This window comes from Podarcis muralis, chromosome 7 (genome assembly GCF_964188315.1).
Source record: "Podarcis muralis chromosome 7, rPodMur119.hap1.1, whole genome shotgun sequence".
Lineage (NCBI taxonomy): Eukaryota > Metazoa > Chordata > Lepidosauria > Squamata > Lacertidae > Podarcis > Podarcis muralis.
The window spans coordinates 16,590,059-17,040,626 of record NC_135661.1 but is presented as its reverse complement, the minus strand read 5'-3'; the positions used below and the strand labels follow the sequence as shown (position 1 = coordinate 17,040,626).

The following is a 450,568-nucleotide window of genomic DNA, read 5'->3' as shown; positions in this document are numbered from 1 at the left end:
CGCCATAACAATTACTTATTTATTTATTTTATTGCAACTCCCGGCGTTGCGTTTGGCTGGTTAACCGGGCAGGGGGTTGAATCTTTTGTAACTTGACGCCCGCGTGGGAATCTGCCCGGCCTGGAAGAGTTAAAGGAAGTTCAGAGGAAGTCTTTGGGACGCCCAAGGCCCGAAGGGCAAGGCAGGCTGGCTGGCTGGCTAGCTGCAAGAGAGACCGGTCGGCTCTTGCGCCCCAGCTGGAGAAAGAGAGCCAAGTGGGAGGGCTTGCCCAGGTGCACTTCGATCTCAGGCTCCTCCTCGGAGGGTGGAGCCCCCCTTCTCAGGCGACACCTGTGCTTTTCTTTTCTTTTCTTTCTTGTCCCAGGCCGAGGACGATGGCGCCCCGTTGACGCTGGAGACTGAGCCCCAATGGAGACGTAAAGAAGGTGAGTGCGTTTGGAGAAAAGCGCGCAGTGGCGCGCGCGGGTTTGTTTTGGGTGTGTGTGTGAGCGCGTGGGAAAGTTAGCTCGCTGGTCAAAGGAGGACAAGGCATAGTTTGCCCACTTGCTTCCTTACCCGGAGGGAGGCTCCTCGCATCTCTCCCCCCATCCCCACCCCGCGCGCGCCTTGATTGTGGGGAACTGTGATTTGGAGTTGCGTGGCTCCGTTTCAAATCGTGGGCGTTCCAGGCAGTCACCTCCGCGGGTCGTACATATCCCGGTTAGAAAAGGGCGTCCCAGCAGTTAATAAAGCAAAGCTGCTTCGCTTGCTGCATTCTGCACTAAGGGAACAAATCAGTGAATTGTAGAGTTGGGACGCACCAGATGGCCATCGAGTCCGACCCCTTGCAAATTCTGGAGGGCGAAATCTAGGCTAGCAGGGGTCCGATCCTTTTCCAGGCCTGGATCTTCTAATTTCAGCGGGTCTACTCTGAACAGGGATCCCGCAGGATACAGGCCCCTGTTGTTGATAAGAGGACTTCCTTTTGCGGAAGGCGGCCCGAGGATCGCATGCGTGGCGCACGGCGTACAAAGGGTTAAAAGGAGATTGGCTGGAAAATTGCAACAGGCACCTTTTGCTCTGACGTAAGCGGTGCATCGTCAAAGTGGAACTTACTCCTGAGTCTTGAGTCCACACTGGATAGTGGCGCGCGCGCGGCGTGGAGGGGGCGGGCTTCTTGTGCGTGATGACCCAGCTGAGTGCAATCGGATTTACTCGAGTAAGCATAATAGAGGATTGTAATATTTTATTTTATTTAGTAATTGATGAGTGTAGCTTTCCTGCGTGTAATCCATGTGTATGGGTGTATGGGTGGGGGGCGCAACTGTTCCCCCCCCCCCCCAAATCCCAGATATCCCAAATAGAAACAAATAGTAAAATTGTAGAATCTGTGAAATGAAGCAAAATAGGTAGACGCTACTCTGTGTGTCACTTTAGGTGTTCTGTTTCTCGCCCCGCCCCGCCCCCACAAAGGATTGCAGGTGTCCATGGTGCAATCCTGTACAGGCCCAGTGAATATGGTGGCACTTACTCCCAAGTAAAAATGACTAGCACCATGCTGCCTCTCTGTCACCTAGGCATACTGTTGTTGTTGTTTAGTCGTGTGTCCGACTCTTTGTGACCCCATGGACCAGAGCACGCCAGGCACTCCTGTCTTCCACTGCCTCCCGCAATTTGGTCAAATTTATGCTGGTAGCTTTGAGAACACTGTCCAACCATCTTGTCCTCTGTCGTCCCCTTCTCCTTGTGCCCTCCATCTTTCCCAACATCAGGGTCTTTTCCAGGGAGTCTTCTCTTCTCATGTGGTGGCCAAAGTATTGGAGTCTCAGCTTCAGGATCTGTCCTTCCAGTGAGCACTCAGGGCTGATTTCCTCAAGGATAGGTTTGATCTTCTTGCAGTCCATGGGACTATCAAGAGTCTCCTCCAGCACCAGGCATATTTGGGAGTAAATTACCGTATTTTTCGCTCTATAAGACGCACCAGACCATAAAACGCACCTAGTTTTTGGAGGAGGAAAATAAGGAAAAAAAATATTCTGAATCCCAGAAGCCAGAACAGCAAGAGGGATCACTGCGCAGCGAAAGCAGCGATCCCTCTTGCTGTTCCAGGCTTCTGGGATAGCTGCGCAGCCTGCATTCGCTCCATAAGACGCACACACATTTCCCCTTACTTTTTAGGAGAGAAAAAGTGAGTCTTATAGAGCAAAAAATACGGTAAGTCAGACTGATTTAAGAGTGAACCAGGGTCAGCCTGCAGAGAATAGTTTGGGGAAACCAAGGTCTCAAACAAAGGAATCTGATTGAAATCCATGGACACTGCGGGGGGGGGGGCACTGTGATGATGATGATGATGATGATGATGATGATGATATTCATTATTTATACCCTGCCCATTGGGCTGGGTCTCCCCAGCCACCCTGGGCGCTTCCAACAAAGTATTAAAATACAGTGGATCAAGCTTTTCAATATTTAAAGTGCTTTGGCTGGGAACAGGTTGGCTAATGAAAAGCTTACAAGCTGTTTAGGCTTGCTGGCATTTTCTTGGGTTCATGGAAAGGCTTGAAAGTGAAACTAGTCATCTCTGGTTGTGTTCAAGGTTGGTCCTACTTGGAGCAGACTCCCTGAAATCAATGGACCTAAGTTAGCTATGTCCATTAATTGCAATGGATCTACAGTGAGTAGGGCTAACATTGGATAGGAGCTATAACCCTAAAGTTTACCTCCTTCCTGAAAACTCTTGATTGTTTCCAGGAGACCTATTTAATGAGCATCCATCCTGATTCCTTTGCACAAAATTTGTGGGGAGGTTAGATAGCAATGGCTATTTGTTGTGTACTCATTCTGTTTCTTTTGCAAGGAGGTTAAATGACATTGAGTCAAGCCCAGTGCTATTTCGCACTTTCTGGTGCATTTCCACCTCGCTTCTCTTACCGCGAAAAGTCCAAATTTTGCAGGGAAGCAGGTTTGTTGAGAGAGCCAAATTAACTTGAATGGTGCAACCCTAATTTGCTGGCACATGATGGAATCACACCCGGAATTGGTGAATCTGAAAGTGTCCTGGGAGAGAACGATAGGCCTTATCCTTTGTCACTCAGACCATTAATCCAGCTAGGTCAGTATTGTCTGCACTAACTGGCAGCAACTCTCCAGGGTTTCAGAAAGGGAACATTTTCAGTCCTGCCTGGAGATGGTGGGAATTGAACCTGTGTCTTTCTGCATCCAAAGCAGATGAACTACCCATAGTACCGGGCTTTAATTTTCATCTGAAAGTGATTATGGACTCACACCTGACTGCTAGTCCTGTATGGCATTGCAGGGAGTTGGGTTAGATGGCCTTTTGGATCCCTTCCATCTCTACATTTTTATGATTCTCTGATTCCCTTTTTATTTATTACATCCTGCCTCAGGAGTTGATGCTTGCTGGTTTTCCAACCTGGCTCCTGTGCTTTTGACTGCGGTCCAGTACTTGGAAATCCAACAAGACAAATTGTTATAATCAGCACAGTGTGGCACTTAGAATGTTGAAAACCCTTTGTATACATGACTTAAGTAATTTTTTAATGACAGCCCTGCAGGAGGAGTCAACAGTATTATCCTCAGAAATATTAATACAGTGGTACCTCAGGTTACATACGCTTCAGGTTACACACTCTGCTAACCCAGAAATAGTACCTCAGGTTAAGAACTTTGCTTCAGGATGAGAACAGAACTCGTGCTACGGCAGCAGTGGGAGGCCCCATTAGTGGTGTGTCAGGTTAAGAACAGTTTCAGGTTAAGAACAGACCTCCAGAGCGAATTAAGTACTTAACCTGAGGTACTACTGTAATAATACCAACAGAACTGCCAGCAGGTTCATAGCAAATGAGAAATTTGAACCGGGAACATTCCCGCTTGTGTGTTCAGCCAGCACGTGGCACTAGCTCTCATTGAGGAAGCTAATTGTGCCAGCATCGCTCTGTGTGTTCCAACCACCACGGTTGAAATTATGTGCAACTAGGGTCAGATGGGACGTGGGTGGCGCTGTGGGTTAAACCACTGAGCCTAGGGCTTGCCTATCAGAAGGTCGGCGGTTTGAATCCCCGTGGCGGGGTGAGCTCCCGTTGCTCAGTCCCTGCTCCTGCCAACCTAACAGTTCAAAAGCACGTCAAAGTGCAAGTAGATAAATAGGTACTGCTCCGACGAGAAGGTAAACGGTGTTTCCATGCGCTGCTCTGGTTCGCCAGAAGCAGCTTAGTCATGCTGGCCGCACGACCCGGAAGCTGTACGCCGGCTCCCTTGGCAAATAAAGCGAGATGAGCGCTGCAACCCCAGAGTCGTCCGCGACTGGACCTAACGGTCAGTGGTCCCTTTTTTACCTTTAGGGTCAGATAGGAAATGTAGAGGACAGAGGTCTCCTGCACCTTTAATAGTTGGGCAGAAGATGGAGTTTCTGCAGGTGTACCTTGTTACCTAGAGCTGATTTGTTCTTCTACAACTATTAGATGCAGGGGCCCAGCCCACCCTGTTCCTCTTTTTTTTTTTTTTTGCAATTGCCCACCTTATCCATATCCCGATCTTGGCCTTGACATCATAGAATCATGGAGTTGGAAGAGACCCTGAGGATCATCTAGTCCAGGGTTTCCCGAATTTGCGTCTCGCTGCTTTTTGTTTTCTTAACTTGTGTGTTCTCTTCCGCTGCCTGTTTCGGCCGTGCCCCAACCTGCCAACCGAGAAATGAAAGGGTGTTCCTGCTCCTTCAGGGTTGGAAGGAATGCTGGTGGAGTAAATAATGCAATCTACCTTGCACCCTAGATAACATGTCTCAACAGGTGCGGGTTGTAAATAAAGAAATTTCCAGGCACTGCAGCAAATAGCTGCAGTTCATAGCTGCTGCATCATCATCATCATCATCATCATCATTCCTCCTAGGAGTTAAAGGTAGCATACTTTGTTTTATCTGTAGAGCCCTTAAGAATTCAACCGCTGCTTAACCTGGTGCCCGCTTTCCCAAACTCACCTGCCTGCGGGCATGGAAAGGCAGGGCAGCCTGATTAAAATCTGTGCTATGATATGTGTGAAAATCCAATTGTGGCTATTCTCGGAGAACAATTTTCAATGGCGCATTTCAGGAACAGCGATGAGTGAGATTGGTGAATTAGACGCAAAAGCAGCTCCTACATTTCTTGCATCCATTATTTCCTCCTTTGGATGCCCTCATTCATATTAAATAATAGGGGGTCTGTGGTTTCTGGGTGTAGTAATTAGAGCCTCAAACCTGGGAGACCAGGGTTCAAATTGCCCACTCAGCTGTTAAGAAGAGCCTGGCTTCTTGATCAAGCCAGTGGCTAATCAAGCCCAGCATCTTGACCCCACATAGGCTGCCCAGAGGCTGCCCAGTGAAGGTTACAAGCAGAACTGAAGCACAGCTACTCTCTTCACTTGATGCCTAGCAGCTGCCATTCAGAGACATTCTGCCTCCAGCAGCGGAGGCAGGACACAGCCATTGTGCCTAGTAGTCATGAATTTCCCTGGTTATATTGTGCCAGTCAACATCTCTCAGCCTAACCTACCTTACAGGGTTGTTGTGAGGATAAAGTGGGGGCAGGGAGAACCATGCACTGCATCTTGATCTCCTTAAAGGTAAAGGTAAAGGGACCCCTGACCATTAGGTCCAGTCGTGGCCGACTCTGGGGTTGCGGTGCTCATCTCGCTTTATTGGCTGAGGGAGCCGGCGTACAGCTTCCAGGTCATGTGGCCAGCATGACTAAGCCGCTTCTGGCGAACCAGAGCAGCGCACGGAAACACCGTTTACCTTCCCGCCGGAGTGGTACCTATTTATCTACTTGCACTTTGACTTGCTTTTGAACTGCTAGGTTGGCAGGAGCTGGGACCGAGCAACGGGAGCTCACCCCGTCGTGGGGATTCGAACCGCCGACCTTCTGATCGGCAAGTGCTAGGCTCTGTGGTTTAACCCACAGCGCCACCCGCATCCCCTTGGAGGGATATAAATAGTGTTGTTGTAGCATGCCTGTACATTTCTAGAATCCTTCCAAAGGAAGAAGAAACAAGGGGGGAAACTTACTGCATCCTAGCCAGCATGAAAACAACGCTGTCCTAGGATCCCTATATATCTTTAAACTAGGAGTTGCATGCAAGGTATCTGGAAGAGGAGCTCCCCGCCCTTTTACAGAGAAAGTTGAATTAAGAATACCTTTTTGTGCCCCAACCCGCTATAGAAAACTGGAAGAGAATACTAGTTGGAAATCAGTTTGAAAACTAATCCAACAGGTTGGACAGCCTTTTTTCTCCCCTAGTCTTTGCAAGCTGAAAGAGTTCTGCGGCCTCTATGTTTAACTTTTTTTAAAACAGCCTTGTTATGAAATTGACCGCTTCGATGGGAATGAATAAGCAACAAGGTGCCTGTGAAATCATCCTCAGCAAAGGTTTAATACTATGCTATGCTAATATTTATGTGGCACTATACACAGGTGATTTTATGACCTATTAACCAGCCAAATGATGGTGCCGTTAAAAAAATAATAATCCCATAAAGGTACATGTTTCCACCTACTGAAGGAATGTCACTCAGCGGCAGCTTTTGGGGAGATGTTGTTCCTATAAATTAATTTAAGAAGAAAGCAAGAATTTATGCGGGTTCCTCTCTTGGTGATGTGGGGTGTGCCAAATGGAAGATGGCTTGGAAAGAATTGAGTATATTTATTCAAAGAATCATACAACTGCAGACTTGGAACTGACCCCAAGGGTCATCTAGTTCAGTCTCCTGCAATGCAGAAATCTCAACTAGATCGTATGTGAGAGATGGCCTTCTTATGGTTGTCACAAGAAAAGGAAACATTTAGACAGATTAAATAAGGTTTTCTAGCATAGTTAAGTCTGGGGCGTAATTATTCTTGAAAAATTAACTCACACATGGTGTTAGATTATAGAACAAACAAACAAAAATACAGTGGTACCTCGGGTTAAGTACATAATTCGTTCCGGAGGTCCGTTCTTTACCTGAAACTTTTCTTAACCTGAAGCACCACTTTAGCTAATGGGGCCTCCTGCTGCCACCACACCACTGGAGCACGATTTCTGTTCTCATCCTGAAGCAAAGTTCTTAACCTGAAGCACTATTTCTGGGTTAGTGGAGTCTGTAACCTGAAGTGTATGTAGCCTGAAGTATATGTAACCCGAGGTACCACTGTATTCATTTTCTACTGCAGGGCAAAAAATTGCCGCCTGTGGAATAATGTTACTATTTGGAATGGTTAGTAACTTTACCTCCAACTGAGAATATCATAAGACAATATCCTGGTACAGTCAAACCTCAGTTTTCCGTTGCTGAACATTTCGGCTCCTGATTGTTGAAAACCTAGAAGTAAGAGATCTGGTTTCTGAACGTTTTTTGGAAGCCAAACATCTGATGTGGCAGACAAGTGGCTTCCGATTGGCTCTTCTGGTTGCAAGAGCCAATCAGAAGCCACGCCTCGGAAAGTGAACATTTCGGAAGTCGAACATCCTTCTGGAACGGATAACGTTCGACATCTGAGGTACCACTGTATTTTAAAACATTTTTTCATTTAAGTGTTACTACCTACTCCAAAATGAGTAAGAAATATATTTTCCTCAGGGATTCTGAATGAAACCACCCAAATGGTCTCCACATGTTTATTATGTCATGGCTTTGGCAGATTCAGATCCCTAGAGACTCCCATATTTTGTTTGCTTCCTGTGCTGAAAAACTGCATCCCTGATGCTCTTTCTTCCTTTCTCCAGGCCCCACAAATCTGCGGACGCCGGCGCCATGTCTCAGCGCCATTCGACCGGCTCCTTGGGAGACAAGGCCGTTCTGCTGGAGCACCAGGTCAGCTCGGATTTGCGCCTCAGCGCCAACAATGTGTCCCCACACAGCAAGCGCAGCTCCCTGGGCCCGCTGGACAGCTCTGCGTTCTTGGCCGAGCGCTCCCCGTCGCCCACTGGGCCCCGCCGGATCGTCCTCAGCACCCAAAGCCCAGTCGCCCTCAAGGTGGGCACCCAGCAGCTCATCCCCAAGGGCCTGGCGGAGGGCCCCAAGCCCAAGGTCCCCTCTCGGCACCAGAGCTTCTCGGCGGCCATCTTGAGCAAGGAAGCTGCCCGATTGGATCCCAAGCGCATGTCAGCACCCAGCATTTCATTCGACGACCTGGAGGAAGCAGAGCTGGATGGAGGGACACTCAAGCGCAACCTCCGCAGCATGTCGTACCGGGCCGCCATGAAGGGCCTGGGGAACGGCGAGCCTGCAGAGCCCTCCAAGTTCATTGGGGGCGGCCTGAAGCCACTTTGTGAAGAAACCAATGGCCAAGGAGCCCGGAGCCCTGGAAGGCAAAAGGTAGGTCCTTTGTACTGCCACTGTACCCTCTAGAATAGCCTAGAATTATAGGCTATTCTAGAGGGCGCAGTGGTATATAATCCACTGTCGTTGTTATTTATTGCATGTCTATTCCACATTTTTCTCCATGGATGGATCTCAGGGTGGCCCGCTCTTATATGCATAATAATTTTTTATTAGTTTTCAGTTACAATGATCCAATGAAAGCCTCATTGTCACAATACCAAATTGTAATACAACCAATAATGCCAATTGTTCATATGCCAAACTATGTTAGAATTGATGGCTTGATAATTTACTTTAACTCTGCATTCCAAGAACTTTTAAATCCCAATTACACACCAGTCAGAATAACAAACCCTTATACCGCAGCTGCAATTTTAACGACTTCCATTCGCATTAACGCATCAAATAATTTAAAGTCTTACAGGTAAAGCATTCAAACTCTCTCTTTGTTGTTCTTTGTGTGTGGCTGCTATTCTGTCCATGATGTTTCTTCCCGTCTTTGCACTGTATTATGTCCACCTTTTGTTGGTTGTTGCTGTTCTCCACCATACCTTAGGCGGAGCTAGTATGCGATTGCTGTTTCATAAGTTCTCCATTGCACCGTTCCACTGTGGCCTGCTCTTTTAATCTCCACCACAACCCTGTGAGGTGGGTTAGGCCAAGAGGCAGTGACTGGCCCAAGGTCACCCAGTGAGCTTCATGGCTGAGGGGGCAGGAATTGAACCCTGGTCTCTCCTCGTCTGGTACTCTAATCACTCCACCCTGCTGGCTCTCATTTAGCAGGGAAGCTGGCGATGTATCTTCAGTTGTTGTTGGACTCATAATTTCCATCAGTCCCTAGCCAGCATGGCCTACGGTCAGGGTGGCAGAAGTTGTAGCCTGCTGTTGCTTCCTTCTTGGGCATGGCTACCCCTGTTTTAATGGGGTTATGAGCACTTCAGCGGCTGATTTGTCCCAGTCTGAAACTGGAGTAGAGTTGGGTGGATTCCTTCCATTCACCCAGAAGATGCTTGAGACTTCAGGAGTGTTTCAGGTAGACATGCCGAAAGCCCCAAAGTGCCTTCCACCCTACCTCAGGAAAGGGGCAAGCTGAGCTGCTTTAGACCTGACAGTGCCACCTTCCCCAACCTGGTGCCCTCCAGATGTTGAGGGACTCCAAACCATGGCTTGCATGTGCAATTGGTCACTCAGACCACAGTTTGGATTCTGAAGCCCGAGAAGTACCCATGATTCGCTGAGATCCCTGCATTGCAGGCTGTTGGAAGATAAGACCCTTAGGGAAGGGAGGTCCCTTCCAACTCTAGGATCCCACGCAATGAAATTGTATTGTGAGCTGCTGAAGCAATGGTGTGTTTGTTTCTAAACTGTTAAAGCTTGCATCCTCGCCCCAAATGCTTTTATTGCGGATTGGACAAATGCATGCAGAGCTCCAGTCTGGCCGCAGCTGGCCTGAATTACTGCCCTGATTAGCTGAGGCCTGGCCAGTGGAAGGTCAGAGCTCAAACTTGAATTTTAAAACAAAACAAGTTAACTCTGTCCGTTCCAGAAGTGAGCAAAGCAGCCTGCTTTCTGAATGCAGGATATGGTCTGCCTTCGATAGATCCTAGGGAACTGGGGAGTTAATCACGCTCTCTATTTGAAGATGACTTTGGGGTTTCTATCAACTTTTCCAGGGAGGTTTGGAGTGAATTGGAAAGGGGAGGGTGAAACACAGGGGCGGACCTTTTCATCACAAGAGTCCACGCAACTGGGCTTTTTTCTCCTGGAAACTTGGAAGGAGAGGGGAACCTTGCCGTGGACATATGGCTGAGTTCATGCGCTCCACTTAGATTTTTGAAGGACCCACAAGCTGCAGATGTGGCTTGAATCAGAAAATGGACACACGGGTGGCCAATTTGTGATTTTTTCCTCAATGGAAAGTGCTGGCTTCAGTGCAATTCACAGCGTTGGTTATGACCCTGTGTGCACCTACCTCCTTATATGAACCTGCCCAGGTTTTGAAATTTTCCAGGGAGGCATGAGACAAGGACTTCTTGGTGGCTGCTCCCAGATAGTGAAGCTCCCTTCTACAGGGGGCTAGTCCAGTCTCCTCTCTGCTTTCCTTTCAGGATAAAGCAAATACTTTCTTTGGTCAGACAGGTCTTTGGCCAGTAACTGACTGTTGTGGCAGTGTCTTCTGAAGGGAGGATTGTACGTTTTTGTTTTTGTTTTGGATATGTGTGTTGTGCTTTTAAATGGTTTTCAGTGCTGGCTGTTGTTTAAATAGGGTCACTTATTTAACTGTTAATTACTATTTAAATCTATTGTGCATCTGTAGCTGAATCTGTTTTGATGTATGCTACGAAACACTTTGGGTACTGCACTTGGGAAAAGGGTATATAAATACTTGAAGCAAACAAACAAACAAACAAACAAACACATGTAGGAGGAGTTGTTAAGAGCCAGGAGTCCCAACGACCTCTGGAGGGCATCATGTTAGCAACCCTTCCTCTATGTTTGGTAACTGGGACCCCCAGTATAGGATACTCTCCAACCATCCCTGTTTGCCCAGGATCTTCTCGGAATTGCAGAAGTCATCCTGACTTCTGAAATGATCCTGGAATGTCCTGGGGGGTGAGCTGGCACTGGCGCTTGTAGTTGTGTTGTGCTCACATGCAAGTCAGCAACACCAGAAGGTGCAAATACACTGCCTGGCCCTTTCTGCTCCCTTGAGATTTACCTCTTGCACCCAGCCAGGAATGTCCATGATGTGGAAGAGGTGGTGGCAATCCATCTGAGGGTGCAAAGTAGGGCTTGGAAGGTGAGTACTGAGGATACTCCCGAAGATCAGAGAGAGAGGGGCTTGGAGGACCACTTTCACCCCCTGGGCCTGATGTTCACCACCTCTGGCCTAGGTAGGTAGGTGCTGCAGCAGCTGCAGTTCTGTCTCTCACCACAAGAGGCAGCAGCAAGTAGACCAAGTTTTGAGTCCCGACAGCTCTTGACCTGAGGGTTGCTCATTGGCTACGTGCTGCAACAAGACCCAAGGTGGGTGGGAGTCTAGTATGGGGAACTGCTGCAGTGATAATGTTAGGGCTGTTGTTGGGCAAAGGTCCCTGGAAAACTAAACAAAAGCTTAAGTCACTTTGGAACTTGGATTCCCCCACCCCCATCCCACACGTTGAGAAAGTGAAACTGAAATACGGCAAAGAAGATCACACGCCAAAGTTGCAAGGTGTGTGTGTGAGAGAGAGAGAGAGACACACACAATGACCAAGAGGTTATGGCCCTGTGGGAAAGGCCTTGGTTGTGTCGCTTCCTCTTAAGGCGTAAGAAGCTAGGCAAGGGATCCTTTCTTGCATACTATGCAACATTTCTCTGATGAAAATAGGGACATCCTATTCCATTGTTGTTGTTGTTGTTGTTCTATTTATGCCCCAATCATCTGACTGGGTTGGCCCTGCCACTCTGGGCGGTTTCAAACATATAGAAAAGCACAATAAAACATTAAACATTTAAAAACCTTCCGGATACGGGGCTGCCTTCAAATGGCTTGGGGTTTGGATAACTCCATACCCTCCAGCATTTCTCCTATGAAAATAGGGACATCCTACCATACCCACCAATATTTTTCTGATACAAATAGGCATGTCCTAAGAGAAAAGTGGGACATTCTGCGATCAGATCAGAAACACCTGATGGCTTCTGTAAATCCAGGACTGTCACTGGAAAATAGGGACACTTAGGGAGTCTGCTCTTGGCATTTTGCTGTGTAGAAAACAAACGGGATTTTGTGCCCAGGTGTTCAGCACACCTGTATGCAATGGCACAAATTGGTTTTCTGTTTGCTTTTGGGGAGGAGAGAGGGAAGGAAAGCTGCCCATCCACCTAATCACCCCCCCCCCTTTTTGAATAACAAGAATTTTACAGTAGGCACGCAACTTACATGGATGTTACATTCAGGGGGCAGGGTGTCTACACACAAAGGCAAGATCTTATAAAACAGGAAGACCCCCGTGGAACTGCCACTCCTCCCCAAAACATGACCATCCCTACTTGCCCAGAGTGAGCATCGCTTACTGGCCTCTGGGAGGGTTGTGGAGACCACTCGGGTGAGGTGTACTGTATTTCTATTTCAATTATAGGAACTATCTCTGTACTTGCATATACATTGCATCTACAACTGTACAATTTCATGCACGTACATATTAGCATGTGCAAATGAGCGTCATGGCTTAGGGCCCTCGTATTTATAGGACCCCCTCTCCTGGCATGCCCCGCAGAGGACCTTAAGATCCATGAATAATCACAGTTTAGAGGTCCCGGGCCCTAAGGAAGTCAGATTATCCTCCACCAGGGCCAGGGCCTTCTCAGTCATGGCTCTGACCTGTCCCATGAGACCAGGGCCTTGCAGGATTTAACTTCCTTCCTTCCGCAGGGCCTGTAAGACAGAGCTATTCAGCCTGGCTTTCTATTTGAACTTAGCCTGATCTTTTATTCTCCTTCCTTCCCTCCCCTTCCCCTTTTTATGAAGATTACCAGCTCCGGGATCCCACAGCTAATTCTCCCTTGTCTCCTTGCTGGCCCAAATAGGACTAATTTAGCCAGCTAGCCCTGGTGATCATCTAATGTTTATTGGATGGATTCCCCCCTAAATTGATTTTTGAATTCTGAATTTATTGTTATTCACATTTTATACTGTATTTTATGCTGGTTTTTGTTGCATCAATTCAGTGTTTTAAATTTGTTGTTAGCCGCCCTGAGCCCGGTTTTCTGAACCGGGAAAGGAGGAGTATAAATAAAAATGCATTATTTATTATTATTATCTTTCCCCGCCCCTTTTGGGGGCGGGGTTGATACATGAATGGCAGATCGCCTGCTTTGCATGCAGAAGATCCCTAGTTGAATCCCTGGCATCCCTAAGTAGGATTTGGAGAGAGTCTCGGCTGAAATCTTGGGGAGCTGTTGCCGGTCAGTGTACACCAGTCTCTCCCAAAGTTGCATCTCCAGCTGGTTTTGGACTACAACTCCCATCATCCCCAGCTAGCAGAACCAGTGGTTAGGAATGATGGGAATTGTAGTCCAAAACCAGCTGGAGACCCAACTTTGTGAAACACTGGTGTTCACAAACCAGACCTAGATGGGACCAAAGACCCAACTCGGTATAAAGTGGCTTCCTGCACATTTAGGGAAGGGGCTGTATTGCAGTGGTAGAGCATGTTTCTTGCATGCAGAATATCCCCAATTCAGTCCCCAGCATCTCTATGAAGGGCTGGGAAAGGCTCCCTTTCTGAAATGCTGGAGAGCTGCTGTCAGGCAGGACTGGCAGAACTGGGCCAGTGGTCTGACTCTGCATACAGCAGCTTCCTATGTTCCACCTCTGCTGTATTAGGCTGCAAGCCTAGGCTTGTTGTTGTTTAGTCGTTTAGTCGTGTCCGACTCTTCGTGACCCCATGGACCAGAGCACGCCAGGCACTTCTGTCTTCCTCTGCCTCCCGCAGTTTAGTCAAACTCCTGCTGGTAGCTTTGAGAACACTGTCCAACCATCTCGTCCTCTGTCGTCCCCTTCTACTTGTGCCCTCAATCTTTCCCAACATCAGGGAGTTCTCTTCTCATGAGGTGGCCAAAGTATTGGAGTCTCAGCTTCAGGATCTGTCCTTCCAGTGAGCACTCAGGGCTGATTTCCTTAAGAATGGAGAGGTTTGATCTTCTTGCAAGCCTAGGCTAGAAACTCCTTAATGCTGAACCCAAACCTTTGTGATGTTTGTTTGTCACAGACCCCTTTCCTCTCTGGACTCTGAACCTTCTTCTTGCATTGTAAAACGCCGCCCGGTATTTATCCAGAGAAACGCCTCGTTTTCTGGGTGGTTGTTTTTGTTTTCAAACTGGGGCTGCAAATTTGACCGCGTACATAACTGCCGTTGCAACATAACTCTCTGGCTGGCAATTGTTTCCCTCGGCTCAAATCCGGATTATCCTCTTAGGACGTTGTTTGTACATAGGTCTGAGCCAGCTGTGGGGCAGAGAAACACGTGGGGGGAATTCAGTAGCAACTGAATCTACGAAGGAGCTCGGCTCTCAGTTGCTTGCTCAAACTTCTGGGAGTCCTGAACAAGCAAGAGTTGTTCAAACAAACGGAGCAAGATCACAGAACTGTAGAATTGGGAGGGATACCAAGGGTCATCTAGTCCAACCCCGTGCAATGCAGGAATCTCAACGAGATCATACGTGGCTGGTGGCCTTGCAACCTCTGCTCAAAAACGTTGAATGATGATTGGCAAGGTTCAGTCATTGCTAATGTCTAGTATTTCATAGTGCTTCGGGGCAGGAAACTTTTTTCCAGATTGAGGGCCGCATTCCCTCCCGGGCAGCTTCTGGGGGCCATAGGGAGACGGTGGGTGGGGTGAGAGTAGACTTTACCTTTGTACTGTGGAGCACTCTCCCCAGAGAGGCTCATCTGGCACCATCATTGCATCTCTTTAGGCCCTAGGCAAAAACATTCCTCTTTACACTGGAATCTTTTGAAAAAAGCTTGGTATATTAATTGAGTAAACCAATAATAATAATAATAATAATAATAATAATAATAATAATAATAATAATACAGTAGGTTTGTTTCATCTCTCTCTCAGGAGGGAGGAAGAGGATGGGAACAAAACTAGAATTAGTTGGCTTTGCATGTCTGTTATTGGCTCTAGCGCCACCTGCTGTTAGTCTCCCTGCCTTCCAGCCTACCAGTACAAATGGGCACCAGGCACCACTGTCTGCAGTATGATTTTTTAAAAAATGGAGTGTCTGTATAGCTGCTTATGATCGCCTCCCACCCTCATTTTCTCTCTCTGTTTGACAGAGAACCTTTGGTCGGAAGCGCATGAATCGGCATGGAGGTTCCTTCAAAGATGGTGAGTAGATGGACCAGGATATTCCAGGGCACCCCTAGTCAGACTTTGGATTGATCCTGGGAGTCTTCCCTTTGCATCCATTCCACAACAGGACCTCTTAAAATAAGACTTGGTTCCTATGCGAGCAGTTTCACACAGGCGGTCAACCCCAAGGTGCCCAAATTTTTGGCAACAGGAAGTGTGAACCTAGCTACTCTTGCATCAGTTCAGCTAGGGATCCTCAGGGCTGTGTCTTGTGCTGGCCCCCTACTCAGAGTAAACCCATTGAAATGAATGGACTGCTGAAATGAATTGCTAACTTGGGTCCATTAAATTCAACAGGTCTACCCTGAGTAAAACTTAGTTGTCTGCAACCCCCTCGCTCGGGTAGGTGTTTTCTTCTGCTAAGGACTCACCATGCCTAGGAACATGTGAGTTCTTGATGGGAATTACAAGTGGAAGCTGCAACAAAATGTTGCAGTGTGGAGTGATTTTGTTAAGGGTGCCAGGCAGTTGAACCCTCTTCCAGGATACTCCATTCCATCCCCCACACCACCCCTTTCAGTCAGGCAGCATTCTGGGGTCCATTCTCAAGTGTCGTTTGGGCTATTTGTGCTCTCTCTCTCTCTCTCTCTCTCTTTCTCTTTCTCTTTCTCTTTCTCTTTCTCTTTCTTTCTCTCTCTCTCACACCTTTAGCTTGTTAACATGGGCAGCTGCATTTTCCTGAGTCAGACCCCTGTTCCATCCAGCTCAGGATTAGTTACATTGACTGGCAGCAGCTCTTTGGGGTTTTAGGCAAGGGGACATCCCCAGACCTACCCAGAGATGCTGGGGATGGAACCTGGGACCTTCTGCCTGCATAGCTGAGACTTGTATTCCCCTTGAAAGTTTTCTTCCCCCTAAAATCTATTGTTTAATATACTTGAGCAAACCTTGTTTTCTCCAAATCCTTCTGATGCTTGCTTCATAAAAGATATCAGTGCAGAAGAATGAGTTCACTATTACTGCATAGCAGGGGCAGCCAGTGTACTGTGAAACCCACAGATGTTTTAGGACTCCCAGCTCCCATTAGCCCCAAATGGTCAGAGATGGTGGGAGATGTTGTTGAGGAACGTCTAGAGGGCCCCACATCATCCACTCCTGGTATATAAGATTCATATTGGTAATGCGCTTCCATAGCGTTAGCACATAGGTTGGGAAAATGTGTGTCTTTGGGGAGCAAAGAGTTACTTTTGGGCAGCCTGAGGTTTCTCAGCATCGCTGATCCGCGCCACTTCTCTATCCCAGATCCCCGCCTGTATCAAGAGATTCGCGAGAAAGGTCTCAACTCCATCAGCCACGAGTCAGATGACGACCTCCTGGAGGTGGAAACCATCCCCGAGGAACCACCTGCCACAGATTCCTCCACCATTGTGGTGAAGAACTACCGGCCTGCTCACATGACCTGGAGCCAGCTGCCAGAGGTAGGAATGGGAGATCGCTAGAGGGTGAGGGATCCCGTCTTTTAGAACAGCAGCTGGGAACCTCCTTGAATCAGGCCCAGTAGGCCTTCCCAGTTGCTCCATTTTGGCCAGAACATGCCCACCTGCCCTGCACATGTTGCCACGTATGATGAGGACAGCTGTGGAGCAGGTAAAGGCACAGCAAGGATGAAATGCTCTAGCTGATCATTGACGATTTTGTACATGGACACATGATATACCAGTGACACCAGGTGATTGAAAGGCCTCTGGCCCCACCCATCTGTGGTCTGTGGTATATAAGAGGGGTCATTCTGTTTTTGAAGGACAGTTTCTTCCATTTTGGGTACCTACGGAGCTAGATTATAGAAATACTTTTCGCGCCATTGGTCGGTGAAGCTCTGGACTTGTTTGCATTTATTAGCCTTCAACTTTCCTAGCTTCCGCAGAGCTGTTTTGCAACATTGTTGTTGTTTAGTCATGTCTGACTCTTCATGACCCCATGGTCCAGAGCATGCCAGGCACTCCTGTCTTCCACTGCCTCCCATAGCTTGGTCAAACTCATGTTTGTAGCTTCAAGAACACTGTCCAACCATCTCGTCATCTGTCGTCCCCTTCTCCTTGTGCCCTCAATCTTTCCCAACACCAGGGTCTTTTCCAGGGAGTCTTCTCTTCTCATGAAGTGGCCAAAGTATTGGAGCCTCAGCTTCAGGATCTGTCCTTCCAGTGAGCAGTCAGGGTTGATTTCCTTAAGAATGGATAGATTTGATCTTCTTGCAGTCCACGGGACTCTCAAGAGTCTCCTCCAGCACCATAATTCAAAAGCATCAATTCTTCGGCGATCAGCCTTCTTTATGGTTCAGCTCTCACTTCCATACATCACTACTGGGAAAACTATAGCTTTATCTATTCTATACGGACCTTTGCAACATAGCCCACTGAATATAAATGTGGTGGCAATGATGTAGGGGGACCAGGTGGGTTCATAAATGAGTTGCTGTTCCCTCAAATGAGTTCTTTCTGACAGTGGGTCTCTGGGATCCTTCCCTAATACTGAAAATATAGCAGTGTGGATGCCAGGCAAGACTTGTTGGGGAGAGAGTACTACAACTGGGAAAGACCCTCTTGCTGGTTTGCCCCCTTCCTTGTCTGATGGCCTCGGCACATGGGCAGTTTGAGGTGGAAACTATATGTGCTCAAGCCGCAGACTGCTGTACTGGTACACACTAACACTGAATTCTCAGAAGTGGAGCAGGAGGAGTCATAACTTAGTGGTATGCAGAAGGTCCCAGGTTCAGTCCCCAGCATCTCCAGGTCAGGTTGGGTGAGATCCCTGTCTGAAATCCTGGAGAGCCACTGAGGTGTTCTAACTCTGGATTAGGGAGCGTCCTGTGTTCCAGGAATGTACTTCAGGTGGATTTCTTCTGCTTCAGTCAATATTTGCACACCTGTCTCCCGCACCCTTTTCGACATGTGTGTTTTGGCTACTGTGGGACTCTCAATAGAAGTTCCCCTGCAGCAGACAGAATTGCCTTGGAGAAATGGATGGCGCAACATTCAGTTGGGATGATGTGACCCAAAGGAGTGGCTTTGCCCCTGAGGCTCACCTGCCTTTTCTTATCTGACCTGGTATTGTCCTCCTCCCCTTTTTTTGAAAAAAACAACTAAACATTTCCTCCTGAGATGGTTCCAAAGTTCATCTGCTTCACCTGGCAGGATTAATGGAGTTTGCTGAAACGCAGCTCTGATGTTTTCCCCCTTTTCCTTTCAATCTTTGTCTGGTGGCGTTGCAGGTGAGAGTGGAAACTCCCTGAGCAAGGAGTTCCCTAGTAACTCTACAAGCGCCACGTAATGTTTGTTCTGCATTTGCAAGGAATCGACCCATTAGTGTGGCACCAGGACTCCCTGCCCATTATTATTAGGCTGTCTTGTTTTCTGCACCTACCAAACCCTTTCTAGCCTCCCCAGGCATGCATTTCTCTAACATGTACTTTGATTACATATGTTTTAACTTTTCTGATTTTTTGTATTTTGATTACCGTATTTTTCGCACCATAGGATGCACTTTTTCCCTCCTAAAAAGCAAGGGAAAATGTGTGTGCGTCCTATGGAGCGAATGCAGGGGGGAGGCAGGCGGGAAAAGCCCCCAAGAGCCGCACACAAGCTCCGTGCGCTCTTGCGGGCTTTTCCACAGGAGGGAGAAGGGACTGACTGGCCGCATCAGTCCCTTCTCCCACCTCCCAGGAAAGCCAGGAGAAGCCGTGCAGCCCTTTTAAAGTGCGCGCGGCTTCTGCCGGTTTTGTGGGAGGTGGGGGAATTCCCCCACCTCCCAGAAAAGCCAGGAAAGCCCTGCGCAGCATCTCCCGGCAAGGAGAGGCTGCACGGGGCTAAAGGGGAAGGCAAAACAGCGAGCGGGATCCATCCCGCTCGCTGCCTTGCCTTCTTCCATAGCTGTGTGCAACCCCTCCGCAAGGAGAGGCTGCGCGTGGCTAAAGGGGAAGGCAAAACAGCGAGCGGGATCCATCCCGCTCGCTGCCTTGCCTTCTTCCATGGGCTCCTTGGACCTGTGGGCTCCTTGGTCATGTGGTTCCACAGAAGGGATGTCTGAAAACTATCAATGAGTCTGCAAGCCACTCAAAATTTGTCTTCTGCAGGTGCAGGAAGCCGGAATCCTTGAGCAGATATCCCCGGAAGAGCGCAAACGGCAGGAGGTAAGGGAAGCCAGGAGGCTCAAACAAGGTTCCTGCTTGGCGCTAGAAGAGTACCATATTTTCCCGTGTATAAGGCGCCCCCATGTATAAGACACCCCCTATTTTTGGGGACTCCAAATTAATAAAATGGGGGGAGATTGCCCAGAGTTGTTGAGCTTTTTTAAGGGGAAATTGTCAAAATTCACTCACCTTCCTGACCTACGCTACTTGCACGCAACGCAAAATCCCTGGCCGCAGCAAGAACAAATAACATGCCAAATAGCCACTGACTATCTCCAGCTCATGGCAGCAAACAATCACATGTCCCCACAATGCACTATCTGTGTATAACATGACCCCCCAATTTTTAAGGAAGAAAAGCTTGTCTTATACGTGGAAAAGTACAGTATGTTGCGCAAAGTGCTGTGGAAATTGGAGAAGTGGCATGATTTTGAATTCCTTGTGAATTCTCCGAAACAATGAGTTCCTTTCAAGCTTCTGTGTCTCTCTTTATTCCCAGCTTAAGATTGCTTCGCTTAATAGTCTTATAGAGGACTTCTCTTCTTTTCTCTTTCTCTTCTGTTAGTCACTTTTCTCAAGGAGGGACCATAAGCAGCTGACATTAAAACCAATAAGAACACGCTATGGAGATTTAAAAATACAGACAAAACAGATCAGGACTTGCAGATCCCACCCCACTAATGTCATGTAAAGAGAAGAGTCTTTTCCCAGCACCTGAAAATTGACCAGAGATGGCTCCAGGCGTGCCTCCCTGGGGGGTGAGGATTCCACAAGTGGAGGGGGCCACCACTGAAAAGTCGCAATCTTGTGTTGCCACCCTCTGAACCTCCCGTGGAGGAGGGGCGCTTGAGAAGAAGAGCCTCAGATTATGATCACTGGGTCTGGCTCAATTCAGGTGGCTGGAAGCAGTCCTTGAGGTCCTGAGCCACATCAGGCTTTATAGGTCAAAACTATGATTTTTGAATGGAGCCAAGAAACAAATGCAGTCATGCCAAAATCAGTGTTATGTGTTCTGACCATGAGGCCTAGTCAACAATCTGGCTGCTGAAGTGTGTATTACCTGCGGTTTCCAAATCATCTTCAAAGGCAGCCTGACATAGAATGCATTGCCAGAATGTAAACAATAAATGCCAGATCACTAAAGTGGGTTGCTGGATTTTTTTGGGGGGGGAGGGGATCTGCCTCATTATTCTGGAGAGCCCCAGATTTTTGCCCACAGTTCTATCCAGATGGCACCATTAATGGTGCCGATGTTGGTGGCTGCAGACCAACATTTCACTTGCCAGCATCTGAAAACGCACCCCCGCCACATAGCTGGATGAACAGCTCAGTTGGAAGAGCATAAGACTCTTAACCTCAATGTTGTGGGTCTGACTTACACATTGGGCAAAAGATTCCTGCATTGCAAGGGGTTGGACTAGATGACCCTGGGGGTCCCTTCCACCTCTACAGTTCCATGATCAGCTATGATCAACGGTCAGCTTAAAAGGGCTGTCCACTCATGTTCACCTTTCTGTCTCTCCATCCTTTTTTCCCCTGCAGGCGATCTTTGAGATCATTACCTCTGAGTATTCCTACATGCGAAGCCTGGAGATCCTGGTGAACCACTTCATGAAGTCGGAGGCACTGAAGGACACCATGAATCAGACGGATCACCACCACCTCTTCTCCAACATTGGGGATATCCTGGCTGCCAGCAAAAGGTAAATCTCAAGCCTCAGGCAGCTGCCTGTGTGGTGTAGCAGTTATAACAGGCTCCCCATCCCTGTGTTAAGAGTATTGGACTTGGTGACAACCAAATTCATATCCCTGCTCAGCTAGAAAGCAACACTGGGTGACTTTGAGCTTTTTCGACCTACCTGGCAAAGTGGTTGTGAGGATTCCTCCCTAGATCCTTGGACTGTTCACCTTTGGATCTGCTTAACTGTTCTGGGCACCACAGTTTAAGGAGGATATTGACAAGCTGAAACATGTGCAGAGGAGGCTAACCATGAAACTCAGTTTCTCAACCTCCCTCTTATTTATTGTACCTCTAGCTTTTTTGAGGGCTTGGAGAAAAGGCATCAGGAGAACGTCCTGATTCCAGACATCAGCGACATCGTAGAAACTCACGCGACTAATAATTTTAATCCATACGTCATCTATTGTTCGAATGAAGTCTACCAACAGAGGACCCTTCAGAAGCTGTTGTAAGTGACTGCAGTCATCCTCCGCCCCCAAACCTAAAAGATTATTTATAAGCTTTGGTGTATTAAAGTCCAACCCATGGGGCTTGGTGTAGAGACTTAGAATCTTGCCCCTGCTATGAACCCAAGTGGCCTTAGCCTTCAGTCTCCCCCATCTGTGATATGGGAATAATAACACTGGCAGCTCTATAATTGTATGATTCTAAATAAGTGCTACTGAATACCAACTTAATCCTACTCAGAGTAGACTCACTGAAATTACCGGTAATTACCCTAAGTTAGTCATGTCCATTGACTTCAATAGGTCTGCTCTGAGCAGGACTAATTTGGATTCAACCCTTAATCCAAGGTAGGTAGCAGCTGAATTCATTGAAACTCCCAGTTTGATACTCTACTCTTTCTTGCACCAGGAGGCGGCTTTGTGTGTGTGTGTGTGTGTGTGTGTGTGTGTGTATTCAGGTTATCCATTTAAAGTGTAAAAAGCATGCATTGCATTGGTCACAAGAAGCTAAAGTGGTGTTTTCTGTTCTGTTGCAGAACCACGAATCCTGCCTTTAAAGAGACCCTGAAACACATTGAGCAGAAACCAGAGTGTGGCAGCCTTCCCTTGATCTCTTTCCTTATCAACCCCATGCAGAGAGTTACTCGCCTTCCTCTTCTGATGGATGTAAGAGCAAGCGGAGGGGCACATGGAAATATATATGCCCATCAGTTGTTGTTTACCTGCCTGTTGTCCGCAGGGCGGGGGGGGGGGGGGTTGCAGCATTAAAACACAATATTAATGTCTACCATTCATCAGGCTGAAAGCTGGGGTTCTTTCCTCTGACCTTTGAACCTCATTAACAGGCCATGCTGCTAGACCCTGGTGAGGAAGCTGTTCATGCTTCTCATTCATTCATTCATACCTGACCATTGGCTCCAGATTTACTGGGCCCATCACTGATCTACATGTTCTTTAAGATTGCTACATGTTCCCAAAGAAAAGACTGAATGATAATACCTAAAATCCTGCAATTCTAATAGTACTGTTCTGTGTGTTCTGATCAGACCTATTCTACTTGGTTTAGGCATTTTCCAAAACTATACACAAACTGAAACACAGTCATCCTTCAAAATTTGCAGTTCTCTATCCAAGCGATATGTCCTGAAATTCATATGTGTGCATCAGGATACATTTATTCATGAAAACAACATATAACAAAATACTTCCTGTTAGGCAAAAAATGCATTGCAAAAAAAGTGTATATTAGAGGAAGGAAGGAGGAATAATTCATGAGAATTATTTTTAAAATTGCATGTTGATGTAGAACTGTGGCAAACTGGCCTCAAGATTGGAAAAAACACACCAAGAAACTAAAATTGGCAGATATGCCCCTCCCTTAGCTGAGCGGACTGTCAAGAACAGGTTGCAGGTTTTGGCAGCCAATAGTTTTGGAAGGGGGAAATGAAGTGGTGTGGATGTTCTGTTCCATTTCAGACTGTCTGCCAGAAAACCCAGATGCATAGTAGAGCTTACGAAGCAGCGACTCAGGCTTTGAAGGCCATCAGTAAGGTAAGAGACTTTCTCCAGCTCTCTTTGTGTGGTCACATTTTTTGAAGAATGAAACGGGCTTTTCTGCAGTTAGGAAAGTGATGGGAGGCAAATTGGTTGAGAATTGTGATTTGCTTGTAAGGTGTTTACATGTCTTCCCATTAACAAACACCTTACAAGCAAATCAGGGTGAATGTTTATTGCCATATAACCCTCCTGAAAATGGGAACAAATGCTCCATAGAGCAAATTGGAATAGATGCTCAATAAGGATTGGACATAGTCTAACCTCCACATAAGCTTCCTGCAAGCATATGAGGATGAATGCTCCATAAACTGGTTGTTTGGGGGAGCCCCAGAATTGGTCGCTAATGAAGGAAAAAACAAGGAGATGCTTTCTTGGCCGCTAGGGCTCTCATGTGTGGACTGGAACCAATCAGAACAAATCAATAAATTATGATAGAAAATTTCATATTGTCAAGGCCACAATAGTTTTCAAGAGGCGTCTGAAATTAGGGAGGGGCTGTTCCTGGATGTGAGGGCGATCTGGCTGCGACATCTGTCACCCCGTTGATCGCCAGGGTTGATTCGGCTGATCTGGCTGGCTAGGCGGGTGTCCCCTTCCTCCCTCACCGCTCCATGTGCGTCCCTCCCGAAGCTGCGCGCTCGGTGGAAGAGGACGGCCATCCCAGATAGAAGGAGTGTACCGTTCTTCGGTCAAGGGTATACGATAGCTGTGCTGCCCTGCTAGAACCTCCAAACAAGCTCAAGGTCCATTTGTAGGAGAACGTAGGGTAGTCAAACCTCTAACAGGAGATTGCAGCAAGACACACTTTAGTAACCCATTCCTCTAATTCAGTGGTGTCCAAACTTTTTTCAAAGAGGGCCAGATTTGATGAAGTGAAGGGCCGTGAGGGCGCCGACCAGAGTTGTTGACCTTTTTTTAGGATTGAAGGATTTAAGTTGTTGAGCTTTTTTGAGGGGTGTTTTTAGGATTTTACCCCAGAAAATAAACCGACTGATGGGCTGGATTAGGCCCCCAAAACAGTCTTTGGACATGCCTGCTCTAATTCCAGCGTTTGGAGTTTGAATGCTGTTGCAGATGTCGCTAAAACTGAATTACACATGTGCAAAAAGTGGAAGGATCAGCAGCAGACTCTGGGGAATCCCAACTTTTGCAGATGTACCCAACCCGTACCTGTCCCCCCCCCAAAAAAAGGGAGGAGGGAAGCAGCCCAGTGAGGACTAAGCATGTTGCATGTTCAGTGAGCATGGAATGCTGACTGATGGACTGGAGGGGGGAGACCCAGAAAACCAGATGGGATGGGAAATAAAATGCAGCCGAAGTCATGGAATGGAGTGTCACGAGGAGGGTTAGGACTGGCAGGCTAGAGAGGTGCACAGAAGCACCCCTGTGTTGCACTATTATTATTTTTCCTGCAGCTCCCACTTGTGCGGGAGATGACGATAGAGACAATATTGCATTTACAAAAGTATGTTTCTGCCTCTCCTTTATGCCCCAGCTCGTGAAGAGGTGCAACGAGGGTGCCCACACCATGGAGAGAACCGAGCAGATGTACACGTTGCAGAAGCAGCTGGAGTTTGGAAAGATCAAGGTGTGAGATTTGGAAGGTGTAAATCTTTTTCCCCAGCGCAGCTCTGCCCCTTAGGCTTGATGGCAAGTTGTGGTGTACTGGTTGGACTTAGGGGCCTGCGAATCCTCACTCAGCCTTCCTTGGTGACCTTGGGCCAACTGCTGTCCTTCTCCCTAACCTACCTCACAGGGCTGTTGTGTCTAACTCCCTTTTAAAAACATCCAAGTTGTTGGCCCTTGCTAGAACTTCACCTTTACACCCAGAGAGCCCACCTTGTTGCTAGGCCTTGTGTTCACCTGGGCCTTTTGGAGACAAAAGAAAGGGAGTATTTCGAGGAGGGGCTGTTTCTCAAGTTGGGAGCGGTCTGGGGGACAGTGCCATTTTGGATTTGCCCCTGGATAACTCTGAATGTGTCTGGTTCCATGATGTACTTGTTATAATCCTTTGGTAGATTTTGCTGTGTTGACCAATGTCTCCCTGGGTCTTTCCCCAGAACTTCCCGCTGATTTCTGCTTCCCGGTGGCTGCTGAAAAGGGGGGAACTCTCCATGCCTCTGGCGGAAGAAGGTGGAATTTTCCGGAAGGGCTCTGGACGTGGGAACTGCTATCTCTTTGTGTTCAACGATGTCCTGATCATCACCAAGAAAAAGAGGTTTGTGAGAGGCATTTTTAGTGGAATAAACTTCACCTCACGTAGGGGGAATTTTATTTTGTGCATGATTTTTTTTTTTTTTTACCTCATGAAGTCACTCGCAATGCGCTTCAACAAGGCTCTGCTTCATTCATTTGGCAAATGCCATCTCAGTCCCTGATGATGCCTCTTTTAAAATTAATATTTATAGCAAATTTAACACAGAAGTAAAAACAGAGGGGAAAATGGGAAATTAAAAAATCCCTCATCATCTCACGCTGAATATACAATAGCCAGTGACACATCCATCTTAATTTAAAATATGCAAATCTATATTAGCCATCCAAATGCCCAGATAGCTGTCCACATGAAACTGATATTTATAAGAAATATGTTTAAATGTAGCAAGGGTATTGTAAGTCCTCAAACCATTGCATTAACAGGCGCTGGGTGCTTATCCTTCCAGGATTGAAGTGATCGTGCCAGGTGTGCTTTCCTGGGGAGAACATCCCACAAACCTGGGAGCCACCACTAAAAAGGCCTGTTCTTATGTTTCTACCCTCCACACCTACGGGGCACATGAAAAAGGGCTGAACAGGGATTTGAACCCAAGTTTCCCTGGTCAACCTGGTTTAATTCACTCTCAGTCTCACTCTCGATATCCTTCTGTGATACAAAAGAAGATTAGGTAGATCCCTTTTAAGAGGGGTTGAGTCTGCGTAGATTTCCTGCCTGATGTGTGAGGGTTTCTGGTTAATGCCTAGAGGCTTCAGCAGTGGGGGGAAACCCTGACGGAAAGAGGCTTTGCAGACTATCTTGAGGGCTGCTCAGAACTGCAAATGGAAAAAACCCATCAATCGTGTCACAAAGGACTGCTGGATGGAGGGAAATGGCTGCTTCTTCAGAGGCGTGTGTTCTGGTGTCAGTGGGATGCATCTTACTCTCTTCTCTCTCTCCCCCCACCCCCCGACATTGGGTTTTGGTGCTCTTTAGACACTAAGGTGGAGATCCTGTGGCCCTTTCATTATGGGAAGCCTGCAAGCACGATGTGTGTGTGTGTGTGTGTGTGGTCATGTGATGCCCATGACAAGTTACCTCAGATTTGCAAATGTGCCCATGGACCCAAAGATTACCAATCTCCTATTATTGCCCCTTCAGTGGGTTAACATTTGATGTTTTGAAGTTTCGGGATGTTTTCGGTCACTTGGGGTCGGGTGGCGAAGATGTTTCTGGCCAGGAACTGGTGTGCAGAAACACTTGAGAACCGTCTTTTGCGATAAGGAGGGAGCTGAGGAATTCCTTGTGGAATGTGAAGTCATCAGAAGCTGCGCGTTGGTTTTTTGTTTCGTTTTTTTCTCTTTGCTAGATTGCGGGACTGTGGCCCTGTCCCTACATTCCTTCTCTGAGATTTGCCGTCCCGGCCAAGACTCTATTTCACTAGTTTTTTCCTTCCCTCATATTTTTTTTTATGTCATTTGGGGGGAAATCTCCCCCCACCCTGCTTGGAATGCCTCTTGCCTGCTCGCCGTGGAATGGTGAGCGGCTGATTTATGTGGGAAGTGCCTGCCGAGGGGGACGTGGTTTGTGGCCTGCCCATTCCCAAATGATTCTTTAATGGGAATCTTGGCGCAGAGAGGAGACAGGCTTCTGTCTGTCATGGGAAAACTCTTCCTCTCTCACACATCAGGCTTCAGTCACTCTCTCTGGAATTGGCTGCGGAATGCCAGAGCGACTGATTTTTCATTTCATTTTATAAATCATTCTATAGCAGGGCTGTGAGGCCTGCAGTCTTCCAGATGTTGCTGGACTCCAACTCCCATCACCCCTGACCATTGATTGTGCTGGCTGGGCCTGATGGGAGTTGGAGTCCATCCACGCTTGGAGGTCCCACAGGTTCTCCAGTCCTGTTCTACAGCAAGCAAAGAGCCTTGAACGAAGAATTTCCCCAAGGAAGGACTATCTTGCTCTTCAATGTGAATCCTGCAAGACCAGCTCCCTTCCTTGCTGGCCTCTTTCTGCCTGCTTGGGGGGAAGGAGCACTGACTGACTGACTCCAGCTACAAAAGTTGAGGCTGGCGAAGAGGCCAATACCATCTTGGTTGAGAGTCCTTCACAACCTGCTTCTTGGGATGCTTACAGACTCTTGATGTGGGGTATTGATTAGGGGCGTTCTTTGGGGTCAAGATTTAATTTTGGAGTTGTTAATTTTGATGTTCTTTATGATTATTATTTTTGTATCTTTATTTGTAGATCTTATTATGACTTGTGTGGGGATTGTTTAATTTGTGGCGCACATTTTGATACGTTTTTATTTATTGCTCGCAACTGCTTTTGTTATATTGTTGTAATCATGTAAATCTTTCCAAGTTGTAAGTCGCCTTGAGAATAGAATAATGTTATGGTATAATAATACCCCACCCATCTGGCTTGGTTGCCCCAGCCACTCTGGGCAGCTCCCAACAGAATATTAAAAATACGATAAAACGTCAAACATTAAAAACTTCCCGATGCAGGGCTGCCTTCAGATGTTTTCTAAAAGTTGTGAAGTTCTTTATCTCCTTGACATCTGATGGGAGGGCATTCCACAGGGAGGGTGTAACTGCCAAGGCAGAATACTAACAAATGATGATGAGAAGGGAACTTTGGCGGGAACTGTGGGATATTTTAGGATGCTTTGTCCCAAGCTGTCGAAAACAACACAGCCAGTAGATTAATTAATTTACAGCCTTCCCTGGCCTCATGCCTTGCAGAATATGCTGGACTCCAAATCCCATCAGCCCCACCCAGCATGCCCAGTTGTTGGGGGGTTATGGGAGTTGTAGTCCAGGAACACCTGGAGGTTCTTCTGCCACCATTATAGAAGGAAGTTAATGGTCACAGTTGCCTTGGGGGGGACTTGCATTGTTCGCAAACCATTTTGTAGCAAGTAAAACATTAGTGCAATTCTGCTGTACACAATTCTTCCTGGCTCTTGTCTTGTGCCCGGTCCCTTTCACCGGCTCTCTTTTATTTCTTGCAGCGAGGAGAGCTACATGGTTCTCAACTACGCCATGCTTGACCAGCTTTCGGTGGACAAAATTGAAAACCCAGATGCTCCCTCTTCTCCCCCCGGCAAGCCGGGTTCGAGTGGTGCATTCCGCTTTGGCCACTTGTTCCGTGTGACCATGAACAAGGACAGCGAAGGCAAGCGGGAGGCGATAGTGCTGGCCGCGGAATCCCTGTGAGTATTGGTTTGATTGGTGCAGAGGGTTGGCGTCACCGGATACCTTCCAGGGCAGTTGTGCCCAGTGGGTAGAGGGCACGTGATCAAGCAGAGGTGAAGGGGAGGGTGGACACTGGAGAGAATTCTGTGCTTGCTGTTGGGGGGGGGGTGGCTGTTTGTACCTGACTTTCCCTAACCTTCAGTCCTCTGTGCCTTCATGGGATGAAGCCTTGTGTCCATCCAGCTGACTATCATTTACACGGACTGGCAGTTGTTCTCCAGGGTTTCAGACGGGGGACATTCTCAGCCCCTACCTGCAGACGTCGAGGATTGAACCTCAGACCTTCTGCATGCAAAGCAGATGCTCCACCACCAATCCAACCAGTCTTTGCAGGAACTGTGTAACTAAGAGCTAGTGCAGGGGTGGAGAAGTTATTGGATGTTATTGGACTACAACTCCCATCGTTCCCTGCCAGCATGACCAATGGCCAGGCAGTATGGGCATTGTCCAACAACATCTGGGGGACACAGGTTCCTCATTCTTGATCCTGAGTTTGCTTTCTTCCTCTTCGCTTCCATCCCTCATTGCTGTATCTTTGTCTAAACCTGAAGGTAGCAGGGTTTATATTTGCAAGGCACCTTGGGAACCTATTCCCAGTGGGAATAATTGCATTAAATATATAGGGTTGTAGCCAACCTTAGTCCTACTAATGATGTTTTACTGTGCTGGATGTTTTAATCTGTTGGAAGCCGCCCAGAGTGGCTCAGGCAAACCAGTCAGATGGGCAACAAGCAAACAAATATTCAGAATAGACCCACTGAAATTAATGACCATACCTAACTTGGATCCGTTGCTTTTAGTGGGTCTGCTTTGAGTAGGACTAACACAGGATACAGCCCATAATGCTTATGTTGTTACATGCCACTCCAGTCTCTGAGGAGTGAGAGACACCAGGGGTCCTAAGGGCTTTTTCCAGGGTTCAGTTTCCTTGGAATGAAGGTCACCGGAGATGGTGATGCATTTAGAAGATACTATTTTATTTGCATATCTATACAAACTGGGGATACGGGTGGTGCTGTAGGTTAAACCACAGAGCCTAGGACTTGCTGATCAGAAGATCGGCGGTTCGAATCCCCACGATGGGGTGAGCTCCCATTGCTCGGTCGCTGCTCCTGCCAACCTAGCAGTTCGAAAGCACGTCAAAGTGCAAGTAGATAAATAGGTACCGCTCTGGCGGGAAGGTAAACGGCATTTCCGTGCACTAGTCTGGTTCGCCAGAAGCGGCTTAGTCATGCTGGCCACATGACCCGGAAGCTGTACACCGGCTCCCTGGGGCAATAAAGCGAGATGAGCGCCGCAACCCCAGAGTCGGTCACGACTGGACCTAATGGTCAGGGATCCCTTTACCTTTACCTTTACAACCTGAGCATAGGATGGAAGAGCTCACAGCATTAACTCCCAACAGATCTTGCTTCTCTATTAGGTTTCCTTTGGGAAGTCCCAAAGTCCAGCATGGAGCAAGTAAGTCTCTGTGTCTCCAGCTTCCAGACTGCTTCATGCTCCTTCGCCACAACTCTGGCCTATAGGTCTCCAATGTGGCAGCCCACCCGTTTTCCTCTATGGTGAAATAGCAACTTCTTTTGTCATGCTAAATTACGGTACTTAACAGCCAAAGCCATTAACTTGATAAAGGAACTGTTTTGGCAAGCTTGCTCTTCTGCATTCTACCCCCAACAGATACAGGATCTCAAGAATTGGAAGGGACTTGGAGGTATCATCCAAACTGACCCCACACTCCCCAAATGCATAACAATATATTTGCTTTGTAAATGCTTTGAATTCTGTGCTTTTGGCAGGAGCGACCGTGCCCGATGGATCAGGGCATTGATGCACAGGGAAGACAAGGAGAAGGACACTGCCAACAAAGGAGGTACAACTTATTATTATTATTATTTGAAAATCTTGCACTTCTCTTAAAAAGAACTTGCTGTATCTATGCAGAGCTGAATTGAGTCTTGAATCATGGCTCTAAAACAGGGCTGGAGCTCCTTCCTTCCATCCCTTTGTTATTGGACTCTATAGTTGTCATTGTTCCCCTCCAGGGCTGGATTAAGTGGTTGCATCCAGTGCTGTGCTGTGCTTATAGAATCATAGAAGGGACCCTGGGGGTCATCTAGTCCAACCCCCTGCAATGCAGGAATCTCAACCAAAGAGTCCCCAACAGATGACCATCCAACCTCTGTTTAAAAACCTCCAGTGAAGGAGAGCCCCCCACCTTCTGAGGGTGTCCGTTCTATTTAATGGTACGCTGGTTCCACTGGCAAAATCCTTTGCAACTGCGGAATGTTGTTGCCCAAGAGAACATTTAAGCAGGTTTCTAGAGTGCACAACAAGCTCCTGCGCCTTCCTTTGGATTCCTCTGTTGTGCAGTATTAAAACTTGCCTTATCTGCCACTGCAAAAGCCCTTGTTCTAGTGGATGGAGATCACTGGGTATAGCCCATCCTGAGGCCCTAAGCCCAGGGGTAGCCAACATGCTGCCCTCTGGATGTTTTTACTGGACTACAACTCCCATCATCCCTGACCATTGAGCGTGCTGGCAGGGGCTGATGGGAGGTGTAGTCTCATGATGTCTGTAGGGCAGCACCTTGGCCGTGCCTGTCGCAAGCCATTAGCACCATCATCGTAATTATTATTAACGTTGTTGTTAGCAGTGTTAGCATTCATCGGTTGCTTTTTCCACAAGAGGTGACCCAAAGCAGCTTACAAAATGGTGCAAATGTTAGGCACGATGTATAAAAACCAGAACCAAATGAAAACCTAAAACCACCTGTCTGTTTTATATATAAAAGGCAGGTCAGACACAGAGCCCCCCACCCCACTGGAAGATAAAAAAAATGGAGCCACAAGTAATACCTATTGTCCTCAAGATGAAGGGCCCAAATACAGTGGTGCCTCGCAAGACGAAATTAATTCGTTCCGCAAGTTTTTTCTTCTTGCGAGTTTTTCGTCTTGCGAAGCACGGTTTCCCATAGGAATGCATTGAAAATCAATTAATGCGTTCCTATGGAAACCGCCTTCAGACCAGGTCCGTCCCCCGACCTCTTCTGAAGGTCTGTCCCCCGACCTCTTCTGAAGGCTGGGGGGGGGACAAGGGCTTTTCTTCCCACCCCCAGCATTTTAAAAAACCCTGGGACAGCGGAGGACTTCTCCGCTGTCCGGGGCGATTTTAAAATGCTGGCGGGCGGCATTTTAAAATCGCCCGAGACAGCGGAGGACTTCTCCGCTGTCCGGAGCGATTTAAAAGCCCCTGGGAAGGCAGGCAGGGGGGACAAAGACTTTTGCCCCCCGCCAGCCTTCAGAAGAGGTCCTGGACCTCTTCTGAAGGTGGGCGGGGGGCGAAAGTCTTTGCTCCCCCCCCCCCCGCCTGCCTTCAAAAGCCGTCCGGGACAGTGGAGAAATGCGCTGCCTTTCTCCGCTCTCCCGGGAAGGCAGGCAGGGGGGAGCAAAGACTTTCGCCCCCCGCCCACCTTCAGAAGAGGTCCAGGACCTCTTCTGAAGGCGGGCGGGGGGCGAAAGTCTTTGCTCCCCCCGCCTGCCTTCAAAAGCCGTCCGCGATAGCGGGAAGCGCTTCCCTGCTATCCCGGACTGCTTTTAAAATGCTGGCGGTGGGGAGCAAAGCCTTTCGGCCCCCGCCGGCCTTCCTGGACCTCTTCTGAAGGCCGGAGGGGGGGAAAGGCTTTGCTCCCCACCGCCAGCATTTAAAAGAGGTCCCCGGAGATTTCCCTATGGGCTTTCTTCTTGCGAAGCAAGCCCATAGGGAAATTCGTCTTGCGAAGCAACTCGCAAACGGAAAACCCTTTCGTCTTGCGGGTTTTCCGTCTTGCGAGGCATTCGTCTTGCGGGGTACCACTGTAAAGGGTTTTTGCCTGGCAACTAAACACAGATGATGTTTCAAGTTACAGTTTTAAAACCAGCACTGTCTGGATGTTCCCATCTGCTTCCTCAAAGAGCAGGCGAATGTGCTGGGCTAGTTTTCCTGAAGATGCTTCTCACTGCAAAGGATCAAAAGAATCTGGGAGTATTCCAACCCCTTACCTGAAAGAGGGGAGTCATTCAGGCAGGTCCGGTTCTCTGCAAGGGAGGGTGTTGGTCTTGGCTCTGCCCCTTTAAGAGATGCCTTGCCCTCTGTTCTCCCTGATCTGAGGGGGAGGGGAGGGGGGAGGACAGTGCTAAACAAGGAATGTGGCTTTTTCCACCCCTGAGTGCAGAGAGCAAAAATCCAAAAAGGAACTGAGATTAGTGCTCCCTCTGGTGGTTCATGCGGAGTTTGGCTGTCTAGCGAAGAGCTCAATTCCAGAGAATATAGCAAGTTGAATTTCTGTTGTTGCAAATGTTCAGTGCTTGCAGGAAATGGGGCACTTTCATGTCTTCATTCTGCCACCCCCAGGACGCTGCCTTATGCTGAGTCTGTCCTTTGGTCCATCTAGCTCAGAGCTCAGTTGGTGGAGCATGAGACTTTTAATCTTGGGGTCATGGGTTCGAGCCCCACTTGGGCAGAAGGTTCCTGAGTTGCAGGGGTGGACTAGATGACCCTCAGGGTGCCTTCCAACTCCACAGTTCTATGATTCTATTATGTGCAGTGTGGCTCCTCAGGGTTACAAGCCTGCCTGGACTTGCTTAGGGATTGAACCTGGGACCTTCTGCTTGCAAAGCATCTGCTCTGTCACTGAGATGCAGTGGCAGCAGGCTAGGCAGGAATCCAACAGGTTATACAGACCGACATTGCCCCCCCCCCCCATTTTAATATGTTGGTTTGCTTCCCAAGGAAAATCCAAAGTGCTTGATGAGCAAACCAGGAAACAGTTCAGTTAATGGAAAGTATCGGAATGGAAAGTCAATACAGTGGTATCTCGGGTTACATACACTTCAGGTTACATACGCTTCAGGTTACAGACTCCGCTAACCCAGAAATAGTACCTCGGATTAAGAACTTTTCTTCAGGACAGTGGCGTAGCGTGAGGGGTGCAGGGAGGGCCGGCCGCACCGGGCGCAACATCGGGGGGGGGCACGCTCGCACTCGCAGCTCTCTGCCCCTACCTGGCTCACTCACTCTCTCTCACTGCAGTGCTGTGCCTTGCCCCGGGTGCTTGACAACCCACGCTACGCCACTGCTTCAGGATGAGAACAGAAATTGTGCTCCCGCAGCGCGACAGCAGCAGGAGGCCCCATTAGCTAAAGTGGTGCTTCAGGTTAAGAACAGTTTCAGGTTAAGAACGGACCTCCAGAACGAATTAAGTTCTTAACCCGAGGTACCACTGTATAATGAAACCATGGCATAGCCTCAAAACAGAAAACAAAAACCATGGCATCAAAATAGAAAGCAAGTTGCTTTTAAATTCCTGTCAATGCAATCTATGGATCTAAACTCAAAAACCGTGTTCTCCCTCCACTATTTAAGGCAGTATCTTCTGAATACCAGTCACTGTGACTCGCAGGCAGGGAGAGTTGCTGTTTCACTCAGGTCCTGGTTGTAGGCTTCCCATAATAAGCATCTGTTTGGCCACTGTGAGAACAGGATGCCGGACTAAATGAGCCATTAGGCCTGATCCAGCAGCTGGAGTCTCCTTATGTAATTGATTCACTAATGTCTCAAAGTCTCCCTGCTTGACCAGCTTCCCCAAATCTCTACAGGGCAGGCTAGCCACTTCCCCAGAAGTCAGCCAGAAGCTGAATGTTAACGCAGTGTGGGAATAACTATCGTTCTCAAAAGTCTTTTGCCTGCCAAACTGAAAATTGTGTGGTTGGAAAGGAAGAGAGGGGGACTTTGACAGAGGCATTCCCTATATCTTTGCCCAATATTTCCCACGTTTCTTTGGTCCATTGCATTTCAACCGGATGAAAAAGGACCCCCACAACTCGAGAGCTGGGTGACCTGCCTTGCAGGCATCAATCCCCAGGTTCAATCCCCACACATTTGATGCTCCTCTAATAACAAGCGCAGGTGGCCCACGCCAACAAAAATGGAGCCACTGAGAGATGCAAGGGGAGGTATTGGCAGAGCTTGGAATAATCTGAAGGTTTACCAGAGGGCAAACACACACTCTTAAAAGAAAGGTCCAATGAGGATTGAGCATTGTGAACAGCCACTGAATGTTGCCCGTTGAGCAGAGAAAGGAAAACAGGAAGTTGATGTGGGTTTTGCCCTACTTCAGCTCCTTAGACTAGGAGTGGGGAATCTCAGGTCTATGGGCCAAGGCTCTCAAGTCCCACCTGTCCTGCACTTGACGTCAGGTAAGTGCAGGCCTCTGAAGGAACAATCAGCTTAAAATGAGCTCTCTTGATTGTTCCTTTGCTGGAGAATGGCACATTCCCAACCACCCAATGACTGATTTTCATTTCACTTTTAATTTGTATACCGTATTTCTATTTTACAATACCCAAGGCGGTTTACAAGCTGAAGAAACAAAGAATGTGCACCTTATAACAATCTAATCCAATACAAAAATATGATAAGAGAACACAACTTTAAAATAAGCAACTTATATCAAATAAAGTAATTTTCAACAATCCATTAGAATGGTATAGAATCATATTAAATATCAGCATATTAACAGTTATAATAAATAATTTCTAAACTATAATCAATAAAACAACGGCAAGTCACAATGCATAAAATAATAATAATACTTTAATAATATTGGCAGTGGGAGCATGCCTTACTCCAGGAAAAGGTAGCAGTTTCCACTGAATGAAGACTGCTCCTCCCTCCCGGGGTCGCTCCTTGAACCTCCACTTCTCAGAGGTTCAAAGAGCAGCACAAGGTTGTTTGCACTGTGCTTTGAAGTCCTGACTATCGGGGCTTCAAAGCAAAGCATCACCTGATGTCATCACGTTGTTGGGTGAGTGACAGGTGGGCAGTCCCACCCATCTTCCACTAAATGACACTGTGACATCAGGTGATGGTGTGCTTTGGCCTGGCAGACGTGGGGAAATAATCTGCTAGCCAGATATAGGCACCTGTGCCTTGTAGTATCTTTGGGAAGGGCATGACTGGCAAGAGCCTAGAACGAGAGAACGAGAGAAGTTCTACTAGGACATGAGTGCATGCTGCAGCATTTATTTTTCTTTGCAGCTCCCACTTATATTCTTATCATTAAAAGGTTTTTCTAAAAGAATAGGAGGAAGAAAGGAATGCTTGCATTTCTCTTTTTCTTCTTCTTCTCTCTCTCTTTGCCCCTTTTGTCTCCATGCTGCCACTCACTCTGTGTCCCTCTGTTTCTCCAAGATCTCAAGCAGGTGGAGATTGTACGGGCTTACTTGGCCAAGCAGACAGATGAGATTTCCCTCCAGCAAGGCGATGTTGTCCTAGTCCTGACCAGGGAGGAAGGTAAGTGTGCTTTGGAAAGAGTTTGGTTTCCAGAGGTAGATTTATGGGCCCAGTTTGAGAGGACCTGGAGTAGGATCTGCCAGGGCTTTATGCCCAGTTTGTAGGTGTGATTGTGGGGTGTGTATGTGAGGAACCTCCCCAGACCCTACTCCACACTCTTCTCAAGTGTTTTTGCTCAGCTGAAACATGTCCTTCAACTGTGATGTTTGCCTGGATGGGTGTAGAGATCTCTGGCTTTTTAATAGCTGGAATCTAAACCCCATTTGTTCCCTCTGGCCCTGCCAGCTGCTGGCCCCTGGAAGATTACTAATGAGGGAATGTGGCCCTCAGGACTTGAAGAGAGAAATTGTCACCACCTGTGCAGTGAATATTATAAACAGAAAAAAAGTTCTTCTCTCTTAACAAAATGCCACTTCAGAAACACTGAGTTTAGGAAACCATGAATGATAGCCTCCATATCCTATATACAGCACACTAGATTTTTGAAAATTGCAAGTGTGTACAGTTACGCTGATGTATGGCTTCTTAATGATTTTTTAAAATAATCATGTTTGTACTACAAGAGTTATAAATATATTGCATTGGGAAGTCTTAGAACTACTCCAGTTAATGATGTTTTTTATACCAAGGCCTAGGATTGCAAATGTTTGGCTGCCGAAATGTTGAAACGCACCTGTCCAGGTCATCTAATAAGCACTCTTAATTGCAGTTTGACCTTTTAGTAGAATATAGGGATGATTAAAAAAAAAAAAGTTTTGTAGCCTATATGGAAAATTAAAAGCTTGTGTTTATGTTTGCAGAAGCTGCAACTGAATGCTTTAGCTTAACTTTGCTCTTTTTGAAGTGGAGGCAATAATGAATGCGACCCCAGGCTAGAAGCAGTGGATCAAATGCCCCTTCTCTCTCCTCCTTCCAGGCTGGTACTTAGGTGAGCGTCTGCGTGACGGCGAGAAGGGCTGGTTCCCGCAAACCTGTGCCCAGGAGATCACCAACCGCAGCGCCGTGGAGCGCAATGTTCAGCGCATGGAACGGTTGCGCATAGAGACAGATGTGTGAATGCTGGAGCATGTCGAACATTAGTCCGCTGGAGCACTTGGGACACAAAGCCAGCAGTAGGGCCTGGGAAGACAGACCTGGGTTGCTGACTGCCTCTCAATGTCCCTCCTGGGTCGGAAGTGAGCTCTTGCCTTACCTTGTAAGGTAGCCGCCGTCCAAAGAGATGAATGACCTTCCAGCCGTGCCGCACAATGGACGCACCTTTGTTGGGGGACCACCTGGGTTGAGGCCTCTCCCCGCTTCCCTCCCCCTCCACAAAAGGACACAGTTGTTCACCTGGTTGTCTGAAGATGGTGTTTCGCTGGCGTTCTTCGCCCCTGCCCTAAAGGTCCTCCTTGGGTGTTATCTTCTGTGGTCTGTTGTTGGTTGTTCAGATGATGTACAGATAACGTTCTGTCCAGATTCATGTCAGCATCTCATCGTGGTGTATTTGTGTGTGTGTATTGTGGAAGCTGCAATGCTCAGGGAAAATGGGGTTATGTGACCGACCAATTATAGAAGCTGGCTTTTAATTTTGCAATTTCCTGCCCCCACCCCCAAACCCGCAGCAACAAGGACACATTCCTGTGCATTCAGTTCGATGTTTGCAGAGCCTTACACCTCCCTCCACCCTCCTTTGCCAATTTGCACAGATGTGGCGAATCCAATATATGTTCATGAGCCATTAAGCCATTGCACTTCAGTAGTGCTGTGCGATTCTTATAGTTGGAAGCACAATGCCTTTGAAAACTTTTGAATGGACTCCTCTTAGTCTGAATACATTGCGCTGGCACCATTTTATTCTTTTTAGCATGGTGGTTTCCAGCGTGACCTTTACGGTGCAACCCTAAACATGTCTTGCACAAAAGTAAGCTTCGCTGAGTCCAGTGGGGCTTACTTTTAGGTAAGTGTGCATGATGGGCTTGCAGCCTTATATATCTTGGCTGCCTTTTGACGTATGTCTAGCTTATGGGCTACAATGAATTAGGGTTTAATGTCTAATGCTGACTCTTGGGTGTACTGGTTTTAAAATAATTTTTGTTCGGGGCATTTTAATAAGTGCACCTGCCTTTTATACAGTATGTGTAACTCTGTTTTTAGACTTCATCGTTAACACCCCCTCCAAGTAGCTTGTTTTCCTGTGTCTGACCACTGTAATTATCTTGCACATTCTGGATCTGCATGAGTCTAGCAAGTGGACCAGAGTGGTTTTGATTGGGACAAATTGCATTGCTATAGTAACCCTGTTTCCTGCAGTTCCTGTGAGCTTGGAGGGTAGTTTTAGAAAATGAGTGGTGCGTCTTGCTGTATATCTATTTAAGCTGATTAAACTCTTGTATGATTTGGAACGAGGTGCGGAGGGTTTGTCATTTCTACACAGGAAGACCATTGGTCCATCTAGCTCAGTATTGTCTACCCTGACTGGCAGCAGCTCTCTGCAGTTTCAGGAAGGTATCTCTCTCCCAGCCCTGCCCAGAGATGTTGGGGACTGAACCTGGGACCTTCTGCAAGCCAAGAGGTGCTCTCACCACTGAGCCTTCCTACTTCACCCCAGGATCTGAAGCTTTTGCTTTAAGGGGTAGGGTACCCAAGGAGTTTTCAGACCTGGGGTGCATTGAGATGTGGTGTGGATTGTATTGGCGATAACAATGACATTTCTGTTTCTGTTCCTAATATTCTTTTTCTACTGCAGGAAATTACAGCGCAAAAAAACTCTTGCCATTTTCCAGGTCGACAGAGTTGCAAACAGATATTTTGTGGGAGCAGTTAACACAGAAGTGAGTTCTAAACTTCCACTAGATTTCCAAAAGTGGCCTTTATGCCACGTGAAAGAACACACAAGATGTGAAAAGGCTCAGGTAAGGAAATGGAACAAAATGCTGTCTGAGTGCTGCCTTGGTTAGATTTCACATACAGCAAATTTGAAACTAAAGTGGCATTTCTTACGTCGTTTGTCCTGCAGTTTTTGTTTCAAGGAGGCTTTCCCTAAAGTGTGGCTCAGTCACTTTGTGGGAAAATACTACCATAATCATAAGAGTTGGAAGGGATTCCAAGGGTCATCGAGTCCAACCCAGGGCAATTGAGTGCAGTCATCATAGCTAAATAACCCCTGACAGGTGGCCATCCAACCTCTGTTGAAAAACCTCTAGCAAAGAAGAGATCCTCAGCTTGAGACAGCCCATTCCGCTGTATGGTACAGTTGTAGAAATGGGCTTAGCCGACTTGAGTTTGTAATCTTTAACATTTTATCTTTCTCTCATCTTATTTGTAATTAGCTGTTGGGACGTACGGTTGGGAAGCGGTTCATAAATCTGCAAATAATCTGTTGTAAGAAGCTGTGTGTGTGTGTGTGTGTGTGTGTGCACTATGGGGAAATGCCCTAAAGCTCCTAAATTTAGGCACCAGGACAGAACTTTATTTTTGCTAGCTTCTAAAATGTGTTTTTAAAAACCTTGCTGACTGTTTTTTTTAAAAAATGATCTAACATAGTTGTTTCTTTTTTAAAATATTATTACTTGAAATATCTGTATAGCACTGTCAAGCATTCAGAGCAGTTTGTATGCAGGCCCCGAATGCAGTCTTCGCAAGCACCCTGTAAGGTAAGTCAGTATTACCATGACCCCCCCCCCCATATTGCAGATTATTGCAGGGCGGGGAGCAGACTGGAGCTGAGAGAACGGCTTCCTTAATGCTACCCAGCAAACTTGCGGCACATGCAGTATTTGCCACAGGGACATCCTGCTGTGCAGGTTCAGTTTCTTAGGCTGCATTCCTGTTCCCTGCAGCTGGGAAGTAAGGTCCACTGAATTCTGCAGGGCTGCCTTCTGAGTATACCTGAACACTGTATACCCGGACACTGAGGTCTAGCGCTGAGGGTCTTCTGGCGGTTCCCTCACTGTGAGAAGTGAGGTTACAGGGAACCAGGCAGAGGGCCTTCTCGGTAGTGGCGCCCCCCCCCCCCCCCCGTGGAACGCCCTCCCATCAGATGTCAAAGAAATAAACAACTATCACATTTAGAAGACATCTGAAGGCAGTCCTGTTTAGGGAAGTTTTTTATGACTGATGTTTTAAGACTGCAGGATCAGGCCAATGGCCCATCCAGTCCAGATTCTTGTTCTCACAGTGGCCGACCCAGATCCCTGTGGGAAGTTTGCAAGTGCAACCTCCCCTTCTGTAGTTTCCAGCAACAGCTAGTATGCAGAAGCATTCACTGCCCCTGACCGCAGCTTAGTAGCCATCAGTCGCCTTGCCTTTGGCGAATTTGTCTCATCCTCTTTTAGAGCCATTCAGGTTGGTGGTATTCAGTATTCTAGAACTGGGGAGGACAGAGAGGCCATCTGTGTATGCAACGTAATTATTGTTATTTTGGGTGGGGGGGGGGAGGACCCCAAATTATTTTTGTGTGTGTGTGTGTTGGACATAATACCGTGTGCCAAAAATCTGCCACCTTCACGGAGGGTAGCGTAAAGTGTATACAGTATATAAATATAAATATATATTTTAATAGAAGCAAGTGACAACATTATAATTTTGTCAGACGTATGGCAAGACGTTCTGCAGTACTGCAGCTGGAAAAAAACAAAGATCTGTAAACCGATGGCAGGAGTAAGTCAGAGGTCATGGATTGTTTCCAGTCTTAGTCCAACACAAAGTAAATGGAACAGGCATGACTGACTTAAGTCCATTAACTTCTACGGCTCTGCTTGGGGGTAAATCACAACTTTGAGGGGACAGCAAAGAGGGTAGATAGCAGGTAGGTGGTGCTTTTGAAAACAGGCTAGGGCATTATGGACAAAGGAGCACTAATCTTGCAAATAAAAACTTCCATTAAACCGAAAAGGCAAAACTCTTGTCTACTAAATTTTAGCTGGGGGAAGTTTCTGATGTGTTGTCCCCAAGCACAAGTATGAAAGCTAAAACCTTCACATATAAAACATTGTACAGCTCCACAGTTTCTGATTACTTTCTAAAGCCGGGTTCAAGTTCTTATGCATGACACATGATAAAAATCTCAGTGGTGATGGTGAGTTCTTTCGCTCTATCTCTTTGCTACAATAGCTCAGCTTTTAACTGACTCTCTTTTTTTATTTCCCAAGACTTAGCCCTTGTAAAGAGGAGCTTGGGCAGTGAGCGTTTTCCATGTCTTCTGGCTCAGTGGAGTTCCTTATCGGAAGCGCTGGGAACTACTGTTTTCCAGATTGGCAATGGATGTTCAAGGTAAGATGATGATGCCTTTGCTGCAAACCTACCTCGCCTTTTGCAAGATAAAGATTGAGGGAAATGGTGAAGATGTGTGTTTGGGGGTGAAATTCCTGAATTGTTTGGTTTTTGCTCTCCTGTGATTAACCGATTTCTGTGCCATCGCTACTTTAAAAAGGAAGACTTCCCTAGGTGTTCTGACCCCTCCAGGTGCCATGCAGGATGATAAAATCCCGCCCTTTTCATCCTGTCTTGGTTCCCAAATTGCTTAGAGTCTTCACAAAAGTACTTCATTGCAAATACGATGTAGGCTGTCGGAGATGCAGCAGAAAGTTCGTGGGCCACCAAGCACATTTCAGATCTGGCAGAGTTCCAAGTTTCTGTTTAAAAACATCAAGTGGCTTTCCCTCATGGCTGTATAGGGAAAGGCCAGGCAAAAAGCTTATAAAAGACTCTAAAACAAGGAGGAAAAAGCACGCTTAACAAAAAACCCCAACAACCATAGGGCTCATGCATGAATTAATCTAACAACTTTTTAGCTCTTGCTCGGAACAAGTTCCTTGGTCTTTTCCCTCTTCCATGATGGGAAAACAAGGATCATAGCAGAAGAGATGTTCCTATAGCATTTCACAAGCCCCTGCTTCTTGCAATCTCTCTCTGATGATATATTGGTGGGGGATGATGGGCGTTGTAGTCCAAAACGGCAGGAGAGCACCAGGTTGGCTAAAGGTGGAGCAATGGGCATCAATTCGTCTTATGCAAAGCCAGGCAGTTAAAACAACCGTCCCCAAGTCTGATGTATTTAGGCTTTAGGTTGCAGGCTTAATGGCTCCTTTGTATATATGCAAAAGGCAGCCTAAAGTAAGCAACCCCACAAACTTTTTATGTGAAATAATCTCAGGCTGGCTGGTGCATCTGAGGTGCCAGGCTACGATTCTTCTACAAATCCCTTAGGCCGGATAATGGAAAGGCAGCAAAACAGTCTGCACCTTTGTAGTGCCATGTTTTTGCACCTGGGGCCTTCTGGGAGTTAAAAGGGGCTATCCTCTCTCCCCCCCCCCCAGCAGCTTGCCACTCTCAAGCTCTTGGCTAGTTAATATGGGGACTGTCGAGATCATTCTATCTCAAGCGCCAGGGATGTTGTGTTCCAAACAAACACGCTTCCACCCTCTGTCTCCCACACTTTCCAGGGCTACACAGACCCATAGGGCCTTTCGTGTAGCAAGTAAGAAGATGCAACTTTTGATACACCTGCCCATAAATAATACCTTTACATAAATACAGAATCCTGCTATTAATAATTCCAGGCAAACAAGAATAACTCATAATTACAAGCTTTTGCTCTTTTTAAGTCCAGAAGCTCAGAGACAAAATGGCTATGCTTAAAAATGGTTTCCAGATTTTGTGAGTGGAGGAGATGGAGGATTGGAGTGGGGGGAGGTTTTCCACACTGCCTTGTTGGTTCGAAGCGGATATGTGCTTGTTTTGAGCTGTTTTCACTCAGTCTGTGCAGGACGACCGCTCCTCTGGGCAAAATCTGGGATTTGTTGCGCTCTTGAGGGGTCGGATCTGCAAACTGGCGGGTCACGAATCAGGTGAGCTAGTTCCATACTTGGCAGCCAACCCTTACAGTTTCTGCCCAAGTCTGCGCTGGAAGTGATGAGTCCAGAAACTAGTGCTTCACAGATGGGGCAACCACCCTGGAGGAAGCCCGGTAAAAAGTCCGAGACTGTGCAGCTGTAAGAGGAAAATTATAATGTGTTAGAGGCATGGCCTCAGCAACAGGGCTATATAGTTCAGTGGTGGAGCCCCTGCCATGGAAGCAGAGGATCCCAGGTTCAATCCCTGACATTCCCAGGTACTAGGGCTGGGCGGTGTTTGGTTTTCAGCATCGTGATATATCAGCAGCTAAATACTGCAGTTAGGGACACGGGTGGCGCTGTGGGTTAAAGCCTCAGCGCCTAGGACTTGCTGATCGAAAGGTCGGCGGTTCGAATCCCCGCGGCGGGGTGCGCTCCCGCTGCTCGGTCCCAGCGCCTGCCAACCTAGCAGTTCGAAAGCACCCCCGGGTGCAAGTAGATAAATAGGGACCGCTTACTAGCGGGAAGGTAAACGGCGTTCCGTGCGCTGCGCTGGCTCGCCAGATGCAGCTTGTCACACTGGCCACATGACCCGGAAGTGTCTCCGGACAGCGCTGGCCCCCGGCCTATAGAGTGAGATGGGCGCACAACCCTAGAGTCTGTCAAGACTGGCCCGTACGGGCAGGGGTACCTTTACCTTTTTACCTTTAAATACTGCAGTATAGTAACACATCACGGTATCTGAAATGTATCTGGCTGCTTCTTCCTTGCCACCTTAGGGCAGGAAGAAGCAGCCAGATACAGCGCCCAGCCCTTAGGCTGAAGAAGCCCCTTTATCGTATTGCTCCGGCTCACACAAGCCAGACGATAGGGTTGCGGGCAGGAAGGTGCAACCAGTCTTCCTTCCTCCCAGTTGGGCACTTTGAAGGAAAGAGACTGGTCGCTCCCTTTGCTTGCTTGTGGGAGGCCAGGGCTGATGCAGCTTGTTCCCAGCACCCAGCGTGTGGAGGGAACAAGCTTCTGTACTGAGGCGAGCTGGAGGGGGGCGTCCGTCAAAGACACCTGCCTGCTTTCACCCAAGCAGGTGCGCTACATCTTTACTCCCAGGGGAGGAAAGACACAGCCTGCCCAATAGTGACCAAGCCCATGGAACCTGCTGGGCTCCATTCACAGGGTTCCCTCCGCCGTCACACAGGTGGGCAGCCTCTTTCTCCTGAGAGAAGGCGGCAGGGAGTAAGCCGTGTGAACGCTCTGTTTGCACGGTGGCCTCAGGCACTGTACAGGTGGGTGGCATCTTTATACTGCTCTGCTGAGGGGTGTGCAGCTGCCCCTGCCCCTCAGCGAGCAGATGAATGAAGCCCCCACCTGGTCTGTGGAGGCTTGATCAGCCAAGAAGCAGGCTTCCTTAAACTGCCCGCCTGTTCAGCTGATCAAGCCTCCACCTCCTGGACAGTGGGCTTTTTGTTAAACTGCTCCCCAGAGGCACAGACAGCCGTGCCCACCCCCTCAGTGGAGCAATTTAAAGAAGCTGCCTGCTGGCACAATGAGGACCAGACAGCTTCACCCGGCAGTCTTTCCCTCATGTCCTGGGTGATGTATCACTACATCACCCAGGCCTTTCTTGGGGTCTTCAGATCCTGTTGGACTGCAACTCCCATTATCCCTCAGCACTGGCCCTTCTAGCCAGGGATGGTGGGTGTTGTAGTCTAACATCATCTGGGAACCCAAGGTTGATGTAGACCAGTGATGGCCAAACATGGCCCTCCAGCTGTTTTGGGGCTACAGCTCCCATGATCTCTAGCTAACAGGACAGGGATGATAGGAATTGTAGTCCCAAAACAGCTGGAGGGCTGAGTTTGGCCATCACTGAATTGTAGACCCTATGGAGCTAGGTGGGCCCCTTGCTCCCCACATCAGCCAGCTATATATCTATATATAAAACAACTCACATTGTTCCGGTTGTCGTCTCGTGTGGGTTAGCAGCTGTGGTAGGCCACCTGAAAGTGAAGATGTGTTAGTTTTGTTCTGTCCCTTCATCTATCTGTCAAATTTATTTCATCACAATTCTATCTCACCTTTTTTTTTCTTTTTTTCTTTTTGCAAGGAGTTCAGGGTGGCGTGCATCCCTGTGGCCTAGTGGGGATTTAAGCCCAGGTCCTAGTCCGACACTCATAAGTGTGGACATGACCTAGAGGTCCAAAATCCTACTGGGATGAAGCCTAAGTACTCCCAGTTGGCTCCTTCCTTCCATGACCGTGGTAAGAGAGCACAAAGTATTACATTTGAACCAGAGATCCTGATTTCCACCCACCCAAATAAAACCAGGAATAGCTAAGCCTATAGACACTAGACCAGGGGTTGTCAACCTGGTTCCTACCGCCCACTAGTGGGCGTTTCAGGATTCTAGGTGGGCGGTAGGGGGTTCTACGGCACAAGCTGAATCCTCCTTCCATCAAGCACTGGTGGGTGGTAGGTATAAAAAAGGTTGACTACCGCTGCACTGGACAGTGCTTTTCTTCTAGAAAAAAAGGGTGCTGGTACTGTGTATCCTTGAGTACCCCCGGAAAAAAAGCACTGGGTTAAGATGGACTAATCACAGGTTATTTGGGAGAAACCAACAATGCTCTCCCTTGGTTCACTGCCTTGATTCATCACTTGTCTTGGCTGAAAAGCATCCCTGATGGAAAGTGGCTCTCGGTGGGGGTGTTCTACTCTTCTCTTCTCAGCAGTGTCACCCCTATGTGTGGGACACAAACATCCCCATCTCCCTGCCTCAGTTTCCCTCCCATAGCTTCCCATGAAAAGAACAATGGGAGGGAGGGACTTTGGTGATATGGCACCCTGAACGATGACAACATTTGGTGTGCCCTCCAAATTTTTTTTTCTTATTTTCACACAGATCTATCTCCCTGGGGAAAAAAGTCCTCCTTTCTCTCACACACACAAAACCCACCAATTTTTCTTTCTATCTCTGGTACCAAGAAGAAGAAGAAGAAGAAGAAGAAGAAGAGGAGTAGTAGTAGTAGTAGTTTGGATTTGATATCCCGCTTTATCACTACCCGAAGGAGTCTCAAAGCGGCTAACATTCTCCTTTCCCTTCCTCCCCCACAACAAACACTCTGTGAGGTGAGTGAGGCTGAGAGACTTCAGAGAAGTGTGACTAGCCCAAGGTCACCCAGCAGCTGCATGTGGAGGAGCAGAGACAAGAACCCGGTTTACCAGATTACGAGTCCATCACTCTTAACCACTACACCACACTGCCCTTTTCCAGTATGTGAGCAAGAGGGAAATTGAGGGAGGGCAAGCCTCTTAGCATTTCATGGCAGCACTTCCCTCTCCCATTTGGGGTCTGAGGTGGATTCCTACAGGGGCTGGCTTTCAAAACTCAGCTCAGTATGTGTGTTTTGCACTCCCTAGGTGCTCAGACAACCATTACAGTGTAATGACAGACCAATACAATTATTATATATAGAGAGAGATACCTACACAAAATTTTCTCAGTCTCTCTGTATGTATACACAAGATGGATTTGTATAAAGTACAAGTGCTGCAGCCTTTTTTGGACTTGACTACTTTATTCTGCAGGTGCTGGTGAAGAAATGATCTCCTTGAATATGACCACCTAACATGGATATTTACGTGTGTGTGAGAGAGATTTTATATATATCGCTCTCCTATATATTTTGGAAAGTTGTTTGTTCACTATGATTTTGGACACCTCTTAAGTTATTGTAACCAAATATTGCATGACGGTTCCTGAGATCAAGAAACACATTTTCACCTATGTTTGGATATAATTAATGTCATTTTGTACAGTGGTGCCTTGCAAGACGAAATTAATTCGTTCTGCAAGTTTTTTCTTCTTGCGAGTTTTTCATCTTGCGAAGCACGGTTTCCCATAGGAATGCATTGAAAATCAATCAATGCGTTCCTATGGAAACCGCCTTCAGACCAGGTCCGGGGACAGTCTGTCCCCCGACCTCTTCTGAAGGCTGGGGGGGGGGGACAAGGGCTTTTCTTCCCACCGCCAGCCTTCAGAAGGCTGTTCTGAAGGCTGGCGGTGGGAAGAAAAGCCCTTCTCCCCACCTCCGGCCCCGCAAGCTCCGGGGACAGGAGGGCTTCGCTGCCGCCCGCCAGCATTTTAAGATCGCCCCGGGACAGCGGAGAAGTCTCCGCTGTCCAGGACCTCTTCTGAAGGCCGGCGGTGGGCGAAAGTCTTTGCTCCCGACGGCCAGCATTTTAAAAGCGGTCCGGGATAGCGGGAAAGCGCAGTGCAATTCCCTGCTATCCCGGACCGCTTTTAAAATGCTGGCGGTGGGGAGCAAAGCCTTTCGGCCCCCGCCAGCCTTCCTGGACCTTTTCTGAAGGCCGGAGGGGGGCGAAAGGCTTTGCTCCCCACCGCCAGCATTTAAAAGAGGTCCCCGGAGATTTCCCTATGGGCTTTCTTCTTGCGAAGCAAGCCCATAGGGAAATTCGTCTTGCGGAACGACTCAAAAACGGAAAACTCTTTCGTCTTGCGAGTTTTCCGTTTTGCGAGGCGTTCGTCTTGCGAGGCACCACTGTATTTGCCAGACTTAAATCTTTCAAAGCCTCAATGATACTTTTAGTATCTTACAAAAAACACCAGCCATTTTCCCCTAGCATGTGCTTATATATATATATAATCTCACACACATCACACTGAAAGTAAAAAACAAACAAACCCACATTGTCAGCTGTAAAGATTTTCCCTCAATTTCCTCACCTGGTTGAGGAACAGTATTATGGAAGCAGGTCATTTCCCTACTAGCAGCTGAACAGTGAATGATGGAGGCCAAAGCAGGCTGCTGCACATAGATAAACTCAAAGAAATCCAGGATTTCTTACCTTCTCGACACATCGCCCCTATGTAACCGTTGAGGCAAACGCAGCGGCCATTCTGGGCATTGCAGTAAGCGTTGGACATGGAGCACTCGCACGTCAGAGCACAATCGGGGCCGAATTTCTTCAGTGGGCAATCTGGGTTAGCAAGAGGAACAAGTCAAATCACAGATGGTGCAACGCTAGGAAGGCATCTCACCCTGGGGGAGCAAAGATTCTGCCACACACATTTAAAACATAAAAATGTCCTGCCCTGTATGGCAGAGGTGAGGAACCCAGGACCCCCTTGGGTTTGACCCACTTGCCAAATCTGGCTCCCACCCCCTTAGCATAAGATTGACAGGTTTCCATCAGCTGATACACAGACTAAACCTGGGAGCATCTAGTGGTAAAGAGGAAGAGCTAAAGCTGTGCAGTCCCAAAGAAACGGAAGAAATTTTAGGGGGTGGGGCAGGCACTGCCTCTCTGAGAACCTCACGAATGACGAATAAGAAATTTGTTTAAAGCAACCGAAAGGGGAAGGGCCATAGCTCAGTGGTAGAGCTGATCTGCTTTGCATGCAGAAAAGGTCCCATGTTCAATCCCTGGTGGCTCCAGGTAGATGCAGGGAAAGCTCCTGCCTGGAATTCTGGAGTGCCACTGCCAATCAGTGCAGACATTACTGAGCTAGAAAGACCCGATGCTCTGAGTCAGGTGGCTTCCTAAGTTCCCCACCTTCACACTCTTCCTACTTCAAAAAAGTGAGCACTGCTGCAACAGCCAAAGCAGCCCGTTACTCCTGCAAGCTGCTGAATAATATAACGTTGGGGCTGCAGGGAAAATTTCCAGGTACATTTCCAGGTACAAAAAGCTCCTAGAGGCCAGCAGGTATCGGATCGCCTAGTGCACCTGTGTACCTGCAGGCAGCGAAGTGTTCAGGTGTGAAGGACTAACAGACAGCTCAGAGTTTCCGACTTGCTGCAACTGAAATGGGCCTATTCGCATTGCTGGCCCAGCCATATGGAAGCCAGCCCACTCCTGCCCTCGACAAGGTGTGACTTGTTTCTTTGTAAAGGTGATACACGCACTCACCCACGTCACACTTGGCACCCGTTTTTCCAGGAGGACAGAGGCAGCGGCCGCTAGTCGCCTCGCATGGAGCATTCCCCTCACAGTCACACTGATGTTGACACTTGTCTCCGTACGTCCCCACGTCGCACACTGTGGCCACAAAAGAGATATCCATTGTTACAAAGGCTAGGCAAATCGGTCTGTTTCATTTTTCCCCCAGTTTCTTTTTTTTAAAAAAAATGCTTTTTATTGAATTTTCAAAAACAAAATTAAATAAACTCTTACATTCAACATTTTAGTATTTTTTCCGCAGTTTCTAATATTTTCAGTATTAAGCTCAGTTCTCCATATTTCTGCAGCAGTTTGCAATTATTTATTTTTAAAGAAATTCCTGCTTTACAGTCTGCTCTCCCGCCCCGAAGATGTTTTAAATAGAACCAACCTAATAGGTTCTTGGGGAAATGGGTTTCCTTCATAATGTTTCTGAATAGTAATTTTAATTATACTGTTCAACCTTGCGCTGCTTTCAATTTGTTCTAATGTTATGGTGTTATGGGTATATGTATTTATTTACTTTACTGGCTCGGATGTAATCTCACAAAAATTAATTCACATTTCAGCGTACATTTCCCCAAACATACACATCTTTGCAAGCGGCTTCCCCTAATACAATGTCATTTTCACTAATGCACGCATTTCTTTACACACTTTCTCCTAATACAGAGTTTTGTGCACCTTGCTTAGTTGAAGAAGAGCACTACAAAATTCAGAGGCATACAAACTTCGAAGGACAGCCCAAGTTTCAATTTGAATACTGCTTCAGGCAGTGTGCTAAAGTGCAGACCAAACCAAATCTCTGTCACATCACTGTTACAGCCATAAGGCAAGAGAAATATATCCTTTCAACCAGAGCATTCCTTCAAGTCAAGGAAATCAAAATTAAAACGAGAGTACCACCCCACTGACAGTTAAAGAAACAGATGGAATGGCTCAGACCTGGGTGGAATGGCCCACTATCCTCCTAAATAGTATATATATAGCAGGGGTTGAGAACCTTTTTGGCCAAGTGGGCGAGATATTTCTCTCTCCCACAGCCCACCTTTGGCAGGTGGGTTTTCCCCCAACGTCCTGTCAAAGTTGCCCCATGCAGGTGGGCAGAAATGCTGCCCAAACAGGTCTGCCATTCCCCCTCAACATCAGCTGACACAAGAGGAACTCAATCCTGCTCTCTGCAGCTACTTTTCCTTTCCGGAAAGTTCCATACCTTTCTGACACTGGTTGCCGTAGAAACCTGGGGGGCACACACATTCCCCTGTCGTCGGGTCACAGGTGGCTCCGTTCTGACAGTCACACAGCTCCTGGCAACCAACTCCATGAAAACCAGCTGGGCAGGCTAAGGGAAATGGAAAGCCATTGGGAAGCTAATTGAAAACATCCACATGAAAAGAGGACCAAGAGATATTGGGGGACCGGGGATTCCATTTGGCTTGTTGCAGCTGGCAACCCACTTAGCCAAAGAGCACTAAACAGCCCTTGGATTTAGATTCATTGTATTGCCCTTCACCAACGTCCAGGTCCATCAATTTCACATGTTCAGATTGCCGTTATCAAAATAAACAAGGGTGGGAAAAATACCACCATTTTTCCACCACAGTTTTGGGCAGTGAAAGTGTGGTCCTACACAGGGTGATTTTTAAGGGAGTGGGTGAAATTTAAGGGTGGGATTCCTCCTCCTCAAAACCCCTATGTGATGATGCAACATTGCTCTGATGGACTTCAGAGGGCATTGATATCCACAAATATTTCCCAGGGCAGCATCACCAACCCCTTTCTCCCCAGTGCTTCTAAGTTCAAGCTGAAATTTCTCCTGTAGTGTAGTTTGAGACCACGACTAGCTTTTCTGACTTGGCTGAAACTTCAGGTGGAGAGGCCACTGGGGATTGGGACCATCTGCAGATGCTCTGCCGCAGAGCTACAGCCACACCCTATTTCTGGAGACAAGAGCAGCTCTGATGCAATGCATCAGGCCTTAGGCTTGGCTTAGACCTACCTGGTCAGATCAGACTATTGCAGACCAAACCTGCAATAAATTTCCGGAGCAACAGGAGTGACCACACTTACTGTGTTGGCAAAGGTCTCCATAGTGCCCTTTCCCGCAGCGGCAGGCTCCCGACACGGGGTCGCAGGTCATGTTATTTTGGCAGGTGCAGCTCAGCTGACAGTTGGCTCCGTATCTCCCTGGCGGACATCCTGCGGGGGAAGACCACGTCTCAGTTTATCACACTGCTCATAAAGAGGTGGTCTCGCTCAAGCTCAAGCAGGCCAAAATCAGGGAGATTTATTATCCAACTGGTTCCCAGAGATCCTGCCTTGTTTCAAACATAAACATTTTTTTCCTCGGGGGAAATTACGCAAGATCTCAATTAAGAAAACAGTGTGCCAATTGGAGAACATCTGTGGCTGACATCATACATATCTAATGGTAGGAGAAAAACAGTCATGTGCTTTCTTACACCCCCCCCCCTTTTTACTCTCATAAAAAAGGAAGCTGGCTGATGCAGACTTTGAAGCCATCTAGCCCAGTACTGTCTACACTGACTGGCAGCAGCTTTCCAAGATGCCTGGCAATGTGGAGGAGAGACTCCTAGACCTTCTGCATGCAAGGCAGACTGGAATGGATTCTCTCTAGAATACCCTTTCGGAATTGTTACAAAGCATTCTTTTAAAAGAGCAGCTCTGCTGGATCAGACCCGCCACCACCCATCTTAGTATAGCATCTTGTTCTCACAGTGTCCAACCCGAACCCCAGAAGCAAGTCCTGAGTGCAACATCTCTTTCCCCATTTGTGATCTCAAGCAACTGGCATTCAGGGACATACTACCTCCAACAGTGAAGGTGGAACGTAGTCATTGTGGCTACTTAGCCCCCAAGAGCCATATCCTCAGTGAATTTGCCCAACTCTCGTTTAAAGCCCATTCAAGGCAGGTGGCCATAACCTGGTACTGTTTCCTTTTGAACGTAAGAAGAACACCTGCTAGCTCAGATCAAAGGCCCATCTAGTCCAGCATCTTGTTCTCACAGTGGCCAAGTAAATACCCTAAAGTAGTGCTTTATACCCAGCCAGATGGGTGGGGTATAAATAATAAAATTATTATTATTATTATTATTATTATTATTCAAACTTGGGTCCCCAGCTGTTGTTGGACTACGGGCTCCATCATCCCTGACCGCTGGTCCTGTTAGCTAGGGATGATGGGAGTCGTAGTCCAACAACAACTGGGGACCCAGTTTGAGATACGCTGTTCCTAGTGGGAAACCTGAACGCAGGACCTGAGTGCAACAGCCTTCTCCCCACTCCCAGTACAGTGGTACCTCGGGGTAAGTACTTAATTCGTTCCGGAGGTCCATTCTTAACCTGAAACTGTGCTTAACCTAAAGCACCACTTTAGCTAATGGGGCCTCCAGCTGCTGCCGTGCCACTGGAGCACAATTTCTGTTCTCATCCTGAAGCAAAGTTCTTAACCTGAAGCACTATTTCTGGGTTAGCGGAGTGTATAACCTGAAGCGTATGTAACCTGAAGCATATGTAACCCGAGGTACCACTGTATTGAGAAGCTTGCAGTCTCAGACATTGGAAGTGGAGCATAGCCATCGTGACTAGTAGCCAATGGTAGCCCTGTCCTCCATTAATTTGTCTAATGTACTTTTAAAGTCACCTAGGGAGATTACGATAAATAAAAACAGTTTGGTCTACTGGATTGGACCAAAGGCACATTTAATGCAGCCAACCAGATGCCTAAAGCAGGACCTAAACCAAACTAAATTGCCAGGAGACATGACCAGTGAGTTTTTAACTTCCCCGCATCAAAATTCATTCTCTCAAACATCTGAAACCACCACCTCCACGTTCATGACCTGCAAATGTGGCTGGAAAACGAAGGTGGGTTTTGTTTTGTTTTAGCACAGCGGTTCTAGTGAAATTCCAGCAGCCTGGACCGCGGCCAAGTTGCGGGGGAAGGCAGACGGATCAACTGCACCTTTGTAGCAAGAGGGAATAGGAGCCGCACATGCAGAATTACCCAATTCGCAGAACTTCCCCGTCCACCCGAGCCCACACAGGCAGGAGCCGTCGGTCGCGAGGCAGATCCCCCCGTTCTGGCAGGCACACGTATGCTTGCAGCCGGCTCCGTGGCGGTTCCCTGGACAGCCTGGTGGCAAAGAAGAGAGCGAGACATGGTGGTTGGGGATAGCCAGGGTCAGACACCTATTTCTGTTGACGGAGCAATGTGATGACAGGACACAAAGAGAGCCCTGTTGGGACTGGGCCAAAGGACAAAGTTCAGCATCCTGCTTTCCACAGTGGCCAATCAGATGGCTCCAGGAAGTCCATAGGCAGAACATGGAGGGCGATAGCCCTCCCCAAATGGTTGGATCAGGCTAAGAGTCCATTCTAGTCCACAGTCCTTTTGCAGTGGCTAAAATCAGATGCCACTGAGTGTGCAACAGTACTCTCCCCAACTTCAATGTGCAATTTTATTATTACTACTACTACTACTGCCACCACCTATCCTGTACCCCAAGGTCATAGGGTGGGTCACAGCTATTAAAACACAAAATTAAAAACCAGTTTAAAGCAACTTAAAATTACAGAAGAAAGATGGGGTCCTAAAAATATGCACCTCAAGTGTCAAAAAACAGGGTAAAGAAGTATCCCTATTTCCACTGAAGTGTCCCTGTTTTACAGGAACAGTCATGGATTTACAGAAGCCGTCCCACTTTCTGATTTGATCCCGGAATGTCCCTCTTTTCCTTAGGACGTCCCTATTGTCATCGGAGAAATGTTGGAGAGTACAGTATGTTATGAATGAGCCCAAAACACCTCTGTTGGATGGGAGATTCACAGTTTAGAGACTGCCACAGAGAAGGTGTTATGCTCATCAGGCTCTATTGGACAAAATGACACTTTACATTAATGGCAGGCAGTGGGGGTAAGTTCAGGCCTAGGACCAAATGTGGTCCTCCAGTCATCTATCGCTCTCACAACTCTCTTCAAGCCACACTGCACCCGTCACTGGCCCTGCACTGCACCCCTAGAGTTTTTGCCTGGCTGGAATGCATCCCTGAACTCCGATGGCGCTTCTTCCTTGTCTGGGGGGAGGACAGCGAGGTGCGTGTGAATATGTGTAGAAACTGCCAGTTCAGCCTACACTCAAGTAGGGCCCTAGTAGAGACACATGCCTGACTGGCATGTTCTCTCCCTCCTGGTCGATCGTTCGGGAGCTTCAACAGCTTTCTTCAGCCCGAACATCACAGCAACCGATGCCAACCGACACCGGCACACTTAGAGATCCGCAGACTTTGTGCATCATGCACATGAAAGACCTCAGTAACTCCGCGTTTTGGCTAATCTACTTTATTTACATATAAAGACATACGGAGCACTGCAACATGGCTCCCTCCCTCTCTAGCATCAGACAGCAAAGAGAAAGAACAAAGGACAATAGTCCCACTTCACGGAACACAGTAACACAAACATCTTGTCTCCGTCACTTCCCACTCTGTGGAGTCAAAACATACACCATCATGTGATAGACAAAAATCCCATGACTGCAATCATAGATCAGGAATTCTAACAGAAACTAGCGTACAAAAGGTAAAATTCTCCTCCATCGTCCCCACACACTTCTGGCCCCACCCACCATAGGCATGCAGCCTCCAGGACGTTGCCTAGAAGGGAGCGTGGCCCTGGGATGAAAACTGTCCACCCCGCCACCTGCTCTAAATGCTTACCGTGCTCACAGTTGGGGCCAGTTTTTCCTGGTGGGCAAAGGCAGAGGCCTGTCACATGATGGCAGGTGGCAGTGTTGCCACAGGAACACACTAGAGCACAGTCCACACCGTAGCGACCAGCTGGGCACGCTATGGAGGCGGGGGGGGGGGGGGGAGAGAGAAAGAGCAACAAAGAAAGGTCCTCATTTACAGCAGAGTCTTCTTAGTGTTTACTCCCAAAAGCACATCTCCGTAATCAAGGCTGCAACCCTATGCTGAGGAACAGCAACCCCATTTCACAGATCGGAATGTGGGGAGGGGAAGTTATTTTCCACCAGTGATGTTTTCTGAAACAGAGAAGGTTCTGGAAAGGAGAAGCTGACCCCTGAGGCCTTCATAGAAAAGAAAAGAAAAAATGACACAGGTTGGGTTCATTCCAACAACCCTTAGTACGTGACCAGCTTTCAGTCTGCACTTAAAAACTGGGTTGTCTCCAATAAAAAGTGCATTCTCGTGACAGGTTTATTGTATTTTCTTGATGGTTCCCTAACTGTTAATTTCTGTACAGTCATACTGTACAGTCATGTGCTGCTCTGAGCCCGGCTTCGGCTGGGGAGGGCGGGATATAAATAAAATTTTATTATTATTATTATACCTCATGTTACGTTTGCTTCATGTTACGTTTTTTCAGGTTGCGACCCGGAAGTACCGGAAAGGGTTACTTCCGGGTTTCGCCGCTGGCACATGAGCAGACACACAAAATGATGTCATGCGCAGAAGCAGTGAATCGCAACCCACGTGCCACTGTGCGTTGCATTCCTTTCATGTTGCAAACGGGCCTCTGGAATGGATCCCATTCGCAACCAGAGATACCACTGTATTATATTTGAGCTTGCACATGATGCAAAAACCACTTCGAGAAATACGGCAGAACAGAGCACACATTTAGTACAATGGTAAAGGTAAAGGTACCCCTGCCCGTACGGGCCAGTCGTGTCCGACTCTAGGGTTGTGCGCTCATCTCACTCTAAAGGCCGGGAGCCAGCGCTGTCCGCAGACACTTCCGGGTCACGTGGCTAGCGTGACAAGCTGCATCTGGTGAGCCAGCGCAGCACACGGAACACCGTTTACCTTCCCACTGGTAAGCGGTCCCTATTTATCTACTTGCACCCAGGGGTGCTTTCGAACTGCTAGGTTGGCAGGCGCTGGGACCGAACGACGGGAGCGCACCCCGCCGCGGGGATTCGAACCGCTGACCTTTTGATCGGCAAGTCCTAGGTGCTGAGGCTTTAACCAACAGCGCCACTCGCGTCCCCCTAGTACAGTGGTATCTTGGGTTAAAAACTTAATTCGTTCTGGAGGTCCGTTCTTAACCTGAAACTGTAAATTTCATGATGAAATTTCAAATATTTGATCTTTCGGCTCTGCTTTTCGCCACTCAATATACAAGAAGCCGCTGCATTACGCACAACCCATTCCAATCCACTCACCAGTACCGCAGTCGGCACCAATATAACCAGCTGGGCATTGGCATGTTCCCGTGGTGGTCACACATTGCCCCCCATTCTTGCACTTGCACTGCCTCTCACAATTTGGACCGTAACGCCCAGAGGGGCATCCTGGGTAAACAAACAAACAAACCATTAAAAGTTGAAAAGATTCAAAATAAGCCTTTAGCTTTGCACTGCCGAAGCAGTACATTTTGCTCATGTCAAACCAAATTCCATTGCCACAGAAGGGGGACTGACTTGCTTTTGCCATTGTGCAGCGATTCTATCGACAGCATCTGGAGATTCTAGCCAGGAGGACTTGCAGCTGTGTTGCAAAGCGATTTTCCCCAGGTTCAATTCCTGCATCCTCCAGGAAGTGGGTGGGAACCCTGCTTGAAACCCACAGATAATACTGAGCTAGGTGCAGGGGTGGAAATTTGGTCATCTTTCGTAGTATGGTGCCCTGTGCAGGGCCAAAATTTGGCACCCCAAAAATGGATCCTCTCAATTTGGTGCCCCCTCACACCACCCTAAATCCGGCACTGCTGGAGGGACCAATGATCTGACTTGGTATAAGGCAGCTTCCTATGTTCCTATGCTCTTGTGGAAACAGCTACCCAGAGATCAGCTGTGCACTCATCACCCTAAATCTTTTGAGTTGAACTGTCCTCCTGCTGCCCTCTGCATCCTCTATACCAGCGGTTCTCAACCTGTGGGTCCCCAGATGTTGTTGGACTACAACTCCCATCATCCCTGAGCTCTGGCCTTGCTAGCTAAGGGTGATGGGAGTTGTAGTTCAACAATATCTGGGGACCCACAGGTTGAGAAAGGCTGCTCTATACATTGTGTGTGTGTGTGTGTGTGTGTGTGTGTGTGTGTGTGTGTGTGTAAACATGTACTGGAGAGCAAGTGTGGTGTAGGGTGTAGGGTGTCAGACTAGGACCTGGGAGTCCCAAGTTCAAATCCCTCGGTCAGCCATAAAGCTCGCTGGGTGACTTTGAGCTAGTCAGTCTCTCTCAGCCTAGCCTGCCTCATAGGGGTGTTATGAAGATTAAATGGGGAAAGAAAGAACCATGTATATACCACCTTGGGCTCCTTGGGGCAGAGGCGAGATACAAACGCAATACATCCTACCTCGCAGAATGTGGAGACGTCCAAAATCCGAAAGGCAGTAACATTCTAATCTATATGAAGTCACCCGGATGGTGCGAATTCCATCAGCTCACTTAAAACCGCAGACCAAACAACGTTATCTCCCATTCCCTGCTATGCAAGCAAATCCTGTTGCAAATAATTCAGAGCAAACTCACTTTGTCGGCAATTGCTGCCGTGGTAACCGGGTGCGCAGATGCAGTCTCCCGTCACTGGGTGGCAGTCATGGTTCACTCCGGGACACTGGCAAATCCGAGCACAATTCATTCCAAAGGTCCCAGGGAGACAGGCTGAAGGGCAGGGGGCATGGAGGAAGAAATGGTAACAATGAGCTGGGATGGCGAAGGCTGGGTCCAGATCTCTTTCGGAGCCCAACAAATTGGTGGTGCAGAGATTCCATAGCAAGGTTTTCCATGAGGCGGCTGACTCCCTGTTTTCTGTTCTTCCGTAACAGAATTGAAAGCTGAGCAGATGCTGTATCTTATTTTTTGACATGCGAAGGCACCGAATTGCAACTTTCGCAGAAAGGATTTGTGAACATTTGCTCTGCCCTCCACACATGTGTCCCCACCACCACCACTCTTCTGAAGGTTCCCTATGAGGAAATGTGACCCTCAGACTGAAAATAGTTTCTCCACCCTGGCTTAGGCCCAGATCAGTCTGCCCTCAACCCAGGCGAGCTCTGCAAACTCCTTTCACCTGCTCCTCTGCCTGAGCCTTTCGGGGCATTTGAAGGCCTCATCTCTGTGATGTGACCAGCTCCACTTTTCTGCAGAACATGTTGATATCAAAGGCTGAGGAGCAGGCCAGGTCAGGGTCCTCCACACCCTGTCCGATCAGTTGGCATCTTCTCTTAGAAAGAGAGAATGCTTGTCGTCCTGTGAAAAGTCAGCCGGCAGTTTCTCCTAATCAAACAGCTCAAACTGGCGCAGGAGCAGCCAGGCAGGGTTTCTTTTCCCGGTCAGTTGGCAGGAACCCTTCGAAGCATGGAAGGAGAGCCTCGAAACACACAAGTGCACGAATCGTGGCGGCGAGCCACAGCGCTCTGCGCCAAGCCTTGGCTTCCACTCGAGGCTTTATTAATCTAATCCTCTTTGGACAGAGGATGCTGATCCCATTTCCCACTTGGCTCTCCCTCCGCTGTGTTTGGATTACAAGAGCATGAGGCACCTGCCAGGATGCGATCTGGGATTTGGCTGAGCACCCGTTTATTTACTCCATTTATATATATCAGGCGTATCCAACCAGTAGATCGTGATCTGCTGGTAGAGACCCGGCTGATCCTGGTAGATCGTGGGACCCTTATCAATTGTAGGATTAAATGAAGTTTACCGAAAGTTAACAAATAAAAGCTGAAGAACTCTGGGCAATCCACCCACCCCATGCACACTCCTCCCTCCAATGAAAATGGGTAGATCACTGCCAGGTTTTTTTTATACTGGGAGTAGATCACAGTCTCTTGGGAGTTGGACGTGCCTGAAATATATTATCCAAAGCTGGATGGACACCTCCACTCTGGCCAAGCTACAAGCCCCACTGGGGAACTTAGGGGACATACATTGCTCGCATCCATGGCCCGTAACTCCTGGGGGGCAGCTGCACTCGCCCGTGATGTGGTTGCAAGGCGTTCCTGGAGGGCAGTCACAGCTGGCAGCGCAGTCTTTTCCAAATGACCCAGGCAGGCAGGCTGTGATGGGGACAGATAAGAACGTTAAGACAAAGCCCTGTCGGGTCAGGCCAAAGGGCCCATCAAGTCCAGTTCTTACAGTGGCCACCCAGATGCTCACTATGGGAAAGCCCACAAGCTGGACATGTGAGCAACAGCGACTCTCCTCCTTTGTGGTACCCAGAGCCATACCACCTCCAGCCAACAATGGCAACAGGACACCGTCATCGTGGCAAGCAGCCATGGATAGCCTCACCCTCCCTGAAATCATCTAACCCTCCAAAGAGAATACAAAGAATAAAATTATAACAGTCCACTGGCTGGATTAGACGAAAGACCGCTCTGGACCAGCACCTTGTTTTCAGAGCGGCCAACCAAGATGCCTCTGGGAAGCTCAAAAGCAGGACCTGAGAGCAACAGCAGCCTCTCTACTTGTGACGCTAGCAACTGGTGTTCGGAAGCATGGCAGCGACGGTGGAGCAGAGCCGTTGTGCTAGCAGCTCCATGAACTTCTCCAGCCTTCTTTTAAAGCCATCGAAGTTGGTGGCCATCGCCTGGTATTCCACAGAAGCAGGAGAAGCGCCAGGCTGCCAGATCAAGCCACAGGCCCATCTAGTCTGGTATCCTTCCCTCACGGGTGGCCAACCAGACACCCCCCTGTGGGAAGCCCCCAAGCAGGGCCTTGAGTGCAACAGCTGCTCTCCCCATTTGTGGTTCCCAGCAGCTGGGGGGGGACCCAAAGCAGTAGGCTCCATGCCAGGGGTGGTGGAAACTGAGCCCGCCTTTTTCATGCTATCCAAGAAGGAAACTGAGCAGAGCAGCAGAGGGTTGAAAGAGAGGGGTTATTGTTGGAGCCTCGGAGGGGGGGGGGCTTCAGTTTTCTGTGGAATCAGCTTGTTTTCCAGAACATGCCTGTTTTCCCAACTGGGTGGTCTCCTAAATGAAAAGATGTTAGCAAGCCAACGTCTTTCCATGGAAAGCCCATACCCCCTTAAACTTGGCGGTTCTCCCACATCATATTATTCCCCCAATGTAACATTTTATGATGGTGCCATTCAATCCTCGCATCCTAACCAGGATTCAGAAATACCATAGCACCAGCTTAGTCAGTTGTACTGGAAGGAGGAAGAAACGGGGAGTAGATTGATGGCAGGTAGGTGGGGAAACAGAGGGGACAGCCATGTGTCAATTACCTGATTATCAGGTTAATGGCTTGAAATTGAACCCATGCAGGCACAGTGCTGGATGCTAGAGCTTGCAAAATGCTGTGGCTGAGGTTGTGTGCAGGATTGTTGTAGGTGCTGGCCATCAGTGGTGCCTGCAAGCCCTCCCCCCTTTCAGCCCAGCCACATTCTCATTTGCCCCAAAACTTAATGTCCTATATGATGTCAGGCGATCAGGAGTGGCTTGGCCCCAAACAGCATCGTAGGCCGGAAGGGGAGGGCTGGAGGGCTGCATTTGGTCTGTGGGCTGGAGGTTCCTTGCCACAACAGGGGCTCAAGAGGCCATATGCACTGTGCCCCCAGAGCAATTTGCCAAAGGAGGCATCCACTAGCCTACTCTTGTGGAGTAGCCTACTGGAGAACCAGTGTGGTGTAGTGGTTAAGAGCGGTGGACTTGTAATCTGGTGAACCAGGTTCGCGTCTCCACTCCTCCACATGCAGCTGCTGGGTGACCTTGGGCTAGTCACACTTCTCTGAAGTCTCTCAGCCTCACCTCACAGCGTGTTTGTTGGGGAGGAAGGGAAAGGAGATTGTTAGCCGCTTTGAGACTCCTTAGGGTAGTGATAAAGCGGGATATCAAATCCAAACTCTTCTTCTACTACTCTCTGCAGCACACCAGTGCCCCCACAGGCTGGAGGTGTTATTGCACCTACCCTGCAATACCACCTCCAGCCAGTGGGAGCAGTGAAGGGCTGCAGATACAAGGGGAAACAAGAGTTCCGGCTGGCCCTATAATATCACTGACTCCAGCCCGTCTCTCAAGTTTGAGCAAATGGCCACTCACCAGGCAGCAACGGAGCACAACCTCCTCGTTTACCTGCTCGGCCGCCTGCATACGGGCTCACCTACCTGGCCACCAGAATAGCTGGCAGCTTCCCTCACCTTTATCACAGTGATGTCCTCTCCACCCTGGCGGGCAATCACAGGCCCCTGTGATGTGGTGGCAGGAGACCCCATGCTCGCAGTCACACCGCTGCTTGCACTGTTCCCCGTAGGTGCCCTCGGGGCAAGCTGCAAAAGAGAAGAAACGGCTGGGGTGCTTCATTCATGAATGCATTCTGATCTAGATAGAATCTGATCAAAACAAACAGACTCAGGTTAACCGGGTGCAGCAATCAGCCCCCCCACTTTGTTAAACCATCCCTCCCCCCCCTTCCAAATTCGTAACGTAGAATCATAGAATTGTAGCGTTTCGAAGGGACCCCAAGAGTGAAGGGCAGAGCCAGGATGGAATCTGGCATTTACAAAATGTAGCGGATGAGTCCAGAGGTGTGATGGACAGCTTATCGGAGCTGTTCCAAAGGTTATCAGCTTCTCAAACTTAGGTACTGACTGGGTGCATACCACAGTGTGGCTTTACAGGTCAGATCAGGAGCGGGAACCCTGGGCACTCCAACACTGGCTGCTCAGCTACCATCAGCCCCAGCCAGCATAGTCAATGGTCCAAGGTGAAGGGAGAGCTATGGGTTCCCATCTCTCACAATAGGGGTAGCCAATGTGGTGAGCTCCAGATGCTGCTGGACTCCCACTTCCATCTTCCTTGACCATTGGGCATGCTGGTTAGGGCTGATGGGAGCCACCGGTCAACACTATCCTCAGGGCACCACTTGGGCTACCCTTGGCTTACAGCATCCTTGAAGAGCAACGTTGGCTGGCAAGGAAGCCGAAACAGGAGCCACACTTGCTACGCTGCAACTTTTCGTCGCGGCAGCTGCTGCAACTCCTAACTTCAAAATTCAGTTTCCAATTTCTCCCTGCCTGCGCCCCTCAAGAGCTGTGTGTGTTTGTGTGTGTGTATGTTTTTCAAAAAGAACCCTCTTCTTTAAAGTTCTGCGTTAAACTTCCGATGACAGATAAAACAGCAAATTCCAACTACTGGAGCCGATCTTGCTAAATACCCTGGATCATGGTGAGATCGTCCTGGCATCCGAGCGCTGCTGGCTCAAGCCAGAAATAACACTTCCAATCTTATTTGGCACTGTTTGGGGAGAGCTTTTCACACCCGGATAAGAAGGGGGAGGGGAGTGTTTTGATTTCTGATTTCTGCAGCTTCTTCACTTTCTGCCCAAGTCAGCGCCCCCCTCTGGCTGCCAAGATTCCCAGCGGAATTCTTTTGCGGAGAACATTCTGCTCCAAAGCTCCCAAACAGGGGAAAGAGAAGTATCTCATGTCAGCCGCATGGGCTTGCTGGCCATAAGTAAGTGATAGTTTCCAGTTCAGCGGGTTGGACTAGATGGCCCTTGGGGACCCTTCCAACTCAACAATTCTAAGGTTTTATAACCCCCTTTCCCGCTTGAGCTCCCAAAAAGGAAGCATGTCCCCCCTCTCCCCGGAACAAATGACAAATTGAACAGAATGATGGGCCCATAACAGAGGGTTGGCAAAACTTTTTTTCAATAACTACCGGACTTTCAGAAGACATCTGAAGGCAGCCCTGTTTAGGGAAGCTTTTAATGTTTGATGCATTACTGTATTTTAATATTTTGTTGAAAGCCGCCCAGAGTGGCTGGGGAAGCCCAGCCAGATGGGCGGGGTATAAATAATAAATTATTATTATTATTATTATTATTATTATTATTATTATTATTATTATTATTATTTCAGGCCATAGGCCATGTTCCTTTCTGGGCAACCTATGAGGGACCACATGCCAGCCATGGGCGGGACCAATGGCAAAAGTGGGTGGAGCAACGGATGTAAATTTTACTTTTGTAAAGCAGGCAGGTTTCTACACACATTCACAGCCCCATCTCTTTCTCCCCATCCAGACAAGCAAAGAGGCATTGCAGTGGTACCTCGGGTTACAGACTCTTCTGGTTACAGATGCTTCAGGTTACAGACTCCGCTAACCCAGAAATAGTACCTCGGGTTAAGAACTTTGCTTCAGGATGAGAACAGAAATCACACGGTGGCAGCGGGAGGCCCCATTAGCTAAAGTGGTGCTTCAGGTTAAGAACAGTTTCAGGTTAAAAACGGACCTCCGGAACCCAAGGTACCACTGTATAAGAGTTCAAGGACCCATTCCAGCCAGGCAAAAACACTCAGAGAACATGCAAAGCTGGGCCACTGAGGAATGTGGCCTGGGGAGAGTCTCAAGGGCCAGGCAGAGAGATCCAGAAGGCCACAGTTGGACCTCAGACCTGAATTGCCCCACCCCTTGGTGTCATGCTTTGGAAATTATATGAACGAAAGGAAGACAAGAGGGGGTGAGGGAATCAAAATATATTCTGGTATTCACCATTTTGCCAGGCGAAAGGACAGTTTCCTTGCCCTGGGCACAGAGTGGCTTGGAAGCCGTCCTAACGTCTCCATCACGGAACTGAAACGCAGCAAAAATCAACACTGGGGCACTGGCTCAGGAGCTTGGCTGCGCTCCCGGTGCTTGCCAGTTCCCGAGCAGGGCAGCCGGTAACCCGAGGCGGGCGGCTCGCCTTACAACACACGTGAGGTTGCCCCGAAGGCACGCCAACTCCACTCAAACCTCCTGAGCTGGCTCTCGCCTCAGACAGAAGGCGAAAATGGCCACGGTCCAAGGCAAACACAGAAAGGGTAAAATGCAAGGTAGGCCGGCTAGGGAACGGCGCCGAGCCGGCCGTTTGGAATGGCACCTTCCACAGCCTCGTTCCCGGTTGCTTTCGCAGCGGCCGGGGGAGGCGGGTGCGTAATTGAAACCAGATTCGGGCAATGCCAGTTGCAATTTGCACCGGGAAATTCCAAATGGATGTGAAGAGGAACCCCAGTCTGCGTTCAGAAAAAGCCTTTCAAGCATTTTACATGAATATATATATATTTTTTTAAAAAAATCACAGTCTACATTTGAAATTTGCTTGTTTTGATCAGTGTAGTAAATTGTTTTATCTTGTTATTGTTGTTGTTGTTTAGTTGTTTAGTCGGGTCTGACTCTTCGTGACCCCATGGACCAGAGCACACCAGGCACTCCTGTCTTCCACTGCCTCCCGCAGTTTGGTCAAACTCATGCTGGTAGCTTTGAGAACACTGTCCAACCATCTCGTCCTCTGTCGTCCCCTTCTCCTTGTGTCTTCCATCTTTCCCAACATCAGGGTCTTTCCCAGGGAGTCTTCTCTTGTCATGAGGTGGCCGAAGTATTGGAGCCTCAACTTCAGGATCTGTCCTTCCAGTGAGCACTCAGGGCTGATTTCCTTAAGAATGGATAGGTTTGATCTTCTTGCAGTCCATGGGACTCCCAAGAGTCTCCTCCAGCACCATAATTCAAAAGCATCAATTCTTCGGCGATCAGCCTTCTTTATGGTCCAGCTCTCACTTCCATACATCACTACTGGGAAAACCATAGCTTTAACTATACGGACCTTTCTTGGCAAGGTGATGTCTCTCCTTTTTAAGATGCTGTCTAGGTTTGTCATTGCTTTTCTCCCAAGAAGCAGGCGTCTTTTAATTTCGTGACTGCTGTCACGAATTGTTTTATACCTGCTTTTAAAATTGCTTGTTTGCTGTTAAACCACTTCGCCGAAAATAGTTATGGAGGCAGCCCTGTATGCATGAATGTGGGCAGAGGAGGGCAAGCAGGATGACACAAGGGTCTGAGAACCAAGCCTTGTGAGGAAACGGAAGAGGGGAGAAGGGGATGTTTCCTTTAGCCAGGAGAAGAGACAGAGAGCATAGGACAGCCAAGTTAGAGCAAGCTTGTTTTCTGCTGCTGCTCCAGTATCGGGAGGACCTGAACCAACCAATTCAAATTAGAAGAAACAAGATTCCAAGCATTAGGAAGAACTTTCCGACGCTAAGATCTGTTCAATAGTGGAATGGGCTCCTCAGAAGGTGCTGGCCTCTACTTCCTTGTTAAGCAGAGGTTGGATGGCCATCTGCCATGGATACTTCAGCTGTGATTGGGTTGGGCTAAATGACCATCAGATGTTCTGCAATTCCATGAAACAATTTAATCGGCATATCCACCACAGCACACCAGTTTAAAAAAAAGAAGATGGTTATTTTGCCATCATTCTGCAGAGGCTGAATTAATGAAAAGCAATAATCAAATGATGTTAAAAGGCCTCAAATCAATAAAAGTGTTGTTTCAGTCCACTTATTTATCGAAGGTTGCTTTACTGCTCATTTCAAAGGGTGCAGTGTGGATTTTAAACTCGGTTTATTACATATTGCTAGGTTTGTTGTGTCACTGCTTTGCACCATGCCTCGTGAAGGAAATGCCTATTGTAAGGATGTTCATAAGTTTTAATATTAACCCCCCCCCCCCACAAAATATTCTTACTTACGGATTTGGCACTTCTCTCCTGTCCAGCCACTGCGGCAAAGGCAGCGCCCAGCCTGCCGGTCACACAAGCCCTCGTTCAGGCAATCGCAGCTCTTCTGGCAATTGACCCCATATTTTCCTTGGGTGCACTCTAAGGGAAAGAGACCTTTTCAGATGAGCCTTCCACAGACTACCCGTCAAAACACAGACGTGCAGGGTGGGAACGTGAGTTGAATGCCTCCCACCTCCAATGCAAAACACATGAGAAATATCCATGTCAGGAGAAAAGTAGCAGATCAAGGTTATGTAGCTCAGCCTCCCTTAGAGATCTATTTTTCTACATGCAAGGAGGCTTACTGTAGCTACATTCTCTGGTCAGACTAGGGATGGCTGAAGAGTTTGCATCACATCGCTTCTGATTCTGTTCACCCATAAATCCATCCTGTGAGGGAATGCAGCTGCCATGCTGGAAAAGGTTCCCCATCCCCGGCTTAAATTATTGCGCCAGAGAGTTCCACAGATGGGGTGCCGATGGATGGGAGCATCAGGTTATAGGGTGGGGTGTGGCTAACGACAGGTGGCACCATCATTAAAGCATCTGTTCTGGTTGCCCATCTACTACCAAGCCAGATTCAAGGTTCTTGCGTTAATCTGCAAAGCTCTGAAGAACTTAGGTCCAGGATACCTTATCCCCAAGGGACACAGGTGGCGCTGTGGGTTAAACCACAGAGCCTAGGACTTGCCAATCAGAAGGTCAGCAGTTCGAATCCCTGAGATGGGGTGAGCTCTCGTTGCTCGGTCCTTGCTCCTGCCAACCTAGCAGTTCGAAAGCACGTCAAAATGCAAGTAGATAAATAGGTACCGCTCCGGCGGGAAGGTAAACGGCATTTCCGTGTGCTGCTCTGATTCGCTAGAAGCAGCTTAGACATACTGGCCACATGATCCGGAAGCTGGACACCGGCTTCCTTGGCCAATAAAGCGAGATGAGTGCCGCAACCCCAGAGTCAGTCACGACTGGACCTAATGGTCAGGGGTCCCTTTACCTTTACCTTATCCCCAATCACTGGGATCTCCTTCAGGAGCTTTCCCCTAAACTCTACCCTTAGAATCTAAATAATTAATTTCCCTCCTGTTCTCCTGTTCACAGCAGCTAGACTTTGCCCAACAAGGGAAGGAAACCTGTAGTATACCAATAGAGGCTTGGGTTAATAAGATCTGGAGCAGCCTTTCTCAACCTTGGGTCCCCAGATGTTTTTGGCCTACATGATCCCTAGCTCACAGGACCAGTGGTCAGGGATGATGGGAGTTGTAGGCCAAGGTTGAGAAAGGCTGATTCTGGAGCATTGCACAGACCATCAACAACTAATCAAGGCCATCTCCAAAAAAGGTATCTTTCACATGATCTGGCCTCCCTTTTTCTCTCTTATTGAAGAAGAACAGGAGGTTTTAATGCCATCACCATCCCAGAGGTTTCTGTGGAGGGGATATATTGATTGAAAATGTCTAGCCAACCAGATCGATAGTTGGGTTTCCAAACAATAATAAAAAAGGAGCGTTCCTCAAATTTGGGAGGCTCGTTTGACAACAGCAAGAAGAAATTGAGCCTATAGTATAATGAGCAAGGCCTTGTGGCATACTCTGCCAGCAAAAGTTCAGAAGGCACCTTCTGTTTCAAATTATAGATGCCCAATTGTTATTTTTCTTTTTCCTTCAGGCTGGTTCCAATTTTAACCTCTTCATATGGGAGGAGCAAGAGGATGGCGGGTGAAGAGCTCCTTCGAGCTGCTCCTCTGATAAGTTTTTAACTTATTCTATTTTTATTTTATTACTTTTTTGGCCCGTTGATTTGTATTGCTTTTCCAAAAAAAAGTTACAGATCAACTTCAAATTAATTCTAATTTAATACAAATCTAAAAGTTGACTTACCACGCCACTTCCATTATGTTTTTCTTCCCTCCCTTACCCAATGCAACATACATTTCATAATGCTGTTTCAATACTTGAAATATTTTAGCATTTTATCACTTTATCACTTCTTCACTTCCCCTTGGCTGTACGTATTTCAATCGCTGCATAGAATTTTATTCAACTACAACATATTCCCAAAATGTCAAGCAGGGTTACTCTTAACTTTGCCAGCCCACAAAAAAATAAAAATCAAAAAAAAAAAAATCATTGGTTATATATCAATATTCCACAAATGCAACTTATCCCTCCTGCTGTTTTATGTATGAAAAAGTCTGACGGGTAAATAAGAAATCCCCTTCAGCCACAACATTCCATTCCTGCTCCTTTATTTTATTACTTTTAACATTTTAGCACATTCCTCATATCTAAGCAACATAGTAAGCATTCCCATAGTGCTTTTTTATTGTGTGGTTTTACGCATAATTGTTTTAAGTAGCTTTGTTACAGTCGTACCTTGGTTTATGAACAGCTTGGTTCTCAAACGTTTTGGCTCCCGAACGCCGCAAACCCGGAAGTGACTGTTCTGGTTTGCGAACTATTTTTGGAAGCTAAACATCCAACAGGACTTCCGCGGCTTCTGATTGGCAGCAGGAGCTTCCTGCAGCCAATCAGAAGCCGTGCTTTGGTTTCTGGATGTTTTGGAAGTCAAATGGACCTCCAGAACTGATTCCGTTGGACTTCAAAGGTAAGACTGTATTTATGAATAACGAGAGAGAAATTTATTATTATTATTATTATCATTGCAAAAAAGAAACAGATTACCCTGTTCGCAGGCCAGTCCTGTCCAGCCTTCGGGACACACGCAGCTCCCGGTGACTGGATCACACGTCCCGCCATTTTGACAAAGACACTGCTGCTGGCAGCTTGCTCCAAAGGAGCCATCGGGACACACTGAGGGCAGGGGAGGAAAAAAGGGAACAGCAACCAGATCAGAATGCAGCTGAAATAAATTTCCAGTGGGAACAAAAAGGGACACAGAATCTCAATTGTTTAAGCCACAGGCTTGGTGCCCATAGGCAACGAATTCGCACACCAGTAGCTCCTATGAAGCCCACAAAAGGTAAAGGTCCCTTCGGAAATCCGCAATGCACAAGAAGCTGCTTGCTTTCCATGTTCAGTTCCTGCTTGCACTCGTTCAGCCTCTCCAACATTGAACACCCCCCCCCCCCAAGCATGGACGCGTTTCATTGGATGCCAGGATTGGACCCGCACAGCCACTCACCCTTTCATTCTGAACAGGGGAGAGGTGCGAATAACGTTTTTCTGTGAGCATGGCAGGTCTCCCCCCCCCCCCATGGATTGCGAGGTGGGAAATGCCCACATCATTTTCAGGTCCTGCCTCTTCGCCCCAGCACATACAGAATTATATTTGTATGCTGCCTTCCACAGTTCAGACCTTGCTCTAGGCGTCTCGCAACATGAAAGCAATACAGTGATGCCCCGCAAGACGAATGCCTCGCAAGACGGAAAACCCGCTAGACGAAAGGGTTTTCCGTTTTTGAGTTGCTTCGCAAGACGATTTTCCCTATGGGCTTGCTTCGCAAGATGAAACGTCTTGCTAGTCTTGCGATTTTTTTTTCGCTCCCCCCCCCCTTTTTCTAAGCCGCTAAGCCACTAATAGCCTTTAATAGCTGCTAAACCGCTAATAGCGCTAATCCGCTTAGCCGCTAATAGGGTTGCTTCGCAAGACGAAAAAACCGCTAGATGAAGAGAATCGCGGAACGGATTCTTTTCGTCTTGTGAGGCACCACTGTACATAACTACAGCATAACAAACGTGTTATTTATTTATTTATTGCTTTTGACTACATTTTGAAAAACACAACCAAACTGAACAGTTTATGCATTGACAAGGTCTAAAAATAATGATACCCCCCAAAAAAGCAACAGTAACACATGGGGACACACAACGAAACCCTTCAGATAACAGCCCAGCTGAAGAGTCTCTGTTCAGCAGCTTCAGCTTTTGTAGCTGGAGTCAGTCCTGGTGGGAAAAAGGCCTGCAAGGCATGGAGCAGGTCTTCCTTCCAGGACTCACAGCCAAAATGGTCTGCAAGTGATGCTAATGTCACAGAATACTTCAGTTGGGTTTAATCTTTCCAAAAGTGCCTTTCCCTTTTGTGGATCAATACTTATAGTTTGAATGCCCCCCCCCCTTTTTTAGTATTATCTTCTGTAAACTTCAGGATCTCTCTCTCTCACACACATTCCCAATCTACTTTGTTACAAACTGTAGTGCCAAGAATTCCTAAACTGCGCAGTCTTCGTTAGGTAGTTTAGGAACGTGTCTGTCTGTGTGTGTGTGTGTGTGTGTTCCCTAAATCTCCACCACAGATGGAATTTTTGCTGGTCACTGCTTAGAACCAACCCACTAGCAGGAGAGACGTGAAATAGAGAAAAACGTCCTGCATGCGAAGAAGAGCAGAAAAGTAAAGAAAAGGAGAAGTCAAGCTCTGCAGCCAACCAGAAACCAGAAGACAGCTAATTAAATAAATGGGATTTAGAATGTTAAGAAAAGTGAATAAGATGGACTATAATTGGAAATTGTTTTAGTTTAATAATGATATTGGAAAGCTGTTACTTTTAACTACAAGGAAACTCTGAAGGGAGGGACTTGAGGAAGTCAGCTAAGATGCTTAAAAGGTTGGATTTGTGAAGAATTAAGTTTGTTGTTATTGTTTAGCTGTTTATTGTTCTTTTTCCCCCATTTTTGTGCACCACTATGCTTTGTGGTTTTTGTTATCATTGTGGAAAATCTAATAAAAATTAATTTAAAAAAGAAAAGAAAAGAAACCGGAAGACAGCAGCACTCACCTGACTTGTGATTCGAGAACACTGCCTCCAACAGAGGAAGCCGAACACAGCTATCATGGCTAGTAGCCATAGAAAACCTCCTTACTTATTATTAGCAAGCAATACCTTGCTGGCAGGTCTCTCCCATCCATCCAGGTGCGCAGAGGCACCGACCAGTCATGTGGTCACAGGTGGCCCCATTGGAGCAGCTGCATTCCTGGCTGCAGTTCTCCCCATAGCGGTGAGCCTGGCAAGCTGTAGCGGAAGGGAAACAGACAATGAGGGCCGCCACTTTCACGCATGTCCACGGCCAGCTGGGGAGGCTGCGAGGCTGGCACCCAGCACAGGGCACCTACTTTGATTGCAGGTGGGACCGATCCAGCCAGCGGGGCAGGTGCAGCGTCCGGTCACGTGATCACAGCGGGCTCCATTCAGGCACCGGCAGGCCTTGTGACACTCCGTCCCGTAAAAGCCATCAGGGCAAGCTGGGGAAAGAAAAACCCGCACGATAAGTCTGGGCACCAATTCGTATGAGATGGTGGTAGAGCAAAGCCACCTTTCTTTTTCTTTCTTTTTTAATTCAGTTAATCGAGATTTTCAAGACAGCCTACAAAAGAGAACCATAAAACAAATATAAAACAGATGAAAAAGCTCAGAGACAAAAGCAGCTATTGCAGCAACAGTAAAGATACAAAAAAGCCCTAAACGGCCTCGGTCCAGTATACCTGAAGGAGCGTCTCCACCTCCATCGTTCTGCCCAGACACTGAGGTCCAGCGCCGAGGGCCTTCTGGTGGTTCCCTCACTGCGAGAAGCCAAGTTACAGGGAACCAGGCAGAGGGCCTTCTCGGTAGTGGCACCCACCCTGAGGAACGCCCTCCCACTAGATGTCAAGGAAATAACTAACAAACTTTTAGAAGACATCTGATGGCAGCCCTGTTTAAAGGTAAAGGGACCCTTGACCATTAGGTCCAGTTTTCGACGACTCTGGGGTTGCGGCACTCATCTTGCTTTATTGGCCGAGGGAACCGGCTTACAGCTTCCGGGTCATGTGGCCAGCATGACAAAGCCGCTTCTGGCGAACAAGAGCAGTGCACGGAAACGCCATTTACCTACCCACCGGAGCGGTACCTATTTATCTACTTGCACAACTGCTAGGTTGGCAGGAGCAGGGACCGAACAACGAGAGCTCACCCCGTCGCAGGGATTTGAACCACCGATGTTCTGATCGGCAAGTCCTAGGCTCTGTGGTTTAACCCACAGCGCCACCCACGTCCCTTAGCCCTGTTTAGGGAAGCTTTTAATGTTTAATAGGTTATTGTATTTTAGTGTTCTGCTGGAAGCCGTCCAGAGTGGCTGGGGAAACCCAGACAGATGGGCGGGGTATAAATAAATTGTTGTTGTTATAAAAGCAGTTGAAATCCTGGGCAATCATCTTCTTTTTTGAAAATGTCTAAAATAGGGCTCTCTGGGCAACTCAGTCATGTGGTGACTTATAAACAACAACAACAGTAGCAGTAATAAAGAAAGCCTACAGAGTGGCAGGGATATTTAGAGGAGGACCTCAGGTGCCAGGCTTAACAAACAGGTAGGTTCCTTTCTTTAAAAAGAAAAGGGAAAAAGCTAACATTTTCAATGAATGTATCCCCTCCTAGACCAGGTGACCATGAAGAGTCTGCTGTCATTTGGCAAATGGAGAAGCAGAGAGATGAGTGAGCTGGAGTTTATATGGACATCCCCTCCAGGGACAATACCTTCCTGCTGAAAACATTTCTGGGAGAACTATTGGCCCAGCCCTCATTTGAAGAGCAACTGGCAGCCTAGCAAGGTGAGCAGATCGAAAGGTCCCTCTGTGAATAGGGATGGGGAGGATATTATTAGTAGTAGCAGTATGAGTAACAAAAGTCCTGGGTTTGGGTTACTTACGGCGTTCACAGAAGGTCCCTCTCCAGCCCGGGGTGCAGGTGCAGGCCCCGCTGACGTGGTCGCAGCCAGCCCCATTGTCACACTGGCATCTGTGGCGGCAGCTTGGACCAAACCAGCCTTCAGGGCACTCTTGGGAAAAACAGAACACATCAAAACAATGGGGAGGGGAGAGGGGGAGAGAAGGGTTTTTAAGAGGATGCAGAGCTGGTGTGTAAAACCAGATGCTGCTAAAAGGACCACCTTCTTTCAGGAAAGCACTGCCTCCCACCCAGATGTTCAGGAGGGGAAAGGACTTTGGTGGGGCCACAATCTTGGATGTTTAATTCCCCTGTTTTGGGAGATGAGGACTCCAAAGCAGAAGGGCGTGGAGGGCTAGCCCCAGAACCACTTTCACTGGCCAAGTCTCTGGCGGCAGTGCTGCTACCCTTGGATGCACTGGCCACAGGGAGACTGATGGAATGGGCTGGCACCCTTTAACTTAAAAATGGCACCTTTCAGCAGAGTAGGGTTAGTTGGGTGTGGCTTCTATATAAGGCTCAGTCTTGGTTTGATAGCTGCTGAGGCAACAAAATCAGAGGTTTGCTCTCCCGAAGCACAGTCCGAATGCCTACTTGAACCAGCCCTTGCCTTGCCTGAAATCCATGCTCTCCTCACAACAAGCTGCTCCCGTCATGTTCATTCTTAAAAGTTTTGTTTTTCACTCAGAAATGTCAACATTTCCCTTCTTTTTAAGGGAAATTCACTTATTCCGAATAGGATTCCTCGCAAGAAAAGGGAAAAGTTGACAGCTGTGCTCAGAACTAGCTTATTTGTTTTACTTATTCCCCAGCTTCTTTTGGTTTTATATTGCTTTCAGTGGAAGACTCAGGTGGTCTTTCTGCTGCCTGTAATGTTGGTGTTTTCCCCATTCATGTGGCATGAAATGTTCAGGCTTCTTACTGCTTCAAAGCATCAGATCTGCCTGGTTTCAGACAGGTAATGTTCGCTGCTTTAGATGCAGTTAAAGGAGGCACACATCCTATAAACTACCCATTGCTTTCCATTACAGAACTACCAGCTCTTCTCCTGCTTATTACTTCCATGTTTTCTGCCCCAATTGGCATGAACTTCTCAGACTTTCTACTACTCCTTCAAATGGACAGACTGGCCAAATCTATAACAGAGCAAAGGGTCTCTATCTTATAGGCCTTTAAAAAAAATCAGAAATACAACCTAATTTCTCTCCTTCCCCTCTCTGTGATCTTCCTGTGACCAGTACAGACTGTTCCAGGTTATATTAATATTTTTCCCCAATATCAAAAATATGAGAAACAGAAAAGAATTGTGTTTTTTAATGGAACATTCATTTGAATGAGTGGAAAAACCCACATTTTGAATTTTCCATTCAGTTTGGAAATAAAGATTGTTAGTAATGGCAATAAATGATTTTAATTTTTTTTAAATCCAATTTAGAACCACCTAGTGTTCAAGTCATCTGGCTGGGATTCTCTGATACAGGTGGGTTTCAGGAGCTCAGCACATTTCTTTAAGAAACTGGACATTTTCCATAGTGGTGCCCTCATCCCAGAATTACCTCACAAGATTCAATCACCTCCCAGTCAGTTGGTCTCTCTCTCTCTCTCTCTCTCTCTCTCTCTCTCTCTCTCTCTCTGTGTGTGTGTGTGTGTGTGTGTGTGTGTGTGTGTGTCTCACACTCACACATAATCACTTTGCTGGCTGGACATTAACAACACTTTGGCACATGCACAAAGAGTGAGCAGGAGGCTCAAAAACACTGGAAGGCGGCACTCACTCTGATCGCAACGGGTCCCGGTGTAGCCGGCTTCACAGAGACACTGTCCTGTCATAGCATTGCAGCTCCCATCACTGTTGCTGCAGTTGCAAGTGTTGGTGCAATCGGGACCCCAGCGGCCAGCATTGCAGGCTGAAGAGGAGGAAGAGGAAGCCTCATTATTATCATGACTTTGACACCGGGTTGCATTTAAGTCCTACTCAGAGTACACCTATACCTCTTCGGCAATTGTGGCCCGTCCATCCGGGCAGGCAGCTACACCTCCCCGTCTCAGGGTGGCAGTATCCTTCGTTCCCACAGTTGCAGCGCATCTGGCAATCTTGCCCAAACCATCCAGGTGGACATACTACAAAAGGAGGGGGGGGGGATCCAATAAACAGTTATTGCTTGTAGCCAGAGTCCATTGCAAACACAGTCAAATGCCTATTTTCACAGATTTTTTTTAATGCATTTTCCAATATCCAATTTATACATCCTGTTTTTCCATCACGTGGTATTTACAGACTCCCCAACCCAGCATTCCAAGACATTCTAGATATACCTTGTTTTGCTACGTATCAGATACTTTATCCACCCATTCCCCCCCTTCTTTCACCTCTTTGTTATAATTCACCGTTGCTCATAAAGTTACCCCGACTTGAAAATTGATTTTTGTATCATATCATTTTAAATCCTCCCCAAAGCTTTCCCGCTTGGACCTTATCCGTTTGTCATCCCGATTCCTTAATTTTGGCTGTCAAATTGGCTAATTCTGCAAATTCTATAAGCTTAGGCAGTCATTGTTCTTTTGTTGGGATTACTCGATCTTTCCAATTTTTTTATAGCACAGACAAGATTGCATTTTCTTTCTAGGACGGGCATTATGGTTGGGCAGTGCAATAAAACATTTTAAACTAAATCCTCCATACAACCATTTCCACAAACACACAACTGAAGGTAACTGATGCTCCAGATCGGTACATCAGATCACCTCTGGGGATGGGTGGGAGGAGGAGGAGCAATGCAAAAGCAGTAGGGCCCATAAGAATTTGGGGGGGGGGGTGCCACTGAGACTGGCAGAGTCGAGGGAGCCCAGCAGGCACTGTGCTCTCGCGCAACACCCATTCATTTCACTGGCGCTTACTTGGAAGAATCCACACTGGATGTTGCTTCCGCTGACCACACGTGTCAAATTAAACTATATATTATTATTATTATTATTATTATTATTATTATTATTATTATTTATTCAACTTATACACTGCCCCATACCCGGAGGTCTAAGGGCAGTTCACAACAAGACCACAACATATAAAATAAAACCAAAAGCAATAACCCAATAACACCCCCCCCAAAAAAGGTCACATTCTAAAAGGGTGTTGGATGTCAATAAGATCCATCGAAGGCCTGGTTAAAAAAGAATGTTTTTACCTGGCGCCTAAAGGTGTACAGTGGTACCTCGGGTTACATACGCTTCAGGCTACATACGCTTCAGGTTACAGACTCCGCTAACCCAGAAATAGTGCTTCAGATTAAGAACTTTACTTCAGGATGAGAACAGAAATCGGGCTCCGGTGGCACGGCAGCAGCAGGAGGCGCCAGGAGCTAAAGTGGTGCTTCAGGTTAAGAACAGTTTCAGGTTAAGTACGGACCTCTGGAACGAATTACCGTAAGTAGTTAACCCGAGGTACCACTGTATAATGAAGGCGCCAGGCAAAGTTCCCTGGGGAGAGCATTCCACAGACGGGGGGCCAGTGCGGAGAAGGCCCCGTTCTCGTGTTGCCACCCTCCAGACCTCTCAAGGAGGCACACAAAGGAGGGCCTCAGAAGATGATCTCAAGGACTGGGTAAGTTCATATGGGAAGAGGCAGTCCTTGCGGTACTGCAGTCCTGAGCTGCTATGAACTTCCACTTCTATCTTCACTGCAGGTATTTAAACATAGGTTGGATGGTCATTTGTCATTAATGTTTTAATTGAGATTATGGCATTGCAGGGGGTTGGACTGGATAACCCTTGGGGGTCCCTTCCAGCTCTACAGTTCTATGTCTATACTTATTAGCGGCATCTCTTGGGGTTCCAGGCCAAAAGTCTCTCCCGGCCCTACCTGGAGCTTCCAGGGATTGACTTTGGGACCTTCTGCATGCGGAGCAGGTGCTCTACCCCTGAGCTGCAGTCCTTGGGTGTCCTTGCCACCACTTCTATCCCTGCTAAAGACAAGAGCTGCTTACCGTCTTGACAATGGCTGCCTGTATATCCAGGAAGGCACAAGCAAGCGCCAGTGGCAGGATCACAGCGGGCACCGTTCTTGCACTCTGGGCAGAGCTCCTGGCAGCCTCTACCCCAGTGGCCTTCAGGGCAATCTGTATCGAGAGAGAGAGAGAGAGAGAGAGAGAGAGAGAGAGAGAGAGAGAGAGAATGCTGAAGACCTGGATTGGCAGTGGACTCTAGGTTGTCCTCTAGGCAGCACTAAGCTCACCTGCACCCACAGCGGCTTCCCCACGAGGCAGTCCTGAGCACCTGTGGCACATGCGGGACACCAGAGCCATTTGGGTGGGTCTTTCCTAACCAAGCAGCAGGCAGGAGGAAGTAGCCACACAATCACACATTGTCAGGGTTTCACCGAAGGAAGAATCGAGTGGCTGGAGTGATGTGGTTGTTGCAAGCACATGGTTGAGTGATGGTGCGTGTGAGGGTGTGCAAGGGCATTTGTGAGCTCCTTGGAGGAAAGCGTGGGATGCAAATGCATTGAATGATAGAGTTAATTGTGCCCATTAACTTCAATAGGTCTACAGTACTCTGAATAGGAGCAGCCCTGAATGCCAACTATAATGTTGAATGTGTCCATCCACCAACAGCATAACAAGGGCAGGGAAAAACCAAAGGGTTGTGTCCAGCTTAGGCCTACTCAGAGTAGACCCACCAAAGTTAATGGGCATGATTAACTTATTCTTTTCTTGTGTTTACATCCCATCTTTTTCTCCAAGGAGCTCGCTGCAGCGTACGTGGTTCTCCTCCTCCTCATTTAATCCCCACAACAACCTTGTGAGGTAGGTTGGGCTGAGAGGCAAGATGAGCTTCATGGCCCTAGTCTCTCCCAGGTCCTAGTTTGACACACTAAACATTACGCCACGCTGGCTCCATAAAACTCAGTTGCATTAACCTCTGCCCATAACTAAGCTGAATTAGTTAAATTAAAATGCCATAGGGCACTGCATGAAATCAACCGGCACGACCTTTCCCTACATCTTCAAGCTGCGAGAAATTCTAGCTCTTCCTTCCTGCGACGCAGGGAACGTTCAAGTGTTCAGAGGTGGAGACATGGGACTTCCCTTACTCACCATGGCTGCAATCCACACCAGTCTTCCCGGCCACACAGTGGCACTGTCCAGTGAAGCGGCTACATTGTGAACCACCGCAGGAACAGGTTTGTAAACAGTTCATGCCAAACTTGCCTTCTGGGCATTCTGAAAAGCAAAGGACATGAAGCGATTAAGACAACGCAGGTGTCCCTAGGGATGGGATTTTTTTTCTGAAACTCTCGATGCCAAGATTATCTGCCCGGATTTGTTTTCCATCCAGTTCTCATCTTTGCCTTCGTTGTCCACAACGTTTAATCCGATTGGTTAGAGTGGCCATGTGGCATTTGCCGGTTATGTTGTGGACACCCAGAAGCAAAAGGACATGGGGTCACCATGGTCAATCTGACTAAACACAAATGTGGTTGTTTGAGGACAGTGGCAGCCAAAAAAAAGAAGCAAAATGCCCCCCTTCCAGCAAAAGGGACTTTTTAGTGGTGGCTCCTCATACATGGAACTGCTTCTTTGCAGAGGCACATCCGGCCCATATCTTAATAATTTTAGGTGGCTATTTAAGATACCGTATTTTTTGCTCTATAAGACTCGCTTTTTCCCTCCTAGAAAGTAAGGGGAAATGTGTGTGCATCTTATGGAGCGAATGCAGGCTGCGCAGCTATCCTAGAAGCCAGAACAGCAAGAGGGATTGCTGCTTTCACTGTGCTGCGATCCCTCTTGCTGTTCTGGCTTCTGAGATTCAGAATATTTTTTTCCTTGTTTTCCTCCTCCAAAAACTAGGTGCATCTTAGTTTATTTATTTATTTCCCTAGGTACATCTACGACTTTATTGTAATAAAAACTCAACACCAACATGCAAAAATTATGAGACTCATAGAATTGTTGAGCTGGAAGGGACCCCAACCCTCTCCAATGCAGGAATACATTGCGAGTGGCCATCTAAACTCTGCTTAAAAGCCTCCAAGGAAACTGAAAACTGGATTAAGACACATGTCAATAGTGCACATGTAACAATCATAAAAAGTAACCTAAAACAAATAGCACATGTCAGCATAAATGAATAAATTGGGTTGTATCCAGTACTATTCCTCCTCGGAGCAGACCCAGTGAAATTAATCACAGAATTATAGACAGATCCAATTGCCCGGCAACACAGGAATCACAGACTAACTTAGGCCCATTAATATCAATTAATGGTTAATTGTTAATTGATATTAATTAACCAGGCCAGATTCAATTAAGTTGTTGTGCTAGCACAACGGGACTCCTCTCCTTCCCAAATCTGCCTTGGAGGGTCATCCACTGCAGAAGAGCGGGAGAGGAAGACGGGAGTGGACACTGTTCTGTCAGGCAAGCAGAAAGGTTTATGCAGACAGAACTATTGCCTTATGCCGAATCCCGTCCAGCGGATCCCCCCTTGAGTAGGCCTTGGTTGGATGCAGCACAAAACAATTTAAATAACCAATGAATAAATAAAATGATCTAAACTACAGGAGGAGCCTGGTGGATGTGCAAAGGCGAGGCGCTTATTTACATTGGGGCAGGTCTTGCACAGATGCAAGTCCTGAGCTGCAAACACACAATCAAAAAAGTTCATTGGGGGCAGGAATTGGTGGACACACACACACACACACACACAGAGAGAGAGAGAGAGAGAGAGAGAGAGAGAGAGAGAGAGAGAGAGAGAGAGAGAGAGAGAGATTTAAGGATCTAAAGCAACAACCGCATCAATTTTTTGCATTCTTTCCTCTAAGCTAATAGGTGACAGATGTTCCTCTTCCCTTTTAATAGCTTCCAGATTTTGTATTGAAGTCCAGAGCTCAATATTGCCATTAAAAAAATTTACGTTATTTCCTGTCCCTCCTTCCTCGGGGGCCTGAAATTTCCACCAAGGTGCTTGTGTTGCTCTCAAGCCACCCGGGTCCATCATTATATACCACTGCCTACCCCCCTACCCCAATCAGCCCAAATTGCTGCAACATAGCACTTGTGATCCAGGCAGATCTTAGCTAAGACATATTCTCTGCAAAACAAAAACTCAAAGCTTTGATCAGGCATAGGCTAAGATCCAAAAGGAGAAGGAAATGAAACGAATGCTCAGATACCGGTGTTGCCCAATTAAAAGAACACACACTACTTATTTATTTATTCCATAAAATGCAAATACTTTAAATAAATCAGCTTGATGAATCATAGATTTGTACAGTTGCAAGGGATCCTCAAGGGTCATCCTGTCTAATCCCCTGAAATGCAGGAATCACAGTGCTCTCTTTTTATTTAAACTCTAGAAAGGTAGATGAGCCCTCTCAGAGTCTATAACTAGAGACACACCCTGAAGAAAAAGAAGTCTAGTAAAGGAGTAGGGAGGTTTTTCATGCCAGTGGACAGAGGAATTAATGCAAATTTTGTCCGTGTACAACAGGCTGATTTCCAAGCACACTCACACAGCCCATACTACCCTCTTTCCAGGGAAGTAAAAGACATTTTAAAAAGGTAAAAGGTAAAGGATCCCTAGATGGTTAATCCAGTCAAAGGCGACTATGGGGTTCATCTCGCTTTCAGGCTGAGGGAGCCAGCGTTTGTCCACAGACAGCTTTCTGGGTCATGTGGCCAGCATGACTAAAACCGCTTCTGGCGCAACAGGACACCATGACGGAAACCGGAGCACACGGAAACGCTGTTTACCTTCCCACCATAGTGGTACTTATTTATCTACTTGCAGTGGTGTGCTTTTGAACTGCTAGGTTGGTAGGAGCTGGGACAGGGCAACGGGAGCTCACCCCGCCATGGGGATTTGAACCACCAACCTTCCGATCGGCAAGCCCAAGAGGTTCAGTGGTTTAGACCACAGCGCCACCCGCTCCTAAAAGGCATTATTGGATGGTCATTAAACATTCCAGCCAGGCAGAAACACACTCAAGGCAGGGCTGTAGAGGGGTGTGACCTAAGAAGAAGGGGTGTGGCCTGGGGAGAGTGCCAAAGGCCAATGAGAAAGTTATGGAGGGCAGCATCTGGGCTTCAGGTTCCCCACCTGTGCAACAAAGTTGTCGCTTGCCTACAGGCAATGATGGCACCTGGGAAACGCAAGAGGAGAGGTCTCTCATGCTCGAATCCCGCTTGCTGGTCCACCACAGGCCACTGTGAGAACTGGGTGCTGGATGAGATGGGCCATTGGCCTGATCCAGCAGGCTCTTCCTATGTACACCCCAAAGCAGATCTTACCCTGGCTGCAGTTTTCCCCGTGGTAGCCTGCTGCGCACTGCTTCTGACACTCTCCGCTGACATGGTCACAGGGCGAACCAGAGGGGCAATCGCACTTGCTTCTGCACCTGGCGCCGTAATAGCCTGGATCACATTCTGAGAAGGGCGATAGCAACAGCAAGCATTTAATCCCAGGCTGGACAGGGAGGAGACAGGGGGCAGCTGACAGGTGGGCAACAACAGCCTTGGCATGCAAAAAGTTCCTGGAGTTTAATCCACGAGATGCCCCATTAAAATAGTCCTCCCCAACCTTGGATCCTGTTGAGGCTGGGGCTGATGGGAGCTGGAGTACAACGTCGGGGGACCCCACAGGTTAGGGGGGCTGCACTGAAAGAAAAATACAGATCCAACACCGGTCAGAATAGACAGTCAGTATCCTTCATCCCTGGGCCCCTAGATGTGGATGGACTACAATGCCCATCATCCATGACCATTGGCTAAGCTGCCCTGGATAATGGGTGTTGTAGTACAGTGGAAGGGTCATAGCAGAGTGGTGTAGAGCCTGCAAATGGTCTCCACAAGTTGAACTGGGACAGATGCCTTGTCTGAAACCCAGGAGAGCGGCTGCCGGTCAGCGTGGACAACACTGAGCTAGGTGCACCAATATTCTGACTTTGCAGAAGGCAGCTTCCTAAGTGTCCCCTACAAGAACCTGAGTGCCAGACACCCACTGCACAAAAGCAACTCACTTTTCTGGCATCTGTCACCGGAGTAGCCAGGTTTGCACACGCAAGTACCGTCCTTTTTGTCGCACTCCAGGCTGTTTGCTTGTGTGCACCGGCATTCTTCGGAGCAGCCTGTGCCGTAGGCCCACTTTGGACAAGCTAACATAGAATGGGAGTGGGGGGCAGAGGGGAGAGAATCAAGAAAACAAAAAGTAAATGGACTTGGGGAGGGGAAATACACTTTTTGGGGGGACCCCAAGAGCCCTCTCAACGTCCCCAGGTGAACAAGTTGCCCAGCTGATTACCTAAATGACAATATCGCCCATAAAGGCCTGGGTCGCACAGGCAGGCCCCGTAGATTCGGTGGCAGCGCCCTCTGTTGGCACAGTTGCATTTCTTCCTGCAATGCTTCCCGAAAAATCCTTTGGGGCAGCCTGGAACCAAACAAACAAATGAAGATGGTCAAAGCAGAATGATAGGCTGATGTAGGCTACCCTCTTTCTCAAACTCGGGTCCCCAGCTGTGGTTGAACATCCCTGGCCAGTGCTCAGGGATGATGGGATATGTAGTTCAAGAACATCTGGGGACCCAAGGCTAAGAAAGGCTGGGCTAAATCCTTGATGCTTTAGCGTCCCAGTCACTAAAGACAGCTCAAAGCAAGTCCTTTCCATTTGCTGCTGATGTCAGAGGACCCTCTGGGACATCAGACCGATTTTTAATTTTGTTTACACCTTCTTGCTTAGTCTTATCTTATTACCCTCAATGCCAAAAATGGCTGCACATCTTTCTTGCGTGGAGCGAGGGAAATTAATGCAGTATCAGGTGCCTCTTGGACTCATTCCTGCTCTTCTTGAGTTGCCTTTCCTAGTAAATTGCTTCCATATGTTCCTAACTATTGCTGTGAGGTCATGTTAATGGATTTCATTTTTGTTTCTTAGCTTTGGACAAAACATCCGTCTCCCCCCCCCTTAAATAACCTCCAGGTTGGGGGAAAATACAGTATGTGGCATTGTGTGACAAAAGTGGGGGATCGGGATCAAAGAGACCTGGGTGACAATTGCTACTCAGTCATGAAAATGCCTTTGGTGGCCTTAGGAACACTGTAGTCCCTATGGCTCTCAATCTCTGTTCTCTCCATTGAAAGCAGCATTCTTATTTTATCTCACAATAATTCATAGGTGTCATTCCCATACATTCCACAAGGAAGTGTCTTTGTACATCCTTGAGCATCCATGCACACCTATCTAGGAGCCCTGATGAATGGTCACAGCTGCTTAAGGACGTGTGTTTGTTGACGCTATGTGTTTGCTGCAGAAAATTCAAGGTACTCATAGAGTGAAAATGAGGGACCATCAGAGACAAAGGGCCTGGAAATGCGAGTTACAATGTGAAACTGTTTGTTGCTGTTGTTTAGTCGTTTAGTCGTGTCCGACTCTTCGTGACCCCATAGACCAGAACACGCCATGCACTCCTGTCTTCCACTGCCTCCCGCAGTTTGGTCAAACTCATGCTGGTAGCTTCGAGAACACTGTCCAACCATCTCGTCCTCGGTCATCCCCTTCTCCTTGTGCCCTCAGTCTTTCCCAACATCAGGGTCTTTTCCAGGGAGTCTTCTCTTCTCATGAGGTGGCCAAAGTATTGGAGCCTCAGCTTCAGGATCTGTCCTTCCAGTGAGCACTCAGGGCTGATCTCCTTAAGAATGGATAGGTTTGACCATAGCTTTTACTATACGGACCTTTGTTGGCAAGGTGATGTCTCTGCTTTTTAAGATGCTGTCTAGGTTTGTCATTGCTTTTCTCCCAAGAAGCAGGCGTCTTTTAATTTTGTGGCTGCTGTCACCATCTGCAGTGCTCATGTAGTTGATGGTAATCGCTATATCGTCCTGATAATGGATGCCCCAAAATATTATAGTGCATTCTCACTTCTTAACAGGATGGACAGAACATTTGATCAACCTCCTGACAACCCTTAACCAATCATGGCTGCAGTGGGAAACGTAAGATCATGAGGGAGAGAGGATGGGAAAAGTTGGTTTTGACAATTTAGGGAAGTCGCTAAGGGGCTTAGGAGTTTGTCTAGTACAATAAACCTGGTAAATTCATCAGGTAGAGGAAAAGGTCCTAGAAAAAAGCTAGAGTTGTTTTACTGGCATTGTAAGGCATATAGCTATTCTACAGAGCAACAGAAGTAGTTTTGTGCAATAGACTATTTCTCACTAAGTGTATGATTAAATAAAGTCCAGTTTTGTTTCCAATCAGCTTAAATTGATATCCAGAACTGGGAATAAGTTGCCTTAGGAACCCTAACATTAAGAGTCCTTGTTGTCTATCAATAGTCACTTATAAAGAACCCTGAATTCTTATCTGATTTATACAGGATGGGCCCAAGTCTATATCTCCCTAGTTTCAGCCACGTTGCCTCACCTCCCATATTCACTTAGGGAGTTTGTCGCACCCTGTTTTGAATTTTTATTTATCAAAAAAACATGGCTATAGCATTCTGCTGTTTACAAGATTTATAGATTGCTTTTTAGTTTTAGAAATTTCCAAAGCAACTATGAGCACATCAAAGCATCTGCCACATTCAGGGAATGGGAATTAAATTTGATTTGGATTTTTAATGTTAGAAGTTCGGGTGCAACTCAGTTTGCTGAAACGGGTTTAGACCAATAGAGTAGCAGACCTCCAGATTCCTAGGCTATTTCTGTACCTTTAACTCTATGCTGACTTCTCTCTGTATCCTTCATGTTTAGACTGATAAGTCTTGGGTTGCATCCTGTTTACAACTTCCTCCTCCTCCTTACACACTTTTTCTGGACCTCAAGGCAAGAGGTAATCTTGGATCTATCGTTTGAGAACAAAGGTGCAAGCATGGCTGATTTGTTTCTCTAACTAGGTAGTTAGCTAGGGCTATAGAACTCTGTCTTACAAAGAATGCACTTTCTTTAATAGACATTAGCATTCTCAGCCTGAATACTTTGTAGTCCCAGCGAGGAAGGACTCTATATGCTAACTCCTAGTCCAGATTTTCTGAAACGAGATGCACAGTGTAACTGAACTAGCCTTCAAAAATTCAGACTTTCCTGAATTTTGCAATTCAGTTCCCCAAACAAAACATGGATGCAAAATGTGCCTATTAGGGGAAGTGTGCTTGAAGCTGCATACGTGAATGAAAATAAATATGCATTACATTAGGGAATGACAAAAATGCAGCTGGAGGCCTGCCAAAGTCCTTCCTTTTCAACAAGCCTTTTGAAACAAAGGCCTTTATCCCAGTCTGTACCCGGACCTGATTTGAAATTGTTCTCTCCTTGTGAAAACTGTTTTTAATTGTTAGTTCTAATTGTTCTTATAAATGAAGTTGTGTAATATTTTCATTACTGGCATGAAATCATTTTCAGATGTTTTACGGGAGGCGATACATAAGTGGAACCAGAGGGGGTGCATTGCATTGAATTGCATTAAAATGTTCATGAGGACTTTAAAAATGTATATCAGAAACTCATGCAGAAATGTGGAGAGATCAACTTAAGACCAGGGGAAAAAATGAGAAACAGAGAGAAATAGCAATTGGCAGATATATCCATCCCACTTCGTACGGTTCCAAGCCTTTCCTGCTAGAGGAGGCTGAGGCCAGATTCACATCATGCATTGAAAGAACTTTGATAACTCTTTAAACAGTCAGGGCTTCCCCAAAAAATTCACGGGGATGTAGTTTGTTAAGGGTGCTGAAAGTTGTTAGGAGACCCCCTATTTCCCTCCCAGAGCTACGGTTCCCAGAGCGATTTAACCATCAATCCCTTTTCACAGGAAACTCTGGGAATTGTAGCTCTGTGAGGACCTGTAACAACTCACAGAAACCTTCACAAATCATACCAGCAGATAGATTTCCAAAACCAGATCTTTTAAAAACTCTCAGCACCTTTATCCAATTACAGCCCCCATAATTTGGTGTGTGTGTGTGTGCGTTTGTGTGTGTGTGACTGTTTAAAGGGGTATCCCAGCACTTGGGAGGGTTATTGTTTTTGTTTTTATTGTGTATTTTGTGGTTCTATATCTTGATTTCATTTTGTGAACTGCTCTGAGACCTCTGGGTATAGGGAGGTATATAAATTCAATAAATGATAATAACACAGTAGTACCTCGGAAGTCGAACAGAATCTGTTCTGGAAGTCCGTTTGACTTCCAAAATGTTCAGAAACCAAGGTGCGGCTTCTGATTGGCTGCAGGAAGCTCCTGCAGCCAATCAGAACCTGCGGAAGCCGTGTTGAACATTCGGGTTCCAAATACAGTGGTGCCTCTAGATACGAGCAGGATCCGTTCCGTTTGCATCTAGAAGCAAATGTTAACTAGCGACGGCACATCTGCACACGCACGCATCACTTTTCGCCGCTTCTGCGCATGCACGTGACGTCATTTTGAGCGTCTGCACATGCGCAAGTGGTGAAACCCGGAAGTAACGCACTCCGTTACTTCCGGGTGGCCGCAGAGCGCAACTCGAACGTGCTCAAACCAAAGCGCATTCAACCCGAGGTATAACCATAACGTTTGCAAACCCGAACACTCACTTTCCAACTCATAGCAGGAGAGCAGAAAAGAGGTCTGAGCCTTACCATCTTCACACAGTTCCCCACTGACTCCAGGTGGGCAGCGGCAGGCTCCTGTCACCGGGTTGCAGGTGCCTCCATTTTGGCAGAGGCAGGTGGAGCTGCAGTTCCTTCCAAAGGTACCTTCTGGGCAGGCTGTGAGAGGGAGACAGGCAGAGAGGGCCCATGAGATGCTAGAAACAGATGGGGCAGGCCAGTGGAAACAGTGGAGGACCTCAAAACCTTTAAATCTCTATGCGGCCTAGGACCCACGTACCTACGGGACCGCCTCTCCTGGTATGCCCCACGGAGGACCTTAAGGTCCACAAATGACAACATTTTGGAGGTCCCAAGTCACAAGGTGGTTAAGTTGGTCTCAACTAGGACCAGGGCCTTTTCATTACTGGCCCCAACTTGGTGGAACGCTCTGTCACAAGAGACTAGGGCCCTGTAGGACTTGACATCTTTCCGCAGGGCCTGCAAGATGGAGCTGTTCCGCCTGGCCTTTGGTTTGGACTCAGTCTGACCCTTTTGTTTCCCTCCCCTTATGGTTTTGACTTTTAAAATGAGGCTGCATTTTAACCTGTATTTTATTTTATTTTTTATTTTTATTTTTTCCCCTTATTATGTTTTATTGGTTAGGGCTAGCACTGAAATTTTATTGGTGTTAGCAGCCGTGAGCCCGGCTCTGGCCAAGGAGGGTGGGGTATAAATAAATATTATTATTATTGTTGTTATTATTATTATTATTATTATTATTATTGAGAATTAGATAGATTCATGAAAGATAAGTCTGTTGCTGGCTACCAGCCACAATGGCTATGTTTCAGGGATATGCTTCAATCAAATGCTGGATCCCACACTGAATCAGATTGATTTGGGTCCAACCCAGGATTTAGACAAAACCGGTTGAGGCAACCCTGGATCCCTCTGTTGAGATCGAGTCCAACCAGAATGATCCAGGGCTGTTAAAAGGAGGGGCAAAGGAGAGGCACCTCCCTTCCTGACCACATAGACCCATGGACTTGTAGAGTTGCAAGGGACATCAAGGGCCATCTGGCCCAACCCCCTGCAAAGCAGGGATTCATCCTGGGTCACAATGGAGCTGCTCCAAAGCACCAGCCTGGGTCTTAAAATCAGATCAGGGGGAGGCATATAAAAGCCCTATGCTTTCCCTCCACCGTCAGAGGTATGTATGCCTCTCAGTTGCTGGGAATCACAAGTGGCAAGAGTGACTGGGCAGGGAAGGTGCAGGCATGACTCAATTCTGCCTACAGACTCAATTGCCCCTTGAGGGAGGTGGCGGTAGTGGGGAGTGGTGGTCTCTGTTTTTCCAGAGTGGCCAGACACTGTGCTGGGAGACAGAATCCCCAAAGGCTCTCACTGGTGTCATATAAAGAGTTCATTAGCCTTTCAAAAGCCAGCCGTGCTTCTAATTCACTGCCGATAGGTTTATAGCTGCTGTCTGAGTGCAAACACTCAGATCCAAGGCACACAAAAATGCCTGGACTGCAGACTGGGATCTCAAGGGGCAGATAGCAGCAACGGCCTCCGCGCAACTTTTGCCGGGTAACTCTAGTCCAAGGTAAACATGATAAAATGCAGGCCTTTGGTGCTATTCTAAGCCAGCTGGCTCACCACTGCCCTGACGCTCTTCACGTTTAATGGCCTCTAGGAAGGAAACACTTTGACAGGTCATAAAAGGCGGCCCCATTGTTTGCCGGGGCATCGTCTTCCCGACTCACTTTGGTTGCAGAGGATCCCGCTCCAGCCAGCAGGACAGTTGCAGCCTGTCCGGTCCTCATTGCACGCCCCTCCGTTTTGGCAATCGTCACACGTCAGGCTGCAGTCATGGCCGAAGGTGTCGTCCAAGCAGACTGCAAGAAAGGTAAACTGTTACGGAGCTCAACCTTGAACCAAGAGGCAACAGTAGCACAATACTTTTATGAGGGCTAACTGGGGGAGGCTCCTAGCTCGGTGCTTAGTGTCCCAGGTCCCAGGTTCAATCCCTGGGACCTCCAGGTAGGACTGGGGGGAAAGTCCTGTCTGCAACCCTGGAGAACCACTGCCAGTCCGTGTAAACAACACGGACCAATGCTCTTGTCCGGAATAATGATGTAAACGGATCGTTTGATTCATTTAAACAGCTGCATTGTAAGATTCAGCAATGCACAGAAGCTGGTGTGGATAGCTAAGTTCCAAACCACAGTTTAGCAAATCAGGTCATTTTGTGCTGGAAATCACAAAGACTGAATTCACTTCTCCCAGTACTGGAGTGCAATATGTTCAGGATAAATAAAATATATCTGAATGTCTAACTTTGCATGATTTTTTTTATGGTTCTCCTGCAGGATAATCACAAGAAAGGGAAGCGTTCAGTAACGAACTTGGGAGTTTGCAAGCTGTAGACCCTATAGAATGAAATCTGAGTAGGTAAACTTGCAGGGCATACACATTTGTCACACAACAGAAACCAAAAGTACGTATGTTCTGTGGAATAGTGATTGTTGCTGGTGTGTGTTTTGATGGAGGAAGAGAAAACCAGGGAAATGAATTATGGAATGGACTACCTGGGAAAAGGGCATGCCTAGCTGCCCAGCCGCAACCCTGAACAGGAGCGCTCATTTTAGGAAGGAGGACACAGTGCAATGTTTTGCTGCGGGTCCCATGTGTGCTTACTGAATTTCTCAGACAGCGTGTGCTCTCCTCTTGCTTCCGCCTCCTCCTCCTCATCAAGGTAGTCTTCATCAAATAGCTGGGTGAGCTCATCTCGCAGGACCGCCACATGGGGGAGCGGGCGGAAGATGGGACGCCGGCTATCCAGGGCCTCCACGGGTTCATCGAGCACTGCAGAGAAAAAGCAAACCATGCCAAGGACATTTAAGGAATGCCAAGGACCCAGAAAAAATGATCTGATCAATCACCAAAAGAAATAAACTCATTATGGGGGCTGAGCAGTGTACAATGGTCTATATTGTTTTATGTTGCAAAGAATCTAAATGCCCTTTTCCAAAATGACACACACCTTCCGCATGTGGACCCTTCTTCACGCATTACATTTTTTGAGAAGGGTCACTAATCATAGAGCATGCGCTTTAGATCAGGGCGGAGGACCACTTTATTTGGCCCTCTGGATAATGCCTGGATGGAGGACAGAGTTTGGGGGAGTGCAAGTACGCATAGGAACTATCCTGCCGTCTGAAGGTAAAATTGGCATTCAGCGCTCCACACGCTTTTGCCTCTGGCCCTGGCTCACTTTGGGAATATGGCCCCCAGAAAGTTGCCTAGAAGGGAGTGTTGCCCTTAGGTTGAAAAGGGCTCCTGTGCAGTGGCAGAATGTTCTCAGTTCAGCTCCTATCATCTCCTCCAAGGAGGAGGATAAAATTGGGAACTAAATGAGAAGGGGGCAGAACTGGGTTTCTTAGAGGAAGGTAGGATAGAAATAAAATGTAATAAATAAACAAATATAAGTAGGTATAATGAAGAGCCACTGTGTTGTGTTGGCTTTTAATTTCTTTGTTGATTTGCTCCAAGGAACTTTTTTGTTTTGTTTTGTTTTGTTTTGGAGGTTGCTGATGTTTCCTGTACCATGTGCACAAAGCCTTTCAGATTGGGTGGGCTCTCAATCTAAAGAAGTAAAATGCCTCCAGTGTTGAGAAGGAGAAGAAGGAGAAGGAGAAGGAGAAGGAGAAGGAGAAGGAGAAGGAGAAGGAGAAGGAGAAGGAGAAGGAGAAGAAGAAGAAGAAGAAGAAGAAGAAGAAGAAGAAGAAGAAGAAGAAGAATGAAACGGGTGGAAAGATGAAGAAGTCACTTACAGAGACAGCTCCTTCGGTCTTCATCGAGCTTGTAGCCAATCTGACAGCTGCAATGGAAAGACCCCACCAGGTTCTGGCAGAGGTGTTCACATCCGCCGTTATTTGAAGAGCACTCGTCCACATCTTAAAATTTAAAAGAGGCATTTATTTATTTTTAGCTTTAATTTTGAGCTACAAATCTTCAGAATGTAAGAATCTAACAACATGGCTGGATTAGGCCAATGGCCCATCTAGTCCGGCATCCTGTTCTCACAATGACCAACCCAATGGGAAGCCCAAAAGCTGAATGGACCCGAGCACAAGAGCCCTCTCTCCTCCTGTGGTTCCCAGTAACTGGGATTCAGAAGCATAACTGGAGGCAAAGCACAGCCTTCATGGCTAGTAGCTATCAATAGCCTCCATGAATTTGTCTAGCCCTCATTTAAAGCCATCCATTCTGTTGGCCGTCACTGCCTCCTGTGCGAGCAAGCTCCGTAGTTTTAACTGTGCACAGTATGGATTATTTTCTTTTATCCAGCCTGAAACTTTCAACACTCGGCTTCATCGGATGCCCACGAGTTCTTGTGCGATGAGAGATGTGGAGGAAAACTTTTCTTTATCCACTTTCTCCATGCGTACATTCTATAAGACTTCTGACCTGTCGCCTTGCTCACTCTCCCTTTGCTCTAAGCTGCAAAGTCCCAAGCGCCGCCACCTTTCGCTCCACCCCCTTGATCATTTGTGTTTCCCCTTCTCTGAACTGCAGGTCAATAAGATGAACCAGACTTAAGTAAGACTGGGAAGCTGATGGATGCCTCCATCCCCAGATGCACGCTCACACACACACACACAAAGCATGTGGACCTTTGAGAAGGAGCTGAAAACGAATGGAAGGGCGCAACGCCAAACTATTTTTTGAGTCCCGCTGAGCACATAGCACCTCCCTACCATCGCAGCTGCAGCCGTCAGCGTTCAGCCTGTATCCAGCGAAGCAAACGCACTCGTAACCCCCTGGGTAGTTGTAGCAGTCCTGGTGGCAGCAATGAGAACGAGCACCGCACTCGTCTGTATCTGGTCAAAAGAGAAACAGTTGTCAGTCCGCATCAACCCTGCGAAGGGCCCTGTGAATGAGAAGCAGGTTTACCGGGCCCTCCCCCTAAGACAGAAACGGGGGAGGCATTGGGCTCTGCTGGCATTTCAACGGGAATCTTCCCAGTTCCTACCTCTCAAACTGAAAGCCAGCTGTCCTGCAGTTCTCTGACCGACATGTACAAAAATGCATATATTGTGTGGGAAGGGGGAATCTGGTTCAGTAGTGTCTACACTGACTGGCAGTAGCTCTCCAGGGTTTTAGATGGGGGCAATCCCAGCCCCATCTGGAGAGGCTGGGGATTGGAGACCTTCTGCATGCAAGGCAGATTTTCTCTTGGGGAGCTACAGCACTTCCCAAAATTAGGGAGGGGAAAGTGGGGGGGGGGGAGAGAGAAAGAGGTGCAAGTGAGAATCTCTACTTGGGCCTCCTCTCCCGGCTACCATTGCCCTGATTGCATGTTTAATTGGGGTTTTAAACCCTAATTAAGTTTAGGGCTGTGCATGGCCCACCCCCATTCAGTTCAGGGCCTGGACTGCGCCAGGGCTGGGTTATCCCAAGTCAGATCTGGCCCAATCCAACATGCTGAATCAGGCCTCAAACCAGATTGGCCCAGTATAGCTGAAGGAGCGTCTCCACTCCCATCGTTCAGCCCAGACATTGAGGTCTAGCTCTGAGGGCCTTCTGGTGGTTCCCTCCCTGCGAAAAGTGAGGTTACAGGGAACCAGGCAGAGGGCCTTCTCGGTAGTGGCACCCGCCCTGTGGAATGCCCTCCCACCAGATGTCAAGGAAGTAAACAACTATCTGACTTTTAGAAGACATCTGAAGGCAGCCCTGCTTAGGGAAGTTTTGAACGTTTGATGTTTTACCATGTTTTTAATATTCTGTTGCTAGCTGCCCAGACTGGCTGGGGAAACCCATTATTATAAATAATAAATTATTATTATACAAGTCTGAGGTTGCCCATAGATACTGTCTACCAATTACACGGGCTTGAAATGAAAGTGCAAACAGTATTCCAGGCCCTACTAAATCTTCCTTGCCCGTCACACACCCTCAGCACTAAGAAATTTAATAGAATCATCCAGAGTAATTGCCCCTGGACATGGGAAAGCTGAGAAAATCCCCGTGGGGGGCAGGGGAACAGCTACTACAACCTCAATGCAGAAAGGATGCAGGCGAAATTGCACTTAATGATCCTCTGAAGATCCCCCTGGATGCTCCGGGCACTGACCCAGACAGACCTACGCTCCGCGCGCGCAGCTCAGATGCATCCGGTGCATAAACATTTAGACACAGGCAGAGCCAGTTCCCTATCCAGGAAATGCCTGGCTGGTAAGATCTGCAGAGAGTTTCTGATTAGGTTAATTGCCAGACTGGGACTCAGCACGGCGTGATATAAAATGAAATGCAGACATTTGAGATCATGGCATTCACACACACACAAACACCTACGCACACGCCTTTGTCCAGCAGGCAACCTACAACTTGACGGAACGCTGAGTTTTTGGCAGCTTGCTTGGAGATGGAGACCTTGTTATTGTCAGTAATTCTTCTAGTGTTGTTGATGGAGGGGAAGGCAAAGGAAGCCAGGTCTCCCAGGGCCTGTGGTATTAGCACCTGCCGAGCACGCAGAAGGTCTCAGGTTCAGTCCCTGACGTTTCAAGCAGGGCTAGAAAAGTCTCCTCTCTGAAAACATGGAGTCTGTGCTGACAATGCCTAGCTAGATGGCCTGGCTCAGTCTAAGAGAGCTTCAGATGTCCATTGGCAGTGAAGGAGTAGAAGCTCAACTGCTGGCACCTCCCGTTAAAAGAATCTCAGGAAGTTGGGTTTGGAAAAATCCCTGCCTAAAATCTTGGAGAAGTGATGGCGGGTAGAATTGGGCCAGATGGACCAGTGGCCTGGTTCATTATGGTAAAGTGCAATATATATGCTTCTCGCTTGTCTGGATGGATAGAGAAGGCTGAACATGCATGTGTAGAAACTGGCTTCATGAAGGTAACATTTAGATGCATTGCCTCACCTATATTCACCTCTGGCCATACCTGTCCCTGGCATGTGACCTTCAGAAGGTTGCAAAGAAGGAAATGTGGGTGGACCCTGGGCTGGAAAATGTTCCCTATCCCTACCTCGCAAGCTTCCAGGTATGCCAAGAAGGTGTTCCCCAGGGTCCTGGTCAGGTGGGGTAGTTCAGGGAGAGACATCCCTGATGGGCCAAAGATCCACCCTGGGTTCCATTGGGCAGGTGACACGTGCTTTCTCCACATGTGTGTCTTGCTCGCTCAAGGCCATACCCCTAAAATGGAGGGTATCATGCAGGGGTCCACAGTTTACTTGGCTGCCCTTAGCAGCCAGACCAAAATAACCCATATGGTTGCCTCCATACCCTGGTTGGTTTGTGTGCTCTGGATACCTAGACCAACCAATGGCCAAAGAGCCCTTTCAAAACAGGAGTTCAGGGATCAGAGGCTTGTTTTTAGCAGAAACTTGGGGGAACTGAGTTCCCTTACTACATTGTTATTGTTGTTATTACTGTTATTATTGTTATTATTATGGTCAGGTGGCGGGGGGGGGGGGGGAGGCTGGAACGGATATACACCCAATGCCCAAGCCAAAACACCACCTATATCTGTAATCAATAAAGTTGTGGCCATTTCTAATCCAGAAAATTGTCTGCTTCATCACATCTTACATTTAGTCACTGCCTGGTGTGTGTTTGTGTGTCATTGCAACTGAGCCCGCAATAAACAAACAAATTTGTGGTGAGTTCCCCCACTGTTTTTTCTAGGAAAAAAGAATTGGCAGGGACCACCACACAACTTCTAGGATGATTCCCCCAACATCCTCTGCAACTCAAGGGTTGGGAGGAAGCCTGGGGTTCAGCAGTCTTCTGAGAAAGGCAGCAGAACATTCAGCCCGGTGATCTCAGTGGGTGAAAAATGTGGAAGCCTGGAAGTAGGTAACCAGTCATCTGTCAACAGCAATGGGGAGCCCCTTAGATGCTTCTCAAGGCAAACCTCTATACAGCATAGCCAGTGGTCAAGGATGATGAGTACTGTAGTCTGACAAGATCTGGAGAGTCATAGGTTCCTCATCCATGCTTTAAGTAACAGCACTGCTTACTGCATATGAGAGATGGAGGGATGTCTCTATTTCGAAGAGGCTTTCCCAGCTGAGAGTGAGGGGTGCCTCTTAGGTCAGAGATGGGGAAGCCTGTGGCCCTGCAGATGGTGCTGGATGCCAACTCCCATCGGCTCCAGCCAGCATGGCCACTGGTCAGGGATGATGGGAGCTGTAGGTCAGCAGAGACTGGAAGGCACCTTGCCTCTTATATGCTCATCATAGTTTTCATCTTCACTTAACAAAATACCAGCTCAGGTTATTGGATTACCAATGCAAGTCTTCTTGTCTTCGTCCAGCTGGTATCCTGAGTTGCAGCTGCAGACGGGACCACTGCTGGTGTGGTGGCAAAGGTGAGAACAGCCTCCATTGCTGGTCTCGCAGCTGTTCACAATTTCCATTTCTATACCTAGAAAAGCAAGAAGAAGAGGAGGAGGAGAAAGAAGAGATACACTATTGACTGGTTTCCTACAGAGTCATCTATTGACCCTTGGCCAAGAGGAAGCAGACATTTGCATGAAATCAACGTTTCAGTAAAACAGTTTGCACACATTCAAAATTTAAGAGGGTGTTTGTTTGTTTTTTAAAAAAGAAGATGATCTGAAATGCGAATTCTGAAATTCACATGCCTACACTGCCCCTTGATATTTCACTCTTATTGCTATTCTGATTTATTTTATGAATCGCTTCCTATGAAGCATTTTGATTCTTGCAGCAATTCCACAACACAATAAAAACACATATGAAACAACTGGGTATCTAAATACAGGTTTAAACAAGGGTTATTTACCTGGACTAAAATCCAGAGGTGGAAGTCAAAACATGTAGCAAGAGAACATATATCTCTTGTTTTTATTAATCACGGTACTGTATATGTTATTTCAGGGATTAACAGAACCCCAAAAGGGATTTGGGGCTTTTTCCCCCAACCGGAACTCACTGGAATTCAGTTCCTGCACCTCTCAGGTGGGCACCATTGCCATTATAAGAGAACGAGGGAGGCGTTCGTGGCAAGTTCTGGCACCTCTTTTTCTAGAAAAATAGCACTGGATCTGGAACAAGCTTATGTGAAGTGATGTTTGATGTGGGCTATGTGGCCCCACCAAAAGACTCCGTAACTCGCCCAAGGAAAGCCTTATCTCAGCTCTTGCATTTTCATCAGAGGGAAGAACATGGGGTTGCACTCGATGACCCTTGGGGTCCCTTCCAACTCTATGGTTCTGTGATTCTATGGAGATGGATACTTACGGTAACACTGCTTGCCGTCAGCCCCCAACTCATAGCCTGGATTGCAAGTGCATTTAAAGGAGCCGCGGGTGTTCAGACAACCATGCACACACATGGCTATCCCTGCTACGCATTCATCGATATCTGGACGGAAGAAAGCAGAAGCAAGCTATTTTATGAAGATAAGCTATTTAGATCCCGTACATAATTGCCAGCTTGCAGGGGATGGGACTAGACCAGCCTTTCTCAACCTGTGGGTCCCCAGATGTTGTTGAACTACAACTCCCATCAACCCTAGCTAGCAAGGCCAGAGCTCAGGGATGATGGGAGTTGTAGTCCAACAACAACTGGGGACCCACAGGTTGAGAACCACTGGACTAGATGAACCTTTGGGCCCCTTCCATCTCCACAGTCCTGTGGTTCCATGAAATTGGAGCAGAACTGCAGAGAATGTGAGCAGAACAGCTGATGGTGAAGACTGCCATTGAGCAAGAGAGCTTGAATGTTGAGAAACTCAGGGCAGTCAAAAGAAACTGCTTCTTCACACAGTACATAGTTAAACTATGGAACTGGCTATGGACACCAACTTGTTGCTGTTGTTTAGTCGTTTAGTCGTGTCCGACTCTTCATGACCCCATGGGCCAGAGCAGGCCAGGCACTCCTGTCTTCCACTGCCTCCTGCACCAACTGCCTCCCGCACTCCTGCACCAACTTGGATGGCTTTAAAAGAGGATTAGATAAATTCATGGAGGATAAAGACTATCCGTGGCTACTAGCTGTATTGGATATGCTTTCCCTTCACTGTCAGATGAAGCAATGCTTCTGAATATTCAGAGTGGTCCCATTGAAAATTAATGGACCTGAGTTAGTTCATTTGTTCTAATTGCTATTCTCTATCCAGATCTAAAATCCTGTTGTTCCCAGTGCTGGTGGAAAGTTTGTCCATTGCTACCCTCTCCCCCCCCCCCTTCATGGATCACTGCCTTGTTGTGGTGAAGGGGCTTGAATAACACAGAGAAGCTATGAGCTATGCCATGCACGGCCACCTAAGACGGACAGGTCATAGCCGAGAGTTTAGACTAAATGTGATCCACCTGGAAAAGGAACCGGCAAACCACTCTAGTATTTTGCCAAGAAAACTCCATGGACATAAAAAAGAAGCTTTGGGAAGAAAGTGAGAGTTTCCAAGGCATGCTCTGGTTCATTGGGTCACGGAGAATCCAACGTGACTAAAACGACTAAACAACAACAACCCTCTCTCTGGCTGCAAAGATCTTACAATGCAGAGCATGCCTTACCATCTTGTTTTGGTTGCCACACTCTTAAGTTTTCTAGTGGGCAATGTGGTGTCCTCCAATAGTCATTGGACTCCCAACACCTGAAGGGCCCAGCTAGCCTGGCTAATAGAATCATAGAATCATAGAATCATAGAGTTGGAAGAGACCACAAGGGCCATCGAGTCCAACCCCCTGCCGGAGCAGGAAACACCATCAGAGTACTCCTGACATACTCCTTGACTACATAATAGTCAAGGTTGAGGGGAGCTGTAGTCCATCCAACAATTTATGAAGGGCCCCACATGGACTCCCCAGCTCTAAATGTTGTTGGACATCAGCTCCCATCAGCCCCAGCCAGCCTGGCAAATGGTCAGGGATTATGGGTGTCGTACAAATTATGGAAATAATTAAATTAAAGGTTGAAATGTGTCAGAGAAAGGCTGAGCAAGGAAAGGCTGGGATGTGAAGGTTGTGTTTGCAAGAGAAGCACAGAACGACATGAACACACGAGCTGTTGTAACTGTTAAGGATGAAGGAAGGAAAGTTAAGATGTTACGCCTCCTGATTGAACCAGTAGAAGATGGCAGAAGTACTGCCATATATGGACATAACTGCCCCTTTTCTTCTCTTTCTTTATAAATGTATAAATGCTTGTGGTTTGTTTTTTTCATATTTGGGGTGCCATCCCTCAACTACTTGCTAGCTGAGGTTGTGTTGCACTGGCTTTGCAACACCTAAATAAACGTCCTGTTCGACTGACAACTGGAGCCTGGATTTTATTGGCTTTCCAGGTTGAACCCACAGGGTGTTGGTTATTGAACCCCAGTATTTCCCCAACAATGGGAGTTGTAGTGCAGTTGTACGAGGTTAGTATGGCCCATGCGCAAGGATGATGCACAAAGCTGTTATCCAGGAACACCAGGAGAACACCACATTGCTCCCCCCAATATGTTGCTGAACACCAACTCCCATCATCCCTGACCATTGGGTCAACAGTCAGGGATGATGGGAGTTGTAGTCTACAATTATCAGGGCACCCCATTGGCTACCCCTGTCCCAGAAGTCTCTCTCCCATGCATGGAGCATATTGGACAAGCATAGAATTGGTGGCTGAGGGTTTTTTGGTTGCTGTCCCTCCCACCCCCATGAACACTAGAAAGGTCTGTATTAATTGCAAAAAGTAAATGGGATTTTTGTTTTTGCAAGCACTTATCTTCTAGGGCAGCTGAAGGCTCATTTATCATCCTCCCAGACCAGACGGAGCAACTAATTATAGCATCTATGGAGATTAGCAAGGCATTTGCATGGGGGGAGGAGAGAAAAAGGACAGCTCTGCAAAACTTGTGCAAGAGCCTCATGAGACGCCCCTTACCTTCGCAAGCTTTGTTGTCAGCCGCCAGCCTGTATCCAGGGTGGCACTCGCAATGCGCCACCCCACGCCGGCTCTGACACCGGTGCATGCAGCCTCCATTCCTGTCGGCACATGGGTTTCTCACTGGGAAGAGAAGGGAGGCAGCGAGTCAGTTGGAAATGGTCCAAAAGGAAGCAGTCCAAGGCAGAGCCTTGGCCTCACGTACAGAAGATCACAGGAGCATCTCCAGGTAGGACAGGGAAGAGATTCCCCCTGGACAGCCACTGCCAGTCAGTGCAGTCAGTACTGAGCTGGATGGAGTCTATTCTCAATAAATAGGTCATCTGCAGAAAACCACAGGCTGTTGCCCAAAATAGTTCTGCTTATGAGAGAGGAACAGTGGGGTGCAACTGCTTTGGATGGAGGCTTCCTCGCATCTTGTGCAGAAGAGAAGTTACGCCGTGCGGGTTCTTGGAACGGCCAAATACCCTTTCCAAAGAACACTGGCAATGGCTTATCCTGCATGCAGTTGTTCAGGAAAGGAAGCCAGGGGCCAAGTCCTTTCAAGTACATTTTGATGAGGGATCAGCCAGCACTCAGATGCCAGAAGAGCTGCAGCTTCAACTTTCCACCAGGGAGCTCCTGTTCTAGGTTAATCTGCACAGCAGCATCCTCCCCTTTCTGTCTCTTATCTGAGTCCTTCCAGCTGAGATTATCCAGCTGGTTCTCTCTCCATCATTGGCTTTCTCCCCTCCTCTGCTGGAACCAGAGATGACTAAAGGGGCGGGGCGGGGGGGAGTGCTTCCTCAGAGATAATTCTGTCTCTTCCCTGGTATGGGAGACTCTTGGGCTTGATTCTATTTCATTTCGCTCCGCTTCCCTCCCTTCTCCTCTTCCTCCAAAGCCAAATCAATCCCTCAAAAGGTGTCTGAAAGAACATCATTACACATTCCCTTCTAAACACAAACTGGCCATGTAATCAGGGCAGTGCCGGATTTACATATAAGCTAAACAAGCTATAGCTTAGGGCCCCGCTCTCTTGGAGGCCCCCCAAAAAATTAAAGGGGAAAAAAGCTTAATAATTATTTCACTATTAATATACTACTTCTTAATTGTATTTCACTATTAATATAATTCTTCTTAATTGTATTTCAGTTCAACAATTACTTTGATAAAATACATATTTTGTTACATGCAAATGGCTTTAGATACCTATTAGGTCCATAAATTACTATATAACATATATTCAACACAAAAAACAGTGGCAATTTGTTGTTGACAAAGGACAGCTGGACATATAAATGGCCCCCATTACCTTCAGTAGCTTAGGGCCTCATCAAACGTAAATCCGGCCCTGAATCAGGGAGCCTCAGTCCAGGCCAGCCTTTCTCAACCCGTGAGACCCCAGATGTCGTTGAACTACAACTCCCATCACCCCTAGCTAGCAGGGCCAGAGCTCAGGGATGATGGGAGTTGTAGTCCAACAACATCTGGGGACCCACAGGTTGAGAACCGCTGGTCCAGGTGATCATTATGAATGAGCAACCATTTCCCGACCAGCTGATCTCACTTGGAACACCTGTGCAAGCCCAGGGAGTGACACACCTAACGGAACTCACAACTGTCTCCTGTTTTCATCAGGACCACCCCCAGGTTTCAGGCAGTCCCTGCCCTACCTGGTGATGCTGGAGCTTGGACCCGGGGCTGACTGCATGCAAAGCGGGTGCTGTATCATGGAGCGACTGAACCCAACCCTACCAGGAGATGCTGGTTATTGAACCTGGGACCTTCTGCATGCAAATCAGAAGCTCTTACCACTGAGCTACTGCCAGGGATGGGTGAATCTGCTGCCAGTTTGGGTTGCTCTCGATTTCTCTTCTCCCCCCACCCCCAGGCTGTAATTGTGTTATATTAATCGCCAAATGTGAAAACGCACACCAACTTAATTCCAAACAATTCATCCATTTTTCAAAAACTGAATTGATATATAGATACTGGTGACTGCATTTCCACTGTACAAATTTGACCCTGACAATAATATTTTTTTAGGGTGGTGGTGGAATTCCTTATATTTATTAAATATACACAATTCCATGCAAGTAGTCTGCAGAGGTGTACCTGTCTCTGATCCTAGAGACAATTATATAGCCCTCGGGAGCATTTGGGAAGAGGGCAGTAGCCCAGTGGCTACAGCACCTGCTTTGCAAGCAGAAGGTCCTAGGTTCCATCAATGGCATCTCCAGGTACGGCTGGGGATGTCCCCTGCTGGACACCTTGAACAGTCCCTGCATGCAAGTAGAGACAATGTTGTGCTAGATGGGCTAGTGGTCTGATCTGTATAAGGCATGCTCCTTTGTTCTTATTAAACCAGGTCTTCATTTATAATCATGAGGACTAGGAACTTACTAGGGGAAGGTCCATAGCTCAGTGGCAGAGCAGAAGGTCAGAGGTTCAAACCTTGGCATCTCCTCATAGGGCTGTGAATGCCTCCTGTCCAAAATGCTGTGTGAACAATATGGAACTAGATGGACCACGGGTCCAGGACTCAGTATAAGAAAGGCCTGCCATGTTCCTCTGTTTGATCCGAGCCCTCAAAGGGCAGGGGAGACTCACCAATGCAATGCTTCCCATCCTCCTTCAGCTGGTAATTTGGCCGGCATTGGCACTGATGCTGTGAGAGGGTGAGCTGCACACAGTCATGTTCACATCCACCGTTGTTGATAGAACAGGTGTTTATGGCTGGGAAATGAAAGAACAGCAGCATGATTAGGTCAAAGTGCAACAGATGAGCAACAGATTGGCCTGATCCAGAAGGCCTTTCTTACATTCTTAGTTACGAGATTGCAGTCATGAATCAACTTCACATAGAAATCTTGAACCAATTCCACAGTAAAATGATAATGACCAACAACACAAAACAAATAAAAACAATTCTACATATACAGAGAATTAAAGACAATTCCATCTTTCAGTTTCAATACAGATACTGACTGCTTGTTGGAAAATGGCTTGCTGGAAAAGGAAGGTGTTCAATAGGTGTTGAAAAGACAACAAAGATAGCGCCCACCTAATATCTAATGCCGATTTAAGGACTCCAACCCCCATCAGTCCCAGCCAGCATAGTCAATCATCAGGGAAGATGGGAGTTGTAGTCCATGAACATCTGGAGGGCCAAAGGCTCATTCATGGTGCTTCAATGGGAGGGAGTTGCTGACACACTAAAAGCCAATTCTGGAACAAACCTTCTGATAAGACAGTATCTGGAGGAAGCCCTCGTCTGAACAGTTCAGTGATCAATTGAGTATATAATGGGGGAGGGCATGATTTTATTTTAGGCATCCTGGTTCCAAGCATCCTGGGCTTTGAGCACCAGAGCCGACACATTGTTGGTTAATTGGCAGCCAATCAAATTCTTTCGGCAGCAGTGCAAAGCTTCATTTTGCACTAGCTACGTGATGTGTGAACAGATGCTTTCTTCAGTCATGTTCTTGTCTACAGCTTGTAGCTAGTGAAGAGGAAGCTTAACCCAGAGCCTTGGTTTCAGTGATGATACTCCAAGTCAAACCTTGGCTGAACTCAGTGCGGCACTGAAAAAGGACTGGGATGGAGCAAAGCAGTTGCAAGATCCTCTCTGGAAGTCCACACATTCACAAAGTCCCAGGAAGGCAGAGTTGGGGCGGTCCCTTTTCAGACCAAAGGGCCGCATTATCTCCTGGGCAGCCTTCTGAGGGCCACATGGCAGTAGTGGGTGGATCCAAAGGCAAAAGTGTGCACAGCAACACCTTTGTACAGACGACTATTTTCTGAACACAACCCTCTCCATCCAGGCAAGCAAGAAGCATGATCTGCTTTGCAGGACACGCTGCAGTCAGGCACAAACATCTGAGGAGCAAAGCAAAGCTGGTGAGGGGAGTGGGGAGAAATTAACAGGCCACACAGAATTGCCTGAAGGGCTTCATTTGACCCCTGGTCCTAAGGTTCCCCAGCCAAGGCAAGCCACAGTTTTGGACTTGCCATTTGTGAACCAGACCAGTGTGTCACTGAGCAATGAGCAGAACACTCCATGTATGGGACTCGTCTGCAGAAAAATGCGCTGATGATATAAAACAGGCCATTATTTTTGGATCTGCTATCTTGTTTCATTTTTAAAAGAATGAAAGGAGGGATGTCCTCCTTGGATCGAAATTTCAGCCACACGGTTTCAGTGACATAATCCAAGGCTGCAAACTGGGGGTGGTTCAATGGACGAAATCCAATCGACAATTTTGTCTGCACGTGGCAAACCCTCTGCCCCACGCTGCCACCTGCCCGGCAGGTGCTGAGGTTGAAGAACAAGTTTTGATGAGGGTTTGTTTAAGGAAGGAAACAGCCATCATGGGGTGTTGACGGCAGGAGGGGCAGCTCCAAGTGCCCCCAGCGGTTCAGACCAATCCAGAAAGAGAGCAAACAATCAATGGCAATTGAAGCTGCATTCAAATAACTTCCAGCGAGACAAGAAGGATGTGGGAAGCTCGTTTTCTGGCTGCACGCCATGCAGTAAACAAAGAGAGAAAGAAACATTTTATGCAACCAGTCATGCTTCAAAACACCCCTAAGGCACACGCAAAAATCTGCCTTGCTTTTCTGGACTTTCAAAGACTTGTTTCATGTATGGAACTTGAGAAGCTACTTTGTACGGAGTTCAGGACTTTAGTCCATTTACATGCAGGAGTCAAATACAAGTCCCTAGGCCTCTCCTCCTGATCTCAGGCACTCTCCCAAGCCACGCCCCCTACTCAGGCCACACCCCTACCTGACCCTGCTTTGCATCCTCCTTGAATGTTTTTGCGAGGCTGGATCACACCTCTTGCTTCTCTGGAGGGAGGACAGAGTGCGGTGTGTAGAAACTAGCCAACTGTACAATGATAACATTTGCATTTGTTGCTCCGCCCACTTCTGCCTCTGGCCCCGCCCATGTCCAGCATATGTTCCCCAGAAAGGAATGTAGCTTGTGGGTGGAAATATTCCCCCAACTCCAATTTACACTGATTGGGAGGGGGAGGGTCTCCCCACTGTCTTTCCTAGCTCTTCCTTCCTGGGTGCCAGGGCTGGAATCAGGTCAGCATGAAGAAGCAGTCAGTTGTCAGTTTATTCTTTATTCAAGGAAAGAGCATACAACTCAGCCACACTTCCGAGTAGGTCTTGCCCCTGTGGAACTGTTTCCAGGACTGAAGGTCCCTGCCTTCCACCCTTTCTAAGGCTCCTTCTCTCTCAGATGTTTCCCAAGCAGTCTCAAACTGCATCTGCCCGCCTCTGACCTCTGTTCTGCTCTCCTCATTATTCTGGGTGTTCTTGCAGACCAGGGTGGAGGGGAGCTTGTCACAGCAGGAGAGGGAGACTCCCAGGATCCTTCAGCAGTATCTTAACCCCCTCCTCTGCTGCAGCCTCGGAGTCTGAACTGCTCCCTGTCACAGGTTCCTCCTGATCATTAAACCCTGTTGTCCCTTCCGTATCCATCACCTCTGCCCAATCTTCCCTCTCTAATGTCTCCTCAGTGTCCCACCACGAATCCCCTGGCTCCAAGCCTTCCTCCTCTCTGAGATTACCCGTGGAGGTTCCCTGGCCAGAGGGCCCCCCTCCTCTTCACCCAACAGCTTCCACTGCATTGGGTGGGTGTCTCACATGGCCTCCTCAGTGGGCCAGGCCCAGTGGTACAGCCCAGGAAAGGCTTTGCCACTTGACTTTAGTGAATGTGTACATTGCCCTTCAAATTCTCTGGAGACATTTATATTTCATGGCCCACAGCCTGCTTCTTCACGCAAGAGACTGGCTGACAATATTATCTTAGAAAGGAAACCGTTTAGTGGGTTTCCATAAACAACTTCTGGCAAGTGACAATTATTTGGAAGGCAGTTATCTCGAACCCTCTGGGAGACATCTCCCGCCTCCCTCCCCGCAAATAAAAGAGAGGTGCTTTTGGAGAAGGTAACGCCATGTCTCTTGAGTCGGAGGTGGGGAACTTTTTACAACCCAAGGGCCACATTCCCTTCCAGGCAACATTTCAGGGGCCACATGCCAGTAGCGGGCAGGGCCAGAGGCAGAAGTGAATGGAGCAACAAATGTGGATTTTGCATTTTAACAGCAGGCTAGTTTTATTCAAAGGTCTGTATAGTTAAAGCTATGGTTTTCGCAGTAGTGATGTATGGAAGTGAGAGCTGGACCATAAAGAAGGCTGATCGCCGAAGAATTGATGCTTTTGAATTATGATGCTGGAGGAGACTCTTGAGAGTCCCATGGACTGCAAGAAGATCAAACCTCTCCGACATAAGGGAAGGGAATAAGGGCAAAATCCTGCTTTTGCTACGGCATTCCACCATAGTTAATTGGTAGAGCCTCTGTTTTGTGTAGAGGTCCTTGGTTCAACCACTGGCATCTCTGTGAAGGACTGGGAGAGACCCCTGGAGAGCTGCTGCCAGCCAGGGTAGACACTACTAATCCATATGGAGTCCATGGTCTGACTTGGTATATACAAGGCAGCTTCCCACGTTCCTATGTCGTAAGAGCCATACCTCCATGGCAGAACATCTACTTTGCATGGGGAAGGTCCAGGTTCTCTCCTCAGCATCTCTAGGTAGGGCTACGAGAGCCTCCTGCCTGAAACCCTGGAGAGCTGCTGCCAGCCAGTGTAGGCAGTTCTGGTCCAGATGGGCCTATGGTGTGATTTAGCAAAAAGCAATTAATGTTCCTGTGGGACAGGAGGTTGGGTGATGGCATGATCTATCCGTATGGATACTATCCTTTCAGAGCTGTTTGGGGAGGACTGTGTTGCTTTGAGCTATATGCTCAATGGGCCATCCCATTATCCCAGCATTCTTTTTGAACAAGAAACATCCAGTTTTGTAAGCTTAGCTTTCATATGTGTGCTTGCTTGCTTGTGTGTTGGTATAACAGCCTGTTTAATTCTGAAATACAAAAACAAGTCATCTTTAATAGCAAGAACTGGTTTAAGTTTTATACGGTTTCATACTGGGAGAGATTATTTTAGATTTAAGATGATCTCTTATTAAACCTTTCTAGTCTTGTTTTTCTCCCAGGCGGGCAAAAGTGAAGCCTGCTTTTACCATCATATATATATATATATATATATATATATATATATATATATATATATATTAAAAAAGGAAGGAAAGAGAGAACCTCAACAGCATTCTTTATGAAAGCTTTGAATGTTTTTATTAGCTTTGTTTAAATATATGCGATTTGATTTGATTTTTTTTAATAGCTACCACCAGGCTCTGTAACATCCAGCTCCTCGTTGCCTCAGTCCAAGATGATTGTTCATGTGTGTGTTTGTGTTTTTGTTGCAAAAGAACCGTAAACCACTTTTCCAGCTCCTGTTCCAACAGCCCTTATGCATTGCTCAAGAAACATTTTGACCCGACTCAGTGGCTTGGGGTCCCCAGATGGGTTGCCTGGTTAATCAGGGGCTTGTGTGTCTATGCCTGAATGCAAAAGACCAATTCAAATTGTTCTCTGTATCAGGAAAGGTCACACATTACTATTTCGGGCCGTGTTTTGTTTTTTTGCTGGGGGAATCGTTTACAGTAAAATTAGGACATATTTGTGGCTTTCCCCTCTTGCACGCTAAGCCAGGTTTTCTTCTGCAGCTCCTGGAGGCTATTTGGGGATCAGAGATGATCCTGGAAGAGCAGCGCGCTGGAAAGCAGACACCTTTTGAGATGTTATATTGGGGATGAGGAACCTCAGCCCCTGGCGGAGAGGGGAGGTGGGTAAATGCAACCCTCCACTCCATTAGGAGGGAGTCTAGCCCTCCTTAGATTTTTTTTGCCTGTCTGGAACGTGTTCTTGAACTCAGAGTACATCCTTTTCCCTAGATGGAGAGACTGCCTAGATGGAGAGTGGTGGGTTTTTTTTGTGGGGTCTGTATAAAACTTATTGTTGTTTAGTCATTTAGTCGTGTCCGACTCTTCGTGACCCCATGGACCAGAGCACACCAGGCACTCCTGTCTTCCACTGCCTCCTGGTCAAACTCATGCTAGTAGCTTCGAGAACACTGTCCAACCATCTCGTCCTCTGTCGTCCCCTTCTCCTTGTGCCCTCCCTCTTTCCCAACATCAGGGTCTTTTCCAGGGAGTCTTCTCTTCTCATGAGGTGGCCAGAGTATTGGGGTCTCAGCTTCAGGATCTGATCACTAAGGGCTGATTTCCTTAAGAATGGATAGGTTTGGTCTTCTTGCAGTCCATGGGACTCTCAAGAGTCTCCTCCAGCACCATAATTCAAAAGCATCAATTCTTCGGCGACCAGCCTTCTTTATGGTCCAGCTCTCACTTCCATACATCACTACTGGGAAAACCATAGCTTTAACTATACAGACCTTTGTCAGCAAGGTTCTATCTATCTATCCAGCAGCTAACAGTCCAGTTTGGTCAACCCAGGAGCAACTTGTGAATGGTTTGATGCCACTATACTCTCCTCCTCCTCTTCATTCACATTTCAGGCTCCACTCTGCTCAACCCAGAAGGAACACTTACAGATTCGATGTTGGCAGACAAAGAGCTCACAGGCACAGAAGAACTGAAGTGGGGGGAGAACACAGCCATAGTGCTTAGTACCCAGTGTCAGAAACTCAATCCATAAGCTAGGCACCAAATGGCTCCTTAAACCAGTTGCCATTTTGGGGCTAGACGGTCCTATTTTTTTCCAGCATGACTTTTTGGTTCCTGAAATTTGTTCTGACTGCGCAGTGAAAACATAATAGAGAGAATTCGACAGGATGTGTTGATAGGGTGTGAAAGCAGCCAAGATCCAAAGATCCCCAGGCATGCGCCTCTAGATGGTGGAGATGTCAGGTGCCAGGTTGCACATGGCCAAATCCAGGTGCAAAATCCACCTGGCGATTTTCGAATGCTGTTAGTAACCACCAGAAATCTTCTCCTCCGTGAATTGGTCTTTTAAAGCCATCCATCCGAGGAGAGTATCGTGAATAAGAACATTAAAAGAGCCAGGCTGATGGATCATGGCAACGGCCCATCTAGTCCAGCCCCCTGTTCTCACAGTGGTCAAGGAGATGCCTATCAGGTTTAAAGTGCTGATTTTAACCTTTAAAGCCCTATACGGCCGAGGACCCTCGTACCTACGGGACCGCCTCTCCTGGTATGTCCCACGGAGCACCTTACGGTCTTTCAAACAAAAACATCTTGGAGATCCCGGGCCACAGGGAGGTTAGGCTGGCCTCAACCAGATCCAGGGCTTTTTCGGCTATGGCCCCGATCTGGTGGAATGCTCTGTCACAAGAGACTAGGGCCCTGCGGGACCTGACACCTTTCCTCAGGGCCTGCAAGACAGAGCTGTTCCACCAGGCCTTTGGCCAAGGCACAGTCTGACCCCTTCCTTTGGTAATCTTCACAGAACTCTAGCCCAATGGTTGCCATTACTTTGTTTTTGAACTGATTTTAAAATGAATTGATTTTAGAATGTTGTGTTACTTTTATTGTTGTTAGCCGCTCTGAGCCCGGCTTCAGCTGGGGAGGGCAGGATATAAATACATTTTTTAAAAAAAAAATTATTTTTATTTTTATTTTTTATTGGAAACCTGCAAGCAGGATCCGAGCACAAGAGCATTCTCCTCTCCTGTGGTTTCCAGCAACTGGCACCCAGAGGCATACTGCCTCTGACAGTGGAGAAAGAAGACAACCATCACTGGCAGCCTCACCTCCGTGAATTTGTCCAGCCTTCTAAAGCTCTCCAGGCTGGTTGCCATCATGGCATCTTGTGGGAGTGAGTTCCACAGTTTAACTAGGCCCTGTGTGAAGAAGTACATCCTTTTGTCTGTCTTGAATCTCCCAACAATCAGATTTGTTGGATTTCCACAAGTTCAATATTATGATAGAAGAAGGAAAAAACATCTCCCTATCAGCTTTCATCCCCAACATGTATAGTTGTATACACCTTCATAAATTATAGCAAGGCCAAGTAGAAAACTTCTCTGTATGTAAACAGGATTTGTCATAGCTCATTTGGGTCAAGGGGATTTCCTGTTCCCTCTACGTCATTTCCCCTACAGTTCCAAGTAATCTTGAAAATCACTCTTTGGAAAATTGGGGCAGATTTTTGAGCTACAATTGCCCGGTCTTTGGGCAAACAAGACCACCTTCTTCAGCTCAAAGGGCATTCCGTGTCTCTGCAGAATTTCATTTTTAAATCCTAAATTGGAGTAGGACTTCTCTAGGGCACAGTGCCCAGTTCTCAATACCTCAGAGCGTTACAACCTGAGCAAATCCATATTTTGACCAAAAAAAATTATTCATTTTGGCAACTTTGCTAAATTATATTCTGCCCCACTCAGGAAACTGGTTGAGGGTTTTATAGAACTGTTTCCAGTAGCGCTCTGCCAAAAATTACCTTCACATATTTTCCCCCTGACGCGTTTTCCATCGGTTAATGAGAAAAGAAATTACATTCAAAAAAATATCAAGGGAGGAGGAAATTTCAGTGAGATTTTCATGTATGGGATGTGGGTTTTTTTGTTCTGCTTACTTACTTACAAGGTGGTCAGGGGGAGGGGGAATCCTGAATGTCCCTTCATTCTACAAAGATCATTTTCTCTGGCATTCTGCAGGCTTGCACATTAATCCCACTTCCCGAAATCCACATGAGGTGGGCTACCCTTTAAGGGGGGGAGGGGGAGAGGCTGCCTACTTTCTGCCTGATAGTTGCCCCAACCCTTTTTCTTAATGCGGAGCATTGGAATGCCAAAAGGGAAGGGAAAGCAAAAAAGCAAAAGTAAACAAACTGATCTCAGGAACTTTGCATCCAGGCTTCCCAGCTTCCCCTAAGAACATAAGAAGAGCGGTCCAATGGCCCATCTAGCATACCCTCCAACATTTCTCTGATGAAAATAGAGACATCCTCTCCAACATTTCTCCAATGGCACTAGAGACATCCTACTCCGTTCACGCCAACATTTCTCCAATGAAAATAGGGAAAAAAGTGGGACATTCTGGGGTCAAATCCAAAACCAGGACAGCTTCTGTAAATGTGGGACTGTTCCTGGAAAATAGGGACACTTGGAGGATGTGATCTAGTAAAGCATAAAGCACTCAGCAGAAGGACCTGATCCAGCAACCCGCTCTCTGACCTGTGACAAGTAAACACCCTCCCTGCCCCTGCTCCAGTCTGCCATCTCACTATGGTAAGGTAAGCTCAACCCCACACTAGCGAAAACCGAAAAGAAATGCTAAAGCACTCTGTGAAAGCAAGAGTGGTTTGCAGGGGGTGGCATTTATATATAGTGAAGAATGGGCTTTGCGAGGACAGGTGGAGGCCCCCCAACCCTGGCCGACACCCGAGTGGAATAATGACTCAAGACAACGTGTTATGGGATTAAAATTTTGCCCACAATTTAATTAAAACTTCAGATGTAGGGAGACCTTGGCTTAGGCGTTGGCCGTTTATCCCTCCCAGTCCCCAGCCGGGGATCTGGGGAACATCAGGGTTATCCAGAATGTGTGGGGATTGGGCTGGCTCTGGAGAACTTCTGTTCAAGCGGAGAGCCCACCCCCCATTTCGCCGCCATCGCAGGGGAGAGCAGTGACAACCAATTGGCATATGGCCAATGCCTCCCCTCAAAACAACCCCTTTAATGGAGAACCCTGGGATCGCCGCCACAGGGGGGGGTCACTGCTTCAAGCCCCCCCCCCCCATTTATGGAAGATAGACTAGAGCAGTGTTTCCCAACCTTGGGCCTCCAGCTGTTTTTGGACTACAACTCCCATCATCCCTAGCTAGCAAGACCAGTGGTCAGGGATGATGGGAATTGTAGTTCAAAAACAGCTGGAGGCCCAAGGTTGGGAAACACTGGACTAGAGGATTCCTCTTGATGTTTTGCTACAGGGAAGGCAAAACCTGCCAATGCAAGAAAATTCCTTTCCGGCCCTTCAACAGCGACCATAACATAGCAATGCCCATGTACCTGTGAAGAAGAGGTTAACCTGCGAAAGAAGGCTTAACTGAGGGTGGGCAGGTGGGCGAAGCTCTGAAGCCGACTGAGAACTCCCAGGTAAGTTCCGTCCACTATTGTGTGGGCAGGTCAATCCCTCCCCTGACCTGGCCAACTCTGTCCTGGCAACGCCTCCCCAGTTGGGATTGGGTAACTAGCAAAGGTAGACGGCCATCTCCAGGTGGTCAAACTGGCAGGGGGTGGGACGAATCCAGGCTGTACTGCCAGGAGCCGCATGGGATTGTGGGGGCTGCATGTGACCACACAAAAGGCGCTCCCCATATGATGTGGGGAGCGGTCATTAACACAGCACTTGTTCTAAATGCTAGAGAGAGCAGCATTTGGCCGTCATGCCACTTACTTTCAATGAGTAGGCCTAATGTTGAGTATAACACATTGCTTAGGTCAGGCATGGGGAACTTAAGAGTCAGAGAATTGTAGGGCTGGAAGGCACCCAGAGGATCAACTAGTTCTGCAATGTAGGAATAGACAACTGTCCCACAGGGGGATCGAACCTGCGACCTTGGGGTTATCAGCACTATGCTCTAGCCAACTGAGCTATCCAGTTGTGACTCTTCTCTTCTCTTCTCATTTCATTATATTTCTATGCCGCTTTTCCCTCACACAAATCGGCACACAAACAATAAACAATGATAACATAATAAAACCTCGCGATTTCAACATAAATCATGAAGAACAATTGACAAATAACCAGCGAAACAAATCGCCAGTAAAACAACCACCTTCTATAAAACGCTATCGACAAGATTAAAACATAAGCTCAACAGCGCAACCACAACAAAAAGTCCTATTCTAAGACTCACAAAACACTACAGCATTCGTAATCCACAAAAGAATATTAACAGCATTAGCAAACTAACAACCAAAAACAATAAGCAACTATTTTACTTTTAAAAGACAACTGAAGGGGGCCCTGTTTAGGGAAGTTTTTAATGTTTGATGCTGTATTGTTTTTAATATTTGGTTGGAAGCCGCCCAGAGTGGCTGGGGAAACCCAGCCAGATGGGTGGGGTATAAATAATAATAATAATAATAATAATAATAATAATAATAATAATAATATTTATTATAAACTAAGCACTGCTGAATGCACACACTCTCTCTTCCAACCCCCATGACTCATAATCTTCCACTCAACTCATCCGAAGACACATACACATAATGCCCATGACAGCAACTCCATTCTGAAGGCTTCAGAAACTTCTATGGCTGGAGGTTGGAGCAAAGCAGGTGGGAGGAAAACAACAACAACAAACCAGGTGAGGGAAGCTCATCAGGTCTCAAACCCTCAGTGAGTTAGGGGCTTCCACGGTGTTATGTACTGAGTTGAATAGGATCCAAAATGCAGCAGTCTGATTGGTCCTAGAACAATAGGATTCAGAATGCAGCAGTCTGATTGATCTGCAGCAGCCACCTAATCCAACTCCAGGTGGAAGTGAATCCGCAACCTGATTGGCCTACAGCAGAATCCCGGAATTAGCCAATCACATGGGGCCCATTGTGTAAATAATGTATATAAAGCAGACATTTCAGGGGAACTGGCATTCCTCACTACTATGAGCTGAATAAAGAGCATGAAATCCACACTCGACTCCAAATATATTTCACACTGCATGAGAAGACAGTCTCCAGCAGACTGAGCAGATGAGACCAATGATGGGTCCAATGGCCAAGAAGGCAGTTTCTGCACGTGCTGTAGCAATGAGGGGCAGGTGGGGCTCATGAACCTGGAAAGCCAGCTTGTCTAGGAGAAGGAAAAGCTCCACTGCCCTGTGGGATATCTTCGGGAGAAGGAAAAGTTAAGGATCAAACCCTACACAAATCTGGAGTGGGGTCGATGGTTGAATAGCGCCTTGTACGTCTCTTTCTGGCAACTCCTGCAGCCAAGCTGGTGCCAAAGGTATTGCTCTGCTTTCCTTTGGACCACCATCAAGAGGGAGGTCTTGTCGTCTGGGCAGCCAGGACCTCCACACATATTGCCCAGGTATGCACCCTGGGGAGGTCACTTCAGTGCTGCTAACACAGTGGCTTGATTTCACCTTCAGAGGCACACTCCATTGTCCCTCAAGACCGATGGAGGCCAACAACCAAAAACACTCTCTCCACACACAAACCCTGTACATAATTCAAAACCCTGCACCACCCAAATGCGACTGCTGGACTCTGAGGAATGCGTGCAAATTAATTACCTGCGGGCTGGGCTTGATTTCCTCCCCTCCCCTAAATAATTTTGCTTTCAGCTCCCACCATTCAATCCATCAAATACATTGGAATATATATAATGCAGCAGCAACAGAGGCGAATGCAATTCTGGAATTCATAGAATTAATGTCATAGGCAATTGTCAGTTACATTGAACTAACCTGGGGCACAGTTTCACTCAAAGTAGACTTCTTTAAATTAATGGCCCCGAGCTAGTCACATCCATTAATTTCAATGATCTGAGTAGGACTAACATTGGGTGCAAACTTTGACTGTAAAAAATAATTCATTAAAATGAAAGGAATACAAGTATGACTGACAATCAAAATGATTAAAAAGGTAAGCTGGATTAAAATATATATATATAACTGACAGGAAGTTGTTCTCTGCACTCATGAGGATTAGAAGCTTGTAAAATGATGTCAAATTCTTCACTGAATACATGCCTTGTGTTTTGATTTTTAATCAGCCTGAGGACAGTGGGAGTGTTAGGGTATCTTCTCCCAACTAACTCGTCCACTCAATTCTCTTTGACCATCCCAAAATACAGGTTGCATGTAAGAAGAGGAATACCCTTCCCCGCCCCCCACAAGCTAATAACCCCGTTTGAACCTTATAGCTTTTCCAACTGTACATGTCGACTGCAAAATGCTCTGTTTGCATTTGCCATACGGCGTACATTCCAGCTCGGGACAAGTAATAAGAAGCAGAAGTCATTCTCTGGCAAGGCACGCAGCAGGCCATATGCACATGTGAAACAAGACGGGGGGTTGGCAGCCCCGTCGATACAGGATGGGGAATTATACATGGCACATGTCAAGGAGGAAGAATCAAACCAATAACACAGAATTGCATTTTAATACATACCACCCACCCCAGTTGCTAGAAGCCAGGGCTAAAGTTACACTGATGGGGGGGGGGGAGGTGCGGGGAGGAAAACCGGGAGCCCAGCTTGATTTCAACTTAGTCAAGAAACAGTTTCTGACTACGCAAGTCTCTTTTTCAAGGTGGACCTTGTCAGCACAAAAAAAAAAGCTCACCGCCCCCACCCCCGCCCATCAAACATAAAATAAAGGCAAAAGAATTGATTCCAGTCCTGCTAAGTTTCCTCTAGAGACAAATGCACAGAATGTTTGTGAGTCCAGGCACTCTTTCAAAGCAGCAACTTGGATTGTAAAAAAATAAATAAACCCAGAGCTGTGAACCACACAGATTCCAAAAAACCCAAACTATGGGACCCATCCAGACAAGCTCCTCATCAGAGCAGACCCACTGAAATTAACGGAACTAAGTCAAACTGCATTTAAAGGCAGTTTGTTCTGTTTTCATGACTTTCCCCTCTCTGTCGAGTTCCACGTTATATCCGAGTTTTCAGATGACGTTAAAAAGCACTCCTGGAACTATAGTGGGAATCGGTGGAAGTTCAGCACTCAGTTTCGTGTTACTTGAATCCAGAAATAATCTGTTTGCAAATAATACAGGAATGGGTGCTAAGCTTTTTATTTTATTTCATTAAAAAATCATATACTGCTTGATTGTATTAAAAAAAGCAATCCTCAAAGCGGTTTATAGAAGGAATCAAACAATAACATTTGGGGGGGGGGGGGAAACAGTTAAAACAAACGTTTAAAACATTACAAAAGAAAAACAATAAGCCAGCAATAAGCCAAAAAACCACACCAGCATTCTAGATATCTGGGAAGGTTTATCTAAACATGAATGTTTGGGGGAGGTACCAAAAAGAGTACAGTGGTACCTTGGGTTACAGACGCTTCGGGTTACATATGCTTCAGGTTACAGACTCCGCTAACCCAGAAGTAGTACCTTGGGTTAAGAACTTTGCTTCAGGATGAGAACAGAAATTGTGCTCCGGCGGCGTGGCAGCAGCGGGAGGCCCCATTAGCTAAAGTGGTGCTTCAGGTTAAGAACAGTTGCAGGTTAAGAACGGACCTCCGGAACGAATTAAGTACTTAACCTGAGGTACCACTGTACAGTGAAGCGCCTGCCTGGTAGCAATAGGTAGGGAGTTCCAAAGTTTAGGTGCTGCTATAATAACAGATCAATTTATTGCAAATGAAGAATAGGCATTACTTGTCACCTGTAACGGTGCCAGTTCTGCAGATTTAAGCAGTCATATGGGCAAATGTGGGCAAGACACCATTTGCCCCTGAGTCATGAAGGCTGGTGTAGTTGGGGAGGAGTATAATACTCAGGCCTCTGTCGGGAACCCAGTGGCAAAGAGGCTTTGGATTGGGGAGATACAAATCTGCCTCTGCCCCTACTGAAACTCTGCTGGTGGTCGACTGATGCCGATGGAGGTTTCCACAGCTGTAACTGTAACCTCCGATCCTGCCAGCAAGAGCTCCTCTCTAATGGCGGAAAAATGTCTCCACCCAGCCCTAAAACCCCTGCAGGCAGCAGATCTGGGGGTTAGGATTTAGCTGGATGTCTGTTGCGTACAAGGCCTGAAATAAGAAAGACAAAACCTCTCTGTCCCTTTCTCCTCCTCCAGTTACACACTGGTTTTGTTCAGTTTCCTCCAGTGAAGTGTTGTCAGGATTTGATTTGATTTTCTCTGTGGAGTTCATTAGGTGGCTTTGCTAAGAGGATGAGCCCAAGATGACCTCCGGGTTCTTTTTTTTGTACCCATCAGCAGCCAGGAACACTCGCCCCTTCAGAATAAATGCACAGTGACCGTGCAGGTTCTGGGTGGGTGGGTGGGTGGAAAATCTAACCAGCTTCTCTCAAGTTCTGTGGTCATGCCTTTGTGCCCATTGGGACAACAGCAAACCTCAATTCCTAAAGCACAATTGTGGAGACACTGTTCTTTAGTCAGCTTTTGCTGATGAGCCTGAAAGCTTTTGTGGTTGTTTTTTTTATGGCAGCCCAGACACATTTGGATTGGTGGCCCGTTGCCAACTTTAAACTGGAATCTTTTGTACAGGCTTTTTTCTATTATTAAAAATAAAACAAAAGCGCGCCCCCCCCTTTCTCTCAAAAATATTCCTGGCACTGCATTTGTTTACTTATTTCATTAGTTCTGCCAACTGCTTCCTAAAAATGAATTTGCACAACTGACGGTGGGCAGTGGCATAGCGTGGGTTGTCAGCACCCGGGGCAAGGCAAGTAATTTGCGCCCCCTAACCCGTGGATTTGCGCCCCCTAACCCTAACCCCCAGATGTTGCGCCCGGTGCGGCCGGTCCCCCCTGCACCCCACACGCTACGCCACTGACGGTGGGGAAACTGCTGCGTACCCAACCTAGGAACTCTAAATTTTCCACTTCCAAAGAATGGGTGGCCTGGGAAATTGGAGGGTGGGAGAAAATAAGAACCCCATACCTTTGAGTTGTGATCATCACACTGAATTGGAAGTACAGTGGTACCTCAGGTTAAGTACTTCATTCGTTCCGGAGGTCTGTACTTAACCTGAAACTGTTCTTAACCTGAAGCACCACTTTAGCTAATGGGGCCTCCTGCTGCCGCTGCGCCACCGGAGCACGATTTCTGTTCTCATCCTGAAGCAAAGTTCTTAACCTGAGGTAATATTTCTGGGATAGCGGAGTCTGAAGCATATGTAATCTGAAGCGTATGTAACCCGAGGTACCACTGTACTTCTGAATCAATGATGGCCAATTGATCGAGCAACTAATAGTTACTTCTGGTAACTGAGATCCATAAGGGGTGGAATTCCCAGGCTGCATCTTCCAACAGTAGCAACAACGACTGCATCACAACACACTTGGGGCTGCAATCATCGCATTGGACTGGAAGTACAAGCGACTGCCCACTTATGTGGGGTTTATGTTCCGGCCCCTCAGACACCTAAATGAAATCGCATTAAGTGGGAATTACCCTTTAAACACCTTCTAAATGCCCTCTCTGCTGCCTTCTCTTCAATCCATACCAAAACATACTGTACCCAAAAATATCCACAACCAGAATTGAAGCCCTGGGGCCATATTTGTGTGCATTTGCCCCAATATACTCCTTTTTGCAAGCTAATACAGTGGTGCCTCGCAAGACGAAAAGAATCCGTTCCGCGATTCTCTTCGTCTAGCGGTTTTTTCGTCTTGTGAAGCAACCCCATTGGCGGCTAAGCGGATTAGCGCTATTAGCGATTTAGGGCTTTTAGCGGCTTAGCGGGCTTAGCGGCTAAGCTGTTAAGAGGCTATTAACGGCTTAGCGGCTTTGAAAAAGGGGGGGAAAGTGAAGAAAAAATGGCGAGACTCGCAAGACATTTTTGTCTTGCGAAGCAAGCCCATTGGGAAATTCGTCTTGCGAAGCGCCTCCGCGGTGGAAAACCCTTTCGTCTTGCGGGTTTTTCGTCTTGCGAGGCATTCGTCTTGCGGGGCACCACTGTACAATGTATATTGGTAGGTCACTTACACATCTGCAGGAACACTTTCCCCTAATACATGCATTATTTTGGTACGTGTTGCTTGATCGAAGAACCACATCGCAAAATTCGGAGACGCGCAAAATTTCAAAAGAGAGTCTTCCTTTGGTTCACATATTGGTTCGAAGAGGGAGAATAAGGTAGTTCCATGTTAAAAATGTGAACCCAATTGGTCGTTTCTCCCCCACTGCTGCCCTTCCTCTAGGCAGGCTCCAGACTCAGAAGACCTGTCAAGAATGTTGCTTTTTAAAAAAATATATATATAATAATTAAAGCCACGTGATTTCAAAGATCAAGTCAGAGCAAATTCACCGTTTCCCTCAGAGTAAATATTTACACAGGCAGAGAGCTGGCTGAATGAGCCCCTTTCATGCCTGTGCAGAAGCACAAGAGAAAGGAGGCAGAGGTTCCTAGGCCCTGGGTGATTCGTATGGTGAGGCCTCCCTTCCCCAAAATCGAGCATTGCTGCTCCAGTTAAGTCAAAGCTCCTAGCTTCTAGAGCTCAGTGACAGAGCATCTCCCTTGCATGCAGCAGGTCACAGATTCAATCCAGTTAGAGCTGGAAGAACTTCCTGCCTGGAACTCTGGAAAAGCTTTGCCATTCGGTGTAGACAAGATTTGGCTAGATGGGACTGAGTCAGTTTAAGGCAGCACCCTTGTGTCCCTATTTAAGCAGCTCTTAACTCTGAACCATGAGGACTTTAAGGGAAGTCCTTACTTTAAGGGAAGATTCTGCAAATCCAGGGCTGACCCTGGAAAACAGGCACACTTGAAGACTCTGATCTAGTCTAAACCCCTGCAATGCAGGAATCTCAAGCCCATCGTACAGGACAGATGGCCATCCAACCTCTGCTTCCAAACCTCCAAAGGATGGAGAGTCCACCACCTCTCCCAGGAGTCCATTCCACTGCCAAACAGGCCACTGTGAGAAACATGAAGGTGGACTACATGGGCCCCTTGGCTCAATCCAACAGGACTCCTGTTGCCTTTTAGCTGTCTCGGGGGCCGTATATGTGTACACACATGCGCCAGAAGTAGTTTTCAATGTGGCCTAAGGGACTGCTAATACTTTGGAAAAATATGAAAGCTAGCCACAGTGTCTTTGGATCAGAGAGAGCAAGCTCTTTCCCCATCTGAACTTAATTCATCTCCTCTTAAAACGCGTCTGCTTCAAGCGGGTGTATAAGGTCCCCATAGAACTATAGTACGCACATTGCATCTGGTCCTGCCCCTAAAAGGTGTGAATGGACACAAGTCACTTTCCAGACACGGAAAAGTTACAGAAACATATTTTTTGGTTTACTGCCAAGTTGCTACAAGGTTTAGGAGCCCCTCTGCTCTCTATTTTTCTAGAAACCCCACACTGCACATACCGGCTCGCCACAATGTTTTCATTCGAATGGGACGCTGTGGGGTTTTGCACCGTTCCGTCCGTCTCAAAGAGAGAAGGCAAGCATAATCCCGGAGGAAGGAACTGGCACAGCTGGAACTATCGCAGGCTCCACTAGAGCAAAGACTCTCATGTCTAGTGGCAGGGAGAGAGGGGAGGCCAACAGCATCCTCTGCGATGGAAAGACCAGTCCAAGATGTTTTGCTGCCTGAATGACGAAACCCAAAGATGGTACCCACCTCCATGTGTTCACGGTCCACTGAGAATTTCTCCCTCACGGAGGTCCTTGCTATGACTCAACAGAGCAGGAAGATCCTGCAATCTTTGTAAACTGGGAGTCTTTGGATTTGTTTGAGGCTTCCTCCAGTATGACTCTGAACACTGGTGCTGAGAATTATGGGCAGAGAGAGTCCTCTTGTGCTCTGGTCCTCCTTGTGTGCTTCCTATAGGCATTTGGTTGGCTACTGTGAGAACAGGATGCTGGACTAGATGGGCCACTGGCCTGATCCAGAAGTACCTCGGGTTAAGAACTTAATTCGTTCTGGAGGTCTGTTCTGTCCAGGCACTCTTTCAAAGCAGCAACTTGGATTGTAAAAAAATAAACAAACCCAGAGCTGTGAACCACACAGATTCAAAAAAACCCAAACTATGGGACCCATCCAGACAAGCTCCTCATCAGAGAAGACCCACTGAAATTAACGGAACTAAGTCAAACTGCATTTAAAGGCAGTTTGTTCTGTTTTCATGACTTTCCCCTCTCTGTCGAGTTCCACATTATATCCGAGTTTTCAGATGACGTTAAAAGGCACTCCTGGAACTATAGTGGGAAACAGTGGAAGTTCAGCACTCAGTTTCGTGTTACTTGAATCCAGAAATAATCTGTTTGCAAATAATACAGGAATGGGTGCTAAGCTTTTTATTTTATTTCATTAAAAAATCATATACTGCTTGATTGTATTAAAAAAAAGCAATCCTCAAAGCGGTTTATAGAAGGAATCAAACAATAACATTTTGGGGGGAAACAGTTAAAACAAACGTTTAAAACATTACAAAAGAAAAACAATAAGCCAGCAATAAGCCAAAAAACCACACTGGTGCTGAGAAGTATGGGCAGAGAGAGTCCTCTTGTGCTCTGGTCCTCCTTGTGTGCTTCCTATAGGCATTTGGTTGGCTACTGTGAGAACAGGATGCTGGACTAGATGGGCCACTGGCCTGATCCAGAAGTACCTCGGGTTAAGAACTTAATTCGTTCTGGAGGTCTGTTCTTAACCTGAAACAGTTCTTAACCTGAAGCACCACTTTAGCCAATGGGGCCTCCTGCTGCCGCCGCGCCACTGCTGTGCGATTTCTGTTCTCATCCTGAAGCAAAGTTCTTAACCCGAGGTACTATTTCTGGGTTAGCGGAGTCTGTAACCTGAAGCGTCTGTAACCTGAAGCGTCTGTAACCCGAGGTACCACTATACCTATGTTCTTATACCCCATATGGTGAACCACAGAACAGCAGGCTGATGGGGGTTTTTATCTAGGCCAAGAAACCTTTCTGCTACAAAAGCCACATTTTCTATCCTGTGTCACTGGTACCATCCAAATTAGGACTCATCCACTTTCCCCTTGCCAGTGAATGGTTTGAGATCACATCATACATTTAAAGCACTATGATGCCATTTTAAGCAGCCATGGTGCGTCCCCTCAAGAATTGTGGGAGCTGTAGTTTTTGTTAAGGGTGCCAAGAGTTGTTAACAAAGCTCTACTCCTCTCCCAGAGCTACAATTCTCCGAGCAGCTTAACACCCAGCCCCTTTTCACAAGGAATTCAGGGAACTCGGGGCCTGATGTGCATATCTGAAAACTGAAGAAACTGTTGTAGGCACCACAGAGACCACAACCTAGAATCATAGAGTTGCAATAGACCACAAGGGCCATCGAGTCCAACCCCCTGCCAAGCAACAGAATGCTTCAAAGCATAATTGATGCACAACAGAATGCATCAAAGCATAATTTCAGCAGAAATTTCATTGGTGACCTGTGCTTTAACTGATAAGCATCCCTCAGCCATTTTCTGGCTACCCTCTGCTCCACAAATATCTTCAAAACCTGGAGAATCGAATGGCCTTTGTAGTAGAAGGAATCTCTTGGAATCGGAAACGAAAGCAGAGTACAGCTCATCGCTGTGGCTTGAAACCGTCTCACCGGGGCGGAAAGCATCGCTCCATTTGCTTCAAAACAAACCATTAAGAACAAAGTGAGGGTGCAGTGAAATGAATCATCCCAGAGGGGGTCACTTTGTCTGAAAAAGCCTTGAGATTCCCCATGCTTTGCCGGCCTCCCACGCGAAGTGAGCTCAAGCTGAGCCCTCAGACCACGGCTTTCCTTTCTCAAATTTCAGAGGGATGAAAGCTGATCTCGGTCAGGAGGAATCAGCCCAAAGCCAGGTGCTTGGACAAAGTCAGGGTCAACTGGGACATCCCAATACATCGAACTTGCACGTTACAACCATGGAGAAGAAAAAGCAGTGTAGCTTCTTGTTTTTTACAAATCCATTGCTGCTTCCCTCCTCTGTCTAGTGGTGAGGTAAGGAAACAGGGAGAGGTTTTCCTGTCAAGAAGATAGACACCCCTGTGGACACCATGCATGGGTGTGCAAACTCTGTGGTAAATTTACAGCTCCAGGTGTTTTGTGTGTTTGTTTTTGTGTTTTTGTGTTTGTGGACTCTCCTTCCTTGGAGGCTTCAAAGCAGAGGTTGGAGGGCAATCAGGGGGTTGGACCAATGACCCTCAGGGTCCCTTCCAACTCTATAATTCTATGATTCTCTCTCACACACAGAGAGAGGGGGGAGGGGGGGAGATTGAATAGACTGTTTCAGAGCTTTTCTAGTCCAAAGGTCTGATAAGCTGATTGGTACTGTTTGACAGAGACTTTTAGTTCCAGAATTATGCAGTTTTCTCATGCAAAGCACCACTCACTGCTCTCTAATAGCAAACCCAAGTGGTAAGTGCCAATGGATACTTAAACCCAAACAGGGCCACCAAAAAACTGGGGAGGGGGAGGCAGCAAGACAAGATCTGCAGAACTATAAAATGCATATACAGTGGAACCTCTGGTTACGAACTTAATTCGTTCCGGAGGTCCGTTCTTAACCTGAAACTGTTCTTAACTTGAGATACCACTTTAGCTAATGGGTCCTCCCACTGCTGCCATGCCATCGCCACACAATTTCTTCTCTCATCCTGAGGTAAAGTTCTTAACCCGAGGTACTACTTCCGGGTTAGTGGAGTCTGTAACCCGAGGTGTTTGTAACCCGAGGTACCACTGTATATTGTTTCGAAACCGAAGGGAGCCACCATGCAACACTCAAATAATAATAATCTGATTAACTGCTGGACACCCCACCTGATTGACTCTGGGAGGAAAACGTTTCGGTAATTGGACTAGTTTGTAACACGGAGGAATTATTACCTGACCATATGAGGGGAACATGGTCAATTATTCAACAACAATGAATACCGGTCTGTATTCCAGTTATGGGATAAATAAGCAAATATCGGCAATTTCTGCTCCCGTTTCTGTCAGAATTAATGAGCATCACTTCTAGCCACAAAAAAGCCCGAGGTTTCACGCTCTCTCCATCCCAGAAAGGGAGAGGCAATATCACAGTTCAATGAAACATAGGCAGAAGCACTTGTGAAAGGTGCAGAGTGGGGCTGCTAAGGGCCATAGCCTGAGGGACAGTCCTGGGGGCCAGATAGAGAAGCCTTGAGGGCCACATTTGGCTTGTGGTCCAGAGATTGGTTAAAAAAAGGGTAAAAGACCCATGGATGGTGAAGTCCAGTTAAAAGTGACTGTGGGGTTGCCATATGGGACTATGGGGTTATTCTGTTGAAAGCCGCCCAGAGCGGCTGGGGAAAGAGCCAGATGGGTGGGGTAGAAATAATAAAATAATTATTATTATTATTATTATTATTATTATTATTATTATTATTATATCTCGCTTTCAGGCCAAGGGAGCCAGCGTTTGTCCATAGACAGCTTTCTGGGTCATGTGGCCATTTAACTTCCCACCGCAGCGGTACCTATTTTTCTACTTGCACTGGTATGCTTTTGAACTGCTAGGTTGGCAGGAGTTGGGACAGAGCAACGGGAGCTCACCCCATCACGGGGATTCGAACCGCTGACCTTCTAATCGGCAAGCCCAAGAGGCTCAATGGTTTAGGCCACAGCACACACACCCCCCACTGTGCCCCACTGTCGTATTCAAAGCAAAACTTTACAGTCTTCAACAACAACAGAGCAAGAAATGATCATTTGGAGACTTCCTTGAAGTTTTTCCCTTGGCACACCTCACAGACTTTCCATCCAAGAATATGTTTCTCTCCACAAGACCTCTAACTGGTGTTTACTCAAGACAAGCAGGCCAGGACATGGAGCAATCAGACACACCTATTTCCCCACTAATTCTTAATTTGATGTAAGCAGGAGAGAACACAATTAAATCACCGACTCTAAACCATGGTTTGCCTCGGTGTTCATCTCTTTTGCTGTTAATTTCAATTAATTTCAATTTATTTTTATGGATATTGTGAATATTTTTTCTTGTGAACTGCTAAGAGGCTTTCCTACAATCAAATGATATATAACTTTTGTTTTAAAAAAGGAAGAAGGAAACACAATTTGGATTCTAAGCTATGGTTAGCACAAACCATGTTGTCTCCTTCTTATCGGCAGTCCTTGGTCCTAGTGCAAGCCATAAGCAGAATATTTGCTCTGCCTCTAACAAATGACTATCATATCTATATTTTCTAACAACAGCCTGCAAAGAATAAGGGTCTCAATGGCTATATTCTCCCTCCACTGTCAGAGGCAGCGTACTTCTGAACACCAGTTTCTGTGGGGAGAGGGACTTCTCAGGTTAGAGAGAAGACAAGAGATGATATGAAGGTGAGAGATGACCGGTAGAAATTTATAGAATTATGCATGGCATGGAGGAAGTGGTTAGATGTAAGTTTTTCTCCCAATCCGATGAAGTTTCAGAACGGATAACCGTGCATAATTAAAGTAAAAAAGTAAAAGGTAAAAGGTAAAGGACCCCTGGACGGTTAGGTCCAGTCAAAGGAGACTGTGGGGTATGGCGCTCATCTTGCTTTCAGGCCGAGGGAGTCGAAGTTTGTCCACAGACAGCTTTCCAGACCATGTGGTCAGCATGACTAAACCACTTCTGGCACAACAGAACACCGTGATGGAAGCCAGAGCACATGGAAACGCTATTTGCCTTCCCGCCATGACAGTGCCTATATATCTACTTGCACTGGCGTGCTTTTGAACTGCTAGGTTGGCAGGAGCTGGGACAGAGCAACAGGAGCTCACCCCGTCGTGGGGATTCGAACCGCCAACCTTCCGATCAGCAAGCCCAAGAGGCTCAGTGGTTTAGACCCAGCACCACCCACTTCCCATTTAAAAGTATGGAACTTGCTCCCACAGGAGGCAGAGATGGCCAGCAACCTAGATGGCTTTAAAAGAGGATTGGACAATTCCATGGAGGAGAGGGCTATCCCAAACTACCAGCTATGCCTCCATGGGCAGAGCCAGTTATACTTCTGAATACCAGTTTCTGGAAACCACAGGAGGGGAGAGGGCTCTCGTGCTCAGATCCCACTTGCAGGCTTCCCACAGGCACCTGGGTGGCAACTGTGAGGACAGGAGGCTATTGGTCCGATCCAACAGGGTATTCACATGGTCTTATGAGAGCGCTGTTGTGTTCAGATCCTGCCCATGTGCTTCCCGCTGGGGTGATTGTAAGGACAGGAAGGTGGAGCATGGCCTCCCATTGGCCTGATCCAGCAGATTCTGCTTATGATCTTACAGGAGACTGAGCTGTGAAACTGCAGTCACATGTCCAGTTACAGTGGTACCTCAGTTTAAGAACAGCCCTGTTTATGAACTATTCGGTTCAGGAAAGCCACTTCCGCCCTGCAGAGGAGGTGGGGTTGCGGGCTTCACGGCCCCAGCCCCCGTGCGATTGGGGGAATCCCCGGGCGCATCACCCCCTGGCCAGCCAATCGGCTAGCTCTGGGGGCGTGGCCTGCCCTATTTAACGCAGGCGCAGCCGGGGATCTCCCTCTTTTGCTGCCTACCAGCTGTTCCTGTTTTTTGCTCCGCAAAACTGGAAGTAGTGTCCTGGTTTGCAAACTTTACCTTGGTCTAAGAAGCCAAATGGTGGAAGAGCACCGGCGGCGAGAGGCCTCAATAGGGAAAGCATGCCTTCGTTTAAGAATGGTTTCGGTTTAATAACAGACTTCTGGAATGGATTAAGTTCGTAAACTGAGGTACCACTGTATTTGGAAGCAAGGCCATTAAACATGGTGGGACTTACTCATGAGTAAAAACCCCTAGGCTGGCTGCACCATTCTTAACAACTAAGAAAGCCTGGTGAATCAAAGGCAGTCAATGTGATTACGTAGCATTGTTCTGCAGAGATGATTCAACACAAGAGAGCCAGATCCCTTTGGCTGACATTGTCTTCCCAGCGTGTGCTGGGCTGGACACTGGAAGTAATCAGAGGGGCTGAGATGCCGCTGAAATCCACGTCTTACCAAGACAGGTCCTGCTGTCTGTGTGCAGACGAAAGCCTGGCTTGCATTCGCAGTAATAGGACCCCAGAGTGTTCACACATCTGTGCTGGCAGCCCCCATTGTGAACTTGGCACTCGTCAACATCTGGAAAGGAAGCAAAAATGGAAACAGTCAGAGCAGCGGGCACGGTGCAAGCTAAACTCAGCATTTGTGCCAGCCAGAAGCAGGACTCCAGAGGAGCAGCCAGCCAGGCCAATGGACCAGGCTTAGGAAGATGTTGTCGCTATTCTGGGGTGGGATTCAATCACGTATCGACAATTCAGGTTGCACAGTTAAAGTTTACTTGGTGGTCTTGCACAATGAGCCCAGTTCCTGCAAAACTGCAGTCAGGAAAGCGATGGGGAAATGCATTGGAGTCTTGTGACACTTGCTTGACACAACACTGTCTAACCTCCCCATAAACAAATTGGAACAAATGCTTAATAAACAAGGTGTCTGGAAGCACCCCATGCAGCCATGTGCTCCATCATGAAGCTACAGATGCGCCTAATGAATATAGGAAGGTGCTCCATACTGGCTACACTGACCGGCAGTGGCTCTACAGGGTCTCTCTCAGTCCTACTTGGATATGCTGGAGATTGGACTCGAGACTTTCTGGGTGCAAAGCAGATGTTCTACTGATGTCCTTTCCCTTAAAACATAGGAAGGTGTATTATATAGAGTCAGACCATTAGTTCATGTGGCTCAGTACTGTCTACACTGACTGGCAGCAGCTCTGCAGGGTTTCTCTCAGCCCTGCCTGGAGATGTTGGGGCCTTCTGCATACAAAGCAGATGCTCTACCACTGAGCTGCAAATGTCTGGGGAAAATCACTCTCTTGTTGCACCAAGTAACCCGGGAGGAACTCACCAGACAATGAGGAGTATCTTGTACACTTCAGAAGAACCTGGAAGGATTGGATCATTCTGCATTCTTCTACTGACCCAATTTGTACCTCATCAGCTTATGTGTGGATTGTAACCAAGGTCCCCAGCCCTGAAGCAGCTTTTCAGCTAGCTTCCACAGGAAGGACAAAAGCCCTGTACAGGCGCTCACTGTCACACATTCAGACAATGCATGAAGGGAGGACCAGGGCCTATGCTTGATAGTCTCGCCTCAGTGTCCCCTCCCTGCTAGCACCAACCCCAGCCTTCAGACCTTTCCTAAGGACCAGGTGGTTCTTGGAAAGTTGTCCCAAAGGAAATGGAGGTCTTCAGCTCAGAAAAAAGTTCTTACGGTATAAAACAGAAGAAGGAGGGGAGAGAGTTAGAAGACTGCTGGACTGGCTAAGTGAGAGATGGATAGGCTGGAAATTATTCTCTGGCTCGGATTTTAATCTAAGCCAGGAAAGAATTCAGGGCCCCTAAATGCTCACATTTCTTTTATAACCCCTCAAAACTCCTATCCAAACCCTGGACAAGCAAGTTTTGCTAGCGACTCTACCCAGGGTTAACTATTCAGTTTCTTCTAACCAGCAGTCTAAACACTGTAATGCAATATGCATGCAAAATTGCAGATCCAAAAGTTCCCTCCACATGTGCACAAACACGCACACACACACAAATTTTGGGGTTGATTTTGTTTCAGCTCTGTGGTGTGGAAAGGGGAGACCATGTGTCTTGAGCACATTCAAGCCCATGATGCTTATCTTCTGTTCTGGTTTTGGAGGATGGCTTTCCCCCTTTTTTCCTTTTGCAGTGGGGCGGGGAGAAGAGGCTTCCTCACAAAGGTCCTCCTTCCATTTGGCCTTCTGCCCAGAAAGAAACGCACCAAGGCAAACACAGAAGATGCAGACAAAAGGCCTTTCCTGCCAGCAGAGAAATGGTGATGGACAATGTCTTTATATTTGTTTTATTGCCCCTGTAGGGGTCAGTGGAGCCACCATTGAGAGAAGCTATCTCACCTCCCCCAAATGGTTCCTGCGGTTAATGAGAAGGGGCGCTTCTAGGACGCGGTCCAAATCCGGTTGCCCTCAATTGACAAGGACCCGGCCTTGCGGTCCAAAACGCTCTCAACTGGGCACAGGGAAACTTCAAAAGCACGGCCAAGAAAGGTTGGCACTCGCTCTTTTCCCAGCGTCCTGCTGGGAAATGATCAGATCCTCCTGCTTCAACTTCTGCACTGAAAAGCTTCGGAATCATCTGTCATGTTTCAAGGGAAACCGGGGGAATGCATGAAGACATTTCACAAGCTTTCGTTTGGTTGAGTGTTCAAAGGCAGAAAGAGAAGGAACGCAAAGATAAATTGTGTTGCAAACAGATTGCTGGCGGAAGGGCAGGAACCAAGAGTCAGAATCAAGGTGTGCTTGTCCTCAGTTCAACTTTGCGTTCTTCGTTTCAACAGGGCTATGGAGGCCATTTGTTATCAAAATGTTCCCCACTTTTCTTTATTAAAAACAAAACAAATTCAACGCAGCTTATGGGCAATGCTGAAGACAAAGCAATCCTAGCATGGTCTTACAAAATGGCATAGTACATCTCTTCATCCTTGTGTATCTATGTATCAGGTGTGAGGAACTTCCAATGTGATCTTGCATAGCTCACTGTCCAAACCTCATAACTCTCCCCAGGCCAAACCTCCTCTCCCCAGACCCTGCTTTGCATCCTCCTTGGGAGTTTTTGCCTGGCTGGAATGTGTCCTTGAACCCCAATAGTGTGCCTTGCTTGTCTGGATGGAGGCGAGCGAGGAGGACGCAAGGGTGTTTACATGAACTAGCCTAATGTAGAGACATCACCTTGCCAACAAAGGTCCGTATAGTTAAAGCTATGGAAGCAAGGTAACAGTCCCTTAGGATTATAATGGATTTTCAGCCAGAGGGATATTGCTTGCTCCCAGACTTTTAATTCCACTCTGGGCAGTCCTGCCTCTTGCCTTAAGACTGCATTAGGTGTACACTTTGGGGTAGCAAATAATGATCTTAAGAATTTTGATTGTACTGTTTCAAGGGTCTTAAGGTTGGCAGAAGGGCTAATTTGAGAGCCATACAGGAGTTGGTCCATGGGGGCACGAAGAGTCGGACACAACTAAATGACTAAACAACAACAGCCTAATGTAGAAAGATAAAATTTGCACTCAATGCTTTGTCCACTTTTCCCCAACACTAGTATATGGCCCCGAGATGGTTATATGTGAGGGAAGGCGGTCCTCAGGCTGAAAAATGGTTTCCCCACCCCAGCCTGGAATTCCTTGATATTTCTAGGTAGCAATGGGAGAGGCCTCCATCCAAAACCCTGGAGAGCTGCTGCCAGTCAGTGTGGACAATACTGAGCTAGCTGAACCAGCCAGCTGGCTCAGTACAAGGTAGCTTCCAATGCTTCTGCTCTTGGCTACTTTCAAGAGCAGACTACCCTCCCTCTCTATCTTCTTGTCAGATCAGAGGACACAGGGAAGAGGGAGAGAATAGACCTCCTACCTCTCCCCACCGGTTTATTCTCCTGTAAAGGGCAGCCTTCAGGTCTCTCCTTGGCCTCTTTCCTCCCTTCAGGTTGCCCAGGCTGCTAAACCATCTAAAGGCAGTAAAAGGCTTGCAGCCTCTTATCAGCCTCAACCTTACCCACCTGCAGCCCATACTGGCTCAATGCTGTTGGGGTCAATTATCAGCAAGCAGGTGGTCTAGCAGCTACAAATAGAGGAAGCTGTCTTTACAGAACCAGACCATTAAGTCCATGTGGCTCAAGAGTGTATTTGTCAACACTGGGTCCTCATCCTCCCCAGCCTGCATAGCCAGGGGTCAGGGGATGATGGGACTAGTTGTCCAAATGGCATCAGGGGACCCAAGTTTGAAGAACACTAGTCTACAATGAGTGGCCATGTTTCTCCAAGGTCTCATGAAGGGATTTCACTGAGCTGAAAGTGGAGTTGTCGGGGATCGAACCAGGAACTTCCTGCATGCAAAGCTGATGCTTTACCAACTAACTGCAGCCCTTCCCACTATGTCTCATTGACCAGTTGACCAGAGGGAACATCACCCCTTTTTCAGATCCCAAAGGAGAGGCTCCCAGCAGAGTAAAGATGCTTTTGGGACCCCCGGGGTGAGTGCAGAGCAGCCTGCTGGTCTCACCCTCCCACCTCTTAATTTTCATAACCGAATCTTCATTAGCATAATTGGCCAGTCTTGCATACGTTGGGATTTTTTCTCGGCAGCGTATTCTGACAACGGTGAGTGCGAGAGCGACGTTTAAAATGTGCAGCGCATGGATAGCACACAGGGATAATTAGTGAGGGCAGATGAGGCAGAAGTAAAACGGTTACAATAGAATAGAATGCCATTGCCCTTGTGGCTGAAAGGCATTTGGCATGAAACGAGTTTCTAAGATTAGCCCATCGAAAGGGCTCGGATGATTACTGGGCCAACAAGAGGGTTTATTAGTATTACTATTAGTATTGATCCGCCCCTCCAACAAAACAGATAACGGCTACCGGTTTGGATTAAGGTAGGAATGGGCACCCGCTTACGTACTGAAGGGGAGCGCAACCCATCAGCCATGACCCTGCTAGGAAGGCAGGCAAAGGAGCACCACACTCAAAGTCCCTCCACACGAGAGAGGTTTGTAATCAACACATGGCTGGTGAGGGGCATCGGTGATGGGTGTGGCAGCAGGATGTGGCTGATGGGTACCACTGTCCCTCAATATATGCAGGACCTCTATGCCAAGCAGGGTTGCATGGTCAGTGGGTGTGGCTGGGCTAGCTCACACTGCTTCCGTGCTCTTTTAATGCCTGGACTCCCCTCCTGTCGCATGATAAGCACATGCTCCAGTTCGTGTATACGTCTGATCCCCTGTGGCTAACAACTCTTTGATGCGAATGTCTTAGATCCAGGGTTGGGGGCACGATGCACATGTGGTCCTCCAGACGTTTCCATCTGGCCCTCTGGACTCTCCCAGGACCACCCCCCGCTGACTTTGCTCTGCACCCAAGTGTTTTTGCCTGGCAGGAACATATCCTTAAACTCAGGTGATGCACCTTGGTTCCCTGAACAGAGAACATAGAGGGGCATGTGTGCCAGACGGTCTGTGTAGATACTAACCTGCTGTACAAATATATAATTTGACAGTTTCCAGATAGGGCTGGAATGCCCCCCCATCTGAAACCACGGAAAGCTGCTGCCATTCGTCATGTACAATGTTAAGTTAGATGGATACTATCTCAGTATCAGGCAGCTTCTAATGTTTCCGTGTCTTAAGGGAAGGGCCATAGCTCAGTGGTGGAGCAGCTGTTTGGCATGTAGAAGGTCCCAGTTTTGACCCTCAGCATCTCCAGGTAGGACTAGGAATGGCCTGAAACCCTGGAGAGCTGCTGCCAGTCAGTGTAGACAATGCCCAGATAGATGGACTAATAGTCTGGCTCGGTATGAGGCAGATGGCCCTGATCCTGTTTCTTCTCTTGTGTTACTAACTTGACAAATGACTGGATAGTTCATAATCTGGTATATACATAGACTAATACCAAGTTGTCCTTTAAACCTACTATTGTCTACTCTGACTGGCAGCAGCTCTCTCTGTGTTCACTGACTGAGAAGGGTCTTTCTCATACCTGCTACCTAACCCTTTCAACTAGGGTCCAAACAGAAGTAGGTGTTCCACAAATGAGCTGTGCTCCCTCCCCATACAGGAAACGGAATACACAACCACATGTCAACCTTTATAAGTGTTATGTATTCAGTAGTCTGTGTTTGCCTGAGCTTGAGTCTGGACTAACGATTCTGAGCTCCTGTGTCCTGATTTGATACATGATGTCCAATCACAGAACATTTCAGGATTTGGGCCTCTGCCATTGGCCCTTGAACTCTGAGTCATGATTCGCAGCTAGGAAGTTTAGACAGCCAATCACGTTGGGAGTGGGAGTGGCCCAGGCTTTCAGGGATGTATATAAGCAGTTGCTTTGCCCCTGTTTCCCAGTTATGTAGTTTAATAAAGTTACTTGCTGTTATCGCTGTGTCTTGCCTCATGGGAACCCACCAACACTTCAATAAGCATCTGCTATCACCTATGGACACAGCTGCACCCTACCTGAAGCTGATGGTTCCGTTCCCCAGTGCAGTAAAGGTTCAGGATTAGGTGCAGAAAAGAGGTGAGGACAAGGGAAGAGGCAGAAATTCAATTCAATTCGCATTTAAAGGCAAACCTATCTGCTTTGCACTTCCCGAAATACGCCATGAACCAAAACACAACCAATTTGTACTTCTCTAAATCTTGCAGGCACGTAATCATATGTACAAAAATGCATATACTGGGGTGAAGTGTGTAAAAAAAGAAAAAGAAATGTGTATATTTGTGAAAATAGCATTCCAAAATGCATTGTGTCAGAGGGGGGAATCACTTTACAAACATGCACAAATTCAGCAAAATGCTATACCAAAAATGTATATATTAGGAGAAATCTGCACTAAAATGCTGCTGGGTTTTCACAGGGACATTTGTTTTAACAAGGAGTTTTCAAAAGGATGGGGAATTGTAGACAGATGAGCTGCAGGCTGGAAAAATGAGAGACTGAAAAAATGAGACCGAAACCACAATTGACAGACTGGCCCATCCCTGGCGAGGACGGGCGTCCTCAGCTCACCTGCTCTGATTACAAACTTGAAGCAACAGAAACCTTTGCTTGAAGTTATGAATGAAGGAAATGGGAAGGAGCTGGGGCAGGAATGACGTGCCAGTTGATAATCAAAGTGATTCCCCCGCCCCTCAAAGGCATGGGCACAAAAACACCCTTAAACCAGATTAATCATGTTGATCAACTTCTTTGACTAGGCTCTGTGCAAATTCTTTGGCTCCAGCAGAACCCAAGGAAACGTGGCAAAAGTGCCAGGCAGAGGCAGACATCAGCACAGACTGCCATGGCCCAGGGGCACCACTGCAGCCAAGGGGTGTGCAAACCTCTCTGGCACTGGAGCTGTGAGCCGCTCCTCAAATGAGAACTGATATAGCTCGCAGGACTTACGCAGAGCTGCAAAACCTAAACCTTGCTGGGAGATTTCTGCAATTAAAGTGGATTCAAGGACAATGTTGCCTGAGAGCCACAAATCTATGAAAAGAGAAGAAACAGGCTTGGAGAATGATGGGGAGATGCATTCTGTTTTTTATTTATTTGTTGCAGCCTGGAGCTCACGGTGGTTTACATGCTTCTCTTCCTCCTTATTTAATCCCCACAGCAAGCCTGTGAGGTAGGTCAGGCTCAGTGTGAGTGACTGGCCACCAAGGTCACCTAGTGAGCTTCGTGGTCAAGAAGAGGGGACAACTTCTTCAGAGGATATGGAGGGGAGCATGATGTCGCATATGTGATTTCACAGGGAGCCAGGGGGTGGAGCCAAACACCCTCTGAAAATTGAGGGAGCCCAGTCCCTTTAAAAAATACATGAGGGGAACTGCCTTGGCCCATAGAAATTGGTGCCTATGGGGTCAAGGAGGGATTTGAACCCTAGTCTCTCCCAGGTCCTAGTCCGACACTTCAAATGCATTAAAAACTGTGGGAAGAACCAATGCAAGCACATCCATATGGCTATAGAATGAATGCTCATTGTTATATAATGTTCCTGCTCCTATATTGCGGAATTCCCTCCCAAGGGAGGCCAGACTGGCTCCCTCCTCATTCTCTTTCTGCCTGCCTTCCTTGTTACCTTCCTGTTCAGACAGGCCTTTGGAAACAGAGGTGCAGGCTATGATGATCATTGAACAGCTGTCAGGACAAACACCATTTTAATTGCTGGTTTTAGATGCATTGCACTGTGTTTTCATCGATGCTTTTAACTTGTTGCTTTTAGCCTTCTGTATTTTATAATTGATTTTATTTTTTAATGTCACAAGCTGCCTTGTATTCCAGCTTGGGAGAAACGTGAGACGGAAGTACGTTACTTAAATAAACAGTAAGTAAATAAATTACAACAAATGCTCAATAGAGACCAGAAATGATCTAAATGCTGCATAATCCTTGTGCAAGCAAATCAGGAGGAATGCTCAGTAAATAGGTCAACTGGAGGAGCCCTAAGTCACCTTTGAAACATAGAAGTGCACTCACATGCATGCATGCACTATAAAGGCCGAAACCTTTTAGCTTGTTCTTGCAGGAAATGTGCTCCACGCTATTAACAGGGTGGCGGAGACGGGGGAACTTTACTTTTACATTGCAAATCATCTGGTTCTTTTCTTTCCATGTGAACAGGGGCCATTTATGCCTCAGAAGATGATTTGTTGTTGCCTTTTATTCCGCTCTACCACTCTGCAGAGGAAGCTTGCTGGTTGGCACACTTGGCACAGTGCCCCCCTCCGCAATAGCTGCCAGTGCTCCTTTAGCACTTTTCAGAACAGAAAACAAAAATGGGATGTTCCAGAGCTGCAGCCATGGACAATTTTGCCTGGCTTTCTCAGTTACAGCTGCTCAGAAGCTGCCACTACACAGTCAGGCACGAAAGCACACTCCAATGGGGCTGCATGATGACATCCTTACATTGTTATTATATAGAGAGAAATATTGCAGATCAATGAAGACATGGGACGGATGAGACTATACATGCGGAAGTGACACAGATATAGTGTAGGCAACCATATAGATGGACCAATAGTCTGACAGATTCAAATGCTTCTATATCTTAAGGGCTGTAGGTCCTTGATAGAGCATCTGCCTTACACACAGAAAGTTCGAGGTTCAATCCCCAAATTCTGCAGTTTTAAAAAAGGAACATGCAGCAGGTGGCAGGAAATATCTCTGTCTGAGACTCTGGAGAGCCTCTGCCTGTCAGCACAGATAATAGTTGGCTTTCTGAACCAATGGGTTGGCTGAATGAGCTTGTTCACACATTACACCAAACACAGGCACAAGCTGTCTCCACACACACCTAAGTCTTTGTGTGGAAGAGCACATGTGGTTGAGCTGTACTACTAAACTATAACGTAGACAGTACCCTCATTAGATGCTGTGTGTGAATGCCCACATGAGTGTACTGCTTAACTAATTAATTTACAAAGCCCTGAACAACTTAGGTCCTAGGACCAACTTAGGACCTTAGGGATCACCTGAACCCTCATATTTCAACTCAGTCACGGAGATTATCTGCCATCGCGTTGCTGGTCATTTACAGAGTTGGTGAGGCTTATTTGACAACAAAAGGGAACCCAGTGTTATTGGCCTGGTCCTGTGAAACACTCTGCCAATAGAGATTCAGCTGGAGCCTTCTGCATCAGCTTTCCAACACCTGGTGAAAACTTTTTCTGTGCTGTCAGGCTTACACAGGCAATTAAGAATAGTTTCCCAATTTCTGATTTTAACTTTTTATATCTGGCTTATTGTATGGTTTTAGGTAGCATTGCTGTGAACCGTTTCAATACTTTCTTTATAAATTAACGATCTATAGGTAAAAGGTAAAGGTACCCCTGCCCGTACGGGCCAGTCTTGACAGACTCTGGGGTTGTGCGCCCATCTCACTTAAGAGGCCGGGGGCCAGCGCTGTCCGGAGACACTTCCGGGTCACATGGCCAGTGTGACAAAGCTGCGTCTGGCAAGCCAGCGCAGCACACGGAAACACCGTTTACCTTCCCGCCAGTAAGCGGTCCCTATTTATCTACTTGCACCTGGGGGTGCTTTCGAACTGCTAGGTTGGCAGGCGCTGGGACCAAGCAGCGGGAACGCACCCCACCACGGGGATTCGAACCGCCAACCTTTCGATCGGCAAGCCCTAGGCGCTGAGGCTTTTACCCACAGCGCCACCCACGTCCCTTAATGATCTATAAATAGTTTTATTAACTAACGACTGTGTATACACACTGTATACTCCCTGAACATAACAGGTGAACCCTCCCAGGATAATGTGACTTTATACCATGGAAAACACCCCAGCTTGGTAGGATTGGAAAGGGACCCCAAGGGTCATCAAGCCCAACTACCTGAAAATGCAAGAATCACGACTAACATATCCCTGACAGATCCAATCTCTGTTTTAAAATCTCCCATGAAGGAGAGCCCACCACCTTCTGTGGAGCCCATTTCACTCTCAAACAGCTCTTCCCATCCAAAAGTCACCTCTCATCATATATATATATATGTGCTAATAGCAAAGTATCAATCAAGTTGATTAGTGAAATGCAATTAAGGATTAAAGGGACCATCCCCTCCAGACAAGGAAGGCCAATCATACCTGCTGTCATTTGAAAAAATATATAAGAATCAGCCGGGATTCTATGATACCTGTCCCGAGGCAGGGGAGAGAAAAAGGATTCATGCATTTAAAAAGCTATGCTGTTGTACAGGCAGCCAACAGCGCCCCTGGAGTTGTGAACAAAACAAGCTGTACCTTACCTGGCCTCCGCTCAGAGTGGCCCACGCTGCCGTATCCTGCCTGCCCCAAATAGCACGGGTAACAGTTTCTCCAGAGGTAGCGGTAGTGCAGGGCGGTAGCTTGGGGGATGCTGTGCAAAACGGCTGCACAGCAGAATAGCAGTATCCAAAACTCTGCCTGCTGCTTGTGTCCCATAGCACAAAACCTAATCCGATTTTAATTAATTAATTTTTTTTAAAAAAGTGCGGGGGGGGGGCGGCGGAGAGGTTTAAGAAAAGCCAGACCCCAGCGCAGCAGAAGGAAAACGGTTAAGCTGCAAAGTTTCCATGTGCATGCATGGGAAATGCTTTTAAAAGAGAGAGAGTTGCAAAGCAAATCCCTCTCCTCTCTGCTCAAACTATGCTATTGTTTGCAGCTTGGAGACAAATTCCTTCGGTGAGGATGCCCTAATGTACACACCATGTCCCTGTGAAACAGCCACCCGCTTGCTTACAAGCACACATGTCGTTGGGGAGGAGGCTTTTCAGAGCAACCCTCCCACACGGACTTCTCTCTCTCTAAAAAAAGTGAATGTTCTCAACTTTCGATCCGCCCCCTGCAGGTAAAAAAGACCAAACCCACAGTGGCTTTTCTGCCCCCTTCTACTCTCTCACAGCACAAATTATCTTTCTCTCCCCTGTTCTATCTGGGCTACTCTAAGAAAAGAAAAAAGTGTGACACTCTTCATCACACACACACACACACACACACACACACACACACACACACACACACAAAATTATGCCTGAGAAGCAAAGGAATTCTGGCTGATGGGCTCTGGGGCATTATTGAGTTCCTGGCTTGGGGCCAATCTGGATTCTAAAATTGGCCATGTAAACAAGAAAAGAAACCAGGAGAGTCAGGGGGGGAAAGGGGAGGGCGGTCTTTAAATCAACACCACATTTTGGAAAGCCCTGCTTAGAATCAGTGAAATATTCCAAAGTTCGTTCTCTCTCTCTCTCTCTCTCTCTCTCTCTCTCTCTCCCACACACACACACTCCGGGAAGGAGTTTTGCTTTTTGAGACAATGAAATATTCCCCAACTGAATATTTCAAAGCCAAATGGGAGAGTCACACCAAATAGAAAGGGTTGTATTAGTCATATGCAAGGAAGACCCATTGAAAATAATGGACACAACAAACAGGCTCACTACTGAGTAGGACTAAGGTTGGCTACAACCCATTCTTATCGGGTTAGCCCTACTCAGGGTAGACCCATTGAAATCAATGTATCTAGTAACATCCAGTAATTTCTGTTGATCTACTCGGGGGGGGGGGGGCTAACATTAAATACAACCTATTATTATTGTTCTGTTTTTCTGGACAAATTGGTCTGCATTTTTTCATCATGCTTTATAGAAAATAAGACTTGTACACCATTTGGAGGTTTGTTTGGTGTGTGTTTTTTTCAGTTTGTATATTTTCTAAATAAATAAATGCCCACCCCAAACAGCTTGCAATCAGTAATGACACAAGGATTAAAACAGTAATATGAAATTGAAAAATTTGAAACTACAACTCAGCAACACACACAGACAGACACAGAGAGAAAAACAGTGTCAGCAAAAAAATAATTGAGTCAGACTCATCGCCCAGCTAATCTGCATAATGACCAGAAGACCAAGTGGGGAGGAAAGATAGATTTTTCAGGTATGTCTGAAAAGCTAGCAACATAGAGATTTGAGATTTGACATGGGTCTGATGGAAGGGAATCCCACAGCCCTGTGGCTCCCTCCCTCATGGAACACCCACCCAATCAACCTATGGGAAGAGCCTTTGAAGCAAATCTTAAACTGTGGGCAGGGATGTTGTGGGGGCAAGTAGACCAATAAGTAGCTTGGGGCTTCAAATGCAAAATGCAACACTCCAATTGAGTGTTGGAAACTCAAAGGTTTGGAAGTGTAGCCTACTAGGATTTTTTTTAAAAATAAAAAATATGGATTAATAAATATCCCATTTCATTTGCAGCCTTATGCACACAGTCTTGGGTGATTTTATATATTTTTTCCATATTTTCTCAAAGTTGCATAGTTAAATTTAGGGACTTGGAATGTAAAGACTCTTTGTTGACTGGTATTGAATTGGTATTCCTTGGGATACAAAAGGCATTGTGTATACAGGGTGCAAATATCATTTATCCGGCGCGGTATTTGACAGACAGGGCCACTTCAAAGTCTGTTCATGGGAGACATTGAGTTGTATCCAGTGCAAGTCTTACTCACAGTAACTTAAGACCTAAACTAACTTAGGCTTATTAATTTCAATAGGTCTGTTTTGAGTAGGATTCAGCAGGATACAACCCACATAAGCAGAGCCTGCTGGATCAGGCCAATGGCCCATTCAGTCCAGCATCCTGGTTCTTATAGTGGCCAACTGGATGCCTCTGGGAAACCAACAAACAGGAGTCAAGCACAACAGCACTCTCCCCTCCTGTGGTTTCCAACAACTGGTCCTCGGAGGCATTCTGCCTCTGACAGTGGAAGGAGAACATAGCCATCCCAGCTAGAAGCCATTGGAAGCTTTATCCGCCATGAATTTGTCAACCTTCTGAAGATCTCCAAATTGGTTGCCATCACGGCATCTTGTGGGAGTGAGTTCCGTAGTCTAACTATGAGCTGCATGAAGAAGTCCTTTCTTCTATCTGCCCTGGATCTCCCAACCATCAGCGCCATTGGCTGTCCACAAGTCCTAGTGCTAGCGAGGATTCCCCGCTGGCTCCTCAAAAGCTCTTTTCATCTTACCTTGACAACAAGAACTGGCCTGCCCCACTAAGACCCAACTATCTGCACTAATCCATGCGTGAGCAGCAATCCACACATATTTCTGAACAGGGGTGGGCGGTGGGGGCACTCAGTGAGTCATCCAGCTTCACAGCCTTGAATCGTACGCATCTGACCACATGCTCACTCATGGTTGGGTGAGGCCGTGCGGAAAGGGTACGCTGCCAAGACGAGCGGCTTTTGTGTGCTCCGTGCACACACTCGGCTAAGCACACCCACTGCTCCACGCATGTTATGCAGGAAGGAATCTGTCAAACCTTTCAGGGTGTGACTGCCTGCGTCACACCCACCCAACGTTATTTGGATGGGCACCCTGGTGCAAGCCGGCAAAGAACAGAGGGTTCTCTTGGGAAATATGAAGCCATGCAGCAACCTGCCTCTGGAATGAACGTGGCAGCAGAACAGTGAACACACAGAACTTTTTTGAATAACATAAAGGCGGGACTTGCTCTTGGAACAATTATATACAGTGGTACCTCGGGTTACAGGCGCTTCAGGTTACAGGCGCTTCAGGTTACAGACTCTGCTAACCCAGAAATAGTACCTTGGGTTAAGAACTTTGCTGCAGGATGAGAACAGAAATTGTGTGGCAGCGGCAGCGGGAGGCCCCATTAGCTAAAATGGTACCTCAAGGTTAAGAACAGTTTCAGATTAAGAACAGACCTCCAGAACAAATTAAGTTCTTAACCCGAGGTACCACTGTATATATAACATGGTAACACTTCCAGGTAAGAGCCTGAAGCAGAGAAGCCTACATGGATTTGACTGCACAAATTAATCAGCCCTGGGCTTCTTCCAGATACTTGCACAATTCCTTCCTTTTCTGTCTGCATTGATTTAATTTACCCAAAACACCACTAGGCGTGATTTTGAAGATTAGGGGTGGGGAACCTCCAGCCCAGGGGCAAAAGGTGGCCTTGCATGCTCCTTGTTAAATTCTCAGGTAATAGAAGACAAGGTTACTCACTTCATAGGCTCAGAACAAGAGGCTGTTTCTTGGAGAACACAGCAGCATCCATTGCCTTGCATCGATCTGCACAGTAGTGTTACAGGTGCCACACGACACTCGTTTTTCAATTGCAAGAAATTGGTATTTTATTCCTCGGGGGCACAATGGGTCAGTAGGTGGTTTGAGCCCGCCCAGGTCAGAATTCCTGCATTGCAGGGGGTTGGACTAGATGAGCTTTGGGGTCCCTTCCAACTCTACAATTGCTTGGTTCTGTAATTCTAATCTGGTAGCACCTTCGCTGGAATTCCCTGTACCCTTTCCCCTGTGCTTCAGGCGCCTTCCCCTGGGCTCTTCTTGGCGTCTGCTGTAAACTGTTTTTGTTTAGACAAGCCGACCCAGACATGCAGAATGCTTGATCTGTTTTTAGTTTATTGCTGATTTTATCATCTGAATGTTTCAAAAGAGTTGTCTTTACTGCTCTTACTGGTTATTTTATTGTTTTCCTCTCTTTGTAAACTACTTTCTTTTTTTTTTAACCATCAAGCTGTGCATGAATTTTATGAAATAATTTCATACTTATTAAGTAAGTAAATAAAGACTGCGTAGGAAAAAGGAGGGAGATGCAAGGACAAGCCAAAAGGTGGCAACTTAGTTTCAGTCCATAACAACTGGAGACAATATTTAACCTAGTCTCAAGCCATGACTATGGCGCTGTGGGTTAAACCACAGAGCCTAGGACTTGACGATCGGAAGGTCGGCGGTTCGAATCCCCACGACGGGGTGAGCTCCCATTGCTCAGTCCCTGCTCCTCCCAACCTAGCAGTTCGAAAGCATGTCAAAGTGCAAGTAGATAAATAAGTACCGCTCCAGCAGGAAGGTAAACGGCGTTTCCGTGCGCTGCTCTGGTTCGCCAGATGCGGCTTAGTCATGCTGGCCACATGACCCGGAAGCTGTACGCTGGCTCCCTCGGCCAATAAAGTGAGATGAGCGCCACAACCCCAGAGTCGGCCACGACTGGACCTAATGGTCAGGGGTCCCTTTACCTTCACCAAGCCATGACTATACCTCTCTCTAACAGGTTGTTGAGACTGCCCAGGCCAATGCAACCCTCCCTAGGCCACGCATCTCATTGGCCCTGTACAAAGATAAGAAGCATGACTTCTGCCCCACCCACTTTGGCCCCTGTCACCACCAACATGCAGCCCCTAATAGCTTGCCAATGAAATAATGTGGTACTCAGGACAGAAAAGTTTCCCTGTCCCTGTTATAAATGCAGGCTATAAAATAACTGCCCTCCGCACATGGGTTTGCATCTCATGCAAAGATTATTTGCATTCATCGCTCCACCCGCTTTTTCCTCTGGCCCTGCCCACCACTCGACCGTGGTCCCCAGAAGGTAGCCCGGAATGAAATGTGGCCCTCAGGGTAGAAAAAATTGCATTCTTGGTTTGGTTAAAAATTTAAAAACATAAAAGCAGGGATAAGGAATCGGCTGGCTCCTTGAGCTTTCTTAATGACATTGCAATGGTCAGGATATTTTAAATCAAGACACTGCTTATTCATATGAGAAGGCCCTTAAACCTTGCTAAGAATCTTAAAACATCCCTCTCCCTGCCCCATAGGCTCCTGCCCCCCAACACAGCAATCTCTTTGGATGGAGCCAGATTTCCTTAGGCATTTTTTATTTTCATTCTTTTTTCACCATGAATTCTTTCCCCGGGAGCTTGAGCCAGAGCTGGGAACCCAGCAAGTATCCTCGCTGCACTTTCTTGCGTGTTCTTGCGAGAACAATTAAATGCAAATGTTACTCCGCTGAGACATATACTCTCCCTCCCCCCTCCCCCGCCACTGCCCATTAATCAGTCACAGAAGCTCTCTTTGGCGGCTGAAGAAATCGAAACCCACCCACATGCCTGAGCGGCAGATACACAAGCAAACCTTCCTTGTTGTTTTTTTTATTAATACAACCTGTTGAAAGACAAGATTATCGGGCAAATTGCTCTGTTATGATGGTGGGGGCGATGGTTTCCCCAGTCCTTTCAGTGCTGGTGACGGAGACGATGGGGTAAAGGGATGGGGAAGAGGGAAGCATGGATAAAGATCAAGGCAAAGCTCCGTCCCCCTTAGCTGGGCTCAGTTCTCTATGAAGAGGAGAGGTTTAGCCTCATTGACTCCTTGAAATCCATTCATGGGTGGGCAGGCCTTCCCTGTGGAAGTTGTTACCTGAGCATCTAAAGGCTTTTACAAAAGCATCAATGCTTTTATTCACACAGCAAGCTAGAGACGAACCATTCTTGTGTGGCAGGAAAAGGATGCCTATAGTACAGTCAGTTTATTTCCCTGCAACTCATTTTCATTCATTGTTCCAATCCGGCCCATTTCCACAAGGAGGGCTGTCAGGGCAGCCTCAGGTCCCAGCTCACAAGGGACCAACGCCAGAGTCTCTTTATATACAAAAGTCTTTATTGAAGTTCATTGTTGGTTTTACAGCAGCGGCGCGCGGCCCTACGTCTGTAACTCTAGACCGTCGAAGCTCCATCTGAATCTCCTCCCCCCGTACACCAGTTCAAGACCCTCGCCTTGCTCCACCTCCTCCTCTGTTCCTTTCTCCTCTGGGTCCTCCTGCCCGCCGAGGTCTCACCCTTCCTCGACTCTTCGGACGCGGATTCCTCTGACTCCTCCCCCTGCTTCCGGCGGGCTTTGGGACCTGGTTCCCAATCCGGATTTTCTGCTGTCCCGCGCGCCTGCACATTTGAACTTGGCGCGCGAGCCCAGCCTCCCACTTTCCTCCTAACGTCTACACTGCTCCTGTCACTGCTTCCCCCTTCGGGGGGGCTGGCTGGAACTGACCTCCCCTCCGCTCCTCCACTCCCCGACGGAGGCGTGGTCAGTCCTGACTCACTCTCCCTCCCCGCTGGTCCTGATCTGTGGGCTTCTTCCCCCCCCCCCGCTACGCTCTGGTGGGGAAGTTGGCCCTGATCTCCAGCTGCCGCTTTGAGCCTCTCCGCTGCCCCCCCTTGCCCTGACCCTGGGCGCCTCCTTCTGGGAATCTTCTGATTCGCTGGAGAGGCTCATGGAATCTCCCTGGTCACGCTCATACCCTCCTATGCTTCCCTCAGATCCTTCCTCTTCGCTCTCCATCTCCTCTTTCCCCTGTGGCTCTCTCCCTGAGCCCCTGACAAGGGCGTTTAAAACACACACACATGCAAGTGCACATTTAAATATGTAAAGAGAGAGAGTTGCTCTTGCACTCGGGTTCTGCTTGCAGGCTTCCCCTTCGCATGTATTTCATAGAATCATAGAACTGAAGAATTGGAAGGGACACCCAAGCGCCATCTAGTCCAACCCTCTGAAGTGCCACTGTGAGAACAGAGTGCCGGACCAGGTGGGCCTTTGGCCTGATCCAGCATATAATAGTGAAAATGACATACCAAAAAGAAAAGAAAAATGCATTACATTGGGGAAAACTGCATTGCAAAAAAAATTCTGTAGATTAGGTTGCACTTCATAGAAAAATGTGCACTATTAGAAGGAATCCACACCTCATTGCTGATTAATTTTCATGGGGACTTTAAAAAATGATTGTAAACTGATGTGGAAATGTGGAGAACTGGCCAAACAAGAGACCAAGAAAAACCGAAATGGAAAGGTTAGCCCTGTCATGACAGGTAGTGCCTGAGTCCAGGTGTATTGCGAAAGAATTAAAATTGGGGTTGTGCACCAGATCCTGGGTTGACCTGGGATTCAGCAGGATTGGATTGAGGCAGCCTCTTTTCAGACCTATGTGGAACAACCCAGGGTGCTCAAAAGGGGGGTGGGTTTGGCAGTGAGAAGGAGGGGAGGAGAAGGAGGAGATGTCCAGCCAGCCTGTGTGCATGTTCTTCTCCCCTCCCACCATGTTTAAACAGGGTTAAAAACCCAAACTAAATACTTTGCTGGGAGAAAAGCAATGACAAACCTAGACAGCATCTTAAAAAGCAGAGACATCACCTTGCCAACAAAGGTCCGTATAGTTAAAGCGATGGTCTTCCTAGTAGTGATGTATGGAAGTGAGAGCTGGACCATAAAGAACGCTGATCGCCAAAGAATTGATGCTTTTGAATTATGGTGCTTGAGGAGACTCTTGAGAGTCCCATGGACTGCAAGAAGAACAAACCTCTCCATTCTTAAGGAAATCAGCCCTGAGTGCTCACTGGAAGGACAGATCGTGAAGCTGAGGCTCCAATACTTTGGCCACCTCATGAGAAGAGAAGACTCCCTGGAAAAGACCCTGATGTTGGGAAAGGTGGAGGGCACAAGGAGAAGGGGAAGACAGAGGATGAGATGGTTGGACAGCGTTCTCAAAGCTACCAACATGAGTTTGACCAAACTGCGGGAAGCAGCAGAAGACAGAAGTACCTGGTGTGCTCTGGTCCATGGGGTCACGAAGTGTCGGACATGACTAAACAACTAAACAACAACAACAAATACTTTGCACCCAGTTCAGGCTGGACTGAGATTTTCACTGTTGACACCCATAGCAAAAGAATAGGCAGCCCTATCACAACCAAGGTAAGGGCTAAAAGGCCTTGTAATAGGAGTGGGGGGCCCTGGCAATTGCCCCTCAAACCTGGAGCCAGCCCCCCCAGTCAGTGTTTTGGGGGGCACAGGCAGCTGAGGGGGTACTCTGTGTCCCCAATGATTTCCCCCCTTTTTCCTTTTCAGCAGCAAAGCTCATAAAATCATAAATTGCTTTTCTGGAATGCTTTGTCACATTGTGCCGCCGAGGAAAGGAAAGCTTCTCTTTCAGAATCACAGACATTTCCGTGGTATCGATTTGGCTGCGGAAAAATTCCAAATTAAAACGTGCGGTTTTGGAGCGCAATGAATACCATTTTGAAATGGTACACTGGGCTGGCCTGTGCCAGGAGCCAGAGAACACTTTTATGCTCAAGAAATAAACCCACCCTCGAGTCATTTTTAGCAAGGCTGAATCAAATGAGAACCAAATTCTTAAGCGCCCATGGCCTCTGCCTTCTGAATCGCAAAGCTAACTGACTGCTACATCGAGCCTGCTTCTGATTCATAACAGTATTTCACCAAGCCAAATTGATTTCCTAGAAGACACAGAACTGAGCAAGTTGTACAGTCAGCATACACTTTTTTTCTCCATGGGCAGTTTGACAAGCTCATCATCCCTTCTTCCTTCCACTGTCTCCCGGCTGGAAGTACAAAGAGACTTCACTGGGAAGTCTTGTAAAAGGTAAAGGTAAAGGTACCCCTGCCCGTACGGGCCAGTCTTGCCAGACTCTAGGGTTGTGTGCCCGTCTCACTCAAGAGGCCGGGGGCCAGCGCTGTCTGGAGACACTTCCGGGTCATGTGGCCAGCATGACATCGCTGCTCTGGCGAGCCAGGGCCACACACGGAAACGCCGTTTCCCTATTTATCTACTTGCACTTAAGAGTGCTTTTGAACTGCTAGGTTGGAAGGCGCTGGGACCGAGCAACAGGAGCGCACCCCGCCGCGGGGATTCGAACCACCGACCTTTCAATCGGCAAGCCCTAGGCGCTGAGGCTTTTACCCACAGCGCCACCCGCGTCCCCTGGGGAAGTCTTGTGCCTGATATGATACAAGGGAATGAGATGGTTTTCTTGCTAGTGTTGAATCTGAGTTCACTCATTTTGGGGAAGGGGGTATAACTCAGTGGTTGGAGGATATGCTTTGAATGCAGAAGGTCCCAAGGTCCTTTTGGGATTTATAGGGCCAGAACTACGCAAACTGTATAGAAATGTATTCATCTATGTGACTACTGCAGTAAGAATGTTACTTGCCCAAAAAGAGAAAGAAGAAGAAGTCACAGCAAAAGAAGAATGGGTACAAAAAATGATGGAATATGCAGAAATGGCAAAACTGACCGGGGAAAATAAGAAATCAAGATAAACGTTTTTTAATAAAAGAATGGAAATTGTTTACTGAATATTTACAAATAAACTGTATATAGAGAAGAACGTTGAGAGGATTACTGCAATAATCTGCAATTTTATAAAAGTGTATCTTTAAATTAGATGAATAAATGAGCAAATTAGGTTAATCTGGATAGGCAGAAAATGTTAATAAATTTAAGGAACCTCAGAAAGAGGGGGAAGGAAGTCAAGTTCAGAAATGTTAAAATGATTATAGAATTATTGAAATGTATAAAATTGAAAATCATAAATAAAATAATAATAAAGAAGGTCCCAAAGTCAGTCCCCTACAATTCCAGGTGAGGGGACTCAGAAAGACCCCTGCCCAAGACTCTGAAGAGCCCCCACCAATCATGGCAGACAATACTGAGTAAGTTGGACCAATGGTATGACTCAATACATGGAAGCTTCCTGTGTTCCCATTCACATGTGCAACTTAATACGAGCACCCTGCTCTACTCGTCCCTCTCACCACCATTGCTTTCCTCAGGAATTCAGACTGGGAAAATGATAAGCTGAAATTGACAGGTTTCAGAAACTGAAATTGACCCTAGCTGTGTAACTTTAAAGCCCTAAACAGCCTCGGCCCAGTATACCTGAAGGAGCATCTCCACTCCCATCATTCTGCCCCGATGCTGAGGTCCAGCACCGAGGGCCTTCTGGCGGTTCCCTCACTGCAAGAAGCAAAGCTACAGGGAACTGGCAGAAGGCCTTCTTGGTAGTGGCGCCCGCCCTGTGGAACACCCTCCCACCAGATGTCAGAGAGATAAACAACTACCTGACATTTAGAAGACATTTGAAGGCAGTTCAGGGAAGTTTTTAATGTGTGACATTTTAATGTATTTTTAATCTTTGTTGGAAGCTGGCCAGAGTGGCTGGGGAAACCCAGCCAGATGGGTTGGGTACAAATAATAAATTATTATTATTATTATTATTATTATTATTATTATTATTATTATTATTTTCTGTAGCAGATGGAGCAAAACTCTCACCCAGTCAGTCCTCACATGAAAAATACAAGAAGAGCCCTGATGGATCAGGTCACAGGCCCACCTCAGTCAGCAACCTGTTTTCACAGTGGCCAACAATGGGCTGTACTCCACGTAGCTGTGGAGTACAATACGTTCCATTGGCAAAAGGAGTTCTCTGTGTGCAGTGGAATGTCTGCCTCTTCTTCTCCCTCTGTGCACCTCTTAAATCTGTTCTGGGGTTTTCCCCAACCTTCCAGAGCAGATATGGGGGTGGCTTGGGGGATAGACAGGGGGAGGAGATGGGGGAAATCCCATTGCACAGGCAGTAATCTTTGGGCTAGTGCTACTATTTGGTTCAATACCACTCCATATGTCTATAGGAAGTGTGCCAGCAGGACATGTGCACAGCAGCCCTTGCCCCACTTGAGATTCCCAAAAACTGGTGTTCGGAGGCATACAGCCTCCGACTGTGGAGATTGAACATAACCACCGTGGCTGGCAGCTGTGGATAGCCTCATCCTCCAAGAGTTTTTCTAATCCTCTTTAAAAGCCCTCTGAGGAGAATATGATTAATAAGAACCTAAGAGCCCTTGCTGGATCAGACCAAAGGCCCATCTAGTCCAGTATTTTGTTTTGGGCCCCAATGGGAAACTCAAACCAAGACCTGAGTGCAACAGTGCTCTCCTCACTTGCGACTCCCAGCAAAGGATATTCAGAGCCATCCTGCCCTCAACAGTGGAGATAAAACATAGCCATTAATAGCTTAATCATCTGTGAATTTGTCCAGCCCTCTTTTAAAGCCATCCAAGTTGGTGGCCATCGCTGCCATCTTGTAGGAGTGAGTTCTGTAGTTCAGCTATGCTATGGGGTGAAGGTAAAGGGACCCCTGACCATTAGGTCCAGTCGTGGCCGACTCTGGGGTTGTGGCGCTCATCTTGCTTTATTGGCCGAGGGAGCAAGCGTACAGCTTCCGGGTCATGTGGCCAGCATGACTAAGCTGCTTCTGGCAAACCAGAGCAGCACACGGAAACGCCGTTTACCTTCCCGCCGGAGCGGTACCTATTTATCTACTTGCACTTTGACGTGCTTTCAACCTGCTAGGTTGGCAGGAGCAGGGACCGAGCAACAGGAGCTCACCCTGTCACGGAGATTCGAACCGCTGACCTTCTGATCAGTAAGTCCTAGGCTCTGTGGTTTAACCCACAGTGCCACCCGTGTCCCCACAGCGCCAGCCGTGCCTGTCCTGGATGCTGCAGCATTTGGCTCCATTGGATGTCCCCAAATTCTATTATTAGAAAGGGGGGAAAAACTTTCCCCTGCCCACGTTCTCTACAACATGTATCACCTTCCCACCTCCATCAAGATTCTACCTTGCTTGCCTTCAAGAAAATCAAAACAAAAAAGCACCACTTCTCTCAAATGAGAGCTGCTCCAAGCCCTTGATCACCCTTCAGTTGTCAGGCTGATGCTGGAAGGTTCTCCCTATAGCTTCAAAGAACATCTGAAGATCTACCCAACTGGATGAAATTTCGTTTTCTGGAAAGGAGGCTCACAGTAGAATGAAGCACTTTCTGGAATTAAGTGGAACATTATCGGCGCAAGGTTATTGACGTTGGCCCAACAGTATGCTTGCTTGTCACCTGATTTCATTTAGCTGACAAAGCTCTGGAAGGAGTTGGTTTAGATTTGGCAACCTCTTTGTATGATTCCCAAGGAACCATTATATCTTTGCCTCGATTTGGTTGCCAGGCTATTCATCACCTCTTTCGGAGCCTGCTGACATCCATGTGTAGCTTGTAAGACTAAAGGAATTTCACCGGGGTTATCCCTGCCCACAAACCTGTCCTGATGTGTTAATATGTTCTTTCAAGGTCCCCTGGTGTGTGAATGATAATCGCCCAAAAAAATCTTTATAAATTAAGAGAGAAAAGTTTGACAAGATTTGTTCGGAGCTGAAAATTAGCTCTCTGGCTCAGGAGGTAGGAACCGAATTCTCGAGTTCAGTGGGGGCATTGGGAACTTTTCCCATAGACAAGTTTCTACGTTCAATCAGACAGCAGGAACTTGGGCAGATTTCCTAGCACCCCCCATACATAGAATCATAGACTATATGAGTTGGAAGGGACCATGAGGATCATTGTGCTGGTCCCGTGGGTTACCTGAGAGGTGAGGTCCAAGTGCGGTCAGTCGTCAAAGGTGCAACATGGAGGCAGTCCGTAGTAGCAGAAGCTGGGTGCAGGGCAGGGAGTTGGGTGAAGTCAGGAACAGGCTTGCAAGCAGGGAGCCAGGGCAGGTCAGTAGCTCAGGCAGGGAGGCAGGAACTAGCAACCAACAATGTTGCTCCCACAACTTGGGACTGGGGCTGGCTGGCTTTTATCTGCCCCAAGGCATAGGGCGGCCCCAATCCTCTGGTGACTCGCCTCTCCTGGCCTGGAGGCGAGCACTCCTCCTGTGGGAACTTAGTTCCCTCCGCCTCTCTGCCCTGAGCCTCTGCAGATCAGGAGAGGCTGGAGGGTTACCGGACCCAGAGGCAACCTCAGCTTCCTCTGACAGGGCTGAGTGTGGAGCACCTGCAGGCAATGGGTCCTCCATCACCTCAGGAGCCAGAGAATCAGCTGATGCCTGCAGCTGAGGTTCTTATTAATCAGGCTCATGCCCCAGCCCCAGCTCAGCTGGTTCTGAAGGTGGGGAATCCTGTGCAGGCTGGGATCCCTCAGGTTCAGCATCTGAGTCCGAATCCCAGGCCATCACAATCATCTAGTCCAACCCTCTGCAATGCAGGAATATGCAGCTGTCCCATACAGGGATCGAACCTGCGACCTTGGTGTTTTCAGCACCATGCTCTGAGCTGTGTGTGTGGATATGTGTGTGTGTACACCCTAAATATAAACCCATTGGGAGGCAGTTAAACTGCCTTCCCCAATGAAGAAACAAGGGGAATCATAGAGCTGCAGAGTTGGAAGGGACCCCAAGGGTCATCTGGCCCAACTCTCTGCAATGCAGTTATCCTCTGCCCAACATGGGGCTCAAACCCACATCCCTGAGATTAAGAGTCTCGTGCTCTACCAACTGAGCTATCTCAGCAAGGTGGGCCCTAAATATATAGAGATATAGAGTGAGTGGAGCAATGGATGCAAATTTCACCTCTGTACAGAGGGCTCATTTTCGCACACATTTGCCAACTCCCTGCACCATCTGTCCAGGCAAACAAGAGGCATTGTCGGAATTCAATGGCACATTGAATTCAAAGCACTGCAGGTGCAAAGTGGTCAGTGAAGGGTGTGGCCCGAGGCAGCGGGTGGTGGCCTGGGGATAGTTCCAAGGGCCAGACAGATCAGCCTGGAGGGCCACATCTGACCCCCTGAGCTGGAAGACCCCCTTCTTTCTCCTCGACTTTTCTTTTTCCATTTCCCCTTCTTTAAAAAAAATAAAATCATTTTTAAAAGGTACAAATTACAAACCCACTTCAACTAGCTAGAAGCATGACTCACATAGCATGCTATGAAAACAGAGCTAGAAATTTCACTTGTTGTAAAGTAAAACTGTTTCCAGGATCACTGAGTTTCGGGTGGGTGGTTTGGGAAAGCTGCCCAGCCTGCTTGCACAAATCTATTAAGTTTTGTTGTTTTGATCCCTTGGGGTTGTATCCAGCTCCAGTCCTCCTCAAGAAATGCCCACTGTGCCCATTGATTTCAGTGGGCCTACTCTGAGTAAGGCACAGATAGCTACCAGCCTTGGATTCTTCTCTCTCCCTTTTGCCAATGAGTGACATTACTTCAGCATGTTTATATAAGATACATCACAAATTCCTTGGAGGAATTTCATTTTGCAATTCCATCTCAAAGTAGATGTGGATGGATTAGATTAAAAATCAGATTGTAAAACTGCAGGCAGTGCCCTGTGGATGATTCACTGCTGTAAGTATTGTAAAACACAATATTATACGTACTATGTAAATACTAAATGATGGTGAGATTTTTGTGAGAACAACAACAAAAAAGAGTGCTTCCATTGCGCATTTCAGTGAGACCCATGGGCATGTGGTTTTGTATTATTAATTTTAAAAATGACAGAGGTTCCACACTGCAACCCAATGCATATTTGCTTGGAGCAAGTCTCACTCTGAATTTTGCATTGGAGCTCTCGAACTAAACAAATGTACAAAAATGTGTATACTGGAGGAAAGCTTGCATTGGGGGGAGAGAATGCAGCTTTTAGAGGAACATGCTTGCAGAAATGTACATCCATCAAAACTTCATATGAAAATATATATTTTAAGAGAAAATTGCACTAAGATGATGGTGCACTCTCATGGGGATTTTCGCTGTGGAAATGTAGAGAACTGAATTTAAGATTGAGGAAAAGTGAAACTGAAAATGGTAAGATTCATTCATCCCTAGTCAGAACTGTCGCATTACATCTCAGCCGGAAGTAACTTTCCTATAGGAAATTCAGAGGCCTACAGCAACAATATCGCCACATGGGTGTCCCCTTTTTGAGGCTGCTGGGAAGGAACAGCTGACAAGCAAGAAAGCACCTTTCATTGTTGTATTTGAGAAAGCCTTGTAGAAGGAAGAATGAAAGAAACTGGAGTCAGGGATTCTGTGTGCGTAGGTGTGCTTTTCAAGTTTCTCTCTTGCTGATGCTCTTAAAACATCAGGAAAACTCTGACAAGGCAGTTCTTCGAGATCTGAGCAATGAATAGTTTCCCTCTCCCAGAGTAGTGAGATAGAGATTGCAGAACCACAAAGAGGCAAAGTGGCTCAATGATAGAGATCTGCTTTGCACGTAGAATGCTTCAAGTCCAATCCCTGGAATCCCTCAGCAGAGCTGGGAATACTCTCAGTCTGAAACCCTGGAAGTTAGTACAGACGCCATTGAGCTAGATGGACTTAGAGTCCGACTCAATATAAAGCAGTTTCCTGGATTAATGACACAACTCTTCACTTTTAACGGTACTGTGAACCTTTGGAGCAATCGGGCTGCCATCGTTTCTTGATCAGAGCCAGTATAGCAAAGGTGTGCTATTCAGAGAGGATGACTGATTCTTCTGGTTGTTAGGTATGTCTCCCATCCCCATTCCTCTGATTGCTTGGGTGGGACGGTGTTCCACATTCTTTAAGCCCATCCATCTCCAACTTGTTAGCAGACCTAATTTTCCTCGATAAATCTATCAACAAGTGATTGAGACACATGTCCCTGAATAGTTGAAGCCAACCACAGAGAAGTGATCCAACTTGCAGAAGATCACACCCTTTTGCTTTTGTATTCTTCTTCCTATCTGCAGGCATTTGGCTGGCAAGGAAGACTCCAGGGACATATGCAGGGGCTGTTCTAGCTTCTTCCCAAAGACAGGTTCTGCACATTAGATGGCCCACAAGTGAATACACACGAGGACAGTGTACAGAATTCTGGCTCCCTGATGGGGCTGCCCATTTTTGAAATGGAACCTCCAGTAATACCTTTTAGCAGTGGCTCTAGATGTAGCAGTTAGCAAACAATTATGCTTCATTCTGCACCCTGAAATGCTTCGCTCAAATACGGAATAACTTTGTTCAAGAGGTACAGCAGGATCAGGCCAGACTGGTAATTTTTTTTCTTCTGATTTCTGGCAACTATGCTTTCTTGGATTCATGTGTTTGCAAACATGTGGGACTTGCTGCATCCACAAGTTGAGTTTCTGAGAGCGCGTGTAAAAGCCTTGAGCGTACACCTAAACATAAAGATGCGTGCAAAATAGCTCTTAGAAGCTGGTGCACACAATCCCTCTGTGTATCGCTGGTGTCTTTTTCCTGTGCACCCTGAAGCCGCTCTCCATTGGTGGCATGTCCACACAACGGGTTCCATGAAGCTCAGATTCCGAGATTCAGAGGGCAGAGCCTAGCAAAGAAGGTGGCCAGAGCCTGGTTGAATGGGGTGGCATCTAGGACAGGTGGGAAGTGGCATCTGACCAGGTATGAAGAAGCGTCAGGCTGTGCTTAGTGGATAGGAGGTAAAGGAAAGGAGCAAAACCTCCGAAACCTAAGCAGATCTTCTGTCCTTATATGCTGAGATTGCAGTCAATCACCAGGACATTGCTACTTAATGAATTACAGTGGTACCTTGGGTTACAGACGCTTCAGGTTACAGACTCTGCTAACCCAGAAACAGTACCTTGGGTTAAGAACTTTGCTTCAGGATGAGAACAGAAATCACGCAGCAGTGGCACGGCAGCAGCAGGGGGAGGCCCCATTAGCTAAAGTGGTGCTTCAGGTTAGGAACAGTTTCAGGTTAAGAATGGACCTCCGGAACGAATTAAGTTCTTAACCCAAGGTACCACGGTAATTACTTCCTCCCCCTCCCCTGTCCATTATCCAAGAAAATCTAGGCCAAGGGTTGCCAAACTGGCTTCCCATGGGCCTTGTTTGGTTCCCCAACCAAGATGAACCATAACTCCCAGATGCCCAGCTTTCTCAAAAACAAAAAGTTTCAAGCATTTTTAGAACCTGAAATACGAGGCAAAACATACGGACACATTTCCTCCCCTCCACACACACACACCCCCCGCCTTCATTTTTCTTTTTTGTGCAAAATGAGCCTGCTCCACCCTTTCAGTGTCTTCCTTTGCTCCCCTGGGGAAACTGCCTCCCTCCCTGGAAAAATTCCTGTGGGTGCCCAGGCATGCTAGAGAGGAAGGAACGCACTCGAGGAGAGATGCACATGTGGTGTGGATGTGGGGGGCAGATGTGTGGTCTGTGGGGGAGGTGTGTATGAGAGACAGAAATTACGAATATGTGGCCATATGTGTGGTCTGAGATGCACTTGGGCAGAGAGAGAGATGAGTGGGTGCATGCAGTGTGCGTATATATTTGTGTGCAAGTCAGAGACAGCATCTTAAAAAGCAGAAACATCACCTTGCCAACAAAGGTCCGTATAGTAAAAGCTCTGGTTTTCCCAGTAGTGATGTATGGAAGTGAGAGCTGGACCATCAAGAAGGCTGATCGCTGAAGAATTGATGCTTTTGGATTATGGTGCTGGAGGAGACTCTTGAGAGTCCCATGGACTGCAAGACGATCAAACCTATCCATTCTTAAGGAAATCAGCCCTGAGTGCTCACTGGAAGGACAGATCGTGAAGCTGAGGCTCCAATACTTTGGCCACCTCATGAGAAGAGAAGACTTTCCCTGATGTTGGGAAAGATGGAGGGCACAAGGAGAAGGGGACGATAGAGGACGAGATGGTTGGACAGTGTTCTCGAAGCTACCAGCATGAGTTTGACCAAACTGCGGGAGGCGGTGGAAGACAGGAATGCCTGGCGTGCTCTGGTCCATGGGGTCACGAAGAGTCGGACATGACTAAACGACTAAACAACAACAGAGAGAGGTGAACGTAGGCAGTTTGTGAGAGAGAGCATGCTATGGGCACCTTACATATTTTTCCTGGTACTGGAGAAGTTTCCCTGTCGGTATTAAACAGTAACAGCATCATTGTACATGAGAAATCAATATATTGTGCCATCTCCCCAATCAGAACCAGCAGGACAAATCAGGGCAAAGCTGACTTCTCATGGTAAGCCTGATGTTGCCCAGGGTACGGCTGATGCAGCAATGAATGCTCTCTCTAATTTTTTGTTGGGCTCGGCCTCCACTGCTGCCATTTTGTGATACCATGTCCCTGAGCGCTTTCACAAAATTCAAAATGTGCCTGCTGCTCCAAAAAGATCAGGAACCCCTGACCTACACTGACTGGCAGCTGCTACCCAGGGTTTCAGATGGGGCCATTTCCCAACTCTACCTTGAGACGCCAGGGATTGACTGGTAATATCCGCATGCCTTACCACTGTGCTACACCCCTTCCCAAAATTATTTAGGTTATTGCTCAAGCATGTGGCAGTTCTCTCACCTCTTAATAGTGAACCTTTTCATAACTTTCCCCCCCCAAATCTTATTTTTGGCTTCCTCTGAAATCCTTCTGAGGTTTCAGCCACACAGGAACATCAACATTCGCTTTGAAATTTTGCTTTAGGCCAAATCTCGCAGCAACTGCCTCTCCTGACCAAGCCCGACACAATTTTCACTGAATACCAGCAAAATCTCAGGATGTAAGGAGCTAGATTTGGTGACCCGGCCCTTCTTTCAGAGAATTCTCAAAGGAAAAGGGGGGGGGAGCCTACCTATTAGGAAAATCAGCAAATGGAATTGCTCGCCGTTTCTTGAAAAGAAAAACATGCATCGTCTAACTGAGGAAATTGGTGGCCTTGAGGTGTGTTTAGTGTCTATGCTGAGAGGAAGAAGCTGTTCCAGTCTGTTTGGCAGTAAGAGCTTGATTCTAGAGATTAGCAAATTGGCTCTCCTCTAACAGTGCCATGCTAAAGGCTTTGGAGGTTTCGGATAAACAAAGAGGACAGGAAATTTCATACATGCCACTGGCAAGCTATGTGCTACACAATGGCTTCCAGAAAGATCTCCAATCCTCCCCACCACCTTCCCTTCAAAACATTCAAGAGGAAGATATTAGCTGATAATTGAATAAACAGAATCCATGTGGTCTTCCCAAGCATGAAACATTTTCTCTCCCTCTTTCCTGAAATGCAGCTAAAACCTGAGGTTTCAGCTTGGGGTCAGGAGGACAATGGCCTCATTTTTGTGGGCAAGTGGTTCTCGAAGGGTGTGGCAGGAAGATTCATAGATACTCTAGGAATCACTTAAGCATTTCAGTATAGTATAGCATAATATAGCATAATAACAACAACAACAACAACAACAACAACAACAACAACAACAACAATTGCAGAATATGCCTAGATATCTTTTCAAAATGAGAGCAAGAGCATTATGGGGAATGCTCTGCACCACGGAGGAGGGTCAAAGCAGCTGGTGATGCCACCAGGAGGAGCTGGAGGAGGAGCCACTGGCTATTGAGACATGCGGCCGCTGTGTTCGGCTCCGTCCATGGCTCCTCCCAACGTCCTGATGTCAAGCTTGGGGCATCAGGATGTTGCTCACCCCCATTGCTCTCACAAGCTGGCACCTCTGCTGAGGACAATCTTAGCTGTGATCCAGAATCACTGAACAGAGTTGTGAACAGGGACACATTGTTGTGAACAGAGATTTTCAACTCTGACAAAATACGGAAGATGAGAAAAGAGAAAGGCTTCTTTGTGTTGATGAGCAGATGAGAGTTCGTTTGTCTCAAATTAGGCTTAAAGTAAGTGAGATTATAGGGACACGGGTGGCGCTGTGGGTTAAACCACAGAGCCTAGGACTTGCTGATCAGAAGGTCGGCGGTTCAAATCCCTGCGACGGGGTGAGCTCCCGTTGCTCGGTCCCTGCCAACTTAGCAGTTCGAAAGAACGTCAAAGTGCAAGTAGATAAATAGGTACAGCTCTGGCAGGAAGGTAAACGGCATTTCCGTGCGCTGCTCTGGTTCGCCAGAAGTGGCTTAGTCATGCTGGCAACATGACCCGGAAGCTGTACGCCCGCTCCCTCGGGCAATAAAGTGAGATGAGCACCACAACCCCAGAGTCGGTCACGATTGGACCTAATGGTCAGGGGTCTCTTTACCTTTACCTAAGTGAGATTACCTGGCAAAAGCAAGCTCACACCTCTCATTGAATTGGTGTGCATACTTAAGGTACATGTGTAAGATGCTTGTTTGTAATTATATTTTGAGAAATGATTCCTGTTCTATGTAGCTGCATTCTTTTATCCTTTCTGGATGTCCCGTGATCATATTACAAAGTGGTTGTGTTCTACGTTTTAAATTAAGCACTGCTAGGAATTGCTTCTTTTTGTTTTCCAATTTATTTATTATCAATAGCAAATGTGGTGTGGCCCATGCAAATTTTTGTTCTGAAAGTGTGGCCTAGAGAAGAAAGTTTGAGAACTACTGGCTTAAAATCTGAAGAGAGAGACAGAGTTTGGAACATCCTATGTGGTATGTTATTGGAACTACAGCACAATGCCAACCATGTCTACGCAGAAGTAAGTTGTATTGAATTCCTAGGTAAGTAGGGTTAGAACTGCAGCTGGTTGGGCTATCAAGCTATACTTTCTGAATTTAAAATGTGCACATTGCATTTATATCTATATATGTAGGCCAGCTTTATGTTAATGAATTTAAATACCAGTACCAGACTAAGTTCAATGTGCTGGTACAGGGATACAAAGCTCTATACATCTTGGGTTCAAAATACCCCTTATACGCCCAACCTACTACTAAGCTCTTCCTGAAAATATCATGTCATCTGGAGGTCCATTCCATGCATTGGAGGAACTGTGCCTCCCATTATATACCAGACAGGCAGCATCTCTACTGTATTTTAGGCACCATTAAAGATGGTGGACTTTCCTTCACTGGAGGTTTTTAAGCAGGTTGGATGGCCATCGGTCAGGGAGCCTTTAGCTTTTGATTCCTGCTCTGACTAGATGGCCTTTGGGGGTCCCTTCAAACTCTACAAGGGACGCGGGTGGTGCTGTGGTCTAAACCACAGAGCCTAGGACTTGCCGATCAGAAGGTCGGCGGTTCGAATCCCTGCGACGGCGTGAGCTCCCGTTGCTTGGTCCCAGCTCCTGCCAACCTAGCAGTTCGAAAGCACGTCAAAGTACAAGTAGATAAATAGGTACCACTCTGGCGGGAAGGTAAACGGCATTTCCGTGCACTGCTCTGGTTCGCCAGAAGTGGCTTAGTCATGCTGGCCACATGACCTGGAAGCCATACGCCGGCTCCCTTGGTCAATAAAGCGAGATGAGCACCACAACCCCAGAGTCGCCCGTAACTGGACCTAATGGTCAGGGGTCCCTTTACCTTTACCCAACTCTACATTTCCTACAATTCTACGGTTCCTTTTTCAACAAGGTTCTCCAGTAGAGATTTTTATCCCAAGCAGTATCTGTATTGAATTTGAATTGCGTTTATTGCTGATGTGTTTTTGCTAATTGCTTTGAGATGTTTTCATATGTGTGTGTGCGTGTATAAATAATTCCAGGAATCAGAAGTTGACAACTGAAAGCAGATTCAGTTTGAATCTAAACAGGAGACAGTGCCTCCCTTTCCTGCTGCAGATGTTAATTAATTTAGTATTGCCAAGCTGATGTTTCATCACTTATCGCTGCTGTTGTAAAGGGTAATGAATAAATGTGTATTTATATACACACATTGCATTTTGAAAGTTTTGGCTTAGATCAGACATAATGACAAGTCAAGCAGTGAAGCTCCCCCAGCCCACCCCTTGCAAGCCTACATAATTCCTTCTTCCGCTGGGTTTGCACATTTCCCCCCTCCACTTCCTCATTTTCACTAACCATTATGTGCCATGGGATCCCAACTGGCAAATGATGGTTATTTAACCCCAGCTCAAATGCTGGCTTCATATTGCGGGTTTGCAAGCAGGGAACAAACCATAGTTCCCACTTTGGACATCACAGCAAACTATGTTTGGGGTGAACCAGGAAGTGGAGGAGGGAAGGTAGGGAGGAGGGTCGGAGGTGGACTCTCAGATATTTGGGGCCTAAGCCATTGAGCAGGCAGAGGGCCTTCTTGGTGGTGGCGCCCTCCCTGTGGAACACCCTCCCTTCGGATGTCAAGGAAATAAACAACCACCTGGCTTTTAGAAGATATCTGAAGGCAGCCCTGTTTAGGGAAGTTTGATGTTTTACTATTCTGCTGGGAGCTGCCCAGGGTGGCGTAGACTGTGTGACCATTGGTGAGGGATGCTTCAGTTGTGGTCCCTGCCTTGCAGGGGGTTACACTAATGGCCCTTGGGGCACCTTCCAAGTCTACAATTCTATGATTCCAGCTGGGCAAAATGGAGGATGCAAAGCAGACCTGGCGAGGGGTGTGGCCTGGAGAGGAGGGGTCCGGAGGGAGAAGAGTCCTGAGAGCCTGATAGGGGGATGCAGAGGGCCACATGTGGATCCCCACCCCCACTTTAGCCAGAGAGGCTGGGCGGTGAGGTCGGAGCCCTGTGCCTGAAAAGCATGAGCTCTACCACTAAGTGATGGCCCCTTGCCCTTACCTAGGGTTGCAGCCTGGCCTCCCTTCATCCATTCAAACACTCTCGAGTTGGCAAGAATGACCTTAAGTGGGGAAGCCGGCCAAGTCCCAGTTCACGGGAGAACGGGGAACAAAGACTTCAGAGAAATTCCCCAATGATTTGGAAACAGAAAACTGGAAGCCTTTCTGAGCTTGTGACTAAAGATCACTGCCGCCCAGCCAAGACTGCCTGGCTCTCACCCGGGATCTGTCTACACTCCCTGGAAGCAGACAACCAGCAGCAGCAGCAGCAGCAGCGGGCAGGAGCTGTGGAAAATATTCCTGGCAGCAGATTCGGATGAGCGATCAGAGAGCAAAAGGGTGGAAAGCATTAAAACGGACATCGGCGAAGCTGTCGTTCTTGCAGCCTTAATGGGAATCAGATTTAATTTCTTCTTTCTTTTTATTTTAACAGTCAAATACAAACAAGCTCTTGGGTCCATTCCAGTCTTAAAACTACATGCTATTGGAAAGATGGACACTAAGCTCTTTGCTGTCTCTAGGCCATAATTTGAACAGAGCGGTCCATCGAGCAATCTCTAGAATGGATGAAAAAGACCGTCTTGTAAGTAAGTTGGGAGAACTTGGCCGGGGGTAACCCTAAACATTTTTTTTTTAAAGAAAAAAAAGCACATGGTGTTCATCTTGCCTTATTCCAGAAATATCTGCCCAGCCACCATGGAGAGCTAGTTTTGACCACCACATTATATGCCTCAAAACTCTGCTCAAAAACCACCCAGAGCTGAGATTTCAGCATTTAGGAATGGGGGAGAGATTCAATTTTGTTCGTATTTTAATGAGGAACTCCCTCATATGCATTTTCTGAAACATCACACAAAATTAAACATCCCTCGAGAAATTTGCACTTCTCTGAATTTTGCGGCGCAGTTGTCCAATCTGAGAATGTGTGTGAAAATGCATATATAAGAGAAAGTGTCCATAAAAGTGGGTATATTCTTGAAGATAACAAACATACATTGGTTATACTGAGATCATTGCTTGCAGATATGTGTACATTAGTCAAAACTGCACTCAAGGACTGGAATTTTGCTTTATTATTAAGAAAAGGGCCATAACTCAGTGTCAGAGCATCTGCCTCAAATGCAGATGGTCCCAGGCTCCACCTTCCACATCTCCAGTTAGGAGAACCCCCAGGCTGAAAACCTGAATAGCCACTGCTGGTCAGTATGGATAATACAGAGCTAGATGGACCAATGGGCAGGGCCGGCCCACCCATGAGGCAAGGTACGGCAACTGCCCCAGGTGGCAGAGTCCACCAGGGCAGCAGATCCCAATGTCAATCTTTCTCTCCCCCTCCCCCCTTGTTCCTCATCTTTCCTGATCCCTTCTCCCCTGGTGGGGAGGGGAGGCACCATTTGGGGGTCTGTCTCAGGTGCCAAAATGTATTGGGCCGGCCCTGTCCTTGGGTGATGCTTTTCACCCAAGCTCATACATCATGCTGGAGAGGCTCCATGCACAGAGCAGGCTCTCCACTGCTGAAGGAGGTACAACTGATATTGAGTGCAGGGCTTAACATGTTGCCCTGTCACCACCCATACGCTCTCCCTATTGAGTAACATGGGAAGAGTGTGGGAGAATGCCCAAGGCATGAAGGCTATACTTGGCCTCCACTATCAGCCTCTGAATGCCAGTTGCAATCAGGTCCTGCTTTGGGGCTTCCCAGGGGCATCTGGATGGCTAAGGTGAGGACAGGATGCTGGACTAGATGGGTCAGTGGCCTGAGCCAACAGGGCTTTTCTCACGTTCTTCCTGAAGACTTATCCACACTTACTTTCCTCCGCTCTTTCCAGGCATGGTCTGCCCTTTAAAGATCCATCTCTGAGCACCTATTATTATTATTATTATTTCCCCATGAAAACCTGCTCATTAAAGCTCAATCGGAGCAAACGGCAATCTGTAGAAAACCTGAATTGACATTTGCTCCGATTGAGCACTAAAGAGCAGGTTTTTGCAGGGAAAGTTTGGGGCAAAAAAACACAACACTCAGACAAGGAGGTTTTAAGTGCAGCCCTTTGCTTGGATCGAGTGGGGCTAAAGGCAAACAACAACAACCACAACAACGATGACGATGATTATTTATTTGTACCCCACCCATCTGACTCGGTTGCCCCAGCCACTCTGGGCACCTTCCACCATATATAAAAACATAATAATAAAATAATAATAATAATAATAATAATAATAATAATAATAATAATAATAATAATTTATTATTTATACCCCAGCCACTCTGGGCAGCTTCCAACAAAACACTAAAAGCCTTAAACCTGAAAAAGCTTCCCTTTATAGAGCAGCCTTCAGATGTTTTCAGATGTAAGTGTGGATAAACCCTGAGCCTAAATTAATGGTACCTATTTGGGGGGGGAGAGAGGGGGGGGACGGACATATAGATTTTTGAGATCAAAGCATTCTTTCGTACAACATTTGGAAAACAAACGGGACACCCCAGTGGGGTTGGCTGATGCTCCCTAGCACCCTGCGGCTGTCACTATGCAGCTGTTTGTTTAAGAAGAACTTCAAACATGAGGTCTCCTGCAATCCAGTGTCATTGAATGCCTGACAGAGACCATCCATCAAGCCAAAGTGCCGAGAGTGAGCAAAGTCGCGATCTTTGAGCCCAAGACATGCAGCCTACATATTCCCAACAAAGCCACGAATCCCATCCGCAGTCTGAAAGCTCCACGCACAGACCCCCATCTGTCCCATGACCCCACCACCCACACATAGTCCTAAAGCTTCGTAAGTCATACACCTTCCCTTCACGCCTTCTGGAACAGGCCAGGCAGTCTTGATTCAAGGTCCAGTGTGATTCCTGCTTTAACATAACACAGAATAATGAGAATGTGTGTTCCCAAAGACTTGTGCTTCCCCCTATGTGCATCCTGGTGCAGAGAATGTGGGGGCCATTACTCAAGGATGAGTGAATCTGTTTTGTTTATTTCTCAGCTTCCCATTTTTAAAATCTGGTTCTCCAAAAATTAACCCACATAATAACACTAATTTCTCCTAACAGACACATGAATGGTATACAGTTTTTGCATACACATTTTTGCAAGGCAATGTTTCCTAACATAATGCATTTATTTGGGTTACTTTCACCAAACAACCTAATTTAGTGGCAATACCACCTGATTTCCATGAATGTGATATATTTAAACTCTTTTTAATACTGAGTTTTAAACTAATTGTTGTAGCCCACCCACGAATCTGCTGGTGAAGGGCAGAAGAAGAAGAAGAAGAAGAAGAAGAAGAAGAAGAAGAAGAAGAAGAAGAAGAAGAAGAAGAAGAATCGTTTTAAGCAGTTTTTCCTAATAGATGCATGTCTGTAAAGATTACTTGGCTGGAGAATTGTGTTGCAAAATCCAGAGAGGTGCAACTTTCAAACGATTGATATTTCTCCATCTGCGTATTGTTTCAGAAAGCAAGAATCAGGTAGGTTTGCATTAAAATGCGAACTGGATCAAATGTCTTCCCGCACCCCTAGTGGTAGAACATCTGCTTTGCATCTTGAGGTCTGAGGTTTCATCCCTGGCCTCTCCAGTTAAATAGAACCAGGTAGCAAGCAATGACCCCAGTCAGAAAGCCTCAAAAACCACTGCTGGCTAAACAGTCTGACCTAGTACAACAAGACAGCTTCCTTTGCTCCTAAATAATCCTGTTGGATCGCAGGGGAACTGTTACAGTTGTGGTGATCCATTGCAGTGTTTTTGGCACAGGCATCTTAAAGTAGGACATTTCTCAGCCTGAAAGCCACACCGGCCCATCTTGATTACTGACTAGGGTCCCTTTCAATTTCATATAGCCCCAGTTCTGAAACAGCGACACTGGTTGCCAGTTCATTTCAAGGCCCAATTCAAGGTGCTCATGTCATACCCGCGCGGGGGGGGGGGGGAATGGGACATCCCAGTTTTAACATACAAGATCATGGCGGCCATTTTGGATGCCACAATGTCACCTCATAAAAACCGTTTGTTTCTTCAGGGCAAGAATGAGGTGCAGATCGCACAACTTGCCTGAAAGCACATCCTGGAAGACACACGTCATAGTTTGGGGTCTGAAAAGGTTGGACAGTGTGTCATGCTAATGTTTAAAGCGCTTAATAACTCAGGCCCCAAATATCCTTCCCTACAGACAATCTTAGATGCTGAGATTGGTAGATGGGGCCCTCTTGGTAGTTCCTCTGCCCTCAGAGGCTTGCAGGGTGAGTAGTGGCCTGGGAGAGGGCCTTCTCTGTGGTGGCCCCTAACCTGTGGATCACCCTCTCCACAGAGGTGTGTTTGGCACCTCTTTTGCCACTTGAGATGTATAGTTTTCAGACCCACCTTATTCTGTGATCGTAGATTGCTTGAAACAGTTTTAACTATTGCATTTTAGTGCTGCAACTTGCCCTGGGACCTTAGGCTGAAGGTCACGTGAATAATAATAATAATAATAATAGTAATAATAATAATTCCTTTTTGCAAAACTTTCCAGGGACCACATACCAGCATTGGGTGGACCCAGATTCAGATATAATGGGCAGAGCAAAAAATGTCAAGCCCAGCTCTCATCTGCCCAAGTCATCCTGATGGGTCAAGGATGATGGGAGTTATAGTCCGACTACTTATGGGCGGCACCACTTTAGCTAACTCAGATGTTGCCCTTACATGTGAAAGTAAAAGGAAGGAAGATGGGAAGGATCTGCTAATGGCCCAGGGACAAGACAGGGGTGGGAAAGGTGTGGAATGACTCCAACTTCCATCAGCTACAGCCAGCATGGTCCATGGCTAGGATGATGGAACTTGGAGCCCAGTAACATCTAGAGATCCACAGCTTCCTCATTCCTGGAGAGAACCACATGCCCTCCAACACACTGAGTCTCAAAACTGAGAGAGCCAAGTGTGGTGTAGTGGTTAAGAGCGGTAGACTCATAATCTGGTGAACCGGGTTCGCGTCTCCGCTTCTCCACATGCAGCTGCTGGGTGACCTTGGGCTAGCCACACTTCTTTGAAGTCTCTCAGCCCCACTCACCTCACAGAGTGTTTGTTGTGGGGGAGGAAGGGAAAGGAGAATGTTAGCCGCTTTGAGACTTCTTCAGGTAATGATAAAGCGGGATATCAAATCCAAACTCCTCCTCCTCCTCCTCCTCTTCTTCTTCTCCATGCATCTTTTTTCTGGGACTATGCTTTTGCACAAGAGCATGGGACCCAAAAACACGTGTTCTGGGGAGCTGTGTGAGTTCGCAGCCCTGAAAAAAGTGCTTTTTCAGGGCGAGATCTTGGTGGAAAACCGTGTGAGATCACAGTGCCCAAAATGGCCGCTGTGCGCTTGCAGGGAAAAATGGGATGTCCCAGTTCTTCTGGGACACTTGTGGGGTATGAAACCAGCGATTGGACACTATGGGCATTGTTAGGCATCTTCTAAGGCTCATGCCCAATCAGTTCTTGACCTTGTGGTTCTGCCTTCTCCTTGTCGTTCTAGTCCATGCTTTCCAGACTTAGTTCTGCTTTGCTTGCTTCCTTTACAGGAAAGCCTTTACAAGTGGCATCAGTAACCATGCCGGTTATGGATCACACAGCCTTTATGTAACCAAATCACTTGCAAAAGTTACTTTTTATTTTTATTTTTTTAAATAATATTTTATTAGAGTTTCAAATAATACAAAAAACAAAAAGAAAACAAAAGTTACTTTTTAAAGCTATTAAGAGTTGTAAGCAATTTTTACAGATTTGCTAATGGGCGCCAGTTGTTTTTAATGTTGTTTTTTTCTTTAAAAGAAAATAAAAATCCATTTAAATGTTTTAATTGCCCTGTTAATATGTCCTTACTGTGTATATTTCGGGTCCCACTCCATGTATGGAATCAAATCTCTCTCTCTCTCTCTTTGTGTGTGTGTGTGTTAATTTGAAGGTCTGTGGGCTATTAAGAAATATGAACTGAACTGAACAGTAATAAAAGCAGGGGTCCTATTTTACAGAGGACAGTCCTTTGTTTGGTAGCCAAGTTTGATTCCCACCTCTGCTCTTTTCTCCCTGCCCCTTTCCCCTTGTGGGCCCTTTCTTGCTTTAGATTGCAAGCCTGCAGGTAGAGACTCCCACTCTGGGAGGGATGGATACAATCTAAATAAAAAAAATAAAATTTGAAGGAATCCTCAATTTCAGTGATAGGGGGACCATTTTCCCCTTCAGGTCAACCTTCTGGGGAACCACATCACAATAGTTGCAGGGGGCAGAGGCAAAACTGGGCAGATGGGGTCTTTATAAATGGTCTAGGCAGCCTTCCTGGTCTTGTGGGAAGTGGTGGCTGGTGTCCATTGGGGCTGGAAGGCAGGGAGGTTGACAGTAGGAGGCGCTAGAGCCAACGGTTGGTTTGTTTGTTTGTAAGAAGGAAGGCAGGCATGTGGAGGCTGAGGCTGGTGGGCCAGTGCCCCATTTGCTCTAATGGACCAGCTTCCACTTCTCTTCCCTGTATAGAAGCATTTGATGAGATGGAAATGATTTCACAAGCTATGAAAGACCTTCTATTGCCCCCTTCCCCCAGCCGAGTCACAACTCAAAGCATCAAAAGAGCTATATCCCCTCGTGGAACATCTAATCTTTCCAAGCCCAGCTGTTTGAGGAGAAGGATGGGGGGGGAGTGAGGTGATCGCAAGTTTGGATCAAAGGTATAGGTCAGTCTGAGGCTAACACGCGGGTCAGATATAATGCTAGCCAAGGCTGCTGGCCAATCTTTACTGCAAAACAGCGATGTGTGGCTTGGATTGCCAAAGCGTCGGCAAGAGATGGTTCATTTCCCCCTGATGGCTGAGAAACCTTTAATCATTCAACAGGCTAATCCCTGTCCGGGGAATTTTGGGGAAATTAAAAATGGCTTAGCTTGACTCAGATACGGGCAACAGTGTTCGTTTCACACATATTGATAGTGCAAGGAGCCTGGAAATATTTCAATCTCCCCACCCCCCAATAAAATATACTCTAATGGCAAGGGAAGAAGAAGAAGAAGAAGAAGAAGAAGAAGAAGAAGAAGAAGAAGAAGAAGAAGAAGAAGAAGAAGAAATGATTGCTAAAATTCCTGAACATCCAGCCCACCAAGAGTATTTCATGCTCCCAGATTGCTTTTAATGCACATTCATAAGCAAAGGTGCCATTTTATCCCGGTAACCAAGTCCATCCAGACATAGCTCTGATCAAACGCTGGTGTCTGGAGAAGTATGAAGAACTCAGTCTTTCAAGTGTTTGCTCTGATCTGATCTGTACCTAACACAAGGATCAGAACATAGATATCCAACAGTTTGCTTGCTTGCTTTGTATTTTGAAAGAATACGTTGGTTCACTCCACTCAGTATTGTCTACAAACTGACCACTAGCAGCTTTCCAGGGTCTGGGAGGAGCATTCTATCTCAGTCCCTTCCTGGAGATGTCAGGATTTGAACCTGGGACCTTCTGCAAGCAAAGCAGATGCTCTACACTGAGCTAGGTTTGATCCGTGTTTGGAAATGGGTGCTTATATGTGAATTTTCGTATGGGTTGAAAAACTGCAAGTTAATGTGGAAATGCGAAAGATTAGATGCAAGGGTGAAAGCACATCAACAAGACATGGATCACAAATACACTGGTTTGTCTACCCCTGAAAATGTCATTCCTTCTGGGGATTCTCTCTGTCACCTAACGAGAGGTGACACAAGGAAATTTGCTGGTCTAATATGCTTCAGAGCCAATTGATTTTTCTATGGTGAAGTCAATGCACATTGGCCGTGAAGTTCACCAAAACCAGACGGTTGAACCCTCCGACACATCTCCAGACTGTGACTCACCATGTCATGGCACAACTCACTTGCATGGTTTCTTTTTCAGGATGTGGTTGATGAGTTGTGATCTGGACAGATGCTGAAGTTTCCCCAGACCAGACCGGTTTTCGCAGGCCTCGGTTCAGACACCAACTTAAACATGGGCCTGTGAAATATGGGCTTCCATGAAGAATTGGCTCATGTGCTCTTCTACACAACCTTCAGGGGCCATGCATCAGTGGTGGGCAGGGCCAGAAGCAAAAAATGGGAGGGCCAACAAGTGCTAATTTTGATTTTGTCCAGTGGGGTTGCTTCTACACACAGTCAGAGAGTCATAGCCAATTACATTTTACGCAGAGCAGACCCCCTGAAATTAATGAGCCTGAGTGAGTGCTGGCCATTCATTTTGATGGGTCTACCCTGAGTAGGACTGGCAGGGAATGAAACCCAGTTATTCCTCTTTATCCTCCATCCAAGCACTCTCAGATTTCAAGGACCCACTCCAGCCAAGCAAAAGCAACAAGGGGAGAGTGGGAGTCACCTAGGGAGAGTCCCAAAGGACTTGGAGTCTAGCAACATCTAGAGATCTACAAATTCCCCATCCATGTGGAGAGACTTTCGCCAGCCAGCAATTGGGCAATGCGTGTCCTGCTGCCAGGGCCAATATCAGGGGCCATTGTTGGATACCCTCCAAGCCCCAAGCCTAGTCAGGGCCCACTACCCATTCTTGAACCTATTGACCTTGCGGCTCCACTTTCTCCATGTTGTTTCAGCCTGTACTTTCCAAACTTAGCTCTGCTTTGATTTTTCCCTTTCCAAGAAAGCCTTTAGAAATGGTATGTGTTATGGATCACACATTCTTTATGTAACTGAATCACCTGAAAAAAGTTTCTGTTTCAAGCTATTAAGAGTCGTGAGCAACTTTACAGATTTGTTAATGGGCACTGGGTTTTTTTTAATGTCTTTTAAAAAATAACAAATAATCTATTTAAAGGTTTTACTTTTCCTGCTAATATACCTTTTTGTGTATTTGAGGTCCCACTCCTTGCATGAAATCAAATATCTGGGAGTGTGTGTGTGTGTGTGTGTGTGTGTGTGTGTGTGTGTGTGTGTGTTAATTTGAAGGTCTGTGGGCTAGTAAGAAATATGAATTGAATGGTAATAAGAGCAGGTGACCTATTTTACACAAGACAGTCCTATATTTGAAGGGAGCCGCTGTTTTAGGAATAGGGAATCTTTCCAGTGCAAGGGCCATATTTCCTCCTGGGGGCCACATGCCAGAAATTGGTGGGACCAGGGGCAAAAGTGAACAGAGAAAGTCTTTAGAAATGGTATATACAGCCTTCCTGGTTGAGGAACACACAATCCTTATGTAACTGAGTCAGTTGCAAATGTTTCTATTTTGTAAGTGACGTTTGCAGAATTGCTAAATCCTGCATGGGCGCTTTTTTAAAAAAAATAATAATGTTGTAATCTTTAATGATTGCATTGAAGATACAGTGGACCCTCCGGATACAAATTAAATTTGTTCCGGGGGTCTGTCTGCAACCCGAAAAGTCCGTAGTCAGAGGCGACGCTTCTGCACATGCAGCGAAACCCAGAAATATACACTTCCGGGTTTGTCGCGTTCGTAACCCAAAAGTTACGTATCCAGAGCAGTACATACCTGGAGGGTCTACTCTATGTACAAACTCGCTACACATGAACAAGTTGTGAAGAAACATAGACTTGCCTTTGATAAATTTAACGATATTTGTAATTCATTTTCATAAATACCATATTAGATTAAGGTCTGGTTAAATACAATAGCATTCTCTCCCCCCCCCCCCCCACACACACTTTTTTTTATAATATACACAATATAATTTTGCTGTTGTTGTTATTGCTCTGCTTTGTTTTCTACATGGGTACTATTTCTTGTTTCTTTTTGTGTGTGTCTTACCTTACTCTTGTAATTTTGTACTTTTTACTTTTTCAATAAAGACTATAAATATATATATGAAAAATGTACTTAAATGTTTTATGTGTCCTGTTAATATACCTTTCTGTTTATTTGCACTCACACTCCTTGTATGGAACCATTTATTTATTTATTTATTTATGTATTTATTTATTTGATTCCATTTTTATGAATCGCTTTCCATAAAACATCTTGAAACAATTTCACATCTGGGGTGTGTGGGTGTGTTTTTATGAATATGAACTGAATGTGCCCCCCCCCCTTTTTCTATTTCTTTTTTGCAGACGACAGTTTTCTCTGTGAAGGAATCCTATTTCAGGGATAGGGAATCTTTTTCCAGCTCAGGAGTCACATTTCCTTCCAGGGGTCATGTGGCAGTGGTGGGCGTGGCCAGAGGCAAAAGTGACTGGAGTGACAAGTGTTAATTCATGGCTAGTTTCTACACACACACACACACACACACACACACACACACACCTTATCTGTCCTCCTTCCAGGCAAGCAAAGAGGCATTATCAGAATTCAAGAACACATTCCAGCCAGGCAAAAAAACACTCTAGCAAGATCAGTATCAGGTACGACTTAATGTCATGGACTGTTTGGATGTAGAGGAAGGTGGGAGGAACCAGCTGGGGAAGCTCAGAAGAAGAAGACTCAGAGCCTGGGGGCTGGTGGTGGGATGACGACAAGTGGTCAGAGGGAGCAGACTGGGAAGAAGTGGTGTTGGAAGCTGAGGAGGCAACAGGGCTTAGTGAGCTGGGAGAGCCTGTGGCAGACAGCAGTGCAGAATCAAAGGCAGACGCTGAAGCGGATGAGTGGGAGGATGGAGGCCAAGAGGCAGAGAGGAGTCAGGCTGGTGAAGAGTCACAGTGTCTCCCCCCTCCTGCTGCAACAAGCTCCCCTCCCCCCGGGTCTCCCAGAACCCAGAGAGGCACGAAGTGTGAGGAGCAAAGGCAGATATGCAGGTGTGATCTCAGATTACTTGGGGAAATGAAAGAGAGGGTAAAGGTAAAAAAGGTAAAGGACCCCTGGATGAATAAGTCCAGTCAAAGGTTGCGGTGCTCATCTCACTTTCAGGCCAAGGAAGCCAGCGTTTGTCCACAGACAGCCTTCCAGGTCATGTGGCCAGCATGACTAAACAGCTTCTGGCACAATGGAACACCGTGGCAGAAACCAGAGCCCACAGAAACGCTGTTCACCTTTCCGCCACAGTGATACCTATTTATCTACTTGCACTGGTGTGCTTTCAAACTGTTAGGTTGGCAAGAGCTGGGACTGAGCAACGGGAGCTCACCCCATGACGGGGATTCAAACAGCTGACCTTCTGATTGGCAAGCCAAAGAGGCCAGTGGTTTAGACCACAGCGCCCCCTACATCCCAATAGAGAGGAGGAGACTTAGGCAGCTGTGGAGAGATGAGACCTACTGAAGATGAGTTGCTGTGCTCATTAGACCTGGCACTCCTGTGCAGACCCTGTTTGTTCTAATAAAGAGTTAACTTCACCTACTCCCTGTGATTTACTGCTGGCTCACTCGTGACACCTGGGGAATGGCCAGCAGGTCAGATAGAGAGGACTGGAGGGATCACATTCGCTGCTGCCCCCAAGCTTGAGGCTCCTCAATCCTGCTCAATTTGAATGCTGTCTGGTCCAAGTCAGGTATAAACTTAAATGACCATAGAAAGGGAGAGTGGGAGGGGCCTTGAAACTGTCTACCAACAGTTCAGCACCAGGACGGCAGACTGAGGCCCCATCTGCACCATGCATTAAAAGCAGTTTCATACCACTTTAAACAGCCATAAAGGTGAAGGTCCAGTCACGGATGACTCTGGGGTTGCGGCACTCATCTCACTTTATTGGCCAAGGGAGCCGGCGTACAGCTTCTGGGTCATGTGGCCAGCATGACTAAGCCGCTGCTGGCAGAGCACAGAAAAGCCGTTTACCTTCCCGCCAGAGTGGTACCTATTTATCTACTTGCACTTTGATGTGCTTTTGAACTGCTAGGTGGGCAGGAGGAGGGACCAAGCAACGGGAGCTCACCCCGTCGGGGGGATTCGAACCACCGACCTTCTGATTGGCAAGTCCTAGGCTCTGTGGTTTAACCCACAGCACTACCCGCGTCCTCCAAGGAATCCTGGAAAATGTAGTTTGTTATGAGTGATGGGAATTGAAGCTCTGGGAGGGGGTCGGCTAACAGCTCTCTGTACCCTTAACCACGACTGTTTAAAGTGGTATGATGCTGATTTAGACATACAGTGCAGATGGGATTTGAGCAGATCCACAGCACACCTGGTTGCCATCTGCCCCACTATGGTGAGATGTGTTCTGTCTTTGTATAAGATGATAGTTTAGAAGACTGCATCTATTCACATAAACTAGCATAGTAACAAACAAGGCCAACAGCAATTAAAAAGGCAACCAATGTTGTTTTAAAAGCCACAGATCACACACTATAAAGACCAGGAGCCTTGTATCTGCCTGCTTCTCTTTGGTAAAATATTGCAACCCAAGCCATTTGGCATGAAAAGTTGGTTGTGGGCACTCAAAACCATAAAACTCACTTCCTTCAAGTCAAACTCTCTGCCTTTGGAAAGTGAAACCAACACCCCTCTCTCAAACAGACAGCGCAGACTAATCCACTTAAATCCGGCTTAGCAATTAAACACACATAAACACACTTTTCCAAAACATTGTTAGAGCAGAGGTGGGGGGGAAACCTTTTTGAAGGCCCAGGCTCAATTGCTTCCCAGATGAAACTGAGCTTTGAACAGGGCACACCGGGATAAAACCCTCCAGCAACACCTAGTGCCCATTGGAACTGGTGGGGTGGAAGGCAGGGAGGCTAGCAGTATGTAGAGCCAAAGCCAGTGACTGACAAAGTCAGAGCCAATGACAGGCAGAGCCAACTCATTCTGGTTTTGCTCCCATTGTCTCCTCCCTGCTGAGCTCAAGAAGGGCTACACTAGTTCTCAGCACACATCACTGGCTTAAAACACAGCTCGGTCATTCTTTTCTCAATTTGAATCAAAGCTGATTTGGGTGAAAAATGCATCAAAATGCAGCATTTCGTAAGGGTTGTCTCATAGAAGATCTGCTGCTCTGGATGTAGAGTATACAATGGTACAACCTAATTCTTAAGAGGAGAAAGCTGACAGGCAGCACAACTTTTGGACTGTTTGCAAGTAAGAAGGCAGGCAGGGACTGGCATCTAGGGAAGCCCAAACTGCCTCCAATGATACAATGATTGGTTGAATGGGCTGTCATTACCTTCACAGGCCTTTCCATCATCTTTAAGCTTGGATCCTTCAGGACACTTGCAGTAGAAACTCCCAATTGTGTTACAGCACTGGGATTCGCAGCCTGCGTTCCCGGTTTCGCATTCGTTCACATCTGCGAGCAAAGGAAGAAGAAGAAGAAACTCAGTGTTCTACCTGGTGCTAAATGCTGATTTCCAATGAGAGCTATTGGCCGTGTTCATGTTCACAGGTTCTCAGAGGGTGTGGAGGAAGGATTGGGACCATGCATGTTAATCCAGTCCCATGCCTGACCTTTATGCATAGGAACACAGAAAAGTTAGCATGCACTAAGCTGGACTGTTGGTCCATCTAGTTCAGCCTTGTCTACACAGCCATTCAGTAGCTCTCTGGGGCTTCGGATGAGCCCATCTCTAACTGGAGACAGGGAGGATCAAACCCCAGACATTCTACATGGAAAGCAGATGCACACTCTCTGAGCTATGCCCCTTCTCCAAAAGGCAGCAACGCAGAAACCTGCTTTGTGCCAGTCCACACCCTTTGCCTGTCTAGACCACTGTTGTCCAGGCCTGATGGGCAGCATCTCTCCAGGGTGTCAGGCCCAAGGACCTGACCTACCACCAGATCCTTTTAATTGGAGATGCTAACCAAGGAACCTGCATTCAGTTCTGGTGCTCTCCTACCGAGCTATGGCCCCAATGAGCTGCACTGTCCCACTAGAGCTTGCAAACAATAATGTTGCACCATGGAACCCCCAGTTGCATGGAAGCAAGGAGGAATTGGCAGTCCCCACATTGCCAATGTAATGTATTAATTGAGGTCCCAATTTCCATGCCCACTTTGAATACTGGACATTTATGGCTTTGGCTCCAGAAGTGCAAATTAATGCAAATTTGGTGGGTGGGTGTGTTCCATAATATATCCTGGTATGGCAGAGAAGTAGAAAAAATGTATGGTTGTTCTTAAGTCATTTTCAAATATCAGATGAGGATCAACCTTGTGGGTCAAATATGAGAGGTGGGTGGAGCCTCTCACCTGTCCAAGGCATATTGTCACGACACCACATAATCAGTTTGCAATTAAAAAAAAAAATTCATGGAAATTTGGTAGCACTTTGATACACATTTCTCCTAATACACACACCTTTGTAAGGCAGTTTGCCTAACGTACCAATTTTTGCACAGCCATTTGGGGTTTGGACTAGACAACCCTTGGGACCTTTTCCAACCCCTCGATCCTATGATTCTAATTTCCACCAAAGCAGTAATTTTGACATCTCCATTTTCACTAAGGGGTATATTTTTTTGGACACTTGATCCCAGTGCAGGCTTCTTCTTCTTCTTCTTTTTGGTGCGCCTTCCTTGGCGAGAGAAACGCATTTCAAAATTCAGGAAAGTGCGAATTTCGAAGGATGGCTCTGTTTCAGTTAGTATACTGTTCCAGAAAGTGCAAATTAAAGCCTTCTGGGATACAGCCTTCCAAGAAATCGGATCTTTGGTTAAGTGTCATCTTTTACCATAGCACTACAACTAGCCCTCCTCAATCCTTTTTTAAATGGAAGACGATGCTATTGTTTATAGTAGGGAGCTAGTTGGACATTTATTGACTGCTGCGCAACTCAGGATTGCAAGGTTTTGGGAGAGTTAAGTCTGGAGCTGATTTGAACTACTGGTGCAGGAAGGTCTGAGATACTGCACTGTTGGAAAAGCTAACATATAAATTAAAAGTGTGAAGAGGTCAATGTAGAACAGGTAAGTTCACTTTGGTTTGGTTTATGAGTTGTGTCAATACGGTTACATGCCACCACAATCTCTGAGCAGCGAGAGACTCCAGAAGCTTACCCCGAGTTCCGCTTCCTTGGAATGAAGGTCAGCAGAGATTATGGTGTCTTTCAGAGGTATGTTTTTATTTACACATATATACAGTGGTACCTCGAGTTGCATACGCTTCAGGTTACATACGCTTCAGGTTACAGACTCCGCTAACCCAGAAATACTACCTTGGATGAAGAACTTTGCTTCAGGATGAGAACAGAAATCGCGCGTTGGCGGTGTGGCAGCAGCAGGAGGCCCCATTAGCTAAAGTGGTGCTTTAGGTTAAAAACAGTTTCAGGTTAAGAACGGACCTCAACGGACCTCGGGAATGAATTAAGTACTTAACTCGAGGTACCACTGTACAACTTGAGGATAAGATAGAGGAGCTCCCAGCATTAACACCCAAACAGATCTCCTCCTCCTCCTCCTCCTCCTCCTCCTCCTCCTCCTCCTCCTTCTCCTCCTCCTCCTCCTCCTCCTCCTTTTTCTTCTTTTAATTTCTGCACCACTTTATATTTTTAAGAAAGAAAGCAAAAACCTCTCAAAGAGGTTTACGACCTACATTAGAAGCTCAAATAAAACAATCCAAAATCAAGTCAAATATAAAGTAGACTGAAGAAAGTATACCGAAGAAAGCAAAATATAAAGTATACGTACATTCAAAGCAACGTAATTTACAGGGAACTCAACTATTATCTTAAAGATTTCAAAATAAAACATTATCAAGGAGGTCAACGACAGAAGGCACCTTTAATGCAGCAACGTTAACCCCGAATGATTATTATTTTAAACATTTCAAAAGAAAACATGACTAAAGGAAGTCAGATATAAAATGAACATTTCAAACAGCACAATTAGCAAGAGAATGAAAGTTCTTAATATAGGTTAGCCAAAATTTCAAGCTTAAGTCTGAGAAGAATCAGTACTGTTTGCTTCTCCATTAGTCACAGCTTTGGATCCAGCACAGATCAAGCATGTCTCTGTGTCCCCAGCTTCCAGCCTGCTTTCTGCTTAGTGCTCCCCAACTCCCCCTCCATATACTGTTCTCCTACCTAGCAGATAGTGATGGGGTAGAGGAAAGGTCCGCCCATTTGTTCTACGGCATGGAGCAAATTATTTGGTTATGCTAACTATGGTGCTTAAGCGAATCAGCCAAAACCATGAGCTAGACAAAAGGACAGGTTGGGCAAGCTTGCTCTCATACATTTGACATCCACAGATACAGAATCCCAAGAATTGGATGGGACTTGGAGAATCATCCAGACTGACACCCCCCCCCCCCAATCCACAATATCCAAGTACATGGCCGGTTTCCACCATTGGTGTTTAAATGGATCTGGTTAAAGCTGAAGTTCATCAATATATTATTTTTGTTTCTTTGTGTGCCTTCTCCCTTCTTCCTGAATTTGCAAAATAAAAGACATACTTTTTGGTGTTATACTTACCCAATATGATCCTTAAAGACTACTACATACTTCTTCTTCTTCTTTAATCCCTGCCCAATGTTTGCTCTTTGTTTATATTGTTTTCAAGATTTATTTTTTACTAGGTTACGTCAATTATTGTTTTTTTTTTTAAAAAAAGAAACATTTTATTGTGTTGTTGTTTTTTTAAAAAGTGCAGACGTTAACAAGAAAGGGAAAAAATCAAGACTCAGAAGTGTAAAAGAATAAGGCATCACAGTCTAGAAGGACAAAATCATAGAATCACAGTTGGAAGATACCCAAATAGTCATCTAGGCCAACCCCTTGCGATGCAGGAATCACAGTACAAAGCACAAAGATACAGTGCAGCTCCAAAGGGGTATTAACTAATACAAATATCCCCTTTACAAGTAATAAAGACATGCAAAAATAAAAGTCTTCTCCACCTGTGAGTCCCATCATTATTGAGAATAAAGGTTCTTAGATGAGCCAGACGTTTGCATACACTGCTGGGCTGAGCAACCATGTGCCTTGATATCTGCGTAAGAAATAAAACCACGCTCTCTATCCCATAAATGTTATTATTTGAGCTCTGCCATTTAGATACTTTCGGCTTATCAGATTTCTTTCCAAGGAGGGCAATTTGCCGAGTGCAAAAGTACCAGCGATTCAAATGATTAATGGTCAGTTATTGTTATTTAAGAAACTGATCTGATGTTTAGGAGTTATCAAAACTCAATAAAAAAATTATACAAAAATGGGTGTGGGTGTGCAAATTCAGCAGGTTACCTTTAAATGCAACCAGGATAAAATTTCTTCCTCATCCCCAGAACCTGTCTCACGCGATTACAGGGAACTTTGCTGGGGCACCAGAAGAAGGTAGCTTGTGCTTTGTTGACTGGACCCATCCTGTTCCTGTTCAGCGACCAGGGCTTTAACAGGAAGACACCGCAGTTAAGGGACTTCAGGGAAACGCTGGCAAAGATCCGACTTGGGTGAAAAGCCTTTGACACAGAAAGCATTAAGACCGGGCTCGGGCGCCTCTTAAGTCTGGGCTGCCAGGCGGCTTCAGAAGGGAGCTCAGAAACGGTTGACCTGGGAGTCCAGCCAAGGGAGAGTGCGTTCCAGGCGACTTCAGCTGTCACAACATGCTCAAGGAGGCGGGGGATGGATGCATGTGCCAGGGAACTCTTGAAAACCTTATGGGCCCTGACTGCTGGGGTGCATTTCCAGGGGGAGCTGTCATCCACAAACCTATCCGTTTCAGTTTTGCTCACTTTCTCAATTCCCCACACCTTCAATTCAGGACCTGGGAGACCAGGGTTCAAATCCCCACTTGGCTATGAAGCTCACTGGGTGTGACCTACAGGCTAGTCACTGCCTCTGGGCCTAACCTACCTTTTGGGGTGGAGGAGTGGGGAAAACACGTAGGGCACTTGGAGCTCTTTGGAGAAAAAGAAGGCATCTAAAAAAAAAAAAATGTTTGCAGATACAGCGGTACCTCGGGTTGCATGCGCTTCAGGTTACATACGCTTCAGGTTACAGACTCCGCTAACCCAGAAATAGTACCTTGGGTTAAGAACTTTGCTTCAGGATGAGAACAGAAATCATGCTCCAGCAGCGTGGCAGCAGCAGGAGGCCCCATTAGTTAAAGTGATACCTCAGGCTAAGAACAGTTTCAGGTTAAGAACAGACCTCTGGAATGAATTAAGTACTTAACCTGAGGTACCACTGTATAGGGCTGTACTCAGTGGTAGTCCTACTCAGAGATGACCCAGTGAAATGAATGGCCTCCAAGAAACTAAAATTATCTTGACGACACCTGAATGTGGTGCCCACCATAAAAACAGTAGCATTAATTATCTGTCCAGTGCCCCAAACAAATTTGTCCAAAAACAGTGTCTCTCTTAGAAGCACCTTTTCATCTCTTTCCACCCCACAATGCCTCTTGTTTTTGGAAGGACCCTGCCCCCTGGTGGCAGATCTTTTTTTAAAAAAAAAAACAGCTACACACCTATCTTTGCCATCCACCCTCATTGTGTTGAAATCAACAATTTTGGCTCTTTCGGAATTTGATTGGTGTTCATCTTAGACAGATGGCTGCATCCGGCAGTAGTCAAACTAAGAGTATAGCCACTAAAATACCGTAGATTCTGGCGTATAAGATGACTTTTTAACCCCGGAAAATCCTCTAAAAAGTCGGGGATCGTCTTATACGCCGGGTATAGGCTTGCTGGCAACAGCCGTGGGCTGCGGGCTCCGCGTCGGGAGGAAACTGCCTGGCCAAGCTGCCCAGCGTTGCTAAGCCGACTTCACTGGGTGGCTTCCTCCCAGCATGGAGCAGAGCCCGCCACTCACTGTCACTGCCCAGCGAAGCTGCCACATATAAGACTGGGTGTATAAGTCGACCCCCCAAATTGGCAGCTGGTCGTCTTATACACCCAGTCGCCTAATACGCTGGAATCTACGGTAAATAGCTTGGGCCCATTAAATTACAATGGGTCTACCTTGAGTAAAGTAAAGGACACTTCCAGACTGCCAGCATTTTGAGGGAGGGGTTTGGTTTCCTAGCAGAAATGTAGGTTTGTGCAGTTAAGGTGGATTAAAGCGCTTGGTGATAAAAGAAGAAACAGGCTTCTTGCAGTTAGGAAAGTGACGGGAAAATGCATTGAAAAGTGTGGGAGGGTCAAATGATGGGCGAGGAAATGTATAAACAAGCAAATCAGGATGAACACAAGACAAAGGCATGTTCTTGTATAACCTCCCCGCAAATGAATTAAAATGGAAATTCAATCACAGAAAGAGGCAACAAACTATTTAGGTTGGAGAACAGCAAAAGCCATTCTAACCTTTGGGAGGTTTAAAGGAGGCTCCTTTGAATCCCTCAGCTTGAATATTTATGCTACTAAAATACTCCCCCAACATTTGTATGGGACTCAGACACCAGGACGGGGATATGTTCCAGCAGATGCAACCAACCATTCAGAGTAAGTTTCTGAAGGAACTGCTGGGACTTCCCCCACAGGTACTTTATTATTAGTATTAGTATTAGTATTAGTATTAGTATTAGTATTAGTATTAGTATTAGTATTAGTATTGGTATTGGTATTAGTATTAGTATCTAAATTTGTATACCCCCCTATACCCGCAAGTCTCTGGATGGTTCACAGCATAAATTCACAATATAAAAACACTAAATACATAATAAAAACAAGAGCAACCCAATTAACCCTCCCTCCCCAACACATTTTAAAAGGGCATCAGATGTCAATCAGCCAAAAACCTTGTAAAAGAGGAATGCTTTTGCCTGGCGTCTAACGGTGTATTATGAAGGCGCCAGGTGAACTTCCCTGGGGAGAGCATTCCACAGACAGGGAGCCACTGCAAGAAAGGCCCGTTCTCATGTTGCCACCCTCCAGAACTCTCGTGGAGGAGGCACATGAAGAAGGGCCTCAGAAGACGACCTTAGGGTCTGGGTAGGTTCATATGGAAAGAGACGGTCCTTGAGGTACAGTGGTACCTCGGGTTAAGAACTTAATTCATTCTGGAGGTCCGTTCTTAACCTGAAACTGTGCTTAACCTGAGGTACCACTTTAGCTAATGGGGCCTCCCGCTGCCACCACATGATTTTTGTTCTCATCCTGAAGCAAAGTTCTTAACCCAAGGTACTATTTCTGGGTTAGCGGAGTCTGTAACCTGAAGCGTCTGTAACCCGAGGTACCACTGCAATGCAGTTCTAAGTCGCTTAAGGTACCTTCTTAGTCATACTCTCCCTGGATGAGTAAACAAATTCATGCAGGATAAAGCTATCAGTGACTACCCACCATGATCTGTGTTCTCCCTCTGCCGTCAGAGGCAAATGCCTATGAATACCAATTGCAAGTGGAAAGAGCTGCAGACATCTGGTTGGCCACTGTGAGAACAGAATGCTGGAGTAGGTGGGGCCCCCTTTGGCCTGATCCAGCAGGGCTTTTATTCTGTTCTTATTGTGCTGCTAAAACTCTTGCTCTCTCGCGCACCAACCCTCACACACCACCCACGGCCCTAGATGCCAATCACACACAAAAAGAATCCTTCGCTCCAAACCTCTACAGTTATTCAGAGAGCCATAAAACACACAGTTGTTATTCAATCCAGACACCAGACCCCAAGATTTATTTGTGTATGTGGGGAATGTAAAGAAAAGGACACTCTGGGGTGGGTGGGTGTGGGGGGGGTACTCTAAGATCCTGGAGGTGCGTGTGGAGAGCAGGAAGAGAGTGAAGAAATCCGATCCGTTGAGTGTCCCCCCCCCCACTCCACAAAGCTTTGAAAAGCTTCAGCGTTTGAAAACCTAGATGTTTTAGGAGTTCATGAAGAGAACCACACAGTGAAAGAACCAGGCAAGAGAGTTGAAGGGGGGGTTCAGATTTAAAGGGATCACTTTTCCAAATCCTGTATTTGAACACAAAGCAGGGAGGGGTACTGTGTTTGGCTTTTAAAACATGTTTTAAGGTGTTGTAAAGGATTCTCTCTCTCTCCTTTCCCCCTCCATTTTGTGAGGAAGTTATACAATGTCCACTGTTTACGGAGTGGGGAAGTCTTAGGATGTTGGGCTGTTCATGGTGTGTGTGTGTGTGTGTGAGAGAGAGAGAGAGAGAGAGAGAGAGAGAGAGAGAGATGTTAGAGGCACAATGAGGACTAACAACAATGGAACAGCAACAGTGGAAACATTGTGTTATCGGTGGGGAAAAGGGAGAAATTTGATGAACTTTACAGTGGTACCTCAGTTTTTGAACATAATCCATTCTGGAAGACCATTTGACTTCCAGAACATTCAAAAACTGAGGCACAATGGGCAATCTGTAGAAAATTGAGAAAGATACAGTTGTACACTCAGCGGACGCCGTTCGACTTCCGAGGCACATTCGAAAACGGAAGCATTTACTTCTGGGTTTTCGGCGTTCGGATTCTGAAACGTTCAGTGATGGAGACATCCGAAAACTGAGGTACCACTGTACACTGAAGGTGAACCTTTCTAATTTGCACTTTCGGAAACAATGCACAAACCGAAACTCAACCGTCCTTCGAAATTTGCACTTCTCCAGGGCTTGCAATGCAAAAGCTGCTGTATTATCGAGATAGGCCGTTGGTCCATCACTAGCTTAGTAAGAGTGGGTAAGTCTTGTGTCTTCCAATCCAGAAAGGTCTGGATTCCAAAACCTTCCTAGGCAAACCACGCTGAGCCCATCCTGACCATTCCAAAATAAAGCTCCAAACTGGTCGAGATGGGTTGCTCTTTAAAGCAACGTTTTGCTCCGTTCTTGAACCATTGCCATGGTTTGACATCACACACAGGCACCAAAGAAGTTCAGAGAGTTCTTCATCCAGACTTGAACAGCGGGGGCACCTCTTGCGAGGAACTCTCCTTGAGGGATCGCAGCATTTGGGATGACAGGGTGATTAATGATGTGTGCTCAAACGCCGAAGAGGCCGGCGAGGACAGACCACCACAAGACGCAAAAAGGTCGAGGCCACAATCCTAGATGAACAGAGCGCCACTGGGCTCGAAGTGCGCTTGCTGCCAGAGGTGTTTGGAAAGCTGGCGCTGCAGCCGACCACCCTGGTGAATCAGCAGGCCGGTTAGAAACGAAAAAGAGGATTTGCCCATCAACGTCTGGCTGTTTTTAATTCGCAGGAGCTTGTGAAGTAATGTCTGCCTTTTTGCAGGCTGAGGGAGAAGACTGTCGACATCCCCTGCTGACCTGTGAAACCAAGAGTGGGTCGCCTACTCTTACATCCACAGGTCCCACCCACTCTTGATTTCCAAGGTGAAACAGCAGGCAGAAATTCTTCAGGGGAAGAGGGTCATTAGGTGTGCGTGCAGAAGAAGACCTTGTGTTGGTGTTGACCTTTAAAGCCCTAAACGGCCTTGGCCCAGTATACCTGAAGGAGCGTCTCCACCCCCATCGTTCTGCCCAGACGCTGAGGTACAGCGCTGAGGGCCTTCTGGGGGTTCCCTCACTGCAAGTAGCAAAGTTACAGGGAACCAGGCAGAGGGCCTTCTCGGTAGTGGCACCTGCCCTGTGGAACGCCCTCCCACCAGATGTCAAAGAGATAAACAACTACCTGACATTTAGAAGACATTTGAAAGCAGCCCTGTTCAGGGAAGTTTTTAATGTGTGACATTTTGATGTATTTTTAATCTTTGCTGGAAGCCGCCCAGAGTGGCTGGGGAAACCCAGCCAGATGGGCGGGGTACAAATTATTATTATTATTATTATTATTATTATTATTATTATTATTATTATTTTAGTATGCCATAGTCTGTGCAAGGCCATTTGATGCCCTCCCCCCAGCCCTTGTGGCACTGGCTGAAGCTAGGCTTTGGCAGGGACCTAGAGATCTCCTACCTCCTTCCCAAAGCCCGGTAATCACTTGCTCAGCTTTGGGAAGGAGGGAGGAGGACACTAGGACCCTGTCAGTGCCCTCGCACCTCCTTCCTGAAGACAGGCAAGCGCTTACCGGGCTTTGGGAAGGCACCCTACTCGGCTGCACGCCCGGTGCAACTGCACTGCTCTCACTGCCCTAAATGTGCCCCTGGTGGGTGAGTAATGGGGGAGGCAGAGGTGTGTAAAATCATGCACAGCGAGGAGACAGCAAAAAAAGGAGATGTTGTCCTCCGACTCTTGTAATACTCAGGGTCACCCAACAAAGCTGAATGTTGGGGGAATGTAGGGCAGGCAGAAGCAGTGGCATAGCATGGGTTGCCAGTGCCTGGGGCCACATGGAGTGGAATGCGAGGGAAGGAGGGAAACAGTCGGAGTACACATGCACATTCAACTGCCTAACTGCGTCCACAGCACCCAGGAGATCACAGCCACAGAGATAAGAAAAGAAGAGTCACTCCATTGCCTGGGGAGGTTGATTCCTGGTTCACATGCAGAACCCATTTTCAACAGCAACAGAAGTGCACAGCTATATTGAGGTGTTGAAATTTCGCATCCCTAACAATTTTGCACCCAGAGCAACTGCCCCTGTGCCCCCACCCCGGCACGCTACGCCACTGGGCAGAAGAAAATACTTCTTCACACTGCTTGGTTAAACGATGGAATTCACTTCCACGAGAGCTGGTGGTGAGACACCATCTTGGATGGCTTTCTCAGAGGGTTAGACAAATGGCTGTTAGACATGGTGACTAGGTTCCACCTCCATTGTCCGCTGCTGAGTATCACAGGTGAAGAGAGCACTGTTGGAATTGTGGGCTTCCCAGAGGCATCTACGAAAACAGGATGCAGGACAAGATGAGCCCAGCAGGGCTCTTTGTATGTTATAGACACAGATCCAAACTATGGAGAAATCCAGTTCAGCATCATCTGCACAGGGCAGGGGCTCTCGGGCAAAAATCTTTCCCTGCTCTCTGTCCTCTTTTACCGGTGATGCAAGGGACTGAACTTCTGCATGCGAAGGGTGTGCTCCGGCGCATCCAAGACAAATACTGGGGAAATCCAAGCCGCATACCAGACTAACAGCTTGCTTGTATAACCCCAGTGCAGAGGGCGTCCCCTCAAAAAGCTGTTATCACAAGGGTTAGCCGATGGGTGGTTTGTGGGCCATAAACTACCATGCGGTTCTTGCCAATGGAGATCATGCACAGAGTTTCTCACGGTGACAAATCACAGAATGCAGATATTCTGGTGCCTCAGAATAGTGCCTCAGCGGTTGCGCTTCTCCTGCTCTGCACTCTGCCTCCCCCTTCATCTTTGACCTCTCTCTTTTCATCACAACTCTTGATGCCATTAGCCGATCTGAAGTCACACTGGGGCTGACCAAGCAGAAAGTGTCCGATGGCTTATCTTTCCCTACTATTGGCTTGGCTGCTCTGATGTCAGAGGTGGGGCATACCTCCATTTGCCCTGCCTTTCCCCCCCGGGGAAACCCAATCTTTAGCGTTGAATCGGAACAAATGGCTATTGGGTTTTCTGCAGGCTGCTGTACTAATTTAGCACTAAAGAGGGAGTTTTCCAGGGGGAAGTGGTGAGGCAAAGGCAAACCCACTCAGACCTCATGTCTAGAAAGTGTTGGACAAGCAGAAAACTGCTTTCTAGGCACAGCACACGTGGAAGTGTGAACAAGCCCAGAGCGAGGAGGGCAGACTCCTTCCAACAATCTACTCATTGAGCTTATATCCATCCACAAAGCTTATGTGGAGCTTAGACTATGTCCAGTCATTATTTTTTATAATGGTTTTTTCCCCTTTGTAATATGCAAGAAGCAATAATGGCAACAATAAAGAGAAAGAGAAAAGATCAAAGCAGGAAAAGAAGTGAAGGCTGTGAGGAGAGGGGAGTGGAAGTATTCCAAAAACAGCATTATAATTCCAGACAATTGCCCTTGATAATAAGTGTGTTATCCAAGAATGTTTCCATAGGAATCTATGAGAAGAGGGCAGCTGCCAAGAATACTATGTCCAGTCATTGCGGAGCACTCCTGTTTTTCTTCTTTTCTTTTTTTGTGGGGGAATGGACAACCATGAACACTTACCCTGAATTACAGGTGCTTAGACATCTCCCCATAGAACGCGGGTGGCGCTGTGTGTTAAACCACAGAGCCTAGGACTTGCCGATCAGAAGGTCAGAGGTTTGAATCCAAGTGACGGGGTGAGCTCCCGTTGCTTGGTCCCAGCTCCTGCCAAACTAGCGGTTCGAAAGCACGTCAAAGTGCAAGTAGATAAATAGGTACCGCTCCAGCAAGAAGGTAAACGGCGTTTCCATGCGCTGCTCTGGTTCGCCAGAAGCGGCTTAGTCATGCTGGCCACATGACCCGGAAGCTGTACGCTGGCTCCCTCGGCCAATAAAGTGAGATGAGCACCGCAGCCCCATAGTTGGTTACAACTGGACCTAATGGTCAGGGGTCCCTTTACCTTTACCTTTTAGACATCTCCCCATTAATTGCTCATTTTAATGCATTATCCCTGCCACCTTCCCAACTGCAATAGAATACTAGAATCAAAGAACTGTAGGGTTGGAGGTTCCCTGAGGAAGCAGATTTGTTGTACTAAGGTGACAAGAGTGCTTTCGTCCACTGGAAATGTGAAAACCTAAAGTTCCAGCAGGCATCTGAAATCAAAATGCAGATTTGGAGAGAGTGCATAGTCAAATGCTCTCTGGATTCTGCCTTGCAACACATTACTGAATAAAGTCCGGCCAGTTGGGAACTTGGTACGAGTCTCTGTAACAGAAAGTTCCTCCTACAGCTGCTACCACTTAGTGCAGGCAACAGTGAGCTACATGAGACTATGGTCTGATTCAGTATAAAGCATATTCTTATCAGGTTGTGGGGTTTTTTTTAATAGTGCTTCATCAACGAAGTGTGTCATCCATGCACACATGTGCACTGGCAATGTACCAGGCCGTGAGATTGGGATGCTGCATATAAATGGAACTGAAACCTGAAGCACCAGTTCTGCAATTTATTTGATGAAAACTCCTAAGTAAAAGCAGATCTCAGGAGAAGAGAAGCATGAGGCAGAAGAAGGCAGAAGACAGACAAAGAATTGGGATGGGGAAAATCTTCCCATTCTTTACTTTCAAGATATACATTTATTGGGTTATTCTCTTTTATCTTCTGGATGGGTTTGTTGGTTTGACGGACGATAAGGGTCTTCTAGACACTGGAGGAGCCACTGTTTTGTTTTGAATTTACAACTATTTATTTATTCACTTACGTATTTCAAAATGGCCCTGTTGACCCTGGAACATGCAGTAGAATTAGATAAGCTTAAGAACAGATGAAGTGGCATTATCCTGTATCAGACTCCTCAGTCCACCTAGCTCAGTAATGTCTATACTGACTGGTAGCATCTCTCTAGGGTTTCAGGCGGAGAGTCTTCCCCAGCCCTCCCTGGAGATGCTGGGATTGAACCCGGGACCTTCTGCATGCAAAGCAGAGACTGTGCCACTGAAGGAATCCGTTCTACGCCTAAGCTATGGTTTCTTCCATTTGCCCCACTCCCGCCAAACTCAGTGATTGTTATTTTTACATTTCTATATGAGATTTTCCTCCAAGGAGTGCCCGTGGTTCTCTTCCTCCCCATTTTATTTTCACAACAGCCCTGTGAGGCAGGTTAGGCTGAGAGACAGTGATTGACCCACCTCCTCCCAGTGAGCTTTGTGCCTGAATACGGATTTGAACACAGGTCCGAGTACAGCACTCTATTACACCACAGCAACCCCGAGATCCGTGAAGTTGCATTGGAATCCTTTTCCAGGGCAAGGGGAACATGGTTGGACTGGTTAGGGCTTTAAACCCTGGTCTCTCAGGCCCTAGACCGACACTCTAACCCAGGCATCCTCAAACTTGGCCCTCCAGCTGTTTTGGGACTACAACTCCCACCATCCCTAGCTAACAGGACCAGTGGTCAGGGATGATGGGAATTGTAAAGTGGTGCCTCAGGTTAAGAACTTAATTCGTTCTGGAGGTCCGTTCTTAACCTGAAACTGTTCTTAACCTAAGATACCACTTTAGCTAATGGGGCCTCCCACTGCCCCTGTGCTGCCGCCGTGCAATTTCTGTTCTCATCCTGAAGCAAAGTTCGTAACCTGAGGTACTATTTCTGGGTTAACAGAGTCTGTAACCTGAAATGTCTGTAACCCGAGGTACCACTGTAGTCCCAAAACAGCTGGAGGGCCGAGTTTGGGGGCTGCCTGCTCTAACCACTACAGAGCACTACCTTTTGTGGCACTTGCTAATCCTGGCCCTGCCTGTTGAATTTGTACTCAGGGAACGTAGTCTTTAAGGAACCACCCCCCCCCAAAAAATCTGTCTTTTGTCACTTTATCGCAGGAGTGAATGGCCAGCATCTGCAACTGGTTCTACAGCTCAAGTAGTACAACTGAATTTCAAGGGAGGAGGGAAGGATTCAGGGCACATCTGGTCCTTTATTTACAGAGGTTCTGACATCCCCACATGAAAGTAGTCTGCCGACTTAAAACCGATAACGACCCCCCTCCCCTTTCCTCTCTTCCATCTGTCTTTGGGCACAAAAAAACCCTCACCAAACAGACAAGCTTATTGTGTAGGAATTTATAGCATCTCGGGGAGAGAGGGAGAAAAGGGAGGAAGCTTCCAGAAGCGCAAGAGGCTCCTCTGGGCTGCCAGCATCTGTCCGGCTTCCTGAACAATGACCGTCCCTTATCACCCTCCCCTGCAGAGGCACCGTAAACAGACCCACCAATCAGATTCACTGGCAACCAAAATCTACAGATGGGACACATTCCTGTTGGCAAAGAGAGAAAGAGAGAGAGGGAGAAAGAAAGAAAGAAAGAAAGAAAGAAAGAAAGAAAGAAAGAAAGAAAGAAAGAGATGAAGACGCAGGAATCAGGCAGCCCAAGTTTCCAAGGAGGCAATAATGTCTTTGTAGGAAACTTAGAAAGCTATCTTTATAGTGAGTCAGGGTGTTGGTGCACTTATCTGGTCGTTGCAAAGACTTAGCATGTGACTAGGAGTGTGTACGTGGATTTGCTGCTTCTTTTCCCTTCCTCCCTTCCAGTCCCTTTCCTTATGTGTTGCAACACGTCCACTGTAAACCTTATTTGGACTGAAAAGCAGGGTGATAAAGCTTCAAATGAATGAATGCATAAAAAGTGCCTGCAAAAGAATAGTTAATTGTGCATCCATTTCATTTGCCAACACACTCATTTCAGAATAAACCTTTTTTATATATATAAAAAAAATTCAGGTGAGCTCCATTTAATTCATCTTCCAACCCCGACCCCACATACAATGACTTCTGCATCAGATTCGGTGTCCTCATCCCCTCTCCCTAACATGATCGGTAACTGTTGTGCTTGAATCAAGATTTCACTTCTTGTGTACCAAAAAAAGAGAGGAAAAACTGTCATTTTAAGACCCTCGGTTTTTCAGTTCCCTGCATCAGTTTGTGAATTCTTCTTTCAGTTCTTCGTGAAAATTTGTCAGGTGTGTAGTGTAAATTTATCCCCAAATAAACTTTTTTGCAATAATTCCTCCCTCCCCCCCCCAGTATAATGTATTCTTGTATGCTTTTTCCACAAATATATCCATTTTTAAGCTTTATCCTAGCATATGCTTTTTGGCACATATTACTTGGGTGGAAATCTGCAAAATTCAGAGAATTGCAAATTTCAAAGGCTGGCTGTGTTTCGGTATACAGTGGTACCTTGGGTTGCATACGCTTCAGGTTACATATGCTTCGGGTTACAGACTTCACTAACCCAGAAATAGTATGCGGGATGAGAAAAGAAATCGTGCTCCGGTGGTGCAGCAGCAGTGGGAGGCCCCCATTAGCTAAAGTGGTGCTTCAGGTTAAGAACAGTTTCAGGTTAAGAACGGACCTCCGGAACAAATTAAGTACTTAACCCAATGTACCACTGTACGTACTGCCTCAGAAAGTGTGAATTAGGTACATTCACCAGTATATGCAAACTGAATCAAATGTCTCTATCTCCGCTGGTAGCAAGGCTAGTATTCATTCATAAACTAAAACCTTGACTGCCCGTCATGATTTATTTCCACAATTTGCAGTTTTACACAAAAGCCACCAGGCGGAGCCCCATCCATCCTTTTGTTCTCTGAACTGTAGAGTCTTTTGGCAGGCTTAAGCATGCATTTCTGTTTAATAATTTTACACACACATACACCCCCCCCAAAAAAATAATAATTGAGAAAATGTAAATGCACACAAGATGTAACTGCTACCCTAAGACCTCCTACAAAACCACAAGCGAATATGCAGTCATGAAGCTTCAGTGGGGAAAGAATTCCAAGTACCTACATCATAAAAGCCTACATTGGCTCCCAGTACGTTTCCGAGCACAATTCAAAATGTTGGTGTTGACCTTTAAAGCCCTAAACGGCCTCGGCCCAGTATACCTGAAGGAGCGTCTCCACCCCCATTGTTCTGCCTGGACGCTGAGGTCCAGCGCCGAGGGCCTTCTGGCGGTTCCCTCATTGCGAGAAGCAAAGCTACAGGGAACCAGGCAGAGGGCCTTTTCGGTAGTGGCGCCCGCCCTGTGGAATGCCCTCCCATCAGATGTCAAAACGATAAACAACTATCTGACATTCAGAAGACATCTTAAGGCAGTTCGAAAGCACCCCCGGGTGCAAGTAGATAAATAGGGACCGCTTACTAGCGGGAAGGTAAACGGCGTTTCCGTGTGCGGCTCTGGCTCGCCAGAGCAGCGATGTCACGCTGGCCACGTGACCCGGAAGTGTCTCCGGACAGTGCTGGCCCCCGGCCTCTTGAGTGAGATGGGCGCACAACCCTAGAGTCTGTCAAGACTGGCCCGTACGGGCAGGGGTACCTTTACCTTTTTATAGACTGATTTCACAAAGCTAAGTTAAGCTAAGCAGATATACAGTATAAGACTGAATGTCTAATTATTAAGGTGTTTAATTATTAAAATACAATCTCAATAATAAAGTTACAAAATAATAACAAGTCATGCATGGGTAGAGGGAAGACACAGGGCAAGAAATAAGAAATGGATAAATGTTGGTACATAATGTCATGCGAAAATGTGAATTTACGAATATAATGTATATGTATCATTATGTAAAGATTTCATATATGTATTGCAACATTAATAATAAATAAATGAAATGCAAAAAAGTGAAACTAATCTAAAGAAGATTAATAGGAAAGAAGCAAGAATAAGCAAAAGAAGAGACTAAAGAAAGAGAAGAGAAGAGAAGGAAGACAGAATAAACACCAGGCCCTCTATCACAATTATATCTTAATCATTTTTCCATACATAGAAAAGTGAACCCTCCAAGCTCTCACCTGGGAACTTCAAACATTCAATCTGGTCTGCTTATGGGGAAGTTAGATGGTGTTGCAAACAATGCATTCACCCCTTGCCTTCCGCAGCATGAAAAAGTCTGATCTTTTGGGAAAGAGGGTTTGTTGCACAAAACCTCCCAATCAACTGGGCCAATGACAGCAGAGCCAATTAATTCTACTTTTGTCCCCATCCTCCTTTCTGCAGAGTTCAGAGGAGGAGAAAACTGCTTGGCCAGTGCTACACCCAGGGCTGGTTGTCAGAAAAAAGTCAGGGAGCTGGATAAGGGCAGAATAAGGTTGCTGGGGCAGTGCCTCATTCATCCTAATCAGGGGCGCCGACTTATAAAAAATATTGGGGGGGCCCATACCGGGGTCCTGGGGGAGGGAGAACGCGAGAAGCAGCGCGAGCCTCTGAGAGAACGCGAGACCCCGCGCAGCTGCTGCTCCTGCCTCAAGGCAGCGGGTTGGCCGGGTAGGCGTCGGTTCCTTGCTTGAGCAGGACCCCCGTGCCTGCCCGCCTCCCTCCAGGTAGACCGGGTAGGAACCTGTACCTTCATATAGAAGCGCCAGGCGGCCGCAGGCAGGCAGGAAGGCAGCAGGCCAGGGTGCCTGCCTGCCTGCCTGCCTTCTTCCAGGTAGACCGGGTAAGAACCTGGACCTTGGTATAGAAGGCAGGCTTGCAGGCAGGCAGGCGGCTGCTGCTGCTGTTCGGTCGGCGGCTCCTTTGCTTTGCTTGCTGCCGCCCAGGCCCCGGGAGCCACAGAGCCAGCGCCGCCTGAGGAGGAATATCCAGATTCCAGCCCATTCAGAGACGCTGCTGCTTCTCTCTCTCTCTCTCTCTCTCTCTCTCTCTCTCTCTCTCTTGTTGTTGTTCCGTTCGGATTCCCCCTCCCACCCGGCGGCTCCTCTGGCGCGTCCTGGAAGCAGCGGCGGCGGCAGCAGCTCCTCCTGCAAAACACTTTTCCCTCTCCCTCGGTGTGTTTGTATTTGCGTGTGCGTGCGCGCGGCGAGCGAGTGCACCTCCTGCCTCTCTCTCCCTCTCTCTCTCCCCCGCCGTGCAATCTCCTCGGGACTCTCCAGTCCTTTTGATGTCGCCGCGGCCGCAGCGCTGGCCCGCCAGAGTTTACACGAAGGTTCGCGCACTAATAATTTTCTCAAATTATTGGGGGGCCTCCGCCCCCCCAATCGAATTTTTGAGGGGGCTCGAGCCCCCTCAGGCCCCATGGAGTCGGCGCCTATGATCCTAATGAACCAGCCTCCACTGTATATTGTCCATTCTAGGAACAGGGAGCTTGTGGCCCTCCATATGTTGTTAACTCCCACCATCTTTGACTCCTGGCTGGCAGGGGGTCCATGGAAGCTGGACACCAGCAACATCTGGGATGTCAAAGGCTCTGCGCCTCTGACCTATTCTAAGCTGTGGCAGCTCTTAACAATGCGAGAGGTTGAGAGAGCCTTCCCATTGCTTGCTACCCTATCCTTTTTAAAGCTGGAAAGAAATCCACAGAAACTCGGCCAGAGTTTGCCATCCTCCCCATCACCCAGCCCTCTTGCTCCCCCAATGCTGCTGACTTGCTGGGTCTGAAGCTCTGGTAGGGACATTAATCAGTTGAAACACCATCACTGGGGAACTGCTAACAAGTTCCGACAGGCAGTCGCAGACCATCATTCTGGGGAGAGAAGCATGATGGCATTGGGAGTTGAACTTCTGCATTAGCAGAAGATGAACTTAGCACTGGATCACTGTCAAAGGCACACACTTTGCCCTGGATATAATCCCGTTGAGATTCTGAGTTTAGAGGAAACAAGAAAGCTATGGCTTGTTTTTGTTTCTGTAGGAATTGCACGCCAGATAAGAAAGATCTGAGTTCTAACTAAGGAGAAGAGGCAACCAGTCAAGCTTGCTCCTGCAGCTTTGATGGACAGACATCCAAAATTGACACCTTCTCTCCCAAGGTGGGGCATGGAGAAGAAGGGAGTCGGAAATGAGGCTGGCAAACCTACAAGGAAGGGAGGTCAGCACAGGGAAAAGGACAGTCTAGGAAGCTTGGAGGTTCCTCTTCTCTCTCTCTCTCTCTCTCTCTCCATTTTCCATGCTGACACATCAGCCGCCAGGACAAGCCAAGTTGCATCCCAACACTTTCAACAAAGCCATGGCAGGTTTGTAAAGTGAAAAGACAGGTTCAACTGGTCTTGAAGTGGAGTTGGCATCTTCTTGTGCCCATTGGCATTCCTTTCCATTTCTATTCATGTTCCTCTCCTAGCTGCTGTTATGAGAGTTCTCCAAGTGCATCAATGAGCAGCTGAACCAAACCCAGGCTGACAGCTGGCAACCGGCAGCACACCAGTTACTGTGGGAGATTTGCAGTCAAACCTAACAAGGCATATTCTTGTGAGTGAGCATGTGAGGGGGTAAGACCACACGGCCACATTGCTGATAGGCAGACTCAAACCATAGAAATGCAATTGGTAGAGAAGGCTGTGTGTGATGCCATTTCCCTTCCTCTCTTGGGAAGGAAGAATCAAATAAATATTTCCCCTTCCTTCCTTCCTTCCTTCCTTCCTTCCTTCCTTCCTTCCTTCTCTCTCTTTCTTTTTGACCAGCGATGGATACAACTGTTCCAGCACCAGTTACATGCCTGAGGATGTTTATACTGTAAATATAAGCATTTTGCCTGCATTTATTTTACTGCTGTTGCTGCTGAGAACGAATGCATGATTATGAGTAAGTAAATCGTATGTTAAACTTACTTCTCAGCCTGTTTTCTGAGAAGCATGGTGAGAAAGCGGGAGCCAACTTGCTTCACAGCTGGACTTAATTAAAAGAAGCTTTCACAGCCTATTCCTATGATTTCCATATTTCTGCAAAGGATGGGACTTGGAATTCTGCTCTGCCCCACATTTTAAATAAAGTGTAAGCTCTTTGTATACTCAACCCTCACACATGGGCACCTGGGGGGATAAATTGCAATTAATACACCTTCTCTCCTACCTATTAAAATCCACCCCACAATTACTGAAGCAGGAATGGGCAAGTGGTGACCCTAGAACCTTTCTTTGCCCTGAGGGCTGCATAGCCTTTCAGGTAATTTTCTGGGGCCACGTGCCGGTGGTGGGTGGGGCCAGAAGCAAAAGTGGGTGAAGTAATTGGTGCCAATTTTACCTTTCTACAGCAGCTTAGTAGAGACACATAAACACCTCTATCCTCCATCCAGGCGAGAGTTCAAGAACCCATTCCAGCCAGGGAAAAACAGTCAGGGAGGATATGATGTAGGGCTGGTGAGGGGAGTGGCTTTTGGAGAAGGGGTGGAGTCAAGGAAGGGGTGTGGCCTTGAAAGAGTCCCAAGAGGCAGATAGAGAGGCCTGTGGGGCACATTTGGCCCTTGGGCCTGAGGCTTTCCCCCATCCCATCCTTATGACACATGCGACTCGCTTACCTAATCTGAAAAGCCTTCTGCAAGCGACTGGTTCAGACATCTGGCAAGTGTGGTCTGTTCTCCCCCCAGTAGAAGAAAAAGAGGAGTTTGGATTTGATATCCCACTTTATCACTACCCAAAGGAGTCTCAAAGCGGCTAACATTCTCCTTTCCCTTCCTCCCCCACAACAAACACTCTGTGAGGTGAGTGAGGCTGAGAGACTTCAGAGAAGTGTGACTAGCCCAAGGTCACCCAGCAGCTGCATGTGGAGGAGCGGAGACGCGAACCCGGTTCACCAGATTACAAGTCTACCGCTCTTAACCACTACACCACACTGGCTCTCATCAAAGAAGTGTGACTAGAAGCCCTCTGGCCAGGGAGGGAGTGGGAGGGGAAAGTGTGTTTTAGAAAGAGAGAGACAGAAAAGGGATGGCACCACCCACATACAGCTCCGGCCCCTCCCACTGTCAGCAGGCAGCCCCCAATAGGATAGGAGTCAGTGTGACACAGTGTTTAGGGAGTTAGACTAGGACCTCAGCAGCTAGGGTTCAGATTCCATGCTTGGCCATGAAGCTCACTGGCTGGCTTTGGACCAGTCCCTGCCTCTCAGCCTAACCTACATCACAGGGTTGTTGTGATGATGACATGGGGAAAATGAGGAAGAATATGTAGACCACCATGAGTGCCTTGGAGGGAAGGTGGGATATAAATGCAATAAATAATAAATAAATGATTAATTAATTGGAACAAATGCTCAATAAAGACCAGGCATAAGCTAAGCACCAAGTAAGCTCTGTGAAAGCAAATCAGGAAGGATGCTCACCTGCCCTTTGGCTGGCAGGGCAAACACTCTTTATTTGCAACATGCAAATGCACTCTGTCAGCAACAGGTCTCCTCTTGCACACCTCATGTTTCAATCCATCGAACTATAAAAACCTCCACATATAACCTTATCCTTAATCCCTCGGCTGAGTTACAAAGAGGAAAAGGCACAGCCACACATTGGAAACTGGCAGGAAATTGAATGGCTCCCAATGGGATGATAACAAAATAATTAGGCAGCTATAGACTCCCCCCTCCCTTCTCTCATAATGTTGGGAAAAAGTAATAATACTCATTCTCACTAGACAGCAGGCGGCCAGCAATTATGAGCTGCGTGTAAAGTTCAAAAGTGCTTTCCGAGCCAAGAGATGTTCTTGCAGAAATGCTAGCTAACGGCTCTCTGAGGTACATGGGCTGAGATTGCAGAGGGGATGGCTGGTGGAAAAATAGCAGGACAGGAATTTGTCCGCAGACGGCTCTCTCTGGGAAAGAGAAGGCACTTTGGCTAGCTCTGGAGCCACCAGTGCAAAGGAGAGAGGGCTACAAACATGGACATTTTGCAAAATCAGGGGAAGGGGGTCAGAACAAAAATACAGATGTTGTTGCACTGGTCCTTGTGCCTATGCATCCTTATTCTGAAAAGTCTGATCAAGGAAGCAAATGAGAGTTTTTAAGGTAGAACAATACAGGCATGGCTGTTTGTGGATTGAACCCATGGATGGATGGCTGCTGCACATCAAAAATCTGCCAGGACCAAATTCACCCCCCTCTGTCCACAGGGCTCTTCCTTGAGAGTAAGAAAGAGATCTTTATTGGGGGTACTAACCAATACTGGTGCAGCGGCAAACATGGGAACCAGAAGCCACGATTCCGAAGTATACAAATGAAGCAAGAAGTTCAGGACTGAAGAGAAGCAACCAAGATGTCCCAATGGTTATCGCACCCTTCCTGCCCAGCTTCGAAAGAGACTTGCTTGCTTTGCAGGAATGCCAGTTGTGCCAAGACGCACACTTCGTCTGGGCACATTTGCCTGATCCCAACTGCAGAAGTGACACCTGGCTCTTGGTGACAAGGCTGCATCCTGCCCCTCTGGCTCTGCTGCCACTGCCTCTTTCTCAGCCCCCGCCCCCCACAGGCTGGCTGAGGTCTTCTGCACTCCCCAATGGGGCTCTGAATGAAGGGCAATGGAGAGAGCCATCAGATCAGCTTGTCCATCTCTGATAAAAGATAAAGGTAAAGGGACCCCTGACCATTAGTCCAGTTGTGGCCGACTCTGGGGTTGCGGCGCTCATCTCGCTTTATTGGCCGAGGGAACCGGCATACAGCTTCCGGGTCATGTGGCCAGCATGAGTAAGCCGCTTCTGGCAAACCAGAGTAGCGCGTGGAAATGCCGTTTACCTTCCCGCCAGAGCGGTTCCTATTTATCTACTTGCACTTTGATGTGCTTTCGAACTACAAGGTTGGCAGGAGCAGGGACCGAGCAACGGGAGCTCACCCCATTACGGGGATTCGAACCGCCAACCTTATGATCAGCAAGTCCTAGGATCTGTGGTTTAACCCACAGCGCCACCCGTGTCCCTGTCCATCTCTGATACTTGGCATCAAAAGTGGAGAACCCTTGTCCACCAACCCTGGATGACAACCTTAACACACACACAGCCTGCTACATATCTCTCCTTATTGTCCACATCCACCTGGGTCTGCCAAACCATGCCAGATCCCAACAAAGCTCATGCTGAGATTTCAGAGTCCTCCAGAAGATTAAGTTCCACCCTAAATGCCCATCTCATCCAGCATTCCCCTTTGGAGGAGGGACTTAGCTCAGCGGTAGAGTATCTGCTTTGTAAGCGGAAAGTCCCAGGTTCAATTCCTGGCATCTCCAGGTAGGGCTGGGTGAGAATCCTGCCTGAAAGCCTTTCAGTCAGCATGAGCAATACTGAGCTGGATGAACTACTCACTGGTCTGACTTGATATGAGACAGCTTCCTAGGTCCTTATCTGTAAAATTCAGTTTTTTAAAGAGAGAACAGAGGGAGGTTTTAATTTCGCCCCCCAAAAAACCTCTGGGGTGAGTGTGTCAGGGTGGGGGGCTTGGGATTTCATAAATGGCCCCTTCTTCTCCCCATGGTTTGAAGAGGGGAGGTCAGGATATCAAATTCTTTGGCCTGCATGAAGCCAGATGAAATGGCAATGGGAGATTCAGCAGCAGCTGACAACTATAACTATTATTGCTGGCGGTCTTCCGAATGTGCAGAAAATCTATCCTACACCAGATCGTATTCCATCCAAGAAATAATGGAGGCTGCAAAATCATCACACCAGCTTCTTGTCACAGGAAAGGAATATTGTATACATGGACTTGGGAGTGACTAGCCAGATGCTGGTGAGAATCCCATAAAATGAACCTGAGCATTATTATTATTATTATTATTATTATTATTATTATTATTATTATTATTATTATTTCTCTATCACCCTTCATAACAGAGGGACGCGGGTGGCGCTGTGGGTAAAACCTCAGCACCTAGGACTTGCCGATCGCATGGTCGGTGGTTTGAATCCCCGCGGCGGGGTGCGCTCCCGCTGCTCGGTCCCAGCGCCTGCCAACCTAGCAGTTCGAAAGCACCCCCGGGTGCAAGTAGATAAATAGGGACCACTTACCAGCGGGAAGGTAAACGGCGTTTCCGTGTGCTGCGCTGGCTCGCCAGATGCAGCTTGTCATGCTGGCCACGTGACCTGGAAGTGTCTGCGGACAGCGCTGGCTCCCGGCCTATAGAGTGAGATGAGTGCACAACCCTAGAGTCTGGCAAGACTGGCCCGAAAGGGCAGGGGTACCTTTACCTTTACCTTACCACCCTTCATCTGAGGATCGCAGGGCGGTTTACAATATAACAACACAAAAATACATATCATAGTAACAAATGAAAACAGTAACTCGCCCCACCCCAGTTTTTAAAGTTATGGATCGTTTAATTAGCCAAAGGCCTGGGAGAACAGGATATGTAAAGAAGGGGCTAGGCGAGCCTCTCTGGAGAAAGCATTCCACAATGGGGAGCCACCACAGAAAAGGCCCGTTCTGATGTTGCTGCCCTCCAGACCTCTCACGGAGGAGACACACAAAGAGGGGCCTCAGATGATGATTGCAGGGTCTGGGTCGGTTCCACTGGGGAGAGGCAATCCTTGAGGTATTGCAGCCCTGGGCCATTTATGGCTTTATAGGTCAAAACCAGCACTTTGAATTGGGCCTGGAAACTAATTGGCAGCCAGTGCATTGCTGAGCCAGGATTGGCATTATTGACTCAAACCGTCTTACCCTGGTGAGCAACCTGGCGGCTGAATCCTGCACCAGCTGAAGTTTCCGAACCATCATCAGGGGCAGCCCCATATATAATGTGTTGCAGTAATCTAACCAAGAGCACTCTCCACTCCTGGGGTATCTAACAACTGGTATTCAGGCCACCTACTGCCTCCAACAGTAGAGCACAGTCTTAGCCCTCCGTGAATTTGTCTAAACTTCTTTTAAAGTTGGTAGCCACCTCTTGTGGGAATATTTCAACTCTGAGCTATGTGATGAAGTACTTCCTTTTGCCTGCCCTGAATCTTCCAGGATTCAGCTTCGTTGCATGCCCCCAAGTTCTGGTATTATGGAAGGAGAACAACTTTTCTCTACGCATTTCCTCCATGCCATGCATAATTGTATTCTATCTTGATACCCAACAATGAAGAATCAACTCGAAACTTCATTTACCCCAGCAGAATCTTATTCACTAACGCCCAGGAGTGAGTGAAGTCATAGATTATGGCTAGAGGTACACATTTCTCCTTTAACAGCCAGCAACATATGGATATTCATTCCGGATAAGCAGAAGCTGGTGGGTGGTAGGCTCTGCGCTTTGGCGCTGGAATGCGTGCAAATACCTGCCATATTAGCATGACTTAGTAAGCGCATGGTTTTGCAAACAGCCTGCAAGAAGGCCCATCTGCCAAGCCACAATGCAGTGAGGTGGAGCATGGAAACGTTTACACGTAGGGGAGGTTTCTGAAATTGTCAACAGACCCCAGAAGAAACAAATAAAATGATCAAGGAGCAGGAGAAGATACCACGATGCCAAGATTTGCTCTTTTCTTTAGTCCTGTTCTAGGGGTGCAGAATCTCACTTTTAGCCCTCCAGCCTTCTCCATCTAGCCCCCAGGACTCTCCCCAAGCCCAAACCATCACCAGCCCTATTTCATGTCATGGTTTTGCCCAATTGGAACCTGTCCTCGAACTCTGAATGTGTCTTGCTTAGAGAGAGGCGAGTAGAAACTAAGGGTCATATCCAACTAAGCCTTACTCAAAGTATACCAACTGAAATTCATGAACCTAAGTTAGGCGCGCGCGCACATGCACACACACAGTACCTCTACATGCGAACGGGATCCGTTCTGGAGCCCCGTTCGCATTAGAAGCAAACGTAACCCGCGTCTGCGCATGCGCGGGTCACGTTTCGGTGCTTCTGCGCATGCGCGCGACATCATTTTGAGCATCTGTGCATGCACAAGCGGCGAAACCCGAAAGTAACACACTCCGTTACTTCCAGGTTGCAGCGGAGCGCAACTCGAACACGCTTATCCCGAAGCACATTCAACCCGAGGTATGACTGTATACACACACACACACACACACACACACATATATATATACAGGTAACTCCCATTTCAGGCATGACTGATATGTAGATTCATAGAGCTGGAAGGGACCCTGAGTATCACCTAGTCCAACCCCCTGCAATGCAAAACTATGCAGCTGTTCCTTATGGGGATCGAATCTGCAACCCTGGCGTTACCAGCACCACGCTCTAATCAACTGAGCTATCTGCCTGATACACAGTGGTACCTTGGTTCTCAAACTTAATCCATTCCAGGAGTCCATTCGACTCCTGAAACCATTCAAAAACCAAGGTGTGGCTTCCAATTGGCTGCAGGAGCTTCCAGCACTCAAGTGGAAGCCACGTCGGACGTTCAGCTTCCGAAAATTGTTTGCAAACCGGAACACTTACTTCTGGGTTTGCGGCATTCAGGAGCCGATTTGTTTGGGAGCCAAGCCGTTTGAGTACCAAGGTAACACTATACGCTTTCCTTTGGACCACATCAGCGAGGCCAAGAGGGGGCCTTGTTGTCTAGGCAGCTCAGGACCTCCATACCCACCACCCAGGCTTGCACCCCAGGGCGGTCACTTCGGTACTGCTAATGCAGCGGTTTGACTTCACCCCCCAGAAGAGCACTCCATTGTCTCTTGAGGCAGCAACTCCAGGGCCAAGGAGCCCTGATCTGCACTTCCCTAACTCCAGTTGGACCTCTCTGCAACAAATATCAAGCCGTGCCTTGGCTCCTGTTTTCTCAACACGGGCATTCATCATTTGCATCTGACAAGCAAAATCAGGCAACGGTCAAACATTTCTGGAGACCAGGGCCCGCCTGCGTAGCTCCTGCCAGCTGTTGCAACCGTTTACACTGCTTGACAGCAAAAGCTTCTCCTCCGAAAGCAGACAAAGTGCCGCTATCAAGGAGCCCTGTTTCAGCTTGACGTTGTGCAGAGTAAGTACAGTTCAACAACCGCAAGGAAGAATGCAGGGGTGGCTGGAATGCGCACAGCTTCCAAAGCATCTGAAGGGGACCCATGGATGGAGGGCAGGGGGGGGAGGGGCCTCCCTTTCTGCCATGCCCCTCATTAGTTATACCACCAAAGCTTGCTGCGTTGTTGGGTATTCTCAGAACACACATAATCACTAATTAGCACATTCTCAACATTGCTTGGCTTCTTGAATTGTTGCATAAGCCACTCTGAGCTATGGGGAAGGGGTGTTATTGAAAATTAGAAGCTACATTTAAAAAGGGTTCCAGGAAGGACGGAAGGAAGGAAGGAAGGAAGGAAGGAAGGAAGGAAGGAAGGAAGGAAGGAAGGAGGTCAAGATCAGAAGAACCACCATGCCCCATCTAGTCCAATAGCCTGTTCTCACAGTAACCAACAAGATGCCCATTCTTTGATGTCTACAAGCAGAACGTGAGCACAACAGCATTCTCCCCTTCTGTGGTTTCCAACAACTAGAGTTAAGAAGCCTCCTCCTCCTCCATGAATTTGTCTAATCCTATCTCATAGTTACCCATGCTGGTTGCCATCGCTGCCACTTGTGAGAGTCTGTTCCACGGTTTAGCCATAGAGATCACACCAAAACTTGCTGTGGAATCACAGAAGAAGGAAGGAATCTTTGAGATCACCTAGTCCAAACCCCTTTTGTTTTTGATGTTTCCCTTCCACTGAAATGCATTGGAATCAATGATGGAATTAATCAGAGTAGTTTCAGCCACAGTGGATAGCAGGATGAATCATTTAGGTTTCAGCAGAAGCTGAACTGTAGCAGAACGGAAACAGTGCTGGCTGCACGGAATGCAAGATGGGATGGAAATTACTATCTGCTTACATCCCTACTTGAGGCAAACTCCTGGGCTCTGAATTCTTTCATTCTAAGGGTATGCATTATTTTTTTACTTTAGTTGGCAGATATGGGGGTTCTGGGGGGCAGAATAAAGAGGGAGATCCCACAGTGTGATTCCTGCAATTATAGAGGTTGAACCAGATGACCCTTTGGATTCCTTCCAATGCTACAATTCTATGATCCTGTGACCTATGCTTGCTGATCTAATGTGTAGATCTACTCAAAGAGTGTGTATTGGAATGTAGAGGTGAAGAATCAACAGGATTCCTGTCCGCCCACCAGCTCCTCTGTTTCTCACCTTCTCCAAAGCTCAGTGTGAGTGAGATAAGATACTCTCCCCACTGCTTGTTTCTCAAGCCCTCTGGCACACACACAGAGGGCTGGAGGGAGAGATATTTTAATGTGCTTTGGACAAGAAACAGCAGGAGCCTCTCCCACCCACTGTAAACTCAGAGAGAGAGATCTCACCTCTCTCCCTCTGCCTCTACACCTGCCAGGGGACTTAGAGGGAGAGCGGTTGTGTTAGGGAACACAGCTTGTGGCTAGCTAGAGGTTAGCCAAGCTACTATTAGGAGACCCAAGGCTATGGGCTCCACCTATGACTGTCCCCAGGAGCATCCCAGTGGTGGCAGATGCTCATTGCGGCTGATAGGGTGGAAGGCAGGGAGACCAACAGTAGGGGGAGCCAGAGCTGGACAGACAGAACACCCTCTCAGTGGTTGTAAGGAAGAAGGCAGGCAGGCCTGGCTGAGGACAAACTGGGGTTGGTGGGGCAACACCCTATTTACCCTACTAGACTATCCTCTTCAACTGCCTAATCCTGAGACTGATAAGGCTGGGCTAAGCACCCCTGGTGCGGACAGGATTTGTCAACTCCCAGCTGATTTCAACCTCCCACTCACCCTGTAAACATGACTCACCAGAGCTCCAGAGGAAAGCAAAAGAAAAGACCAGTTGGCTTCAACAAACGAAAAGCAGGACCCTAAAATAACAGATTTTTCAGCTGCCTGAACTTTTAGCTCCAGGTGTATAAATCAAGTTAATGAGCTGAGAAGTTGGAGGGCTTCTTGGCTTTCCTCTTCTTAACATAACAAATTGATGATGATGGCGGCGATGGGTGATATATATATATATATATATATATATATATATATATATATATATATATATATATAAACACTCTTGTAAGAAGTGAAACTATTCCAGGTAAAGCCTGTTGTATGCAGCAGAAAAAATATTTAAAACCTGATTTCAATTGCACTCATCCTCTGAGACAATGGTACTCTTCCTCTGTCATCACTTCTTCACTACAAATCTCTAACCCTGCATGCTTTTGCACATGTTCAGTGGAATCATTAATTTGTGATCATTAACTAGCATTATTACGTTTATTTCCCACCTTGCCTTTCAGGAACTCAAGGCAGCCCAAAAAGTTCTCTCCATGTATCCACACAACAACCCTGAGAGATAGGTCAGGCTGAGAGGCAGGGAACTTGTCCCAAGGTGAGCTTCATGCCTGAATAGGAGTCTGAGCCCTCGTCTCTCATAATCTAGTCCAACGTTCTAACCATTGCACCATGCTGGCTCTTACAAACTCTGGTCCTCCACCACTCCTTGCTTCTGCAGCCAAATACATAGAACCGTCCAGTCCAAGCCTATACAATGCAGGAACCACAGCTCAAGAATCCTTGGCAGATTTGCTCTGCCTTCAGATCAGGGGCTTGGGAGCCCTTGGTCCTCCAGATGTTGCTCAAGTACAACTCCCATCATCCCTGACCATCAACCATGCTGATGGGAGCTGGAGTCCACCAACAGCTGGAGGACCCCGTCCCCAATCCCCATTTTAAAAAGTAAAAAATAAATTCTAAAAGGGAATCTCCAAACACTCCTTTTGTCCTGAGTGCGTTCCACTCCCCCCCCCCCCCATTTAAATGCATTTACCAAACTTCCTTGCACAACTCAATAAGCTCCTCTAATATGTTGGCTTGCTTCCCTTCCCAGCCTCTCCATCAAAGTGTCTGGTGCTATCTGCTTGCCAACTATTAAATACCTAGTACTTGGCCGATGGACAAGCAGATAACTCAGGGCAAAGCGGAGCCTTGCTTTCCTTTCTCCTCCTGCTCCCCCACCCCACTTTACCTGTCAGAGCTGGGAAATCACCAAACAAAAAAAAGAGGGGATGAACAAAGGGGAAAATCAACAAGAACAGAACCGGAGGCATGAGCCAATTTTACTCCCCCACCGCCACCTAATATGCTATGAAGCTAATGACCGTAATGGAAAAACCAGAAATACTGCAATGTAACTAATGGGGAGAGGGACACGGGTGGTGCTGTGGGTTAAACCACAGAGCCTAGGACTTGCCGATCAGAAGGTCGGTGGTTCGAATCCCCGCGATGGGGTGAGCTCCCATTGCTTGGTCCCTGCTCCGGCCAACCTAGCAGTTCAAAAGCATGTCAAAGTGCAAGTAGATAAATAAGTACTGCTCCGGCAGGAAGGTAAACGGCATTCCGTGCGCTGCTCTGGTTCGCCAGAAGCGTCTTAGTCATGCTGGCCACATGACCCGGAAACTGTACGCCGGCTCCCTCGGCCAGTAAAGTGAGATGAGCGCCGCAACCCCAGAGTCGGTCACGACTGGACCTAATGGTCAGGGGTCCCTTTACCTTTAACTAAAGCCTTTGACTGTGTCGACCACAGCAAACTATGGCAAGTTCTTAAAGAAATGGGAGTGCCTGATCACCTCATCTGTCTTCTGATAAATCTCTATGTGGGACAAGAAGCTACAGTTAGAACTGGATATGGAACAACTGATTGGTTCAAAATTGGGAAAGGAGTACGACAAGGCTGTATTTTGTCTCCCTGCTTATTTAATTTATATGCAGAATACATCATGCGAAAGGCTGGGCTGGATGAATCCCAAGCTGGAATTAAGATTGCCGGAAGAAATATCAACAACCTCAGATATGCAGATGACACAACCTTGATGGCAGAAAGTGAGGAGGAATTAAAGAACCTTTTAATGAGGGTGATAGAGGAGAGCGCAAAATATGGTCTGAAGCTCAACATCAAAAAAACGAAGATCATGGCCACTGGTCCCATCACCTCCTGGCAAATAGAAGGGGAAGAAATGGAGGCAGTGAGAGATTTTACTTTCTTGGGCTCCATGATCACTGCAGATGGTGACAGCAGCCACGAAAATAAAAGATGCCTGCTTCTTGGGAGAAGGGCAATGACAGGCCTAGACAGCATCTTGAGAAGTAGAGACGTCACCTTGCCAACAAAGGTCCGTATAGTTAAACCCATGGTTTTCCCAGTAGTGATGTATGGACGTGAGAGCTGGACCATAAAGAAGGCTGATCGTCGAAGAATTGATGCTTTTGAATTAGGGTGCTGGAGAAGACTCTTGAGAGTCCCATGGACTGCAAGAAGATCAAACGCATCCATTCTTAAGGAAATCAGCCCTGAGTGCTCACTGGAAGGACAGATTGTGAAGCTGAGGCTCCAGTACTTTGGCCACCTCATGAGAAGAGAAGACTCCCTGGAAAAGACCCTGATGCTGGGAAAGATGGAGGGCACAAGGAGAAGGGGGCGACAGAGGACGAGATGGTTGGATAGTGTTTTCGAGGTTACCAGCATGAGTCTGACCAAACTGCGGGAGGTAATGGAGGACAGAGGTGCTGGCGTGCTCTGGTCCATAGGGTCACGAAGAGTCGGACACGACTAAACAACTAAACAACAACAACAATGGGGTGGGGGGAACACTTAGAGTGATATTAAGGTTGACTCAAGATTGTCCCAAGTATGGAGAAGTAGAAAGGTGTCTAGAATCATAGAATTGTAGAGTTGGAAGGGAGCACAAGGATCGTCTAGTCCAACCCCTGCAATGCACTGAATCTTTTTCTCTAACTTGAGACTTGAACCCATGACCCTGAGATTACGAGTCTCCTGCTCTACCAACTGAGCTATCCCAGCTCTCTTACTTTTGTCCCAAAGGGCTGCAAGTTATTCACATGACGTTGTTTCTTCTATCTTCTCCTTGGATCTTGTCTATTTCTGGTGCACTAAGACTGGAGATAAGTACCCTGCTTCGTTTTCACACGCAAACACACACCACCTCTTCATTCAGAAAAAAATAAATATGGCAGATATTCTATGGAATCAGACGATCCATTGTGAGGATACGTTTGTCTCAAAGAAAAGGGAACTGCTAAGGTCTAGTTTTTCTTTAGTACAGGTGCCTAAGGAACTTGAACTTCATGAATTCTGATCCATACCAACCAAACTAATACAATCGCCAGCTTTCACACTTCAGTTACCGCCAGACAGTCTGCATTTTGCAGAGGGTGTGAGCTTGTGTCAGAAATTTAGGCTTGCAATTAAAAGCAGATTGAAGCTTTCTATCACCCTGGAACAAGCGTTCCTCTTGGAGGGGGGGGGAGGATTTTTGCAGTTACAAACGTTGGAGGGGAAAGGCACTGGAAAGCATGGAATGATGATGGGAGGACAAGTAACCTCTGCTCACACAAATCGGGGCAGGGCATAAGTATGCATGCAGAATGTAAAGGTAAAGGGACCCCTGACCATTAGGTCCATAAAGTTCATCTCACTTTATTGGCCGAGGGAGCCGGCGTACAGCTTCCAGGTCACGTAGCCAGCATGAATAAGCCACTTCTGGTGAACCAGAGCAGCACCCGGAAATGCCATTTACCTTCCCGCCGGAGAGGTACCTATTTATCTACTTGTACTTTGATGTGCTTTCGGACTGCTAGGTTGGCAGGAGCAGGGACCAGCAACCAGCAACGGGAGCTCACCCCGACGCGGGGATTCAAACCGCCAACCTTCTGATCGGCAATAATAATAATAATAAATTTTATTTATATCCCACCCTCCCCAGCCGAAGCCGGGCTCAGGGCGGCTAACAACAATAAAACAGTACAAAAGTACAACACAAATAACACTCTAAAATCATTCGTTATAAAATTAATTCAAATCAAGCCACTGGCAACCATTTGGCCAGGGCTCTGGGAAGATTGCCGAGGGAGGGAGTCAGGCTGTGCCCTGGCCAAAGGCCTGGTGGAACAGCTCTGTCTTGCAGGCCCTGCAGAAAGATGTCAAGTCCCGCAGGACCCTAGTCTCTTGTGACAGAGTGTTCCACCAGATCGGAGCCACAGCCGAAAAAGCCCTGGCTCTAGTTGAGGCCAGCCTAACCTCTCTGTGGCCTGGGACTTTCAAGATGTTTTTATTTGAAGACCGTAAGTTTCTCTGTGGGACATACCAGGAGAGGCGGTCCCGTAGGTACGAGGGTCCTAGGCCGTATAGGGCTTTAAAGGTTAAAACCAGCACCTTAAACCTGATCATGTACTCCACTGGGAGCCAGTGCAGCTGGTATAGCACTGGGTGAATGTGATCTCGCAGCGAAGACCCCGTAAGGAATCTCACTGCAGCATTCTGCACCTGCTGGAGTTTCTGGGTCAGTCTCAAGGGCAGCCCCACATAGAGTGAGTTACAATAATCCAGTCTGGAGGTGACTGTCGTGTGGATCACAGTGGCTAGGTCAGGGCAACCCCTAGGCTCTGTGGTTTAACCCACAGTGCCACCCGCGTCCGGGCACAAAAAGTGCCCTGACCTTTCACCATGGTAGCCCAGGCTACTGCTTCACATCTTCCAATGAGCTGCGCTCTGGTACCCGGAACATCTCAATTTGGGTGAGCAACAAGGGGGAGCTGTGGCCCAATTCAAGGTCCAGAGATAAAAAATGTCTGTATTTTCGAGAAGAAAAACAATACAGGAGTATACTCCACTGATTTCTTCCCCTTGGCAAAAAAAGGTTCAAAGTTGATGCTCTTATGTTTGGAAAGGTCAGTCTCCAAAGTACCAGAAACTTCTCCCCAACTCCTTTATTTCCACACAAAGCTCTCTGCAGAAGCTTCAGGGAGCCAGATGGATCAGACATTAAAGGCTTGCTTTGCTCCCCCACTCAGCGCACCGCATGCTGTTGGTCATTGGAAAATCTGGCTCAGGAACTGGGATACTATCTGTTCTGGAAGGGGTTGCACTCCCAGTGAAAGATTATGCTTGCAGCTGAAGAGTATCTTTGACCCTCTGGTACTCCTAGACTCCCCAGTGATGGAAGCAATAAGCATGTTTGCAGGAATACATTCAGGATTGTATCCAACAGCTGTTGCACCCAGGAGTTGTTGCCTACTGAAATGAATGGGCATGACTAACTTGGGTCCATTAATTTCACTGGGCCTACTCTGAGTAAAACTTGGTTGGCTGCAATACTTAGGGTGCAAGCTACACCCTTTCACCTGATGGTAATGGTTATTAATTTTTTTGTCTGCAAATTTAACATGTAAAAATATGAAAAGATGAAAGATTTCCTACATTTCAGATAGGAATTCTGTTAATGTTTAATTGTTTTTTAATGGGTGCTTGTTTGTTTGCTTCCTATGTTTTTAGCTGCTCCTGTTTTATCTGTAAGCTGCCTTAGGTTCAGGGGAAAAGGTGGAGTATACAGTGGTGCCCCGCAAGACGAACGCCTCGCAAGACAGAAAACCCGCTAGACGAAAGGGTTTTCCGTTTTGGAGGCACTTCGCAAAACAAATTTCCCTATGGGCTTCCTTCGCAAGACGAAAGCCCATAGGGAAATCTCCAGGACAGCGGGGAAGCGCAGCGCGTCTTCCCCACTGTCCTCGGACCTCCTCCGAAGGCTGGTGGTGGAGCGGAGAGACCTTCTCCCTGCGCCAGCCTTCGGATGGCTGTCCTGAAGATTTGCAGTGGGAGGAGGGTTTTCCTTCCCACCGCCAACATTCAGAATGCTGTTCTGAATGTTGGCGGTGGGGAGGAAAAACCCTCCTCCCACCGCAAGCCCTGGGAACAGAGGAGAAGCGCTGCGCGCCTTCCCCTCTGTTCCCGTACCTGTCCTGAAGGCTTGCAGTGGGGAGAAAAGCCCTTCTCCACACCGCCAGCTTGGCAAGCGGTCTCCATAGGAACGCATTAATTGATTTTCAATGCATTCCTATGGGAAACCGTGCTTCGCAAGACGAAAAACTCGCAAGAAGAAAAAACTTGCGGAACGAATTAATTTCGTCTTGCGAGGCACCACTGTAAAGTAATTAATAATGATAACAATAATAATAATCTGTTACTATTTGTAGGTGGGCTCCAATCACATCCCAGAAAATTCAGGTTGCACAATTAAAGTTGGCTTGAAACTCTTGTTCTCCCAACCCAACTGACTTTTCCAGATAAGGAGCTTGATGTGAAAATGTACTGGGAACTTTCAACATCATTTTGCCTCCCTGCCAACAAATCAGGATGAATGCTCAACAGACAGGTCACCTATGAAAGCTCTCAGCCACATCACATCCAGGTCACTTCAAAATAGTCAGCATTCAGACTTGCACAATTAAAGTGGATTCAACCACTCCATCGACCGAGCACAAGAAGCTCACTTCTAAAAAGAAATCAATTTTTTTGTAGTTAGAAAGGTGACGGCAAAATGCTCTGAAGATTGGGGGACTGAATAAATATTGGGGGCATAAATATTGTGCAAGCAAATTAGAATGAATGTTCGTAGACATATAATGTCCCTGCAAACCAATAAGAACTGGTGCTCGATAAAGTCAGGGCATAATCTAACTTTCCCCTAAGCTTTGTGCCAGCCAATCAGGATATATGCTCAATACATTGGTGATCTGGAGCTCTATATGTGTCTACCCTCAAAGAGCATCTGGTAGCTGCAGTCGCTGCCAAGTCAGCAGCTAGGCTGCTTACATGTCCATAGGACCAGGAACCAATCACTTGATCTTTCAATACACCCCTGGTTACTGAATGTTATCCAGCTGGGCTACATTTGTTTTAACTCTTGGAGGCCCAAAAGGCTTGAGGCAAGGCTATTTGAAGGACCTTCTGTTTTGTTACAAAGCTGTCCAGTTATTAAAATCCGGAGGGGAGGCCCTGCTGAGTATTTTGCAGAGGCTTGCTTGATGTGCACAGGTGAGAAGGCTTTATCCTGTGTACGGTGGTACCTCGGGTTAAATACTTAATTCGTTCTGGAGGTCCGTTCTTAACCTGAAACTGTTCTTAACCTGAAGCACCACTTTAGCTAATGGGGTCTCCTGCTACCGCCATGCCGCCGGAGCACAATTTCTGTTCTCATCCTGAAGCAAAGTTCTTAACCTGAGGTACTATTTCTGGGTTAGCGGAACCTGTAACCTGTAAGCGTATGTAACCCGAGGTACCACTGTATATTAGAAAAATTCACGATGAATTTTCATGGAGGTTTTTTTTTTTTAAGTACAAATCAATGCAGAAATGTGGATAACCAAATTGAAGATTGGAAGAATGACAAAAGGAGAGAAACTAAAACTGTCAGATCCACCCAGCCCTGCTTTATATTTGTGGATAATATTTCATGCATCTGGAAAAATGGGATCAAGTCTATAAAGCCTAACATGCCATCGTGTCAGCCTTCAAGGTGCCACACGACCCCAGGTTGGGTTTTGCTGCAATGGACCAACCCAGCTCGCTCTCTGGGACTTCTTCCAAGCAGGGATTCTTTACCTGTGATTTCTGCATTTCAGGGATTTGGACTAGATGCCCCTGGGGGGGGGGGGCGGGTTCCCTTCCAACTCCACAATTCTAGGATTCCATGAACCGCAAGTGACTATGGACGAAGTCCCTGCAAACCAGCACAGGATGATCTCTGGCTAGGTGCAACCAGCAAACTAAACAGGTCAGGCTGCCCATCTCATCTCCACGCTGAGCCCAGCATCTGTAGCTTATCTGCTGCATCACACGTCTCCACGTGCGGCGGCTCGGGTCTTCTTTTACACAAAGGGCTATGAAGATTAGTTTGCCAGGAAGCCCCCAAGCGAGTCAGAAGGGCTTTCATCTCTCCCCCCACCCCAGCCCTGGGGGGGGGGGACGCACGGGAAGATTGCTTTCCTGTCCACATTCTCCCCTTGGCCCAGGGGGATATCCGTGGAGCCAACTGAAAGCCACCTTGAGCACATAATGGAATTCAGGAAGATGTATCTGCGCTCGGGACCAAATTCCAGCAGCAAAGCCCATAAGCTTGTTACAGCTCTGCAGGGACCTCGCCATCAAACAGAACAGAAGGACTGGCCTCCGACTAAAGGAGCTCTTTGTTTCAAGGGGAGGGAGAGCGCAAGGGGGGGGGAATACATTTGGGGAAGGAAATTTCAACCTGGCAGCCTCGCCGAGAAGGAGGAAAACGGCTTGTTCTTGGGGCCTCTCCAGATGGTTCTCTCGGTGCAATAGCCGCGCAAGCTCATTACTCAGCTGTTTGGAGAAATCCAACCTCCACCCGCTTCCCCAATCAATGTTGGGGGGAAGGAAGGGAAGGAAGGCCCCTCTTGCAAGAAGGTGGAATTTTCCCCAGTGCAAAAAGAGGGGCGTTTTGAGGCCGAGAAAATGCAGTCCTTGCCATCCTGATACTACATCACAACAGTGCCCGCTGCAAGGAAATGCAAGGTACAGATGGAACAGGTAGCTGCAAAATATTGCGTTTACGATAGGGGAACCTACCTCAGGCCCACATACGAATGTGGCCTTCAGAACTCTCCCCAGGCTACACTCTTCGCTGTTCTTGCTTCACATACACTTTGAGTGTTTTAGCCTGGCTGGAATGTGTCCTTGATCTGATTGTGATCCTTGCTTGCCTGGAGAGAGGCCTGGAAACTAGCCTACGGTACAAAGGTAAAAATTTGCAGTTGTTGCTCCACCCACTTTGACCTCAGACTCTACCCACCATTGGCATTCGGCCCCTGAAAGTGTGCCCGGAAGGGGCTGTGGCCCTTGGACTAAAAAGGTAAGGTTTTGTAAGCTTGCAGACCACTTCCAGCTCCAGGGGCCTTCATAAAGGAGCTTCTTCAGGAAGAAGAACCTGGAGAGGCGAGAGACTCTGCACTTGCTATCAAGGGATGGCTGCTTCTCCCTGCCTACTGTATAAAAGAAATATTTGCATTTGCTGCCCCTCCCACTTTTGCCTCTGGCCCACTGCTGGCATGTCACCCACAGAAGAGAACTGGCCTTGGGGCTGAAGGACAGACTCCCACTTCCTCTGCTCCATGGATGGCCATCTGTTATGGCCCCTTTAGTGGAGATTCCTGCATTGCAGGGGTTTGATTAGATGACCTTTGGGGTCCCTTACAACCCTATGATTACACTCCCCATCACTTCCCCCACTCCTGAGCTACATAATGAAGAAACAGAAAGAAAAAAACAGTATTTGAAAGGAGCTAGAACATGGGTTTTAATAGGAGGGGGAGAAATAGCCTTCTGTAAAATCGTCTGGAACAAACCATCTACACCTGGACCGATGTAACTCCCGTTTTAATAGCAAGGGAAATCCATTATTTCTGTCTGTGCATTTTAGGCAGGTCATTAACGGGATGTACGAGAGCCAGGGCCAGAAAAGCATATTGCTATTTGGCTCGGCCTGAAACTGCTGTTTTGCACGCCATCCGATACCAGAATTTAGGAGGGGAGGCAATGACTATCTTGGCGTCAGCCCTAAGGGCAAAGTGTGCACACAGGAAAATAAATCCTGCATGTACCCCTACATGGTAGGAAATTTGTTTTTATTTTATTTATTGCATTTATATCTCATCTTTTTCTCCAAGGTGCTCACATGGTTGTCCTCATTTAGTCCCCACAACAACCCTGTGAGGTAGGTCCAGCTGAGCAGCATTGGATCAGTGAGCTTCATGGCTGAGTGAGGATTTGAACCCTGGTCTCCCAGGTCCTAGTCCGACACGTTAACCACTATACCACATTAGCTCTAGAAATCCAAGGGTCCTTCCTTAGGGGAAGATCAAGGAGGTGGAGGAACTCTGCTACGAGGAAAGGTTGCAGCATTCGGAACATTTGAGTTTAGAGAAAAGGTGAACAAGTTTCTTAGAAAGCAACTCCCAGGAAGGGATCCCTGAGAGTCCCTAAGTTTATAGTATTATGCATGGTATGGAAATAGTGGATGGAAAAAAGTCCCCCACCCTCATAACACTAGAAGCTGTGGGCATCCAACAAAGTTGAGTGCTGAAAGAGTCAGGACAGATAAAAGAAAGTCCTCCTTCATGTAGAGCCAGTGTGGTGTAGTGGTTAAGAGAGGTAGACTCGTAATCTGGTGAACCGGGTTCGCTTCCCCACTCCTCCACATGCAGCTGCTGGATGACCTTGGGCCAGTCACACTTCTCTGAAGTCTCTCAGCCCCACTCACTTCACAGAGTGTTTGTTGTGGGGGAGGAAGGGAAGGGAGATTGTTAGCCGCTTTGAGACTCCTTAGGGTAGTGATAAAGCAGGATATCAAATCCAAACTCCTCCTAGTGCATAGTTAAACTTCAGAACTCACTTCCACAGGAGGCAGTGATGACCACCAACTTGGGTGGTTTTGAAAAAGGATTAGACAAATCCATGGAGAGGGCTTTTGATGGAAACTAACAATGATGGCTATGCCCTGCCTTTTGTGGGATACATGGTTGTAGTAACTAGTCAGTAATAAATCTCACAGAACAGCATGGCATTTATCTCTGAGGAAATGTGCATTATAAAGAGCGCTCCTGGTGGGCAACCCAGTACACCAACTTTCCCCAGCCTGGTGCCCCCAGATGCTACAGGCTACAATTCCCATCAGCCCTGACCACCAACCCTTCTGGGCCTGGGACTCAAAGAGAGTTGAGAGTCCATTGCCAGCTCAAAGGGGCCCAACTAGGGCAGGCTGACCAGAAAGCAAGTCCCATTGAAGCAAATGGAACTTCCTTTTGAGTTGCGATGCAGAGGATTATGCAGTTGACATTTACTTCCAAAAATGTGCAGTGGAAAAGATAGGAAAATTGGGATAGGAGAGGAGCTTGCAGTGGAAGTTATGCAGAGAGAAAGGGGGACTATATTTTGCAGGAGCGGATCATGAGCCCTGCTGAACACACCACACCCATAGATAACAAAAGGTCTCTTGCAACAGCATGATATTTGTGCTCTCTCTTGAGCACACTGTGTGTGTGTGTGTGTGTGTGTGTGTGTGTGTGTGTGTGTGTGTGTGTAGGGAATTGCATATGCTTTCAACAGATTATCTGAAAGAGACTTCAAATGCCTTGATAGTGCTTCTATATTGTCACCTGTAATGATAATTACAGTTCATGAAAACAGATGTACCATGAAAGAAGGGGGAAGGAGGGAGAAAGCATGCTGAGTCAGCAGCTAAAACCCACCTAACCAGATGAGTTCATTATTTTCTTGTAATCAGGACTCCCCAAAGCATGAAATGGATGTGTGCACTCAGCAACGGAGGTTCCTGAGGCCCATCGCAGCTCTGCATAATCCTGCCAGACTTAACATCAGAGGAAGCGAGATAGCTCAGCAGCAGAGCAGTTCCTCCACACACAGAAGGTTCCAGGTTCAATCCCTGGCATTCTCCCACTAGGATATTTTACAGTGGTACCTTGGTTCTCAAACTTAATCCATTCCGGTAGTCCGTTCCAAAACCAAGGCACACTTTCCCATAGAAAGTAATGCAAAATGGATTAATCTGTTCCAGACTTTTAAAAACAACCCCTAAAACAGCAATTTAACATGAATTTTACTATCTAACAAGACCATTGATCCATAAAATGAAAGCAATAAACAATGTACTGCAGTCACACAAGCGATCAATCAGTAGCTGAACTGGGTTCCATACAGTCACAAAAGCAACAAAAAAGAGCCGCAAAAACAAAAAATAAATAGCAAAAACTGACAGATCACAGTGTAATACTCAAAACAGAAGTGTGGCACTCAAATCGGAAGCATAACACTCAAAACGGAGTATGTTTGGCTTCCAAAAAAAGTTTGCGAACCAGAACACATACTTCCAGGTTTGCAGTGTTTGGGTTCCAAGTTGTTTGAGAACCAAGGTACCACTGTATTATGTTTTTATATATGTTGGAAGCCACCAACATATCGCCACCATTGTTGTTGTTGTTGTTTTGGACATCCCTATTTTCATCGGAGAAATGTTAGCAGATATGTGGTATGTAGGGAATTAAGCTCTCCCCCCCTTCCAGACCATTTCCCTAAATCCTGATTCGCCTCAGTCTCTCCCCCCACCCCTCAACTCACTGTGCAGCTGTTTGGCTGGGGCGGGGAGGGGGTGTTAAAGAGAGAGAGGCATTCACACGCCTCCTTTGTAACATGCTGTCTGAACCGTAAAACATACCTGCTCAGAAATGTGCCCCATTGAATGCACGGACCCCGAGTTCCCAAGCAAGCATGCCTAAGGTCAGGTTACTCAAAAAGAAAATTGTGTGATCTAGTTGTGGGTTTGTGTGTGTGCATCATGGGTGTGTGTGATCCCTGAAGTTTGTTGCTGGAGGTAGGGGGAGACACATGTATCGTGCCAACTGGAAGATCTCTGCGAATTACGGGATGTAAGGAGCACTTAGTGGGGTCTTTCCCAGAGAGAACCTCTCTTGCTATGATGACCTAACTGCCCCCTCTCCCCAGCTGTTATGAATCAATGGAATCTGGCAAAAAGGCAGAGGAGACTGCGTCTCACTTCCAAATGCAGGATTGCAGTCAGCGGCGCCCAGACATCACGCACACGTGCAAACATAAGAGGGAGACCTCGCTAGAAGACCTGAGATGTTAAAAAGAGACGGCGGCACAGCAAGAGCAGCAGTAAGAATTATTCCAAATCAGCAGGTCAGCACCAAGATGATCCCATAGTTCGGCTTGGCATGTTGCACAAACCAGGATGGAGATAGACAAATATGTAAGGGATATGTTTATACTGGCCACTAGCAACTGCCATTTGTACAAGCATATATGAGCACAACTATATAGTAAATTATTTCAGGCACTGAAAAATAGGGCAGACAGTCCCTCAATGTCCAAAGCGCTAATCCATTGTGCTTTGCATGCGTGGGTTCAAATCCCACCTTCGTCGCCGGTATTAAGTTGTGGGTGGACATAGCTGTCGACACAGAGATTTCTCCAAGTGGTTCTTTATAGTAAGCTGGAACTGAACTGAACTGAACAGCTCAGCCGGCCTGCTTTTCGCATGCCAACATTGTAACAACAACAACAACACCCCAGGGTTTCCTGCCTAAATTAACTTATGTGGACCTGAGTGAAAACAATGCCCCTGGTGGCCAGGGTGAGAACTTCAATACATAACAGTTATCATCCACTTAGGAGTCAACTCCCAACAGCCTGATGTGTGTGCCAAGCCAGGTCTCCGACTCAGGTGGAGAGGCGGCTCCAACTTAAGACTGACATCGGCGCAAGGGTCAGTTTGAAGCAGCTACTCACCATATTGGCAGCTGGGGCCCTGGAAGCCTGCAGGGCAGTGGCAGACCTGAGAGGAGCCTTCTGCACATTTGCCTCCATTGAAACACACGCCGTAATTGCAGACAGCTTAAAAAGAAAAAGACAGATGACCATATGAGATATGGATGCACTGGATAACTCAGTAGAGTATGAGACTCTTAATCTCAGGGTTGTGGGTTTGAGCACCACAGAGGGTGAAAGATTCCTCCATTGCTGGGGGTAGAATCTTGTGGTCCAGTTCAGCTCTATGATTCGATGAGACCATTGACTGACACTCTAGAATATGAATTGGGGGCCATTCGCAGCACAAGAGCAAAAAATCCTTTCTGGGCGAGCTTCCAGGGAACGCCTGCTGGCAGTGAGCAAAAAGGCAAAAGTGGGACAGATCGAGAAATGCAAATTTCACCTAGTTTTTACAAACGTTCTCACATGCCTCTCTAGCCTCCATTTGGGCAAGCGGGAAGCCATCATCAGAGTTCAAGGATACCTGCTCTCGGGTTGCTCTGGAGAAAGTGTGGGAAGAGCGCCAAGGAGTTGCTCTTTTGTACACCTCACAGCTAAGCATTTCGGAAAAATGGCATGCAAGTTCCATCATGTGCAATGGAACTTCCAGGGACAACACAGCTTAAGTCACCGCAAAAGAAGGTCTCGGAGCAGTCCAACTCATTTGCCATGTATGTCCACAGATCTAGCTGAAAGGCAATGCATGATATCCGAATTGATCATTGTAATGTGTCCCTAGTTATTATTATTGTGTAATTATAAGGAAATTGCATAATCTTAGAAGGGAGTGTAGCTGTGACTATCCTAAAGGGACCTCGCACTTCCAAATTTGTCACTACCCTCCTGCAGCCAGCCCACTATACTATGCAGCAGAACAGAAAAAGCTCAACAACTTTTGTGTCCATATTTGTACTTTTCGAAATATGGCAACCCTACCACATTGTGTCATACCACTAGAACAGGGGTCAGCAACCTTTTTCAGCCGTGGGCCGGTCCACTGTCCCTCAGACTATGTGGTGGGCCCGACTATTTTTTTTTTTTGGGGGGGGGGGAATGAACGAATTCCTATGCCCCACAAATAACCCAGAGATGCATTTTAAACAAAAGGACACATTCTACTCATGTAAAAACACGCTGATTCCCGAACCGTCCACAGGCCAGATTGAGAAGGCGATTGGGCCTCATCCGGCCCACGGGACTTAGGTTTCCTACCCCTGCACTAGAAGGACCTTTTTCATTGTTGCGAAGAAGAAGAAAGATCTCTTCAGCAGTAGCAAAAGACAAAAATCACGAGCAACTTTGGTACAATGGGGTACAACAGAATTACATAAAATATTCAATTAGCTATGCATTTAAAAAGCCCAAAGTATAATGCTATATTTTCAAATATGCCTTCCATGAATATGACTTAATCTCTCAAGGCTGCCTTATACAACAACAACAACAACAACAACAACAACAACAACAACAACCCACCCACCCATCTGGCTGCGTATCCCCAGTCACTCTAAACCTGCCTCCCTCATTAAAAGGTAAAGGTACCCCTGCCCGTACGGGCCAGTCTTGACAGACTCTAGGGTTGTGCGCCCATCTCACTCAAGAGGCCAGGGGCCAGCGCTGTCCAGAGACACTTCCGGGTCACGTGGCCAGCATGACATCGCTGCTCTGGCGAGCCAGAGCCGCACACGGAAACGCTGTTTACCTTCCCGCTAGAAAGCGGTCCCTATTTATCTACTTGCACCCGGAGGTGCTTTCGAACTGCTAGGTTGGCAGGCGCTGGGACCGAGCAGCGGGAGCGCACCCCGCCGCAGGGATTCAAACCACCGACCTTTCGATCGGCAAGCCCTAGGCGCTGAGGCTTTTACCCACAGTGCCACCCGCGTCCCATGCCTCCCTCATTAAAGGGATATAATTCTTTATCAAATAAATCAAGTTCAGTTTCCCTTGAATTACATGGCAGTGTTAAGTTAGATGTTCCGAGAGAGCTATATCCCATACGTTGCTAAGCCACATCTCTTAGGGCATTAGCTCTCAAGATTTCTAATGGGATGCTAATCTTGCAGAGGCTAATAGCTGGAATGCAAAAATCTTATGTGATACTACAGGATTAGAGTCACTTTCTGTGGACAATAGAGCCAGGGCTGGCTCTGTAATCAGCTTCTGATGGGTACTGCATGCTATCTCTGAAAAGAGCTCCAAATTTTTGCACTTTCCCACATTCCCACCACAGGCAAAAATGTGCCTGTTACTCCACACTGTCTCCAACAACGCAGGGGCATAGATCATGTAATTTGAGAGAGCGTCATTGGTGTCTGATGCCAGCTTTAGACAATTTAAGAACCACAGTCCAAAAACGGTGAAGTGATTAGCTCCGAAGACTGTGTAGTTCATACAGCGTGATGGCGATTAAAATGCCACAGATCTTGTCTGGCACTCTGACAAGGGGTCTGTTCCAGTGGATGATGTCCAGAGCAGAAGTCTTTGGACTAGATCCCACTATGACAGAGAAATGCTCTGCTCAGCTTGGAAGTCAAGAGAAACAGAAACAGTGCGATGTTTCTGAATTCCATACAAAACGGCAGGGCAGCAGAATGGCCAAGGATCTCCCCACTGTGTGGATGAACTCTGTCCACAAACATAGAGCTGCAGCCAATACTAGCCCGACTCAAAGTAGACCTACTATAGTTAACGGAGATGGTGATTCATAGAAGTCTAGGCGGTTAGGAGGGACCCCAAGCGTGGTCCAATTTCCAACAGTGCAAGAATCAGAACTGAAAATCCCTGACAGATGGCCACCCAACCTCTCCCAAGAAACCTCCACCACCTCTTGGAGCAGCCCGTTCCACTGTCAGAAAGTTATTCCTAATGTTTAGTGGGATTCAGCTTTCTTGTAGTTTGAATCTATTTGTTCGGTTCTTGAGTCTATTAGTTCGGCCGTGTTTAGGGAAGATTTTAATGAATGATGTTTTAATATATTTTAATCTTTTGTTGGGAGCCGCCCAGAGTGGCTGGGGAAACCCAGCCAGATGGGTGGGGTATAAATAAATTATTATTATTATTGCTGTTGTTGTTGTTATTATTATTATTATTATTACTACTACTACTACTACTACTACCACCACCACCATTATTATTCCCCTCTGGTGCAACAGAAAACAAGCTGGCTCCATTTTCCATCTGACTCACACCATTTTAAAAACACATACATTAGTAAAAGCAACATAGAGAAGATGCATTATGTTAGAGCAAGCTGTTTGTTAGAATGTGCATACAGTGGTACCTCTGGTTGCGAACGGGATCCGTTCCGGAGGCCCATTCACAACGTGAAAAGCCCGCAACCTGAAGCACCGTATCTGCGCAGGTGTGCGACGCAATTTGGTGCTTGTGCGCATGTGCAAAGCACGATTTAGCACTACTGCGCATGCGCGAGCAGTGAAACCCAGAAGTAACCCTTTCTGGTACTTCCAGGTCGCCTCAGGATGCAACCTGGAAAAACTTAACATGAAGCATATGTAACATGAGGTGTGACTGTATTAGTCCAAACTGCATACCAAAAAATGTGTGTATTAAAAGAAATGCCCCCTAAAAGACTAGTGAATTTTCATTCATTTTCATTCCTAAATATTGGGGAAGGGGCTGAATTAAGTTTGGGGGGAATAAGATGCAGGGGAAAACAAAAAAAAAAATCACATATTCATCTGTTTCTGGGGACATATATCAGCACATGTGTGGAATTCCCTTCACATGGCTTCCAGCCACCTTGCCAGAGGAGATCATGGCCAGTAATCATTGGTTGCATCCAATGCTAGTCCTACTCAGAGTAGACTCAATGAAGTTGATAGACATGTCTAATTCAGCTTCATTAAGGGTCAACTTTGGCAGCAGAAACTGATCCCTGCAACTCCCTCAAACATTCTTCTGCTCATTTCTGAACAGACGTACACAGGTTTGTACCACAATCTACCCAGATACATCTGCAGCCCTCAAGATTAAATGGGCAATCCATCATTTGCCTCTCCTGTATTCTTACCTCTAAAATTCCAAAAGAATCTCTTTTTGTAATGCTCAAAGTGGTGTTTTTGGCCAACTAACCCCAAACGTTTATTTCAAAGTGGGAAAGAAAAACACCTCTTTGCAAAAGAGATAAAGAGTTGTTCCTCAGCTGGGTAAAACAACATACTCAGAACACCCACAGAGGCTGGAAATCTGAAGAATGGGAATTAGCAGGAGGAGGATTAGCAGAATTGTTTTCCTGCAAATTTCAGGAACTTTTGTAAGAAATTCAAGTGGATAGGAGAAGTAATCTGGCCGTAATCCACTATTTGCTCACTCCTGAGCATTTATACAGGATTAATAAAATTCCTCTGGAATAAATGAGTCTTGAGTTGAAGCCTATACAATGATTTTTGGGTTGAACCTGATTCCTACGCAATCATGCATGGTCCAGAGAAAGTGGACAGAGGGAAGTTTCTCTCTCTCTCTCTCTCTCTCTCTCTCTCTCTCATAATGCTGGAATTTAGGAACATCCACAGAAGCTGAGTGCTGGAAGATCCTAGTTAAACTACGGAGTTTGCTCCTGCAAAGGACCAGTAATGGACTGCTTTAAAACTTGGACTGCTTTAAAAGAGGACTAGACAAATTAATGAAAGATAAGTCTATCAAAGACTACTAGCCACAGTCACTAGGTTCTACCTCCCCTGTCGGAGGCAGTTGAACACTAGTTGCCAGAAATTGCAGGTGGGGATTTGCTGCTGCACTCAGGGCAGTCTGGTTGGCCACTGTGAGAACAGGATTCTGGGAAAGATGGGCCATTGGTCTGACCCAGCAGCTAGTCTCTTCTTGGGTTGCTCCTTAGCATGAGTCATACCTGAAGAGGTCTGTCTGCAAAGACTCAGCTGTACCTTTTCATTTTCAGTCGACCCCTTTCAGCTCTTGCAAGAAGGAAAACATCCCTGTGAGGCCCAGTGACACTAGCAGGTGTGATCCGGTGATCTCAAGTGGGTGTTAATTTACGGGAGCCATAAAACTAATGGGGAGAGGCCAGACATAACACAAGACAGACCAGCTGGATAGGGGATTTCCTTGCAGCGAGTTGACCGCGGTTGCTGTACAATGAACAGCGTCCTGCTCTCACAGTGGCCAACCAGATGCCCAGCGTGAGAATTGGGGAAAATTACAGAGCCTAGGACTTGCTGATCAGAAGGTCGGCGGTTCGAATCCCCGTGATGGGGTGAGCTCCCGTTGCTCGGTCCCTGCTCCTGCCAACCTAGCAGTTCGAAAGCACATCAAAGTGCAAGTAGATAAATAGGTACCGCTCCGGCGGGAAGGTAAACGGCGTTTCCGTGCGCTGCTCTGGTTCGCCAGAAGCGGCTTAGTCATGCTGGCCACATGACCCGGAAGCTGTACGCCAGCTCTCTTGGCCAATAAAGCGAGATGAGCACCGCAACCCCAGAGTCGGTCACGACTGGACCTAATGGTCAGGGGTTCCTTTACCTTTATCTTTACCTTTATTGAGGGGAGATGCAATGCATATACTAGGCAAAATTCTGTCTGAAATGCATAGGTGTGCATTAATTTTCACGTGTTTTAAAAAAACAAAGCAATTCACAAACAGATGTGGAAATGGGGTCAACCAAACCAAAACGGACAGATTCATCAAACCCTACACCTCCATCTATGCAGATTTGCCTAAATCCAAGAAATAGCTCTCGGAGCCTTTTAGCTTGCTGGCAAAATAGTGGCGGAGATTTTTAAAAAAAAATTAGAGCCTTTAAGGGAAAAATCAACAGCACAGAGGAGATCAAAGCATTTTTGTGAGCCAACTCAGTCGCCAAAGAGGAGCTTGGGAAAGACCCCCCCACCCCCGCCGCCAGTCCGGAGAGAAGATAAACTTCTGCAGAGAGAAGGAGTAAACTGAGAAGAGAGCACCTTGGTGTCAGATAAGGGCCTGGGCTCAAAATGCATTCTGCATTCACCTGCAGAATCTCTTGGATCTAGGGAAACAAAACAAAACACCAGCCACAAAAGGAGGAGAGTAAATATATTCCCAGGGACAGATTGGGCGCCTCAAGACCGTGGGTATTTTCTAGGAGTGGTTCAAGCACACGCTGGGAAACTTTAGGATTCTTCAATTAATTCAAGCACTCCATTACTCTAGTCTAGAGCAAGAAATCCACTTTTAAAAACTAGCAAATATGTTATGGTTCAGAAAGTGATGGTAAAACACATTGAAAGGTATGAGAGGCATGCAGATTAGTGGGAATATGTGTGAACACCACACAAGAAACTCCACTCATCATTGAACCTCTCTGCAAAGAAAACTGAACAAATGCTCAACAAAGATTGGGCATTGTCTAACCTCTGTTAGGATGAATGCTCTTTGTTGTATAACCTCCCCAGAAATAGATCAGAAAGAAAGCTCAATGAAGACCAGACACTGGCTGCATCCAGATGTGAGAAATGTTGTGTTAGATTTCCTGGTTAAAATGCTGCCTATCCTGATTTCTAATGTTCCTTTCAGTGCCTGTTGCATTATTTCAGTGCCTGCTGCATTGTTGAACAATACTTTTGGACAGATATACTAGCATGTCATGCTACATTTTTTACACACCAATGGGCATAATGTGGCAAAACAATGGATGTCATTGGACAATGTCATTCTCCTCCATACATGCTTCTGTTCCCCCAGCAGGGTAGAGCTCTATGTTGGTTGTTGTTGTTGTTTAGTCGTGTCCGACTCTTTGTGACCCCATGGACCAGAGCACGCCAGGCACTCCTGTCTTCCACTGCCTCCCGCAGTTTGGTCAAACTCATGTTCATGGCTTCGAGAACATTGTCCAACCATCTCATTCTCTGTCGTCCCCTTCTCCTTGTGCCCTCAATCTTTCCCAACATCAGGGTCTTTTCCAGGGCGTCTTCTCTTCTCATGAGGTGGCCAAAGTCTTGGAGCCTCAGCTTTAGGATCTGTCCTTCCAGTGAGCACTCATTCCTCTCGAGTCTCCTCCAGCACCATAATTCAAAAGCATCAATTATTCGGCGATCAGCCTTCTTTATGGTCTAGCTCTCACTTCCATACATCACTACTGGGGAAACCATAGCTTTAACTATACGGACCTTTGTCAGCAAGGTGATGTCTCTGCTTTTTAAGATGCTGTCACCCCAAATCGTGCAATTTTCTGGATCCACAGGGTTGCAAACAGTTTGTTTTTTTCTTGAAGCAAGTGACACAGAAATGAATGTTAAGCTTCCACTAGATTTCCAGAAGCTGCTTTTGTGTCATGTGTGTTGGAAATCCCAGATGCAAAGATCCAAACTTGGGGCAATTGTTTTTTGGTGAGAGAGCCCCAGCTGAGATTTGATGTGGCAAAACATGCAGCAAAGAAAGCATGGGAATATAGGCTGTAAAAACTTTTACATGTGCCCTTTCCAGTGAATCTTGATGTATCCCATTTCCCTAGCACAAAAATAGACCACACATTTAGAAAGTCATAAAATGGTACCCTCACAAAATTATTCAGAGGTCAAGTTCATGTGCTTTTCCATATAGCAGTCAGAAATAGTTGCTCAGGCAGTAAAATGTTGCTTGGTTATAAAATGGTAAGAGTTCCTAAACTATTGGTATAGGAAAACATTAGTTTCATACTTTATTCTTGTCTGAAACAAAAGAGGCTGCTTAAAGCCATGCAGCTGGAGGGAGCAGCTCAGACATCCTCATGCACCTAGACTAAGTAGAACAAAAGGCTTGGTTGCCCGTTTCCTCCCAAGGTGAGGGGAAGTGACATAGGCAAAACCTGGCAGGACAGCTTACTCTATGGCATTAACCCCTTCATGCATTAATTAGACTCAAACATGCTGGTGATATGAGGCTGGTTCCCCTACAATGTGAAAGCTCAAATATAATACAGTGCTTTAACCAACAATCCCTCTTTCCAGGAAACTCTGGGAATTGTAGCTCTGTGAGGGCAATAGGAGTCTCTTAACAACTCTCAGCACCCTTCACAAACTACAGCTCCCTGTATTATTTGGGGGAAGGCGTGATTGCTTAAAGTGACAGTGCTTTAAATGTATAGTGCAGATGAGGCCTTAGACTCTTTTCCAAAGCTTCCTTCATACTCACAAAGGACTTGAACAGTTCTTTTAGCCCTGAGTCAGACCACTGATACAGCTCAGTATTGTCTACACTGACTGGCAGCAGCTTCCCAGGATTTCAGACAGTGGGGCTTTCCCAGCCCCAACTAGAGGTGCCAGGTTTTGAACCTGCGACCTTCTGCATGCAAAGCAGATACTTTACCACTGAGCCGTGACTCTTCCCCACAACAGCTTAAGTATTTGCAGTTGTGTTAATACATTAGGGGCGTGCACAGGGGAAGCAGCTCTTTTGCACCACTCTGACGATAATATTCATAAACACTTCTTTTGTTGGGTTTTATCACGGTGCCATCAATTATGACCCCGGTAATACAGAACAAGTTACACTCTGACAACATTTCCTGCTATTCTTGTTTCTGCCATGGGAAATTAAAGGCATTAAAATTTCAGCTCTCAGGAAGAATAAGGGAGGGACCTCAGTGAAGTGGTAGCACTTGTTCTTTCCATACATAATAAAGGAGCCAGTTTCACCTCTTGGCATCTCCAGGAAAAGACCTATATTTGAGGTCACCTCCAAGCTGTCAGCATTTTGTGGGAGAGATTCAAGCGCATACCAGGAATTTAGGTTTGCTGAATTAAGCGGATTAAAGGACTCTGTCGTCCTGGCACAACAAACCCACTTTTTAAAAAACTGACTTTTTGCAGTTGGGAGAGTTAACAGGGAAAGCATGGGGCGAATGAACGATTAATGGAAAGATGTATAAGCACCGCACGAACAAATCAGGACAAATTTAGGAAGAATGCTGCCCACAAACAAATGAGAACAATGCTCAATATAGGCCAGCTGTAGCTTACTGTCTGCATAAGCTTTCTGCAAGCAAATAAGAATGGATGTTCAATTAAAGTTGGACATAGTCTAGCCTCCGCATGAGCTTCACACAAGCAAATCAAATGAATGCTAAATAAATAGGTCACCTAATGGAGCCCGGAGACTTTGGATAAACATTACCAATATAAAGAGACTGTACTGGACCTTTGCCCTGATGCAGCCAACTTAGTATCCAAAACCAGACCCTCCAAGTGTCCCTATTTTCTAGGGAAGTCCCGGATTTACAGAAGCCATCCCAGTTTCTCATTTGATCCCGGAAAGTCCCGCTTTTCCTTAGGACGTCTCTATTTTCACCTGAGAGATGTTGGAGGCTATGGAGTTATTGCAACCCCCAAGCCAATGAAATAAGTAACTATACAGCCTTTAGAAGACATCTGAAGGCAGCCCTGCATTGGAAAGTATGTTTAATGTTTTATTATGCTTTTATATATGTTGTAAGCCACCTAGAGTGGCTGTGGCAAACCAGTCGAATGGGTGGGGTATGATGATGATGATGAACGTCCCTATTTTCATAGGAGAAATATTGAAGGGTATATGCATTCCTAATGGCGTGTTTAGCATCACATTGATTTTGGCCCCTAGAAACCAATGTGACAGCACAAACGTCTGTTTGCTGTCATCCAAGGAAAGGCCGTAGCTGAGGGGCTGAGCATCTGCTATGTAAAATATCCCACGTTCAATTTCCAGCATCTTCAGGTCGCACTGGGAAGACCTCTGTCTGAAATTCTGGAGACACATCACCAGTCAGCATGGGCAATACTGAACTGGATAGAACAATGGATTGACTCTGGAACAGGCGGATTCCTTGTTTCTCCATCCTGCCAATGCACACAGCACCAGAGTCTCTTTTTCCTCTTGGCTTACATCTCAGCTTGACCCACACCTGAACCCCACCACTACTTTGGCTGCATCAGAAGAGCCACGCCTGAACTTTGGAACCTGCTTGAATTGAATTGCGAGTCACAAGTCTCTTCAGAAGCATCCTCATCAATGGATGCTTATCCAGACAAAAGGCAACACTCCAGCCCCGCTGCCTGCATCCCCAAGGTAATGAAACAGTGTTGAAAAGTCACTGCCAGAATTCTACTTAAGATGTTAAGGAGGAGGAGGAGGAGGAGGAGGAGTCCATAACCTGCTCAATCCCTTTGGAACTACATCAGACACCCGTAGCTAAATCTGCATATTTCATTTGTGTTCATTTATTGCTTAACCACTCTGGAAACTCTAGCTCTGTGAGGGGAACAGGGGTCTCCTAAAACCTGCTGGCACCCTTAACAAACTACAGCTCCCAGAATTCTTTGACGAAAGCCATGACTGTTTAAAGTGGTACCATGCTGCTTTAAACGCATCAGGCGGATGTGCCCCATGTCTCAACTATGCTTGAGGAACATTCTGGTGTTTCTTTTGAACCTTTAAACAAACCTTGGCCAGCCAAACAGCCCAAAGCAAAAGACAAGGGGGTTTAAAGAAAAAAAAGATAAACATGAAACCAAGAGAGAGAGAGAGAGAGAGAGAGAGAGAGAGAGAGAGAGAGCGCCCATTTATGAGGTGTGATCTGACAGCATGAGAGGACCTTATGAATCCAGCAGACCCAATCACACACACACGATGGAAAGAAGCCGCTAGGAAGCCCAATATTTCACAAGGCATTTTACAGATCCCCTTGGAGCTGTTTATCATGGAACTTTGGAGTGTCAGGCATAGCCCTATTGGCTTTAGCCCAAACGTAGCAGAGTTTTCCTGCACAGCGAAGAAGCTAGTTGCGGCAGTAATGACTAGTCAGCTAGACTCAGAATAACTATTTACAGGATTTATTAAAAAGGAGAAAATAAAACCAGCAGAGTTTCTGCATACAAAACAAAGCAAAATAAATCCTCTCTTTCTCTCTCTCTCTCTCATAACCATACACAGCACTTCTACTCCTAACAACACCTCACCTCAAGCTGAGCTAGCAAACCCTTGATAACAGAGCAGAGTGCTGGTCGTTAACCAATCAGAGTAGTTTCTAGGTCAGGCAGACCTGGGCTTTCTGCCAAGAGTAAATTGACACCAGCTTGAGTTAATTGTGTGAAGCTAGAATCTGCAAGTTTCCCACGAGAACCAATTAACAGAAACTGAAACAGAAACTGAACACCCCCTCACAGATTCTGCTGAACAATTAACACCAAATACACCTATGTAGGAGATCATTTTTCCAGCAAACCTAAACCCTTGCACATTCGCTTGTTCTTTACCTTTGCCAATGGTTTAGTTAACACATCTGCTACATTTTCTTCACTTGGTACATAAGTACAGGTGATTACATTGTCTTGTACACAGCAACGTACATTTTGGTATTTTACAGAGATATGTTTGGAACGCGATTTGAAACCCTCTGTTTTACTTAATGTTATACAAGCTTGATTATCAATGTAAACTTGTACTGGTTCTCCACAATTTACATTTAAATCTGCTAACAAATGCTTGAAATAAATCACCTCGTTGCACAATTCACTCAATGCGGCGTACTCTGATTCCGTTGATGACACACTTACAACGTCTTGCTTGCGTGACCGCCAGCTGATTAAAGCTCCACCGACCATTATGACTAGTCCTGTGACAGATTTTCTATCCGGCAAATTTCCCCAGTCACTATCACAGTAGCAACTCAACATTTCATCCTCTGAAGAATTTAATTGTAACATATAGCCAATTGTCTGTTTGAGATATCTCAGAACTTGTTTTACCCCTTTCCAGGCATTTAGTGTGGGTTTTGAGACCAATCTACTTAATATGCCTACTGCATAGCTAATATCAGGTCTGGACCACTGTGCTATATACAATAAACTTCCAATTACAGAGTGATATACATCAGGATGTTCAAATTCAGGACTCTCATCTATATGAAGTGTTTTTATGAAACCTGGATCCATAGGCACCACTGCCCCTTTGCAATCCTGCATCCTGTATGTAGTCAGTAGTTGTTTAACTTTGTTCTGCTGACTAATTAAGCAGCTGCCATCTTGGGCCCAGCACACTTCCAACCCTAGATATGTCCTAACCGGGCCTAAGTCTTTCACTTTGAACTTACTGGACAATTGCTTGGCAAACCTTTTAGTTTGTTTATCTGTTTTGCAGGCATACAAAACATCATCTACATAAATCAGACAAAACTCTTGATCACTGCCTGTACCACGTACATAAACACAATTGTCAGCTGTACTCTGCTTGAAACCAAATGACACTAAGGCCTCATGGAAACATTTGTTCCAAGATCTTGCAGCCTGTTTGAGACCGTATAGAGCTTTGTTTAATTTCAACACTCTATTGGAACCTGTCTCATAACCAGGCGGTTCGGCTAGATACAGGTCTTCTGATATTGATGCATGTAAATATGCAGTCTGGATATCAAAATGGTTTAACAGGAGTTTTCTCTTTGCTCCAAGCGTTAAAATCAGCCTTACACTGTCCCCCTTGGCAGTAGGGGAAAAAGTCTCGTCATAATCTTTTCCAGGCCTCTGAGAGTATCCTTGAGCCACTAAACGAGCTTTGTATTTGTACTCTCCTGTCACCAGAGGTTTAAGTTTGTACACCCACCTGCAGCCTACAATCTTTGCCCCCTCAGGCGCTGCTACTGGTGTAAAAACCTTGTGCTCATTCAGAGAGGACATCTCTTCCTCCATTGCCTGTTTCCAGAGCTCTGCCTCCTCTTTTGGTAACTTTAACACTTCCTGAAAACTCTTGGGTTCTGCACTTACACTAAACACATTTGCAGTATCTGGAGAAAAACGCACCGGAGGCACTCCTTTGTTTTGTCTTTTAGATCTTCTGGGAGAAAATTTTTCTTCTGACCCACTTTCCTCCTCAGAACTACGACCTCTCTTTTGTTGCTTAGCAACTGGTCTTTGGCTAACTCCACTTTCTTGAGAGCTCTTATCTGAACTTTCCTCCCCCTCAGACTCTGATTCTCTGTGTCTACTTTCAGAGTCATGAAGCTCCTGGGAAGGTTCAAACCAAACCTCAGTATTGGCATGTAGTCTCTCCCAGCCACTATGTTCACAAAAACTGGCATTCCTGGAGATCACAATGCCATTTGTCCCTTCAGCAAAACGGAAACCTTTTCCCAGCTCCTGGTAACCCACAAACACTAACAGTTTGGTCTTAGGATCTCCCTTCTTCCTCATTTGTTTCGGAATTAATACCCAGGCTTTTGATCCAAACACATGCAAATGGTCAATTTTGGGTTTTTTCTGAAACAATTTAAAGTACGGGGTTGTACCTATTGTTTGATGAAAGAGCCTATTCTGGAGATAACACGCGGTGAGCATGCTCTCCCCCCAATAAGACATGGGCAAATCAGCATCATCAAGCATGGCAAACATCATATCTTGTAAAGATCTGTTTTTTCGTTCTGCAACGCCATTCTCCTCTGGGGAAAAAACGTTCGTTTTTCTATGCCCAATGCCACGCTTTTGTAACCAATCTCTAAAGGCATTTGACATAAATTCGCCACCTCTGTCCGTCTGAATCCTTCTGAGTTTAATGGACAGAAATCTTTCCACAGATGCCACCCAGCCTTTAAACTTAGTGAACACGTCACCCTTATTCTTCATGGGAAAAACCCAGGAGTAACGCGTGGCGTCATCCACAATTGTTAGTGAAAAACACGATCCACCCCTGCTTACAGCAAATGGACCAATTACGTCCATGTGAACCAGCTGTAGCGGTGCCTCACTAACTCTGTCGCTTCTGGGGTAAGAGACTCTGTGGGTTTTAACCTTTTTACACACATTACAATCAAGGTACTTGTTACAACTCTTTAAATTACCCCCATCAGCCAATTCAGACATTTTTAGTACACTTTTCCAGCAAGCATGCCCCATTTTCCTATGCAATAAGTGCACACAGTTGTCATGTATAGCTTTGTTATTCACTGCAGGCTGAGATTTACTGACTACTGCTGCAACTTGAGATCCTGCTTTAAGCCAAAACAAGCCTCCCTCTGACTTAGCAGTGCCTAAAATCTCACCAGCCTTCTTAATAATGCAACTGTCTCCTTCAAAATGCACTTTAAACCCAGCTTTTAGCAAACAATCTACAGACATCAGATTGCTCCTTAATGAAGGCACACAAAGTACATTTTGCAGGCATTCACGAAGACAAGGAACAAAAACTGCACCCCCCGAAATCACTTCGGAAGTACTTCCGTCTGCTAGAGCCACCTGGCTGCGCTGTGCTGAGTTCTTGGAAACAAACAATTCATCTGAATTCACAATGTGGCGAGATGCTCCCGAATCGACCACCCAGACCGCTTGTTTCTCATCAGCAATCTTGACCTCGCCGGTCACCAGCTGAGCCGACTGTTTTCGTTTGAAGAATTTCTTTTTACGCTGCTGCTGCTGCTGATCTCGTCTCTGCTCCTGCACCGGCAACTGAGACTTGACCAACTCCGGACATTGTCGTTTTAGATGCGCTGAAGACCCACATCGGAAACAACGCCTAACAGCAAACGCTGACTCCTCACCGGTACGCTGCTTTTGCTTCACCTCTGGCACGGCATGAGAACTCCTTCCAAACCGCCCACCTGTAGAAGCCTCTGCAGCCACCAACCTTTCTTGCCTCTTCTGCCATTCTTCAATCAAACGCCCAGTAACGTAACTGACTGATAAATCATGCTCCTGCATGCCTTCTAGAGACAAAACTAAATTATCCCAGCTTTCCGGGAGAGAACTCAAAATAATAGCCACCTTCTCCTGCTGGTCTAACGCACAGTCTCTTTCCTGTAGCGCAACAAACTTTAACTGTAAACTGTGTAGGTGTTCCTGCATTGTAACCCCAGGCTGTAACATTGCCTTGTACAATGCTTTGCGAATGAACAGCTTGGAAACCGCTGTCTCACGCACATGGAGTTCTTTAAGTGCTTGCCACACACCTCTAGCTGTCTTGATTCCCCTCACATACGGCAACTGGGAATCTTCCAGCCCCAAGACAATTGTGGCCCTTGCTCTTTGGTCTTTATCGAGGTCTTCATCATCAGGCTTCGCAGGAAACTTACTCACCACTTGCCAGAGATGATCCCTCTGCAGCACTGCCTGCATGCGTTCTGACCACAGCAAGTAATTGGAGTCATTCAGACGCTCAAAAGCCATCTGAACTGGTTGTGAGGCCATCTTGAGAGCGATGTCCCTGGAACCCGGAACCAGCTACTCACGACCACCGAGAGAGAGAACAGGAACCACAGCACCCAGCACTCACACGCTGCAGCTGTTGTCCTTGTGTCCGCTGCGTCACCAGCTCACCACGGTCAGGAACCAGCCAGAGAACAACAACTTCTGGAACTACTGGAACCAATGCCGTTGATGCTGACACCACCGCAACTCAGGCTGGCAGCACAATACCCATAACCTCATGGAACTTTGGAGTGTCAGGCATAGCCCTATTGGCTTTAGCCCAAACGTAGCAGAGTTTTCCTGCACAGCGAAGAAGCTAGTTGCGGCAGTAATGACTAGTCAGCTAGACTCAGAATAACTATTTACAGGATTTATTAAAAAGGAGAAAATAAAACCAGCAGAGTTTGGGCTTTCTGCCAAGAGTAAATTGACACCAGCTTGAGTTAATTGTGTGAAGCTAGAATCTGCAAGTTTCCCACGAGAACCAATTAACAGAAACTGAAACAGAAACTGAACAGTTTAAAGTATACAGGCCTCTTCTTGCGCTGTCTTGTTCACCATCTGTTTTCCGTGAAAAGTTTTCCATCCATCTCCCAGCTTTCCTTTCACAGGGATGAAGAAATTCTGAACTCAGTGATGGGGTTGTTAAAAGGGGGGTGGGCACCAACGACCTGACAGCCCATATGGAGTTCCTTCAGTCAACAGGAATGAATTTGTTAGGGGAAGGGGAAGGTAAAGGTACCCCTGCCCATACGGACCAGTCTTGACAGACTCTAGGGTTGTGCGCTCATCTCACTCTATAGGCCGGGGGCCAGCGCTGTCCGCAGACACTTCCGGGTCACGCGGCCAGCGTGACAAGCTGCATCTGGCGAGCCAGCGCAGCACACGGAACGCCGTTTACCTTCCCGCTAGTAAGCGGTCCCTATTTATCTACTTGCACCCGGGGGTGCTTCCGAACTGCTAGGTTGGCAGGCGCTGGGACCGAGCAACAGGAGCGCACCCCGCCGCGGGGATTCGAACCGCTGACCTTTCGATCGGCAAGTCCTAGGCGCTGAGGCTTTAACCCACAGCGCCACCCGCGTCCCCCAGGTGAAGGGTACTCCTGGGCAAATTTCACACAGTTTGCATTGACATGTTCAAAGTCTATGTTTGCAAGGAATAAAAAGGCGGCTCAAAGTGGGTCAAATCATGAGAAGGTCGCAAGGAATAGGGGTGGGGGTGGGGAGAGAGAGATCGTGATGCACTTTTCAGAGGACAGCCCTCAATATCAAAGGTGAGCAGATGGAAGTCCTCTAACTGAAAGAATGGCATTAATAAAATTATATTTACTCTCATCAATTTTATCACAGGGTCTTAAATATTTTAAGCGGTTTTAACAGCATAGTGATGTGTGCTATTTAATGCGTACACAGGGTATAATGTGCATTATTGCACACAATTTTAGATTTAGCCTCTTTTAAACAAACATGTATAGCTCTCAAGATACATGAAGGGCGGTATTCAACTAAATTTTATGCAGAGTAGAAAACTATACGCCTAAGTTAACCATGTTGATTCATTTCAATGGGTGTACTCTGTGTAAACATAAAACCACCCTATGCAAAGAGGGAGAGAGCGCTTGGAAAGTTCATTTTCAAAAGAAACTAGTTCTAGATGAATACGCCTTAAAAGAAACTAATTCCATTTCACATTCATCCCCCTTTTTCATAGAAAATTTGTGAACAAGTTCAGTTCACAGCTCAATTCAAGTTCATCTAAATGATCCTCAAAAAACCCCCCAAAAAACAGCGTTCAGAATGTTACAAGCTTTGCCAAACTACAAAATACAGTGGCACCTCGGGTTAAGAACTTAATTCATTCTGGAGGTCCGTTCTTAACCTGAAACTGTTCTTAACCTGAGGTACCACCTTAGCTAATGGGGCCTCCTGCTGCCACCGCACAATTTCTGTTCTCATCCTGAAGCAAAGTTCTTAACCCGAGGTACTATTTCTGGGTTAGCGGAGACTGTAACCTGAAGCGTCTGTAACCCGAGGTACCACTGTATACTTAAGTAAACATCAAAACACATACACACATATATATACATACTGGAATCTGAATGGTTTAATTTATAACCCCTCCTCAAATATTTATGATATCTAGGCTTTGGGGGGGGGGGGGCATGTCAGAGAATAAACTTGAAGATAAAGTAATTTTTTTAAAAAAAAAAGTTTTACCTGAAAATGAACTTAATTCATAGTCAGTTCACCTGGCACTTGCAGAAACTACTTTCAAGTGTAGTTCAGAGATTCTTGAACTAATTCAATGAGCTTCATGAAAGTGAAATAGTCTATTTCAAGCACGGTAGTGCATGTGTGCACGCATGTGTATAGATACACAGCATGGTGGAAGAATGTATATTTATTAGTTTCTATCATGTCATCTTTAACTCCCTTTTTACCTAAACGAAAAAGCCCCAAACACTGCAACTTTTTCCCATAGGGGAGTCGCTCCATCCCCTTGACCGTTTTTATTGCCCATTTGCTGAACCTTCTCCAGCTCCTTTTTGAGGTGAGGCAGCCAGAACCATACCCAGTACAGTAAGCCCGCGACTTACATTATGTTCTAAGGATCGTGCCTAAAGCCAAAATCGTGTATAGACAAGACCCATTGGGCTCAATGGCGGTTTGCAATGCCAAAGAAATTTTCCCTGGAAGACATTTCTTTTTTAAATTGCCCTGCAGGTAAGCTGAATGCACACAAGTTAAACACATTACATGTAGGCTTACTGTATTCCAAACGTGGTCACACCATAGATTTGTACAATGGCATTATGATATGAGAAGTTTTATTTTCAATTCCTTTCCTAATGATCCCTAGCATGGAATTTGCCTTTTTCACAGCTGGTGGGTCGACATCTTCAGAACTTCACTGGATGGTTCCTGGGTTGTAGGGTAGGGCTGGGGTGGGGTGGGATGTGTGTGTGTGTTTCCCCTCTCCCCTTTCTCCACAGCATGCCAGTTGCTGCTCCAACTGCAGCCATACAAAAACTCGTGACAATTGCTAGCTGGCAACAACACAGAGACCGGCAAACACTGAAGCTCATTAGCTTTTAAGGCCGTTCCTGTTAGCATGCGGGGGGGGGGGGAGCGAAAACACAAACATTCCTAACTTTGGGTTCCTCCGACAAATTACACACCAGTTCATAAACAGACACAGACTATTATTATCATTTTTCTTCTGCACAGACGCTCTTCCTCTTCGTGTCTGCCCCCATTATCTCTCTCGCCCCTTTCCAGCTACAAATGAGAGATTTCCTTCTCCCTTCTCCGTGCCAGCAGTTCAAATGGCAAGCTAAGATGCTGCTCTCTAGGCGTCTCTCTATACTGGACTTCTGCTTTCCTGAATGGAATTATTCACTTCCTCTGCAGGAAACCTTTATGAAAGTTCTTTTCCCTCCTGAGTTGAGCTAATTGGCCAATTGCCAATTTGGGCGTACTTTTTTCTTCTTCTTCTTTTTGCTGAGTTCAGATAAGGCCATTATCTGGTCCCTATCCAAAGTTTCCTTTGAACTGTTGTTGTTGATATTATTTATTTTATTTTATTTTTTACTCTCTTCATCACCCTTCCACAACAGACAAACTGGCCACATCTTGAGTTAAGTATTATGGTGGTTGTTGTTACAAATTCACTGTTTATTAATCTGTAGACTGCAAGACAGGTTTCTAAGCAGTATTAACCTAGTTACACAACCACTGACTGAACTATAAAACATCCATCATGAATCAGAGAATTGTAGCATTGGGAGGGACCCCAAGGGCTATCTAGACCAAACCCCTGTAATGCAAGAATCGCAGCTGACCACAGTTTAAAAACCACCAGTGTAGGAGACTCCCAACACCTTCTGAGGTAGTCCATTCCACAGTCAGCCAGATCTTCATGTCAGAAAGTCCTTCCTAATGTTGAGTTGGAATCTCCTTTCTTGCAATTTAAAAATACACAATAAAACAAAGCAATCCTGCTTTAAAGGGAATTCCTGTGCAATGTTTTGTTTATCTTCAACATGATTTTATAATGCTAGGGGTGCCGTCCACCAGTGTTGGCTGGTAAAGCCAATTTCTGGGCCCGGAATTAGAATATATAGTTTTATCTATGCATAAACACAACCTGGGAGGGAGGGGCTCACAGCATTAACACTCCAACAGAGGCTGCTTCCCGATTAGGTGTTAAGTTGTGGGTGAACATATCAGACGACACAGCGATTCTTCAAACAGCTCTTGTTTATTCACAGGCCAGAACAGAACTGAACTGAAGGGTTCAGCCTGTTGGCTATTTGCAGTATGGTAGCGCTGCAGATAGCTTGCTGGGGAGATCATGCATTAAAAATGAAAAGGACTCAAAAATAACTTAAACAAGGTTTTAATAAGAAAAACAAAAACTCCATTTACACTAAATGCATTAACAACCAAACCAGACCCAACCACCAACCCAAACCCCAGGGTAATGGGAGAGCTAGGTGCTGCTCCTTATATACTAAACCCAAATGCTGACACACCTTAATCAAATACAACTCAGCAGCACCTGCTATGTTTCACAGCTTTAAAGCTGGGTCTCGTTATCTTGCTCTGGCCCTTGCTCTGGCCCCTTAAAGATATACACATCGAGTGGAACAATGATGAACCTTTACATTTAAAGAAACCATTCAACATTTCCCCTGCGGTTCATCATTGTGGAACAAAAACAGAAAGCATACTTTGTACATGTTTTTCATGTGTAACCTTTGGAAGTGCTTTTGTAAAAATGTCCGCAATTTGACTGTCACCAGGAACATATTCAAATACAACCATTTCATCAGCAATTAGTTGCTTTACAAATTCTAAACGTAACCTTAAGACTCTAGTGCGCTGCGTATTGGTCTCTGAGCACAGGATAGCAAGTCCACTCTGGGAATCAAGGTAAACTTTTACTGGTAGTGTTACTTGCATCTGTAGGTCTGCAAACACTTGCAGATACCATTCTACATCACGAGTGGCCTTTACGAGTGATGAACCTTTACATTTAAAGAAACCATTCAACACAGCCAGCCTGCTTATATAGAGCTCCACTAGAACACAACAGTAACCATTTTCTGTAACTATCCAATCACTGAACGCCACTTTCAATCCCTTATTTGCATATGTGGACCTGAGTGAAAACTATCTACAGTATCCCCCTGCAGGCCCAGAGTGAGAACTTCAGTACATACATAACACCAGGTTTCCAAAATCCAGAGCAGTGGAAGACCTGCCTCGCTCCCTCCAGTCTTCAGCATCCGGCCAACTCTCACACACTGCTCTGGCTATTGAGGGGGTAGGGAAAGCCCCACCCATTTGCTTCTATGGCAACCTTTTGGACTTTTAAATTGTGGTACTTAGCTGGCCAGCCAAAGCCAATGCCTTGACAAAGGAACCTGGGTTGGTAAAGCTTGCGCGTATGCATTCCGCCCTCAGAGATACGGGATTGCGAGTTTGGGAAAGAAATCCAGGGTTTCATCTAGACAGACTCGCCAAATTCATAATAATCGTCACCACCACTGCATCTCTCTAGACTTTGGGAATGGAATGCTGGACTATAATGGGCCTGCGGTCTTATCCAGCCATGAGCAACAATGCCTGGCTCCTTTCCCCACACAATTAATCAGTGTACATAGAGTGATTCCCAATTTACCTTCTGCAGCCCAAGCTATTAGGAAAAACTCCAGAACGCATCGCACTAGCAGAGCGCAAAGGCATATCAGGCAACTCCCGGCGGCCTGATCATTTCTACAAACATTCTGAAAAATGAGGAGGATGGATCTCAAAAACAGTCCAGAGTTTAATATCCTCAGTGCAGGTCTTTGCTTTAAATAGGGACGGACCTTGAGCCAACTAGCATTTCAATGATGTAAACTTAGAACACCTTCCATGCTAAGAAGAAGTAAGAACCAACCAAGAACAATGGAAAGGGTAGAAAACAAAGACAAGATTCTTCAGAATATTTCTCTTGCTTTGCTACACACTTGTGGGGAGCAAACAAACAAACAAACAAACAAACAAACAAAAAACCCTACTTTTGAGGTCCTATGTAGGAATAAGCACCACCACCAGATCACAATGTCTTTGCAAACTGGAATAGAGTTGATTCTTCTTCTCCCCACACCCCTTTAGGCCAAGAGTGGAGAACTTCTTTCAGTCTTCTGGGCATCCCTGGGGAGGGCACATGCCACTCAAGCCATAAGATCACCTTCACCAAGTTTCATAGTACTAATGAACTAGAAGAACAGAGATATGATTCCCCCTTAATCAATGGCTTGACAATGTGACAACATTGGCAACATACGAACAGACAGCTTATAAACGGAGACTTTGGATAAATACAGCAATATATGGAATGAGTTTACAAATAATATATTGGGTTACTGACAATTATATGTGCATTAGGATAATAAGAATATGCACATCTGTATATTAATGTATGAAAATGTAATGGTCTTTCTTTCTTTCTTTCTTTCTTTCTTTCTCTCTCTCTTTCTTTCTTTTTCTTTCTTTACTCTATCTTTTCATAGATGAAATTCTTGTTTTTAAAAAAGTTTCATTTCAAGTTGTTTCAGAGGTTATAGCTCAGGACTTGAAATACCTCCATTTAGTTGTTGTTTTCTCCACAAATGAGGAAGACAGATGGGTATAGAAGTCGGGTTATGCAAGCTGGTCATTTTTCTGAGGTTGTCTCCTCGATGCTGGAACCAAAATAGAAACTTGCACAATGATATCCATGCTGTCTGTGACCAAAATTCCAGGGGGGGGGGTTGGGGGGGAGTGGAGTGGGGGGAGGTAGAAAGAGCACTGTTCATCCTAGGAGGTGAATGGGGGATCTTTTTCAGCCCAAAACCTTCATCCCTTCTGAGCAACCTTTTCAGGGCCACATAGCAGCAGAGCCAGAGGCAAGAGTAAACAGAGCAATGAATGCAAATTTTATGTTTGTACAGTCGCCTTGTTTCTACAGTACATCACACCAAAGCACACTCCTCTCTGTTCTACATCCTGACAAGCAAGAAGCATTAGTGGAGTTCAAAGATGCACTCCAACCAGACAAAAACACTTGGGGGTGTGTGCAAAACATGGCTGCCAAGGGGTGTGGCCTGTGGAGAGAGGATGTGGCCTAAGAGAGACATACGAGGATCACATTTGGACCCCAAGCCAGAGCTTCCTAGCCTTGTATGGCCAGGGAAGAAGCTTATATACAGTACAGTGTCCACTTCCATCTGGGAAAGATGCCCTCATAAGGCTCCCACCCTCTCTGAGAAGACCTCTTTGGTCCTCCACACTATCACCACCTCCCATTCATTTGCTCTGTGTTCCTTTGAGCGCATACAACTGCTCAGAGATTCAGCAAATGTTTGGTCCCTCTGCTCTGCCACACACAGAGAGAATTTGTATTTGCTACCCTGTTGTTAAGAAGCACGACACGCTTTGCACTGGGCCAGCAGGGGTGTTCGCACACCACACAATCTGCATGCACAAACGTTACGGTTGCTCACCTACACCGTCCTACGAGGGTGCACTCTGCACGCCTGGGTCGCCGAGGTGTGCAAATCAACAAATGTACACACTTGCCCACGTGCAGGAACAACTCATACCTGTTGTAAGCCACCTTGGATATCATCAAAAGACAAGGCCTAAATCACGAGCATATGCATGTATCTCTCTGAGTTTCTGTATGTGCAGAGCTGGGAGGGACCACAAGGTCCTCTGGTCCAGGGGCATCTTACCCATAGAGGCTAGTGGCACAAGACGCCAAGTTCTGGAGGGTGCCAGGGAAGAGGCAGAGGCTGGACGTGGCACCTCCCAACATCAGCTCGCCACCTTCGCCCACCTCCACCATGCTGCGCTGAAGCAGCACCACGCCATGCCCAGAGCCTCCGTCAGCCATGGCCACCGCAGCACGAAGCAGTCAGCTGAGCCAGGAGCCACCGCGTCCAGCCTCCACCTCTTCCCCGCCGGAGGAGTTGCCCTCCAGCCACTGCCCGCCTCCTCCAGCCCCTCAAAACTGGGCGTGTCACCGGCAGTGCCGTCCTCCCTAAAAAGGTTGGCAACTCTGGGAAATGGGGGGGGGGCAGATAGCACCAGATATGCTTAAGACGTCCCTGGTCTAGTCCAACCCACCTACAATGCAGGAAATCTTTTGCCCAGCGTGGGGCTCGAACCCACATCCCTGAGGTTAAGAGTCCCATGCTCTACCGACTGAGCTATCCCAGGTGGCAAAACATGGCAGGATGAAGGAGAGCCCACTTACGATAAAGGCAGCCTGCGTCCTCTCCAAACTGAGACCATCCCGGGCAGCACCTGTACACTGTCTGGTACTGCATGCTGTAGAGTTGCCTGTTGTCCATGTAATACACCATCCTGAGAAAAGAAAACATTAAAACAAGCAGTGTTATATGTTACTGCAACTGGAGGTTACAGCCACATAATTCAGCAGAAATCAGATGCAGAAAGTTGCGCCCAGTGTTCGTCCTACTCTGAGTAGACCTGTTGAACATTAATGGAGGCAAATTAGCTCTGTCTATTAATTTCAGTGAGTCTGCTCTAACATTGGCTGCAACCCAGAGCAATCAAGCCATTGCAAATAGGAAGCAACATAGGAAGCTGCCTTATCAGACCAAAGGTTCATCTGGGCCAATAATGTTTACACTGACTGGCAGCGGATCTCCAGGTTTTCAGACAGGAATCTTCCCCAGCCTTACCAGGATCAACTTTCACTGTGCAACCAGAATTTCTCAGTATGTGATTGACTCCCACCCAAAAAAACAACCCAGTGGAAGTCTGTAAGCGACCAAAAATACAGGTGAAAAAAATACGTTCACGTCACATATAATTAAGACTCCAGCTGAGTTAGTCTAACTTCATTGTTTGACCATTGTGGTGGTTTTAACATATGTTTTCAACACATCCCATTGGCAAGAGATGAAACACAACTAGCTGTAAAAGCCCACAGAATGACTGCATGTATTCGAGTGTTGCACTCACACACACTTTCCTGCATAGCAGAAAATGCCAGGTGTATCCATTAAAAAAAAAAAAATTTAAGTGTCCAGACAAATCCTGGTTACTTAGTGCTTTTAATTCACAAAGAAACCAAATCATAAAAACATAGATTGGTACAACTGTTGCCCTAAGGGTGACCCAGCCGAACTCCTTGCAATGCCGGGCAAATGATCAGGGTTGTATCCAACTCAGTTCCACTCAAAGTAGACTCAATGACATTAAGGAGCCCAAGTTAGCCACGCCCATTAACTTCAAAAGGTCTACTCTGAGTAGGGCTAGCATGGGGAACAAGCCTTAAGGCATAACCCAGCTTCATCCAAATGTACAACATCTCCAGTCTAGTTTTGCAAGGAGGAAAAGAGAAATAAAACGGGGTGGTGGAAAACACGAAAATATTTTACCCATTTCAGCCAAGCATGGAGAAAGCAATCAGGGCCCAGATGTGTCTGGGAAAGCAATATCCAGTCATTAGACAGCAAAACAGCTCGCAAACTGGCAAAAAGCCCAACTGGGTTGCGTGCTGCCAAAAAGACTCCCTTCTCCATTGTGCTCAAAACAGATATTGCTTTCAACGTCACGCAATCGTCTTTTTAAAAAATCCGCAGGTTTAATATAAGTGATGGAGCAGATGGCCTGCAAGGAAAGCATGCCGAGGTTCGAAAAAAAAATGAATGAAAACTCGTTGTTACATTCCCTCCACGGTTAACAGTTCGCATCAAGAGGGGTGTGCGGGTTGTTTAGAACCAGGAGAAATTATTTTGGCTTCGAGAAACTCTCCTAAGTGACAAGTGACTTCTTCCCAAGCTGTTTACGCACAGGAGGTAGGAGGACCTAACAAGACCTTTGCTGGATCAGGCCAGTGGCCCTTCTAGCCCAGCATCCTGTTCTTACAGGGCCCAACCAAATGCCCCTGGTAAGCCTGCAAGCAGGACTTGGGCACAACAGCACATATCCCCACTTGGAATTTCCAGGACCTAGTATTCAAAGTCATACTCCGTCTAACAGTGGAGGTAGAACATAGCCAGCATAGCTAGTCACCATTAATAGCCTTGCCCTCCATGAATTTGGCTAATCCCAAGGGTCATCTAGTCCAAATGGCTGCGATTCAGGAATCACAGCTGAAGAATCCCTGACAGATGGCTTTTCCCATCAGATAATTCTTCCTAATATTTAGTTGGAACCTCCTTTTTTGCAACGTGAATTGATTTGGATCCTACCCTTTGGAGCATCAGAAAACAAGTTTGCTCCATGTCATGGAAGGAGGAGGAGGAGGAGGAGGAGGAGGAGGAGGAGGAGGAGAAGGAGAAGGAGAAGAAGCAGCAGCATTTGGATTTGATATCCCACTTTATCACTACCCTAAGGAGTCTCAAAGCAGCTAACATTCTCCTTTCCCTTCCTCCCCCACAACAAACACCCTGTGAGGTGAGTGAGGCTGAGAGACTTCAGAGAAGTGTGACTAGCCCAAGGTCACCCAGCAGCTGCATGTGGAGAAGCGGGGAATCGAACCCGGTTCACCAGATTACGAGTCCACCACTCTTAACCACTACACCACACTGGATTTGGGAGGGACCCCCCCCCTCCCAAATCCTAGAAATGGATAAATGTTAGGATTTTGATTTGTTGGGATATGGATGAAAAGTGCAAGCTGCATAACTGCAAGGAATCCCTGGCAAAAGGGGTTGATGGTCCCTCAGAGAGGAATCCTTTGGCCTGGGGAGACAGATGTATCCCAGGTGATGGGGGGTGTTTGAGGTGACAGGAAAAAGAGAGTTTTGGAGCAAGAGGTTCTGGGAAGAAGGCAGCAGAAGAAAGACTGGGGTCCATCTTGGGCAGGTTGGCTGAAGGCTACCTGCACTGCTGTGGGGGACAACCCCCTCGTAATATGGCCACGCTGTAAGATATGGACCCCCTCCATGCAGACTGAAGGTGTAAATAGGCAAATAAACCGTATTTCTTATGGCTATGAAAGTCTCCACTGTGTCTCAGTCTTCCAAAGATACACAGACCCAGGGGTGGTGGTCTAGAACCCCATGGACTCTTGCCACTGCTCGGAAGAGAGAGGAGGAAAAACCCAACTTTTGTATCCCTCCATCTTCCACGCCACGGCCCTTCAGATATTTGAAGACGGCTATCGGATCACCTCTCAGGCTTCTCTTCTCCAACTGGAACTTTGGTTAGACTTTGCATATGGCAGCACCCAACATGCAACAGGAAGGCCAAGGTGCCCTGCTGCAATCTGACAGGTTTGGTTTCTGACCCGGGTAGCACAGCTAGAGGCACAGTGTGGGAGCGGCCAGTTGGCAGAAGAATCCACCTAAGAAGGATTCCCCGCAAGGAGGAGAACTATCAGGCAATGCGGTTTCAAAGAGGGATGCCAATAAAAGCTCATGTTGGCTGGCCCAATAAAAATTAATATGGCTCCTTATTGCATTGAGAACTAAGCTGGAGAAAAATAGCCCTACTTAACAGGACCCAGAGGAGGGGGGAGAGGAAGGGCAGGTGGAACCACTCTGGCCGTCTTGCTCTGGGCTTGGCAGAAAATGCTGCTCTCGTCTCCAGAGCCCGCCGTTGTTCCAGGATGGAGGAGGTCAGGAATTCTACCTTCCAGATATGTGTTGCTCACAGGATGGAGAGGGAGAGGGAGAGAATGTGGGTGCACACAGTTCCTTAAAAGCCATTCAGGCCAGCTTGAGCACTTTGGCTACAGGCAGACTTTTTTCAGACCTTTGTCTTTTGACCCAGAGTCAGCTACAGGTTTTGAGGGCCTTGGGGCAAGAGACCCCCAGCTCCCCCTAGCCCTGAGCAGCTCCCCCATCCAGCGGCATAGGAAGGGGGGCAGTGGAGGCGGTCCGCCCCAGGTGTCATCCTTAAGGGGGGTGACAAAATCCCCCCATGGCGGATCACTACGCTGCCCCCTTGGGCACTGATCACCACACCGATTGCCCCCAATGGGTGCTGATTGCCTCCCTGGGTGACGATTGCTGCGCCAATCAGCCCCCTGGGCGGCTCGCCCCGCCCCCGCCCCCCCGCTGCTGCTGTGAGATTTCTGTTCTCATCCTGAAGCAAAGTTCTTAACCCGAGGTACTATTTCTGGGTTAGCAGAGTCTGCAACCTGAAGCGTCTTTAGCCTGAAGTGTCTGTAACCCGAGGTACCACTGTATATATATTTAATGGGTATGTTTTGAACACTGTATTGGGCTTCATTCATAAATTTGATGCACGTCAGAGAAAGGGCTATTAATAAATTTATTGTTGTTCCTAATGTTAAAGACTACAGTGGTACCTCGGGTTACATACGCTTCAGGTTACAGACTCCGCTAACTCAGAAATAGTACCTCGGGTTAAGAACTTTGCTTCAGGATAAGAACAGAAACTGGGTGGCAGCGGCGCAGCGGCAGCAGGAGGCCCCATTAGCTAAAGTGGTGCTTCAGGTTAAGAACAGTTTCAGGTTAAGAACAGACCTCCGGAACAAATTAAGTACTTAACCCGAGGTACCACTGTACTGTGATCATCTGGCATCTAAGGAAGTCCAGCTCTCTCAAAATGCTAAGAAGCTCCTCTCACTATCCTAGCTCATTTCATTGAAGACTGGATGGCCCTCTGTTGGGTTCCTTCCTATAATTTTACGACAGAGGGGTCTGGAGGGGCACAGACCTGAAGCTCCCCACATTTGGTCTAAAGTTACATAACTGCATACTCCTGGAATGACAAGGCAAAATCAGTCGTGATAGTTGCCTGCCAAAAATTAAAACATTAAATAATGTGTGACTTCTTCCAGAACTGCCAACGTGGTGCGTGCCCTTTGCCTGCCATTTTGCAACCCCTGCTTGGGCCATGCCCATGGCTAAGTGCCCCTGTTGTCCAATCTTCGTCACACAACTGCTTATAACCAAAAAAAAAGTGGAGCAGCTGCCGTGCCTCCCTGGTCCCATCAAGGAAATCCGCAATGCTGCAGCCAAGCTCCCGATTCATCTGCTTCCACAGCCCAGTGTTGGCCAATTGAAACAGCTCCAGAAGCCAACACAGAGGCCAGGAAACATACTTTGCATGATATGAACCATACACGGCGGAGCTATGAGCTTTCACTCCCAAGGATTATTGATAGATGGGCTGCAACCTTTGACTGGTTGAACTGGTAGATCAGCCAACTAATATTTTAAGTTGATTAACAGGGGGGCAGCAAGTCACAGTCATAACTGTTGATTAGTAACACTCACACTCATTTATTAGTGTTTTTAAATGCTCTTTTGGTTCAAGTGAGTTCTGAAGGATTATCATGAGCCCAGCTGCAAACTTTGACTGCTTTAACTGGTAGATCAGCCAACTATTATTTTAAGGTTGATTAACATGGGTAATGCAAGTGAAATACATGCTTGTTGATTAATATTTTCAAAAGCTGTTGTGGTTCTGGTGTGTTATCAGCAATAGGGAAGGATAAAGAAATGAAAAGGTCTTCACCCACAGGTGCTGCCTCAGATAACAGAGTTATCTGAAGACAACTTCAGATATAGAGATATGCTAGTTGGCACATGTATTTAAGCTTATATATCTTATTAAAAACTTGCACTAAAAAGAAAATATAGCCTCCTGATGTTCAGCTGAAATCTAGCCCAACTCAAGCTCAGTAATAACACAGGGAAGTTCACAGAAGTGTTGAGCTGGAAGGCAGTGGCGAAGCTGCATTCTTGGGCACTGGGGACAGAGAGCAGGTGGGGGCGTGGCTGGCGTGCACCCCGGGGGTGTGGCAAGCATCCTGGGAGTGTGGCATGCTGCCCAGGGGCATGGTGTCGTCCGTCCTGGGGGCATGGCGGCAGCCTGTGGGGGCATGGTGCCCGTCACGATGGGGGTGCATGGTGCATGTCCCGGGGGCGGCCGCAATGGTACCCCCCTCCCCAATGGTGCCGGGGCGGTGCGCTCCCCCTGCCCCCCGTTCCTCCACCAGTGCTGAAAGGGACCATGAGGGTCATCTAGTCCAACCCCTGGCAATACAGGAATCTTTTCTGTAGAAAAGCCAGTGTGGTGTAGTGGTTAAGAGCGGTAGTCTCGTAATCTGGGGAACCGGGTTCGCGTCTCCGCTCCTCCACATGCAGCTGCTGGGTGACCTTGGGCCAGTCACACTTCTGTGAAGTCTCTCAGCCCCACTCACCTCACAGAGTGTTTGTTGTGGGGGAGGAAGGGAAAGGAGAATGTTAGCCGCTTTGAGATTCCTGAAGGGGAGTGAAAGGCGGGATATCAAATCCAAACTCTTCTCTTCTTCTTCTTCTTTTACCTAACGTGGGGCTCAAACCCACAACCTTGAAATTATGACTGAGACAGCTCTTGAGTTGCCTTACACCGTCAGACCGTAAGCCCATCTAGCTCAGCACAGTGGAAGTTGGTCCATTTTGGCAAACGGGGCACCAACCTCATACTGCTCTTAGTCAGCCCCTACCAGCCTGCCTTCTTCTCTTAGCCCAAGAGGCCGCACGATCTCTCAGCTTCCACTTCCTCCCTCACGTCAGAGTTGCCCCTTGTAGAACTCAGCAGGAGAAGGATAGGGGTCAAAACTGGAATTACCGTATTTTTTGCTCTATAAGACTCACTTTTCCCCTCCTAAAAAGTAAGGGGAAATGTGTGTGCGTCTTATGGAGCGAATGCAGGCTGCGCAGCTATCCCAGAAGCCAGAACAGGAAGAGGGATTGCTGCTTTCGCTGCACAGAGATCCCTCTTGCTGTTCTGGCTTCTGAGATTCAGAATATTTTTTTTCTTGTTTTCCTCCTCCAAAAACTAAGTGCGTCTTGTGGTCTGGTGCGTCTTATAGAGCGAAAAATACGGTAATTGGCTCTGGTGCCACCTACTGTTGGGCTCCCTGCCTGCCACCCTACCAGTCTCAATGGGCCCTGGCCACTGCTGATCATCTACACTGACCCGCAGCTGCTCTCCAGGATTTCACGCACAGAACACTCCCTGGGTTGAATATGGGACCCTTCTGCATGCAAAGTAGATGCCCTACCACCAAGTTATAGCCCTTTTCTATACCGAGTCAGTCCATTGGTCCATAAGTAGCTCAGTATTGCCGGCAGTGATTGGCTCTCCAGGGTTTCAGGCAAACCCTACTGGAGTTGCCAGGATTCTCCCGTGGGCTTCCAGGAGGGAGAAAAAGTGACCGAGAAGGAACTGTTGAGATGGGCAGTGAGCTCCCCCACCCCCAAATTTCCATGACAAAATGGGGGGGTTAATGTTTCAGCCACGTTCCAGCCACACAAACACAGTTAAAATATTGATAGCACAGCCTCTGTCTTGGGGGCAAGACCCCTGCCTATTTGCTTATGTAACTCTTGCAAAATAATATACACAGCAATGGTATAACCTGGGATTTACTACCACTTTACCGAGTTGTCGTGCTCTGACTTGACAGTAAGCACAAACCCCTCTGACTCTGCGTGCCAAAAACGTGCATGTTTTTCAAGCCAGGAAGAGAGCAGCTAGAGTCTCACGGAGAAGAGAAGAGAGATTGTGTTTATGCCTCCTGATTTACAATGTTAAAAAGAGGGGATGGAGGGAGATTCATCGCATGAGCGCGAGCCGAACATTTGCAAGACGGAGGATTCTGAGCCTTTGAAGTGCTGTAGCAGCAGCAGCAGCAGACAAAGCCCCTCACATTTCAAAGTGTCCTCTCTGCACCAGACAAAGACACAGACTTTGAGACCAAAAGAAGAAATAAATCAGTAAGTTCAGCCTTACTGGTGGACAGCTCTCCATCAGCAAGGTAATTGCTGACAATTACAGGCTGCAAGGGATTCCTTAAATACAAGACAGGAATTTCTTTAAAAAAGAAAGGAAGGAAGGAGCTGTCTTCATTTCTTTCAGGGACACAGGGTTGCACCCAACATTAGTCCTCTTTAAAGTGAACCCACTGAAACTGATAGACATGAATCTACTCTGAGTAGAGATGCAAGAAGCCATCATTTTCTGTTTCTGTATTTGTTGCATGCAGCACTGTCTCCATTCCACTGCAGTTCATCTGCTGTCCAAAACTGCATTATTCATCTTGCTGCCCAAGAGGTAAAATTAAATAATCCAGAACTAGATGGACCAATGGTTTGATTTTTGTGTACAGCAGGGGTGGGGAGCCCCTCCAGATGTTGCTGAACTCCAGCTCCCATCAGCCCCAGCCTGCAGGGCCAATGGTCAGGGATGAAGATGGGAGTTGTGGTCCCAAAACATCTGCAGGCACAAAGGTTAGCCAGCCCAGCTGTAAGCAGCTTCATATATTTATACTGTGTTGTGTCCAAGGTTAGTCCTACTCAGGCCACATCTGCACCATACATTTAACACAGTATGACACCAGTTTAAGGACGTCTTCCCTCCCAAAAAATAATAATCTGGAAGCTGTAGTTTAAGAGTCCTGTGGGTTGTTAGAAGACCCCTCTTTCTCTCACAGAGCTACAATTCCCAGAGTGATTTAACCATCAATCTTCCCCCAAAACTCTGGGAATTGCAGCTCTGTAAGGGAAATAGGGATCTCCTAACAATTCTCAGTGCCTGGGCTTTTTTTCCAGCCGGAACTCAGTTCCGGCACCTCTTAGGTGGGCGCCATTGCCATTAAAAGCGAACAAGGAAGGCATTCATGGTGTGTTCTGGCACCTCTTTTTTCTAGGGAAAGGAAAAAAGCACTGCTCAACACCCTTAACAAACTGCAGCTGCCAGAATTCCTTAGGGGAAGCTATTAAAGCACTGGTATAATAGTGCTTTAATTGAAGGTGTGGGTGCAGCCTCAGAGACGGCCCTATGAAATCAGTGAGCATGACTGCAATAGGCTCATTCACTTTGACGGCTGTACGCACCCCCAACTAAGTCCTACTTGCTGAAATCAGTGGGCCTAAGTTAGTCGTGTCTATTAACTTCAACGGTTCCACTCTGAACGTAACCAACCCAGAACACATCCCATTATGGTCCGGGGTGGAAAGGTTGCTCCACCAAGCTTTCAAGATGCGGGCAACGTAGCAATTGGAAAGAGCAACCAAACAAATACGGGAGACCCAGCGCAGTGATGGTACGTACCTCCGTTCATAGCCCAAGCACCATGGATGCCCTCGACAACTTGGATTCCACACTTTAACCAACCGAGAGAAGGAGCTGATGCGTGGCTGTCGGTGACTGACCATTGCGAGTTGTTGCTCTGCACAGACGTTTGGCCTGGAGGGAATAGAAAGATGTTATTTCTTTGTGCGGCTGAACAGTGGGACTTTCTTTTCAGGCACAGGGGACAAACCTGGTCCTCTAGGCTTTTTTTCACCAGCTCTCAGACTATGCTTCCTCTCCCTGGGCCACACCTCTAACTCGCTCTCCTTGATTGCTTTTGCCCGGTTGGAATACGTCCTTGATCTTTGGCCATGCTTTCCTCTTGCCTGGACAGATGATGCCAAAAAGTGTGTGTAGGAACTAGCCTACCGCAGAAAGGCAAAATTTACATGTATCGCTCCCGCTACGATTCCCTCTGGCATCTGCCCCTCAGGAAAGAATGCAACCCTCTGGCTGAAAACAGGTTGTGCAGCCCTTCTTTTCAAGGTAGGCATCACGGCTGCCTTCTTTCAAAATAATTTAGGGATTGGCACACAGAGGATATGGATTGCTTAGTGATTAGGATATGAATCCCTCCCCACCACTACCACACTCACACCATTTTGGGTTGGGGGAGAGAATAACCTTTCAGGAATGCATCATTTCTTAGAATTAGCTAGCAGAATAATGCAAGAAAACACGATGCAAGTGAAATTGAGGGATGGAAATGGATCCAATATCAGTCCTATCTGAAAATAATTTGTTGTATCCACCTAATTCCTCCTGTTGTCTTTGTCCATGGAGTTTTCTTGGCAGGGATACTGGAGTGGCTTGACGGTTCCTGATCCAGGTGGTAGGATTGCCAGAAGAAATATCAACAACTTCAGATATGCAGATGACACAACCATGATGGAAGAAAGTGAGGAGGAATTAAAGAACCTTTTAATGAGGATGAAAGAGGAGAGCACAAAATATGGTCTGAAGCTCAACATCAAAAAAACGAAGATCATGGCCACTGGTCCCATCACCTCCTGGCAAATAGAAGGGGAAGAAATGGAGGCAGTGAGAGATTTTACTTTCTTAGGTTCCATGATCACTGCAGATGGTGACAGCAGTCACAAAATTAAAGACGTCTGCTTCTTGGGAGAAAAGCAATGACAAACCTAGACAGCATCTTGAGAAGTAGAGACGTCACCTTGCCAACAAAGGCCCATGTAGTCAAAGCTATGGTTTTCCCAGTAGTGATGTATGGAAGTGAGAGCTGGACCATAAAGAAGGCTGATTGCCGAAGAATTGATGCTTTTGAATTCTGGTGCTGGAGGAGACTCTTGAGAGTCCCATGGACTGCAAGAAGATCAAACCTCTCCATTCTTAAGGAAATCAGCCCTGAGTGCTCACTGGAAGGACAGATCCTGAAGCTGAGGCTCCAATACTTTGGCCACCTCACGAGAAGAGAAGACCCCCTGGAAAAGACCCTGATGCTGGGAAAGATTGAGGGCACAAGGAGAAGGGGACGACAAGAGGACGAGATGGTTGGATATTGTTCTCGAAGCCAGCAGAATGAGTTTGACCAAACTGCGGGAGGCAGTGGAAGACAGGCGTGCCTGGTGTGCTCTGGTCCATGGGATCACGAAGAGTCAGACACGACTAAACGACTAAACAACAACAATTCCTCCTGAATGGTCCTATGTTAGTTGCTCCCATTCATTTCGGTGCATCTGCTCTTACTAATGCTGGATTCGACCCAGGTTCCAACCCCCACCCCCTGCCTCTCAATATAAAGACTGTCCGCTCTCTCCTTGTTCCTATTTCCCACCTGCTTTTTGCTAGCTGGAAAACTGCAAAGCCACTGACGTGTGGGAATGTGGCCCTCGGGATCCAAGAAAGTCCCCCACTGTGGCTCTAACTACTACACCAGCATCCCAGCCACTCTAGGTGAGGAAACGCCGATCCTACGGACATTGCACAAGTCACGTTTGGCTCTCCGGGATTCCATAACCCCCAAACAGAAATGTTTGTTTACAGCCAGGCTAATTTTGTTCTTCATTCAGCTAAAACCGTGTCCTGAGAGTGAAATCTATTGTCTCCAGGGAAGCTGGAATGGAGAGGCAGGATGTGCTAAGCTAAATCAAGAGCTCATCAAAAGAAGTGTTCCAGTCAGTGATGATGAGTTAAGCTAACAGGGCTAGATTAAAGGCTGCAAGGGAGCCTCAGGATAAAACCTATGTGTGTGGGGAGGGGGGGAATCCTCCCCACCTGTCTCTACTTTACCGGGACGTGCAGAGATAAACGCTGTCCTGGGCTGGGCTGCAGATCCGCCAACTTTTGCTTTCAGAGCTTTTGGCAGGTGAAGTTGAAAGGCTTTGGGTCGCAGCCAACACTAGCCCTACTCAGAGCAGACCTGTCGACATTAATGGATCTAAAGTTGTCGTGTCCATTAATTTCAAAGGGCTCGTTCCAAGTAGGTCCAGCATTGGACCTTTTAAGTATATCCAAAATAGAGCAGAGCTTTGCTTCCTTTAAAACAAAAAAACAAAAACAAACCTAAGGACAAAAAGGTGTTCCTGAGAGTACAGAGAGTACTTTTACAGTGGTACCTCGGGTTACATATGCTTCAGGTTACATACGCTTCAAGTTACAGACTCTGCTAACCCAGAAATAGTGCTTCAGGTTAAGAACTTTGCTTCAGGATGAGAACAGAAATCATGCTCCAGCAGCGCGGCAGCAGCAGGAGGCCCCATTAGCTAAAGTGATACCTCAGGTTAAGAACAGTTTCAGGTTAAGAACGGACCTCCAGAACGAATTAAGTACGTAACCAGGGGTACCACTGTACTCCCATTCTGAGCACATCAAACATTTGATTGAGCGCATCCATTTGGCAATTGGATCGCTGAGGACCCAAACATGCAAACTGCCTTTGTACTGAGCCAGAGCATCCATGCAGTATTATCTTTGCTGACTGCCAGGGTCTGAGGCAGGGGTCTTCCCCAGAATTACCTGGAGATGCCGGGGATTGAACCGGGACCTCCTGCATGCAAAGCAGATGCTGTTACCGTGAGCTACGGCTCCTTAATGGAACACACAGCATTCACTTCAAGTTAGACCACTGGCCCATTGAGCCAATATTATCCATTCTGAGTAGCAGCAGCTCTCCAAGACCCCAAGAGAGAGAAGACCGTCTGCCATTATCTGCTCTCCCAGCTCCTTTAATTGAACCACACCACCCCTCCCTTTCTTGAGCCACACAGTTGACCAAAGAGTACAAATCCAAATGTCCATATATCAGGGATTCCAACTGCACAGTCTATGGATGTCTAACCAGAAGTCCCATTGAGTTCAATGGGCCAGGTAAGGGTGTTTAGGCAGAAAGGCAGGTATGTTTTGTTGCTGCTGTTGTTTGGCAACAGGGAAACCTTCCACAGCAAATCATCCTACAGCACCCAATTTATCTTCTCCCTACAGTGGACTAGAATACTCAGACCAGCCTTTGCCAGCCAGGTGTGCTCCAGATGTTTCAGACTACAACTCCCATCAACCCCAGCCAATCTGATAAACCTCCAGGTGTAGTGCAAAACATCTGGAGGGCACCAGGTTGACAAAGGCCGATGGAGATTTGTGGTGAGCCAATCCAAAGGGCAATAAATCCACTTGAATCCAAGCCTTCTGGGGTTTGACTGGGTTGTAATTCCGGCTACAGCAACGGCTTTCTCAAAATGCACTTGCACTCAACCAGCCTAGGTTATCCCTGCCTCAAGCTGCTCAGCTTATAAACTTAACGAAGGGAAAATGTCATCATGGTGGAGTCTTTCAAAGCGCATTGATGACATGATCCTGTCCCCCCGCCCTCAACCCCAACGCCTAACACACATATCCCATCACAGGGCAAACAACATATGGAGAAGATGGTCTGGATTTACTATGTTGTTCAATCCTGGTTCGGTTTACAAAGGAAAACAACGATTTCGCTGAGTCGAGAATGGCGCTCTTGGCCAGAGCTCAAGCTTGTAAGGAAACTTTCCAAAGATTCACACAGTCGTATGCTGAGTGCCAGAGCTATAAGCTTTAATTGCGAGGAGAGGAAGACAGGAGGCAAATACTGTGCTCGTAAAAAATGAGCAATCCTTTCAACTGAGCAGCGTGAACAACTTTCTCCTAATTGAGCTCTTAAGATGGCAGCCTTAAAACACACACTTCCTCGGGGTGGGGGTGGGACAACTGAAGGCCTTTCCAGAAATCCATTTTATTCTGCATTTGTGATGATTTGAGCTCACGATGGTATCAGGGCAGTTATACACAATCCCACTTCCAATACTGTTTCAGCCTGCAAGAGTTCTGGGGCAGATGTCCTGTAGCTTCCTGATAAAATCCTGCAACTTCTCATAGCACAAATGTTCAGGGTTGTTTGGGGGATGGGCAGAGAGTGTTGCTCTTTTGTTACACTGTAGGTAAAAAAAGGTAAAGCCCCCCTGGACGGTTAAGTCCTGTCAAATTTGACTATGGGGGTATCACGCTCATCTCCACTTTGAAGCCAAGGGAGCCGGCATTTGTCTGCAGACAGCTTTTCTGGGTCATGTGGCCAGCATGACTAAATGGCCAGAGCGCACAGAAACATAATTTACCTTCCTGCTGCAGGTGTACCTATTTATCTACTCGGGCTGGTATGCTTTTGAACTTCTAGGTTGACAGGAGCTGGGACTGAGCAACGGGAGCTCATCCCATCACGTGGATTCGAACTGTCGACCGTGTGATCAGCAAGCCCAAGAGGCTCAGTGGTTTAAACCACAGCACAACCCGCATCCCATGCTGCAAGATTGCCTCGCTACACAGCAACAATGCAGTAACATCGGGGAAGCCTTCCAGAACAACCGAGTGAATTGATGTGCGGGTGGTCCAACAGAAATCCACCACTATTGCTGCATAGATGGCATGTTGCAGAAGCAGTGGCATAGCGTGGGGGTGCAGGGGGGGCCGGCCGCACCGGGCGCAACATCTGGGGTTAGGGCAAATCCATGGGTTAGGGGGCGCAAATCCACAGGTTAGGGGGCGCAAATCCATGGGTTAGGGGGCGCAAATTACTTGCCTTGCCCCGGGTGCTGACAACCCACGCTACGCCACTGTGCAGAAGACACACACAAAAATGAAAACCAGTCCAAGGAGTCTGGTGGCATGTTTAAAGACTAATAACTTTACTACAGCGGAAGCTTTTGTGGACTACAGTTCACTTCTGTCAGAGTTCTACTGCAGCCCATAAAAGCTTCTAAATTTGTCTTTAAGAGGCCACAACATTAAGTGGTTGACTTTGCTACAAGAGACTAACATGACTGCCTCATGACTGTGGAACTTTCTCAGGTGGGGTGAGGGATGCTTTTTCAGCTTAAGGGCCACATTCCCTTCTGCTCCATCTTCTGAGGGCCATGTGCCAGCGGTGGGTAGAGCTAGGGGCAAAAGTGAACAGAGAAATCCATGTGAATTTTGCCTTTGTACAGTAGTTCACACACACAAACAGCCTGTCCTCTATCCAAGCAATCAGGAACAATTATCAGAGTTCAAGGGCATATTCCAGCCAGGCAAAAACACTTGGAGTCTGCAAAGCAGGGCAAGTGAGAGGCGTGCAGCCTGGGAAGATTTCCAGGGGCCAGACAGAAAGCCCTGGAGGGCCACATTTGGACCCCAGTCCCAAAGCCCTGCACCTCTGCTCTAGTGAACAGGTCCCATTGCACAGAGCGGCAATTACTTTCTGCACGCATGTGTTCTGAGTCTTTTAACAGCTGCACAGATACTCAACTGGTAGAGCTTTTCCCATGCGGGCCAGGGGAAAACGTAAGAAAAATGCTTCACCTACTGAACTGCTGCTTGGCACTAAAGTGTTGAGCGCACAGGGAGAAATGCTGGCGGCCTCCTACACTTAAAATTCCTTTGCTGGCTTGCAACGAGAGCAAGAAAAGATTATTAAAACTACCTGGGATGTCTTCTTCTTTTTTGCAAATGGAGTAGATTAGCTCTCATTCTCCTGGTGTCTTCCAGATGCACCAGCTTGGCAAAGGCTGGGAGTAGACTATCAAAATGCATTTATTATTTTATGGCGTTGCTTTCATATCCCAGCTCTTTCTCCAAGGAGCTCAAAGTGGCGCACAAAGTTCTCCCCTCCCCAATTGATCTACAGCAACCCTGGGAGATGGGTTAGGCCGTGAGTCAGTGACTGGCTCAAGGTCACCCAGTGAGCTTCATGGCCGAGTGGGGAGATTTGAACCCTGGACTCCCAGGTTCTGGGCAGAAACTCTAACCACTAACTCCACACTGTCTCTGTATTCATCTAGCCCAATACTGTGTTTAATTGGTTGCAGCTCTGAGTACTATGCACTATCCAGGTTAGGCTGGCTAACCTGTGGTACTCCAGATGTTGTTCAGATCTCATCAGTCCTCCCCATTAACCAAGCTGGCTGGGACGAATGGGAATTGGGAAGTCCAACAACATCTGGAGGACCCCACATAGACTACCTCCGATTTACAGTGGTACCTCGGGTTACATACTATTCAGGTTACATATGCTTCAGGTTACAGACTCCGCTAACCCAGAAATAGTACCTCGGGTTAAGAACTTTGCTTCAGGATAAGAACAGAAATTGTGCTCCGGCAGCGCGGCAGCAGCAGGAGGCCCCATTAGCTAAAGTGGTGTTTCAGGTTAAGAACAGTTTCAGGTTAAGAACGGACCTCCGGAACGAATGAAGTACTTAACCTGAGGTACCACTGTAAACTAATCCCCTTCCTCCGGGGGGGGGGTTGATTTTTTAAAAAATAAATACCTCATTTAACACATTTTAAGCCAGAGCAACTTAAACTAAACTTTGCAAAGGAACATGGCTGAGCGTAGAAAGTGTTGAAATCTGTATTATCTGGAAAGCCGAGGTTCGATCAAATCCCAAGGCAATAGAATTGTGGTTCTACAATATAAATGGAAATGTCTAAGTAAGAGCATTTTGCTGATTCTCTGAGTGGGGTGGGGGGTGGGGAGAGGGAGGTAAAGGTGAGTTTGAGCAGATGTGCCACTGAACAGCCCCCACTTCTGTTATCGGCAAGCATTGGGTGAACTGGTAACAGAACAACCCTATACAGGTTTACTTGGGAGGAAATGTTCCCCTAGTGCCCAAGGGAGCTTACTCCCAAGTAAGTTGGTTGGGAATCACAGCATTGCTCTCATCAAGTCTCAGTGTCACCACCTGTTAAATGGCAACAACGATAGTAACTGTTGTGCACAGATAAGCATTCCTCAAAAATATTGGGGAAAGTTCATAATGACCCTTGGTGATCATCCAAAAATTAAAACCATCTGCTCTTTCCATTGCCTGCAGCAACAAGGACTCTTGCTCCTTTAAAAAAAAAACAGTACACCAAGCAGAAATCAAACAGGTGAAGCATTTTCCTTTCTCCAGCCTAGAAAAAGCTACACCATCTGAATAATAATAATAATAATTTATTATTTATATCCCGCCCATCTGGCTGGGACTCTGGGCAGCTTCCAATAAAATACTAAAATACAATAGTCTGTTAAACATTAAAAAAATTCCCTAAACAGGGCTGCCTTCAGATGTCTTCTAAAAGTCTGGTAGTTGTTTATCTCTTTGACATCTGGTGGGAGGGTGTTCCACAGGGCGGGCGCCACTACCAAGAAGGCCCTCTGCCTGGTTCCCTGTAACTTGGCTTCTCGCAGTGAGGGAACTGCCAGAAGGCCCTCGACGCTGGACCTCAGTGTCCGGGCAGAATGATGGGGGGGGGGGCACTCCTTCAGAATTATCTTTGCCCCACGAATGATAAAAGTACAGGAGTCCAACAGGAGAAAAGAAATACAGAACCTTGCCAACCCTCATACAGTGGTACCTCGGGTTAAGTACTTAATTCATTCTTAACCTGAAACTGTTCTTAACCTGAAGCACCACTTTAGCTAATGGGGCCTCCTGCTGCTGCCGCGCTGCCGCCGCTCGATTTCTGTTCTCATCCTGAAGCAAAGTTCTTAACCTGAAGCACTATTTCTGGGTTAGCGGAGTCTGTAACCTGAAACATATGTAACCCGAGGTACCACTGTACTTAGCATTCACCATAGCACCTTAGTCATAGCAATCCACAACTATCATTAACTCAGGAATTCTTACACCAACTTTCCCAGGTAGGTCAATATTATAACCCCCCTCCAATACTGCAGATTTGGAGTGGGGGGTGGCATGGGCAGCTGCACCCCCTAGATCAAGTAAAACAATAGAAATACTTAACTGACCAATCACGTTGGTTCTGCCCCCCCTCCCAAAAAATCCTGGCTACGCCCATGGGTAGAGGGGGTGGACACGGAGGAACAGCTGCAGAGAGCAGAATCTGAATCCAGGACTTCCCACTTCACAGTCCAGTTTCTCAGCCATTATCCTTTTTCACACAGCACCCATATATAAAAGTTTTCCGCCCAGCTTTGGCCCCAATCCAAAGACAAGTTTGAATACCTACATGTTGGGCAGCAGCTTGTTCCCGTCGGCAGGGAAAAGCAGCTTGAGGACAAAGATGTAGCGGGCGAGGGCATGGATCGCCATCGCTGCCATCCTCGGCCCCACACCTCCCCCAGGATGGAGGTGCCTCCAGCAAGTTGCAGCGAAGTCACAGTTCTGGCAGGTCCCCGATTTTCGGAGGAAGGAAGTTCATTGCTACCATTTGACCCAGCCGGGTCTGTTTGTCGCTGTTCCTCCTGCTGCTGTTGTTCCTTTACAAAAGAGCACTTTTGGAACTCTCTGTCCCCCTTGCCGGGAGATAGATAGATCTGTCACCCGGGGACATTCCCTCTGGGGAGCAACCGAGTTCTCCTCTCCCTCCTCACACATCCACGGGAAAGCAAGGAGACTTAAAGGCAGAAGGCGCAAAAAACAGCTGCCCTCTCCGGTGTGCTGCAGACCAGCCTTAAAGGGCTTTGCTGAGACGGTGGCATTCGGGAGAAGCCCATGGATGGCAGGATCCGTCCAGACAAAGGGGGATGCATTCGCGAGCTCGATCCACGCTTCTTAAGGTGTAGTGTTTTTGTAGCAAAATCCAGGCACGGTGAAAGGGAGGGAGAAGGAAAAAAGCGCGCGCGCACCTTTGCTCCTTCCAAACAGGATACAATGCGCATTCCAGGGCGCCTTCACGCACAATGGGGAGAAACTCCCATTAATTCTCTCTGTGTCTCTTTCTTTCTTTCTTTCTTTGCAGAATGCGAGCTATCCCGTTGCAAGAGAAGCTGTTCTCTCCCCTCCCTCCCTCCCCTTTAAACAAGCCGCTGGATTTTGGAGACTCAAGTTAAGCAGAAAGCCATCCCACCCCACTTTTTCAGGTTCGGAGAAGGAGGAGGGGAGCCAGCTGGAAAGAGGAAGAGGATTTGGCTAGCGCGATTAATATATGTGTTTTCTTTTTGCTCGTGTTGCAAGGATCTCCGTACCAAGGTGGGAGCTTGCAACGGTGCCGCTTTCTCTCCCCCTCTTAAAATACCCAAAGAAAAGCTGGATTTAGACAAAAACCTCCCCCTCCCCACCAACTTTGTAGCCTGATCTGATTGCACGTTTACTCTGAATGAAGCTGGCAAGAGCTTGTTCCTCAGTCAGAATTGCAGAGATGGAAGGGACCTCGTGGGTCAAATAGTCCAACTGCCTGCAATGCTGGAATCTCAACCGCATGAATCTCAATATGCTGCCCACCATCCAATTTGAAACCACACCAGATCCTGCTCAGCTTTGCAAATGTGATAGCAGTTTTATGGCTGGTGTAGTGGTTAGAGAGCTGGACTAGGACCTGGGAGACCAGGGTTTGAATCCTCACTGGGCTGTGAAGCTCCCTGGGTGGCTTTAGGCCAGTCACTCACTCTCAGCCTAACCTATCTGGCAGGATTGTTGTGCAGGAGAACCACATAAGCCATCTTGAGTTCCAGGGAGGAAAATGGTGGGTTATATATTCAGGCGCTAAGCAACAAATTCTAACCCTGCTTACCCAAAAGCAACCTGCACTGGCTTCTGTAGGACTTACTTCTGAGTAGGGCATGGCTAGGACTGAACTGTTATAGACTGCAAACTTAACTTGGGATGAATTTGGGAGACTTGCTTTTGAGTAGACAGGCTCTGTAAGCAAATGGGCCAATTTAGGATTGTACCCCTGCCAGTGCAAGCTTATCAAAGCCTGCTCAAGGAGTGAGTCGATTTAGTTGTGGGTCTGCTCATAAATCCATTGAGTTCAGTGGGATCTAATTCCAGGTAAGTATAACTAGGATTGCCTCCTTAACCGGGGAAAAGGTTCAAGGTGGAATTTGGATATGTACACCTGAGAGAGCCCATAACCCACACAAAGAGAACGTAAGAGGCTGCCTTGTCCTAAGTCAGACTATTGATCCATCTAGCTTAGTACTGCCTACACTGACTGGCAGCAGCTCCCCAGAGTTTGACACAGGTGTCTCTCTGTCCTACCTCAAGATGCCAGGGACCTTCTGCATGCCAAGCAGATGCTCTTATGTGGAGCCACAGCCTTTCCCTAGTTGTAGAAGGAAGGTGTTGCGAGCAAGGAAAGGACATCTATGCCTGTGCTCATTTCTCCTCTTAAAGCTCATCTTACAAAGTTCACACAGCTGTGTTCATCAAGGGCCAGGCTGGAACCTGATGCCATTCATGCAATCAGCAATTTTGTGATATTTTTTTTAAAAAAAATAAAAGTAAACAGCAGGTGTGTGCCCCACCCACCCCTTTCCTGACTGGGACCCTGGCAGGGGGAGGTAAGGGGGCTTTAATCCTTATTCTACATGCCACACATACACACACATTGCAGTCCTGATCTGGATCAGAGCCCAGATGGCTCTTTGCTTGGGAAGGAAAGGCTCCCTGGAACAAAAAAAAAATGATGATGATGATAACTTACAGGTGTGGCTGGTTCAGGCTTCCCAGATCAGCTGCAGCTAGATCTTCACTCACTTAAGGGTTTTCTCAATCCATTTCATTGGCACCTTCGGCCACCACAAACTAAGGGACCTACTGCAGAGATGGGAGACCTGTTTTTCCACCAGAAGGCCTCCTTCTTTCATTGACAGCCTACCAAGGTTCCAGCGGTGGGTGGGGCCAGAAACAAGAGTGGGAGGAGGCATGGGTGTGCCTCTTAGCTGTGATTCCTGCACTGCGAGAGTCTTGCCTCTGTGCAACAGGGTGCAACCCTGCTAGGCATGTGCACACCCTGCGTAAAGGCAGCTCTCCCTCCACCTGAGCTAGCAGGAGGCAATCGAGGGCACAATCCAGCCATGCAAAGGCAATCAAGGAAGACGCAGAGCAGGACCAGTGAAGGGTGTGGCCTGGAGAGAGGGGCGTGGCTTCGGGAGAGCAGCATTTGATCCCTGGCCTGAGGTTCCCCTACCAAATGCAAACTACTCAGGGATGAGGGACCCTGTGGCCTTTCAGATGTTGTCAACCCCCATAGTCCCTGAACATGCTGGCTGAGGATGATGGGAGCTGGAGTCCCACAACATCTGGAGGGCAGCAGGTTCCCCACCATGGAATTTTAAGAGCTGTAAGGGATCCTGGATGCTGCCTAGACCAACCAGCCAGGCAGTAGTCCAGGATCTTGCAGCTTGAGCATCCTTGGCAGCTGGCCACCTACTGTCCACTTAAATACAGTGGTACCTCGGGTTACATACACTTCAGATTACATGCGCTTCAGGTTACAGACTCTGCTAACCCAGAAATAGTGCTTCAGGTTAAGAACTTTGCTTCAGGATGAGAACAGAAATCATGCTCCAGCGGCGCAGCGGCAGCAGGAGGCCCCATTAGCTAAAGTGGTGCTTCAGGTTAAGTACGGACCTCCGGAACGAATTAAGTACTTAATCTGAGGTACCACTGTACCTCCCGTGGCCACCAGCTCCTGGGGCAGATCGTTCTCCTGCCAGAACTGCTCTTACCATCCGGAAGCCCATGGAGCAGGCACCCCCCAACCTTTGGCTCTCAAGATGTTTTGGACTACAATTCCGATCATCCCTGACCACTGGTCGTGTTAGCTAGGGATCATGGGAGTTGTAGGCCAAAACATCTGGAGAGCCACAGGTTGGGGATGCCTGCCATGGAGCAAGAGAGGTTGAGAGCAGCGGCAAAGTGCTGGAAGGCAAAGCTGAGTATGGCAATGCAGCCTGCCCTTCTGCCTTCAGCTGTGATGGAGGATCTTGTCCTGCTATCAGTGTTGAGTTAGCTGCAACTGGAAGGGAACACAATATTTTTTTGGGGGGGGGATCATTTACTTCTTCATCACTTCTTTGAGAGCCAGTGTGGTGTAGTGGTTAAGAGCGGTAGTCTCGTAATCTGGGGAACCGGGTTCGCGTCTCCGCTCCTCCACATGCAGCTGCTGGGTGACCTTGGGCTAGTCACACTTCTTTGAAGTCTCTCAGCCCCACTCATCTCACAGAGTGTTTGTTGTGGGGGAGGAAGGAAAAGGAGAATGTTAGCCGCTTTGAGACTCCTTAAAGGGAGTGAAAGGCGGGATATCAAATCCAAACTCTTCTTCTTCTTCTTCTTCTTCTTCATCCGAGGCGGCTGTAATGGACTTGCAAGATCCCTTTATTTTCAGGTGGGACTCGCTCCCAAGTAGAGGTGGGCATATCTGTCAGTTCTGCTTTTCCTCCTATTCTACATTTTCCAGTCTTAAGGTCAGTCCTCCGCATTTCCACATCAGTTTGTATTTTAGTTTGAATTTCTCCTAATATAAAAATGTTTGCGTGCAGTTTTGCCTTACATGCACATTGTTGCAAAGCAATATCCCATGACATAATGTATGTGTAGGTTATTTTCATTTTTATGTACACATTGCCTTAATATATGCCCCCCTTTTTTACACATTACTCGGCTGTAGAACTTCATTTCAAAATTCAGAGAAGCGTGAATGTTGATGAAGCGCTACGTTTCAGTTTGTGTATTGTTTGGGAAAGTACAAAATAGGCAGAGTCACCTTTCAGTGTGAACTGAAATGAAGTTCTGCACCACCTCTCCTCTGAAGTAAGGTAAAGGTAAAGGTACCCCTGCCCGTACGGGCCAGTCTTGCCAGACTCTAGGGTTGTGCGCCCATCTCACTCTATAGGCCGGGAGCCAGTGCTGTCCGCAGACACTTCCGGGTCACGTGGGCAGCGTGACATCGCTGCTCTGGCGAGCCAGAGCCGCACACGGAAACGCCGTTTACCTTCCCGCTTGTAAGCGGTCCCTATTTATCTACTTGCACCCGGGGGTGCTTTCGAACTGCTAGGTTGGCAGGCGCTGGGACCGAACGACGGGAGCGCACCCCGCCGCAGGGATTCGAACCGCCGACCTTTCAATTGGCAAGCCCTAGGCGCTGAGGCTTTTACCCACAGCGCCACCTGCGTCCCTCTCCTCTGAAGTAAGCCCTGCCAAAAGACAAAGATGCAAAAGTGCTTCTAAAGTTGCATCTGTGGGCTTTCTTTTTAATTATTATTATTATTATTATTATTATTATTATTATTATTATTATTTTGTAAATACAGTAAAGGAGAGAGAAAAAATCAAACAGACCCACCTCCAACCTTCCTGGTCAACCTGGTTGGTTCAATACAAATTATCCCAAAGTGCTGTTCCACATTATGTCCATGTCTGCTAGGCGGGTGAAAGCTCTGTTCCTTTGCTACTGCATACAAAATAAAACTTCACCAGATGGTGTAAAACTTATGAGGAGCATGTTCATTGCTTGGGGCTCGAAGTTTATGAGTCGGTTGTTCCATCAGTGCCAAAGTCCCCATCTGAATAGTTCATTCTTTTGACAAGTTCTGCAAAGCTCAGCTGTAGCCTAGCTGCTTCTATAAGGCATGCAATTAAATATTGCCGCTGTAACAATGTTTCAGAATCAAAGAGAGAAAGGAAAGTGTGTCTAGGACTGGGCAGTGGAAGCTTTGGGTTAGTTATATGTTTCATTTCCAAAAATGTTTTCCACCAGAATAAGGTGACTTTGGGCAGGACCACGACACGGAATAACAAGAACCCGGGGCCCAGCACGCTCTCCGGCGTTTATTGTCCGCAGACTTCAAGTTACCAATGGTGATTGAGTTTAAAAGTGTTTTCCCTAACTCTGGCAGAAACTGACCTGGCATAAATCCAGCCCAGATTTCTCACCAGTCTTTATCAGTTATGGGTTCGACAGTGTCAAGCTCCCGCCTCTTTCTCAATCCATTGTCTAATGGAGTTTGAGTAAGGATTTAATAGGGTCTCCGCCCCCCGCCCCCAAGTAATACAGTTTTATTATGGGAAAGGAGACCAGCATTCATCCCTGGGCGTTTGACCAGAGAAGATATACAATCATGCACAAATAGTTAAACATACACAGCACATGATGTTCACACACCCCCCCCAAGAAACCCTCTAACGTCCTAATACAGAAAACAAAACAAAAATCCACATTTTTTTAAAAAAAACAGTGAATCTGAAATCCATGTACACTTACCAAGAACCGAACCCCATTGGCTGCCTATCATAATCTGGAAGATCTGGCACAATTTTGCCTGCTTCCAGAGTCAGATAATTGAAATATGTGGATATCTTCTTTTATGCATATCTTAAAGAAAAAAGGGAGGCCATCAAGAACGTTTGAAAATGAGACCTGAACCATTACTATCCATTGTGACTTAGAAATTACCGTTATGTATTAGATTTGTTTTTATATTTATTTATTTATTTTTTTAAAAAAACCATCAAATTACCAATCCGAAGTATTGTTTGTTTCATTGCAAACCACAATTAAGCTGCTGTGGTCTAAACCACAGAGCCTAGGGTTTGCCAATCAGAAGGTCGGCGGTTCAAATCCCTGCAACAGGGTGAGCTCCCGTTGCTCGGTCCCTGCTCCTGCCAACCTAGCAGTTCAAAAGCACAAAGTGCAAGTAGATAAACAGGTACCACTCCAGCGGGAAGGTAAACGGTGTTTCCGTGCGCTGCTCTGGTTTGCCAGAAGCAGCTTAGTCATGCTGGTCACATGACCCAGAAGCTGTATGCCAGCTCCCTCAGCCAATAAAGCAATATGAGTGCCCCAACCCCAGAATCATCTGTGACTGGACCTAACAGTCAGGGGTCCCTTTACCCTTTACCTTTAAATCCTTTGGAGGAAGAACAGGGTAGAAATATAATAGATATTGTAGCTGACATCTGCCATATTAGGAGTAAACCCTTTGAAATTAATTAATTAGTGCTTATGTGAAAAGATCTATACTGGCCACATTTGACTCCTGAATAATAATAATAACAACAACAACAACAACAACAACAACAACAATAATAATAATTTATTATTTATACCCCGCCCATCTGGCTGGGTTTCCCCAGCCACTTTACAAAGTATTAAAATACAATGGTCTGTTAAACATTAAAAGCTTCCCTAAAGAGGGCTGCCTTCAGATGTCTTCTTCTGAATGCGAAATTCCCCTAAATGCGAGGCTCCTTGACATACAACAAATTTAAACGCAGAGAGTGCCCGTTTCCTCTAAACAGCCTGGCTTTTGCTAACACTCCCCCACCCCTGTAAACATGCTTTGTAAAGCCAAACTGTTATACAGAACTATTTGGTTGTCGTTTTAAATCTGACTTAGAAAGCTGAAAACACTCCCTCCACCTGCAACAGACATTAAGGTTTTGGCTAAGGAGAAAAATCGCAGGCAAAGCCACAAGCACTTCATCTTTATTGACGTTGGAATCGTGTTGCAAGTAAAGAGTGCCTAGTTCAGGAAGTGGAATACACAGGGATTTTCGTTTCTCGGTCCAAGCCCACAGGGGAACGAAAACATGCTGTTAAGTGAGCAAACCTGAAGGGGTCGGGGGCTGAGCTATTTCTGAACATCAATGAATGCCTTAAATGAATTGGACAGATCGTTAAATCGGTCATTTTCAGGCTGTTGCTGCTAGGGAAGATCGAGTGAATCTCCTCCTTCCATCTTATCAGTCAAGGCAGAAGAGGCCGATGGCCGATTAAAGCCAAGGCCGACTCATGAGAATCAAGGAATTAAGCTTTTTCCACATTGCAATGGTCAGTCGTTCCATTCAAGGTCGCCTCCAGGCTGTCAGCATTTTGTTGGAGGGATTCGTTTAGTCGCATACAGGAAATTTGGGTTTCTGCAATCGAAGTGGATTAAAATGGCCTGGCACAACAAACCCACTTTATTAAAGGCTTTGTATAGTTCAAAAGCACATCAAAGTCCAAGTAGATAAATAGGTACCGCTCCGGCGGGAAGGTAAACGGCGTTTCCGTGCGCTGCTCTGTTTCGCCAGAAGCAGCTTAGTCATGCTGGCCACATGACCCGGAAGTTGTATGCCGGCTCCCTCAGCCAATAAAGCGAGATGAGCACTGCAACCCCAGAGTTGGCCACGACTGGACCTAATGGTCAGGGGTCCTTTTACCTTTATAGTTAGGAAAGTGATGGTGGGTACACTACAAAGTGTGGAATGAGCAGATTATTAATGGGAATATGTATAACAACATATCGGTCACTCAATAAAGAAGAGGCGTTGTCTAATCTCTGCATTAGCTTTGTGCCAACCTTCAGGATGAATGCTCCACAAACAGGCCACCTGGAGAAGAACCACACCTTCTGATGGCTCAGGGAAATCATGGGGAACCTGTATGCGCTCACAGGATCAGTAGCATCCTCTTGGGGACTGATTGCCAAGCCATTCTAGCTGACAGAGATCCAGGCCAGCTGTGAGGAGCACCAAAGCCAAAATCATCGGAAACAGAACACGGCATCAGGAAAGTCCGTTTACAATGCTTTGAAAATAAGCCCCTGCAACGGCTGGATTTGTGCCTCCATGTCGATGATGTTCATTCCAGATGCTTCCAGCTATGGTCTCTCGCGGGGCTGGAAGAAATGCAGTTGTGTCTTTGTGACAGGGCTTAAATGAATTACAAATATTTTTTTTGCAGTGGAAGAAGAACCAATGCAGACGCAAAACAAAGTTAACAACAGGGAGAGAGAAATAACTTGCAAACCCGTTCTGGGATAAAGGCATTTCCTGTTAAAACTGTTTAGCGATTGGCTCCCCCTTGTGTGCCTGGAATAGAGGAGCAACTAGGAAAAGGTGCTTCACGTAAGACAAATTCCCTACGGGGGAAGTCGATATCCCACAAAGGAATGGGTATGACTCACGTCTGCTTAGTGGTGGGTGTAGGGCGTGGGCGTTCAGCGGGAGGAAGAGATTCTCAGCCAGATTCAAGGAGCCCCTTTTGGGTGTATTCAGAAGGATACAATGCAAGGGTTTTAAGAACCCTTATTGTGGAAAAATAGGAAATTAGTACTGGGAAATGACATTTCGAAGGGAGAAGGGGACCGAATTTGGAGGAATGTGGCCCAGTATATGATTGGTGTAAATATGGAAGAGAACCTTTACAAAATAAATATTGGTATTTGAGGCTTCTATACAGTTGAAAGGTATGTATAACATATAATGCGACTGTGCTTTGTTGCGAATTCCCACTCCCTCACAGCGAGTCCCTAATCTAAGCTCACGAACTGCTATCCGCCACTTATTTACCCAGCTCCTGGCAGCCATTGATGAGATCGCACCTAAGCGCCCTCTGCGACCCCACAGAAACCGGGCTCCCTGGTTTACCGAGGAGCTCCGGAAAATGAAGCGGGACCTCAGACGGCTAGAGCGAGTATGGCGGGGTGCCCGTGATGGAGCCTCAAGAACATCTTATAGGGCTTTTATGAAAACCTACGAGATGGTGGTGAAGGCTGCTAAGAAGTCATACTTCTCGGCCTCCATTGCATCCTCTAGCTCTCGCCCAGCGCAATTATTTAGTATAATCAGGTCTTTAATGTCCCTTGAGGGACAGCCAAATTTAAATAACAATTTGACACACAGCTGTGAGGCATTTGCGAGCTTTTTTGCGGAGAAGGTCTTGTTGCTCCGCCATGACCTCCCTGCCAATTTGGATACAATAAAGGAACTGGAGGCCCCTCGACTGTCCTCGGGTCCAGTATTGGACCACTTCGACCGGATATCCCCAGCCGATGTGGACAGACTCCTCCGAGCTGGAAAGCCCACCACCTGTCCTCTTGACCCGTGCCCGTCTTGGCTGATTAGAGCGTGTCCAGATGAGGTGCAGGCCCTCCTGGGGGATATCATCAATTTGTCCCTTGGCACGGGGACATTCCCAGGGGAACTGAAGGAGGCAGTGGTGCGCCCGCTCTTAAAGAAAACATCATTAGATCCTTTAGATCTATCCAATTACCGCCTGGTTTCAAATCTTCCGTTCCTGGGTAAGGTGATTGAGAGAGCGGTTGCTGAACAGCTTGGTGGGTTTCTGGATGAAACATCGGCTCTGGATCCATTCCAGTCTGGCTTCCGCGCTGGTCATGGGACCGAGACGGCTCTGGTTGCCCTAACAGATGATCTTTGTAGACAGCTGGATCGAGGCGGGTCGGGGCTGCTGATTCTTCTAGATCTGTCAGCAGCTTTCGACATGGTCGATCATGAACTTCTGGACCACCGCCTTGCTGACGTGGGGATCCAGGGCACAGTCCTTCAATGGCTGCGCTTGTTTCTCTCTGGTCAGGGACAGAGGGTGGTGCTTGGGGGGGAATTGTCATCGCGCCACTCCTTGGTGTGTGGAGTACCTCAGGGTGCGATACTCTCCCCGATGCTTTTCAACATCTTTATGCGCCCCCTCGCCCAGCTTGTTCGGAGTTTTGGGCTGGGTTGCCATCAGTATGCCGATGACACCCAACTCTATCTATTGATGGATGGCCATCCTGACTCGGCCCCAGACACACTGACCAGATGTTTGGAAGCTGTGGCTGGATGGTTACGTGGGAGCCGGTTGAAGCTAAATCCTTCGAAGACAGAGGTCCTGTGGCTGGGACAGGGCGATATGGGATTGGGGGGCAACTCCCATCTCTTGAGGGGGAACAATTAGTGCCAGCACCGTCCGTTAAGAGCTTAGGTGTAATCTTCGACACCTCCCTTTCCATGGAGGTGCAGATTGCAGCTATAACAAAGGCAGCATTTTTCCATCTCCGCCAAGCTAAGCAGTTGGCTCCTTAACTCTCTCGCCCTGACCTAGCCACTGTAATCCACGTGACGGTCACCTCCAGACTGGATTATTGTAACTCGCTCTACGTGGGGCTGCCCTTGAGACTGACCCAGAAACTCCAGCGTGTGCAGAATGCTGCAGCGAGACTCCTTACGAGGTCTTCGCTGCAAGATCACATTCACCCGGTGCTATACCAGCTGCACTGGCCCCCGGTGGAGTACAGGATCAGGTTTAAGGTGCTGGTTTTAACCTTTAAAGCCCTATACGGCCTAGGACCCTCGTACCTACGGGACCGCCTCTCCTGGTATGCCCCACAGAGAAACTTACAGTCTTCAAATAAAAACATCTTGAAGGTCCCAGGCCACAGAGAAGTTAGGCTGGCCTCAACTAGAGCCAGGGCTTTTTCGGCTGTGGCTCCGATCTGGTGGAACACTCTGTCACAAGAGACCAGGGCCCTGCGGGACTTGACATCTTTCCGCAGGGCCTGCAAGACAGAGCTGTTCCACCAGGCCTTTGGCCAGGGCACAGCCTGACTCCCTCCCTCGGCAATCTTCGCGGAGCTCTGGCCCAATGGTTGCCAGTGGCCTGAATTAATTAATTTTATAATGAATGATTTTAGAGTGTTGTTTATGCTGTACTTTTGTACTGTTTTATTGTTGTTAGCCGCCCTGAGCCCGGCTTCGGCTGGGGAGGGCGGGATATAAATAAAATTTATTATTATTATTATTATTATTATTATTATTATTATTATTATTATTTCAAAGAGCTGCATACACAAACCTTCTACTGATTTAAATCCATTTGCTTTCTCCTGCACATAAAATGGAAGGTGCCTGTTTGAGATTACAGTGGCCAGAGATGAAGGAGGTCAAAGACCATTGAAATTTTTAAAGTTTGATAGCAAATGAACTTTTTGCTTTCATCGATGATCACTGAACATTCGAGGAGGTAGAGCACAGTTGAAGAGGGGGCACATTTTGCTGCAGATCCCCCTTGTGTTTCTCTGCCTACCAAACGTGCCATCACATATATTGCTATGGTCACTTCCAGACAAGCCTGTTTATATTCATCCTTGTGGAGTGGTGGACTTGCACAAAGTTTGCAGAAGTTGATTAGGCAACATCAACCCTTTATCAAACATTCATTCTGATTTGTCTGCAGGGAAGCTTTGCGGCATTGCACCAATCTACTGTTATCCCAAACTTCCCAGAGCAGTTGCCTATCACACAAAGTTTGGGGGGGGGGGGCAAGTTTCTTACACAAGAGTGACAAGCCAGTTTTATGTTGTGAACAGCCCTGAGATCTATAGATGAAGGGCAGCAAACAAATACAGTGGTACCTCAGGTTAAGAACTTAATTCATTCCAGAGGTCTGTTTTTAACCTGAAACGGTTCTTAACCTGAGGCGTGCTTTCGCTAATGTGGCCTTCTGCTGCCACTGCGCCGCTGGCGCACAATTTCTCTTCTTATCCTGGGGCAAAGTTCTTAACCTGGAGCAATCACTTCCTGGTTAGCAGAGTTTGTAACCCGAAGCATCTATAGCCCGAAGCATTTGTAACCCGAGGTACCACTGTAAATAATAACTGTGCCGCCTGAATTTGCTGGTGACTGAATCCCACCACAAAATTGCAACAGTCTAGGCAACGTCCTATGAGAGGCACAGGATCCGACCTTCTTTGGCATCTGCTCTCCAGAGTTGGGGAAGTCACACCTGTTTTGTTTGCTCTCACTCAAGTTGTTTATTGACAGGAGCGAGCCAGCGGTCAATCACACAAAGCAAGTGGATTTAACTCTTCATTAGGAAATACAGGATCTGAACAGGAATGCCAGGCCTAATGAGCACCGCAGTGCATCTGTGGTAGGTCTTGCCCCCATGAAGCAGGAGGGTGTGATGCAGAGCCAGGAGGGGTCATGGCTTGGGAGAGTACCAAGATAGGGAGCTGTGGAGGGCTGCCTTTACCCATCCATTCCTGACCTGACACTCTCCAGACCTGGTTTAGAGTGAATAAATGGTTATGTTGCAATAAATTGGGTACCCTTTTTAAGTTACTGCAAGGCTTAAATGGGTACGCCTCTGGAATGTGCCTCTCGCACAGCTGCAGTGGCGTAGCATGGGGGGTGCAGGGGGGGCGGCCGCACCGGGCGCAACATCTGGGGTTAGGGCAAATCCACGGGTTGGGGGCGCAAATCCATGGGTTAGGGGGCGCAAATTACTTGCCTTGCCCCGGGTGCTGACAATCCACGCTACACCACTGCACAGCTGCATACTTATTGCATTTCAGCACACATTTAAAACTCTCCTGCAATTGTTTTTTCCCAAAGTTGGGAGGTCCAACACAACATGCAGTGATCTCCTCCCCCTATTACAATGCAATTGGCAGGCCAGCCCTCCACGTTTACTCAGGAGTAATTCTCGCTGAGTTCAAAGGGACTTACTTCCTAATCAGTAACCTCAAGGGTCGCTGCTTTGTTTTAAAGCTATGTCAACTTCCTTCTGTTTCTGTCTGTTGCAATACAGACAGGCAGCATTGCCATTTTGGAACAGGTAGCTGGGTAGACATTTGGAAGAATTTCATTCAGCTAAGACATAGCTATCCTGTTTCTCCATCCCTCAGAGGATGCCTAAAGCATATTTTCTATAACTAAATTAAAAAAAAAACATGATGAAAAGACAAATATCCAATAAAACAGGAGGAATGTAATCAATGGGCTTAAAACCCAGTGACTGTTTGATGTTCTTGCTCAGTTTCTGTTTCCATGGGCTTAGACTCTTCCGCATTGAAACCACAACCACCCTGCCTTGAACATTTTATTGGGCACCAATTGCTAGCCCCTCCATAGGCGCCGACTCCATGGGGCTTGAGGGGGCCCGAGCCCCCTCAAAAAATCGTTTGGGGGGGCTCTGCCCCCCCAATAATCTCCGGCGCCCCTCCAGCAGAGCGCCATCGCCGCCCCTCCCCCAGCCCAAAATGCACAGGGAGGGGCGGGCTGCATGCCTCCTGCCCTCCCTCCCGAGCAAAAGCTCCACCCAATTTCCTTTGGAGCTGATTAATAGGCGCAGCACGCTCTCCCCTATTCGCTCACGAGGAGGCGGCGCCACTTTATTTGCATATTCATGAGCTTATTTATTATTCATGAGCTTTCCCGGGCCCCCCCAATATTTTTTATAAGTCCGCGTCCCTGAGCCCCTCCTGCCACATGCCAGCCAAAATCAATGCTCTCCTTAGATAGAGCTCTTGGACTGAATTTTTTGAAATCATGTCACTAGATGGCAGCACTTACCTGTAATCACATCAGGGCAGGTGAGGCAGGACATATTAAACTGCAGAGTTGTCACCTGAAGAACTCCCAAATAAGGAACACATTGTGAGACCCTAAGAAAACAACATATTGCTTGTGTCACAATGTTAAGAGTCGTCAAAGTCAGACCCCAGCTGGAGGCCTGTGTCCAGTTCTGGGCACCACCGTTTAATTCTTCTTCTTCTTCTTCTTCTTCTTCTTCTTCTTCTTCTTCTTCTTCTTCTTCTTCTTCTGTGATCACTCGTAGCCAAGTAAGATTGTCTTCCATGAAAAGGGTCTTAACAGTGTGTCTGTAAGTGACTGTGGAGGCCAATTCTGGATCCACACGTCCTTCCACAGTGGGGACATAGGTTTCTGGGTGGGAGTTGATCACAGTGAGGGTTTGCCAAGCATGCCTTCCTCTTAGCACATTTCTTCCTTGCGTCCTGAGTTCAAGTGTCTTCAAAGCCCATGACACCTTTGGTAAAGGCTGTTCTCGAATTGGAGCGCTCGCAGGTCAGTGTTTCCCAGTTATCAGTGCTTATACTACATTTTTTTAGATTTGCCTTGAGAGCATCTTACAACCTCTTTTGTTGTCCACTGGTATTTCACTTTCCATTCTTGAGCTGGGAATAGAATAGTTGCTTTGGAAGACAATAATCAGGCATCTGAACATGACGACCAGTCCAACAAAGCTGATGTTGAAGAAACATTGCTTCAACACTGGCGATCTTTGCTTCTTCCTGTACACTGAAATTAGTTTGCCTGTCTTCCCAAGTGATGTGTAAACATTTCCAGACACCATTCATGAAATCTTTCGAGGAGTTGGGAGATGGCGTTTATAAGTGGCCCATGTTTCACAAGTGTACAGTAAAATTGATGGTACAGTAGCTTTGTAAATAAGCATTTTGGTTTCCCTGTGAATGTCCCATTCCTCAAACACTCTGCGTTCCAATCAGCAGAAAGCTGCACTCGCATAGCTCTCAGGCAAGGCTGGATTTCATCATTGAGGTTGGTCCTTGTGGAAGGATAACTGCCCAGGTAGGAAAAGTAATCAACACTTTCCAATGTTACACCATTAAGTTGGGTTTGTGGCACTGAAGAGGGGTTGTTTTGTGCTTGTTGGTGCAGCACTTTTGTTTTTTGGATATTGACCAATGGGTCAAGTTTTCCGTAAGCTTCTGTAAAGATATTTAGGATGTTTAAGTTTAAGGATATGGACAAGCTGAAACGTGTGCGTAGGAGAGCAACCAAGATGATCAAGGGTCTGGAACGGTTGAAAAAGCTGGGTATGTTTAGCCTGGAAAACAGGAGACTGAGAGGAAATATGATAGCCATCTCAAGGGCTGTCACATGGAAGGTGGAGCAACCTTGTTTTCTGCTGCTTCTGATGGCATGATCCAAACCAATGGATTCAAATTGCAAAAAAGGAGATTCCAACTAAACCGTAGGAATAGACATAGCTTTCTGAGGGTAAGAGCTGTTCAACAGTGAAACGGACTCCCTCAGAAGGTGGTAAAAAGGTAAAGGGACCCCTAACTGTTAAGTCCAGTTGCAGACGACTCTGGGGTTGTGGCGCTCATCTCGCTTTACTGGCCAAGGGAGCCGGCGTTTGTCCGCAGACAGAAGAGTTTGGATTTGATATCCCGCCTTTCACTCCCCTTCAGGAGTCTCAAAGCAGCTAACATTCTCCTTTCCCTTCCTCCCCCACAACAAACACTCTGTGAGGTGAGTGGGGCTGAGAGACTTCAAAGAAGTGTGACTGGCCCAAGGTCACCCAGCAACTGCATGTGGAGGAGCGGAGACGCGAACCCGGTTCCCCAGATTACGAGACTACCGCGCTTAACCACTACACCACACTGGCTCTGGGTCATGTGGCAAGCATGACTAAGCCGCTTCTGGAGAACCAGAGCAGTGCACGGAAACGCTGTTTACCTTCCCACCGGAGTGGTATCTACTTATCTACTTGTACTGCTGGGTTGGCAGGAGCAGGGATCGAGAAACGGGAGTTCACCCCATTGCGGGGATTCGAACCGCCGACCTTAGACTCCTTCATTGCAGGTTTTAAAGCAGAGGTTGGATGCCCACCTGTCAGGGATTCTTTAGCCAAAACCATACCTATGGGACTAGCTAGGTTTTTGTCCCAGGTGAAGCCCCCAGAGGGGTGCCATTGAGGCTCTCGGACTCTGTGTGTGTCTACGGAAATGCACATGGGGTTTGTGTGCCAAACTAGGTCTTTGACCCGGGTGGAATAACGCCTAGTTTCATCCCTTCTTTAGCTAAATGATTTGTGTATTGCAGGGGGTTGGACTAGGTGTGTCTTTCTTATTTATTTATTTATTTATTTATTTATTTATTTGAAGTGTTTATAGCCTACTCTTTATTGAACATTTTCAATCCCAGAAAAAGGAACATAATAAAAATAAAGAGAAAAGTGATATACATGTATTTCAATTGTTTTTAAAAGCACTTGATATATCTATCTAACTACTGGATGACATCGTAGAAGAACGTTGCCTCAGGAGAGTGAGGAAAATTCTCAGGGATGATTCATACCCTGGCCGGCACTTTCTTGATCTCCTGCCCTCAGGCAGAAGATATAGAAGCATGATTAGTCGCACCAACAGGGTAAAAAACAGCTTCTATCCATGGGCTGTTAGGCTGCTGAATGAAAAGATAACAACAGGGCAACTGACTTTTGGGTTTGGTGGGTGCGCGTCAGTAAACAAGGGGAATTAAGATAAGGTTTCCAAAAAAATTTAAATGAATCAGGGGACACTTTTCAACTTCAATGGATTTTGTATTGGGACTGATTTCTAAATCCAGGGACTGTCCCCAGGAAACGGGAACGTCTGGTAACCTTAAATTAAGACTAAGAGAGCTGAGTGGGGGTGCTCGTGTAATCTCACTGTATACAAGTTGTACAAGTGACAATAAAGTATTTCAGTCTACGTGGTGTACAATGTAAAAATAACAGTGAACGTTCTCACTAAAACAAAAACACGAAACGCAAACAATACAACAGTAGGAGAGGATGTTAAAAACCAATAAAAACAGGAGCTCCGGGTATTCAGAAAAATCAAAACCTAGGCATTGGTTTTAGTGAAGCATAGATGTAGATGGTGAAATCAGAAGGGAGCTGAACGCCTGCAGCACTTAACAGTGGCTGTTGCAAGGGCAGTTCAGCAAGCATAAGACTGCAACATCCTCTGTTGTTCTTTTCCAGGTACTGTACTATGCTGTGAGCAATGCTTAAACATTGCCTTGCTTACTGCCATCACAGGGGTTCACCCCCTAAGTCCCAGGTCTGGTCCCTGACGTCTCAAGGTCTGGGATGCTCCTAGAGCTGGAAGGGTCATCTCGTCCAACCCCCCTGCAATGCAGGAATCTCAACGAAGGCATTCGTGACAGGTGGCCACCCTGGCTTGGCAACCCCAATCGCGAACAACCAAAACAGCCCTCCTGGATCAGGGCAAAGGTTGCCCACCTAAGTCCAGCAACCTGCTTCTCACAGCGACCAACCACCTGCCGGTTACGGGATGCCAGCAAGCAGGTGCTGAGCGCAGCAGCAACTCGCCTAGCGCTGAGCATCCCCAGCAGCTGATACACGTGGAACGTTGGAGGAAGCCGACCCGGAAGTTGCACCTTCGTCCTCCACGGGTGTTGAGTCTACATTTCCCCCTCCGCGTGAGTCTACGGGCTGCCGAGTCCCCGCCCCCTCAGGACGGCCGTTGGGCGGCGCGCGCGGGGGGGAAAGAGGAAAGAGGCTGCCGTTGCCGCCGCCGCCGCCGCGCAGGCGCAGAAGGCGCTGCTGTGAGGCGGCCGCCAGAGAGGCCTGGCGCGCTAGGCGCCGGTGTGGGCGATGCTGCAGATGCGGGACTCGGTGGAAGGCGTCGAGCCGGGCTCCTGCGAGGGCTCCCGGGGGGCGGCGCTGCTGGTGCCCGCGGCCGAGGCCGACGTGCCCTTCACGCCGACGGGGGAGCTGCCGCCCAGCTCGCCCTCCGCCTCGCTGTTGGCGCAGGCGCCGCCCAGGCAGACCCTGCGGCCCCTCAGCGTCCGAAACCCCACCCGGGGGGGCCGCCTCAAGGAGTACTTCGTCTTCCGGGTGAGGAGGGGGGGAGGGAGCGGCGGAGGCCACGCCCACCTCTCTCGCGCCCGGGAGCTTCTCTGCGGGTAGACTGCCCCTGTAGCTGGAGGCTCTCTTTGGAGGAAGAGGAGAGAGAAACGGGCGTGCGATTCTGGGCGCGGTTAGGGGGATATTCTAGTGGGAAACCGTGGCTTGGAGGCTCCGGAGCAGAAATGGAAGAGGGTCGCCGAATCGTACGAGTTGGAAGGGACCCTGAGGGTCATCCAGTCCAACCCCCTTGCAGTGCAGGAATACGCAGCTGTCTCACACGGGGATCGAACCTGCGCCCTTGGTATCGCCAGCAGTTGAGCTATCCAAGGACACATAATTTTGGATGGCGGCCTGGGGATATTCGGTGGGGTGGGGTTGTTAGACTGTAGTTATGGAGAGAAGATGACAGAGAGAAATTTACTTTTGAAAGGAAAATATTTTTGGGTAGGCCGCCCCCGTGGCTAGAGGCTCTTGTTTGGGAGGGCAGAAGAGAGGAGACCAAAGGACACATAATTTTGGGCGGTGAGGAATATTTAGCAGCCAGTAGATTGCAACTGTGGTGAGAAGACAGACAAGAGAAGGAAATCAATTTTCAAGAGAAAGAACGTCATTCAAGGGGTAGACTGCCCCTGTGGTTGGAAGCTCTGGGAAGCAGACAGGAGAAAGGGGCATGTAATTTTTTTGGTGGGGGGGAATATCCTGGGGTAGACTGCAATTGTGTATGGGGCCTTCTGTGAGATGTCAGTATTACTCTAACTGGGGAAAATTTATTTCCATTTTGTTTTAATTTAGCCAGGAACAATAGAGCAGGCAGTGAACGAGATACGAGTGGTGGTAATGCCCACTGAAGATGGAGAAGTGCAGAGTGTATGGCTGCTGACTGAGTAAGTAGCAGATCTGATATGCAGTTTCAGTGCAGTTTCCCTCCTTTCATTCTTTCCAACAAAACCGCTGAAACTTAGGAGTGGTGGTTCAATTAACATCAGAAAAGCAAGCCAAACTGCATGCAGAAGATCTTGTGATCTGGCAGGAGAAGTCTTTACAAAGTTCTTGACTGCAACCTCTTTAAAAGAAGCACTTGACCATGCCACCCCCAGGCCTCCCAAAAGCAGGGTGAGATGTAAACAGAATGACCAGCCGCAGGAACCAGACTGACTTGTTTTGATCCAGGCAGTAAGGCAGGGGTGGGAAACCACAAGCCCAGAGGCCAAAGGTGACTCTGCAGGCCTCTCCATTTGACCCTCAGGACTCCCACAAGCCCCGCTCCTTGCATGTTCTTGCCTGGCTAGAATTTTTATTGACCTAAGATCTGGACAGGGGTAGAGTACACAGACCTATTGACTTTTGCAGAGCTGGAATGTATGGTTCATGGATAAGGATCATATCCATTGCTCTGCCCACTTTTGCCTCTGCCCTAGAAGGTGCAAGGGTGGCCCACAAGCAGTGATTTAGAAGAGGTACTGGTGAATTATCTCTCCATACTTCTTGATTACAGCATTAGCTAACCATGCCACAAACCTTTTAGTGTGTATCTAACTGCAGTAAAAAACTGGGATGGGCATGCGTACGAATAATTTATTTCTTAAAAGCCTTCCTCACTTTATCCTTTGTGTTTAGGGAGATAAACCATGCTAACTCATCTTTATTTATTTTTTCCCCTTTCCAGAATTGATCACTGGAACAATGAGAAGGAGCGCTTGGTTCTCATTACTGATTGGTCCCTTTTGATCTGTAAATATGACTTCATCAGCCTGCAGTGCCAGCAAGTGACCAGAATATCACTTAACGCCGTTGATACAATTTCCATTGGTGAATTTGAGTTTCCTCCTAAATCACTGAACAAGTGGGTTCTGATTCTGTTTCCTGTTCTTTGTTTTGTCTATCTTGTAAATCCCACTGCATTATAGAAGACTTGCAGTTGTTAGCTCCTGTCTTCTAGTAGATATGGAATTTAGAAGCTTTTTGCTTAAGCTTCTAGCTTCCGGATCTCCATTTAAGCTCCTCATGCATCTTTAATTACTACAAAAACTATCAGGTTTCACAGTGTAACATATTTTTATATAGGTTGTGTGTCATTGCTTTCCCATAAAACAGTTTAAATGGTTGCAGGGCTCACAGAAACTGCATGACTGAAGGGGGAGCTTGAGTGAGCATACAATCTTTCCCTTTTTCAGACGAGAAGGCTTTGGAATCAGAGTCCAGTGGGATAAACAAAGCCGTGCCTCCTTCATAAATAGATGGAACCCATGGTCCACCAATGTGCCATATGCCACCTTCACAGAACATCCGATGGCTGATGCTGATGAAAAGATTGCATCTCTTTGTCAAGTAAGGTGTTGCCATATGTGCGTTCTTTGGGTGACTTTAGTCAAGGTCAAGTTCTTTAGGTAGAAATCATAACAGAACTTTAATAAGGTACCACTGTACATAAGACAAACCAGCATCCTACACTTTGTCCTTTCTGAGGGTTTGATGGAAGTGTCAAGGCTTGGTTTGGAGGGGAAGGAGCTGGGATTGATTTTAGCTGCCTTAATATTGTTCTCCATTGCTACTGACCCCTTCTCCACTGGCCTTTTAAAAAATAATGTGTCTTCTCTTTGGTTTTCTTAGCACAAAATCCACACATCTAAGCATACATGCAAAGGACAGTTGTTTGATTTACTTCCAAAAAAGGTTGACAAGAGTTTGCAGTAGACAACTTGATGCCAACTGAAAGGTCTTGAGACTTTCAAATATATATATTTGTAGGTACATCTAAGGTTCTGGACCCATCCTGTGAGGGTCATTCTTTTATACTGCAGATACTCTTGCTATGCCAACAAACTGCTCTTGAGAGTCCTCATGGTTTCAAAAGTAACTTGCCATATGGCACTGAGGGATGCTGTTTGAGAAACAAGCCCTATTCCAAAGTCCCATTGGCTGTGCTATTTGTATGGCTTCTTACATCCTTCTGTTATGGAGTTAGAATGAAACCTGTTATTTCATGGCACACTTCTGGTGAGGGGTTTAAAAAAGCGCTTGAGCCATTTGCAGTTAGTTGTTCACGGATACAGAAGTTCTGCAGTGTTGGTTTACTGACTATCGTGACTTCAGTATAATTAACAGGTATGGTTTGTGTTTGTTTTTTAAGTTGGAGAACTTCAAAACTCAACTGATCCAAGCTGTGAAAAAGGCCCACAAGGAGTGCCCTCTGCCTGGGAGGGCAAATGGAGTTCTGCTGCTGGAGCGCCCTCTTCTCATTGAGACCTATGTGGGATTAATGTCTTTCATCAATAATGAGGCCAAGTTGGGCTATTCAATGACAAGAGGCAAAATTGGATTTTAAAAGTCTGCTTCCCAAAAAAGGGTGGAGAGATCACTGCCTATCAACTCCCTGGAAGAAGAGAGAGAGAGAAGAACATATAGAGGAGTTTCCAGCTCATCTAACAAGTCTTGCTTGTCATAAAATTGATTTGGTGAGTCAAATAAATATTCCAGTGAAAAGTTCTTTCCCTCCGTCAGTGTGTCTCAAGTAAGCCACCTGTATATTTTGAAGCATGGTTTCATTTTAACTCTTATCAGTAAACATATTACTTTTGCAAGTGTCATATTTACGTATGCTTGAGGTTCTGTTTTGCAGGGATAAAAGTTCTCTCTTCATTTAAAGAGAGCACCTGTCGGTTTGACAGGTTGTGAACTGTTTTGCTAATGTGATTATTTTGTCAGAACCCAAGTTATTTTCTGTTAATCTTTGGAGACTGCACATTTGAGTGGAAATGTGGTTGAGTGATGGTAGTTGCCTTTAATAACCTTCTATAGTCAGATGCAAATGCATCTAGCTACAGCTTCTCGTTGCAGTCAGATATCCAAAGAAGTCTCACTGTGAACACACAAGCAGCAGTGTCTGATTTTTTATATTAACTTTTGCCACATGGGATCAAGTTTTTTTTTTTAATCTTACAAGAAAAGGGAATTTTTGATTAGCTTTCTACTTTGTTTTAATCTAAACTAGATGAATAGCACCAAAGTACCTCTCTAATAAGAGGGCTAGGAGAAAAGACTATGGACATTTCCTTAAAACTAGACAAACCTGTATCTCTTAAAAGTCAAGTATATAGAGACTTTCTGCTCTATTGCATGAATAATGTTCTGTGGCTGGGATCCAAAGGGCCATGTGAGGTTTATGCATAAGGATTTATCGGAAACTCCTCATATCCTTCCTCCAAAAAGGTACCCCAAAAGGTCACGGATCTTTCCAGGTGGCATTCGATGAGATAAGATGCTGCCAGAAGGGAGGAAATAGCAACCATGCCAGCCCTCCCAGTGCCTGCACATGAGCTTTGGCTCCTGGCCTGTGTCACCTCTGCTGGTTGAATCTTTCTATGCTTACTGAAAGTTTGTCACTAATATGCAAGAAATCCTGCTTTGGTACTGGTAATCCAATGTTTTATAGTGCTTATTTCTCTGAACCATTTTTTTCTCTCTCTGAAAATTTGTGTCAAAGTATATGGTGCTGGAATGGAACTGAATGCATGACCTTTTTTGTCTTAAGCAAGGTATATTTAAGCTTAATAAACTTGAAGTAAATGTGAATCTTAACTGTTATTTATTCCTTGTGGCAGGTTCAAAGGTCAGGCAGGGAGGAGCAAACAATTGTTTAATGGAAGGGAAACAAGTAAAACGTAAAACACACACACTTTTTACATTGGGTGCTGCCAGTGGCCTTGTTACACTATTTTGTATACCAAAGAAAAGCATTTTTAACCTAAAGCCCTTATCATAATTTATTAGACCAGCTAACATAATTACAAAATGGTGTGCAGGGTTGTGCTGACAGACCTCTTTGTCCAACTATATTATAAAAATAGGGGGGAGGGGCAGAATTGGCTGGTACTGTTCCCATCTGTGTCTGCATCTGGTAACAGCCTTAAGGTAGAGAGTGGGAGGGGGTAGCAGGCATTCAAATGAGGTTTTGTTAAGAGTAGTTCGTGTAGTACCAAGGCATACTGGGAAGAACAAACTGTCTGGAGATTTTAGGCTGTACGCTAAGTATTTTTAAAAAATTCAAAACTAATTGGGTAGCTTTACTTAACAAACAGGTAGATGTTGGCAGCTGCTAATATACAGACTGCCTAGCTGTTCTTCATTTCTGTTTTCCACTTACCAAGGAACTGCAATGGAGGCAATGGGTGGAATCAAATGAGCACTGTGATCCTTGCTCTTGATCCAAGCAGTTCTGTGTTTTCTAAGTCAACCAACAGGACAACAAGCAGCTCTTCTATCCAAATTGTTGCCTTGGTTATCATTGACTGCATCCGTAACAGTGAGTGGAAACCTCACAAAAGGACTGAAGGGGCAGGTGCCAGGGCCCTTGAAAACTGGCCAAATCCTGCTTCAGGCAGACTGCTTCTGCAAACATTTCAGGTGCTGAGTTTAACCTGAGAGCTTTCCGTTTATAAGTCAGCACTGCGCACCTTGATTCAATTTTTAGTTTTCATAGGCAACAGCACATACTGTTCACACTCTGAAGAATGAAAAAAATGGCAGCCTTGTAGCCATGTTTTAATAATGCATTATGTAACAAAAATGTTTTATTTTATTTTCAAAATAAACTAAGTAGTTTACACACTAAGATATACATTATGTTGTAAATGGATCTAGAAGTTTAAAGCTAAAACACCTGTTTCCTCACTATTTCATAACATTTTATACTGCTCAACTGTTTAAAGTGCATCAAGGGCAAATACAAGCTTCCACACATCTATATACAGACTAAGCCCAGCAGCAGTCTCTCTCCACCCTCCCCGTCCACTTGCAATGCTGGAGAACCAGTACACAAAACCAGGCTTCCGTTTTAACCCAGCTTAGCTTTGGGTGTAGCTATTTCACATCTTCCTCTTCTTTTTCTAAGTAACACATACAAAAATTGTCCTTACTCAGGAGAGCCAGAGAGTCCCCACTGGAGTGCCAGCACAGAGAAGTTACCTGGAAGTCACCTGTGGACATGGATCAAATTTTTTTACTGGCAAATACCCTTTAAGCACAAAATTTTGCTAGGCGATCATTATGATGCCCTTCCCTTCAGATAAAAGATAGTTGTAGGCATGCGTTAGCTCCAATTTCCAGAACTGCACTGTACACGTAAATATTTAAGGACTACTTTCTAAGGACTACTTTGCTGCATGGAGCATTCCTGTTCATGGTCTCAACCACTCCATCTTGTTTCCGAGTCTTATTCCCTACCCTGATCAACAGCAGTCAACATCCTGTGGCCTCTTAAGCATGCTCAGAACTCGGGCTGTTCTGAGGTTCTTCAAATACATATACAGTGGTACCTCGGGTTACAGACGCTTCAGGTTACAGACTCCGCTAACCCAGAAATAGTACCTCGGGTTAAGAACTTTGCTTCAGGATGAGAACAGAAATCCTGCTCCGGCGGCGCAGCAGCAGGAGGTCCCATTAGCTAAAGTGGTGCTTCAGGTTAAGAACAGTTTCAGGTTAAGAACGGACCTCCGGAACGAATTACGTACTTAACCCAAGGTACCACTGTATTTGTTTTGCAAACTTTAGGTTACCTCAGACCTCCGGATATCTCCCCTTTTGGGTGTGGGTGGTGCTGATTTGGTCACAGCTTCAGAATTTGAAAGGATGATTAAGAGAATAATAATCCTATTAGATTTTAGGATTCCTTTGTCTTTTCTTCAGTATCTTAAAAGTGCAGAAAGCACTCTAGAATGTGTGCCATAGCAGCTGATGTAGGAAGATGACTCAGATCAAATCAGATTGACCATCTAGCCTAGTGTTGTCTGCTCTGACTAGCAATGACTCAGAGTCTCCATCAGACACGTTTCATTCATCACCTGTTACTACTCCTTTTTACTGGAGATGTGAAGGATTGAACCTTGACATGGGCTGTATTCCACTGTTAGTCCTACTCTGAGAAGGTTGACCAATTTTAATGGGCCTACTCAAGAGTTGAATACACACACACACACACACACACACACACACACACCCCGTGTGCTTCATGACAGCAATGCAAGTATGATCTATATGGTTTTGGAGATTAGCACAAAGTTAATCTCCAGTTGTGACATCTGCCTCAGTTTTTTCACAGTCACGTGCAATGCATTTAATCAGCACCACATATTTAACAACCAAATGAGGGCCAACCAGCACACTGCTTTCAGTTCCTTTCTGATGTGGTAACATCAATCCAAGCATTGACCTAGAGTTGTTGAAATGATCACACACCTAGAGAATGTGAGCTGTCTATTAAAGACATGTTGAAAATAATCAGCCAGTTTAGAAAAAGGCTTCACAGTTTAAGAAAATGTTAACGAAACCTGTTGTTGCTAATTGCCCAGTAGGTAACGGCAACCCATTCAAGGATATCCTTCTCCACTGTAGCGAAATTGCCCCTAGGCCTGACTTGTCTGCAGTATCAGTTTGGAGCTTTCTTACCTTCCACTGGTACCTGTACAGAGACGCATCCTGCTGGGGACCAGAGGTACACTCTGCTGTTCCCAGTACAAATGGCAAGCCGGGACTGACGGGGATCCCACTGGAAAAGCTGGATGGGGCACAGCTGCTCCAGGATCACAAACAGCTTCATCTTTTGGACATCCCAGATCCAAATAGCATTAGGAATATTATCTGTTAGACGCGAAACAGCAATTAAAGGTACAATACAGGCACACAATGCAGTCCCTGCTTCACAATTGTACTAATAATTGGTCTATGGAACTGAGGCAGACGGACCTCAGCAACCACCCACAGTGAAAACTTACTGCAAAGCCCATCACTGGTCCTCATTCACCCCTCTTGAGATACTAACCATTTCTGGTCGCCAGAAAGCAGTTATCTGAGCTAAAAGCTAACATTCCGACTCCAATTCTAGGATTTGCCCGGTCCACCGCAGGTTTGACATGATGCAAAGAAACTGGGACCTGGGCAATTTCATCTGGAAGGAGAGGAAAAATTAAAAGTCATAATGACACTTAAACCATAGATTGTTCTATTTTATGGATCCTGGAATAAACTTCCTTTTAATATTATGATGTACACAGAGTACTAGGGCTGCACCTCCTCCCACTGCTTCAATTCAGGGCCCAATCAGGTGCCCCAATGGGGGCCTTGCACAGTGTTTAATTAGCTTTTAAAAACCAACATGCATCAGCAGAGGGAAGACACCTGCAGGCTGCCTGCCTAGATCTCCTCCTCCCCACTCCCCGACTTTCACTACAAGACTGTCCTCCACCGCCCCCCTTGACAGCCCTGGATCACTCTGGGTAGATCCAATCCAACCTGGGGCTACCTCAACCCATTCTGGTGGAATGATGGGTTGACCTGAATTGGCTAGATTCAGTTCGGGATTGCATCAGGACTGGTACACAGCCCTACTGAAGTGGCGCTTCAGGTTAAGAACAGTTTCAGGTTAAGAACGGACCTCCGGAACAAATTAAGTACTTAACCCGAGGTACCTGAAGTCGTACTTCAGGTTAAGAACAGTTTCAGGTTAAGAACGGACATCCGGAACAAATTAAGTACTTAACCCGAGGTACCACTGTACCTATTAGTATCTTTTGGTATCTGTTGACAGGAATTAGAGAATGCAGTCCACAGCAGTTGCTCAACATCTGCCAAGTCAAGCAGGTATGCTGCTAAGACCTTACAGTCAATGGTCTCAAAAGCCATCAAGATCTCACAAGAACCATATGGTATCACTCTGGGTATCATGTATTTGAACCTTTTTCTGTGGCAAAACCAAATCCTTTTGGCACCTCCTTTCTCTAACCTGCTTCCACCTCAGCTGGCTGTTATAAGAAATACTGCTTGATATTTGTTTTTTCCCTCCTCCCCTTCTCTTTTTCTTTTTATGTCTTGCCTTTTACACAGTGCATCTAAGGGCACAGTACGTCTTGTATTTCACCATGGGGGTCTTTTGAGCAGCAGAAGAGAGTAAAAGTTATTTCAAATACTTTTAAGTAAGTAAACAAACAAGTGATAACACAGCTTTGTACACACGGTCCCTGCTTTGACTTACATTTGCTCTTTGTGCTGAAGAGAGAGCTTGCCATTTTCTTGGTAGGGGGGAAGGTAAGTTTCTCCACTTCCACTGCTGGTGATTTCTCCACCTCCTTATAGACAATCTGAAAAGAAAGGCAAGTCAGCCCTGCACCTCTTTATAGGAGACACGTTGCTAGATCATCCACACTCAGGCTGGAAAGCATGGCAGTAAGCAAGGTCTGAGTGGTGGGGGTGTCATCGGATGAAAACAGAAACTTAAGAATAAACAGGGTGTGGGGTTTGGGTGAGAAGTCTCTTTAATCCTTCTCAACTATTGTTCTAACACAAATCAGAACATAGATATCCAGACTGTGTGATGTAAAGAAATGCAAGAGAATTTGCAGAATAGAAGCTGCAACATGGGTGTCCACGTTTTAAAAACCCAGATAAATTTACGGTCTGCAAATAAAAACATCCTAAAGATCCCAGGCCACAGAGGGGTTAGGCTGGCCTCAACTAGAGCCAGGGCTTTCTCGGCTGCGGCTCCAATCTGGTGGAACGCTCTGTCACAAGAGACTAGGGCCCTGCAGGACCTGACATCCTTCCGCAGGGCCTGCAAGACAGAGCTGTTCCACCAGGCCTTTGGTCAGGGCGCAGCCTGACCCCCTCCTCTGGCAATCTGCACAGAATTTTGCTTGATGGTTGCCATTAATTTGATTTTAATTTGATTTAATTAATTTTATAATGAATGTTTTTAGAATGTCAGACTATTTTGATTGTTGTTAGCCGCCCTGAGCCCAGCTTCGGCTGGGGAGAGCGGGATATAAATAAAATTTATTATTATTATTATTATTATTATTCCATGGGGGAGGAAGAGCAGGAAGAAGAACACATGAACCAAGGCAGTGCCTCCCATTTCTCCTAATCTCCGATCACAAAGCAATGCTCCAATCCGCTTGAATCTGCATGTTTTTGGTTCAAACAAACAAACAAAAAGAAAATAATTATCAAAGCTGTCCATACTAACCAGTACTTGGCTGGTTTCCATCAAGTGACTAAAAGGCTGAGATGTGAACAGGAAGTCCCGTGTTCAAATCTCACCTCAGCTGCATGTTTACTAAATGACCTTAAGCAAGCCACACAGCCTGAACACCCTCATTGTTGGGGACAATGATACTGACGACCCTTACAGAGTTTCTGTAAGGACTGCTGAAAACATTTTGAAGAATTATACAAATACCAAGTATTATCATTATAAGAGGTCTCAATGCCCCCCCCCCCCCGGTGTGTTTCCTGCAGCATGAGCCAACCACTCTTCTTTTTTTACTTACTATCTTTGGGCTAGCAATGTTTGCAGGATGCTCAAATTCTGTAATTTTCTTCCAAGTCACATGGTTCAGAATGCGCACCTGATTAAGAGAGGAGAAAGCCCAGGGTGAACACACACACACACACACACACAGAGAGAGAGAGAGAGAGAGAGAGAGAACAAGAACTGTGGCACAAACTCAACTTTGGCAGGGCTTCAGAAACCTTACCTTTTCATCATAGCTGCCGATTGCCAAGAACTGGCTGCTGGGGCTCCAGGCAATAGATTTAATGCCTAGTGACCATTCATAAGCACAGTATGTAGACAGCAGACGCCCGTCGAGGGAGTACAGCAAAACCTTATACTGAAATAAAAGGTTTACATCTTAAGACTGGCAATGGCTTAAGAGTTTTAGTCTGTCCCATCTGAAGGTCTTGAAACAAGCAACCTCTGCCCCACTCCAAAAATGCATATACACAGCCTGCATTATCAATTATCCATACCCAAGTGCTGAGTGGTAAGCAGTAAAGAAAGCGAATCTTTTTTGCATTTTGCAAAACCTCGAAGTGTTTTCACATTCAGATTCCAACAACAGAATGCATACGCTCAAAAAGTTGATGCAAAGGCCATCTCTTGGGACAGGAAGGGGCAACCTGTGACCCTCCAGATGTTTGGGACTCCAGATCCCATCAGGCAGCATAGCTAATGGTCAGGGGTGGTGGGCATTGCAGTCCAGCAACATCTGGAGGGCCACAGACTACCCATGCCTGTTCTCAAGAGGCCATTACCTAGATAATGCTCTCGTTAAACCAACCTCTCAGCCACATTTCTATGTGGGCTATTAAGTCAATATGGATGCAGCTGCTCTGAAATGCAGCAATGGGTTTGGCAAAAGATCCCTCCACTGAGGCACTGGCAGTTTCCCCTCACCTCCAGGCAGCTGTCCCACACCGCCAACACGCAGCCGTTCGGCGCCCATTCTGTCCCAGCCAGGTCCTGTGTTTCAGTGTCAAAATGCTTCCAAACAGAAACAAAGGAAATAATTTCAGTGTGAGCTTAAGGTAGGGAAACAGCAGAAGTGAGAGACGCAGCTGCTTCCTATGCTTCTATAGTTGGTGGGTGGGGGCTGGTTGTCTCTGCTGTACTGCTACATCTTGAATCTGCCCATAGGTACGGTCCCCATTACGACAGCTGTTTCCCTTTCTACTAATGTTTAAGAAGGCCTCTTACATAATTGTTATATGAGGTGCTGTAAAAAAAAACACCACGTTATTATTTTGACTTGGCTATTTGTGATATTTTAGGATGTGGAAAACAGCTTAGAAAATTTCTCTGAAATGTGAAGAGGTAAATGATTCTCCTTCATTTGCTGTTTTTAAACAGAGGCTGGATGGCCATCTGTCAGGGATTCTTTAGCTGCGATTCCTGCAATGCAGAATATTGCACTAAATGACCCTTGCGGTCCCTTCCAACTCTGTAATTATGTGATTCTAAATACATTACCCAATTAGATAAATAGTTTATTTTCTTTTATGAATATTGGACCACATTTTGAGAAGAATGATCATGGGCACCCACAGGGTGTCCCCCTGCCCCATGCCTGATAACTATAATCCCGATTCCCAGCTTTCATTTTAAAGAGAGAGAGAGTGTATGAGCAACTTGTATCCATTAATGAATACAATCCTAACAGTGGAATTAAATGTCTCGCTCTTCCAATTGTTCTATCTGTGCAAGCATACACACCCTGCTTGCTCTTCTGGGGATATTTTCCTGACCCTCCCTGAGCCAATTTCAGAGGGTGGGAAACCCCATTGTGCACGAGGAAGTGTTTGCACAGGCCTTAGGTTAATGGAACTGGCTAGGTGAATCTAGCTCTGAGGTTCTAGCATTTGTAGAGCCTGAGACATGAAGCAAAAATATTCAAGCACTATTCTTCTCGCTTTTTGCAAGAAACTACCCTGCTCCCCACCCCTACAATTCACTGTCTTGCTTTGCCTTCTCCCCTGGAATAAGTCTTCTGGATTCCCAGGAAGATTGGCATTAACCATGGTTAAAGACAGCACCAGCTCTAGCCTATCAAAGAGAATTTGCAAATTGAACGAGGTGGAAGGAAAAGGCACAAACTGGTGGTCAACTCCTTATCGCTAAAGGAATCTGGGACATTACATCTGCACATGCTCTATAAGGTTACAAGGCACACAGGAGCCTAAAAGGGGGAGGATAATAATGGGGGGAGGGTTACCCTCAGAAGTTGCCAATCACTGCATACAAAGAGGCTGATGTAGTCTTTGCAGTCCCTCCTCTCCGCCAAGGCCATGTACCGGCCATCCTTTGTGAATGCTATTCCTGCCAAACACACACACAAAAATGGCAGCACTTAGGAGAGGGGGAAATTGAGCAATTAATACCAGCCAAGGAATGGGCCAAACCCAAAGAAAAACAAAACCTGGACAGAAGAGGCTCTTTTTTTTTGAGGATGGATGAGTATGTCTTAGGGCATATTTGTTACTGCTTAGTTCCTGTTCTCTTGAGAGGCCTTGCACAACACAAACACTATACTTCCTCTGAAGTGGAGGTCTATTGCTTTCAATCGACTCTTCAAGGCCCTGAAGTACCACCATTGTAAACTCCACTACTGTCAAGACCAAGTAATGGAAAGCCTGTCTGCGTGTGAAAGGAAAACAGAACCCTGACCCAGGACCCTTGACTCTTAGCTGTCCTCATCTTATTTGGTAAGAAGAAATGCTTTCTGAAAGGCCACACAAAACCACAAATGTTTAATTCAAAATACTGGTATGAACTATGTAAGGGGAGGAGCGGAAGTTAGTATTCTCACCTCTAGTTTAGACAAGAGATATTAGAATACTTCCCTATTTCTTTAGGCACATGATTTGAGTAACATTGATTGGACAAACTGGTGCTTATAAGTACAAAGAATCCATATCTTCTGGAGTGGGGAGAGCCAGTCTAAGAGCAGATTCACGAGACTGGTTATGCAATAACTATTATAATCATCAAAAACAACTGGGTGCATGTAACCTGAGATCAGATATCAGGGAGATACTGTTTTTGCAAGATAAAGCTACTTCTCAGTGCGTTCTTTAACCCTTCCACTTTTCTTGAACATTTCCACACATGCCATTCAAAGCATTTTCAGCCTCTCCTATGGTATTCATATTCATGTGTGTGCAAGAACATGGTAAATACAGAGAAGAAAGAGAAAAGAGTCATGTTTAATTAAATTGCCTGGGCTGCCCAATGGAATATGAACCTAAAATTAGCGCTGTTCCGTCAGGCCAAAGGGTCCAGCTTCCTGTTCTCAAAGTGGCCAACCAAATGCCCCCAGGAAGCCCACAAGCAGGACTCAAATGCAACAGCAGCTCTCCCGTCCTGCGATTCCCAGCTACCAGTATTCAGAGGCACACTGCCTCCAACAGCGGAGATAGAACATAATCATCAAGGGCTGTAGAAATGAACAACCACATTTTCCAAGCTGACACATGTATCCTCCATATTGGCATTGTTCTTCTACCCAAACACCTTTGTTGTTTTTTATGTATGGCGAGGCCTTCCCCACTTGTACCAGGGGGGAAAAACCTTTCTCTCTTCAGTGCTATATCCCCAAAGCACCAATTCATAGTGACATGTATGTTAGCAGAACTGGTTGTGGTTATTCAGTGGTAACAGAAAGATATACTACACATCCTCAGACATTCTGTCCTCCAGTCAGCCTGCACATGTTGGCTTAGCAAGAACCACACCTGACTTCCTTCCTGCTTCAAAACTTTACCCCCACAGAAATCAGGAGTATACTTTTAAGCTCATCCCCCCATCCCCTACTAATTTGATTTTGTACTCTGGATTTTTATTCCACAGATCTCCACCAGTCGGACAGGTGCCTGCATCTGACAGAATACGGCTTGGGAACAAGAGGGGATTGCTCACTTGTGAACACCAACATCCACTGGGACAAACATACACTGCAGTTACCCTGCCATATCAGTACGCTTCCTGCTGGTAGATATATATCAGTTGAAGGGGATATGGGATATCCCCAGATCACGGCAATCTTCGCTATAATAATAATTTTTAAAAAAACCATTCCTGTTTTAGGTTAGCTCCACTTACCCTGCTGACAGGCCTTGGGATACTTGATATAAGACACAGATTTTGTACACAAGGACCAGACAGTTATCCGCAGCTGTTGGAAACAGAGAAAGAGACAGAGGAAGTATTTGTTTATCTTTGCAGATGAAATGCATGCAGGGGGAATGTTTTTTATACAGAACACACTGAGCTTCATCTCCACACTCGACAATGGTGTGGTTTCCTTTCTGCAGAAAGAATGAGAAACCAAACTAGGGGACAAAACATGAAGACATACGGCAGTTTTGCTTCAGATACCTTCTTCCCAGCACACAAGCAAAAGCAAACTCACATCCCTCAAGCATCTTAACTGGTGCTTCCCTAAAGTTCTAAAAAAGTGGTGCTCAGCTTGTACACACCTGTGACCCCAATCTTCAAATCCCAAGTGCATTATGGGGTGCACTTTTGTGTTTTCACTTTTGATTTATACTTAGTTATGGTAATAATGCATGTTGTTAATCCTAAAATGGCAATTCACAGAACAACACATGCAGTGTTAACTTAGCATTACTACTAAAGGAAAACCAGTACTGCCATGTGGCAGGAGAAAGTGCTTGATCAGAAATACGTATCTTATTTTAAAAAACAACTGGTGCCTTTATCCTACCACACTGCGGGACTTGTGGAAATGGGTGAAATGAGTGACTTATTAAAATGCGTCCTGGTCTAGACACACATCTGGTTAACGCTCCTTAGACTAAGCTGGAAACCCACATGGCGGCAACAGCTTCATTGTGACCCACTTGGTGTGGCCTCACAACCCACCTGTGGGTCTGAAAGTGTGGAACGCACATACAGCTGGGCCTTAGTTTATTACAGGGTTTCCCAAACTCGGGTCCTCAGCTGGTTTTGGACTACAATTCCCATCATCCCTGATCGCTGGTCTTGCTGGCTAGGGATGATGGAAGTTGTAGTCCAAAATCAGCTGGAGACCCAAGTTTGGGAAATACTGGTTTACTATCTTGTGGCCCTAATCTCCCAGCTTTAAATTGGGGGATGGGGGATAATGATGCTCTAAAGTGTCTGGGTGGACAAGCAGCAGGGAGTGGTGAAGATGCTGCCCCAATTTCAGTGGTGGTTGGCAGGGTGAGGTACAGTCAGAGTGGAAGGGCTGATTACCATCAAGGGCAAGGGCCTAGGTGTTTGGTCTCTTCCTTGTTCCAGCCCTCTCACTAGAAGGAATCAATAGCATATACATTTTTTTTATTTTTTTATTTTTTTACAATCAAGCCGTGTACAAATTTTATGAGATTAATAAATGAATTATTAGTGTTCAAGGGCACATTCAAGCCAGGCAAAGATACTCAACTGAGGCTGTAAGGCAGGGCCAGTGAAGGGTGTGGTGTGGGAAAAGGAGGTGTGGCTCAGAAAGAGGTGTGGCATAGTTCCAAGGGCCAGACAGAGAGGCTTGGAGGGCCATATTTGGCCTTTGCGCTTTAGGTTCCTTATCCCTACTCTAGTCTTTCAATCCACATACTTTCAGTTGAGTTTGAAGTTTCCCTCAGCAATGCAACATTAATCACAAGGTAAAGGTACCCCTGCCCGTACGGGCCAGTCTTGCCAGACTCTAGGGTTGTGCGCTCATCTCACTCTATAGGCGGGAGCCAGCGCTGTCCGCAGACACTTCCGGGTCACGTGGCCAGCGTGACAAGCTGCATCTGGCGAGCCAGCGCAGCACACGGAACGCCGTTTACCTTCCCGCTGGTAAGCGGTCCCTATTTATCTACTTGCACCCAAGGGTGCTTTTGAACTGCTAGGTTGGCAGGCGCTGGGACCGAATGACGGGAGCGCACCCCTCTGCGGGGATTCGAACCGCCGACCATGCGATCGGCAAGTCCTAGGCGCTGAGGTTTTACCCACAGCGCCACCCGCATCCCAATCACAAGGTAGCAAGCAATAATTTTCTATGTCCATTATAAAAAAAAGATTAATTCTGGGTCTGAGCCAGTGAAAGGCTTTTTAGACCATCGTCTCATCAACTTGTTTGCAGTCATGCCAAAATATAAATTTCAGACTACACTCCTGACACCAAATATTTCTTTCGAAACAGCAACACAATGCCTATCTCAGCAGAAGAGAGATTGCAGTACACTGCCCAGTAAAATCTAGGGATGATCAGGGAGCTACAGAGGTGATTTCAAATTTAGGCTGGAAAGAGGCATCCCCTTTCTCAGCCTTCACCCACTTTGTGCCCTCAAGAATGTTGTTCGCCTACAACTCACATCGTCCCCGGTTGTCAATGGGAGTTGTAGCCCAACATCTGCAGGGCAGCAGGTTGGTGAAGACTGCCCTATCTGCAAGCAAGTGCACGATGATAAAGGCAAATTCGTAGACAAGTAGTGATAAAGGATGGCCCCCTGCTACTTATTTGATACCCTTAGATCCATTTATAAACCATTCAGAAAATTACAGAGCAGTTTCCAAAATATATTCTCCAGAATTTGCAGGACAACAGAACCATAAACATTGACCTTAGCATTCCAGCAAGATAAAGCACACCCATAGACTGTTCTACGAACTGAATGTTCCCCATACCTAATTAAACAGCAACCTTAAGAAGGCCCAGAGGTCTGAGTGAAGACGTACACCTTTGGGACCTGACAGAACTGGAGTATGGGAAATGACTAATGGTCTTCCAGAGACATGAAGTTCTACCAACATCCAGTGGTGGCCGATGCCCACTGGAATAAGTCGGGGAGGGAGGCGAACAGATCAACAGAAAATGGAGCCCGAGCCGATGACAGGCAGAGCCGAGTAATTCTGGTTTTGCCCCCATCCTCCTCTCTGTTGAGTTCTGCAAGGAGCAACACTGAGGCTAAGGAGGAGGAAGGTGCTGGCAGTGCCACCCTCTGGCCTGTAAGTGAAGTGGCAGCTGCATTAGGAAAGGCTGAGGTTGGTGGAGCTATGCCACCTTCACCCTAACAGGCCAGGCTCCAGTGCCAACACCGCTTCCCTGAATGTTTACTTTAAAAGAAAAGTATTCAGCCCTTCTGCTTACAGTGATAAGGAACAATAAGCAGGCAGATCGTCCACAATTCATGAGTCAACCTGCTCCCACCTTCCAGCATTACAGATAATTAATGCCAAAGCACCTAGGCACCCAACATCTACCACCACAAGAATCTCGCTAGTCACCCCTCTTTTTATGTACAAGATTGAGAAAGTGAGAAATTTAACAACAGATTGTAATGTGGGGTGTGGGTGTCCAAATCCCAGCAAATGCCACTACAGGGGCTTTTAGCCAGCTTTTCCCTAACAGATTTTCCTTCCCGCCCACCCCCACCCCCAAATGTGGGGGTTACCGACTTAATTAACATTTCCAAACTCACATCCTACTGCTAAGGTGCCTGAGGAGCATACAGCTGTTGTTTTGCAGCACAGGGCAGGGAAGGGTGGGAGGCGAAGCAGAAGCAGAAGCAGCATTTTTCAAATAGCCTAAAAACAGCTGAGAAACAAGAGGTATTTAGACAGTAACGCGATAAAACAGTCTGAAGAGCTGGGCTAAGGAGCTGCACCCAAGCTTTGACAACCCCAGGCAGGTGGCAAGACTGGCAATTTTCATTACACAAAACCCACGCTTAACAACCTTGCGTTCTCAAGTGACTGTCAACTTTTGTCCCAGACTTGACTAGGTCACTGGGCCTCCTTACATAGCTGTGTCTGTCAGCACAGGATTTCAGGGGATTACGCAGCACACATTCCTCGACAGAAAGCATTTTTCAACCAATATAGCCATTTACAGTTACTAAGGATTAGAGCGACAGGGCACCCAAGTATTCGCTGAAAGAGGGAAAACTGCCGCTAGCAGCTCCTCCAGCCGTTCAGAGCACAAACATTGCTCCAAATGGTAATGAATCAAGCAGCGACCCTGGAGCATTTTTAGTGTGCAAACACAAGCATCATACAACTGTAAGTGCACACTCATCCTGCAAAATAACAGAGGTGTGTGTGTGTGTGTGTGTGTGTGTGTGTGTGTGTGTGTGTGTAGCAGGAGAATTACAATGCTGGACTGAAATGGTGTCTGGGCTCAGCATGAAACTTACTAAATGGCCTTGGCCAGTACCACATTCTCAGCCCAACCTACCTCACAAGGTTGATGTGAGGATAAAACGGGTTAGATAACCCATTGTATACTGGCTTCAGCTTCTTAGAGAAAGGATAGGAAACAAAACATGACAAATAAATAGGAGTGGCTGACTCCTCAGCTCTACATGGTGTTTAGCAGATGCATGGAAGTAAACATATGTCTTATAACAATAACATGTATCTTTTGGTCAGCAAACAGCTTCTCAATAATTTGGTTCTCAGTGGCTGCCCAACCATTGTGCAATGAACTTCCAAAATCTCTTAAAGCTCATGGCAAAATACCATCCAGATGTTTTCTAAGGACTTTTCTTGTCTGGGCTGGCATTCAATGGCTAGAAGTTAAGTGGGCATGGGAATTTAATGTTTGAATCAAGGGTAGCCCATGCTTTCCCTAGAGATGTTGTTGGACTACAACTCATGGTATGCTTGACCGTTAGCCATGCTGACTGAGGAGGATGGGAGATGCAACCCAACAACACCTAGAGGACTTCAGACAAATTTTTATGCCTCAGCCTTGTAAAGGAAAAGTTAACCCTTCTCACCCCCATCAATCAGCTACAACTATTTGAATAATACTCACAGCTTTAATAACTATATCACTGTAAGAAATAAGGGGCCTCTCTTTAAAATCAGCACCTCATAGGAATATAAACTCTCCTCAATGCTATCACTTGCCTTCTTAAAATAGCTAGCATTACCAGAAATCATCCAAGAGTCACATAAAAGGAACTTGTTAACACACTCTTCACTTCTTTACAGTCCTATTAGCTTACCAGGAGACAAATCAGAAAATGATCTTTCAGATACAATTTACTGCCGCAGGTTAAGACTTGCCGTTGTGAACCCAGTTATAGAAGCGGGTGACTAAACACCCAAGTGAATACAATTGCATGCAACTGTTTCATAATGAATAGCTTATCTATCTATTGGACTTAAAGCCCACCCTATTTAGAGAACTCACATTAGGCAACAGTGTTTGAAAGCTTCCTCTACACCAGTATTTCCCAACCTTGGGCCTCCAGCTGTTTTTGGACTACAACTCCCATCATCCCTAGCTAGCAAGACCAGTGGTAAGGGATGATGGGAATTGTAGTTCAAAAACAGCTGGAGGCCCAAGGTTGGGAAACACTGCTCTACACTATCCCTGGCCACTGGGTGCCAGTCTGCAAAAGAAAGAAAAAAATCTTACAATATTTCCAGAAGTCGAATCTGCAAAGAAACAGAATTTCACTGCCAACAATATCTCCCTGTTGTAGGCCCTTACGGACTGATTTGGCACATTTAGGGAGCATTCCCAGCCAATCTTAAACATCATCCTAGTCAAGCTCAAGCCACTGGGCTCCTTGAATGGCACTTGGAAATCAAAAGGGAGCTAATGCCAACATTTGAATCCTGGTGCAAGTTATTCTCAATAATCTTCTCGCATCAGAAGACAGTGGATCAGTGTCTTTTGCATCGCCTGAACCCTGTGAATGGTAGTCCTGCAAAATGTTTAATACAGCGGGCTAGCCTCAAATCTATGAAGGTACAACATGACGGCCACTAGGTGTGCACCACTATGCAAAAGCAAATCTTCTATCCATGAAGCTGGTAGAAACCACTTCTGGCAAAACCGGGAGGAGGAGGACTGTAGCTCAGCGGTTAAGAGCACCTAATCTACATGCAGCAGGTACCAGGTTCAAGCCCCGGCATCTCCAAGTAGGACTTGGGGAAACTTCTGCATGAAAGCCCGGTGCACCACTGCCAGTCAGTGCAGACAATACTGAACTAGATTAACCAGGGGTCTGACTCAGTACAAGGCAGCTTCCCATGTTCCAGCACCAACACCTGGAACCCAGGCACCTCCCAAGGCTACAAAACTGAGTGACCAAAAGGGATAAACCCAGAAGCATTGGGAATTCCAGTTCCCTCCCAGTTGCAATGCCTGTCAGTCATTACCGTGGCCACCAACTCTGACAGCTTTAAAATAGGACTAGACAAATATATGCAGGAGGTGGCTATCAATGGCTACTGGGTCATGATCCTTCCTCAACTGTCATCAGGCTACAGGGGAGAAAGAGAGAGATGGGACCACAGAGCCTCTCCATTGTCAGGATGCATTAAATAAGTAAAATACATGGAAACATGATCAGAGCCAACTATGTTTATACTCTGAAACTATGTCCATTAACTTCAATGGGTTGACTCTGAGCAGAACTAGTGTTGGACACAACCCGGCCTTCTGAATGTGAGCAGCAGCGGCTGAGGAATAACTTGCAAAACCTTCTAAGCGATCCCTGAATTGGGCAATGTGCACAATGCAAGGATATTATGTATCCTTAAAGTGCTCATCTCAAAACACTAGTCCACAGTCTGCTCCGGCAGACGATGGATTTAGAGGACCTGAGAGAGTAAACAGTGCGGACACCAACATATCCCAGCCAGCTGTCTGCCACAAGTTAATTTAGCAACCTGTTTACAGCTGGGGAGAAAGTCTATCCCAAACACACATGCCAACTTGGCAAGGGCTTAATGAAAATCCTGCAGGGTCAAATGGAGTTCTGATGGCGGGTAATAAATAACTTGTCAGCCCGCCCCCACGTACATGTGCCATTTGGAAGCCGTGAGAGGTATGCAGAGGGAGCCCACCATCTTCGATTCCTCGGGATGCTGTTAGCCAGGCATCTGACTAACAAAATGAAGCTGGATAACTGGAATAGTTTTCACCCTATTAAAACTATCCAATACAGTGAAGTCTCGTGCCTGCTTTTTTGCCGCATGGCCCCGGAAGAGCCATGGATCGAACGGATGAACTGGCAAAGATGCAGGGAGAGGATAAGCCCGCACCATGAGGATAATATTCACCTGTACTACGGGAGATTACTAGTAGCCTAGTAGCTACTAGGATGTAGCATTCAGGACTTCTTGGTTTGCAAAAAGGAAAATTAAGAGGTGGCATGACGGAAGTTTATAAAATTATGCATGGCCTGGGAAAGAGAAACGTTTTTCTCACTTACATCACACTAGAACTCATGGATAACTGATGATGCTAAAAGATTCAGGACAGATAAAAGAAAACACTTCTTCATGCAGTGCATAGTTAAACTATGGAAATCACCCCCCCCCCCCAGGAGACAGGCAGGGCCACCAACTTGGATGGCTTTAAAGGAGAATTACACCAATTCATGGAGGCTTCCATGGTTGGAGGCAATACTGCTTCTGAATACAGTAAGCCCCCAACTTACGCACATTTAACTTGTGCACACTGAGCTTTATACACGTGACAAAGGGGGTGGAAAGGGGGCTGGGTATTGGGGGGAAATGACTTGGGCAATCCAATGCCCCATTGAACCCAGTGGGTTTTGACTATACATGATTTTGGCTTTAGGCTTGATCCCCAGAACATAACTCCCACTCAAGTTGTGAGCTTACTGTACCAGTTGCAGGAAACCACAGGAGTGCCCTTGCACTCAAGTCCAGCTTGCAATTTCCCACAGGTATCTGGTTGAGCTGTGAGAACAGGATGATGGATAAGATGGGCCATTGATCTGATCCAGCAGGCTCTTCTTATGGTCTTATGAGGGCTACTGCCCTCATATCCTGCTTGTGGGATTGTCATGCACATAGGACCATGGTGGGGACTGGGATGCTGGGATAGATGGGCCTTTGATCTGATCCAGCAGAGCTCTTATGTTCTAGGGAGAGTGGCTCTATGTGTGCCATCATCTATGATTCTATTATTCTTTTATTTACTGAACCAGCAACAGTTATTTCCACACCTGGGTAGTTATTACAGTTGAGGAAAAACATCTGACGGGCTCTAATGCAATACGGGAGGAAAATATCCTTCACAAACTAGCCCTTCAATTCACTCAGTAAGAAAAACAGAAAGGTGTTCTCTCTCTCTCTCTCTCTCTCTCTCTCTCTCTCTCTCTCTCTTCCTTTGATTTTGGAACATTTCCACATTTGGGGAATCAGGGACAGTCCAGAGCAGAGACTCCACAACAAACCTTCACTTCACACATCCATCTAACTGACTGCATATTTGGAGATGGAAATAAGCTTTACCCGAGATTAGGTAAGGAAGCGACCCTGTATTTTGTGACATGTGTTAAGAGGGGGGCGAGGTTCACCATGTGCATCTCAAGCTACTGTGCCATATTAAAAATATCAGTGGGAGAATAATTCCAATTCTAATTTGTATATTGCTTTGAAGTGTCCATATGCATCAATCACCTCAATAGTCCTTACTTGTGAGGTAGCTTAGTAACATGCAAATAAATGCAAAACAAAAGTAAAAAAATGTGGCTGAGATACTGGTTTAATTAAACTAGTGGTGGTGAACAAGGAAACAAAGACTTCATGGCTCACTAATCCTGTTCTTGGCTACTAAACAACGCATCAGTCCTCAGGAGAGCTGGAGATAATGTTTATGATTCCTTATATACCCAAGATTATGTGACTAAAATCTGAGACTTGTTACTTTTCTTTGTTATATTCTCCTGCAAAGAATATTAAAGGAACCTTTCCTTAATCATGCAGCCTCACTTTTTTTTAAAAAAAGGTCCCACAAGTACAACATAGCAGCACACTGCAGCTTTAAGAGCTTCAGGCTATTTTAGGGGCTAGGATGTAGACAGTAACATTTGATATCTTACAAGAGCAGCCCCAATTTCACACTTACGTGGAACTCTGTAGTATTGAGAATGTGACGGCCATCCGGACTCCAGCAAGAAGCCACGAGTCCCGCTGAGCCTTCATCGATCTTGCAGTGCCAATCAGGCTGCTCCAAGGACCAGACCTAAGGCAAGGGAGGAAGAACAGTCAAGTCAGTGCTAACTTGAACAAGGCACCCAAAGCCCTACCAGCTTCCTCTCAAGAATCACTCTTCAACAGAAAAAGACAAGCCCACCAGCAAAAGACCATGAAAGACTGGCGCTGGATCCCACTACAGAGGTAAGCCTTTTCTTCTTCTTTACATCCAGTTAGATCCACAAAACTATTCCAAAAAAGCATCTGTAAAGATCAAGAGGTTTGTTGTGGCACAGGATTGTATAGGCCTCCAGTAAAGATGGTGGCTGTCTTTAAGAGATCTGGACCACAATATATTTGTTTGACTTTAAAGATGCCACAGAGCTCTGATATGATTAAAGACCCACCACACATTAAAATTTCAAAAAATTGAAAGGGTTTGCTTAAATTATTTTTTGTTTATTGAATTTACATACTGCCCTATTTATATGGTGCTTTTCAGATGCAAAGTGCTTCACAACAGGCTCACATTTATCAAGTTGCCTGTGGCAAGCATGAATCACCTCCAGGTGACCAGGCAGGGAAATTTTATAACTGGTCTTTCATTAAGAATGATGTTGTTTCACTAAGTATATGTGAGCCATTAAAATAAAATGTATGGGCTAGGAAGTTTTGTGAAATTACTTTCAAGTCTGCTTTGCTAAGCATCACCTTGATGGTCCACCACTGCTATTCCCAGTTTGTAAATGATGATACCAAGCAAGGCTAGAAATCAGCTGGATCCTTAACCTAGCTGCCCAGCCCAGTCATTGTCCACAGGAATGACAGCAGCTGTTTCTTTCTGAAACTAGCAAAACCCTAAGGCTACTTAAAAACCACAATTTTGCATCAGGGGATGTAGTTTGTTTGTTTCTGGAAAAGACATGCTCTTTTCAACCTAGCTCTGTACTGTGTTATAGTGACTGGGAGCAGCAATACAGGATTTCAGGGAGAAGCCTCCCTCAGCCCTACCTGGAGATGTCAGTGGTTGGACTTGGGATCTTCTGCATACAAAACTGAGATGCTCTGCCACTGAGATATGGTCCTTCCCCTAAACATTAAAAATTCTAGTCCTCATGTTTCTGAATAAAGACCTGATATTAATAGGAAGCTGCTTTAAACAAGGTCAGGCCAATGGTACAACCACACTAGCTGGTAGAGGCTTTCCATGGTTTCAAGAAGACTCTCCCATCCCTATCTAAAGATGCCAGTTTGAACTTGGGGGCATTCTGTAGGTAAAGTGCATTTGTTTCCTCAGCACCTATATTAAATACTTGCTGCTTAACACCATCAGTTTAGAAACTGGCAAGTTCCAGAAAAGAAAGCATATTGCATGGGTGCGCACCTGCACAATTCCACGCTTGTACATTGCACATAATATAAAAAGAGAATCTGAAGACCACTCAATGTGCTGGATTTGGTCTAGGCAGGTGAAGAGCTGCAGAATTTGGAGAGTGTTTACATCACGAACCACCAAACGATACTGGACACCGGAGGCCTGAATAGAACAAAAAATGAATAACTTAGCTGTGCCGTTTTAGCTGAATGACAGGGGGCAAAATTATTTCAGATGTGATTCCTAAATCCTCTAGTATTAGAGACAGGAGAAACCATCAGAAAGCCTGTAGAATAAAATGAAAGCTCTGCAAAATATAGACTGATGACATACCGCAGGCCTGTCATGCAGTAAAAATAACTGATTTGTCAATTGCCAATTAATATATTAAATGTACCTGTTTTACAAATTTCAATATAGGTGCTTATTTGATATCAAATGAGGTGTAAGAAAAATATCTTAGGTTTTAATAGGAGCTGCCACTCCTACCACAGGGACTGCAAAAGAAAGGCAATCTTTCATACTTTCTTTTGCATTCCCTAGTTTGTAACACAGCAAAACTACACATACACAAAGATTTTTAGACCCACCGACAGATTTTCTGATGAGCTTCAGTAACTACAAGCCCTGAAATTTAGAGTCCGCTCCCAAACCTTTGTAGGGTTTTGTAGTCATTTAGCAGGGTTTTGTAGGGTGAATCACACATTTTGTAGGGCCCCTCAAACCAGAGGACATAGGTATCCCCCAGAAAGCCAACTTGGTCTGGTTCATAGTTAATGAAGCTCTCCTGATGGCTTCAGTGGAAGTCTCTACCCCCATACACATAGCTTGGTTCACACGTAACTTCAGCCAACAACAAAGAAACTATCCTTAGGCCTATGCAGGACAACCAATGAAATAAATGCGGCGGCTTCTCCAACTGTAACTCATCACACAAGCTTCAGTTGCTGAAGCTCCCTTTTCTACGTAACTATTACAGGTGCAGAAGCCCCCTCCTCTTTTATATCTGAACAGCTTCGGTTTATGCACTCCTCCCCCTCTTGAACTTCCTCGTCCTTGGCAAACCATTGTTTGTCATTTCATCTGAACAAGGCAAACTATGGTTTGCTACAAAAGAAGTGGTGCAACTGGTGCAGATAATGTCGTACAGATTTCACATCATCATAATCCAGGTTGTTAGAACTACTAACCAAACATAGTAATAAAAGCTTATAAATTAAAAGACAAGACACATTAAGTAGGAAAGAGGAGGGGGCCCAGAGGTGGCGCTGATTAAAATGATTGTTATTTAAAATCACAGCCAATTTATACTTTGATATTACTATGCACATCTTCTGGGAAGAGATTTCCTGGTCTCATTTAAAAACAGTTAAGAATTTAATGGGCAAATGTCATACAAGGTTGCTAACTAGGTGGAAAGGCTCATTTTATGGATGCTGCTCTCCTCAGCAGAAATCAGATACTGTTTGGCTAAGGCTGTCCCAACATAAAACTGAGTTAGAACATGAAAATCATGTGTATTATCATCAAATATCAAAGCCACCCCTGGTCCCCACATCTCCCATCCTTCCCTGAATCTACATTCAACCCCCCTTGTCCGCCCACTCTTAGTTCTTGCCCCCCACCAACCCATTATCTGTAAAATAGATACACACGGCACACCACAAGGCTAAGCTCACCAAGCATTTTCCATCCGGAGAGAACCTGCACAACTGACTGGAGAGTTTAAATACCTCGGAGAAATTCATGTTGACCAACTAACAAGGGAGAAGGGGAGCCTAGCGAATGAGCAGGAGCAAATCTAGTCTCCCAAGGGCGGAAGGCCTGTTCCTCTGGCTTGTGGTAGAGGCTATGGAACAGGGAGTTTTCACATTGCAGTTTTGCTCCAAGCAGAGAGCAACGGTTCTGTGTAAGGTCTGTCCTAGGAAGCGGAGTGGAGGAGATATCCAGCAGATACTGGGAAAGATGCCATTTCCCATAAAGAAATGTGTATGCGTGTGGGTGAAGGGGCGATATGAACTAGCCCAGCTTTGGGAAATATATAATATAGAGGTATCCAGAATAGTAGAGACTTGCCCACAGGATGCTGTATTTTGAGAAGTCTCAGAAAGTAGGGGAGGGGGACACATACAGAGGGAAAGAAATTTTCAAAATAAAAACACAGCCTCAAATGAGGTGCTGCCCATCAATGTCTAGGAGATGGAGGGGGGGTGAGAATTTGAGTAAGAGGAGGGAGGACACCAAGGAAGGAGTGGATGACACCGACGCCAAAAAAAAACACAACCTGGCAGATATATAATATATATCATTATCCCCAATAGAAGAAAAGAGGGGAGAGGTCCTCCTCAAAACTGTTGAAGGCAACTCTTAAGGTCTCAAGGGATGCCAAAGAACTGTCCCCTGAAGAAAAGGAAGGAGGTACAAAAGACCCCTAACCCACGCAAAAAAGGGAATATAGAAAAACGGGGTAGGGCGGGAATACACCTCAGAAGAAAAGATGCCGCCCCTTTCAAGGGAATAATAAGTTTCAAGGGAATAATTTGCCCCCCAGAAAGAAAAAAGGGGAGGAAGAAAGGAAAGGACCCCCAGCCTCAAAACACAAGTAGGGTGTGTGACCCACACACTTAGGAAATTATCCACAATTTTAAAAAAAAAGGGGGGGGAGAGATTTGGTCTTTGAAGTGAGGAAGAAACTGGGACCCCCCCCCCCAAAAAAAAGAGAGAATAATAAAGGGAGAGAGGTGACCCACCCACCCAGCCACCCTTCTGAGCAAAGGGGGCTGATTTGTAAGGCGCCCCCGCTGCCCCCTCACTGACAGAGGGGGTAAGACCACCACCCAAAAAAAGAGGCCCCCGCCTGTCTCTCTCTCTCTCTGCGGGGTGGGCGGTGGAATGGGGTGGGGGAGGGGGAAGGCGCAGCTGCCGAAGCGAAGAGGCGGCCTCGCGCCCGCTTCAAAGCCGCCCGCCAATCAACCGGCTCTTCCCGGGCCGGAAACAGTTATCCGCTCCCTTCCGGAAAAGGCATGGGGTGGGGAGGAGGCCGCGAGGCACGCTGGGAGGTGTAGTTCTGCAGGGTGCGCGGACTCTCGAGCTAGGAAGCAAGCTAGGAAGGTCGCCGAGGAGTTGTCAGCTGGCCGGCTTGCAGAGAAGGGGACGCTGCTTTTATTGTTGGTGATAATGAAGATTCCACTAGGCCAGTAGGGGAGATTAGATAGATAGATAGATAGATAGATAGATAGATAGATAGATAGATAGATGTGTGTGTATATGTATATATGAATATTATATATATACATATATATATATGTATGTATAAATATATCTAGCTATACTATATAATATTATATCTAGATATAGATATATATCTCTGTGTTCAAGCAAATAAAACAAAAGTCATGTACAAAGCAGTTTACTGGTTAGACTCACAGGGGGTCAGCAATCTTTTTCAGCAGGGGGCCAGTCCACTGTCCCTCAGACCTTGTGGAGGGCAGGACTATATTTTTTTTTGGGGGGGGGGGAATAAATGAATTCCTATGCCCCACAAATAACCCAGAGATGTATTTTAAATAAAAGCACACATTCTACTCATGTAAAAACACCAGGCAGGCCCCACAAATAACCCAGAGGTGCATTTTAAATAAAAGGACACATTCTACTCATGTAAAAACACACTGATTCCCGGACCATCTGCGGGCCAGATTTTGAAGGCGATTGTGCCGGATCCGGCCCCCGGGCCTTAGTTTGCCTACCCATGGATTAGAGAATGAGATCCAGGAGAGAGACCAGGGTTCAAATCACCCCACCCAGGCATGAAACTCGCTGGGTGATATGGGGTGGGGGTGGGATGGGCAGTCTCTGCGTCTTAGCCTAGCCCAGGGGTCAGCAACCCGCGGTTCTTTTACACCTTTGCCGCGGCTCCGGGGCGGATACTAGCGAGGCGCATTGTGCACCCCGACACTCCCCACTGTGGCGGGCGCTGTACTGGCTGTGACGTCACATGGGGGCGGTGCGTGCGTTAATCACGCACCGTCCCGACGTCACCTTCCCGCCCGCTGTCAAATCGCGGCTCCGGAGATATATTTGTTTTAAATGTCGCAATGGTTTTGCGGGTCCCGGGTTTTTTTTCTTCAGAAATGGGTCCAAGTGGCTCTTTTTGTCTTAAAGGTTGCAGACCCCTGGCCTAGCCCATTTGCAGAGTTTTATGAGTAAACCACAAAATTATGGTGCGTGGGATTTCGGATACAGTTTCGATACAATGGTGAAAGGCTCTCTTTCGGTTCCAGCATCGGGGCCAACACGCTCAGGAAAGTTACCAGCTCGCTCAGGTTTGCGCAACTCATACTCTGCACTCACCTGTCTTTCTCATTTGCGGAGGAAAGAGCAACCAAGAGAAGGTAGTCCATGGCCTATGACGATGGTAAGAGTTAGAAGGGACCTCAAGGGTCATCAATCCTCTGCAGTGCAGGAATTGCACCTAAAGAATCTCTAACTGGTGGGCAAAAGATTCCTATATTGCAGGGGCTTGGAGCAGGTGACCTGGGTGGTCCCTTCCAACTCTGTGTGATTCTATGATTCTGACCTCTGTTTAAAAACCTCAAATGGAGGAGAGTGCCCCACCTTCCAAGTAAGTCCTTTCCACTGTCAAACAGCTCTTAACATCAGGACATGCTTCCTAATGTTTAGTCGGGATCTCCTTCTTTCTTGTCCTTTGAATCCATTGGTTTGGGCCCCACCCTCTGTAGCAGTAGCAAACAAGCTTGCTCCATCTTCCATGTGGCAGCCCTTCAGATATTTGGAGGACAAATGCTGTATCCCACCTTGAACTGTATGGAGAAAAAGGTAGGACAGAAATGCAATAAATAAATGAAATAAATAATATGACGTTTCAGCCATAAACAGATAAAATCCACTCAATGGCAATTCAGACAAGGGCTGTAGCGCATTTGTTTTGCATGCAAAACGTCACAGGTTCAATCCCGGACAACTCCAGAAAGGGCTGGAGGACTCTTTCCTGAAAACCCAGAAAGCTGCTTCCAGTCAGTGTAGGAAATATAGAGCTAGTTGGACCCCTGCTCTGATTCGGCAGCTTCCCCTGTTCCTGATTAAACTGCATTTCATCAAGAACCACAGCGTCAACTTTGCAGGTACAGTGGTACCTCGGGTTAAGAACTTAATTCATTCTGGAGGTCCGTTCTTAACCTGAAACTGTTCTTAACTTGAGGTACCACTTTAGCTAATGGAGCCTCCCGCTGCCGCAGCGCCGCCACCACACAATTTTCATTCTCATCCTGAAGCAAAGTTCTTAACCTGAGGTAATATTTCTGGGTTAGCGGAGTCTGTAACCTGAACCATCTGTAACCCAAGGTATCACTGTAGAAGCTCCCGGTGTCTCTGAAGAGGGCTGGGAATATCTCCTGTCTGAAACCCTGGAAAGCTGCTGCCAGTCAGTGTAGACACTACCAAGCCAGATGGACCAAAATTTTGACTCAATATCAAGCAGTTTTCTGGGTTCCTAATTAGGTTTTCGGCGGTTCGAATCCCCGCGGCGGGGTGCGCTCCCGCTGCTCGGTCCCAGCGCCTGCCAACCTAGCAGTTCGAAAGCACCCCTGGGTGCAAGTAGATAAATAGGGACCGCTTACTGGCGGGAAGGTAAACGGCATTTCCGTGTGCTGCGCTGGCTCGCCAGATGCAGCTTGTCACGCTGGCCATGTGACCCGGAAGTGTCTCCGGACAGCGCTGGCCCCCGGCCTCTTGAGTAAGATGGGCGCACAACCCCAGAGTCTGTCAAGACTGGCCCGTACGGGCAGGGGTACCTTTACCTTTACCTTTAATTAGGTTTTCAGGGGAAAGCCATAGCTCAGTGGTAAAGCATAGCTATGGTTTTCCCAGTAGTGATGTTTGGAAGTGAGAGCTGGACCATAAAGAAGGCTGATCGCCGAAGAATGGTTGCTTTTGAATTATGGTGCTGGAGGAGACTCTTGAGAGTCCCATGGGCTGCAAGAAGATCAAACCTATCCATTCTTAAGGAAATCAGCCCTGAGTGCTTACTGGAAGGACAGATCATGAAGCTGAGGCTCCAGTACTTTGGCCACCTAATGAGAAGAGAAGACTCCCTGGAAAAGACCCTGATGTTGGGAAAGATGGAGGTCACAAGGAGAAGGGGATGACAGAGGACGAGATGGTTGGACAGTGTTCTCAAAGCTACCAGCATGAGTTTGACTAAACTGTGGGAGGCAGTGGAAGAGAGGAGTGCCTGGTCTGGTCCATGGGGTCACAAAGAGTCGGACACGACTAAACGACTAAACAACAACAACAAAGCATCTACTTTGCATGCAACAGATCGCAGGTTCGATCCCTGGTATATCCAGACAGGGCTGGGAATGTCTCTGGTCTGAAACCTGCCAGTCAGTGTAGTACACAATACTGAGCTTGATGGACCCAACCCTCTAGTTCTATGTGGTACGTTGCATGCAGAAGAAGGTCTGAGATTCAGTCTCCAGGCAGGGACTGGAATGCCCCCTCCCCGTTAAACCGCTGCCAGTTATTTTCCTAATGGAGAAACGCTGGCCTGCTTTCCCACTCAGTAAACAGAAAAAACACACAAGCGATTCCCGGGAAAAAGCGCGCCACCTTCTTAACGATCATCTGGGCAAACAGAGCTGCTCCGCCCCCAGCTATTTCTCTCTCTCTCTCTCTCTCTCTCTCTCTCTCTCTCTCTCTCTCTCTCTCTCTCTCTCTCTCTCTCTCACACACACACACACACACACACACACACACACACACACACACCAGTCCATTCGTCGCCCTTTAATTCCCAAATACAATTTAAAACCCAGACAAAAAATTCCTTCTCCCTCCCTCCCACCCCTCTCTCCTCTCTCCGTCCGATTTGCTCAGATCATGCATCCACAACCTGGATCTAATTCTTAGGATAAACTCGCTTTCCAGTCCTGTGCAGATTTTCTTGGAAGTCCTACATTCAGAGGAGGTTTACTCCCAGGGAAGTGGGCGCGTAGGATTGCAACCAGGCTGAGCCTTGCAAAAAAAAAAAAAAAAAAAAAAAAGTGTTCGCAAAAATGAGAGAGGTTTCTCTCTCTCTCTTTAATCGAAAGAGGTAGGCTATAAATATTTATTAGAGAAAAGAAAGGAAGTCGGTGGGGATTATACCTTCCTTCTTCCCATTACTCGGAAGTAAGTCCCGCCGAAATCAGTGGCAATTCCTCCCAGGTAATGCGTGCAAAGCCGACAAGGAAGTAGCCAATATATTTTTTTTGTTAGGGGGTGCAGGCCTTTTGGTTTTTGGGGGTGCGGAGGAGAACCTCAGTTAGCAATGAATTTTTATTTATTTATATTGATGGGGGCATCTGCACCCCCCCCCACGCCCATGATAGCCGGTACTCTGCTGTGCTCCAGGTATGTGAAATCACATCTTCCTGACGCCACGTGTGTGTATATTTCTTCCTTTGGGGTTAGGTCGGTGTGCCTATGCCCTATGCATTGGTGTCCAAACTTTTTTCAAAGAAGGCCAGATTTGATGAAGTGAAGGGCCCTGAGGGCCGACCAAAGTTGCTTTTTTTAGGGTTGGAGTTGTTGAGAGGGTTTTATTTTTTATTTTACCCCAGGAAATAAACCGCCACAGGGGCCGGATTAAACCGATCGGCGGGCCGGATTAGGCCCCCGAAACGGACTTTGGACATGCCTGGGCTATTGAGTTCTAGTCCATGACAAGCTTCAGTCCATTAATTTCAATGGTTCTACTCTGAGTAGGACCGGACAAGGCACATCATGACTTCCTCAAGGGATAACAAGTCCCCCAGAGTTCATGTTACATACATTAAAGTCTCCAAATGTCCATATTATTGCCTTTGTGCGTGTGTGTTTTAAGTCTTTGCTGAGTGCATTTGTAATAAAGTTATGCCTATATTGATTGTATTTCCAATGCTGCTTTTCATTCAAATGAAGCCTAAAGCGGCTTACAAATAATAAATAACAACGGAGTGAATCGTATAACATAATCATACAAAATAACAAATCAACAGTAAAACAACACAGCAGCAACTAAAAAAAAAATAAGCTAAGCATCCCAATCACAGCAAAAGACATATTATATGATCTATGCAACAATATTAACAAGGTTAAATAAACAGCAGCTAATAAATATGCTAAGAATTGCATGGCAGCCATAATCATACCTAAAAATTTATCTAGAAAAATAGAAAACTACTCAGATGAATTAAGTGATATGCCTCAAACATATCTCCTAAGTGCCTTATTAATAGCTTTGCAGCGAAACCCAATCCTTGTGGATTCATAGGGACGCCTCGCCTCTTAGATAGTGATGGAGGCAACTGAGGGGCAGTAAAGGCAAGTCACGGTCCAAATCGGAGCTGGGGAACCTGCTTCTCCCCATATGTTGTTGGACTTCAACTCCCATCAGTCCCAGCCAGCATGATCAATGGTTAGGGGCTATGGAAGTTGGAGTCACGGGGAAATCTGAGGGTGAGACACCAACCAGGCTGATTGTGGCTTCAGCCAGGCACTTCCACGATATCATCCCAAGTGTAGGGCCAGAAGCCAGCGATCCCTATAAACACCGGAAATAAGTCCCGTTGAACTCAATGGGGCTTCGTTTTGAACAGACGTGTATAGGGCTCCATTGAATCAAATGGGAGAGCTCACCTTCTGCTGAAACGGCACGGCTGTGGCTGCATCGTAGCCCTTCTAGTCAGGGTTTCGACCTGATTTCGCAGGTGTCAAACTTGTCTGCAAATCCAGACCCCCCCCCCCCTTTTTTTTTTTGCTCGAAAGCTCATTCTCCACATCCGTGGGTAGGCGGGGCTGTTTAGCGGAGAGGGGCCCTTTGTGTATGGTCAGAGGACCTGTTTGTTGCTATCTCGTTGTTCCGGAGCGCCTGACTTACCGTTGAAAATAGGTTCTGAATGATGAGCCTCAACGTTAGTGGTGATATTTTACTATTTATTTCGTGTTATTACTATTGTTGCTGCTGTTCTCTCGAAAGGACAGTTTGAGAAATAATGAAATCCCATTACAGGAAGTTCAACAGTGAAATCACGACTACTCAGTCCATCGAGTTCAATGGCTTTTACTCCCAAGGAAAAATGGGTTGGAGGGCTTTGAGTAGTTCACTTTCTTTCTTTGTCCGGGAGAAAATTGGGTTCTGCCACTCTCCTGCAAATTTTTATAGAGCACTTCTCGCGTGCAAATCTTGCTGAGTTGAGTGGGTCAGATTTATTTCTGAATTAAAGCTGCATTCTGAAAAGTGCGTTCCCATTCAAAATTGTTGTTGTCGTTCTATTCATTTTGCTATCTGTTCCGAGATTTCTGCTCCTCTTTGGCCACATCAGGGCCCTGAGGGAGGCTCACGTGCATTAAAACAGCCTTGCCAACCGGGTGCCCTCCAGATGCCATTTAAACTACAACTCCCACCAGCCCCCTGCCAGCAGCTGCTCATGGGAATTGTAGTCCAGCAATGTTTGGAGAGCACCAGGTTGAAGAAGCTGCATAAAAACAAGAACATCTAAATATGGATAAAATATTGACAGGACCAGAGTCTCACCTTTTCATCAAGCATTCTATCAGGGGCCTGACATTATTACTAGTTATGACTTACTAAATAACCATAACCAGTGATTTTTAATGGGCTGCCGTTTTGTTTGTTTGTTTTTAAAAAAATAGATTTCGTGTATTACTGCAAACCGCCTTGCGGCCTGTGCAAAGGTATATAAGTCACCTGAAGGAGTGGATAAAATATAACAACTTTAAAAGCAGCATCTTAATGCGAATAATACGATTTAATACAGAACGAACGGCAACCCATGCGTTGCGCCCGAAGCTAGTCCTCCTCAGAGCAGACCGTTTGAACATGAGCAACAGCTTCATTAATTTCAGTGGGTCTACTCTAAGCAGGACTTAGCTGGCCAAACGCGAACTTGGAGGCCTGAGCCGCCCCCGACCGTACGGATCAGATTCGCTCCGCCGTCGTAACGACGCTTGCCCCGTTTACACCTGGTGTAGGAAACACTTTGATTCGGATTGATCCTTGCAGCGGGGTCCAGGAATCCCCTTTAGCAGAATACGTAGCTAGCTTGAAACATTTCTGCGTGCCATTTCGGCCCTGCTTGCGCTGTTGCTGCTTTCAAAAGGAAATAAACCCCTGGCGCACAGATTCCCCCCGCGTTGCTGTTTTTGTTGATGTCTCGAATCTCACTTGGCCGCCCCTCCCAATTTATTTATTTTTGCATCCACACGGGGCTCTGCGCTCTCCGGCTGCGGGTTCATTCGGCGCACAGGCTAATTTGACACACGACCAGCGCTGGCAGAGTTAGGCAACTGCCGCCCACCCCCCCTCCACCCGCCTCTATAATAAGCTCAAATAAACAACAAATGAACACCCGGGAAGAAGGGGGGAAACACCCTCAAAAACACCCACAAAGGAAGGGATCCACCAGGAATCCGCAGCAAGCTGCAAAACCGCCTGCGATCCCGGAGCAATTTCCGAAAAGGTACATTCACATTTATATCTATATTTATATATGGCCTGATTGGTGAGGGGTCCCCATTAACAGTGGCGTGTTTTGTTTTGTTTTTTATATATATATATATATATATAATATATATGATCCGTTTGTTTAAAAACAAACAAATCTGTGTGCATTTTCGTTTCTTCTGTGCTTTAAAAAATAAAATAAAAAAATCACAACCCTCGACTGCTATTCAACCATTGGGGAAATGTTTAAAAGAAAATTCCCAGGAGGAGGAGTGGGTTGGTGTCTCTCTCTCTCTCTCTCTCTCTCTGTGTGTGTTAGTTTGCAAGAGGGCGAGCCGAGCATCGTAATAAATTGCCATGATAAAAGATGGACCCCCATGCCTTTTTTAAAGAGTTGGAACTGGGGAAGGGTAAGGTAACTTTTTTTAATAATTTATAATGATGAAAATTGGAGGGGGAAATCTTTTACGACTTGAGAAGCAAGCACGGGTAGGTGCTGCAGGAAAGTCCATGATGTGTACGCGCGCGTGTGTGTAAAGAAATGAGATGGGATCAGGAACAGGAGGATGGCATGATCGCAGAGATCAATGTAAACAGATCCCTTTGGCCATATATATATATAAACATCGGGTGTCGTTCAACCTACATGATAGCATTTTTCCTCCTGGAGTGCAATGCAAACAGTGCCTTCTCAGAAGTAAGCCGTATTGTATCCAATCGGGAAGTGGGGTTAGGATTGCAGCCTCGATTTGTCAATACAATGTCTAAAATCCTGCTCCCCCGAAAAAAACCGAAACCCCACCACTACCACCACCCGGTTATGTGGGGTGCAGTCAGACGCTTCGGATTCTGTCGTTCCTGAGCCGCCTCCAAATTTGAAAGAAGCGTGAGGTATAAATGGCGCGGAAAGGAAGGTCCCCAGTTCATGAATTCGCAAACAGATAAACCCCAAAAGAGGAGACCATTTTCTCCTTTTGCTGCTGTCCTGCTTGGCACACGTGTGTCTGGCCATGGGCGTCCACGGGGTGCAAGGAAGGCACCCCCGCTACACATCCGTGAACCATAATTTCCAGATCCGCCCCCCATCTTTAAAAAAAAGTTTTTAGCATTTGTAGAATGCAAAATATGCAAGCACGATTCTCCTAAAAAAAAATTGGGGGGGGGGTGAGGAATTAACCTGCCCCCCCCAACGAAAAAAAATTCTTGCAGATACCCAAGTGCCCACTTTGAATGACAGTTGTCAAGCTGAATTACCTATATACCTATTTGACAGAGAGTGAAATGCAACCCCACCCATAGTTCAAAAGTAAGTCTCACTGAGATGTATCTAGCTAAGTCCTACAGAGAGTTAAACCTATTAAGGGGCCTTAGTTACCATGGCTGTCATTTTACATGGCTGCACTCAATGTGTAAGACTAACATTGTCCAAAACCCGCTGAATGCAACCAACGGGATATATAACAAGGTGATATTAGACTGAAGCCAGCATTAGAAGGGAGATTCTAATCACATCTGCGCAGAAGTAAACCGCATTTAATCCAGCCGGGGTTTATTCCCAGGAATGTGGGATTAGGATTGCAGCAGCCCTAGGGTTGCATCCAACCAATTTCCGGTCAGAGCAGACCCACTTAACGGGCCTCAATTAATCATGCCCATTAACTTCAATGGGTTTACTCTGAGCAGGATTCGTAAGAGCTGAAACGGTCCTCATCCACAGGACTAATTTCTGAAGATACCAGAGTGAGGATCGTGCCTGTTTGTCAATGAACGTGGGAATGGAGAAGTTAGTTTCTCTGCAACAATGAAAAGATGCTTGCCGTAGGTTAGTTTGGGTGTGGGCGATGTAGGTGGGAGAGTTGCCTGAGGACCTCTGCCAGTCTCCTCCCCATCTTTCCCCCTCTGCCTCTCTTTCTCTGCCTTCCCGCCTGCTCAGAGCGAAAAGGCGCCTTTCCTCCTGGCCATCCCCTTCCAAGAATGCCAGGGAAGGGTTAAAAAGGCAACGCGTTGGGGGAAACACCCAACAACCTGGAATCAAAGAGGGAGGGGAAGGAGGGGAGGAAAGCTCCATCTCATCCTAGGCCCAAGTGGGGAAACAAGAGAAGAATAGATGAGCGAGCTTGGCTCTGTTGGACGTGGGTGCCAACCTCTGTCGCGTCCCCCCCTTGGCAGAGCTGAACCCACACCCCAGTCAGCCAGGTAGGGAAGGGGGAATTGGGTTAGGCGGGTAGAGGGGCAAATGGCCCTAGGGATGGCTGGAGTGCCCGGCCAGCTGCTAGGCTAGGGTGTTTTGCTTTCTCTAATTCCTAAAATTCCAGTTATTTATTTAATCTGCAAATAAAGCAGAGGGAGGAGCCATAGCTCAGTGGCAGAGAATCTTCTTTGATGCAGAAGGTCCCAGGTTCAATCTTTGGCTTCTCCAGGTAAGGCTGGGAGAGACTCCTGAAGAGCCACTGCCAGTCAGTGTGGGCAATACTGAGCTAGATGGACCAAGAGTTTGATTTTGCATAATGTGGCTTTCAATGTACCTACGTCTTAAGGGGAGGGTCATAGTTCGGTGGTTAGAACACCTTGCGCCCAAGTTTTGGTCTCTGGCATCTGCATGTACAGCTAGGAGTCTCCCCTGCCTGAATCCCTGGAGAGCTGCTGCCAGTCAGTGTAGGCAATACTGTGCTAGATAGACTAATGGTTTGACTTGGGAAAAGGCACCTTTCCACAGTCCTTATTGATTTTCTTTATTCACTACATTTATACCCCTCCATTTCCCCCAAGGAGTCCAAGGCAGTAAACACGCTTTTCATTTCATCTTTGTAACAACCTTGCAAGGTAGGCAAGGCTGAGAGAGAACAACTGGTCGAAGGTCATGCAATGAGCTTCTCTGCTGACTGGGGGTTTTAACCTGGGTCTCTGGTCCTAGCCCAACATTCTCAGCTACTATACTTCCCTGGCTCTCTGATTTGCTTCATCCTATTTTTCCCCATAAAGGAGAATCCTCCCCCCCCATCCATTATATGGGGCAACCTCCTCCCCAATGCCAGTTTAACAGGGGACAAAGGACCCAAAGAAATGAAATATTGCTTTTATAGAGGGATAACTTAACCAGAGTTGGATCATTGGCCTACTTAGCTCTATAGTGTCTACACTGACTGACAGCAGCCTTCTGGGATTTTTACAGGGTCCTATCCCAGTACTAGGGACGCGGGTGGTGCTGTGGGTTAAACCACAGAGCCTAGGACTTGCCGATCAATAGGTCGGTGGTTCGATTCTCAGCAACGGTGTGAGCTCCCGTTGCTCGGTCCCTGCTCCTGCCAACCTAGCAGTTCAAAAGCACATCAAAGTGCAAGTAGATAAATAGGTACCGCTCCGGCGGGAAGGTAAACGGCGTTTCCGTGCGCTGCTCTGGTTCGCCAGAAGCGGCTTTGTCATGCTGGCCACGTGACCCAGAAGCTGTACGCTGGCTCCCTCGGCCAATAAAGCGAGATGAGCGCTGCAACCCCAGAGTCGGTCACAACTGGACCTAATGGTCAGGGGTCCCTTTACCTTTTTATCCCAGCATACCTGGAGATGCCAGGGACTGAAACAGGTACCTTCTGCATGCCAAGCAGATGTTCAGCCGCTGACACCAGTTCTAGACCACACATTTAAAGCATGTGGTTTTCTCTAGAGAATCCTGGGAACTGTAGCCCCGTGAGCAGGAAGCTACAGTTCCCAGGATTCTCTGGGGAAAATCATGTGTTTTGAATGTATGATGTGGATATGATCTGAGCTACAAACTTTCCTGAGGAACATGTGGGTCAACCCTCTGCTCCAGCAAATGTAAAAGAAAAAAGCCTTAGTAGTACCTTAAAGATGGATGATAGCACCAAATAGCATAAGCTCTAGTCCAAAAAAAATGGGAAGAAAAACAAAACCCTATGCCACAAGCAAACCTGTTAGCCTTTATGTGACTGAGACTCTGGTTGTTTCGATAGTGAGATTTGATTCTTCGTGGTATGCCATTTAGGACTGGAAAAACAGTGTTGGCTGCTTCCCATTGAGACTGGTAGGGCGGAAGGCAGGGAGCCCAACAGTAGGTGGCGCCACAGTCAATTATAGGCAGAGCCAACAATTTCTAGTTTTGTTCCCACCCGCTTCCTGTCTGCTGAGTTCTATAACGGCAACACTGAGACTAAGGAGGAAGAGGAAATTGGAGGGCAGTGTTACCTCTTGGGCTGGATATGAGTAAGAAGGCAGGTTGGTGGGAGTTGGGTGAAGGCAGATTGGACTTGGTGGGGCAGTGCTTTATTCCCCCTAGTGGACTAGCCTCCAGTACTGAAAAAGGAAGAGAAGTGTTGGTCCACCAAGCCTGGTCCTGTGCTGAGGAGCAGCTCCACAAAGTCCTAACACAAGATGAGGGAACCTCAAGTCCAGGGGCTGAATAAATCACCCTCCAGGTCTTTCCATCCCATCCATTCTCCAGTCCACAGTCCATAACTATCTGGTGAGTTTTTGCTTGGCTGGAATGTGTCCTTGGGCTCAATGATTCCTCTTGCTTGCCTGGTTGGAGAATAGAAGGGTGTGTGAATGTGTGTAGACCTCCCACCCCACAAATCTGCCAGTCTAAATATAAGCCAGGGTAGCCGCTCATGCAGGGATACTGCAGGGAGCCTCCTTTCTGGATCGTGGTCTCAGTCAGCCCCCAGGAGCCTTTAGTCCAGGAATAGGAGCCCTCCAGCCTTCCAGAAGTCACTGGACTCCAGTTCCCATCACCCTTACCCATTAGCCATGCCATCTGGGGCTGATGGGACTTGTAGTTTAACAGCACATGGAATACACTTTAGCTACCTCTGGCCTAAGTTATCACAGGACATCTCCTTTCTTTGAGCAAAGTTCTGCCTGCTGTTAATTTACTGGAGTGATGTGCTCTTTCCCTGAAGCTGTGGCAAGAAAAAAATTGGGTCCTGGACTTGGTGAGAGCAAAAGGATGCACCCCGCTTTCCCTCTCAAAAGCTCAGGTTAACACAGATGGGTTTCTGTCCAACAACAACCTTGTTGGGTAGGCCAGAGGATTAGCAAACATGATTTGCCCAGAACAGCAACCTTGCAGTCAGAGTGAGTGATTAGCTGATTTGGGCTTTCCCCCTCAACAACCATCCTGTTAGAGTAAGTCAGAGCGACTGATGATCATACATGGGTTTTCTGCCAAACAACAACCTTGTGGATCAGATCAGGGTGAGATTCATTGTTGGGCAAGGATTTGAGCAAATATCCACTATGCAGAGTCTATTATAATAAATTCTTTTGCAAATCAGAAGAAATCATAGGGGGAATAGGTGACAGACTGCTATGATTGATGGAACTATACAGTTTAAATATTCGTTTCTTCTTCCCCAGCGCCCTTAAATTGTTTGATGGAACTGCTGATCTATTTGATCTCCTGATTCCTTCCTTTTTTCCAACATCCGGAGAGGTAGCCATGCTACCAATATACCGGCTGCTTGGGGTTGCCAACGTGGTGCCCGTGGGCATGATAGTGTCCATGAGGACTTCCCTTGGTGACTGTGCAGTCTTTGAGTCCCACCCTGCTCACATCACATGGTGTTCAGAGTGGTTAGCTCCTTCCCTGCAATAGAGCTGATGGAGGAAGTGAGAAGAGGGTTGCTCTTTCAAACTTCCTCTTTCAGCTCTATGGGCTTTTGGAGGCTCTGATCAGTCGGGGAGACACTGAATGGAATGCAGGGTGGGGGAGAGAGAAAGAAAGGGAGCATTCTGGGATACTGTGAGAAGAATGGGGAGAAAGTGGGATGGATGGAGAGAAAAACACACACACACACACACACACACACACGGTCCAGTAAAATGAGTCCTTGGTTAATTTATTCAAGTGTTTGTCTCTCCAGCAACCATCACCAAATAATATAAGTCACATCTGCATCTACTGACTAAACTGAGAAAATCATCTATCTCCTTGCTTTCCAAACCGATGATGGCTCAAAAACACGGATCCAAAGTACAGGTCCTCTCCCCGAGGAAGCCTGGCTAGTTGCTGTAGTTTACTCCTCACAGAGCTACAGTTCTCAGCACCCTTAGCAAGCTAAGGTTCCCAGGATTCATTGGAGGAGAAAGAAAGGGGCCTTAAATGCATGAAAACAAATCAGGACGAATACCCAAACAATAAGGCTTTCTGGATGCACCCAAAGTGACCTGTTCCAATTAGCTCAAAGCAGCAAAGGACCTGAGTCAGGAGCCCGCTCCCCCCCCCCCCACTTTTAAGACAATGAGCCAAGTTTTTACCTGCAAGAGAGCGGGGCCCTCTGGGTTATCCCACACGCCCAGCCCAGCCGGCAAAAGCTTGGTGGCCCTGCCTTTGCATTGTGCAATTGTGTTACTATGGCGGTTGCCATAGAGGCTAGTGTAACCAACAAGGGGATATTGCAATGAACAGGTACAAAATGTAACAGAACTAGTCTAAAGAGCTTGTCCCTGGTGAAATCAGAGAAAACAAGAGGCTTCCAAAGGAGGGACAATAGCGCTGCATCTGTTTCGGGCTGTGATCTGGGGCGGAGGATCCTCCCACCGGTCACGCCTCCTCTCCCCAAGCTTGAGAAGGAGGCTCATTAAAACCACGCTTGAAAATTCCTGGCTGACTGGTCCAGAATATCTTCCCTGAGCTTCCATTGTGGTGCCTTAAGACGAGTTAAAAATAAAACCACTGCAGCAAGAATTCACACACAGAAGAAGCAGAGCGGAGGAGCTGGTGGCTTCGATTTGAAGCCCAGGGCACATAACTAAAGTTGGCTTTGTATGGAGTTGTCACCCAAGACTGAGAACCTGCTTTTGAAGGTTCTCGAGTGAGTGGAAAGACAGTGACACCCGAACCCGGGAACTTCTGCGTGCAAAGCAGGTGTTTAGCCACTGAGCTACGAATCCTTGACCGGCTAAATGCATGAGCTGGAGGGGGTGTGGGGAGGTGTAACCCACACTTCTGCCATGAATTCGCTAGGGAAGAAATCACAGCAGCCCTGCTTTACGGTAGATACCTAACAGCAGTGTAACGTCAGCAGGATGTAGCTGGCATCATACGCCCTGTCATCATTGTGTACAGGGCTGACGCCAGGTGACCCTTGGCAGCCCACCACCATTGCCCCTCCACACATGGTTTTATGGGTTCAAATCTCTACTCAGGCATAATGCTCACAGTGTCACCTTGAGCCAGCTGCTGTCTCTCTCAACCGAGCCTACATCACAGGGCTGTTGTAGAGGCAAAAGCTGGGAGGGGGGAGCAGTGTGTATGCCACCTTTGAGCTCCTTGGAGAAAAAGGTGGAATATCAATGTAACAACAACAACAACAACAACAACAACATAATAATAATAATAATAATGTAATAATAATAATAATAATAATAATAATAATAATAATAATAATAATAATAATAATACATTATTATCATCAACAACATTACAGTGGTACCTCGGGTTAAGAACTTAATTCATTCTGGACGTCCGTTCTTAACTTGAAACTGTTCTTAACCTGAAGCACCACTTTAGCTAATGGGGCCTCCTGCTGCTGCCACACCGCCGGAGCACGATTTCTGTTCTCATCCTGAAGCAAAGTTCTTAACCTGAGGTAATATTTCTGGGTTAGCGGAGTCTGTAACCTGAAGCGTCTGTAACCCGAGATACCACTGTATTATCATTGCATTTATATCTTTTTTTAAATTTTTATTTATGATTTTCATTTATATACATTTCAGTAGTAATTTAACAGTAATACCGGTATATTTCATCTATATCAATATTATTAAATTATAAATATTAACAACAACAAGCAATCTTAATGAAAAAGGTGATGGTGATGAATAAAAGATTTGATATTATATTACACCTGTATCTTTTTTCCTTCTTCACCATCATTATTAATAAATTCATAGCAAACCTTCCATCACAATCATTATTTAACTACTACTACTAATATTTTTTTTAAGTATGTATTAAGTTGGCCTATACATCGCTTTTACACACAGATTCTATCAGCAAAGAAACTCTCATTCCGTGTAAATTGCACCTTAAACTCAAATTTAAAAGACAGCATCAAATAGGAAAAAGAAAGACATTATTGTTACAATAACATCAACAATCACAATATAGCAACAACAACAACAGCAGCACATGGAGGGCTCCAGGTTCCTCACCTGTAGGAGCTTACAATCTAAATTTCAACACTGGGAGCTCAGCTCCCTGAGTTGCCACAGAACAACATGCTCCCTGCAAGGTACCAGCTGGAGAATCAATTCACCTCTTATTGCCTTTGCCAGTTGTGCGAGCCTTTAATTGCCTGCCTGCTGCTCCTTGCAGTTCTGCTGCTCTCCAAGGAGTGCATCTCCAGGGCTGGGTGGGGACCTTCCTGCGTAATTGGGCAGGCGTGAGTACGGTACATTTTGAACTACCGCCACTGTTTCAGTCGCCTAGGATGTCCCCAGCTCCAGCTTGTGGCTCCACACCCAAACCAAGAGTTTGGTTTAACGGCCAAATTTCTAAAATCTGGACTTGGAATTTTGCAGTAGATCATGTCGGAACACCCCTGGGGGGCACACGCAGCTCCTGGAATGAGACAAACCTCTCCAGGCATCTTCTGGATGAAGCACAGCCCAGGACATTCACAAATCAGTCCTGGTGTGCACCAGCGGCACTTATCAAAAGACATGTGCACGCTCACTCTACAGAGTACAGTGGTACCTCGGGTTAAGTACTTAATTCGTTCCGGAGGTCTGTTCTCAACCTGAAACTGTTCTTAACCTGAAGCACCACTTTAGCTAATGGGGCCTCCTGCTGCTGCAGTGCCACCAGAACATGATTTCTGTTCTCATCCTGAAGCAAAGTTCTTAACTCGAGGTACTATTTCTGGGTTAGCGGAGTCTGTAACCTGAAGCATATGTAACCTGAAGCGTACGTAACCTGAGGCACCACTGTATAGCAGAAACGTTCGTGGAGCGGGAGTGTAGCATTCTAAGTGATTTATTAAGCAATATATACAGGACAAAGCAACCATGGTGTTCTCTCACTTCTTCTCCGAGAGAGAAAGAGAAAGAGAAAGAAAGAAAGTACAAAAGTACAGTACAGCGGAAGAGAGATAAGACTGACTTCCGTTCTCACACTTTCCAAGCCTAGAAAGTAAACACTGACATGTGATGTAACAGTCACACATCCAGCAACGGAGGAGTGAAATGCTAACAGATCAGAGGCGAGGAGCTTCCCCCACCCCAAGGGCCACATCCCCAGGGGTGCGTGGTACCTGAGGCAAGAGTGGGTGGAGCAAATAATGCAAATTTCACCTTTGTAAAAATGGCTAGAGCAATTAAATTAAATTTTATTTTTTTGTCCATAGGCTAATTGTTCCACACATTGTCCTCCACCCAGTCAGGCAAGCAGCATTATCTGAATTCAGTCCACTGTCATTATCTCAGTGATACTATTCACTAGTCCTACCCATTGTAGTAGCCTGAAAGTGGTTTTGTGGTTATGGTAGGTAAGAGTGATGCCCCTCAACCAGTGATGCTGAGTGAGTTCATTTCCTGAGTTCAGACAAGACGAAGTTACAATAGGCGAAGTTTCTGCAAATACCCCTCTCTGTCCTCCATCCAGACAGACAAGCAGCATTATAGATCATAGAATTATAGAGTTGGAAGGGACCCTGAGGATCATCTAGACCAAACCTCTGCAAGGCAGGAATATGCAACTGTCCCATATGGGGATCGAACCTGCAACCTTGGCATCATCAGAACCATGCTCTAACCAACTGAGCTATCCAGGGGCTGCCACGTAACTCATTATCTGAGTTCATTTTACCTTGCACCTTCTCGCTCCTCCAACCATCCAGGCAAGCAAGCAAGAGGTATGATCAGAGCTCAAGGGCACATTCCAGCCAGGCAAAAACACACAAGGAAGGCAAGACCCATGAGAGGTGTGGCCTGAGAAGAGAGAGAGAGAGAGAGAGAGAGAGAGTGGCCAGGGGGAAAAGCCAAAGGGGCAGATAGAAAAAGTTCCCCCGGTTATGGGGCTCCCCTGCTGCATTGTAATGCCGACTAACATCCTTGCACATTAATAACGGCAAACGATGTTGAATATTTTTATATCGGAAGGGAATCTGTACCACACTTAATTACATGCAACACATTTCACCAGGCAATTAAACCTCCATTTCCCCCATCCCGTCACTCATTCCCCAAAGCCTAGAAATGTCAACAAAACTCTGTTGTAATTAGAAGAGTCTCCTATAATATTTACCCCCCTTTTTTGTACATAAAGCATGTTCCAACTTGTCCCCCGATTCTTAATTTCTGATCACGGCCAGCGTCTCTGCTAATTATGGGACGTAATGAGAGAAAATCGATAACAACAGCTTGTGGAAGTTGCTCTCAGCTTTTAGGGAAAGGCTGCAAATTGCAAAAGGAGAAGTAGGTAAACAAGTCACTAATTGGGTTAAAAGGGGAAATTATAGAGACTCCGGGGCTGCTTTTACATATATGGCCTTATTGTAGCTTTTATATACTATGCCCATAACAACACAATACACAACAGTAAAATCCAATACAATACGTCATCAAATTTTAAACAATGTTATGGGTGCATTTGCAATTACAGGTAGTATAAAACCAAACCATTTTAAAATTCAATGTGCTCAGAGAAATGTGTATATTAAATTGATGAAGATTCATAGTTTCCTTATTCTCCATAAATGTCATACCTAAAATGAACACGACTCAATTCCAGTATGCCGAGAGCTTAGAGCCACTCTCCCTGCCAGAAAGAAAGCTTGTGCCTGAGTTTGCTTTTCACCTCTTCCCTCCCAGTCAATTTTCCTTTTGTGTTGTGTCACGATAGTAAGTGCAAGGGCAGGGATTGCTTTATTGATAATTGCAATCTGCTTGGGAGCTTTCTTTGGCTGAAGAGTGGGGTAAAAATACCTTAAATAAAATATCTGTTTCCTCCCCCTAATAGAAGTCACAGGACTAGATCCTAGACTGAGGCATCACTTATTATGGAGTAAACCCCATTGCATTCCAGTGGACTTTCTTCTGAGCATACATGCTTAGAATTGCATGGCGGTTTAGTTAACTGAAAGGTAAAGGGACCCCTGACCATTAGGTCCAGTTGCGGACGACTCCGGGGTTGCGGCACTCATCTCACTTTATTGGCCGAGGGAGCCGGTGTACAGCTTCCGGGTCATGTGGCCAGCATGACTAAGCTGCTTCTGGCGAACCAGAGCAGCGCACGGAAATGCCGTTTACCTTCCCGCCAGAGCGGTACCTATTTATCTACTTGCACTTTGACGTGCTTTTGAACTGCTAGGTTGGCAGGAGCTGGGAGCGTGCAACGGGAGCTCACCCCGTCACGAGGATTCAAACCGCTGACCTTCTGATCGGCAAGCCCTAGGCTCTGTGGTTTAATCCACAGCGCCACCTGCGTCCCTTGGTAAAGGGACCCCTGGCCATTAGGTCCAGTTGTGGACAACTCTGGGATTGGGGCTCCAATCAAATTAATTTCGCTCCAATCAAAATCGGTGTGGTGTGAGTTAGGTGATGAGAAAGGATGAGGGATAAATTCACACAACAACATACATTATATTAGGATAAAAATGTCCTTACAAGTCAAAATCACATTAAAAAATGATTATGTTGGGAAAATTAGGTTTAGAATGCTGATGGGGTTTTGTATGTAATAGCAAGCTGATCTAGAAATGTGGTATATTTAAGACTTAAGACAAAATGAGAATCAGAGAGAATTTGAAAATGGCTGCATTGTCCATCCTTGGTCATTGATTTCAGTGGGGTCTATGTTCAATTCACTTGTTCTGGATTTGACCCAGGCACAGAGCCATAACTAGGTGATCTTGTGGCCCTGGCAGAACCGTCCAGATTGCACCCCCTATTTAAAGAAAAATGAATAGGGAAAAATAGGGCCCCCGCATATCATATAAAGATCCTCTATTTAAAACCTTTTCTTATGAGGCATTTTAAAGCCTGCACCTCCCGGGGGGGGGGGGGGCTTTCTCACCACCCCATAGCTATGGCCCTGCCCAGGCATTTCTTTAGGATTAAGATGGCCTCTTCCTGAGACAAAAGGGAGAGAGAATTAATTTACAGATGGAGTGATGGTGACTGGTGACTCAATCTGGCTCCAGCATAGTTCCTGATTCTGAAGATATCTCTCCCAATTAATAAAGCCTTGCGTTTGTTGGGAGAAAACAGAAAAACGCTTTAGCAGCCCTCTTTCCCAGAACAGCCACAAAACGATCAAGGAACTGGTTGTGAAATGACGTATCTGAACCAGAGAGCCACACCCGCACCCACACCCACACACCCACCCCTTGGTGCCTTTTGAAGAACAGATACAGTGGTGCCCCGCAAGACGAAATTAATTCGTTCCGCAAGTTTTGTCGTCTAGCGAATTTTTCGTGTTGCGAATTATTATTTAGACAAAGGAAACAAAGTCGCGAGACGTTTTGCGAGGCAACTTGAAAATGGAAAAACCTTTCGTCTAGCGAGTTTTTTGTCTTGCGAAGCATTCGTCTTGCGAGGTACCACTGTACCTTTTTTTTGCCTTGAATAGCTGCATGACACAGGCAGAAACCCAACAGGTATGTCATTGCTCATTACTGCATCACCTTACTGGTGATGGAGAAGCTTTACCAGCTAAGTTCCGCCTGTTATGTAGCTGCCACAGTCTTAGATGGCAATTTGTATCATGTTGCTTATCCAGTTCTCCATCTTTTGCAGACAATTTAAGTGTGTGGGGGTGTGAGCGTATGTGTGTGTTTAAAACCCCCCCAGTAAAAACTGGGATGGAATGAATTTATGGCTGAGCACATATGACACTGACACAGACCAGAAGCAGAGGGTTGCCTCCAGCTATGTTTTACTCACCCTGAAATTAATGGACCCAAGTCAGCCATGACCATTAACTTCAGTGGGTCTGCTGTGAGTAGGACTAGCATTGGACACGAGTAGGAGAAATAAAACTGGCTAAGCATCAGTGCAGGGATACCCTTGATCTGCATGCTGGTTCATGGATGTAGTGCCGATATAAGGAGAACATTGCAGGATTAAGGAAAGCAGTCTGGAAAAAGAAGCACGATGCATGTCTGTGCATTTCAAGATCGTGTGTGCAGCCTCCAAAGAGTTTACTTTATGCGGAAGTTTTAACAGGCCTTAGCCCCAGCTTGACCCAAAGCTTCATGTTTGTCAGATTGCTGCGCCCGATGATAAGGAAGCAAAGTTGTTTGCTGCGGCTGCACAGGTCACTCTTATCCAAATAATCAGATCAGGTGTGCATCAATAAAACAATACAGGGCTGTTGGCATGAAATGGAAGGTCCAATGTCAGGTGTTCAGTTAGCGCAGCCTTTGCCAACCTGGTGCCTTCCAATTAGAAACAGAGAATTGTAGAATTGGAAGGGACCCTGAGATTCATCTAGTCCACTTAAAAATCTCCAATGAAGGAGAGTCCACCACCCTCCAAAGCAATCTGTTCCACCGTCAAACAGCTCTTCCCCCCAGAAAGTTCTTCCCTTAGCCCTCCAGATGCTTTGGGGCACCAGTTCCTGGTAGCCCCAGACAGGGAACTGGAGTGTTGTGATTCCTGCATTTCAGGGGGTTGGACTAGATGACCTTTGGTGATACCTTCTAACTCTACAGTTCTGTGATTCTAGGTCCCTCCTTCCTGGCTAAGATGGTGCCTGCTGTCAGAATTTTGCCTACACTATTTAACCAACAAAGACAATCACTTACCGTAATTGGATAACAATGTGATTTGAACCTTTACTCAGAAATAAATTGGGCTGTGTTTGAGCGAGCTGACTCCTAAGTATGTACATACAGGAGGTCAGCTGAAACCTAACAGTCAGTGGCCTCTTCCAGAACAACTATATACTGAGCATTCATCCCACATTGCTTCTACAAAGCTTACGCAGAGGTTAGATGGCGTTCAGGTCTGCTCATTCAGATATTATCCGACAATAAGCATTCATCACAATTTGCTCGCACAATCTGTCATTCCATTAATCATTTGCTCATCTCGCGCTTGTCAGTGCACTTTCTCCTAACAGTTTCCTAACTGCAAAACAAGGAGGTCTGTTTCTTTTCCAAAGAGGCTTTGTCGCGCTGAGGCGACGGAGTGCTCTAATCCACTTTGATTGCTGCGTAAACCTGAATTTCCCCGGTTTGGCTTTTTTAAATCCCTTCTGCAAAAATACGGATAGCCTGGGAGAGGCACCCCGAGTTACAAAGCCAGATGTAAGCAGGGTCATATACCTACGCAGAATCTGCAAAAGGTGTTGGATGCTTTCAGGAGAGTTTGCAGGAAAAGAAAAGAATCGGATGACCAGGTGAGGCAAGTTGTCTAGGGTTTCCGCTCCAGGGCCTGCTCTCTAATTCCTCAAGGCAGGGACACAGTTAGGGGAGTGAATAGCCCCTCCCCGCCACACTTGGCGTTCCAGGAAGGAGTGCGCGGGCCTTTGCCACACATTTCACATAGCTTTCGACAGCTCCAATGTCATCACCTAGGCGACCGGGACGCTACTTTGTCAGCGGGTGCAGTTAAATAACTCAGAATCTCAACCCTTTAGGCCTCTCTCTCTCTGTGTCTCTTTGAGGGAAACCCAAACTTACTGGGGGCTGCGAACAGGTAAGAGGACGCATTCCCCTTCCCCTCCTTCGCTCTGCTCTAGAAGCATTTATTTTTCTTTTAAAAGAAGGTGTGATTTGCACACATTTGATGGTCACAATCAGATCCTGGTGTTACAGGCTGGATGTAAGGGAGAGGGGGTGGGATTTGCTTCTCTGGCTAATTCCCCTCTGGCAGGAAAGATAGGTCTACATTTTTGGATGGGGCATTAGCGCTACACATGACCCGTTGGCAAAAGTTGTGTGTGGATGACTTGGCTCTAGAGAGTGATGCTCGCCGGCGTTTGCGTTCAACTGTTTCTATAATTTCAATAGGAATGGAACGGTCTGCTCAGTTTTGGTTCTCTGGGGTTCTCATTTCCCCCAGTCTTGAATTCAGTTATCCACGTTTTTGCAGCAATTTGCAGTTAAAAACAACAACTCCCCGTCAGCATTTTAGCGCAAATTTCTTCTAATAAGCATATTTCAGGAAAGCAGTTTCCACTAATACATGCATTTGCATGCACACTTTACCCTAGTCTGTGCCCTTTTTTTGTACACATTACCTGGATGGAAACCTGTATTGCAAAATCAGGACACATGTGAATTTTGGATGATGGTTGTGTATTGGTTCGCATATTGTTTCAGAACGGACAGGTTGCACAGGCTCACCTTTAAATGTGAACTGAATCGCCCCCAAACATACATGTGTTCTGAATCACAGCCTCAGTCTCTCACTGAAACCATCAACAATTTCCAAGTGCTGAAGTTTGACCAGATTGAGCCAATGCTCTCACAAAGTTTTTGTTTATGTGGCAAATGGTTATTGTTGCGGCACCACCTATGAAAATGCATTACAAAGTTACATAAATAGAGAAGTATTGCTTCAATCTAAAATGGACAATGCAGGTGAGAAACAGTCACAGAAGAGAGGGGTCAAATCACCTACAACCCCCCCCCCCCCGATTCCACAAATATTATTGAAAAGCATTGAAAGTTTTCTGAGGTTTTGCCCCCTCACATGCAGAAGCTTGCCTCCCACAATGTTCTACTGAATGGGTTTTTTATTTTTACCTGTGATTTCCCAAGAAAGGCTCAACAACTTTGATTCCCTAAAAATAGCTCAATAATGTGGGCTGCCCAAAAAGAGCTGTTTTAACTGTAAAAATATAAATACAGCCATACTTCGGGTTACAGACGCTTCAGGTTGTGTGTTTTCGGGTTGCGCACTGCGCCGAACCCGGAAGTACCGGAATGGGTTACTTCCGGGTTTTGGCGCTCGTGCTTGAATAGAAGTACTAAATCATGCTATGCGCAAAAGCGCCAAATCACAACCTGCACGTGCGCAGACGTGGCACTACGGGTTGCAAACACTGTGGGTTGCAAACGCGCCTCCCGCATGGATCACGTTCGCAACCCGAGCGTCCACTGTACCATAAATGTGTCTTCAGCAGCTGGTCATGGAGAAAGGCAGACTGCAGCCTTTCCTTTGGGCTGATGTGAACGAAATGGAAGTAAGGGGCACAGCGGGTGACAGCACCCAGCAAAACATCACCACAGGGAATGTTTTCTTCTCCCCAGTCAAAACTCACAGAAACTCAGTGAGTTCTGGCACCTCTCAGGTGGGCACCATTGCCATTGTAAGAGAACAAGGGGAGGTGTTTGTGGTGATTTCTGACATACCTTTTCCTAGAGAAATAGCACTGGTCACAGGTACACACCCACAAGCAGGCAATATCCCAATCAAACAGGTCTTCCTCCCCCCAAAAACCCACGTTTCACAACATAGGAGTACAGTGAGTGGGGGCTGGGCGAACCACATCAGAGACCCCAGGCCTTGTAGTAGGGGCAATCTCATCCTTTATTTGCACACTGTGGCTCCAGTCCAAATCATCTATCAGGAGAGTTATCCCCAGGATGCAGGCAGGAGGCACCCATGAGGGTGTTGCCTCAGGGGGTGGGGTTCTGTTGCCTCAGGCAGCTACTTCACACCACTTCATGGGTGGGCTGGCCTTGCCTGAGGTCATTATGGACATGCACACTGGTATCTGTTTACCTGTAAGCACAAACCGTTGTTTGTTTGTTTTTTAAATACAAATTTTAAATACAAATTTCTCAATCTACCAGATTTGCACAAAACAGCAACCAAATTTTAAACACAAATTTTAAATACAAATTTCTCAATCTACCAGATTTGCACAAAACAGCAACCATCTCTCTCTCTCTCTCTCTCTCTCTCTCTCTCTCTCTCTCTCTCTCTCTCTCTCTGTGTGTGTGTTGTGTGTGTGTTCCTCCAAGCCAAGAAACCTGAGATCCATGGGTCTCTCTACATGTGCACATACACCTTTTGTGATTTACCATGCTTGCACAAAATTGCAATCCAAAACTAAAAAAAAGTGATGCCTCACTCCAAACTAGGTAAGGATTTGGAATGAGGCATATTGAAAAGCATGTACTCGATTATCTGAGGTTCTGCACCCCCCCCCCAAACTCCTGCACAGAAGCCTGTCCCCCACAATGTCTTATATACAGGGTATATTTATCTGTGATTTCGACTTGGCCCATGGGTCAAATCAATGATATGTTGTTAGAATTTTGAAGGAGTACTGAATGGATGAGCCAAAGACCATATTTAAAAGCAGGGGATTTGTGGGAGGGAAAGAGTGATGGAAGGGCTGTAGCTCAGTGGCAGAGTTACTGCTTTGCATGCAGAAGGACCTAGGTCCAGTTCCCAGCATTTTCAGATAGGATTGGGATAGACCCCTGCCTGCATCTCCAGATAGGACTGCCTGCGTTTTTGGAGAGCCACTGCCTGTCAACATAGACAATACTACTTTGGGGGGGGGGGGTAAGGTAAAGGTAAAGGGACCCCTGATCATTAGGTCCAGTCGTGACCGACTCTGGGGTTGCGGCGCTCATCTCGCTTTAGTGGCCAAGGGAGCCAGCGTACAGCTTCTGGGTCATGTGGCCAGCATGACTAAGCCGCTTCTGGCGAACCAGAGCAGCTCACGGAAACATTGTTTACCTTCCCGCTGGAGTGGTACCTATTTATCTACTTGCACTTTGACGTGCTTTCGAACTGCTAGGTTGGCAGGAGCAGGGACCAAGCAACTGGAGCTCACCCCATTGCGGGGATTCGAACCGCCGACCTTCTGATCAGCAAGTCCTAGGCTCTGTGGTTTAACCCACAGCGCCACCTGTGTCCCTGGTATGGGGGGGATAGCTTTCTATTTAAACAACTATTCATTTAGAACTATTCATGATAACTGGAATCTTATTATTGTTGAGAAAGGGCACAATGAGAGAGCAACTTCCTGTGTTCCTGTGCGGCAGCAAGAGTTTGTCTAGAAAGAGCAGGGCTGGTGTCTGGTTTGAAGGGGCCCTGAGCAGTTCTTAGCAGAGGGCAGCAGCACTGGGACAACTGGGCAGGCAGTGGAGCACAACAGCAGCAAACAGCCCAGAACTCTGAAAGGGCTGGGCAAGGTGGCTGAAGACTCTGCCACCTTAATTTCTCGAGAACGCCTCTGAACATGAGAAAAGTCTTGCTAGAGCAAGCCAGTTGCTGGGGAATTGCAAGAGGTGAAAGCATGGCTGCTCTCTGGTCCTGCGATTGGATTTCCCAGAGGTTGCTGGTTGGCTGTGGTTGAGAACCAGATTCTTATGATAACCTCCGGAGAAAAATGCTACCCAGTTTCCCTACAAGCCACCAAAGTTTCATATATGCAGGTCCACTGTTACTCATCCACTGTGACACCTCTATGAGGAAAGGTTGCAGCCTCTGGGACTTTTTAGTTTGGAGAATGGAGAAAACTGGTCCCCTCTCTCTTGTAATGTTAGAACTCATGGACATCCCATGAAGCTGCAAGGCTCAGCACAGATAAAAGGAAGGCCTTTTTTATGCAACACACTTTTCAGCTTTGGAACTCCCTCCCACAGGAGACAGTAATGGCCACCAACTAGGATGGCTTTAAAAGAGCGCTGGACAAAATCAAGGAAGCCGGATCTTTATTGGATCTTTATTGGCTCCCAGTGCATTTCCGAGCACATTCAAAGTGTTGGTGCTGACCTTTAAAGCCCTAAACGACCTCGGCCTAGTATATCTGAAGGAGCATCTGCTCCCCCATTGTTCAACCAAGACACTGAGGTCCTCCTCCTAGGGTCTTCTGCTGGTTCCCTCCCTGCGAGAAGTGAGGTTACAGGGAACCAGGCAGAGGGCCTTCTCGGTAGTGGCGCCCTCCCTGTGGAACACCATTCCTTCAGATGTCAAGGAAATAAACAACCACTTTTAGAAGACATCTGAAGGCAGCCCTGTATTGGGAAGTTATTAATGTTTGATGTTTTAGTATGTTCTGAAATATTCTGTGAGCCATCTGAATGGTTGGCGCTGCCTCCATGTTCAGAGCCGGTAATGCTTCTGAACACCCCCCTTGACCTCCTTGCCATGTCTGGGCTCAGATAAATAGCTAAGTGGGACCTTCACAGAGCCTGGCTTTCTGGGAGAGGTGGCCAGTCACTGCCTGCCCTTCCCCATGGGATTCAGAATCCACCTGAAGAAGGGGAGCATCACCCAGGCGCACGGCGATTAGGAACAAAAAGCAAGGGGACAAAAGAGATATTTATTAATCCAAAGTGGCAGTAGCTCTATATGTTGTATCTTTCCCCAAATTTCAACAAAGAAGAACTACTAGAACTTGAAATGTGGTGGATTAATACCTTCCTGGCTCCCCCCCCCCTTTTGCTCCTACTTCCAGTTCGTTTGGGGTTTTCCATTTTTGTTGCATCATGGCAATTATGGCTTCTCTGAACAGTTTTGCTCAGTAAGTTGTTCAGTAGCTATAAGAGTCCAAAGAAATGGATAACAGGGAAGGGGCACAGATTAGGAGTAAAGCATCTATTTTGCACGTAGAACCTGCTTTCCCAGGAATCTGGTTTGAATGCCTGACATCTCTAGGTAGGGCTGGGAACATTCACTGTCTGAAACCCAGAAGAGCTGCTGTCTGTTAGTGTAGGAGGTGATACTGAGCTAGATGGACCAATAGGACCATGGCAGCACAAGGCAGCTTCTTGTTTCTTGAGGAAGGGCCATCATAGCACCTGCTTTGCATGCAAGAAGGTCCCAAGTTCAATCTCCAGCACCCCCAGGTAGGACTGGGAGAGACTCCCTGCTGCTGCCAGTCAGTGTAGACAGTACAGAGCTCGATGGACCAATGGTTCTGACTCGCTTTAAGGCAGCTTGCTATGTTCCTAACAAGGTTTAGAAAACACAACTGATAGGTCAAGAGCCACAAGCTTAAGAAACCCGGAAAACAACCAGCAGCCCCTCTGGGGTAGGAGCCAGTGTGAACTAGCTGCCCACCCCAATCCATTGAGATGAGATGGGGATACCTGCATATACCTGCATTGTGGGGTGTTGGACTAGATGACCCTTGGGGTCCCGCCTATTCTGCAATTCTATGATTCTAAGTAAATAGGTGATTAATTATAGGCCTGATGCCTTTTTTAAAAAAATAATAATGCCAGAAGCTGTTTACCTTTGACAGCCAAATAACAGGCTGAAATGGGGAGGACATGATGGTGTGAGGGGGAGACTCTACACCTGCTGAATTTCTACCTGTGACCCCAATGTGGAAAGCAAAAAGAGCAGCTATCCATAAAGCTGGTGGCAGGGCTAATTAATAATGTTTTATTTTTATATAGAGGAACACCAGAGCCTCCAACCTCACTGGTGTGCAGGTTGCTTGCTTCCTTAACCCCTTGGCTGGTCCCCTGGTTCCAAGAGCTTGGGGATCTAGCACTCATCTCCTCTGCGGCCTTGTGCTTGGAAACAAAAGCCCTGTAGAACTCATTACATTGAATTGTTGCCATTTCAGCTCTAGGCAGAACTGGAACCTGGCCTCAGATGTAGTAGCAAAGCATTGTAGCGCAGTCTGGGGCAGAGGGAGGCGGTAAGCCAGATTGTTATCCTCCCCACCCCTGCATGCAAACCAAATTTGACAGCTGAGTGGTGCATGACAGTGATGCCTGGTTGACCCTTTTTGCCTGTATGTTTTGACACCAAACCGTGTAGGCAAATGCACTCCACAGGATTCAGCAACCAGCTTATTGGGGGGTCTTGAAAAAGGGCTTTTCAGGTGCCGGTCAGCTGATTGGTGGTGCTTGTCCTACCAGTTTTGGCTGAACCAGGACTTTTACCTGTACATAGGAAGAGAGAAAGCTACAGAGCCAGTCCATCTAGTCCAGCATTATCTACACTGTCTGGCAGTGGGACATTCCTAGCCCTGAGATGCTCTGCCACTGAACTATGGCTCCTCCCCCGCACGATACCTAACTTCTTCTATGACATATCAGGTGTTGGGCAGATGGCTGTGGCTTGGCTGAAATGGCCTTGAGGGCCAAATGCCAAGGCTTGGTAGACCTAATCTGGTTTGAAGGCTGGAAATTTCCCAACTCAGTGTAGCTTCACAGTCAAACATCTATGGCTATTCAAAATCACCTTATAATTATCTGCACTTCTATTTTATTTTATTTTTAAGGCACTTTGTGTTTTAGCATGGTACGCCACCTTATTTTATGACGCAGCAGTATATGAACACTTATATAAATAAAATACCTCAGAGCTTGCTAAGCTGATTTCCTTCTCCCTTTCTCCCCTTTAGGGCCATCTATCCTTCATCAGAGACCCCTGCTGTGAAGATGTCTGAGTCTTCCCCAGCAGACGAAGGCACCACATTCGAGCACCTTTGGAGCACCCTGTAAGTATCATCTGCATAGAATCATAGAATCATAGAGTTGGAATAGACCACAAGGGCCATCGAGTCCAACCCCCTGCCAAGCAGGAAACACCATCAGAGCACTCCTGACATATGCTTGTCAAGCTTCTGCTTAAAGACCTCCAAAGAAGGAGACTCCACCACACTCCTTGGCAGCAAATTCCACTGTCGAACAGCTCTTACTGTCAGGAAGTTCTTCCTAATGTTTAGGTGGAATCTTCTTTCTTGTAGTTTGGATCCATTGCTCCGTGTCCGCTTCTCTGGAGCAGCAGAAAACAACCTTTCTCCCTTCTCTATATGACATCCTTTTATATATTTGAACATGGCTATCATATCACCCCTTAACCTCCTCTTCTCCAGGCTAAACATGCCCAGCTCCCTTAGCCGTTCCTCATAAGGCATCGTTTCCAGGCCTTTGACCATTTTGGTTGCCCTCCTCTGGACACGTTCCAGTTTGTCAGTGTCCTTCTTGAACTGTGGTGCCCAGAACTGGACACAGTACTCCAGGTGAGGTCTGACCAGAGCAGAATACAGTGGCACTATTACTTCCCTTGATCTAGATGCTATACTCCTATTGATGCAGCCCAGAATTGCATTGGCTTTTTTAGCTGCCGCGTCACACTGTTGGCTCATGTCAAGTTTGTGGTCAACCAAGACTCCTAGATCCTTTTCACATGTACTGCTCTCAAGCCAGGTGTCCCCCATCTTGTATTTGTGCCTCTCATTTTTTTTGCCCAAGTGCAATACTTTACATTTCTCCCTGTTAAAGTTCATCTTGTTTGTTTTGGCCCAGTTCTCTAATCTGTCAAGGTCGTTTTGAAGTGTGATCCTGTCCTCTGGGGTGTTAGGCACCCCTCCCAGTTTGGTGTCATCTGCAAATTTGATCAGGATGCCCTTGAGTCCATCATCCAAGTCGTTGATAAAGATGTTTAATAAGACCGGGCCCAAGACAGAACCCTGTGGCACCCCACTAGTCACTCTTCTCCAGGATGAAGAGGAACCATTGATGAGCACCCTTTGGGTTCGGTCAGTCAGCCAGTTACAAATCCACTGAGTGGTAGCATAGTCAAGACCGCATTTTACCAGCTCCTTTACAAGAATATCATGGGGCACCTTGTCGAATGCCTTGCTGAAATCAAGGTAGGCTACATCCACTGCATTCCCTTCATCTACCAGGCTTGTAATTCTGTCAAAAAACGAGATCAGGTTAGTCTGACATGACTTATTTTTCAGAAATCCATGCTGACTATTGGTGATCACCGTCTAAGTGAATGGAGCTTTGCAGTGATAAGCCCCTGCCCCAAAGAGCTTACAGTAATGTCCTTGTTGCCCTGAGTGACTTTCCATGCACAATTTTGGCTAACTTTCTCTCCCCCTGCAGGCAAACAGGAGACCCCACATGTATTGTTTGTTGATGCCATAGCTGGATTTAGGAGCTTCACCTAGCTGATGCAGATAGTAGAAAGGCTTATTTTTTCCTCCATTGTCAAGCAGGTAACATCAACCTGCACAGACATCAGCATTACAGTAACCTGGGCTTTTGGCCAGGACCCAACAGAGGAGCTGGCATGGCTCAGTAACAGGACAGGCGTTCAGGACCCTGGCCAGCTCCTTGAAGCACAGATACCACCAGCTAAGGATGCAGCTCCAGCAAAGGTGCAGAGCCACCTGGGGGGTTTAAATAATATTGCAGCCATCTAGCTCCACCCCCTCTGGGGGAAACTGCTGCCCTATTTAAGCCAGAGGTTGCCAGCCTTTCTGGGGGCCATGGACCCATCTACAAATAGAAGAAACTGTTGAGGGCAACAGATGCAAAGACTCTGTTCAACTGGCTGCAGCAAAGTGCTGCCTTCAAGTCTAATTTTAGCAGAAGGAAAGGAACTGTGGGCTCTTACAGAGACAACTCCTATCTTAAGCACTGGCACCAGCAGGGCTGGGGACTACCACTGCTGCTCTAGGCTGCAGAGTGGTAATAGCAAAGTGCCCTCCCTCCACTGTGGGCAGTTCCAAAGGGGACTTGTCCTCAGAGTCAGAGCCCTGTCCAGTGGGAGTTGACAATGCAGGGTTGGTGTTTTCAGGGCTCTTACCAGGCCTGGCTCTGTCTGAACAGTTTCCCCCATCATCTCTATCATCTCTTCTCCAATATTTCAGCCTTCACCAATCTGGAGTGCTCTAGACAGGTGGAGGTTGATCTATGCCATCAGGATTCTGGGACCATAATGAATGGCTTTCTTAAAACAAACAAACAAACAAACAAACAAACAAACAAACAAACAAACAACAACCCACAGGGTAATTTACAACTTCAATAACAGCCATGCAACAACCAACATGCATGCATTTGTATTCCAGATGAAATTAGTTTGCAGAGATGCACAGTTTCGAAAGGCAATTTTTAAATGCATGCATTCAAAACGATGTATATCACAGGGACATAGGAAGCAGCCTTCTTCGGAGTCAGGCTATTGGTCTTACAAGCTTAATATTGTCTGAACTGCCTATATGGACTGGCATCAGCTCTCCAGAGTTGCAGGCAGGGATCTATCTCCCAGCCCTACCTAGAGATTCCAGGGATTGGATCTTCTGCAGGCAAAGAGCACCACATAATGCCTGCTCTATGCTTGCAAGGAATCAGTCCTTCAGTGTGGCAGCACTTCTTATTTGGAACACACTGCCCATTGATATTAAGTAAGTGCCTTCACTGTACTGTTTTCTGTGCCCCAGACAGGTAAATTTGACATGCTATTAAATTTGCAAATTTATTTCATTATGTATATATTTAAACTGCTGGCTGTATTTTGCAAAAAGCAGCCCAGCTAACACCTGATTTTATTGGTAATTTTAATGAGTGTCTTATATTGCAAGCCTGCCATGTACCAAGCAATCCAAGCAATAGGATGTGGGACTTACTGACTGAGCTGAGGGTGGGGAACTTACTCTAGTGTAGCTCCAAATCAGTTGTGAAAATGCAAGATCCTCTAAACCCATACTCTCTCATCCCAGGGAATCTTGAATTTTGATTGCACCATTGAAGATTTTGGGGTGGGGATTAAGCTGGTATATATACCTTGCTAAATATGAATGAATGAATGAATGAATGAATGAATGAATGAATGAGTAGAAGTGCAAGGTGAGGCTGCATTCAGTGAAGACCAGACCAGATGCACTGAAGCCTTCTTGTTTCCTTTCCACCAGGGAACCTGACAGCACTTATTTTGACCTTCCCCAGTCGGGGCATGCAGGGAGCAGTGAAGCTTCTAACCGCACAGAGGTCACCATGGATGTCTTCCAGATGAGAAGCATGAATGACTCCGTAATGGTAAGAGATGGAAGAAAGTGGAAGGCTTTGTTGACTCAATTGAAGCTGCAGAGGAATGACATGGTGATGGGTTGGTTCAAGGGACACGTCAGACTTCAAGCACTGGTGTCTGGACTGGTAGGGCGGAAGGTAGGGAGATGAACAGTAGGTGGCGCCAGAGCCAAGGGTAGCCAGAGCCAACTGATCCCAGTTTTGTCTCCATCTTCCTCTCTACTGAGTTCTGCAAGAAGCAACACTGAGACTAAGGAAGTGGAAGCTGATAGGCAGTGCCACCTCCTGGGCTGTAAGTAAGAAGGCAATACAGCTGGAGACTAGCTGTAGGGTCCCTTTGACCCTAATGGAACAGCCTCCTCCTCCTCCTCCTCCTCCTCCTCCTCCTCCTCCTACACACACACACACACACACACACACACACACACACAGAGAGAGAGAGAGAGAGAGAGAGAGAGATTTCCCACTCCTAGTCTGAAATGGTACTGTCTGTCCTATCATTTCAAAACTCTACCAACTTGTCCTGCAGAGATTTGGCCTCAGGAAGCGTTTGCACCAGCTAAATTCTCAAGGGAAGGAGGAGGTGAGCTCTTTCAAGGTTGCCGCAACGCAGCAGATTGCTGCTTTAACACTACATCCTTTTCTTTTACATTTTGAATTTTGTGTGATGTGATTTCCTCACAATAAACCTCATTTTTGTTAATCACACTCTTAAACTACCTATGATATATATATATATATATATATAGAGAGAGAGAGAGAGAGAGAGAGAGAAGGAAACAATTTGGGGGACCACTTTTGTCATCATGGCATCACAGCAGGGGAGCAAAAGAGCAGCTAGTTCTTCTTCTTCTCCTTCTCCTTCTCCTCCTCCTCCTCCTCCTCCCCCTCCTCCCCCCTTTGTTGGTCCACATCCATCCCATGACCCCCTCCAGATACTGGTTCACTGTCTGCACTCTCTCTCCTGATCCATATAACACACACAGAGAGAGATATTGATGATGCTTTGCTTCAGATCTCCTGAGGACTGGTCCCAATGGATCTGTGAGGTTGTTAAATAGAATGGGAGAGAAGGTTCAACTTTATGGGGAGCTGGTGCTCACAGATCAGTTCCCATGAGGCTGAGCCATGAGGTTTCCCAATGCTATTCTCTGAAACACCCTTGGAGGTCTTGTCTACTCTAACTGATCCTTTTACTGGAGATTCTAGGGCTTGACTTAAGACCTTCTGAATGCAAAGCAGATGCTCCACCATTGAGCTATGCTTCACCTTCCAGAGTTGCTTTTGGCTAAATCAGACCATTGGGCCACCGTTTGTCTCCTCTAATTGGCAGCAGCTCTCCAGAATCTCAGGCAGATGTCTTTCCCACCAGATGGTGAACTCAAGCCCCTTGACTTTACCCACACAACAGCCTTGTGAAGTAGGTCAGACTGGGAGACTGATCCAAGGTCATCCAGTAAACTTCACAAGTGAGCAGAGATTTGAAACTGGTCCCCCCCGACACTCCCAGTACACTATCAGTGTGCTGAAATGTGTCCTCCAATTTCTCAAAAGCTTGCTTTCCTCACAAATGAAGCTTCAGATTTTCTGTCTCATCTTCAAGGCATTTTAGAATTTCTGTAGGATTTCTCTCAATGCAAGGGTTGGAGCTCACTTTATTGCTGCAAGGGGGTCACAGGTGGTTGATGTTACTTTCTTCCCCAGTAAACATTTCTCCAGGGCTCTGCAGCCTCCTGCCCAGTTCCCCCTGCTTCCGATTTGAGAAAGAGCTATGGGATGAGTCACTCACAATGGCTTTCCCTGGGCTTTGATTGGAACCTGGGCACCCAGGAAGGCTGCAGGCCACTGATGAGATGATGTGTAGAATAAAAGCAAGTTGTTCACAGACAACTCCCTTGGCCCCCTCAAAAGGTATGCACGGCAAACAAACAACCCAAGAATTTCTCTGAAATTTTCATCTCCCCTTTCAATATTTTGTAAATGCAATTTCCTTTCATGTTATTGGATGGGAAAATGGGGGGGGGGGTGCAGGATGCAGGAGAAGTTTTTGGCACAGCACTCCTTTACATGCTGGATAAAATCAGGAACCCTCTGCATTCAAAACGGAGTGATTTACCATGGAGTTGTGTGCCATCCTCTTCACACAGAGGTACCTCTGGTAACTTTCAATGGATCCCTCAAGGCTTCTCTCTGGGAGACAACGGTGGAGGCTACTCCATTAGGGCCAATGTGGCACACTGCCCCACCAATATCAGTGTGCCCTTTGTCTGCCACGTTGCTTACACCCAGTCAAGCACTCCCCGCTGCTTCCTCTTCCTTCGCCTCTGTGTTGCCCTTGTAGAACTTCAGCAAGGAGGAGTGGTGGGGACCAACCCAGAATCAGCTGGCTCTGCCTGCCATTGGTTCTGGCGCCACCTACTGCTGGGCTCCTGCCTCCTGCCCCACTAGCCCCAGCGGGCACCAGTTGCCAGAGTTTCAAAACCAAAGCTGAAGCCACTGCTTATAGTTTCTCTTAGTTGCTTCCCTCTCCTTCCCCTCCCCATTCTCTTATCATGGTTGGGCTCATGGCTGCTGGGGTGGGGGAGGATATGAAGCAAGAGTCCCAAGAGGGAAGACCAGCTTCCTTCCTTCCTTCCTTCCTTCCTTCCTTCCTTCCTTCCTTCCTTCCTTCCTTCCTTCTTTCCTCCTCCTTTTTTTTTTAAAGTTCATAGACCTCTGCTGAACAGCCAAACGTCTCTCAGGTGTAGGAATGTGAATAATAGAATTGTAAACTTGGAAGGGACCCTGAGGATCATCTAATCAACCCCCTGCAAAGCAGGAATATGCAGCCAGGGATTGAACCTGCAACCTTGGTGTTTATCAGCACCACGCTCTAACCAACTGTGCTTTCCAAGTTTAAAGCTTCTGTTGCTTGACTGGACAAGTGGAAGGCAAACATTCTTGCAGTAGGTGGAGCACGTCAACAGCACAAAAGCAGAGGCTCTAATTCATGCTGGTATAGAGGTATGCCGCAAGGAACCGTGAAAATGTTTTCCTGCGGTGATACTGATGCTGCAGTTCTAGGAATACAGGAAGGAGCCTTAGACCATTGATCCACCTGGCTCAGTATTGTCTGCACAAAAGGTTCATCCACACTTCTGCTTGTTTCATGCCTAGGAAGCAGGGTCTTACCGGATTCCTGCTTGCCTCATGCTTTCTAGGCATGAGTCTGAGTGGTTTTGCCTTTGCCCCAGAAAACCTACTCTTTAGCCCTAAATTGGAGCGAAACTGCATTCTGCAGGGAACCCGGTTGCTGTTTGTTCCAATTTGGCACTAAACTGCAGGTTTTCCCTGGAGAAAGCAGGGGACAAACAGAGGAGATGATAAGCCCCGAGTCGCAAGTTTTCAGGCAGGGCTTTCTCACCAGCCCTACCTATAGATGCTGTGGACTGGACCTTCCACACAAAATGCAGGTGCTCTACTGCATTTTGTTCCCCAAAGACACAGCAGCACAGGATGGTGAGTCAGACCATTAGTCCATTTCACTATTGCCTACACCGACTGGCAGCAACTCTTCAGGGTTTCATACAGGATCTCTCCCAGCTTTACCTGGAGGTGCTGGGGATTGGATCTGGAACCTTCTGCATGCAAAGCAGATGTTCTACCACTGAGTTGTGGTCCTTCCCCCTATGCACACTTGCTTAGGGGGTCAGCCCCTCTGAACTCATTGCTGTGCAGACATGCCTAGGTGGAGTAGCATTGTCAACAGAGACTGGCAGGAGTTCTCCAGGGATTCAATTAGAGGTCTTTCTGTTGGGGTCCTATTACCTACTGAAATCCTTTCATATGCCTATTGAGCAGTGTTTGTCTACTGAAGCTTGGTTAGAGAATAGACTTTGCCTGTTGAAATCACACAAAGAGAGATGCAAGAGAATAATAAAGTTGTTTGTTGTAGGAAATACACCAAAATGATTTTAGGAAATACATAGCAGCTAGAAAGGTTTCTAGTTCTAGTCTAACTAGCCCAGAGAACAACAAGGCAGCCATGCTTGCTCCTTCAATCTCTCAGGCTAGTTCAAAGAGGACCTGTCATCTTGAGGTCTAAGAAAGAAGTGTGAGGAGGAGAAGGAGGAAGTTGTAAACACGGCACCTAAGATGTATCAGCCTAAACAGACAGAAGACAGAGAAAGAAGCGGATAGGTTAAATGTGCAGGGATCGTCTGTGGATATGGATGTCCCTCACTCTATCTGTCGTAACCCCAAGCAGAGTTGCACCCAAACTTCCAACACTTTCATCACCTAGCTGAAGAACCCTTGGAATAGAACCTGGGGCCAGCTGGTTGTGGGAAGAGGGGCAAGACACTCTGACTAGAGATCTGCACTGATAGTTTGCAGAGGGGTTTTGAAAGTTGAGTGCATGCAGCCCCAGAGGCAGTGGAGACTGGTCCATTAGAGCAAATGGAGTATTGCCCCACCAACCTTGATTCCTCTGGATGTGCCTGGATAGCTCAGTTGGCTAGAGTGTGGTGCTGATAATGCCAAGGCTGCAGGTTTGATCCCCGTATGGGACAACTGCATATTTCTGCATTGCAGGAGGGTTGCACTAGATGATCTGCAGAGTCCCTTCCAACTCTATAATTCTATGTCCACCTGCCTTCTTACTTGCAACTTGCCTACAGGGTGGCCCTGGCTGTCTTTTTCATACTCCTTAGTCTCAGTCCTTGCCCTTATAGAATTTAGCAGGTATGAAGAGTAGGATGGGGAGTAAAACTAGAATCAGTTGGCTCTGTCATTGCTTCTGGTGCCACCTGCTGTTGACTTCCCTGCTTTCTGCCCTATCAGTCCCACTAGGCATCAGCTACCATTGCCTAGGGCAAGGATAGCCAATGCGGTGCTCTCTGTGTTGTTGGACTACAGTTCCCATCAGCCCCAATGACAATTGATTTGGGATGATGGGAGTTGGAAGCCAACATCTGGAGAACTCGACATGGCTAGGGGCACAGGTTTCCCAGCCCTCTTGGAAGCAAGGATCCTCTGTAATATTTTGTTGCAGGTTCTGCTTGTGGAGTGCTAATATGTCAAGCCCTGTCAATAATATCTGAGCTGAATTGCTGTAACCCCACAATAACAGCCCCTTACGTGGGAGCCGAGAGGATGTGGTTGCATCCAGGTGAGTCTGGCTCAGAGAAGACCCGCTGAAATCATTGGACCTAAGTTAGTCATGTTGAGGACCTTCAGTGGGTATACTCTGAGTAGGATCCAATCTGTGGTTTACAGAAGAACTGATCTTGCCCAGAGTTGTAAAGTTCTGCACCAGGGTCTATATCTGGGTTTCCCAAACTTCGGTCTCAAGCCGTTTTTGGAATACAATTCCCATCATCCCTGACTAGCTCCTGCTAGCTAGGGATGATGGGAGTTGTAGTCCAAAAACAGCTGGAGACCCAATTTTGGGAAACCCTGGTCTACAGCCTAAGATACTGTGGGCTACAGGGCAGTGTTGAGGTCACTTGACCCAACACAAACCATGTCATGTACCCCACTTTATAGAGGACAGCCCTCTGTTGGAAGAAGACGAAGGAGAGACCTGGGAGATGCCCAGCCTCAGTTTCCACCTGGACAGTAGCTCAAGCTGACCAAGGATGGTCATCCTCACTATGCTGAGAAGTTCCAATTAAATTGTTCCAATTAAATTGCTGTCTTTATCTCTACATCTGCCCCTGCACATATAAATTAGCATTATGTGAATGTGACGTAGAACTCTGTCCTCTTTTGCCCTCTTTTCTGGAGAAGTGTGAGTGGTCGTTCTTGCTGCCCCTCAGACTCTTTCAAGTCTGCTGGGAAAATTGAGCTCCGTTGCTCATGGAAAGTGTATGGATAAAGGGATGGGGGACGAATGCAAGATGGATGGGCAGGAGGCAGCGAATGATAAAAGGAGGCTTCATCCCAATATCTCCAATGGTCCTGAGAATGTGAATGTGGATCCAGATGAACCTCCTGGTTGATATGCATGCACTTGTTAGTATGTGCACTCTACATCCCGGAGTGTTGAGAAGTTCTTTTCCTATGGTTGGTTAAGTTCAAAGTGCTGGTTTTGGTGTACAAAGCTCTCTATGCAGCATGGGACCAGGACACCTGGAAGATCATCTCACCCCTTATATACCCAGTCGATCACTGCACTCTGCAGGTGAGGGCCTCCTGCAAATGCCATCTTACCAGGAGGCTCTTTGCTCACAAAGTAGAAACCGGGCCTTCAGTGTGGTGGCTCCTGCCCTCTGGAATACCCTCTCCTTGAATAATCGACAAGCTGCTGTCTCTGCCGTATTTTCGGTGCCTACCCTCCTCCTCTCCCAACAAGCCTTTTAAGTTGAGATCTCTCCCAGTCCACATCTGTATAGGAATTGTTTTCAAGGTGGTTTTTATTGTTTTATCACTTGTTGCTTGCTTGCCCTGGGCTCCTTTGAGAAGGAAGCACGGGACAGAAACAATTCCTTTGGAAGGAGAGGCGACTTGGAGTCCTGCTTTTGGCAGGCAAAAGCTCCCAGGTTTTGTTCTTGATGGAATTGGAAATGGGCCCTGTCAGAAAGGGTGGAGAGTCACTGTGGTTCAGCATAGGCCAGGGGTTAGGAACCTCAGGCCCAGAGCTGAATGTTGCCCTCCCAACCTCACTTTTTGGCCCTTGGAACTCTTCCCAAGCCACAACTCTCAATTATATCCAGAGGCCCTGGGGAACAAGGTGGACACTGAAGAATCACCATGGTGTCAGGGTTCGTTCTTGCTCAGATCTGGAACCAGGGGTCTCATTGGAGGAAGAGCAGGGGGAGCACAGCCTCTCCTTAAGTGCTTCTGCCCAGCTGGACCATCCCTCTTGCTTGCCTGGTGAAGGATAGAGATGAGTGTCTGCAAGTGTGAGTAGAAACCAATCTACTGCACAAAGCTGAAGCTTACATTCATTGCTCCACCTGCTCTTGCCTCTGGTACCACCCACCACTGGCATGTGGCCCCTGGAATATTGCCCAGAAGGCAATGTGGCCCTCAAGCTGGGAAAAAATTCTGCATCTTTGCCATCGGTGATTCTGAGCTGGATGGACCAGTGGTCTGATGCAGTAAATAAGACAGCTGCCCATCACCCTCCATGCTTCCTGATCCTCTCTTTGCCAGTCCTTGAGACACACACACACACACACACACACACACACACACACACACACACACACAAAATCAAAAGACGAACTATCCAGATCCCCACCATACATTCAAAGCACGTTCAGCACTCGTGACTTCCTCCAGAGAATTCTGGGAACTGTTGTATGTTAAAGGCATGGGGGATTGTTGCTCCATGAGGGGTACTTTGGGTGAAAGCCAGGTACTTTAAATATGCGATGGAGATGCTTTAAATGTATAATGTGCAGGGTTGCCATACTTCAGAAAGTGGAAATCCAGACACAAAAGTTTTTGAGCTTCTTTTGCAAAATCTCTTGCAAAAAACATGGGTTGCCGTACGACCAGGTTTTCACAGACGTTTTGACCAATTATCATAAATTCTGCCCAGTCACTATTTTTGGCGGACGAATCCCAGCTATGTCCGAGAAATTCCGGCAGCCCTAATGGTGTGGACCAAAGCCTTATAGGTCAACGATGAGAAGCTTTCATGCAGCTTGCCAGCTTGCAGACTCCATGATATTAAAATCCATTCATGCCAGTGGTATGGAAGCAGCACAATCAGTACCCCGCTTTGCACTCTTGCATATACAGTGGTATCTCAGGTTAAGTACTTAATTCGTTATGGAGGTCCGTTCTTAACCTGAAACTGTTCTTAACCTGAAGCACCACTTTAGCTAATGCGGCCTCCTGCTGCCGCTGCACCGCCGGAGCACAATTTCTGTTCTCATCCTGAAGCAAAGTTCTTAACCTGAAGCACTATTTCTGGGTTAGTGGAGTCTGTAACCTGAAGCGTATGTAACCTGAAGCATATGTAACCCGAGGTACCACAGTATCTGCATCTATCGATCGATGGATTGATACATGTTTTTGTTGCAGAAAGAAGGCCTTCTCTTTAAAGCACAGACTTCTATAATCTATTACTATCTGTCTTGGGAACAGACCTTTTTCTCAGCTTCACAAATACACACACACAAATACACACACACACCTGGGGACAATTTCCAAATCGTTCCATTTGCCCATGCAGAGAAGTCTCACTCTGTCCATGACAAAGCAACGTACCACCGAAATCTGTTTCATGCAGCTAAAAATATATTTTGGACATGGGAATTAAGTCTGGCTCAGTTTTATTCTGCAGAAAGGACACCCACCTCACACTCCAACCCCCCCCCCCTTTCCACTGAGAACCAGTGGTACTGTCCAATACATCACCGGGCAAGTCTAGGCCTGCCTATTTCTTTAATGAATAGTCATGAGAGAGGGAAAGGGGTGGGTATGAGTTTTGTTGTTAGATGCAGCTAGATGACAGAACCAAGGTGTGGGGAGGGTGCCGGGGGTGGGGGTAGAGAAGCAAGCAAAATAGCCAGCCACCAAAGTAGCCAGCCCCACATCTTTCCACTGCCCTTTCCCCATTGGCACACCACAGGCACTTCACCGCCCTCCCCACTTTTGCATGCCGTTTAAATGCCCCCCGTGGCTCCACCGTCCACCCCTTGACTCCATGACTCCGGCGACAGGGATTTCCCCTGTTACTTTTAAACCCCAAGAAGACTAAAATGCTGTACGCTAGCAACCCAATGCAGCACTACACCACGGTAGGTGTCGACTTTTCTTCTGCCGAGGGCTCGGTTCCCGCGACGCGGTGGTGCTTGGCTAGACCAACACAGGGCACCTGTGGATTCTTGAGGAATGCCAGTGTGGGCTGGCTCAGGATGGGTTGAATCAGGGTAGCATTTGCTTTGCCTGTTAGCAAATGGTTCGGCGGCACAGGACATCTGCTTTGCATGCAGAAGGTCCTGGGTTTTAATCCCTGGCATCCCCAGGTAGGGCAGAGAGAGTCTGAAAACCTGGAGGGACGCTGCCAGCCACTGTCTTTGCACTTCTGAGCATGTGGGGAGATGCATTGATCTCACTCTAGCAGGCTTGCATTGAAGATGGAGTTGGGTCCCACAGCACAGGATGCTTGTTTGGCAAGGCATCTGGTACGGTGGCTCAGTGGTGAATTTTGACCTTTGTCTCCCACATGTCAATTTTTTTAATGCTTCTCTTGCGGGTATTTCCCTATGCATCCATAACTTTGTAAGGGAGGCTGTTTAGGAAGGTGCTCAAGAGAACTGGGGACAAAAAAGGATCTGTGTAACCAAAGACCCTGTACATTTAGGATATGGCAGTCAACAAAGACCACAAGGGGAATCCACATTGTCATTTTTAGGAATGGGATCCTGCGATGTAGCCTATGCTGTGACAGTTCAGCTGTTTGCAGGGGTTCCAACTAAATGCAACACAATGTTTTGGTCCTCAGCATGGTCTTCAAAGAGTGACAGAGGAGGGTTTGTCACCATGCCCACATAATTTGGCTCCTTACCACAGTGCATCGGAAACGAGCTTCCTTAGAATAAAAGAAAGGCACTCACTGGCAATTACTGATGAATGTGCTTGGCTCTTATTTCAAATATTATAAATGTCTTTAATCAATAGTATGTGTCAGTTAAGTAGTCCATAAGTGTTCCATTAAGTAGTCAGTTAGATTTTGCTCAGAGTAGACCCATTAGGCTTTATCTAACATTAGTCCTAGAGTAGACCAATTCATTCCAATGAGTCTATTTTAGGTTAAACTTAGTTGGATACAACCCATTGAAATTAATGGGACTAATGTTGATAAACGCAAACTCTTGTGTTGGTGCTCTAGTCTTTGAAATTATCGGATTATTGCTTGGTTACAGATATGAAGGCTTGTTTCTTTATGGGTTTTCTGTGTTTCACCGATGGCATTCATACATTACTGTATGTGCTTTTAAGGCAAGTGTATTAAGCACTCTTAACAAGCGAGAAAGGAAGGCTGAGTTCAATGAGACTTCTGCTTGAACATGTTACGTTCGGGTGGCGTGCTTCTTAGCTTTTCTGACATTATTTATCCTTGACAATCTCAAACAGTAAATACCTTTTTATATAGAAAAATCGCCAAGTTATACTCTTAAAGCTAGCTTGCAAAGAAAGCAATTTCACAGTAATTATTTCCATTTCTCTTTTGCTTTGATCCATGAAATTGCTGAACAATTAACAACCCGCAAGAACATCTCCAATGGCACAGAAATTTCCATGAAGTTTACAACGACAAACAATCTCTCTCTCTCTCTCTCTCTCTCTCTCTCTCCCTCTCCCTCTCCCTCTCCCTCTCCCTCCCCCATATATATGAACAATGGCAATGTTAATTCATGCTCAAACCCTTTACTGTAACTTTAAAAGTCACTCCAGAGCCTGGCTTCTAAGTTGCATTTATTAAATCCTGGCCATTTCATTGGGATCCTGCTTCCAAGCTTGGTCCCTAAATGTATTACTTAGAAGTGAGTTGCACTAAAATCAAAGGGATTTATAATCTGATTCTTCACAGTTATCTGTTAGAAGTTATCTGTCAATTTATCACTCAGCATTTAAGGTGATCTGCCTTAGACCTTGTTGTCTACCAAACAGTGTAACACAGCCGTGGTGTGTGCTCAGTGGGGTCTGACTCTTAACTTGCGCTAATTGGCATGAGTCACTCACGGTAGCTGCCTCCGATCCTGTGTAATGCTCACAGGCCATGTGTTTTCTGTAACCTTAGGAGATAATTGCCAGAGTCAGGGTGACTGTGTCTCTTTAATTTACTTCACCAGTAATCGCCACCGTTGTGGTTTTGTTTCTTCTTCTTTTAAAACAAGCCGTTTATTATCTGTATATCTTGCGCTCCTGGTAATCTCTCGTCTAGATTTCTGATCTGATCCATGCTGGATTACATTTAGTCATTCTGTCATAGTACCACATACTAAAGCTCTTGAGGGTGTAGCGCAGTCAAAATGCTGACCAAGTTCATGGCATTTTCTCGTAATAGTAGGCACAATTTAAATACCATACATGCACTTACTCGCAAGGAGTCTTCCCTAAGATGATGCATTTGCACTAATATATGCATTTCACTAGCATTTCTGTGCACACTGCCCCCCGCTCCAGTGTATTCACAGCTTTGTACACATTATTTGGTTACTGAACTGCCACCAACTTTGATGGCCTTCAAAAGAGGATTGGACAAATTCATGGAGAAGAGGGCTACCAGTGGCTACTAGTCATGATGGCTATTCTCTGCCCTCCATAGTTGGAGACAACCATGCTTCTGAATACCAGTTGCTGAAAATCAATGGAAGGGAGAGTGATCTTGTACACAGATCCTGCTTGCGGGTTTCCCATTGAGGCATCTGGTAGGCTTCCATGAGAACAGGATCCTGGGCTAGATGAGCCATTGTACTGATCTCACAGGCTGTTACTGTGTTCTCTTATCTTTTCAGAAAGCGCCAGTTAGGCAGAGGTCCGCAATAGCATCCTAACCAAAGCGAATCCATACCCTCTGCCCCCATTGCAGCACTTCTATAGAAATCTATGGTGCAGTCACATGTGGAATGCTGTGCCCAAGTCTCAGAACAAAAGGAGTAGAAAAGGGCAACTAAAATGATCACCAAGGTGCAGCAACACCTCTATAATTTTCTTTTCTTTTTTTTTTTGAACTAAAAAGCTCCTATACCTGCAGCCTTTTTAGTTCAAGAAAAGAAAAGAAAAGAAAGTTCAGATTCTCCAAGTGCCCCTATTTCCCAGGGACAGTCCCAGATTTAAAGAAGTCATCTGGGTTTCTGAACTGATCCAGGAATGTGCCATATTGGGGGGTATGGAATGGGACGTTCCTATTTTCACCAGAGAAATGTTTAGTTTGAGTAAAGGTGGGTGTGGGCAGAGGTTTTTTTTAGAAAGTTAGGCATGGTGTGGAGAGGGTGGATGGAGAGGGTGTTGTTTTTTTACCCTCTCTAATGAGACAAGGACACAGGATCAGCTGAAGAAATGGATTGGTAGGAGATTCCAGCCCAAAGGAAGGACTGCACACAGGGCATAGATAAACTATGGAAGCTGCTACTGCAAAATTAGGTGATGGCTTGAAAATGGGGGTTAGATACATTCTTGGTGGTGGAGGAGGAAGCTGGAGAAAGTATATTATGCCCCTGATGACTGGTTGTTGGGGAACAACGGTGGGATGGGCTTCTTGCAGCCATGTCTTTATGGTGGGCTTCCCAGGTGCATCTGGTTGACCAGCTAGGCAAACTGGATGCTGTACCTTTAGTCAGATCCAGAAAGACACCTCTGATGTTCTTCTTGTTGCTTAGTCATTTAGTCGTGTCCAACTCTTCATAACCCCATGGACCAGAGCACACTAGGCACTCCTGTCTTCCACTGCCTCCTGCAGTTTGGTCAAACTCATGCTGGTAGCTTCGAGAACACTGTCCAACCATCTTGCCCTCTGTCGTCCCCTTCTCCTTGTGCCCTAAATCTTTCCCAACATCAGGGTCTTTTCCAGGGAGTCTTCTCTTCTCATGAGGTGGCCAAAGTATGTTCTTATGCCTATTCAATTCCCCATCATTAGCAATGGAAGGATCTGCTAGTTTGTGGCATCTCAGTGTCTCATTTTTCCAATCTTAAATTCAGTTCTATCTCTTTCTGCAGCAATTTGCAATTCAATCATCATCATCACCATGAAAATTCTTCAGCATTTTAGTGTGAGTTTCCTCCTGATAAACACATTTTTGTATTTTCATGTGTTTTTCAGCCAGAAGTCTGTCCTGTCCTGTTTTTTTAATAGTTTTTTTAAAATATATTTTTTAAAATGAAAATGTTGTGCTTAAATTATATACATCCTTGTACACACTTTCCCCTGAAATATGCATTTTTTTGCACATATGTTTTATGCATTTCTTTTATGAAGTTCACACTTTATATGCCTTACACCTTTGTACACATTAGATGGTATCCAGTGCTAGTCCTACTCAGAGTAGATCTTCTGAAGTTAATGGGCATGACTACCTTCGTTTCGGTAATTTCAATGGGTCTGGTCTCATTAAGCCTAGCATTGGCCACAACCCATTATCCTCATAAAATACAGATTTCAGTATATGTCTTTTGAGCCAAAACTGCATTTTTAAAAAAACGGACTCTGCCGACTCTGTTCAAGCTGCATATTAGCTGGAGAACTGCGAATTTGGTTGGTTTGCTTTAAAATGCAGACAAAACAAAATTCTCTTCAATTCCTATTCTTGGGGCTCTCTATCTGAGGAGGCACCTCAAGATCCATGGTGCGGAGGGCGAAAGCATCCTGGGACTGTATTATCAAAGAGGACAAAGGAGTTTTGCATGCATATTTTCGGGGAGAAAAGAGGTGTTCTCCACCTGTGCATGTTCAGTCTTGCTCCGAATTCCAACTGTTACTCACTGAACACTGATGATATTGTAGGAGTTGCAACGCGCTGGAGGTCTTGCTTGACATGTATGTCTCATGTTGGTACTTTTCTAAAAAAAGAAAAGAAAAAGAAAGGAAGCTATTAGAGTGCAACATCAGAAAGTTATCCGTGGGTGAGGTTCGAGAATCCCAAGTTATAACTTGTCCCTTGATTCCAAAGTCTGGTTAGTTTTAAAAATCTTAAGATTGATGGCATGTTGGTAAGAAGGGGAGGGTAACTACGTTCCATTGCTGTCTTGAACTGGGGATCTGCAAAATGAAATCCACCCAGCTTCCGGTGCTTTGCAGACACATCTTCAGAGTTTTGCTTCGTCTGGTGTAGAGTCAGGTCGTTGGGTGGGATCCAGTGCTAGAGTAGACCCATTGATGCTGATGGGTGTATATGATAGGGTTGCCATACATCCAGATTTCCCCAGAGATGTCTGGGATTGCAATGGTGGAATTAGCGTCTGGAGGGGGGAGGATTTTGGGAAATCGGCAAAATGTCCGGGTTTTTGAAACTCCCCCCTAAAAAATGTCTGGATTTTTAGTTCTTGAAATATGGCAACCCTAGTACATGCCAACCAGATGACCCTCAGGGTCCCTTACAAGTCTACAGTCCTATGATTCTATGGCTGTACTACCCTCTCACCAGCAGAGCCGTTTTTCCCATTAGGTTTACTGGTGTGTTGCGCTAGGGCGCCAGCCTCTCAGGGGTGCCCCAGCAAGTGGGGGAGCTGCACGGCTTTACCAGCGGCCTCCCCTTTCCCTGCATGCCCGCCAGCTGTGCCCCGTCAACCATATGGCTGGCAGGCATGCAGCTTGCCTCCAAAGCCTCCATGGGAGGAGAGCGATGCCTGCAGAGGCTTAGGATGGAAGCTGCGCCCCGCCAACTATATGGCTGGCGGGCATGCAGCTTGCCTCCCAAACCTCCATGGGAGGAGAGTGATCCCCGCAGAGGCTTAGGAAAAGGTCAACAACTCTGGGAAACACGGGTGGGGCGCTTGAGGGATCTTTGCACCACGGCGCCGGATATGCTTAAGACGGCCCTACTCACCAGCAAGGTAAGGTTAGCTCCAACAGTTTCTGGTGTATGCTGAAAACAAACAAACCCATGCACTTATTTGCCCAAGCATTTTTCTGGGCACAGATATTGTGCTGATAATTCCTGCTGGATGTTGTAGGTGCTATTGCTCTGGCGTTTCAGTGTTGGCTTATTGCATTTTTGTAGTACATCATCATTATCAGCAGCAGCAGCATTATAGTTTGACTGTAAACTGCCCTTAAATCTTCTGAATAGAAGCAGAGGTGGAGCATATGCCCAAGCTGCCCAGGGCAGGCGCACACCCAAGGAGGGCAGAGGAGCTCCGGGGGGCGGGGGGGGGGGGCGGGGAGCACACTCCCGAGGGGTGGAGCATCATGAGTGCCTGGAGCGAGCCACTGATGGGCGACATTCAACACGCTGCCCACCCATGACTCCCAAGCCTCTCTGAGCTGTCAAAACGAAGGGGGAAGGGGGGGAATGGTGCTGTCAAAGCGGCGCAGCTCCCCCCTTCCCCTGACAGTTTGGGGTAGGCTTGGAAGTCGTGTGTTAGCGGTGTCCAAATGTCACCCCCCTCAGCGAAGACACCTGGGTCAGTCTGCCCCCACTGCCCCCTTCCTCCACTCCTGAATAGAAGGTGGCATATAAGTTTGTTTTTTTTAAAAAAAACTTATAAATTATTTTAACTTATATTTTAACATATATGATGATGATGATGATGATGATATTGTACTGATGTTTGATTCTAATGTACACTGCTCACACATTCATGAACTTTAGGAATTTCCCAAAGAAATAAATGGCAGTATTTTTCATGCCAGTAGTGAGGAAGGTGAGTTCCTGGACCTGAACATGCCTCTCCAAGCCTCTCTGTTTGGCCTTCAGTGCTGCCCCCATCCTCACACCTTCCTGGGCTGGTTTCACACCTTCCTTAAACCATCATAACCCCTCCTTCTTGGACCACTTTGGGTATCTCCCTCTCTCCTTCACATTCGCTTCAGATCTCTTAAGGGCTTAACCAATCAGTTGTTGTGCTCTCTATTTTTTCCCTTGCATGCCATGGTGGCTGGTGGATGTTTGGACTGGTGGGGCGGAAAGCAGGGAGCCCAACAGCAGGTGGCGCCAGAGCCAACGACAGGCACAGCTAACTGGTTCTAGCTTTGTCACCCTTCCTTCTCCCAACTGCATTCTGTAATGGCAACCAGGAAGCGGACTTTATTTTTTGAGCCTGAGACCTAGAGTGTGGATACAGCTTTCTTTTGAACACACCAGAGCAGACTTTCCTGTTGTTGGACCACAGCTCCCATCATCTCTGGCAGCTAGGGATGATGGGAGTTGTAGTGCAACAACTTCTGGGGACCCAAGGTTGAGAAAGGTGGCATTAGAGCCTTGAAGAATTCAGCAGAGAGGAGAATGGCAGCAGAAACTAGTTAGTTAGAATCATAAAAGCTTATAATTGTGGAGTTGGAAGGGATCCCAAGGGTCAATTAGTCCAACCCGCTGCAATGCAGGAATCACAGCTAAGTGGTAGTTGGCCCTGCCTGTCATGTGTTCAGTGTTATGGGCAGGGGATATTCCCAGCAATTCAACCTGGGGCCTTCTCTGTGCAAAGCAGGAGCTCTAACCATTGAGTTTATGGTCCCTCCCCAGTGAGTGATGCTAGAAAGCTATTGAAGCCCTGGCATGGGTCTTTAGCATGGACACCAAGCACAGGGCAAGGGAATCTCTGTGCCTTTTCTGGGGTGGAAGACCTACGTACGTGCGCAGGCTTGCCTCTGCCAAGACCAAAAATATACTTTGTTCAAACACGCTCACGAACTGCCTTGAAGACCTCAAAAAGGTGGGAGATGCATACGTTGAAATAAGGAAAGCGGATCAGAAGGAGGCTTTGTAACTCAGCAAGAGGGCATTTGCTTTCTGCGCAGCATCCTCAGGTGTGGCACTGTGGTGCCCATTGGGAGTGGTGGGGCCAAAGGGAGGAGGCCCAACAGCAGGTGGCGCCAGAGGCAGAGCCGACTCATTCTAGCTGTGCCCCATCTGCCTCCTTCTCCCTGCTGAGTTATACAAGGGGCAACACTCAGGCTAAGGTGGAGGAAGCTGATGGACAGTGCCTGCCCCCCGTTGACTAGTGGAAAGTAAGAAGGCTGGCAGGTGGGGGTTGGCTAAAGGTAGCTGGCAAGCCAGGACCCCATTTGCCCCCAGGGAAGATTCTTTGCAAAGTCTTCAAGATTCATTTGCCCATCCAGGGAGAAATCAGTGGGGTAGCCTCATGGGTGCCATGCCCAAAGTCCATGGGCCACATCCACTGCAGGGGACCCACCAGCCCCCAGCAAAATCAGCACCCTCTTTTCTCCATCTCAGTGCTGAGCTGAGTGGCTTAAAGCCCCTCTGCACAGCTCAGCACTGCAACGGTGAAATGGCCCAGTCAAAGCATGGAGTTATATGGAGAGGTTTACGCCACTCAGCCCAGCACTTCAGTGGCAATGAGCGTGGCATGACCTGTGTGTGGCTTTATATCTGCTGTGTGTGTGTGTGGCATACAACCCTTGGACCTTCAGTATACAGTCCTCATGCTGAAAAGGGGTAGATAGGTTTTGTGTAAGACAATTATCACCTGCTTCCAGTTCCTTGGACAAGTTTACCTGCACAAGGAAGTAGAGAACTGCCTTATTCTGAGCCAGACCCATTGGTCTATCTAGTTCAGTATTGTCTACAGTCACTGGCTGTGGCTCTCCTGGGTTTTGGACAGAGGAAATCCCCAGCTCTGCCTGGAGATGTCACAGTTTGAAGCTCTACTCTGCATGCAAAGTTGATGCTCTTTTAATTGAGCCACGGCTGCAGTTCTCTTAATAGTTGTATGCTTCTCCACAGATGACTGCTGTGCTCATTCATTACATCTGTGGATGAGAATGCACTGCGGCCCATTGCAAGTAAACTTGCCCATAGACTTATAAAGCTGGAAGGATTCTTGGACATCACCTCCAGGTGTAGGGAACCTATGGGCCATCCACAGGTTGCTGAACTGCAGCTCCCATCATCACTTTTGGCTGTATGCTGGCTGGGGCTCAGGGATGGAGGGGAAATTCATTTGGTCTGCATTTTAATACAAAATTCTCAAATCTGCCCCCCCAAAACAGCTGTGTGAACCAAAACACAGTTCTCCTTTGAAATGAGCACTTCTCCAAGAGAAGATTTTCAATGAAATAGTCCAAGCAAAGACTGCATACAAGCAAGCATGCACATATTAGTGAAAATAACAGTCAAACTTGCATCCTATTGGAAGGTGGGGGAAACAGCTTGCAAAAATGCTCACAGAAGGCAAATATGCGTTGCAAAAATGCACAAATAACGGGAAATGTGTGTAAAAATGCACACACACACACACACACACACACATTTTCATGCTGTCTTATGTAACAGGAAAAAAATGCAATGTGCAATCTAAATTTAAGACTGGAAAAAGGAGAGGAACTGAAATTGACATCTCTTTCTATTTCTACCCACAGCTACACCTAGAGATAGTTCATGAGGGCCAGTCACTTATGCAAATGCCTTCAGTCTCACTTTCAGAATGGACAGCGCCCAAATCACAAAACCTTTAGCTCTTCCCAAGGGCAAAATGCAAGGGTTCCATTTTGCTAAAATTTTTGTATGTATGATATATGCATGCATGCATGCATGTATGTATCCTGGGTTGTGGTTTTTTTGGAGGGGGAGGGTTGCACATGTGTCATCTCCATCCTGGATCAAGTTGAGGAACAAGGTCAGTCTTGTTAGAAAAAAAGGCAAAAGGCAAAAAAAGAGAGAGTATCCTTCTCTTTTTCTAACAAGTGGTGGCTTGTTTGGAATTGGGGGTGGTGTAATGGCTAAAGATAAGAAGCCAAGCCATGAATGGCCCACGCTGGTTTTCTCTGGAGTGAGGCTACCCCTTTAAAGGTGCCTGTAACAAGACACCTGGAAAACTTTTTCTTTTGCAAAAAAAAGGAGTGTGTTGAGATTTCCATGTGTTTAAACTGGCGGTGTTATTTCTCTCCATCCCTTCCTTCCTCCTCCCCCCCTTTCCATCCTCCTCCCCCTCCGTTTCCTTTCCTCCAGTCTCAGTTTAATTTGCTAAACAACAGCATGGATCAGAGCACTGACAGCAGGGCCGCCTCCTCTAGCCCTTATAGCTCCGAGCACGCCTCCAATGTCCCGACGCTCTCGCCTTACTCGCAGCCCAGCTCCACCTTCGACACCATGTCCCCAGCGCCTGTCATCCCGTCCAACACTGACTACCCGGGGCCGCATCACTTCGAGGTCACCTTCCAGCAATCCAGTACGGCTAAATCTGCGACCTGGACAGTAAGTTGCACAGCTTGGGGTTTTTTTTGGCTCTTTTGGGGGGTAAGGCCACAGCTCAGTGGAGGAATGGCTTCCCTTTGCATGCAGAAAGTCCCAGGTTTGATCCCTGGGGTCTCACTAGGTAAATCTTATGCCTGAAGGTTTAGGCTGGAGAAGGGGAGACTGAGAAGTGATAGGAGAGCCATCTTCAAATAGCTGAAGGGCTGCTGCATAGAATATGGAAAGAGCTTGTTTCCACCAGCAGGTAGGACCCAAACCAATAGATTCAAATTCCAAGAAAGGAGATTCTAACCTAAATATTGTGAAGAACTTTCTGACAGTAAGAGCTGGTTTGATAATGGGATGGACCACCTTGGAAGGTGGTGGCCTCTCCTTCCTTGGAGGTTTCTAAGCAGAGGTTGGGTGACCATCTGCCATGGATGCTTTAGTTGAGATTCCTGCATTGCAGGGGGTTGGACTAGATGGCCCTTGAGGTCCCCTCCAACTCTACAATTCTGTGATTCAGTGAAGCCCTGGAACACCACTGCAAGGCAGAGAAGACAATACTAGGATAGATTGACCAATTGCCCTACTCAGTGCTTTTTTTCAAGGGGTACTCAAGGGCAGCACCTTTTTGTTGTTGTTGTTAAAAAGTGTGGCACTTACTATAACAACTTCATGGTGAGTACCAGTACCTATTTTTCTAGGGGGGAAAGCACTGGTCCTACTCCTTATAAGGCAGCTTCTCATGTCCTTCAGCTGGGGATTTGCCAGCCAGGAATGCACTCCCAATAGGTTGCCATCTTATTTATTTATTTTAGAACCTAAGCAACTGCCTTGTGCAGACTCAAGCCACTGATCCATCTAACTCAGTGCTGCCTACACTGATGGGCAGAAGCCCTCCAGGGTTTCTGAAGGACCTGGAGATGCCAGGGATTGAATCTGAGTCCCTCTCCATGCTCAACATGTGCTCAACCCACTGAGTTATGGCCTTTCTGCAAATGCTGGTGCATGCCAATAGGCTTTCTTTTAAATATGCATTTGCCCGTATTGGGCAAGTGGACTTTTCAGATGTGTCAATGCATCTTACAACTATCTTGCCTTTTTCACTCTTCAATCCAACTTTGGGAGCTAGGTCGCCGGTATGTCCATTATATGGGACTTCCTCTCTCTCAACAAGCGAGTTCCAAAATCCCATCACACCAGCTGCAATGCAAGCAAAAGGGTGCAGGGCATAGCTGAACAGATGTGGCATATACTGTTCACTTATTACACATATATCTGATCATACAACTTAGTGCAGCATAGGTGGGGTTTCCCATGTAGCATTGCATCCATGTGCTGACCAGACCTGATGATGATGATGATGTTGATGATGATACTTTATTTGTACCCCACCCATCTGACTTGGTTGCCCCAGCCACTCTGGGTGGCTCCAGCCACTCTGTTTAAGTATGGCAAATTGGCTGTGTCATATCCCTTTAGACTGACAGTAGCCAAAAGTGCTGCCTTCCAGATTTTGTTGGGCTACAATGCCCATCATCCCTGGCCTTGCTGGCTTGGGCTGATGGGAGTTGTAGTCCAACAACACCTGGGGAGAGCACCCTGTTGGCTGTAACTCTTAGACCGTGCCTTCAGAACTGGCTTCATTCAAAGTGTCACCCACTGAGCTCTATCAGACAAAGCAAACTAGCCACTTTCCGCAGCAAGGTCGAGAGGGGTCTGAACCCACTTCTCCGGTATCACTCAGGTTAAGCGGCAGGTTTAGCCAGTTCCCTTCCTCAGCAGTCTCAAATGGTCACCACACACGTGGTACATGGTACATAGAGAGGCATCCCTCTATGCTGCTCCTATGACACACACAACCTCCCTTCCCACATGGTTCCTGTCAGGGATGGAGGAGAAACTTGACTCACTTCACAGTTAAAGGCGAGCCTACCTGTTCCACGCTTTCCGAAACAATATGCGAACGGAAACATGGCCATCCTTTGAAATTTGCGCTTCTTTGAATTTTTCAAGGCAGCCAAGTTACGTGCACCAAAAGCGCATTGGCTGGGGTGAAGAAGCATGCATGCAAATGCATGACATTAAGTGAAAACAACATGCAGAACTGTATTCTGTTAGGGGAAACTGCTTTGCAAAAATGTGTATATTAGGCAGACTTGCAGACAAGCATGCGTATATCAGGAGATCGTCTCATTAAAATCATGGTGAATTTTCACGAGCACTTTATTGGGTGTTTTTGGGTTTTTTTGAGAGGGGAAAAATAATAATAATCATCAGGAAATTGATGTGGAAATGTGGAGAACTGAACTTAAGACTAAGAAAAGAAACCGAGAAGCTGAAGATGACAGATTCACTCATCCTTATCAGTCAGGATAATGCAGTGTGAGTGGTGAGGAGAGTGCCAAGGGCACCACAGCTCCGTTCTCCTCCTAAGTAAACTGTTTATTTGGGTACAAGGGCATTCTCGTTGGCAGGCACGTGGCATTGGAATTCATTGCCAGACCACAAATGCTGCAGGCTTTCCTGAGATATTCGGGGACTCAGCCCCAACCCTTTGCAGGCTGTCCTTCGAAGGGTTGTTACTGGGTTTCCCTTTGCTTCAGGCCTTTCATGATATTGTAGTAATTTTGAGTGGGTCGGTCTGCCTTATCCGTTCCTGCTCTCCCAGTATTCTATTCGCTAACTGTCGCCATTGCATTTCTGCAATGCAAGCTGTCATGAAGGAGGCAGCATATAGCTGTTTCAAACCCATAAAATAGTGCTGTTAAGGGCACCATCTCTGGGCAAAGCCTAGCCTCCATCACAGAATATAAGAAGCCACCTTAGACTGAATCAGACCACTGGTCCTACTAACTCAGTACTGCCTTCACTGGCTGGCAGTGGCTCTCCAGGAAATCCATGCAGAAGTCTCTCTCTGTCAACCTTGGAGATGCTGGGGATTAAACCTGGGACCTTCTATATTCAACGCAGGTGCTCCACCACTGAGCTACAGCCCTTTCCTTAAAACACAGTAACATAGTCAGCTGCTGTATACCGAGCCAGACCATTGATCCATCTAGCTCTGTCTTTTTGTCACTGGCTGACAGCAACTTTCCAGGGCTTCGGGCAGAGGACATTCCCAGCCTCCCCTGGTGATTCTGCAGGGTTGTAGGACCTGCGCTCTTCTGTATGAAAAGCAGGTGGTCTACCACCAGCCTTCCCTTCCCTAAACTGAACTCCCTTAGCCCAGCCCAGAGTGACCAGGAACCCACAGGAAGGCAGAATTTCTTTTCATGGCACAGACGTTAACGTGTTTAGTTATAGCTCAACATGTTAGAGCATGGCTCCTAATGCCAAGGTTGCAGGATCAATCCCTGTATGGGACGGCTGCATATTGCAGGGGGTTGATCCTCAGGGTCCCTTCCAACTTTACAATTCTATGATCACTGACTAGTGGTTGTTGAAAGGAGAGCTGGCACTCAGGCATAAAAGCCCATTGTCTGCACATGCATGCAAATATTGTAGCAAGTGTTCCGCTAGCTGTTAAATCATCGTGGTAATATTTCTAAACCAGCCCAAGTTAAACGGCACGCACAAAACGCTTCTCATACTGGAAGGTGTTAGGATGAGCTCATCACCAGTCTTACATGCTACTGTCTAGCATTAAGATTTCAATTGATATTTCACCACAAGCTTAAGCACACTTACAGTACCTGGGAGCCAGGTATGACGGGGGAAGAAATATGATTCAGTTTGCATTTAAAGGTGAACCTAATCTGTACTTTCTGCAACAAGACACAGACATCCTTGTCTCCGAATATTGCTGTGTCTTTCTCCAGTGTATCAGAATGCATATACTGGGGTAAAGATGTCCCTAAAGGGTGCATATATTGGTGTAAATGATGTACCGAAATGCGCTGCACTGTGGGGAAACTGCTTTGCAAAAACTGTGCACTTCATGTCAAAAACTGTGCATACCAGCAGGAATTCACAAATGCGGGTGAATTTTCATGAGAAGTATATAAAAAATTGGAATTCAGGCACTGATGTGGAGAAAACACAGGCTTGAGATTGGAAAAACAAGAAACTAAAAGACAGGTTTTGTCCATTCACACTTGGGAGTAGCCTCGTTGAATTCAGTGGAGCCCAGCTCCCGAGGAAACGCACGCAGACTCTGGATGCACATCTCCTTGACTATAGTCCTGTAGACAGTTAAAAAGGTAAAGGTACCTCTGCCCGTACAGGCCAGTCTTGCCAGACTCTAGGGTTGTGCGCTCATCTCACTCTAGAGGCCAGGAGCCAGTGCTGTCCGCAGACATTTCCGGGTCATGTGGTCAGCGTGACAAAGCTGCATCTGGCGAGCCAGAGCCACACACGGAAACGCCGTTTACCTTCCCGCTAGTAAGCAGTCCCTATTTATCTACTTGCACCCGGGGGTGCTTTTGAACTGCTAGGTTGGCAGGCGCTGGGACCGAGCAGCGGGAGCGCACCCCGCCGCGGGGATTTGAACCGCCAACCTTTCGATCGGCAAGCTCTAGGCGCTGAGGCTTTTACCCACAGCGCCACCCGCGTCCCGTAGACAGTTAGGCAGCTGCAATCTCAATGTGGAGATGCCTAGACAAACTCACCCGGGAGTAAGCCTCACCAAACATACTTCCAAATAAAGAGGCATAGAACATGATTGCAATTCAGAATCTGAGTTGTTGCCTGCTCTGTGCAATGGTGGCTTGCCTATCTATCTATCTATCTATCTATCTATCTATCTATGCTTTAAACTCCCACCTTTCCTTCAAGGAGCTCAAGGTGACATACACGGTGCTCTTCCTCTCCATTTTATTTTCACAACCCTGTGAGGTAGGTTAGGCTGAGATGATGACTGCCCCAAGAAGACCTGCTTGGAATGTAAACTGTTTTGCCATCAGTGGGGATACTTTTGAGTAAGTGTTGCTAGGGAGGGAGTGTCCATTGATTAGATATCCTGGGATTGCACATTATTTATTTATTATTTAGCATAATGTATATACCATTTGAAAGCAATAAACCTCTAAGTAGTGGTTTGCAAGAAATATTAAAATGATCAAATTTTTAAAAAAGTAACGCTAAACACATTTAAAGGAGAATTAACGTTGGTACTTAAAATGAGATCAAAACACTTGTCAGCATTGTTGCATTTTAACATTTTGCTGGAAGCTGCCCAGAGTGGCTGGGGAAACCCAGCCAGATGGGCAGGGTATAAATAACAACAACAACAATTTATTATTATTATTCTGCATGTCTGGATAGGCTTGCCAAAACAAAAATATTTCAAGCAGGTGACAAAAAGAGGCCTCTCTGCCTTGTATCAATAGGCAGGGAGTTCCAAAGTGTAGGTGCTCCCACACTAAATGATTGATTTCTTACAATTGTAGAATGAGTATTATGTGGCGTCTGTAACAGGGCCAGTTCTGCTAACTGAAGCGGTCAACTGGGCACGCATGGGGTAAGGCTATCCCGCAAGTAAACTTTCCCCAAGCCGTTAAGGGCTTTATATACCAATTGTGATACCCTGAACTTGACCCAGTAATGAGCAGGCAAACACTCCAGGTCTCTGAGCAGGGGTATTGCATGTTGACAGGGCCTCACTCCTGTTTGCTCTATCTGCAGTTCCCGGGTCAAGCACAAGGGAAACCCCACATAGAGTGCATTGCAGTTATCCAGTACGGAGGTCACCACTGCCTGATGTACTATAGTTAAGCTGGCACATCTGGTTAAAGGAGCTTCTAGCCACTGTAAGTTCATGGGCCCCTGACGGTAAAGCTGAGTTGAGATAACAGCTTGTCCAGGGCAACCCAGTGATGTCACAAGAGTTTGGACATAGATTCTCCAAGTCAATCCTATGGACCAAAGCAGATCTTTCTCCATTTCTCAATGTGCAGTTTGGGATAATCAGTCTCCTGGTGGTTTGAGAGAGGTTGTGCTTCCAGAAGAGAAAACAACAACAACAACCAACAACAACAACCACCCAAGGTTGCTTTCAAGTATGCTATACTCAGAGTAGACCCATTGAAATTAATGAATGCTGTAGAGGCCTCCCATTCTAGGGCAGAGATACCTGTACAGTGATACCTCGGGTTATAGACGCTTCAAGTTACAGACGCTTCAGGTTACAGACTCCACTAACCCAGAAATAGTACTTCAGGTTAAGAATTTTGCTTCAGCATGAGAACAGAAATCGCACTGTGGTGGCATGGCGGCAGCGGGAGGCCCCACTAGCTAAAGTGGTACCTCAGGTTAAGAACAGCTTCAGGTTAAGAATAGACCTCCAGAATGAATTGATTATTGAAAGTCAATAGGGGAGAGTAGAGATCTTTCAAAGGCCACTGTTTCCCTTGTTACTACTCTGAAGAGAAATATATTTAAGGAGGATATTGACAAACTGGAACATGTGCAGAAGAGGGTGACCAGGACGACAAAGGGCCTGGAAGCCAAGCCTTATTAGGAATGGTTGAGGGAGTTGGGTATGTCTAGCCTGGCGAATAAAAGACTGAGATGTGATATGATAGGCATCTTCAAATATCTGAAGGATGCCCCATGGAAGGTGAAGCAAGCTTGTTTTCTGCTGCTCCAGAGGAGAGGACACCATCCAAATGATTCAAACAACAATAAAGGAGATTCCAGGTAAATATTAGGCAGAACTTTCTGGTGGTAAGAGTTGATTGATGGTGGAGCAAACTACCTTGGAATGTGGTGAACTCTCATTCATTGGATGTTTTTAAGCAGAGGTTGGGTGGCCATTTGTCAGGGATTCTTTAGCTGTGAGTCCTGCGTTGCAGGGGATTGGATTAGATGACCCTTGAGGTTCCTTCCAACTCTGTAGTTCTATGATTCTATACATATTGCCCAGGGCTTTTTTATCAGCTGGAACTTACTGGACAGCGATCTAATAGGGAGATGCAGGCTCTGAATTTCTATAACTCAATAGGGGATCAACTAGGATCACCTTTAAATGAACTATTTATTCTGCATTCATTATGATTTGTTTGCAGAGAGGCTATAAGATGTTGCATTAAGCAATTATTATCCCACACTTTCCATTTCATTTTCTGGCCACTTTCCTTATTCCATAATTTTTTATTGGGGGTGGTGGGGTGAGTGGTTTGCTGTGCAAATCAACTTTAATTGCACAACCTGGATTTGCTAGTGTGTGATTGAATCCTACCTGAAAATATAGGCAGTCTTGAAGCACCCCAGATGCCCCACCAGCAGAGTGTTGCAGAGAGGCAAAATGTAATGCAAACTTTTGCTACTAAACTCTCTCTCCCTCTCTCTCTCTCTCTCTCTCTCTCTCTCTCTCTCTCTCTCTCTCTCTCACACACACACACACACACACACACACACACACAATGTTTAGGGGTATGTGTACCCCTGCATCCTCCCAGAAAAAAGCACTATGTATTTATGAGACTGTGTCCTGCAAAAATCTATATATGCTACTCGGGACATTCCAAATTTAATTTAATAAATTTAATAGATTTAACAAATCCTGTCTTTATTTATCTGCTCCTCAAAGTACTGAAATAATCCTGTAATGAAAAAGCTAGCATGTATGAAGGAGTCAATAAATTTTGACTTTGAATGTTTTAGTATTAGTATTACTTCCGCGATGGAATGTTTTTAGATGATAGTGGCTAACTGTTGTTATTTAGCAATTAAAATATCATTTGGCGCCTGGGTGTTCCCTTCTGTTATTCTGGTTCATCTTGGTACTCTTCCCCACACTTTTTTGGTTTTGTTTTTAGCTTTGTGTTCTTGGGGGCTTCATCACGTTTGCTGAGGGGGTGAATCCCCTGGAACTCTTCAGTAAAGACTGGGAGGAACTCAGGTTCCCAGAGGGCACCTGCTGGAGCAAGGCTGTGCCTTCTGAGGACAATAGGATGGGCTTGGGCAATTGACCACACAAATCTGGCTTCCTTGGAGAACAGCAGAGCAGTTCCAAAGGGAGTTCATGACAGAGGCGTGTACAGTTATGCATGGCATAGACAGAAAGAAGTGCTTCCTCCTCTACTAGATCTTTGGGACCATCCAGTGAATCTGAATGCTGGAAGATTCAGGACAGACAAAATAAAATACCTCTCCACACAGCCCATAGTTAAACTATAGAATTTGCTCCCATGAGAGATAATGATGGCCACCAACTTGGATGGCTTTCAAATAAATTTATGTTGGAGAGAGAGGTTTGGAAGAGAGATCCAAGTTTGCTTCAGCATATAAGACACCATCTTTAACACCATGGCATTTGTTCTTCTCAAAGTGCACTGCAAACCCTTTCTTATCTAATGCAGAGACATTTAGCATGTTGCAGCTCAGACTTGGAGCGTATGAAAACATCAACCACATTTTTGGCCTCTTGGATTGTCGTTTACTCTGTGTCTTAACGTTCTGGATCCCTTGTTTTGGATCTCCATTACATCACTTTTAGAAATCAGAATGTTCCTGCTTGTGGGTTCTAGACTCTTAAAGAAATTCCTGTTATGGGAACGGTGAGAAGAACATCCCCTGTTGATAATCCTGCGAGAGGGATCCTGTAGGAACCTATTACTCATGTTGCTCTACCTTCTCCTATTTGTTCACATTCCTCTATGGCTTCCCCCATTGTTGTCTAGAATGTGTTGCCTTGTGGGTAAGGTTGCTGCTCCAGCACACATTGGCCTTGTGCCCCTCCTACCCCACATCTGAAGCAAGTAAGAGGCTGTCTCTTGGGCAGGGCATTCTGCCTTGAATGGGAGAAGTCATTTGAGTCAGAAGGTTCCCTTTGTGACAAAAGGAACGCTTCATCCTTTGGGGAGCAGTGTTCTTTCAGAAATGCCATGGCTCTGTCCAGGACATCTCATCATTCCAACAAAATGTTTTGCAAATGTTTTGCTGTTGCAAAAGCATCAAAATTATCTCCTAGTGAGCTGATCAGAACTGAGATCTTTTGCTCATCATAAAAAAAGCCTGTTAGGGCCAGTTGGTCAGTTGGTGTTAGCACGCTTGCCACAGTCTCTTTCAGAATTCAGCCTTAGCCTTGAATAGTTCCTTCACCCATTTTGCCTGATGTCTCTTGCTAACAAATCCAAATGGAAATTCTAGCTTTCTTAAAGCTTCAGCTGCAGTTTCACAATGCTCAAGATGGATCAGCTGGCAATTCTCTAGGCTTTGCATAACGATCCCCATGGCAGAATTGCTTTCTGTGTCCCATTTGGGCCTGGGATTCTCAATGCGATTTAATATGCCTTTTGCCTTTAAAAAGGATCTCCAATCTCATTTTGCAATGGACAATTGTGGAGTTTGTAAGCTTTGCAAGGGTGGAATTATGACAGATCATTCGATCCAGGGCTGTCATGGTTAAAAAACAAGTTTCCACAAAATGCTGGAAATGCGCACACACACACACACACACACACACACACACTAAAATTGCAAAAAATAAAATAAAAAATGCTAGATAATAATAATAAAACCTTCCTGGAGACTTGAACACAAACCTGGTGGATGGGGAAGAAAAGAAAAAAATGGTGGTTGATATCTATCGCCCTCAGTAAAAACAAATGGACAAAAAGAACTCTCAAAAACCCTTTCATGCACACAAGTGTCAGTCAGTAACTGTTACAGATGGGTAGCCGTGTTGGTCTGCCATAGTCAAAACAAAAAAATTCCTTCCAGTAGCACCTTAAAGACCAACTAAGTTAGTTCTTGGTATGAGCTTTCGTGTGCATGCACACTTCTTCAGATACACTGTAACTGTCAGTCAGTAACTGTATATTACAACAGTTTCAACCCATACATGGAGGATAAGCCTATCAATGGCTACTAGTTGCTGGAAACTGCAGGGGGCGGGGGGAAGAGTTGAAATTACACTTAGGTCCAACTTGTGGGCTTTCCATTGAGGTACCTGCTTGGTTAGTAGGAAAGCAGAATGATGCACCAGGTAGGCTATTGGCCTGATTTTGTAGGGCTCTTTCAATGATGAGGAAGTTCTTTGACATAAACCTCACTAAAATAAATGGAAGATACACAAAGGAGAGGTGGACAAGCCTTTAGCCAGTGCTAACCCAAGACATTTTGTTTCATGAGGCAAAGGATAAGATGCCCTTCCCCCAATTACATTCCCAAAATCTGGCCAGGTGGACTGTTGATTATTATTTCAGCTCTGGTGATGGGACAGCAGACTAGTTTGTAGGATGAAGTTCAGACTGTGGGTGGCATCTACAGGACTTCTTTCCAACGTGCTGCCACCATTTTCTGCTTCTCTTCATTTGTCACCAGAGGCAGCCACCTCACTGAACCTTGGCTGCAGGCAGCTGTCCAAGATGAGAGTGAAGAGGACCAGGAGGGTGTAGCCAATGAATTAACCAGAGAGTCAGAAACAGAGAACCAATCAGTAGGGATGGAGAAGAAAGCCACTTCCCTTCGCATCTAAAAGCGAGCTTATTTACTCCCCGAAACGAACGGGTGAACCGAAACAGCAGCCATCCTTCAAAATAGGCACTTCTCTAAATTTTATAGTGCAGTTCTCCAGCAGAGTAAAATATGCAAATAAAATAAATAAATAAATAATGCATCTAAATGGGTAATGTGTGCAAAAGTGAGAAACCAAAACAGACAGATTTGCCTGTCTCTGGCTGTAGCTCCCAGAGAAAAGGATCAATACTGTGGGAACTGGAGGTCTGTGAAGGGCATAGGACTCTCCTAACAACTCTCGGAATCCTTAGCAAACTAATGTTCCCCTGGGTTCTTTGCCATTTAAAGTGGCACCATAGGGCTTTAACTGCATGGCACAGATGAGGCCTTAAAGTTGAACAGCCCCTGGAATACCACAGCTTCCCCATCCCTGACTTCTGGAAGTGTTCAAACCTACAGTTCTCTGGCTCACCAGAAGTGTCCCTGTTTGATCCCTGGCATCTTCCTACAGACACCTTCACAACTTCCATGCAAGCTCTTGGTATTTACAGCAGCCCCAGCCAATCCAGAGGCTTCCCCTCTGCCAGCCAATCAAAGTTCTGGCATTACAAACCACTATTCCCTTTTGTGCCTGAAGGGGGTGCGCCTGAGCACTGAGCATACTCAGGTCTCGGGTAGCTTATCACGGCTAGCCCTCAGCCTCAAGGCATGGCGACTGCTACAGCAAAGGATCGTTTGGGTCTCTCTTTAGCAGCTTCTGCTGCATCTCCATAATCATCATCATTCACCCCTGAACAAGGACCTCATAGGGTAAATGTATTTATTTAGAGCATGGGTGGTGAAGCTCAGGCCTAAGGACAAAATGTGGACATCCAGATTTCTCTGCCTGGTTATCAAGGCTTGCCCCAGGCCACACACACCCCTTCCCCACCTATATCCCCTTCCCCAAGGCCACACCTGTCACCAGCCCCACTTAGGACCCTCCTCAGGCATTTTGGCCTGGGTGGAATGTATCCTCGATTGTGTCTCTTGCTGACCTGGATGGAGAATAGAGAGAGGGGTGTGTGTGTGTGCTTGTAGAAACTGGTCCATTTTACAAAGGCAAAACTTTACATTTCTTGCTCTGGCCCCTTTTGTCTCTGGCTGAACCTGTCACCAGTGTGGGGCCCCTAGAAGGTTGCCCAGATGAGAATGTGGCCCCTCAAGCAGGAAAAGGTTCCCCACCCTTGATTTAGGATGTTTACACCCAAGTTTTTAATCCAAGTGACTTGTAATAGATTGCAACAGCATGCCCTAAATCCACACAGCCATGCATCTCTTAGTCCTCTGGTTGGTGGATGGTGCCTGGCTGGTTGCCTCCCAAACTATGATGTGCTTCCTAAGAGGCAGAGGGTGAAATTTCTCATTAGCCTTAGTATTGCAGCTGTTAAGATTACAGAATCATAGAACTAGAGTTGGAAGGGATCCTGAGGATCATCTAGCCCAGGCATAGGCAAATTCGGCCCTCCAGATGTTTTGGGACTACAACTCCCATCATCCCTAGCTAACAGGACCAGTAGTCAGGCATGATGGGAATTGTAGTCTCAAAAACATAGGCCGAGTTTGCCTATGCCTGATCTAGCCCAACCCCCAGCAATGCAGGAATATGCAGCTGTCCCGTATGGGGATCGAACCTGCAACCTTGGCATTACCAACACCATGCTCTAACCAACTATAAATAATAGTACCAGAGTGTGCCTCTGTTCAGTTTTATTTATTTATTTTTTAAAAAATTTAGATACCCCTTGATTGTAGGGAAAGCGGTATACAAAAAAGAAAAAAAAAAACAATAAACTTATCAGTAAAAAATAAATAAAGACAACCATGATTTAAAACATACAGAAACTGCAATAGAATAGACGAAAGACAAATGGAAACTCCTACAAACTTCCTAAACATCTGGGTAGGCTTGTCTAAATAAGAAGGCAGGGACCTGGGCAACTGGGCAGAGAGGGAGAAGTCCACTTCCTGCATCTGCTCCTTCTCTGGCTGATGGAGGGGGCCTGGCTAGTCTTGCCCCCATTGCTACAAGCTCTTCCTTGAGAGGCAGCAGGTGCACCCTCCTAGTGCCCTTTGGCCTCCTGACTCATGGACCAGTGGGTGCTCCCCTTCAGCTCTGAGGTCCTGGGTCAACTCGTAGAAGCCCCACATCCTGGCAGCAACCCCCCCCATCGCCACTCTCCTGTTTGTGATTCATTTTCATAGTGGGTGGGAGGCCAGAGAAGCTGGCTCTCTGATCCATGGGCATGATGGAGCATGTCAGTAGCCCGACAGCATGTGCAAAGCTATCAGGCTGTCTGCCTGCAGGAGCTGCCTGGACGTGTCAAAACCGGGAGCTGATCGCAGCTGCCATATCTGCCCCATGCCCCCCTCCCCTCCCCTTGCCACGCCAGCCAGCTGGTAACTGATAGATAATTAGTATTTTTCTCAAGTCCAATCGCGGCAGCAGCAATGGCAGCTGTGGGACGCGCTGCCTCCCTTCTTTAGCACTCCCCCCAAAAAGCATGGGGGATGCTTGAAGTGAGAAAAGCACCTTTGGCCCTCCACACCTTGCATGCCGCAGAGGAGACTTGCAAGAATGTAAGGGCATAAGCACACAGAAGAAGAGGAGGCCTGATGGACACCTAGCCCAGCGTCCTGCTCTCAGGGTCACCAGCCAAATGCTTGTGGGAAGCCCACAAGTAAGAGCTGGATGCAGCAGGGAATTCAAACTTCACTGGAGGCTTCTAAGCAGAGGTTGACGGTGGCCATATTGACAGTGATTCTTTAGCTGTGATTCTGGCATCACAGGGGGTTGGGCTAGATGGCCCATGGGGTCCCTTCCAACTCTCCTGTTCCATGATTCAGTGATTCCCTGTGATTCCCAGCAACTGGTATCCAATGGCACACATTGTCTCCATCAGTGGAGGCAGAACATAGCCATAGCAGAGAGTAGCCACTGATGGGTATCCACCGTGAATTTGTCTAACTCTTGTTTAGTTAGTTGGTGGTCATCACTGCCCCTTGTGGGAGTGAGTTCCATCATTTAACTATGCATTGTGTGAAGAGGTCCTGCATCGCCCAGCATTCCGCTCCATCAGATGGTCCTAGTATTACGAGAGGAAGAGGGCAGACTTCTTCCTGTCCTCTTTCTCCACATAATTGCATACAACTCTATCATGATCTCCCTTTGGGAGCTGCCCTGGTGTTCTGCAAGGAAGTGGCCTTGTATGGTCCAGAACCCAAACTGTCTCCTGCTTTAGGCAAAAGAAGGGGTAATGAACATGTCTAGCTTGCATTGTTTATATTCTGCCATCAGCCTACACTACACTTAATAAATTTAACTCTCTGCTCAAGATGCTAGAGTAGGGTTGCCATGTGTCTGGAATTTCCTGGATATAGCTGGCAATCGGAAACATTGTCTGGGCAGAAATAGCTGAAACTATGGCAAGCCATGTTGGCAGTTTCATTTTTGGTGTCCCCCCCCCAAAAAAAAAATATAGTTCAAAAATGTCAATATTTTCAAGCTCAACAACTTTTCTCTCCAGATTTGAAATATGGAAACCCTAGTTTGGAGTGAGGAAGTGGGCAAAAGAGGAGGAATGGAAATGAATGAAGATGAAAAGGAAATGGGATTATTTCCAGCAATCCAGCAATTGCTATCATGCACACGCATTGGTTTCTTCCAGTTTAGAAGTGCTCATGTGAAACAGACTTATAGCCCAGACTCTTTGTTAGTCTCACCTAGGCTGCATTCACATGACAGTTTGTCACAACTTTCCCCTTACTGTAACATTCCACATTGAATTTGAGCTTTCATCCAATGTAAAAGCCACTTCTGGAACTACTGTATAGAGGAATATATAGTGCAACTTTAGTGCTCATTTTCATGTTATTTGCTTCCAGGGGGAAAAAAAATCATTGCAAATAATATGCAAATGAGTGCTAAACTTGGACTATATTCTCTATAGTTCTGGAAGTGACTTCTACATTGTGTGAAATTTTAAGAGTTAGCAGGGCCATAGTATGATGGATTTGTTCTATGAGCAACAGAAGGCATTAGAGATTACTGTATCATTGTTATGATATAAAAGATAGAAGATACGGTGCAGCAAGGGGGAGAAATAAAAAAAACACAATGGAAAAGGGGATGCGAAGTTGACAAAACAAAAGAAAAATTCGCGATTTATTGGAGTGTATATGTTACATTGTCATGTATCAGAATGTTTATGTGAAATTGCTGGAAATTTATTAAAATATATTGGAAGAAAAAAAGAGTTAGCAGGACCAGCCCACCCATTAGACAGGGCGAAGCAGCTGCCTCAGGCAGTGGAAGCTCTGTGGGTGCCAGCAGAGAAGTGGCACCAGCAGCAGTGCCAATTTCTGGCAAGATCTTGCTGGAAATTGGCACCCATGCCAATGGCAGAGGCAGCACTGTGTAGGTGGCACGGCAGGCGGCTCAATGGGTGGAGCTGCACCTCAAGCATCATGCGCTGCCCCTGACAGTTGAGGAAATGTCATGCAAAATGGAATAAACTGCCCTGTGAATGCAACTCCAGTTTTTATCCAGCAAACAGAGTCTTTGGGCCCTTCCAGGTAACCCTCTTTATTGAGCCTTCATCCAGATTTGCTTGCACAGACAAGGGAGAGATTTGACTGGGTTGTCTCCTGCGTTAGTCCTACTCATTGCAGACACACAGGAATTAATTGATGTGACTAACCTCAGTCCATTCATTTCAATGGGCCTACTCTGGGTATGACTTAGTTGGCTGCAACCCGTTGTTGTTGTTGTTTAGTTGTGTCCGACTCTTCGTGACCCCATAGACCAGAGCATGCCAGGCACTCCTGTCTTCCACTGCCTCCCGCAGTTTGGTCAAACTCATGCTGGTAGCTTCAAGAACACTGTCCAACCATCTCATCCTCTGTCATCCCCTTCTCCTTGTGCCTTCCATCTTTCCCAACATCAGGGTCTTTTCCAGACAGTCTTCTCTTCTCATGAGGTGGCCAAAGTATTGGAGCCTCAGCTTCACGACCTCTCCTTCCAGTGAGCAATCAGGGCTGATTTCCTTCAGAATGAATAGGTTTGATTTTCTTGCAGTCCATGGAACTCTCAAAAGTCTCCTCCAGTACCATAATTCAAAAGCATCAATTCTTTGGTGATCAGCCTTCTTTATGGTCCCGCTCTCACTTCCATACATCACTACTGGGAAAACCATGGCTTTAACTATACGGACCTTTCTTGGCAAGGTGATGTCTCTGCTTTTTAAGATGCTGTCTAGGTTTGTCACTGCTGCAACCCTATGCCCAGCCTTTTTGAGTGTTTGTTACATGACATCAAGCATTTCTGCTGATTTGCTTGCACGGTGTTTAGACATCTTTGTGTTGCTCGTTTGTTCATCCCATGCCTTTCGATCCCATTTCCTTGTCACTTTTCTAATTGCCGAATGCCTTTTTCTTTAAGTGCATTTGTTGTTCTAGGGGTGACAGATCACTTGAATGCAATCTAACGGTGCAAACTCCAATTAACAGGTATGCGCTTGAAGCCTCCCTGCAAAATACTGACCACCTGAAGATGCCTTAAATGAGAAACAATGATAAATTGCAGGTGATCAATGGCTGCTTGTCAAGATGGCTGTGTATTACCTCCCATTTCAGAGGCAGCAGGGCGCTGAATACTGGTTGCTGCAAATCACAAGTGGGGAGACTGTTGTTGTACTCAAGTCCTGCTTGTGAGCTCCTCAGAGGCATCTGGTTGGCCAGTGTAGGGATAAGATAGCCCCTTGGTCCAATTCAGCAAGGAACCTCGCCGATTGCTAGAAGTCCAAGTGCAATGGTTGTTTTTCTTGTTGTTGATTTCACCTGGAAGGCATTCCTGCCTTTCCCCCTCCCCCTTTAGCTTGTTGAGGCTCTCCAATTGCATGGGCAGGATCAAAGATGATCCCTTGTTGCATTAAGGCCAGATTAAGAGCATTAACCATAAACTCCCACAAATACTCATGCCAGATTTCGACAAGAGTCTCGCATATTTGAATGCAACACTAATTTTAATTGCTTTGTTTTCCTCGCATTGGAGTGATTCTGTGAATTCAACACAGGCTCCCTCTGGGACCCATCCCCATACCTCAGTTTCACAATCTGTAAAAACCAGTAGGCAGGGGAAATAGTTGTTCACCTTCTTGCGCTCTAAACCTGGGTTTGTTGACACCAGGGCCATAGCGGGCAGCTAGAAAGTTTTGCCCATATAAAGCAGGGGTGGGGAATCTCTTTTGACCTGGGGGCCACATTTCCTTCCAGACAACCTTCCAAGGGCCACATGCTAATAATGGGTTGGTCCAGTGGCTATACTGGGTGGCGCAATGAATGTAAATTTCACCTTTGTATAGTAGACTAGTTTCTGCATACACACACAACTCTCTATCTTCCATCCAGACAAGCAAGAAACATGGTCAGAGTTCAATGACATATTCCAGAAAGGCAAAAACAACCAAGGAGGGTGCGAAATAGGGCACGGCCATTCTAGCTGGGGTTGATGGAAGTTGTAGTCCAAAACATTTGCAGGGTACTAGGTTGGTGAAGTCTGTTCTGAAAGTAGTCAGGGCTGTTATCTTGGTAACCTAGCAATATCTATCAAGTTTCTTCCTTTATAGGCAAAGTGGTTTTGATTTCACAGGGCCATTCATGTTTGTTATCAAAGGGCTCATTTCTTTTATTACTCATTAATTGAAAGGTATTGGGTTGGTCACTCTGGGTGATAACCAACAGCGTCCTACTCAGCATCCATTGAAATTAATGGAACTAAATTCGGCATGCCCATTAATTTCAATGGGTCTGCTTTGTAAGGGACTAACGTTGAATGCAACTCACATTCATAAATGTCACATTCATTTTGTTCCTCACATATTTATTAATTTACGCATTCTTAAAATGTGCTGCTTAATGCAATATTGAAGTGTGAAGTATGAAAAGACATTAAAATTAAAATTTAGCAAAAAAAATTAAAACCTAGATAAAAACAAGACAAAACTTCATATCACAAATAAAACTGAGCATTATACAGAGCAGAGTTAAAAAGGAAAGCTTGGGGGGGAACCTTTAAGTTTTAAAGATGTATTTAAAAATCATTATGGCCTCTGCCTCACAGATTCAATTGGACTTGCTCCCAAGTAAGTGGAATTAGGGTTTCAGCCTAATTTGTTGTTGTTTTTCCTTCCACTGGGGCAACTGAGAAAATAAATCGAAAGCTACTAGGACGAGTTAACATCAGCTCCACTGTGGACAGAGATGGTTAAGCGCTCTCACCCAGCACAGATCGAGTTATGAAAACAAAGCCCATTCATTTCCACTAGTATTTGAAAAATGAAATGGCTTGTTCTTTTTATTCACTACAAAATGCACCCACCACTACCCTACTCTCTAAAAGTGCCCGTTATCTGTGTTACTCTGAGTTGTTCCATTGGTTATTGCATAGTTGGGAGATTGTAGAGCATGGGAAAAGTTTCAGAAAAGGGCAGCAAAAATAATCATGAGGATGGAGCAACTCTCTTATGATGAAAGGTTACAACATTTGGTCTTGGGGTTTCTTCTCTCTTTTTTCGTTTAGATGAAAGGCAAATAAGAGAAGACATAGTTGTTGTTGTTGTTGTTGTTGTTGTTGTTGTTGTTGTTGTTGTTATTGTTATTTGACTGTCTGAGAGACAATGGATAAGAGTGTATAAAATCCGACATGGTGTGAAAGTAGCAGGGAAATGCATGAGGTGGAGAGTAATTCTTCATGCAGTGAATAAACTGTGGAATCAGGGATGACCACCAAACCAGATGGCTTTGAGAAGGGAGTTAAATGCATTCGTGGAGAATAAGGCTATCATTAGCAACTAGCAGATATGGGCTACATTTTACCTGCATTGTTAGAGGCAGAATCCCTCTAAATACCAGTTGCTAGGAATCACAGTTGGGGAGAGAGCCCTGTTGCCCTCTATGCAGGCTTCTCATAAGGTAACAGGCAACTGGCCGGCCACTGTGAAAACCAGCAAGCCCAGCATCATCTATGTCAGGGGTAGCAAGATCTACAAAACCTACTGCTCATTGTGTAAAGATTCTGCCAGCTCTGGACCACAATTCCTTCCAAGAATGTTCCCTTCCCCCCCTCTGCGCCCCAATTTTGGGTGGGTGGGTGGGTGAGTCTTGCTCTTATCCATAATAATGAAAAAATAAAATAAAGTAAGGAGCCGAGCTTTGCGGTAGGCATGTGCTCTCATCTCCCAGGATCCGTCCTAACAGATTTGGCCAGGCTGGTTAACGGTATTTGCGGTTTGCAAGATCCTACATGTCGAAGGGAAATGACAGACGCATTATTATCACCTCTCTGCTGCTATCTGCCCAAACCTGCCCAAACCAGGGAAGGGGGTCCTTGCAGCTGCTTGCTCAGGGAACGCAGAGAAATTAGCGGCCTGGGGCGCAATTTTTTCCCCTCCCCCCCCTCCACTCCCCTTGTCTTGCTCCCTCTTTCCAGGGTAGCAGTTTCCTTAGGATCCATTGACTGCTGCATCCCCAAACACATCTGGAGGAGACACTCTAATGAGGAGAATGGAATGCAAAAAAATAAAAATAAAATTCCTAACAAAAGAAAAATTAGGGGTGTGGCTTTTTAAGGGGGGGGGATGAGGATGGGAATGAGTAGGAAACAACAGTAATGGTTTGGATCATTTCCTTTAAGAAAGAAGGAGGACAAACCCCTCCCTGTGCTTTTCAAGTCTAGACACTTCTGTGTCAAAAGCTGATGATAAACGGGATCTTATCAGTTGGGATTCTGTTGAGACACATCCACCTAGCGGTTCCGGACACAGAGTTATTTCTCCGAAGGAATATTTCTGGGCAAGGCAAGGCTAGCCTTCAGCTCTCCAAATGCTAAAGGGGGCGGGGGGGCGGGGGGCGGGGAGAGACATTCATTGCCTTGTCTCTGCCTTGTCTCCCTCTTTTATTTTCTACAATGTATAAGGAGAGGCGGATCTTGCTATGAGGCAGCCAGAAGAGGGTCGCAGAGTGGGAGGTGGAGAGATCCGATCTGGCAACTGGGTATGGGCTGCAGCTGTAGTGGGGCGGGGAGCTCAACGCCTTACATGCAGAAGGTCCCAGGTTCAACCCCCAACATCTTCAGGTAGGGCTCAGAGAAACTCCTCCCAAAGCCTTGGAGAGTTGCTACCAGTCATTGTGGACAGTCCTGAGCTAGATGGAGCAATGGCTGGGCAGTTTTTCTCTGCAAGAGTTTCTCCCCAAGTCAACTGAGAGAGACTATGATGCCCTAGCACAATAAGCAAATGTTGTTAATCTATTTTTGATGGCCAATCAGGCTTAGGACATGAGAGTCTAGGAAAAACAGTGAAGGGTCTACTATGACATATTGATTTGCATCCAACTGACTTTGTGCAAGACACCACTTTGGAGCAGGGATGTATCCAATATATAGATATAGGCACTCAGGAATAACAAAACAATATCCAAAAGAAATCTGTGGAATCCCCTGTCTCTCAAGAATCATCCAAAGAGGGACGCGGGTGGCGCTGTGGTCTAAACCACTGAGCCTCTTGGGCTTGTGATCAGAAGGTTGGTGGTTCGAATCCGTGCAATGGGGTGAGCTCCTGTTGCTCTGTCCCAGCTTCTGCCAACCTAGCAGTTTGAAAGCATGCCAGTGCAAGTAGATAAATAGGTACCACTGCGGCAGGAAGGTAAACAGCATTTCTGTGCACTCTGGTTTCCGACACAGTGTTCCAATGCACCAAAAGCAGATTAGTCATGCTGCCCACATGACCCAGAAAGCTGTCTGTGGACAAATGCCGGCTCCCTCGGCCTGAAGCAAGATGAACACCCCATAGTTGCCTTTAAATGGCTGTAATGCACAGGACTCCTATAAGATGCAGTGATGGTCATTGACGTGGAAGTCTTTAAAGGAGGAATTAGACAAATTCATGAAGGGTAAGACTGTCAGTGGCCACTGGCTGTGATGGCTATGTTCTGCCTGCATGTCTCAGAAGCAATTGCTGGGATACCAGTTTCTGGAGCTCACAAGTGGGGAGAATGCTGTTCCATTTGGCTCCTGCTTGTGGGCTTCCCATTGGGGCATCTGGTTGGCCACTGTGAGAAAAGGGTTCTGGACCTGATGGGCCAACAGGACTATTCTGAACATTTCACACTCGTAACGCATTCAAAGGAAAGAGAAAAGAAAATTCCCCATATTTGAAGAATCCAACCAAGTGCCTAATTGCATGGGACATCCATTTGCATAAAAAAATAGCAAAGCCATCACCTGTCCCTGTCACCCCAAAAGTGTGTCTTACACCTGGTTTTCGTTTTACACCTAGATCAGGGTTTGGCATATTTCAGGCTAGTCAGTTCTACTATGTTTTTTACTAGAACAATCAAGATTTTTCCAACCAGATGCAGAATAGGTGTTGTCAGCCATGATACAATACTTCACAATATGAGAATGATTATTTATTGCCTCTCCTTCACCCTCTTCTCAGCCACAATGTCCACAGTATCAGCTGCTGCTGTTGTTTCCATTTCACTCCATATAGGACAAATACCAGGGACAGCTCCTTTGAAAAATTGCCAAATCCAAAGGCCAAAGAACACCAGTCAGCTGTAATGATCCTGAAATGATCTGGTCTTTTCTCCTTACAATAAAGGAAGAGGGAAATGGAAACAAAGAGCGCGGTTTTCTTTTTATACCTAGACCAGGGTTTGGCACATTTCAGGCTAGTCAGTTCTACTCTGCCTTTTGTTTGAACCCCCAAGATCTCCCAACCAGATGCATAATTGGTATTGTTGGCCACATAATGAGCCCAGTGTTTGTTGGTGCTCCCTAGAACTGGTAGGGTGGAAAGCAGGGAGCCCAACAGTAGGGGGAGCCAGAGCCAATGACAGGCAGAGCTAACCCATTCCAGTTTTGCGCCAATCCTCCTCCCTGCTGGGTTCTATAAGAATGACACTGAGATTAAAGAGGAAGAGGAAGCTGGTGGGCCATGCTGCCCCTCAAATTGAAATAGGCCATTAGAGATCAGCTAGGAGACCCAGCTTAGTGCAGTGGTTAGAGTGTTGGACTAGGAACTGGGAGACCAGGGTTCAAATTCCCCCTTGGCCATGAATTTTACTGGGTGGCTATGGGTCCCTCACTGCCTCTCAGCTTAACCTTCCTCACAGGGTTGTTGCGGGGATTAAATGAGGAAGAAGGGAGAACTATGTAACCCACCTTGAACTCCTTAGAGAAAAGGTGGGATATAAATGCAAAAGATAATCAAAAATAAGAATTGTTGAGGTGTTTGTCCAAATGGACCAGCCTCCACAGTCTGAGCATAAGAGTTTCCAGTTAAGTCACTTTGTTGTTTACTGTACTTTATTTATTGGATATATAACCCTTCATCTTGAAGGAGATCAGGGTGGCATCCTTAGTTTAGCAGGCGGGAGCCAGAAAGCACTTGTTGATCTGCTTCAAAACACCCAGAGATCCACCAGAATAACCCAGTCTTCTTTCTGCTCAGCCTAGAGTGCAACATAGAAGAACCTCTTCCTCTGATTTCAGCCCACTAACCACTCATTAATTGGGCCCCATCATTAGTGTTTGCAAATGACGATATAAATCGCAGCCCAAGGCCCTCCTTGCCTGGAACTTGTTTTGTTATAGGGTTTCTCGCCCTGGGCAGGTTGCAACAAAGCAAGGGGAAACGTTTTTAAAGCAAAAATGGAACCGCTAACCCAAAACAGTCTTACAATATTGTAGCGACTGGGAACGTCAGGCTCGAGGGCCAAATGCAGCCCTCAAGCCCTCTCTAGCCAGCCCTCAAAAAATCTCCCAGAGCCACACCCTGCTCTGCATCCTCCTTCAGTGTCTTGCTCTGACTGAAATGTGCCCTTGAAATCTGGCAATGCCTTTTGCTTACCGGGATGATGGAGGACAGAGTGGGGTGCCTGGACGTCTGTGCAGAAACTAGACCACTGTACAATCCACTTCTATTGCTTTGATCACTTTTACCTCTGGCCCCGCCTTCCCCTGGCATGTGGCCCCTGGGAGAATAGGTGGCCCTTGAGCTGAAAAAAGCTTCTTGCAATATTGCCTTGTCATAATTAGGGATACAGTGATACCTCAGGTTAAGTACTTAATTCGTTCTGGAGGTCTGTTCTTAACGTGAAGCACCACTTTAGCTAATGGGGCCTCCTGCTGCTGCCGCGCCACCGGAGCCCGATTTCTGTTCTTATCCTGAAGCAAAGTTCTTAACCTGAAGCACTATTTCTGGGTTAGCAGAGTGTGTAACCTGAAGCGTATGTAACCTGAAGCGTACGTAACCCGAGGTACCACTGTATATTATTGTCAACAGCATGGGCTCCCAGAGGGTTAATGGGATCCGGAAAAGCAGGAACAGTGACAGATACAGCTGGGAAGAGGTTGTGTGACCTAGGGAAACTGAAGAGGGATTCCCTGGAGAATCAGGAGGTGCCTTAAATGTGTACATCTGTATCCAGCCTTCAAATCCCTGCTTGGCCATAAAGTTCACTGTGATTTAGGTGTGATTCCTGCATTGCAGGGGGTTCACCCTTGGGGGGGGGGCGGTTCCTTCCAACTCTGCAGTTCAGTGATTCACAAGATGACCTTGGTCCAAGAACTTTCTCTCAGTGTAATCTATCTCACAGGGGTTGTTGTTGGTTTTTTTGGGGGGGGGGGATAATGGCCTAATTTGGTTAATTTTTTTGTCATTTGTTCCTAAACGATCCTTTTGTACATGATTGTAGCTAAGTGGTAGAGCAGCTGCTATGCAAAAGATCCCAGTGCTGATGACCCCGGAGTCAGAGCAGTTTTTTAATAGCACCTGCACACACGTTTTGGATGACCTAGAAGGTGCCCTGATTTAGTTGGGCGTCAGACTCAAGTACTTCTAAATATGGGCTTCTAAAACGATGTCTGGCAATCTAAAACAAAAATAGAATTACTTTTTGCTCCAGAGCAGTTGTTTTTTATTGCCAGCCAAATATATGCAAATGTGATACTAGTCTATTAGTTGGTTACAGGTAAGACTTCTTTAATAAGATAATAGCTGCAATTATTACGCATGTCTGATGAAGCATGGGTGGGCAGATCAGTCTGTTCCTGTTCATTCAGAAACCCAGTATGTCCTGGTTTTCCATTAATCTGCAATTACTTAAATATGCATTTTAAACATATTTGATAGTTGAGAACTGCACCACAAAATTCAGAGAGAGAGAGAAACCGGAGGCACAAAATCTGGGGAATAACTATGTTCTGGTTGTGCATATTACTATAGAACAAGGGGGGTAAAAGTTGTTGTTTTTTTAACCTTCATCCCCTGCTCTACCCACTTTGCCTCTGGCCCCACAGACCACTGGCATTTGGGATTGACAAAAGGTATCCCTGCTCCTGTTTCTACAGAGATAGTCTCTTGCTACTCTCTCTTTGCTTGCTTCCTCCCTCTAGAAGCAAAGTGCATGGCTTGACTAGTCCTTACATGGCAGGGCACGTTTCTGCTGTCAAAAACATTCCTCCCATCTCCCCGCAAAATGCAACCCGAGCACCAAAACAACACACACCACCAAAAAGTCCCTTAAAAACACCAGCTCACATCAAAAGCTCCCAAGGAATGTTCATCACCTGCCCAAACATGCCCTTCCAGGTAATATCCCAGGATTTAGAATGTGGTACCTAAGAGAGAAAAGGCAGGTAAAACCTCAAGTTTTGCTTTGCTTACATCTCCATAGACACTTGGTCGAACCCCATAAGCCTACGCGGAGAGCCCTGCTGGATCAGGACAAAGGCTGGGTTAGTCCAGCATCCTCACAGTAACTAACCAGATTCCTCTGGGAAGTCTGCAAGTAGGACTCTCCCTGTGCCAGAAAAGCAAGGTTCTCTGTGCAATAGTCCTTGCTGAGATGGCGAGGTGCTTTGTCAAAAGTTTTTTGAAAGTCCAGGTAAATACACTATGTCAACCAGATCACCACTATCTATGTTCTCATTGACTCTCTCAAAGAATTGTGCATTTGTCCTTGCTGAGATGGGTACCAATTCTGTAAATTAATTTTTTAAAAAGCAACTCAATTTGAAACAATGTTATTTTGACTTTTCACTTCAGATGTGAAATAGTCTAGAGTCAGCACTGCCTTTGGGGGTTATTGCCTTCACTTCACTTGGATGTGAATTACAACTAAGACATACACACCCCAACAATGACTTGGGGGTGGGAATCTTACATTCCTTTTAGACATGGAATCCTAACAATTATCTTCCTCTTTTTTATATATACCGTAAATGCTATTCTGTCACCACCATGGTGGGTTCCAACTAGCCACAGGTAACAGGAACGCAAGGAGTGAGAAGAAAGGGGGGGGGGGGAGATACCCCACAAGCCAGGAAATCATTAATTTGAACCAGGCTAGCCAACATAAATATCATACCTTCTTTGTGCAAAATTATGTTGTACATGTTTTGCCTCTCACGGTGGCCCACAAATTGCTGCTGCAGATTGAACATGATAAGAGAAGCATTTAGGATTTTTATGATGTTTTATGGTATCGTTTAAGAAGTCTGATGCAATTAAATCTTTTTTTAAAAAGAAAAATGGAATGATGGGTATTTTATCATTGCAGCATCGTGTACATTAAACAATTGCTAGCTGCCCAGAATGTGCAAAGAAGGAAGAAGGCATATACAGCTTGGACACCAACAACAGACAACAGAGCACTGCCACAAAATGTTGCACTGTGAAGTGCTTCTGTTCAGGGTTCCAACCAACCCGCTGGTCGGTTGCTCTTATACTCAAATGTCTTAGCAAGGCAGGATGTAGCCCAACATAAACGTATGAGCATAAAGAGAATTATACATTATACATAACCGCCCTGAGATCTACAGGTAAAGGATGGCGTAATCAATCAATCAATCAATCAATCAATCAATCAAATTCTTATGCTGTAATCTGCATACTTCTAGACCTGGGGTATGAAAGTGTCTATTTTTTTAATGCAAGGGCTGCATTCCTTTCAAGATGGGGCAGAAGACAAAGTGGGTGATTCTCCCGTCCCTCCTAATTTAATCCCCACAATAACCCTGCGAGGTAGGTTGGTTTGAGAGGCAGTGTCTGGCCCATGGTTACCCAGTGAGATTCATGGCCAGGTGGGATTTTGAACCCTGGTTTCTCCCAGGTGCCAGTCTGCTACTCTAACCAGTGCATGGCCTTATTATACCAATCTGCCCAAAAAAGGCTCCTTCTGTATATTTCCCGCATCCCTACTGACGTCAACTAAAGTCTCAAACTCTGGTCCTGCCTGTGAAACTGCCTTAATGTCTCCACTGACCCATTTATGTGAAAAAGGACCATTCCTTGTTTTCTAACCTCTCCCCAGTTTCCCTGCCAGCTTCACTGTCCATTTGTGAGGAGTCCAATAATCCCTCCGGGGTTCCCCTTTGGGGAAGGGTTGGGGATTATGGGGGGGGGGATTTCCCCCTCCCCTGGCCAGGTGTTAAACACATGGATGACTCCTGTCAAAGGATCCCTTTCATGGCCGACATTCCCAGGCACGTCCCCAGCATGTCTGGGAAACGAAAAAGTTCTGGGACAGCGGAGGTGCTTTACGCTAAGCCGCTCAGTACAAATTATCTCGTTATGCCATGTTATGACACGGAGAAAAAACCTTTTCTTGAGCAGCAGCAGCAGCTCAGAGCCTGGGGGGGGGGGGAGGCTGCCACAACCCCACACAGACAAGCCTCCTCTGATAACCCCGTCAAGTCCCAACAGCTCCTGCGAGGCCTCCAGAGATTCTTCGAAAACAACAATCCCCTTTCGGCGGCACGTGCAAAGCGTTGCCTTGTTCGGAGGGAACCTTCATGGGCCACTGGCCGTTGATGGTGCTTTGGGGTTGATTTATGTGGCTGGTTATTCCTATTGTTTTGCTCGGTGGAGCACGGAAAGGGAACCTCATGTCTCTTGTACATAGAGAGGAAGCGCATTGACAGGCATTGGTGCAAGTGGCCCTCCCAATTGGAGACTTAGCAAGCAGCTAGGAAGGGTCATGCCCACTGTGCATGTTGGGTAGGGGGGCAGGGATGGCCCACCCAAGAGGCAAGGTGAGGTGACCACCTCAGGTGGCAGGATCTGTAGGGGCAGGAGTAGGCGCCTCCAAGGAATGCATCGCCCACTTCTACTGCTTCTGCGGAAGCAACAGCTGCAACACGCTCCTTGGAGACCAGATCTGTGACTTCCTTGGCAGGACACCCCCCCCCCCCAATGTTGTCTCTACAATGGCCACTTGGTGACTAGAAGGCACTGCTAGTCTCCTCCCACTCATAGGGAGGAAATGGCGGGGGCTGCCCTCTGGAGTCCTCTGGACTCTGCACTCACCTGGTGTGATTCAAAGTGCCCCCCTCCACTGCAACAGCCTTTGGTTCCCACTTTAACCACCAAGTATGGTTGATTTGATTCCCCTCCCCTTGATCCAGATGTAGATTTTTACTCTATCATCTATATCTGTCTGTCTGTCTCTCTATCATCTATCTATCTATCATCTATCATCTATCTATCTATCTATCTATCTATCTATCTATCTATCTATCTATCTATCATCTATCTATCATCTATCTATCATCTATCTATCTATCTATCTATCTATATCTATCTATCTATCTATCTATCTATCTATCTATCTATCTATCTATCTATCATCTATCTAATCTATATCTATCTATCTATCTATCATCTATCATCTATCTATCTATCTATCTATCTATCTATCTATCTATCTATCATCTATCTATCTATCATCTATCATCTATCTATCTATCATCATCTATCATCTATCTATCTATCTATCTATCTATCTATCTATCTATCATCTATCTATCTATCTATCATCTATCTATCTATCTATCTATCTATCTATCTATCTATCTAATCTATCTATTTCTCTCCCCCCCCATTGTTCCCAATGTAGATCTTAATTTTTCATCCTTTTCCCCAATGCAGATCTTTATTCCACCACAACCCTTGTTCCTGGTGTAGTTCTTCATTCACCCCCTTCTTCCCTGGCTGGGGGGCGTTTCGTGTTCGCCTCAGGTGCCAAAATGTATTGGGCCAGCCCTGTGGGGAAGGAATAGCCAGCAAAATCCTGTGACAGCCCCCACCTCCCTCACGCAGTGAAAGAACAATCACCTTATCTCAGCATGTTCATAAAATACAAGGGATGTAGAGCCTATCAGAAACTGCCCCTCAAACAGGGGCGCCAACTTGAATAAAATACTGTGGGGGCCAGGTAAGCCCCACCCCACATAATCAATCACATGAAACAGCAGATGCACACCATTTGAATGACAATGCCCATCAACTTTGGGGGGCCCTAGCCCCCTCAAGTATTTTATTGGGGGGCAGAAGGGACCGCGGCCCCTAGGTGTTCACTCCTATGTCCTCAAATGACTCCACCTTGAACTCCATACAGAATGCTTTTTCTTTGGCAAAAAAGGAATGGGGGGGGGAGAGAATTATTAGTTTTCATGATAGCAATTATTCAAAATTTACTGCTCTTGTGCAACTTTTGGGCTGATGGGCTTGGAATGTGACAAAAATTAATCAGGCAACAAAGCAGGCGAACTGTATAAATTAGGAGGAGTGTCAGTATAAGTTGGGCTTTTCCTTACATTTTTTTTCCAAAATCTGAAGTCTGTCTGTAACAGTGGCTTGAACTTTGTGAAGACCAGAAAATTAACTATTGCATTTCAAAGCTGGAGTCTTTCCACTAGGAAAATGGCATTTGCACTTCTGCTGTGTACTCTGTTGGGTGTGTGTGTGGAGGGTTTAGAAACTATAAGCTTGAAGTTGACAAAGCATGCAGATGCACAATGGGATGAGGAGGAAAGGGAAGGGAGTCAAGGAAGAAAGTATTCTGCGTCATGGGGATCTCCCTTCAACTGAGTTCAACTGGGTTTCAGGCAGGGGTCTTTCCCAGCCCTACCTGAAGATGCCAGGGACTGGACCTGGGGGCTTCTACATGCAAAGCACGTGCTCTACAACTGACCCATGCCTCTTTCCAGATCAATGCAGAGGGGAGATTCGGTACTACACCAATATCCCACCAGATGTCCAAACATTAACAAAGAGGGTTGCCACCTTTTTGTGTGTGTGTGTGTGCCCCAGAGACTCTAATAGCAATGTGGCAGGGGGTAAGTAATGGGCTGTGCAATCACTTGCTAAATTATCAGTGTCAGGTTGCCATTGTCTTTACCTGTTCAAAGCTCTTTTTCTTTTTTTTGGAGCTGGGTATTCTAGATTTTTCAACAGTGAGGTCTTGTTATTCTCGGCTTCCACCTCAAGCCAACTTGTCCCAGCATATCCATGCAAGGAGCAAACTCAGTGTGAATTTTTGGGATCTCTGAGCAAAGGTGCTTGCTCTGGCATGTTGGGGAAACCCCTCCCATTCTCAGTCCTTGCCATGAAAGAGAGAGAGAGAGGCCAACCAAATAATCAGGATACCACTGGTGGGTGCAGAGAGGTGTGCCTAATAGAGGCTGGTCCACAATGGGTGGCAAAGTGGGCCTGTGGTCTTTGCTAGGGATGTTTGCATTCAAACAAGAAGCTACCGAATTCGCACTTCTTGGACCACTACTTGAACCGAAATGCAGCTGTCATTCAGAATTTGCATTTTGCAGGGCTGCTCTCCTGCCAATGTTTGCAACAGCAACAAAAAAATGCATATATGGGGGGGGGTACGTGAATTATAAATGAACATGTTAGAGAAAAATGACATACACAAATGCATTGTACAGTATATGGGAAAATTGCTAGCAGAAGTGTGTACCTGAGTCAAAAGCATTAATTACAGTAGGTCTACTGGGAGAAGGATTTAACTGGATACAACCATGTGCATTTGTACTTTGTCTTATGTCATGTGGTGGTACCCTGCTCAGATAGCTTTCTCTGTAGACAGACAGAGAGACAGGTAGATAATTAGCATGAGCTGTGCCTGGTGGTGATGTATCTATTGACTGAACGCGGCATAGCTCCGCTTCTCGCTCCTGATCATACACCTGCATGTGGCTATTGAAAACAAAAAGGAGTTCGGCAAGTAGAATTATGTATAATTTATTATTTCAAATTTTAATTAGTTATACTTAGTTATACCACGTTGTTTATACAAAAGTTCAAAGTAGCTTACATTTAAAACTAACTAACTAGCCGTCAAACTATGGAAATGGTTTAAGCTGACTTTGGCTGCATACACACTATGCAGTGCAAAAATGAAGTTATTCTCAATCTTGAGTCATTCAAGCTCATCTTCAACATGCTGCTTCTATCTAGATTGAGTCTAGATCCTGCTGCCCACAAGGGTTGGTGCAATTACTTGATATACATCTGAAAACCCTCCCCTTGGTTAGGTTAGCCATGCCTTTTCCTCCTTGCACCTGCCTGAGGTGAATGAAGGAGGAAGTGGCGATTGTGATCTTGGCATATGACCACACCTGCACAGTGTCATCGGACAGGTGTGGATGCATCTTCCCTCCATTGCCGGCCCCGCCTACACCTGTTTTCTAATGGACATGCTGTGGAGTAACAGAAGATCAATCTGCAATGAGCTTTTATTTTCAGAATGAAACCGATTCCTCAAGAAACATTTGCCCATCCAAGGCAAAGAAAGAAAGAAAGAAAGAAAGAAAGAAAGAAAGAAAGAAGACGTACTAAATCTAGATTGTGCGTGGACAATGTCAGTGAAACAAGTACTCAGTCTCCATTGATTCCAGAATAAAATGGCATGTGTATGCAGCCTTTGAGTACTTGTCAATCAATTTCTCCCTGTCAGCATAACCTATTAGATGATTGGGATCAATTGGAACTATAACTGGATGGGTGGATTGAACTGCTTTGTATCAGAGATCTGCAATACTTTTTCTACTATTTCATTATCACTTTTGGGTTGTTTTTTTAAGGATCCTAATTTGTTCCATTATAACTCAACTGAACTTAGTATTAGATTTACATTCCCAACTTTCTTCTAAGGTGCTCAAGGTAGCATATAGTGTTAGGAACAACCCTTAGAGGTAGGTTAGGCTGAGAGATTGTGACCAGTACAAGGTTGCTCAACAAGTGGAGGATTTGAATCCAGGTCTCCCAGATCCTAGCTTAGCCCTCTAACCACTACACCATACTGGCATTAATTTAGTTGTTTGTTCATTTGGATTTTGTATTCATTTTGTTGATCATTTCCTCTTTTTTCTTTTTAAAACAGTTTTTTAAAATAAAAAATACTTTTGTTTTGGAATCCAGCAGCAAAGCTGGATTCTGGAGCCATTCCACAAGACCCCCCCCTTTCAGACCCCCCCCCAAATTCAGCATTTCTGAAGGGGGGAAATGGTGCCCCCCCCCACTAGTAGTTGTCATTTCCCCTCTAAAAGAACTATGCAACATCGAGGGCATTCTGGGAGGCAATAAATGATGGCCACTAGTTACAGGACTCAGCTACATTTGTAAAGATAAAGCGCTTTATATGTGTTATAACACTATGACACCGACAGAACTTCCCTGTATGAAGTTTACAATGTGTTTAACTGAATTGCTTCTTTGATGTATCTAGATCCAGCCACAATTACAGATGTCAGCTCTATAACCATAAGCACCAAAACACACCAGTGCTTCCCTCACACCTCTAATAGGAGAACAAATGGGCATGAGCTGCAGTTCCACATCTGACTCAATAATTCATTCCTCTCTGCATTAATTTCAGAACATATCTGAAAACTGTACTGAGAGGTACACATTCAGCCAAATTTTCCATTCGTTCTGAAATGAATTTTGTAAAGGGCTATAACTCAGTGGTAGATAACTCATCTACTTTGCATGCAAGAGGTCTCAGGTTCATTCACTGCTGTCCCAGGTAGGGCTAGAAAAAAAAGCGCTACCAGAAGTCCTGGAGCATTGCTGTTGGCCCATGTAGACAGTACTGAGTTAGACAGACCCATGGTCTAGCTTGGAAGCTTCCTATACAGTCGTACCTTGGAAGTTGAACAGAATCCATTCCAGACGTCCGTTCGACTTCTAAAAGGTTCGACTTCCAAAGCGCGGCTCCTGCAGCCAATCAGAAGCCGTGGAAGCCCCATCAGATGTTCAGCTTCCCAAAGAACGCTTGAAAACTGGAACACTCACACTTCCGGGTTGGCACCATCGGTAATGGCGGATTCCCTCTGACTCTGAGGGACCTAGCTCTGCGGGAATCGGGTCTTACCGCTACGGCGAAGCGGGGACCCTTCTAAAATCACAGGCGGGTGAAGCCTGTGACCGTGGGACTCGGCGGGCACCTTTCACGCCCCCCCAATTTGTGTTTTTTTAAGATTTCAAAGACAATAGATTACATAAATGAACAGAGAAAAGACATAATAAAAAAAATAAAAAATAAAAAAAATAAAAAAAATACAAAATACAGTAAAAAGATAAAAAAAACACTTAAAAACAAATCAATCTTTCCATACCTTACATTTCATTTCCTAGTTTCCCTGACCTCCTCTCACCTCCCTTTTTTGTATTCCATTTCAATTGGTTAATTCAGCAATTCCTTTCCCTCTTTGTTTTTATCTTAATCTTTTAACTTAATAAGTTATAGCTTTATATTTTCACCTGTTAACCATCCATCTTTACATACACCTTTATATCATTACTGCTAAACCCACTTAACTTCATTCTGACATCATTCTAAAGGTAAAGGTAAAGGTACCCCTGCCCGTACGGGCCAGTCTTGACAGACTCTGGGGTTGTGCGCCCATCTCACTTAAGAGGCCAGGGGCCAGCGCTGTCCGTAGACTCTTCCAGGTCACGTGGCCAGCGTGACAAAGCTGCATCTGGCGAGCCAGCGCAGCACACGGAAACGCCGTTTACCTTCCCGCCGGAGCGGTCCCTATTTATCTACTTGCACCTGGGGGTGCTTTCGAACTGCTAGGTTGGCAGGCGCTGGGACCGAGCAACGGGAGCGCACCCCGCCGCGGGGATTCGAACCGCCGACCTTTCGATCGGCAAGCCCTAGGCGCTGAGGCTTTTACCCACAGCGCCACCCGCGTCCCTGACATCATTCTAGCATTCATTAATTTTGCAGTATTTCTGTAAATAGTCTTTAAATTTCTTCCAATCTTCTTCCACCGACTCTTCTCCCTGGTCTCGGATTCTGCCAGTCATTTCCGCCAATTCCATATAGTCCATCACCTTCATCTGCCATTCTTCCAGGGTGGGTAAATCTTGTGTCTTCCAATATTTTGCAATAAGTATTCTTGCTGCTGTTGTAGCATACATAAAGAAAGTTCTGTCCTTCTTTGGCACCAATTGGCCGACTATGCCCAGGAGAAAGGCCTCTGGTTTCTTCAAGAAGGTATATTTAAATACCTTTTTCATTTCATTATAAATCATCTCCCAGAAAGACTGATCTGTTTTTAACTGTTTTTACTTTGTATTTTCTTTCTCTCTCTTTTTTTTCTTTCTTATTTTTGTAAAATGTTGTAACTTTAATAAATATCTTTTAAAAAAGGGGGAAAAAAGAAAACTGGAACACTCACTTCCGGTTTTTGATCGTTCGGGAGCCGGAACGTTTGACTCCCAAGGTGTTTGGGAGCCAAGGTACGACTGTATTTCTTTGAATGCATATCCCTACTTATGAATGCACACACCTGATTTAGGCATGCTACATAGAATCATAGAATTGTAGAGTTGGAAGGGACACTGAGGATCATCTAGTCCAACCCCCTGCAAGGCAGGAATATGCAGCTGTCCCATACGGGGATCAAGCCTGCCACCTTGGCATGATCAGCACCACACTCTAACCAACTGAGCTATCCAATGCCTGTCAAAAACCCACAAGCAGGACCCTGGCACAAGAGTGCTCTTCCCTCCTGTGGTTTTAAGCAAGTGGTATTCAGAAGCATTATGGCCTCTGATCATGGAGGAAGGCTACTGTTGATAGCATTATTCTCTATGAATTTTCCCAATCCTCTTTTAAATCCGTCCAAGAGGGTGGCCATTGCTGTCTCCTGAAGGAGTAAGTTCCATAATACTTTCTTTTTACCTGTTCTGAATCTTCCAGCCTTCACCTTCATTGGATGTCCACAAGTTTTAATGTTGCCTAAACTTTTTATGAACACTTTCTAATGCTACAATATCTCCTTTGGAGGTGAGGTGATCAGTATTCCAAAAGTGGTTGCACCATAGGTTTGTAGAAAGACATCACAACTGATTCTGCAACTTGGCAAATGCAAAGGTCAGTGCTGGTTAGGAGGAGAACAGGTTCTCCAAATCCACCTTCCAGGCAGATGGGTTGTCCCCTCTTGGTGGCCGTCCATGGAGAACGAATGAGAAGTTCTAGCACACTCCCATTCACATTTGCACCTTGTTCTTCTTTCCAGTATTCCCCGTTGCTCAAGAAGCTCTACTGTCAGATTGCAAAGACGTGCCCCATCCAGATCAAAGTGTCCACGCCTCCTCCTCCGGGGACTGTCATCCGAGCCATGCCAGTCTACAAGAAGGCGGAGCATGTGACAGAAGTGGTGAAGCGGTGTCCAAACCATGAGCTCGGGCGCGACTTCAATGACGGTGAGATCAGGTTCAGCAAGAAATGTGTGCCGTTGTTTCTCAAGAAGTTCTGGAATGCACTGGGTTGTCTCCAGCTATGATTTACTCAGAACAGACCCACTGAAATCAGTGGAACTTAGTTATCCATAGGACCATAAAACTCTAGAGTTGAAAGGGACCCAACAGGCCATCTGGTCAATCTTCATGTCTATTCATTTCAATGTGTCCACTTTGAGCAGGGCTCACACTGAATATGACCCTCTGCCCCCTTATAATGGCTTGTCCATTGCGATTAGTTTGGCAGAAGGCAGTGAGAGCAACACTAGGCAGCACCAGAGCCAATGAGAGGCAAAGTTCATCCCTTACTGATGTCAAGACAGCAGGCACATCAGGGCAGACTGAGGTTGGTAAGGTGGATTGCTTCCCCCCAGCAGCCAGTCATAAGGACAATCTTGTTGGCTTACATTACGATGGGTCTTGGCCTCACAGGAATTTCTGCTGTTGATGTTGACATTCCGTTGAGTGGCATTTCTGGCTTCTCCATCCAAAAAGGCAACTAAGGGAGCAAATACTTGCAGTTAAGCCTGCTTTTTGTCTTCACAGGTCTCTCGGCTCCTGCAAGCCACTTAATCCGTGTGGAAGGCAACAACCTATCTCAGTATGTGGATGACCCTGTAACTGGGAGGCAGAGCGTGATGGTTCCTTATGAACCTCCCCAGGTAATCTGACTTGCTAATGGGGGGGGGGGGAGCAAGGTTCGAAGCAATAGGCATAATTTCTCTCTCTCTCTTTTGCGGGTGGTGGGTTATTAGACCTCTTGAGGCTCAGAGCCAGAGGGAGGAGCCAGGGAATCCACAATGTTGATTGGAGAACAGGGTGGAGCTTTCAGGAAAAGCATGCTTCTCATGTAGAGGCAGCTACTGGCAGACTGAAGTTTTAAATTCACTATTCTCACCACTATATGGTAACAGCCAGAGGTTTCACATACACACAAGCCCTGCACTCATCTCTCCATCCAGGCACACAAGAGGCAGTATATCAGTCGCCTAGAATAAAATATTGGAGGGGCCCAGGGAAGCTCCGCTCTGCATAATCGATCACATGATGTGGTGCAGTGCACTATTTGCATGGCAATGTCCATCAACTTGGGGGAGGCCCTCAAATATTTTATTGGGGGGACCGAAGACCCCTTGGCCCCTAGGAGTTGGCTCCTACCATCACAGTCAAGAAGGAGGCAGAACAGGGCCATTGAGAGCTATTGTGTGAGGATAGGGGAAAGGGTGTTGTCTGAGAAGAGTTTCAAGGGCCATATAGAAAGACCCTTGAGGGCCACATCCAGCTCTTGGGCCTGAGGTTCCCCACTCCTGCTGCACAGAGTGCAGCCTCCCACTGTGTGGGAAAGGAAGAGGACACCGGTGCAAATCAGGTTTCTCCACTTCTAAGGGCCAAGCTTCTAAGGGACTTGGGTGGTGCTGTGGGACTCAGGTGGCGCTGTGGGTTAAACCACAGAGCCTAGGACTTGCTGATCAGAAGGTTGACGGTTCGAATCCCGGCGACGGGGTGAGCTCCTGTTGCTCGGTCCCTTCTCTTGCCAACCTAGCAGTTCGAAAGCACGTCAAAGTGCAAGTAGATAAATAGGTACTGCTCTGGCCGGAAGGTAAACGGCGTTTCCATGCGCTGCTCTGGTTCGCCAGAAGTGGCTTAGTCATGCTGGCCACATGACCCGGAAGCTGAACGCTGGGTCCCTCGGCCAATAAAGTGAGATGAGCGCCGCAACCCCAGAGTCGGTCACGACTGGACCTAATGGTCAGGGGTCCCTTTACCTTTACCTTTAAGGGCCAAGCATGTTAAATATGCTTTAAAAGGCAGCAGGGAGGAAGCAGTATTTAAGCTGGCCGGTTTTTATTCTGAAGGAAAAGCAGCTACGCGTGAGCATTGCCCAGTCTTAATCCACCACCCAGGTTGTAGCTCAGTGGCAGAGCATTTATTTTGCATGCAAATGGTTCCAGGTTCAATCCCCAGCATCGCCAGGTAGGACTGGGAATGTCCCCCTTTCATGAAAGATAAGCTAGTTGGACTGATGGTCTGACTAGATACAATGCAGCTTCTTTAACAGCTCCTCATCTGGAACCATGAAAACTAGAATCTTACTTTCACTTTAAGGACTGGAAATGTCCCCTGCCTGAAACTCTCAAGACGGCTGCCAGCCAGTGGAGACAGTACTGAGCTAGATGGATCAATAGCCTGTCTTAGCATAATGAAGGGCTGCAGCTAAGTTGCAGAGCATCTGTTGTGCGCGAAGAAGGTCCCAGGTATCTCCAGGTAGGGCTGGGAATATCCCTGTGTCTGAAATCCTGGAAAGCCACTGGCAGTCAGCATAGGCAATCCTGATCTAGCTGGACCATTGGTCTCACTTGGTGCAAAGCAGCCTCCTAACTTTCGCCTTACCTTCCTTCTGCATTCAATGAACTAGGGATCTGGGGGTATGACATATGTACCGCCAATGTTTGCAAACCCCAGGAAGGAAAACCAGGTGTTGGCTGCATCTGCATTCAGGATGGGAACACCTACCAGGTGTGCTCTGCATCCTCGCCTGTCAAGAAGCACACCTGTAGCTCCTCGCTCTTTAAAGGATATGCCCAGCTTCTACTGCTCTAAACTCACATACACTGCAGCATCTCGAAGGAGGAAAAATGCAGGAGAATTTTAGGGGGAAGCCCAGAAGGAAAAATGAAGACTGCTTATAGGAAGGCTTGGATCTCCCCCTACTGTTGGGCATCATTACTGCAACTTTGATTCCACGCTCATCTTGCAATGCTTCATGCCAAAGAGCTCCAAGTGGCATGTGTAGTTCTCCCCTTCCCATCTTATACTTACAACAACCCTGCGAGGTAGGTCAGGCTGAGAAATAGTGACTGGCCCAGGGAAATCCAGCAAGCTTCATGGCTGAGTGAGACTTGAACCTGGGTCTCCAGAGCCTTTGTCTGCCACTCTAACCACTACACCACACTAAGCCTCTGCTTTCCACTTCAGGAAAAGGTCCGAGACCTCGAAAGGTCACCTACATTGGGGTGGGCAGAAGATTTACTAGTGGAGTTCTGAATGATCTTTCATAGATCAGCAAGGATTCTGACTCCTGTTTGTTTAATGATAGATGCAGCAACAACAAAGGTTTCCCCCTTATAAATTTCACCCTCTAAACTGTTTTTGTTTTTGCTTTTTTGGTGGAGGAAGGAGGCTTGTTTATGGGGTCTATTATTATTATTATTATTATTATTTACCCTGCCTTTTTCCCTGACAGGACTCAAGGCAGCTTACAGATAAAAGTGAGAACTGCTAAAAACGTAGACGAAAACAAACATTTAAAATGTTCTTAAACCATGCCAGCATATTGGACCTCCACACAAATAATTTTGGGAGACTTGGGACTTAAAGACGAATAAGAATTGGCTGTTTGGTTTGTGAAATTGTGGGTTGAATTTGGGATCCTGCCCTTGCACAGCCCTTCCTTTAGATTAGTACTGTCTACAATGATTGGCAGTGCCTCTCCAAGGTTTCATACTGCCTTACTTGGAAATGCCAGAGATTGAACCTGGGGCCATCTGCATGCATAGCAGATGCTGTACTGCTGAGCCATGCCTTTTCCTCAAACCCATTCCCATCCAGCCGATCTCTTCTACTCTTAACCTTTTCCCCTTTCCTTTTCCAGCAAATGGGCCAGATCCCCACCCACCTCCAGCTATAATAATAATGTTATGCATATCCCAGACATGGCTCACCACACCTTCTCCCCCCTCTTTCTCCTTCGGCAGGTGGGTACCGAATTCACCACCATCCTCTACAACTTCATGTGCAACAGCAGCTGTGTGGGTGGAATGAACAGGAGACCCATCCTCATCATCATCACCTTGGAGACCAGAGAGTGAGTCAGTCATGTGAACACCAGCTCTCCAAGAGGACATGCATCTCCCCAATGGACAGTCAGATGAGTGGGGTTGATTTGTGCTGGGTTGGGAAGGTAGATGAAGATTGGAGCCGTGCCTCTATAGGGGGTATTCCCGTGAAGACAGTTTGGAAATGCATGCGAATTGCAGCCAACAGGTTGCTTACTGGCGCATACTTTTTAGACTGGCCTTATGTCAAGTGCACTGGGTTCCGATCTGTTTCCATGCCAAACCCAAGGTGATGGTTCTTACTTCTGATGTGCTAAACCACATGTAGGAAGCCAGTGAATCCCTGACCATTGGCCATGCTGGGTGTGTGTTGTCAGAATTTGAATTAGGGACAAGAGGGGAAAGGTTGGATCCCATCCCCCACTACCCACACCAAGTCAGCCCTCCCTCTAATGCTATTAACTGAAGAAATAACAGCAGGAGATGGATTCACCAACTCCTGTGTTATATCTAGTTTGGCCCTAACATACCCAGAGTCAGGCTTTGGACCTTCCTCCTTTGTTATCATTCTTCTGCTTCCCGCTGCTGCCACCACACAGCCGCTCATGGAAGTATGCAAAGTTATCCCCTTCCCATTTGACAACTAGTACAGTGGTTTAGTGTATCAGCTTAGCACGTAGGAGACCTCAATGTCTCCTGATCTGAACCCACCCAGACCCTTAGATCTCTTCTGAGGTCCTCTACTGGGTTCCTTCTTTAAGGGAGGCTTGGAGAAGGATGGTGAGGTAGAGGTCCTTCTCAGCTGTGGCTCCCAGACTGCAGAACACTCTCCCCAGTGAGCCCCACCTGACACCTTCATTGACATATTGTTGATGCCAAGTAAAAATGTATCTTTCCCCACTTCAGGCTTTTGATACACTAGGAAGATTATCGTTTTTGCTGCTAAACTTTCCACGGCCATTCTTTTAGGGAGGGATTGTTTTGAATATTTTTGTGGCTTGCACTTTTTTTTAATGAATGTGTTAACATTCCAAGACATTACACTGTATTCATGTTTTTATGTTACTGCTAATCACAGTAACAAGTCTAATAATAATTATAATAATTATAAACAAGGTCGCCGGGTTGCATCCAACTATGTTCTGCTCAGAGCAGACCCCGTGAAATTAATGGACTCAAGGTAGTCATGTCCATAGGTTTCAGTGGGTCTTCTCTGGGTAGGACTAACATTAGATACAGCCCACTGTTGGTATAGAAGTTTGTTGTTGTTGTTGTTTAGTCGTTTAGTCGTGTCTGACTCTTCGTGACCCCATGGACCAGAGCACGCCAGGCACTTCTGTCCTCCACTGCCTCCCGCAGTTTGATCAAATTCATGCTGGTAGCTTCAAGAACACCATCCAACCATCTCATCCTCTGTCGTCCCCTTCTCCTTGTGCCCTCCATCTTTCCCAGCATCAGTGTCTTCTCCAGGGAGTCTTCTCTTCTCATGAGGTGGCCAAAGTACTGGAGCCTCAGCTTCATGATCTGTCCTTCCAGTGAGCACTCAGGGCTGATTTCCTTAAGAATGGATGCGTTTGATCTTCTTGCAGTCCATGGGACTCTCAAGAGTCTCCTCCAGCACCATTATTCAAAAGCATCAATTCTTCGGCGATCAGCCTTCTTTATGGTCCAGCTCTCACTTCCATACATCACTACTGGGAAAACCATGGCTTTAACTATACGGACCTTTGTTGGCAGAGGTTTACGTCTGCTGAATTGACATTGTCTTTGCTTCTCAGCGGACAGGTCTTGGGGAGGAGGTCATTTGAAGGCCGAATCTGCGCTTGTCCCGGCAGAGACCGGAAAGCGGATGAGGACCATTACCGAGAGCAGCAGGCACTGAATGAAAGCGTGGCGAAAAACGGCAACCCAAATAAGCGGAGTAAGTCTTTGGGTTGTGGATCATGGGCAGCATTCAAGAAAGGACAGCTGCTCCCAACCTGCTGCTTGTTACTGAAGTCAATACTGAGCGAGCTGGGCCTATGGACTGGTCTGGGATAAGGCAGCTTCCTATATACCAAAAGTTAAAATGACTGAAATGACTGAAGCTAATTGGCCGTAGGTTCCTAGGTATGAACAGGGCTTTCAGGACCATGGACAGGTCACTGGAAGCTGCTTATCTATTGCTGCATGAAATAAAAGAAAATACTTCTTCATACAGCAAATGGTTAACCGGTGGAACTCGCAACCATGGGAGCCAGCAATGGCCACCAGCTTGGGTGGTTTTAAAAGCAGGTTAGACAAATTCACAGATAAGTCTTATCTATAGCCATGATGGACCGTTGAGGCAGCAATGCATTACGCCAGCTTGAGCTGCAGGTTCTCCGCCATTCTCCCCAAGATGCCTTTGTACTGTCGCAACCTTGGCTCAAATTAAGCCCTGTCTAATAGCAGTCATTGTTTCCTTGTCTCCCCTCAACCAGCTTTCAAGCAAAGTCCTCAAGGTATTCCAGCACTGGGCGCTGGAGTGAAGAAAAGGAGGCATGGGGAAGAAGAGACATATTACGTACCTGTAAGTAGCACCTGAGACTGGTTTGTGTTTGTGTGCATATGCAATGCTGTACAAGTGTCAAGCCACTCTAGCACGCTTTAAGAAAAACTAGATCACGGCTTTCCAACGTGGCACGCACAGTCACCAGTGAACTCACCACTGCCTCCTATGATGCCTGCAAAAGGTCCCAATGAACATTCCCCCCCCCCAAAAAAAAAAAGATCCATTGCACATTTGAACTGTGATCATAGAACTATTGAGTTGCAAGGGACACCAAGAGTCCAAGAGTCATCTTGAGAGGTGATGGGCTCTGCTACTCTGGAGGGATGAAAGCAGAGGCTGCAGCCACAGATCCTGCACTGAACAGGGGGAAGGTTAGTTTGGATGACACCCCCCCCCCCAAGGTTCCCTTCCGATTCTTTTGATTCTAACTCACATCTGTTCTCCTTGATTCAGGTACGTGGCAGAGAGAACTTTGAGATCCTGATGAAGATCAAGGAGAGCCTGGAGCTGGTGGAGCTGGTTCCGCAACAGCTGGTCGACTCCTATCGCCAGCAACAGCAGCAGCTCTTGCAACGCCAGTAAGTCCCCAAATTGTCTTTTCCCACTTTTCCCCTAAAACAACTTGCAGCACTATTAGGGTGAACAGGGTGCTGGAGGAGGATGGGGACAAAAGAAGATTTAGTTGGGACTGCCTCTAATTCGCTCTGGCACCACCTGTGTTGCAAGCCACTTTGTATTTTTACAGAAGAGAGGATTCTATGTTTTCAAAACCATTCAGCAAATTTCAAGTATTTCAAGGATGGTTAACCCTTTGGTCCATCAGCTATTGCAGGATGGCAGTTTGCATGAGAGCGCAAGTTTAAATAAGCTGATTGATTGATTGATTGAATGAATGAATGAATGTGTACTGGAGCAAACTTCTCCTACCCTCCCACTCATCCCTGCCCCTGACCACCAAACTCCATTCCCCATGCAGGACTCACCTTCAGCCTCCTTCTTCCTATGGCCCAGTTCTCTCGCCAATCAACAAGCATCACACGGGAGGGATCAATAAGCTGCCGTCCGTCAACCAGCTCGTGGGGCAGCCCCCGCAGCACAGCTCCGGCGCTGGGACCACCCTTGGGCCGATGGGTAAGGCAAGGCACCTAATGCAAAAGGCCAAGAATGTTTTCTTATTGTCTGTGCAGCACCCTTTCTCTGAATCTTCCTAGTTCCCTACAGAAAACCCTGTCATTTCATTTCCTGTAGTCAAGTTCAGTGTGCCCGTATTTTGGGCTTCTTGCATGCTACCTGAGTCAGCCTCTCAGGGCTGTATAGGGTGAGATATATAGTTTTCTAAATAAAACAGAAAGCCTCGCTCTTCCTCTTGGAACCGAGATGGGGCGATTTGGGAATATGGAAGTGTAAACAGCTCTTTTGTGCTGAGTCAAACCACTGGATCATCTAGTTTATTGTTGTCCACACTGACTGGCAGCAGCTCTCCTGGGTTTCATACTCAGGGGGTATTCTACCTGGAGAAGCCAGGGATTGATCTTGGGGTGGGGTTCTTCATGCAAAGCAGACACTCTACCACTGAACTACAGCCCTTCCCCAAACTTGTGAGAGCTACTTTGTGGTTCCTTTTTCTCTTTTTACAAAACTCCCAAGGTTCTAGCAAACTGGATTCAAGTGTAAAATAATGGCTATCAGGTGTGGGTGGGAAGCCCCTCCAACAGCCAAGAAGAGACGGTGCCATCTGGACTTGGCTGCCCATTTTTTGACCACCCTAAGTCTCTGTTTTAAAAGCAAATGAAATTTAAAATTGCTTTCCTTTCCCACAATGTATTCTTGACTTGTAACTGACCAGCTAAACTGTCTCTGCCTGATGCCTGAGTGAGGAAAATGGGATAGGACATCAAGCTTACACTGAGCTGCAAAATCAACCGCCGTTACCTGGCGGTAACCCCACTAAACTCAGCGGGACTTACTTCTGAGTGAACATAGATAGGTTTGGAGCCATAGATGGCTTTGAATGGGGTAATGGCCCATCACAAAGCCATTTTTGGCTCTTTGTTGTTTTGGCTGCAAAAATTCTAAGAGGGAAATTTATTAACTTTGGAAGGGAACATGCAAGGAAGGACTGTGAATATCTGTTGATGACTGGGTTTTTTGTGTCTATTATGTGCCACACACACACACACACACACACACACACACACACACCCCATTAAAAATACACACTTGTTGCATCAGATGGAACACAGACATGTGCAAAAAGACCCAATTGTTCAAACATCCCTACCTGGGGGTAAACCCAAGTGAACTCAATGGGATTTACTTCTGAGTACACATGCACCCTTGTATTGTGAGACTGTCCTCCTAAGCACCCTTCCCTGGCAGCATGTGCCTGGGGAACAGTGATACTTACACATGGTGCCAATCGATGCCTATGTGCCCACCTTTACCCACTTTGGAGCCAGCACAATGTCCCCGCTAAATACATATATTTTGCATGGGGTAGCCATTTTTTATCATGCCCCACCCCAAGGCATCCATTTTGCGCTACGCTGCAGCCATTTTGTGGCATTTTCTCAACATGCCCTAGGATCCCGTTGGACCCGAAGGGTTGGAAGCCCCTGAGTTGTGTAAGGTTGTACCTGGAATGTATTTTGCAAACTCACCAGGCTGGTTTGCTGCCATTTCTTGAACCCAGGGCCGGGAATGCTGAACAGCCACACCATGCAGTCCAATGGAGAAATGAACGGAGGGCACCCCTCGCAGTCCATGGTCTCAGGGTCGCATTGCACGCCCCCTCCGCCCTACAACCCAGACCCAAACCTTGTCAGGTAGGAAGGAGGTGGCACAACATGGGTCAACTCAGCAACGCCTGCTTTTGTTTTTGTTTAACCACACACTAACCTCTGTAGCAACTGGTTTGCTTAGGCCAGAGCTTTCCAGACTTTTCATGTTGGTGGCACACTTTTTAGACGTGCATCGTTTCGCAAAACAGTAGTTCAGTGTTGCTAGCAAACCGGAGGTTAAACTAACCCGTTATGAGAGATACGGGCACTTATTGCGCCATGACACTTCAGCCGACACACTAACATGTTGCGACACACAGTTTGGAAAGCTCTGGCTTAGGCAATGCTCTGTTGGGAGGAGGGTGGGAGAGAAAGGCGAGCGCTCCGTTCACAACTTGTTTTCTTTAGCTAAGGGATAACAAGATGTTTAAAGTGGCATCACAGAGTTTTAAATGTTTGGTATGGATGTGGCCTAGATGTTTCTGCCCTCCAGCTCCAGCCAGCAGGTCCAAAGGTCATGGATGATGGAAGTTGTAGTCCAGCAACATTTGAAGGGCGCCACGTTGGCTACCCCTGCCTTAAGCCACATTTCCTACCATAGCTGTCCCTATTAACCCACCATATTCTTAAAAATTTATTTCTGCCAGCATTAAATGGGAGCCGGGGCAGGGGGGAGGGGATGCGTTATGGGAACCCATTTCCCCTCAATATTACAAAATATCTTATCAGTTACTGGAGCCATCCTAGGATATGAGAAGCTTGTCCATTATTTTACCATTCCTAGATTAACTTACTGATAAGAGTTTAATGTACCTGAGGACATTATTCTATTTCCCCCCATTATATATCTCTATATTTTTTCTTTTTCTTCTTCTGCAGTTTTTTAACAGGTTTGGGGTGCTCAAACTGCATTGACTATTTCACTTCACAAGGGTTACAGACTCTTTACCACCTGCAGAACTTAACTCTAGAGGTAAATACCGAGAAGATCTGTCGCTCTCTTTCTCTTGGGGCTGCCACTCTCAAAACAACGTTTTTGGGGATGGGATTGCGGGGGGCGGGGGGCGGAGATCTCAAGCAGCTGAAATGCATGCTTGTCACAGGAGAAATATCTTGACGATAATATTAGTTCAACAATAAAGACAATTACCTAGAGCACCCTTCCCCACAACCTTGGGTACTCAGGCATGGTTGAAAAGGCCAAAAACTCAGTGGTAGAACATCTGCTTTGCATGCAGAATGATGATGATGATGATGATAATAATAATAATAATAATAATAATAATAATAATAATAATGTGACTTTCCCACACAATCACCGGTTGCATTTTTGTTCTAATAATATGAAGAGCACATAGCAGAAAATGGTGAAATAATGTGGTCAGTTCTGTCAAGCACTGAACAGTTAATGCAAAACTTCATGCACCTTTCAGAATAATCCAGATTTACTTTGTAAACCACATGGAGTCTCTTTTACGGAAAAAGGTGGTATACTACTACTACTACTAATAATAATATTTATATGCCACCCATTTAACTGGGTTGGCCCAGCCACTCTGGTTGGCTCCCAACAAAATATTAAAAACACAATCAAACGTTAACCATTTAAAACTTCATTGAACAGGGCTGCCTTCAGATGTCTTCTAAAAGTCAAATATTTATTTGTTTGACATCTGATGAGAAGGTCCCTAGTTCAATTTCCAGGTATCTCCAGGTAGAAAATGTCCCCCACCTGAAACCCATCAGTGTAGACAATAGGGAGCTTGCAGGATGATACTGAGCTAGATACATATTCTGAGGGAAAGCACACATTTAAATATGTATCCTGAGAGAAAAACATATTCTGAGAGTGAATACGTGTTAGAAACCGTAATCTGAAAGAAAAATATATTCTGAGAGAAAATATGCCTTTGAATATGTGTTCTGAGGAAGAAACATATTCTGAAAGAGAATACAATGTATTCTGAGGGGAAATGCACAACTGAATATGTATTCTGAGCAAAAAAACACATTGTGAGGAAGAACACACCTTCAAGCACCTTCTCAGAAAAATGCCCATTTAAATGTGCATTCTGTGAGGAAAACATATTCTGAGAGAGAATACAACGTATTCTCAGGGGAAATGCACATTTGAATAAGAATTTTGAATGAAAAACATATGAGAAAGAATACACCTTTAAACACATGAGGGGGGAAAGGCCTATTTTGATATGTGCTCTGAGAGAAAACAGACATTTAGATATGTGTTGTGAGAGAAAATACCTTAAATGTGTGTTCTGTGAGGAAAACATATTCTGAGAGGATACATATTTAAACACATATTCTGAGAAAAGCACACATTTAAACACACGTTCTAAGAGAAAATATGCAATTAAGCATGGGTTTTGTGAGGTGGTTTGTTTTTTTTAATGGCAGATGCAAGGGAATTATAGGAAAAAACATATGAAAGCGGTATGGATCAGAAATTAGGCAGAGTTCTGTATCCCTACCCACTGTCCCCTGAGCAACCTTCCCCAAACCTTCTGCCCTCCTATCATCCTTGCTGATCAGCCATGCTGAGATGGAAATTGGAATCCAGTCATGTCTGGCAGGTTCCAGGCTGGAAAAGACTGCTCTAAGGGAACCCTACACGCATGTCTGCCCAATAAATGCCACATGTTGAGCAGAACCAAGTCTTCACCATGTCATATTTTGGTGCCATGCATTGTATGTCATTTTCCGCTCCAAGCACTGGGCTTCAAGCACTGAACAGAAAACCTGCAGAATAAGGGCTTTTCCTTCCACAAACACTCGGAGCCAGTTGCACAGTCTTAGACTGGAATCAAAAGCTGCTTGCTGCTTAACCCCATAAAGTTTAGCATCGTGTGTTCATTTGTGGGTTTTTTTTAAAAAAAGAAAGATCCAATTTTTGCACGAAGACTTTCCATGTTTCCTGAGTTATGCCCACACCTAACTCCCAACAGAGAAGCCTTTCATAACTTGATGCTCTCCAGACATTTTGGGCTCCAACTCTTTTTGTTGTCATTGTTTAAAAAAAAAACCCCAATGAGGTGCTGATACTCATTTCTTCATAAAAGTTATCTGAGTGCCGGTAAAAAATGGCTGGCATCACCAGCAAGAAAAGAGAGGCAGTGGTACTGCCAACTCCCTGCAAAATAAATCCAAAACATCTGTAGGGCACAACGTTAGGGAAAGCTGTAACAGAGTATCACATTGCTTACTGTTTTAACTAAATTAACACTTGCGCATGAATCCATGGTTGTTTTCATGAGTGGGACTTAAAACTGGCTGTGTTGTAAATCAGTCCTCCAAGAAGAACATGAGGCTTGTTTAGGCCTCTGTGTCTCCTCATTTCCTCCCCCAAATTCTCTCCTGCATGAATCACACATGGAGGGCCAGAGCACTTGCTATGTTAAACGTGTAGTGCTTGGGCCTTCCATGTTTGTTTATTATTTATTTAGCTTGAAATAGTAGCCGTGAGGTAGAGAGATCAGGACTGGATAAGGCAAATCCCTAGAGAGGGATATCGATGGCTATGAGTCACAATGGCTATGTGGAGGGAGGCAGTAATGTTTCTTATTGGAAAACACTGGAGGGAAGAGTGCTCTTGGTGGGCTTTCCAAAGACATCTGGTTGACCTCTGTGAGAACAGGATGCTGGGCGAGATGGGCTGTCGGCCTGATGCAGCAGGCTCTTCTTATATTAAGGTTACCAGACGTCCCCGTTTCCTGGGGACAGTCCCCAGATTTACAAATCACTCCCCATACAAAGTTGGGTGCTGCTGCGGGTTAAACCACAGAGCCTAAGACTTGCCAATCAGAAGGTCAGCAATTTGAATCCCCATGATGGGGTGAGCTCCCGTTGCTCGGTCCCTGCTCCTGCCAACCTAGCAGTTCAAAAGCATGAAGTGCAAGTAGATAAATAGGTACCGCTCCAGCGGGAAGGTAAACGGCATTTCCGTGCGCTGCTCTGGTTCGCCAGAAGCGGCTAAGTCATGGTGGCCACATGACCCGGAAGCTGTATGCAGGCTCCCTTGGCCAATAAAGCGAGATGAGCGCCGCAACCCCAGAGTCGGCCACGACTGGACCTAATGGTCAGGGGTCCCTTTACCTTTTACCCCATACAAAATCCATTGAAGTTGAAAAGTGTCCCCGGATTCATTGGAAAAAAAATCTGGCAACCTGATCTTATATTCTTACAGTTCACCGAGTCCTTTTTGTCAACCCAATCTCCCAAACACCTTTCACTGCAGGATCTTGGAGCACTGAAGATCCCGGAGCAGTACCGGATGATTATCTGGAGGGGACTCCAGGAACTGAAGCAGGGCCACGACTACGGAGCCCAGCAGCTCATCCGCTCCAGCAGCAATGCCTCCACCATCTCCATCGGCACGTCCGGCGAGCTGCAGAGGCAACGTGTCATGGAAGCTGTTCACTTCCGCGTCCGCCACACCATCACCATCCCGAACCGCAGTGGGGCCGATGAGTGGGCGGACTTCGGCTTTGACCTCCCAGACTGCAAGTCCCGCAAACAGTCCATCAAAGAGGAATTCACAGAGGGAGAAATCAACTGAGTGTCTCTAGAGAGGTGCACGGAAACCGGCAAATTAAGGGCAAGGAACTGAACAATTGGACCTGAAAGGTATTTGGCACAACAGCCAGGTGGAACGAGCCTTTCGGGTAGCCACCAAAAAGTATTCTTTTTCAGAGCTTGGGGCAGGACGTGACGGTTGCGCTCTGGAGCTTAAATGCAGTCCTTTGCGATGTACCTTTTCACGAAGGGTAGCTAATTTGGCAGTTGCATTTAGCAGCAGGACATGCACTGGGTTAAAAAACCCCTGTGTTGTGTTGCACTTGGTTGTGTAGCAAACCTGGGTCAAATGTGTATCACAGCATCAAGTACCTTAAGGATATCATGTATCTCATTTTATCTATTCTCTTCCACCTTGTCAGAAAAGTCTCCAAGCCCCTAACTTCTTTAAGTGAGAACAGGGCTGACCTATCGTACATCGTGGGAGGTCTCCATGGCCAACTGGAACCAAACCACTTAAGGACTTATTTTCTTTAACAGACTGCCAAAAAAAAGTGTTTGTTTTTCTACAGTACTTTGCAGAACAGAAAAGCGGCTCTTTATGATTTGATTAACCTGAGGGATATCTGTGTTAGCTGGGTGAAGGCTTTGCCTAGCAAGACAACTTTGTACACACACGTTGTATATACAGTATACTCGCCATGATGTTGTAAGGTTTATTTTCTATGTAAGCTATTGTGAAGAGTTCACAGATGGACAAGGTTTCCCCCCTTTCTGAGGGGGTGCAAAGATGGCATTGTTCTTCCCCTACCCAAGAAAGGAAAACAATTCCACAACTGTTTCTAGAGTCAAAGGTTTATTGCTTTATCAAATCCAAATCATTATTTGGTCTTTGTAATGGATTCCTAAGCAAAACATCAAAAAAGCTATAGTTTTCATCTTTGGGAGAAATGCGCTCTCTGTCCTTACACTTCTCCACACACAAAAACACACACAATGATATATAGTTTGGTGCTAGCTGTTTCTTGCTTAGAAGCCCTATAGATGGCCTATGTTCCCTAGATTTCAGAACAAATTCATGCTTAGGTGATAAGGAGTAGCATTCAGCAATGTGTGTGTTTTATTGGCTGGAGTGCAAAATTTTGCTTTGTAAGAAACTTGCTCTCTTTTTCTTTAAACTTTCTTCTTCTTTTGTCGCAGCACATTTCAATAGACTCCAGAAAGGTAAGAGGTTTTGGAGGGAGTTTCCAAATGCTATGGGACTCCAACTCTCAGCAGCTCCAGGCAGAATGGCCAAAGGTTAGGGATAATGGGAGTCGTAGTCCAACAACATCTGGAAGGACAACTGGTTAGTTACCCTTGCTTTAAAGCAACTCATTCCATCAGGTTGGCCACTTTGGGAACAGAATATAGCTACGAACAAGGGGTATATAATTTTTGTTAAATAAATCATCTGGATAGCTCAATTGGTTGGAGCTCAGTTGATGACTCCAAGATTGCAGGGACAGCTACATATTCCTGCATTGCAGAGAGCTGGACTAGATGAACTTGGTTCCTCATAAGGCTTGGCTATCAGATTCTTGATTCCCTTGATTGCCATCCTCTACCCTCTAGTCCGGGTGCCTAGAATTGGACACAGTACTCTTATAATCCCTCCAGATGTTGTTATCAATTCCAATTCCCATCAGCCCCAACCAACACGGCTAAGTGGCAGGGACGATGCAAGTTGTAGCCTAGCAATACCTGGAAGGCCAGAGGTTCCCCATTCTATCCCAGGTACACATAATCGGTACCTCTGGAAATTTCCTCCTGTTTCTGACCAGGATTTTCGACATTGACTTTCCTTGTTTCACATGCTTCTGCTATTGTACATTTCTGTTTTCTTGTCTTTGCTAAGAACAGTTTGCAATTCACCCATCCTGTTGCAGCATCCAGGTAGAATTTTAGAGCCCCCTTTTGTGACACTGTGTGATTTTGTTTGTTTGTTTGTTTGTTTAAAAGCCCCTTGCAGGGCAAGGGGAAATGTTTTGATTTGGATTTGGGTTTCTTGGTTTTTCAATAGGCTTCTTCTGGACTTCCATCCCTTAAAGAGAGAACTCTTTCAGAGGACTGCCCACTGTAAAGCAGGACACATACATCAGCTGCCCCTGCCCCTGAACTAGCACAGCCAAAATGCTACAGATCTGTCACTCATTAGGCAGCAAAGAAAATCCTTCTCCTTTTCTCTCTCACCCACTTTGCATCACTACTCAGTGACTATCTCTAGGGAGCACCCAGATTTGCACCTTGTTAAAGATCCTGTCTGAAAACTGTGCCTGTGTTTTTGTCCTGCAGGGGCTGAGACTTTGGGAACAGCCAAGATGCAATAGTGCTTATGAAGCAGCAGCAAGTTAAAGCACTTTATGTTGTTCTTTCCCCCACTCTCTCACATCTTCAGTGGTCAGAAAAAAATGCTTTCCCGGAGCAGTATTACTATATATAATTAATCTGTGTGTGAGTGAGTGTGGGTGTGCATCTGCATGCTTATGTTACTAGCAAATTTCAAAATGTTGGGCACACGTCATGAGCAGCTTAAGGAAAAATCCAGAAGCTCTGGAAGCATCCTGGAGTCAGTAGCAGGGATGGGAGAGTACATTTGTTTAGTATGCATGCAAAGGTGAGCCTTCATTCGCACTTTCTGGAAAAATACGAGGACTGAAGCACAGCACAGTAATGTGTACAAACATGCATGTAAAGTGTACTTGTACCTACAGGTATACAAGGTTCACAGTTTGCAAGAGAAAGGCCTATCATATTTTGTCAATTCATAGCCATACTGGAGAACGGAGACCCATGGGATTCACAGAGAGAGTGCATGTTGTTGACCTACCTGGGCTTCAGCTAGAGTTAGGCCTATATACACCTGCCAAAACCACAGCTTACTCTGGTAGATTCAAAACCACGAAAAGGGAAAGAAAGGTGTTGGCACTCTAGATAACTGTAGGGAACTCTGGAGTGGCATCTCTCTTTCCCTCCCCTTCTCTTTCTTTTCCTGCCTTCCTCCCTGTCCCATGTTGAGAAAGAACATATGAGGAAGGAAGCCAGCACTTACAGGCTTCCACGCAGTCTGAAAACCCAGGCTGTCCACAGTGATGGGCTTGTGCCTGTTAGGACTGCGAACCAATGACAGGCAGAACCAACTACAGTGGTTACATATGCTTCAGGTTACATACGCTTCAGGTTACAGACTCTGCTAACCCAGAAATATTATCTCGGGTTAAGAACTTTGCTTCAGGTTGAGAACAGAAGTCGTGCTCTGGCGGTGCGGCAGTAGCAGCAGGCCCCATTAGCTAAAGTGGTGCTTCAGGTTAAGAACAGTTTCAGCTTAAGAACGGACCTCCGGAACGAATTAAATACTTAACCCGAGGTGCCACTGTAACTACTTATGTCCTCCTCCTCTTTCTCTGTGCCGAGTTCTACAAGAGTGAGAAGGCAGGTAAGCTTGGAGGAATCGAGGCTGAAGTTGGTGAGGCAGTGCCCTAATGGACAGGTGTGTGGGGCCCAGCTCCCTATGCCCATAGACATCTATGATGCCTCATTATTAGTTTGACTCGATTTTCCCTGCTGTAACAAGTGGTGCTGAACGAGAGTCCCTTCTGGAATAACCGGGGGCAAAGTTAGATATCCGCTGGCTAATGCTCAGAGGTCCACACTCAGTGTATGGACAAGGCATGGGCTCCCATGCAGCATTGTGCATGAGGCCAAACCAGTACCATGACCCCATTGCCCCTTCTATGGGTGGGGATTCCTTCTCCTTCATGCACAGGTCTTTCATGCAGTTGCATTTCCCAGATGAAACAGGGCAAAGAACAATCCATCTACATTGGTTTGTTCTGGAAATGGCCAGTAAACTTTCTGATGTCTGATACGGCAACCTCTGCATCTCATCCTTCCGGTGGCTGCCTGACCCCTCTCAGGTGTGCGTGCCCGAGCTTTTTGGGATTCACCTTAACATGGGCTTAAGAAACACAAGTGGAGTTTAAACTTTGTCATGAATTGTGAGGTTTCGTTTCGTTTTTATTGTAATGATATCTTTGAGGGGGAGGGGCGGGGAAATGTGCTATTTTTATAGCTTTCTTGGGGTAACACAATAAATGGATTTCAAAGGTGGTTTGACTCAAAAGGGAGAGATGCATCGCTGTTGCACACACATGCACAAATGCGCACCCTTCCTTTCATGCTCCTAGCAAGGGAATTGATTCAAGCCAAAGGGTTGCATTCCCTTCTGGGGGCCACAAGCCAGTGGGAAGGAGCGGGTGCCTTTTCACAGAAGGCTAGTTTCTACACACATTTTCTCTCCTCCATCCTGGCAAGCAAGAAGCATTCTCAAGAGTACAAGGGTACATTCCAGCCAGGCAAAAACACTTGGGTGCAAAACAGAGGGGGTAGGGAGTGTGGCAGGGGAGGGTTGTGCCCTGGGGAGAGCCCTGCATGCCAGATAAAGAGGCATGGAGAGTCTCCTTCCGTCTCCAGGCCTAAGGGGAGTGACAAAGCATAGCAACCTTTTAAGCACAGCTTAGGCGCGCTACTGTGAATTACATCATGCTTCCGTCTTTTTTCTCTTTAGAAAAGCTGTCTGGTTTCTGAATCCGATGGCGGCAGCATTAGCGCTGGGGGCAGGAATGCTTGACCCTTCCCACTCGCTACAGACAGAAGAACAGATCTTGCAGGAGAAGCACTGCAGGTGCCTGGTCTTCTCCTGGACATGCTAACATTTCTGCTGCAGGAATTGCTGCTGATCTGCAGGCACATTCTGTGATGTGACCCATCCCATCGGCAGCTTGAAATGGTACAGCCTCTGACACAGGCTGTTGAATCAGGAGCGGCCCTACCAATAGGCAGGGTGAGATAGCACCTCAGTGGACACAGCACTAGGGGAGCTGCTGGAGCTGTGAGAGCCACATAGAATCGTAGGGTTGGAAGGGTCCCCGAGGGCCACCCCCTGCGGCACAGGCATCTTTTGCCCAGCACAGGACTCAAACCCACAACCTTGAGATTAAGAGTCTCGTGCTCAACCGACTGAGCCACCCCCTGCCCTTTACCCTCTAAACTAGTCTGCTCCCCTAACGTGCTTTGAAGAATGCTATCCCGCCAACACTGCAGGAGTAAGATCTATTACCAGTCCAGTTGAGTGCTGAATTGCCACAATAAGAAGTACCCTGCAGGATCAGGCCAAAGGCACTTTTAGTACAACTTCCTGTTCTCTCAGCACCCAGCCAAAGATGCCTTTGGGAGGCCCACAAACCGGGACCTGAAAACCTCTGATATTGCAGGGTAAACATGGCCAATTGCCAATTGCCTTACCCCCCTTCAAAGCCATCAAAGGTGGGCATGCAGGATAGGACTAATCCCTGCTGGACCATGCTAGGGGCTCATCTCGTCCAGCATTCTGCAGCCAATGGGAAGCCTACAGGCAGGACTTGAATGCAACAGAACTCTCCCCACTTGCCACCTTCTTCAACTGGTTTTATGTCAAGGATAGCCTTACCCTTCAGGATTTGCCTATATTTCCTTTTGAAGCCCTCCAAATTGGTCGCCACCATTAATTCTTGTGGGAGCAAATTCCATAGTTTAAAGACACGCTGTGCTCTTTCGTCTGTCCTGAATTTTCCTCCATTTCATGCAGCAAAATGTCTTCTAGGAGAAGGTTGGTCGCTTATGGTGGATGCATGAAACCTATGCCACCCTGAACACCCCTACAAGTAGAAGTCCTTTCTGTTTCACAGGGTAATAATGATGCTGCGGAAGCCTTGCAAAGAGTAAATAGTAGTAGTAGTAGTAATAATAATAATAATTTGATTCAGTATAAAAGCTGGGGGAACTTTAATCACATTCATCATTGACCAGCCTCTGCCCTTTGCTGCCTGGGGCCAGAAACTCCTCCCATCATCTGCTTTACTGTGGTCTGGGTTCCTCAAATGACCACAGTGCACAGGCCCCTCTACAAACACGACATCTGTGTTCATTTCCAATGACTCTTGTGCACCCATGCAAAATCCATTAACTGTGGACATAGTCGTGCATGATATTTCACAGGATGCTTCATTCCAGAGAAGATACTCAACTCCAGGTGTTTCTCAGTGCAATTAATACGGTTCCAAAGTTTCCTCTCCCTCCCCCCCTTCCATTAGCTTCTGGGCACCTGAGAATGGTTCTGCACTGGCCCCAACTCTCACTAAGCAGTGGGTGGGTTGTCCTTTACAACACCATGAAGTTTGGCCCACAAACTGAGAGAAGCCATACTTGGCCGGTTGCCGGTATTCTTCCCACTGCTGCATTGACCAATGTTTGGGTACTCATTGAATCAGTTTCCCTGTTATTATAGATTCAGATGGTTTGGGCAGGTATTTGCAGTAAGCCTCCTGCATGCAATAAATAAATAAAAATGAGAGAGAGAGAGAGAGAGATGAGACAGAAGAGTGTGTCAATATCCAGACTGACAACATATTGAAAGATTGTGGTGGGGCACGCGCAATCTGCAGGTTGGAGATGCTGAATTTCCTGTGCATTGCTCAAACCTCACCACTGCAATTTTCAGAACAGAAAGCACAGGACATGCTTGCCTTTTAAAAACAGCAACAAGAGCAACAACAACCGTGTGGGACAGAATGCTTTTGGAAAGTAGTTTGCTAGTGGCAAAATCCCTTAGCCCTTTCCCTTTGGCCTGCTATCTAAATTAAAACCCTTCCTCCAAAACTGCTACTTGCCCTGGGAGGGGACATGGTAAAACAATTAAATCCCCCTCCACGGGTGCAATGATCCTGATCTGGGTACTCCCCTCCCAGAATTTGAGCCAAGGATGGCCAAGGGTGATGGGAGTTGTAGTCACAGGTTCGCCAGCCCTGTCTGAAAACATTCTCCTGTCCTTTGTAGCCACGATTTCAAAAACCTGCTTCTCTCACCGGAAATCCGCAAGAGCCTTCCTCATACCCATGCCCACTGCAGTTATTCCCTCCGTGCTGTGGGGCAGGGCTATTGCACTGTCGAGATCGGCTCACGACTCCTAGTCCGCAGGTGACGGGGCAGGGAGTCCAGGATGCCCAGGGAGACCACATTCCGTCAACTGAGGCAGAGAGAAAGCAAATTGGTTCAGTTTGGGCTTCCCACTGGCCGGGTCAGCCCATGATATTCCGCTGCCTCCAGGTGGTCAGTATTTTCTATGAAATATTCAAGTGCATACTTTAGGTTTGGACAATTAAAGGGAGGCAGGTGAAAGCATCATGCTGAAGAAATAAGACTTTTGCAGTTAGGAAAGTGATGGGGTAGTGCATTGAAAAGTATGGAAGGAACAAGCGATCCGTGGGATGGTCACTGTGAGAACAGCATGTTGGACTGGTGGGGCCTCATCCAGCAGGGCTCTCCTTATGTCCTCGTCTTGGGGAAAGGGAATGTGAGAATGTAAGATGAGCCCTGCTGAATCAAACCAAAGACCCATCCAGCAACCTGTTCTTGGATGCTTTCAGGCAGGGCCGGCCCTAGCATTAGGCAAAAAGAGGCAGCGGCAGCCTCAGGTGGCAGACACAGGGATGGACGAGGAGTGGCAGTGAAGTGCCCTCTACATTTGTCTGCTGCCTTCAGATGTAAGAGAGGACCCTGTCCTGTTGCTGGTGTATTGATGTAAGAGTCACCTGCCAGTCCAACCCATCTCCATCGCCTTTTGGGAAGAGCTTCACAGCTGGGGACCTCCCTCAAGGTTTCTAAGGATTCAGCATTCAAGGTGCCTTATGCTTCTCCCAGCAAGGTCCCCTTCATGCTCGCCCAATCCCTCCACAAGATGATGGCTGCACCTGGACACTGGCTGTTGTTGCACATTGCAAGCTCCTCCTTCTCCCCTTCACAAGGCAGGCCCCCTCCGGAAGGAGCAGGGCTGTCGCAGATTCGAATCCTTTTCTTGATCCCAGAACACTTCTCCGAACACATGGACCAGGGGGACCACTCTGACCAATGGCCGTTGTCTAAAGGAAAGAAAGGAGAAAATTGTTCACCAATTCTCTACATCAGTTTTGGACAAGCAGGTTCCTCCTTCTTCTTCTGTGGACATGACTGGTGTTGCACAATAGCCAGTGAGTGGCTAAGTGCATGTGTTTTGAGTGCTAGGATCTTCCCAGTTCTGCTCTTTGCTATTTCCTCTGGTTTTTCTCCACCCTGACTTTATTTATTCACAGCATTTATTCCATACCTTTTAGCGAAAAGGGGAAAAGAGAGAGTGTGTCTAAGAGCAGCTGAGCAGCTCTAAGATTCGCAATCTAAAAATACTTGACACACAAGGAAATAGGAATGGGAGGGTGGGAGGAGAATGGAGGAGACTTGAGTTAAACAATAGGGAAGAGGGGATAAAAAGCAGTCAAGTGACAAAGGACATAAGAGGTGCTGTGAGATCAGAAAGAGATGTGTGATCCTCTGACAAAGGGGGAGTAGGGGGGGGAAGGGAGGGGCATCTCAGAATAGGTACAGGGCAGAATTCAGGTTTTGTTTGCATTTAAATGAGAAACTGCCTAATTCACCCTTTCTAAATCAATATGCAGAATAACGGCATATATGGAACATGAAGAACAACTGCCCTTCAGAATCTGCACTCCTCTGAATTTTGTGGTGCAGTTCTCCAATAAAACAACACACATTTAAATGCATAAGTTAGGGGAAAGTGCGCATCACAATGCAAATGCAAATGGGTGTATAAGCATATATTTGCACTGAAACAATGACACATTTTCATGGGGATTTTAAAAAAGAGAGGAAAGAAAGAAAGAAAGAAAGAAAGAAAGAAAGAAAGAAAGAGAAAGAAAGAAAGAAAGAAAGAAAGAAATGCAAAGTGCTTGGGAAAGTGGAGGACTGAACTTCAAGACTGGAGAAACTAGAAACTGAGAGAAATCAGAACTGGTGGATTCATCCATCCCTAGTTGCAAGAACAAACCAGGATTCTCTGGGAGAAACCATGGGCCCTTCCAGACTGGTGGTTTATTGCAAGCATACTCTGGAACATGTTTTTGACACAAGAAGAGTGTTGCCACATTGCAGATGAATTTATTCTGCTTTATTAATTGTTCTGGGATGCTTCCCCAAGGCTTCCACACGATTGCTGTCCAGAGGGGCTGCAGCAGAGCAAAAGTGAAACAAATATAAACCAGAACATTTCCGGTATAAAAATTTGTGAGATTTCTGAGGAGGAGGTTATGGGATATGCACTAACTGGAAATGAAAGTGTCACACCCCCTTCCCAATGCTTACAAGCACAACTGGCACTGAAATCTGGACTTGCATATGACCGCCCTCTTAGCGGTGTGAGCACAACTGGAAGTTGTCTGGTGGGCTCCCATGAAGATATAAAAGGAACGTGCTTTTGCAGTGGCGATGTGCCTTTTGCAAGGGAGGTCTGCCTGCTCCAGCTTAAGAAGTGAAGGCCAGCTTACATGGGCAGGGTTGCGTCTTAGGGCAGAGCTTGAGATCAGCAGAAGGGCCCACACATCGCATGCCGCTCTCCGGGTGAGTGCACTGCCGGATGCGCATCTGGTTCTGGAGGCCGCAGGTGGCGGAACAGACAGACCACGGAGACCATGGGGACCAGTTGCTTTTTGCTGTAACAGGAGAAGAGAGAGGTGAACACCGGCTAAAAGACACACATGCACACCATGTGGGAGGATGTGGAGCCCAAATCTCAAATGCACGATTGGCAGGCAGTCACAAACAGGGGCAATGGCACCGTGGAGTTTCAGAACCAGTACAGAGGGGACTCTATGATGTCATACCCCCAAACCTGGTCACAGGAAAAAGGCAATGGGTTAATCCCTGCCTCTTCTGTCGGGTCACACACTCATTTTTTTCCTGCCTGTGATGGGAGACGATGTTTCTTTGCTCTCCTCCAGGTAGCAATCTCCATTTTGAACTATGGCTATCTGTAACTATGGCTATCTGTTTAAGGGTTACTGCCTGCCTGATTGTCATCCCTGTAACATGTTGGATCCTGGCAAGACTTTTGATGTGAGTAAACCTTGTATTTTTCTTGTTTACTAAACAGTCTGAGAGTGATTTCTTTGTTCAGAGGGGAACAAACAAACAAAAATGGGAAAAGACAATCCAAGTCTGCTGAAAGCATCATTGGATATCATAATTGTTCTAAAAGGTTATTCAACCTGGTCATAATAGCTTATAGAGATAAGATGTGCGTGGATGGTGGCTTTTTAACTCTGCTTAAATACATATTTGCATTCTCACACAAGTGAGCAAGAGGAAGTGTAATTACTAAGTAAACTATTCTCTCCTGCTCATTTATAACCATCCAACACACACTTCTCCCATAAATAATCAACTTGTTTCCAGAACAAGTTTAGAAGAAAAGGAAAATAGCTGTCCTTTACAGTGAGCCAAAATGAAGTGGAAATACAAACCGTGGGTTGGCCTGGACTTTTCAGTAAGGGTCTATAAGGCACAACCTTTTGTTTGTTTGTTTGTTTGTTAAAAGCGGTTTTCTTTAGGGACCCTGTACTGGCAAGTGAAGCCAATGACAAGAACCAGGCAGAGGTACACCTTCAAAGGTTCTAAACGTATAAATGTACAATGCTGAGGAATGGTTCCCTGATCAGAAACCCTGAATTGTCCGCCCCACGCACTGCCTTATTTCTTCCCCCAAATGCCAAGCGAAGAGGGGTGTGTGGCTTAGATAAGGTAAGAGGGGTGAGGTTTAAGTGGTACCAATGGAAGGGATGGCAGGGTAAATCAAACCCACACTAAAAGAGTAATAAATCAACAAACAGCAGGCACAAACACACGCTGCCAGCACACACACACACACGACTTAAAATTAGAGAGGAACAGGCAAGGGCAAGGGAGGGGGATTAATAATAACATTGCAGAGTTGGAAGGGGACATGAGGATTCTAGTCCAACCCCCTGCAATACAGGAATCTTTTGCCAAACATGGGGCTTGAACCCAAAGCCCTGAGATTAAGAGGCTCAAACTCTACCAACTAGGCTATCCCAGCACTACAAGGGAGATAGAAAGACGGCACTCACACTCAGACCTCGCTGGTGGTAGAGAGACCATGTGCTGGGCAAAGGAAAAAGCTGCAGCTTAAGAAAGGTAATTCACACTTAAACCGCCCAAACAAATCCAGGACCAGGAGTGGGGGAAAATAAAATGTAGGTTTTTACACAGAAAAGAGGACACAGCAAGCCAGCAAGGCAAACTTGGGTGCCTAGGTTTTTTTTTTTTTTTAAAGCAGTAAAGCAATGAGCACACGCAAGCCTCCTGAATTTAAAAAGGCAAGCCAGGAACCAGACAGCCTCCCCCCCCCCCCCCCGACTCCAAACCTCATGGCTGAGCTCTTGACTCGCTGAGGGACGACGACGAATGAGGAGGAGGCGGAGCTGGCCCCGCAGCATTAAGCTGCTAAACACGCCCCCCGGAGACACCTGGTTGGCTGCCTCCGGTGGGCGTGGGCGCCAGCCAGGTGAAGAGGGGCGTGGGCTAAGGCCCCCGGCCAGGAGGCGGAGCTCGGGCTCCCGCCCACAACCACTCCCCTCTCTTCCAGGGAGGAGAGTCTTTCTCACACAAGTGAGCAAGAGGAAGTGTAATTACTAAGTAAACTATTCTCTCCTGCTCATTTATAACCATCCAACACACACTTCTCCCATAAATAATCAACTTGTTTCCAGAACAATATCATACAACTAGGAAAGAGTAACATAGACGGTCAAGGGACAGGACATTTCCCTGCCCAGGAAGGCTTTTCAGTTTAGGGATAAAGCCCACAATTATAGGAGGACACAAAAGTCTTAATAATATGAATGGTGTGTAGAGAAAGTGGGATGGCGGGAAGTAGTTTCATTTTCTCTCATAGTAGTTTGGAGCCATTCTACAAATCTGATTGGTTATAGAGCGTAGGGATGGAGTGGGGAATTCAACTCAGTCCACGTTTAAAGCCAAAGTCAAATTCACACTTTCCCCAAAGAAATATGTGGACCCAATCCGAGCTATCCTTCGAAATTGGCACTTATGGGCAAAGTTTGCAATACGGCTGCTTTAGTTCAACAAAACCGCCATGTTCCGGGGCAGTATATCTCTGAATAATGGTCATTACAAAGGCAAATGATAAGGGATGGTCTGTTTCCTTCGCGCTTTGCTTGCGGCCTTCCTGAAAGCACCTGGCTTGTCCCTCTCTGGAAACAGGATGGTGGGTAAAATGCCTATTCCATCTGATTCAGGAGGACTTTTTTTTTTTTTTTTTTTTTGCAATCTGTGCAGCTTACCTTCGCAGTGAACACCGTCACCGATAAATCCGCTTTGGCAAACGCAGAAGTAGGATCCCAGGGTGTTCAGGCACGTCGCGTCCTGGTTGCAGGCATGGGAATCCCTGGTGCATTCGTCAATGTCTAAAAGGTGGGGGTGAGAGTGAAGCTGCACAATGGGAAGTGATGTCTCAGACCCGTTTTTCTCCATGTCTGCTGGGGCTGCCAGGGATTGAGCCTCGAACCTCTACCACTTCTGCATGCAAAGTCAGGTCTACTATACCTGAGCTACAGGCCACCCATTACGGACCAGAAATGGGGGACCTGTAAGTGGTGAGCTGATAACACTCCAGATATTGTTGGACACCCCCCCCCCCCAATGCCCATGAGCTCCAACTGGCACAGCCAAGGTTCAGAGATGCTCTGTTAGCCAGACTGGATTACTGCAATCCACACTGCATGGGACTGCCCTTGAAGATGTGTATACTTCAATGGTTCCAAAATGCCGTGGTCAGGTTACTGGGGCTCCATTTGGGACTCACATAGCCCCTATTTTGAAACAGCTACAATGTTTGTCCGTTCCTGGCCGAATTTTAGCTGCTTACTTGAGTGCTTAAAGCCCTAAGGCCCCAAGTATCTGAAAGGCTGCCTTGTCTTCCTACAGGCCCCCATTGGGTGCTAAGATTGGCAGAGGTTAATTGGTAATTCCACCACCCTCAGAAGCAAAGGCGGTGGTGGCCCAGGAGAGGGCCTTCTCTGTGGCAGCCCCCAGGTATTCGAACTCCTCTCCACAGGTATGTGTCTGGAACCTTCACTGTACTGTATGCTAAAGCTGCACCTCTTTACCTTAGCCTTGGGCACCCGAGTTGTATATCCCTGGGACCCACCCTGTTATTATTGTGATTGCATTTTTAAAACAAACAAACTGTTTTTAATGTTGTATTTTAAATTGAACTAGGACCTTGGGGTGAACAGTGGGCAATAAATCATATTAATGCAATGACATTGGTGGTGAGGGACTCTGCAGCAAGACCCAGAGGGGACACACTTTCCCCAGCCCAGCCCAGCCCAGCCCAGCCCAGCCCAGCTATTCTTCACAACCAGAGACATTGACGTTCCCTCTACCTATGCAGCTGAGCACGCCGTCTCCTTCCAAGCCTTTTGGGCAGCGACAAAAATATGATCCGTATGTGTTGATGCAGGTTGCTTCTGCCAGGCAATGCATGGGCATCTCCTTCTTGCACTCGTCTATGTCTTTGCAGAAAAGAAGAAAACGAGACTATATAGGAGCATGCTCTATGTACATGTGCACACAGAGAGAGATTTGCCCATCAAGCCCAGCATTGTCTACGCTGACTGGCAGCAGCTCTCCAGCCCTTCCCCTGCCACCTGAATCCTTTTAAATGGAGCTGGATGATGGCCCTTCCCTTAAAAATAAAGCAAGGTCCCAGTCCTCATGGTTCTGAATACAGGGGTGATTTAAACAGGGATTTAAGAAGCTGCCTTCCACTCAATATTGTCTACACTGACTGGCAGCAGCACTGCAGGATTTCCAACAAGGCTCCATCCCAGCCCTGCCTGGAGATGCCAGGGATTGAATCTGGGACCTTCTGCATGCAGGGCATGTGTCCTACCACTGAGCTGTGGATATTCTAACACAGGTTTTGCCAATCTTTTTGCAGCCTACGGACACAATAGGAATTTTAAGGTAGTGTTGTGGGGCCACACACACAAAATGGATGCTGTGGGGTGTGTGGCATCACACAAAATGGCTCAGTTTGTGTGTAGGTCACAATAATTCATGCATCAACGCTATACGTAGGGGAAAAATGGTTGTTTATAGCAGCATTATGATCATTATGGACTATGCTAAAATAAAGACTAGAAGAAGCAAAGCTCACAATTATTTACCAACACAGTGTATACCATTTCCCTCAAATCCTGGATTGCATTTGCAGTTTTCTTCATCCCGGCCTCCATTGCAGGTTTTGCTGATATCTGATAGGAAACACGTGAATAGCAGAAACTTGAACACAGACACCAAATACCACAACTGGGTCTTCAGATTAAAAAGAGTACCGAGCACGGCCTTACTGACACAGTATTTAGGAATATAGAGGCTGTATATTTATGATTCCAAAATGTTTCAATGATCACATTTCCACTGTGTCATTTGCTTCATCTTGTTTTTCTTATGCTTCTGTTTTATATTTTATTAGCAGGGAGTGTTGCCCAGATATTTTTTGAAATAAAAAAGGATGGCTTTTTTTAAAAAAAACTGGCTACAATTTGTGAGTTTGGACGTGTCACACAAAAAATTGGGTGAAGCCAGTCCAAAGTAATGTTTTGGCCCACCATCTTGATTCAAAATGGCGCCTGGAATTCAAACAGTAACGGAGTTTGCCATCCCCACCTCAAGAACCCTTGTGCCAAGTCTGGTGATGATACCTCGAGAGGTGTCCAAATGTATAGAGAACAAACAAACAAGCAGGCAGACAGACAGACAGACAGACAGGCAAACCACTTTCCAAAATATCTAGCAGATGAAGTGAATGGATTGAGAAAGGACACTGGGCTGTATTTTAAACTGGTTGAAATTGTTGTTGCAGGTACTGTTTGGCCACACCATTGTAAGCTGCTCTGAACATACTTTGGCACAGAATAGTTAATACCGATAATATTAGAGTCAAAGAATTGTAGAGTTGGAAGGGACCCCGAGGATCATCTAGTCCAACCCCTTCAATGCAGGAATATGCAGCTGTCCCATACGGGGATCGAACCTGCCACCTTGGCATTACTAGCACCGCGCTCTAACCAACTGAGCTATTCAGGCATTGTTTGTTCATTTGTGTAGCCAAAGCTATTGCACAGCGAAACCTGGGATGGTTGGATATAAACTGACAATCAATAAAAGAATTGTTGTGTATCACTTTAACAACCATTAACCACAACAGGATTTTTTAAAAAGAGGGAAGGAGGGTGAGATTCCATACCCCTATTTATTAAGAAGAGTCTCTGAGCGTTTAACACCCTTCCGGGGACATCAGGGCTAAAATCGTAGACAAGTGCTCGGAAATAGCCAAAGTCAGTGTCCCTAAGAGACGAGGAAAGGGATAACAATGGTGAGATATGCTTCATGAAATCTTGAAACCCAAAGAGCAAAAATATCTAGAAATGCTCAGTTCTAGGCACACTCACGCGCACACATTCTCTCTCCCACATGTGCATACTCTAATTTAGTCAAAACTTTATAAAATTATGTATGGCACAGAGACAGTAGATGGAGAATTGCTTCTTCCATCCCTTAGTAAGTCTAGAACACGTGGACCTCCAGTGAAGTTGAATGCTGGAATATTTGGGTCAGATTTTTAAAAAGTAGAATCATAGAATCATAGAATCATAGAGTTGGAAGAGACCACAAGGGCCATCGAGTCCAACCCCTTTTTTAGCTGCTGCGTCACACTGTTGGCTCATGTCAAGTTTGTGGTCAGCCAAGACTCCTAGATCCTTTTCACATGTACTGCTCTCAAGCCAGGTGTCCCCCATCTTGTATTTGTGCCTCTCATTTTTTTTGCCCAAGTGCAATACTTTACATTTCTCCCTGTTAAAGTTCATCTTGTTTGTTTTGGCCCAGTTCTCTAATCTGTCAAGGTCGTTTTGAAGTGTGATCCTGTCCTCTGGGGTGTTAGCCACCCCTCCCAGTTTGGTGTCATCTGCAAATTTGATCAGGATGCCCTTGAGTCCATCATCCAAGTCGTTGATAAAGATGCAGTGCATGAACTGTGAATCTTGATCCCACAGGAGAGACAGTGATGGTCACAAACTTTAAAGGAGGATTAGAGAAATTCATGGAGGATATCAGAGACTGCTAGCCATGATGGCTATGCACCACCTCCCCTGACAAAGGCAGGTTGTTTCTGAATACCAGTTGCAAGAAGGCATAGGAGGAGACAGTGCTGTGCAATCCTAACGATGTGCAGTGCTGTGCACGGTCTTGCGTCTGGGCTTTCCACAGGGTCGTCTGGGTGTCCACAGGGATGCTGGACTAGGTGAGCCATTGGACATGATCCAGGAGGCTCTTGTTATGTTCTTATGATACACAACGCCCTTCCTTCCCAGAATGTAGGCGCTACTGCATTAGAAGATCAGGTCCTCACACATGCAGAACAAAGATCGGTTCTGTGATCAAAGGCTTGTGAATGCTTGTGAATCCCACTTGCTGGAAACCACAGGAGGGGAAGAGTGCTCTCGCACTCGGACCCTGCATCTGGTTGGCCACTGTGAGAACAGGATGCGGGGCCAGATGGGCTGTTCGTCTGATCCAGCAGGCTTTTCTTATGTTCTTGTGTCAGGAGAAGCTGGAACCTGTTCTCCCCAGTAAAGAACCTTTGAATTGCAAGGTGTCAGCCTTCTCAGGGAGGATATTGCTGGACTGCAACTCCCATCTTCCCTGTTGGCTATGCTGGATGGTGCTGATAGAAACTGGAATTTGACAACATCTGGAGAGCCACACGTTTCCCCACCACTGACGCATACAATTTATTATGAAGATTATTATATATATATATACTTCTTGATAACCAAAGAGGCCTCCTTAAAAGCCTAGGATGCAAAAATTAAAATATAAACATTCAGCATTACAATGCACCAAGAGGTGATCCCACCCCCCTTTACATTAAACTGTGGGGTTTTTTTCATAGTTCCCACAAGATTCTCATGGCAGTCACCGTCAAAATAAATAAGCCCTCCCCCTAAAGTGGGAAGTTGGAGGACACCTTTCTGTTTATAGGCTGAGCCTGAAAGCACCCGGATGATGGCAAGCGTACATTAATCCTCTGATCTCAATCTCATCCAGGCCGTTGGCCAACACCACTGCATGGCTGTCCAGCAGCGTCATGGGGCGGGGCTCCTTGATCCACCGGACGAAGCTGGACGGAGGAAGCTGGAGGTATTTCGGCAAGTGGATGGCAACGTTGTCCCCTTCCAAGAACTCTCCGACCTCTAAAAATAGAAGCAGCAGAAGAAAACAGAGAGACCTCTCGATGCACTGGGTCATGAGCTGCCATGTCAAGGGAATCGACTCATGGCTACGGGGCAGAGGAGGGAAACCTGCAAAGCTTTAGATCAGGGTTCCCCAAGCTTGGGTCTCCGGCTGTTTTGGGACTACAACTCCCATCACCCCTAGCCAGCAGGACCAGTCATCAGGGGTGTGATCAGAAGAAGACCTGGATGGTCGCCAGATTCTGTGTACAAATCTGTAGGTGCAGACCATCGCCCAACTCAAAATAGTCCGGCATGTAAATCCACAAACTCGGTTCCATGGGTGACTCTGAGTCAACTCCCTGGGACAGTTTATTGTAGCACATTGTTTCTAAATTTATTGTTATACATTGCTTTAATTGTCTGTTTTAACCATATTTGCATATCAGTTTCTAATGCTGTGAGTTGTCCTCCATTTCAGAGGCTTCTACTCTGCAGCCTCTTATAGTTGTTTTAACTGTGAGTCTTTTAGTTCTTACACTCTTACAGGTGTTTTAACTGCATGTTTTTATTTGGTTTTAGTTCTTATCTGGTTTTAGTTCTTATTTTAATTATCAGATTTTATCCATCCATTATCCTTGTTTAATCTTGTATTTTATTCAGACGTTTTATCCTATGCTTGTTTCTTTATCCTTATTTGCTCCAACATTTATCAGTTAAAAAAAAATTCTTAACTGCTATTTTATTTATATGTTGCTGTTTTCTGTTGTTGTTTTTTTATCCTGGTCTGTGACCGTAACAAAGTTCATCAGGGGTGATGGGGATTGTAGTCCAAAAAGAGCCAGACACCCAGGTCTGGAGAATCCTGCTCTAGATGAAGTTGGGCTACAGTTCCCATCACCACCCCTGGCTATTGGCTATGCTAGCTGGGGCTGATGGGAGCAGGAGTCTCACGACATCTGGAGGGGCACCATATTGGCTACTCCTGGCTTAAGGAGCAGGTACACCTCCTCAGTGAATAGGCTAGTGCAACGCTGTATTCATTGCCTTTGCTGAAATTAACCCCCCCGCAACTACAACTCCCATCATCCCAGACCATTTGGTCAAGCCGGGCGGCACTGATGGGAGTTGGGAGTCCGACAACATCTGGCTCCCCACCTCTGCTGCAGGGGCTGGTAGGGCAGAAGGCCTCTAGAGAGATGGATCCAGGAGGTGGATCCACAGCCAATGACAGATGGAGCCAGAGCTAATGGCAGACCAATGGCAAAGCCGAACGATTCCAGTTTTGTCCCTGTCATCCTCCCTGCTTAGTTTTGCAAGGACTAAGGAAGAGGAAACTGACACACTCTAGACCAACTTTAAATAAGAAGGCAGGTTGTTGGGAAAGTGCCCCACTAGCACCAAGACCATCTCCTTCCACCCGCTGTCCTATTACATCCTGAGCTCCTACAGCTACTTGTCTCGTGTTTACACTGCTCTCAGACCAACAAAAAAAAGGGCTGAACTGCTCAGTCTGCGTTAATTTCCTAACTTGTGCAGCATTTACATGAATTTGGGGGTTTCATCATTCACCCAACAGTCCAACTTTCGGCAAAATTCAGTCAAAATGACAATCGTCTCCTCTAACAGCGAATCTGGGTGCTAATTTGGAAGTGAAATGAAGCTGGTCAGAAACAAGGTTGTGGTTTCTACACACTCAGTGTGTGTACGGGAAGGGGACCTCCTTTGGTATGTAGAAATATGGAAGTGTGTGTGTGTGTGTGTGTGTGTGTGTATTCATTCTCATCTCATTGTATGGAGAGCAAAGGACCAGATTTGAAACTTATGTCTCCTGCTATTTTAAGGCAGGACTGACATGAGGAGTGGGGGCATGTTAATGTTATACTATTCTTATACGGGATGAGTATCGGCCTTCCTTCCTTCCTTCCTTCCTTCCTTCCTTCCTTCCTTCCTTCCTTCCTTCCTTCCTTCAGCATATCTGCTGAGTCAAGTTGCAACAAATCTATGGGAGAATTAAAAAGTTGCCTTACCTATAGGCATGCTATCCAGAGCAAAATAGTATCTCAGATTGGAAGGATTTAACAGCTGGAAGCCCGTCAGGTCATAGGCCTCAACCACGGCCGTCTTGGCGGGTGCTGTGCCCGGTTTCACTTCTGCCCAGAAAAGATTTGGGTAAAAATCATCCTCTTTGATTGAAAGTAGTGTCAGCGCCTGCCCACGATCATGCACAGCCATCCTCAGAGGCCTGTTCTTCCCAAGCGCCAGTCTTCTCCGATAGCTGCAAAGCAACGTCCAGGGGGTAAGTGACAGCTGAGAATGTACCAAATAAGCCATTTAATTTCATCTCCCAAGATACACTCTCAAGCTTTCAGACCACCATTTGAAACCATTTCAGCCTTGCCTGCATTCAGTTTCTCAGTGCTCCTCTCTGTCTCTTTCCAATTACATTTCATTAAGTTTCAACATTTTCAACATATACAATCAAAGCACAATTTAGTCTTTTCCCTTCTTTTTGTCAACTTCTCACCCCTTTCAACATGGAATTGTTGTTTCTCCCCTTCTGCTGCAGCCCCATCTTCTGTCTATCAAATCACAATATTTATAATATAATCTAATTCCTTCTGCTGCTTGTAGCTCAAATCCTGCTTGTGACTTTATCATACTATAATATTTCTTTAAATAGTCCGAAAAAGGCATCCGATCTTCCATGAAAGACTCATTACTAGATTCTCTTAATTTTGCTGTTAATTTTGCCAGTTCTGCATAGTTCCTTATCTTAACTTATCCATTCTTCTTTGGTTGGAACTTCTTCTTCCTTCCATTTCTGCACATGTGGAATCCTAGCTGCTGTTGTTACCTACATAAACAACTTTAGCATTTTGGCGGGGTTGGGTGGGGATTTCTGTCCCTATAATCCGTAACAGAAATGCTTCAGGCTTTTCAGACATACTCATTTTAAACATCTTTTTTTAATCTCATCGTGTATCATTTCCCAAAATGCCCTCATTTTCCTGCAAGTCCACCATCTATATCTATATCTATATGTATATCTATATGTATATCTATATCTATATCTATATCTATATCTATATCTATATCTATATCTATATCTATATCTATATCTATATCTATATCTAATCTATATCTATATCTATATCTATATCTATATCTATATCTATATCTATATCTATATCTATATCTATATCTAATCTATATCTATATCTATATCTATATCTAATCTATATCTATATCTATCTATATCTCCATCTACCTGTTTACACTTCCAGCAATTATTAGGAAACTTCTTATATATTTTAGATAATTTATTAGGTGTAAAGTACCATCTAGGCATCATTTTCATATTATACAGTGCTTCTCAACTCCTTATATGCTCCTTCCTCAGGCTTGAAATCCATCTGGGAACAGGACTTGGGGAAGGAAACTGACAGTTAGCTGGAATAGGATCTGGTCTACAAAACCTTCTTCCTCTGTCTCAGCCACTATTATGGGCAAACTGCATGAAACAATGCACAAGTAGTTTTTACACTCCGGTTGGATTGGCACATCTTCATGGAATGGGCAATAAGCTTTGGGGGTGGAATTACACCTTGGCTGGCCCTGCCCAACAGCATTTGGGGCTGAAATAATTTCTGAAATCAGTGTCATTGTCGGTGACATTGTACATGTGGTGCCTGCCTTGTGTTCATTGTCTCATTGGTTGTTTTAAAGCCTCTTGTATACAGAAGCTTCTGTAATGGCTCAGAACTAGAAAGACATCTCAAATGCCATAGTGGTGGACTTGGGGCTTTCAGATTTTAGTGGCAACTGGAGTGATGCCAAAATCCAGCCCCTCCCTGTCTCTTGCCTTCTGTTCTAAGTCACTGCTGCGCTGCCCCCGAGAGCCAAGCCACCCTCTCAGCTTGGTGCCCATTGCAGTCAAACCAGTCGTGCTCCCCGAAATCCACCTCTGGCGAACAGCTGCCTTGAAAAGGACTACAGATGGGGCTGCGTCTTAAGAGATGCACACCAGATTGTATTTTGCACTCCACGCAAGCATACCTGTAGAATTGTGGGCTTTGGCCGGAGTAGAATTTGTACCACCTCACTTCGTGTTGGTGGCGTCTGCCGAAGATGGAGACCGTGATGTTGAAGGTGACTTTCCTCTCTCTTGCCTTGAGGAGACAGACCTGCTCTCCGAACCCATCGCAAACAGATGCGTTGGAAATGGTGATGCGGAACCCAGGGTCTGCAAGCAGACAAAGAGTGAGGTCAGTTCAGGTAGGTAGGTTTTTCAATGAGGCTACAGTATATTAAAGCCAAGGAGAACACTTTGAGCTCTTGCTAAGTTAACGATTAACTGATCGTTGTTTCTCTGGTAGCTAACGTGAGTGTTGTGACTTTAGATTATGTGAGAGGTATTGGGTTGCAAATCTCCATTTTGAATCGAGTTGCCTTTGAGTCTTTTCTCTCAAACTCAATGGAGTGAGGATGTAAATGAAGTTCTCCTGAAGGGAGAGTAAACAGCCTGGAGGCTGGAATGCAGGGTGTGGAGAGAGAGGGAGAGAGAAAGAAAGAGACACCTTTGCTTTTAGGTCTGTTTGGATTATTTCATATTTTGTAAAATGTGACGCTTGTGCTGGACAGCACAATACATTGTATGGATATTCTGGAGATGTGATTTGATGTATCTTTTTTATTTTAAAAGAGTTCTGTCAGTAAAAGCTTGAATACTATTTCTGAGAGTCTGAACAATGATTTATTCCAAAAGGAGTCGCTTCTTATGCTACCAGTTGTTTCAGACTGGTCAATATTAGTATCTGCAACACTTGCTATTAATAATATAGGCAGTAATTCTCAGTCTACAAAATTGTCTTTCAGCATCTGTCTTTATATCTTTCTTCCACAGAAGAGCTTGTGAAGGAAGCATTTAATCATATCCCTCTTTTACAGATCGGGTAAATGGAGGCTGGGAGAGGGAGGGGGAGTGATCAACCAAGACCGCACAATGTTACAAAGGTGAGTTTATTATTCACTTATTTCATTTATGAATCACATCCCACAAAACATCATGAAGCAATTAAACAATTAATCACACACACACATTGAATCCAGGTCTTTCCAGTTCCAAGATATTTACTCACTAGGGATACAAGAGAAATTTGTATTTAATTCTCATTTGATCCACACAATACGTGGACCAAAGAACAACCTTCCTTTGAAATTTGCATTTTTCTGAAACTTGCAGTGCAGTTCTGCAGCTAAGTGCAAAAATACATATACTGGGGCAGTGTGCATAAAACGAATGCATGCAGGGGTGCCCAAACTTTTTTCATTTCAAAGAGGGCCAGATTTGATGAAGTGAACACGTGTGAAGTCCGAACAAAGAGTTGTTGAGCTTTTTTTAGGATTGAAGTTGCTGAGCTTTTTTTTAGGATTTTACCTCAGGAAACATATACTGCCACGGAGGCTGGAGTAAATCGACCGATTAGGCCTCCGAAACAGACTTTAGACATGCCTGCATTAGTGAATATGACTTACAAAAATCCATATGGTGAAAGGTTGCTCTGTAAAAACTGTGTTAGGCAAAATTGCGTAGAAGCTTGTGTATATTAGGAGAAATCTGCACTAAAATGCTGATTAATTTTCATGAGGACTTTAAAAAAGAATGCAATGAGATGTGGAAATGTGGAGAACCAAATTTGGGATTGGGAAAACTTGGAGAGAGAGAAAAGGACAGATTCGCCCATCTGCATCACACACACACTGCACTAAAAGCATTTTTGGGTTCCTTGGGCTATCTGTGTGCACAAGAGGGAATGTTTTAAACGTGGTATAGAAGACTGAATTCTAGCCACTGCGGGTCTCTGCCGCCCCCCAAAAGAGGCAGATGTGGACACAGGTATTAACTTACCTTGGCAATTGTTTATTCCATCCCCCTTGTAGCCTGGCAGACACCGGCAATAGTAATCAGATGTCAGCTTGTCAAGTTGGCAAATGGCCTTCGGGTGACAGAGAATCCTCCTGGTGACACATTCCAGTTTATGTGGATCTGGAGAGAGGCCGGGAAGAGATGCAAAATTGTTGATCACTGCCACCATCCTTAAAATGGAGGTGCATGGCTTCAGTAGTCAGAAAGGGCACAAATAAATGTTAAATCACCACTTCCTGGAGTAGGACATACTGGGACTTACCGAGTTCAGAGTAAAGTTCATTGAACGTTGCGGACCCTGTGATAGGAATTTTGAGGTCTTAGCTATATGTTAAATGTTCATAAGTGTACCAACCAAGCACATACAGAGATCAGCACAGGAAGACTGACCTGGAACCATTTTGATTCCCAAACTGACCAAATGTTTTCTCTGCAAGGTCAAAGGAAAATGGAAAAGCCTCCCCATTGTCTTTCCCTTCACAAATCCTGTCTTAAGGTTATGTCTGTGTTTGAATAGGGTGTGAGCCTGTGACCTGGCCCAGGAACTAAGTATTTATCATTACAAAAGACTGGCCAGGTTACCCAGGCAATCCAATCAAGTAACCTGCCAGATGTAGGTATGATGTATCTGAGGGTTGGTCTTAGGTTACACCCCTTCTGTGATGTATGTATGATTTTTCTGGGGGTGGTCTTGATCTACAGGGTGGCAATTTCAAAAGTCTTTATAAGGCCTTGCGCGCCATTTTTCTGGGTTCCTCCTCTCTCCTGCGGGTGAGAGGAGCACCCTGTTGCAACAGTTCAATAAAGATCAAGTTTACTAGCTGCTTTGCTTCTCAATATTCTCTGGTTGGCCTGTTATTCTCTCCTACCAATAGGGAACCTATGTAAGGACTCTATATGGGCTCTTGGATACCCCACAAGGGAAAGGGGCAATTTTTGTTTACAACAACCCAGAAGGGAATGCAGCCCTTGGGGTGAAAAGCCTCAGCACTCTTGAGTTTGTGTGTGTAGGAGAGACAGAATGGATGGGTGCAGAAGAGAGAGGGGGTTGAATATCCACAAGGGAATATAGCTCTCAGCCCCCAAAATGTTGCTCCCCCTGTTCTAACAGGCACAAATTATCTCTAAATGAAGAGAGGCAACTAACACAAAAGCTGGACATTCCTGCGCTAGCTGATTTGAAGTCTCCTGGTGATTTCATCAGGACGCTGAACACCTGAGATACACACTTTTGGGACCCACCCTCGATCATGCATTGCTTTTAACAGATTTTAATATTTTACTTTGACATTGCAATAATGCAGTCCTGTGACCTTACGGGCAGGCAAGAAATGTTAGTTGTGCTTCCTGCATTGCAGGTGATTGGGTTAAGTGATCCTTCCAATTCTTTGATTCTATGAAATCTAAGAACCATTTTTTTTTTTTATAAAGGCAGTCACAGAAGGGGTTCTAGGTTTCGTTTGTCCCCCGCCCTTCTCGTAAGGGTCTTACCATGGATCTTGCTTAGGACCTGTGTGGTGATGAGGCAGAGCAGAGAAGCCAGGCGGCTCACTAGCATTTTCAGTTAAACCCCTCCTTTGTGGTTAGCTCGCATCTTGCTGGCTGCGGGCACGATTAGGACGGTGTTGGCGGCATGTCTGTGGGTCTGCAGGCAGGTATTGTTATGTCTCTGGGATCTGCAGGCAGGAGGCACCAGGCCTAGCGTCCAGGAACAGAGAAGGTCCGTTTCAGTTCAAAATATCTCGAAGGTTCTGCTTCCGGGATTCCAGGGGGCTTCCGATTGTGGGCCAGAGTTCCTCGTTCCGTCCTGCAGAGCGGCAGTTTTCAAGCAATGTTCTAGGAGATCCTGCGGGACAGGCTCCTGGTTCCGGTCTGCCTTAATGGAGGCAGCTCCCACGACAGCGGGAGATCGTTAGCGATCCTACTGACGCAGATCGAAATAACGCAAGGAAATCAGATCCTGCCGTGCGTTGCAATAAATCCATGCTTTATTTATTTTAAAATTTCATTTCACAGTTTAATGTTGTTGATATCTTGAACTCCAATTGCGGGTGTGTGTGTGCACCAGAACCTTTTCAGGCCTCGGGGCCACTTCATTTAGCCCTGGTCTATCGTCTATTCATATAAATTAGCCTATGAAAAGTATATGCAAATCTGTGCCCTCCCTTTCCTGGCAAATCCCTTTCCTCCTTTTGGGTGATGTGCAAGTGATCCGCTTAGCAGGGCACCCTGTTCATGTGGGGCAAAGGGGAGGCCCCAGGCAGGCTTGAGCTGATCGTGGACCCTAAAACAGGTGCAGGAAGACTTCCGGCTAACTGGATCTATTCCAGGGATGGGTAATCTCAGACCCAAGACACAGCGCCCCTCCTTCCCCAGGCCTCTCTGTATGGCCCTTGGGACTCTTTCTAGGCCATACCCAGGCACACCAAATTTGTATCTGCCCCTAAATCCCAGGAGAAATTAAAACATCACTCATTTCCTAGGTCCCAGCTGAAGCAGTATTATATCATTTAAAACAATCACAGTTTCTCTCCCCAAGAATCCAGGGAAATGCAGTTTTTTTAAAAAGATATTTATTAAACTTTATTAATACTTTTATTATTTAATATACTTTATTTTCAAAACAACAAAGGAAATATAGTTTGTTCAGAGGTGGGGACAGCTGTCTACATTAATGCTTGGATGCTGTGCGCCATTTTGATTCAAGGTGGCAGAACGAAACATCACTTTGGCGTGACTTTTCCTGTTTTCTGGGATAGGTTTGGCCACCTCTCGAAATACCATTGCCAACCTTGGGACGAAGGTTTCTAAGATGAGGCATGCATTGATGTTTGAACTCCAGGCGCCATTTGGAATTACCATAGCGTACTGAAACATTTTGGGTATGCCTTCACCCATTTTTTGGCATGAGTTCATACTGCCTCCTGAGATATTGCCACCAAACTTTGCATGAGGGTTCCCAAGTGGGGTGGCAGTGGTTTTTGTTGATGTTTGGATCTGGGCACCAATTAAGAATCCGGAAGGCTGAAATGTGTGTTTCTTGTCACGGAATAGAGGAAATGTGCATTTATTTGTGCCTTACTGAACACAGATAATGACCTGGCCTCCTATTGATATTTATTCCATCAATGTCAAGGGTGGGACCCAACGTTAGTCCTACTCAATAGCAGACTCACTGAAATTAATGGATATGACTAACAGATCCATTCGTTTCAGTGGGTCCGCTCCGATTAGGATTTAACTGGATACAACCCTATAAATATATCTCATCTGAACAGTTACTCCTGAGCAATTTTTACACTTGCGTCAGATTGATGCACAGTTAAAACTTACAGAATTTCTTGCCACAAGGTTATGCCATGAATGCAGACTGCTATATATTTTGGAAAGTTGCTTGTCTGTTCATTTAGCCACCTCTTAAGGTACTGTCACAAATTTGGCACGATGGTTCCTGAGATCAAGGAGCAAGTTTTCTTCCATGTCTGGATACAGCCAGACACCTTTGGAATCACAATGGAGGACTGAACCCTGCACTGATTTCAAGCACTGATTTAAAAACTGCACTGGTGTGTGTGTGTGTGTGTGTGTGTGTGTGTCTTAGAATTCCTACACAACACGAGGTACGAGGCCCCTAGCAATAAAATTAAAATAAATAACGTGGTTTTGGAAGTAGTTGCTACTGCTGAGTCTTCAAGCTATATTGTGACGATATGACATGACTGCTTCGGTGGTAATGCAAATTATTAGCAACTTACACCACTAGTAGGAGCAGGTTTCTTGCAAAATAAGAGGAAGCGGCAAGTGGGTCAGAGAGAGAAACTAAACATTACATGCAATCATTTAATTGGAGTCAGGAAAAGGAATTATAAAAGATGACCAAGAATGGATCAAGCCCCAGTTAGGAAAGAATGTGAAGAGGAGAGACTTTAGCTTTCAAATCTCTATCTGCTGGAACTCTTTTTCTTAGAGGTAGGGATTGGAGGGAGCGGTTCGGAGGCGCCCAGAGCTGGGACTTTCACCCCTTTCTGTTTCAGCAACTGGTAAAAGTCTAGACGGTCTGTTATTATTTTCTGGAAGACAGATCCACAGAGGAGCTTTCTGTTAGAAATGGAGGCAGCTATTCCATTCCCCCATCCTGCTTCTGCATTGCAGCCACAGTGACAATCTGACTTCCACATGGTTACTTTTACCTGTAAGGACTCTAAAACTTCATCGTCTGTGATTTCGGCCTGGGGAGACTTGATGCCAGGGGTGCTGTAAGTTGCCTGGATGATTCTGCTCCGAAACCTTTCAAACTTTCAGTGAAAAGAAGGGCGGGGGAATGAAGTGGACAGTGCCTTAGTTCAAAAATTAGAGAATGTCATTCCTTAGAATCAAAGCTAATGCAGTGAGGCAAAGGTTGCCCCTGGGCAACCTGTTTACATTCGTCCTGGTACATGTGCACAAAGATTCCGAGTACGACCATTGCTTATTCTGATTTCTTTGGGAGAAGGTTGAACAACATTGCACCAAGCAGTCCTTATCCCTCACTTTCCAGTGGATATCCCTGTCACTTTCCTTACAGCAAAAGCTCTGGGTTTTTTCGGAAGTGGGTTTATTGCACAAGAGCACCAAATCCACCAGAGTTGCGCAATCTGGATTTCCCAGCATGCGACTGAATCACACCCCTGAAACAGGGACATTCCAGAAGTGGCCAGGATTCTCAGTCACTGATTTGCGAGAGCAATGTTTCATGCCATTTTCAAATTTGTTTCCATCTCTCAAAGAGCACTAGAAACTTAAATTCAGATTTTTATCCATTTAAAATAGCATGGCTTACCCCAAGGAACTCTGGGAAGCGGGGCAAACGGGGTACAGCCCCACAATAAGCAGCTCACCCCCCACCTGCCTGCCTTCTTGCTTACATCCTGTGGATGGCCCTGGCTGTCCAATTCCTTCTCCTTAGCCCTAGTGTTGCCCTTGTGGAACTCAGCAGGAAGGAGGATGCAGTCAAAACTAGATCTGGCTCTGCTTGTCATTGGCAGTGGCTGCAGCTGTCACTGGCTCTGGTGCCACGTACTGCCTCCCTGCCAGCCCCAATGGGCATCAACCACCAGACTCAGGGAGCTGCCGTTTTGCAGACCGACAGAATTCAGTTCTGTTCCTGAGGTACTAGTGAAAATACTTTGGGCCTGTGTGTAGACATAAACGTACGTTCATAACATTACATGCGCATATGCATGTAAGCATGCAAGCATGCATTAAACAGAGAAGGTCTTGGGTTCAATCCCTGGCAGGTTGCACTGGGCACAAAACTCCTGGAGAGCCTCTGCCAGTAGACATAGACCAGGGTTTCCCAAACTTGGGTCTCCAGCTGTTTTTGGACTACAGCTCCCATCATCCCTAGCTAGAAGTACCAGTGGTCAGAGATGATGGGAACTGTGGTCCCAAAACAGCTGGAGATCCAAGTTTGGGAAGCCCTGGTGTAGACAATACTCAGCTAGATGGACCAACTGCCCTGCCTTTGTTTTAATTGAGTTTAGTAGCGTATTTTTGCACTGCTGTGGTAAAGGGTCGATAAGAAATGCAAATGTTAATAACGGTAATAACAAGGACCTAACAGCAGTAACAGTGGTGGTAGTAGTGGTGGTTGAAGAAGCCCTGTGATCTGTGGAGAAGATTACCCTGGCACTGATGCTCTCCAGAGTGACTCTGGTTTGCAGCTCTGCCCGCTGCAAGATCTCCAGCTGCCTCTGCAGATCGTTCTCCCGGCTCAGCTGGTTCCCAACATGGTGCTGATTCAGTAACAGCTCGGCCTGGAGCCGGTTGACGTTGCTCTGCAAGTCATCAATCATCTGGCTCTTGTCAGTTAGTTTGGATTCCAGATCAGCAAGGTCCTGTGTGGCAGGAGAGGAGAAAGATAGAACTGTTAACTAAGAGTAAGGATGGAGGTTTGGATTTTGTCTGCTTTCTAATGGGAAACTACCTAATTTGCAGTTCCCGGACTAATAAACAAACCGAAACGCAGCTATCCTTTGAAAATCCACACTGCGCCGGATTTTTCTCCAGCCAAACACTGTGCGCAACAATAATTGAAATGTGAGAGGAGAGTGCAAAATGGCTGCTGTGGGGGCACGGCATATCAGAAGATGGCTGCTGTCGTGGGACAGCTTGGGCCAATCATTATCTCTCAGTCTAACCTACCTCAAAGGTAGGATAAAAGTGGAGAGAGGGAGACACGTATACAGCACCTTGGGCTCCTTGGAGGACAAGTGGGATAGAAATGTAGTAATTAATAAAGCAAAAAACAAAACAGAATAATGGCTTGAATGTAAGAGAGGCTGAGGTTGTAGAAACAGGAATGGCGCACGAAAAGCTCAGTCTCTTTTGCAGGTGCCTTAGGAGTTACAGGCAATCACACTGGTGCCCATGGGACCACATTGGAGACCCACAATTAGAACTTAGGAACCTGCTTTGTGGATTCAGTTTGCATTTAGTGGCAAAGCCACCTGATTTGCACTTTCTGCAACAAGAAATGAACTGAAGCACAGTCCAGCCACTGAAATTCACACTTCCCCAAATTTTCCAGTGCAGTTCCCCAGACAGGTAAGGTGTGGGGGGAAATGCATACGCTAGGGTGCAGCGCACCTGCAAATGCATATATATGGGGAAATATAATTTTAAAATGCCTCAAATTAGAGGAAAATGCATGCAACAATGGGCATATTAGGAGAAATTCAAACGGAAATGCTGAGGAAGTTCATGAGGACTCCCCGCCACCCCCGACACACACAAAAAATGCAAACTGATGTGGAAATGTGGAGAAGCGAAGTTTAAGACCGGAAAAAATGAGAGAAACCAAAACTGAGATATTCGCCCTCCCTACTGGCAGGGAGCAGCAACTCACCTGCCTGAGATTGTAATTCTCTCTCTCGATGGAGCCCATCATTTCTTCGTGCTTCCTCTCCTCTCTCAAGTTGCTAAACTAAAATAAAAAGGCAAGCATGATGAAGGGCTCCATTTAGTATGTTTGTTTAGTACAACTCCATTTAGTATGTTCACGGCCCGGCGGAAATCCCAGCTGGAAGGTACAGCCTGTAAGAATACAGGAAGCTTCCTTAGACTCAGCCAGAGCACAGCTGCATCTAACTCAGTATTGCCTTGATTACTTAAACTGCAGAATTCGCTCCCACAGGAGGTAGCGATGGCTGCCAACCAATTATTTAGGGTTAGACCAATTCATGGAGAAGGCTGTCAATGGATCCTAGCCACAATGGCCATGCTCTGCCTCCGTAGTTGGGAGGCAGTAATGCTACTGGAACACCAGTTGCTGGAAACCACAGGAGGGAAGGAGTGCTCTTGTGATTTTGGCCCCTGTGAGAACAGGATGCTGGACAAAATGGACCACCGGCCTGATGCAAGAGCAGGGCCCTTGGTACGTCCTTATGTCTACTCCCATCTGCCAGCAGCTCTGCAGGATCTCGGGCTGGGGACCTTTCCAGCACTGCCTGGAGATGCTGGGGATTGAACCCAGGACAATTCTGCTTGCAAAGCGGATGCTCTACCACTAAGACATGGCAACTTCCTCCAAGTGCCACGTGAACCTCCAGCCAGCCACAGACCTGCCATCTCACCATAAGGCCATGAAGATCTTAGCAGCAAACCTGCTAGAAACATGTAGAGGGGGCAATCCATTCTCTCAGCCCTCTCAGGGACCTAGGAAGTTATCTTATGCTGAGTCAGACTACTGGTCCAACTAGCTCAGTATTGGCTGCATGAATGCCAGTGGCTGTCCAGGGTTTCAGAGAGGAGGCTGTTCCAAATCCTTATCTGGAGATAGCGGGGATTGAACTGGATCCCTTTTCTTTCTCCAGTTAATTTTTATCTATTTTTACAAATCCATAATGAATTAAACAACTTTAATACAGTGGTACCTCGGGTTACAGATGCTTCAGGTTACAGACTCTGCGAACTCAGAAATAGTACCTCGGGTTAAGAACTTTGCTTCAGGATAAGAACAGAAATTGCGCAGCAGCAGTGGGAGGCCCCATTAGCTAAAGTGGTACCTCAGGTTAAGAACAGTTTCAGGTTAAGAACTGACCTCCAGAACGAATTAAGTTCATAACCCGAGGTATCACTGTACAACTTTTTAAAAAATAAATAAATAATGGCTTCCCAGATGTGCCAATACTTAACCCTTATTGCTGCTTATATTTCATAATTATCTCTAATTCACAATTTCCCCCTTTTGTACTTGTCCATTCATTTGTCAATTCCTGCTTGTACATTAGTTAACATTTCCAATGTTATGAAGTGAGGATTGCTCATCCGTTTATCAATCCACATTAACCCATTAATTATTATTTCTGAAACAAAACCTTCATTTCCCTCCATCTGTGTATATAAAAAACTTAATCATTCCCACTCTGTAGTTGTTTTCCATTCGATTCTTAATTTGTAACAAATTCACATCAAATTAATTTGAATTCCCTACATCTTTAAAAGTGTCCTGGAGTGGAGACCTTCCTTACAGAAAGCAGGTGCTCAACCACTGAGAAACGGCCCCCTCCTCACCATCTCATGCATTCAGCTATTTAAGAGCACGCCTTAAAAAATTACAAGAATTCTCAGCCTTCCCCGCAATCCAAACCCAGCAGAACTGTGTAAACCCCCCAATCAACATACTTTATTAGACATGGCTTCCAGCTGAGCTCCCCGCTCCCTCAGCTCCTTCTGCAATGATTCTCGCTCTGCGTGAGCTTTCCTGAGCTGGGATGCCTCAAAGGATAGCTGCCTTTGCAAGGAAGATATCGCGCCTAGGGAATCAAAAGAAAAGCCCGTGAATGTGATCGAGGCCACCCAGTATGGATCGCCAGAAACTCTCCACTAGCACGAACCCTCTGAATTAACAAGAGAGGGACCTGCAAACCAATGTTGCTGTTTTGCTTTTGCCTTCTTGCAGGCATGTTCTCGTCCAATGGACAACCAATCCCAATCCCAGGAAACTCCATTCCATTCCCTGTGCCCTGGTTTTCTTTTCTTTTTCCAACCAACACTCAGCAATCCATGGTTGCTAGGCACGCTCAGCTCTCATTGGGCTCTTGAGGAGGTCACCCGCTTAGGATTCCAAAATGATTGTTTTGCATTTCACCTAACCTCAGGGTTCCACTGAGCATGCTCACAACTCCCTCTTGTTTCTCAGTGGCCTCACCTTAGTTCCATTTCAATCAGTGCCTACAATGTGAGGTTGCCTCCAGAAGGGGTGACTCTTGGTTCCCCAAGGAAAATATTAGCCAACCCATTTCCATATATAACCATCTCAGCTTTCCAAAGTTACCTGTGGCCATGTCATAATTGCATTTCACTTTCTCCAGCTCTTCGTACAGCTCGTCGTTTATCCTCTGGAACTTGAGAAGCTTGATAAAAAGGAGCTCCTCTTCCGATTCTTCCATTTGCACTTCTTCGTAAGACCCACTTTCCACACGCATCTCTTCCTCGCCCTCCAAGCGTACCTTTTCCTGTATTTCAGAGTACTGCGCAGAGAGAGCGCAAAGAAAGACTGGGATGCCAAAGTAAGGGCATGGGAGAAAGCCAATTTCGTTCGCATTTTAACAGGAAACTACCCAATCCGTACTTCTCAAAGCAACACGTGAGCTGGAACACAATTAGCCTTTGAAATCTGCACTTCTCCAAATTTTGTACTGCGGCTCTCCAAGCAAGAAAAGCATGCAAAATATGCACACCCTAAGGAGAAGATTTGCATAGAAATGCATACCTTACTGAAAACAGCATTCAAAAATGCATTATAGTAGGGGGAACTGCATTCCCCCCCCCCAAAAAAAAGGGTATGTTAGGAGAAATCCACACTAAAATACTGGTGAATTCTCATGAGAATTTAGGGGTTGTTGGGGGTTTTTTCCCCTTCAAAAGTGCAAATTGCTGTAGAAATGTGCAGAACCAAATTTACAACTGGAAAATGAGGAAACTGGCCTCTGCTAGGTTCCTCTACTCAAACGTTTCCCCTTCTTCCTCCATTTTCCCTGCCTGGATTAGACCTTTTACTCACCAACGAGGCAGAACTTTAGGGTACAGGTCCTGGGACCCCACAGAGTGAACAGATGGGCCCCCGTTAAACGCAGCAGCAGGTCGGACCACATTTGGAAGTAAGCAAAGTGATGAGGATGACTTAGGCACATAAAACCTTTCTTAAACCAAGCCAGAAGCTTGCTCCACTTTGTTCAGCATTGTCTACATGGACTGGCAGCACCTCAAGAGGGTGACCTGGAGACACTGGGGATTGAACCTTCTAAAGGAGTAGGGTCCTTAAGACCAGAGTCTAAAACCACCTAACTTCACCACTGCTGACTCTGACCCTGATAAGGAGGGTGCCAGCCAGGTCAGTTTGGACACTAGAGAATGAGGTCTTCCTGTGGCCTAGGGGAAAGGCAGGATAGCAAGGGAAAGGGACTCCCAAGGGCCAGGTAGGCAATCCTGGGGGCCACAACTGAACCACAGGTCAAAGGGTGCCCATCTCTAGCTTGGGGAGGGGGCAGGGTTCTGCCCAGCCCCATAGACATTCTGTACTTCTGCAAATCTTTGTGTGTTCCCCATACCTGCAGAAACTTCCCCTCTTTTGTGCGGACGGTGCTGTTTCGGCTCTATGGACACCAGAGCTTGGGAAACGAATGTGCTACGAGTGTAGAAAAATTTCTCCCCGACTGGTCTTTGGGCTTACCTCTTTCTCCAGCTGCTCCAGTTCATTCTGTTCCTTCAGCAGCGTCTTGCTAAGGAGAGCCATATTGGAGTCCACCTGTTTATCTGTCTGGGCCAGCTCCAATTTCAACCTCTCCAATTCCTGCCGAAATTCTTCCGGGATGCTCTTCTGCTTCATAAGGACCGGCAGAGAGACACCTCGCCTGCGCAGGTTTGGGTCGCTCACTTGCACCGTAAGTTTTTCTTCCGGTTCCTTTTAAGGAGAGGGATAAAAGATTCAGAAGGCGCTGAAGCTGGAAACTGAGGGCGCAGCCCTCCAGTAACTTGGGGAAATGCTGCTAGAACTTGCAAGGTTATCTCAGAACTGTTGTAGGAAATACTGGGCACAGAGGATGCAAAGCATAGGAAGCATAGGGACTCTGCCGGCCATTGACTCTGGCTGTGCCTGCCACTGGCTTTGGCGCCACCTACTGTTGGCCTCCAGGCCTTCCACCCTACCAATCCCAATAGGCACCAGCCACCACTGAGGGCGAATCCACCAAGCATATCTCCAAGCATTTGCCATTAGCACAGAGGCTGTGCATTCACTTGCCCTGCTCTCCCTTTAGTTGGATTGCAAAGTAAGAGCCCCTGGCACATATAGAGGCTTACAGAATTACACACAGACAGCCAATGTAGTGTCGTGTGGTTCGGGATCCTTCTTTTCATAGAACTGCAGAGTTGCAAGGGACCTCGTGAGTCATCTAGTCCAACCCTCCACAATGCAGGAATCAGAGAATCATAGAATTGTAGAGTTGGAAGGGACCATGGGGATTATCCAGTCCAACACCCTGCAATGAGGTAGCTGCCAGTGGTCCCCCATGGCTCATATCCACTAGGAGCCTCTCTGTGTTCAGTGCCTTGGATCCAATTTTTGTGGCGCTCCCTTCCAGTTGAGGTCAGGCAGGCCTGTTGAATGTCCAGTGCTTAGTGATTTTTTTCTTTTCCAAAGATTATCTCAGCAGGTCGTTCAAGTGAATGCTGATTTCATAGTTTTAACTCACATTTAGTCTTACTGTATAGTGGTTAAGCGACATGCAAATTGTTGAAATGAAAATTTAAAAAACAGTGGTTCATGTGCCAAACTAGGACCCGGGAGACCCGGGTTCAGATCCCCACTTGGGTGTGAAGCCTGCTAGTTAACCTTGAGCTAGCCTCAGCCTCTCAGCTTAACCTACCACGCAGGGCTGTTGTGAGAGTAAAATGTGGAGCAGGGGAGAACCACGTATACGCCAATCTCAGCTCCTTGGAGGAAAAGCAGGACAGAAAGGCAGTAAATGAATAAACAAATAAGAAGGACTGGGCCAACCTTCTGGGCGGGTCTCTCCACTGGGGCGAGCTCACCCCCCTGCTGGGCCTGGTCCAGCTGCATCTGCATCACTTCCAGCTCCTCCCGGAGGACTGAGATCACGTCATCCTTCCGGACGCTCTCTGCTTCGCAGTTGGCAAGGCGGACGAGTTCTGCTTCCATCTTTTTCAAAGTTGTATCCTGGGGGGAGGGGGGGAGATATGAGAACAGCCAGGTTGAGACCTCAAAGACACTTCCTACAGTTGCATGACATGGGTGCCCCACCAGGGCAATAAACACTTTGTCCATTTACATGGCAAGGGTGGGGAACCTCAGGTTACAGGCCAAATGCAGCCGCCCAGGCTGCTCTTCCTGGCCCTTGCAGCACTCCTCGGCCATTCCCCCTTACTGGCCCTACTCTATGCCCTCCTTGAGAGTTTCTGCCTGGCTGGAAGGTGTTCCAGAGCTCGGTTCATGCCTCTTACTTGCCTTGGCAGAGTATGGAGAAATGGATGCTTCTGTATAGAAGCCCTGCTGGAATGTAGGCTGCTGTGCAAAGGGAAAGAGCTGCCCCCACTGCCCTGCCTATTTTCCACCTCTGGCTGTGCCCCCTGCTGGCATGCGGGCCCCGCAGAAGGCTCCCCACAAGGGAATGTGGCCTCGAGCTGAAAACAGGTGCCCTTGACTGTTATATGGTGTAGGGAGGGAAGACAGCCATGCTCAGATACAAGGAAGACTACTGATGTAGCCCAATATTTTTGACTCTGACAGGCAGACAATCTCCAGGAGCCAGAGATCTTTCCATCAGCTGTATGTTCCCAAGCCCCAATTCATCATGCCGACTTGGGTCTATAAAGGCCCGTGTAGTTCAGGACCCCTATATCTTTCAGAGCGCTTCTCCTGGTGTTGAACCTACTCAGATCCATTGACCTGCACCAGAAGGCCCACTTTCGGGTGCCTCCCTGGAAGGGCACGTAGTGGAAATTGTAGAACTGTATATGCTTTGATAAATAGCCTACACATGGTATAAAAACCTGTAACTAGAGAAGGATAGCTCTATTACTCTGGCTGTATTAATGTTTGTCTGATGGAGAGCAGGCTCCAATATGGCAGGCATGCTTTCCGCCTGAGAACGGGACTTAGTTTCCATGCACCTGTAAAACTAAGGTGAGGGCATGGCTCTATATAAGCCTGTGTAATTCATAGGCTTGCAGTTTCCACTTTTGCGTTCTCCCCAGAGGCTGTTGCTGTGACCAAGTAAAGTTGCCTTAAACATCACAACAGTGTGGTTATACTGAAGAACTCCACTACAGGCATGAGTCCCCCCCATGCTCAGCATCCAGGGTACCAGGATGGGCCTGGCCAGTGCCAGTGCTTTCCAGTAAGCCTTGCACGGCCCAGTTCCCTGCTCCCTTTCCTCTGCCAAGCTGCTTTGACAGTTACATCCTTACCTTTTCCTGCAGCAGACTGACATACCATGGGATTCTGCTTCCTTTGCGGATTTGGCTTTTCGGGTAGACGTCGCCTGTGAAGCCCTTGGTGAAACTTTTCCACTTAGGCAACCCAGACATGCTCTGAGTAGATGAGGCCGGACAATCTGTGCGCGCAATGGCAACGGAGTGGAGGAGAGAAAGGCACCGTCAAGGTAGTGCTATGGATCATCTCCGACGCTAGTCCTGAATCTGCTGGGATGCGACTGAAACCCACACGGGTCTAGCAATCGTCTGGAAGCACCCAGGGTGCCATGGGCAATAGTGGAGCCCTTTAACGATACATTTAATACATTGACATTATAAAAAGAAGGCTGTCTTGGGATGTACCGCATCGGAAGGCTAGAAATCGTCCAGCTCAGTTGCCTGAAAAGAGGCGAGTTATAGCAGCTGAAACGAAAGCACTGCAGTTTTGTTTAAACATAGCAAAAGCTGCCTGCCCCACACCCCTTTCTGCATAGTCCTGAGATGTAAACTCCGGTTTGCAGCAGGAAGGGGAGGGGAGGGAAGGGATCTGTGTGGGAACCAGCAAGTCAGACAAAGGCACTCACATCTGAGGCAGCTCTTTGACTCAAAGATATCTGGTCTCTGAAGTATCAAGTTCCATTCTTCCAAGGAGAGCTGGGAGGACAGACTTATGGTGCTGATGTTGCAAGGCAGGTGGCCTTTGGTTATCTCATTCCCTGCAAGGAGAAGGAGGAGGAGGAAGGAGACGGTTACATGGGTCTTTCACACACACAGTGCATGGAAATCGCCAACAACGGAGGCACCACTTTTCCAGTTTAGACAGCATGCAGCAAATCACAAAACAAAACCTTCAGCTCTCAGCAGGTTGCTGGATGATCACAACTCCCCTCTTCCCTGACCACTGGCCATGATAGTTGAGGCTGGTGGGAACTGAAGTCCAGCAACATCCTGGAGGACCACTGGTTCCCGAAGAGACATTTTGGACGCAAGAAGATTATGGAAGAGGGGCAGGTTAGAGTTACAACAGCACTTAGCAAGCTCAGGAGTCGGTTATCTGGAATGTACGTCAACATCCTGACAGTTCAAGTAAGATTTTCTTGAGTTCAGTTAGGATGCCTTCTTGATTGATGATGGATGGAAAGGTGCTCATTAAAGTACTTTGATGACTGCTTGCTCCTAGATACTGCACACATCTCACCTGCTTGAGTGCAGCCCCCAGAGCAGGGTGGGGAACCTTTTTCATCCCAAGGGCCACATTTCCTTTTCAGCAACCTTCTGGGGGCCACATGCTAGTGGTGGGTGAGGCCAGAGGCAAAACTGGGTGGAGCAATAAATTTAAACTTTACTTTTGCGGTAGACTAGTCTCTATAGGCACCCCCACACCTCTCTCTATCCTTCCTGTGTGTTGACGAGGGTGGAGTGTAGGACTAGGACAGAGTTTCCCAAACTTGGGCCTCCAACTGTTTTTGGACTACAATTCCCATCGTCCTTGACCACTGGTCCTGCTAGCTAGGGAAAGGAAAGGAGATGTTAGCAGAGTACAATGATGCATCTCAGCCAGACAAAAGCACACATGCAGGTACACAACAGGGGTGTGGGCTGTGAACAGGATGTAGCCTGGAGAGAGTCCCAAGGGCCCAAAAGAGAGGCTTGAAGGGCCACCTTTGGTGCTGGGCTGAGGTTCCCCATCTCTGCACTACAGAAAAACACAGCCCATTGCTCCACCTAACTCAGGGATGGGGAACCTGCTGCCTTCCATATGTTGTTGGACTCCCAGCTCCCACCACTACTTACCATTGGCCATGCTGGCTGGAGGCTGATGGGAGTTGCAGCCCAGCAGTGCCTGGATGGAGAACCATAGGTTGGGGAAAGCTGTCCTCCAGCCCACTGGCTTCCCACAGAGACTGCCTCTTCCTCTTGAGCCTTACCAAGGTCAGATGTTGAAGTAGCTCTGTGGCTGTACCTGGGGCACCCAGGGCGCATGCGGAAGGATTTCCACAGTTCCTCCTCGGGCGTGTAGGGAGACCTTGTAGGGCTCGCCAGCTGTTCCTTAGCCTGGGGAAGGAGAGGAATTGAGGGTGCAAAGGAGACAAAAAAGGAGGCGCCACATCGGCAACCTCTGCTGTTAATGACATCATGCACTGAGCAGGCAGGGCTGGACTAAATAACGTCCAGGGCCCTTTCAAATTCGTGCTAGGATTCTGCTCGTATCAAGGCTTTGCCTACCTGCTTCTCATAGTACTCCCTCACTGCTTGGCCTGCTTTGCTGGAGATGGTTTTGCCGCTGGATGGAGGAGTCCACACCGGATTGTTCTGCTGCGACTGCTGCCGCTGCTTCCGGTTGCTCATTTCCTGCAGCACTGTGAAGCTCTTCCTCATCAAGGTGTCACGTTTCTCCATGAGGGCAGCGGCTCAGTTGCTCCCGTTGCAATAAAGGGGTAAAGAGCCCTGCAAAGTTTAAAAGCCCGTTATGAGAAAAAGAGACCTTCTTATTGTCAGATGGGGTATATAGGACTGAACAAAGACTGTGAGCCTATGCACACTGTGTCTGTGGATAGACACCCCCCCCACACGCCTACTGAACATGAGTGGGACATACTTCCGACTGAGACGAGCTTGGCTGCTGGATCAGGCCAAAGGCTAATCCAACCTGGACCACACACTTGTCATCTGAGGCCCTTCTCTACATCCCCCATCCCAGAAAAGTTTGGAGGGTGACAAGAGCCGGGCCTTTTCTGTGGTGGCTCCCCGATTGTGGAACACTCTCCCCAGAGCCATCATTACATGTCTTTAGGCACCAGACAAAAACATTATTCTTTACCCAGGCCTTTAGCCACTAAATAACCTCTAGCCTGTGGAAAGTGTGTGGGAGAGGACTGTGATGATGACTATTGCCTTATTAGGCTGTCTGCACGTATGCTTTTTATGTTTTTTATCATGGATGTTCTGTAATGTGTTTTTAATGTTGGACATAGCCCTGGGATCTTTTGATAGCTGGCGATATAAAAATTGAATTCATAATAATAAAAGTCCAAAGTCCTGTCTTTGGAGTGGCCAACCAGAAGCCCCTGGGAAGCCTGTCAGCGGGACCTGAGTGAAGATATACTCTCTCCCAGCAAAAGGTATTCAAGAGGTCTACTGCCTTCGACAGCAGAGCACAGCTGTCTAGTAGCCACAGGTAACCTTATCCTCCACAAATAACATCACTTCCACTATTAAAGCTTACCTTTGAGTAAATGCAGTTAGGAACGTGGCATAAAGCAATCTATTTCAGGGCCGCAAGGTTTAGTGGCTAGATGAACCAATCAAATGTTTTTGTCGATCCGTCTGGAAAGACAAATTATAAAATGGTGGGGCTGAGTCAACAAGGAGAGACCCACATTTATTTCCTTTTCCAGCTGTTTTCGATGTGCTGGTATGTTCTAACAACTGGAAAAGAAAGTGGGGGGGAGTTTTTTTAAGCACCTATATCAAGGTTTGATGATGTGCATAGTTATTTAAATTCATCAATTAATCCATTAAAAAGAAGTCAATTTAATATGTTTGGGGTGCTTTAAACCTCGCAGTGGGTTGGACCCTGGGAAAACCTTCCAACTACGATTCTATGCAGGCTACCAGCGCACGCATGCGCATCGGAAGCCGGCAAGCGCAACAAATGCGAGGCCAAAGGGGCGTGGCCAAAAGGCAGAGGCGGGGCCTGTTCTCTTATTCTCTCTCTTGGCCTTTCGCTTCGTTCTCCTCCTCCTCCTCCTTCCCCCTCACCTGCCAAGGGGCCACGGGGCGCGCCCTCCCCCGGCTCTCCGGCCGCGCGAGCCGGAGCCCGGCTAAGGAGCGCGCTGGCTGGTTCCCTGCCTGCGCGGCCTAATGCGGTTGCTTAGCAACGCGGAAGCGGAACTACAGCTCCCGCCGCCCTCTGGCGCATGCGCTTCGGCGTCGTGTCTTTTTTTTTTAATACACCGAGTTCTGATTGGTCGCCTCTCCCACGCTCGTTGCGCCGCATGCGCGCGGCCGACTCGGGCTCCTCACGTGGTTTCCGACCTCCAGGACCTTGTAAGTAGCGACTCTACGGTTGTCGCTTGGAGGGGAATTGTGGTCGTGTGAGCGCGCCGAGTTGCCTTGCGCGGGTTTGGGGAATGGCAGCTAAGGGCTCAGGCAGCAGGTGCAGCTCGCCACGCGGGGGAGAAGCCGGCTGCTTCAATCAGCCCCTTTTCTCGGAACCATGTGGACTAGCGCCTTACTTTATTTTGAGGGGAAGGAGCGTAGCTCAGTGGTTGAGCATCTGCTTTGCATCTGGAAGGTCCCAAGGTCGGGAGTGTACGCTATGTGAGACCTTGCAGAGCCGCTGCGGATAGATAACTACTAAATTGAGGGTCGCCGCCTGTCCTCTATAATACAGGATTGTCCCGTATTTCAGTGTAAAATGCTCTCTCTCTGTGTGTCTCTCTCTTACTCTGCCAAGTTAGGTATCCTCTCCAAATGCATGTGTTCGAAAGGGTGTGAGAAAGGTCATGTATTTAAGCTGTGGGTAGCCAAGCACAGACAGATTGACAACTTCGTGGGTGTGTGACAAATTTCAGAGGCGCCAATAGATTGTAATAGATTGCTTTGAATTCACTTCAGCACCAGCTGGAAAAAAATAACCCCCCCCCCCAACTGCTCTGCCCCATCCTGTCCTATATTTTGCCAGAACAAAGGTGGCAGTCCTAAATGGACTGGTGGTCTGACTGTATAAAAAGAGCTGTCTACAGTTCTGGGTTAGGAATAATTGAGGAATTGACCACAAGGATTCTGTGTTCTCATTCCCTGGGCCTAACTCCTATTCCACATCCCCCTCTCTCGTTTATTTTAGAATTGCAGAAATTTAGGTAGCCTGGTTCCTCATTTCATAACTGTAAGCTGATGGCGCTTTTTTGTTTGTTTTAATATGAGTGTTGGGATCTGATTTGTTACTACTGAGTGTTGGGATCTGATTTGTTACCTCTGTTTCCCCTTCCGTACAGGAACCAGACATCATGGTTCAGCTGGGTAAGTGGGATTACCGTATTTTTCACCCTATAGGGCGCACTGGCCCATAGGGCGCACTTTTTTTTGGGGGGGGGGAATAAAGGGAAAAAAATTATTCCCCCCCCCCCGAGCTTGCTGGGCTGGGGGCGGGGGAAGCCCCAGCTTCCCCCGACCCCAGCCCCCAGAACGGGTCCGGGAGCGACAGCGAGGTTGCATTCAATGGTACCATTGTTTAAGGGACGTGGGTAGTGCTGTGGTCTAAACCGCTGAGCCTCTTGGGCTTGCCTATGAGAAGGTTGGCGGTTCGAATCCCCGTGACAGGGTGAGCTCCCGTTGCTCGGTTCCAGCTCCTGCCAACCTAGCAGTTCGAAAGCACGCCAAAAAGTGCAAGTAGATAAAGAGGTACCGCTCCGGTAGGAAGGTAAACGGCATTTCTGAGTGCTGCTCTGCTTTGTGGTCCGTTGCGCCACATGACCCGGAAAAACTGTCTGCAACAAACGCCGGCTCCCTCAGTCTGTAAAGCGAGATGAGCACTGTAACCCTAGAGTCGTCTGCGACTGGACTTGGCTGTCAGGGGTCCTTTACCTTTACCTTTTTTTTTTACCATTGTTTAAAGACTGAAACGACTTAAAAATTAACTGTAACTAAACAGATATTTGGTACTTCTAGGCGGGGTGGGGTGTAAAAACAAAAATCAGCATTTATGAGTGATATATATTGCAGATGAAGAAAAGCACTATGGAGTTGGTGGTCATCACTGCCTCCATTGGGAGCGAGTTCTACAGCTTAACTGCTCTGTGTAAAGAAGTATTTCCTTCAGCTTGTTTAACCACTGGAGGGAAATCTTCAATAAATGCAGGGTTTCTGTTGACATTGCCTTTGCACGGTCTCCCTTCCAGGGCACTGCCTCCTGAAAAAGTACTACAACGCGCATACCGTCATCCGCTTTGCTATGGGTGGCTGCGCCAACAGGCCTTACTTTCGGATCGTGGCTGCACAGAACAAGCGAGCCCGGGACGGGAAGCACCTGGAGCAGATTGGGTGCTACGACCCGCTTCCCAACGACCACAATGAGAGGATCGTTGGTGTGAACTTCGAGCGGCTGAAATACTGGATTGCCAATGGCGCCCATCTCACCAAGCCCGTCGAGAAACTTCTGGGTAATGCCATCTGGTTTCCTTCTTTTTTGGGGGGGGGGGGTGTTGCTCCTATTTTGTTGTCGCTTTCTGTGTTCCCTTACTTAGATTGACATTTTGCTTGTTGAACAAAGCATTTATACAAAAATTAAACGTGGTTTATATTTTGAATGGTTTCCCCACCATGCCAAACTCCTGCATTATTATAACCTATCCTTGTGGTGGGGTTTTGCTGAATAAAATTCTGATTATTGTACAGTTATCCATTGAACTTAGGCAGTTCCTGATAATGATGATTCGTAAAATCATACGAGGGTATAAGGGGCCCCAGGGCGCCTCCAATTCAACTACCTTCAATGCAGGAAATTTTTTTCTTAATCCTCCCATTTATTTTTAAGCTGAAAATTTGCCCGGGGGAACAAGTGGAACGGAAAGCACAGCGTGCTTCCTGATGTCACGGGCAACCAGGCAACCAGTTCTTTCACAGCTTTGCGCTTAAGCCTAGGGTTGGGGAAGGTGTATCTTTTTGGACTCCCAACTCCTATTATCCCTAACCATTGGCCATTGGGTCAGATGCGAGTTGTAGTCTTAACAGCAGCATGCACCCCTGACATATGACTGCAAAATAGTCGGTACATTTTCTGAAGGCGATGAACTCCAGATTTTGTGTGTCCTGACTCTCCCCACCGTGCTATGCTTTAGACAGTTGACCTCGAGACCTAATGCAGGGAAGGAGAGCTTCAGAACCAGGGATCAAATGTGGCCCTCCGAATTCTGCCTAAGCCACATCCCCTCACTGCCCCTGCTTCACACTCTCAGGTGTCTGGCTTGAACTCTGATAATGCCTCTTTGCTTAGCTTCCTGGATGGAGGATGGGGAAAGCAGCCTATTGTGCAAAGGTAATAACTGCACAAAGTGCTCCAGCCGCTTTTGCCTCTGGCCTCCCGCACCATTCATACATGCCCCCTGGAAAGTTGACTGGAAGCGAATGTGACCCATCAGGCTGAGAGAGGTTCCCCCACCCTTGCCGTGAAGAGTATAGACAGCAACAACAAAGTGCCTTTTCTTTTCCCCGCCCAGGGCTTTCTGGATTCCTCCCCCTGCATCCGATGACCATCACAAACGCCGAAAGAGTGAGGAAAGCACAAGCCCAGCAGGCTGAGAGGGCTGCTCAGGAAGAAACAAGCCCAACTCGGAATGAATAAAGAGCAAAGTGGGGGGCTCTCACTACCAGCTCAGAAGGCAGTGCCAGGATGAAGGACCGGCTGTTGTGCAGGAGGAGCGAGCAGACACAGGCTCTGTCTCTCTTTGCAACATGATAGAGCTGCAGCCGCCTTCAGGTTTGGTGACGTGTGGCCCGCCAGATGCTCTTGGACCCTCCTCAACCCCTGCCAGAATGACCAGTGGGCAGGGATGGTGGGAGCTGGAGCCCACTTCCACCTGGAGGGCTGCAGCTTTCCCACCCCATGGCCTAGCTCACAGCCTGACTCGACATAAGCGTTGTAACACCTGCTAAGAGAGGTACTTCCAGAAACGTGGGATGGGAGCCTTTGCAGGACTGCAACTCCCATTATACCTGTCCACTGCCTTTGCTGCCAGTTGGGCATTAATCATCATCCAACCATCCACAGGTTTCCTGCTCCCATCTTTAAAAATTCAGTTCTTTCTCCATCTCTTGGCCAGATTTAACGCTTCTCTGGTGTCTGCAGAGTCACTGCCTTGTGAGATACTTTATTGGGGGAAGGGCTTTCCTCCTGGACCACTTTGGCAGAGGAATGTTAATGGACTGATGGGAGGGAAGGGAAGTTTTCCATCTACGCACCTGCCTGCTGATCTACCTCCTCCCACTAAAAAGGTGCAAAATTCAGCTTTCTGGTAAATAAAAAAAAAAAGTTCCTAGGTCTTGGTATGTTGTATATATGAAAGTCCGAGGAGGCCTAAGAAGAGGTGTGTCTGGCAAAACAACAAAATCATTTGCAGGGGTTAGTGGATAAGATTTGAGGGCCCTGGCCACCTCTTGGCCATGGCAAGCGGACTAAACAGTACTAAAGAATCATAGAATTATAGACTTGGAAGGGACCCTGAGGATCATCTAGTCCTGCAATGTAGGAATAAGCTGATGTCCCATATGGGGCTCAAACCTGCAACCTTGGCACTGTCAGCACCATGGTCTAAGTAGTCTTGCTTTGTGGGTTTCCTCCTCAGTGGTAGAGCACATGCTCTTTTTCTTTTTGCATTTGGCAGATCCCAAAGGCAGATCAGTTTGCAAAACGGCTTTTATTATTTATTTTGTGAAATTTATACATAGCTTGAATGACTTTTTTTTAAGACCTCAAAGCGGTTTGCAAAAAGATAGAACAAAATCAATAAAAATTTACAGCTTCGCTTTAAAACATACAAAGGTTAAAATAGTAAAACAGTTTAAAGTTACTTCAACTTTCTAAGCATCTGGGTAGGCTGGTCTAAACAAGAATGTTTTTATCAGACATTGAATAACATGAAGGCTCAATCTCAAAAGGCAGGGAGTCCCAAAGTGTAGGTGCTGCCATAATGTGCAACCGAATTCTTACAAAAGCAGAGTCAGACCATTGGGCCCATTCTCTCTACACAAGTATTTCTCAAACTTGGGTCTCCAGCTGTTGTTGGGCTCCAACTCCCATCATCCCTGGCTAGCGGGACCAGTGGGCAGGGATGATGGGAGTTGTAGTCCAACTACATCTGGGGACCCAAGGTTGAGAAACACTGCACACTGACTGGCAGCACCTCTGCAAGGTTCTCTCCCAGCCCTACTGGGAGATGCCAGGAATTCATAGCATCACAGAAGTGTATAATTTATACCTTCTGCGTGCAAAGCAGATGTTCTGCTAGCAGCTGGCAAAGGAGGGGTAGAACACTCCCTTAGAATGTAAGAACTTTGCTGATGCAAATCGAAAGGGCCCATCTAGTCCAGGGTCCAGTTCAGACTCCCCCTCCCCAAGAGGCCAGCTAGATGCTGACAAGGAGGGGATGAATGAAACCGTTATCACACAACATTGCTTCCAGGCAACTAGGTATTCAGACACATACTGCCTCCGTTACTGGACCTCCGGGTAGAGGGCAATATATAAATTAAATTAATAACAGTATATAGCCAACGTGGCTACTAGCCACTAATTGCTTTATCCTTTGTAAATTTGTCTGAAGGGGAGGGGCTAAATTTGTCTGAAGGGAAGTTCAGTGGTAGAGAATCTGCTTTGCATACAGAATATTACCATCAGTGCTTTGTTAATCACCTAAAGTGTCTCAAGGTGATGTACATGAATGGCCATTCAAAACCAGAAAACGCATTTAAAGCAAAACTCAAACTATACTTAAGACTGATACATGTGGCAAAGACCCATTCACCCTGCTGGGAAAACCAGCCGGAACAAAAATGTCTTCATTTGTTTCAGAAAACGCAGGTGTTAGGCACCTGTTGTAACTCAGTGTGCGCTACTCCAGATAATGGGTGGCTGTTGTGATGGAATAACAGTTCCATTGGGGCATGAAATTCAGGTAGGTAGCCGTGTTGATCTGACGCAGTAGAAACAGCCACTGTCATGCGTCCAACAAATAACTGTGAAAGTGGCAAATAATAATTTTATTATTAAATAATAAATAAAAATCAACAAAAGGGAAAACTCAGCTCAGTACACATTTGAAGATGGATCTGCCAAATTTTCACTTTCTTAAATAACATGCGAGCCATAACACAACTATCTTTCAAAATTCGTACTTATCCACATTGTGCATTGCAGTTCTCACAACAATATATACAGACATGCACATATTATGGGAAAGTGTGCATTTAAAGCTGTGTCCATTTTTTAAATGATTACTTAAATGCAAATAGCTGCAAAAATTGGAAAAAAAATAAGGAACTGAGAGAATCAAAATGGACAGAGCCTCCCATCCCTGTGCTGACAGTTTCAGGTGCCCAGAAAATGTATTTTGTCCACTACGGGTAATAGATTTAAAAACACAGACAGACAGACAGACACATTTTATCCAGTAGATCTGTTTGGCAGCAGTCAGCCAAAATGGGGGCCTCATCTTGGGCAAACGTTGAAGACCAGCAAGTGGTCCTGCAAAAGCACTGCTTTGGAGGCATTGTGAAGTCTTGGGACCACAAATGTGCAAATATAGCCAAAAGCAGGAGCAACTCACAGGTTTACCTAGGAAGTGATTGATGCAGAGGTTCCGCAAGGGTTTGGGCATCCGGCAGATGGTCGAGCAAAGGAGCTTCATTGAAAGTGGCTGCTCAGACAGTTCGCTCGATCCGTTCAATTCGCTCTCGTACTTGACCCCGTTCAGCAAAATGTTTGCTACCTGCACCGCAAAGAAGATGCCCTGATCGGCATTCAAGAACGTACAAGCAACATGGAACAGGAGCTGAGCAGGATGAGCAAAACATCTCTGGCATAGCTCCCGGAGTAAGATATTCCTCCTCGTCTGCTCACCTTTTTTCCAGACTTGATTTACAGTGATGTTTCCCCAGTAAAATGCACTTGTGCCCCCAGTGTGTCTGCGTGGAAAGTGCTGTTGAGCTTCTCAGGGATACTGTACCCTTAATTAGAAACTTCCTCCACCCATCTTTGGCTTTCAGTGCCAAGGGATCTCTGTTGTGCACCGGTGCCAGCGGGGTTCTCCAGGCTCCCAGTAGTAAATCATCTTGTAGCGCTGGGTTAAGTCTTCCCCACCCAACACGTAGATCCGCTTCCCGCAGGAGACTACCCCTGCGTTGGCAACCCCACGCGGCAGTTTGGGCATACCAATGTCGCCACTAATTTTGCCAGTCTCGTTGACTAAGAAGCACTTGCGAGAGCTGTGGTGGTTCTCGGGGATGAGGAGCCCTTCAACCCAGCCCCGCATTTTCTTCTCGATGTACCCCCCGATTACATAGATCCCCCTGTCCCCAGCCACAGCTCCTGCAGCAAAGAAACCCGTGGACAGAGGCACCTGAGTCCATGTGTTGGAGCTGGTCTCGTAGATCAGGAAGCCTTTGTGGAACAGCCAGTGGCCAGAAACTCCCGTCGCGCCGCCAAGGAGGTACAGCTTGTTCTGGAAGACGCTTGAGGCCGGGTGGCTCAGGGCAAAGGGAAGCTTTGCAATCGTAGCCCACGTCCCTGTCGCAAGATCAAAAGCCTCAGCCAAGTTGAGGAAGCTTTGGAACTGACACCATCCCCCCATGGCGTAGAGCTTCTGGTTGTGGAACAGGAATCCATGTGCAGCCCTGGGCACAGTCATGGGTGCGAGCTGCAGCCACTGGTTTCTGAAAGAGCTGAACTCATAGACGGCGGTGGAGTAAGAGTTCTTACAGATGCCTCTAGAGACGTAGATCTTCTCACCAGCTGTGGCGCAACACGCATGCGTCAAGGACTGCAAGCCGGGAAGCTTCTCCCATAGTTCGGTCTGTGGGTCATAGCAGCCCATGTGGGCCTCTTCACTCTCCAGCTCCTGGTACTCGCACATCTGGGTGTCGATGCACAGGATGTGCGGCTTGTACATGCCCTGTCGGAGGCCCTTGATGTGACGAAACCTCTCCTCGTCATCCAGCACCTTCCACTCGAGCCTGAGGTCCTTCCACTTCTCCAAGTCCCTCTGTAGTTCAACTTGCTCCTCCAGACTGAAGAGCGGGAAGCGGACATGGCGCATCAGGTCTCCTAGCAGAGGACCATGCTTGCTGGATTGCCCTTGCACCCAGAGTCGCACTGCCCGATAGACCTTGATCTCTGAAGCCACTTCAAGGTTGCTGGAGGATATCAAGGTTGCTGGAGGAAACTCTCATGCTCGCAGACCTGGCTGAATTTTCTGGTGAGGAAGCGTATGACTGCATGGAGGAGGGCAGGACTCTTATGCGTCCTCGCCAAAGAATACATCTCAAAGCAGTTCTGCACAGAGAGATTTTTCCCGAGGAAGCTGGAAGGCGAAAGAAGGAACAGGAAGGCCTGTGGAGCAGAGGAACCAGCATGACTCCCACCATGAAACCTGGTGGTTAGCCTCAGGACCCCATGGCTTTTGCTCATCCTAGCCAGGGTCCAACCTGTACTCCATCCTTATCACTCCTTGCTGGTTCAAGCAGGGCAGGTGGACGGGCAGTGGCAGCACAGAGGGGAATCAGCAAGGGAGATTGAGGCCCTTGCAGTGTGGCGGGCTTCAGCAAGGGCCCAACCATGCCATCTTCTGATATCAGCCTTACAGGAGCTGTGCAAGCGTAGCTGAGTGGCAGGGCACCTGCCCTGCATGTGAAAAGTCCCTGGTTCGATCCTCAGCATCTCCAGGTAAGACTGGAGGTGCTCCCTGTCTGAAACCCTGGAGAGCTGCTGGCAGCCAGTGCACACAATATTGAGTTAGATGGACCAAGGGTCTGACTCAGTACCAGTCAGCGGCTTATGTTCCTCTATTGGTTCCAGTCCAGCTTGACTGGGGGATTCAGCAGGGGAATAAATGGGGGTTGTCCTCTGTTACCAGAGAGGCATTGTGAGGCCTGTTACACACAGACTGTCACGTTTGCTCCTTTCTTGCCACACTACAAGGGCACGAGGAAAAGGAAAAAGGAACTGCGGGAGCAAATGTTTGGTTGTGCAACACGGGCATGCTTGTTCTTCCACAACCACAGGCAATAGTTCCCTAAAATAGCAGGGCTGGTATATTTCCCACCCCTGCCCCCATACACTCAGGTTGCAATATTTTATCAGGAGGAAAATGTGACTCCACATACAAACACAGAGGACTGGGGCGCCTTTGGGTGGAGTGAGGCCATTCTTGCTCCAGGCAGAAGCAACAGCAGCAAAATCCAACCATTGGCCTCTCCTGAAGAACAGAGATGTTAAGTCCTGCCCTGCCTATCTTGCACCTGCTAATCAAGGATGCTGCCATTCTCCCTCACCACAAACCGGAGGGATGCTCTCTTGTCTCCAGTGTCAAAGCAAAAGTCAACTGACAGCCCCGGGTCAGCTTCCAGATGTGAAATGGATTGCTCCCCAAGAGAAACACTTTGCAGCGCTCTTCAGCTCAGAAGAAGCGGGATGGTGGGTGTCCTGTTTCGGGAGTTGTAGCCAATGTCAGTCCTACTCAGAGTAGACCCACTAAAGGTAATAGTCATGATGACTAACACAGGCCCATTCATTTCAAAGGGGTTTGCTTTGAGCAGGACTTAGGCTGCTATCACATGGACGTTTGTTCTGTTCTCCAGACTGTTTCCCTAACTGTTAATTCCCACCTTGCATTTGAGGTTTCATACGATATAAAAGCCACTTTATTATATTATTATATTTAATTCATTTTATGTATCCAATTTTACCTTATATACATCAGTCTTTATACGTCAATACTCCTTCTTAAAACCTTTTTCTAAGGTCGACCCAAATTCCCTTCCACAAATTCCCCATTTTTATACTAATAGCAAAACAAAATAAAAAGAATCAGAATATAATTGTACACCCTTTGGATTCCCAAACCCCACCCCACCCTTTCCCGGTTTCGATCCCCAACCAATGTCCATCAGTCTATCTGCTATCAGCCTGGAGACCTCACGTCCGAGGCTCTTAATTCTCTCTCAGTTCCTCTCTGCCGGTTTTTTTGATAGTCCTTTGTATTAAACACCAAATCTCGGAGAAGCTCTGTCCCACTAATGTCCATATTTCTTCCAGCCAGACCTCCATATTTAAAAGTGGAGCTCAAATCTTGTTTCTTAATCCTTTTAAGTCCAAATGTCCCAAAAGCTCCAGCTTCCACCTTGATCAAATTTGTAATCCATAGTTCTTCAGATCTCCACAAAAGGAGATCTCTCCATTCTTCATTCTTCAATTCAAACCAGATTTTCATCATCCAGTTCTTATTTTCCTTTGTATCCATCTTGACAGGCCTCTGGCTCTCCTTTGCCATCTGCTGCATTACGGCCCCTCCTTCCTGTTCCTCCTGATCAACATATATCTCTTTTTCCACTTCCTCAAGCTTCTCAGATTTCTTTTCTTGTTCAGCTGCATAGACTTTTTGAGTCAAGTCCTTATCCAACTCAGTAAGTTTATTTACTGTTGACTTCAAAGTTGTGACACTTGTAGCCAAAACATCACTTTGCTCTTGCAACTTTCCCAGGAGAAAAAAAGCCTTGTTCAGCTCAGCCTGTATTTTTCCACCTGCAGCCATTCTTGTAATGTCCCTGAACCCCCTCTAGAGGGATTCTGGTTATTTAGTATTCCTTCCAGTTCTAACCCAAAAGTCAAGTTAACTTGTTTCAGTTCTTCTTTGTTTTCAACAATTTATAACTATATTGTAACAAATATAACCAGCAAAGACAACAGAAACAAAGTTCTCTATTTTTTTCCAACTTTGACAGCTAGTTTGACAGCTGTCAAAATCTTCTATGTCTCCTCAACAGGCTCTCTCTCGTGGATCACTCCCGGGTCCCGGAGGGGGGGGTGGCACTTCAGCTCTCCAAATTAACTCTTATCCTCCAGCAAGATTGCTTATACTGCCAAATCGTGCAATTAATAACTTTATCCAATAAAAAGATGTTCTCTCGACCTTAGTTATCTAGTCCTTGCTTCAAGTTGTTTACAAGGCGGGGAGATGGACTTCCTCTTTGTGCCTTCCCCGATCGTGCCGAATTTAAACAAAAATTTTCCTTTTATAAATCCAAATTCCGTATTACTCGCGGGTTGTTACTTTTAGTCCAAATTTTCAAAGGAAGAAGTCAGCGCTCTCCGACCATGGCATGTGGCTTCACTCCGTAGGAGAAGCAGTCGACTCTCAGCACCACGCCGCTCCCCGTCCCCCATTCCGAAGCCTTTAAAAAGGCTCCTTCTCGGGTCGGGTGGGGCGCAAATAGTGCCCGCCGAGTCTCCAGGTCCACAGGCTTCAACGCCTGTGGTTTCTGAGGGTCCCCGAGTCGTCGCCGCGGCAGGACCCGTCTCCTACTGAGCCGATTCCCTCCGGAGCTCAGAGGGAATCCACCATTAGACGATGGCGCTAACCCGGAAGTCGAAGGAACTATAACCCCTACCCCAAGTACCTTATTCCAGACTGCAAAGGATACCAATGAAGCTCGTAAACAGTCCAAGAAATGGAGAAGCAGCACCATGGTCAGCTCACTGTGGAGCCAGTGAAAGTGATGATGGTTTCTACAGCTTTAGGTTTTAGTGTAGGGCAGGGGTCAGCAAACTTTTTTTAGAGGGGGCTGGTTCATCATCCCCCAGACCTTGTGGCTGGCTGGATGGGGGGGCTTCTCTCTCCCCCCCTCCCCCACCCCTCCCCTCCCCCTGCCTACCTGTGCTGCTGCTTCAGCGCTGTGCTCTGCCAACCACAGCTTCTGTGCCTGCCCTTGCAAGCGGCAGAGGCTGTCTGTGGTGGTAGAGGGACCAGCACTCAGCCAGCTCAGCCCAGACCCCTTCCTCCACTACACAAGGAAGGGAGAAGGGCAGGGGGAAGCCAGGAGGAGGGAGGCGCCGTGGTGTGTGAGACAGAGGGGGGAAATGGCGCCAAAAAAATGGTGGCACTAGGGGGGAAAAAGGGAAACATGACTACTATACTACTGTTCCCAGAATGCTGTTATACGCGACACCAATCTTGAGAGCAGTGTGAGATTCTAGGGGTTCCGGGTGCGCTTACGCACGGCCTGTGTTTCCCTTAGGAAATAAGGCAAAGTGGAGACAATGGTGTCTTTATGATATATGGCTTATTTATACACACCTATACAGCCCCACGCCTACATGGAAGGGTTCAGAGCATCAACATTCCAAGAGGTCCCAGTTTCTCCTAAATCATAAGCTTTGTTGAAGAAAATACGCATGCGTGCTCCAGAAGCTGGTTGTCAGGAGAAGTTCTAAGACAGACCACATTCACTCACTTACCACATGCTGGGAGAACCAGGACAGCCAGGAGAAGCTGAGGGGGATGAAAGAGAGAGGATGCATTTAATGAAGAAGAGGGGTAGAATCAACCAGCCACCATTTTGATATACCCACACAGTAAAAGGTAAAGAGACCCCTGACCATTAGGCCCAGTCGTGGCCAACTCTGGGGTTGTGGCATTCATCTCGCTTTACAGACCGAGGGAGCCAGCGTACAGCTTCTGGGTCATGTGGCCAGCATGATTAAGCCGCTTCTGGCAACCAGAGCAGCGCACGGAAACAACATTTACCTTCCCACCAGAGTGGTACCTATTGATCTACTTGCACTTTGACGTGCTTTCGAACTGCTAGGTTGGCAGGAGCAGGGACCGAGCAACGGGAGCTCACCCTGTCATGGGGATTCGAACCGCCAACGTTCTGACTGGCAAGTCCTAGGCTCTGTGGTTTAACCCAGAGCGCCACCCGCATCCCTTACCCACACAGTAGGGTGGCAGCAAATTCAGAAGCTCATGGTCCCTTCGTTATAGTCAAAGCCATGTCTCCTCCTAAGATTATACAACAACCTTACAATCATAAAGTAATAATAATTAGAGATGCATTACAAAGAACAGTGTGGCTCTCCATGTCTTGCCTTTCAGCTAGATCTACTATCTTCTGTGCATATACATGGGCACATGATTTGGGACGCTCTGAGATCTTCTTTCAAAGAGACTTAAATCATGTTTTCCTTAAAGTCTGTTGTATGTAACATAGCTTGCCCACCTTTCCAGTGTTTCTAAATGCCTAGTATGGGAGCATACAAAACAATTCCTCCTTGGTGCGCCTTCTCCAGAGTGACCCGAGGAGCCAATCCTCAGCAGCTGACTTACCTCCTTTCACTCATACTTGGCTCCAATCAGCCCCAAGTACAAGAAGACTT

General features: G+C 46.6%; 8 protein-coding genes and 1 pseudogene across 19 annotated transcripts; 4 read left to right on the top strand and 5 right to left on the bottom strand.

The window, feature by feature from the left end:
• The first annotated feature begins 202 nt into the window (after positions 1-202).
• On the top strand, positions 203-38,283 carry ARHGEF16 (Rho guanine nucleotide exchange factor 16). 2 transcript variants are annotated; one of them, XM_028740978.2, is made up of 15 exons: positions 203-425; positions 7,738-8,329; positions 15,165-15,216; positions 16,483-16,658; positions 19,310-19,366; positions 20,909-21,069; positions 21,403-21,555; positions 22,090-22,219; positions 23,030-23,104; positions 24,606-24,698; positions 25,171-25,328; positions 28,327-28,527; positions 30,367-30,440; positions 35,798-35,899; positions 36,816-38,283. In XM_028740978.2, exons 2-15 carry the CDS (start codon positions 7,766-7,768, stop codon positions 36,953-36,955), a joined length of 2,136 nt encoding a protein of 711 aa, XP_028596811.2. In that variant the 5' UTR covers positions 203-425; positions 7,738-7,765; the 3' UTR covers positions 36,956-38,283. The 2 variants fall into 2 exon arrangements, with proteins under 2 accessions (XP_028596811.2, XP_077787440.1); XM_077931314.1 differs by lacking the exon at positions 203-425 and adding an exon at positions 1,079-1,198.
• Positions 38,284-40,417: 2,134 nt separating this feature from the next.
• MEGF6 (multiple EGF like domains 6) lies at positions 40,418-253,427 on the bottom strand. Of its 5 annotated transcripts, XM_028740972.2 has the most exons (39): positions 252,650-253,427; positions 244,160-244,294; positions 235,365-235,474; positions 211,929-212,033; positions 169,878-170,000; positions 123,886-124,008; positions 99,905-100,030; positions 97,313-97,435; positions 94,685-94,807; positions 93,708-93,845; positions 90,175-90,297; positions 89,248-89,370; positions 88,112-88,279; positions 87,178-87,309; positions 85,460-85,588; positions 81,153-81,281; positions 80,872-81,006; positions 80,144-80,278; positions 76,949-77,074; positions 75,839-75,970; positions 73,848-73,976; positions 73,631-73,762; positions 71,839-71,967; positions 70,271-70,399; positions 70,041-70,169; positions 67,885-68,013; positions 65,177-65,305; positions 60,807-60,935; positions 58,594-58,722; positions 57,194-57,325; positions 55,884-56,012; positions 54,415-54,543; positions 52,704-52,832; positions 50,746-50,874; positions 49,889-50,017; positions 48,646-48,774; positions 47,581-47,712; positions 44,664-44,711; positions 40,418-42,871 (listed from the first exon to the last, which is right to left on the bottom strand). In XM_028740972.2, the coding sequence occupies exons 1-39, from the start codon at positions 252,739-252,741 to the stop codon at positions 42,807-42,809; spliced, it is 4,845 nt and encodes a 1,614-aa protein (XP_028596805.2). In that variant the 5' UTR covers positions 252,742-253,427; the 3' UTR covers positions 40,418-42,806. The 5 variants fall into 5 exon arrangements, with proteins under 5 accessions (XP_028596805.2, XP_028596808.2, XP_028596807.2 ...); XM_028740975.2 differs by lacking the exon at positions 123,886-124,008; XM_028740974.2 differs by lacking the exon at positions 169,878-170,000.
• Positions 253,428-270,268: 16,841 nt separating this feature from the next.
• Positions 270,269-275,170, top strand: TPRG1L (tumor protein p63 regulated 1 like). The gene is made up of 5 exons (XM_028740981.2): positions 270,269-270,586; positions 271,391-271,482; positions 272,265-272,441; positions 272,773-272,926; positions 273,729-275,170. Exons 1-5 carry the CDS (start codon positions 270,344-270,346, stop codon positions 273,921-273,923), a joined length of 861 nt encoding a protein of 286 aa, XP_028596814.2. The 5' UTR covers positions 270,269-270,343; the 3' UTR covers positions 273,924-275,170.
• Positions 275,171-276,137: 967 nt separating this feature from the next.
• On the bottom strand, positions 276,138-298,217 carry WRAP73 (WD repeat containing, antisense to TP73). Its single transcript, XM_028740980.2, has 12 exons — positions 296,916-298,217; positions 295,246-295,398; positions 293,794-293,910; positions 285,027-285,099; positions 283,141-283,244; positions 281,826-281,912; positions 281,125-281,259; positions 280,918-280,995; positions 279,624-279,729; positions 278,415-278,540; positions 278,042-278,233; positions 276,138-276,573 (listed from the first exon to the last, which is right to left on the bottom strand). Exons 1-12 carry the CDS (start codon positions 296,982-296,984, stop codon positions 276,458-276,460), a joined length of 1,356 nt encoding a protein of 451 aa, XP_028596813.2. The 5' UTR covers positions 296,985-298,217; the 3' UTR covers positions 276,138-276,457.
• A 28,822-nt stretch (positions 298,218-327,039) lies between these two features.
• TP73 (tumor protein p73) lies at positions 327,040-401,141 on the top strand. Of its 3 annotated transcripts, XM_028740983.2 has the most exons (13): positions 327,040-327,131; positions 330,345-330,468; positions 349,026-349,271; positions 383,092-383,278; positions 383,861-383,976; positions 387,070-387,179; positions 388,929-389,071; positions 389,613-389,701; positions 390,137-390,261; positions 390,660-390,814; positions 392,376-392,508; positions 393,343-393,436; positions 396,716-401,141. In XM_028740983.2, exons 1-13 carry the CDS (start codon positions 327,073-327,075, stop codon positions 397,034-397,036), a joined length of 1,902 nt encoding a protein of 633 aa, XP_028596816.2. In that variant the 5' UTR covers positions 327,040-327,072; the 3' UTR covers positions 397,037-401,141. The 3 variants fall into 3 exon arrangements, with proteins under 3 accessions (XP_028596816.2, XP_077787439.1, XP_077787438.1); XM_077931313.1 differs by lacking the exons at positions 390,660-390,814; positions 393,343-393,436; XM_077931312.1 differs by lacking the exons at positions 392,376-392,508; positions 393,343-393,436.
• A 2,000-nt stretch (positions 401,142-403,141) lies between these two features.
• LOC114602584 (uncharacterized) lies at positions 403,142-422,753 on the bottom strand. The gene is made up of 13 exons (XM_028740989.2): positions 421,657-422,753; positions 420,148-420,285; positions 418,296-418,482; positions 416,267-416,514; positions 414,083-414,257; positions 412,250-412,350; positions 411,168-411,254; positions 410,382-410,510; positions 409,278-409,400; positions 406,443-406,607; positions 404,820-404,987; positions 403,935-404,095; positions 403,142-403,394 (listed from the first exon to the last, which is right to left on the bottom strand). Exons 1-13 carry the CDS (start codon positions 421,721-421,723, stop codon positions 403,329-403,331), a joined length of 1,815 nt encoding a protein of 604 aa, XP_028596822.2. The 5' UTR covers positions 421,724-422,753; the 3' UTR covers positions 403,142-403,328.
• A 136-nt stretch (positions 422,754-422,889) lies between these two features.
• On the bottom strand, positions 422,890-437,523 carry CCDC27 (coiled-coil domain containing 27). Of its 4 annotated transcripts, XR_013393575.1 has the most exons (15): positions 437,404-437,523; positions 436,868-436,968; positions 435,868-436,089; positions 435,570-435,696; positions 434,226-434,357; positions 433,636-433,781; positions 432,206-432,385; positions 430,880-431,110; positions 429,482-429,677; positions 428,830-428,960; positions 427,052-427,129; positions 425,829-426,041; positions 424,356-424,460; positions 423,310-424,235; positions 422,890-423,264 (listed from the first exon to the last, which is right to left on the bottom strand). XR_013393575.1 is itself a non-coding variant. In XM_077931309.1 (14 exons), exons 3-14 carry the CDS (start codon positions 436,039-436,041, stop codon positions 424,107-424,109), a joined length of 1,842 nt encoding a protein of 613 aa, XP_077787435.1. In that variant the 5' UTR covers positions 436,042-436,089; positions 436,868-436,968; positions 437,404-437,523; the 3' UTR covers positions 422,890-424,106. The 4 variants fall into 4 exon arrangements, 3 of the variants coding, with proteins under 3 accessions (XP_077787435.1, XP_077787436.1, XP_077787437.1); XM_077931309.1 differs by having other exon boundaries at positions 422,890-424,235; XM_077931310.1 differs by lacking the exon at positions 437,404-437,523 and adding an exon at positions 437,201-437,261 and having other exon boundaries at positions 422,890-424,235.
• Positions 437,506-443,136, top strand: LOC114602602 (small ribosomal subunit protein bS16m). Of its 2 annotated transcripts, none has more exons than XM_028741020.2 (4): positions 437,506-437,691; positions 438,642-438,666; positions 439,545-439,805; positions 440,862-443,136. In XM_028741020.2, the coding sequence occupies exons 1-4, from the start codon at positions 437,506-437,508 to the stop codon at positions 440,984-440,986; spliced, it is 597 nt and encodes a 198-aa protein (XP_028596853.2). In that variant the 3' UTR covers positions 440,987-443,136. The 2 variants fall into 2 exon arrangements, with proteins under 2 accessions (XP_028596853.2, XP_028596854.1); XM_028741021.2 differs by lacking the exon at positions 437,506-437,691 and adding an exon at positions 437,698-437,800.
• Positions 443,137-444,254: 1,118 nt separating this feature from the next.
• LOC144328298 (kelch-like protein 35) lies at positions 444,255-445,825 on the bottom strand (annotated as a pseudogene).
• Positions 445,826-450,568: the final 4,743 nt, after the last annotated feature.

What these genes read in the sequence shown, in the direction of transcription:
- LOC114602584 (XM_028740989.2), bottom strand. Translation starts at nt 421,723, where the DNA reads ATGCTAGTGAGCCGCCTGGCTTCTCTGCTCTGCCTCATCACCACACAG. An exon ending in ATTGAGATCAGAGGATTAAT is followed by an intron (nt 412,351 to 414,082) that starts GTACGCTTGCCA and finishes CTCGTCTCTTAG; the next exon opens with GGACACTGACTTTGGCTATT. An exon ending in CAACAACAGCCAGTGTCCAG is followed by an intron (nt 404,096 to 404,819) that starts GTGCAGCCATCA and finishes TCTCTGCCTCAG; the next exon opens with TTGACGGAATGTGGTCTCCC.
- TP73 (XM_028740983.2), top strand. Translation starts at nt 327,073, where the DNA reads ATGTCTGAGTCTTCCCCAGCAGACGAAGGCACCACATTCGAGCACCTT. An exon ending in ATCACCTTGGAGACCAGAGA is followed by an intron (nt 387,180 to 388,928) that starts GTGAGTCAGTCA and finishes TTTGCTTCTCAG; the next exon opens with CGGACAGGTCTTGGGGAGGA. An exon ending in GACCACCCTTGGGCCGATGG is followed by an intron (nt 390,815 to 392,375) that starts GTAAGGCAAGGC and finishes TCTTGAACCCAG; the next exon opens with GGCCGGGAATGCTGAACAGC.
- LOC114602602 (XM_028741020.2), top strand. Translation starts at nt 437,506, where the DNA reads ATGCGGTTGCTTAGCAACGCGGAAGCGGAACTACAGCTCCCGCCGCCC. An exon ending in TTTCCGACCTCCAGGACCTT is followed by an intron (nt 437,692 to 438,641) that starts GTAAGTAGCGAC and finishes CCTTCCGTACAG; the next exon opens with GAACCAGACATCATGGTTCA. An exon ending in GCCCGTCGAGAAACTTCTGG is followed by an intron (nt 439,806 to 440,861) that starts GTAATGCCATCT and finishes TTCCCCGCCCAG; the next exon opens with GGCTTTCTGGATTCCTCCCC.
- TPRG1L (XM_028740981.2), top strand. Translation starts at nt 270,344, where the DNA reads ATGCTGCAGATGCGGGACTCGGTGGAAGGCGTCGAGCCGGGCTCCTGC. An exon ending in AGGAGTACTTCGTCTTCCGG is followed by an intron (nt 270,587 to 271,390) that starts GTGAGGAGGGGG and finishes GTTTTAATTTAG; the next exon opens with CCAGGAACAATAGAGCAGGC. An exon ending in CCTCCTAAATCACTGAACAA is followed by an intron (nt 272,442 to 272,772) that starts GTGGGTTCTGAT and finishes TCCCTTTTTCAG; the next exon opens with ACGAGAAGGCTTTGGAATCA.
- CCDC27 (XM_077931309.1), bottom strand. Translation starts at nt 436,041, where the DNA reads ATGGAGAAACGTGACACCTTGATGAGGAAGAGCTTCACAGTGCTGCAG. An exon ending in GTCAAAGAGCTGCCTCAGAT is followed by an intron (nt 433,782 to 434,225) that starts GTGAGTGCCTTT and finishes TTGCGCGCACAG; the next exon opens with ATTGTCCGGCCTCATCTACT. An exon ending in TGGAGAGCATCAGTGCCAGG is followed by an intron (nt 424,461 to 425,828) that starts GTAATCTTCTCC and finishes TTTCACTGAAAG; the next exon opens with TTTGAAAGGTTTCGGAGCAG.
- WRAP73 (XM_028740980.2), bottom strand. Translation starts at nt 296,984, where the DNA reads ATGAATTTCTCCGAGGTATTTAAACTCTCCAGTCAGTTGTGCAGGTTC. An exon ending in TCCCAAGGCCTGTCAGCAGG is followed by an intron (nt 283,245 to 285,026) that starts GTAAGTGGAGCT and finishes TGTGTTTGGCAG; the next exon opens with GAATAGCATTCACAAAGGAT. An exon ending in CTTCAGCACAAAGAGCAAAT is followed by an intron (nt 278,541 to 279,623) that starts GTAAGTCAAAGC and finishes CTCTCCTTCCAG; the next exon opens with ATGAAATTGCCCAGGTCCCA.
- MEGF6 (XM_028740972.2), bottom strand. Translation starts at nt 252,741, where the DNA reads ATGGCAGCGATGGCGATCCATGCCCTCGCCCGCTACATCTTTGTCCTC. An exon ending in TGACGGCTGCAGCTGCGATG is followed by an intron (nt 89,371 to 90,174) that starts GTAGGGAGGTGC and finishes TTAAATTTTAAG; the next exon opens with ATGTGGACGAGTGCTCTTCA. An exon ending in CGGTCCCACCTGCAATCAAA is followed by an intron (nt 70,170 to 70,270) that starts GTAGGTGCCCTG and finishes CTTCCGCTACAG; the next exon opens with CTTGCCAGGCTCACCGCTAT.
- ARHGEF16 (XM_028740978.2), top strand. Translation starts at nt 7,766, where the DNA reads ATGTCTCAGCGCCATTCGACCGGCTCCTTGGGAGACAAGGCCGTTCTG. An exon ending in ATCATCACCAAGAAAAAGAG is followed by an intron (nt 25,329 to 28,326) that starts GTTTGTGAGAGG and finishes TATTTCTTGCAG; the next exon opens with CGAGGAGAGCTACATGGTTC. An exon ending in AGTCCTGACCAGGGAGGAAG is followed by an intron (nt 35,900 to 36,815) that starts GTAAGTGTGCTT and finishes TCCTCCTTCCAG; the next exon opens with GCTGGTACTTAGGTGAGCGT.